This window comes from Chionomys nivalis, chromosome 14 (genome assembly GCF_950005125.1).
Source record: "Chionomys nivalis chromosome 14, mChiNiv1.1, whole genome shotgun sequence".
Taxonomy (NCBI): Eukaryota; Metazoa; Chordata; class Mammalia; order Rodentia; family Cricetidae; genus Chionomys; species Chionomys nivalis.
The window spans coordinates 38,132,260-38,698,728 of NC_080099.1; the positions used below are offsets into that span (position 1 = coordinate 38,132,260).

Genomic DNA, 566,469 nt, shown 5'->3' on the forward strand with positions numbered 1-566,469 from the left:
TCAAGTGCATGAGGACATTTTTGAACATGAAAATGGAGGACATTTTTCATTCTAACCACAACCGGGCAGGAGGAGGATTAAGCATACATGTGGACTCCCTCTTTCTTTCTTTTTTTCCTTTTTAGCTTTCTTTTTATTTATTCTTTGTATATTTCACATTCATGCGTCTCAATCCCTTTCATTTCCCCATCCCTTCATATCCTCCCTCTGCCCTTACAACTTCCCCCACAAAATAAAATAAAATTTAAGAAAAGAAGGAAAGATCTCATAATGAAAGCTGCAGTGTGACACACTGAGTCACACAGTAAGCCCTTTTGTCTGTATAGCTTTGCTTGCAAATGCTGCAAAGAGACATTGGTCTGGTTCGAGCCTCTGGTTTCTGGTACATTTTTTTTTTTAAACCCCTGTTTTTCAAGACAGAATTTCTCTGTAGCTTTGAAGCCCATCCTAGAACTAGCTCTTGAAAACCAGGCTGGCCTCGAGCTCACAGAGATCCCCTGCCTTTGTCTCCCAAGTGCTGGGATTACAGGTGTACACCACCCACCCCACCACCACCCCCCACCCCCGTTTCTGCTACATTATTGATGCTGAACCCTCACTGGGAATCCTCTTGAATATCCTGTTGTTGCCCTGTGTCATGAAGATCCTGCAGCTTTGTGTCTACAGGACCAGTCCCTTCATGTGCACCCACAGATCATAGGTGGGGTGGATGCTGGAATGGGCCAACAAACAACCCAGGTTCTGAACCTGGGTAGTTGCAGGTTGGTTAGCTCACCAGTTCTCCCCCATCCTCACCACCAGGGTGAGCTCTCCAGCATTTCCCAGGCTAGTTCAGCCCTTGCAGCAATGAACAAGGGGTGGGGCCGGTTCTCCTGCTTTCAAACCTTCTGGGTTGACTGTCCCACACTTACACCACAGAATCAGCTGTACTGTGCTGCCCAGGCAAGGTGCGGGGGCCACTCTTCCAAGTGGAGCAGCTGGTGAGGGGCAGGGGCAGCTCTCCTACTCTTATGACCTCAGGGCTAGTTCCCCCACCTGCCTCAGGCAGGGGAGGGCCGGACTTCTGTTTCTTGTCATGTGATTCTCTGCATTGCCTTCAGTCATCCACAATCCAATGTAATTTGGCCCCTTGGCCGGAGACTACAACTTTGAGCCAAAAGGAACCTCTTTTCATTATAATGGACCCGGTTTTTCAGTCTTGTATTATGAAGAGAAAAAGAGCTAAAACAGATGCTGTCCACACTCCAGGAGTGATCACCGCCACCCGCCCAGGAAAGAATAATGGTGGGATATGTGTAAGCAAGTGGGACTCACTGTGATAAGCATCAGTAGAGGGGGTCTAGCATTGGCAAAGGCAGATACCAGGGCCTGAAGAAATCTTGTAGTTGGGAATGAGCAATGAGTGACTTGGCACTGACCTGTATAGACAGCAAAGGATCAGACACGCACTGTTTCTGATATGGAATAACTCCTTTAGATGTTAGAGGCAAATCTAAATATGAACTGAAGGACCCTGAAATACTCTCAGGGAAATTAAGCCCTGCCCTATTTAAATCTGATGCAAATTTTCTTATTTCCCTAGGCTTAAGTAATTGTAAAATCACCTCTAACTCTTTCATGTGATGCATATATAATGACGGACACACCAAAATGTATATGCTGTTGGTTTGCACGAATATTTACCAACTCTTCTATCTTTGTAGCAAGCAACCTAAAAATAGGCATTTATAGGTCTACCACAAGGTGGTAGCAGAAAACTATCTTTTGCGCTTCGTGTTTCTTTTGCTGGGAAGATGGCCATGGCAACTCTTATAAAGGAAAACATTTAATTGAGGTGGCTCACTTACAGTTCAGAGGTTTAGTCCATTATCACCATGGTACAACATGGTGGCATTCAGCAGACATGGTGCTGGAGAAGTAGCCAAGTGTCCTACATCTTGACTTGCAGGCTGTATGAGCCTGCTCCTACAAAGTCAGCTAGGGTTTCTGGATAGGGGATCCTCGAGGCCAAAGAAAAGTCAGAAGATACAGAAGACAGGATAGAATCAGGAGGTCTGTCTGGTCATGCCGAAGCAGCCAAACAGCCTCGAGTTTATTTCAAGAACTTGCTTATTTACAAAAGCAGAACAAAGCATAGCACAGACAGTCAGTCAGTATTCCTACCATTCCTACCTAAGTTGCTAATAGCTTTCTATGTGCATTGCTAGAATAGGGGTGTTGGTTCATAGTACATGAAGGTGATGTTCTAAGGTTTTCAAATGCATTGTTAAAAGGAGGGTATGTGTATAGCCTAAGCCAAGGGAGTTCTGGTTGCTAAACTATTCCTACCATCCACAGACCATTCCTATCCTTGAGTGAGCAGCCTCCTCTCCAGCAGGTGCCTACTGCTTGGAAGCAGCCTTCCTTTCTATCTTGATGTTCCTGAGGTTTGTGTCAGCAGTACGCTGTCTACTGAATAGAGTGTTCTTTTCTCTCGGGCTAAATCAGAAGTCTCTCATAGCCCTCAAGGTTATAAGAAAAAAGTAAAGCAGGCAAGCTTGAATTCAAATGACTTCTTTAAGTTAGAAATTACTCCAGATAGAAACTGAGTCACACGTGGGCTCCCACAGCAGGCAATAGGAAGTAGTCTGAGTGTCACACTGAGAAAAATTTGAACAAAGATCTCAAAGTCCACTCCCCCATGGTGACACACTTCCACCAACAAGGCCACAACACCAACTCCAGCAAAGTCAAACCTCCTATAGTATCACTCCCTTTAAAGGGCATTTTCTTTTCTTTCAAACCATCACATAAGACATAATATTTGGCTAGGAATGACTTGAATTTGACTAACATAAACCATCTGCCACAAAGTTCATGGCTGGCCCACCAAACTAGAGAGAGGTGGAGAGGGTTGGAAAACCCATTATCACAGGAGTACGAAGAAAGTGTGGTGACATGTAGCCATGTGCTCTCAGTCCAGTCTACGTGTCCACTGTGCTGTTTGCTACAGAAGAAGAAACCACTTTCCTACTTCTGAGCCTAGGGATAAGACGAGAAACCATCAATGTGGAGACACAGCTCAGCAATTTTCAAAGCACTTGTTGCTCTGGCAGAGGACCTGAGTTTGGCTCCCAGCACCCGCATAATGGCTAGCAATCATTTATTTTTGTTAATTTTCTATTGCTTTGATAAAACACCATGAGCAAGGAAACTTACAGAAGAAAGGGTTTATTTGGGTTTATGGTTCCAGAGAGTTAGAGTCCGTGATAGCAGAACAAAGGCATGGTGGGAGGAGCAGGAAGCTGAGGGCTCACAGCTGGTTCTGCAAGGATGAAGCAGACAGGACACACTGGAAATAGTGCTCAGCTTGGAAACCTCAAAGCCTGCCATAATAATATACTTTACAGCAAGGCCACGTCCCTTAAACTTACCCAAATGGTACTACTAATTGGGAACCAAGTGTTTAAATGCTTGAGACTATGGGAACATCTCACTCCAACCACAAAACTCCAGGTCCAGGAAGCACTCTCTTCTGGCCTCTAAAGGCATTGAATGCACATGGTGCACAGACAGACAAGCAGGCAAAACACTACACATGTTAAATTTTAAAAGGATAGAAAATATTTTAAAAGAGAGCACTGATAACAGCTGATTTCAAACAATATATAAAAGTCATGATAATGTGACATACAAGCTGATCTACTTTCAAATAAAACTCATGATATGTAAATTCCACTGGGCTCTTTCTAGTGATGCAATGTGGTTTATATGAATAATTTACAAACCTTTTTGAAATAAGTGATATTGTAATCTCTGTTTTACAGATAGGTACACCAAACCAATCTAGGCCAGATGTATTTTGAAATATATTTGAATAGAAATTGTCCTCCAAGGGGCGTTTTTGATGATTATCAATGGGAAAAGAATCATATTCCATTGTTTGATGTTGAACATACATGCAGTTCAATTTTGTGTGTGGGGTCTAGGTTGCTAATAGCTTTCTGTGTGCATTGCTAGAATAGGGGTGTTGGTTCATAGTACATGAAGGTGATGATGTTCTACGGTTTTCAAATGCATTGTTAAAAGGAGGGTGTGTATATAGCCTAAGCCAAGGGAGTTCTGGTTGCTAAACTATTCCCTATATTTTCCTGACTTGATACTTGGTGAAGATAAATTATCTTGCAGGGCACAGACCATACCATGAACCAAAATCCTTATCTCATACTATGCTCTCAAAATGAAGCTTGCACTGGTCTGTGATCCAGAAGTTAGAAACAGGAATGGTCACTTTTATCTTAAATTCCCTCTCTTCATTTGTTAAACTTATGCCTCCTATCACTGAAACTCTGGGTTCAGGGTTTGATGCCCTGAGGTCCAAATTACTCACGTTCCAGCAAGGATACAGCAAGAGTTACAGATACTACAGCTACCCCTCGAGTGCTTCAGGTTCCTCCGCCCAGAAGTCATCAATCAAGGAGAGTCATCACCCTGGCTGGAGATGTAAGCCTGGTCATGAAGAGGAGCAGAGCTACAGGCAAGAGTAAATAGAGTCAAGGAGGACCACATCTAGAGCCCAGGTGATTGATGTGGGTAACTCTTGGTACTCTCTCGTCCAGTTCTCAGAGGAGATGCGCATGTGTGGCAATCCCAGCCTCAGCAGAGATGAACATCTGTGTTGTGCCAATTGTCAGGTAGCCCGAATCAGCTTTCTGAGTGTGAGGTTAGCCAAGACTCACCAGTGTAGAAGGAAAACAATGAGTATCAGTTGGGTCCCCAGTATCTGAAGCAATGACAAAGATATATGAATAATTTACAAACCCCTGTGAAATAAGTGATATTATATAAGAATATATATTCTCTTACTAAATGTTCTTTTTGAAGATTTTCCAAGAAGGGTGTGGAGTGTAGCATCATGTTAGGTTGAGTACATGCTTAGCATTTATGAGTCTTGGGTTCACAATTCATTATTTTTTAAAAGTCCTAGGAGCTGGGGAAATGGATCAGTGGTTAAGAGCACTTGTGATTTTTACAGAGAACCTGAATTCGGTTCTCAGAACCCATGTGTGAGCTCACAACTATCTGAGACTTCAGTTTGAGGGGATGTGATTCTCTCTTTTGGTCTCCCTGGAAACCAGGTGTGCGGATAGTGCACATACATACATATATGGAGATATGCATATACATGAAAAAAAATAAATTTTAAAAAATGTTGATAAAAACCATCTCCTCCAGAAAAAAAATAAGCTCCACAAAATCTAAGAATAGTTCTGTCTTAATCTAAAGTGGACTGACATGACTTTGGAGTTGTCATAACTAGGGTTTCTATTGCTGTGAAGAGACATCACAGCCACAGCAGCTCATATAAGGGAACATTTGGCTGGAGCTGGCTTACGGTTTCAGAGGTTTAGTCCATTATCATCATGATGGGAAGCATGGCAGTGCACAGCAGTCGTGGTGCTGGAGAAGGGACTGAGAGTTCTACATCCTGACCCTCCAGCCGCAGAAAGAGATTGTGTGCCACACCGGGCATAACTTGAGCATATAACATCTCAAAGTTCATCCCCACTGTGACACCCTTCCTCCAGAAAGGCCCTAGCTATTCTAACAAGCCATACCTCCTAGTAGTGCTACTTCCTGTGAGCCAGCATTCAAACACTTGAGTCTATGGGGTCATTCTTATTCAAACCACCACAAAAGTGGACTATGTGGAGATGTACTACTTAGCGCTCTGTGGTGCTATTTGGTTTATGATCTAACAAATAAAGCTTGCCTGAAGATCAGAGTGTGATCTTCACTGGCCATAGGGACCAGGCAGTGGTGGCACACACCTTTAATCCCAGCACTAGGTGGAGATGGAAGTGATATGGCTGGGCGGAGAGGGGACTATAAGACAGGAGGAAACAGGAGTTCAGGATTAAGTCTGAAGATTCTTAGAGACAGAATTGCCCTTTTGGTCTGAGGATTTGGTAAAGGTAAGAACTAGTGCCTGGCTGCTCTGCTTCTCTATTTCAGCCTTCACCCTCTAATATCTGACTCCAGGTTTTTATTATTAAGACCAACTAGAATTTGCGCTACAGCTCTCCCTTCAGGAAAGGACCTGTGCCACAGCTGCTAGGGATGCTGTTAGAAGATCCCTCAGCTGTTAACCCCTTGGGAACCCTGCTTCACCCTCCCCACACTGTAGATCTAGTGTCTCAGGGATCTCTGTCTCGTGATCACTTGATATATATGTCCTTCCATGTCAGTGAAGGACAGATTGGTAGGTTAGGCAGATTGGTGCAGTCTCTGCCTTCTCCATCCTTAATCCTGGAATCTATAAGAATACCTATATGGCAAAACTGCAGATAGAATTGGGGTTGCTAGTCAGCTGGCCTTAAAGTATACACAATCCTCGTTGATTTGGGTGAGAACAGAATTCACGGGGCCCTTTAAGAGGAGAAAAAGTGAATCACATTGAAAAGTCAGTTGTCTTTGAAGATGATAGGCGTCAAGGAATACAAACAGCCTTTAACAACTGAAAATGAAAATGGCTGTCTGTGTCAGCTTCTAGAAGGAACATGTTCTGTCAACACTGTGATTTTAGCTCAGTAACACACATTTCAGACTTTTGGCCTCCAGAATTGGAAAATAAGAAACACACCCATTAAAAGATGATAAAATTTTCTCTGGAAATTTGTTGTGACAGCCATAGAAAACTAATCCAAACTGTTTTAGAATTCTCTCAGAGAGATAGAGAGATGTCTCAGTGGTTAAGAGCCCTTGGTACTCGGTAAAGGCCCAGGCTTTAGTTCCTAGCACTCACATGGTTACTCATAACCATCTGTAATTATAATTTCTGGGGATCCAAAACCCTCTTCTACCCACTGTGGGAACCATACATAATGTAGAACAGTGTGTGTGTGTGTATGTGTGTGTGTATGTGTGTGTGTGTGTGTGTGTGTGAGAGAGAGAGAGAGAGAGAGAGAGAGAGAGAGAGAGACAGACAGACAGACAGACAGACAGGCAGGCAGCAGGCAGACAGAGAGACAGAGGGAGAAGAGAGAGACAGAGGACACTAATACACATAAAATAAGTTAATCTAAAAAACAAAAGACAATTCTCTGTCATATCAGATACGGGTGCTCTGAGGCTCGGATCATAGTGCGGCTCCTCCCTTACTCTCATCCCTCTTTCTGACTTCCTCCAGTAGGCCGGAGCACTCAGGACACTTATTTCTTAGCATCTTGTTGCTGAAACTCAGCCTTCGTTTTGACTGGTGATTATGAGCTCCTCTCCAGCTGTGCCTTAACTTGGGCATCTTATTTAGCCTGTTTGGATGGTATTGCTCTTCAGCCACCTCCCACACAATAAGATGGCCAAAGCCTGCATCCCCTAGATAGCATTAAGGAAGCTTAAAGGTTATCAGATAATCAGTTCTTATCTTTGATAAGAACTCCATAAAGGTAGATTTAGCTTCCTTAACTTTACTTTAGTGTTTTCTTTCAGAAATTCGCAGCCTCATTTAATAATTGACCCCAAGGGGCAAAAGAGGTGGGGGGACAATTTACAATTTCACCATAGGACCCTTCCTTCCAAGCTGTGTACTTAAGCTAAGAAAGCCCTGGAAGAATTAGGTGACTTCTCGAAGGACATGGGGATTTAGTGGGGTTTATAAGATACACTCTCGAGAGAAGGTGGGTAGATGGCTCCAGGGAGCCCTACTCCAACATTTGCATGTAGTCTTGGTTCATTTAAGTGGAGTTCAGAAGCATAAGCAGGAGATAATTAGGCTTGCGAAGTGTTTTGTTTGCTTCCTTTAGCGGGTAACTTTAGATAAATGAGTCACTGTATCTTGCAGTGTGTATAGCAAAACACATTAAAGTGTGCTACATAAATATGAAAGGAAATTATAACCTAGAAGAATCTGAGAAGAAGAACAGGACTAGTGAAGGAAAGGGAAGTTGAGCGATGCACCCATTTCAGATAATACATAAACAGCACTGTTAGATTTATGACCGTGGCTATTGCTTTCGTCCCAAGTTTCTACCTGATATTTATCATCTTTATATTCATATGACATCTCTATTTTCAGTATCTTGCAAATATCACCCTCTCTCATAACCTTTTCAGCATAAATTTCACATGCTTTGTGTCAACTCAAAATGAGCTCTCTGAAAAGTTGAGCCTATTTGTTTAACCATTTCTAAGTTACTCAAGCGTGGGAAAATGGTGTTTAGGAAATTTGTCAAAATACACTTTTAGAGTATTCAGGTTAAAATCAAAATTATTTAGATGTAAACCTCAAGAGCTATTTGTCTAACAAGAAAAGCATTGTTTTGTTAGAAATATTGTCATCTTGGAGAGCTCATATTTTAGAAATAAAGTTGAAACTTGAACCTCCACTTTCTGTAGACATGAAGTTATAGAAATGTCCACTCAGATTTTGGGAAAATCTCTGGGTTTCCAGGTTCCTTTATACATTTTATATATAGGAAGAATGTTTTTAAATCTCAAGTCACAACATCAAGGTGGACATGAGGGTAAACAACTCCTGATTTGCTAACAAAGGTTTTATCCCAAGGAAATGGAAACCTAAAGTTTAATTTTTATGTAATATAAGAAAAGACTTGCCATAAAAATATTTATGATGTTGGTAGCACCTTTTAAGCCTATTGGGTATATTTGCAAACTTTTTCAGAAGAGATAATCCATTTGTGAGGAATATTAATCAAATATGCTATCTTTTTTATCAAAGGGCTAAATGAGACATCTTTAAAGATGTCTGTAAAGATGCTATCTGGCAAAAGTCCTCTTCTAGCCAGCATTTTCTAAGATCGAAATATGTGCTCACGGCTGCCTCCTAGTCTCAAAAATTGTGCTTCAGTTATCAGCTGTGCCAATGTATGAGGCCAAGTTCTGACCACTCACAGTGATGCAGGACCCCTTTGCAATAAGAATAGAAACCCAGAGGGACCCCTGCTGAGTGTGCCTACATCTTTTTGCAGAAGTAAAACCTTTTAAAAGGCGTATTTGTTTGTTTCATGTGTTTGAGTATTTGGCTTGTGTATTATCAATGTGCCATGACTGGTGCCCACTGAGGCTAGGAGAGAATACTAGATTCCCTGGAACTGGAGTCAAGGATGGTTGTAAGCTGCCATGTGGGTGCTAAGAAACAAACCTAGGTTCTCCACAAGAACAGCATATGTTCTCAACTGCTGATCCATCTCTGCAGTCCAGAAGTAAAACTTTTTGCCTTGCTGAAGGAGTTAGAATTATGTGGTTACTCTCTGAGACCCCAGACCCATTTCTAACACACCCAGTGTCTGATTATAAATTCCAACCCAAACTACTGAAGTGCTAGGAATTTGTAGAGTTAAAGAGAACCGAAGTAGAACTAGGTAGGTGGGGTGAAAAAGAAAGGAAAGTGAGCAGAGACGCTTCCGGCTGACCCTGTAGAAAGTCCCAACATAGACAAACTTGCTCCAGCTACCTGCTGCTGAATAAACACATCACCCTAAAATTCAGTGATTTAGCATAATGGTCCATTTATGGTTATCATAGCTCTGGAGTGTTGGCTGAGCTCTGATGGGCTCTGGTTTTGCTTATGGATTAGCAATCTCTAGAGAAAGCATCATATCTCGCTCGTGTCTGGCCCCAGGCCTGAGAAGACTCAAACATCTGGAGGCCGTTTGACATCTCTTGTTTTTACATGGTCTCTTTGCATGGATTCTCCCGTACAGCAGCTTCTGCGCAGCCAAAATTCCTTCAGAGCAGATTGCAGCATCGGAAAAGAGAGCCAGGTAGAATCTACTACCATTTCAAAGCTGGCTTCAGAAGTCAAGGCAGTTACTTTGAACCAGACAGGCTCAAGGGACCACATACTCCACCTTCTGATGGGAAGTGCACCAAAGAATCTTTGGGCATGTGTTTAAACCACCACAGGACTTCACAGAACTCTGACAGAAAGCCTGGAACATAATAATGAGTCATTCCCTAAACCACAAATTATTTCATTGTGGTTCCTTTGCCTTTTGCTATGATGGGTTAGTCTGTTGTTTGAGGGCTCCAGATCTGGAGTTAAGATTGCCTAGGCTTGCCTCTGCTCTGACACAAGGCTTGGAACTTGGAGCAAGACTTACTACCTCAGCAGTCCTATCTGCAGATAGGATTAGTATCCCTTGAGTACATGGCTGAAGCTAAGTATTGCCCTATTGTGCCATATCTCCTTTACCCGTAAGATAACCCCATAACCCATGGAGTCCTTACCTACTTCTCCAGCCATAGGGTTAGTGAAAAAAGAGAAATTGTCTAGATCTGTAGAGTGGATCAAGTGCAAGCATCTATTGTGTGCAGTGTTGATGTGATTAAAGTGGTTGGGATAAAGGCAAGTGCAGCCAGCCAGCAGAGTACAACTATTAAAAACCGACCGAACGAGCAAAGGGTCCTACTGAAAAAGGCAGACTGCCCCAGTGGAAGACAAATATGGGCTGAGTCAAGCTGCTTGTCAGGTGTAAAACATAAAAATGCCAGCCCGTCTGGGTCTCATTTCGGTGATGGAGTCAGAATCCAGCACGTTCTGGAAAGTGGGATCGCCCGCAGTTTTGATCCTGCAACAAGAGTCGTGCCCCACCCCATTCCCCAAAAAGGAATTCTCTGCTCTGCTGTGCACTAGTTCCAGGAGAACACCCCGCTTCTGCCTAAACCGTCTCCAGGTATCAGGAGGCGCGTAGCCTTCTCTGACGTCCAGGTAGGCACCCTGGGCTCCCAGATTCCCAGAGCCATCCTCGTTCCGCAGGTGCCAATTGGGCGATTCTGGGGCACCCATCTTCCCAGCCCGGGAAAAACCCGGAGAGGTGGAATCGGTCGCCGGGAGCGCCAGGGCGGCCACTGGGCATGCTCTGTCGTCGGGCAGGTTCGGGGCTGCCAGCGGCAGTGCGTTGTGCCGGTCCTACTGTTCCTCCCGAGGGCGGGTGCGCGATGGCGGCTGCGAGCGCCAGCGACAGCAGCGGTGGCAGCAGCGACACGTCCAGCACTGGCGAGGAGGAGCGGATGCGGCGACTCTTCCAGACGTGCGACGGCGACCGCGATGGGTACATCAGCAGGTAGGCGACCCTTGGCCCAACTCCTGCTAGTTGTTGGTGAGCTCTCAAGGAAAGTTAGTAGGGTTCCGGGAGCTCGTCTCCCGCTGGGCCCCAGAGACCAGGAGCAGCTCTGGCTATTTTCCGGAGATACCTGTAGGAGGCGCTGCTGTCCTGGAACTGCTGAATTATTTCGCGGGCGCCCATTCGCTGTGGTAGTTAGGCAGAGGACTGAGAAGGGTGTTATCTGATAGACACCTACGGAAAACAGTTCAGGAAAAGTGCCTGAATCCCAGACTTACGAGTCCAGAGAGAGGGCAGATTTTGTCTCCCAGTATAGATCTAGACACACTGCTCTGGAGCACAGGACGCCACCAGGTGCAAACGGTTTTGAATATAAAAACAACAATAATAATAAAATAGTGGGTCTGAATCATCTATTTAAAAATGGTGTGCCTGATATTTTTATTTGTAAGTTCTTTATATTAAAGTTCTAATTAAAATCTGAGCCTGTAAATGGTAGTTTAAAAAAAGCCAATTAAAGTGATACATATGGGGGGGGGGAGAAAAGAAAATGAATCTAGAATGTAGACCGTGCTCCCGGGGCTCGGAGGTGTGTTGCTGCAGGAGCCTGGCACCTCCATTTATCCTTCTGGTGTCTGCTTCCAGATCCCGGGCTGGTGGTGTGGCTTTAGCCCATAGCACTGGGCCAAATGATGAGTACTGGCCAAATTTGTAATCCTTAGAAGCTGAAGATGAAATATGGACACAAAAGTTGCAGGGTGCTTTTATGAAAGGTTGACATCTGGGAATAAAGAAGTATGTGCCGAATTTTGAATTGCCTTCAACCGGCAGCCTAACTTTTGTATACTCTGCTTCCTTAGACTTCGTCTTGGGAATATTCAGAATCCATTCTGAAAAATTGAAGTTGCTGTTTGTCTTTGACTACTTAAAGGAAACAGGAATCAAGGAATATTTTCCCTAAGTTGTTCAAAAGCTTTCTGTAATAGATCTTTACACTTTTCTCTCCCCATCTCCCCTCATCCCCATCCCACCCCACCCCCCAAGATTCCCATTTTTTGCCCATCAATCTTGTCTATTTCCCATAGCTGGGAGGATATCTATATGTTTTTCCTTGGGTTTACCCTCTTGTTTAGCTTCTTTAGGATCACAAATTATAGACTCAGTGGCCCCTATCCATGGCTAGAAACCAATTATGAGTGAGTACATCCCATGATCTTCTTTTTGGGTCTGGGTTACCTCACTCAGGATCGTATTTTCTATTTCCATCCATTTGCATGCAAAATTCGAGAAGTCATTGTTTTTTACTGCAGAGTAGTACTCTAATGTATATATATTCCACACTTTCTTCATCCATTCTTCTATTGAAGGGCATCTAGGTTGCTTCCAGGTTCTGGCTATTACAAATAATGCTGCTATGAACATAGTTGGACAAATGCTTTTGTCATATGCTAGGGCATCTCTTGGGTATATTCCCAAGAGTGCTATTGCATTTGGCAGGTTAAAAAAAAAATCACCGTTTATTTGAGACTTATGCAATTATCAATCTTGAGTGAATTTTTTTTTTTTTTTTTGGTTTTTTGAGACAGGGTTTCTCTGTGGCTTTGGAGCCTGTCCTGGAACTAGCTCTGTAGACCAGGCTGGTCTCGAACTCACAGAGATCCGCCTGCCTCTGCCTCCCGAGTGCTGGGATTATCTTGAGTGAATTTTTATTATGTTTCCAAAGTTTCATTGAGAAATACTAGAAAGACCAAAAAATTATGGAATAATTCTATTCCAAAATGAAAACAGTTTGTAATTCTGATAGTTCCCACATAGATTTTTTTTTGACTTTGAAGTCAATGTTGTGATTTCTAAAAGTGAATTATATAGTTTGCAGTTTAGGGGTTTGCCCATGTGGAAGGCTGTCCTCTCATTGTAATAATAATAAAAGCACTCGGGAGGCAGAGGCAGGCGGATCTCTGTGAGTTCGAGACCAGCCTGGTCTACAAGAGCTAGTTCCAGGACAGGCTCCAAAACCACAGAGAAACCCTGTCTCGAAAAACCAAAAAAAAAAAAAAAAAAAAAAAAAAAAAAGAAACCCTGTCTTGAAAAACCAAAAATAAATAAATAAATAAATAAAATAAAAATAAAAGCAATCTATAATTCAAATTGGAATGCAAAAGGAGTTTAATGTCATACAAGCAAGAATGCATATTGGAAATTGACAACATTCTTATCTTTCCCTTCCTAATTTGGTCGTTTAATATGTGGCTTTATCTGAACTACACTGAACTGTATAAATGCTCATTTTCATTTCACCCTGGAGAGTAATGACTTCACTAAGCAAAACTTGAGGACTTTGGGAGACTGAAAGTTTCTCCTTTTATGAAACAAGAGAGTTGGAGTGTCTATATCGAAACTTTAACACTCTCAGGTTTTTCAAAAGACATTAATTTTATGCTCATGCTAGATAGCTGCATCTCCTAGAAAGCTACACACAGCCAAATAAAAGTTGGCCTTATCATATTGTAGACGTGTGGCAATGGGCTATCCAGGCCTGTGTGGCAGTTCCACGGGACCATCAGTGCCCAGCTTCTTTTTTCCCTTCTGCAGCAGAATTCTTCATGTTGGCACCCACAATTATCTCACAACACAAGGGTAAGCCGGGCGGTGGTGGCGCACGCCTTTAATCCCAGCACTCGGGAGGCAGAGGCAGGCGGATCTCTGTGAGTTCGAGACCAGCCTGGTCTACAAGAACTAGTTCCAGGACAGGCTCCAAAACCACAGAGAAACCTTGTCTCGAAAAACCAAAAAACAAAACAAAACAAACAAACAAAAAAAAACACAAGGGTAATTGCTCTAGCCCCCGCTTCACCCCCAGGTTCGAGGAGAAGTAAAAGAGAGTTGATGTATATAGGGCCTGTATCATTATAACAAGATGTACCAAAAGGCCTTATTGTTCAAATTACAGCCTTTGCCACATCTATTTGCAACAGAGTGTGAGGAAAATTGTAATTCAACTAGGTGCTGTGCTCCCTAAACGATATCCAAGTTCTGCTGCTAAGAGTAAACAGTAGCTTTCGGATGAAAAGGTAGCAATCAGTCTACATAAGGGAGTCCCCTCCTCCCCACTCCCTGTGATAATCTTCATTTGACTATATTGGCTCTCGTCCTCTACGTAGCGCTTATCTTAAACTGGAGTGGGCTGACAACCTAATGTCTGGAGGAAAGAAAAATAAGAGCGAAGCCATTGTGGTGAATGCCAGGGAGACACAAAATGGGACTTCATGCCTCCAGTGTTCTCTTGTCTTAGTCTTTCCCTCCAAGAAAAGGATTTGGCTAACTGAAGATCCCTGGATTTGATGATTTTTAACAAAAACCTCTAAACTGTCAAAGGGATGCGAACCATCCCCTTTCAGTAGCTGAGATGATCCACAAAATTATCGTCAAGTTTCCTATCCTTGGACACGGTAGAGTTTGGGTTGTGCAATGACACCACAGGAGGCTCTTCTTGTACATTTCATTAACCTTATAATGACTTAACCCCAGATTTCACAATAGTCAATTCTAGACCCATATATTATTTTATAGGAAGTAGTAGGGTTTTGTTTTTCACTTCAGTGATAAGCATTGTGAAGCTGCTTCTTTGTGTGTGTGTCATTTGTTGTGTGCATACATAGGTGTTTATGTCATAGTGTGCATACGTGTGTTTGCCCATACATGGAAGCCAGAGCTTGACATCAGGTATCTTCCTTGATCTCTCTCCACTTATTTTTAAAGCTTATTATTATTATTATTATTATTATTATTATTATTATTATGTATGTGTGTGATGTGCACATGAGCTCAAAGCCTGCAAAAGTCTTAGGTGTTAGAGCCCTCCTGGAGCTGGAGTTACACAATTGTGAGAGCCACCTAACATGGGTGCTGAGAATTGAACTCCACTCCTTTGGAAAAGCAATATGTGCTCTTAACTACTGACCCTTTCTTCTGGCCCCTCCTGAGTGTGTGTGTGTGTGTGTGTGTGTGTGTGTGTGTGTGTGTGTGTTTGAGGCAGGATCTTTCACTCATCCTGGAGCTCACTGGTTTACTAAATTGACAGAACAGTAAGATACAGGGATCCCAGTTTCTCCATCTCCTCCAATCTGGGAGTATATATGTACTTTTATGACGAACTATTTAAGTGGGTGCTGTAGACCCAAGCGCAGGCCCCTGTGCTTGCATCATGAACACTCTCCCAACTAAGCCATCTCCCCAGCCCATGAAGACGTGTACTTTGAGTATATCTTTGACAAATATCTAAACCCCAACACTGGCATTTTAGCCTTCACTTTAAATCTCAGCTCAAACTTTGGTGCATTAAAAGCTGGACAAACCAAAACCTGTTCTCTTTGCCTCTCATTTCCCCAGGCTCCAAAACTTCGCAGCCACTAATCAATCCTGTCTGCACTTGGGATGTTTTGTATAATGGGATTCTATGTGGTCCTTTGTGTCTGTGCTGCTCCTTTCAGTCAGTTAATGCTTTCAAGATTCCTCCTATTTTAGTATATACCAACACTTCCTTCCTTCTCGTGGCGGAATCATAATCTGCTGTAAGGATACAACATAGGCTGTCTGTTCATCAGATATGGGACATTTGTATGTTTAGATCTTTTGCTTACTGTGAGTAATACTGTCCTGAATATTTATGTGCAAATTCTTGTGCGCACGTATTCTCTTTTATTCCTAGGTCTATTCCTAGTAGAATTCCTGAGTGTCATGGAAGTTTTATGTTTAAGGCTTTAGAGATCTGTCAGACTGCTTTTCAAGTACCTGGAGCATCTCACATCACTACGAGCCGTTCTGACTACTCTGCATCTTTACAGATGAATTTCCTAGTGAGTGAATCCTTGTTCAACAACGCCATCTCCTTGTCCTGATTTAGTCTGCTTTGAACCTGTGGCAGTCTTGTGTGTGCTTCACAGACTCTGTGAGTTCATATGCATGCCAGTCTTGCTGTGTCTGGAAGACCCTGTTTCCTTGGCATCGTCCACTACATCCACCACTAAACAACCTTTCTGCCTTCACTGCTGCAGAGACCTCTGCGCCTTGAAAGGAGGGTTTCAAAAAACACATACTGCTTAAGGCCGAGTGCTCCAAAATCTCTCACTCTCTGTGCATTTTCCAGTTGTGGGTCTCTGTGTTGTTTTCCATCTGCTGCAATTAGAAACTTCTCTAATGAGGGTTGAATGATGCCCTGATCTATGGCTATAACAATGTCGCTAGAAATGAGTGACATTGTCACAATTTTATTGCTGTGCTCCTGTAGCAGAATAATAATAGTAAGTTTTCCTCTCGGTCCCATAATTCCTCTAGTGTTCAGGCTCTTGGCCACGTTAGGTGTGTCAGGTATGGATCTCATCTGAAGGTGTAGGCCCTAAATCCAATCAAAAAGTGATTGGCTAGTGTCTGTGTATCCTTGCAGCAGGAATTAATCTCTCCTTTTTGAACTGAGCTACAAAGGTAGCTTAAGCTTTTTGAGGGCCTTTTCTATCACACATACTATCCAGCGGATACAAGTGAACTTGTTTTCTTCTAAAACCCTCAAGATCTTTACTTTGTAATTACTAACCACCTATGGTAAGGTTGACTCTCCAGTCTAACTGGCTTCTTGGCATCAGCAGGAATGCCATTTACAATCTGGATGCCGGCATTTGCATTCTAAATAAAATTACATAGGGATCTCAGCTGGAGAGAGTCTCTGTTATTTAGGAAATCAAAAATCTCTTCAAATCTTAGTCCCAAAGCAGAAGCCATGCGGAGGGGGAAAGGGCATTTCCTCAGAGAACAGTTAATAGACAGCTTCTCATTGTCATTTCAAAATGTCAGTTTAAATATGTAAATGAGCCATTGCTGAACTCATACCATTGATTATTGATGACTCTCTTACTGATGGGAGAAACAGAAAGACAGGTATCTCAACGTGAATTTATTTCACAGCAGATGAAAATTGTTGTAGGAACATTTTTGGTGGGGCGTTCACTCTTATTAACAACGTGTTGGCAGATCTATAGGTATTATAGGCAAGAGGTAGAAACGATGGGCTTCATCCGCATAGTCACATCTTGGTTTCTTAAACTTTGTCTCTCTAAGCAGAACTACGTGTGCTGCTGTTCTAACTCTCTACTTGCCCCTCCCAGGCCACTCCACTGACACTGAAGTGGTTTTCCTGTAACATACAACTGAACAGGCATCTCTGAAAATCCTTTAGCCTTTGCCTGTTCTTTGCAGGTGAGTTCAGGCTCCTTGGGGCATTTCGTTTAAGGTCTTTGCCTATTGCACAGTAACTGACTTATCTCCGTGCACATTCCTCTCACACTTTAGCCTTCTGTGCAGCCAGGCTGCTCCAAGCGCCCTGCTCAGCACAGGAGGCCCCTCTGGGAGTGCCCTTCTCCCCACCTGTCTACTCAAGGAGCACTTTCTCATTTTTTCTGGACTTAGTTTCCATGGATCTCTTCTTCTCTGGCCACTTCCCGATGTTGACTCCTTTTGCAATCCTACATCAGCACAGCTCATCCTGTTTGGTTCCCTTTCTCCACGCGCTCAGAACAGAGATTTACACTCTGGAGCCACATGGAAGCTTCCTGTCAATCAAACAAAACACACTTCAAATGTTTGAGACCTTTTAGACAAAGGTTGATTTTTTTTTTAAATTCCATTTAGAAGATGTATTATCTATATTTGAAAATACATGTCTGTATTTTTATGTTTCAAAATATTCTGATAACATAATTCAGTTTTCCCACAGCAAAATTGTCATGAGTCTTTAATTAGACACAAACAATTTTCTAATCTTCTAGGACTTTTTCTATCATATTTTCAGGGTAGATACTTTGACTTGATGAATTATCAATACAAGTTCAGGATTTTAGTGGCAGCATATTTTTATAGGAAGACATACTGTTATGCCTTCCTATAAAACTATGTTTCAGTTAGTCTGCCCTGGACAGCTGTTTGGTGTATGGTCATGACCTGACCTTGATGGATCCATACATTCTCTCCACCAGTAGTTGTTTTTCAATAGCCTTAGAGTTGACAGCAAAGACTGTTTTCAAAAGCATTGAGCTACTGGCTAGAATTCCTTTCTTTCTTTCTTTCTTTCTTTCTTTCTTTCTTTCTTTCTTTCTTTCTTTCTGTTTTTGAGACAGGGTTTCTCTGTAGTTTTTGATGTCTGTCCCAGAACTAGCTCTTATAGACCAGGCTGGCCTTGAACTCACAGAGATCCACCTGCCTCTGCTTCCCGAGTGCTGGGATTAAAGGCGAGCGCCACCACCGCCCTGCTAGAATTCCTTTCAATTCGTCCCTAGAAATGGTAATGAGGTAGAAGAGGCTCTAAAAGAACTCCTAGCTTTGTTTCTAGTCATCAGAATTTGATAGATAGTTGCCTGTATTAGTAAGAGTATATGAAGTACAAAGTAAATTCTCAAATCAAGATTTTTTTACCTCACCTTTCACAGACTATCTTCTGATATATATTGAAATCACAGTATGTTTTAATTCGTTTATTTTTATTTTGTGTACATTGGTATTTTGCCTGTGGGGTATGTGTATGAGAGCATCAGATCCCCTGGAACAGGAGTTACAGACAGTTGTAAGCGGCCATGAGGATGCTAGGATTCGAACCCAGATCCTCTGGAAGAGCAGCGCTGCTCTTAAGCACTGAGCCATCTCTCCAGCCCCTCATAGTACATTTTAAAGTAGCAAGTTAATGTAATTATAGAATAAAGGAACTTTTCCAATATAAATTTGTAGGGTCTCAATCTCCACTTAGCTTTCTTCCCCTACTAGAGTGTATATTCATCTATATATAGCAATCGTGTCTTGGTAATTGTCACAGCATCTGATGCCATCCTTGTGTATATAGAGATGTTAAGTCAACATTGAATGAGAAGATGGACTCACACTTCAGTTTCTGGAATCTCGGGTCCCTACATGGTTGCCGGATGACACAGGGGAAACTGGAGTTCTAGTCTGATAATAAAATATTTCAGGATACATTCAAATACAAGCTCAAACATAGTTTTATTAGAGTTTAAAACAAAACAAAATCAAGAAACCCAGGTTGGGCTATCTGCGAATCTCAGCAGCTGTTTGCAGGAGGCAAATGGTGGGAAGAAAAAGCCTTGCCATTTGAGTTACCGGTATCAAGGCCCACCACAAAGTGTGGTGGTGGGGGTTAAAGAATAATACAGCCCAAAGTACCAGAAAAAGCACACTTAGGTTCTGGGCAGTCTCTGAAACAAAGAGATAGAAAGAAAGGAAGGGAGAAAGGAAAGGCGTACCTTTCTGAAGGGTGAACCGATCCAGTTGCTGTGTGCACCGATGAAGCCATTGGGGGATGTTCTTAGTCCGCAGACGATGATTCTGCAGCTTGGGTGTGGGAGCCAGTTCTAGCCCCAGAGCTTTCCTTGGTGTTGAAACTGTTGTCTACAAACTACATGTTTGTATAAATATATACAGATAAATAAAATAGAAGATAGTAAGCTGCACTTGTCCCAGGAGTTCTGCTGGGATTTGTGGGATCTGACAAGTTCTATAGAAGTTGGGTTTTAATATGACCCACTCCTGTGCAGCTCTGTTGATGCAGTGCGAGCCAATGGGGGTGATGAGCGTTCTGCAGACTCACACAGTCCTCCTAGAGTTGTAAGTGCAGAGGGGAGGTTCTTAGATTTTAGTTCTCTGGTCAGCCTGAGGTGCCTGTGTGTGTTGAGTGATTGGACTGCAGTGGTGAATGGGGAGAACGCTGATAAAAGAAGTTACAGAAAAAGAAATATCAATCCTAGAAATCCAAATATTAGTTAATAAAAGAATAAGTAGTCATGGCCTTTGGCCTGACCTACTTCCCTGCTTCTGTACGTTGCCAGGATTTCCAAAGGCAAGAAAATCTTTTCTTGTAAGATTTTTTCCTAAAACCACAATGATAGTAAGAAAAAAAAGCTAAGCTACAAACACCTGGGGAGTTTTGCTTCCTGAAAACACAATTTAATAGTTTGGAGATAGACACTTTGGGTATGTAGGACTCTTCTAAGCAGCTCTTTAGCCTATTGCTTCAGTTACTTCTGTCTTCACCTTTCCTTGAATATGGTGGGAACAGAGCAAAATACTCCAACTCAGTTCCTTGTGCTAGGCTATGTATTTCTTTTTCCTTCCTCCTCTTTCTCTACCACTCTGTATGTAGGTGTGTGTGTGTGTGTGTGTGTGTGTATGTGTGTGTGTGTGTGTGTGTTCCATCGTGACTGGGACTCCTTGTAATGGAATATCTGAGTTATCTAGTTTCCTCTAAAGCATTTGTCTGCTTTTTGATTCTCTGACCACCTTGGGGTAGCTAAGGGTAAAATACTTGAGCAGTGATAGATTGCTTAGGTGACATGTGATTGCCAGGTGCTTCTGTATGGGTCCCTCAGATTAGGATAGCTGTAGCCCCAGCAGCCCGAGTGAAACTGTTTTTAGGTCAAATATAGTCAATAAACACAGAATGACTTTTCAAAAGATTTATTTTTCCAAACCTTTTTTCATATCAGTCATGTTCACTCACATGAGGGGAGGGAGAAAAAGAGGGAGAGGGAGAGAGAGAGAGAGAGAGAGATCCTGCTCCCCAAAGCCTTGAGTTTCCACTGCACACTCAACCCCAGCCATCCTCCTCCTTGGATCTCTCCTCTTGCCCATCTCCTCTCAAGCAAACTGTCTGAGAGAGGCTACTCTGGTAAACTGGAGGGGGTATCTGATTTCAGGATGAGGGACCATCAATCAGTAACTCTGACACATAACCAGTTGCACTTTGTTATGGGAAAACTCTTTCATCTCCCAAGTCTTTCATCTGGGTGAGTTGAAGACCCCTTTGGTCAGTTGGAGACCCCTGGAAGTGAGGTCTTCTTAAACAGGGCAGATAGCTTTGGGTTGTGTCCTTGTAAACATGAAGTTGTCTATAACTTTCCTAACCAGAATCCTCTGTCCTTTATGTAATCCTTCAAGTTCACATCCGTAATTGTGGCTTGTAACTGGCCCAGTATATCAGCAGCCCTATGCTCCTGTTCTACCAGCTTGTACCAGAAGGTACCCCAGTCCAGTCCGCCCTTAGACACGTTACACTTTCAGTGGAGTGCCCTCACTCAGAAATCACATCATCTTTCCATCTGGGGCATATAGACTATCATACCTTATCCCATCATTCATCCCTTGATATTATTTAAGGACTTAACTTCCTCTTTTTATGGATAAGTGGTGTCATAACGGTGTGATTTCCTGAGCCTTCCACCAAGAGTCAACCTACAAGACAGGTGTGATGGCTCCCTCTGTTTACAAACCCAGCAAAGGGGAAGTTGAAGCAGGAAGATTTTGAATTCGAGGTCAGGTAGATATGTATGTATTCTTTTCTTTCTCTGATAAATATTTTCTAGCATATAACAGTAAAAAAAAAGACACAATATGTAAGTAACTCCCAAAGCATATGTTTCCATAGGTTCTCCCCCACATGTATTCTCTAATTTTCATATCATTTTGTAGGTAGTAGAATTCTTTAAATTGTCTCTCTTGTAAAGCAACTATTAAGCACCTCAGCTTCTGGATGATGCAGGAACATTTTTGGGGTTTCCATGCACTTTTAATTTTTGCTGTCAGTTTTCCTTTCAAGGTAGGTTCACATGATGAAGCCTTTAAAATTGCTACTTAAGGCTATCTTGATGAGAATTACGTTGTGATTGTCATTTAACTGAAAGAGCAGTCTTATCAAGGAAACTACCTCTCTGCCTTAATGTGAAAGCAAAATAAGCAAAGATATTTGGTTTTTAAAAAGTGTTTTTCAGCAGGCAGTGGTGGCACACACCTTTGATCCCAGCACTCCGGGGCGGGGGCAGAGGCTAGGTGGATCTCTGTGAGTTCAAGGCCAGTCTGGGCTGCAGAGAGAAACACTGTCTCAAAACATCACCAAAAAGTGGTTTCTAGATATACATATTTTATTTGATATCTACCAGTATTTTGTCTGCATGGATATATATATGTGTATCACAAGTATCAGTCCCATGGCAGCCAGGAGAGGGTATCACATGCTCTGGAACTGCAGTTATATGGATGTGGGTGCTTCAAACAGAACCTGGGTCCTCAGCAAGAGCAGCAGTGTCCTTCATCACTGAGCCATCTCTTCAGCCCCAGAAATGTGATTTTAATAAGGAGGAATATGGGTGATTTGGCAGTGCTTTAAAAATTTTTAATATATATATTAGTTTAGTAACTTTTAAGTTAGATTATTAACAATCATTCGAGTAACCGACCAAAAAAATCAGTATTCATTTCTAAATACCAAACTGGTCCTAGCCCCTGCTAAGTGCCCCTGAAGTTACTGTACCCTCCCTCCAGGGATCTTCTCAGGGACTTTCTCCTGTCATCCAATCAATCTGAACTGGGGAGACACATGGAACAGTGGAAAGGCAGCTGGAAAACCTCTTAAGGCAGGCCTGCTTTCGCTGAGAAGTTAAATGCCTTTCCTAGGGGCTTCACAGCCAGAAGGAATGCTTTCGTGATCAAGGTCAAAGAGCCCCAGCCACTGCTGGGCACTCACTGCTGTGAAGTCATAGTGATGACAGCCTGGGCCCAAAGTCCCTTTGTTACGAGAAATGTGTAAAAGAAGAAAAAGTCTCAAATAATTTTCACTTATTCAAAATAGCTCTTTTGCAACACTGTTTAATAGCAGAAGTCATGTGTGTACATGTGCATGCACATGAACATGTGGTATGTGTGTGTGTGCTTAGAAGAGTCCTACATACACAAAGTGTCTATATCAAAACTATTAAACTAAGAGTCTCAGTTGTAACAGTGTGTCTGTCTAAAGAGAAAGTTTAATTGGGTGCCCACTCAATGTGCCTGCAAGCTGGAAGACTCAATAAAGCTGAGTCAATTTCGTTAACCTTCCTGCGCTTTCTCTGCCAAGTGGCTCCTTGCCATCAGCAGTCATCTAGTAGCCACATTCAGCCAGTTGTCATTTGCAACACTCCTTGGGGTACACTTTATCACCTCACACTCTTGTCTTTACTGAGATCATTAGCATTAGGCAGATTATTATGTTAAATTAACAAGTTATACTCACACCCAGCTTTATTGTTGCCTTCCAAATAGAGGACATATAAAGGCAAAGTTGGCAATGAAGACATCACCTAAGACCTGCGACTGTGTATGCATCTGTAGTGAAGCCACAACTATGGACTTAAAGAATTAGTGGAAAAGTAACATTGTCCCCCACACAGTTTCACCTGTGTGATGTGATGGGTTATCTGCAAATATACTGTCTTGTTCATTTGGTCACTATTACAAAACGTTATAAACAAGGTGGTTCAAAACAGCAGAAATTGGGCTGGAGTGGTGGTTCAGAGCTTAAGAGCACATATTGCATCTCCAAGGAACACAAGTTCAGTTCATAGCAACCACGCTGAAACTCCAGATGTAGGGGATCCTGTGCGCTCCTCTGGTTCCCATGGACACCTCCCCACATGCATACATAAATAAGGTAAGGGACAGCAGTGCTGGTTATAGGTATACATAGCCATGTCTGGCTTTTAACATGGGTGCTAGGGATTTGAACTCAGGTCTTCATGCTTGTAGAATAGGCACTCTTACCTTAGGACCCATATTCCCGACCCTTGAATTTATTTTTCTTGGTTTTTCTCCATCCTCTTTCAACCCCCTTTCTTCCCCGTCAACCTGATATGTGGTGTGTATATAACACATATACATATATTGGTTTAGTTGCAAATATAGAAGCATTTCACTGTTTGAAAGTGTTTCCTCTAAATTACTTTAGGAAAATAATATAAATAATAACAGGATTTGAATGTAGACTGTTGTTTGTTTTTCACTGCAGATCTCGAAGCTATGAATGTAAAGCACACAGAATAGTGTGCAGGACACAGTAGTGAAAGTTCCCAGTAATATCTCAGTCGTGTCTAAACTGTCCGATTTCTCCCATGTCCCCTGAGCTCTCTGCAGAGTCTACTCAGGTACTGCCTTGAGTTCCCAGGCTTCCTAATGCAATGAGCCTCATCTTAGGGTAAAGCACCCCATCAAGCATGCTTAAAACTATGCCACTGGGCAAGAATTCTTGTTTTTGTTCATGCACTCCTCTTAAGAGGAGCAAGCTGTGATTGCACCTGCCCACCTATGAATAGGAAAGGGAAATAAACAATCATGGGGAAGGAAGGATTCATGAAAATAAAAGAAGCAGAAAGGATGTGTGGTGAAGAGGGCTTGCAAAAGGGTGAATGAAATCGGAAAAGCCCTCTGTTAATGTATTTTGGCAATGAAAGGAGCATCAAGTGTCCTCAGCTGCAGCAATTACACTACGGCATTTTCTGGGGCCCTCAGTGCATGCACACTCTGGAAGAGGCAGCTTGAGAGGAGTGTGTTTTAAAATGCACACGGGAAGGGATCCTGACTGGGCTCTAGATGGGGACTGGAAATTCTGAGCTACCTCACCAGCGTTTCCTAGCACAGCATATGCTGTGCAAACATCTGTGAAACTGCTTCAGAGCCTTCGGGTCTCAGAAGGGTCATGATGAACAAATGGTCCTTGCCAACATGTTTTATCTCCTGGGATCCTCTTACATTTGCACTGGTGATGCTGCCAGGTTTGTGCGCACCATATCAGTTGTTGATGGCTGTTTGTAAAAAGAACTGTTGGGTCTACCATGTCCAAGCCTGCGGCAAAATCCGAAACAGTTGTTGTACTCATCTTTGTCATTTCCCAGGAATCCTCTGCACCCTGAGTCTTTCTGTGGCCTCTTGGGTTGTTAAAGGCATCTCTTAGGCTCTTACCTATAAGTCAATTCTAGGTAAGTAGCTTTCAACAAGGTAGCTTTAGTGTTATTCCACCTCAACTTCACATTTAATTTTAACTGTGGATTTTGCTGACTCTGGGAAATAATCAAAAGGAATTCTGTCCTTTAAAAAAACCTAGGGGAGGATGTCCATGTGGAAAGACCCTCCACTATCCATCAAATGTCTCCAGTGTGAGGCAGGGGCTCATTATATAATCCAGGTTCACCTTGAACTTCCCATCTTCCTCCTGTTGCCTCCCAGTCTAAGAGCAAGGTATACCACTATGCCTGGCCTTATGAAAAAAATTGGCTTTAAAAATACATTATAATATTGACAGTATATTTTGTAAACTGTGCACAATACAGACATAGAAGGGAAAGTAAACTTTTTAGAATACAAAATGTCAAACTTTAAATGGAAACATATATTCTTCTACCTATATAAGACACTAACTTGTCCTCCCCACCCAAGGAAAATTGCTCTTGTTTTTTTTTCCCCTTCATCCCATATAGGGCTATAAATTTGACAGAAAAGGGGGGGGATTTTTGATCTGGTATTGTGCTGTTTTAAATTCGTCTTTTTGCTGTGGTTTGAAGACACTGCAAGGATAAAATTTAGACGCCAGTGTCCACAGAGATAAAAACCATCCCTCTGGTTCATTTCTCTTACCTTGGAAACCCCTATGTACACTATTCTGGGCTTAGCAACCATAGCACATAAGCAGCCTTACCACAGAGGCTGCTCCATCACTGCTTCCAGTTTAAATACAGCTCTCTGCTTCCACACTGTCCTATCAAAAAGAGAAGGAAGGATGGATTTCTGATAAGCTGACTTTCTGTGGGTCCTGCTATCTTTGGAGAAGATCCAACGCAAGTCACCCTGGGGAGGTACTTGGCCTCTGCTGAGTGTATACTCTTCGCCTGTGTGTTAAAGGAGTGAGAGAGTCCTTTTCAGCTCCCCAATACATGCTTGAACCCTTTGTATTACTATGTTTGTCTCATCTTACAATATTTCTTTTTTCCTTGTCCCATTCCTGTTTTTCAAAAACACAGAAATACCATTGTTAGGACATCCTTCAGATTTATTTAGTTTTCTTCTCAGGCATGGAGCTACTTTCATTGCTAACATTTTGTCAATAGTAGAACCATTGATTAAACATTTTATTACCTATCAAATGGTCTTTATTTATATTCTGGTTTAGAAGTCAAAATTACTTCTCTAGATATTTCCTACAAATTTGACTCCTCTTTAAAATTTGAACTTATGTACCTAAAATTTAATTTTGAGACATTTGGTGTATAAGGAGTTTGAATCCCCAGAATCCATATTAAAACCCAGATACAGGAACTTGTGCCTGCAATCCTAGCACTGAGAAGTAAAGACAGGAGGATCTTAGGGCTCATTGGCCAGTCAGTTCAAATGCATCCAACTGATGAACTCCAGGTTTTAGGAAAGACCCTGCCTCAAAAATAAGGCAGAAAGTGAGGAGGAAGATACCCAACCGGCCTCCACATTTGCAAACATGAAGTTCCCCAGATACACACAAAATAAGGTGTCTGAGTGTTCAGTTTATAGACTTGAATGACAGTAAACCAACCTATATATCTATCTTGTCCCCATGCTAAGAAATTTCCAGCTCTTCACTTTGCTCTAAGGAGCTTAACTTCTTTTCTGTCACTGAGACAGCATGAAAATGGCCTTTGTTATGCTATTATCATACATTTCATGAATATTCCAGTCATTCAACATCCTACTCTCACTCCCAACTAATACACGTCCATGCAGCGTGTGTGCGTGTGCCTGCGTGTGTGTGCGAGTGTGTGCATGTGTGTGTATTCCAATGAGTCCAGTGAATTTCATTAGGGTTGTTTACTGGAGCATAAACACCTTACCCATGCCTGAACACTAAAGGAAATATCCCTGCCTATCAACCACTAGCTGCATATAAACCCTCAGAGAGGGGAAGGATGCATGGCGCCCTTCAACAACTGTTCCCCAGCTTTAAAAATGAGCTGTTCTTCATTTATTTGACTCCTTGATGTTAAAGAATGTTAAATTGGCTTTCAGTTAAGATCTGCCCCGACCTAGGAGTAGTTATGCAGTTGATTAGTTTATGGGTCATGTGTGCAATTTCATTCTCAGTCAGAGGCAAGCTGGTCTTCCTTGTGCTTCTGTAGTGAGCAGCTGAAAGTTCATTATGAATCAGACCACAGAACAAACAGTGTTAGCTTATACCTGTTACATCTGCACTCTCTCCATGTCTGTATATAGTACAGCGTAGATTGATTAGACATTGGATATAGGTTACAAATTTTCACTGAGAGTAACAAATTAAATACAAGGTTGATAAGAGCAGAATCAAACATGCCCTCCTTTGTGAAATTGCTCTGGAGATATCTTGAAGGATCTCTTGATCTTTGGTACTTTCTTTCCCATTGCCATCGAAAGCTGAGTGCTTTAGAGTACCTGTCTTTTAGGAGGATAATTTTTAATGCTAGAAAAGAAATCATGGAGGAGACTATATGGGTGTACAAAACAGGCTGTCTATTCCTACCATCAACACAAGAGCTAAAGTTTAGCTCTAAGAGCAATGACTGAGGTCTATAAGCATCCCAACCAGGGCCAGAGCATCAACTCTGAAGAATGGGAAGCCTGCAGGGATCTTCAGGGCACAGCTGTCTTTCTGTGTCAGGAGGGCCTGTCCGTCTGGGGAAGCATTAACTCGTTCCCTTTCACTTGAGAACATTGCCTCTTTTCTTTGCAATGTTGCCTGAATTCCTGCTGTCTGGTTTTGCTTAAGTTTAATATTTAAACAAAATGTTTACCCTGGAAAGGTTTTTCTGATGTGAAGCCAGTTGTGTCTGCAACCATGATCTTTGTAGAATTTATGTATCCTTCCCAGACTCATAGCTCTTCCCCATATGTTCTCCCTTCAAAGGTTGTGCCCCAGAAGGAGAAGAAAGGAGAAACAACTGACCCCACTGACAGTGTGGCTCCCGCCCACCCCGTGGGCACTCGTCTCCTAAAAGGGGACTCAGAGGCTTTTCATAATTAAAAACATTTGGAATCTAGACACATGGCAGAAAAAGTCTACTGTGAGATATGTGTGCTGTGTTTCGTTTACAGTGACAGTGAACCTGCGCCTCATACTATTGTTCCCATGATAGCTTTCATTCACCTTTCTGTTCCTATTCCTCCCTTTCCAGTCATTTTCTGTCTTACTGTTGGCAGAGGTTTCTGTCCTGCTCAGTCCCACAATAATCACTCAGAAACTATACTATTTGCAATACTGTTTGACCAATAGCTTAAGCATATTGTTAGCTAGCTCTTATATCTTAAATTAACTCATTCCTATTATTTTATATTTTACCACGAGGCTTGTGGCCTACCGACAAGCTTCTGACTAGCAGTTTGCATCTTTCTCCTCTCGCAGCTAATGGTGTCTCATGATTCCACCTACTCTCTCTATATATTTTTCCAGCCTGGCTATATTCTGTTAACCCATTGGCTGAAAGCAGCTTTTTTATTCATTAAAAGCAACACATACACAGAAGAATTTCCCACACCATTTTGCCTCTAATAATGACCATATTCAAGGGTCTTGGATTCCTGTAGGTCAGCAAGCCCACAGTTATTTATTGCCTTGTTGCTGTTGTTTGGAGAAAAAGTCTTGCAGTCTTGCTTGTATTATACAGGCTTGTTTCAAACTCCAGTTTCAGCTTCCCAAGTAGATGAGAGTATTAGTCCATAGCTCTCTTCCAGTGACTGCCCAGGGATGGGGCATCTGGCCCCTAGCTCAAGATGCTCTTCTTCAGCATCATGCATTAGTAGATCATGCTTTTTCTAGAAGGCATAAGTTACTAAACAAAAGTTTTAGGGCCAGATGGGAGATACCTCCCTTTGAGCTGTTGCTTAGGGCATCCTCAGAGGGTACCAGAATAACCAGGCTTTTGCCATCATGCTTGGGTAGCCCCTGAACTAGATGGTGAGAATGTACTGCTGAAAACCATACTCATTGGTTGAAGGAGAGAGAGAGGCCAAGAACAGAGCTAGAAGGATCCTCCCTACTGGTAAGTTTTCATAGTATTGGAAGATTTTATTCACCCGAACACAGCCAGTAAGCACTGTTCCTCCTCGGTTTCTGCTCCAAGCTCTTGCCTTGAGTTCCTGCCTCAGCTTCTCTTGATGATGGACTGTGACTTGTGGGTGGAAATGAACTCTTCCCAGCCCAAGCTGTTTTTGGCGATGGTGTTTATCCCAGCAGTAGAGAGTAAAGTAGGGCATTTGTGGGTAGCGGAAGGGCTGATGCCCCTTTCTGAGGGACTATTATCCATTAATGATTGCTGGGAGAAGGCTTAGCACTTTGTGCCATGGTGAAGCCACTTGCTAATTGTTCATGCTCCAGAAAACACCCTCCGAATCTGCTCATTCAAGCAACCCTAATAAACTCAGTGGAAGCCGTCTCCAATTGGTAGCCACTTACAAGTGAAGAGTTAGTTTTCTCCAAGGGAGTCTCACTAGGGAAACAACCCACTCTTAAGGATAAGTTCTATGCCTAACAGCAGATGGCCAACAGGAAAGGAACTCAATGGCATTTTTGGAGGGTCTTTGTCTCAGAATGTTGTCGTCTTTTTTCCTTCAACCTTGCAGATCCACCACCGCCCGGCTAAGATACATTTCTTTTAAATTCCTTGTGGAATGAGCCAATTGTAAGAGAATGTCAAAATGTATCCAAACGGAACATGTGGACTTCCTCATCTGTCAAAGGAAGCCATGGTACTGGGTGATTTCTAAGCCTTCTAATTCTAAATTCAACTGTAGAGACATCATAGTGGGATCGTGATACACAGGTACCTTCAAGCCCACAAGGAGGGAGGTTTAATTGAAGCCAAGACAAAGAGGAATAGGGAAGGACTGACCCAGGTACTAGAAAGTTTATTAAGCTCCCAATCCTTCCTTGGGGCCCCAAATTCACCATAGGACTTAAACAAGGCTATCTGGGCCTTGGGCATGGAAAAGGGGAGAACATGAGTCTAGGACCACATTCAGTGCTGGAGGGATTTGAAGTGACTGACTATATTTAAGCTACTGGGTTGTGGTCATGGTGAGATTGTCTTTCAGAGGATGTATTCTGTCATACTTAAGTGAATAGCTCTGCCCTTTGCTACCTCTGTCCTTGCTAAGTCACTTAAATTCAACTGCCGTTTCCCCATTTGTAGGAGTACTTCCTTGGTAGGGTTATTGCACGAGGTAGTTACAGAAAGCAGTGCAAAAGCCACTTTAATTTGTTATTATTATTATTGTTTTTAGGTCATTGGCTCAGGAATTGGCTGAAGGGCTTCAGTGTAGAGAATTACAATACTAAATGAACAGCAATCTATCTAGTTAGCTAGCTAGCTATCATTTTGTATATGAATGTATTATGAGTTAAGGTGTACCACATGCATGCAGAAGCCGGAAGAGGGTATAAGATCCCCTAGAACTGGGGTTACAGGTAGTTGTGAACCACTATGAAGATTCTGGGAACTAAAAATCCTAGTCCTCTGCAGGAGTAGAAAGTGCTCTAATCATTGAGAAATCTCTCTAGCTTCCTTCTTCTTCTTTTGATAATCCCTCCCATTTCTAGGGATGGAATTTCATGATCTGTCAGGCAAATTTTGCCTATAAACAAACTATGCATGTTTTTTTATATATATTTTACTATAGTCTGGGCTTTTTACAAAGAATGTCTTCTACTGTCCTTCCCACACTACACTTACATCTTGTTCTTTTTCCCAAAATCTGTGCCTTTCTTGGTTTATTATGTTTATAGGCTTTCTAATATTGTGGAGAATAGCTGAGAAAAATAACTTTATAAAGAGGAAAAGTTCATTTGAAAACAATCTTGGAGGTTTTGGTCCGTGGCCAGTGGGTCGTTGCTTTCTGGTCTGTGCAGGTGGAACAACATGGGCAGAGTTCTGGGCAGGGGAGGCTGCTCAATTCATGCAGGTGGGAAGCAAAGAGGAAGAGAATTGGGTCTTCATGCCCCACTCCAAGGACATCCCACAACCTATCTTCCTCCTACCAGGTCCCACTCTCTAAAGATTTTAGCTTTCAAAACCACCATAGGCTGGTGACCAAGCCTTATGTTCAAGCCTTGGGGGCACTTGCACAAACCACAGCACCTAGGAACACAACCTGACAATACACCCTGATGATAGAGTATAGTGGAGGAAGAGAAAAGCTTTCGTGTATTAGTAGTGTTTTCTCGAGTTCGGGCAGTATAAGCAGTTTTCATTATCAACCATAGTCATTACAATTATCTGCATTGTTAAATCTCTGAACTCATTCTCAGGTTTTTCTTCTGACCTCTCTTTTCTCTTGCTCCCTTTTCTTTTTTCATTAGCCAATCAGCCAGTAGACCCCCTGTCTTTTTCTCCCTTGCTCCATCACTCCCCCTTTTTCCTTCTTCACATCTTTCCCTCTGCTTCCTTCTTCCTTGCTTTTCTTACCTACTGTAGGCCCCACTTCTCTTCTTTAAATAAATATTTACTGAGTATCTGCAAAGATTTGTATGGTGACAATCTGGGGGCAAATAATGTGGGAAGAGAGAAATAAATGAACGACAACACAGTAAAACGTTGACTGGGGCAAAAGTGAGATCAGGGTGCCGTGGGTCCAATGAGGGATGGATGAGGAGGGAAGCCGGGAGGTTGAAATGAAGACAGGAGACAGCGCCAAGCAGAAAGTGGGGGAACACAAGAACAGCAACACATTAAAGGCTCAGGGGTAAGAGTCGTGAGAAGTATAATCAAGATGTCATACTAACAGAGAAAGTACAGGAGCAATTAGCAGCAGCCAAACGCTCCGGGTTCTTAGAGCCTGCAGGAATCCACATTTCCTTAAGAAGTATGGGGATCTCTTTGGAATTTGAAGCACTGGGAAAAATATCTCGATTTAGCTTTAATGAAGAATACCAAAGCTGCAATGAGGAGGAATACCAGACTGGAAACAGATTCGCAAGGGTTGTCCTAGGAATCAGGGTAGAAAAGGTAAGGGTTTACGCTGAGGTGGCATCGATGTAAGATGTAAGAGAAGAGGCGTGAGGAAGAGTATGTAGCACTTGGCTAGGAGCTGTAGCATGCTGACTTCTTACTATGCTCTAGCCATAGTGATGCTAGGCTGCCATTGTTTCTTACTTAGAGTTGGAAAGGAAACTGCCAAGTACGTTGGAAAGCCCGAAGAGTCACACAAACTCTCTCACTCTCAGGAGGGGAACAGGAATAGGTAGCCAAATTCTAATCATAAGTTTACATGGATCCAAGAAAGGGGGAATCTTGGATTGTCCTGATGGCTCCCGCTATCTGTAGGTGTGTGAATTCTCCGGCAGACACCGAAATAAACGTGTTAACAATTGTATTCCTGAGCTGAAGATGCAAAGTGGATCGGTAGTGGGGCTTTAGTGTTACACCCCCATAAGATTATCTCACAGGATAGAGTGCCTCGTAGGTTTCTAATTCACTCTCTATTGGTCCTTGGTTCATTTATTTGAAAATATATTTGCTAATTTAGCTCCCAACCATGTTATCTCCAACTCCTGTGTGTCTCTCACCATGTGGCTCTCTCTTAGAATTTCTCTGGAAAGACTTTAGACCCAGCATACTGCAGTTCCGAACAGAATATCCTCTGTGATCCTATAAGGCATGACAAATAAGTACATATATTACTCTTCAATAAAGAGCATTCCCAAACGAAATAAGAAAAAAAAAAGGAGGAGGAGAAGGACTCAAGAGGTTGAGGGAAAGGAGAGGTGCAGAATTAAAAAGAAAAGCAAGAGATCCGTTTGTGAGTACCATTATGTTCGGGTTACCTCTGTGTTAGTGAGCTCAGGCTACCATGACAAAAGACCGCAGGCTGAGTGCTTTAAACAACAGAAGGTTGTTTTTTTTCAGAGTGCTAGAGACTAAAGTCCCACAACAAGGTGCTAGGTGATGTGGTTTCTTGTGAGAGCTCAAGATTTCTTGCTAGCAGGCAGCCAGATCCTTGCCTTGTTCTCACATTACAAAGGAATGGGGCTTGGGGAAGACAGACAGAGCAAGGAGAATGCATCAATCGCCTTTCTCACTTCTTTTTTTTTTTTTTTAATATATTTTTATTTTATGTTCACTGGTGTTTTACTTGCATGTATCTTTCTGTGAGGGTGTCAGATTTTGGAGATACAGACAGTTGTGAGCAGCCAGATGGGTGCTGGGAATTGAACCGGAATCCTCTGAATGACCAACCAGTTCTCTTATTCACTGAGCTATCTTTCCAGCCCCAGCCTTTATCACTTCTTACAAAACTGCAGTTGTATTTGATTAGGCTTGGTATCTCATTGATCTTAGAATCATCCCAAAGACCCTGTCTCCAGAAACAGGCACACTGCACACTAGGAACTAAGACTAACATATAAATGAGGAACATAATTCAGTCCGAGACATTTTACTCTCATCTAAATAAAAAAAAGGACACCAAATTTCCTTTGTTTCCAGTAAGCTTCACCACCCCCAATTGCTTCATTAAAAGGGGGGGGGGAGCAGTGGAAAAGAGATATCTAGATACAGGTATGTGATTAGAAATAGCACAAGTTCAACTCAGTAGAATTTCCCCTTAGTATGTCTGAGTTGTTATTAGCTAGACTGGGAATCAGTGTAGCCCAAAACTATTCGAGGCATCAAAGGAAGTTCTTTTTCGGAAGCCTATACTTTATTTAATAATCTATTTTGAACTGTGAAGAATTGAACCCTAAATTTAGAATGTTCAACTGTGTCTGGTTGGTATTAACTTACTTTTTAAGTAAGACATCAGACAATGCAATGGGGTTCCCCTTAGGTTCCTCCTTAAGACTGGATGCTCCAGCTGAGAGTGTCCTAAAACTGTACTCTCCACATATCTGAATCATGATTGCTTGATAAACCGAGGGGCTGACTCCTATGGTAGAGTGTCTGCCGTGCAGGCCGAAGGACCCAAATTCCTCAGAATCCACGTAAAATTCTGGGAGAGTGAGGTTCTGTGATGTCAGCAATGGGGAGGCAGAGGCAGGCAGATTCCTGAGCCTTGTTTGTTGCCAGCCTAGGCAATTGATGAACTACATATTCAGTGGGAGACCCTTTCTAAAAAAAAAAAAATGAAAGTGGGGAGCAATCGATGGCGACTCTTGGTGTAAACCTTGGGCCCTCAGGTACATGTACACCCAAGTGCAGGTGTACCCAAATGTTTTCGTGCACACACCCACACTATCGAGTACAACACATGCACACTCACAGGGGTTGGGGGTTCTGCTGAGGAGCACTCTTGGGATAGATACCTGTAAAGGAAGTTACGGTAGATATATAGCGATGTTGTACTGCAATATGTACACAAACAATATCTCAGCTCATTTTGTAGGAAGCTTTGTGAGAAAGATGGCTCTTCTGCACAGCCAGACTTTTGGCAAGAGAGTCAGGTGTTTGTAGCCTAATATCCTCCTAATATAACATTAGGCAAGATGCCTTCCTGATCCCAGCAGTGATACCTAGAAATGAACTCAGTCCTTAAACCTTTGAAGTCAATGCTCCTGGCATGCAAGCAAATAGTCCTGGAATCCGGTACTGCACAACAGTCTCCACTATCGATGATAGATGACAGCGTGGGGGCCACAGAGGATACCAGTTATGCTACAACCTATTGGCTTCTTTCCCTTAGCATTGGTTCTTTCAGCTGACCCTTGCCCTGCTCTGGTTAAAAGGACATCCTGCACTATGAGCTGAGGGGTCCTCAAAGACGTGGAGTTGCGCTAGCTAAGACTAGTTGTTTCCAGTAAGACTTAAACGCAGGATGGTTCCAGTCATGCCATTACAGGCATAAGGAGAGGAGCCGCTCACACCAGTTGCACACCTAATAGAAAATTATCGACAGACGATCTGATGAGGATGGAGGTTTAGACAAGCCTAGGCATTTCTTTTGGAGGGACCTGTTTCCACAGAGGTAAGTGTGGTTTCCATAGCCTTCCTGGATTATCCCCCCTGAGGTTTGGGTTCACTTGGTAGAGTTAGCAGACGGATGAGGAAGATGAAATGCCCACTGTCATACAAGTACTCCTCGATAGTTCGCTGTTAATTAGCGTGGTTAGGCTTAATGAACTCATTTAATAACAATATTCCTGCTGAGGGTTTTATTGAGTGTAAATTCTTAAATTTAATAATGTAAAATGTATCTGTGGAGTGTTAATAATACTTTCAGAGAGTAAAATCCTGGAAGGTTATGTGTAATGGATTAATTAAGTAAGAAAGCCCCCAAATACTTTTCAAACTGATTTTAGAGCGATCTCTGCGTCATGCAAATGAATTAAGTAGACTATTCCAAACGGCATTTGTGTATGTTCATTAAAAAGCACCATCCAAAGCTAACAAAATTAGACCCGATGAAGCACAAACACAGCAAAATATTCTGCCTGGCAGGCTAGAGTTTTGTTTTCTGTACTGATTCATTAAGTTGAATAACTTGATTTTCTTACAAGATGTCGACAATATGTTTCCTCCATGTAGAGAAGTCAGCGGGAACTGTCCCATCCACTCCAGAACTGCAGCAGCTTGGATCAGCAGTGGTCTTGCATAAGCATTTGGGAAATGTTTTTAATTGTTTTAATTGCATATTAACGAAATGACACAAACTTCTTATGGCTTTTTCAAAGTAAGCAATTCATTTAACTTAGCTAAGAATCTTTGAGCTGATTGTGAATATCCTGTATATGATATATTCAAGAATTTTTTAAAGCACATTTTCAAGGTGTGGTTTATAATTCTTCATCCTGACTAGTTGTCCCAGGGGACGGATAGCCCCCCAATTTTCATGTCTGCACAATAGGGCTAGAAAAAATGCAAATTAGGATGTGGTAAAATGATATGTTCTTAAGTATGTAGACTTGAGTCCTCTAGAGTCCTCAAAGGTAGTTTCATCTGAGGATGAGTTTTGTGATTTTGTTTCCAGAGAAGTAATTATTCCAAACAGGAGTCCTGAGGGAGAGTGTTGAGCTCATTTTGCATTCCCTTCGGACTACAGAGGAGTGAGTGTTGAACTTTCTAAATACCACAAAGATTAAAAGTTATAATTTCCAATGAAGTCTATTTTTATCACAGTGAGATATGTGCTTATTGGATTTGAAGCATCAGTAATTTCGGTTGCATTGACGCAGTACCTAAGCCTGCAGTCCCACAGACTTGGAGGCTAAAGTTGAGGTAGGAGTATCGGGGCAGTGAGCAGGGATGGGGGATAAATAAATCATTTTCCTTCATTTTGTTTTGCGGTGTGGGGAGTCGAACCCAGAGTCCCTCTCATATCAGACAAACACTCCAGGAAACACCCCAGATCTCCTCCCTTTTCCTGTCTTGAGTCGCCCTGAGAATGTCAGTCTTACCCTGTGCTTGTTTCCGTCTGCCTATATGGTACCATAGGACAGGCAGGACATAGTTTCTTAGGGGCCTTTAAGATTTGTTTCATTGTATCTATTTCTAAACAAAGCAAATGCATCACCAGTTAACCAGTCCTGAGGATAGATTTTTGGGGCTCTATGTCTGGCACCCAGGGAGGCCTAACATTTTGAAGGAAACGAATGACCTGGGGCTCTTGGATACAATCCCCACTGCTGACTTGGTGTTTGTCAAGCCTTCAGGTTTTCAGTTTGGGTTCCTCTATGGTCCTCATCTGCCAGGTTCAGCCTGGTGCTGATTCTTAGCTCAAGGGGAGTGTAAACAATGAGCGTTCTGCCTTCTGGGCCTCAGTGTCTGCTTGTGTTGGCTGCCACACAGGCTCTGACCTCATTTCTGACACCAAGTCCCCCAGGGCCTTGTTTCCTGGTCCTAAGTCCCTTCCTTAGAAACTCATTCAGCTCCTCGAGGACTGGCTTGCCTAGTTCTCATTTGCCCTCCTCCCCGAGGCTAACGCATGCTGGCTTGGTTTCAGAGTATCACCAGCTCTGTGGTAGGTGACCTCTGACCTCTAGCTACTCACCTTTCTCCCGTTCCACACCTATATAATATCAAAATTCATAATGAAAACAACACTCTTCTATCCATCTTTCCTATGTCTTCATTTCTGTATAATATTAAGCACACTTTTAAGCTGTGCTGTCTCATGTTGGCTCTGCTAGTCTGTAACATCCTTATATTACTTTCTCTTCTACTTTTCATTAATTATAGGTCAATTGTGTTGGTTTCTACTAAAAAATGAAATTGAACATCTTCCTTGAAATATGTACCCTCTTTCCGTTCGTTTCTGCATCCTAATCATAACTGTGTGTTATTAGATCAACATTCAGGCTTCTTGTTACATAAGAGAAAACCAGCTGCAGCAAATGCTGAGTAAGTGGCAAACAAGCCATTACTACTGGAGGAGACAGAGGTTCCTGTGAGCTCCTAGTCAAGACATAACTCCTGTTCTATGCATTTCTGTTTAAAGATAGCTTACTTAATATATGTTACTGATTTATTGGCATTACACTCATGTCTAATAGCACTACAATTCACTCCTGAAGGATAACTATCTAAGCACACGGCTCTGTAAGAAACCAGACAGTGCTTAAGCATGGGGCTGCTTTAAACTGTGCCATCAACAACAAGAAGTATGAAGACATAAAGACATGCACTCAGTAGACTGTGAAAAGGACGCGGGCTTCCAGGTTAGCAACTGGACTAGTTTGATTCCTATTGGTGTGATGAAATACACTTCGGGGAAAGAGGGTTTGTTTGGCTTACAGGTTATACTGTCCATTGTCATAGGAAGCCAAACTAGGAATTCAAGGCAGAAATTGAATTCAAGACTGTAAAGGAACATTGCTTCCTGCCCTGCTTCCCCTGGCTTGCTCAGCTACCTTTCTTATATAGCCCAGGCCCCTTTTCAGGAATGGTACTGCCTACGTGGGCTGAACTCTCCTATAACAAATAGCAATTGAGAAAATGCCTCATGGACATACCCACAGCCAATCTGATAGAAGCGATTCTTCAGTTGAGGGGCCCTCTATCCTGGTGTCTCTGGATTATGTAAAGTTGACAGAAACTTACTGTCATATTCAGTGTTGGTGTAGATATGAGATAAAAGAAAGGCTCATATCATCTATAATTGGTAACAGTCAAATCGACTAAGTCTTTCTATAAGGTGGCTTAGCAGGTGGAAATTCCCAATCCTGATACTTTGGATCACATTAGTTCCATCCCCAGGGAGTTACCCTAAGGGAATTAATCAGAAAAGTTCTTAATGATACCTATCAGAACATTTTCACAGAGAAAAGTGTTATAAACAATCAGATGGGTTTCAAATTGTATTGTTATATTTATATAATTCTTGCAACTACAATGATTTAAAACCCAATACAACTATACTTAGTATCTTAAAAAGATGTTTACAATTTTTGCTACATGGATGCATGGTCTATAAGACAGTCTTTCAGTATTATTTAATTTAGGGAAATGATATGTAGGAATAGTTACAGAGCTGTATCGTTAGAGAAATAAACACCTGCACATATACAGATACACACTTAAATGTAAATCTATGTATCTATAACTCTCAGTGCATAGATATCTACCCAGAACAACCACTATAAGAATGCATTCATTTTAAAGATGTATCTATTTATTGATTTAGTGTTTGTGTGTGCCTCTATGAGTTTATATGTTTCCAGTGTATGCAGGTGCCCATAGAAGCCAGAAGAAAGTGTCTATTCCCCTGGAACTAGATTTATAGGTGATTCTGAGCCACTGTGTGGGTGCTGGGAACTGAGCCCGTGTCCTCTGCTAGGAAAGCAAGCTGAGCATGACATGGAGCGCAAAACCATTAAGCAATCTTCCTGTATGTTTCTTCCATCTCTGCCTCCAGCTCCATGCCCCAGGCTCCCATCCCACTTCCCTGATTACAGGCTGTCTTGTAACCTGTAAGGTGAAATAAACCTTTTCCTTTTCATGTTGTTTTGATCATGGTATTTTGTCCCAGCAATGGAGAGCAAACTAAGGAATGATTTTGCAGACAGAGTCACAGGGACTGAGAGAGAGAGAGAGACCATTAAAAAGGCAGCATCTAGAAAGTGTCAGAAGAGGAATTTGTCCTTTCTCGGAACACAGAGAATACTTTCTGCCCGACCCACAGTCATAAGAGTTTCACCTTCCGGCTCCTTGAGCTGAGTTCCTGTTTTAACATTTCCTGTGAGTCCTTGGAGATCTGGTCTGTTCTGGACTAAATTGTAGATGCTTTGTAGCTGACAAGTTGCCCAAACTCCATAATCCTTAATTCCTTTACCAGCAGAAGGGAGGTAATAATAGATAAGTCTCCACACATTTATTATAGACATTGTATAAAAGTGGCAAACACAAAGTATGTGCTGAATAAATAATAATTATGTTGACTTATTCTGCAGTTTAAATCACGGTATATATAATTTCCAATTCTGCTTTTGCTCTTAAGCAGTTTATTGCAAACATTTATTATGTTGCTCTGGTTCTTCACATTCATGTTTTAGGGTTGTATCTGGTTTCACTGAGTGGATAGTTATTTACCATCTACTGTATGGGTAATATTTAAGCTTTATTACCTATTTTATTACTGTGTGAAAGAGCAGTGATCTTGGGTTAGTTGTTTGAGGTTTCTGTAAATAACAATACTGTTTTTGCAGAGCTGAGCTGAAGGTTAATGAAGACAAACAACAGAACAGTTATAAAACCCCTAACGCTTTGCCAGCTACATCATGCACTGCTTAAATGGGTTAGTTCTTTCCCCTCTGCACTAGGAAGGAAACGCTCAGTGAAAGGGATTTAACTTTAAGCAGACTTAAAAAGCCTTGCTTCCAAGGCTCCCAAGGCTCCCAAGGCTTCCAAGGCTCCCAAGGCTCCCAAGGCTCCCAAGACCCGGGGAATAAAGGTGTGGTGGTGCCTTTAATCCCAGCAATTGGAAGGCAGAGGCAGGAAGATCTTTATGAGTTCAAGGCCAGCCCGGTCTACAGAGTGAGTTCCAGGATATCCAAAACTATATAGAGAAACCCTGTCTCAAAAAACAAAAAAAACAAATAAACAAATAAACAAAAGGCCTTGTCCCCACTTTTGAAAGTTCTTGTTGTTCCAAGCATACTTCTCTGAGATTTTCTTGTACATCTTCTGCTTGAGCCCCCTGTAACCCCATCTCAGTGGCTCTCACTTAACTTGTGCCCGCTGGAGCACCACCTTCTCAGTGGCTCTCGGATAAGAGCCAGTTGTTCCAACAGAAAGCCTTCGACTTTAGTCTTTCCTGTTTTTAAACATTACTCTGAGTGGGCACTTAGCTATATTTACATTGATTTGAAAACACTCCATTACGCTTTCACTGGTGGGACCAATATAGAGAACAAATAGCGCTGTAATGAATTCTTCCTACTGCTAAGTATGTGAGAGGGTAGAGCCCTAAAAAGGAGTTTGAGCTGGAGCAATCTACACTGTATTTACACCACTCGATTATGCTGCAATATAATGTGTGTGATTTGAGTCATTTAAGAAAACTTCAAAGGACCTGAATAGGCAGTCTGTGGCATAAATGAGCTTGTGATTGCCCGGATTTTTTTTTTTTTTCAGTTAAAATCAAATCTTCACATACAGTTGTAAGCTCATAACTCCTAAAGCTGAAAAGAAACGAAAGGGTCTAGAGCTGGGTTCTAAGATGAGAACTGTGGGAAAGATTTGTCTGTAATTAACTGGGAGAGCACTTTTATGTTGAACATCACCATAATCCTTCAGGATGCACAAATTGCACATTAGATCGCAAAGAGAAGAAGCAGGGCTTTTAACATGTGGGATGCATCCCCCAACCATCCCCACCACACACACAGACTGTAGTAATTTTGAAGATGAACTTGTGAACTTTTAATTTATACAGTGCTTTGGAGTAATTAGTCCTTGAATTCTCTGGATGTTGAGGTGTAATTATTTACAAAAGGGAGGGAGCCTGGAGAGCATCCTGACTTCCAGGGGGAAAGGATACTGTGCATCCATCATCATGATGATGCTCAGAAAGTATGGCTGTGTGGACAGACACTAAAGACTTGAAATAACATCAATTAACAGCCTCATCTTGCAAAACCATATTATTTTTTATGAATCTTCCCCTTATCCACCAATCATTTTGCCTAGTAGATTTTGAACACTTTCTGTCTTTACTACATTTAGGAAGTGAAAAGCATTCAAATTCTCCCAATCACCAGTTAATTCATTAGATTTTATTTAAAAATTATGTAGTGGTAGCTTTATCTTCAATCCCCAGGACTCATATAACAGACGGAGAGGGTGACCTCCAGAAGCTGGCCTCTGATTGCCACACATGCATGTGTCACATTTGCCCACCCCCACACATGGACAAACACACACACACACACACACACACACACACGCACCCATACATACACAATGTAAATGTAATAATTTTTGTTGAAAAGGTAGATTGACGAGCAAATTTCTGCTCTGTCCCTATCCCATCGCCAGAGGCAAGCCTCTACTTCCTATGTACTGCCATTGCCTTATGCCCCAACTACAGTTTCCTCTTTTAAAACATAACCATTTTATTTATTTATTTATTATGTATACAATATTATTTCTGCATGTATGCCTGAAGGCCAGAAGAGGGCGCCAGACCTCATTACAGATGGTTGTGAGCCACCATGTGGTTGCTGGGAATTGAACTCAGGACCTTTGGAAGAACAGGGAATGCTCTTAACCGCTGAGCCATCTCTCCAGCCCCAAAACATAACCATTTTTGAAGGCTCTGTTACCATCCTACACTGCCGCATTCTGTTAAAGGTTGTGCCTTATTCACTGCACCATATGGCTGTGCCGTCTTTTATTTTAGTCCCTCCCCCACCGGTGGAAATTTAGCTGATGTCTAATATTTTGCTTCATTTTGTAGCTGTTCATTTCATTGTTGTGTATATATCAACATCTTAATAGGACACACATTTATAAATGAAATCGATAAATCAGGCAAAAGTAGCATGCATTTTTTATTTCAACAAATGCCACAAACTTTAATTAGTATAATGAGATGTACTGCCCACAGCATGGATTGGAGGGATGCAGAGCTGGCCTTGAACATAACAGGTGTTGGGTGGTGGTGTTTGCTCTCTCTCTCTCTCTCTCTCTCTCTCTCTCTCTCTCTCTCTCTCTCTCTCTTTCTCTCCCTCTCATCACAGTTGCAGTCCAGAATCTGTGGGCTCTTATGTAACACTAGTAACTGCTTTATCTGCAACGAGGCCTCATTTTTCAACATTGTATTTGTTTTCAACAATTTGAGGACATTGCTTATGGGAAATAAGCTTACCTCAACTGTATTGACTCATAGAAGAGGGGATTAAAGGAAAGGCTGATATTTCAGAACCATGCTTTTTAGCTAATGTCTAATAATAGCTAATATCCATAACTGGGTGGGGGTCAGGAGAGCTAAGGTAAACGATGGCCCAGACACACGATGCAGTGTTTTGACATTTTATGGGGCCTAGTTAGTTTTCCTTAGTTAAAAAATTGTAAGGAGGGTTCCTTCTGTCCTCAAATAAAGAGGCACACTGACAGTTTGGCTTTTAATGATCAAGTGTCCATGGTAGCTGCTAACACTTCACCTCTGAGCCTCGCTAAGCTGCATCGTGTTCTCACCGTGGGAGTGAGCTCCTGACAGCGATTGATTCCCTGTCTTCATTTCCTCCCCTTGCACCACATCTGCCCTTCCTCTCCTTCCTCTCCAAGTGGTCTGACTACTCCTGTTGGAACCTAACCATCTCTGCCTTGGGCCCTGGCCCAGCAGTACAGTTCAGCTATAAGAACCACGGCCCAGCGAGTCCCATTCGACTTTTCTATCTATGGCTGCCCCCTCCACCCTTGGTGTCTTATGATTTGTGATAGTGTCTTCATTTCAAATTCCAGAACGAAAAGAACCCTTTTATTCAACCATTCAGAGCATGTTCACAGTCCTCACTATGTATATGACGTTGTATTTGTTGGGGGATATGGAGCTTTGATAAAGATTTGGACTTTAAGTTTATATGTATTCTTATGTAAGGAACGTTGGTGGCATTTCTGTGGAGGTTTGTCCTCTATAAGGGTTTATACACTAGGGTGTCATTGGAGTGTATGCCTACTTTCCTTGGAGAGATAGGTCAAGGTAAACAGAGATGACATGTTACCTTCAACACTGGCATCGTGGGTCCCTTAGATTTCTGTTCCTCCCCACGTTTGATACTGGTGTCTGATCTGTGGAGGAAGGGATTGTTCTGACCTGTCTCATGTCATCTAGAATAATGTTACTCAGAGTGACTCCATACTAATGCTCTTCTTGCCTGTCTATAACAAGGTAAATACATGAACTGGGAGCCTTTGGAACCCGTTACTGCACTCTGGAAGCATTGAGTCCAATATTAAAATCTGAATCTGGGGGCTGGGGAAGTGGCTCAGCAGTTAAAGATTACTGGCTAGAGAACTTGGCTGAAGGACCTGTGTTCAATCCCAGCACCCACACAGTGGCTAACAACAGTCTGTAACTCCAGTCCCTGGGGATCCAGTGCTCTTCTCTGGTTTCTGCATATACTGACCTGCACATGGTGCACAAGCAGACATATGTAAGCAAAATTTCCATACACATAAAAATAAATTAATAAAAAGTATATATATAATTTTATATATATATATGGTTTCTCTGTGTGTAGCCCTAACTGTCTTGGAACTTGGTCTGTAGACCAGGCTGGCCTCGAACTCACAGAGATCCACCTGCTTCTGCCTCCCAAGTGCTGGGATTAAAAGTATGTACTACCACCATCTGGCCCAAAGTATTTATGTTTTCTATGCATTAGAAAATCTTTTTTTCCTAATAACTTACTTTATTCAACAAAAAAATCAATTGATCCCAGATTCAATCTCTGGAATAATTTCAATTTTTTCTTCAAATTTTTGTGATTCCCTAGCTTGTAAGGAAGCTTCGCTGCTGAGTAGAAACCATTGTCTTTGTTTGCTTTGGCCATCTGACAAGAGTTTCTCCCAGTGACTAGGAAAGGAGGAACAGTGGCTGTCTCTTGCCTAGCATTAGATCGCCTCATTTCTGTCACCAAACTATAAGATCTCCTCAGCTTTTCATGTTGGGATATTTTAATTATGTTTCTGAGAGATTGAGTGTAACGAGAGAGAAAATTAGGCCCAGTAAGATGAGCGGCATTCCCCTGCATTACTTTTGCCTAACGTCATTTTCCCCCCAACAACCATTTATATTTTATTTTTCCAAATGTTGTCGCTTTAAGTTGATTTACAGAAAATCTAGAGTAGCCTAATCTCATTTTCTAAAACTGAAGCATACCCTGAAGACATCGAGAAAAATTTAATGAACACACACACACACAAAAGCCCAAACCAAAACAAACACGCAAACCAAAAGCCCATGTCCTTTCTGTGTGCTGAATGTCTTTTAAAAGTTTTTAAGAGTTTGTGGGTGATACATAATAGGAAATATTAAGGGAGAAATAGGAAAATCTGGGGACATTGACAAGCGCCACAAAGCCAAAGCCAACCACAGTGAGAAGAGCGTTTCTGTCCAGGCTGTGGTGTGATTGCAGGCACCAACATAATCCAGGGATCACCTATCCATTTAGAGTGGAGCTAATACAGGGAAGGTCAGTTACACAGCTCCAAATAGTTTTTGAATTAAGAAACACACACACACACACAGAGAGAGAGAGACAGAGAGAGAGAGAGAGAGAGAGAGAGAGAGAGAGACAGAGAGAGAGAGAGAGAGAGAGAGAGAGAGAGAGAGAGAGAGAGAGAGAGAGAGAGAGGAAGCACAAGGGAGAAGAAATTTAAAAAGAGAGAAGCTGAGAGCCCCAAAGCTCTGTGAGTGAACCAACTTCCATCTTAAAACGTCAGGACACAGGTGATATGCTGGGGACATATTCCTGGACACCTGCGAACCCCTCAAGAGTCAAGTCTCTTGCCAACCCTAAGATGGCTCCCTTAGATAGGATATATACTTCGCTGCTCCCGTATCCTCCCTTCTTATATCCCAACCATCCCAATCCCCCGAGCTCCTCCCATCCTCCCCTTCTCATGTTTCTCATCCCATTTCCCCTTTGCCCCATGCCACCTCACCCGCAAGTTCCCAGTTTTTGCCCTGCAATCTTGTCTACTTCCCCTCTCCATGCAGATGACTGTATGATTTTCTTTGGGTTCACTTTCTTATTTAACTTCTCTAGGATCACAAATTATATGCTTAATGTCTTTTATTTATGGCTAGAAACCGATTATGAGTGAGTACATCCCATGTTCCTCTTTTTGGGTCTGGGATACCTCACTCAGGATAGTGTTTTCTATTTCCATCCATTTGCACGCAAAATTCGAGAAGTCATTGTTTTTTACTGCTGAGTAGTACTCTAATATGTATATATTCCACATTTTCTTCATCCGTTCTTCCATTGAAGGGCATCTAGGTTGTTTCCAGGTTTTGGCTATTACAAACAATGCTGCTATGAACATAGTTGAACAGATACTTTTGTCATTTGATGGGGTATCTCTTGGGTATATTCCCAATAGTGGTAATACCTTAGAACCTTCATCTGGCGATGGATCGAGGTAGAGACAGAGTCTCAATTTGGAGCAACGGTCTGAGCTCTTAAGGTCCAAATGAGGAGCAGAAGGAGGGAGAACATGAGCAAGGAAATCAGGACCACGAGGGATGCACCCACCCACTGTGACAGTGGAACTGATTTATTGGGAGCCCACCAAGGCCAGCTGGTCTGGGACTGAATAAGCATGGGTTGATTCTGGACTCTCTGAGCATGGCGGACAATGAAGGCAGATGAGAAGCCAAGGACAATGGCACTAGGTTTCGATCCTAATACATGAACTGGCTTTGTGGGAGCTTAGCCTGTTTAGACGCTCACCTTCCTGGACATAGATAGAAGACCTTCTTCTTCCCGCAGGGCAGAGAATTTGGACTGCTCTTCAGTATCGAGAGGGAGGGGGAATGGTGTGGGGGGAGGAGAAGAGGAGTGGGGATAGGGGGAGGGGAGTGGGGGGAGGGGGCAATATTTGGGAGGAGGGGAGAGAAATGGGAAACGGGGAGCAGATGGAAATTTTAATTAAAAAAGAATAAAAAAAAATTAAAAAAAAAAAGTCAGGACACAGAGAGTGAAGCTCTGTGGTAGGGTGCTTGCCTCGCATTTGCATAGAATCCTGGCCTCCATCCCCAGTGCTGAAGAAACCAAATAAGAATAGGGAGCCAGGGATCCATTGTGTATTTGGAAATAAGCATTAAAATAATGTCTTTGCCTCATCTATTAGATAAAGAGCATTTATAAAAGGCTTCTTCTATTTTGCTGTTCTTCAATATTTTACATTTTTCTTCATTGTTATTAGTATTAGAGGGAGGGGGCAGTATGTGTTCCGTGGCGAGTGGACAACTTTCAAGAGTGGGTTCTCTCCTTCTGCCATGGGTCGCAGGGACCAAACTCAGGTCATCAGGCTTTCCTGGTAAGCCTTTTTACCCACTGAGTCACCTTGCCAGCCTTTACCTTATTTAGCTTTTGCCTATCTACAAAAAAAAGTAAATATAATTTCAAGTTTATAATTCCTAGTGGGTTGTAATAATTTTGCAGTTTAATAACACATTGTAATTTAAATAAGTCCTTGAAATAAAAAAATAAAAATGACTTCCTGCCTGGATGAAAAAATGAGGGTGTAACTATCTTTTCCATAAAAGATGTGATGTCTGTCATTTTCCCAGAAAAATAGGACCTAGAATGACCTGAAGGGATAACAAGGTTGGGAGTGTTATTTTAACAGTTCTTAGAAATAAATTTCAAACGTGGGAAGTTTCCAGACACTAAGAGTGACTTACCCATTTGTCATTCTGACTCCTGTTGCTCATGAATTTAGTGAGTTATTGTGTACTGAATGCTCTCTGCAAGGTCTCCATCTGTCACCAGCGTTACCAAATTGATGCCTTTTGCCCATGCTTGCATGCATCAACCCAGTAGACTACTAGAATCTCAAACATGGTTCTAGGAACTTCCCCAGGTTCCATTTGTAAGCATTAATTGATCCAGAGAAATGCAAATACCACCAAGATTACCGGGAGAAATAGGTGAACTAATATATATAAAACACCTATGAAATGCAGGTGTCCCAAGTGAGTGCGTCCCCTACCCCACGCACCAGGAAGGTAGAGACTGCTTCTGAGATGGCTTCGCGAGTTATTCATAAAGAGAAGCTGAGTCTTGCTTAACATAGAGTTCCATTTCAATGATTTAAAGAAATAGTCCAAAGGGGAAACACATTAAAATATTTTCTTCCCTGGGAAAAAATACAACAGGAAATGCCAAATCAAGAGATGCTCAGAGAATGAAGTCAGGGTATTGGAAAACAGGCACAAGAAATAGAATAAATGTATTTTTAAAAATACGTGAGCATGATTCTTACTTACAGGCTGTCTTCTTGAATCTTGGTTTTACTCCTCCTTGACCTTTCACCTTGAAAGGGGACCCATCATGTCCATGATTGATCTCAGCAGTTCATGACTTTCATTAACTTTTAGAAAGTTCAGGCTAGACATCAGGAGGGATTTGTGTTGCAACAACTCAAATCTATGAAGATAAAGCTGGCGCTTCCTGTAGGAAGTGAGCATATTCCCTCCCCACGTGCCCCCAAGTGGGATAAATCTTTCGGCCTGAGGTTTCTCATAAACAAATGGTGATTTGGAAGTGAATGAATTTAATCCGATAAGATTTCCTTAACTGAAAAAAGTGACTACTTGATCTTGTCCTACAAATAGGAGTGAACCAAAACTTAGAAAATCAGTTGCAATAGAAAAAAAAAATGTTTTTGACATTTTCCCCCTGTATTCCAGAAGAAGAGCAGCTCCAGTTTTGTGATGTGTTGGTAGCGGGGTTGGAGGCGGGAGTTGCAGGGTGTTTTGTGTGTTTGTGTGTTTGCAGGTACATGTGGAAGCCAGGGGCAGCGGCAGGTGTCTTTCCATAGGAGACATCCACTTGTTTGAGAGAGCAAATCTTCTGTCATTGGCTCAGAGCTCTCAAGTAAGCTAGACTGACTAGCCTGTCCCAAGGATCCCTGTCCCTTCCTCCCTAATTCTGTGATTACAGCACACTCCACTCCACCTCAAACTCAGTTTCTCACGCTTGCATTGCTAGCATTTTACTGACTGAGCTCACAGCCTGTGCAATGCTTACTTTCTTTATCTAGAATAACATGCAATTTTTTTTCAGACCAGTGGTTCTCAACTATGGGCCATAACCCCTTTGACAAATCTCTGTCTCCAAAAATATTTATATTACAGTTCATAACAGTAACAAAATTAGAGTTATGAAGTCACAACAAAAGTAATTTTATGGAGGGGGTCAGCACAACATGAGGAACTATATTAAAGGGTCACAGCATTAGGAAGTTTGACAACCACTGTTTTGTAGACGGTTACCTTGCTTGACTGATCTGATTGCCTGAAGCTATCCAAGAATAATATACTCTCTTTTATTTTCCCAGTGCTAGTCAATGGAACTTTCTATGATATTAAAATGTCCCATAGTAAGAGCAAGACAAGGTAAATTTCTTTTTGAGCCCTGAGTTTTGAGGCTCTGAGTTTGATCCCCATCACTATGGTCACAGGGCAAGCTCGGTGGGGAGGGGGGGTGGAGTAGGGGGTTTGGGGTGGTCTCTATCCTGGCACATGAGAGACTCATATAAGGGGATCTGGACTTTGAGGCCAGCCTAGGCTACATATCGGAAAGCTATCTAAAAAAGAAAGTGTAATCTATATTGTCCAGTGCAGTATCATACCAGAGCTTTTAAAAGATTGAGCTAGCACATCTAAGGAACAATATTTTTAATGTGTCCAGGTTTAATTAATTTAAATGTAAACTTAAATAGTCACCTGTCGCTAGTGGCTGCCCTATGCAGCATGAGCTGTGACAGATACTAATTCACATGGGTTAAACTATCTGTCAGATTAGACCATTCTAAGGACGTTGGTAACTAGAACGTAGCTAATGTCTCAATATTCCATTAAGTTTGAAATTTCAAAAAGAAAAGACCATTAGACTATAAATCAGTTGACTTAATGTATTTTTTCTTTCAATTTTGACTTCTTGTTTTGTCTTCCTGAGTTTTCTGTATTTTTTTCAAGTCCTTAGACGTAGCAAAAATTTAGCACTTTTCAAATGTAAGAATTTGATGGGTTGTATCATCGCTTCTGTTATTTCATGGGGAACAGATGTAGACAGGGGAAAAAAATGAATGCACAGGCCACCCTGAGACAGGCTCACAGGTTGCTTAGCAGACCTGTAAGTACTTGCAGACTGTCCCAGGGAGGCCCAGGTGCTCGTTTATTTCCTTAGGGCGCCTTTCAGGCAGTGTGTGGTTTCTTTGTCTAGGCAACATTACCAATTAGCTTTGCCTGTCATTTATGGCTATTCATGTTCTCATATCGTGCATTTTCAGATTACAACTGAGCTTTTAAAATGAGGACTGGCTTTTTAAATGGGACGTGGTCTGTTTAGCCATAGCAGTATCTTTTATTTCCCCTTTTTAAAAACACTATTTTTGTTTATTCTTTGAGAATTTCATACAGGTACACAATGTATTTTGATCATCCCCCGTCCCCAGCTCCCTCCAACCACTCCCCAACATGATCCTCTCCCACCTTTATAGCCCATTGTGTCCAATTAGTGCTGTCCTATGTTCCTGGTGTATGGCCATCTATTGAAGCGTGAGAAACCTACCAATGGCCATACTCACAAGGAGAAATTATCCTCCTTCCCCAGTAGTATCAATGGCAGGGTCTCCTCACTGAGGGGTGGGGCCTCATGGATCCCTCCCTATCCATGCTGGAATGTTGACTTGCTTGATCTTGTACAAGTAACCACACCTGCTGACGTCATAAGTGCAATGGCCAGTTCCTTTATGTTGAGAAGACAGCTTTACTGTATAACACATACCAGCAAGCCTAGCCCTAGGGAGCTTGAGTCAGGAGAGTGATGTTAGAAAATTTTGTTCAGAAAATTTTGATGTTCCAGTCAAAAAGAGAAACAGAGACAGGCAGTGGTGGCTCACACCTTTAATCCCAGTACACGGGAGCCACGTGCCTTTAATTTCAGCACTAGGGAGGTGGAGACAGGAAAGGGTAAGGCTGGGCGAGGAGAGGAATAAGGCAGGAGGAGACAGAGGCTCATTGCATTCAGTCCGAGGACTTGTAGAGACAGGACCTTGGCCCCTTCAGTTTGAGGGTTGCATAGAAGTAAGAACTACTGGCTGACTCTTTTACTTCTCTGACCTCTCAGCTTTCACCCACTAACATCTGACTCTGGATTTTATTTATTTATTTATTTATTTATTTTTTGGTTTTTTGAGACAGGGTTTCTCTGTGGTTTTGGAGCCTGTCCTGGAACTAGCTCTTGTAGACCAGGCTGGTCTCGAACTCACAGAGATCCGCCTGCCTCTGCCTCCCGAGTACTGGCATTAAAAGCGTGCGCCACCACCGCCCGGCTTGGATTTTTATTTATTAAGACCAATTAGAGATCACACAACAGTTCCTACTTGTGACTAAAAATTGGTGTGTTCAAGAAGTAAAGGAGAAATGGTATTAAAGGTTCTCAACATTCAGGTTATCTCCCCATCTTATTGACCTCAAGTCTAACAATTTATTTACATAATCATTTGTTTAGTTTACTGTGTTAATTTAGAACTTAACATATACCAAGTACTAGAAATCTAAAGATGAACAAATAATGTACCATGTCATCTAGGAATCTATAGTCTAATACAGGCTTACAGGGTTGTTTTCCGAATGGTTATATAGTAAATATTTTTGGTTTTATGGGACCTGTCATCTCTGTCACAACTATTCAGATCTGCTATTATACAGAAAGCTGCCGTAGATAACACATAGATCAAGGAATGCTTAGTTACATATGCTGTTTTGCAATAATTAGGCTTACGAAAACTGACAATGGTCTGGACTTGGATAAAATCTTCATTGTTGGTCTCTGATCTATTGGAAGAAGGAGAAGAAAAATCAATAGGTGTTGTAGAGTGGGGTAAGTGAGCAAACTGGATCTAAGGGTTTTCATAAAATAACAAAAGGACATCAAGTTAGACTGGGAATTATGTGAGGCACGCGAGGAGGATTTCTGAAGGAAATGTCCATGTGAGCTGTGGAAGAAGGGCGAGAGTTTGGAGAAAGGGAGAGAAGAGGATGTTCCAAGCAGAGGGACAGATGTGCAAAGTGAACACATCTAAAACAATGGCACCTGTTATGTCATCCAGGAGGAATTCACTAAAGCTGCAGGCAATGAGGCCAGTGAGGAAGGCCAGACACACTTCGAGGGACCACAGAAATGAGGCCAGACACGCTGACAGTATGCTGAAATTCTTTGCATCACAGGGGCGCACATAAAATATTCTGAGCAGGGAAACAGTTCAGACTTTGTTGTCTGTCAACTGGGAAGAGGATGCTCCACCACCAAAGCGCCACAGTCATCTAGGTAGAAAGTGATGCCAGTGCTAATAATGGCCATTGGGAGGTTAAGAGCATTGACTACTCTTCCAGATGGACCTGGGTTCAATTCCCAGCACCCACATAGCAGGTTACAACTGTCTATAACTGGAGTTCCAAGGGATTTGATTCCATTTTCTGAACTCCACAGGCAGCAGACATACACGTAGCACACAGACATACATGCAGGCAAAACATTCATAGCATAAAATAATTAAATAATAAGAAAAACTGTTTGGCTGGGGGCTTCACCCCAACTCCTGGCACAAACTCCCTCCCCTGGGAGTTGCCTCAGTCCAAAGTCCACCCCTGAGAAAGTCCACCAAACAGTGACTCCCCCTCCCCAGGGAGGGTCAAGAAAGCCCGCCAAATGGTAACCTCTCCCCCCCCCCCCAGGGAAGGTTGGGACCACTCGCACAAGCTATTCAAACTGCTCCCCAGAGAATGAACTCGTGGTCTTCTGGTTCCCCGTAGTCTCCCCTTTTCCCTCTTCCCCTCTTCATGTTCTCCCGGGTGGACTACTGGCATCCGTTGCCATTCATTAAACCTGGGCATCTTTTAATTTGGTCTGATTGGGATTATTTGCATCAGCGGAGAGGTTTGTTGGCCTGAAAATACTTAACATTTGGAGCCCTGTTTGTTTATATATTAGGTGTTAGCCCCAATTTAAAAGGATTTTTGTAAAAGGCAATTCAAGGGCATTTGGAGATCAGGCTTTGAATCACAAGAGCCTATTTTAGAAGTCTATGCCAAATCTTGGGACTCAAGTCTGTCACAATACGTGCATCGTGAAAGGGCTCTTGAGTCAAAAACAGGGAGTTTGTGAGCAATGAGTGGCAGATGTCTCTATCCACTCAGTCCTGCCTTAGTGAGAACGGTCTCACCGCTTGCTTCGAGCACCTGGCTGGGACCGTGACTCCCACAGGAAAGCCCGAAAATCAACAGACATAAACAAACATAAATGGGTCCCGGGACCATAGCGGCATGTACTTGAAAAAGGGGGACTCACAGAGTCGAAGCCGATCTTAGCCTGGCAGAAAGCATGCGCGAGAATGGAGTTTTCATGTGGCCCTGGGCCCATGGGAAAAACAGCCCACTCCCCGGTGGGACCTCCAAATGTTAAGTATTTTCTGGCCAACAAACCTCTCCACCGATGCAAATAATCCCAGTCAGACCAAATCAAAAGATGACCATGTTTAATGGATGATAATACTCCCAGGTGGCCCTGGACAAACATGGAAAGGGAAAGAAAAAAAAGGGAAGACCATGAGGAACCCAGAGACTACATGTTCATTCTCTGGGGGCAGTTTAAATAGCCTATGGGAGTGGTCCCGACCTTCCCTGGGGAAGGGTTACCATTTGGCAGGATTTCTTACCCTCCCTGGGGAGAGGTCACCATTTGGTGGGCTTTCTCAGAGGTGGAATTTGGACTGAGGCAACTTTCAGATGAGGGAGCTTGTGCCAGGAGTTGGGGTGAAGCCCCCAGTCAACAATCCAGACTTTCTGTATAAAGGGGTACCAGGGAGTTGAGGTGACACTTCCCACCAAACAAAAATAATATTTTTAAAAAAGAATGACCAGTAGGGACAATCAGGACAGAGCAGAAATAATAATTTCAGAGATGGAATGACCAGCTTTTGCTGATTGATTGGGTATGGGAACTCAGAAGGAGGTTTCTAGATTTCGAGGCAAAGTAATGAGATGGTACAGTTCATGTATATAGGAGGGATAAACCTGGGGAAGGTATAGGATGAATGCATTAATGTAAGACCTTGAATTTAACTTAAATACATGGCTTTGACGTGCAATCACCTCATAGAAATTAGATTGCCTATAACTTTAATATAATCTTACAAATGTGGACCAGATACGGTGGTACACACTTGCAATACCAGCACTTTGAAGTGGAGGCAGGAGGATCAGGAGCTCATGGTCATTCTCATATAAACAGGGAGCTCCAGGTCAGCCTGGGATACATGAGGCACTGTCTTAAAAAATTACAAATGCATCCTAAACCCCTTTTGTATCCGTAGTTAATCCCCTTCCTTCTTCTTCTTTGCCTTTTATGGAAGATATTTATGTCTAAGACCTTATTTTATTACTTGTCTCTCTATAAATCCACATCTGATGTGTAGTTTTCTGTGTGCTGATAGAACCGTGTTATGACAGCGGTCCTGACATTCTTCAACTTCACTACTGTTTGGGAAATTTGTTATGATCCATTATAGATGTGTGTCCTTCAAATCTCTATTTTATGTCAGATGTTGTCTCGGGTTAAACACACACACACACTCACTCACACATACACACACCGAGTGATAGGCATCTATGCTTAGTACACCTCTATTTCTCAGCTTCTTTGCTTGGAAAATGAAGATAACAACAGTACCAACCTCAAAGGGTGATTTTGTGTGCATGTGTGTGTTCATATGCATGTGTGTATAATTATAAATACTTACATGTACATACCCATTTACATATATTACTAGCTCAGGCCCTGACACTACATAAACTATTTTTTCAGTGTGATTTTTCATGTTAGGATTCAGTTGCTCCCAGTTCTCTGTTATTGTGCTGGTCTCCTCTGAGGACACACATGGAACGGGACGTTGATTTCGGATTAGAGAGTATGTTCTTCCCTCTTGTTTCTGTGACGAAGGTACCTGACAAGAAGCGACTTAAAGGAGGATGGGTTTGCTTGGTTTAGAGTTTCAGAGCCAAGTTCATCATGGTAGGGAAGCCTGGTGGCAGGAGTAGGAGGCGATTGTTCAGGCTGCATCTGGACTCAGGGAGCCGGGAGAGATGGATTAATGTGCTCTCCCCATTGTTTCTCCTTCCTAAATTCGCTCCAATACTCCAGTCCATGGATCAGAATCACCCTAAACGTGGGTGGCTCTTCCTCCCTCAGTTATTATAATCTAGCTAATCACCCTAGAAGTGGCCAGAAATTTGTTTCCACGGTGATTTCAAGTTTCCCTCGATTTTACAGTCACTATTAGCCATCTGAGACAGTGTGCACGGACATCGCCAAACTCCTCTCCAAAGAGGTGATGACAGGTTTTTTTTTTTTTCCTGCCAATGCCAGGTGCCACTGTGCTCCTTTGCCAGCACTGGCACTTGTGAGGCTGCCACCTGGGAAATGCTATGCATATTGAAGCAGTGCCTGATACTTCTAAAATTGGTTTAGTTTGCATTTCCCTTACACCTGTGAGATTGATAATACGATCACATGTTTATTGACCACTCAACTTTTCTTTTAGCTGGGTACTCATATTGTTTGACCATATTTCTTTTCTCATTTTTTCTTGTTTTTCCCTTCTTATACTGTAGGTATTATTTATATACCTAAATAATATTTTTTCTTTTATATTACAAATTGTACTCTAGACATATTTGGCTTGTTTTTAAATGTGAAGCTATTACTTTCACCAAAACCATTCATATAAATGCCTTTTTTAAAAAGCAAAATATGATGCAGAAGAGTTTGTGAAAATCATAAGCCCCTTGACTCCCCTTTCTCTCCATGCACACTGGTACACCTCAGAAATATATGTTTTTTTGAGACAGGGTTTCACTATATAGTTCAGGCCGGCATAGAATTTACTATGTAGACCAAGCTGAATTCAAACTAATAGAGATCCCTCCTGAGTGCTGAGGTTAAAGGCATGCACAACCACAGCAGATTTGGAGGTAATTTTTAAACCTAAGATTCCCGTTTCCTTTTCTCCTTTTTAAAAATGCTTATATCCCCGAATTCAAGATTTTGAACAGCATCTCTTTCCTCTAGGCTGTGAATGGGAGGCTGGCATCGCTGTTTTAAGGCCCCACTTCAGCCCTCACTGTTGATCGTAGCAGTTCGATTACACACCCAGCGCGAGGCTGTTTCCGTCCCTCCTCAGAAGCTCCCAATGCCATAGTCTAAGCATGGACTTTCAGAACCTCCATGGTCTGTCAACATGCTCCCATGGCATCTAAATCTTTCTAAAACTTGTTGAAGGCCCTCCTGGCTAATCGCCTCTTCTGACTACGTGCGGTCTTCACTATGGTCCGATCATCTCCCTTCACGTGCACTTCTGCTGAGCAGTGATGAAAGACAAATGCATTTGCTGCACACAGCATTTGTCTGTGAATTCACCAATCACAGTCCAGGAACTAGTTTTATTTTTTTTACATTTTGAGAAATCTGTGGCAACAAAATTATAGTGATCTTGGTTACATTTTTCTGTCACTTGAATCAAGCAATTAGGGGCATGGTGAGCTCTTGGGGTATTTTGTATTTATTTCATGAACACCTATGTCTGGCCTCCTGACAAAGTCTAAGGATCTCAGTTACTTGAAAAATTTGAACAGGAGCACGTGACCCATTACTCCAATAAAGATTGTCTTGGCATAGCCTGCTTTGCAACTGGTTCTAGGTTTGCTGTCACTGTGGGAAAGAATTGTGGTTTTCCTTCCCCTGAGCCTGAAAGACCAAAGCTCATCTTCTCCATTATATTTTCCTGATGTTAAGCTATACATTTCCCCGAATGATAAACAGCTTCATTAAATTCCTACTTCCTCCTCCATTTCTCTGTAACTTAAATAAAGAAAAATAGCCCAGAGAAAAAGGACGCAGACACAGAAAAGTAATAGCTGTGCTTTGTGAAACCATGTGGTTTGGAGCTAGAAGCATCGATCTTCAGTCCTACTTCAGTTCTATTGGTGTTCTTCACAGAACCTCAGACACTATGGCCTGGCCAGAGCCTCTGCTCTAAACCTGAGGCCACTCCTTTCTCACTACACAAAGGCATTGTCTGACGACAGACAGACAATTCTGTACACCAGAATGTGAGTACAAGTGCCTCTTGCAGCACTGGTCACAGTGGCGGTTTAAGAGAAAACCACTTCACCTAAATTATAGGACATGCCAACATGTTCTCTGTGGTTATTGTAGAGTAGAGAGATTGTACATAACTCTAGATTCTTATTCTTGCATGTGTGTGTGTGTGTTGGATGCAGTCGTGTAGACTATAATGACAGCTCAGTTGACAGTGAACCCTATAGACTCCACGTGAAGCCGTCTTGCTGTGCATTTATACTGTCTACAGTGTTCACTCAAGGGATAAACCATTTACCTATGCACCTCTTGCCATGTGTCCCTCCTTAGACGATGCATTCACGGTGTGTAAATTTTTCGCTTTCTTTTTTTAAAGTAGGTGCCTCGTAAGGCTATAGGGCCCTTTGTTGTGTTATGGGACCCATCAGTCATTCATAGTTGCTGACCATCTAAGTCAATTGGAACAACAGAAGCAAAATATCTGGAAAAAATTAAAGGGAGACTGTCTTCAGAAGGGTGATCATTTTTAATTTCTGAGGATTTATGCTTCAGTTCATGAAATCAAACATCTTGGAGGTGCGCCCTGTGTTCCTTGGCTGAAATCCATGCATCACAAAGGATACTGATTTAGGGCCAACACTGGCTTCAACAGTTTGAAATCGGGCTGGGAACTCAAGTCTTGAATATATTAGACCAATTTCTTAAAAAAAAAAAAAAAGTTTACTATAACAATCTAACCAATGTTGTCACAAAACTGCATGTAAGCATTGACCGAAGGGTGCAGGTACTGAATCTTACCAGGAAGATGGAGTGGACTACCGTGCCGCACAGAGGTAGAAGGGAGGTAGAACCTACAATGGCTGTGGTCCTACTGTCTAGATTTCCACTCCATTTAAAATGAAGCTTTTGCAATTTTTTTCTTACTTGTAACATTTTTTTATTTATCATAGTGATAATGAAATAGAACCATATTTCCATGGACATTTATTTTGGGCACGGGGGAAGATTCCAGACATGGTTTCTCTGTGTAGCTTTGGAGCCTGTCCTGGACTACTCACTCTGTAGTACAGGCTGGCCTCGAACTCACAGAGATCCCCCTGACTCAGCCTTCCAAGTGTTGGGATTAAAGGTGTGCACCACCACCACCCAGCTTCCATGCACATTTAAATAGAAGAGTTATACTTCTATGGGTGGGAGTAGACTTTCTAGTTTAATATAAAATATTGCTAATGAGTGGTAGTTGGTGATCGAGCTGCCCATCCACCGCTCTGGGTGGTAAAATAGAAGGGCGGGAAATTGAGCCTTGGCTTGACTTAGTTTAAATTCCTAGGCTTGTCCCATATCATCCGGATGACTCTTTCAGCCCTCATACCTTTAAGTAGGTACAATTGTTCCCTTGCATATTCATAATTCTTCTCAATTCTGTAACTCCATACCGAAAGAATTTCATCTTTAAATGCAAACACTTCTATCTAAAGATTATGTTTCACCAAAGGAACATGCTTTGACTTTGAAATTTGGTACCAGCCCCTCACTGGCCAACATGACAATTCGGTGTTATATATTCTGCAGTGAGATGGCTTTTCTAGAAAACGAATCTGCCTTCTGAACTGTTTTTTATTAGAACAGACCTGCTCAAGTCTGAACAGAGCAGAGCTTCCCAGTGTGTGCCTAGCTTCATATAATAAGTGGGCCACAGGCATCGGGGGGATGAGGGCCTCTGTGGACAGATTGTTCCTCCTAGTGAGAAAGTCCATTCAGTTGAGTAGGCTTTCTTTTCCCTTGAGTTGCTCCTGCTTTGTTATATCTGCCTTAATCATGAAACAGGATCATTGAGAAGATCTGCAATCAATAATTGTGAAAGGGTCATAATAATGGTTACTACTTACTGGGAATTTAATATGGGCCATAAACCAAGCTAAGAGCTTTGCATGTATTTTCTTGTTTACCACAGAGCAGCGATGCTATTAGTATCCCCACAGTAAAAATCGGGATTAACATACTGCTCTCTGACCACCCTGGTCAACTTTAGAATCTTCCTCCAAACCTCTGAAATCTAGAGGACCTTCCCATATATCACTAGGATTAACTTTTTAAATCATTGCCTTAAAAGTCGAAGGGGAAAATCCTTATTCTAGAAAATAAAATATGTACCCTGCAACTTTCTATACTTGTTTTTATTCTATACTTGTATAGATTTGATCATCCCTAAATCTTGGGCGAATCTAGACATATATCAGGCAGGTAGTATAAACAAAAGGACAAAAGTAAAGCAGGCATATAAAATATTTTTTAAACATTATTTAAATATAGAACACACATTCTCAGAAAAATGATTACATTTCATTGTTGTGAACAATAGGAGCTTTTTTTTTAATTTATAATTCCCATTTAGGCAAAACTTTCTTTACTTCTTCAAATATTATTTCTCAAGTATGTGCATTTGAATCAGATAACAAAATGTCATCCATGTAATAATAGATTATAGACTTAGAAAATTTCTTACATATTATTTCCAATGGCTGACTGACAAAGTATTGGTACAGGGTGGGGCTATTGAGCATTCCCTATGGGAGAATGGTCCATTGATATCTCCTAGTAGACTGAGAATTATTATAAGTAGGCACTGTGAAGGCAAATTTTTCTCTATTCTTTTCTTGTAAAGGCATAGTGAACAAACAATTCTTTAAATCAATAACTATGAGAGGCCATCCTTTTGGTAACAGAGAAGGCAGAGAAATTCCAGATTGTTGAGTGCACATAGGTTGCATTACCTTGTTGATAGCTCTAAGATCTGTCAACATTCTAGGAGCTTATTCTTAAGCATATGTCTTAGAACTGTTGTAATGGCTCTTCCCAGTGTAAGTCTTGATGAAGGTCAGCTGGGGTGGCTTATTTGGGGGCCAGAATAATGGTTACTGGCTACTGTGGTGCCATCTCAATTCCATGGAAGAACCATAAGCGCAAACTCCACTGTACAAGTACAAACTCACTAACACGGCAGCAGACACACAAGCTAGGTATCAAGCCTGAGTTAAGGAAGGGGAGGAACTCACCTACCAGAAGGGTCCTTGGTCTGAGGCTTCAGCAAGGGTATATATGTATATTCTTTATACCACCGACAAATGGGAAGTTCAGAGTAATAACTTAATCTACTGTACCTACACCCATATACATATTTATTTATTAACCTATTTTACAAATACATGTCATATATGCACTGTGGCATATGTACTATATATAATAATACATGCATATACATACAAGACAAAGTAAAATGTATAGCTGTGTGTAAAAATTATAAAGATGAAAATGAGATGCCATGTGGAAACAGGACAATCAACTAAAAAGCTAGCTACATAAGCCTGGCATAAATGCAAGATTTTAAGGACCATCATAGAAAAGCACAGTAAATATTTAATATTAAATATTAAAGTATTGTAGGGAAAAGAAAAAGTGGCTATTTCTACTACTTTGAATTAAGTGTGTGTGTGTGCGTGCATTCATGCGTATGTGCTTGCGTGCTAATGTGTGTGTTTTTATGTGTGTGCATGTGTGTGCGCACACATGAGTGCAGATACCTGTGGAGACCAGAGGTGTCAGATACCTTGCAGCTGCAGTTTCAGATTGTTGTGAGCGCCTAATGTGGGCAGTGGGAATGGGACTCAGGTCCTCCATAGAGCATCTCATGCTCTTAACCATTGAACCATCTCTCTAGCCCCCACCCCATTCCTACTTGAGTTCCCGAGCTGGATTTCAAGAGGGCCAGTTTAATATAAGAGCTGCTTGACAAGAGAAAAGCAAGAAACTTTTACTTTCACATTTATTTGGGGATCTTTGCAGGAGAGTAAAGTGCAAAGAAATTACCAGAGTACGCTGTGTCTGCACCTTTTAGACAAAAATCAATAAACTTGAGACTGGATAACTCTAAAGTGTTAATAAGATGTACCAGGCAGGGGTGGGACTGAGTATAGAAGCTAGTGGGATGGAAGGGTTACTTTTAAAAACTATTTACTTATCTTTATTGCAGGCCATATTACTTGTGGTACAGGATCTTTCCCCACTGGTATAGGAAAGACATTCCCCTCAATAGAATGTGTGTGACTTACTATATGTAGGAAAATACGGGCCAGGGACCATTTCTGAAGTTGCAGTTTTTTGGAGGACTTCAGCTTGAAATAATCAATCTGCTCATGTGAGATATTTTGAAATGGCATGTCTTTAACTCCTTCAATATATCAGAGACAAGATCAACTGAAATTTGATGTTGTTTGTAGGCTAGGAACTTGGGGAAGGGGGTATGGAGAAGGGGAAACTAAGAGATAGGTAGAGTGGACTGGAAGAATGTTAAAAATGGATGGAAGTCTTTGGGTTAGGGAGTTTGGAGAAGTCATGCTGGCATTGGCCAGATGATGGAACTTGCAAGGGATGACTTGGGAGAGAGGAGGTGGCAAGTATCAATCAGCAAACATCAGACTGATTTGGTCTTCAAGACAATTGCACTTTAGAGGTATATCAAGACATGGCATTTATTAGTGTTGTTTATTGCCACGGACTGGTTTCTAGTTCTTTCAATTCTTAAATTAGATAATCCTTTGACTTTACTGTGACTTATAGTTGAGGCAGTATTAACAAAATGTTTCCCAAAAGATGCGTCTGCCAGATAAGTGTTCTTGGTAGGCATAGTATTGTTTCTGTTTTTCCTTTAAAAATTATTTTTTCTACCTTTTTTTAAAAAAATGTGAGATACTATAGACTAGTCATACTTTTCCAGTGACGCCCAAACACCTTCCTGTCTTAGGTCCACCCACTTCACTTTCTCCTTACATCTAGTTATGAAAGTTGCCTAGTCTTTTGATGCCTGCTCTCCGTCTTAGGGATGAGTAATTCGTAATGGGAAGTGGGAAATTCTCAAAATCAGAAAAAGTCAGAGGTAAGTGAAAATGACGTCAACAAGATTAAGTGACACTGGACAGAAATACCAAGATGAGCTGTGGCCCAAGAAACTGAAAAGCAAGATTGTTCAAACGTTCACTGTTCTTTTACAGCTGGACTAGGGATGGGCCAGCCCATCAATGGCAGAAACAGTGTGTTTCCTGCGTTCTGAACACTGTCTTACAGAGTCACAGTGCTACGCTCTACAGGTGCAAAGAAAGAATGTTTAAGTTCTTCCATTTCAAAAGAAATTAAAAGGGAAAGTTCAGAGAGATAGGAAGAAAACGAGAACAAAAGAATACAAGTTCGTCACCCTTGCGATGATAGAAAATTCCAATGAAACACATTTTTGTTTTGTTTTAGTGGAGACAGGGTCTTACTATGTAGCTCCAACTGACCTGGAACTTGATATGTAGACCAGGCTGACCTTGAATTCACAGAGATCCACCTGCCTCTATTTCCCAAGTGTTGTGATTAAGGTGTGTGCCCACACACTCAGCCAGATGATTTTGTACACTACCACTTTTCTTGAAGCAATGAGAAAGTTTAAAATCTGCAGTAAGCACATTTAGGAAACAACATATATATGTGTGTGTGTGTTTAATTACACATTATATATATTTAAATTATATATTTAAATTATATATTTAAATTATATATTATATATTTAAATTAAATTTATTATAATATATTATATATAATATATATTTATTTACGTCACTACTCTCTAGCCCTCCTGACATGTCTTCCTCTGTCCACCTGCCCCCACCTCCTGCAGGAATGACTTGCTCACGGTCTGCCGACAGCTGAATATGGAAGAATCCGTGGCTGAGATCATGACCCAATTGGGCACAGACGAAAACGGGAAGGTGTCCTTCCAGGACTTCACAAGGTGCCACCAGCAGCTGGTTCGAGAAATCAGGAAGGAGGAAATGGACCTTTCCCTGAAGTCAGGCAAATCCAGCCAAAAGAAGCTGAGGGATGGAATCACATCCTGGCCCACAAGCTGTGACAACAGTTTGGGTAGGCGGGACCATGCTCCTCTGTCCCTGCTATATTATGTCCGAGTGGCTTCCCCATCCCCCCACCCTACTGACTTGGCACTTCTCTCCTGGGCACAGTTTCTCTACAATGGCCTCATGCTTGCTGACTTTTTCTTTTTCAGTTCAATTCTCACATTTTCTAACTCTAATTGTGCTTTTAAATAGCTCTGGAGAGCCAATTGTGGTACTGAGGGTCTGTAATCCCAGCTCTTGTGAGGCAGAGGCAGGAGGATTGTAAGTTTGAGCCCAACTTGTTTGGGTGACATAGTAAGACCTTGTTTGGAGGCGGGTGGAGAATAGACAGTGTAAAACCTTGGGCAGAACTAACGGCATTGGTAGTCCCAGGAACTGTTGAGGACTTCATTGCTTATTTTAAAGGTTGTTTACATCTATTTATGTTTTCTATAAACAATTTTCCCTTTCATGAACGTTACAATTTCTTCTAGTATAAGACAAGCAATTAAAAAGAAAGTTCTTAATGATTTTGACAGTTACTGAATGTGGCTGATAAAAATATGATTTCTTATACATATCCCAGAGTACCCACTGTGTGTATTTTTTAAATGTTTGAAATTTTACACAAGTAAAAGGAAAGGATACATCTTAAAAAGCAGATGGAGAGCCAGGAGGTGGTGGCGCACACCTTTATTCCCAGCACTCAGAAGGCAGAGGCAGGTAGATCTCTGTGAGTTTGAGGCCAGCCTGGTCTACAAAGCAAGTTCTAGGACAGCCAAGACTGTTACACAGGGAAATCTTGTTTTGAAACAAACAAACGTAGATGGAACAAAGAGACAGAATAACACCTAAATTTTTTACTTATACTTTGTTTTAGACCAGGTTGGCCTTGAACTCACAGAGATCTGTCTGAATGCTTCAGTTAAAAGTGTGTACGACCATGCCTGACCCATCAGGAATTTGTTTTTTAGCCTAGAAACAGTTTCTTAGATCTTTTCTCGGTTTCTTGCTTTGATCTGTATATTGAGTCACAAGAAAATCCAGTTGGTGTTGCTTCCCCGTCATTTGTGGTGCACTCCCACGCAGAGGGTTGGGAGAAAGAGATCCAGATCAATGTTCCTGACAGGGCATCCTAGGAGTTTTGTTTTTGGCAGCTTGACCCAAGCTAGTTATCTGGGAATAGAAACCTCAATCGAGAAAAATGCCTCCATCAAATTGCCTATGAGCAAGTTTGTGGGGGAATTTTTTTGATTAATGTTTGATGTGGGCGAGTCCAGCTTGGTAGGGCAGTGAGGCCCTTGGGCAGCTGCTCCTAGACTGTGTGAGAAAGCAGATGAGCAAGGCATGGGGAAACAAGTCAATAAGCAGTGTTCCTCCACTTCAGTTCCTGCCTCCGGGTTCCTGTCTTGAGTCCCTGCTGTGGTTTTCTTTCATGATGGACTACATGTAAGCTCTAAGATGAAATAAGACCTTTCCTCCCCAAGTCACTCTTGGTCATGGTCTTTATCCCAGCAACGGAAACAAAGTAGGGCACAACGGGATCATTAGAGCTTATTATCAAGTCACTGAGGTAATAAAAATGTCATAGTACTGGTAGACCTTACAACTATAATGGATTCCACTGTAGTGCCAAAGGCGATTCCAGTAATGTATGTGTTCTTAGCAAACTTTGTGGAAATATTTTATTTTTAAATATTTTTCTTAATATTAAAGTAATATATATTCATTATAGAAAATTAGGTGGCGAAAGTAGAAAGAAGAAAACAAAATCCATCTTATTCTCACTATATAGGAGTAATAAACACGGATATATTTGGTGTGCTGGCTTCTGAAATCTTACTCTGTTTCTCTCTCTCCAATCTTTGACTCTGGCCTTCTGTCTCTCAGTTACCGTCTCTTGCATTGTCTTCTCTACTTTGTCTCTCTGTGTGTGATTCATTTGTTTATTTTGCTTTCCATCCTTCCTCCATTTCTTCCTTCTTCCCATTTGTTTGATACTGAGGACTGAACCCAGAGCTTTGGTTTGGTAACCTAAAGATTTTCCTTTCATTTCATCAGACTATTATGTAGTACTTGAGGGTACGATTTGCAATGACATAAAAGACACTAAATAAATATTAAATGAAGAAGCGTATTTTAGATTTCCTGCATAAATATATAAACACACACTCTGCATGTGTGTGTGGGGGGTATGGTTAAGTAAGTCATGAAAAAATGCAATAGTTAAATGCTATAGAGACATTAAAACAATGGATAAATTTGTTTTCAATATGAATATAAACTGTTGAAAGGTCTTTTGTTTTGTCCTGTTCTGTTTTCTGAGACAGGATCTCACTGTGCAGCCCTGGCTGGCCTAGAACTCACTATGCAGATGAAGCTAGCCTTAAACATTATGTGCTCCCCTGACTCTCTTTGCTTCATGCTGGCGTTATGTGTGCCAGCACAGCAGACCAACATTTATTCCAACCTGCAGGAAGTAGGAGCTTCTGCAAATCCCGAAAGGGAAGCTTGAAAGGATTCCTGGTAACATCAATTGGTTTTATCATCTCACTAGATTGGCTCGACCACAGAAAAGGCTGAAAAATACTTTTCCTTCAGCCTTTTGATATAAATTTATATCCTTGAAAGAGAAGAGGTAACCAAAAAGAGATGAATCATAACACATGGCATGCATTGAGAAAGAGCCAAAAGCTGTGAAACCCCCTACCAGTTCATTCTGGTCGTTGATGCTTGAGAATCCGAGTGTGAATCTTTCTGTCAGTTGTAGTGCCCACGTGACTCTCTGCATATCATCACCTAAACTCTCTTTGTCTCTACATTCTCAAGTGTAAAATGTCGGGGACAGGAGACAACACACATGTGCGACCACATGGAGCAGTGCGGGTCATAGGAACAAGTTAAGACAAGCATATCAGACCATCAGGCGTCACAGTTGGTGAAATACTGAGAAATGATAGCCTTAAAAAGAAAAGAAAGTTTATTCAGCTCACAGTTCTGACAGTTCGACTGCCTGCATCATGTTCTTCCCTAGAGGCTTTCATTTGGTCTCATGGTTCAAATCGTGTATATTTTAGTGCCAGTGATTTGTGTATATGTAACCATGGGGTCCAGGATAAGGTAAAAGTCATATATTTTCCTGCATCACTCGTAGACATCCCAACCTTAGTACAATAAAAACTAACTCGATTCTCTTCTACACACCCTTCTACTCTGACCTTCATGCTGTTCTTCCAGCTTAGCAAATTCAACCAGCCTCCTCTGACCTAAAACAACGCTTTCTGCAACTTTCTTAGAGAATAATTGGCATTTTGCTTTTATTTGGACGTCGGCTAACTGATGGGTCATCAGGACTGCCTGTCTCAAGCAAAAGCTGCCGCCTTTCATTCATGTGTTCAGTTTTCATGCCCACTAACTGCATATTACATGGCCTTATCTGACATTAGAGAATGCATCTGCTTGAACATGTTGCCTAATTTCCCAAATACAATAAAGCTTCTATTAGACTGCTAATAAACTCCCCTGTCTTTTCTGTTCCAACACTCCAGCACCGTGACAGTTCATACAGGTAGTCAAGTTAATAGGACCAAGAATCCTTTAGGATACAGACAGCTGGGTGTGCCTATGGGAGACTTCTAGAAGACTGAAAGTGGTTAGGATCATCCCATGGTTGGAGTTCTGGATTGAATGAGAAAAGATAAAACGAGCAGGGCCCCCACAGCATCCATCTCTCCCGGCTAACCGACTGCAAAGGCAGTGTGATCATCTGCCTTAAGCTCCTGCCACACTTTTCTGCCATGCTAGGCTGCATCCTCAAATTGGGACCCCAAAATAAACCCTGCCCTCCATAATGTTTTCAGGCACTTTGTCATGACAACAAGAAACACAGCTAATACAGGCACTTAGAACAGTTCCAGCCATGTGGGAGTTGCCTGATGCGGAGATGTTACAAGAAGGAATGAGTGTGGATTGCACTGTGAGCATGCTCCTTCAGAAGGACATGGAAGTGCAGTGTACAACTTCAGACCCTTGCAAATTCACAGTTTAACTGTAGAGAAAAAGAAAAGCATAAGAAATCAAATTATAGGGCTGGAGATTGAACCCAGGACCTTACACACCCTGGGCAAGTACCCTACCACTGAGGTACATCAATCCTAGCAATAATGCTCTGATTACAAAGTGTGGGACCCTGCACTTATACAGACTCTAACCACGGCTGAAAAATACTGTGGATATGAATCTTAAGAAAATGTAGGGATCTTACCTGTGGCTATAAAGATGGAGAAAAATGGAAAGAACGTTGAGCTGTCATGAGAAATGCCTAAGAAAAACTCTGATCTCATGATTAACTGCCAGAGAAGGTTTATTGTTGGCCCTGACATCTCACAGCACATTCACAGCAGGGAGTCGACTTGGCAGAAAAGGAACTGTCAAAACATTACATGCTCAACTTGGAAGAGGAATTTCAATAAATTCATTTATCCCAAGTGTTCTCCGTGGAATGGTGATTTCAAGGGATGATCATAAATATTATGAGAAGAAAGAATTCCATTGTCGAGGATTTTGAAAAGTTTGGGTTAAAGCAGATTAATAGTTTTCTTTACTGCAAGGTATTTCAGAGCTTTTAATGTGTTAATGCTTCTTGGGACTCTCCAGGAGAAAAATAAAATATATCACAGTTCCCTAGTTTAATTGACCATAGATTTTTTTTTTAAACTCCCAGAGCATTCTCTGCTCAAATATACTTTGGGGGAAAATTAAGATACCAGAACAACTAGAAATTAATACATTCTCGTATCCATGTAAAGTCATCTTAAAAATAATAATCTAATCTTTTTGACTAACAGATACCAGCTGTATAGTTATAGCAATGACAATAACAAATGGTTAAGACAACTGATGTTTACTGTCTGCTGCAGATGACTTTAGACAATTGACTCATTATATACCTTAAAGATTTCAGGTTACTACTGAGTTTCTTTGGGAATCAGAGTGGGTGCCTAATTGTTCTGATATATATATATATATATATACATATATATATATATATACATATATAGTGCATATATAATATATAGCATATATAATGTGTATATATGCAATGTAGATCATATTCTGATACATATATACATGTATGTTCACATATATATGTACATGTATGTGCATATACATACATATCCAAGTATATATAAGAATATATGTATACATTATATATATGTATGTATGTATATCTTCCTTCACTTTGAAGTTAGAACATCAATATGTATATTGTTGTATATTTGGGAAAATGTAGTAAATTACCACCTGTAAAGATCCTATGTACTGCTTACTCACACTAGGCTTTCAGTGAGGGCTCCTATACGAGCGTTACTTTTCTCTCAAGTCACTAACAGGCTCCTCCTTTTGTCAAGAAGGAAAAGGCTCCAAGCCACAGAGTCAAGGTGTGAAGAACACCAACAAGCTGTTTGTTGACACAGATGATTCTTTGGGTCCCTGGCAACTTTAGTTCTTCCACAAGAGTCTCACGTAGCCCAGGCTGTCCTTCAGTTCACCAAGGAGCCAAAGGTAACCTTTTGATTGTCCTGTGTCTGCCTGTGAGTGTTGGTATAAGTATGAGCCATCATGCCCAGTTCTCAGTAATTTTAACAGAAGACTTTAAATAACAAAGAGGCAAATTAGAATGAGCGCTGTTGTCTGGGTCCACTCCAAGAAATTACAGGTACGTGGCCCCCAGGTCTCCAGGTCCCCAGGAATTTGAGGAGAACTCATGCTAGTTCAAGCCCATTTATTCAACCACAAAGTGATGACTAGTTGGCTATGTGAGAAGGGCTGTGGGTTTCCTGCATACTGCCTGGCTTTTCTACTCCCCAGCATACAGTTAAAGGTTGTAGATCCCTCTGGAGAAAGATTTTTAAAAAGGCTAACAGTAAAAATCTTAGGTATTTGAGTAAGGTCCCTCAGGGGGAGCCCTTCATTCAGAGTTCTGGGTCTGCGAACTGGCTCACTCAAGTCTGGGAATTGATTCATAGGCTAAGATTCTTATTGCTACAATCCAATGTCACCTTTAAAAAACCATTTACAAACCTTTATGCTTACACAAATCAAGCAAAAAACCTTAAGAGGCTTGAGCCACGAGCTTCATCACGTTGAGCTGCCATAAACTGTGGTGACTTCTGCTGCAATCCTAGTCATAGTGGTTCATACATTCCAGGGTAAGGGTGTGAGGATTAGAAATGTTAGGAGGAACAGAGACAAGGAGAAAACACAGAGACATAGGATAAGTATCGGCAGGGCAACTGAGTTCTGAGTTCACCCGTGTTTAATTTTCCAGCCATTTTTATACCCCAATACAGAAAGAAAGGGGAAGGCAAAAGACTGCTTTAATATGACCAGAACAGTTACTTGCTCCAATCCTTTAGATATCAAGCCATTAATTCTTGAGAAAAGCATTCTGCTGTTTAGGCAGTGAACCAGCCCTAGACCAAGTATCCTGAAGGCAGCCACTTCCTAGGTCAAACCTCCTATTTCAAAAAAAGGAGCAGAAGTCTGCTTGACGTCTCTGACCTTTGGCAGGGTGGAGTGGATCTACCTCTAGGAGTCATCTTAATGTCCAAAAAGCCAAGTAACCACACCCTAGGTCAGGGTGTGTAGCCACAGTTGTTGTCAATAACTTTGAGCAAGCTCAAACTCTGACCTTCAGACAAGGTCAGACATAGGCTCACATTTTTGGGCATCCATATATTCCTCCCCTTTTATTAATTTTAATAAGGCCTGAACTTCTGCTACGGGACAGATGACTGTGCCTGTCTTGGGGTTCGTTTTTCCATTTTTCAGACTTACCCATCATCGGCACATACATTCTATCATGTACATCTTGTCTTAGATTGCCTAGGGGACAAAGATCTTGCCCATTTCTGGATATCAGTCTCTGTATACAAAAGGTTAAAGGAGAAAGCATCTCTAGGTGCCCTGCACCTTTGAGCCAACTTTTTATCAAGAGAGTTTTACCAACAATGAGTCAGTCATGTGCAAGTAAATAATGCTTTGTGCTACATATGCTTTTATGACTATAGTAGCTCCTAATTAAAGGAATGGAGGATCACCAGAGGCGGGAATGTCCTTTTGAATTGGTCTAGGATGTTTCTTCACAGTTTTTATCTGTTTCAAAATTCAAATTTGTCTTATTAAACATACCAAATCTAAGGACTGATTGGCGATGCCAAAATTCTCTCAGACAAGCTCTTTTTCTAATCAGTAGCTTCTCATAATGAATTAAAGCAGTTACAAACATTAACAGATCAATATCATAATTCTAGCATAGAAATTAACAATGAACATGCAATTTGTCAAATCACAATTCTCTTAAATCCATTCTAATCAAAAGACAAGAAGAGGTTTCCGTGACAGGTGAGAGTCCAACTGCATTGCTGCTTCTAAGTAACTGTCCCAGTCTCTAAGCAGCAGCTCAGAGTCTGGGAATTGATTCACAGGCTAAAATTCTTATTGCTACAATCCAAAGTAGCTTTTAAAAAATTATTTATGACTCTTTATGCTTACACAAATCAAACAAAACCTTAGGAGGCTTGTAGTAGTAGTAAGATGTGTTTTACTCTTTTGGCTCTTTGGGAGGGGGCGTGTCACCCAGCTCCCAAATAAATAACACAGAGGCTTATTCTTAATTATAAACATCCGGCCTTAGCTTGGCTTGATTCTTGCCAGCTTTTCTTATCTTATGTTATCCCATCTACCTTTTGCCCCTGGACTTTTCCCGTTTTCTTCTGTAAATGTTACTCTTACTCCATGGATTGCTGTGTAACTGGACGGCTGACCCCTGATGTCCTCCCTCCTCCTTCTCTGGCTAATTCTCTGAATCTTTTTTCTCCCAAATTTCTCCTCATGTTTATTCTCTTTGCCTGCCAGCCCTGCCTATCCTTTCTCCTGCCTTGCTACTGGCCATTCAGATCTTAAGTAGACTATCAGGTGTTCTAGACAGGCAAAAATCACTTCATAGAGTTAACCAAATTCAACATAAACAAAAGTAACACACCTTAACATAATATTCCCCAATAGAAGCTTCTTATCGATTTTATTCCTATAAATATCATGAGTGATTAGCCAACCAAAGGCCCACACAAGTGATACCATCACAAAAATCACTTTGCCTGTGCTGCCTGTAGTGGTAACTACTCTAGCCTTGCCATTGGCTATTCAGTGCTGCCACCTGGCCCCTGCTATTTGGGGGTCTAATTAAACCCTTTGGTTCCTGCCCCCCAGACAGGGTTTCTCTTTAGCTTTGGAGCCTTCCTGGAACTCGCTCTGTAGACCAGGCGGGCCTTGAATTCACAGAGATCCACCTGTCTCTGTCTCCCAAGTTCTGGAATTAAGAGGCATGAGCCACCACAGCCCAGCAAACCCATTGAATTGAACACACCCAATTGAACAGCAGCATCTCCATCCCTGAGATCTGGCACAAAGAAAAGAACAACAGCAAAGCACTTCAAATGTGACAGGGTCCTTCTCACCCTTTTCTGTCTACAGCATTAGCAAAGGGCATGTCTTCTGGGCCTTCCCATTATGGAGGCTTCAGTTCTGCACAGCATACCCACTTTAGCATTGCAGGGTTCCTGAATCAAAAGATTCCTTCATGCACACCAAGCTAAGTAATGCCGGGCATCTCCAGCTCCTTTTCAGTAGGCTGTTTTTATGACAAATGCTTCAGATAACCAATCAAACAAACGTTTGATACTTCTTTTATGTGTGAGATTCCATATTAAACCTAGAATCTTCATTCACTGTGCCAATACCAATAAACTCTGTCTCATTCAGTTTTATGTCCCTTCTCAGACCCTTAAAATCTATCCCCACACTTGTTACCCAGACTTCTGTCTGAATGAATTAGCAAATCCATTAAGCTCTCTAGCGGTATAGCATACCTCCTCATAGACTGCACCTTCTATCTACCCTATAGGAGCCAGGTTTGCCTGGTCTAGAGGCAGCTATTCATAGACACTGGGGACATAAATATTGTCCTACATGGCATCTGCTTCAGCAAAAGTCACTGTCAATTTGACAGATAATGAAGGACTGATTCCCTCAGCGAAGGGGGAGAAGGCACTATTACAAGGGGTGGGAGTGGGGATGTATCCTTTGCTAAGGATGGAGAGATAATTCCTCAGGTTAGATTCGTCTTCAGAAGATGAGGGTTCCAAGTCCTGAGCTGCAGTCAAGTTCCTCCACTCATCTCCACAGGAAGCTACAAGGTCCTGCTCCTTCGGAACCAGTGCTCTTACCTTACCCAGCAACACGCTTTATGACTTGGATTTTTTTTTTTTTCCTGGGGTCAACCAGTCTTATCAGCATGAGTTTCCACAACTTGAGTTCCATAGGTGCTGGGGAGAAGATATTCTTCCAGGACACACTCAAAAACCCTTAGACTTGTGTACTCTGGACCTGGCTAGTATTTTCACTGAGTTCTTACTTTTCCTTTGTCATTTTATCCAGAGCTTCTTGCAGAATCAGCTAGCTTGTCATTTTTCTTATTTTTTTTTCACAAATTGCCAAAAGTTTTGTATAAAGACTCACTAAATTCCTTGTTCCCCGCAATGAGGCCTTCAAACATTTCTGACCATTGACTGTATGTGGTCTCCATGCTACCAGAGGAATCTTCAGTGGACTGTAGATGTCATCAAATCACCTGGTTTCAGATTTAGGCTGGGGCTTCCCACCTAGGAGGATCCAATAAAGAAAATCCCTAGTAGGTGTACCCAGCTGCTTAGATTATAGTTGATTCTAGATTTTGTAGTCAAATTGACAACTGAAATTAGCCATCACCCACTCCCTACAAATACCCATCTAGTCTTGACCCAGTTTTCCAGATGAATTCTATTTTTTTGTATTTATTCTATTTTTTTTCTGGGTTCATGAATTATTTTCTAATTCTTAAAACAGTTTAAGACAAGAAGGCATTTCTCACTCTTACTGGATTGGCCTAGAATGCAAATTTCTGGCTACAGATCAGTGTCAAAAGTGATTTAAGGCCCCTCTGAGCCCTGAGCGAGCAATTAGTACTTAGCAGGGAAGTCTGGCAGCTGGACCCCACGTGGCTGCATGGAGATCCCACATGCCTTCGGTCCCTCACATTCCTCTTCCCTCAGAACAGACTTTCTTCTTGGGATCCTTCTTAAGGCCTCTAGCAAGCTCAAGCTTACACTCATTCTGGGACAACATGGAGAAAAAAAAGTGATTTTTTTTCCTAAACCATTATCGTAATAGTGCTGGAAATTCATTTCCTAGTCCTTCTTAGGCCAACCTGTATACTTGAAAATTTTACTCTAGCAAGAAGAATACAGTAAAGTGATTGGCCAGATCCCATGATCAACCTATCACATTTTCGTGGGTTGATGTCGTGTTGTCTTATGGGCTGAGAGTTGCAGAAAGGTGCAAGAAGTCAAGGTCCTGTGACTGTTGAAGGAGGACGGATGCTGAGCAGGCAGAAGTAACAGATGCCCACCATATGGTCTTGCTTTGTAAATCTCCTCCTCTCTCCTCTTTGTGTATGTTCTCCCACGAGCTTCAAAAGGTCATAATACTGATGGATGGTGCTGATGTATATGCATATGGAATTGGGAACTGGGAGATACCTGTTTTTCATGTCACACAACCTATCACATTACTAAGTGTTCTAACGACCAAGCAGACATCCTATGGTTTGTGAGCTTTAGTTCTAGCCTGCACTGTAATCTTGGACTGTGTGTGTTCAATTGTTCATTTCTATTTTTATATGAATTTATTACAAAATCTGGGCAAAGAGCAAGGAGCATTGCACACGACAAGGGATCGGTGAATAACTGACCAAAAAAAAAAAAGAGAATATCAGCAGACAAGACTGTCTGATGTTCACAACGCTCAGTCTCAGTGCTGGTTTGAATAGGAATGGGCCCCATATGAATGTGTGGTTATTAGGGAATGACACTACCAAAAGGGATCAGGAGGTAAGGCTTTATTGGAGAAAGTCTGTCTCTGGCCCTGGGCTTTGGGATTTAAAATGCGCAAGCCAGGTCTAGTAGCTTTCTCTTTTCCTGCTGCCCAAGGATCCATATAGAGAACTCTTGGCTCCTTCTCCAACACCACATCTGCCTGCATGCCAATATGCTTCCCGCCATGCTGATAATAGACTAAACATCTGAAACTGCAAGCAAGCCCAAATTGAAATGCTTTACTTTATAAGAGTTGCCATTGTCATGGTGTCTCTTCACAGCAATAGAAAACTGACTAAGACAAGCACCGTTTGTAATTTACTGTCAGTCATTAAGGCATAGATTTCTTTGTGGGTTTTGATTTCTCCTTTGATTGTTTGTTTATTGTTTTGAGACAGGATATTGTATCCCAGACTGGCCTCAAATTCATGACTCTTGACAGCGGGTATTATAGCCATGTGCTATCTATCTGGCTGGGCCTCTTTCTTTGAGGCACAGCTATTCTTTCAAAGTGAAAACCTCTATGTTTGGATCTGGGCAACTTCTATAAGAGAAGTGAGTCTGGTAACAATTTATAGTTCAGTATTAATTTCTTTTCAACTCTGTTTTTATTCTGAGGCTGTACTCTCAGGATAGAGGAAATCAAGCGTGACAAGACTGATTTCAGCTAGTATCTAGTAAGTACCTTCATAATGCTACTTTCTTCTTAAGTTGACAAAAGCATACTACAGTGTTAAGTAACTAATTGAAAAAAAAACCCACAACCAAAGCATTTACAGCTGTCCTTCAGGGTGATAATCATTTTTCTCCATCATTGAACCTGGCTTTGTCATTTACTTTTTCCAGGAGAATGTCACAAGTTGTGGGAAATTCTACAAATGCTATTCAGAACCCTGGCAGTGCTCTCTTCAATATCTTAAAACACCCCTGACACCATGAAGATTAAGTCTAAACTAGACTAACAGGTGACAAAAGACCACATAGAAAAAGGCCATGCTGATGAGTTTTATGTCAACTTGATAGAAGCTAGAGTCATCAGGGAACCTCAACTGAGAAAATGCCTCTGTAAGATCAGGCTGTTGGCAATCCTGTAGGGCATTTTCTTAATTAGAGATTGATGGGGAGGATGCAGTTCATGTGGACGGTGCCACACCAGGAATGGTGGTCCTGAGTGCTATAAGAACTTAAGCTGAACAAGCCTCAAGGAGCAAGCCAGTAAGCAAGCACCCCTGCAGGACTGCATCAGCTCCCGATTCTAGGTTGTCTCTTGGTCTAAGTTCTTGCCTTGGCTTCCTTCACTGGAATGTGACTCGGGATATGTAAGTTAAAAACAAATTGTTTTTGGTTGGTATTTCATCACAGCAATAGTAACCTTAACTAAGTTAGGGTCCCAGATAACAGGTAGAGCAGTCTCCTAAGCAGTGAGTGCAGATAATTTAATTTCTCTAGCACCAGCCAAACCATTACATGATGTGAATCATTTCATCTCAGATGGGACTATCCAAAATACCACCCACACAAGCCTAGTATATACTGTTGGCCTAGAAAGTACACCAAATGATTAATTGTCCTTTTAGGGCACCGAGTTTTATAGCGGCCTGTCATGGAGCAGTAGACATGGTATGTATGAGAATTATCCTTTGGATGTCTGTGAAACTGGCAGGAATCAAGATGAAAGGTATGCCTATAACTAATAGAGCATTAAAAACCATCAGGTGGAAGGTGGGTGATGCCAAGAAAATGTACTAAAAGAGAAAAGAAAGAACCATTGTTGGAGGCAATGAAGACAACGGGAAGGCAGAAAGCCAAAGTGAACATTCTGGAAGTAACTACAAAGAAACATAAGGATGTAGAGATGAAGGAACATGCCCTAGTTGCAATAAAGACACAGACATATTTTCTAGAAATGTTAACCAGTCATTAAATTAAGTTTCCCGTGCCTCATAAGGCCATCTAAGGACTCCGGGCAGTAGTTAAGGATGAAGGATTCTAAAAGCCCCAAGGTGAAAATGTTCACTTTCTCAGGCATTGAGCTAACTGACGGTTTGTTGGGAAATTGCATACACTGGTATTTTGCTCTCAAAACTGGATTAAGGCAAATGCTGACATATAGAGAGAATTGAGAATTCAAGCGAATTTTAAAGATGACGCATGAGACTTCAAAATAAAATACAGCTTGGAGGTGATTGCATCTGTCTCCTAGACTTCTTGACTCTCTTTCTGCTTTTGGTGGACTTTAGTGGAAAAGATTAGGATGCACTGTGTTAAAGCATCCCTGGAAATCACAAAGCTTACATCTCTTCTACTTTGGCATCACTGGCCTTTTAGGGATCTTGACATTTGTTGAAGGGAGCTGTGGGCTGTGTTCCTGCCCCCCCAGCTCCTGGTCGCCTAGCTAGTTTATGCCCCAAAATAACAATACACAAACTGTATTCTTTTAAACACTGCTTGGCCCATTAGCTCTAGCCCTTACTGGCTGATTCTCATATCCCGATCAACCCATCTCTAATAATCTGTGTAGCATCAGTCTTACTGGGAAAGATTCAGCATGCCTGACTTGGCGGCTTGCTTCATTGCGTCTGCCTCTGAGAGGAGCTGCCCTGCATCTGAGCTCACTTCCTCTTCCTCCCAGCATTCCATTCTGTTTACTCCACCTATCTAAATTCTGCCCTATCAGATGGGCCAAGGCAGTTTCTTTATTAGCCAATGACCTTCCTCCATCAGACATTAGAGCTTACCATTGCTTTGATACCAGGCAATGATATCAAAGTCCATCTGTGTCAAGGAGGAAAAATAATTTAAGGCTACCCAAATACTGTTAAGATAGCAGGAAAGGCATTCTTTGGATTAGTTGCTGCAGTGCTCTCAAGTCTCGTGTGTTATGTGAGTGTGTGTGTGTGGTGTGTATGCATGCACACGCATGTGTGCCCCAACTCAGCATATATAGGGAAGCAATTCTGAAGTGCCAATGTATTAATACAGAAGAGTCCAGATTATCCAGGGATAGTTTACATGAGTGACAAACCTTGCTTTCAAATTATGGGTATAATTAAGGATTTAACAACAATATCCTTACGAAAGTTTAAGGCTTTTCTAACCTGAAAAATCAGTAGCATCCATTAAAAGTGGATATTTTGATATTCATGGCCAATAGAAAATACGGAGCACTAGACTAGGAAAGTCATTGAGGTTAGCTTCAGTCGTGTTGTGGGGAGAGACTAAGTTATCTTGTGAGGCGAAGCAGGAGACTGAGGTCTCCCCCCTACTCCTGACCCACTGACCTATCTTCATGGATTATTTGAGGTGTTGTGGGTTCTCAGATACGTGAATCCACATACTAAAATATAAGTGCAAAACATCTTGTGCATGTAAGCTAGAAGATGACTTTGACCTCATCAAAGGACAAATAATCAAGAGTCAGATGAGTGTTGCTTATCAGAACTAATGAGAAGTTTGTTTTCAGTCTATTCAAAGTCCAGCTGTTTATTTTTGAAGAGTTTCTCCTAGTGTGAGCTTAGAGTCTGTGGTTATGATGTCCACTTCCATGAACGGTATACTGGATAGCTCTTTATTTTGTATCCACTGCAAAAAAAAAAAAAGTTATAGGACAATACAAATTAGGAAGAAAAAAAACTGTATCTCTTTTTTTAAAACTTCTGAGTAGGCACGCTAAAATTACGAAAGTCTCAAATATTCCTTGAGATGTCGATATCTTGCATATATCCTGCAGGTTACTTTCCTGTGTGATTTGATATTCTCTGCAGCAGTCTAAATTCTTTTAAGATGTCTCAAGTAGTACAAACTGCTACTACAACTCGTCCCCTTCTGCCTTTTATCTGCCTGTTTCTCACCGCTTTGTTTTGTTTGCCTTTTGATTCTGTGACTTTAGCAGCTTCCTCGTGGCGTTTGTTTTACCCAACAGAAGTGAAAAGGCTCATGAGAATCCAGGTGTGTTTATCTCAGATGTGAATCTGGCATGAAGGGGACTGGTGATTAGCAGTGTTGATGAGATCTTTTGAACCACATGGAACACAATAAAACCATTCACCTATTTTCTCTCTCCATCACGATTTAACTGAAGCAATTCATTAAGTGTCACTGTTTTTATGGGTTGTTGAAGCCATTCCAATTTCAGTGGCAGTGATACAACTTGGCATAATTTTAGATGCTTTTTCCATGGAAGAAAACTGATTACTGGCTGAGATAAAAGCTGGGTCTGCTCACAGAAACTGTTTGGTTTGGCTAGACTGTTCCATTGTCCATTGTTCATTCTGGAGAATCTGCCAATCACCATATAATCGCTAAGCCTCAGGAGGGTTTATTTTGCTTCCTTCTTATCTCCCATAAGAGGACTGCAGATTCTTTGGAGAAGACAGATGAAAGAACATTAGTAAATAACTGTTTAAGTCAGTTAAATTTACATAGCTGTTTTGGAAGAATTCTGTGTGGCTTCCAGCTGGTTCATTTTAGCTTGCTGTATACAAGAAAGATATTTTTTGCTTGTATTTGAAGTGTCACTGACTCTGGTACCTTATGTGCACGTTAAGGTCTCATCCTGGGGATGCACATCTGTAAGTTCTAGATCTTTTTTCCTGCCAAAATTAGCATGCCAGGCATCTTGCTTGATATTTATAGGGCCCCCTTTGATGTATACGACTTAGAGTACTTTGCTAAACGTTCACCCTTGATTGCAAGATTGCATTCCAGAGGCTCTGTTAAATATCTTTGAGTTTCACTCTCTGTATAGTGTAGTTTAGAAATCCAGAGGACTGAACATGATCTCTTAGGTTATAGCTGAAGGCAGGGACAGAATAGGAATAGGACTCGGGCTCCTAATGCAAATGTCTTTCTTTTAGCACACTGCTGTGCTGTTTGGCCCGATGCCTTTTGTTATATAACCAAAACCTGAAACCAAGAACTTTAAAATGACTTGATTTGGGGAAGGGAGGGTTATTGTGTGTGTGTGTGTGTGTGTGCGTGTGTGCGCACACACATGCACGCACAGGCTAGGAATTTCTATGTAAAGATTTGTTTGTAGAAATGTTACTTAAGACTCCTAAAGAGTCAATATAGTCACAAGTTTTGCCTATTTGTTTGCTTTGATAAGAAAATGAGAGGCAAAATGGCAGCCTATAGAATGGGGAAAGATCTTCACCAACCCCACATCAGACAGAGGACTGATCTTCAAAATATGCAAAGAACAAAAGAAATTGGTAATTGAAAGAACAAATAATCCAATAAAAAAATGGGGTACAGACCTAAATAGAGAACTCTCAACAGAGGAATCTAAAATGGCTGAAAGACATTTAAGGAAATGCTCAACATCCTTAGCCATCAGAGAAATGCAAATCAAAACAACTCTGAGATTTCATCTTACACCTGTAAGAATGGCTAAGATAAAAAACACTGATGACAGCTTATGCTGAGAGGATGTGGGACAAAGGAAGCACTCCTACATTGCTGGTGGGAGTGCAATTTGTGTAGCCCTTTTGGATATCTGTATGGCAATTTCTCAGAAAATTAGGAAACAACCTTCCTCAAGACCCAGCAATACTACTTTTGGGTATATACCCAAAGGACTACCACAATATTAAGTTTTGCAAACTAACTGGACAGAGTGGCACAGGGCTCTGTACTCAGGAAGCTGAGCACGAGAGTTGCAAGTTCAAGGCCAGCCTACAACTTACTGAGACTCTCTATAAATCGAAAGGTAAAAAGAAGGCTGGGGATATAGTTCAGGGGTATGGCAGTTGCTTTTTAATCTCCAGTTGCATGCGCACACACACATGCACATGCTCCCACACATACATGCTCTCTCTCATACACACACATGTGCACACCTATCATCTTAGAGCTGTTGAATTCCCCTAAGAAGAAAAATCAAATGTAGTAGAAAAGAAAGCATGGAGTTGCCCCGCAAGAATGCACAGAACATCCTGACATAGTACACACTGAGGAAAATGGCGTCCACAGAGAGGAGCAGTGACAAGCACACCACGGAGTGTGCAGGGAAAGGATGGAAATAAACGTAAGACTCTCTTCCAGAAGAGAGGCTGGAGGGAGTGGGTGAAATCATCAAAATGGCCCTCGATTTCCTTCAAACAGAAAGGCATGCTTCTTGATATGCAGGAAAGACACTTGCTGCCAAGCTTGACGGGCTAAGTTCCATGCCCAGAATCGTACACATGGCGGGAGCGGACAACAAATCCCTGCAAAGTTGTCCTCTGACATCCTGTGTTATGGCATTCCCCTGCCCAAATAATATTTTAAAATGCTTTTAAAATTTAAAGAAAGAATCCTAGAGTAAAAGACAGAAGCTGACCCCCTGACCCCTACCACAGCAAACATCGTTGTGAAATTTCATAATGCTGAAGACCGGAACAAGTGGGAGATAAATGAATGACCAATGCAGAGAGTTTAGACTCACAGTGGCCCCAGTTTTCACAGACAGGATCAACACAGAGAATTTAGACTCACGGTGGCCCCAGTTCTCGCAGACAGGACCAACTCAGAGAATTTAGACTCACGGTGGCCCCAGTTCTCACAGACAGGACCAACACAGAGGGTTTAGATTCGTAGTCACCCAGTTCTCACAGACAGCAATGACACATACCAGTGAGCATCAGCTTCCCAACTGGTGAGAAATTATTTGCAATCCAGAATTCATTGCCAATGATTAAGCAAGTATATAAGGATGCAATACACATGTCCATGTATGTGGTGTCTCAAAATAATTGCTTCTTGTGCCTTATTTTTTTTTTCTTCTTTTGGTTTCTCAAAACAGGGTTTCTCTGTGTAACAGTTCTGGCTGTCTTGGAACTAGCACTTATATACCAGGCTGGCCTCAAACTCACAGAGATCCACCTGCCTCTGCCTCTGAGTGGTGGGATTAAAAACATGCACTACCACCACCCAGCTCAAGCCTCATTTCTTGAGAAGCCCTTTGACTTCCAAAGAGAGAGTTAGCTCAGGAAAAAAAGAAAAAGAAAAGTAATACTTGAAAATCTAAGAGAAGGAGAAGGAAGGTAGAATGGTATGGGCAGGGGTTCAGGGGAAAGCGATCCAGAAGGGGGTCTGCAGGGTAAATTTGAGGAAATAATCTATATATCATAAATTATTGAGGAATTCTCTTAACTGACTGAGAACCAGCAGCTTGGCTCACAAAAGAGAAACTAAACCAATGAAATTAGCAAACAAAAAATATTAATTTGATGGAAAATGGGAAGCTACTTTGAAATAATTAAAAAGTTATGGCCCATCTGTGAATATGATGTTTCAACACCATTGTTAATGGACTGTAATTTACTCATCACTTATTAATACTCATTTCTAAATAAAGGCTTATGGTTAGATTTAAGCAGCTTAAAAAGTTGAGATAAATAGCCGGGCATGTCATACATTATCTTCAGGATATTCCAAGTGGAACTGTCCTGGAGGTGAGGAGGTAGTTATCAAAAAAAAAAAAAAAAAAAAAAATCCCCATAGAATCTTCTATGGAATATGAGCAACTTAGTATATCTAACTACTAAATATATAAGTAATTTCATACCACAAACAAAAATTAGCATTAAAAATTAGAAATCCACCAAGACTTTATCATTGATATTAATGAATGAAGAATATATGGTTATTTGTGTTTGCTATGTTCAAAAAAAAAGTCCAAGCCATAGCAGCTGGGGGAACAGATCAGACAGTAAAAGGCTTACCTTGCCAGCATGAGCTCCTCAGTATGACACCAGGATCCACATTAAAAAGCAAAAACCAAAAAACCAGTGGTAGCACACACTTGAAATCTCAGCAGGGAGGAAGTGGAGACAGGTGGATTCCCAGGGCTCACTGTTTAGCCGGCAAGACCTAATCAGTAAGCCCCAGGTTCCAGTGAGAGAAGTTCTTAGGAAACAAGGTGGGCAGTTCATAAGGAAGGATATGATGCCCATGTCCTCCAGTCCCACGTGAACATGCCCATACGAATGTACTCTCATAAATAAACACACACACACACACACACAAACATAAAAATGTAAGCTAAAAAAGAAATTAGATCAGAAAGATTTGAAAGAGAACTAAATGAATATCCGAGGGAAAGATATAATGAAATAATAATGAAGATACAATGATATAATAATAAATATGTTATAATGAAAATGAATCAAGGGACTGGAGTGATGGCTCAGCAGTTAAGAGAGCCCTATTTCTCTTTAAAGGACTTGAGTTGAGTTCCCAGCACCCGGGGGCTTTAACTGCAGGTTGTGGGAGGGTTCTGACAGCTCGGGCTTGTAGAGCACTGCAGTAACATTCATGAGCCCAAACAGACACAAACATAAACATCATTTAAAATCAGAAGATCTTTTAAAATGAAAATGAACAAACTGGAGGTGAAGAGAGAGTTAGTGACCTGGTAAAGATAGAGAGCACTGTTTAGAAAGTACAGACTGAAAAAAAAAGACACAAAATATGAAAAAGAAACTGGGGCCAGGAGAGTTTAGCACATCACTAAGACAGATTTCCAGAAAGAAACCAAAGAGAAAAGTGCAATGGAGGAGGAAACCCAAAAGACTGTACATCCTGTGCCAGGAACAGGAAACAAACCAAACGTATATCACAAAAGCACTATTAGAAATAGGCTAACTTCAAAATGCTGAAGCCATGCACTTATGATAAAGATGTAACAACCTAAAACTTGTCTGTACCTCAGAGTCCCATGATATGCCACCTGCCACCTGCAGAACCAGGGAAGAAGTCCTGAGAATTAAGGGGTTGCCAACATAAGACCTTCACCCCGGAGGCCCTAAGCAGAAGATGGATGTTCCAACCCCACAGAAGGAGTTCCATCTTTACTCTATCTGGGTCCTCAACTGAGTGGATTGTGCCCACCCGCACTGGGTGATGGGAGAGCTTCCTCACTCAAAGGCTAATTTATTCTGAGCACACACTTAGAGACCTGGTAGATGCCTGGATACGTCTTAAATCAATCAAGTTGAGAACCAGATTTAACCATCACAAATACTCCTACATAGCACATTGATCATAGATGAATGAAGAAATTTCAGAAATGCTTTGAATTGGAAGATTTTGAAAATAGCCACTGAAATGCCACCTAAGCATTACTGGGGTAAAGGTCTTCCTATCTGTGAGTGTGTGTTAGAAAGCAAAAGAAAGTGTGTGCTAAGTATCCATTCCAAAACACGTCGACAGCAGATTGAACACAAAATAGAGGAAAATATATACTAAAGGTAAGAAAAAGTAAGGCACAAAACATGTGTAGAGATGGTTATTTAAGAAATGGATAGACTTGCTAACTCCCTGGGAAAAATACTAAAAATAAAAAAGACACAAATTCCTTGCCTGCTAAGAGGAAAAAAAATCTCACTCATTGCTCAGGCTGCTCTCTGACTTCCGCATCCTGCTCTCTCCGTTTCCCAGGCAGCCAATACTGTAGTTGTATGCCATGCTGCCTAGCACAAATCACTGTTAAAGGCAGGTGGGGCTGGGGAGAACAACCATTAGAAAGCCAATATAATCTAGGAATGAGGAATGTACTCCAGTGGGAATCTGGAGGAGAAAACAGGGATCCCACAGTGGCTGTGTCCTATAATAGAACCACAAAGTTCATGGACACTGCTGTTGGGTGTCCACTGGCTGGGGTAGCCAGTGGTTATCTGCACCATAATAACACATGATGTGGGAAGGTCATATGTCAATCTGTTGATTTCATTGGCTCTTAAAGAAACTGCCTTGGCCCATTTGATAGGCTAGCCTTTAGGTGGGTGGAGTAGACAGAACAGAATGCTGGGAAGAAGGGAAGTGAGCCAGACACCATGCCTCTCCTCTCCAGGGCAGACACAATGAAGCTCCAGCCCAAGACAGACATACACTGGAATCTTCCCGGTAAAACACCACTTTGTGGTGCTACACAGATTATTAGATATGAGTTAATCAAGATGTGAGAGTTAGCCAAGAAGAGGCTAGATATAATGGGCCGGGCAGTGTTCAAAAGAATACAATTTGTGTGTTGTTATTTCGGGGCATAAGCTAGCCAAGTGGCCAGGAGCCAGGCGGCAGGAACGTAGCCCGCAGCTCCTTCTACAAGCATAGACATAGCACATGAGGGACATCAACACTCCTGCTTCACACAGGTGCAATCGAGTCAAGACTGGGCCAGATAGCCAAGTGTACAGGGATGTTAGCAGGCCACGTGGCAGAGAGGAGTTTCCCTAGCTAGTGTCAGGAGGGAAGAGGAGACACGGCTGTGTGTGCTATAATCATGAACCAGAAAGGAGATATTGGGAGCCAACTTCATGAAAATATTGTTAAAATTTTAGAAGAAATAGGCATCTTCATCAGAAAAAAAAAAGTATAGAAGTGATTCATTAAAATCTTCCCACAGGAGCTCTGGTGGTGGTGGCATAAACTTTAATCACAGCACTCAGGAGGCAGAGGCAGGCAGATCTCTGTGAGTTCAAGGTCAGCTTGATCTCCAAGAGCTAGTTCCAGGATAGGCTACAAAGCTACAGAGAAACCTTATCTTGAAAACCTAAAAAATAAAAATAAAATAAAGTAAAATAAAATTTTCCCACAGGAAACTCTAGGTCCAGACAACTTCAATTCTGAGATCTAACCAAAGCCCAAGAAACAAGTAATTCTACTTTTATGTGGACACACACACACACACACACCTTACTATCAAAACTTCAGGGCCAGGTATGGTGGTACATGTCTTTAATCCCAGCACTTGGAGGCAGACACCAACAGATTTCTGTTCAGTTTGAGGCCAGCCCGGTTTATGGAGTAGTTCCAGGAGAGTCAGAGGTACATGACAAGCAAACAAACAAACAAAAAATCAAACTGCAAAAGGATTTTATGAGGAAGGAAAATTATAAACCAACTCTACTCAAGTAAGATGTAAAAATCATAGGCAAATACTAGTGAATCATAAACAGTAGTATACAGACAAGATACCACGTATTTCTTCTGCCAGAAATGTAAACTGGATTAACATTTACTTTAAGGAATACAATCCACCCCAAATAAGAAGGCAAATTAAAAAAAAAAATCTTTCAGGAATAAAGGATAACAGCTTTTTTGCTATGAAGCTGGAATCAGAATTGCTTTTTAAATTCTATTTACACATTTTCCTTTTTGGCATTTCCCATTAGGATTAGGCTGAGTTTCAGCCAAGAAGTAGAGCAGGTCCTCTGGGCATGCCAGCCAGTGCTTGTGTGGCATATTTAACTTCCCAGCGAGCAAGTCTGGGTGAGCAATGTCCCCGTTCATACCCTCCCATCAGTGGCAGTTAAAAGCAATCACACCAAGGCTTAGCGGATACATGGGCCATCCATATTCCTTGTAAGAGAAAGAGAAATGAGTCTAAAATATATCCAATTTAGGGAAAAGTCAAAATTTTCAAAATAAATGAGACATCTCGAAGTTAGATGCATGTAATCTCCTGAGCCAGTTCAGAAAACTAAGGGACCAAGCCTTCCATCCTATTCAAGAAAAACACAATGAACATTTCTTTGTACTGAAGGCTCTTCATTTCAACACTCTTTCCCTAAAGTTTCCTCTTAATTCTTTAGCCCTGAGTCAGCCCTCTTGCTTGTTTCCTTCATCTAGTTTAGACAAGCCAAGATAATGAGCTGCCAAGTATTATCTTAATTGTTTTGTAGAAGGTTAAAGATGCTAGCCTCAGCTGTGCCTTCATAACTAAATTATTAACTGCCAAGGGGCACACGCTTTGCCTTTTATATTAAAGTCGGTGCAGAAGAAAACAATAGAAGCTGTAGCTAGAGGAGAATTACAAAGTGTTTATTCCAGCTGCCCCTTCAGTTGTCTCTGAAATCCCTGCCGTTAGCATCCCCCAGCCTGCAGAGAGGCACATCAAGGATTGTTGAGCTTGCTTGTGCACAGCAGGGCGTTTAAAAATACCCACTAATGGAGATGGTGCAATACGCACACTTTGATAAGAAAAATGCACTCCCTCGCCTGTCACCCATTAGCAGTATGAGGGAGGGAGGGGGGAGAGAGAGTTGCAGCTCCTAATGATATATCTCCCACACTATTTCCATGCTTACATTGGCGCCCAGGACATTGCCTGTAGCAAGAATGCATGAGACACATACATGTTCACCAACAAGTGACTGTATAAATCTAGCCTAGGGTAAACAAGACTAGCTTATCACCAAAGAAATGAAACTACTAACGGCCCCTTAGCAAAGCAAGTGCTTTAAATTGGTTTTTGGAGGGGATATATAAGCAATATTTATCTATCCCCTTGGCCAGGCACAGATGTTCAGACAATTGGCCTACATTTGTAATCAAATCTGAGGCCAGGGAGGCCTGTGTCCGTTGTGGGAATCCGAATCCTGAATTTAGTACTAAGCATTGATTGATGTTAATGCATGAGCCATCTCTGTTGATCCTGTAGTGAACTGAGCATCTTCCTGCTGCTTCTGTTGACCGTGGTACTATCTAGACACAGTAAGCGTGCTGGGACAGGGAAGGCCTGACACCTGGAAGTCAGTTTGTCCATGTTTTCCTGTAATTCTTTCTCTTGTGTTAGCCCTGGATTCTGAGGGGTAGCTGTTTCTGGGACTTTGGACGAGGACCTCCTTTTCTGCTCCTGAAGGTATTAAATAAAGCAATATTCTTTGAACCATTGAAAGATAAACAACCACTATTATAGTCAGATACTGTTAATGGAGGCATAGGGTTCCTCAGACACTGTGCTGTCTTCTTTCTGTGTTGGGAAGAGAGAAGTCAACCTTCACATGACAGATGGACAGGAAGGAATGGGAGGTGAAAGCAGAAGGGTCTTGGCCACCACACAAGTCCAATATGTCCACTGTATCTACCTTGCTTCTAACCTGCCACCACCATGGGGCTGGGCATGTTCCTCACTGAGCTAGCTTCCAGTTCAGGAAAATTGAGCTTCCTCCCCAGTAAGAATTACCCAACTAGAATATTGAAATGAAGTCTATCCGGCCCAGGACAAAAGACTGATTCTTATTTACATTTATTTATTTTGTGGATGAGTCTGTGGGTAAGTGTATGGGTCAAGAGGACAACTTGCAGGAATCAGTTCTTTCTTTCTACCATTTGGTCCACAGGGATTAAATTTATGTCATCAGACAGATGCCTGATAAGATTTCTTTTACTGTTTACTGAAAAACAAAACCCATGCACAATATTAAAGGAAAAAAAAGGAGGCAAATCCAAGCATCTGTGAAAACGCCCACTACCATTGCTTTTGGGCTTGAAAAGAAAGTGTTACCTTCTCACCCTGTCTTTCTCCTCCAGCCCTCTTTCTTTTCTCTCCGCCCCCTTTCATCCTGGGTCCTCCAAGGCTCATTGATCAATTCCTGCCAGCTGAATGTAAACTCAGCCTCTCAGACTGAATGCTCCTTTCAACTGGGTGACAGACCAGCAAAATAATCAGAACTTCTGTAACATTTTCCCTTTTGGTCTAGTCAAAAAGAAAAAGTTTTAACTCTATTGTAGTAAAGCTCTATACAATAAAAGTTATTTCCAAGTATTGTCCAAATAGTAAAGAAAGGTAGTAACCTTAACAAAAGTGAAACTACATACAAGAACAATTATCAAATAAGGAGTACATCTGTAATTGGCAAAATTAGAGTGATTACTCCATTAGGTGTCCTCTTTTGAAGACTCCAAAGTTTTGTACTTAATATATCTCTTATCATGATTCAGGAGAAGTGTGACTGTGACTGCCTGGTCTTCAACCCCATCGAAGACCTGAGAAGGATAGAACATTACTTGAGTAACCAGGAAGTGCACAGCAAGTGACTTCCAAAATTAAGAGAACAGAAACAGCTGGCTGACCGGACAGTCACCGAACACTCCTCTGAAATCTTGGGGCATCAATCTTTGGCAGACTTTTCTGTGAAGCAAGAAATTTTGAAGGCCTGTCCTTCCCTGTCTTGGTATTTTTCTTTGTGTCCTACTTGTTCGGTTTGGACAGCATACCATTGAGGCAAAGGCAGTTTCTTGCCAAAATAGCTAGTTTTTGCCACAAGAAAGCAAACTCCATATAAAGTTTCTTCAGTGCTCAACATCCTTTTTAGAAAGAGATAGGTGCCACCAGGAGCAGACAGGTCTCATGTCAAGAAAAGTCTATGTTATTAAAATGTTTCAAATGCTTTCTCTTTGAAGTGTTTGAAGATTACCTATCTATCTAAAATATATCTTGGTATGATCTTGAAAACATAACTAACATGACTATAAGTTTGACAGTTATGGATGACTACTGACCTGTATTTCTTAATTATGCTAAATAGTTTGTAAAAATAGTTTTCAAAAACTAGAAATTTACATTAAATTGTTATATGAGGCATAAGACCTTAAACAAGAGTAGAAATGTATGTTCAGTATGATCTAACAAAAGTAGCTTTCAACTTGTATCAATATACAAAAATATCTTAAACAAGAGTAGAAACACATATACAGTATAACAAAAATAACCTTAAATTTGTATCAATATAAAACAATCTATATCAATGTAAAATATTTGACTAGTAGTTGCTATTTTAAAGTAGATTCAATAATCTACCCTTTTATCCTTTCATTTCTATATCCCCTCCTTTTCTTTTCAGAATGAGATCTCTGAATTTAATCTCTTTTGTTCAGCTTTTTTCCTGACCATACCCAATAACAACTTGTAACCAATCCTGATAAATGATGACAAATACTGATAAGCCAGTGAAAGACCAAAAACCACCCACCCCACCCCTTGGGAATGTGTGTATCATGTTCATAAAATTACTTTTTGTTTTCTGGGAATGACACCATCTCTAGGTGACCCTGAAAAAATAGGAAAATGATCCTGGGAGAGCTAGCTGTGTCATTGCTGTCCAGTCTGTGTCTGTGTAATGGGAAACTGCAGGGCTTATCACAAGTCCTGGCTAGAGTAGTCTGTGAGGCTGGGCCATATTAGCTAGCCACCTTGAAACTGTCTTAAGCAGTTTGGAGTCCAAACGGTCTTTGGGCAATGTTTATTGGTTTAGTGGCATTTGTCATTGTATTGGAGACTTCTTTTCTTTTTTTTTCTTTTTTTTTTTTTTGTATTTTATTTTATTTTATTTTATTTATTTATTTTTTTATTAATTAATTTATTTAATTATTAAAGATTTCTGCCTCTTCCCCGCCACCACCTCCCATTCCCTCCCCCTCCCCCAATCAAGTCTTCCTTCCTCCTCAGCCCAAAGAGCAAGCAGGTTTCTCTGCCCTGTGGGAGGTCCAAGGACCACCCACCTCCATCCAGGTCTATTAAGGTGAGCATCCAAACTACCTGGGCTCCCACAAAGCCATTACGTGCAATAGGATCAAGAACCCATTGCCATTGTTCTTCAGTTCTCAGTAGTCCTCATTGTCCATTATGTTCAGCGAGACCGGTTTTGTCCCATGCTTTTTCAGACCCCGGAGACTTCTGAGGTCACCGTTAGGAATGTTTAATGTATACAGTGGAAAACTCCAATTCTGTAATCATCATGCCAAGCCAAGCCAAGCCGAAAAAAAAAAAGCAATGTACATAAAATTAAGGCTATAGAAAAATGTTTTCTAAAAGTGGAAAAATAATTGCTATTCATAGACTATAGACTATAGAAAGATGATATATGTAAGATGTTTAAAGATATGGATCTATTTTCATTCTTCTACACGTTGACAACCAGTTCTGCCAGCACCATTTGTTGAAGATGCTCTCTTTTTTCCATTGAATACTTTTAGCTCCTTTATCAAAAATTAGGTGTTCATAAGTTTGTGGGTTGAAATCAGGGTCTTCTACTCGGTTCCATTGATCAACTTCTCTGTTTTTATGCCAATACCAAGCTGTTTTCAATACTGAGGCTCTGTAATAGAGTTTGAGGTCAGGGATGGTAATGCCTCCAGATGATCCTTTATTATATAAGATTGTTTTGGCTATCCTGGGTTTTTTGTTTCTCCATATAAAGTTGATTATTGTCCTCTCAAGATCTGTGAAGAATTTTGATGGGATTTTAATGGGGATTGCATTGAATCTATAAATTGCCCTTGGTAGAATTGCCATTTTTACTATGTTGATCCTCCCTATCCAAGAGCAAGGGAGATCCTTCCATTTTCTGGTATCCTCCTCAATTTCTTTCAAAACCTGGAAACAACCTAGATGCCCTTCAATGGAGGAATGGATGAAGAAAGTGTGGAATATATACATATTAGAGTACTACTCAGCAGTAAAAAACAATGACTTCTCGAATTTTGCGTGCAAATGGATGGAAATAGAAAACACTATCCTGAGTGAGGTATCCCAGACCCAAAAAGAGGAACATGGGATGTACTCACTCATAATCGGTTTCTAGCCATAAATAAAAGACATTAAGCATATAATGTGTGATCCTATAGAAGTTAAATAAGAAAGTGAACCCAAAGAAATCCGCTTGGAGAGGGGGAAGTAGACAAGATTGCAGGGCAAAAACTGGGAACTTGCGGGTGAGGTGGCATGGGGCAAAGGGGAAATGGGATGAGAAATATGAGAAGGGGAGGATGGGAGGAGCTCGGGGGATTGGGATGGTTGGGATATGGGAAGGATGGATACGGGAGCAGCGAAGTATATATCCTATCTAAGGGAGCCATCTTAGGGTTGGCAAGAGACTTGACTCTAGAGGGGTTCGCAGGTGTCCAGGAATATGTCCCCAGCTGGTACCTTGGGCAACTAAGGAGAGGGAACCTGAAATGACCCTATCCTATACTGATGAATATCTTGCATATCACCTTAGAACCTTCATCTGGCGATGGATCGAGGTAGAGACAGATTCTCAATTTGGAGCAACGGTCTGAGCTCTTAAGGTCCAAATGAGGAGCAGAAGGAGGGAGAACAAGAGCAAAAAAACAGGACCACGAGGGATGCACCCACCCACTGTGACAGTGGAACTGATTTATTAGGAGCCCACCAAGGCCAGCTGGTCTGGGACTGAATAAGCATGGGTTGATTCCGGACTCTCTGAGCATGGCGGTCAATGAAGACTGATGAGAAGCCAAGGACAATGGCACTAGGTTTCAATCCTAATACATGAACTGGCTTTGTGGGAGCTTAGCCTGTTTAGAAGCTCACCTTCCTGGACGTAGATAGAAGACCTTCGTCTTCCCGCAGGGCAGAGAATTTGGACTGCTCTTCAGTATCGAGAGGGAGGGGGAATGGTGTGGGGGGAGGAGAAGAGGAGTGGGGATAGGGGGAGGGGAGTGGGGGGAGGGGGCAATATTTGGGAGGAGGGGAGGGAAATGGGAAACGGGGAGCAGGTGGAAATTTTTAATTAAAAAAGAATAAAAAATAAATAAAAGGAAAAAAAAAAAAAAAAAAAAAAAAAAAAAAAAAGATGTTTAAAGAGTGTGAGGTTCCCCATGCACTGGGCTTCACATATAATCAGGATTGTTATTACTGTCTTTAAGGTGAGTTTTAGATCTTTCCAAGGCTTTGTTCTCAAGGACGTGTGCTGGAAGGTGGCAGAATGCCCTTGGTGAATAAGCACAGTAATTGCAGGCCTTGGAGCCCAACCTGGGTGGCATTTTGAAGATGAGATTAAAGTACTAGCTCATAGCTGCCAAGCACCAACAGTGCACAGGTCTCAATGCTTGGCATTCTTTCTATTCCAGACTTTTCCAAGAGCAGGTATTTCCCAGAGACGCATTTTATAAACAAAACAAACGGATGCTTGCTGTATTTGCTTTTCTTTTCCTTTTTGAGGAAATGAGGTTTTGGAGATTGAACCCCAGATTCAATTGCTAAGCTCACACTCTAACACTGAGCTACATATCCACCCTCATGCTCTTCTAATTAACAAGCTGTTTACACTTTCTATTTATTTATAATTTATTTAGCTTTAACACTAAATATTCAATTTTACTGTTGTTGTAAAGAATACACATAGCTCTAACATCATAGAGCCCTGTAGAGTTGCAGAGGCAGATAAGATGGCTTCCTTTGGTTTTGCATACACAGGGATGGCACTGGATCTCAATCCAGGGATACCATTCAGTCAGATTCCTGGTTTGAGAGCAGCTGCTCAATGGTTGTTATCAACTGAACATTAGGGGTGTACCCTCCCAGCTCCATTTGTACAATGAAGCACTGTCCCCACCCTTCCAATGTGCTATTAGGGGATGAGATCTTCGGTCGGTGGGGGAGGGAGGTAAGTAGAGTTAGATGGTGTCAGGAATAAAGAGCCATTACTTCGGTTTAGTGTCCATCAGAAGAGATTCCAAAAATCTGGTTCTTGTCCTCTCCTGGCCATGTAAGGACATCATGACATGACGGCAGTCATCTGTAAAACAAGACGCTCTCATCAGTAGGCAGCCATATTGGCACCAAATCTAGAACTACCAGCCTCTAGAACAGTGAAGAAATTGATATCTGTTTAAGCTACCCAGGCTATGCTATTTTTGTCTGTGTTTTGATAATGACAACCACACACACCAATATAGTAGCTATTGCCCCTCTGGGTCTATCAACTAATTCTGATAGTTATCACTCCACTGGATAATAACTGGAAATAATAGCCTGGAAAAAAAAGAACAGCACAGCATAATGGTCCATGTGGCCTCTGCTGATCTCTCACTCCTATGTCAACCACTTTACTTCTGCAGGAGACAGCATGGGAAGTATCAAGATAGGAGGAATATTGACTTACAGTTAGAATATGTATGTATTGAAAAAAATTTCTACAAATGAACAAATGACGGTTGCCCCATTTCTGTTTTAACAAACCAAGGACAATGTCTATCAACTAATTCTGGATGTTGAATTGTAATTAATATAAGGATTTATTATTAGTCTTGATATGATAAAATGTTATTAAGACAAAAGCAGAAGGAGAACTTGGTGTGCAGTTCAGTGTGAGAGCACTTGTTTAGCAAGTGCAAGGCCCTGGAAGAAAAAAGAATCAGAATTTTAAGATGCTATCATGCTTGAGAAATTACAGAAAAGCTAACCCATATTAAATGTTGACACTTCGTACTTAAATTCACTAAATAGTTTTGGTTCTCCCCTTCTGGGCACATAGTAAAGCTGAATGATATGGATCTCATCAGGGGTGAGTGGGTCCATTTAACTCTATCTGGCTGATGGGTTGTGAATCATTTTATGCAGCTTTGCTTGCTTGTCCATGTATCATTTTCTTCCTGAATAAGACCATTGACCTGATGTGCAAATGTTAAACACAATCCACATCATATTAAATCATACTCTTTCCCTCCCTTTTAGTGCAAATAGATTCTTTTCCCATACAATATATTTTATTACTGTTTCTCTTCTCTCTGCTTCTACCAGTTCCTCCGTACCTTCCTGATGTGGGATATCCTTCTATGTATGTGTTGCTTCTATTGGTTAATGATAAATCTGCTTTGGCCTATGTCAGAGCAGAATATAGATAGGCAGGAAGGGATATATAGAGAGAGTAGGTGGAGTCAGGGAGACGCCATGTAGCTGCTGAAGGAGGCAGACACCCCAGAACCTTACCAGTAGGCCACAGCCTCATGGTGATATACAGATTAACAGAAATGGGTTAATTTAAGATGTAAGAGTTAGTTAATAAGAAGCCTGAGCTAATAGGTCAAACAGTGTTGCAATTAATATAGTTTCAGTGTAATTATTTGGGTCTGAGTGGCCAGCAAACAAACAAGCAATCTCCATTTATACCTCCCTTCCCACCCAGATCCATTCCCTCTGTCTCTCATTAGAAAAGAAAAGACTTCTTAGAAATAACAATAAAATATAAAAAGATTTAAAAATCACATCAAAGTTGGACAAGGCAAGACAACAGAAGGAAAGGATTCCAAGAAAAAGTACAAGGATCAGAAACTCACTCGTTCTTGGTAGGGAGTCCCATAAAAATACTAATTGAAAGCTATAGTACATATGCATATGACCTGGCACAGACCTGTGCAGGACCTGGACTTGCTGCTTCAGTCTCTGAAAATCCATATGAGCTTTGCTTTGTTGATTAGAGGGCCTGTATCCTGGAGTCCTTCATTTTCTCTTTCTCCCTCCCCTTCCTTGGAGTTCCAAGGGTAGGGATTTGATGGAGACATCCCATTTAGAGCTGTGTGTTCTGAACTCTCTCTATATATCTCTTTGTGTGTGTGTGTGTGTGTGTGTGAGAGAGAGAGAGACAGAGACAGAGACAGAGACAGAGGGAGATAGAGTGAGAGTAATGTTTGGCTGTGGGTCTCTGTATATGTTCCTATCCACTGCAGGAGGAAGGTTCTTTGGATGATGGCTCAGTAAGGCACTGGTCTATGAGTGACCAGAATATCAGTAGGAATCATTCTATTGCTTTTCTTTTTGGGACCCATAGTGTTTGGTTTTACCCTAGGTCCTGTTCTATCTAGTCTCTGATTCTTGGTCACCTAAGCAGTGTCAAGTATGGGTTCCATCTCATGGAGTAGGCCTTTAAGTCAAATCAGATGTTGATTGGATATTTCTACAAGCTTTGTGCCACCATTGCCCTAGTATATTTTACAGGCAGGACAGCATTGGAGATCAAAAAAGTTGTAGCTGAGTTGGTGTTTACACTTTTCTTTTGGTTGCCTGCAGAGTACCTTCCCGTCCCAAAGACACTAGAACATAGGAATGAAGGTTCTATGTAGTCATCAGCTTGACCTCTCCATGTTCAATGAGTTGTTTGAGTGTTGCCTTCAGCAATGGGGCCTTACAGTCTGTTTGGAGAGAGCAACCTATTGTCTTGGCAACAGCCTAATTTGTTTGAATATTTCCATGGAACCACTTGGGCCAACAGCTCAATTGGCTGTAACCTAGTCTAAAATCACTGTTAATTTTTCCTTAACTTAACAGTTCTGGCAAATATTAAAATAATAAGAGCTTGGAGAGTTGTGACTTGATGGTACATTTACCAAATTCCTTCTCATGAGGAGCAATGTGACTCTTGTGGGGAAAGAGCATTTGTGGCAATGCAGGAATACAAATTCTGGAGAGAAGTGATTCTGTCTTCACTTGACACCACAGGATGAATGACAAGGTGATGTGAAATGGTGAACTAACAAACCTCCTTCCTTAATGCTGCTGTGGAGAAAGAAGGAAGTATGCTCAACGCCCCGGACATGCCTTAGAACCCATCCCAGCCTTCCACCAAAGTCAAGCTCTTTAAAATGAAGGCTTTTGCTTTGAATGGCATTAGTGTTTTAGCATCTCGTATCTGTTAGGATCAGGTAAGCAGAAAGGATGGGAGGAAGGGAGAATGACCATAGGAATATGGGGAGGGTGTCTTCAGTCTTTTCTTTCTTGATGCATAGTGTCTTAGTTAGGGTTTATATTGCTGAGAAGAGACACCATGACAATGGCAACTCTTACAAAGGAAAACATTTAATTGGGTTCACTTACAGTTTAGAGGTTTAGTCGATTATGGTCATGGCAGGAAGCAAGGCAGCATCCGGACAGACTTGGTGCTAGAGAAGGACCTGAAAGTTTTTACATTTTGACTCTTAGGCAACAGGAAGTGGGCTGAGACACTGGCTGTGGCTTGAGCATATATGCGACCTCAAAGCCTTCCTCCACAATGACACCCTTCCTCTAACAAGGCTACACCCACTCCCGCAAAGCCACACCTCCTAATAGTGACACTCTCTTTGGGAGCCATTTTCGTTCAAACCACCACACACAGGAACCAGCAGAAGTTAGAAAGGAGCTGAATGGAGGCTGGCAAGGGTCTCAAGTCATCAGGAACCACCATGTATGTATATGCGAAGGTCTAAGAGAGGGTCGCCATATTTATTCTTTTGAAGTTTTTCAGTGGAATTGGCCCAACTATATGACGGGTTTTGTCTTGAAAATGGTGGTCCTTATCTTAAAAAGTCTAATATAAAAAAAAGAGGACAGCTGAAAAGAGCGTAATTGGAGTCGTCTGCTATATTTTAAGTGAACTTCCTTTTTTACGCTGTGTGGATGCATTATGATTGACTTGCTCCTAAGTAGGTCTGAGTTGCACAACATCACATCAGCAGCAGTGATTGCAGAACAATGATTAAGATCTTTTGATCTGGCAATGAATATGAAACATAGTTAGGCAATTAGACCTGCTAGCAACTGGCCTGGGACCTATCAGCATGGCATAATTGATGTTTCCTAGCTAGACTCTTGTGGCACATGCCTTTAATCCCAGCAATCAGAAGGTAGAGGCAGGTGGATCTCTGAGTTTGAGGCCAGCCTGGTCTACAGAGTAAGATTTGGAACAGACAAGACTACACAGAGAAACCCTGTCACAAAAGAAAAAAAAAACAAGAAATAAAATAGTTAAAGTTTTCTTTGACCAGCTCATTCTAGTACTACCATATTTTATTGTAAAGTGAGTCCCTTGCAGTTGTCATAAAGAAAAAAATGGCATGTAGTTTATTTTGATACTTTTAAGTAATACACATTTGCTTTTCCTGATTAAAGAATGAAACTCTGGGGCAATACAACCATGCATCATTCAGCAATCTGTTCATTAAATGTTTATTAAAAGTCTGATATATCACAGGCTTGTGTACAGTACTAGGGGTAATGTGGATGTAAGAAGGAAGTCCAGCTCTATGTGTATTGCTGCATGTGTGAAGACCACCTGAGATTCAGTTGTGTAGAAGAAATCCACTTTTCAACTCTGATTTCTTCCTGCAACTTAATGCTGGAACTGGGGCAAAAACCCTGAGGTAATCAGGCAACTAGCAGAACCCTGAGAAGAACAGGGAAGGACAAAAGGACAGACACTTTGAAGCCTGTATTGAAGCAAAGCCTCCTCTTGGAAAGTAACTAAGGGGCGGGGAGCTAGAGAGATAACTCAGTGGCTAAGAGCACTGTTACTCTGGCAGAGGAGAGGACTGGAGCTTGGTTCCCAGCACTCCTATCCTGGTACCCACAACTGCCAGTAACTCCAGCCCCAGGGGATCTGCTGTCTTCTCCTGGCCTCTGCAAGTACCCGCAGGCATGTACACAGGCAAATACACACACATGAATAACAAAATAAAATCTTTAAAAATAATAAATTATATGCTGTGTATTAAAATAGACCCCGAGGGCTAGAGATGTAGCTCAGGGCTGGATTACTTGCCAAGTACCTGTGAGGCTCTAGGTTCAGTCCCAGCATCACCACCTATAATGGTCTGCTCTGTCCCTTTAAGAGACAAGCCATGCCTATTCCCTCCTACATCTGCGAAGGCAAGCTGATCTTCAGCTTCCAGCCTTAGTCTTTCCTCTTTTCCAGCTCCCTCTCCAAGAGGCAGCTTCTGTCTCTCCCTTCTCCCCACTTCTCTCCTTCCTCCTTTCTGTTTCTCTCTCTCCCTCTCTCTTTCCCTACTTCTCTCTCTGCTCTCCCCTTTCCCCTTCATAACCAACTAAATAAATATCCAACCTCACTCTGCATGGCATGCCTATCTGTCTGTCTCTTGCCCACTGTGTGGCTCACTGCCAGGGACCAGCTGCCTTCAGAGACCTGCGGCATGGTCTTGTGGTGTGCCCACCTGTCTGTCTCTCCCAGTGAGACTGGCTGCCCCATCGAGGTCTCTCACCCACCAGGCAGCTCCCTACCTGGGACTCATGGCCCACTGCAGCCACTGGGAGAACTGTGCCTGCCTGGGACTGGCTGCTCTTGGGACCCACTGCCCGCTGTGGGACCTGCAGCATTTTACTTTTAACATAATGCTATCATCTAAATGGCAGGCAAGTTTGTTCAGGCTATGAACAAACACAGGGACAGTATTGTGAGCTTTGATTCAGAGTGGCTGGTATATCTAGTCACACAGCCCCACATGAGACTTTTGGATCAAACTGACTTAAGATAAGCAGAGCATAGTAAGTGATAAATCATAGGAAGATAGTTTTCGAAATCACACTGATTAACTTCATCGATAATCCACAAAAGGTGGATTGTCTACTCATGTCAGAACCCCCGGTACACAGTTTGTAGTTTGCTACACATTCTTATACTCAGATTGCAGAACAGTCTGTTTATACTCTCATTTCACAATACAAGTTTATCAGTGTGGATCCTTCTTTGTTATGGTTGAAAGCTGCCTATTAAAGATTGCAAAACTCCACAATCAGGAGCTACACTTTATCATGCTTCCTACTGAATCCCCAGTACCCAACACTGTGCCTATATCAACCTCTTGCTGGTCCCCTGACCCCAGCTGGCCATTGCACACTGGAGACACAGGATGGGGAGTAGCTGGGCAGCAGGATCTCCTGTTTCCTGCGGGTAGGAATGACCAGGGAGACTGTTTCAGAGGCCAGCTTGTATTGAAATGGTAGGGATAGCATATATAGCTCAAGTCAGGGGGAAGGAAGGGGAAGAAGGGGCTCAAGGGAGGAAGTGCTGCAGCAGGGTGGGGGGGGGTTCCAGTTTATCAGTCAGATTAGCAGACTGTCTGCCGGTCACATGATTTCTGAGAAGCCAGCTCCTTGGGTTGGCGGACAGAAGCTTGACTGACATTATCATGACTTTATCATAGAGCTTTTGGCTCTATGGAGTTAGTGGGTCCAAGCCTGATTGGGTAGGGAGCAACCCCACTCTTTCCATGCTCTCTGAGAGATGCTTGGGTTATGGGCTGGGAATGCACAATCTTTGTCACGTGTCTGCCATTCAACCTTTTTGAACACCCCTCATCTGACTGTTTAAAAATGACTACCTCCCTATAAAATGCCCCCAGCCTTTCTTGTAGCTAAGATAGAAGCATGTGACTCAGGCACATGTACCGGAGAGAGACATGAGTTCTGAAGTGGACAATGCAAAAAAGCAGGTTTTCTTCAAGTCTTATTTTTCTAGCAAAAGCAGCAATGGAAGCCTCAAGCTTTATCTCCTCCTCTAGGTCAACTTTTCATTACACTTTTGCATCATATTACAATCGTTAGTTCTAACAGATTTTCTGTCCCCACCCCACCCTCAGGAAAATAAGTCTCTCCACCTACCTTGTAAGTCAGATCAAGCCCAATTGAAAAGTGTAACAACATAGCAATAGGTATATTGAGCAAAACAACTCCCAGGAGGGTTCTCTGAGGTCAGAGAAGTCACACACCCAGGCCAGGTCAGGAAAGTTTTATAGACTGTAGGCAAGGGACAATGATGTGTTTGTTCATCACAAGCTGGGTTTGTGCCCAAGGATGGTCTAAAGCTGAGCGCTTAGGTGGGGACCTAGGTGGCTGGAAGCATCAGGGGAGGAAGTTGCAATAGTCACCAAGAATGCAGAACTGGGCTTCTTGGCATGTTTCCTTAGTTTGGAGACTCTCTGAGCAGGTGGGATTTGGAGAGACAGAGAGATTGGAATCGGGCTTTCTGGACTGTACAGGGGTAAGCTGGAGGCCCCAGCCAAACAAATACCATTAGATTGTAACCTGTTGTAGTAGGGTAATACTAACCTGTGTGTCACTACTTCTTTGGGTGTCGGAAAGCCCTTTCACAAGGGTCACCTAAGACCATAAAAAACACAGATGTTTGCATTATGATCAATCACAGTAGCAGAATTACCATTATGAAGTAGCAACAAAATAATTTTACGGTTTCGGGTCACCACACATGAGGAATTGTATTAAAGGGTCACAGCATTAGGAAGGTTGAGAACCACTGCAAGAGAAGCTCCATTCCTATTCATCTAAAGTAAAAACACAGGGCATTTAGGGTGAGCCGACTATTCCCCCATAAGAGGTGATTCCAGGAGCGAGGCGTCTTTCATCTTGTGGCCTTGCCATCTGCACTACATGGTTTCCCAAGTGCTGATCCACCTGAACCTTACCAGAAGGCCAAGGGCACGGGGAAGCACACACTGAGGGGCTTGTGAGAAGCCTGGGAAGTGAGGCTGTCACTTTGTCTGCAGTCGGTTGCCCTGAACCCAGCTATGCAGCTGCTGTACGGCTGCCCCAGCATCATGAACACAGCCCAGTTTCCTCCAGGTGAGATGCCATGAGCATGAGGAAGTCATGGTTAAATCGATACCATCTGTCGTCTCTCTCGCTTCCTTCTTCCCCAGGATCACCAGCAAGGTCAACATAAAAACCAAGTGCAAATCACAGACTGATGCGGTTCCCATCTGAATTGGCTCTCCTGAGCTTGCTTTCCTTCTGCTGCTGCTGCTGCTGCTTCTTCTTCTTCTTCTTCTTCTTCTTCTTCTTCTTCTTCTTCTTCTTCTTCTTCTTCTTCTTCTTCTTCTTCTTCTTCTTCTTCTTCTTCCTCTTCCTCCTCCTCCTCCTCCTCCTCCTCCTCCTCCTCCTCCTCCTCCTCTCTCTCCCTTTCCTTCCCCTTACTCCCTCCTTCTCTCTTCTCCTCACTCCCTCCCTCTTTCTCTATTTCTCTCCCCCCCAAGTTTTCATGTTGGGGAGCATGTTCATATTCATTGGACATTATTTCCATTATTCTTTACTTGAAATTTCTTTTATCTCCAAACTTCCTGCGTGTCAGTTTGAAAGGAAAAGTACTTAGCAGGCAGCCTGGCAGCCACATGTGGTCTGGGGACGCTGGCATGGGGAAGACTCAGAGACTTCGAATTCTTCCTTGCTGACCACCCACAGGCTAATGAAAGAAATGTCTTTTTATTTTCCCTGCATCTCTTGGACTAGGTGCTTTGTCAGCAGCCAGAGAGAACTGGGAGTATGATTCCGGTGCCAGGGACCTCCAGAGCCCAGACTTGCAGAGCCGGCTGCCCTTCCAGAAGCTGCTGGAGTGTGGCGGAAGCTCTTTGCCTCAGCCAACTGTCCTCCACAAGCTTCTCACACAATCCCCGCATGTTGGCACCTCTACGGGCGGAAGCTATCTTGAGCTGGCCCGCACCGTGAGTACCTTTGTTCACAGAACACGTCTTCTGTCTATATTCCATTAACAGTATTTTAATTTTGAGCTCCAAAGGGAATATTGAGCATTGCCTCTTCTTGTTGCACTAAATATTTTACCATTTCCTTGTGGCTGGTATTGCGGAGTATTCCAAAGTCACTAGCACTAAAAGGCTTTGGAACTTCATTCTCACTGCTAACAATAACGTAGAATTCTAAAGGGTGTTCTGACTAACTCTGTTGTAGCCTGTGCAGTCTGATTTACTGAAGTCCACGATAGTTCTTCTATAGCAAGAACGCTCCTGTGGCACCAGAGTTTACAAAGCTATAGAATACACTTCCTTCTATTTGGACTTCATGCCTTTGAAATGAAAAGAGAAAACGGTTTCACTGAAAGTCTGATTATTGTTCTGGTTTATACCTTTGAGATTATTTCTGTGGGAACTATGGGGAAACAGCATTAATTTATGCCGTATTTAGTTTAACTTTATTTTTTTCTTATCGGTGCTGAGGACGGAAGCACAGCCTCACGCATGGGCAAGTGCTACATCCGAGCTACCCAGTCACTTCAGCTCCCCTTTTCTGTTCACATGAGCCATGACAGTGACTGTCAGGGGTAAAGAGCTATTGGCTTCCGTCAGGCAGAGATGGGACATGAGGGTATACCGCTGATGGCTCGCTCTTTTCAGTACCTTGCAGTTTACAAACTAAGATTGCTATCTGAGCTCTGTCCGAATTCTTCCCTCCCTTTCAACTCCCTCCTTCACTCTCCCTACCTGGCTTCTTGAAATTCAGGTTAGAATGGGGAAATGGCAAGTCTACAGCCAGGACATATGATTCACGGTTTGTTTGATAAAGACTGCAGGTTTATAAACACATGTTATAACATATCTTCTATTCATATATTTTGGAGGGAGATGTTTGAAAAAGCTAACAATCAAAAATCTCTAGCAATAATTAAAATGCCAAGAAAAATCACCCAAGCTCCAATGACATTCTCTAAGATTCCTAACCAGTTCTTGTCAAAACTGCTAAGCGTATTAAAACCAAGGAAAGTCTGGGAAGAAACACCGCCTGCTTACAACCATCCTAATATGTAACACCATCCCCTTGGTGGGATCCTAGATAAGAAAAAGCCAGAGACCTGGGGAAATATGGGTTCTAGCTGATGAACAGTGTTGCTTCATGAACTGTGACAAGGATCATATAATAATATAACATGTTAATAAATGAGAAATTGGTCATGGAACTCTCTATCCTGTCTTTGTAACTTTTCTGTAAGTCTAAACTGTTATCATTTAAAATGCATTTAAATTTTAAAATATTAAGAGCACCTATATTGCAATCTCTTCCTGGGTATGATTACATCACCTAAGGCCTGTCCAATCACCCATGGTTATTGCACTGTTCCTTATTGACCACCCTTCAAGGACAACTTTGCACAGTTTGACTAGAATTATAACTATAGTACCTACTTTCTGTATGCTCAGTAGAGAAGGAGACTGCCAGTAAATATGTCTGCCATGGGTCTGGATTATATATAACCGTTATATATGCCTGTTACATACCCTCTCCAGCAGACTGGACCTTCCTTATGAGCTTTGGAGCTGAGCTTTGGAGCTCCCGAACAATCTTTATAGCTCAAGGATTATCCTGTACTTCTTAATTCTCCTTCCTCCACCCCCGAATTCTAAGACTATTGGCATGGACCACCATTTCTGGTGTATGCATTGCCGAGAAGTAAACCCAGTACAGCAGGTGGACTAAGTAAGCACTCTGGTGATGGAGCTACAGTCACCAGCCCCTGACCTTGTTTTCATGATAGCCAATGCCATAGCAACACAGATGCCAGTAAAAACCAGCATTACACATTGATCAATATTTGGTTGGCATCTGCTCTGAAGGACTCAAGGTTCATGGCCCCAGATGTCCAGCAGTTCCATTGTGGGAAGCTCTAGGAGCTGTCAGCTTCCTACCACTAAGTGAATCCGTGGTCTCAAGTGGAGTCCTGCTGCCCTATCTCTCCTTGGCAGAAGTAGGTACAATCCCCAGGTTTCATCTAGCTGGGTCCTCTGAGTTGGGGGATCAAAGGTATTAAGGCATAGCGTTCTCATATGTCTCCATACATATCCCTCCCTGCTGGTTACTCAAGCACTGAGTGGATGATGCTTGAGATGGCCTGAGCAGATACTAGTTAGATAACAACTCCCTTAAACACAAGGTTTGTGTGATGCCCTTCCTACATTCCTAGAGACATGTGAACAAATGGTTCATGCTGATAATAGATCAAAGAATGGATACCACCAAAGGCCAACCAATGGATTTAATTTGGGTTTCTTATAGGGATATAAGTGAGGGGTTACTTATAAGACCATAAATGATTCAAAAACAGTTTCATCGCCAAAATCCCACACCAGTGTGAGTAGCAAATCACAGAAACCAGAAACCTACAGTACACTATCCAGCCCACACACAGTTCAGCGGGTTGGAGACTGTCTCTTTCAGGTAGCCCCGACGGCCTGTGTCTCTTCTGGGTCACTCAACTGATTTCTGCGTCTCCCAGGCAGCCCTTCTGGTATGAGAATGTCTTTCAGCAGTCCTAATAGTTTACATATGCTTCAGGGGAGAGGAGCCTAGGGAATCTGGTCAGTTTTAGGAACTTCCTGATGCTTTTGCATTGCTTACTTCCTGCGATGAACTAGCTTCCCGGCTAGATAATCTTTCATCTCCTTTAGAAAATTCTGTTTGAATGACCTTTTCTTCAGGGTGGAGGGTTTTATCTCAGAGGAAATTGTTACTCAACCCCAGACACGCAGCTCATTTAGCAGTAGTTAGTGCACTTCAGCTTGTAGTCTTTTCTGTTTGTCCATGGCTGTGAAAATCTATGAAAAATACCTGTGGTAAGTGATGGCATCTAGTCACTGAAATGCAATGAATAATTAAAAAGGGTTCAAGTCCACAAATGATTATGTGACCACATAAATAAACAAAACTGAACATGCTCATGTACGGCCATCCTTCATGAGAAGCTGACCATAAATGCAAATACGGGCACTGAAGTCTTAGGATGGCCATGTTTTCTCACAGAGTGAGAAAACCAGAAAATTTTAGCTATGGCTTGAATTCAATTATGTGCTTAAACCCTGGGTTAGGGGATTGGGGCTCTCAATTCTCCATCCCTTCCCATGTCCACACCATTTCTGATGTCCATTGGAGTCTTCTTGTTACATGAGAAATCGTAGTCATTGTCTAAGTCCTGTGTTTAGACAGGTTCATTATAGCCACCACTGCTTCTGAGTCTCCTCACAGGGATCCATGATCCCAGCTTGAGAAACACACCTCGTGTGTGGCCAAAGAAAGCAAACAGCCTCTTGAAATGGCACACTCAGGCAGTCCCTTTATTTACAAAGTCGTATTAAAAGTAATTTATATTCCTTCTAAAACAAAATCTTGAACTAATAAAATTAAGTTCTGTTTAAAAACAAAACAGCTAGAAGCAAAAGCCATTGGTCAGCATCCAGCTAGGAGACAGGAAGCACATAGTAATTCACACGGGGGAAAGTTAATAGAAGCAATATTAATGAGTAACACAGTATTACCACCAGCGGGTAAAGAAAACTACAGCAAGTTTATACATAACACAGGGAAAGAGCAGCCTCACATCTCAGGCAGAGACAGAGTACCCAGACAAGAAACACATTTAGAAGAAGTATCTCAAATTACCCAGTGCTGATTCTACCTCTGAAGTGTGATGGTACCCTGTGGGCAATAGAGAAGTTCCTGGTGGTTCTTCATGCCAGGGATGACAAATAGATACCAGCTCTTTAGAGTATTGGCCCAACTGTCTGGATTCCATCGGCAAGACTTGATGAACATCACAAAGAAAGTGACTTCAGAATGCCAGTGAAATTCTAGAAAGCCTTCTGAAATAGCAAGACACTAAATCTTTCCAGGAGTGAGCAAGCTGGATGTCCTACCATGTCTCTGTCTGGGAGAGCGCAGCCAGATTGGGGATTTCTGGCTTCCTTCAGTGTCCTTCAGCTTCCTCTGTTAACAGAGAAACAATGTTTACAGAGTCCCCTCCACACGATGAAGCAGGAGAAAGAAGGGTAGATTGGACGCAAAAGGAAGAAACCCATAACGGACATAGGTCTCCCCACATCACCCACTGAGAAGCATTTACTTTCTAAGTTCCTGCCGCTGCCACCACCACCCTCTCAATATTGTTACAATGGCCATTGAGTTTCAGCAGGAAGTTTGAAGGAGACATTCAAACCAAAGCAGGTGCCAAGTACAGAACAAGATGATGCTGTAAATAAGCAGACACTTGTATGGAAGAGACAGGATGGCACATGTGATTTAGGGCACAAGTAATGGCTTACCTCCTCATACACATGTAGGAGCTGGTGGTGCAGTCTGTTGACTCTGCAGCTTGGTGTTCAGCTTTAAGCTATTCTGGGGCTTTCAGGTCAACACAGGAGAGCAAGGCCAGTCTGCAACCTCCTTCACACTCTTACTATGACCAGTCTGGGTACTGCTGGTGACCTGCAGGAGAAGTTGTGACCTGCAGGAGAAGTTGGCCAAGGACCCAGAAAAGCTGAAGGCAGAGATTTGGTAGGTCTGTAGTGTAAGCCTGGTACACTAAGTTGTTAAGTGAAGGACTAGCAACAATCCGTGTAAATTGCCACTGTGCTTGGTACCTGATTTAGTGTGAATGTTTTCTCCAAAACTCATGCTGAAATTTGATCACCATAACCATACTAAGAGGGAGGAGCTTTAAGAGGTAACTGGGCTCCAAGGTTTCCACCTTTGCGAATAGGATCGATGTCATTATAAAGAAAGCATAAGAATGCCAAGCATGGTGGTGTATTCCTTTAATCTCAGCATGCAGGAAACAGAGGCAGGTGGATAGCTATGATTTCCAGGCCAGTCAGGTCTACATAGCAAGCTCCGGACCAGCCAAGGCTACATTTTGAGACATTGTTTCAGCAACAACAAAAAAAGAAGAATTGATGATGATGGTGATGGTGATGGTGGTGATGATGGTGGTGATGATGGTGATAAAATGAGAGTTTGCCTACCCCTTACGAACTAAACGCCATTGTCAAATGTTGGCACTTTGGTTTTGGATTTCCCAGCCTTGAAAGCTGCGAGTTCCTAAGTGTCTATTCATCGTAAGTCACCACGCCTAGGTATTCTGTGAGAACAGTACGGAACAGACTAAGACAGCGTCCCGCCCTAGCTTTCAGAAGCTGTCAAGGATGACTTCTTCACATCTAACTTGATGATTTCACATGGGATATTCCTCATGTACGACCAGGCAGAGCCATACAGGAAAGAAAGCTCCAGGCAGCTGGTTTCAGCTTAGCTGAACTGACTTCATTCTGAGCCACCATGGAACGATGATAAAACTGCCAGCAAAGCCCAAGCTCTCTTTGTAAAGCAAAGCCACACGAAACAGGGAGAGTTTGGTACAGAGAGACTGCAACAGGAAAAATGCCTGTTCTCTGAAAACATTTCTCCGAAGATCCGGATGACTCAGAGAGTAATGTTAGAGCTTCTAAATATTGACACGCTGGAGCACTCTGATGCGTAAAACATAAACACCTTTATTAGTAGATACACCATTGATAAATTCTTGAACAAAATATAAATTTTTTGGCACATTCTTTCAACCGTACAATCATTTTAAATGACCTTAGCTTTGGCATTTTTATTAATAATAGAACTAATTGATATAAATCAAATCTGCTCTTGGAAAGAAACCGTGCACACGATATGAAGTGTTCAAATGAAACAATTCCATGGGAAGTAACAGCCATCACTCGTCTCCTCATCTTCTCTCACTTAAATGGCTTCACAAAATTGTTTATGTTCTTGAATCGTTTCTAACACAGGGGAATTTCCACTTCTCCTTCTGTTATTTTAAGATCTTCTGATCACTAAGGAGTTGCCAACTTTAGGGCTAAGATCTGGAAACCTTTGCTCTGGAGGACATACCCCAGCGTTGTGGCCACAGCACCCTCTTCTGGGCACTGTTCAGCGGCAAACAAGAAATTCTTCAGCACAGCTTCAACCAATCCTTCAGAGTTTTAGGGAATCAGGACAATACAAAATGAACAAAGAATAAGTATAGAGATTTGTTTTCTTCTGAGAACATGGCCAAGGAACAATCTAGAAGCTTCGAAAACTTTCTTCTGTTTAGAAGTTTAGAAAGCTTCTAAATGGTTGTAGGATTTGCTTCCATAATGACAAAGGCATTTGGCTTTGAGCTGTCATTTATCTGACACGGCAGCTAGCAATGAAGAAGTATTATGACTTTGTGTTTCCCCACTGTTTCAAATGATGGCTCAGAGCACAGGAAAGCACAGTTGGCCTCTTTTCTTTGCAGATTAAAAAAGCTAAGTCTTACCGAGCTGTCCAAGCCTGTCTTCCTCTGCCTTGCACAATTAGGTTTCAATGTTGTCTACTTCCTTATAATTTTTTCTGCATTTTCTACATGTTTATGCATGCATGAACATGAACATACCAAGGCACACATATAACCTCGAATAACTTTGGAGTCAATTCTCCCCTTCCACCATGTGAGTCCCAGGGCTTGAACCTTGGTCCTTAGGCTTGACAGAAAGCACCTTTAGAGCCATCTCATCAGCACAAGTTTACTATTTTAACACTTCATTTTGTACTTTTTAAACAAAAGGCATTTATATTTTCTTAACAAAGAAAACAAGGTTGTGCAAATGAAGTTATATAAATTTAAAAGTCAACAGCGGCTGAAGAGATAGCTCAGCAGTTAAGAGAACACACTGTTCTTGCAGAGGACCCAAGTTCAGTTCCCAACACTCTTACTGAACAGCTCACATTTGCCTATAATTCTAGCTTAAGGGGATCTGACATTCTGTTACTGCTTCAGAGAGGACTGCACACAAGTGTGTATGCGTGCACATGTGTATGTGTGCACACACACACATACTTAACAATAAAATAAGCAGGCTCTGGAGAGATGATTCAGCAGTTAAGAACACTCATCCAGACGACATTGGTTCAATTCCTAACATCCATAGGGTGACTCACAACTGTCTATAACTCCAGTCCAAGGGGACAGACACACTCACTCAAAAATACATGCAGGCAAAACACCCATGCACATAAAATAAATAATTAAAAAGTAAAAGCATTTTCATAGCATGCTGTACTAAACAAATGAGAGACCTAGTGAGTTTTGATGTTCTGTGACTCCAACAGTCAGAAACCCTATGGAGCCTTTTCTTTTCTGCTGATAATAAAATCAGCCATGCTCCAGGGGATGGCCTGACGTCTAGAAGCATATGGGCAAAACAAATTGAGCTTGGAGGGTTATTGAAAACAAAGAAGATACAAAGCTGAGAGGGAGTAGGAACATGGAGAGTGGATCTGGGTGGAGTTTGATCAAAATACATTATAGGCATATCTTCAATTCTCAAGTAAAAAAAAATCTTATATTTAAAAATAAACAAATGAGACCTGTATTGTAATAATCTATCACATGCTTCTAAGTACTGATAAGTCGATTTATTAGCTGAGCTTTTCTTAATATAACATCCAGGCTTCTGTCGCTTTGGAGAGCACTGTGAATCTGTATACTTCAGGGTGAGAAACTACCTTTCCTACGCTTGTGATGAGGCTCTAGTTTTGCTTCAGGCATTTGATGAACTTTATATGCTTTTTAATTTGTTTTCCCTTTTCTCCCTTTTATCCACTCCACTTGTAGGATAATGAGGGCTTTTCGGTTACCATTTGTTTTTACTGTTTTCTTTTTAATTTGAACCTGCTACCTAGATGTTCTAAAATCAAGGGCTAAAAATATTTGAAATAAAATAAATAGAACAGAGGGCAGTGCTTTCTAAGTCGTGCTTGAGCTCTGAAGAGTCATCTGATGATAGCTTGGTTTTACCTAGCTGTAGACAGAAGTTTCTGTCCCAAACAGTACCACAGCCATTCAGTCCCAAATAAACACACAGAGGCTTATGTTAATTATAAACCGTTTGGCCTACTAGCTCAGGCTTATTTTTTTTTTTTTTTTTTTTTTTGGTTTTTTGAGACAGGGTTTCTCTGTGGTTTTGGAGCCTGTCCTGGAACTAGCTCTTGTAGACCAGGCTGGTCTCGAACTCACAAAGATCCGCCTGCCTCTGCCTCCCAAGTGCTGGGATTAAAGGCGTGCGCCACCACCGCCCGGCAAGCTCAGGCTTATTATTAACTAGATCTTACAACTTAAATTAGCCCATAATTCTTATCTATGTTTAGTCATGTGGCTTGGTGCCTTTTCTCAGTGCAGCATTTTCATCTTGCTTCTTCTGCATCTGGGTGGTGACTGTACACTCAGCCTTTTCTCTTTCCAGAATTTTCCTAATCTGGTTGCCCTGTCTATACTTCCTGCCTGGCTACTGGATAATCAGCATTTTATTGAATCAATACAAGTGACAAATCTTTACAGTGTACAAAAGCATTATCCCACGGCACCTAATGTTCACTGCTTACAAGGATACAGACTGTGAATTTGCATGTTCATGTGCATTGTATTGGTATATCATGAATGACTTGGAAATGATTGGGGTGTCAAATAGTTTGTCCTGCAGGAATTTTAAGCCCTAATAATCTAGTATCTATTTGATAACCAAGTCTGCAACCCACAATTTTAACTTTTTAAATTAAGTTTAAGTATATAGTCATTGCCACCTTCCAAAAGCAGCCACATCAGAAATGAAATTACTTATTTGGATACTTTGCGCCCATTTGTGAATGTGCAGGGATGGTTTACTGAGGTACATTCAATTCTTCATTCTGATTGAATTAGTAAAATCTTAGGAGCACATTTATGCTCTAAAATGCTCTATGGATCCTCTTACCATCTCTCTGCTCAGATTCATACTCTCTTATCCTTCATACCCTCAGATCTCCAGTGCCAACCCAGCCCTCTTCCTTCATTCTGGTTCAAAGAGCCTGGCTTTCTCTCTTCCTCTTACCCAACTCCCTCTTCCTGGCCGTGGCTTAGATTTACAGCTTCCTATCCTATTGGTTTTCTCTCAAATTCCAGTAAAAATGCTCTTAGGTTTAAAAGAAATACATTGCAAGCATAAATTTGACATTTTATGCTCTAACATCCTGTGAACAGTGTAATACTTTGAGGGAAGTATATTAAAGTTAGTAAAAAAGCATTCTTTTTTCCTTTTTACTTTCTTTGCTGTTGTTTCTTTTCTTCCTTTTACTGAGGGGGATTTGCAAGGCTGTTCTTGGTGCATTTATGAACACAGAGATATTCTTGAAGGATTGGTGCTGTGTATTATTTGCATAAATCTAAAGTCCAGGCACTGACTATTTTTCCTGGACATGTTCTCTGTTCCTGCTTAGCCAGTTGAATTTGTTTTGGCCTTATCCCCTTTGCCATGACTCAACTTGTTTCTTCTTTGTAACAAATGAAGGAGTGACTAGGTGACAGGGTGGCCCGCGTCAGGCTGTAAAGAGAACATGGCTGTCCTCGGCTGGCAACAAATGCACAGAGGACAGCCATTCCACTCTTGCTGTCACAGAGTAACGGTGTGGCCACTTCCTGCTTCTGGGGAGCAATGACTCTCAGATATCCTGGGAGCTGGTTCTCTTCTTCCATGTGGACTCAGGGATCAAACTCAGGTTGTTAGGCTTGGCAATAAGAGTCTGGGCTATCTTACCAGCTCTCAAATGTATTCTTCCCTCATGTCATCTCACAAAATATCATCTTGTAGGCCAGTGATATTGTCTCAGTTAATGTTTCTATTGCTGTAAAGAGTCAACATGACTAAGGGAATTCTTATAAACGAAAACATTTAGCTGGGACTGGCTTACAGTTCAGAGATTTAGTCCATTATTATTGCCATGGCTGGGAGCAAGGCAGCGCCAGGCAGGCAGACATGGTGCTACAGAAGGAACTAGTAATTCCTACATCTTGACTTACCTGCAACAGGAAATCACCTGTCTCACTGGGGGTGACTTGAACATATATGAGACCTCAAAGCTTGCCTCCACAGTGACACACTTCCTCCAACAAGGCCACACCTACTCCAAAAAGGCCACACCTCCAAATAGTACCACTCCTTTGAAGTGACATTTCAAACTTCCACCAACATTTTGAATACTCGAAATGGCAAAGACTCAAGAGCCAATCTCCAAACCTCCCAGCGTCATCATTTCATCAAAGGAAGGTACTTGCTAACACCACAGGTAGGTAACATCTACTACTATTAACCGTGTGTGTGTGTGTGTGTGTGTGTGTGTGCGTGTGTGTGAAGGAAGGAAGGAAGGAAGGAAGGAAGGAAGGAAGGAAGGAAGGAAGGAAGGAAGGAAGGGAAAACTAAATTTAATTTCATTGGCGTCTCAGCTCTTCTTGCTTTTCACATTTCCTTATTAATTGATAGAAGAGCTGCCATGAGTAACCAGGAGGTGAGCTTCTAGGACACATATTCTACGTTTCCAGCAGACTGCAGAAAATGAATTTTACTTCTTTTGACTAAACCTCATGTTCTGAAAATGTAAGAGTGATAATATTTTCCCCATAATCATGAAGAGGATTAAACTGAACAATGCACAGAAAGCGCTTTGTGAAAGAAAGTGCACAATCAACAATTACGGTTGCTATTGCTGTTTTCCTATCTTATTAGAGAAAAAAATCTTAAAGTTTTTTTTTTTAAGATTTATTTATTTATTATGTATACAACATTCCTTCCGTGTATGCTTGCATGCCAGAAGAGGGCACCAGATCTCATTATAGATGGCTTTGGGCCACCATGTGGTTGCTGGGAATTGAACTCAGGACCTCTGGAAGAACAGTCAGTGCTCTTAACCTCTGAGCCATTTCTCCAGCCCCCAATCTTAAAGTTTTTGAGTAGATAACGATGGAGCAACATTTGAAGACAGAAATCAGGAAGTTACTGAAGTAAGCTGTAAAGATTTTCATAATGCCTACCAGCCAGTTTTTTAGAGGTTGCCATTAAAAATTACACTCTATTGTTTTGTGTGTAAAATTCACTTAGAAATACCAGTCATAAACGAAGACAATTGTCTTAGCTAATAGATAAAGAGTCTGCGATACATATTTTGTTGGTAAGTTGTTGTGTGTTGTTTGCACTCACTTAGAAGAAACTGGCTTTGAAAGTGCCATTGCCTCTCCCCCAACTTCAGATCCAAACATATTTGTCTCAAAGTGTCCTCCAAGGTCCCTTGTCTTGGGACAGGCTGCACCCTCTGACTCTATGACAGGGAAGGAAGAAAATAGCCAAACAGTCCAAAAAGTAAGGCATTGTGTCCTTGAAGATGGCTAAAAGGTAAGCCATTTCCTAAATAGGTCACTATTACTTTTTTTCAATGACACAAAAGTGTCTACTGTGGAGATGAGAATCAGGAAGTTCAGCCTTGGGAAGTTCAGTTGTGGGAAAGAAAGCTCAATTAGGAACTCCAACTGACTGCCTCGACTTCCCTAATTGCCTTCTGCTGGATGTTGTTATTTGTTCTTTTACTTGGATGCTTCACCCACGGGGAACTTGCCCAAGACTTTCTCTATCAAGACCCATCTTCAGTTGACTGCCTCAGTGGGATGTCTGCTGAGGATGCTGAGCACCCAATGTGATGCTGTTTCACTCTCTCCCTACTGCTCCTACTGCCACTCACTAGTTATGCTTTTACTCTGGCCTTCATCATATACTCAATAAACCCACTCATTTGGAACTGAAAGTACAACGGCCATAGATCGTTGCCCACCTGATTCAGAACAGGGGCATTGGGGTGAGGGTGGAGTTCTGTCTAAGCCTGCCATTTCAATATCAGGATTATGGGGGCCTAGATTGAACCCCTCACTGAAGTTCGCTCAGGCAGTAGAAGAATCTAGACTAGGGTAGGTTTCGTGATGACCACTATCCTGGCACACATTAATTATGAAATATAGTATTTGTTACCTTTCGCAAATTAGTGTGGGGGCAAAACAGAAGCGTAAAGAGTAAGGGTGCTTGTCACCAAGCCTGACAACTGAGTTTGATATCTGAACCCATCAGTTGGAGAGAACCAACTCCCACAGTTTGTCCTCCCCACACACTATGGAGCACACACTGACAATAACTAAATAAACAAATAAGTGTTGAGGGTTTTAATTTTTAAAGTCCATTTTGAAGACCTCATAGGAGTGTTAGCAGCACAGTTAGTGAGGCGGTGGGCAGTCCCCAGATGTCCTTCTTCTAATGATGCTGTGCGTTAGTTTTGAAGTCGTCCTGCTGGGCAGCTCAACAGAGCATCATCTTTCCTGTGTTTGGAATAACCATCTCTGACTGAAGGACACTGAGTGTTTGAATACACACTAGAGGGCAGTGGTCCTATGTCTAGACACCGGATAGTTCCCTGATCTCTTTGCATTTCTGTCTTTCATTTTGTGTCTGTCAGAGGAAAAGGAGTTTCCTACACATAAAACAAATGACGCTTGTGTCTAGAGTGCAGCTTGGCAGCACCCTGCCTGTCATTGCTGTGGTAGTTTCCTCTTCATTACTTCTTCCAATAACTTATCCCAGTGGATCTTTAACCGTGCGAATAGTATTAGCTCTTTATTTTTAAGCTAAAGTCTCACTATGTAATCCGGGTTAGCCTGAAACTTGATATAGAGACCAGGCTGAGCCTCCAGCTCACAGAGCTCTGTCTACCTTCGCCTCCAAAGTGCTGAGATTAAAGGCATGTATCAACAACACACTGGTCATTATGGTCATCTTAATGGCATATTTTTCTTTAAAAAATATAGAGAGGCGAGAGGGTGCATGCATTCTCAACATTGTAGTGTTTGCTATCTTTGCATTTTGGTATTTGAGAATATGTTTGTGGATTAAGAATGAGGGGGGAGAAAGCGAGGTCTTCTTGTGTTTGTGCAAGCCTCCGAGAGTTGGCAGACCTGTCCCTTCTCCGCGATCAGCCAGGAGAGTCACAATTCTGCACGCTACTTCATCACTCCTGTCCTGCTGTAAGTAGCAGGGAGTGCAGCTTACTGAGGCAGAACTAGCCTGTTCTGCTGCTACAGAAAAAGGCAGGGAAGGAAGGTGTGGCTAGGAACAGTTAAACTCCCAGCCTGCATGTTTGCAGAGAGAGTAGTCCCAGGACAAAGGGGCAGTATAACAGATTTCAAGAGCAAAGCAGGGAATGGCTAGGACAGCAATGGATTACTTATGAGTCAGCCTCTGCTGGACACAGGAAGCTAAACAAGGATTTCCTTTGTTTTTACTTACGTTTCATCATTGAACGGTTTCTTTGAAAGAAATAGCCCTCTGAACCTAGATTGTGTGGGCTCCTGGGTTTGTAAAACTTATACGTAGAATGAACTTAAAGGATTGTGACTTTTTTAATATACAGAAGTTTTGATTTCTCTGTGTGTGTTTTTATGCAAACCCATTAATGGGTTTGTTTGCTGTATTTTTATGCATAGTAATAGCTAGGAGAAAAAACCTTCTTTGATCTCATCTAACCAGAGGCCTGGGTGAAAGGAAGAACATCTGGAGCCTTGTAGCAACCTGTGTTCTGTGATGCAGGGACAGGTTTGCCTGCTGTATTTCTTTCTTTTTATTTATTGATTTTTATTGAGCTCTACATTTTTTTCTGCTCCCCTCCCTGCCTCTCCCCTTTTCTTCAACCTCTTCCAAGGTCCCCATGCTCCCAATTTACTCAGGAGATTTTGTCTTTTTCTACTGCCCATGTAGATTAGATCTATGTATGTCTCTTTTAGGGTCCTCGTTGTTGTCTAGGTTCTCTGGGATTGTGATTTGTGGAGTGTTTTTTTTTTTTTTTGCTTTATGTTTTAAAACCATTTATGAGTGAGTACATGTGATAATTGTCTTTCTGTGTCTGGGTTACCTCACTTAAAATGATGTTTTTTAGCTCCATCCGTTTGCCTGCCTGCTGTATTTCTTCCCATGTTGTTAATAGCTCATAGACACTTGTTCTATATCACATAATATGCAAGCTAATCGAGAGCAATACAAATTATCTCACTAAATTCTCACAACCTTATGCCATGAATATGTCTATATAGTTAACCATTCATGTACAGATGAGGAACTTGAGGGTTAGAGAGATTGCATGGGATGCGATCAATAAAGATGATCCCAACTTCATTAGACCCCATGGTTTGATCTTGTAGCCACTCATTTATATAACAGAGGATGCTTCAGCAATACTATGGAAGAAATCACCCTTTCTCCTGACCCACCGGACAGGACCAGTGATGTGTCTCACATACCCTGTGTACTCCTTTATAGGAATATAAATGATGCCCCAACTTTTCTAAGGATAGCCTTGGTTCACTGCCCACAAACATACATATAGACATGTGCATGTACACGAGTGCATGCACATGCTGCACACACACACACACACAAAATACTAAGAAGATTTTCATTTTTTTCTGATTTTATATAAGACAATGTTACTACAGCATAATTGAATCCCTTGGTGTCTTTATGCTGGGGCCTCCTGACACAACCGTGTAATTATTTATCCATAGATGATAGGGAGGATTAGCATTAAATGCTGGAAAAAATGTACCTGCAATTTTGATGCACTTAGAGGCATCTATCAAAGATGTATTTGGAACCCAGAGGCCTCAGTCTAATTGCCAGCAATGGTAGAGGCTTTCTTAAGTAGCTTTAAAAGCCAAGAGAAAAGGGCTCTCTCATGAGAAAGGATGGCCTCATCTTATCTTCTCAGTAGAGTTCTTTTTTTAGGAACAGAGAAATAGAGTCCTATCTTCAGACTTGTCTCCTTATCTTTTATCTTTTAGATATAGTCTTGTGCTATGGAAAGGGAAAAAGGTATTTCTTTTATTTTTGGTTGTGAACCCACCCTTTAATGGCTGAGTCATCTCTCCATCCTGAAAAAAAATATTTCTAAGAAACAGATTTTAGCAGAAAACATGTGTAACTACTATAATCCCATGAGTAACTGGTCATGTTTGTTATGTGTTCAGTACATGTAGGGTATTGATTCATTTCATTTAATTAATGCATGACCAACACCTCTTCAAACCTGTCTCTTCCTATCACTTGCTTGTTGTCATTTGCTCTTCCTGAGGGAGAGAAAATGTGTTACTCATTCACAGAGCAATCTTTACATGACTTCAAGAAGTAAACACATTGGGGCTGAGGAGATGGCTCTGTTGGTAAAGTACTTGCCACACAAGCGTGACTGCTGTGGAACAATGGCCTTGTACCCTGTAAAGATTTGTTACTTGTATTTTAATAAAATGCTGATTGGCCAATAGCCAGGCAGGAAGTATAGGTGGGGCAGCCAGAACAGGAGAATTCTGGGAAGAGGAAGGCTGAATTTACAGCTGTCACAGAGGAAGTCAGACACAGAGGGAACCAGATGAGAATGCCTCTCTGATAAAAAGTACCAAGCCACGTGGCTAACATAGATGAGAATAATGGGCTAATTTAAGGTGTAAAAATTAGTTAATAAGAAGTCTGAGCTAACAGGCCAACCAGTTTATAAATAATGTAGACCTCTGTGTGTTTCTTTGGGAAAGAATGACTGCAAGACCAGGCAGGACAGAAATCTCTGTCAACACATGAGGACCAGAGATTTATTCCCTAGGACCCACATAAAATAACCAGGCACAGTGGTGCAACCTGTCATCCTAGTGTTGGGAAGTTAGGGGCAGTGAGATTCCTGGGACTTGTTGGTCAGCCAGTCAAGCTAAGTCATCAAGTATTGGAGACCAACTTTGACAAAAATATTACTTACCAGGGTAGGGGCATGGGGATTAGAAGAGTTAGTAAAGGGTACAAAGACATGAGTGAAAATAATAAGACAGAAACATAGAATAGTACTGGAAGGGAGTTCCAGTGAATACTGACATCCCCCATGTTTAATTTTCCATACACTTTTATACCCAAATACAACAGGGGGAAGAAGGTAAAAGACAGCTTTAACATGACGCAAAGGACAATTAGAACAGTTACTTGTTTCAATACTGAGAGACATCAAGTCATAGCATTCTGTTGTTTGGACAAGGAACCTACCCTAGACCAAGTATCCTGAAGGCAGCCACTCCTAAGGTCAAACCTCCTATTTCAAAAAGAAGAAGTATGCTTGAATATCCTGACCAAGTATGCTTGGTCAGGGTGGAGTGAATCCAACTGTATGGACCATCTTAATGTCAAAAGAACCAAGTAACCACACCCTAGGTCAGGATGTGTAGTCCCGGTTGTTGTCCACAATGATGAACAACTTCATATCTCTGACCTTCAGACAGGGAGGAAATCAGCTCACATTTTTGGGCCTCCACAACCAATCCTGATTCAGGGAAAAAGCCCATCTTTAAAAGTAAGGTGTAATTCTGGCTTCCTTATCAAAAATCAGGAGTCCATAAGTATGCAGATTAACAACTGGTCTTCAACTTGATTCCATTGATCCACTGTTTCTGTGCCAATACCATACAGTTTTTGTTACTATAGCTCTGTAGTAGAGCTTGAAATCAGGGATAGTGATTCCTCCAGAAGTTCCTTTATTGAACAGGACTGTTTTGGCTATCCTGGGTTTTTTGTTTTCTATATGAAGTTGAGCATTGTTCTTTCAAGGTAAAACATTGTGCTGGGATTTTGATGTAGGTTGCTTTTGGTAAGATTGCCATTTTTACTATGTTAATCCTACCCTTTCATGAGAATGGGAGAACTTTCTGTCTTCTGATATCTTCAATTTCTTTCTTCAAAGGTTGAAGTTTTTGTCATACAGGACTCTCAGTTGCTTGGTTACAGCTTCACCAAGATATTGTATATTATTTGTCGCTATTGTGAGTGTGTTGTTTCCTGATTTCTTTCTCAGCCTGTTTGTCATTTGTTTATAGGAGGACTACTGATTTTTTGAGCTAATCTTACATCCAACCGCTTCAGTGAAAGTATCTATCAACTGTAGGAGTTTCCTGGTAGAATTTTTTTTTTTATTTTCGAGACACCGCCCGGCTCTAGAATTTTTTATACTTATTTATACTATTCTATTATCTGCAAATAGCAACAAAGTAAGAAAACTAAAGACCAATTTCCCTCATGAGCATTGATGCAAAAATACTCAATAAAATACTCATAAATTGAATCCAAGAGCACATCAAAAAGATCATCCACCATAATCAAGTAGGCTTCATCCCAAAGATGCAGGGTTGGTTCAACATATGAAAACCCAAGAAAAACCACATGGCCATCTTTGGGATGAAACCTTCTTGATGATGGTGGATGATTTGATGATTTTTTTTATGTGTTCTTGGATTCAGTTTTCAAGTGGTTTATTAAATATTTTACATCAATGTTCATGAAAGAAATTGCTCTGTAATTCTCTTTCTTGGTTGAATCTTTGTGTCAATGGGGACTCATAGACTGAACTAACAACCAGAGAACCTTCATGGGTCTGACCTAGGCCCCCTACATACATATTCTAGTTGTGTATCTTAGTCTTCTTGTGAGACCTCTAAGAGTGGGAGCAGGCGCTGTCTCTGACTCTTAGGCCTGCTTTTGAGACCCTTTTCCTTCCACTGGGTTGGCTCATCTAGTCTTAATACAAGGGAAAACACCTAATCTTAGTGCAACATGGTATGCCATGTTTGGCTGATATCCCTGGGAGGTCTGCCGTATTTTTTTTCACTTTTCTGAAGGGAAATGGAGGAGGAGTGGATAGGGGAGAGAAAGGTGTGAGGGCAGGACTGAGAGGAGAGGAGGGATGGTAACTACAGTCAGGATGTAATATAGCAGAGATAAATAAATAAATAAATAAATAAATAAATAAATAAATAGTAAAGAACAATCGAGAAGGATACCCATCCTTGACCTCTGGCCTCCACACTAGCATGCGCACATATGCATGCACCCCCCCACACATGTACATACAACAACAGAATGTAAGCCTTGTCAAGTACAAAGGCAGAAAAAAATTGACAGTCTTCAAATTCTGGCATCAATTCTTCTTATTTTGGAAAAAGCAGTCACTTGTCAGCTATTAGATTTTATTTCATATTTGTAGATGTCAGTATATGTGTCATATCATGGAAAAATTCTAAAATAAAAAGTGTCAACAGCCCCTTTGTCTTCCATTTCAGTTTCTGGTAGCTCACCTTTATTACCAGAAATGGAATTTGCTGTCCTAGAAACATGGAGAAATCAGATGTGAGCAGGTGAGCGAGGAGAGAAAAGTCTCCAATCTGGGATTTTGGAGTGCCTCCAGAAAGCAAAAGTCCCCAAAATGAGCTCGGGAGTGCCTTGCTTAGAAGGCACTGTAGGTTTGTGTCAGGGAGTGGGGGGCTCAGATCACATATAATGTGACTCTTTGTCTATGCCTTAATCTCTTATTAAAATCTAGTTTGTTCAAACAATTTTTGGTGATCACAGAGTCCAAATCTAGGCTACAATAGGGTAAAAACCAGAGAGGTCTTTCCGAATTTGGAAAACATAATTCCAAGTCTTTCTGGATTCTAAAGTTTCTGTTGAGAATCTGACGGTGCCCTGATGGGCTGGCCTTTATAAGTGTTTTCACATCTTCCCACTTTCAGTAAGAAAGTCGATGTAATAGATCAAAGGGGAATTCAATAAAGAGATAGGAAGACCAGAGGAAACCAAAGCGAATTATTGAAAATGAAAAGACAAACCAAGTCAAATCAGAACTCTTTGGAAAACTTCTCAATAGAACAGATCAAGGAAAGAATATATTCTGAAGCTAAAGACAAAGTAGAGGACAAAAGTAAATTAGTAAGATGTCTGAGCTGTGTTTCAAGATGCTCATGAGACAAAATGTAAACGCCAAACCTAAGGATCATGGGTATAGTGGAGATGAAGAAAAACCTCATTCTAAAGGCCTAGAAAACTAGACTGAAGAGGTGCCCCATACACACTTGAGGCCGGACCAAAGAAACAGATGCTTGCTCACTAGGTAGGCAGGGCTGAACAGAAATTTTGTTATAGTGACATAAACTGAAAAAGTACCCAAAAATAGCACACTAATAATACGAAGACATTTTTATGCCCTATTTTAACTTTTCTTTTGCTCTATATCCAGAAATAACCTCTAACTGTATTGTCCTGGTCCTTTCTGGGGTTTTCTATGTGCATCATATTTTTCTGTCTTGATTCATCGTGTCTGATGTGATAAATTCAACAATATCACATTCATTCACATGGTATCATATTTATGGCATCAATCTAGACAAAACAAATAATGTAAAACTAAAAGTATAAATGAAAGTTTCATGTATTTGCTTTTGCCTCTTCATCCTACTTCCCAACCCAAGTGGCATTTCAGGTTATTTTTGGTTTTGTTTTTTTTTTTTTTGAGACTGGATCTCACTATGCAGTCCTGGATGACCTGGAACTCAGTATGTAAACCAGACAGGCCCCCAAAGAGATCTGCCTGGCTCTGCCTCCTAGGTGCTAGAATTAAAGATGTAGGCCACTGTGCCAGCTCAAGTTACCTTTTACTAGCATGAATCCAGTTCCTTGCTTGCAGTTTTTCCAGAATTCAGCTGCATTAAGGTTGCGTCTTTGTTAGATTTCGCTGGCCAAAAGTAGTTTCCAAATAATCCAAAAAGGTCAGAGCAGTATCAGAAAAGTAAAATATTACCAATGTTGGCTATGGAATAATGATTCAAAATTCCTGTGAAATTCATCTGTGGGGCGATTCCTTTTATAAGAAAAAAAAATGGCTTATGTTCTTAAAGTTCGGCCTTCAAATAGATTGAACCTGTATTAGAATACTGTCATGTGCTGTAATGTTTTCCATTAAGCAAATGATTTTAATTGTTCAATTACGATGTTCAAGATTATCTGTAAGATTTGTTGGTGTTATTGTTGTTTCCTGGGCCAGCACCACTTACAGATTTTGAACTCTTAAAAAAGCCTAGGAGCCATATGTCATTAAGAACGGCTGGTGGACATGAGAAACATCATTTTTTCCAAGTCAGGTCTAGGTTGGTAGAAACAGAAACTTAGCTGGCTCAAACAAGCAGAATTATTTTTAATATCACAAATTTTTTATTTAAGAGAAACACTGCATTTTATGAACATGGTAACAAAGGTCAAACTTCAAGTACAGTCCGGAGTGATGATTTTCTTCCAGGGGCATCACAGATACAATACTTACGTATATCCACAGAACGGCAACATACTATCATGGAGGAACACACTACATACTACCTACCAGGGCTATCACAGGCACAGTACTTAAAGCAAGCAGAATTTAATTCACTTCTCCAGCCAGAGCTTGCTTTGATTTTGTAAATTTGACTTGCACATTCTTATTGCATGAATTACTAGAATTTTATCTTTTCAATTGCTACAACAATGGCAAAGGGTGGTTGTCTGTAAGGATTTTTAACAGAAAAAGCACTCAAAAGTCTCTCCCAGTGTAGTCAAAAAAACAGTTCTCTTTCCTTGCTCCTTTAATTTATTTATCTCATTGTGAGATCTGAAAACAGTACCCATGAGCCTGGGGTGTGGCTTGGTGTTACTAACTAGCATATACACAGTCCCAGCTACAGCCTATAAAAAGTCAGTAGTCCTCCACACAATGAACAGCCCTCTAGTCTGATTTTCCTGTTCTAATGAAGTGAGGATGTAGGCTGAAATTAAGGAAATGAGCATTTCTAACCTGGTGGTTTGGAGTGACAGCTGCAGGCTTGAATGGATTGCCAGCTGCCTTTCCATGCTCAGAAAGAGATGGAGGTACTGCTATGGCTGCCTTGCATTTTCTTCTTTATGTTTTCTACATACTCAAATTAACTAAAATCAGAATCTATGATTTTGATAACCAAAAAAAAAAAAAAAAAGAAAAGAAAAATTTAAAAGACTTAGTTTCAATCAGCACATACTAATTGGGCATAGGAACCCTGGGAATACAGTCAACGAAGAAATACGCCCCCATCCCGCCCCCATCCCGCCCCCATCCCGCCCCCATCCCGCCCTGCAGTGTGTGGGGGCAATTGAGGTGTTTTGTACATTTAAATTTCTTATCTTCTCTGCAGTGTATATCACATGCTCAATAAATGATCTTTTACACAATGCACAGTATCTACATAATAAAATGTTGAAGTTCATATTTTTATAGGTCACATGTACATCAAGGAGGAAATGTTTGTACTATAAATTTATTCTTGTATCAAATCAGCATTTTAGGTTATGCAAATGGATGACTCCCATCCGCATTTGGAACTGGGTCTGGTGAAGTTCAAAGTTGCCTTGGGACAGGCTCCAGAGGCCTGCATGGGTCCAGAGAAATGCTTGCAGATCTTTCCATTTGTTTCTTCCATCTCAACACTTCAGGGACCCTGTCAGGCCAGTCTCTAGAATAATAGGCCTACTGGTGCTAAAGTAGTAACGTATTTGCATGATTCTGAGGGCTTCCAGGCTTGCCTGGATGTTGCTCTGTGAGCCTCTGAGAATCTGAAGAGTATGTGGTAGGTCACACACACTTCCATGTTCCCTCTCTACACCAAAGCCAAGTGAGGTTTGTAACCAGCAAGGCTCACAATTGTTTGCTGCTAAAGTCTCAGCAAAGGTTCCCACGATTACTTGAAGTCTTTATAGGTGGCCCCACCTAATAGGACTAAGGACACCTCTGTGACTTCATCGTTCCCATTCCCTACTGTGTAAGTGAAGTCTGTCCTTTGGAGCCTTGTTTGGGAATGCTCTTCCTGTTCCTGCTGGCAGTGCCACCGCCCTGTAATCCTGAACCCCCTCTATGTCATCTAGTGTCAGCTGAAATGTCTCCCTAAAGACACCTTTCCTGACCATAGGTATGTTCTCACCTTCCCCTCCATATTAGTTGGCTAATGCTGCCTACCTCCTCTTAAGTTGTAGTGCCTTCAATTAACACACATCTTATCGACTCATACGTATTTTAGACTTATGTGTGTGAGTGTTGTGCCTTAATGTGTGGATATGAGCCACACGCATGTCTAGTGGCTATGGATACCAGAAGAGGGCATTAGATCCCATAGAACTGAAGTTATAGGTGGATATAAATCACCGTGTGGTGCTGGGAAGTGAACGCAGGTCCTCTGTAAGAATACTAAGTAATCTTAATGCTGAGCCAAATCCACCCCCCTCCAGATCTCTTACATGTTTTGAGGTAGGCACTGATGGCTATAGATTCACCTCTGAGGACTGCTTTCATTGTATCGCATTAGTTTTCACATGTTATGTTTTTCTATTTTCAACCTTTCTTTTAATTTTTAATTTCTTTCTTATTTCTTCAGTGACCCATTCATCATTCAATAGTGTCCTGTTTTATCTCCATGAACTTATATATTTCTACAGTTCCTCTTGAGTTCTAACTTTATTCTACTATTATCAGATAGAGCCTAAGAAATTATTTCAATTTTTCTATATTTCTTAAAGCCTTGTTTTGTGTCCAAATATGTGACCTGCTATAGAGAAAGGCCCATGGGTTTCTCAAAAGATGTACAGTGTTCAGTGTTTGGTTAGAATGTTCTGTAGACGTCTAATAGGTCAATTTGCTCTGTGTCAGTCAGCTCTAATTATCTCTCTGTCTTTTTGTGGTGATGACGTGTCTCTGTGAGGGCGGAGTTCTGAGGTCACTCACTGTTGTGTCAGGTGTCATCTAGGACTTTATATACAGTAGCGGTCCCCCCTCCCCCCGCTATTGAGTACAACTGTATACAGTGTGTACAACTGTCTTCTTGATGGCTTGTTCTCTTCATTGATATGAAATAACCTTATTTTTCTCTTGAGACTAGTTTCAGTTTGAAATCATTTTATCAGCTATCAGACTAGGGATACCTGTTTGTTTCCTTGTTTATTTTGTCAGAATATGATTTTTCATCCTTTCACTCTTAGGTAATATCTATCATTGATCGTGAGTTTTGTCTCTTGGAGGCAACAAATAAAGGGACATTGTACACATGCAAGGTATTGTCAAATAATTTTAAAAATTAGAATAAATTCACTTGTTTATTTGCTTGGCCTTAGCACTTGGGAGGTCAGCCTGGGCTTTGTATGCCTAGTGACCACAGAGACCAGAAAAGACATCTGATTCCCTGGAACTAGAGTTACAGATGAGTGTGAGCCACGATATGAATGCTGGGAATTGAACCCAGGTCCTCTGGGAAAACATCCACTGATCCTAACCACTAAGCCGTCTCTCCAGTTCCTATATGTTTTTTAAAAAATCCTTTGTTGTGCTTGACTGGGTGCACCTTGTCTGTAGGCCTTGGCGTTCCACTTTCCCTGTGGTCCATCCTATTTATGAGGCTTCCCAATGAGTTGATTTCTTTTCCTTACTGAAATTACAAAATTTCAGTTTGTTTTTTTTTTCTTAGCATTTTCATTTCTTTATTGAACTCCACTTTCATGTTCTGTATTGCCGTGCTTATCTCATTCAGCTGTTTGTTTGCATTCTGCTATTTATTCTAGAGTCTGGGTGCTCTTTGATTTCTTTGAACATATTTTTTATCATTCTTTGTGTTCCTTGTCTAAAATGTCATTTACATCAGTCTCATCGGGGCCATTACTGTGAGCTTGGCAATGTTTTTTGTTTTTGTTTTTGTTTTTTTTTGAGGATATAGGTTGTCCTGTTTTGTGAGTGTGTGATTTGTGTTTTCATGTTGGCGTTTTGTGCATGTGCACGTGGATTGCTGGTCTCATGCTTTGTTTGCTTCCTTTCTTTCATTGGACCTGTCTGCAATGCTCTGTGGGGTCTAAATTATAAACAGAGTGGAGGTGTCTGGTGTTTTACTGTTAAGCTGCTATTTATAGCACCAACCTCTAGGCCAGTCTTCGTTGAGAGTAGAATATTTTCTTGAATAATAATCATTACTCAGGGAAGGACCAACTATGAAAGTAGAGAGTTAGTCAATTATGAGACATATACCCCTTAGGCACTGATAATTGTAGAAAGCAGAGGGGCACTTATAATATTAGGTATACTGATATATTATTGTCGGTATTGGTAAAAAAGAAAAAAGATGAAAAGAAAAAAGTAAGACTAATTCATGTTGGATTGATAGAGTGCAGAGTAAGGGGTAAACAGATCACAATAACTGCACGGGGAAAGTATCTGGGGTGAGATGGCAGGCTTTCTGCTAAAAGTAGACTGAAAAAAAGTGACAAATCCCATAAATATTAATCCCAGGACTTAGGAGGTGGAAACAGGCAAATTTCTGTGAGTTCTAGGCCAGCCTGGTCTACACAGTGAATTCCGGGACAGCCACGGCTACATTGTGAGAACTTGTCTACCAAAAAAACCTAAAAACCAAACAAAAACAATCAAAAACTGTCAGATAATGCAGAACAAGAGGTAGGCTGTCTTCACGCACCTTCCTGTCCTCCAGCCCTGTAGCAGTCCACCTGCTGGGGCCTCCTCTTCCTCTTCTCTGGCCCCATTCCCAGGGGACTCTGCAGACTTTCTATGCAGATTCCTTCCTCCCTCACCCCATGACTTTGTATCAGCCACCAACACGAGGTGCCAGCCACTCTCTGCCTGGAACCCCACCGACCAGGCCAGAGAACCAGGTAAGCGATCTTCACCATCCCTTCCTGCCTCTAATTCCAGTTCCTCAGTCTCATCTACAGCTCTGTAGCAAACTATTCTCCTTCTCTGACTACTCCTAGGGGACTCCACTAAGCCTCAGGGAAGACCCAGCTCTCTTAGATCCTGTGAATCTTTGCATCTACCTCCTAACCCCTGCCGTGACCATCTGCATTATTCCTTTGTGTCAGTCTCCCACACGTAGACATACATTCTACCCAGAACACCCAGTGGCCACATCGGGCAGGGATTCAGAAGCACCCCTTTACTAGGCAACCCACCGCAACCATGTTTTCCTAAACTCCAGAGAGGGCAACAGAAACCAAGGAACGGAATACTTACCCAAACAAAGACTATATATCAACACCTAGAATCGCCATCATCCCAAACCCAGATGTAGATACCAGTGTGAAAGCACAGTAAAACCCAGGGCACTGTCTCCATGAGAACCCTGCATCTCTACCATAGTAGTCCCTGAACTACTATGAGAAATACAACAAAGCTGAAGCACAAGACAAGGACCTCCAAATAGCTACTAGTAACGCTCTCAGGGACCTAAAAGAAGAAATCAACACACCCACTAAGGAATCTGTGAAAACACTAAGTAATGAAATGAAAAGAAGAAAATAGTTTAAGACATGAAACTAGAGAATCACTAAAGAAAGGTCAAACTGAGGGAAAACTAGAAAGAAAACATTTACGATGTAAGAGAAAAGTCTCAGACGTAAGCCTTAACAATAGAATACAAGAGATGGAAGAGGGAATCTCAGGCACTGAAGTCAAGATAGAAGAAATAGGTACTCCAGTTCAAATAGAGAAAGGAAAAAAAAAACTCAGGACAATGGCACAGAAAAAATTTTCAACAGACTCGTAGAAGCAACTTTACCTAACCAAAAGAAGGAGGTGTCTGCTAAGGTACAAGAAGCATACAGAACACCAAATAGATTGAACCTAAAAAGAAATTCCCCATGACACACAATAATCAAAACATTAAATGTACAGAACAATGAAAAAATAGTAAAATTCTCAAGGAAAAAGAGCAAATGATATATAAAGGTAGATCTATTAGAATAATACCTTGTATTTCAATGGTGACTGAAAGCCAGAAGGGGCCAGACAGATATTCTGCCAAGTCTAAAGATCATAGATGCCAGCCCAGACTACTATTCCTAGCAAAACTTTTAATCACAATAGATGAAGAAAGAAAAGCATTCCTTGATAAAAACCAAATTTAAACCAGTATCTATTTACAAATTCAAATCTCTAAAAAGCATTAGAAGGAAAAATTCAGCCTGAAAAAGTTAACCACCCCACCCCCAAAAAAACACAAGGAATAAATTATTTCAGGCCAGCAAATCCAGCAGGGGAGTACACCACACCACAACAACAAAATAATAGAATCTATTTTGTTACACACCTATGACTCCAAGTGAAATAGAAGAAGTAACTAAAAATTTTCCAACCAAAAGAATCTTAGAGTCAGATGGATTCAGTGCAGAATTCTCCAAACCTTCATAGATGAATTGATGACAATACTCCTCAAGTTATTCTACAAAATCAAACCAGGAAGAACATTGCCTAATTCTTTCTATGAGGCTACTATTGCCCTGATACCTAAGTCACATAACGACCTAACAAAGAAAAAGAATTATAGATCAATTTCCCTTATAAACATAAGTGCAAAAATTCTCAATGAAATACTTACAAACCGAATCCAAGAACACATCGAAAACATTATCTACTATGGTCAAATAGGCTTCATGTCAGAGATTCAGGATGATTCAACATACATAAATCGGTAAATGTAAACCACCATATAAACAAATTCAAAGACAGAAATTACATACAGAAAAAGTCTTTGATAAAATCCCACAACCATTTATAATAAAAACTCTGAAGAGACTAGGGACACAAGGGATGTATTTCAATGTAATAAAGGCAATTTACAACAAACCTATAGCCAACATCCACCTAAAAGAAGAGGAACTCAAATCATTTAACTAAATTCAGGAAAAAGATAAAGTTGTCCATTTTTTCCATTCCTATTCAATATAGTATTTGAAGTTTTAGCCAGAGCAATAAAAGGACTGAAAAAGATCAAGGGTCTACAAATAAGATAGTAAGAAGTCAAAGTATCTTTATTTGCAGATGATGTGATTATATATATTTGTGACCAAAAAAAAAAATTTCACCAGGAAATTCCAACAGCTGATAAACACTTTCAACAAAGTAGCCGGATACAATATAAACTCATTGATACAAAATAAACTCATTGAGAAAGAAAGCGGGAAAACAACACCTTTCACAATAGCCTCAAATAGTATAAACTATATTTGGGTGACTCTACCCACGCAAGTGAAAGACTTGCGTGATAAAAACTTTAAGACATTGAAGAAAAGAAACTGAAGAAGATGACAGAAGATTAAAAGATTTTCTAAGGATCTGTAGGATTAATAGAGTAAAAATGGCCATCCCACAAAATGCAATCACCACCAAAATCCCCACAGACTTCTCCACAGGATAATTTTGAACTTCATGTAGAAACACAAGAAAAGGGAAATTTTCAACTTCATGTGGAAACACACACACACACACACACAAAGCAATAAAGCAAGACAAAACAAAAAGCCTGGGTAGCTAAAACAATCTGAGGAATAAAGAAACTGCTGGCGGTGTCACCATGCCTGATCTCAATCCTACTGCAGAGCTGGAGTAATACAAACAGCACAGAATTGGCACAAAGCCAGAAATGTTCATGAGCGTTCTTCTTACTTATTGGAATCAGTGGAACCAAATTGAAGTCCCAGAAATAAGTTCACATACTCATGCACATCTGATGTTTTTGATAAACAAGCCAGAAATAAACTGGAAAAAAAGCATGACACCTCAACAAATGGTGTTGGTCAAACTGGATGACTGCATGTAGAGGAATCCAAACAGATTCAAATGTATTACCCGGCACAAAACTCAACTCCAAATGGATCAAGGACCTGAGTGAATCTGATAGAAGTGAAAGTTGGAGATAGGCTTGAGTTCATTAGCATGGAAAAAGACTTTCTGAACAGAACACTGTTATTACGGGAATTAAGTCCAACAATTAATAAAAAAGAAGAAATTGGTCATCAAAAGAACAAATAATCCAATAAAAAAAATGAAGTACAGACCTAAACAGAGAACTGTCAACAGAGGAATCTAAAATGGCTGAAAGACACTTAAGAAAATGTCCAACATTCTTAGTCATCAGAGAAATGCAAATCAAAACAACTCTGAGATTCCATCTTACACCTGTAAGAATGGCCAAGATCAAAAACACTGATGACAACTTATGCTGGAGAGGTTGTGGGGTAAAGGGAACACTTCTGCATTGCTGGTGGGAATACAAGCTGATACAGCCCCTTTGGATGTCAGCGTGGCGATTTCTCAGAAAATTAGGAAACAACCTTCCTCAAGGCCCAGTCATACCACTTTTGGGTATATACTCAAAGGATGCTCAATCGTGCCACAAGGACATGTGCTCAACTATGTTCATAGCAGCATTGTTTATCATAGCCAGAACCTGGAAACAACCTAAATGCCCCTCGACCGAAGAATGGATAAGGAAAATGTGGTACATTTACACAATGGAGTACTACACAGCAGAAAAAAAAATGACATCTTGAATTTTGCAGGCAAATGGGTGGAGGTAGAAAATATTATTTTAAGTCAGGTAACCCAGACAAAGAAAGACTATTACTGTACATACTCACTCATAGGTGGTTTTTAAACATAAAGCAAAGAAAACCAGCTCACAAATCACAATCCCAGAAAACTTAGACAACAATGAGGATACTAAGAGAGACTTACATAGTAAACTACATGGGAAGTAAAAAAGACAAGATCTCCTGAGTAAATTGGGAGCATGGGGACCTTGGGGAAGGGTTGAAGGGGAGGGGGGAGGCAGGGAGGGGACCAGAGAAAAATATAAAGCTCAATAAAATAAAAAATAATAATAAACCATATGAAGCTGAAAAACCCATGTGCACAGGAAAAAACACCATCATTTGGACAAAAGTGCAGGCTGCAGATTGAGAGTTTTACCAACAATACCTTCAGTAGAGGACCAATATCTAAAATACATAATGAACTCAAAAACATGGATATCAAGAAAACAACTAACTCAGTTAAAAAGGGGTACAGATTTAAACAGAGAATTCTCAAAAGATTAAACACCAATGGCTGAGAAGCACGTGAAGAAATATTTAACCTCCTTAGCCAGCAGGGAAATGAAAATCAAAACTACTTTGAAATTTCATCTTACACCAGTAGAACTGTCAAAGATCAATAAAACAAATGACAACCCATGCTGACGAGGATGTGAAGTAACACTCGTTGGTGGTGAGAATGCAAACTTGTACAGCCTCTATGGAAATCAATGAGGTGGTTCCTGAGGAAGCTGGGAATCAATTTACCTCAAGATCCAGTTACACCACTCTTAGACATATACCCAAAGGATACTACATCTTACTACAGAGACACTTGCTCAGCCATGTTCATTGCTGCTGTATCCATAACAGCCATAATTTGGAAATGGTCTACATGTCCATCAACAGAAGAACAGATAAAGAAAATGTGATACATTTGCACAATGGGATATTACTCAGCTGCTAAAATAATAAAACCATGATGTTCACAGGTAAATGGATGGAGCTAGAAAAGAAATCATCTTGAGAGAAGTAACCCAGACCCGAGAAGCACAAATGTGGTTTTCTATGATTGCTAGTGGTTAAGTCTTCAGTAAGCATGCTACAGTCCATATAATCACAGAGGTTAGGTTTAGAATGAGGAACTAGGGGGGAGGAATGAATCTCCCTAGAAAGGGGAAATAGAATAGTTAGCTATGGATGGAAGGGTGGGCTGGAACAGCAGGATCAAATGGAAAGGGGAACGGAAGGGGGATAAGTGAGGAACACTAGGAGGGACAACTAATTTTAAGGGCCATTAGAAGGGTCATGTGGAAACCTAATATAATAGAATTTCTTAAATATGTATTATATATATATATATTTCACTTTTATATAATACATATATATATGAAATATTAATGGAATTATCAAATAACAAAGGAGACAAAGCCCCACCTAGACATCTCTCCTCAGCAAATAGAACCCCAGCACAGGGAATGGGTTATAAGCTGTTGGCAAAAGAACCTCCATGGATACCCCCAGACAACACAAGCTATTGCCAAGGCTGTTGGTTGCTAACCACAAACTTGATGGTAAGGCCTTATTACTGAAGACAACCCCTGAACAACTTGCTGAACACAGAGAAGTTGAGCTGGTGTCTACCTAGAGCTTCCACCCCTGTGAGTCAGTGTCCATTGCACCGGAAGGTACTCTGCATGCTACCAGAAGAGAAAGGGAAACAGCCACCCATTGTAAACCCTGAGCTCTACAATAGTGTCCTGCCTGTAAGATACACTAGTGCAATAGTGGCCCAAAGCTTGTGGGAGTAACCAGCCAGTATCTAACTGGATTGAAGACCTGCTCAATAAGATAGAACCCATGCCCAACACTGCTTGGGTGGCCAAGAACCTGAGATTTGATAGCCCAGGGACCTAGGGGAAAACCAAATACTACTGTTCTGCTAAAGGAATGTAGCAGTAAAATGACTCCTAATGACATTCTGCTATGCACATAGGTCAGTGTCTTGCTCAGCCCTCATCAGGTGGGTTTTCTCCTCTAGGAGATAGGAACCAAATGGGACAATGTAGAGCTGAGAAACCTTAGAACCCTCAATCCTAAATGAGATGTCTCCATCAAATTCCCCTTCAGAGTTCAGGGGACCCTGTGAAGGGGAAGCAGAAAGATTTTAGAGCCAGATGAGACGGAGGACATCAAGGAATCAAGGTCTTCCAAACTCAGCAGGGCTGATGCAAATATGAAGTCACAGAGACTGTGGCAGCATGCACAGGGCCTGCAAGGGGCCATGCCTGATGAATTCCCAGCACTGAGAGGGGAAGTGGATACACACACCCATCCCTCAGCCAAAAGCTATCTCTAATTGAAAACTGCTGGCAAATGAAAACTTAGTTTTCTCCAATGGAGTTTCACTGGGTATACAAACCACACTTAAGCATAGGTTGCATGCTAGCCATAGATGTCCAACATAAAACCAACGCAGTGGCATTTTTGGAGGTCCCTTGTCTGATAAAACTTTGGGTCATTTTTTTTCTTTTCTTTACAGACCTTTAGAAAATTATTTATTTATGTGTATGTGTGCTTGCATGTATGCCTGCATGGCAGAAGATCCTGTTATACATGGTTGTATAACATGTGGTTGCTGGGAATTGAACTTATGACCTCTGGAAAAGCAGCCAGGGCTGTTAACTACTGAGCCATGTCTCCAGCCTCTTTACAGACCTTTTATATATATGTTATGGTTTCCAATATTGCTTTTATGGAATTTATGTGTGTGCAAATGTGTGTATCTCTATGTCTATATGGGCTTTTTGTCCCTTTGACACTTTTTCTTGTTAGCTTGTTTGTTACATCCTGTTCCAGATTGTTTGATATTATCTTATCTTATTTTATTATTGTATCTTAGTTTTTAGATGCTTACTGTATTCTAAAGAGAGAGAGGAAGAGTGTGGATTTAGGCAGGTGGGAGAATCTGGGAGGAATTGGGGTAGGAGAAGCTATAATCATAATATATTGTATGAAAAAAATCTATTTTCAAGGTTTACAAAAGATAATGTAGAACAACCCCAGCAAACAAGGCCAGTCTGCTTTATTTGGGAGGAGAAAGAAAAAGGAAAGTTTAAGAAGAGGGAGGGAAAGAGAAAGGGGGGAGTGGATCTGAGCTGGTCTGTTCACTGGCACTGGGTATTAAGCAAAGGAGGAATGGATGTAGGAGAAAGAGCTGGTTAGGGATCGAGGGTTTGAAACCTGGCTGGCATGATTGCTGGATTCCATCGATTGTCTTTCAGCAACCCTTCATTCACTGAAGAGGCTTCCTCATCAATGCCTGGTCTACATCCATTTGTTTATTTATTTAATTTTATGTGTGAGGGTGTTTTGCCTGCATATATTTTCATGCATGACTTGCTTGCCTGGTGTCCACAGAGTCCAGAAGAGGGCCCCAGGTTCCCTGGAACTGGAGTTAGTGACAGCTGTGAGCTCCCTTGTGGGTGATGGGAATCAAACCCCCATCCTCAGAAGGAGCAATGGGTGTTTCACCACTGAACTGTCACTCCAGACTCCCGGGTCTTCACCCTCTATATCACTACCACACACAAGTGAAACCTATTCAGAAATGTTTGGCAAACTCTTAGCAATTGGCTTTTTACTTACCACTTGCCTCTCTAACTCATTTTCACTGTCTTTTCTACTCAACTACTATCTAATGCCCTGTTGATGCTGAATTAATATTTATGAAACAAAGAAGAAACATTATCTTCTAAGTTAGTCAACTGTTTAATATAGGAGTTAGGTAAACAGATAGAAAATGAGTGGCCCTGGTTGTCTACTTTATTTAGCAAATTTTAATTGAATAATTGAATTAGAGTAAGGGGAATAGATTCCCTCTTGTTTACTGAAATGCTTGCATCTATTTCAGCTGCAAAGCCTATAATTTTTGTTTTCTCATAATTTCTTGATTCGTTTTAAAGCAAAATTATTCATATTTGCCTTTAAAGGATTTTTCTATTGAGTAATTTTATATAATAATGTCTTTCAATAACTTCAAATAAATTTATAAAAGAAGCTTAAATGCAGAAATAATTAAAATGAACTTTATCATTTTGACAAACAATTTGAGAACACACTGTAAAGCTTCCATATTACATATATGGGTTTTTCTCTTCTGGGTGATAAAACAGAGGAAGACACAGACTTTTATTTAGTGTGGTCCAAAATGTTGGACTCACCCCAGAGCTAGCTTTCTGATGACTCACAGGCATGGTACTTAAACCCTGGTTTTACCTTTAAAAACATTTTTTAATTGAACTAAAATTTAATTACACTACTCTTCCCCTCTCCGTCCAACCTCTCTCATCCTCCCTTTCAAATTTGTACCCTCTTAGTCTTTATTATGATTACATATATGTTATTAAATATATAAAGGCAAACTGCTGAGCTCATTAGTGTTGTTTGCATATGTATTTTTACATGTATGTTTTAGTGCTGACCACTTGGGTTGGATAATTATTAAGGGACTCATCTCTGGAGAAGACTAATTCCTCTCCCATCAGGTTTTAATTGCCTATAGCTAGCTCTTCATCTAAGGGTGAGTCCCAGTGCTTTGCCTTAGAGGATGCTGTTTGGCCTCCAGAAAAAGGGAACATTGTCCTTCTAAAGCCAAATTCAGATCGAATGATGGTATCTTCTTACAGTGGGTGTGTTTCTGAGAGAGAGAGTGCTGCCATATGTTTTAAATATTGACTATATCTGAACCCCTCCTTCCTGGGAGTTTCCTTCTGGCTCCCATGCTTGCCTGGTGAGTTCTTTGGAACCCAGAAGTTCCTCCTTCCAAATAGCTCCCCCACCCATCCCCCCAAAATAACAAAGAAATACAGGCTCCAAAACGAACTTGTGAAAATTGGGGTCAAACTTTTTAAAATGCTATGATTCAGAGAAGAAAACTTTTCTTAATTTTTTAAAGCATTTTTTTTATTAAAAAAAATTTAGCTTTGCTACAGAAAATACATCTTTTAAGCCTTGTTTCTAGACTTTAAGTAGGAATTCTGTTTTTACAAACTTGAGCAGATTGCATAGAAATGGCTCGTTGCTCCAGTGTCTGCGTTCCCGGCAGTACCCATTCTGTCACTGTGGGAGTCATTCTCTCACTCAGAGCATGCGTACTTGATGAAGGTCATTCCAGGCCTCTGTGTTACCTTTCAAATAAAGTTGTAGCTTTCGGAAACTGGACTAGTTAACTCTTCTAAAGCTATGTATGTACTCTGTCAGTGAGGAAATGTAGGACAGCCTATTGGAAACACTTAGAAAAATTCAGTAGCGTTATGTTGACTGTCTCCTAGAAAGACATTCAGGCCAGCTCTGTCCAAGCTGCCAAATTCACCCAAATTATATTTGAGAGTAGCTAATTTATTTTAAATGATATCACCTATACACAGATTTTTCCACCGTGTTTTTTGCTCAACAGTGCTTTTTTTTTTTTTTTTTTTTCTTGGCCAGGGAACTTTGGTAGTAATTAAACTGGGTTCTGGTTCCTGAAAATTCTAAAGACTTAAAGACTAAGCACTATACTTTCCTTATTCTAAAATAAACACGTGCTTCCTGAGAAGCGTAAATATTTTTGCAAAAGTAGAGGGCTTATAGGTAGACAGACTCCACTGCCAGTTAAAGGTCTGCTCCACCCAGGGTGACAGTGACATGTTTTGTATATGCTTGTGTCTCTCGCAGCGACTCTGGTGTATTCTCTCTAGCAGGATTGTCTTGTCCAGAGCTTCACCACTGTTTGGAAAGTTTGTTTCTCCACATGACTAGTTGTATTTCTTTGACTTCCGCAGTGTTTCTCACTTACGGTCCATTTTTCTGTCTGCAAGTTTTTACAAGCAGCAATGTCTGTATGAGTGTCTTTCATTCATTCTGTGACGCATGCAGTTGGCTTTTCTAGGTTTTTGAGGCGATGATCCTGGTATTTTAATGACTGTGCTTTCAGAAATGAAAACATACTTTCTTTAAGTCAGAAGAAGCCCACAGTGAAACTATGCTGAAAAACAGCTCTCAGATCCTCGAGCGCAAAAAGTCTCTAATGCTTGCCCAGCCCTCAGAGCCTTTCTAAGGTAAGGCAGGAGTCAGGCATGACGGTGGACACTTGTGATCTTAGTTGAGGGGAGGGGAATCCTGATGTCATACGAGGCTCGTGAGACTTCGTTTAAAAACAAACTACAAATTTCCATTAATGATAGATAGCATCATATCAGGACTGGGGAGATGACTCAGTTGGTAAAGCGCCTGGCCTGTCTCATAAGCACACAGGCCTGAGTTTGGATTCCTAGCACCCATGTAAATATAAGCCTGGTGATGTGGTGCACATCTGGAATCCCAGTGCTGGGGGAGTAGATGACAGAGACAAGATGTTCCGGAGATCATAGGCCAGTCGGTCAGGCCAAATCGCTGAGCTGTAGATTCAGTGAGAAAGCTTAGATCAAAAAGATAGGATCCAGCATTGGTGAGAAAGCTAAGGAGGCAAAGCTGCTTTTGCCGTTCAAGCTTGGCGACTTGAGTTTGATCCTCACAACCCACCAAAGGAAGAAAGGCAGAACTTACTTTCTTGAGTAGTTCAGACCTCCACACACCAGGGCCACGACACAAGTCCCTCCCTCGCATCATACACAACATACACACAATAATACATAAACAAATACAATTTAAACATAAGATACAGTGAAGAAAAGAAGGCACGGAGGTGAGCTTCTAGTACAGATGTGCACACACATGAACGCTTAGATGCACACATCAACGATTGTGTTTAAAATGTTTTCCTCTTAAATCGGTATTTTGAAGTATCAACAGATTGCCTTAGGAAACAAGCTTCACGGTTGAGAACAGGCTTTGGGCTTAGATGTGAAATTTGCATCTTTGTTAGGCATTTTTCAACTTTTCAACTTGAGGAAATGTTTCACCTCTCTGGAATTTAGTTGTCTTCATCTGAAAATGAGACCCATGGTGATCCCCGTGTGGAAAGTCTGCAGCACGGTGCTCTAAAAATGGATGTGCCCAAACTGAGGCTCCCTGGAACTTCCAACCCCTTCAAGATTTACTCAAATGTAGCTAGCTCCTACAGTGAAATATCAATAATTGAAATCATCTGACCTTCACCTCTTTATAATTGATTTACTGCTCTTTCTCCTTAGGATTCCTACGGCTCTTCAGCCTCCCTAGACGTCTTCTGATATGCAAATTGTGTGAATTCTTCAGTTTGTAAGACTGTTAAGTATGAAGGCTGCAATTATACACTGATAGTATCTCTCCTTTTGATGTTTAGAATAATGACTGTGGAGTCTGCGCATTCTGAATGGTGTACCTTTCCTGATTCTGTATCTTCATTAGCTCCCACGCTGGCATTGCTGGACACACGTGGATCGTGTTTGCACATTTCATGGCCATACGCTCCAGTCCTATCTATAAATTCTATTTGTGGAATGAAGGCTTTGTGGGAAACGTTGTGCTCTAGAGTTGTGAATGTGCTTAGGGCAGTTCACACTGAGCATGGGAAGACCTCTGTCCCTGTCCCCACCACATGTCTGTGCCTTCTTTGCAGTGCAGTCTTCAACATCTGGCCATAAACATCCCGGGTTTTTTTGGTATTATTAGTCATGAACACAGCTGCTGGTACACCTGTGTGTGTTTGAGTCATGGCACATTTGATTAAACAGACATGGTCGTTAGAGTGTGAGGTGCTGAAATAAATCTGCCAGTATCTATTTTAATATAATGCAATAAAATGCATCTGCCCAATGAACTCAGAAATCGCAGCTAAGCCCACGTGGACCCATGAATCTATTCGTTCCACATATGGCCTGTTCCCTGAAGGGACATGTTTGAGTTGAAAATTTTTTTTAAGTGTGTTCGCTAAGAGAAAATTTAATTCATATGCTAAAGTTATGTCAGGCATCCAAGTTCCAGCACTCAGCTAATCATTATCTTGAATTGTGCGCTTCATCAAGTTCCTTCATTTAATCTGAGTTATTTCTCTCAAAACTTAGTATCCTTCTTTAAGGAAAACCATTGCCTCATATTTCTCTTGGTTAGTACCTAGTTTTGTTAGATCTGATGGAGACAGTCAGTGAAGTGAATCTAATTTGGGCAGTTGAATAGTAGGAAGAATCAGGAAGACTGCATAGACTGTTGCCTTCATTTACATAGCTTTGTCTAAGAGATATTTTCACTATCCTTTTGCATCTGTTCGGTGTTATTTTCATTTTGCTTTGCTTAAATTAAAAAGGAATGTATGATATTAAATGAAATGAAGTTGTGCACGCACATGCACACACACACACAATCAAATCAGTGCATCACACCGAATGTATTGGACAGATTTTGCATGTCTGTCTGATAGGGGAAGAAAAGTTTGCCATCCTCTCTTGATACAGAGCCAGCACATTTAATAGAGTTTATCTGTTCAGAACTGGGCATCAGGTGCAATACAATCATGCATTATGTTTGTTTGACCCTAGCTTTTATAGCCCCGTAGTTGCTCATTCATTCTCGTTGCAGATATAAATTAAAAGTGGAAATGGAAGATTAGATTTGCTGGGCTATGTGGGATATGAGAAATACAGTTTCTCTCACTTTTAGAACTTAGTGAATCATGACAGAAATAGAAATGACCTCTAGCTAAATATTCAACGCTTGTGAGATTTCAGTTCTGTAGTTGACTTTGCTAGCAGAGGAGGCTTGCAAACTGACTTCCCTCTTTTTCTCATTGTCTGTTATTTGTGGATTTAAATTAGTTAGCAATGCAAAGCTTTCAAAGCAACATTATCAAGCAATGTTTATAGTGTTTCACTTGTGAGTATGGCTAATATTAAGTAGATTTTCCTACTTAATATAATAAATATCTCTTAAGGGTTTCTTTTTCCTTTTCTGTCTTCTCCTTTTTTCTTTCATTTTCTCCTGGACATTTTACAAGAAGAGATGATACAAACATTCCATTTTTTCCCTGCCACTGAAGGAAACTGAATAAAAAGCATTTGACCGTCTGGATGCCCCAGAGATTTTTGTTATGGCATAATTCTTGGCATTCTGAATCTCTTGTGTGCAGCATAGTTTAGGTTGAAGCTGAACCATTAAAATTTATCATTATTTTTGTATTCATTCTATTCAAAGTAGAAGTCTCCTATGTCTTAGTTTAATATCCATAATTTGTTAAACACTAGATTCACAGCGGCATTCAGTGCATGAAGGGTATCCAAGCTCTTATAATGAAAGCAGCTGCTATAGAAAAGCTCACTGGCACGGATGTTGTTAGGAGCTTGGATGTTTCCAGCAAGGATGACAGGTAAAGGGAATTGAGAGCCAGCGGTAAGTTGTGGATTTGTGTTTATCTTCCCAGCGTCTTAAAGCTCTTTGATCAATAAGGATCACAAATTAATTTTATTTGCATAGAATATGAATACTGAGAACTTACAGTGTGTTTTATTAGAAGATAGTTTTTTGAGTATTGATAGCAAACAAAGCTCATTGCCTGGTTAACGCCACAAACCTAGAGAATATGAGTGGCTTTGCTTGCTTTCTGTGACTGTGATAAAACACCATGACCAAAAGCAACTTGAGGAGGAAAGGGTTTATATTATCTTATGGCTTACAATCCATTATGATGGAAAGTCGGGGCAAGAATTCGAGGCAGGAACCTGGAAGCAGAAGCTATGGAGGAACACTACTTACTGGCTTGTTCTCATGGCCCTTGCTCAGCCTTCTTTCTTATATAACCAGAACCACCTGCCCAGAGTGGCACCAGCCACAATGAACTGGGTCGTCCCTCATCAATCATTAATCAAAAAAAATGCTCCACAGACCTGCTACAGGCCAATTTCTTGACTGCAATTCCCTCTTCTATATATGTCTACATTTATGTCAAGTTGACAAAAACCAACCAGCACAATCGGAATTCAGGAAAGATGAGTGAAACTCCTAGATAACACTGTGACCAATCATAGTCCAGGCTGACTTCTCAGAGGGTCTGATCTGGTGTAGCCAAAGGTGGCGAGATACAAGCCCCACTGCAGCTCCTCTTCTCCTTTCTGTTTGTGTGTGTTGTTTGTGAGCTGGGTGGTGGTAGTGCATGCCTTTAATCTGAGGACTCAGGAGGCAGAGGCGGTTGGATGTCTGTGAGTTTGAGGTCAGCCTGGTCTTCAGAGCAAGTTTCAGGGCAGCCAGGGCTGTTACACAAAGAAACCCTATCTCAAAACAAAACAAACAAAACCTTTAGTTGAACACAATGGTGCGTGCTTTTGATCCCCACACCCAGCATTCCACTGAGGAGGCATAGGCAGGTAGATCTCTGTGACTTCAAAGCCAGCCTAGTCTACTTAGGGAGTTCCAGGACTGCCAAGGCTACATTGTGGGAGCCTGCCTTGAAAAAAAAAAAAAAAAAAAAACAACAAAATGAAAAAATGCTTTCATTAATATATTTTCATTGTGCACAGTATTGGGTTCCATAACCACATTTTCATGCAAGTATATAATGTGCTTTAAGCATAGGCTCTCCCATAATTCCCTCCTCCCCATCTTCCTTCTCCTGCTTCCTGTTCCTCTTTGTTCTTAATAAATTTTCTATAACACAATAATAGGTTTGTCCACCGACTCAGTAAGCCCCATGAAGCTGAATTGAAAAAGCCAAAGGACAGGTTTTTTTTTTTTAATATTTATTTATTTATTATGTGTACAATATTCTTTCTGTGTGTATGCCTGCAGGCCAGAAGAGGGCACCAGACCCCATTACAGATGGTTGTGACCCACCATGTGGTTGCTGGGAATTGAACTCAGGACCTTTGGTAGAGCAGGCAATGCTCTTAACCTCTGAGCCATCTCTCCAGCCTCCTAAAGAACAGGTTTATCTGAGCAAAGCAACTCCCAGGTGAGCTCTCCAGTCCCAGAGATGGGGGCCAGAGAAGTCACATGAATGAACTTATATATCCATTCAGGATGAATGTTCTATCAAGCAACTTGGACCCTCCACTCTCTGGTTTTCCAGAATGTTCCATTGAGACGCTGGGATGGTCAAGCCTATCTGCTCTTATATCTTGCTCATTCACCTTTGTCTCTTTTGTATCCTGGACTAAATTTTTTCCCTCAAAACACGTTTTAACCTAAAGCCATAGCCTTTGCTATGACACCAAGGTGTAAATCTGTTCAGTTGTTTTACATCTTCTTTATCCATCTTTCTGTTGATGACCAAAGTTTGGGTCCCCGTAACTTAGCCATGATGTATAGTGGTGCAATGAGCTTTGCTCGACAAGTGTCTCTTGGATACTTGGAGGCCTTTGCATAAAAACCTAGGAGTGATATAGCTGGATCATATGATAGATGTATTTTTTCTTTTAGAGCAATGGTTCTCAACCTTCCTAGTTCTTCAACCCATTAATACAGTTCTTTGTGTTGTGGTAACTCCCAGCCAGAAAATTATTTCTTTGCTACCTAATAATTGCAATTTTGCTACTGTTAAGAAATATGATGTAGTTGAGTGGTGGTGGCACACGCCTTTAATCCTAGCACTTGGGAGGCAGAGGCAGGCGGATTTCTGTGAGTTCGAGACCAGCCTGGTCTATAAGAGTTAGTTCCAGGACATCTAGGACTGTTACACAGAGAAACCCTGTCTCAAACAACAACATCAAGAACAACAACAACAACAAAAAGAGTTATAATGATATGCTGGACATCTTCCGTGCAATGCCCAAGGGGTCTGGATACATAGGCTAAGAACTGCTCTTGTAGAGCTTCGTCCCTCCTGTTTCTCATTCTGTCTAGACATGGTTATAGCCCTTTTTGTCCACATCCTTGCCAACACTCACTGCTATTTGGTCTCGTTTTGTTTTGAGACAGGGTCTCTCTATGTAGCCTTAGTTGTCTTAGAACTCATTATGCAGATCAGGCTGGCCTCAAACTCAGAGAGACCCATACCACTCTCGGCTGCTACTTATTTGTTAATGACTGACATTCTGATCGGGGTGGGATGGAATCTTAGTGTGGTTCTATTTACATTTTGATGATAACTAGTAAAGTTGACTATTTCCACATATGTTTTTCGGCCATATGTGCTTCAGCTTTTGAGAATTGTCTTTTCATCTCATTAGCCTACTTATTGATTGGATGAGTTGTCTTGTTTCTTTCTTAGTTATTTGCATCTGTCTGGGTTAAAAATGAGGTCTCTATTTTCTGTGTTAAGTGATAGGAGTAAACCCCTCCTAGGTTGCGAGCAGGTCAAGAATGGGAGTACTGTCTTTGCTTCTCTCCAGGGTCTACCAGATGGCTCATCCCAGTCTCATCTAATTGCTCAACCATTTACTTATTCTAATCTGGATCCTCTCAATGAATGTTTATTGAATAAATGGGTGGATAACCTTGTTTGGGAGGCTGTGAATATTATGGAAAATTGTCAAGTTATCTAATGAGAAATTCCCTGTGCACCTTACAAGAAAATAATCATGCTTTCATTGTACATGGTATAGGGTTCCATAAAGGATGTTTTCATGAAAGTATATAGTGTGCTTTGAGCATATTCTCCCCTATAATTCTCGTCCTACCTTGTCTTCCCCTTCTTGCCTTCTGTTAGCTCTCTTTGTGAGAGGAACCATGGTTATGACCCATGTGAAACCAGCATTTTGCACAGTTCTTCCGATCAAGTCTCAGATCCTTCACATGGTCTATGAGGCTTCCTGCTTATTTATTTATTGTCGATCATCCCACACCTCCCCAACCCCCACACTGTATGCATGGCCACAGAAACCAGAAGAAAGTGTCAGATCCTCTGAGACTGGAATTACAGATGGATATGAGTCCAGCATGGGCCATCTCTCCAGGCCTATAAGCCTCTTTCTTAAAGGTGTGTTCCTGTCTTTCCTTCTCTACCCAGCTAGGTTAACTCTGTGCTTCATGATCTTATTTCTCTACTGCTAATCATGGGAGGTCACACTGTCATTGTCGTCTAATGTTTATTTTTATGATTAAGTTATGTGTCAGTCATCTCTTGCTATAATAATATTACGTGATAAAACACCGATACAAGCCTGAGTGACATTCAATAGTAGGTGCTTGCTGCTGACCTATCTGGAGTCAACTATAGGCTATCAAGGCAACTATTATTCTTGGCTCTCATGGGTGGATGCACTCATACACCTGAGGATAAACTGGCTGATGGCTGAGTTGGTCTAATAGGGAGAGTGGAGCAACTGCAACACAAGCTTCATGCTTCAGAAGATCAGATCAGGCATATTCTAATGGCAGAGGTAGTGTGTAAGGAGAAACATGGGAAGCTCTTGGAGGAGGCAAACCATACTTACATTATGCACTGAAGTTAGGTATAGTCTGTGTGCTAAGCAAAAAAATCTTTACAGGGAATGGAGATCAGGGCCATCCTTGTATATTATTAGACTGCAAATTCACTTGAAGGCTATGATGGTATATCTCTTTGAAATTGCTATTATATATCTAGTACCCAGGAAGACTGTAGGGGAATGCGGTACAGTAGTGGTGCTGGGATATCCTGACTTATCAGAAAGCCACGATATACTTAGAGCCACAATAGGACAGCTCTGGAGGGTAGAGCTGCAATAGGACAGCTCTGGAGGGGCTTATATAAGGCCTCTTAGGGGTGGAGTTTTCCCAGGGAGAAGGTGTAGAAGAATGCTTAAAAGAAATCCCACACTAGCTCAGAATTGAGAAATAGACAGTTATTTATTTAGGGGTAGACTCACAAATCACAATCCTCTGCTGAAACGGAGATCAGAAACTGAATCCTGTAGCAGGAAAAGAAGCCGGATGCATGCTCTATATCGACATACATAGTATAAGAGGCCACACCCCAGTGGGCAGGTAACCACTGGCTGTAAGACTTTCAACAGCAAGAAGGGGGATTGGTAAATTTTTCCTGCTCAGGGATTGGTCAGTTTAGCCAGTCAGGGGCAGAGATGGCTCTGACTTCATGGCCAAACTGTTTCTTTCACTGGTCCTTTTTAGCTTTTTGACTCTATTCTTAGGACCAAAGCATATTTCTTTCACTGGCTCTGATTCTAGGAACAAAGTGTGTTTCTTTGACACTAGTTTCAGAGCCAAGACACATGTCTTTAGTCCTGGGTTCAGGAATAAAGATGTTTCTCTCCCTGGGCCAAGTCTCAAATACAGGGTATGTTTCTTTCACTGGCTCTGGGTTCAGAGTCAGGGTACTCAGTGATTGGTTGGCTTTCTGCCCCAGTTGTCACTTTTACCCAACAAAGACACTTGACATATAGTGAGTAATAACTATTTCCTGGACAAATAAGGATAAAATATAAAATAACATTAATTTAGCCAGGTAGTGGTGGAGCATGCCTTTAATCCCAGCACTCAGGAGGCAGAGGCAGGTGGATCTCTGTGAGTTTGAGGCCAGCCTGGTCTACAGAGTGAGTTCCAGGACAGCCAGGTGTGGATGGAAGTTTCTGTCCCACCTGGTCCCATAGCCGTTCAGTCCCATAGAAACATACAGAGGTTTATATTAATTCTAAACTGTTTGACCTATTAGCTCAGGCTTATTATTAACTAACTCTTACAACTTAAATTAACACATAATTCTTATCTATGTTTAGCCATATGGCTTGATACCTCTTCTCAGTACGGTACTCTCATCTTGCTTCCTCTGTGTCTGTCTGACAACTCTGTCTCTGCCTTTCCTCTTCCCAGAATTCTCCTAGTCTGGCTGCCCTGCCTATCCCCCCTGCCTGTCTATTGGCGAATCAGCATTTTATTAAACTGATACAAGTGACAAATCTTTACAGTGTACAAGAGTATTATCCCACAGCAACCAGGGCTGTTACACAGAGAAACCCTGCCTTGAAAAAAAAAGAGAGAAGAAGAAAAAGTTGTAAAATAACATAAATTTGATACTGTTGTCTCAATCATCTAAAAGAAATGGCCAATTTCAAAGAAGCTTCTTTATTAGGAAGGTAGTTCAGAATTGTCATTTCTTATTTGTTTGAATGTTTCCTTTTCTGACTTCTTAAATTTCCCAAATCCTCCAAGTAATACCTGTTTGTGAGTTAGGATTAGGTTTTATTCCCACATGATACAGCTCTGCTCCTGCACCAATCACTTTTGTGTCATGACAAAAATACCTTTTTAAAAAAGTGATGGAGTTATTGTGGCTAATGGGGCTGAGCCTGTGTACAGCAGCTCAGGTCACAGTAGCAGGAGCATGAGGCAGAGGCTGCATCACAGCAGAGCAGGAAGCAGAAAGGAACAAGCCCCAGGGGTTGGCTGTAATCTTCAGTGCCCTGACCAAGTGGTTTCTTCTAGCTAGCCTGTACTTCCTAAAGGTTCCACACACTCCCCAAACAGTGCCACCAGCCAGGGAAGAGGCAATCATGATGTGAGCCTGTAGGGTACACGTAAGATCCAAACCAGAATACCCTACCACCATCCATGCTGGTAATGTGAAAAATAATATCAAATGAGCTGTTTGAGTAAGGGGACAACATTTAATGTTTTGGAAGAGAGGAAAAATAAGCAAAGGGAATAAAATAAAAAATAAAATTTTCAAAAGTTTGAACTGTTGCAGGAGGGGGCCGCTTGTTCATTCTCGGCTACTCAGCCCTGAAATAATCACATAGTAACTGTCTTAATTAAGTCACTGCTTGACCCATTGACTCTACCTTCTTATTGGCTAACTCTTATATTAATTTAACCCATTTCTATTAATCTGTGTAATGCCATGTGGCAGTGGCTTACTGGCAAAGTTTTGGCATGTCTGATTCTGGCAGCTCCATGGCGTCTCTCTGACTCCACCTTCCTCCTCCCAGCATTCCCTGCCTATCTAAGTTCTGTCCTATCAACAGGCCAAGGCAGTTTCTTTATTCATTAACCAATAAAGACAACACATAGAAGGACCTCCCACACCATTAGACAAAGTCTATTATAAGGCCCTACCACCATCACTAACACTCATGTGCTGGAGATTTAGTCCCTATAGGGTATATCCAGTTATTGAAAAATGAGCCAACTATGAAGTCCTAGATTGATCCATTGACTGACAGCATGATTGTGAAGTTATAGGAGTATGCACATGAGTGTGTGTGTGTGTGTGTGTGTGTGTGTGTGTGTGTCCTGGTTGGAGGACATCAGTCACTGGGAGCATGCCTTTGAATGGAGTAACTGGCCAGGGGACTCACTCTTCCTTTCTCTCAGCCTCTTGGTTGCAATGGTATGAGCAGTCCCTGCCATGCTGTATGTTGCCATGGTTTTCTTACTGACCATGAGCCCGATATCTGGAGTCACTATACTTGTACTAAACCATGGAGACCAAGAACCAAAGCAAGTCTCCCCTCCTTTGGATTCTTCCTCTGCATCTTTCACAGCAATAGAAATCTAACCTGCACACAAATCCCTGCGAACCTTCCCCTGTGCTGAAGGTGATGTCTTTAGATGTTTGCACTGCTGCCACAGAACGCCACAGATGGGGAAACTCTTAAAGAACAGACATTTACTTTTCAGAGTTCTGAAGACTCGGAAGTACAAGACCAAGGTGCCAGTAGGACTGGTGCCTGGTGAAGACCACCATGTTACCACGTCCTCTGAAGAGGAGGAGTGCTGTATCCACATAATGGAAAAGCACACGAACAGAGAGTTCCCCTTTAATTTCAAGCCCTCACGTATAGGAAATAATCTCCGTTGTGAAAGCAGAGCTCTCCCGAAGCCATCCTGTTTAATACTGTTGCATAGGGGATTAAGTTCCCCCATGAGCTTTTGAGGGAACTCCATTATGCACACCTCCATCTAGGAGGACTGAAAGGAGACTGGTGGTGTTTCTAAAGAGTTCTTTTTCTCTTAATTGAGGAAATAAGCTAAATATTTTAGAACATTGCTAATTTCTAGATCATGAGTGTCTAAAAGTCAATAAGAATATAAAACATAACAGGCAGGAAGAAAAGAACAAATGAAGAAAAGGGATCTGTAACACGAATTCTAATTGTTCTTAATAATAAATATCCAGAGTCAAATATTAGGTAGTAAAAGCTGAGAGATCAGAGAAGCAGTCAGCCACTAGAGAGACCTTTTACCTCTACCAATGCTCAGACCACAGTTCCTTTCCTCACACTGCCTCCTCGGGCTGCAACTGTCTCCACCAAACCAGACTGTATCCAAGCTCCTGTCTCCTCCAACTTTATGTTCCTCTCTCTGCCCAGCCATATCCCTTCCTGTCTCCACCTCCATAGTTCTGGGATTAAAGACATGAGAATCCCAAATACTGGGATTAAAGGTGTGATCCACCACTGCCTGGCCTCTAGTGGCTTAGCTCTGCACTCTGATCTTCAAGCAAGCTTTGTTTGTTAAAACACAAACCAAATATCACTACATGGGGCAGAAGGGAGGGAAGAATGAAGAAAAGGAGAGAGGGAAGAAGAAAGGAGACAAAAGGCATCTCCTAGAACATGGCAGTTAATGAGTTGTATGTCCGGAGAACTATAAAGAAGCTGAAAGATGCTAATACAAATACCATTAGGAAGTTCTAGGAGAATATCATATAGCTAAATTAGAATATGTTCTCCACTATTTTTGATAAAGAAATTTATTCTTTAATTCTGCCTTAATTTAAGAAAAATAGGGGCTGGGCATTGTGGCACACTCCTTTAATCCTAGTACTCTGGGGGGCAGAGGCAAGCAGGCTTTTGAGTTTGAGGCCCACCTGGTCTACAAACGAAGTTCCAGAACAGCCAGGGCTACATAGAAAAACTCTGTCTCAAAAAGAGACAGAGAGAAAGAGAGAGAGAGACAGAGAGAGAGACAGAGAGAGACAGAGGGGAGGGAGGGAGGGAGGGGGGAAGGAAGGAAGAAAAAAGAAAAGAAAGAAAGAAAAGAAAGAAAGAAAGAAAGAAAGAAAGAAAGAAAGAAAGAAAGAAAGAAAGAAAGAAGAAATGGCCTTTTTTTGGGTCAGGACTAATATCCTCAATATTTGACAGTGGGACCAACTGTATATAGAGGAACATTCTTCAGACCTCAGTTATAGAAAATGTTAGTCCTATGGCTGTTTAACTCCAGAAAAGTCTGGAGGTTTCTAGGGATGGGATTGAGCAAAATGGGCAGGGGAGACCATTATCTTTGGTGTTTTTGTTGTTGTTGCTTTTGGTTTTTGGTTTTTCGAGACAGGGTTTCTCTGTAGCTTTGGCGCCTCTCTTGGCACTAGCTCTCATAGGGGAAAGCATTGTCAAAGTGAGACTGCAGCTATATACTAACTGGGTAACAATACTTTCCATTTTAGGGGAGAGCATTGTCAAAGTGAGACTGCAGCTATATACTAACTGGGTAACAATGCTTTCCATTTTCTAATCCTGGCACAGCCATACCAGCTCTGCTTTCTGCTTTGTTCCTTCACTTCATGGAGCCTTAATTGACACCTGTGAAGGGAGCTGATAAGGCCAGAAGTGATGATTCAGAGATGATAAGGACCAAAGTCAGGACAGGAGTTAGGAAGTAAGTCTTAAGAGAAGCAAATGGCTAAAACTCCAATCAGGAGAGGGAGCAAGGGAAAAAGTGTGGCAATGAGCTTGAGAGCTGTAAGAATAATAGGGAACTAGGGGCTGGGAAGAAGTTTTACACTGAAGTAGTGAGAAATGAAACTGATTTGAGGATAAAGAGCATAAATGAAGGTTTTCCATGAAGATTAACAACAAGGCAAGCAAGTGTCCTATGTTCACTTCATTATATTTGTGTTGCTAGTCAGAACAAGTAGATAAGAAAAGGAAATAGAAGACATATGTGTAAAGAAGTAAAATTACATCTCTTTATGCAGAAGATAAATCCTCCCGCATGTAGAAAATTCTACGTAGTCTACTCAACACAAGATATGTTAAGCCAGACAAGATTTCAGGACATAAAATTAATATGCTAGCAATCAGTTCATTTTTAAATGCTGGCAATAAATTATCTGAAAAATTAAATTAAATCAAGTCCATTTACACTAGATTAAAATTTTAAAGAAAAAACAGGCAGTTTTAATCCCAACCTTTAATCTCAATACTTGGTAGGCAGAGGCAGGTGGATCTCTGAGATTGAGGCCAGTGTGATCTACAGAATGAGTTCCAGGACAGCCACAGCTACTCAGAGAAACCTTATCTCAAAAGACAAACAAAAAAGGCAAACAAAAAACAACAAAAAGAATAAGATATTTAGTAATACATTTAATGAGAGAAGTGTAAAATTTATACACTGAAAACAGTTTCGTGAAATCAACAAGCTAAGTGAATGAGAAGACAGTCCCCATATGTGGATCGCAGGCTTATTAAGATGTCAATGTCTCTAAATTGCTATAACGATTCAGTGTACTACTTCTGGCTTCTTTAGATGCCAGTATGCTGGTTCCAAAATTCCTGTTGAAACACAAGAGGCTTAGAAGAGCCAAGACAACCTTGAAACCCAACAAAGTCGGCTAACACTTTTCTGTTTAGGGTTTTTTCTTCTTTTTTTTTATTGAAAAAAAAAAAAATTCCGCCTCCTCCCAGACTCCCATCTCCCTCCCCCTCCTCCCACTCCTCTCTCCCTCCCCCCATTCCCCTCCCCATCCCTCTCCAGTCCGAAGAGCAGTCAGGGTTCCCTGCCCTGTGGAAAGTCCAAGATCCTCCCCCCTCCATCCAGGTCTAGGAAGGTGAGCATCCAAACTGGCCAGGCTCCCACAAAGCCAGAACATGAAGTAGGATCAAAACCCAGTGCCATTGTCCTTGGCTTCTCATCAGCCCTCATTGTCTGCCATGTTCAGAGAGTCCGGTTTTATCCCATGCTTTTTCAGTCCCAGTCCAGCTGGCCTTGGTTGAAAACAGAAAGCAACAACAAAAATACTCGAGAATAATTAAGATCATGAAGTACTGGCACAAAGACAGACATACAGACATATGGAATAGATTTGAGTTTCTATAAATAAAAATTGACCACTTATGGTCAATTGGTTTTGACAGGGGTGCCAAAACAATTTAGTGTGAGAAAAGGATAATCTTTTCAAAAAATAGTGCTAGAATAACTGGATATCAAAAAAAAAAAAAAAAAAGAAGTAGTTTGGGAGCTGAGACTAAATCTCAATGATAGAGCAAGGCTACCATGCACAAGGTGCTGAGTTTGAGCCCCAGCACTGAGTGCATGCGCGCACACCCACACCCACACACCCACCCACACCCACACACACCCACACACACTAAATTGGAGCCCTTACATTATACAAAATGTAATTCAACATGGATTCTATTCTCAATGTAAGAGCTAACAGTATAAGATTATTAAGAGGAAAAATAAGACAACATGATCTTACATTAGGCAATAGTTTATTAACTGTTAAACAAAAGCATAAGTTACTATGTCAGTCACCTTTCTTTTACCTGTGACAAAGTATCTGGCAGAAAAGGCTATAGAAGAAAGGACTTACTTGGCTCCATGGTTTTAGAGATCCCAGTCCATGTCTTTGGCTCTGCTGACTCTGGGTCCATGGGAAGGCAAAAGACTACAACAGCAGAAGTCTGTGCAGGAAAAGGAGGAGGCTGATCACTACATAGTGTACAGGAAGCAGGGAGAGAAGTGAGAAGAGAAAAGAAAAAAGGAAACTGAGGCAAGATACAGTTTTCAAAGGGTTTTACCCGGTGACTTCTTTCCTCCCAACTGGTCTACCTCCTCTAGTTCTCCTCCCCAAATGCCTATTCCTCTTTCACAGCTATCAATGGATTAAACATTAGGTCAGAACCCTTATGATCTAACCCTCTCTGAAAACACCTTCACAGACAGGCATAGTGGCTGTGCTGCACTTTAGTAATCTAGGTGTCTCTCAACCCCATCAAGTTAATGTGCAAGAATAATTGTCATACTAAGAACATTTAGGTAAGCTGGGCTTCATTGCAGTCAAACTTTTTCTGTCCTGATTGCCAGCTCCCAAATAACCACATGGAGACATTTTATTAATTATGAAATCTTGGCCATTAGCTTTAGGGTTGTTCCTAAATAGCTCTTATACTTAAATTAACCCATTTCTATTAATTTACTTTCTGCCTCTTGACTTTTTTTTACCTTTCTCTGTATAGCTCATGCTACTTTCCTGCTTCCTCCATGTCTGTCAGGCGACTTTACCCTTTTTCTTCTCAGCATCTTCTCTACCTCCCCAAATCCTGCCTGCCTATTGGCTGTTCAGCTTTTTATTAAGCTAATCTGAGTGACACTTCTTCACAGTGTACAAAAAGATTGTTCCACAATACTGTAGATAAAATTTTCTTTCCTACTTGCCAGTTCCCAAATAATTGACATGGAGACTTAATATTACTTATAAATGCTCAGCCAATAGCTCAGACTTATTACTAACTAGGTCTTACAACTTAAATTAACCCATATCTGCCATAAGGCTCATGGCATTTGCCTCTCTGGCATGTTTTTCTTCCTCTCCATCTGGCTGGCGACTCCTCTGACTCTGCCCTTCTTCATCCAAGCATCCTCCTAGTCTGGCTGTCCTGCCCAATCTCTTTCTGTCCAGCTATTGGCCAGTCTGCTTCTTTATTAAACCAATCACAGAGACATATATTCACACAGTGTAAAGGAATATTCCACACAACATTTCATCAATATTTAAACATAAACTTCAAAGATCTCTGTGAAGAGAGGATAAAGACAACCTATGGAAGAGGGAAAAAATGAAACTTTGTAACTGATAAAGGTCTTGTCTTCATAACACAACAAAAACAAAAAAGCCTCTTAAAATAGAATGATAAAAAAACAACTCAATTTAAAAACATTTTGGGTTGGAGATGTAGTTCACTGATAAAGTAATTCATAATCATGCATGAGGCCCTGGATTCTATTCCCAGTATCACAAAATAAAAAGGTCTAGAGATTTTTCTAAAGAAGACATAAATGGCCAATAAGCACATGATGTTCAATATTATCAGTCTTTGAAGTAAAACAAAACCATTAGGCTATAATTTTTATTTATTTATTTATTTTTGGTTTTTTGAGACAGGGTTTCTCTGTGGTTTTGGAGCCTGTCCTGGAACTAGCTCTTGTAGACCAGGCTGGTCTCGAACTCACAGAGATCCGCCTGCCTCTGCCTCCTAAGTGCTGGGATTAAAGGTGTGCGCCACCACCGCCCGGCTTAGGCTATAATTTTTTTTAAAAAAATTGACAATTATATCAAAGAAGTTAAAATACCTACATTTGGTGGGAATTAGAGTTGTCCCATTGCCAGGTAATTCTACTTCCAGGTGCACACACCCCCAAGAGAATTGAAAACATAGATCCACGGGAAAACTTCCTAACCTGTATTCCCAGAAGCGTTGTTAGAATTGCCAGCAAGTAGATGTTCCTCAAATGTGCATAAACTGGTAAGTGGATAAAGAAAATGTGACATCCACAGAATATTATGGCAAGAAAAAGGAACGGAGTGTGGATACACACAGCATGGGTGAGCCTCTAAAACATGCTGAGAGGAGGAAGCCTGATATAAGGAGGCACATATTGTTCTCTTTACATGATATGTCCCAAATGAGCAAATTCATAAACACAAATGTATATGTTCATTCCATATCTCCCTCCTTGCTGGAACATGGTCCACAGACGGAGCCATGTGAGGAGACTCTGACTGCTTGTGAAAACACCCCAAGAACTCGTGACCCCAGTTTCTCCCAAACATGGAATCGTTCTTGGAATGTGTTCTTGTCCCACGTGTAGTGAATAGGAGTGAATTGACCTCAGATTACTCCCTATTGCTTGCTGCTGGTATTCAATTACATGTTTAAACTATCCTCTAGATGCGTTTATGGAAAAACAAGTTTTTGCCACGTATATCTTGTCCTTGTGATTGTACACAGCTTGAACTCATGAGAACTTTATTCATGAACCTCTCTTAACTCTCACATTATAAGTTGTCCAAGGCTCTGAATAAAGCTGACTATCGCCTGAGATTTTAGTCTAGCTCCTCCTTGGCTCCATTCTCCCAGGCCCCACTACCTCTAGAGCCATGTCACCACTTCTCAGTATGCCCTCCCTTCCTTTTATTTTCTTCTCCAGTGTTGGGGATAGGACTCTGGGCGGCCACTTTTAAGCAAGTGCTGTACTTTTGAGTTACATTTATGCTTTGAATTACATGTGTTAAAATGTAATCTTTTTATGGATGAGTTATATTTTGATAAAACTGATTAAAATATAACTTGCAGCATAACATGATACAAAGCTATATATGTTGGAGAAAAATTCCTAGGCTAGGATACATGAAGTGATTTAGACCTAAATCTGAATATCCTTAAATTATAGGAACAGTGCTGGGGAGAGGCTGCTTAAAGCAGAGGAAGATGGAAGGACTAAATGGCTGGACGAGAGGGGAAGAACTGGACATTTCTACAATTATTAAACCAGAAACTATTATTCCTATTATGGAAACTGGTAAACTGTAATTGAAGGTTTTTTTTTAAGATTTCATTATATTTCCTTATTTTATTGTGCGTATATGGCAAGGGGGCGCGTTCGTACCATGAAACACGCGTGGAAGTTGGCGGACAACTTGCAGGAGTCAGTTCTTTCTCCTGACTGCGGACCTGAGGAAGGAGCTTGTCTTGGTGGTAGCTACATTTCCCAGATGAGCTCTCTTGCCCTCCTTAAAGTTGGATTTTAGTAGAAATCAACAAATTTAATTTAGATATGTTTGTTTTTATTTTTTTGAGACAGGGTTTCTCTATGTAACAGTTCTGGCTATCCTGGAACTGGTTTTGTAGGCCAGGATGGCCTCGAACGCACAGAGATCCACCTGTCTCTGCCTCTGAGTGCTGAAATTAAAGGTGTGTGCCACCACCGCCCGGATAGACATGATTTTTATGGCAATGACAAGACTTAACAAAACTGTTCAGTAGCTGCATAAAAAGATATTTACTTAAAATACAATGAAACAACAAAAACATAGCACAAAGGCACAAGGAAGGGTAATGGTAGACAATTCCAAATTCAGAGCATTTGTTTAGAATGGCAAGTTTGACCTCTTGACAGCTGTGCAAACCAATTATGGATGCCTTGGAGAAGGCAGGAGCCCATTCCTCATGTCTCAGGACATCCCAATAAGAAGCCCCCACCACTTCAGTCTAGTTCTGAACATTCAAAGCCTGGAAAAGTGGCTTCCTTTGCTTCAGACCCTCCGTCTTCATTTCAGGTTGGTGCAAGTTCAGGTTAACGTCACCTTTTGTCATTAGTTTTGTAAGGTGCACAGCTTACTTCTCTGTCCTTATCTCTTTATGGTTCTAGGGATCAGAACCAGTGCACTGATCATTCCGGGTAAATTATCCATCACTCATTCACACCCCAGCTCCTGCCTGCCTATCTGTGCTCCTTTTCCGCCATTGCTATAATGGCATTCTAGCTAAAGGAGCAATGGATGATTCTGTTTTAGCCTTAGGGCTCCAGAAATAACAGTGGCAGGCATTTGGAACTCATTTAGTTTCAGCATAATCTCCAATTTTTACTAGATCTATCTTTACACATCCATTTAATACATCTTTCTGTTTTCCATTGGTACATGCAGGTACTCCTACGATGACTTAAAGCTCTCCTTTTTAAAAAAAAATCTCTCTGGGATTTCCAAATCTCCACTCTCCACGCATCCGTTTTCTTTTCTACGAAGAAGAATCTGATGCACTTTAAAGCGATTTGGAGTACAAATGAGTAAATGAAAGATTCTCTGGACGTTGATAATGAAGGGGATAAGTATTCAGTCTCCAAATGATCCCATCAGACACTGGGGTAAATTTCAAAACATCCCATAACGAGGAACCAAACCTCTAATCGGAATTCCCCACTGATAATGGCGGGGATGTTGTTGGAAAATGACTCTAAGTTATTGGAATGTGTGGGCCGGGTGTGAGGCAGCCCATGAATGCCATCAGTGAGCACAGGAGTGTGCTCTCTTCGCTTGGGTTTGTTTGCAGTTGGGAAAAGAAAGATTTTTGTTTGTTTATTCTGTGAGGGAGATTTAATCTGGAAATTGTTTTCAAATACTGGTTTTCTTAGACATTTTAAACACAGACCAAGCTAATTACGTACTGCATTCCAGCTATGTCTCAGCTTTAAGTCACGGAGCCTTGGGCAGCGTACTTCTCCAAGTTACCTCCAAATGTTCTCAGCCTTTTCGCTTTTCCGAGCTTCCATCTATCTCTGCCACTTTACAAGACTGCTCTTCTGGAGGTCACCTGTAATCCCCCAAACCAAACAACACTTCACTATCAGTCTCCTGGTCTCTTAGCAGCCTTCTCCATGGGCTGCCGCTCGTTTACAAGCCTCCTGTCCAATTCAGGGCGGTCCCATCTCAGCCGCTATGTCCCCCTCTGGATTTTCTGTCTTGATCTTCTTGTTGGATCCTTGCTCTGCTTAACCTGAAAATAAGGCAGCATCTCAGTGACAAGTCTCGGGACTATGTCTTTGCACCCATTACTTTCTCATAGCCTTTAGCATCAGCTCTAATCCTGCTGGACATAACTAAATCCTCACTCTCCCCTCAACCCGACTCAGATGTCGTAACTGTTGTGTTAACTCTTTATATGCCGAATAGGAAGCCCAGTTTTCCTTATTTATTTACTTAATTGTTGTCATTATCAGAGCTGAACCCACCCTCTCACATATGCTAGGCAAATGCTCTACCACCGAGCTGCCTCACCATCCCCAGAAACTTAAATTTAATACATCTAAGACAGAGCCCCTGGTTCCTTAAAATCTGGTCCTTGTCCCTGGCTCAACCCCCAAGCGGGCAGTCATCTATGACCCCCCCACCCCCGTCTCATGACGGGTATCTAATCATTCACCAAAGCCTGGCCAGTTTCACCTAAACACTACATATTAAATTCACCCATTTCTTACCATCTTGATTGATTTTTTTCCCCAACCCCAAAGCATCCCTGATCTACAACAGCCTTTCCTGGCTTCTTGTTCTGCCTTTTGGTCACTAGAACCCGTTCTTGGCACAGAAAGCAGAGACAGCAGACATGAATGTGTATTAGGAAGATTGTCAAAGACGTACAACAGGACAGGGACTATTTACCTGCCATTCAGCCGTAATGGTTATTAGTTAAGTTCTGCCAGCTTGTTTCATCGATAAACGCATCCATTTCTCTGTCTTCTGTATCAGACAAAAATCACAGACATTTTCAGCCTTATAGATCTCTAAAAGAACACTGAAAAATGTGACCACAAGATCATTAGAATATCTAAAATTAACCATTTTTTTATTAATATTTTATGTGTACGTATGTTTTGCCTATCTTATGCCTGTGTAACATGTTCTGTGCCTGGGGCCCATGGTGGCCAGAAGATGACACTGGATCCTCTGGAATTTAGAGATGTTTTTGAGCTGCCACATGGGTGCTGGAAATTGAACAGGGTCCTCTGGAAGAGCAGCCGGCGTTCTTCATCATTGCAGGCCCAATAATTTCTTAACACAATTAAGTATATTCCAAGTGTGTTTCTGAGTGTAAATATCATAATTTTAATTTTACTATTTTTGAGACCTCTCCGTGTGAAGCTGGCCGTAGACATTCGGTTTTCCTGTGCCAAACTCCAACATTATCGGATTACAGCAGGGTGCTACCAGAACTGACCTAAAGGTCAACCTTTTTGTCATTTATCGTTTTCATGGTTTGTTTAAGTAAAGATCCCAAGGAGGTCCACACGCTGCAGCTGACTGGTGTGCTTCTATGCATCCGGGAGGCTCTAGAGTGCGCTGCCTCTTGTGCTCTCTCACTCGTTCACCTGGTTTCTTCCACCTTGCAGCTTATCTGGTGAAGATGGTGGGGTTGGCTTGGATCCTGCAGAATTCCTGCCTAGTGCATCTCTGTACACAACGCAGTTTTGTTTTGTTTTTCACATAAAACTGCTACATAGCCTGATGGATGGCAGTGTTTTCTTCCACTCTCAGGGCTTTGTTACACAGAGAAACCCTGTCTCAAAAAAACAAAACAAACAAACAAAAACAAGCAAACAAGGGAAATGGATGAACCACACAGGAAGGGATGAGGAAAAAGACGGGCACGCAAACATGGCCCCCTGCTCCATCTTAAGGCAAAAGTAAACATCCTATCTGAGATTTTAAAAATAGACTTTGGATTGGAACAATACAATGGCTTTTTCATCGAAGGCTTCAGGAAATGTCTGCCTAGAGGTGGAGATACTTTCCTCCCATTGTCTGGAGAGACTGATGAGGTTTCTTAAGTGATAATGCAGCCCCCTGTATTAAAGGTTTTCGGAGCATCTCAGATTCACTTTATCGCACCAGCCCCCATGCTGCCTTTTAATTTATTTTTTACTAAAACAGGGTCTCACTAAGTTTCGTAGGCTGGCCTTGAACTCATCTGTGAAGCTGAGCCACGCTTTGACCACGTGATCCTCCTGCTTTAGAGCTATGATTACAAGTTTGGGTGGCTACCAACCCCAGGCAGACCTCAGCCTATTCACCATATACACTGAGAGTTTCACCCTAAAGGAACTCAGACTGATTGGCTATCACAGCCTTTTTAAACCTTTCTAATTCATCCTTCAAACTCCAGAAATAACCAGCCCAGCTCTGGCTACATAGCAAAGATCATTCATTCATTCATTCATGACTAGGTCTAACTATTAGCTCAGGCTAGCCTTGAACTACTAATTCTCTTGCCCCTGCTAGACACTGGGATTACAGACCAACACCACCAAGCTGGGTGGAGGCATGTGTTTTTAATGGAGATCGGGAGGTTGGAGAAGACACGAAGGCACGAGTATTTTAAATCTTTCAAGGGTTGGGCATGTTTTATCTTGGTTATGGACGTTCAGAGAATGCACTCTGCTCTAGTCATGTAAATTGGGAGCCTGCCTTTAGACTAATCAGGGAAATGACCGCCCCACACTCTTGTAAAATTTTAATGTACCGTGAGAAACCGCTCAGTGCTGGCCGACTTACCGTGCTCACGTTTGCCCTGACCTTACTGAATCATGGAAAGCGGTTCCTAAGAAGGAAGGTTTTTCTTTCTTTCTTTCTTTCTTTCTTTCTTTCTTTCTTTCTTTCTTTCTTTCTTTCTTTCTTTCTTTCTTTCTTTCTTTCTTTCTTTCTTTCTTTCTTTCTTTCTTTCTTTCTTTCTTTCTTTCTTTCTTTCTTTCTTTCCAATTTCCTGCACGATTACTCAGGTGGCTTTTCCTGTTTCTTCTCTCCCTTCTGGACTTGGGTCCTATAATTACTATTGCAGAGACCTGGAAGGACGCCTGCTCTCTCCTCCGCGCCCTCCCCCCACCCTTTTCTCCTTCTGGCCCCGCCTCCGCCTCACAGCCCTTACTTAGCCAGCAGCTAGACAGCTGTGTTCAATCAGAAACCACTTACAACTCCAGACGATTCCAAGGGGGAAACTTCGGCGTGAAGTGCCGCTCGGCTCCGGCTCTCTCCAGCTCTTTCCTGCCGGGAACCGGAGGCACAGATAGTCCTCGCACCGCTGCCCGGGCTTCTCCCGGAGGGTGCCCGAGCTCTGCCGGGCGCCGGTGCGAGCTGCCCGCTTGCTGGGTAATGGGGATCCGCGCGGTACCGTAGGAGAGTCGAGGAGGCGCGGAGGGTGGCATCGCCCCGGGACTCCGCGGTGGGCGCGCGGGCGGGTCCCGGCGCCGGCTCGGCCGCTGCAGCTGCTGCGAGTGTTACCCTCTTGCCCAGCCTCCAGCAGCAATGGTTCGCTGGTGAGATTCCTGCGGGACTTTCCGTGCGGAGCTTCTGCATCCTCTTCGCCGCTGTCCTGGGTGAAAATGGCTGTCTAGACTGAAATGTGCCGGCGGGGAGCAAGCCCAGGCTATCCAGCCTAAGCCAGTCTCCAAGGCTCCGAGGTCTGGGGACGAGCCCGGCTCTGAAAAGTGCAGGCATGAATTCTGGAGTTGCAGTGAAATATGGAAACGACTCCTCAGCCGAGCTGAGTGAGGTAAGGAACTGCTGAGGTCCGGAGCTCGGGTTTCCTTGCCTCGGCTTCCCGCATCACCCTAGTCTTTCCCTACCCCACCCCTCGTGATCCCAGGCTGGAAGCTACGCAACTAAAGATTGATGGATTTTTTTTTTTCTGGATCTTGTTTTAACTTGTGCTACTCAGGATCTGACCTGAACTGCCTGATATTTCGCTCTGAACCAAGTGGCTTAGAAAAGAAACAGCTCTCCTGAGCCACCTAGGCGTTTTATTCCCGAGAGTGTGGACCCCAGTCCCTTCACTCCCGCCTCCTTTATTATATGCTACATTCCTTGCGGCAGTCGGAACGTTGAGCTTAAAGCCTCAATAACTAGTTTGGTGGGGCCAGGGAGATGGTTGTGCTGGAGACCGGGAAAGGACGGATTATTAAACCTCTCACTTGGCGCCCACGTGTGCAGCGTTTGCTAGGGTTCAGGCAAGGTGGTCCCTTCCTGGCTAGAAATGAATGACCTGCACCGGGTGGGGTGGGGGTGGAGAGGCGGGGAGAGGAAGCACATCAAAGCCGCTTGGAACTTTATTTCCTGCCTGGGTCTGGACTCCTGTGTCTTTGAGACCACATTTGCAATTCCTGGGCTTGCACTGAAGTGTTTGAGACCCGCTTTGAAATTAAATCCGCATCAAACAGTATGCAAATATGTGAGCGGTAAGGTGCTCAAAGACACGTTTGGGGAAAATAGTTGTAGGGTTGTCTGATCCAATGAAATATATGAAAAGTGATAGGAAACCTATAAAAACCAGGTGTTCCAGGGAATAGGGGGGCCTTTTGGGTCCCTCTTAACACCTTGTCTAGATATTGTGGCCCAGGTCTCAAGGTCCTCTGTGACGCTTAAAAGTACAACTGACAAGAGAAAGAGGGACCAGAAGACAGAAATGAGAATGAATGGGAAGTAAGAGTTAGTGATGTCAGAAAATAGAGGGAAAATGAAAGGATGCCACTTTTGCGGAGGGGCTCTGAATGGCGGAAATCCAGCCGGCTTTGGCCCAAAGGAAAGAAATAGCCCTGGTTGGTGGCCTGTATCACGCCTCTGTGTGAAGCAGAGCGGTATCCTAACTCCCCCTGCTGACCCCTCCCTCGCCGCCGAGTAATGTGCAAGGCTGGAGAGATGCTGAGTGAGGTGGTAATTTTCAGATGGAAGTGAGAGAGGAGTCATGAGGAACTAGGTGAGCTTTGCCAATTTTGTATTCAGGGCAAGATCTGAACTCAAACTCAGAGTCATGCTTCATAACTAACTAACCCATCCGAGAAGCATTTGGTTGCTATTCTAGGACCATTTAATAATCGAAATCCACTAATGGTTATCTCCTGGAAAGTTTGTGACAGGGCTCTTTTGTTCAGCCTCTCCGCGGTAGCACCTTTAACTCTGTCACCTGAAGAAGAGCCAGGAGTAGTGCAGGTGGCTGGAATGCAGACTGAAGATGTGGTTTTATTTGAATAGCTGCAGCATCACCAAGGAGTGCATATCAAGAGGAGCGCAGAGAGTGTGCGACACAGGAGCTGGAAGAAAGCTGCGCCTTCTTGGCCTAGCTGCATCAATTAATCCTTGTTAAAGTTGGTGACCAAATGAGAGAATTAGGGTTGCTTTGTGGTCTTGCATTGGCTGGAAAAATCATATTTTAGATCACATGACATGTTCTTGTCCCTAGGGAAACCATCAAGGTTCCCTGCCAACACCCTCTCCTCCCCAGAGTTCCCGCTCTGGTCCTCAAGACATGTCCATTCAGTTTTTTCCTTTCTCTAGAACCAGTTCTGGATCCTATAGTTTAGCTCTTCTCTCCCCATCCTGTCCTCCCCTCTCTCTACCATCTGTGTTTGCCTGAAGGTTGTATAGTTAGTTGCAATAGCCAAGTGAGGAGATTATTTTCACTTTTGTATTTATTTAGTGACTTGGTAGTGCAAGAAGAGGGGCGTGGTTCATGCCTATGAACCCTGAATGGCAGTTCAATTGATCTGAATAATGGCTCTGATAGTGATCCTTTCTATAACATCCACAGATCTAAATACTTAGTTGTATTTCTCACCCTGAGTCTTTGGTATAGAGTCTCTCTCTGTCTCTCTCTGTCTCTCTCTCTCTCTCTGTCTCTCTCCTCTCTCTCTCTCACCGCTTTTCCTTTGAAGCACCGCCAGCCAGACAATCCCTTCCCCCTTGGAGGTTGATGTTACCCTCTTCACCTGGAAGCATGGCTAATAAAACAACCAGGGTCCCTTTTAGTATTCCTTATTGCCCAGGAGCCTGGAAGCTGTCTGGAGGTCACTGGAGGGGTCATGTGCTGGGTGGAATGGCTGCTGTTCACTGGGCATTTCTGAGACAGGAAGGTTCCTGAAAGGACCCACCATTCTCCCAGTGTCATCAATAAGAGGTCTTTTAACAGTGTTGATTGTGAGCTCAACCCCTCTACAGGAGTCTTCTAGCCTTAGCCACGGGAGGCACTCTTTGACAATAATGTTGACACTGAACCGGAGGGAGTGACTTCAGTTTCTACATGAAGCTTGCTAAGACCCTAGTGGAAGCGGCAAGCTTTATATTGGTGATCAGTGGACGGACTGGTCTCTGGATGCCACTAGAGACAGACAGCTGTGGGAGTATGGCTACCAGGGCCAGGAGGTAGGGAGACCTAAAGCTCAATGGTTCACCATTGGTTGTTTTGCAGGTGTAAGAGCTAAGATAAAAACAGGAAATTCCTCAACGTGTTCCTTTTGTCTATTTTGTAACTCTTTAATTTGAATGATGGCATTTCGAGACCCTGTGAGTTGATTACAGGAAGACAAATTGCCTCTTTCTCTGAACATCACAGTGTGTGTGTATATATATATATATTTTTTTTTCGAGACAGGGTTTCTCCGTAGCTTTTGGTTCCTGTCCTGGAACTAGCGCTTGTAGACCAGGCTGGCCTCGAACTCACAGAGGTCCGCCTGCCTCTGCCTCCCGAGTGCTGGGATTAAAGGCGTGCGCCACCACCGCCCGGCTCACAGTATATTTTTATTTCCACCCCAAAACGCTGGCATCAAGTTTGAACTGACGAGGCAGTAGTAAGAATAAATACAGAAAGGGCTGGAAATTTGAGAAGCATGAACTCCCGATTTGTTTTCTTAGCTGTTCCCTGTCCCTGTCAAAGACTGCAGACTGTTTTCTTAACATGAGGTTAAAGAAGGATTTCATCATCAGCCAAATTAAAAATGCCTTGAGAAATTGAACGATTCACGTTCAGCCTCACTCCCCTCCCGGTCAGGAAACTGAATAGGCCACACTTTCAATAGCATTAAGTCAAATTCTGCTAAAGCTTGTCAAGGGAAACACTGGGTGTCTTCCTCGTTGGCGTCAGTTTTGACCAGCAGTTTATCTCTCTCTGTAGAACGCTGTGGGGCCAGTCAGGGGGCGAACTGGACTTCACAGCCAGTCACTCCGCTTGACGCGTAGACCAAGTCAGATTTCGGAAAGAGCGTGTCTTGAGTTGCAGCAGTGTCGAGATGATGCGCAAGTTCACTCATTCTTAAGGAACAGGTGCTGCATGGGCTGCTCGTCTGGTAGACAGCTACCTATTTATGTGGAAACATCAGGATGTATTTGTAAAGTTTTCCATTTCCTGGTAATCCTTAAAACCTCCGGAGATGAAGAAATGTTATTTTCTTCAGGAAATTTCCGAAGCAATCAACTTTTATTCTTTGCCCTTTTCACGTTACTTGAACACTGAATGGGAAGAAATCCTCCCTCCCTGTGCTGCAGAGATTGCCCACTGTTCAAGTGATGCTGTCTTCTGCCTGTTTCTCTGAAGTCTTTTTTATTTGTTCTGTCCACTCCCAAGCAGAGGCAATGCTGCAGGCCTTCCTCCTTTACTTGCTGTGACTTTATTGACACTCCAGTTAAGAGGCACGCCTCTGTGAAAGAAAGTTGTTCTTTGCATAGATGGTCCTGTGTGCATAGCCATTTCATGAATGTGCTTATTCTTCGCCACAGATTAATTGCATCAGTATTGCAAGCAGCTTGAAAGATCACCCGTTTCCCCATGCTCTGTATTTTGTATCTCTCTCTTTAAAGAATCACATGGCACTGTAATAAACTGCTTAGTACTGACTTAGACAATAAACAACAGAACAAGACTCGATGTGGAGTTTGGCACATACGTAGCTGTCTTACAAATGTTTGAGTTTCTGGATGCCTACTGCTTTCCTTCCTGGAACTGATGTTAAATGCTTAGTTTGAGATGTTTTCCCACCCTTTTTTGTGTCAATAGTTACCTAACACACTCAAAATTTATGCAGTTAAGATGACAATCATGGGTGTGAAAAGATGGTTCAGTGGTTAAGAGTGCTTGGTGTTCTTATAAGGGCCAGAGTCTGTGGAAGTCAGGTGGCTCTTAACTGCCAGAACCTCCAGCTCTCGGGTACCAAATACTCTCTTCTGACCTCTGTGAGCGTGCACACACGTGTACAGATATGTAATTGTAGACACACATATGAATAAAATTAAAATAAACCTTTCAAAGTATAGTAGTCTTGTTCATGGTTTTGCTGTTTGGCAGCACCCAGTGTACTGACCAGAGCAAGGGGCTTAAACACGTGACTGAGAGACTGCTTTTGTCCCTGGGCCGGCAGAGCAGCTCACTTCTCTTCCATATAGCTCGCTCTGTTTGCTGCTCATAGTTGCCTGATGTCATGGCAGGATTGGGTTCAAGTTTGCAGGTTTCTTTTTTGGTGTGTGTGTGCGGGGGGGGGGGGGGGGCGGGAGATGTGTATGGCAGGAATGGTTTGAGATAAGCTCTTATGTAGCCCAGGCTGGTCTTGATCTTGCTTTGTAGCCTCTTGAGCTCACCTGTTGGAATTATGGGCTTGAGTCACCATACCTAATTTGTGTAGTGCTGAGGATCAAAACCCAGGGTATTGCGTGTGCTGGTAAAGCACCCTGCCCAATAGTCCCAGATCTGCTGCCAGATTTCTTAACATGTAGGACTGGTACTGGAATAGGGTCACTTTGTTGTTTGGAATAGCTGTGTGGCCAGCCCACAGTCCAAGGAGTAAAGAAATGGATTCCACATCTTCTAGAGAGGAGTGAGAGAAAACATATTTAATCCACCCCAGAGGCCACAAAATGACATCGCCTGTCTGGGCCCAGGTCCCATAATCCTGATGTCTCGTAGCAATTGCAATGGTTTTCCGTTTTAGCTCTTCTTTCTGAGACTTGGAATAACTAGCATTTTCTAAAACACTGCCTGGAAAACTGACATTCTTAACTGTTAAGGAAAAAAACAAATGAACAAACAAAGAAAAAACCAGCCCATGAGAGACATTGTCATAGTCATGATTGATACAAGTACAGAAAATGAGACACCAAAAGTGAGATAGCTTAGTGAACAAAAGTACTTGCCACTCTAAGCCTGATGACCTGAGTTCAAGCTCCTGAAGTCGCCATGGAGACTTAACTACTGATAGTTGAAAGGTGTGCTCTATCTTCAACACCTGGTCACATACACATGCTCTCTAGTCTGTCGAGGGTGTCAGGTCCCTTGGAACTGGAGTTACAGACAGCTGTGAGCTGCCACGTGGGTGGCAGCAATTGAACCCTGGTCCTCTGGATGAGTAAATGGTGCTCTTATCTGCTGAGTCATCTTTCTAGTCCCAATAACACAGCATCTTACCAAGGCTGAGCAGCCTGAGAAAGGTAAGCTGCTACATGCGCCCAGGCTGGCTTTCCCTGCAGTGGTCACATTCTGTTCTGCTTCCTTTCATTAGTCTCTGTTACAGCCCTCAGCTTCTGATCACGTGCGCTTAGAAGGCAGCATTTTATTTAATAAACCTGTTTAACTTGGTTTGTATTGTAATCCTTGAGCAATGCTCAGATATGTGTTTTGATAACAATGAAATGGATATGATTAGAATAAAGGGCCCTAGCTGCCGCCATCAGCCTTCCAAGGGCAGAAGAATTCCAGGCATTGAGTTTCCAGGTCCTGAAAGCAGATGAGCTGATAAGAGTGGAATGATCCTGGGTCAGCAGGGGAGACAGCACTGCAGCCCTTGGCTTGGTGGCTGTGCACTCAGGCACCTGAGGACTAATGCTTTGAAATCTGAGGTACCAGGATGGGGGGGGGGAGGGGGGAATAAAGCTTCTCCTGTCTCCAGAACTAGGGCTCGTCCAGTCCCTGCAGGCAGAACTCTGGTTCCTATTATAGCTGGCCAAATCACTGTGGGGCAGAGGTTGCTGAGGTTGGCCGTTGAGGCTCTGTGTGGCTAATGTGTACGCATTGTCACACTGGGGCCATGTGTCAGACCCAGTAGAAGAGAAGCAGGCGGAGCCAAAGACGGGTGCCTGTGGCTGTAACCAGGTGGATGCCTCAGTAACAGGAAAAGGTGAAGAAGTGTGACTTAAGAGCTCGTTGGCTAGGCAGGGATTAGGTTTGTGATAGGGGAGGGGGAGGAGTAGAGGGAGAGTGAACAAAATGAATATAAGAACTGTGGGCTCAGTGTGGGCTTGAAGCTTTTAACTCCTACCCGAGACTGTTTTCTTCTTAAGGAAGTTCATGTTGGTACAGGATTTGAGATGCCAGGGTGAGTGGGTAGACTTAACAGGAGTAGAGAATGTCATAATGGGGATGCTTAGGCAATAAAGCCTTCGGTGCCTAGTGGTGATTTCCCCAGGGCGGTTCACAAGGAAGGCTTCCTCTTAGGAGAGGAGGGAACTGGGAGGTCTAATCTGCATTCACAGCAAAATGAAGCTGCTGATGAACACATCCCAGAAAAGCAGGATATGTTAGGTATTACCTACATTCTGGGAGAGGAGTTTTTGCTGGGAAGATAGTAGAACCGGACAAGACTAAAATAGGTAAATGAATAAATAAATAAAAAAAGGCTCAAAACTTTGTAGATAGGTTATTTATGTGAGACAATATATGGTTATTAAACTGTCCCCTGTTGAATCACACTTCTAGCAATACTCTTTCATTCTCTAAAGAAAAGTTACCTGCTTTACACAAACAAGCTCCATTAGCCCAGCAAATACTGAGCAGCCCTCGGAACTTCTGATTTTCATATGAATGTCCTCTCTTGCTGACTCCAACCGCTAAAGTTATCACACTGGATACAGAGGAAGTCTTTTTAGAAGACTTGCATTATCATAATGAGTGACTAAGGTGGTTTCTGTACCAATTCTTCAAAATAGTGCTTAAGTCAGCAAAGATGTTAAGCCGGGAGAAAGAAAGCCCCTAGGGAAAAAAAATTCCAAAATTAGCCACTATAGATTCATAAAGAAAGCTGTAGTTTTGACTCATTGACTTTGCAATAAACGTAGGGTGGTTGAAGATTGTGTGGGGAAAGACACTCAGTACTTGACTTGGCAGGTATTGTGAGGCACAGCCCTGGTCATGAGATTTTACGAGGGTTTGGAACGCATGGTGAGACAAATGGGCTAGAGCCCAAGAGTTCTCGTGTCTGACTCGTGATAAATAGAAACTTGATTGAAGCCTCACTGTGTGTGTGTATGTGTGTGTGTCAGTTAACCTCAGCTGAGTTTAGGAAATGTACTAGAGTAGTTACCACGAGGGAAGAATGCCAACATGGAAGGAGAGCGCCCTGCAATTAGGAAAGCAAGAACATCTCTGGTTGGTTGACTGGGGAGAGTGGGAGTAATTGCTTGTCATTGCCTTCCTATGGGTTTTATGAACCTGTTTGCAAAACACTTGGTTTCCTTGGACTCTTTGTTCTCCTCCATATCCATAACCCCTTGTGGCCTCTCCAGGCTAGTTCTGTCTTTGCTCATTTGTGTTCTGAACGGCTATGTAACCCACATGTGTGACGGCCTCCTTAGGGACACCCTGGGATCATTACCAGCCTATCCTAAGCAATACTAATCACTTGATTGTCAGCTTCTATTTGATGGGGTAGGGGCAGGACACTGACAGACTTCAAAGCTGCCTGTCTCCGTTGACTTCCAGTAGTTTAGTATGAGAAGTGAGATGGCCTTGACTACTTTTCTATTTTGGTTAAGGTACATATTTGATGAAATTCATGAATGTGGCTTGCTATCTCTTCCCCACTCATTTAATCAATAAATATTGTGTGTCAGACCGATCTTACCTGTGTTCCATGTCTGGGGTACAGCAAACACAACTGATGGAGTCTTTGTTCTAATGGACCTTACCTTCTAATGGGAGCCACACAATGCGCATGTGTAAGTGTATGTCCAGTAATGTGTTCTATGAAGGACAGTGCAAGCGCAGAGGAAGAGGGAGGGAGGGGTGCATTCTCGTGATCAGGGAAGACCTCTCTGTGGAGTCAGTAGCTAAGATCTACCTAAGAGTCAGAGGTCGAGAGGGAGAAAATGGGAACAGCTCCTTCAGACAGAAGTCAGAGTCTGTCTGGTGGGTTTAAGGGGCATCAAGATGGTGGCACATGAAGCAAAGGAGCATGGGAGGAGCTGACATCACAGATGGCACATGGAGCAAAGGAGCATGGGAGGAGCTGACGTCACAGATGGTACATGGAGCAAAGGAACATGGGAGGAGCTGAGGTCACAGATGGCACATGGAGCAAAGGATCATGGGAGGAGCTGAGGTCACAGATGGCACATGGAGCAAAGGATCATGGGAGGAGCTGAGGACACAGATGGCACATGGTGCAAAGGAACATGGGAAGAGCTGTGGTCACAGATGGCACATGGAGCAAAGGAGCATGGGAAGGGCTGAGGTCACAAACAGCACATGGAGCAAAGGAGTATGAAAAGAGATGAAACCACAAAATTCTTATCCTTTTGCTAAAGTTTTAAATCATACCATTTTCTATAACAGAGATAATTGTGCCGTAAAAACTAATTAGTTTTGGATATGATGAGAATATTTGAATTCATTCTTCCCTTACAAGAAATGTTTTCTTTAAAAGGAAAGTTCCAAGAGACATGGACACTGGCCAAGAGAGATTTGAACGTTGCTGGACCTTGATTAATGGTTCGGTTTTTATGGAAGCGAGGTGAATTCTGATCTAGGAAAACTGGGCTCTGCATTTCCTTCAGCGCCTTAGAGTCAGCTCCCCACCCCCTCACCCATCTTATCACCGACCTCAGTACCACTTGAATGATCTATACCTGATACAGTTTCAGGGAGACCAGAATGCTGGTGCCTTTGTTTGTTTGTTTGTTGTTGTTGGGTTTTTGTTTGTTTGTTTGTTTTGAGCAGTTTGTCAATGAGTTTGCAACCAGGAATTGCCTGGCTGTTTGGTACTGAGATAGATGTAGCCAGACAAGGGAGTGTCTGTTCCGTGGATGCTTATTTTTGGTACACAGTCTTACCCAAACCTGATGAGGAAACTGAGACCTGAAGTTAGCTAGCTGGAAGAAGAGGCAGAAATGTGGAAACATTTTTTTCCTTTTTGTGGTAAATATTTGCATTTCTGTCTTTTTGTGCCTTGCCTTTCTTCCTTAACTGTTGTATTGAAGGGTCTTCTCAGTAAAGAGCACATTCTGTAATCTTCATTTTAAGAGGAGAGATTATTCAATGAATATTGCCTATTTATAACAGTTCCATAGCCCACACTATTAGAATGATTAAAATTTCTCTTTAGCTCTAACTTGGGTTTGGGGCATAGTGTAATCCGCTCTCAGTAGGTTTTACTAGCACTGATGGTTTGTTGGGTCTTATCAACTTGAGAACTCCAGAAGAGCAGTGTGTTCTTTGGCGCGGGGGGGGGGGGGGGGACGACGGGACGACTAGTGAGGTGGGCTGACTGTTCACTGGCTTACCGTCTGCCTTCAAGCTTCTTGGCTCTGTGTGTGTGTGTGCATGCGCGCTGATGATGATGATGGTGATAAGAATTCTTTATATACTCCAGATATCAACTGCTTTTGTTCATGTCTGTTTTTTTCTGCGTTGGTCCCTGTAATATGGTCCCTCTTTAGTGTTTTCCAACGGAGTGAGAGTGAATATAGACCGAGGCTTGCAAAGCAATCACTTCCATATAAAGCAAATGTTGGTTGCCTACGCCCAGGAGACCCCAAGGTTCTCAAGAGGGAGGGAGTTTTGATTCATTTTGAGGTCAAAAGTACTTTTCACAGATGGACACTCAACAGTTGTGTTTGGAACAATCTCTAGCCGAGTTAGGCAAACACAGAGTTAAGAGTTACAACCAAGCCATGTGAAGAGTTGTGTTTCCCCACCCCACCTCACGCTGTGATTTCACAGTTGCTGGAGAGGAGTTCTAGGAGAGAGCTTCAGCCAGAGGGGCCTGTGGAGAGTCGCCAGGAAGCCTGAGACTGGTCTGCTAGATTAGATAAAGGTTATTTTTAATTTATTGGTGCTCAGAATCTAATCCTGGCTAAACCAAAATCAAATTTATTTTCACGCTTGGTAGGGAGCACTCCGATTAAGTGTTTGGCTGAGGACACAGTAGACTAGGAGGGGTTTAGGATGACTGTGCCTTCGCTAAATGGGGTGAAGTGGAACCAGGAAGATTTATTCCCAACATTTGAAAACCTATTTTGGGAATCATTCATTATTTTTCACTCTTTTGTAAGTCTTAATCCCCCACTCTCTCTGCCTCCTCCTCTCTTCCCTCCCTCCCTCTCCTTCTCTGCCCATCTTTCCCCTGAATGTAGCAGAAGCTCCTATCCACTTTGGTACAACTGTTAAGAGTAACTTCAAGCATTGCTTCTCACGTGGGGCCCCTGAGCTGTTGTGAAAATGCTGTCTGAATTCATATGTAATTACTGTGGAGGAAAACGTCTGATGCTGATAAAGCTACCTTCAACCACACTAATTCTCTAAGTGTCAAAAGTTGGATGTTTTTCTTATTTAACATTAAAATGTCCCCAATAGCAATGATGACATATTGGGATCAGGATAATATGTCCCATGGCTAGGAGAGGCCTTTGGTTTTTGGCCATCTTTAGTGCCTTCTCCAGTGGGTCATTCTTTTGCAGTTTGTCTCTCTGAAATCATGTGTTTATAAAGCTGTGGCCCCTGAAATCATAGCCCTATCAATTCCCAGCTGGGTGATCTGTGAAGTTACCTTTCTGGGCTGTTCATTCCCGTTTATAAAGTAGTGATAATAAGTGCGCTAGCCCCTTCCTACCAAGAAGACTGGGGACACAACCCACTGTTTATCTTTGTGCAGTACGTGGTTAGTGGTAGCTCTTTCGGCTGTGGTGGGACTGATAACGCCATAGCTCACTACGGGGCTCGCTCCCACAGTAAGTGTCAAGCGAGCAAGTGCTTTATAAACAGAGGCATTAGAGCTATAGCTGTGAGCACTGATGGAATTGAGAAGTCCTTAAGGGTAGGCTAAGTGTCATGTACAATGTCCAGTAATCTGAGTGTCTGCCTGCTGACGCTTTTCCTCCCTTGCTATCTATGCTAGAAGTGTAGGACCTGGGGAAAACCTCGATCAAAAGTACAGCAAGTCTTAGGTTGGTTCATTCTTTTTAAAGGATGGTGATGGATTTGACTTGTCTTTAGAAAAAAAAGGATATTTGTCTTAAAGAATGTTAATGAACTAACAAGTCTCAAGACTAATTGCTTTAATTTTTTTCTTTGTGTGTGTGTGTGTGTGTGTGTGTATGTGTGTAGTTGGTTTTTTTTTTTTATATAATCTTTGGGGGCCCACTACCCACTCCCAAATAAATACACGGAGACATATTCTTACCTCTTAATGCCTCGAATTTAGCTTGGGTTGTTTCTAGCCAGCTTTTCTAACTTAAATTATCTGGTTTCTCTTTAACTACATTTTGTCTCTGGTTTTGTTTTTTTTTTTTTTAACCTTTCTTTATTCGATTTATCTTTCTTTCCTTCTTACCTCATGGCTGGCGGGGTGGCTGGCCCCTGGCCTCCTCCTCTCCTTCTCCTTTTCTTACTCCTCCCTCTTCCCTATATTTCTCCTTCTATTTATTCTCTCTGCCTGGCAGTCCTGCTGATTTCCCTAGTCCTGCCTAGCTTTTGGCTGTTCAGCTCTTTATTAGACCAATCAGGTACTTTAGACAGGTAAAGTAACACAGCAACATAATGCAATATAAAAATGCAACACATTTTGCATTATTAAACAGAAATTCCACAGCATAAACAAATGTAACACATCTTAAGGTAATATTCCAAAGTGTGTGTGTGTGTGTGTGTGCGCGCGCGCGCGCGCACGCGTGCACGTGTGTGCTTGTGCATGCACATGCATGCTCACTTGCACATTTGCATGTACAGACCAGAGGTTGACATCTGGTGTCTTCTGTCACTCTCTACTTTTGAGACAGGTCTGTCTTTGAACTTGGTGTTCCCAGATTTGGCTGGACTGGCTAGCCAGCAAGCCCAAGGGGTCCTACTTCCTATGCTTATTCAAGGCTGGGCTCACAGATGTGCCCTGTACCCAGCTCGTTCACATGGACGCTGGGGTCGACTCAGGTTCTTGTGCTGGCATGGCTAGCACTTTACTGGCTTAGTCGTCTCTCCAGTCCCTACGTTTTTAATTTGTCTAATTTTGCCCCATCTGTGGTGCTGTCAATTGCTTTTGTCTGCAGAAACTGAGCTTAGAAGGCACAACACGGGCGAGGAAGAGCACAATACGCTAGTACCTGTGACTAAATGAGGCAGCAGGGAAGAGGGCCTGACTGTTTGCATGGAATTCCCCTGCACATTGCAGGCTGTAGCAGTGTGGGTGGCATAGGAACTTTGCTTTGGAGCGACAATGGTCTCAGGAGGAAGAGCATCTGGAGGACAGAATAGAGTTAAGGAATTAGAAAGGATTTGGGATGTGCCCCACGGCAATAAAGATCTTCATTTCTCTTGGTTTTGTCTGCCCATCAAAGGGGAAGAGATGCTGGTATTTTGAAATTGGTAAGGAGTTTACTTTGTTTGCCAAGGGGAAGGAATCTAGAGCCAGCCAGGTGAGAAAGACCCTGAGAGACCTCCTTGGTTGGCTAGCAATGTCTTCAACCTGGTACATTTCAGGATGGAGGTTTTGAAACCCTTGACTCTATCTCCTGCTCATCTCTGTGGGCTCCCCCCCCCCTTCTGTCAACATTTCCATTTCTGTGGAATTATCACCTTGAAGCCATGCCCTCCACCTCGGGGTCTGCCTGAATCACTGTCAGGTAAAAGGAGAAGCCCGGGTCCTGGGTGATGACGAGCCATTGTATAGTCTGTATTCTTCCTCCACCTTCCTTCTGTTGCCATAAGTGAAGCTGCTGCCTGTGCCTCTCCCAGCAATGCTTTTCCTCTCATGACTGTAGCTCCTTTAGACCAGTAACGCAGCCATGTCCAAAAGGCTTCTCTCAACTCCCAGTTAATGCCAAATCTGTCGTGGGATCTGAAAAAGTGCTCGTGATGCTAGTTTACCTCTTAGCACTCTTTGATACGGTTTCCTTGCTTGTTTCCCCACCTTGGAATTTCTCCCCAGAGTTCCACTTGGGGATGATCAATGATTCTCCTCAGAGCAGTTTCGCGGTCCAACTGACCAGATACATAAAGGTTAAGAATGATGAGGAGTGAAAAGTGAGATTAGACTGGGAGCCAGAGAAAAAGGGCTCCTACAGGCAGCTACTTTCACATCCACCAGTGATGTGGGGCCCATGCTGTGTTCCAGGTTCCCTGTCCCCAAAAGAAGCTCTTAGCTGCCCTTCCTGTCCTTTGCTTCTGAAGGTGAGCCCCAGTCCTCTGCTCACTCTTCTGTGGACTGGGATCCTTAAGCTGTGCTTCCGGCTGAACCCCACAGGACTGGGTGTGGCTCTAGGAGTCCTCTCTAGACAAGAAGAACAGGGGCTAATCCTAGGCTGCAAAAACATCCCGGGAGCTGAAAAGGATGGGAAAGCAGACAGCCCCCACTGCTTAAGATCTTTCAACTTTACAATGGCACGGAAGTGTGTCAGTGGACACCATCCTGCACATTTTCTCCTTAGCGGCATCAAACCACAGCCACGAGACCATGAGGGTAACCAACCCACGGCCTGCAGTGTATTGTGTGCTGTGCTGTGCTGTTCCTAGATTAGGTGGACCGAATGCATTTTAGCTGATATTTCCAACAAAGTCAGTTTATCAGAATGTAACCTTGTGGAAAGTCAAGGGGTATCTGTACCAATGCTATGCTGGAATCGTGGAGCATTATGGTGAGATTTATTTCTGCTTCATCTAGGCATTCCCTCCCTTCATTTGGAAGCTAAATTTGGGGGGATGGGGAGATGGCTCGTTGGGTGGAATGCTGACTCTGCAAGTCTAATGACCTGAGTTTGAATCCCCAGCACCCATGTAAAAAGCTGGGCATGGCAGCATGCTCCTGAAATCTGAGTGCTGGGGAGGTAGAGACGGGGAGGGGGGGCTATTTGGGGCTTCTTAGCCAGCCAGTCTAGCCAAATCAGTGAGCTGCTGATGCAGTAACATTACCTGTCTCAAAAAAACAAATTGGAGAGCAATTGAGGAAAACCACACCTGACATTGACTGCTGAACTTCACATGTACCTGAACGTATGTGTACGTGTGCACACACAGCTGAATCTATACTTTTAGAAACACGTTGTCTTCCATATAACAAAACCTTGGTTGTTTTATGGACCACAACAACAGTTCCGATATCCCAAAGCATCTTATCAATGGTAATAAATGCTTATTTCACATTCCTATTCTCGTTAATGAAAAATAAAATCGTAGAATTCAAGAGAATGGTAACCTAGTACGTTTAATCTTATGAAAGCCTCTTTCTGAATTAGAAAAGACTGTGGTGCTTATGATTGGGGTATCATTTCCAGCTGAAGGTCAAGGGAATTATTCTCCATAACAATATTCTGTGTATAATAGTGTCCTGTATGAAAAAAAAAACCTTTCTCATATAGAGGAAACTCCACACTGCAGTTAAAATTCATTTGCAACTGACAGAAATATGTTAATTGCTTTTCTTGGGCAAGCAATTCTTAATCCAATAGGAATGATAGAGTTAAGATTCACTTGACTAATTTGAGTTTTTTTTAAATGTCAGAGATTCATGGTGCCTTTCTGGAGTTCATAAGGTGTTCCAGTCAAGGTTGGATGACTGGGCATTGTCCCTGTAAAATGTCACACATTCAGATTCCCCAGTAGGAAAAGTAACTCTCTATCCAAGCAACCAGATCATAATGCTTTCAGGATCAGAGTGTCTTGAATCTTGATACTTCTGGGCTGGATGGCAAAACTGCCCAGGCTTTATGTGTGCTCTAGCCACTGAGCTGGTCCTCGAGTCTCTCCCAACATTGGATTCTATATATTTGGACAGCACAGGCTAGCTAACTTCTAAGTAGTGAAAATGAAGGGAGCAGTTGTAATACTCAGGAATACACAGTGTGTGGGTTTGTTTGGTCATATCTCCTTCCCCGCCACCCCCATTCCCACCCTCTCCCACTCTCACACCCTAACCTTTGACTTTATAACCTTTGACTTCAAATTACGTAGCCTTGAGGCCATTGCTGACTTTTTTTTTTTTTCCACAACTCACCATTAAGTTGCAGCATCCGTCAAGCTCGTCGAATGTCAATACCCTCAAGGTACCTGCTTGTCTTTGGACCTCATTACATCACATTTACTGCTTTCATTGGTTATCTTATCCATAAGCACAGCCATGGCCTGTCTACCTCCTGTTCATCTTGTATAGCTTAATGTTCAGTACTAGTGTCCTTGACAAAGTTCTTTGATTGGTCCCATCTCACGAAGGCTGTAGCCTCTCTCCTTTGCATCTACTGCTTTAGACATCCCTATTTCTGGCAGTTAATACACTGACCCGGTCTGTGACATCTTGTGTCCTGTTGGAGTGGCTGTTAATCACCAGGGCGCTTATTGCACAGTGCCTTCCTGTTAATTTTTATCTTACTGCTGTCCCATGAGACAGGTCCTATCAGCAGGGACAGGTGGCAGTGGACGATGGAACATTACAGTAAGGTCTTCCTCAAGGTTCCACATGTAGTAGGTGGCAGGGCCAAGTTTAAACTGGAGCCTTCTTCTCTAAGTCCCTGCTGCTTGTACTATATATATTGCTTTCTCAGGTCATTTATAGTCATGGCTTTCAGAGTTTACATCTGTAAGACCTTGCTCATGGGTTGTGTTAATCCTAAGATTTGCAAGAGGAAGATCAGTTCCACAATTTTGAGCCAAATTTGAAGCAAGCTTTAATTAAATACTGACCAGGATGGGTTCTGGCTAGGTCCACTCTGGGCTACCAGCACAGGGCCCCGATTCATGTTTTGCAGGGGTTAAAAAGGCAAGACCCGCAGTCCATTGCATTTCCCATCAGGTCCAATAGGAGCAAGCGTACATCCTGACTTATTTCCTGCCTGTGCACCTCCCACCTACATGTATTCCAACACATCCTGTATAGTTGGTGCAAACAAACTTGTTTAGGGAAGTGAAAACAGGTGGCTTTGTTATTTCCCTAGAACTACAAGTCCCAGCATTCCAGGAAGTTATCCTGTCCTTGGACAAGTGGGGCTTACAGGTTGACTTTGGCTCTTACAGTTGGTAGATTGAAGTGGGTTGTAGGCGTTTAAGACTGGAGATCTCATAGTAAAATCCAGTCTGTGAAGCATGATTAATAAAAACTCAGAGACAGAAATTGGGGTTCAACCTGAAGGTCAGAAAATCAAAATCGCCAACCACTGGCTCTTACCTCTACCTCAGTCTGAAATGGCGATCCTGCCTCCAGGATTCTCAGAATGAGATCTGTCTGAGAGCTGTCTCCTCCTGTATTATGTTCCTCTCTAGGGCTGGGATTAAAGGTGTGTGCAACATGGATAAAGGCATGCACTGCCTGGTTTCTATGACAACTAGTGTGGCTACTGGGATTGAAGGTGTGTGTTACCACTGCCTGGTCTGTAAGGCTGACCGGTGTAGCTATTTTACTCTCTGATCTTCAGCAAGCTTTATTTATTAAAATACAAATGAAATGCCACTACAGTGGAGAACTGAGTCTGGATTTGGGCATGTTGAGTTTGAGGTGGCTGGTGGCCATCGAAGAGATGTGCAGTATACTGTTGGATATTAGGTTAGATAGGCTAGGATTGGCGAAGCTTTGGTTTCCATCTCTCTTCGTTCACAGTGCAGGTGGCTGATGGATGAGGCTGCTCTGTAGTCTCTCCACTGTGGGGGAGACTTTTGCTTTTGCTTCCTGTATCATATATGAAGCAGTGTGAAGAAAGCCAAGTAGTAGGTACCATGTGGACTCAGATGCAGGCCAAGGCATGGTAGCCTTCTCTTATATTTAACAAACATGCTTATGACTCATGCTTTTTTAAGTCATGGTTTTTAATATCATTTTGAATAATAATCTGATTAGTATCACATTGTATCACAAAGTCCTTATGGCTCAAAGAAATGGTGGAAATGAGTAAGTTAAGCAAGTGTGAATGTAGGCAAATTAATGATATAGCTAATATTAAAATTGAGCCGTATATTGTAATAAGTTATTCATCTTATATTTATTTTTTTAATTTTCCATTCAGTATTCTAAAACAGTTAAATTTTATTTTCTTGAGTTCACGTGTGTTGTGTGCACACATGAAGTCGGAGGACACCCTGCAGGAATCGGCGCTCTTCATACAGGGGTCCTGGGGATGGAACTAAAGCCCTCGGACTTGGCCACAGACACCCTACCCACTGAGCCATCTCACTGGGCCTGCCACTTAAGATTTTTGAACTGTGGTCAGATGGAGCCAATAAACTGCAGGGCATAAAGCTGTGGGAAGAGGCAAGCTGTATCTTTAAGGGAAGATAAGAGGAAAGCCGAGAGAGGGACTAGGCTGAATTGAGAAAATGTGTTTAAAAGGAGCAACTGAGGAGTATATTGTTCAGAGTAAGCCTCTGATCTTACAGAATTCAAAACAAGTTTACCTTGAGGCCCTGGGGTGGTCTTTGTACGGAAATCTAACGACTACAAGGGTCAGTGTTTTTAAAGACTAAACACAGGCTACGTAATAAATTGGAACCATCTGCTGTTCTCCCCGAGCCTGCTTGCTTTAGCTTGGAGCCTGCTGTGGGGAGCATGCCTTTCAGATGGTGAGGCGGTTGTACAGGTGAGAGGGAGTAGCTGGGGCAGGGTGCTGAGACCATTGGCCAGCCAGCTTCAGAGCCAGCCTGGGCTGCGACACCAGCTACCACCCTGGTTACCAGAAGGACCCAAGTGATTGGTGCTGCTGTGGCCCTGACATTCTGATCCATGGGGTATGGTGGGCGCGGGGGTGGTGGTGGTGGGAGTGAGTTTAAACCATCAAGAGAGCCGGGCGGTGGTGGCGCTCACCTTTAATCCCAGCACTCGGGAGGCAGAGGCAGGCGGATCTCTGCGAGTTCGAGACCAGCCTGGTCTACAAGAGCTAGTTCCAGGACAGGCTCCAAAACCACAGAGAAACCCTGTCTCGAAAAACCAAAAAATAAATAAATAAATAAATAAATAAATAAATAAATAAATAAAATAAACCATCAAGAGAAACTGATTTTAGATTGATGTTTTGAAATAGTATTTCCCTCGAGCCTAATAATGACTCTCTTCTTAAATACAACTGCCTAAACCAATCTAATTGTGTGTCTGTGACCCAATCAAACCTAGGGCCATGAGCATACTAAGTCTGTTAGAAATGAAGATATTCTAAAGACACGCTGTGTCTCTGTTAGTCTACTGAAACAATGAACCCCAAAGAAAGTAGATTCTCCCCCAGGAATCCTGCTGGGAGGAAGGAAAGGTAGCCAGCAAGATTGGGAACTTGTCTCTCAGAGAGAAACTCAGCACAGTTGAAAGAACTCACCAGACCACCTTCCAGGAAGGGCCTGAAGCCCAGGTAATGGTGGGTCAGTGGTGGGCGGGACCACGGCCTTTACCAGGGACTCCTGTTTAACCTTTGATCTCAGTTCAGGACCTCAAAGAAGACTGGGGAAGGAGGGGTATTCAATGGATCTCTTTGTTACTTTTCCCAGCGAGGCCACATTGAATGACTCTCCTATTCTTGCTTTTAAAAATGGGTTATTGAGGAAGTGTGGCTAGACCTGGCTTGGGGCATAGGTTGTGACCCCCAAGTTTTGCAGCAGTACCATTGAGCTCCAACTCCAGCCCTGTGGATCAACCTAAAATCCCTAGAGCGCAGTGGGTTCTTTCCTAATCTCAGGAGCTGCTGAGTTTTATGCCAGTGTTGTCTCTGCTTTAGTGGTGACTTCCTGTAAATAAACAAGAACATTATCACTTGGAAGTCCCCGGATGGAACTGTTTGCTGAGCACAAGTCTATAGTTACAGGCCTGACTTAGTTTTTGTTTAAAGTGGATATTACCAAAATGCTAATCTAAAACATTTAACCCACTGACTTGGCAGACCATGCCATGTAATCAATTGAACCAGAGAATCTGAGTAACTATTTTTGAGATAGAACGGAGGAGGGTCCATTGCAGCCTCCTCTGGTGTCTTTGTATCACACCACTGCCACAGTTCCTTCACACACACACACATGCGTGCGCGTGCACACACACACACTCACCCCTGTCTGGCCCTGCTCCCTGACCCCCTAATTCCCTGGCCTACTGTGGATGGTCCCCTGGCTGGCCAGTATAGTCTCAGGGATTTGCTGCTTTCCGGAAGTGAGGGAAGGGCTGCAGGCTGTGTGAGTGACGCCATCTGCAAGCTGGCCTTGTTTATCTCTGTTCCCATTTCTCTGGCATGTTGAACGCCAGGCTGGAAACCCAGGCGTGGCACTGGAGCTGAGAGAGCCTGGCTGACTAGCTAGAAATGCCATTCAGCACGAACTTTTCTCACGCAGCAGCTATAGCATTCATTCAGAAACGAGTATTTATAAAAGTGGAAAGAGTAGACTGTGGGAACGCAGATGATGACCGCGCCCTCACTTGACGATTCCAGCATAGCGTGGAATGAGGCCTGTCAAAGAGGATGGCAGTAGAAACCTGACCGTTTGAATGATGGGAAATAATTTCCAGAGCACTAGTCTGGCTTCAATTTCATTAGCTTTCGAAGTATTTTTAGTCCAAATTAAATTATCTGAGCTCAGTACAGATGCTTCCCTACCCATTTTTCCTCCTTGCTGGAAACCAAGTTGGCTTGCTAAGAATTAGACCGTCGGTTGCAACATGGAGGAAGGAACAGAGCAGTTTCTAATGCCTATAATCGGAATTTCTGCCTCACTCACCTGCTACATGTTGTGATAGCTCTGAGGCTGAGGAAGTGAGTTCTGTGTCTAGCCTGCCGGAAGAAAATTCCTGTTCTGGCACACTGCAGCTCTAGGAGGCACCGCCCTGCTTCATGTTGGTGAACATTGTTCAGCGACGGATGAGCAGAGGTAACTTCCCATAGGTATCATTCATATACAGTCATCAGTCCCAAGAGAAGCCCATGATCCGGGTAGACTTAGGCTGGCAGCCCTGGGAGACTGGAGGAGATGTTGGGAAAGTGTATTTTGTGCCAGAAGATCTTCTTAGACTATCCCGAGTGATGACAGTCACCACCGTTGAACAAGGAGATTGTTGCTCTTGGTCGTCAAGGCCTTTTGCATAGTATTATTTATAGTATCCATAGTTTAGCCATGAAAATATCCCTTTTTGTTCTCATTCCTTGAAGCTGTTTTACTTGGCACCACCAAGTGTTGACTTTCGACCATTTTTTTGAAACTCATGTTGGGTTTTCTGTGTGTGCGCTCACTATATATTTATATATGCTTTAATATGGCTGTGTCTTGTTTCTTTTGTTTACCTTTTGCATCCTTTACAAGCTTATTTTAAGCATTTGGCATGACTGGTACTTTGCATTCTGCTGTCTCGCTGTAATACCTGATATAGTACCAGAAATTGAAGAAAATCTATTTGAGAACGATGCTGCCGTGCAAGAGACATGGCAGAACAAATCAGAGAGCCCCTGACCCCCATTGTCATAGTACGCCCCCTAAGATCATGAATCTCATCTGTGAACACCTGCTCTGTATGTGGCTGCTCAGAAAGCCCTGAACAAGTGGGGCTCTGCTGGCCTGTGCTGTGCTGGAGATGATGTGGGACTTTGCCTGGTAGAAGGGGAGAGGGCAAACGTATTTGGTATTCCCATTATCCATAGGACCCACACAGTGATTTTGTAATTAATAATGAGTCATTTCCTACTTTGGAGGAATTCTCCCCGCCCCTTCCCACTTCAAAAGTTCTCTAGTTCCCCTTTCAGCACAGGATGCCACAAGTAAAGTGAATTTGGAGATTCCTTTAAATTATTCCTAGTCTCTTGGACCTGGTAGCTGTCTCTCCACACAGTGAGACAGCCATGAGCAGCAATAGCTTCTTCCCAACAACCTCTTGCCCCAGTTTTACAGCTGCTGTGGTCGTGGCCTCAAGCATTGGGCGCCGCCTGATTAGTGTCGTGTGTGTGTGTGTGTGTGTGTGTGTGTGTGTGTGTGTGATTCTGTGCTGCCTTCACACCGGAGTGGTTTTATTAGCCTGAAATTGGAAATGCAGATGAAGGAAAACAGTAAAAGCAGCCTCACCAGCTATGATGCAGCAATTCCCCAGGACTGATTCACAGAAGAGTCTCTTTGCAATCTGAGCCTTATCGAGCTCATTTTTAAAAGAATCATTACTGTATCTTGTGGACAGAATCGGCTCATAAATCTCAAAACGCTAATTATGTTTTGTTACTGACATTGCCTGAATCTGCCTGTCTCTAGGTTAACTGTTGGAAAGGGGAGTACATACCCACACGGACAAGGAGGTCCTGGTAATTGCAAATCACTGAGAAAGGCTTGATGATATTTTGCCATTAAAGGAATTTTCTAGCACTTGGTTATGCTAAACTGAACATGAGAGAGTCCAATTTCAAATCAAAGGAGGTAATTACACTGCTTCTTTATCATTTATGTAAATCTGTTAGGGAAAGAGGAAGACCTGAGAACACATTAACCTAGTAGGATGTGAAGCTGTATCTCTATCCATTTTTTCCACCCTCTCTTCATCCCTGCTTTCTTCGAGATCCGACCTCACTAAGTTACCCAATTGGCCTTAAACTCGGTTTCACTGTGTAGCCCTGGTGGTCCCCCTGCCTCTTGTCTTCGGAGTGCTTGGGTTATAGGAGTGCACCACCATGCCCCACTATTTCTCTGCTTTCAAACGGAGGCCTTGTAACCAGCCACATTCTTACCTAATCTTGTAAGCTAAACGGCTTCGAAAGGACCTTGTATACAAAAACATGAAGCATTTTCATGTGCCGTTGTGTGAAATAAAGGGAGTCAGGCAGGGAATGGGGTGAATGGGGGGGGTAATAAAAGGTATTTTGAGAGGTTTTTTTTTTTTTAAATCACAGAAGGCCTTTAGAATTTAGTCTGAGTGCTTTATTTTCTTTATCCTTGATTTTGTATGATTCTCCTTTCTTATAAACCCTTGAATGAATTTGGTGTGTGCACATGTGTCAAAAAATTCTGTCAGCAAATAGCAAAGGCTAGCCACCCAAATCAGCACACAGCCCTACCTCCCCATTGTGTTGGGAGGTTAAGTGAACACCTCTTTAGATGGGCTGGCATCGTGATCAAAAGATGAAGTCATTATCCACCGATAACAGTGCCGTGTGTGTGTGTACATGTACGTGTGTGTGTGCTTGCGTGTGCGCACGTGTGCATGTACACAGCACGCTCATGCACATGCACACGAATGTATGCACCAGAGGATAGCCTTTGGGGAGTTGATTATCTCCCTCTACCATGTGGGCTCTAAGGATGAAACTCAGCTCATCAGACTTGGTGGTAAACATCTATGTCCGCTGAGCTATCTTGTCAGCCTACTTAATTTTATTTGAAAATATTTTGTCACAACAGAATCTCACGAACCATTATATCTGAAACCACTTAATCTTGAAGGATAAGCTGAAATTGCTGAACAAATCTTTTTAAAATTTTTCTCTTGAATATATCAAAACCAGAATTCTCTAGAATCGAGGTGATCAAAGCATATAGCCTGCTCACTCTTGGGTGCCCTCGGCTTGCTTCTCTTAACATCGACAGCCTGTTCCGAAAGAAGGTGAGTTAGTTAGGTCCCGTAGCTCAGCTCTTCCATGCCTTCCTGTGGAACACTCTTAGCTCGTTTTCCTTCTTTGGAGAAGTTTACAGTTAGGTTTCCTATGTTTGTTACATGTTTTACAATTTCAGGATTGTAGCTGTCCCTTAGACAGAATGCATGGCGGCACCGTCTGCTCCCTGCCTCCTCTCAGGATGGAATCCTGAACTGTGAACCGAGAGCAGCATGCCAGTGGGGTGTTCTCTGTTCCTTTCCAGCAATCATCTTTATTGCTGTTCACTTCTCCTGATTGCTGCTCTGACATTTCCATGAAAATTACCCAGGGCAGCTGAACTAGATAAATTAGTCCCTTTCTTAACAAATAAAAAAACCATTGACATTTTGGCAGTGCTAAACTCATTAACTGTATTAGCCAGGAGTCCTGCTTTTACTGAAGCAGCATCCTGAGAGTGTGACTGCAGGTTGGGGAAGATAAAGACCGCATAGATCCTAATTAGCAAGTGTAATAAATGGCAAAACAGTTTGTGGGAGTCCCTGAGTAACATTAATCAGGTTTAGAAAGCCACCGCAATTTAATCATTTGTTTCAGTGTGACTGGAAAAAGAAAAAAAAAACAACACATTATTTTAGAGATAAAAGTGCACGTTTGATGTGTTCTATAGCAGTAACTAAATTCAAGAGAATAGCTAATCATTCCCTATCATTCAGGATCACATTGGAAATGCTTACAGTGAGGATTTGATTGGTTAGAGCCCCCCACTGGAGAGCCAGTGGGAGTGGAAAGGCTTGGTTCCCAACTGGAGAGAGATCTCTGCACTCTGGCCCAGAAAACTGAAACAAACAACTTTGCCTGTTGTTTCTAAGGAGAAAGGTCCATACTTGCTGTCTCCTAAGATGGCAAAGCTGCTCTCAGCTCCACCTACCGAGTGCCTGCTATTACCACTGTTGTCTTTCCTGTTTCTAGTAAAGACCACACCGATCTTCATTAATCTTTCTGTCCTCGGCCCTGCGCAGCCAATCAGTTGCCATTGAGTAAAAGTTCTGGGTCCTCTACTGTGGTGTCTCTTAACTGCTGATTTTGTTTGCTTCTTAAGCCCAGTGTTTCGATCTTTTAAAAACCAGTGAAAACTAGTTTCCAGATCATCAAAGATTTACTAGCAGGTGTTTGAAATGAATCTATACTTCCCAAACTAAAAAAAAAAAAAAAGTTGGGGTTTGGCATTAGCTTCTGGGTTGTATTTGTCACCTCTACTGTGACTGTAATTGGATACCCGAGGCAGCTAGCGTTGTCAAAGAAGTGCATTTAATTCATAGATTTGGAAGTTTAAAGTTGAAATGGAATGATGCTGTGGCAGGGGCTTCGGTGGCTGGTGGTAGGAGGATCCAGAGGAAGCTAGGTGAGACTAAGCCTGCCCGTTTTACATCTCCCTTCTCATGAGACCATGCTGTTGATCTGAAGTGGGATAAGTGAACTTGAGGAAGATGGGACGCCTCTAATGGCTCCCCATAGCTGAAAGAAAGCATTGTTGCTGCTGCTGCTGCTGGGTGTGAATGTGTGAGAGAAGGGGTTGGGGGAGATGTCAGAGAGAGAATGGGAGGCATCAGGCATGACCAGGTAGACTAATAAGTGAAGCCCCCCTGAGGTCCTTGCATCTGTGGGTGCTGAAGTGTGCACTGACGCAGCTCCTCTTGAAAAAAAAAAACATTGCGGTTTTAGCAGGTCAAAGAACATGCTTTATGTGGGAGTTTTAGACCTCATAGGTAGGATTGAAGAGGTAGCAAGGAGGAAAAGGAGGGAAGCCTTGGGGGCCAGAAAAGGCTGGAAAGGTAACCAGAGCAGCTTTCCCTCACTGAGGAGTGAGGGGGCAGTGCAAAGTCGAAAAGGTAAACATAGCTGACTTGGATCTTTATAATTTTTTTATTCATGAATCTACTTTATCTCATTTGGCTATTTTCTTGTAAATATATAATGTACTTTGAACTGCCCCCGCGTCTCCCTATACGCTCTTCTTCCCTCTTGCCCCTCCTGCTAGTCCCCTAGATCATTCTGTTTCCACTTTGATGTCATCTGTGCACACATGGTTGGTTTGTAGCTGTATAAAATCCAAGAACTACAAATGAGAGAAAACATGTAATATTTGTCTTTCTGGGACTGACTTAATTTGCTTAATGTCACCGTTTCCATTCGAGTTAAAGACAGAAGCCATATTGATAGCTTTATTAAGATCTGGTTCATATACCATGTAGCTTATCGGTATACAATGTCCAATTCAGTGGTTTAAGCCTATTCCCAGTGCAGTCATCATTGCAGTCTAGTTTAGAATGTTTTGTCTTCTCCAAAGAAATCCGTTAGCAATCATTCCCTGCCTCGGAGTAAGCATTTATCTGTTTCTGTGACTATGGATTTTCCTATTCTGAAAACAGTGTATTGTTGGCCTTCTGTATCCATGGATTCTGCATGTGTGGACTCAATTGACCGCAGACCAAAAATATTCAGGAAAACAATTGGGTTTGTACGGATTTTCTCTCATTATTCCTGAAACAATGTAGCACATTATTTATGTGCATTTATATGGTATTGGATATTATATATAAGCTAGGGAGCATTAAAAGTATATGGGAGAATATGTATATACTATGTGCAAATTCATTATTTTCTGTACAAATTGTATATAAGCATGCTAGGATTCTCTGCTACGGTTTATAATAATTGGCCTTTTGTTGATCTCCTTTTTCATTTAGCATCTATATTCGTTATTTTTCTTGCTCTTACAATAAGATACCTGACAAAAGCAAGTTAAGGAGGGGTTGTCTGGGCTCCCAGTATGAGGTCAGGGTCTGTCATGGCAGGGAAGGCATAGTGGCAGGAATGGAAAACAGCTGGTCACTTTGTGTTGGCAGGAAGCAGAGAGATGGGCGGGGATCAGCTGTCTTTCTCCATTTCATTCAGTCCAGAACTACAGCCCATGGAATGGCGCTCCACCACAGTAAGGGTGTGTTCTCCCGCCTCAGTCAACCTCGTCCCTTAGTCACAAATATGCTCTGAGGGTCGTGTCCACAGAGACTCTAAATCCCATCAAGTCGACAACCAAGATTAGCCATTGCGGCGTTTTCAAGATAGATCCGTATTGTAACATGTCTTGAGTGTGTAGTTTGGTTTTGATTTGCAATCAGATGGCTGGGAGATAATTCCTCCAGAGGAGTGGCTACCTCCTACAGTAAATGCAGAGGGTGCAGCTCTGTTCTCAGTAGCTATTGTGAAGCTCAGTTAAGGTGTATGACTATTGGTTGGCTTATAGGTGAATTTGGGGGGGGTAACATTTTCCTAAAGAGAAGATAAATTCTTGGGGAGAAGAGGGAGTAAAGTTTGGACTTGGCTATGTTTGGGTTGATGACGACACATGGATGAGTCAGAGGACTCTCTGTGAGTCATTTTGGTGCGCAGGTAGATAGTGTGAGAGCTGAGGGGTTTCCAAAAGTCAGATAGTGAGGGCTGAGCTCCGTAGAAGGTCTAGTTAGCAGAAACATAGTTGGAGTAGTGTGGCCCTCAACAGAGAAGGGGGGTGGGGGAGAAGAAGAAGGCGAGGGAACAAGAGATCACCCTTGGATGCTGTGGGAGCGTTAAACCTGTTTTGCTGAAATAGTTTAATGATGTGGTCATTGCTAAATTCTCCTAATTAGTGAACTGTTGGCCAAGTCGTGTCTGTACAGGATCCTCTGACCCAATTTACCGTTGGCCCAAGGCCACCGTGTGCTAACTGGTCAGTAATGTAGGCTCTTTATTAAAAAGCAAAATGAAACAGGACAAAGTGTTCTGGCTTTGAAACGTGTCCTCTATCCCAGGTTGACTCTGTGACGCGATCTTTTTCCTGTCCTAGGTTTCTCTGGCTGCACAAGGCAGTTCATTGCTAGAATAATGGGGCATACTTCTTATGCAAGAAGGTGTACCGACGAGCCCAGGTGTGAAGGTGTCTTTAGATGTAAGGAGGTGCTACTGTCCCTTTGCCACTCATCCCTCTCCCAGATAAACAGGAACAAAGCCAGGTGTGAGATACTGGGAATTTCCGGGCACTTGTCACCAGCCTGGCTGTGTTGTCACCTGTGGAGAAGGTGCACTTGACTGTGCTCAGGTGAATGGGAGAGTCGGGCTTTGGGAGGAACTGTGTAGTTACTCCGCATTTAGTTTCTGTGTAGGTTTCTTCCTCAGAATTGACAGCAATCCTTTGGTAGTGGTTGAGGGAGTATGTGTCTTTGAGTGTTTTGAGAAGAGAAAGAAAAACCAGAAACTGTAATATAAACTGGAGGAAGAATATGATCTGGGCTAAGACCGAAAGTGTAGATCCATCTTAAAGGAGCCAAGAGAAATGAACGTGGTTTTCCCCAGAGTTTGTCGTGGGCTCTCGGGTGTAAGCGAAGCCTGAAACCACTCCCGGCTGCGGTCCTGAAGCAGGGGGTGACAACCCTGCTGGCGCACAGGCTAGGGAACTTGTTCTACCTCTGGGGAGGAATGAGGCGCTGAGACGGTCCAGTCCAATGAGGTGCGGAGTTCCTGAGTGTCGCCTGAGATCCCGCTGACCCCTGAACACTGAGATGCAAGGGAGTTTTTCACTTTTTGCTTAACCGTCTCAGTTGGTTTTGGGAACTTAAAACCCATCGTGTCCACGATACCCAGGAGAGGAACCTGGGGATTTTGAGAACCGCTGAGGGGACCTATAGAACACAGTGCATAGGATGTAAATAGGGGACTGCTTGGCTGACTGTAGGCCGACAGATGCAGCTGCAGACATTAGATCAGGCAGATCCTGGGATATCTTCACTTGGTTATCCACTAGAGGAAAAACATATATTAAAGGCGCTAGGCCAGGGGAGGGTACAAAAATATTTTACCTTTGCAGGTCATGTGGTCTGTCACAGCTACTGCCCTCTGCTCTCAGAGGTAAGGACAGTCGCATACAACATGTGAATAAAAGTACATACTAACCCTGTCTTGAAAAAACAAAACAAAAAAAAAAAAGTACATACTGTGTTTCCACTTCGCCGACAGTGATATTGAATTTGATGTAATTTTTGTATGGCGTGAAGTCCTTTTGATTTATAGAAAAATGTATTAAAATGTGAATTCCCTTCTTAGCTTGCTGGCTACACAGAAGCATATGGTGGGTTTGGCCTGTAGGCTGCAATCGAGAATCCCTAGGGTATCAGATGGAAGTAAGTTTCTGTGTAATTTTTTTTTTAAATGGCAGCTGAGTGAATGAGAAGAGCTGTCACTTAGTGTACCTACTGAAAGTTCAACCTTTTTAGTGGCACCTAATTACCTCTACACAGCTGGCTAGTGTTCACCTAATCCTGGGCTGAGGCAAAGACCTTAAATTTGGTGAGCGCGTTTTCCATATGGGAGCTAATGGTCAGCAACTCTGCCCCCCCACCCATCTTAACTGGGCGTTCCAGTCACTGTGTTATGGAAACAGTCAGGTGATGTGGAAGATTTAAACAGAAAATATTGAGTTGAAAGGAAGCTACTCATTTTGTTGACCTTCAGTGAACTGCACACCCTACGTAAGGCGGACCGTCCTAGAAGTCTCTGGTGCGCACAGGGAACCATGGCCATGGTCAGGATAACAAGTTGTGTTCACCTCCTGAAACCGTCTCTCCTCATCCCCTTTTGTTTGCTCCTTCAGCTATGGATTCCACTCATTACTATTTTTTTTGGCGTTTGACAGAAATAGAATTTAAAAAGACACGCTTTTATTTCACGTCTGGTTTCTTTCATGCAGCGCAGTGCTAAGACCCATGGCTGCACGGGTCAATGATTTAGTGGGGTTTTTGTTGTTGTTTTGTTTTGCTCTTCATTGCTGGGTAGCCCTCCATTGAGTAGATACTCCACAGTTTCCTTGTCTGTCTGTCTGTCAGCAGGCATTTGAATGGTTCCCTTCTGAGTGGTTTCCAATCTGCGGATCTGACAAGTAAGTGTCTTAACAGTTGCGTGTCATCCCGCTATAGACACAGCCCTCGCTTCCCCGTAGTAAGTACCTAGGAACAAAGCTGCTATGGAGACAGCCATATGGAGCCAGAGTATGCATTCCCTTTCTTAGAAACCCCCACACTCTTCCCGCCACAACTGTGGAGGAGGGCTCCTTCCTTTCCAGGTCCTTGCCAGCTAAGGATGGCTTCAAGAAGCAGCTTCAAGGGGACCTCACCTTTCAGGTTCTGAGACCCCCTCCTCAAAGTCACATATTTAAAAACAACTTGGTTTTCAAAGAGCCCTGGTATCTAGTGCCTCTTTTGTTTCCAGAAAATTCCTGTAGGGTGAGGAATCGGCACCCCAAATGGAATGTGAGACTGATGGGAAGTGAATGTCCCCCTTTCTTTTTCCCCTGAAATGTAAGTCCTCTCATTTCCCCCCTCCCTTTCCTTATTCCCCTTATTTCTTTTCTTTTCACGGTGATTGAGTGTGAGGTTCCGTCTTGATCTGTGTGGACTCTGAACGAGGGTCCTGCAGTTTCCTTATGCAGACTGAATGTCTCTAAAAGATGACATTGCTTCTGGGGACAGCCCCTCCGTAATGGTTGTGATAGTTTTACTTGGGGGACTGACTTTCTTGCAGTGAAATTGTTGCAGCCTTTTTGCCCTGTCCTTGAGACATGAGATAGTGCTGAACACATGAACTTACCGGCTGGAAAGTTGAGCCTTGCATTGGTGACCAGTTTTGTTGTGTCCTAGGTAGACCCCGATGTCCGTCCTCTGTCCAGGTGAGTCCAGGACGGCTTATCAGCCATTGCACAGCTGTGACCCATTTCTGTGGTAGCTGATATCTGATCCAGAGCGAGTGTTCTGAGATGTCTCTCTTTATACGCTCCATTTCCTGTTCTGCTCTCAGCTCCAATCCCTCCTTCTCCTTACCGTAAGTTGAGTTAGTGGGACTCTCCCATCATGAACCAGGTTGGGGAGTTAGTTGTCCAGGCAGTGCTGCTTATTTATCAGATGATTTGGAGGGGACGGCGTCTTCTCAACTTCCGAAGAACTGTCTGAGGGGAAAGAACTGGGGACTTTTGTTTCTTTCCAGTGCTTCTCTGCCAGGATGGTAGGGACGCTGGTGGCTACCCTGAGGACTCACTGTTGGTGCCATGATAGAAAATCAAAGCACAGAATAGAGAATAGAAAACTACACAGGTAGGAAAAAGCATTTCTCACGTTGAGTTTGGGGGAAACGTGTCTGAATTCCAACCTTTTTCTCCATCTGTTCCAGTGATGGCATTGGCATTCGCCTGTGTTCTGAGCTCACAGCAAACCTTTTGCGAGGATGAGCTGGTGCATCTGGGTGGGACTGTGGTTCTAAAAGCGTACTTCCTCAGAAGTCTCAGCACCACCTGGGGAAATGTTAGAGACTCACGGGGCCTTGATCCAGACCTACTGAATTGTAAATCAGGGTGTGAAGCCGAGGAATATTCTTAACAGGGCCCCTGGGGTGATTCTGAAACATGCTGCCATTTGAAAATCATCTACTATGTCTCTGTGTTTGGATCCCAGATATGTGTTTTATAAGCTTGCTAGCACCAGCTACTTTATTGCCATGAGAATAAATTCCAGCACTCAAGAGACAGAGGCAGGTCGAGCTTTGTGAATTTGGGGCTGGCCTGGTCTACATAGTGAGTTTTGAGACTCTGCCTCAAAAACAAAAGAAAAAGAACAAATAGCAAACAACTAATTCCTGTCTTTGGAGATCACGACAGGGAATGATAATGGCATGTGTGATGTTTGCACCGAGGACACCGTGAGCAGTAACTGCTGATGCTGAGTATGGATTTTTAAGACAAGCACTCTTACATTCCCAACCCACTAATAAGGGTTTCAATATTTGTTTTATGTGTATGAATGCTATCTTCTGAGATATCTTGCTGACCCTCAAAATCTTACATGGATGGGCTTTGGGAATTGAACCCAGGTTGTTAGGCTTGGTGTTTGGTGCTGTTATCTTCTGAGCTATCTTGCTGAACCTCAAAATCTTAAATGGATAAATACGCGTTAAGTATATATGTTAGTGACTTACCCTGTGATGTTTTGACAGCATGCTTCAATGTTAATATTAATGACTAATGTCATTTGTGTTTTCTGAAGAAATTTATCAGCATTTGAGTAGCTACATAGCCCAGTAAAGCAGGATTTTTCCAAAGTTATTCATGGGTAAAAGACTTTTTCAAAGTTTGAGGTGAGTTACTGCATTTAATCTAACAGGTTTCATATTCTATATTGCAGTCTTTAAAAAGCTTCATTTCCATGTGAGTGTTTGTCTGAATGTATGTATGTATACTATGTGCATCTGGTGGTCAGAGAGGGCATCACGTCCCCTGAAAATGGAGGCACAGATATTTGTAGCTTTCTGTGAGTGGTGGGGACTGAAACTGAGCTCTCTGCATGGACAGCCAGGAATGGATTTTTGTTTGTTTGTTTGTTGGTTTTTGTTTTTTTCTGAGACAGGGTTTCTCTGTGTACAAGCCCTGGCTGTCTTGGAACTCTCTCTGTAGACCAGACTGACCTGCTACTTGCTCTGTAGACCAGGCTGACCTGGAACTCACAGAGATCCACCTACTTCTGCCTCTGGAGTACCGGAATTAAAAGTGTGCGCCACCACTACCAGGCCAGCAGTAACTGCTGAATCATCTCTTGAGCCTTGTTTTTAAATTATAAACTGGCAATTTATAATTGTATGACTTTATGGAATATTAAGTGATTTTGGGACTTAGAAATACAATATAGAATAATTAAATCAAGCTACTAATGCATCTACTGTCAAATCTTTGTGGTTAGAACATTTGAAATTGAATTTATTAACTGTATTTAACACATTGTGCATAGGGCTCAAAAGGAAGCACGAATTCTTCCTCAGACTTTATTTTCTTTGAATGCTGTGTTCCCATTCTCCTGGCATTCCAGCCTTTGGTAACCACCACTCTCATTTCTGCTGATGTGTGTTCTACTCTCCTAGAGTCCACAGCCATGTGAAAACATTTCTTATTTTTCTGTGTGTGACTTATCTCACATAGCATAATGTTCTCCAATTCCACCCATGTCACAGTGAACCAAGTCTCCTTTTTGAAGGATGCATACTACTGCTTTGTGTGTTCATTCCCTGAATTTTCTCCATCTGTTGATGTCCATCCACTTGTGGTCATTTGTGTCTTTTCTGTTCCTTGCCCATTGTGAAGAAAGCTGCAATAACAAGGGTATCAGCTTCCCATATTAATGGTAAACACTCAGAACCAGGATAGCTGGGTTGTAGTTAACTTTTAATAAACCTTCATTTGCTGAATTTGGGGGAAATTTCTAAAAAAGACAATATAAAATTACTTGAAAATACAGTATTTTTCCATTTTCTGACACCATGTATATGAGGTAAGATGTTTGTCTCGGGCCTCAGCCTAAACACTGTTCTACAACAGGAGGAAGCCAGGGGTGAGACACTCCTCACACTGAAAAGTTCTAAAAAGTGCACCATGTCCCCATTTTCACTAAACTTGAATATTCTGCAAAATATACATTTCCTTAAACTAGCATGTAATTTAAAAATTATTCTAAATGAAGTGTGTGATGCATAGCATCAGAAGTAGAGCACATTAAAATCCTGTTAGGGTCATCAGGAAATTAGGATGTAATGGTTCTAAGACCCAAAGTTTGAGAAATGCTGGGTTAGATGAATGTTTGGGTTTAAAGATTTCTTTTGTTTTTACATTTTCTTTTTAAATCTAAGACATTTTTTATTAGTTATCATAATTGGGAACTTGTGAAAATGAAAGCATATAGTTTTGGCAATGTACTACTTACCACATTAGAACAAACAGCCTCTCGCAGTACCACCAGCATGGGAGTTTACCAGCATGGGTATTAGCAACTCCAGAGTCCATGTCCAGAGGAGCCTTGTAAAGGCTAACACATGGAAGTTAGAACACGGATTAGCACATCTTAGTTTTCCTGTTACCAAACTTTTAAAATATCAGCGATTCTTAGGATCAGCCTCCTAAGCATCAATTTGAGCTGCCTTAATGTGTCATGTTCCTTCTTCCGTGTATCAGAACTCATCCCGAGCCGTAAGTGCTGGGTTATAGAAGAGGATTTGCTTTGGTATCTTCCTTTTATGACTTTGAAATTTTTAATGACTTTAGTGAATATTAGCTTTTCAGATAGTCAATCTATGAATTTATTCATTTTTTCTATTTCTAGACTCATTTTATAGTTTTCTTAAACATTTTTGTTGAGACTTGACTTTTTCTAGAAATACATATTTGCTTGAGTAACATATTGTCCTACTATGGAAGCTAAAGGCCACCCCCTCAAGCCAGGGAGAAGATACAAAGTGGTATCACATGGTCTTTGCAAGTGCCCTTGAAAGCATATTATGAGCAAAATGCCGTCCAATTAATTTTATTTTCCTTTGGTAATAATAATAGGTCTATTACCTGATTTCCTGTGTTTTCAAAAGCTATCTTTAAGCCATGATTTAACTGTGGGATTAGAAGTCAAGACTGAATAATTTTGAACAATTAGAATCGCTGTGTAATCTTCAGTTCCTGGCTAAATGAGGAACATGGCATGTTGGGCTTCATCATAACAGCAGGACAACTCAGAAATGACTGAGAACAGAAAATAAATGCATGAATGTATTTCTCTGTTAATAGAATCACTGATTTCTTTCTTTTTTTCTTTTTTGGACATTGGAGAAGCCTCTTTCTAGATAATTTTACTGCTGGTGTAAGGTACGTGGGTGTTTTGGTTTGTTTTTAATATTGTAAGTTGTAAGAGTGTGTGGGCAATTTCAGCAGCAAACCCTTTGTCTTTTTGCCTACCACCTACCTGGCAGTTAAACATATCACTCAAGATGTTTTGGTCTAAGTAATGAACGGGTAACAGAAACTGTATTTATGTGGTCAAAAAACGAGTAGGACACATCCTAATCTTCCTATATGGTCTCTTAATTTACTGTCAAATTACTTTAAAGGTTTTAATTAGCATAATTAAGCAGAGTAAGTGATAAGATACTCTGTTTTATGTGCTGGATCACAGCATTTAACAGGGGCTTTTAAACTTAATTACCGCCTCAAACCCAGACCAGGTGTAAGATGCATACCCTAACAATGTAGTTAGTGTTTCCACAGACAAAAATTGTTTCCTATCTTAGCTGGGTTCTAGAATGCTCTTGTTTCCTTGTGTTTATCTTGATCTGTTGACTTCCAAACACTTTGCTGTCTCCTAAAGTACATTTGCTATGTCATTTTATTCCATGTGTTCATTAAAACTTTGTATTGATTTTATTTCATGCACCTTTGCCTCGACTGTCTGCAAATACTTTGATTTTTTTCTTTTAACTACCACCTCATTTTTAAAATACTAGTTCCCAGCCGGGCAGTGGTGGCGCACGCCTTTAATCCTAGCACTTGGGAGGCAGAGGCAGGCGGATCTCTGTGAGTTCGAGACCAGCCTGGTCTACAAGAGCTAGTTCCAGGACAGGCTCCAAAACCACAGAGAAACCCTGTCTCGAAAAACCAAAAAAAAAAAAAAAAGAAAAAAAAAGAATAAAATACTAGTTCCCAGACCTCCTGCAATGAGCTTTTTGAAAAATAATGCCTTGAAAGGCTGTCATCCACTCAGAGTGATATTTGCTAATTTTGCTCTGGTTAAACTTCATACCTGTTAACTCTGGTACTTTTTCCTCATTGGGTCCTTAGCATCTTGTTCAGAGTGCCGATCCAAGGGACCTGGAGTTGACCCTCTTTAGTAGAAATGTGTGTTTCTGACCTCTTGCTGCTTCCAATATAGGTTCAAGATACAGAACAAAGAAATGTAATGGAGACCCTAAGCAGGAGCCAAATTCAAGTTCCCTGGTTGCCAGAAGATCAGTATCTGAAAGGAGTGAAGCTTGAATCTAAATTCGGTGCAGATGAGTTGGACAGTGTGTGACCGAGAAGTGGCTCACCTGGATGCCAGTGGGATCAAATATACCCCCAGTCAGGGCCCCTTGGACAAGTGGTAGGGATAACATTCATGAAGACATTGGCTGTGCTGTTCCATTGTCAGTCATGCCCACTAATAAATTCTGCTTCCCATCCAAAAGGAAAAAAACAAGACAAAACACAAGATAGCAACAAAAACGACTTTATCCCTAATCAGATCTCTCAGTTTCAGGATATGTTCTGGCTGACTGCTTTATGGGAGGACTTTTAAAGCTTGTCACCATACCTGAAAGTTTCTGTACGGGTATCATCCATTTATCCACCCGCCCTACCCACCCACCCACCCACCCACCCATGCACCTACCTTACCCACCCCCTGCTACCTATCAATGCACCCATCTGTCCTCTCACTTCATCCACCCATCTGTCTATCCATCCATCTGTCCCTGTACCCTTCCCACCCACCCCATCCGCCTGCTCACTCATCTACCCATCCCTCTGCCCACTTTTTCATGTATCAACTCACCTACCCATCTAGTTTCTTTCCCTCAATCCCAGAATAGAAGAGGTTTCCTTTGTACACATGCATGCGAGGTGGTTCCTGCTGCCTCTGAGGCTGTTTTGTTGGTTATTACTTCTCTCATGGTCTCTGAGCCTTTCCTTTTTAATGCTGTCTTCCTAACAGCATTTAAATGTATCTAAAATGTGTGTGTGTTCGTGTGTGTGTGTGTGTGTGTGTGTGTGTGAGAGAGAGAGAGAGAGAGAGAGAGAGAGAGAGAGAGAGTTCCAGAAGCAGTAGTTAAGTGTTCTCTTATGCTCCTCTTTATTCTTTTGAGGTTGGGTTTCTCACTGAACCTAGAACTAGAATGGAGTCTAGAAATCCTTATCAACCTTCTTGTCTCTGCCCTGCACAGTGCCAGGGTATAGGCCCATTTGGCCATGCCCAACATCCTGTTGTTTTTTGTTTGTTTGCTTATCGAGACAAGGTTTTTCTGTGCAGCTTTGGAGCCTGTCCTGGAACACACTCTAGACCCAGGCTGGCTCTGAACTCACAGAGATCCGCCTGCCTCTGCCTCCCGAGTGCTGGGATTAAAGGGGTGCACTATCACAACCCAGCCACCCAGCATTTTATATGGATGTTAGAGATTTGAATTAAGTCCTCATCCTTGTGAAGTAAGCACTCTTGCACACTGAGCTATCTCTTTCCCTAACCCTAAAACTCCCTTTGTAAGTTTAATTTTGCACTCTCTGTGCTCACCATCCTCCCTGCACTCCTCCCTCTCCCTCTTTTCTCCGGCTTGTCTCGTGTCCACCTTCTTGGAGGAGTGTCTGGATTCCACTGCTTCCACTTCTCAAATCATTTTTCTCTCCATCATCGTAAGTCCCTGTCCCCTTCCCACCAAATCTACTTTTCACACCTCTTTCATCTAACAATCACCCCCATTGGGTTCTGTTGAATGGTTGCCCCCTTCCTTCTCTGGCTTTCATTACTGTCGGTTGTTTGTCTTTTCATCTTTTCTCCCCCAGTCCCTTCTCCTTCCTCTGGCTACCCCATTAACACTGAGGTCTTTTTTTTTTTTTTTTTTTTTTTGGTTTTTCGAGACAGGGTTTCTCTGTGGCTTTGGAGCCTGTCCTGGAACTAGCTCTGTAGACCAGGCTGGTCTCGAACTCACAGAGATCCGCCTGCCTCTGCCTCCCAAGTGCTGGGATTAAAGGCGTGCGCCACCACCGCCCGGCTGACACTGAGGTCTTGAGGTTCCAGCTTTGACTTCTTTTTCTCAACTCCATCCTCTCTGAACGATGAGTTGGTCACACACTGCTTCTAAGGTCAAGATTGTCAGCAAGCTGACTCTGCTCCTATATACCAAACTAGAACAGAAAGACTGCAAGTGGTCCTGGGAATATCTGTCAAAACCCCACACACTCTGAAATTGAATGTACTTACCTGAAAATCTCCAGTTACTTTTATACCTTAGAACCAGAACCAAGACCATCTCCATATGCATATGAGGACCCTGATGATTATAGATTCTGTCATTGACACTTCAAATTAACCATGACATGTTCTGAGTTCCTTGGATGTGCCGTAATTCTTGTCTTGAAACCTTTGCATGTGTTTTTCTCTTTGTCTAGACAATTGTGGGTCATTTCCCCAGGGTTGTTTCTTTGAGGTTTAAGTGCCCACTGTCTATTTCCTCAGCAATTTCCCACTAATAACTATTGTAATAGTTTGGTGATTCCTTGTGTCCTTGTATATCTTGTGAACCATTTATCACAAATCTGACCTCGGGAATAGAAGATTTCTGTTTTAATTTCTGCTTTACTTCTGTGTGTTTTATTTTGTCTTATTTTTTTATCGAGGCAGGCTCTCACTAGGTAGATCAGGCTGGCCTTGAACTTAGATCTCTGCCTTCCTGTGTCAGTGGCACCAGACCCAGCTGATCTCTTACTCGTGTCTGACCTCAGCCCTTGGCACTGTGTTTGACATGCTCATTTAATCTGGACAAATGAAGGCACATGCATGCTGGAGTAAGGACAAGGTTTGTTCACTCAACAGTGGTATCTGTTGTGCCTGGAAATGTTGGGAAGCAAGCATCGTTTATTGTAGACACGGGGCCAGCAAGAATTCTCTTTGGATCAGGATCTCCCATTGGATTCAATTTGTTTTGGGTATGGTGAATTCTCAGAACAACAGACACATCCAACTTAAAATATAAAATTATTCACAGGAAGTTATTTAGTTCCTTTCTGCCCTGTTCAGTGAATAATTCAGCAATTACTTGTGGATAACATGTTGATATGAATAAATCAGGCTGAATAAGCACTTTTGAATTTTAAAGTCTGTTAGGTTTCAAAATATTACCAGATTGATCTCAATCCCGCCCCTTTCTGTGCTTACATAAGAGTCCGTATGCTGACAGAAGTTTCTGTTTGGAAACTCTCTGCCTGCTTTTCACCGAGACTGTGCAGTGTGTTGTCACAATGTGTGTTGTCCTATTGTCTTCGTGTTTCACATTCAGCACAGGGATGAGTATGTGGGTAGGTAAAGGGAAGGATGTTGGAGGCTCCAGGGGACCCTTACCAACCTCACAATTCCTGAGACTGTGAAGATAGGATCTCTCTGGAGCTGTGAGTTCCATGTTTCATACTTACAGGGCTCAGAGATCTGCTGCAGTGTGAGCCCCACTCAGAGTGGTAAAGAGGCTTCCTCCCCTCAGTGGGCCACACTTGGCAACAACTCCACAGTTCTAGTCAAAATGCTAGGAAAGACCAGGAAGGAAAGGGGCAAAGCCGTCCTAGGCCAGATTTGCCTTCTTATTCTTAAAGAAAAGCCTCCTTAAGAGATGCTGGCAGCTGGGGCCATACAGATATGGGTGGCCTGTGCTGCTACCTGATGCCTTAGTGAAACCTGAGCCAGAGCTGCAGCTGAGGACCACATCTGGATCCATGGTCCCACTGCAGCCAGGGTCTGTGTCAATGTCCATGGTTCCTGTTACCATTGAAAACCATGCCGATGGTCCGGGCCATGTTAGTGTCTGAGGACCGTGGGGTCATGCTGATCTAAGTGGCCTGCACTGCTACCTGGGGCAATGGTGACATCCAGGCGCAGGTGCTGATGAGGGTCATGTCTGGGGCTTTGGTCCAGCTGTAGCTGGGGTCTATGTTGATGACTGTGTCCTGTGTCGCCTCAGGGGGCCATAGGAACAGTGCATGATGAAATCGCAGGGCCATGCTGAGCTAGCCCTACCCTTTTCTGACCCTTAGAAAGCTGGCCCTGCCTCTTGAGGGCCTCTGCAGCAAGAGAGCTGGCCCCTACCCACACAGGAGAGCTGCCCTTTCTCACTTGGAAGAGATGGTCCCACCCCTCACCAGCAAGGCCAAGGAAGAACTGACCCTGATGGCATGGACGTAGGGAGCTGGCTCTACCCCTCACCTGAGTGGTACAGCCCCAGTAGCCAGGATTGAGCAGCTTAGTTCCCACTTAGGCTACAGCCAGCCCTTGGGTTAGCCTACCCTAAAATCTACCCCATCTAGGACCTGCTGGAGCTGAAGGGTCTCATCCTGTGGACCAATACCTGGAGGATCTCTATGACTCGGGGCAGCCATGGGATACAGGAGAGGGATTTTGTTGAGGGGCCAGTGTACCAGAACCAGAAACGAACCAGACCAAAGACTCATTGGAATGAACATTTGCTAGTAAAGTTGACTGGACAAAGGGTGACATATGGAGGCCCCCAATACCACCAGGGCGAATGAAGAGGTACTGGAGGGGCGGGAAAGATGGAAGAGCAAAGAGGGTTTTTTGTTTGTTTTGTTGTTGATTTTTTAAAAATTTTCTTTTGGGGGGTACTTCAGTGATGAGGGGGAGGATATGCGGGGACTGGAAGATGAGAGGAATTGGGGTACATGATGTGAAATTCCTAAAGAATCAATAAAGAAATTATGTTAAGTTAAAAAAAAAAGAAACTATCTCATATCTGGATTTTTAACTAATCAAGTAGCAGTAGAGGCAGGGGAATCAGCTTGATATATTTGTAACAAGAAATAGTTGTCTTTCTTTCAAGACCATATCTCCCGCATCTTCTTCTCTTCCCCCTCTCTCTCCCTAGCCCTCTTTCTTCCTTCTCACTCCCCCCCACTTCACCTCTCCCCTCTGTCTCTCCTTTGCCCTCTCTTCTCCCCTCCCCTTCTGAATACTGTGTTATGAGTGAACTGTTTCCAGGGCCTGCTGTGAGCTGTCATGCTGAGCTCCTGTTTCCTTTTATTCTTACATTAATCCTGCTTCATTCTGGACCGCTTTCCAGCCTCTGCATTGCTCTGTATTTTCTAGTATCTGATCACAAGAAGGTTTTTTTCCTCTTCCTACAAATCTCTTCTGTTCATCATTTACTATCTCCATTTCCTCTGAGATTAATTCTATGTTACCTATTTGTCTTTCTCTGTTCCCTGCACTGTGTGTTCTGTGTCTGGAGTTCTTTGGCTAACTATGCAGATTCCCATATGAAAGTCAGGTAGCCTGTGGCTTTTTCACTGGGCTTATGTACTTCCTGGCCCAGCATGAGAAGAGGTGTTCCCGAGTAATGCAATTGAGGAAGCAGTGTGTGTCAAAGAGCTGGTTTTGCTTTAGGATGTGCCAAGATGAAGGGAACAGGCCAAGTCGAGGTTCCCACTCAAAAGGTACCAGATCCTTCTGGCAAATCACTTGTTCCCCATGGACTGCAAGTATCTAAATTCAGAGCAGACAGGGTGAACAAGAAGGCTACGCCATGCTATTGTTTTGGAGTTAGTTCTGTCAGCCATCTTTCTGTCTTGACTCTTGCAGTATCAGATTGTCTCTAGATGGTCCGACGCTTTGTTATGGTGTATTTTTGAGCAAGCTATCATTTCATTTATGAGAAGTTTTAGTGTATTTATATGTGGTGGCAGGTTAAGATGAGATGCTGTTTTGGTTCTTAATCTAGACACCCTAGGATATTACACTTTTGAGATGATGTTGTGGTTCTTAATCTAGATACCCTAGGATATTTTACTTTAACTCATTTCTGAGAAAGCAATTTTCATAAAAATATATTAGTAAGAATTTCAAAATACGGAAAAACCCATAGACAGAAATAAACTTTCTTCGCACACACACAGGCTTTGTGTTCTCCTGTCCCCTTCAATAGACAATCCCTGTTAGCCTTTTGCATGCTTTCAGAAAGACTTATGCTGTGCACATCTGAGGAAACTCACTCTAGTCATACACTTAGCATGGCTCATGCTTGGCATGCGACAGGGTAGGGAAACCAGAGGCTGGGCACCTCGACAGCTGCGGCGGATCTACCTGAGGGGTGTGTGACGGGAAGGAAGATTCAGGATACTTGCCTGAGGTGATTTTACTGCAAAGGTGTTGGCGAGATGTCAGGGCTGAACAGGGAATGGGTTTTGGGTTTCTGAAAAGAGAATAAGCCCCTATTCATGTTCTCAGTGGACATGGGGTGGGACTCTATGCCCATAGCCCACTGACCTACCAGAGTCTGAATGCTTGGATTGTTTGTAAATCAAGGGAACCTTAGTAACTTGTCCCCTCTGCTCTGGTTCCCGTTCCTTCCCCTGAGGCCACCAGAGCGTTAGTGACACTTGTCCTCTGAAGCACTCTCAGCACTCCTGAACAGAGTTGGTCTGGCTTCCTCCAGCAGACTTCAAGCTCAGCACCCTGCAGGAGCCCATGGGCATAGTTGGTTGGCCACACAGTGTTTTTTTTTTTTTGTTGTTGTTGTTGCCAACTTCAGTTGACAGTTTTTGAGATTGAGAATTCTGGGGCTGGAGAGATGGCTTAGTGGTTAAAAGCCCTTGGTTGCTCCTCTGAAGGCCTCAAGTTTTAATCCTCAGCTTTGTTTTTAACTCCAGTTTCCCAGGGAACATAAGCCCTCTTACGGCTTTGGAAGGCACTGCACACATAGGGTAGGTACACAGACCTGCAGGTGAAACACACGCACACACACACACACACACACACACACACACACTATAGGTAATAAGTTAAAATTCCTCCAAAAAAGTTCCTAAAAATGAAACTAGATTCATGGCTTCTCTCAAGAAGTTAGAAAGTGTAGCAACATACCAGAGTGTTCCTAGCTATGTTAACAGACTCAGCCTGAGTAGCTGCTGTTCAGCTAAAAGGGACATATATTTTCCACATGGCCCAGATAATACCAGTGACCTTCAGCCTGCTCTCTTGGCTGGTTTAGTTACAACCAGACCAGTGTATTTCCTTTTGTATCCATCACTGTTGTGGTTTGAATATAAAATGTTCTCCCTGGATTCCTGCATTTCAACACTTGATCCCCAGTTCTTGACACGTTGTATTTTTTTTTTTTATTATTTATTTTATTTTTTGAGACAGGATATCACTATGTAGCCACAGCTGGTCTGGAATTCTCTGGCCTGAAACTCAGAGATCCACCTGCCTCTATCTCCCTATCACTGGGATTAAGGACCCTGACACTAGTTTGGAAGGTTGTGGAACCTTTAGGAGGTGGAGCCTCAATAGTAAGTGGGTAATGGGGAGTGGACAGGCCACCTTGATGTGTAAGAGCCTCACAGGTGCTCCTGTCTCTCTCTACTTCCTGACTCTGGAAATGATGTGACCAGCCCGCGATGTTCCCTGATGGACAGTAGCCCTTCTAAAACTGCACACCAGAATAAGCCTTCCTCCCTTGTCAGGTACCTGGTCTCAGCAGTGAATGAGAAAATTAACCAGTTCATGGACAGAAGCCACCTGTAGAAGTTTCTCTTGGTTTGTCTTATGGTGCTATTCTGTTTCTGAGCACAAATGAAAATTATAGTGAATGAAAACTTGGATTTTCACAGCCGCCACGTCCTCTAGGCAATAGTAACTTTTTATGTTTAAGAAGAAAATAGCAGCTGATGCCGACTAGGAGTCGGGAAGACAGTACCTTTGAACTTGTCCAGAGAGTGTGAATTTTTCTGACTTTTGTGGTCAGCATACCAGCCAATCACAAACTTTGGAGCTACAGTGAGGATTTTTGAGTTCACACTGTGATCTGGGCAGAGGAATTTGTTCAGTCCCGGGAAGCAGGTCTGGAGAGAAGCGGTTCTTGGTGCCTTGGATAAATGCTCTAACGTGAAGAACGGCTATAAAGAAATCCTTTGTGTAGGGAACAGCTGGCGAGAGCATTGTCAATGGAGACAGTATATTGGAACAATGTGCCGGGACACTTACCTGTTTGGGAGCTGTGTTTTTCTAAGACCATCCTCCTAAGTTCCTTTGTGACTGTAGACTGAACTTGGACTGACCCCAGAATTTCCAGTCTTTGCAGCCTAGGAAGTAGAAGGATAGTGTTACCCGAGCTGGGAGCCCAGCCCGTTAGAAAAGGCCACATGTTTTTTTTTTCAGTTTTGGCCGCCTTCATCTTCAGTTGTGAGCCACTGGCTGTTTGACCTGAATCCCCACACGGCTTACGCAAACAGTTCCGTGCACGTCTCAGGAAGTGTGTGACATAACTTTGTGACTGATGCTAAGATTCCAATAGCAAGAGCACAGGATCCTGGAGAAGGTCTAGAAACTAACGAAACTTTAAAGCATGTATGTGTGAAGGCGCCTGTCTTAGTGTATAAAGGAGCAGGCCTGGGAGGCTGTGGGATGCCACGTGGTTTTGACTTCCTCTCCCACATCTCCCTATCCTTTTCTGTGAAGCAAGGAGGTTAGGCTGCGCTGTCTCGGGGGAACTCTCCCGTTCCTGACATCTGACCTGCCACTTATTCTTCTCATTGCTGGAGAGATTCAGGCTGACGGAGAAGGTGTTTCGTGGTGACTGTCCTCAGGGATAATGTGGCCTCTTGTCCTCTGAGGTAATGACAGCGCATTTGGCATAATTTAGGGTGCTAAGGAGTCTTCAGTGACCAGCTTCAGCTCTTGTCCAAAGTCCTTTCCCAGACGAAGGCAGGCAGCACTGGCCTTGAGGGGAGCTGATTCTGTTTTTGTTTTATCTAGGTTTTAATGTGCCTGGGAAGCTCTCTCCATCCTACGTGTTTAATGGTGGTTCCTGAATTCTGCAATATGTCTTTTACATTCTTGTTTGACTTTGGAGCTCTCTGAAGACTGTGAATGACAGTTCAAAGAGGCAGGTCTTAGGGCAGACCCTAGAATCACAGGGCACGAGCAGTGGGTAAAACCAAAGGTGTCGAGGCATGTGATGACACGAGAGTCCATGCACCAGCTCTGTCTGCTTGGTCCTGGAAGGAGTAGGCTGAGCGTGGTAAGGCTAACAGGGTTGCCCTACTTTTGCCCCAACACCAAACGGTGGCAAAAGTGTTATCCATGCCCTGAACACCCAGGGATGCGCAGACAACCCGATCTCCCTGAGCACATTTTATGAGGTGACCCAGGAGGGAGAAAAGGTGCCGTAGGGAAAGAAATGACTGAAAGGACAGCTCTAGATGCACTCAGCAGAGAAAAGACTCTTGTAGGAGTGAGGCTTGGGTTTGGCCAAAGTGTGAGGTAGTCTTATCTCCTCAGAAACCTACGAAGAGCAAGAAAAAACAGCTCAGACAGTGACATTGGGCCACAAGGAATTGTTTTCCCTCCTAGCTGACTTCAGCAAAGCCACAAAGTTAACTTTTCCCGTTATCTGCCTTCCCACTGCAGGGGGTTTTCTGTGTTTTGTTTGGTCCTAAGTGAATCTGGTTTGAGATGGACATCTTTGAAGGGGAATAATTTGCATAGTGTAAACAAATGGGTTACTGGTCCACTCATCAGCTTATCAATGCCTTTCTGAGTTCACTGAGGGAGAAGGTGGCATCTAATCAGCCATTTAGATCAGAGCAAAGGTGTTTGGGTGGGTGGGTGATGGTAGGTTTAGAAACTGCAGCTCCTGGACCAAGAACCAGAGAACACAGTCCTCTTCTCAAATGAAAAGCTACTGTTAGTGTAGAGGGAAAAAGGCATTGCTGCTCAGGGCAAATGCATTGGACAAACCAGACCTAACCTATGGATCTTTTTGGGGTGTGTGTGTGTGTATGTGGAAGCCCAGTCTTTCAGCCTCTGGCGTTTAGAGTAACACTCCACGCTCTTCTTTGCAGAGCTTTAGCTTAATGTCCAGTCTCAGCCTGCGAGACGCATGTTCAAAGCTGACAACACTGTATCTCTCTAGGGCGTCCCTTGCATGTGCTCTTCCTTCCTGCTTACCAGGCTGCTTCTGGACACACCAGTCTTCACTTCCTTTCCCTGGAGCCCAGGCTTCTTCCAGCCTCTTTGGGGGCACTTTTGAGCCCTCCGTAAGGTGCTGCTTTTTATTCCCCCCACGACTTTTCTTCCCCCTTAAACTTCTGACTAAGGACTTATCCACCAGTAGACAGCTGAGTGGCTGCTTGGAATTAGCTTGGCAACGAAAGCATTGCCCTTGCTGTTCCTTCGCTGCCTCCTATTCTGAGTTCACTTTGTCCTTGGTTTGTGGAGTGTATCACGAGGCATTTCAGCAACCATTTTTGGATACACTGCACTCCCATCTCCTCCTGCAGTTTACCAAGGTGATTTTCATCTGCCAACAGCCTCCCAGATTTAAAGAACCGTTGCTGATGGCTCCCTTTTCAGGATAATGTATGAGGACTATTGTGTGGATTATGGCCCTGCCTATATAGTATTGCCCCTGCAGCTCTATATTCGCCAGGAGTCGTCAGCTGCTCTGGGGGAGGGAGTGCTTCCTCACAGTAGTTTTCCAGTGTCCAACACCTTCTTTTCACACACTGTTGAGGAGAAAAGTAGAAAGGGCTCTATATTAGACGGCACATAGGACCAGGTGAAGAAAGCCTCTAAAAGTCACAGGGAACATTACTAAGTTTCTTCCTCCTCCTCCTCTGCCTCAGCTTTCGTGTATCTCAATGACCTACAAGGTCCCTGAGGACTTGGGGACCCTGCAGTTTGGCCTCTGCCTTCCCATTCAGAGGATGAGGCAACAGGATGTCTACAGAGCACCCTGGAACTTAATGAACGCACCCCAGAACTCACAAGCTGTAGCAGGAGGGTGTTTTCCCAGCCGTACCCACAAGAGTGATGAATGAAAAGCTGGCAACTGGAGCCCACAGGCGACATCCCTCCTTAGGATTCATCTGCTTGGCTCACAGCCTCGGACTGCATCCATAGAGCCGCCTCCTCTGCACTTTTCCAGATGCCTGCTGAGCCACTTACCAGAGGGTTTCTGGGCTTTCCTGATCTCCCTCAAGTCACGTTCATCCCACCCCCAAACACACTCTCTCTTTCTCTCTCTCTCTCTCTCTCTCTCTCTCTCTCTCTCTCTCTCTCTCTCTCTCTCTCTCTCGTCTGCAAACTATTGCTGAATTCCCTTAGGGCTCACAAAATCCTGTCGCTTCCCCCACTCTACTGGGCAGGGCCAGGGCTTCGCTTTACGTCATCCCTCTCCTGCTCATCAAGAAGAGACTTCACTTCTCATGAGAGCTTGCTTTTGGAAGAATGTGCTTTTCAATTTACCCATTAAAACAATATGCCAGTGGGTGAGGGTTTGTGTGCAGCAAGTCTGTGTTCTCGGTCCCAGCATGTGACATTCCATTTTAGCTGCCGTTGGAGTCTTAAAACTCCTAGGATCTTGGTTTGCTGACAGTCTGGAAATTTTGGCCGAATGTTATTTTCTTTGCATTGTTTATCAAATGTTCTGCCAGTAAACCATCTTCTATTATTAAATTGAAATTTCTGTCTTTTCTACCAAGACTTGGTTCTCTTTTGTTCAGTATCTTTCCCCTGGGAAATGCGTGCGACCAGGATCTTATCTCAAAAAGCCTTTTAAACAAGATCTTTCCAAATCTCTGAGGTAACTCCTGTCCTCCTTGGCCTCTGTGTCACATGAAGCCCAGACATCTAGACATTTTCTGATCCCATTAGATGCTGATTACACTGTTGGCCCCTTATTCCTGGTGACCCCCCCTCTCCCATTTCCAAGTGACGGTGGCTGTGATTGAATGGGTTTAAATTGCCTCGGTAGGAATTCTTTGTGACTTAAATCCCTTTGGATTTTCCTTTATGTTGGGGGAGAGGAAGACATAAGGGAGGAAATACAAGGCTGGGGTTTTGTGAGGCATTTGTTCCTATAACCTAGAGAAGCCGCATAGTCCTGGACAGGCTGCTGAGCACGAGCGTAGCTTCTCAGCCCCTTACTAGGATTCCAAATCTCCCATCACCTGGTGGGACTTTTCTTGTTGCCTCTATACTCTTGATTATTGTAAACAGATTGCCGCCGGGGCTGAATTCTAACCCCATCACGCTTTGTGTCTGACCAGTTGGATTGCCGATGTCTTGTGGAGATTAAAGTGTTCATTTGGGTTACAACAACAATACAGTAGATGACTGGGAGAAAGCAAAGATGAGGCTTCTTTGGTTGGTTCCTCAAGGGTGGGGTTGAGTTGAGCCTCCACGGGGATGGGGGCACTACTTTATATGAGGATTGAAGAAGAACGAGCTATGCAGAGTGTTTTCTTTAGGTTTGGGTGTGTGTTTTAGACTTACATTGACTTATCAATTTTAATTTGTTTGTATTTGTGGCCAACATTTGATGGGCAAAGAACAATAACAGAGCCAGGGTTTTGTGACAGATTTGTTGTTTTAGTGATTTTCTTTCAAGTGTATTTGAGTGTGTGTCTGTGCTGATGGGAATCTAGAGATGCAGAGTTTGTGGAGGGTACCGGAGGACAACGTGGCTGTCCTAACCTTAGGGAGCTCCTTAATGTTAGCTGTTTTTACTTCCACCATCCAGGGGGAGACGTCGGCAGCCCAGCTGAGTGAAATCGCTTCTCTATGAGGAGAGGAAAAGTGAATTCACGCTAGTTGTGTTTCCTTTTAGAGTCTGACATTTTCTCTCGCAGACTACGTAAATTCTCAGTCACAAGAGATATTCCGAGTAACCAAATGTCATATTTAGAAATGTTATTTAAAGGTTTTCTTTTTAAGCTGGGACTTCTGAAGTTTCGAGATGTATAAGTTGAACTTCACAGCACGTGCTAAACACATTCTTGTTCTAATTCCAGAGATTTGTATCAAGTATTAGATAATCCAGAGTATTTCCTTCAGTTGTTCAAAGGGAAACAGCAGAAAGACCAAAACAGATTGTATTTACTCCTGCTGGCTTCAGTGTGTAGGTCTATGAGCAAATTATACTCAACTATTTAGAATATATGTACGTGTGTGTATTTCTTGAAAGTGTATATGACCGCCCCATGTTTCACGTGTATCACTAATTAAGACCAGCCCTGTATTTCCATTGTGTAGTTGTTTGAGTGTGAGAAAAGCATGTTCCCACTAAGAAATTAATTTACTAGGTAAGCCGTATCTATTAGAACCCATCATTTAGGTTTAGATAAGTTTAGTATTTCCATATGTTCTTTCCAGTGCAGTACTTAATCACGCCTTTGCAAGCTGTTTCTGCCTGGACTGGAGAAGCAACCGTGGCACTGGGTGCCGTTGCCAGGTAGGTGTTGACTTGCAATGGATTCTGATCACTGCACGGCACCATGGACACAGTCGCCAGCACACCAGCTGGGAGCTGGGTGGATGGGAGAAACAGAAAAGCTCTAGTGAAAGCCGAAGGCAGCAAGAGTGGAGCAAAGTGCCAAAGGTTGTTGTGCATGTTGGGGGATCAATCCCAGAAAAGGGTAATAAACAAGGAAAAGAAAAAGGCATTAGGTGTAGTTTATCAGGGGAAACTTTCATTTTCCAGTTACTCGATTTGTTTTCTTTCCTGTGGGAGGAATTCATGCGTATGGTATTGAGTCGTTTCCTTCCACCTAAAGCACCAGTCTACAGGTGGGCTTGGGAGCCGAGCATCTGGCCACTCCGCATCCACACAGTAACAGGGGTTGTCTTCTGCTCTAAAGTGTTCTCAAATATCCCTCTCTGAAGGTGTCTGCTTTCGTAGGCACCGAGGGCAACAACAGTTTGGAGAGGGAAAAGAGCCACAGGTCCTGTTGTGGTTGGGATATTTTGTCCCTAAGGGTAAGGTGTTAAAGATTTGGTCCTCAGTGTGTCAGGGTCAAGATGGGATGGACCTTTAAGATGTAGGAGCTGGTGGGGCTCGATGAGCATGGCCTTTGATGATATGAAGTTAGTTCTCACAGGACCTTGGGTTAGTTTCCAGGAAAAGGTCATTACACAGAGCGAGGCTGACCGTTCTGGAGCTGCCAGAGATTTCTCTCTGGCTCTGTGCTCACCCCGTCTCACGCATTTCTGCTGCTATGGTGTCATTGTGATGACATCGGCACTGACTTGGTTGCATGCTTTGAACCTGCAGAACCAGAAGTTAAATAAGCCTTTCAAAAATGATTACCTAGTTTCAGTAACAGAAAACCAGCTAATAAAAGCATTGTGATTCAGAGTTCATATTTTGTCTAATGCGTCCCATCCCACCCCAATTCAAAGCTTCCCGTGTCCATGGTTTTCAAACTCACTGTGTCCGTGCTTCTCTAGGATTTAGGAAAGGTGGTCACCTTGATAGGATGATACTCTTTTGTTGTTGTTGTTTGTTTGTTTTGTTTTTTGAGACAGGGTCTTTGTAGTTTTGGAGTCTGTCCTGGAACTTGCTCTGTAGACCAGGTTGGCCTCAAACTCAGAGATCTACATGCCTCTGCCTCCTAAGTGCTAAGATTAAAGGCGTGTGCCACCACCACCCGCGAGTGCACCACCACCACCTGTGAGTGTGCCACCACTGCCATGCAAGGATGATACTCTTAATGCATGTCAAGAATTAAAAGAGAGACCAGGAACCTCGGTGTCTTCTTCTCAGTTAATTTCAATTTCCCCTTGTCCCTCTATGTTGGGACACACAATCTCTATAATATGAACTCTTTGTGCTTCTGTGAGATCAGGTTATTTTTCTTGGTATTTCCTCTGCAGTTCTTTGTCAGAATTGAATACGTTAGACCAAGAATCATTGTGTCTACTTTATCTTTCCAAAACTTCTTGAAATAAGTACTTAACTGTCTTTCCTCCCATTCTCTTGCTCTTACCTCTTCCTGCCACCCCACCACTCCTGGAAAGGGGAAGTGGTTACTCTGTGGTCAACCTGCCATGTTTAGTCATAGCCCAGCATTTTCACACTCAGGAAAAAGACTACAAGTACTTGAGTTTTCCTACAGTATTTTCTAGAAATTCTGTTATTGCTATGCCAGAAAAGCTATTTCTAAATAATTTCTGAACAATACATAGATCAACAAAGAGCACACCCCCAAAAAGAGGCGGAGTGGTGTTCCAGAGGAGCAGTGCAGTAGGGTAGAACAAGGGTGTCCTGTTACCTAACCCCCATGCTCTGAGTCAAATTAACCCCCATCAAGACCCACTGTCTTAGTCTGTGAGTTAGAATCAGTCTGTCTTCTTTCTCCTTCCCTCCATCCTTCTCTCCCTCCCCCTCTCTCTCCCTTCCTTCCCCCCTCCCCCTCCCTCCCTCCCCCCCCTTAAACCTTAAAAAGAAGAAATGATTATTATGTTGTCAATTCTGCTCCCAAATTTAGTCACAGACCAGTAGGTTCTTCTTGGGTTTATTATTTATTTTTTTTTGAAGGCAGTTCTCCAACTTTATTTGAGATTCAGTAGGTTAGTTCTCATCCACATTGACTGTCTGTAGATTTTTGAATGTGGTAACAGGCACGTAAGTTACCAATGTGTAGAGTTTGTTTGGTGAGTCCTCATCCTCATTACGTTTTCTGGACAAACGTACCCGGATACGATATGGAACATTCCTTATTCCTTTGGCCCAGATGGCTTTATTGAGCCTGGTATCAATCTGCACATCTGGAGTCCCCATCTCCTTCATGGCAAATTTCCGGATTTCTTTGAGTGCCCTAGGAGCACGCTTCTTGAAGCCCACGCCATGGATGCGCTTGTGAATGTTGATGGTGTATTCTCGGGTCACCACCTCGTTGATGGCAGAACGGCCCTTCTTCTTCTCGTCACCCTTCTTTGCGGGAGCCATTCTGCCGGGCCCAAGCTGGAAACTCTTCTTGGGTTTATATTCTGTGATTATTGCTGCACACAACTGAAGGACGACAGCTTGTGTAAAATCCACATACATATCGCTCCAGAGTCTTGAGTCTGGATCTGGACATTTTCAGTCCTGTAGAAGAGGCGTTTTTACCACATTTGTGGAACAGAACATGGTGTGCACTCGGTTGTCAGCCCTCTGGCCATGAGGCTTTGGTTCCAGTCAATTCTCGTGTTTTATATACTTTTGTCCAGTAATTAGTGTGAGCTCAGTGAATTAGAGTGTCCAGATCTCTGTCAGACAGAGTTTGGAAGCCTAGCAATCCTTGGCACTCAACCCTGGAGGAAAGGGAATTGTGATGTCTGTGTGCTCTCCGTCAAACCATCCTCACTGCAGGTAGTCCCGCTGATCTAACAAGTAAAACTAGAGGGCGTGTGTTGCTTGGTGCTACTAAACTGTATAAATGAGAGAGCAGAAATGATGGCCATTGTGATATGTACATCCCATTGACTTGAGAAGTCTGGACTATTTCAGCCCTCACACATAGCCTTATATACAAATTCCACACCCGTCATAGGATGCTCTAATACAGGGTGAGTCCTGTTAGTTGAAAGTTTAGAAACATTTTTCAATGAAGTTTTCAAAACAAACAAGGAAGTCAGCCTGTAGAAGTCTAGGGGTGATCTTCATGAACTGGGTATAGTATTGAGGCCGCCTTGTTCTCTTTCTGTATGTGTTAGTCCCATTAAGTCCCCAATGCCAAGGCACTCAGTGTCCTGGGGAGTAGGGGGATTGTGACTGTCTTGTGAGTCAGGAAACATCAGTCATTAGAAAGATGGAGCAGACTAATTACTGGAAGGAACAAGGAACGTAGGAGCATTCTGTCACCTGCTTTGTGACCAAGTGAAGGTTCAACTTAGGGACTGAGAGACGTGGGAACTTGAAAAGTAGGCATGGAGGGGCCTTGGAGGGATAATAAGTGACCAGGTGAGATTTGTCTGGAATCTCAACCTGTGCTCCACATAGAGAACCAGTCATCCACAACCTCATTGGAGCTCAGAAACCAGGCATGATCAGAGCTGGCAGGACCCGGCTGGACATTGTCTTCCAAGATGCTTGAATTCTGCCAGAGAGAACTTGCCTGTTGGCCATGGGAAATGTGAGCATGACAAATGAATCCACCGACCGCGCTGACTGAGCACCTCAGGCTTAGCGTCCATCTCCATCAGCCGTTTTCCTGAGGTGTTTGCCACAGACGTGTTACGTTTTCATGTATCAGACCGTAAGTCCTATCAGGGCTTTATTACCCAGGTACCTTTATAGCCATGACTGAGTCCACATCCTGCGTCCAGAGCTCATGGTCCCACGAATCCAGGAGCGGTGCAGGCAGGTCTGTAAGTCGGCGATCTTGAACTGAGGACACGTACGAAGAAGAGAACGTCCATTGCACTCCCCAGACAAGAGGGGCTACAGCACAGGACTCTGAGGTTTCCCCTTTGCTATCTGGGTGTCTCACAACTCCTGCTACCCAGCCGGCCTCTGAAATGCCTCGTAGTCTTCACAGCAGTCCCGTAACAGACTTATTCCTGGGGCTACAAAACACATTTTTATAAAAATCTCTTGTTCTTTTTTTTTTTTTTTTTTTTTTTTTTACATTAGTTATAAACTGATTGGCCCATTGGCTCAGCCTTCTTATTTACTAATTCTTATAACTTACATCAGCCCATAATTCTTGTCTGAGTTAGCCACGTGGCTAGGTATCTTTTTCCGCAAGGCAGTCACATCTTGCTTCCTCTGCTGCTGGGTCATGATTGTAGACTGAGCTTTCCTATTCCCAGAATTCTCATGTTCTCATCACCCTGCCTCTACTTCCTGCCTGGTTGTCTTGCCTATGCTTCCTGTCTCTTGTTCTTAACATGGAAACAAATAAAGCTGGTGTTGCTGATTAAGCTAATAGTCTATGAGTGGAGCGTCTTGGTTAAAAAAAAAAATATTAAAGACCCAGATGTAGGAGCATGCCTGTAATCCCAGCTTTTGGGAGGTAGAAGGGGGATCATGAGCTGGAGGCTAGCCTGGGCTCCATAGCAAGACTGTTTGCAGCGATAAAGAAACTCTCACCTTGCTCTAATTTATAAATATCAATATGTTGTATCGATGTTGCTTATCCTATAAGACAGAACCAAATTAGATGTTAAAGGGCAAGATGAGAAAGGTACAGGTAGATACGTAATCATTTACACTTCCACAAATGAGTACGATTACCTCATCTTCGAAACACTTGGTTTAAATTGCTTGGATGTTACTGAGTAAATTTGAAACATTCCTCTCCCTCATGCTATTTCCTCAGAGAGTGTTTTAAGTTCTAAACAAACGTTTCACAAACATGTAGAAATAGACCGTTGTTACATGGCAGCCACTGGCCTTCGTCCTCCATGCCAGGCATTGCGCATGCCGAGATGAGGTTGCCTGCTCCCTGCTTGCAGCTCCACACTGGAACACAGCATCCAGGTTGGCTCTTTGGCTCCACTTAGAACTCAGCGTTAATAGTAGTGGCTTTGAAATTTTAAAGCAAACAGTGGCAAAATCATGAGGCAGCTTCATGAGCAATATTTTTTGTTTTTGATTGGTTTGGTTCTTTCTTTTTTTGATGGGGGGGCGGTTCAAGACAGGGACTTGTGTAACTATGGCTGTCCTAGAATTTATTATATAGACCAGGTTGGCCTCAGAGATCTGCCTGCCTCTGCCTCCAGAGTGCTGGGATTTTAAAGGTGTGTGCTTCATGCTTGGCCCCAAGACTTGCTTTAAGGTTCTGCAGGTTTTATTTATTTAGCAGCTTTCCTAGAACTTTTTGAAGGTGAAGATGGCTTCTCATGATATATGTTTAATTGCTGAATAGGAAATAGGGGCAAAGACTGGAGGGAAATATGCAAAAATGCTAATAATCTTGTACGTGGCTTTTCGCTACTTAATGGTTTTTCAATGATGGAAGCAGAAGAATTAAATTTTCCACAAACATTTCCATCATCCAAAAAGGAAAAAGAAAGAAAAAGAGAAAAAGGAAAAAAGTTTGAAAACCCTGCAGTATAATTTGGGAATGCCTGTGTCTTATACGGCAAGAGGCACTGAAACCTAAGCTGGCATTTTACTCTATAGTTTGTTCTCAATTACCAGGTGCCTGTGACCCAACTTCCTCAACCACGCAGCACCTGTTTTCTGAGTTTGTGAGGCTGAGTTTGCTATCCTGATGGCTGCTGTCACACAGGACTGAGTTCTTTAACTGGTTCTCAGTTTTATCTGTCAGTGTGTATGTGAGGTTATGTGTGTGCTAGCATGGCTTCAGCGTGTGCGTGGAGGTCAGAGCCAACTTTATTTGTCAGTGTGTCAGCTGTGATTTTGAGTGAAGGGATGGCCCCTCTGAATGGTCTGATTTCAAAAGGCAAGTGGCAAAAGTCATTTTACCATGTCGTCTCTCTGGAGGAGCAGTCAGACCCAGCTGCAGTGAAGACAAGCTTCTGCAGGCTCTGCATCTCCTCATGTATTCCCATCATGCAAAGGGTGAGCAGGGAGGGAGACACCAGTGTTCTGTGCTGTTAGAGGACACCCACCTTCGCCAGCTAGTTTACCCTTCCTCCTTTAGTACCTCTAAGTACTACTGAATATTTTAAGTTCTCAAGAGCTAAATTCCGTTCAAGTATATACTGCTCATTCACTTTTTAGATGTTCCTATTACTTCCGCTAAGTCCCTTGCATGGCCAAGTCAGATTTAATTCTCAAGTAAGACGATATACCTCCATGTGTTTGGTTATTGGAATCTAAGTAACAGGGAGGCAGGTAATTCATTTAGAGATGGATACTTCTTTGATTTATTGCCTCGTGTACTGTAATTATACCTTTTAAAGAAGCCACGAAATGGGTGGGAGGAAGAGAGCATGGCTTGTTCTCTGGGTTGGTTTCCTTTTTCAGTGGAGTCCGTTTTTGCTTCAAATGTTATATGACACCTTTTACAGTGGGAGGAGACTCATCTGCTCCTGAACATTCCAGAAGTGTGGAGCAGAGCCTAGGAGCAGGACAGGAGTTAAGGTGGGCTTTTTTTTAGGAAGCTCCCAGAAGACAGGTCACCCCCTGAGCCTCTGGCATCCCGCCCAGTACAGAGTAACTGCACCAACTTTGGCTCTGCCTCCACTCACAGGGAATTTCTGTCTTCTTCATGTATCTTCAGTCAGTCAACTTCGTTCATCATTTGCTGTAGACCTGCAGCTACATTTAGTGCCTGGTGTTTTCTTGGAGTCTGCATATCCCGGAATCCACGCACAAGTACCTTGTTATGAACAAGGCTGGGTGCGGCCTCGTGTTTCCTTGAGGAAATGGGCAGGAAGAAGGAGTCCCGTTTTAACTCCGCTTGTTTTCTATATTTAATACCTGCACTCAATATGGCTTTCTGGTGTTCTCTTCTACTGGAAGTTGAAAACTTGGAAGATCTTGGCTTTGTCAGAGTCCTCTCCAGGGGACCCTGTCTTGGCGCCTTAACATGTCCTTCAACTCTGATCTGATGCAGACTTGCTCCATCCAGGAGCATTTTGCAAAGGAAGGCACGGTAAGCTGAATCGATTGCTGCTATTGCAGTACCGCACGGACAGCCGCCTTCTCGGCTGGATGGTAACATCTGATGCCATTCAAATGTATTCTTAGGAGATTTCAGACTTAGCAGTGCAAGTCAGTGTGGAGGATTCATTCCAAAGCTGAATGTTCAAAGCGACTGTGGTCAAAGTAGAGCTTTATTTAGAGGTTGTTTCCTGTTTGTTTATTTGTCATTTTTGTTTGTTTCCATTGGGACAGTGTATTGTTTGGTACAATTTGAGTATCTTGTGTCCTTAAAGGAACAATTAGACCATTTAGGTATCTCTTAAGTGTGCATGTACATGTGCAAGCCTGTGTGTGCACGTGTGTGTATACATGTCTCTCATTTGTCTGGAGCCTGCCGATTGGGCTGGGCTATCTGGCCTCAGGGTACCATGGATCTGCCTGTCTCTGCCTCCCAAACGTGCACCACGATGCCTGGTATGGCAAGCACTTTATTCTGGTCCCCATATGTTATTTTTTCTGAACTGTCACAAAATTTCTGAAAGTGGAGAAGTACCACTACCTTCAGTGAGTCAAATATTTAGCTCCAGATTCTTTCCGGTGCCAATTAGAATGACATTTAGTCATCACCGCCCCGCCCCCCCCCACACACACACACAGTGCCGGAGAGCGGTCTGTGTCGCCCCACCTCTCTCCCCCATCTGTAGCAGGTTTCTAAACGAGGCCTCAACGCCTAGTAAGCAAACATACTGACCTCACCAAGCGCCATCCCTAGCCTGAGAACTTACTATCTTGCATGTACATTTAGGTTTCCTCTCCCCATCCTGTGAATTCTTTCTTGTTTCACAGCAGCAGGTGTTTAGATGAGGAGAATTGGTTCTGACGGTCAGAGCCCTGCTAGGCCATCTCTGAGAGGAACAGAATTTTACGATGGTTAAAATTGGATTTGTAATCTAGGGATTTGGAGCAGGCAAATATAACATAGATGATTGGGGATGGATTTGGCAATAATTTTCAAATAAATATTCATTCAAAAATACATGTCCCTTTCTGTCCAAAAGTAGCAGACCTTACTTCTGACATTTGTCTGGATGCAGGGTGTGTGTGTGTGTGTGTGTGTGTGTGTGTGTGTGAAGGAGACAGGAGACTGAAAGAGGAAAGGAAGGTGAAAGGCTAGCTGGCATCTTCTCAACTTAGATGTCACAGAGAAATGTCCATTTCATTCCTTGCATCAGTTCCTGGGTTCTCCCTTAGGGTGATTTAGAACTTAAAACAGGATTTCAGAGGATCTGGCAATGATGGAGAGAGATGGCCATTGCTTTCACACTTGTGACAGAAGCAGGTAGCATGATGGTCTCATTCTTCTCTTAGCAATGCGCAGTGCATCCTAGCCTAAGAGAGACACTTGAGGGCATTTTGGGTGTATGGCTAGTTATTTAAAGTGATTATAGGAAGATATGAACGTATCTCAGTAGTTTCCCCCAATGTGGATGTCTTCAGCATTCGCTCCTCATACAGTGTTACATGTATGTACCAACCAGTACAACTTACCAAGTCCCCAAATAATGTGTTTCAAAGAAGCCTGTTTGCTCTGCTCTACTGCTCTCCATAAAGTAGAGGGATCAGGACCACTCATTTGCCCCCTCCAAGCCAAACCCTACCCAGCAATATTACAGATACTTTTCATAAAATCAGTGTTTAGGCCAATCAATAACAGTATAGAAACTTTCTAGTCTCTCTCTTTTACGGGCTGTTAGAAGCAGAAGGCCACTATGAATCCAATCACTGTTTAGAGTGATGGCTATTTCTCATAGAGCATATACAGCATGCTGTTTGACAGCCTTTTACAAAGTGATCATGACCTTTTTTTTTTTTTAATTCTTCGAGACAGGGTTTGTTTGTTTGTTTGTTTTTATTTATTTATTTTTGTAGTTCTGGCTCTCTGGGAACTCACTATGTATATCAGGCTGGCCTCCAACTCAGAGATCCATCTACCTGTGCCTCCTGTGTGCTGGAATTAAAGGAGTGCGTGACCACCGCCTCCCAGCTGGATTCAGACTTTCGAAAACGAAATGAAATTGACAGAATTGTCAGTCTAAAGATCCATAGTCTCCCACAAGAACCACTGCTCTTTTGAGGAACATCGTCTCATGGCATTACTGCAGAGTTCAGATTGCCTCGCACGCTGACAAAATTAACGTTAGAGGGGCAGATCCTGCCAGCTCTCACATCCCAGTAGGCTTCCAGTGCCTGCAAGTCTCAGGTCCTGGCAGGTCTCTGGTTTCGAGGGAGTTAGGTCTGTATTGGTGATGGAGGAAGAGGAAGACTTAGAAATGAATGTGGGGTTTCCCACACCTCTGGCATTTGTGCCAAGGTGACCACCACTGAGAATATCAGGGAACCCCTCAGCCCTGGAGTCAAGAGGAAGTCTCAAGACCACCAGGGAAAGATGTTTTCCACAGATTAGTGGAAGTGGAGAGACACTGTGGTAGTGACACATGCTCTGCCCACAACCGCCATGGAGAGTCCCCTGTGCTAATAACAAAGCTTTGAAAAGGTGCACAAAATTCTGCCTTTTGCACAACTTGCTGAGAAACTGTTTCAAGGTGTGTAGTCACGGAACACGCGCACACAACCCTGGGCATCTCCAAGTTCTGCAGGTTTGTCTGGTCTGTGCTAGCTCCAACTCTCCCCTTTTCTCTTTAGGCTCCTCCTCTCCCTTCTCTGCAGGGGTGTTCTTAGGCTCTGCTTCTGGAATAGTGGGTTTGGCAAACAACATTGTAGATCTGTTTGTTCTGTGGCTCTTCCTGACCTTATTTTTATGACTTTTCATGTTTCTTTCAGCCCTTCTTTTGGGCAGTGATGGCCTTGGTGGCGTGTTCAGCCACAGGAATGTGGCTGTGTGAGGCTTTGATCCGTTCAGCGTGGTTCGTGGTCTCACACTCTTCCTATACTACTCGCCAACTCACCTACTGTGTGCTGGTTGCCATAGGCTTTACATTCCTCATTTTGTTTAATCTCCTTGCCAACTGTCTCTGGTGGACATGGAAATGGATTTACTGCATTGCAGCGGAAACTCTCTGCCTTGTGATTCTCCTCTTCTGTGGCCACTTCCAAGGATTTGAAAACGCCAAACTAGCTACATGCAGTCTAAGCCCGAAAATAGAGGCTCACATTGTAAGCTTCAGCTACCCCAAGTTCTGGCTCCCCTCCTTGCTGGATACTTTAATAATATCTGTTTTATAGCTGTGAAGTTAAGAAATTTACCCAGGTCACATAGGGGAATGGTAGAGCCTGGCTTTGAGCCCAGACCATCTGGCTCCAGGCCCTCTTCAAGCAAAGCATTTATCATAGGACTTGGAGTTTTGAGGGGGTTTGTTTTGTTTTGTTTTTCCCTGAAGATCTGTATGGATGTTTTCCCTTACAAAAATGTTACTTATTTAATTTATAATTCTATAGTCTTTAGCTCACAAATAAGTCCCTCCTTGCTTTAATAGCATTTCAAAGTATCTTCCATTAGAGTTAAAGGGTTTTTAAGTATTGATACCTTGAACATGTGCATATACTCGTGCATGAATCTGAATTTGAATGCTGATGTAGGGACCCTCTGGATAAGCTGACAGACCCTGCAGCCTCTCCTGTAGGGAGCTTTATGGAAATGGAATGCTCCATTTAGAGGTACCTGGAAGCTGACTAACTTGTATCTCAAGGGCATTGATATATTTATTATCTCTCTAAAAAGAGTCTGTACGTTAAATTTTTAATAGAGATATTTTTAAATGTTTTCTAATTTTAAAGTTCACCAAGAATTTAATAAAGGTTAGACAGTTCATGTATAAAGTGCCTGGGCATTGCACTCAAGTCATCAGGGTTGGCAGCAAGACCCTTCACCTGCAAAGCCATCTTCAGGCTTGGCAACCAGAATGTGCTGGGCCCATAGATTCTCAGCAGGTAGTTAACCAAATGAATGGACTTTAGGTGCCCTCTCTTCTGGAGAGGCTACAAGAATATATTATTTTGCCTGACGGTGGTGGCACACGCCTTTAATCCAAGCACTTGGGAGGCAGAGACTGGCGGATCTCTGTGAGTTTGAGGCCTGCCTGGTCTACAGAGTGAGTTCCAGGACAGGCTCCAAAGCTACAGAGAAACCATGTTTATCCCCCATCCCCCCAAAATACATTGGTGGTTCTCAGTAATTTTCTATACCTTTCTAGACAATTTTATTTATATTCTTCATCTAAAAGCCTTAGCTATTCATGTTACTTTTCCCCCTTAGTATAAAAATTTCAGTCACAGTTCAGAAAGACACAGGATAATGACCAGTGACATTCACTTCACTGATCCTAACATTCTGCTACATTGGTCTTATTTCTATCCTTACTTTTCTTCTCAATGTTTTAAAGGACCCTTGCTATTTATTTGGAAGATATATTTCAATTGGTAACCTGGGTGTTTTCAGGAGAAGTGTGTGTGTGTGTGTGTGTGTGTGTGTGTGTGTACAGTGACAGGGACAGGAATATAGATCAGTAGGTACATGGCATCCTGTATCCTGGTTCCCAGTGTTGCTCTGAATCACCAAGTTTTGGTGGTACCCACCAGATTTCCCTATTGTAAGTAGGCATAACTAACTAATTTCCAACAACCTTTGTTCAGAAATTTTAGTCTCTGCCAGTAATTCTTTGTAAAAGTTTTTTAAATTTGTTTTATTTTATGTGTATGGGTGTTTTGCCTGCATGTATGTGAGTATACCATGTATCTGACTGGGGTGTTTCTGAGCTACCATGTGGGTACTGGAAATAGAACCCTGGTCTTTTGGAAGAACAGTGAGTGCTCTTAACCACTGAACTGTCTTCCCAGCCCCACTGTCCATGATTCTTGACAGAATCAATTGCTTTGGTGTTTATTAGATTGCCAGTTTCCTTTTCTATCATTAAAATAATATTAGCATTCATCACTATAAGACTTCTGCTGCCTTCTGCTTCAAAATCTTTTTAGTATCAATAAAATTGACAATTTCAAAAATATTTACAGTGTTATAATCACTGTCATTCATTTTGAGTTTCAAGTTGTCTTTATTTGGCTAAGGGAGGGGTGTACTCTAGCTTTTTAAAAATCGGTTATTTTTGTTTTAATTTTGTGTGTGCATGTCTGTGTGTGTGTGTGTGTGCACGTGCGCGCGCGCGCGCATGCATGTGCCTGTGTAGGCCAAAGGTGTCAGATCCCTCCAAAGTTGGAGTTACAGGTATGGGAGCCTCCTGATTTGAGTGCTGGAATCCAAACTCAGGCCATCTGCAAGGACAATATGCACTCTTAACCACTGAGCCATCACTCCAGCCCTTAAATTTCTTCTAGGCCTGCCTTTAGCCTACTGCCAGAGGAAAAATAAGAAAGAAATAAAGAAAAAATAAGTGAGCAAGCTGGCTTTTGTTTAAGGATGCAGACATATAGAAGAGAAGCTGTTCGGCAAACTATATTGATTTAAAGTGTAGAGGTTAGTTTCATCAGTGGGTAAGCCCCACAGCTGTAGGACAGGAGTTGAAGTCAGATCTGTGAACTGTGGCATTAGCCTGTGTCACCATCAGGGAGGGACTACTTCTGGGTCGGAGCGGAGCGCTTGGAGAGTAGCTACATGAATTACCCCAGGTACGGCGTGCTACACAGAGTGTATGGGATTGTTTAGCCAAGTCTCAGATTTTGCTTTCTTTGGGGTTTTATAAGTGTCTGTTCTTTGTGAGGTGTCCTGGGAATTGTGGAATTTTATCTGTAGGAGAAGTGATTGAGATACTACGAGTGGTGAGTGCTCTCGGGGACAGGAGACAGTTGGAGGCTGTTAAAGAAGGCTACAGTTGTGCTCAGAGAAACTTGACGGGGTAATTTTTATCAACTCGGTGTTCGGTAAGGCTCAAATGGAAAAACAAAATCACTTAATTAGGCCCTTTTAGAAATAAGTTGTTATATCACTTTGAATAAAAAAGGAAGTGGAAAATTAAGACTGAATAGTACTGCTACTGATAATTTTTCTAACACATTTGGTTATTAACATGTTTGCATTGCTTATTTTTAGCAAATAACAAAACGTGCATTCTTTGCAAAAATATACATTTTTTTGCAATGTACATCTAGTCATACCATTTTCTGATGTAAAACCAGTCATTAAGACAATTAAAATAACCAAGTTGGAGTGACTTAGCTGGTTACTAGCAGATAGCCATCTGAGGACAAGACCTTTTTGAAAATTATTTGATTGGTGTGTGTGTGTGTGTGTGTGTGTGTGTGTGTGTGTGCACTCTGTGAAGGTCAGAAAGCAGTCCTAGCAATCTTTTTCAGTTGCTTCTCCAACCTTTTCTGTAACAAGACTTCTTTTAAATTAGACTTCTCTTTCAAATACCACAAAAGTAAAACTTTGCAAAGTTAGGATTAAAAAAAATAAAAATCTATAATCACCCATCCCAGTCACAAACATTTCTGGCATTTGAGGGAGTATTGTCCATTTCTGTTGTAGGACAGACACTGTGCACCTAGCTTTAATTGAAAGCTGGAGGAAGGGCAAATGGGAATTTAAATCGCAACATCTTTTCTCCTCAAGTGGAACTTTAATAGCCACAGACCCTTCGTCAAACCCTACTTACAAAGGCTGCAGCATTTCGGACACACAGTTTGATCTGAAAATGAAAGCCGTGACTTCACAGCCCGGTGCTGCTTCAGGTGGGTGCCAGGACACTCTGCTCAGATGGCCACTATCCCTCATCTGGGTGCAGGTTGTACTTGGATTTCCTGTCACAAGTAAGCTAAAATCTGAGGACATCTTTCCTCCATGACTTTTACCCTTCTGGTTACATTATGAGGGCCTCAGAGAAACTGGTATGTTCTATCTGTCCTTCTATTCTGTTCTGTTAGGCGGCTCACTAAGCCTTTTTTCCAGAAGGTCTCTTACATGAAAAGATTCTGGGCACTTCAGCTATGTTTCTTCAGTTCTATCCTTGAGTCATTACGTGCGTTAACTCGTATCCTTCCGAGCTCTGACATTCCCTAATTCTCACTGGTTCCTGGGATGCCAGCGAACATCTGTCTGTGACTGTGCAGCAGGCACAGGGGAGGTGCCTGGAGTGGGTTCCCCAGTTCAATGTTCCATCTTCATTGAGGCTGCACCAGCTGATCCAGCAGGCGACGTCCCCACAGGGTTGTAGCACAAAGTGCCTTTTGCAGTAGAGGTCGATGAAGATGTGTCTGTTTATAGGGAACATTCCAGAAAAACGTCCAGTTTCCATTAGTATTTGGTGAGTGCCGGGAGGTAAGTGGTGAGATCCAAAGAAAGAGCACGGAGAATGAGAAACACACACACTTCCACACTTAAAGATAATTGGGGAGATTGCATTTGAGGTCTTTAGATTGATGGCATTCAGAATACCCGAGTGGCAGAGCTTTAGAAGGAGGTTTGTTAATATCAGTTCACACTAGCCTGTCACACTGGAGTCCATTGGGCTTCGTGATCCTGCCTTGGATCTGGAAGCAGCTACTCCAGTGGTTTACTTCAAGTAAGCCATTGTATCTGAGATCGTCAGGGACTCCACCAAGTGTCACGTGGCTATATCAGGAGTGTTTCACCCTTCAGCGTCTCCTTTATTTCCATAGAGAGTATCTGAGGCAGGAGCAGGGCCGGCAGTCCTACGTCTCCTGGACCAACTTGAGTATTTTAAACAAAGGACTATTAAACCCTTTGTTCAGTTTTCAGGCAAAACCTTTTCCTCCATTCCCTGGCTGGGTTTTTCCTTTGTGAAGGGGAGTGTGAGCTTGGAGGATCTTGCTGTACTTATAAAAGATTTGAAGTTAGTAGCGACTATTTGGACTTGAGGCAAGTCCTTCTGACCTTTCGTTTGAGGTTCCTCTGGCATCGCTGCCATTTGAAGAGCTATTGTTTGGATTAATGATGCCGCATTTGGAATTTACACAGAAGAAAACATACTGTTGACAGAGTCTGGGCGTCTTAAGAGGCTTTAGTCCGCTGGCAATTCGATTTTAAAAATTCAGTGTTTTTTTTTTTTGCCTCCAATAGATGCTTAAAGATAAGGACAGGTGCTTCAAGGGTCCATCCAGTTCAGAGCTGAGTAAGGAAACAGTTTGCATTCTCTGTATAAACTGAAAGGAGAGCGCCTGTTTTAAGATTTTCTGTGAGCAACGTCTGGATCACTGTTTGAATGAGACTGGAAAAAGTGCCAAGTGGAGTGTGTTCTCAGGAGTATTCAGTGGTGGAGTGAGTGTGTGCTCAGGAGTGTTCAGTGGTGGAGTGAGTGTGTGCTCAGGAGTGTTCAGTGGTGGAGTGTGTGCTCAGGAGTGTTCAGTGGTGGAGTGAGTGTGTGCTCAGGAGTGTTCAGTGGTGGAGTGAGTGTGTCCTCAGGAGTGTTCAGTGGTGGAGTGAGTGTGTGCTCAGGAGTGGTACCTGGTGGAATGTGTGCTCAGGAGTGTTCAGTGGTGGAGTGAGTGTGTTCTCAGGAGTGGTACCTGGTGGAGTGTGTTCTCAGGAGTGGTACCTGGTGGAGTGTGTTCTCAGGAGTGTTACTTGGTGGAGTGTGTTCTCAGGAGTATTCAGTGGTGGAGTGTCTTCTCAGGAGTGTTCAGTGGTGGAGTGTCTTCTCAGGAGTGTTCAGTGGTGGAGTGTGTTCTCAGGAGTGTTCAGTGGTGGAGTGTCTTCTCAGGAGTGGTACCTGGTGGAGTATGTTCTCAGGAGTGTTCAGTGGTGGAGTGTGTTCTCAGGAGTAGTACTGGCAGGGTATTAGGATTCCCGTGGGGAACGTTCCAGCAATCGTCGATCAGGAGGCATCAAGGATGTGTCTGAATGTTTGAGGGATGTTCCCCTTATCAAAGTGATGTACTGAAAGGAAGTATGTGTTTATTGGTGATCTTAAACCAGGTGATAGAAACAAAACTGTGATAGAACAATGTATCTTCTTTGCCTTCCACCCAACTCCTTCAGCCCAGCCGGTTTACCGACTGCAGTCAAAGTTCTATGATGTAGGCAAGGAGCCTTCACTTTGCCTAGAATGTGCTTGCCTATAATAGGTACTTTATAGGAATTTCCTTCGGTGAGTTACTGTTCAAAATAAAGTCCAGAGAAGAACAAATACGCTAGGAAAATGTTAGGAATCTCCACAGGTTCTGCATACCCTGGGCTTTATTCAGAGTCAGACCTCGCTTCTAGAAGGAGAGATTGAAGCAGGAGAAGTCTGTTCTGATAGCAGCTTAGGCTGGCGCGAGTCCGTACTGGAGTCGCTAAGAGTCACCTGCGCAGTTCACACCTGCGCAGTTCACAGGCTAACAGACTGGGCCACTCGGGGTTCTAGAGCCCTGGCTGTTACTCCAGTCTTGGCCTCAACCAAAACGGTTTCATGTTTATTAGCTTCCCTGTTAGTTAATTAATTCTCTCTGGCAGATGCTTCTCTGAATCACACTGCCCCTCCGGTTTTCTTGCCTGAGTCAGAGAAGAGAATATAGTTTTAAGGAACCCTGACTAAATAGAGACCCAAGTATTTAAGCTGAGAGTCTGATTAATAATGTGTGTCTCTTTGTCTGCGGGAAGTCTATACTTGCTATTTTCAGAGTCCCCATGGGAAATGAAATGTTGAGAAGGGCTGTGTTTTCCTTTTTTCGTCTTATGTTTTGTTCAGGGACTGGCTCTTTGCGTCACCAGCCCAGGACCTGTGAAGAGCCACCTTAACTTGCACCTAATGCTTACAGAGCACACTGGGCTAGGAAAAGCATCCATAGGAATTTCCCTGCTGGAAAAAGGCTCAGTGCCCCCTTCAGAGGAGCCCCTAACTTTGGGGATTTCTGGTTGGGGACTTTAAGTTGTACCTTATCATAGTTTGTGGTCTATTGGAACCAAAAGCAAACAACTACCTCTCCCCCCCCAAAAGAAAACCCCACCTCCATTTAGTGGAATTTTTCTACCGTGTGCAGTGAGAATAAGCATAAGGAAATTCAATAAACCCCAACTGGGACTCAATATTAAACATTTAAAACCACAATTTTCAGTAAATATTTTATTACTGATAAAATGCAATGTGATCTACAAGGTGCTGTTTTTAACCTTGTATTTTATTTCTTTAAGTAATTTTTTTTTTCTGTCGAGATATGGATGAAACCTAGGGCCTGCTTATGGCTAGGCTACCGTTAGATCACTGAGATACACTCCAGACTTCCTTAAACAGTGAAAACAACCGCTTAGAACCATTTCTAGATACACTTGCAAGAGGATATAGCAGTTGGCCATTGACTGTGACTTGGGGGTGTTAATGAGTGACTATGGGAATTCAGAATAGCAGTTCGGGGGGGCCCCAAGGCAAGCGCTCTCTGCCTGCTGCCAAAGACTGCTTCCTCTAACCTTCCTGTGTACGCAGACAGCCAGGCACCTCCCCAACAATAGCTCTCAAGCTTATTTGGCAACGACTGTGTTCAATGCAGTCCTGGCACCCCAACATCTAAACAATCAAACGAGTAAAAGCAATGAACGCGTTACAAATGAGATGGACAGCAAAGAGGTTGTTGCCAACAATCTGGAAACATCTTCTCGAGCTAGGAGTCAGATGAAAAGTGCCTAGAGGTTCCGTAAGCTTTTCTTTTTAGACTTTCTTCCCTTCCTCCATAAGAAATAAAAACTTGTAGAATTATCTGTAATGACACCTTTAATCCCAGCACTTGAGAAGCAGAGGCAGGCAGATCTCTATGAGTCTGAGACCAGCCTGGTCTACAAGAGTTAGTTCCAGGACAGGCTCCACAGCCACAGAGAAACCCTGTCTCGAGCCCCCCCCCCCCCCAAATCTACAGTGTGTTGAATGTTTCTGTAGTGTAGGTCATTCACATGCTGGTTTTAACAATCCTCCCTGCTTCTGTTTTGAGGAACAGTTAGTACTTTAAATTTCGTATTTCTTAAGGAGTAAAAAAACCTAAAAGCGATAGGTTTTGCCACTCAAGTCTTGAGTGGATTTTGTGTACACAAAAGAGATTGCCAAGCATATGGTATGCAACTTAAAGGTCTGTGAACAACCGAAATGTCTGAGAGAACCTTCATCTTCTAAAAGATGGTAATCCCATTGTATAATGTGGGGGGAAATCATAGTTAATTTATTTGGGTACTCAGTTTTTTGACTAGGATTGGTGGGAGTGCACCCCCATTGGTGATGAAGGGGTTCATTTCTGCTTTGACACTGGCCTCCAGAAGGGGAAAGCTGAACCCACTTAACTAATCCCTCAGCCCCACCAGAAGATTGGCTTCGATGCAGTAATCAGGAGAAAGCAGAGGCACTCAGCAGAGCAGGCCTTGCCCTTTGCCCTTGTCTGACATTCAGCTGGGCTCCTGAAACACTGCTATGCCCCACCCTCAATTCTCCAGCCCAGTGACAGAAACACAAACCAATCTCAGGAAGATAAACTGTATTTAAGGTACTGAAGAATACAATGAATAAGTCAGGCGGGGGCTCCACCTCTCCGCAGCGTGCATTTGGAGTTACTGGTCATGGACAATGTGTTTCTGAGCCAGTATCACTTAGGCTGATTAGAAATTTGGTGGAGAGACACGCTCTCCCTCCCCTCCACAGCTGCTTCCCCTTCTGGCTTCTTCTGAGGAACCAGATGCTAAATCCTCCATTACAACTCCTTTCTAAACTAGACCACTGCAGTGTGTGGTCAGTGTGGGGCAGATTAAGTTGCAGAGAATGTGGGAAGACTGTTTGACAGGCGTCTTTTCCCCTTCTCCGGCCTCCCAGGGTATGTTGAGTTAGAGGAGATGAAGCATCCTCCACACTCATGGGCTCATCCTCTCTGACTCTCGGCCACGTTCAGTGCTCAGTAGTCTGTGCCCAAGGTCTCTTCTTTCCCTCTCAAAATGAGAAGCAGAGCTTGGTGGAGCATCCTTTAACCCCGGAACTGGGGAGGCAAAGGCAAAGGAATCTTTGTGAGTTTGAAGCTAGCTTGGTCTGCATAGCATGTTCCAGGTCAGCCAGGGCTACACAAGTGAGACTCCCCCTCCCCCCCCAAAAAAAAAGATAAATGAAAGAGCTTTGCTCTTCATCATAGAAAAACAGTCACATCATAATTTAGGGATGCAGGCAGAGGGCAGAGTTCATCCCCTAATTAAAGATTGTACTCTATGACTTCCAGACCCTTCTAACATTTTATTCCACAGATGAGGTGTGTGTGGGTGTGTGTGTGTGTATGTGTTTCTTCCATTTTTGTGTGCTGCCATGTAGAATGACTGTCTTTCTTTCTTGGTGTGATAACCTCCACCTTAAAGAAAGAAGAGATCTTGAATATACCTTAGCGTAAGAAAAAGACATTGTAACAATATAGCCTGAGGAATGGCTTTAATTAATTGTCATTTTGGTTACCAAAATGTCCTCACTAAAGTTTTTTGGCTAAAGATATGGGGTGTATGTAGCTAGTGTGTCACACACCCCACACACACCCCACACACCTCACTGTGGTCAATTTCATTGAGAAAAGTACTTACAGGGCCCCCCCTTCCCATTTTTTGGATGCTTTAGTTTAGGGCCGACTTTCATTTATTTCATGTAAAAAATGAATTTATACATGCACACAATTAAATATCATATATGACCCTCATTCCCACTCCCTCCTCCCATACACCTCCAGCTCATAACTTCATGTCTTTTTTTTTTTTTTTTTTTTAAATGATCCACTAAGTCCAGTTAGTGCTGCCTATACCTGCATGGATGCGGGGCACCTGCTGAAGCATGGGAAACATACCAGGGTCTATGTCCTCAGTAAATGCTGATTCTCCTCCCCCAGCACCTGTTCACAGCCCGTGGCTTGAGATCAGCTATGCTGGGCTTTTGGCTGACTTAATCTCACTGACAGTAATATTTTTAAACCAATGAAGTATCCCCCACCACCATGTGTGTGTGTGTGTGTGTGTGTGTGTGTGTGTATGTGTGTTGGGGAAGGTCTATTTCTTCCTCTAGATTTTGAGATTTTTAGTTTGATTCTAGAGACAAGGTCTCACTATAAAGCCTGGGTTGACTTTGAACTCATGATCCTGCCCAGCCTCCCCAGGGCTCGTATTGTAATGAGTATCCCCACAGCTGGATCTGGGGTTTTATTTTTAAAAGCTGTTTGTTACTATAATTGAAAATAAGAAACTCCCACCTGAACCTGGGCTCTGGCTGTAAAATATAAATTGTGATGCTGTGCTATTGGTAGGACTAACTCAGCCATGTGATTGCCAATATCTTTAGAGCCTTTTACAGCAAGTTCACTTGTCCATAAAAATAACAGCCCCTACTTACTGAACATTGCGTTTCTCGGCTGGGCAGGAGAAAGGTTACACGTATTCCTGGCGTCACCACTGCCTTTTAAGACACTGGTATTAGCTTATAACCTGATCTTATAGCTGGAACTCACACACCGATGCCATCCACATCGAGACAGACTTGGAGCCCTTTCCTAGATGGGCAATCAATCCCCTGTCCAGGCCTTCTGCCTTTTACCCTTGCTGCTTACCGACCGCTCGACAAAACACAAGAGAATGGAAACATAATAATCCAAATGGGATTTTCCCGAGGAACCTTGAGCTTCCACAGCCTTTAGATGTAGTCACCTTCACATTGCCCTGTGAACTCCCCAGTCCCATTGGCGTTTTCTGAATGGCTGCTCTTCACCTGATGTTGTGCTGGCTTTCTGGTGTTAGATGTGGGCCTCGTCCTCAAGAGCCTCAGTCATTGGGTGAGCCCAGGAAGGCTTATGAATAATCATGCCGCAAGTGACTATTGGAAATTAGTGCCCATGAAGCCCTCTAGGAGAGAGGGAGAATTGTGTAATCGAGGGAGATGTCTGACAGACTCCTAGAGAACTCCAGGTAGCACTTTGAGGGAACACTGTGATAACAAGAGCCTATATATGGAGAGTGACAGAGGTAGGAAGAACAAGACACCAAGTTATAGAGAGGGCAAGGGTTTGCAAACCTTCCCTGTAAAGGGGCAAGGGAGAAAATACTACACGTTTGGGTAAATTTGGGGTCCATGTTATTTCTACTGAAACTGCATACCTTGTGGCTGGTGGCCGAGTGCTGTACTCTCCTCAGCTCAGCCCTGCCATCCTTGGGGAGCTCTGAAGCAGGCCTGAGGGCGTGAGCCTGTTAAGCAGAGGGCACACCATACCCTGGCTGCAGCCCAGGCTGGTTGCCAGGGTTGAAGTTGGAACCTCTTGGGTTTTATGCATTCCCACCATTGTGCATAGTTACGCATTTCAAGTCTGGAACAGGGATTTGGAAGGGAGGAGGGTACAGGAAAGACAACACAAGGGCAGGAAACACACATCCTATACACAGTGACTCGGACTCTGATTGGGTCCCTTGTGCGTGTTGGGTCCCTTGAGTTGTGTATTTGGCCTCAGGAATGAGAGGGCTCAGGAAGCTGAGAGAAAAAATAAAACATTGCACCCTACAGGGAAATTCTTTAGCCCTCAAAGGACTTGGGGGGCAGCCAGTGTGTACTCTTCTGGACATGCTGGCTTCTGTTAAGTGAGTTGGAGAGTCCTGAGCGACAGGGGTGACAAAGGAGAGTTGATGGTCCGCTGGGAGTGCTTGGGAAGGACCGCACGTGCCAGGAATAAGAAACTCAGAACCCGGAAGAGTTGTATTTCCACCCGCTCTCTGCCTGTGCAGAGCGAACCTTGAGATCTGGAACTTGTGTTCTCTTTCCTAGGGACTCTGCTTTGGCACATAGCTAAAAAGCCATGGGCAACTCTGCAGTGTTGCTGTCTGCTGTCCAGCATCAAGAGCCCAAGGGTTCTTCAGGCTGTTATTATGCTCTCTTTGCTAGGTGTATTTGTTTAAGTTTTTTCCCTATATTTATTTTTATTTTATGTGCATTGGTGTTTTGCCTGCATGTATGGGAAGGTGCCAGATCTCCTGGAATTGGAGTTACAGACAGTTGTGAACTGCCATGTGGGTGCTGGGAATTGAACCCGGGTCCTCTAGAAGAATCAGTGCTCTTAACCACTGAGCCATTGCTCCAGCCCATATTTATTTCTTCTTACAGTGCATGCACATGAGTGTGTCCCTGTGAGCCTGTGGATGTAGAAGTCAGAGGACCCCCTTCAGGGCTTGGTTTTCTCCTTTTGGCTTTACACAGATTCCAGGGTTAAATGTGGGTCTTTGGGTGGCAAACCCTGAGCTCTCTCATCAGCCCTGGTCTCCTTTATGTATCTAGTCTTTCCATAGACGCTGCTATCAACTGCCTTGACCGTCACGGTGGCTATGAGCAGTTACTGAAAGCCATGAGTCACATGAGCTGTCATGCCTTGCATTCGAAACAGCTTCTGCTCCCTGGGTTTCGTCACCTACCCCTGCTGTTCCATGTCTCTTTCGCCCCTTAACTCTTAGGACTGCGCTCGTGTTTGGTTTAGTACTTGAACACCTTGTGGCTACACGCAGCTGATTTCCCAGGCTTACGTCTTGGAGGTTTCTAGTTGTTTTCTTGTTTATTACTCTTCCGTGGGAATAACTTCTCTGTGGCAGATCAGGGGGACATCAGGGTGGGGGTGAGGTACATGGATGCCAGGGAAGAGTGGCAATGGCAGTATATCATACAAGTGATTCCACTTTGCATAATCGTGAGAAAGGGTTAGCTCATCCTAAAATACAGGTCAATGGCCATTCTGCTGTGAAAACAAGCTTTGCAGGGTAATGGGTATTTATAACAAAAAAACCAGCACACTTCAAAAGGAAGGAAGAACACTCCAAACAAGGAAGTGTGTGTGTGAGGTGGGGTGTGTTAAAAGAATGAAACTATAAAAGTGCATGAAAGGAGCAGAAAGGTTAGATTAGTGGGGCAGAGCTGTAGGAGCAGGAGGAATGGTAGACTGAAGGGTTAAATAATGTACTATTTGTTTCTAAGTTTCTTCATTTTTCCTTCTCTTTTCTTTGCTGGTTATGGAAGGGGACTGAGATGATTGTGTACTCCACAATGTATATGTTTGCTTTCCTGCCCCAGTGTGGGGAGGAGCTAGTCTTGTCGGGCTATATACTAGCTGCGCCTAGCATCTGGCATGGCTTAGCCTCAGGGCTGGGAGTGACCCACAGTGAGAGCACTTTCTCCTCTCTTTGGAGGAAGAGTTGGGAGTTGGAAGAATGAAACTGCAGCAATGGCAGCTGCTGTGGGAAGTGGGAGGTGGGCTTGCATTTGGATATTGGCCTTGTGAAAGAAGGCAGCTGTTTTCTCTCTCTCTCTCCCCCCCCCCTCTCTCTCTCTCTGTCTCTCTCTCTCTGTGTGTGTGTGTGTGTGTAAAACAACCAAGACTGTTAGTGTTATAGCCAAGCTGTCTGCAGTGTGGTGTGCCGTGCGAGGTGGGGAAGTTTTAGGAGATCAGGCTGCATGTGGCACTTGAATACTTTCCAAGAATGTTCTGCAGCACTTTCTGTGGCTTTGTCTGGAGTGGAGCCAGGTCATAAAGCTTTGTTTGATGGTGGTTGTCAGCAACAAATGTCCACGCTCAGACATGGGGATCATGCTGCTTGGTAGAGAAAGGGAGCTGGTTTTCTGTTGTTTGTTTTGCCTTTCAGCCCACAGTGGTTCTGTGTTATGAATCCATAACCTAGTAAGACACATAATTTACCTAACAGCGTCACTGTATCTACTGTGTTATTATTGAGAATCTAGTGGGATGCTAGTTATCAAATACCCCTCTGCTGTTATTGAATGCAACATTTCAGCTGCAAATGTGTGGCATGTCTGGCATGAGCTGTACTACAGCATCTCAGAGGCATTTTCATAGGGAAGCCGTGTACTGGATGAGTTTGGGGTGCAACATTTTTGTACATGAGTGTTCAGGTTTAGTATACTTTACAATTTCAATTCTCAGGTATGTGCCACATAAAACTGTTCTCACTTTCTGTGCTTCTATAAGAGGGACTGTATGCTGTGTTCGTCTCTTTGATATACATTTATTTATTTGTGCATTCATTGTATGTGTGTGCATGTGCGCTCATGCCACCTTGTACCTCTGGAGGCCAGCGGACAAGCTGCAGGAGTTGATGCCCAGAGAATACCTCTGCACTGTGTGTGGCTTGCCTTGTTAGGGTGGATCTCTGTCCCTAGAGGTTGTATGAAAACTGAAAGATCCATATCTGGTCATCTGTACTACACTATGTTAAAGTGCTATTCAAATCTTTATTGATGATCACTCCATTAGAGCGCATCTCTGGAAACATCAATCTTGATTTCTCATTTTCCCATGATCCCTTAGGCAGATCCCATGATCCCTTCTGTTTGCCATGTTCAACTTGTGCTTCCCCAGAAGTGCTTGCTCTTTGCACCTTAGCAAATTCTTTCAGATTTCTCACCACTGTAACCAGATATTTCTCTCCCATCTGCCAGTTCCCAAATAACCACTCAGAGGCTTCATATTACTTATAAATGCTTGGCTGATGGCTCAGGCTTATTATTAGCTAGCTCTTACATTTGAATTAACCCATATTTCTTAACTATTTTTTGCCATGTGATTTGTGGCTTGTTACTTCATTTTTTGTATGTCTTGCCTCCTCGGCAGCTGGCTGGCATCTCCCAGACTCCTGTTCTTCTTTTCCTGTATCTCTTAAATTTCCCTCCTACCTCTATCCTGCCTTGCTGTAGGCCAAAGCAGCTTTATTTACCAACCAATGAGAACATATGCACAGTGTACAGAAAGACCATCCCATGGCACCACCACTTTCACATTGGATAATTTCAAGCTCCTTGCTGAATCCCAGTCACACAAAAGCTAGGATGAATACCCACTTCTTGGATGTTCTCTGAGCATACACTCACTGGTTCCTTAGAATGTACTTTTATTTTTTGTGTGTGTTGGGGCAAGTGGTTGTTAGTCTTATATTTTTATATTTTAGACTAAAGTGGAAGTTTAAAATAAAAACCTCATGTACATTTAAAAAGACTATCCCCTATTATAACAGAACACCAAGCTAATAATAAATACTGAATAAATTTTTAAGAAATAGGAGGAGGGGAAGAATTGTAAGAAAGTATAGGGAGATGCCTTCTAAGTCTTATTATTTTATTATTTCACATGGAGGGGTATTTGCCTGTATATGTCTGTGCATTATATACATGCAGTTCCCCTAGAGGCCAGTAGAGGGCAACAGATTCCCTGGGCCTAGAGTTACAGACTTGAACTGCTATGTGGGTGCTGGGAATTGAACCCAGGTCCTCTAGAAGAACAACCAGTGCCCACCATGATGACAATAGATGGAACCTTTGAAACTGTCAGCCACCACCTGAATTATATGTTTTCCTTTATACGAGTTGCCGGTCATGCTATGCTGTCTTTTCACAGCAATAGAAACCGTAACGAAAATAGCAAGTATAGACTGTCTTAGAACTCTTGCCTCTCTGACAGAGACGGTTATAAACAGGGATACCATTTTTAAAAGAACAAGCAATATAACATTCAAGACAGACCGTTTATAAATTTCCCAAATGTTATCAACCACCCCTGTAATTTTGTCTACACGGGATATTTATGTTGAATGTGATGAGACCCAGACCCAAACCCAAGTGTGAAATCACAGACAGTAGATTCGCTGTCAAAATAAACATGGAAGAATAGTGCCCGCAGGCCAGGTAACACCAGGCACGACAGTCTAAAGTTAGAAAAGAAATACTTTCCTGTTCCGTACTGATTGTTCTCCTTGAATGAAACAACCAACCGTCCACAGCCACAGCTTCCTTTTTGCTCGACAACTTAACATAAAATACTTTCTCAGAAGACAATTTTATATCATGCTGCCACAAAACAATTATGGCAGCTATAAAGATAGCCATGTGCACGAAACCTAGAGGAACTCAGGATGGGTCTGCCATGGAGTGTATATATTCTGGTCTGTTCTGTGGTTTACCTGTTTCCTTTGCATCCCTTTGCCTCTGTTTAGAGAAACCCAGTGAACTTGCATAGTCTAGCCAGTTGACCTAGACAGAGACCTGTGTTTTGCTTTTTCTTGGGCTCTGCTCAACTAATTTGGGCTGCTATAGGTATATTTATTTGGGACAATACAATTTTGGGGAATGAAAATTATATTTAGAGCCTTCTACTTTGGAGGAATTTTAATAAGTCTGTTTTTTATAACTTTAGGTAAACATGTCAAGTGTTCCTTAAAGACCAGAATGAGGTTTGCATGTGTGAATTAATGAATTACTTATAGTGCCAATCTTAGATGATAAGGAGCTGTCAGGAGAACACAGACACTTGACACAGAACATGAGCTTATGCTATTTGATGTACAACTTCTATTAAAACCGTAGTTTTGAAAGATGGTATTCCAGGAAGATTTCTTAAAGGGTCCTCTCTCCCCACCCACTTTTTGAAGTAATGTATGGTCAGTAATAGAATACTGTATGACATTACTTTGCCTGTTAACCCTTGACAGAACAATCCCAGGATGCATGGCGTCAGTGTTGGGCCCTGAGATTTATGGTGCATTGTAGTTTATCAAGGCACTAAGCAATCTAATTTGCCTTAGGGTGGCGCACTGGGGGGTCTCTGTAGTTCCTCGGGTAAGGGCTATCTTTTAGTGAACAGAGATGCCTGTCTCCTCTAGGATGCTTCCGACCTGACTTTTCACCAGAGTCTGTGAGTCTACAGCCTGGTGCCATCTTTCAGCCTCCGAGCATCTGCACGGTCTCCTGGGGTCAAAAGTCTTCTTTGATCATTTTCTATTCATTCACATTTCAGGTGAAAATTAAAGGTCCACCCCATCTCAAAAAAACCTGGTCCAGAAAGGTTTAGGCTTTTGTTTCTTTTAGTCAAAGTTGTCATTCTAAGCAGGGGAGAACCATCAGGGAGACAAACTGTAAATAACTTCTCAATTCTCTCAAAGAGGGTCACGGAGGTTCCTCAGAAAATGAGAAATAGAACAACACTATGTAATCTAGACTGACCTGCCTGAAGAAGTCTAACTGGCACTCCACAGAGAGGCTTGCGCATCAGTGCTCGCTGGGCTGTGTACAATAGCTAAGTCATGAAACCAACTGACATGGTTGAATACGTGTGTAGGTACCACATGGGTTTTTGTGTGTATGTGTACATCTGATACACATATATTCAGCCGTAAAGAATGAAATTACGACATTCATAAGAAGATAGATGTAACTAGAGATGTTAAGCAAAGAAAGTTTCAGACAAATGTCACATTTCCTGTCATGTAAAATCAAGATTTAGATTTGTCTCCTCCAATTCAATATCCCTCCGCCCCCACCATGTGTGTGTGGGGTGTAGGACATGGAAGTACGAGAGGGACAGACAAGATCTAAGAATATATCAAAGAAGCAGAAGCAGACTACATGGGGGAAGGACGAGGACCAGCAAATGAGTGGAAAAGGCGGCCAGGGAGATAAATAAAACCTAGGCATAATAATATGGATATATGCACTGTCAACCATGAAACGTGTCTTAACCAAAAAAAGGAAAACAATACATTTTTCTTTTCCCCAAGAAAGTCCTCAGTCTTGTCCAGTTTGGCTACATCTCTGCTTTGTCCTGATGACTTCACTTGGCCTACGCCTCAATGGAAAGGAAGTAGAAAGCCCAGCCTGAGTGGGGAGGCGTGATTCTCGTGTGTGCTGCCTTTCACAGGCAGTTGTTACCGCTGACAAGACATGTGACTTGGTAGATTCTCTCCGTCCAATGAGGTTACAGAGAAGCACTGTGGAAAATCCACAGCCTTCAGACTGGGAATCTGAGCTGGGGAGCTAGGGAATGTGGCCCGTGAGAAGGGGGACTGTTTGCCTTGTCAGTACAGGGCAGTTTGCTGAGGTTCGTTTCAGACGTCACTTTCCGCCACCTTAACCTTTAGCTGGACTCAGTGAACACCTATACGTCTCCTTTCGTGTTGTTGTTTTGTATCTGAAGTTCTGTGAGTGGACTTCAGGTGAATGAGCTCACATTTAAGTGCTCTGGGAAACTGCTTTATTCAAGAGAGCCTTGCCAAGAGACAGTGTATATAGTGCTATGCTCACGGTACACACTGAATGACTCCATGGATGGACAGTGCAAAGAGGAGATCACTGTATTTTTTCCTCTAAATCGGTGGTTCCCAACCTTCCCAATGTTGCGACTCTTTAATACAGTGCCTCATTCTGTGCTCAGCTTCAACCATAACGTTATTCCATTGCTACTCTGTAGCTCTAATTTTGCTATTGTTATGAATTGTAATGAAAACATCTGATATACCACCCCCATGGAAGGGTTGTTTGAGCTCCCAAAGGGGTCACAGCCCACAGGTTGAGAACCCTATTATACCTCCTCTTTTCCAAACCAGGAATAGACAATTCCTGCCTTTGCCTGCTCCACCACCATTATACTCTGTTTCTTTTAATGGGACAGCAAATACCCACTGCTCGTTGTGAACTAGGCCCTGTGTCACACACCTCTGCTGCCGCTTCTGTTACTCACAGCAGACCTGTGATTTGAATATAGAGTAGCCGGGGTTTGAAGAGGCACACACTGACTTGCTCTCCTGATCTAAGGACAGCCAAGTGGTAGCTCTGATTTTAAATGCAGATCCAATTCCAATGTTTCTAACCCTGGAATTCATGTCTTCCAAAAATAGAAGTCGGCCGTGTCTGAGGGTCTCTCTGAGGAAAATGACAGGTGAAGGAGGGGTAAAGAGAAGTAGGGAAATAGTAGACTGTGGTTGGCATTCCCTTGCCTGCCTCCTTAAGCGAAAGGGAGATGCCACCTGTGGTGATGGAATCCTCAGGAGGTTTGGTTGTGAAACATGCCCCTGTTTTACAGCCTGCTGTGTGGGAAGGGGTTACTAGATGAATCAAATCCCCTTTTCATTTTAAGATTTCAGTAGCTTCTCTGTATTGTATGCCTGGATGTATCAGTTGAATTTAAAATGAAGATTTCATAATGGTTCAGTTAATTTGCCAAATTAATTTGCCTTGAATTTGAGAGTTTGTTTCTCTCCTCCCCTTACCCCCCAAGACAGTTTCTCTGTGTAGCCCTGGCTGTCCTGGAACTTGCTCTATAAAGCAGGCTGGCCTCAAACTCAAGAAATTTGCTTGCTCTGCCCCACAATCCTGGGATTAAAGGTACGTGCCACCACTACTGAGCTGAATTTGAGGTTTTTTGTTTTGCTTTGTTTTGTTTTCACTAACCAACTTTAAGAAGTATAATGATCAGAAAATAGTTGGAAGCTGGGCGGTGGTGGCGCACGCCTTTAATCCCAGCACTCGGGAGGCAGAGGCAGGTGGATCTCTGTGAGTTCGAGGCCAGCCTGGTCTATAAGAGCTAGTTCAAGGACAGGAACCAAAAAAAGCTATGGAGAAACCCTGTCTCGAAAAATCAAAAAAAAAAAAAAAAAGAAAGAAAGAAAGAAAAGAAAATAGTTGGAATTTTCATGTCCTCTTCTACCCAAAATCGTAAGACAAACAACAACAACAAACCAGCCTTAGAATGGATTTTCTTTGCTTTCTCCCAGATTCTGGTCAGCCCTGAGCTTCCCATGTGTAAATAGTCTTCCTGGCATTTCTCCTGTTATTCTCTGTATCTCCCTCCTCTCTGACTAGTGTGAGCATTGCATTTTAATTGTAGATGTTACTTTTTGTTTGAGTGCATTTAAAAGAATCAATTCATTTGTAAGAGAAAGAGGGTGCAGTTGAATAACATCGCAACTATAGAACTAAAAAGCATCATGTTTGAGAAAGATAAATAGAGCTTTTCTAAGAATAGCTCTGGGAGCTTCATTGGTCACAGTGACTTTAAAATTTCCTGTCTTAGTTCTGGATAAGTCCTCATCCACATACATACATATATATGAAGGCTATATACACACATATGCATATGTATATATACATATATATGCACATCAATATACATGCATGTATATGTGTGTGTATCCTTGTTTTTACCCATAATGCCACTTAAAACATCCTTACACATCCTCAATATGATCTCTCCAGACATCTCTGCGAATACTCCCATTATCTCCTTGACAATGTCTCCTTACAGACATCATGCTTCTCCTTCCGGCTTGCTCAGAAAGCTTGCCTATAAAGATTGGTATTCGCTGCCAGGTGTGTTAGCACACACCTTCAACCAAGTCAGAGGCAGGAGGATCTCTAGGCCAGCCTGGTCTACAGAGCAAGTTCCAGGACAGCCAGGGCCACACAGTGAGACTCTGTCTCAGGGGGGAGAAAGACTGGTGATCTCTTACACCAGGCATCATACTTTAGAAAGACGATGAGAATTGCAGGAGCAGAGCTAGACAGGTTGTGAGAGTTAGCCTCTTAAACAGTCAGTGTAGGGATGGCCAGCAAGTTCAGCTTTAGGAACCAATCTCAGTGATTTGGAGGTTTTTGGTTTTTTGTTTTGTTTTGTTTTGTTTTTGGTCTTCTTATGGGATATATCCCATTCTATCCATATTACTTTGAGGATAATTTTCCATGTTACTGTGCCCTGTATCTATGCTAGAGAACTCTAACAGTAGACTACATACTTTAGGTATTTAAGAGCTCATCCTGGCCTGTTATTTAACATGCAGGCTGTGTTTGCATCTTGTGCTCTGGTCCTGGCCTATGCTGTGTAGTAATTCTCCACTCTGGTGCTTGTGTTCTCAATGACTTGTGTGTGAAATAGGGCCATGTCGCATCCTGGTAGCACACACTGCGCCTGGCTCAGTGGTGGTTGAATGTTAGTTAGCCAACTTGCTTTGTTAAAACCACAAACTTTGCAAGGAAAATCATCACGTGGGGGTGACTCTGTGTATGTGGAGCCTTCTGTAAATAGTACGCATTTGGGGAGTATTCTGTGGTCCCCGGGTAGGTCAGCAAAGTGGATGAGAGACAGAGCGTTCTGGTCCCAGTTGTCCTGAAAGCTCTTATTGATATGGGATTAGTCTCGGTGGAGACAACGGTGCTGTCACATGGCCATCAGGGCAATTGAGAGGAGTCACTAGAGGCCTGTGCGGGGAAAGGGCTGGCGCTGAGTCACTGAGTTCGTTAAAAGGCTACAGAACAGGAGTGGAACTGGAGTGTGACAGGAGAGACCCGCCTCTGGATGGTTCAGCCGCCTCCTCTGTGCCCACACTTCGGGTAAGCAAACATCCAGTTCATGCTGGGCAAAGGGAGACCGGAACCTAAAGGTACAAGTGGGGTAAGGGGCTCGCTCTCCACCCCACACCCCATCTTCTTACGGGTTCAGAGGCACTGCGTAGGATGGACATGAGGATCTTAGATGGTCCCAAAGACCAGCCTGTGGTCCTGAAGACTGCCTCTCAATATAGATTTCCCGATTTGGTGGCTTAAATATTCCAAAAGGTAAAGTTGCATGCATTTTATTAGCAGCCAGCAAATTATATTTTGCTAGATTGGGATATTTAAAGTTGTATTGAAACTTGGCAATGAGCTGCCTTGTTGATGTGGGTGAGAAAATCCGGGTTGAGAATACGCCGTCATGTTCTTCCATGACACTGTCGAGGTAAAAGTGTGAAGCTTCTCTGCAACTAGAAAAAAAGTCCCATAAAAGGGGGAGAACTGCTAACTTCACAGTACTGAAAGGCAGGGCATGGAAAGAAGCATTTGAGGGGTAGGCAGTATGGGGCCAAAGTCAGAAACTCATGAGCAGTGTCTTTCCTTTATAGACAAAATAGGGAATTACATGGCCTTTGTCTTTTTAGTGTAGGCGCATGCCCATACCTTTAGATGTCCAGGGCACCTGGGGTGTTCAGCCTTGGGTTAGTGCTGGATGGAGCTGGTATGTGTGAGTCTGGGTCCTTTCCATATAGACTGTAAGCACATCTGAGTGTTGGTTAATAAACACACATATCTAAAAGGTGACTACAAAGGTAAGCCTATAGACTAATGTTCTGTATAGTCTACTGTCAAAAAAAGATTAGAAGCTGATGGTAGCTGGAGAAAACCTTTCAGAGTCAGCCCTGAATGTAGGAGCTGCTGTGGCTGTCTATTGATTAGTCTTAAGATTTAAAAGGCAGCTTCCTGGCTCGGGCACACTTTTTTCTCCTCTTATAAAAGAAACCAGTGAAAAGCATTTTCCCTTTAAGCTGCATGTGTGCTCAAGCAGAGGACAGTGGCTCTTTATTTTTCAGCTTCCTCCCCTATCCTTCCTTTATTTGTTTTGCAAAGCTGCACATAGAACTCGATTCCTCACAGTCAGTTTGTAACTGTCCTGGGCAAGGAAAGCAGCTGACTGCGGGCTTCTGCTAAGGAGGAAAGGAGTGGAGTGTGGAGGGGCGGAGGTCACTTGCTTATGCCCGGCAGCCATCAAGGACTGGGAAGGAATGGAGGGGGAGGAAGAGAGCAGGATTGTGGTTCCCCCTTGATGCTGTTTGTCACCCCATTTTAACTGGAGAGCAGTAAGCATGGACCCTCTGATGGGTCTTGGATGGCCTGTCAGACCATTTTATTCCCCAGTCCCCAGATCTCACTTAGCTTAAGTGTAAAACTTACTTTTAAATTTGCTTTATCCCTCTCGCAGAACAAGATTTTCCTCCCAAAACGGGGGCTGGGGAGATATGTGTTCCAGACATAAACGAAACAAGCCTGACTTAATCAGCCTTCTTGCACAATCGAATTCTTGCTTTATATATAATAACATCTAAACATTAAGATTTGAAGGATGAACCAGAATGCATTTTTAGCATTTCTTTCACATTTTCATCAAGATGAAAATATCAAAAGCGGCAGCTATGCAATTCCAGAAATTTGTTTAAGAGAACTCATAAGTTTGGAGAAAAATAAAAGATAACTGAAGTCACCGGTAAGGATTTAGAATTTCATGCACGTTTGGGTCTTTGGCTTGTGGGGAGCTGGGAGACAGATGGAAATGGTGCACTAATGTCTGCTGCTAGAGTCACACACGCAGAGAGATGGCAGGAACTCTTCCCCTGTGTGCAAGGGGTTTTTAATTTTAGAGCCTAACTTACATGTTTCACCTCAACTGTTATGTTCCAGTTAACTTGTAGATGACCCCAACAGTATATCAACTCATTGCTCACTGGCCGGCAAAGCCAATTTCTCTGCTGGAGTCTTGCAAGCACACACACAGTTTTAACCTTCCCTTTGCTCCATGTGTGGAGGACCCTGTCAGTTCTGGCTTTACCTAGGAAGCTCTGGGAGTCCTTGCTAGCATACCCTGATACCTTAGAAAATTCTATTTGTTTATGAGAAGTGGTTGCTCCGAGTAGGTTTCTATTTGTTTGGCCTTTTATTTTTTGATGATAGTCAAACTCAGCACCTTGCACATGGAAGACAGGCATTGTACCACTGAGCTGCAGCCCTAGACGCTTTTACTTGCTTTTATAATTCTGTAATTTTTATTCTGCACATCTGTGTGCGGCTTGGGGGAAGGGACTTCCTGCATTAGCTCAGTGTGCCCTATGAACCTAAGGTCTCACCTTGCTAAGTGGAGCTGGAACATTAGATCTGGGAGAAGACGTCTCTGTATTGATCCGAATTGTCTTGGTGCTGGAAGAAAGCTTTTCATCTTGTGCACTGCTGCGGGGTGAGAGCCCTCTTCCTGGTGAGCCGGGCAGGCAGTGACGCCACAGGTGAGTCTCCTGTGCAGCTGCTGACTTCATACAGATGCTCTTCTCCTTCTGGATGGCTCTCATGGGCAAAGTACAACTTCCTATGGCTGCAGCCCACCCCCAGGTGCTGTTGGATGAGATCACTTTTCTTTTATGACCAGGGTCCCAATATTTATCACTTGTTGATGATGTGTTTAATCCCGATGTAATACAACTTCATTTACCTTCTTCCTGTCAGGATTGAAGTCCCTTTCTTTCCGTGGTGACCTGTCCTAACATAGCAAGGTCTTAGGTTTGCCCTGAGTGTTTCCCTCCACTTTCAAAACCTCACAGTAAAATAAATTTACTTTTTCAGTTTGTCTATTACAAAACTCTTTCCACCCCTGCGTGTGAGGTGCCCTTTCTCCTCAGTTGGGAGCCAACCCTAGTGCCTCACATACATGGTACCTCCTTTATGTTGGCTTACATAGCTGTTACCCTTGTGCTTTTTTTGTCTTCTTAGTAAATCAACTTCACCTGGAAGAAGCCAGGAACGTGTTCCTCTTGGGTTGCAGAGCTAGCCTCAGAAAGTCCTAGGATGTTTTGCATTGTGGTGCCCCTGTGAAAGCCAGACATGGCAGGCAGAGAAGGTGAAGTTAGCCCAGAGGTCTTCAATGTTATTCCTACCTGTGGGAGTTGCTGTCTCAGGGTAGGTGGGGTTAGCCTGTTGACTACTCTCCCCAGTCGTCAGGAGGTCACCCAACCTTGAAGTCTCATCCCCCTGGGAGCCCCAGCAGCTTCCTCAGTACTCACAGTATCCTAGCAACACCTGCAAGCTTGTCGGGACCCTAGGTGCCTGCTGCAGGGTTCTGCTTTGAGTGGAACCACTTCCCCAGCCCTCTCTCTACCTGCCTTAGATAAACAGCCTCTCCTGAATCTACCCATGGCAAATGGTGAAAAACATCCCCATGTATAATTATGTGTTTAGTTTCTTGGAACTCGACACACTTTTTCTATTTAAGGTGCCAGTGGCTTTGTGATATAGGAGTTTATCTAACTAGAATATATGTTTTATGTTGCATGGGAAAGGACCCACTTTATTAGTGTGGCTTGTAGTAGTTTGATTTGTGATTTTTGGACCTCTGGCATGCAGAGCGAGGGTAATTATGGTCTTTGTTCGTATCTCACTCAGCACTAGTTTGTACAGAGTTCTTTCTGTTTTAATTCTCTGTGACAGATGGCCATTGAAAGTCTACCTCCAACACTGAAACCCTGGAGCCACTACACTTCTGTCTGTGTGATCCTGACTTTCAGCGTAGCGCCATTGTAGCCGCTCCACCAACCCTTGTGCCATTTGTATGTCCCGTCCCCGTGAATAGCTGAGTCACCTCAGTGCCTTTCTAGAAGGCTAACTGGGAAGTTAGCTTCTCCCCGGCTTCCCTCTGTTGGTGTGCAAGTTCTCTGAAGTTTGCTTTTATCGTGTTTGAACACGTACTCCACGTTAGGTGCTGAGTTGGCCCTTGCAGTCCTGCAGTCCTGGAGGAAAGATCAAAACCCCTCATGTTCAGAAGAGGGGATATCTAGCCTTATGCAGATAACAGCGTCAGACTTCCGGAACGTGATGAGAAAGAAAACCTTCTGAGTACCCACTGTTCTTGTCTCCCTGCCCTTTCAAGGGTATCTACTGCTGCAGAGAAGACCCCCTTTATTTCTCAGGCATAGAGACACATGGCTCTGCCAGGTTAGCAGAACCCAAGATATCTCAGGCACACAGCCCATGCACATATACAGTGGCCAATCACTTTCACATGCAGCTGGGGGTGAGTGCATTAATGAGCATGATGACAGTTAGGAAGGAGTTGAAGTTGCCTATTGCAGCTTTATTGGCCATCCTAAGTAAGCAACTTGTATCTGATTGAGACCAGGAGTGAGTTGAATTCTGCAGGGGCTTCTGATTGTTACAACGTGATGTCCATCCATGAGCACTGGCAGAGGTGTTCCTGCCTGGTGTTTGTGTTGGGTAATGGTAAGAACTAGTTGAATTCCCTTCTTAGCACTGTCTGCTGAAAATGCTGCTGTAGTCAAGAACCGATGGAGATGCTCTCCTGAGGTCTGCTACCATCCTCCCACCAAGAATGCGCTAGAAGCCATCTTGGTGCTGGCCTCTTTTGCTGGTCCCTTCAACAAATATTTGGATGTCTTTAGTCCACATGACATACTGGGAAAGCCTATGGCACAACCACCATGTAGGATGGGTGTGGCTGCTGCTCAGCTTAGTCACCTGATTGCACTCAGAACTCATGGTTATGGTGTTACTTGTAAATTCAGATAAGGCCCCTCCCTGTTCTTCTAGGGGTCAGTGCTAGACATCTCGTCATTTATTCAACAGTTAACGCCTCAAAAAACGTTTTCCGTGAAGTCTTGTGCAAGCCTTGGATAAATTAGAACCACGTTGTCCCACTGGATGCCCTGGATTCTTGGATCCCTGGCAAATTCAAGACATTCTCAGTCATTTGTCAAACCTAACTAGTTTGCTGTTGCTCCCCATGAGAAAACCAGAAGGATGATGTTTATTTTTCTTTGTGGGCTTGAGATTGCAGAACAAATTCTTTGGAGGCAGGGTGACCTTACCCAGGCCCTATTTCTGTGACTGTGTCACCGCTGTTAGTGGCATTCTGTAAACAACGACCCCCAGCTAGAGATGACTGGAAAAAGCAAGACTCCTCTCAAAACACGCATTTAAAGAAAAGTAATGTGTTACCTAAGCTTCTTTACAAGGGAAACACACTAGAGGACAAACTCCTGAGTGTATAACATTCATTAAAACAGATCCATGTTGAATCCCAGACTTGGAGGTACAGCATGGCCCCATAAATAGAAACGTGCATGTGTATGTAGAGCATAAACCAAAAAGAATGTAATAGAGGCAAAACTAGAGATAGACAACGGGTTTTAAATATGCCATGATTCTATATGACTTGAATGTATGGCAGTGTATAAAATGCGTGTGCACACATGCACTCAGCACTAACCTGGTGAGACACAAAGGTTTTTCCGAGTATGAAAGGCTTCACACTAGTGGGAGACACGACAAAAGAGCAGATGAGTGGACGTGACAGCAAAGCAGTTGATTTCAGAAGAATGTGGACACGGAGAGACCATTTTCATGAAATCCCCGTTCCTGTCCCTAAAGAGCATGGTATTGTCAGAGCATCTGCTGGCCCGAGTGATGGTCCTCCCAAAGATGTCCACAGACTAATCTCCAGACACGATTAAGACCCTTAAGATGGCAACCCTTAGGTTAAGTTGTCTAGGTGGGCTTAATAAAAAGGGTCCATGTAAGAGGGAATTAGGAAAGACATTGTTAAAGGAAAGAGATGTGATGGTAGAGATCTGTAGATGCTGTGCCTCTGGCCATGAAAGTAGACGAGGTTACAAACAAAAAATGCTGGCAGCCACCCGAAGCTAGAAGACATAAGGAAACAAATTCTTCCTTGGAGCCTCCCATGGGAGCCCTGCCTGTCCGTTCCTCGATTAGGCCCAAGGGAAGGCATTTCCAGGCCCCCAACCCCCAGAGCTGTAAGGTAATCAGCACATGTTGCTTGAAGTTGTAAGGGCTTAGCCACTGATACACGGCAATTAGACACTGTCATGGACCCTGCGCAATTCCCCAACTTTCAGACTGTGTTCGGCTCCCACCAAACAATGATGTCCTTGTCTGACTGCATTGTGTGCTTTAGATATCATCTCTGGTGTTCTTAGAGACCGCGAGAAAAGATGGGAGAATTCCCATTTTTAGAGACAAAGTGCAAATTGTTAAAGTCACACACAGCACGGTGTTAGAGGTAGGGTTCCATCTGGCTAGCATAATTCTGAAGTGTCCCCCATGTGCCCGTGCGTGTATGCATGTGTGCGTGAGAGAGAGAGCGCGCGCACACGTGTTTCACCCATACAAAAGGCATATGCTGAATTTTAAATGACTTAAGATATAAGTGATATTTCTGTTACCCCCCCCCCTCAAAAAAATCCTAGATTTCCTACTGCAAATAGAGCCTTATGTTCAGGAACAGGAAAAACCAGCCTTAGTGAAACACTAGCATCTGGATTATCATTTTCTCCTCGTTGCCATTGGAGTCGTCAGAGGGTCTGTGTTCCTAAGAGGGAAGCCTTTGTGACTGCCGTTCATTCTTGCAAGTGTGGTATGACTCTGGTTTGGTATAATAGATCTTGCCTGTCATCTCAGCATTTGTGGCTCTCAAGCAGGAAGAAGGCAACTTTGAGACCTGTCTGAGCTACGGCAAGACCCCGTGTCACTGCCCAAGAGACATGTCTTGTCAGAACATCTCAAAACACTGTTTGGATTCTCATCCCATGAGAATACCTTTTTAGGACCTGCAGGGAAATGGCCAGGTTGAACGTGGAGGTATGTGGAACTGGAAGCCTTCCCACGTGGAAAGTGCTGCTTAGACCTTCTTTCTGTACGGAGACTGATGTCCATGCCTGGACTGCCTGGTAAATACGTTCTGTCACTTTGTGCCATCTCTCTGCATCCTTCTCACCCACACTCAGCCTTGTGCCCTCGTTTCTTATGTGTTCACGTCCTGATGTGCACACGGATGTGGCTCATGTCAGGGAGGGGCTCTGCCGTCATCGCTGGGCCACTGGAGAGCCCTCACAATCATCATCCTCACTACCTTTGTGTTGTCGCTCTTCTGCTCACTTGTCCCTTCCTGGGTTCAGCTTTGGACTGCCACAGAGAGGAGCTGGGAGTCATTGGGAAGGCCTTCTAGGTGCCTGTGAATTCAGTGTTGTCAGTCCAGCAACAGGCCTCCATGTTGTTGTCTATACCATGGCTAGAGAAAGAGATGCGGAACTTCTCTGTTAGCCTCTAAAGGCGCAGCAGATGAGAGCATACAGACTGAGCCCGGACATCCAGAAGAAGGGTCAGAAACATGGCACGCTGATGTGGAGGCTAGTGGGGGTGAGCCCAGCTGTCTTCTCTTGACAGGTGTCAGTCATGAATAGAAACCACGAGCAAGGCAGCTAAACAGCCCTTCCCCCCGTCTTCCCAGTGACGTTGGGGATGTAAATAAATGCCAAGGCAGGTGACTGTCATTTTTGCATTTGCTGATTTCTGCTCATTTTACAGTCTTCACACCCTCTGTAGAGGACAGGCCCTGCCTCCTCTGTAGACACCTGGCTATGCTGTGCCCACCTTATTATAATCTGTCACTCATGTCAAAAGCCCTCGGCCTGACCCTGAAGATGGTGTGTGTGTGGTGATGGTCTGTGTTCAAAGACACTTCTCTGCCCTGAAAACTGGGGGCCTCTTAACTATTATTCTTTGCCTCTGCGAGCCAGCAGGCTCCCTTCTAAAAGACCAGCTCCGAGCCCCTTATCACACACTGCTACTTGCCTCTGGTCACAGCTATTTCTCAGCTCCGGATGCTGTGATCTCAGATTGTTGGATAACTTTGCAAGACCGAGCCAACTTCAGCTGCTCACTGCACCTGGACCTTAGTGTTGTCTGGGTGGTTTTATCATCAGAAGAGAAGCAGACAGTGTACAGCTTTGCACTCTTGGCCTGTAGTTCAGAAACATTTCTCCCATGGGTTGGGATTTTTTAGTGTGTCATAATCTCTACCCATTTCTCCATGCTATTCCAAGATTCTATGAGGGACTTCCAACACTAAGTCCTGTAGCCTTATGGCCTTTCCTTTTCTATGTGATCTTTTCTTCCCTCCTGGCTGGCCAAAGATCCTGATCGAGGAAAACAATTGCTTGTCATCACTCCCCCCCCCCCCCCCCGCACACACATTTGCTTTCATCCTTCCCTTTAGGCCCATTAGCTCCTAACAGAAACAGAGTAAGAGAATAAGTGAGTTGTCAAAGCCGTCCTGACTTAGAGCAGCCTTGTGTGATCGATCAAGCAGCAGTTTCTGTCACCGAGTCTGAATACGGTGGCTAGTTCATCTTACACCCTCAATTTGACTAACGCTGTTACAACAGCTCCAGGCTTAATATGTTAGGACCTTGTAGACACCTTAGCACCTGATCGGTAAAGACTCAAGGTTGAGGGGTGATGGGCTGGCGGTGACGAGGCTGGGTCGGGTAGGCTGCTGAAGTTTCCTGAGTGGTCTTTTAGACAGTGTAGCTACTTAGATAACCTGTGTCAATCCTGAGGCCTGGTGTCCTGCGGGAGCCTAACAGTGGTGATGTGCCCGGACTGCCGCTTTGGGTGTGACAGTACAATTAAGGCCATAGCTAATAAGGAAGGAGTTACCCGTCTTCTGACAGTAGATTTGGCACCTATCCATGTCCTGAACATATAGTGTTTCCATTTTCAAGTTGTGAAAGATAACCCCACCAAACTGGAATCCCTCTGTATTAGTCAGTTTTCCATTGTTGGGACTGTACCCAAGAGAACCAGTTCAGGAGTGCTTGTCCTGGCTCACCACCTCAGAGGTTAGCCAGGCCCCATTGTTACCAAGGAGAGACCTGTACCTCATTGACAGCTAAGAAACAAAGAAACAGGAAAGGACCAGGCTGATATCCAGCCCCTCAAAGGCATGTCCTCAGTTATTTCCCCTGAACAGTGCCTACTTCCTGATGTCACGTTTATCTATGAACTCATCATTGGATCCATTGGTAAAGTTAGATCCGGTCACCTCTCAAAACACAGCTGGATTTTGACACAATGTGAGCTTTTAACACACTGGTTTGTCAGCCTTCCTAATGCTGTGGCCCTTTAATACAGTTCCTCATGTCATGGAGACCCCAACCTTAAGATTATTTTTATTGTTACTTCATAGCTGTAATTTTTCTACTGCCATGAATTATGATGTAAAATCTGTGTTTTCTGATGGTCTTGGGTCCCTGTGAAAGGGTCGTTCAACCCTCAAAGGGGTTGCAACCTACGGGTTAAGAACTATTGCTTTAACATGAGCCTTTTGGGGGTACATTTTTAGATTTAAATTACAGGACACTCCCTCAGCGTCTGGAACTAGATGCCTGTTTGCTCACTTGGTTCCCTCCCATTTATTCTCCGCATATCTGAGAAGCGACTTAGGAATTCATGAGGCAGTACAATAGTAACTTGATGTGGGGTTCAGAATTACCCGCCTGTAAGTCAGTCAGAGGGATCTCAGATGATCGGTGTAGTTAACTTCTCAGACTGGTTGTCCCGACTTCAATAGTAAAGAGAGGGCATTTACAGACCCGGATGGCCATCGCTGCCAAGCGTCGGATCCTTCAGGCCAATTCAGCTGCTTTTACTTCAAGTCAAGGAGGTGGTCTCCAGCTAGTCTTTAACGGACCACAACCAAAGGCCTCTGAGGAGTTGTAACAAGGTGTGAGGTCACATACAGTTCCTGGAAGGATGTTGCTTTGTTGCACGAACACTGGTTGAAGTCTCTTGAAACAATGGAAGAGCAAGAAGTGCCGGCACTTTGAGTCTTTCTTTTGGCCTGCTGGATGCTTTGGCAGCTCTTTATGCAACACACCCATTCCATTTCACAGCTTAGTGGACAGACTTGGAAGGGAAACTCTCTCAAGGTCTTGCATTAAAAAAAAAGTGTTGCATGGAGTTCATCTTTGTCCCGTGAACAATGTGGCTTTCGTTCCTCGCATTTATTTTTCTGTTATGTATCCATTGCTCATCTGCTTAAACACCTGTACTATTCTTCAGTCTGCTTTTACAATGAACTGAGCTCAGAATTGGTCTTTAGAGGTGGCAGTGTTGATTCCTGTCCCTTCCACTGTCCATTCCGACTGCCCTGGTCATGTGGACTCAGCCTTTGACTCGGCCACCTCGTACTTACAAGATTGGGGTAATCGATGGCACCTGCTTTAAAGGGTTGGCCTGATGATCAAGAGGAACAGGTGAACGGTATGTGTCCCATTGCAATTAAGGTCAGGTGACTTTTCATACCATAACCCTCTGTAAAACATTTGCTGCCTCCACCCTAATTTCCTCCCACCCTCTTCCCCGCTTTGGTGTTGTTTACAATGCATTTATCATGTATGAAAATGTACATCCTGTGTCTTCTTGAAAGTTACTTAATACACAGCGTCAACTCTACAGCCATGCCCCTGTCACCTGTGGCCGTCCTTAGTAACTGTGGTCTAACTGCATGCCATTGTCTGGTGAAGCACGCAGCTGTGGTTCTAGCTTCCTGCTTCCTATAGTACTATAGTCATCAGAATCATTTTTTCTTTTGTTAAACAGAAGAACTTAGTTGGCCCCTTAGTCTTTGTCCTATAAATCTTGACCATGCCTGGTTGTGGCTACCAGGAGTGTGTAATGGATATGGGAAGGCTTGCAGATAATGTGGACAAGCTGGCACCGATTCAGACTCTATTTGTTCCTTGGGTTCCCATCTGAGCCCAGACCTCTTTGGCTCTAAATAATGTATGGCTCCTTTTACATCCCATTCCCAAAGCTGGGGTGGGGGAGGCTCACTGATGGCTGGCTTTAACTCGCTCCTGCTTTCTCAATCTGTAGATGACAGTGGAGCACGGCCACACACCAGATCTGTTAACTTCCTAGTACGCATGGAAACTTTGACAGGCCTGGTGCACATGGCACAATTCACTTAACTTAGTGACTAACACGTAACAATAATCTCCTTTTCAGAAAGAGCTCTTTTTTTTCTGGTTTGGTCATATGTTTACATGTATGCTTTTGTTAGTGTGTTTTATCACTGTCTTCTCTACCAGACAATTTGGGAAGCCCCAGGCCCTGGAAGCCTCCCTTGGCTGAGCTCTGAAATATACTCGGTTTTTTTGTTTTTTGTTTTTGTTTGTTTGTTTTTTTATCTTCAAAACAGCTAGTGACTAATGCATTTTTTTTTAATCCCCAGTGGCAAAACCCTAAACAAAGAGGAGTTTCCAGGGTCCCAGAGCCAGTGAAAATTGACCCAGTGGTTAGTTCTGACTTGTGTGCATCCAGAAGCCAGCTTTGACCATCTCACAGTGTACGCATTCTAATTTGTGGTATTATCAGAGTTTGAGTTTTTAACTTTGCTTTTTAAGTTTTCAAATATGGGGACCTATGGCTGGGCAGATGACTAGGTGGTTAAAAACATGCCCTGTTCTTCTAAAGGGCCTGAGAAGATATTCCCAGCCCCCATGTTTGCAGGTCACAACTGCCTGTATCTCTATCTCCAGGGGATCCGGCACCCTCTTTTGGCTTCTGATGGTGCCTGCATTCATGTGTGCACACCCCCACACAAATACACGTGATATAAAAATAATGAAATACAGGAGTTCAAGAAGAGGTCATCTAATTTGGGTAAGGAGACTTGAGAGTCAGCTTTGAGATGGAGACAATCTGGCTGCTAACCTTGAAGGATAAGCAGGGATAGAAAGGTTTGGCTGGGATACAGGCAGGGATAGATACAGCTGGATGACTATGCTCGAAAGACAGAAGCAAGACCAGCAGTGATGAGGCAGGTGAAAGATGACTTGGTAACTGCAGGCAATAAATGTGGAGTTGAGGCCAAGACAGTTGATTGGGACAAGATGTTGAGGGACCGCTACCATCCTTTCTGGGTACCAGTGCCTCTCAGGATTCCCCTAAAGCAGGGCTTCTACCAGAATGTCACCATGAGGCTGTCCTATGTGCTCAGCATCGGGTGCCAAGCAGCAAGCATCCCAAGTACCCTTTCCCCTTCCTTCTATATTGAAACCAAGAAAGTTTCCAGACATTACCAACTGGCCCCTAGGAACAAATGGACTCTTGGTTGAGGACCACTGCCCCCCAAGGATAACATGATTAGAACCTTTATCCTTGCAACAAGTAGTGATGTCCATGGCGACCCTCCAAAAGGTTTGTAACCATGCCCCAGGGTTTTTCTCTTGAAAACTGTATCCCTTCTTCTCCAGTTTGTTGGTCTTAAATATTAAATTTTCATTTGCATCAAGTAAAGGAAGACTGAGGACCTAGCTTCTTGCCTGGAGTGCCTGATTTTACAGAGTCCATCCCCAGCACTAAAAACAATTAAAAAAAAATATCAGGTAAAGGTGTTGCTCTAGGGCAAGCTTTTTATGCCTGCAAAGGCCACATCACATACCAGGCTTTTGTTCTTGTTTAGAAGAACATGGTGCTAATTGAGGAGGGGTGAGGGCAGTGGCCAAAGAAGGGAGCCACTTTTGATTCTAATTCCAGTCACCATGCCTGATAAAGGCTTTGGGATGCCAGAGTTCAAGTTGCTTAAAGACACTGGGGAACAGTTTTATGTTAAATCCATTCATATTTAACACAGGCTCCAGGCAGTGGACAAGGGAGCTTGGGCAAACAAAACAAAATTTGTCGGCAGCCCCCTGAGCCTCATTAGTCATGGTTTTGAGTGTTCTGTTGGTATGTCCTGCAATCCACACTCTAGTCTGCCCCTGTTTAAGAACCATGACTGAAGAGTCAAGCTACAGAAACAGAACCAGATAAACTAAGATATAGTCAGGTCACTTGGGGGAAGGGTTGCTTGTTCTTCCCGGCCGCCCGGCTAGCTTAGACCCAAAATAATCATACAGAAACTGTATTAATTAAATCACTGCTTGGCCCATTAGCTCTAGCTTCTTATTGTCTAACTCTTACATATTAATTTAACCCATTTCTATTAAACCACAAGCTCGTGGCGTACCAACAAAGTTTCAGCATGTCTGTCTACGCGGCTCCATGGCGTCTCTCTTACTCTGCCTTCCTCCTCCCATGCTATAGGCTAAGCCAGTTTCTTTACTCATTTACCAATAAAAGCAACACATAGACAGAAGGACCTCCCATACCGGTCACTAGTCACACGGTTACAAGAATCTAACTTAATCTTGGGGACCCCTACAAGAGTTCCCAGGGAATCTCTACCCTCACCCCACCTGAGTAGCTGCAGCTCCCATCAGGTCTATTTCTGGGTCTACAGATTGTTGGCTGCTCTGTCCGCTCTCCTCTATAGAAAAATAAATCTATTCCTTGTTTTTTATTCTCCTCTGGGCCTTGGTTGCTTGATTTTGGGTGTGCACTTTGTTTGTCCATTTGTCCTTTTTCAAAATAGGGGACTTCCCAGCCTTCAAGCTGTCCCTGTTTGAAAGAGCCCAGACAGCAAAGCCCCGCCCCCATCACTAGTCAGGACTTAATTCACAATGAACTTAGCGTGAACTGCAATTCTTAAATCTTGTTAATATGTTTGGCTGTTGAGCCATATTTCTCTCTTGAACTCGTAGTAAATTGTTTTAGCATGTTTGGGGATGGCAGTGGCTCCTGAGCAATTGAATTTGGTAAACTGTTCCTCTATGTGCTCCTTGATGGGCGTAGAGTTGTAAAATTTTGGAATCCTATAACCAGGCCATTCAGGATGTCAAACAAAATAGATGGTCTCTTTGTGGAGACCTTTCTTTGGGGGTCAAGTCTGTGGACACAGGAAGGTCCTTGCTGCCTGCTGCGCTGACAGAGCCATTTGTTATTTCCTGCGGGTCCTCAGAGTTATTTTCTCCAGCCTTCCCTTTTACACAGCTGCCCCAGCATCCCCGACACCCCAGAGAACTAAAATCTCACCTTAGAGACAGCTTACAGTCCAGGGTTCAGAGTGGATGAACCCAGCCCCGTCTCGCTTCCTCCTCTTAAAGGTGAAGTCTCAGCTACATGGAGAGATTGAGGGTGTCAGGACTGAGATTTGATTCAGGCTGGGGTGTGGTAGGTAATGTGCCTGGTCACTGGTTCCTTCCTGGCTCTTGTCTGTTTCATTCAGTACAGAGAGTGGAGTCCGGGTTTGCATATGGGTAGAGATTCTGACAGAGGTGCCTTCTTGTTTCATTGTCAGTGTCAGGATAATATTGGTTCCTTTATATAAAATTAAAATTATCTGCTCGTCTGCTTTGACAATAGGTACTTCTATAATGGATGGTGAAGTTGAAACTGTTGTCTATTCTGTCAGTGTTATCTAAATGTTCCTTACAAAAGACATCTTCTATGCTTGTATGTACTGCACTTAGACCTGGACATCTCTTCTTCTGCTAGTTTTCATTAAAAGCCTTGTTACTGTTTATCTCTACGGGATTATAGAAACTCAATATTTACAAAAGCCACACGCCACCACACTAATTACCAAAGTAAAGTTTTATAAGTTTTCTTTCATACTCTTTTGAACCAATCCAGGAAAAAAAAAAAGCGTGCTTCCCTGTTAGGAAAGGAAACAATTGAATTTGAGAACAGAGTGGGGAGAATTTAAAAGGTTATACCACAGTTTTTTTTGAGGGGGGGCGGGCTGATCTTAAGTAGAAACATAGCCGTGCGCTAAGAACCTGGATTACCCCCATCAGACTTGAATAAATTACTGATAGTGTCCAGAGCTATCTCCACAAATGCATGGTGCGAATCAGTGGAGAAATGCTATGCTAAAAGCAAACTGGAGCATTCTGAGATTGCAGGTCTTCAGATGCCCAATCTGAAATCTAACAGCCAGCAGTCTCCTCTCAGGGGCTCTGAGGGGGTACCAATGGATTTTGACACTGTCCTGGAGATGAGGTGAAAATTGTGTAGATGGAATCAGGACAGGGAGTGAGGTTGTAGACGTGTGGAGACAGCTGAATTAGTCTTCCCATTTCCTTCTCCGGACACTTCCCAGGGACAACATAGATCCCCGACCACCTTTGCTCTTAGTTCTGGCCTCCTGATAGTTCTGTTTGCCTGGATTCATTCTGGTCCCCCCTGCCATGTGCTCTCCAGGTAGGGATTTTGAGTCTCCACTCTTGTCCAGGACTAGCTCTGGGGATGGTCAGACTCTGGCCCTTTTGTGCTGGAGGCAGCATTCCTACCCACACGGCTGAGACTGAATTCTCATTTGTCATAGCATTCATTAGCCCAGGCCCTTCCCGAGGAAGGAGGAAGGCTTTTACTGGATGATGCTGACATTTTCTGAGGGATATATAAGATAGATTCTACCCTTCTTTCTTTTGAGATGGGAAATAATTTTCTTAGGAAAGGTTTGACGCTCTCTCTGACCTGGCACCCAAAAGAAGAAAGGAAGACATGTAATAAGAAAAAAGTTAGAATGTAGAGAGTTTCTTTAGGAAAGAAAATTTTCTCTGCCCCATTCTCCAGCTTCAATGTTTCCAAGTCTGTGAATTGGCGCTCTTCTCTCAGGATGTGAGCGAGAACCTGCACTCTGGCTAACCTTTTAAATAAATAATAGTAAAAAGCAGATGGGTTCCCAAGACGCCCAGAGGACCAGCTGCAAAGACCCATCACCCGGCAGCCATATTCTCTGGGTTATTCATACAGTGTTTCCATGTACCCTGCATAACTCATACAGGGCTTCCGTGTGCCCTGGGTAACTCATACAGGGCTTCCGTGTGCCCTGGGTAACTCATACAGGGCTTCCGTGTGCCCTGGGTAACTCATACAGGGCTTCCGTGCACCCTGGGTAAGTCATACAGCGCTTCCATGCGCCCTGGGTAACTTATACAGAGCTTCCATGTGCCCCGGGTAAAACTCATACAGCACTTGCTTCCGTGTAGCCTGGGTAACTCATACAGGGCTTCTGTGTACCCCGGGTAACTCATACAGGGCTTCCATGTACCATGGGTAACTCATACAGGGCTTCCGTGCGCCCTGGGTAACTCATACAGCGCTTCCATTCAAGCTCTTCTGCCCACGTGGATCCTCTTCCCCATCTCTCATTCTTTCTACCTTTTGAAATCCCTCTTCCAAGCTCAGCTTTAAGAAAGCCTTCGTAAATCATCTCCAGTGGGCACTGTATCCACCTCTCCTGTGCCTCCCTTGGTGGCTGTTGAGCCTTTTCTGTGACTCTCATCCCAAGCAACCGTGTGATTAGCAGACATGCTTTCTGCCATCTAAGAGCTGGTGTGTATCATGTGTTGACTATGTACTGTCAACTGGAAGAAGGAAACCTAGGAGTTCCCCTTCGGGGGTGGGGATTGCCATGTGTCTTAGTTAGGGTTTCTATTGCAACGAAATACCACGAACGAAAAGCAAGTTGGGGAGGAAAGGGTTTATCCTGCTTACACTTCCTTATCACTGTGCATCACAAAAGGGAGTCAGAACAGGAGCTCAAGCAGGGCAGGAAATTGGAGGCAGGAGCTGATGCAGAGGCCAAGGAGGAGGGCTTCTTACCGGCTTTCTCCTTCTGGCTTGTTGAGCCCACATTGTTATAGAACCCAGAACCATCAGCCCAGGGATGGCACCACCCACAATGGGCTGGGCCCTCCCCATCAATCACCAATTAAGAAAATGTCTTACAGCCAGATCTTGTGGAGGCCTTTTCTTACTTGAGGTTCCCTTCTTCTCGATAACTCTAGCTCATGTCAAGTTGACACAAGACTAAGCCAGCACAGATGTGAATACAAACTCACCATTATATTAGTTGCATAGTGCAGGGAACTACTATTGCTTCAATATTTCCATATGAGTGTTTTATATAGTTTTTGAGATCTTGTTTGAGATTAGGAGACTATTTTAGGGGTCTTTTTTATTTTTTTATTTTATTTTATTTTATTTTATTTTATTTATTTATTTATTTGGTTTTTAGAGACAGGGTTTCTCTGTGGCTTTTTTGGAGCCTGTCCTGGAACTAGCTCTTGTAGACCAGGCTGGTCTCGAACTCACAGAGATTCACCTGCCTCTGCCTCCCAAGTGCTGGGATTAAAGGCGTGCGCCACCACCGCTTAACCTCTGCCACAGAATGCTCACCCCACCATAGATATCTGCTTTGTATATTTGGAATTAGTTATTTATCAAATTAGCACAAAGGATGTGTATCGTTCATCACGCTGTGATCTTAGTCCCAGCTCAAGTGTTCTCAAGCCTACAGAGGCCACCCTGTGAGTTCTTGAAGAGAAGACAGCATCGTATGTACAGTGTGTGGTTCAGGCCTTTCTCTCTCGTAAAACCGTCCTTAATACCTGTTCCCTTCCCAGAGCCTAAGCTCGCAGGGAAGGCCTAACCCACAGGGAGCACGAGTACGTTCTTGTCAGCTGAGCTGACAAGAGCTGGGAGCATTGCTGCCTGTCACTTCCACCGAGTCTTCTTCCCCTGCTGCTGAGCCAGTGGCACAGTAACAAGTGGCCTGGGACTTTCCACAGGGCCACCGTCATGGGTATGGAGTTCCAGTGTCTTTCATTCTGATGGGGGACCTTGACTTTTACATCTGAAGAAGGGGAGCTACCCAGGCCAATGGGTCGTAACTGTGATTTGTCTTTTGAGAGTAAATACTGCTAGCCCAGTGCCATGTATTTGTGCTTTGTTAACTATTTGCGTTGGTTCAGACACATTGATGGAATTCATCAAATTCCCCTGGGCTCCTCTCATGTTATATCTCAGAAAAATGAGGCTGGAGAAGTATGGTTGGTTTTGATCCCATTCTGATGGCAGCAGTAGCCGAGGCTGCTATACCTTCTCGTAATTCTTGATGCAGTTTACAGATGTCAGCCAACACCAGGAAGGATGAACCGGCCAAGTATGAGAATGTGGCTCTTTAAGGCACTGAGACATTCATGTAATCAGTTTGGCAAGTCAAAGCTTTAGTTGTACACAGTTGTACATGGCTCTTCTAACTGAATTTAACTTAAATTGTAAGCAGTATAAATGACGACTTACCAAGCAGAACTATGAATGGGGGGTGATCAAGAAGGACATCAAATGACTTTCCATACTTATAATTTAGTTTTTCTCGTAAAAATGTAATTTGTAGCTATCATGTTTTATTAGTCACGGTTCTCTGAAGGAACAGAATGGACAGAATATAGATACATAGCCCAGGAATTTACAAGGCTATCTCACATGATGGGTCCAGAGAGCTCAACAATGGTTGTCTCTCACCGGTTTTGCCGAGAATCCAGGAGTTGCTCAGTCCACAAGACTGGATGCTGAAGCAGTCCCAATCTGAAACTGATGTCCTAGAGGATTCCTGGAACCTCTGTTTGGATCCTGAAGAAGCTGGTTGCAATATCAGTGAAGGAATGCAGTAGCTCCAGGACACAGGGACTTGCCAACAAAAGCAAAAGCAAGCAAAAACCAAAAGGTTTTTTCCTAAACTGGGTCTGCTGGCTCATGGCTTTAATTCCAGCACTTGGGAGGCAGAGGCAGGAAGATCTCTGAGTTCTAGATCAGCTTGGTTTATAAAGAGTTCCAGGACAGCGAGGAAACATTGTCTCAAAAAACTGAAAGAGAGAGAGAGAGAGCGCGCGAGCCATCCATGTTTAGGGTGGGTCTCACCTCTTCTCACAGGAATACTCAGTGACTTGCATTTTGGTAGATCCAAGATCTAGTCAAGCTGGCCATCAGGATAACAATCATATATATTATGTGTGTGTGTATATACATATATAATTTGGAAAGTCATAAACTAAAAAAAAATTACCTGGAATCCCTCATTCCCATATACTTAATGCTTTAACAGTTTATTGTATAGAGATAACTGATCCTCTTACATTGCAGAATCCTAATGCGTAAGCATCTGCATATTCTTTTCTTCCACGGGTGATGGGGGAGTTTGTCGCTTAGCTCCACAGTTCATCTCTGTAGCTGAAAGTTGAAGAAGAGAGAGATTAAAGACTAGAATGTTCTTCCCACCACCTACTTCCGTCTCACCAAAGAAGCAGGGTTGAAAGTGGAGGTGCTGGGAGGAGGAGAGAGACTGAAGTGAGCTGGCAAACCAGTGTTCGGCAAGTGAGTTCTCTCGGCAACATATTCCACTCATTTAAACCATGCTGTGTTGGTTTTGCTTCGTTGGATCCTGAGCTGGAAGAACCACATTGAAAACTTGAAATATTTGACCCTGTGAACTAGGAAGCACTGGAGACAGAAGAATGTTGGACAGCAGCCCGTCCTAGAGGTGCAGTTGCAGGAGCTAGGATCTGAGCCTTGTGCGTGTTTGTCCAAGTCCTGCTCCTTATCAAGCGGCTAGGCCTCTGGGTTGATGCTTTCCAATGTCTCACCCTCCAAATGCACACAGTTTCTAATAGAGGTGTTGATGTTTGTAGACAAATCCCGAATTGGAGTGCGTGTATCTGTCACTTAGAGAACGGTGTGTGTGATTGATTGGTAAATGAGAAGACACATAAGTCAGTACAAACTGACTGAACATGTCATAATTTTATAAAACATCACTATCTATACCATTTTTTTTTTTCAAGAAAAAAAACCAGCGCATAACCACAAAGACAACGGAAGATCTTTGAAGGAGGTTGGAGCAGAATTTCCTTTGATTTTCCTCTTTGGAGAAGGAAGCCAGGCACTTGTGAGCACCAGCCCTGCCCTGAAATGGCTCCCCTGTCCCCCATAGCCGGCACACTTGCCTCTAACAGCCTCTGAGAAGACAAATGCTCCTGTGCTAGGCTGCAAATGCATTAAAGCCATGCTGATCCTCATCTGTCAGAACAATTAACACGGGGAAAACACTTGCCCTACTTACAGCAGATGGAGGAGGGGAGGGCCGGGGAGTTCTGTGCTGTCGCTCATAAGATTAATGTGGCTCTATGGGCAGCAGAGAGCATTGGATTTATTTTCTGAACATTACATGGATTTACGGGGATGACAGCGTCGGCTAAAAGCAACAGACTGTGTTCCTAAAGGGTTTCTGTAGGGTACTGAGACAAGTAAGAAGCTTGACTTGGGAGTGGGGTGGGGTGCCTTGTGAGAGATAGCTAGATTTCTAACTGCAAAGCAGGACTTATTGCCTGTTTTGTGTTCTCCTTACATTGAAGCTCTGTTGAATTCGAGGCTTAACAGGAACCTGGGTTTCCTAGAGGTTGTATAAATATTATTGTAGAACCTTCATGAACTAAGTGGGAAAGATAGAAGTGGCTTCGATCACTTGGAAACCACAGGTCTGTTTGAAGAAAGGCTTCAGACCATTAGAGACGGCTTTGTGCTGTGGGGTATAAAGAAAGAAACACACAATGCAGCAATTAAGGAGATTTCTAGAAGGGTTTTAGTGTCCCCTGATAGAAGTGGCTTGGGAAAACATGGAGGTTAACACAGCAGAATAGAAGACAGCAGACCGAAAGTCACAATTTACTCGAGTGCTGGATCAAATTTTAATTATAAAAAGCTTACAGAGCAACAACAGTTCCCAACCTTCCCAGTGCTGTGACCCTTTAATACAGTTTCTCATGGTGTGGTAACCCCAACCATAAAATGATTTTCATTGCTACTCCATAACTGCAATGTTGCTACTGTCATGAATTGTAAATATCTGTGCTTTCTGATGGTCTTAAGTGACCTCTATGAAAGGCTCATTCAACCCCAAGGGGTAAGGACCCACAGGTTGAGAACCGTTACTATAGAGGGAGGAAGCCAGTGGTTGATAGAGGTATATATAGCCTTCACTGCAAGGGACAGACCTGGGGACATTCGTGACTGCTTGTTATGGTGGGGTGGTTTGTGAAATTCTCTCTTTTCAGATGCCCTTCCCAAAGAACCTCATGGGTAAATTTTCTGCCGGGGGGGTGGGGGTGGGGGGGTGGTGTTTTTTCAAATTCTTTCACATGCTCAAGAAATCTTAGATGCGAGATTTGGAGGGGCGGGGCTTCTGTCCCTCTTTCTGTTTGAAAACAAGGAAACATTTTAATGTTACAGCATATTTTAAGTTAATGGAGATAAGAAGCAACATAAATGTGATTAAGGACACTAGTATATAAACTTGATTGCATTTGTTCAGCCATTAGGACAATAAGAGGAAGTCTGTGTGCTCACTTGGGACAATTCAGTCAAAACCCTACTAACTTAATAATACATACCTATTATGCTAATAGCTTTTTAAAGAATAAACATATAAGCTAAACACATTGAAAAGGTCCAGGAGACATCTAGTAGTTATTACAATCTTGATTTTATTTTCTTGTGTGATCTCTGTAATGAATGAATGAATGATTTTAATTGAGATGGTGGCTTACCGATAATGCTGCTTGCAATTGTCTGCAGAGCCGAACCTTTGGCTTCAATGTTGCCAGTTGTTTTTGGAGTTGGTTGCTGAGGTCAGTGCGTAAGCAGCAAGCCCTAGGTTTCCTTGGTGGGATAATTTCCTAACCATTGCACCAAGTCCATATTGTGTAATTGTGCAAACAGCACGGCGACCTCTGGCATGGGATGCTTGGTTTGGCTTTCCCATAGTTAACCACTGCAGAGGGATTGATTAATGCTAATTTTTAACATGGGTCTATCGAGTACCTGCTTCCTGCCAGGCACAGTGCTGAGTGCCCTAGAAGCAGTCAAACACAATCTCCACTCCTCAGGCACTCACAGACCAAGGTGAGAAGCAAAGCCACAGAGAACCTGTGAGTGGTGACATGAGGCGACCAGAAGGGTTCTGGGAGTGAAACTGGAGCTGTAGGGCTGGGGAAGGAATCTGCTTTCCGACCCTGATGAGGAATGTGGTAGCCTGAGGGTAGCCACTGGAAAGTGGTAGGTATTTTTCTTTTAGTGGGAGGGCATACATTCGTATCTCGGAGTGTTCAGTCTGCTTTGGAGAGCAGTTGGCAGAGAAAGAAGGCTGGAAGCAGGGAGCCTTGATCCAGGTGTGCAATGGTCCCTGACTTAGGTAGGCAAATGATCCTGTCCCGCCTGGCTCTTCGTCTTAATTGCTCACGGTGATGGTGGGCATGCAGCGTACACTGTTCCCAGAAAGATTTTTTGAGGCGAGAACAACAGAAATGGGTAAAAATGAAAGTTACAGAGGAAGAGTTGGGAGAGAACCCTGAGCCTCTGACTTAGGTAGGCAAATGATCCTGTCCAACCTGGCTCCTGATCTTATTTGTTTGTTCATTTAAACAGGATGATTGACAGGCAGTCTGTTGCATGTGTCGGGCGGGTAAGCTTGAAGGCAAGCTGAGTTTAGGGGTCTAGAGTCTGCTCTTCTGGGGAAGCAGCTAAACGCACGGGCCTGGAGCTTAGGGAGTTGTTGACTGTTGTACCTGTTGGTTTTGGAGGTGAGCGTTTCTATTCCTGTGTGTTGGGGAATATTCTAGAGCTGAAATAGTAAACATCCTTGGCTCTGAGGACTATGCTGGTAAAAGGGCCTTTGAATTTCTTGTGACTGCAGAAGGAAGTCTTCCAAGTGAGGCTTACGTGGTGGCTGCAGCCTGGTGTGATTGTCCCGATCCTTTTGTTCTTAGCAGGTGTTAACGTTTTCAGGCCAAGGGCATTTGGGGATGATTTCTCAGGGAGAAATGTAAATGCAAAATGACTTACTTACCCAATATAACATACCTTTCTGAGAGAGAGATGGGGTGGAGGGCAGGGACTATCTCTTGAATCTTCTAGTGGATCAATAAATTCACTTTTCTTTTAATGATTAGCTTGTTGAAAATTAGCACAGGAAGTGGCTATCAAAGACTTGAGTGAAAGTGAGTTTGTTCCTGATGGTTGAGATCAGGGCCAGGAAAGTGGGGCCTGTTTAAAGCAATAGTTTTCCGACTGTTTTCTTCCTTTTGAAACACTTATTTTATTTTCAATTATGTGTATATGTGTTTCAGGGGTGGCATGTAAGGACAGGAGCCCTCGGAGGCCAGAGACATTGACTGGGTCTCCCCGGAGCTGGAGTTACAGGCAGTTATGAGCCACTTGATGTGGAAGATGGGAACTAAACGCTGATCCTCTGGGAAAGCAGTACACACTCTTAATCGCTGACCCATCTATCCAGCCCCTCAGACTTTCTTCTTAAGTCTAGACCCATGCTGGCCACACACTAAGGTGATTCCGAGATCCGTCCCTGGCCTGTGACCTATGGGTTGAAAACATTCATGAAGACCACTCGAGGGGACAGAGTAGTTGGGATATCACTACCGCTTCCTTAAAGGAAAATACAGTTTTAAGTGTATTTTAAAAAGTACCATGAGCTTGATCTTTAACTAATCTCCTTCCAGCAAATTTACAGCCTCCCACAAATCTCACACAGGCTCCTGCATGCGTTCGGAACAGGTTAAACAAGGCTTTCGAAAGGAAGCCCAGTGGCTTGTCCCCTCTGTAAAGTCATCTTAACTCCTATGTCACCATTATCCCTCCAGTTTGAGTGGCTAATCGCATACTTACCACAGTGATCTAATTTGCATTATCCCTGTCAAACATGTCACTCTGTGAATAGCTAAATGAACTTAGTCTTCCTGGAATGTACCCAAATGCTGAGAACCATTTAGGACCTTTCAAACTGATCTGGTCTATTAGCTCTGTCTTGAGATAAGCAGAATAAATAAGTCCTCGCAATCAAAGGCAAGCTAATTGTAGCACCTCTCTCCAGCTCTGTGTCATCAAAGCCTGGCTGTCTCAAGCGTGCCCTAATGGGGCTCATGATTTTGTTTGTTCCGCGTCTCATAATTCTTGGTTCAGTTTACATTTGCACTGTTAATATTCATTTTCCAAAATTTGTTGGCATGGCTATTCATTTTCAGGAATATTAATTAATTAGCCTTTCCTTTCAAGGACAGATCTGTGCATGTCCACTGTAAGGCAAACAGCACAGGAGCCAGTGGCCACGGCAGTGCATTCACCTTACCCACCCAGGGTTGACAACTTAGTTGCTATGAGCTGGTGGTTTTCCGGTACCCATTTATGCTCACACAAAATGCGTACTTATTTACGTGGTGAACATTTTTATGGAAATTAAAGCTGTATATTTCAAACTTAAAAAACAAAAATCAGGGATTGGAGAGATGGCTCAGCAGTTAAGAGCATTACCTGCTCTTCCAAAGGTCCTGAGTTCAATTCCCAGCAACCGCATGGTGGCTCACAACCATCTGTAATGAGGTGTGGTGCCCTCTTTCTGTCTTGTAGGCATACATGCAGACAAAATATTGTATACATAATAAATAAATAAATAAATAAATAAATATTAAAAAAATCAAAACTAACAGGCTTTCTCTCCAAAGTTTCGGGAAGATTTTTTTTTTAGTTATGAAATGTAAATATACCAATGTATTCATTTAGTCTGTTGTAGGCGGACTTTAGTGAATTTCATTTTTAGGGTTTTGTTTTGTTTCCTTAGTCGAATGCTATGATAAACACTTTTGAAATGTGTCCTAGAGAAAGGAAAGTGGTAAATTTAAGGTAGAGCTACATGGTTGTCAAATACTGGTGATCTGTACCAACAATCTGGGCACAACTCACTACGGTTCCTCCCAGGCTTCACCAGCAGGCTGCGATTTATTAGTCAAACCCAGTCAAAAAGAGACTGGGGAACAGGCTCAGAGTATTAATCCTGGTGATCTTTTTTATATTATCCTCTCCCTATACCCCCGCCCCAACCTCAGTTAATTTATGTTAAATGCTCTCACTCTGTCTTAGTATGTGCATGTGTACACACACATACAGGCTCATATATGTGTGCTTGCTTGCCAAGCAGGCTAGACTGGGCACACAGTAGCTTCGGTGTTTCTCTTGCATCTGCTTCACTTGACCACCACTGGGAATTCAAGTACTTGCCACTCCACCTGGCTCTTTACAAGTGAGTCAGGGGAACTTTATTCTCTGAGCCAGCTCCCCTCCCCACCCCACCCCCATCTTTCTCTTACCATTTTGAAAAGCAGCCAGCTGAATTGGATTCTCCTTCGTGGCAGTGGCGAATGCTCTGGATGCATTTGCGGTTCTCATGGATTTCTGCAGTGTTGCTTTAGTTCATCCTCACGCTCTGCGTGTTAACCTACACATTCTTTCACCCTCCTTTTGCTATTGTCACCACCTAGGAAGGCTGGGGTTGGTTATGCTGCCAAAGTTGGCTACTGAGGTCCTCCTGCTCCTTTCTCCCAGCCTTGCTCAATTTACATACACCAAGGGCACTCAGGGTAGCAGTTGGGACGATTATAGCTATTTGGGGATAGACATATGAAATAAGACAAATGTTCTAGATCCTTGACTTCCATCATTCAGTGATGTTCACTCAATAATTAGTCCAACAGACCAGCTAAGAAAGGAATATGCTGAGGAGCAAAGGGGACATCATGTTGTCCTCGAGAATTTGTTTTTGGATTAAGAAGAGTCTCTACTCTGCAAAGAAGATACTAGTGATAAAGGGAGTATCTGCGTTATTGCTTGATATTTGGTTTTCCTCATGAGCACATTGCTTGAGACAGTAAGTATAGACATTTTGTGAAACTTCTGTCCAAAGCCTTACAGGATTAGAAAACCTTCATGATGATTTTATGTTTATCTGAAAGAACAGATAAATAGTTATTATTGGAAAACAAAGGTAAGATTTTTTATATGCCAGTAGACATTATAATACTGTTACCTAAAGTCATATTAAAGCTGAGTGTGGTATCTTACAGCTGTTATCTCAGCATTTGGGAGACTTAGGCAGAAAGATAGTCGTGTGTTTAAAGCCAGCCTGGGCTGTGGAGTGAGACCCTGTCTTGGACAAACCAAAATAGATGGGGATAGGGGTACATAATACAATGTGTTTAGCTCTAATTATTCAGTAGTACTAGGATAAGCATTAAATAAACTACAAAGAGTGTAATTAATATATGTAATGCAATTCTAGGTAACTAAAAGCTTTAAAAATTGACTATATTAAAAAAAAAACACACTAAAGAAAATCTAACTATTGATTTGACCTAAGCATGTAACAACTTCCTAAACAAAAAAGCAGAGGAAAATGTGCACATTTAAGGGTTTGTGAAGTACATGTAAATAGATGAAACAGTGTTGTTAAAAATGCTGCATAAATGGAGAAAGACATTTGTACGGTGGTCAGTGAACACAACGTGTATCAAGTACTGAAAATTAGCACCCTATCAAAATGGGCAGAGACCACAAACAGATAAATAACTCCACATGTTTATCAGATTCATATAACCTCTTGTAATCAAGGAAACTAAGACGAACTATCATTTTGAAATCAAAGCCCCCCCCGCCCCCCGTGAACCTCACCGCACTTGGCTTTATGTGGAGCTGGGGATTGACCTTGGTGTTGTGCACACAGGGCAAGCCCTCTACCACCTAAACTCCAGCCCCAGCCCCAAAACTTCCTGACTGTAATATTATACAGGGAGGAAATTTGTCCACGTGTTCAGTAATTGGCTAAATTGGTGATTGGCCAAGTTGTAACGCATAAGATACATTGAATTAAGAGGAGCATTTAGACATAACTGTGTGTGTGTGTGTGTGTGTGTGTTGGGGGAGTTTATAGCCTAATTCATTCTAGGCTTATGTTAGTTTCAGAAGTAGAAAAACAACATTATTTCTCCCTACCGTTATAGGGGAACAAGCCTGCTTCAAAGTGGAGGTCATGTGCAAGACAAAGAAAAAATTCCCTAGTCATATAGCTCCAGGAAATAGCAACTTGCAGCAAGCCCAAGAAAAGGGAGGTTGAAACATACCAGAGTCTAAACTTCAAGTTACATTCAGTAACTTGAAGAAGGGCACTATTGCCTGGGTGCTTACTTACATGACTTTGTGGTCACAGATGCAGAAGCTGGCCAGTCACTCTGAATGTTATCTCAAGTGGCCAAAGGGTCAGTGTCTTATTGCTGTGAGGAGGCACCATGATCACAGCAAGTCTTATGTAGGAAAACATTTAATTGAGGCTGATTTACTGTTTCAGAGGGTTGGCTACTCCATTATTATCACGTCGGGAAGCATGGCAGCATGTAGGAGGCGTGGTGCTGAAGAAGTAGCTATATCGAAATTCTTTATCGGATTTGCAGGTACAAAGCCTTGGCCTGGCTTGAGCATTTGAAACCTCCAACCTCACCCCTAGTGACATACTTCCTCCAGCAAAACCACACCTCTTAGTGCTACTCCCTTGGGTCTATGGGTCCCATTTTCATTCAAACCACCAGTCAGTGTTAAGGCAGAGGCCTGCTTGTGTGAACTGAGCAATGCTCACTTGTTATGAACTGTCTATTAATTGGCACGTTTCTATTCTCCTCTATTCTTGAACTTAGAGAAATGATATTAGATATTCTTATGATATTTTTTCTTAGATTATAATTCTTTTCCTTCCCTAGACTCCATAGTACCAAAGGCCATCACTCAGCTTTCAGATCACTTCCCATCTTACCTTTTTCTAAGTCCTGCATTGATGACTGGACAAAAACTGAAAGATGGGTCATGGCACTAGAGAAGAGGAGGCATTCCTTCCCTGTAGGTTCCTGGCATAGAGTAAGCACTTTCAAGCTTCAGGACTCATGGTGTGAAAAGTTGGTCAGTTATCTTTGACTCTCTTGGTTCCTAGAACCCACACAGTTTCCAGAGTTCCTTACTTTGTCTTGGGAGCTGCTCAATTACTACCTGTGCAGTGATACGAGACACAGAGCCTCCAATTTGGTTTTTTGGCTTAAAGAGGTTTCTACCTTCTGCTTCTACATGCATTGTTGGTCTTTGTTGGCTGATTGCTTGACCAAAGCTTAATACATGTTGTGATAAAGAGGCAAGCTAATGGGTACAGAGTGATAAAACCTCTTCTTCCTTTAGTCATTAGGTTCTAGGCTCCTTGTCTGATGGGAAATTAGCTTCAACCACGTGGTAATCATGCTTTGAAAACCTTGTCTCTGGAGTTTTCTTGCGGACATAGCAGTTGTGATTAGAACTAACTGTTCAGGACATGCTCAGGCTCCCACCACAAACCAGAAATGGCTCAGACATGGATCCAGCATATTTGACATTAAAGTCTGGGTGATGCATTTACCCAGTACTTCAGTGGAGTCCCAGGTCATGATACAGAAAACTCAGTGGAAGAGCCAAGCATCCACTCTTTAGATGACCCTCCTGAGCTTAGAGTTCTTGATAGCACTTGGTCTAAAACTCCCTGGATCTGGTTATCGGAATCCAAATGCACTTAAATGTCAGCATCGCTGAAGGCTCTTGTGGAGTGGAGCACACTAGCTATGATGGTTTACACCCTAAATAAAAACTTTCATAGAGGGACTGCAGTCTCTAACATGACTTCTTTTGTTTTCATGTAAGACAAGACCTCACTGTGTAGCCCTGGCTGACCTGAAACTCGCCAGGTAGACCAGGCTGGTCTTGAACTCACAGAGATTCCCTCTGCCTCTGAGGGTGCTAAGATTAAATGTGTGTACCACTGTGCCCAGCACTAACATGGTTTTCTGTCAGACTTTAAAAACAGAGGTGGGCCAATAAAGTGTGATCAGGGTAACTTGAAGGCGTCAAGGAGGGAATAACCTGAAACGAGTCATGTAACATTTTTAACAAGCACATAACATACAATACAATAAGCCTCCTCATGCTCCCATGTCTTTAGGTAGTGGGGTAGAGTCAATATTAGCACCCACAGAATGGATGAGGAAATAATAGGTGTGTGGAGAGAGACTGGCACTGAGGTAGTTTAGTGACTGAGAGTCAATATTAGCACCCACAGAATGGATGAGGAAATAGGTGTGTGGAGAGAGACTGGCACTGAGGTAGTTTAGTGACTGATACCAAAACAGCCGTCAAGTGTCATTTCATTTGTGCAGAGCAGTTTTTACAGAAGTGTGGCTTCTTGGCCTAAAAAAATAGAAAATGATCTACTGCCTCATTCTATAAGAGAAGTGTGGTTCTACCATGGAGCAGAAAGTCCAAAGGCAAGAAGGAAGACAAAATCTTGAATAAAAGAACCGATTCTATCTTATGATTGTTCTTTTTTAAAAGAAGTGGATGCCATAATGATAGGAAATAAGGTGCCACATTAATTCTCTTTTTAAAAATTGTCGTGTTCGTGTGTATGTATGTGAATGATGTGTTCCACACAGGTGCATATGTGCATAGTATATGTGGAAGTCAAAAGACAGTCTTTGTAAAGTTGGTCTCTCCATCCATCTGACAAGACTTTACCCACCTTTTATCGCTCAGACTCCTCATGCTGACCAGCCTGCCCGTGAAGATCCTGGCATGCCTCATAAAACAAATAACAACAAAACCCTTTGTGCATCTTGCTAAAAATCCTATGACATTTGCCGCAGAGTTTGGGGTGCGTGATTCATCTGTGTAATCCTATCGTTGTAGCTGTAGCCAAAGTACCAGAGACTTATCATCCCAGAAGAAATTACTCTGTTTAGCCACAGTGAATCTGGGCAATGCATAATAGCTGGAACAGAGTGTAAGTGACATCATTTGTGCCAATCTTGCGCACTTTGCTGGCTAGTCTCTAAATTGCCTCTTGTTGTCTGAAGAGCTACGATTAAAGAAATGAGGCGTTTTCTTTTCTAGACACCCCTTCGGTTGTTCCTGCAGACACTCGCGTAGGAGAACCTGGTTGCACAACTTTTTATTGTTCTGCTAGGGCAACTCACCTCAGAAGGCATCTGAACATAAGCAGGGAAGTCAATGCCTGTCATACTGTTATGAAGCCTGCCCTTGTGTCTCCCTGTGGGCACTGTGGCCCATAGAGATCTTTTGATCTTGTACACTGAAGCCCTTAACTCTATACCTGAGCAGTCTAAAGGGGTCAAAATGAGAATATTCTTTTCTGGAAGCAGCCTTCATCTCTCCCCATTCATCTAAGCCAGACTGTTCCTAGGATGCTTGCCATTGCCTCTTCCAGGTGGGGAAATGACAACCAAGGTTTTGGAACAATTGTGCATTGGAAAAGACCTGTAAGGAAATGTGTTTCAAAGGGGCAGGTTTATTTTTAAGACCTTATTCTGTTCATCGCTTTTTTTCCTTGTTTTCCATTCTCCTTCTGGGTTTCTTGGCTTCCTGAAGAATGGCTGTCGGTGTGGTATATATGGTGTTGCCATCTGCTCTGTTCTTCCCCTCTCCTTTGGGTTTCTTTCCTTCCTTCTTCCTCTCTTCCTCCTCTCTTCTCACCTGTGAAAGTCAGGCATAACACAAATCACTGTCTCCTCTTCCTCTGGCTCTGAGACAGAAGGCGGTGACTCTGGGATGGGAACAGTTCCAAAGTTTCTGTTACACAGGTACTAGGAGGCTCTGGAGCTGGGGATGGGGGTGAGGGGACAAAGGGGCTTGTCTTCAAGCCTTGTTTGCCCAGCTTACTGTGTCTACTGAGTCTCCTGCAGAATGTCCCAGACGCTGTTGCAGCCCGGGCAGATGCTTCCTCCTGACCCAGTCTGCATTCAGCTTTGCACACTGTAAGGCATACAATGCAGGCCAGGAAAGGAGCTTTGTGGGCAAGGTCACTGTAGCTCCAAGTTCTTCCATCCTCAAATCCACATCCGTTGGCTCCGCCTCTACCCGTTACGAGGGCTAGCACTACAGACATATTTGCAAAGTATGTATTTGCTGTTAGCTGTGCCTCCGTTCAGACTTGGATAGTTTTGCATACAGCGTGCTGTAGAATTTCAACCTGCCACAGGTCAAGGCTTGATGTGTCTTACGATTTACACCACATGTTTGTTATCGCCTTTGCTGTGAGGCAGGACCTCACTATGGAGCTCAGACTTGCTTCAAACTCAAAATCCCCCTCATCCTCTTGGGTGATGGGATTATAGACATGCGCCACCATGCCTGGTTTATACTTACATTTCAGCATATTTCAATGAAATATAGTTTATTTTTTTAAAGCAAGCTTTTTAAGTGTATGTATTTTTTTTAGGTCTTTTTTTCATTGGCTATCGTAAGGAACAAGTTCAGGTGTTTTGTTTTTGTTTCTAGTCTCCCTGCCCCCAGAAAGTGTCAAGGAACAGGTCACGTGATGCAGTGGAATGAAACTAAATGGATGTGGAAATTCGCTTAACATCTAGATTTATCTGGAAAAGGCACAATTTCAGCAATATTTTTAGGTTTCACTTGTAGGTGTGAATACCTTAGAACTCCCTAGTTGCCATGGTGATAAACATGTACAGTATAAATAAGCTAGAAATAGGCTTGACTGGGCTAGCCGTTGGCTTACTTCTGCACCAGGTGTGCGAAATGCGTCACAAGGAAACTTGGTGACTGCTTCTCCTGGAAATGATGTGATAATCTTTGTACACTTTTGGTGAACATAAAATTGCCCCCAAAGAATGTAATTCCTATAATAAGTCAGGTTCATTAACTTTAAAAATATTGGGTCCATGGGCAACTTTTGAGTGATTTGAGGTTCCTCTAAGATGACCGTTGACAGACAGGAGTTGATGGTGATAGATCCAGTTTATCTGTCCGAAGAGGGGGGAAATAGACTCCAAAGAGTCCAGATATTTGATCCAGACATTCAGATTTAAGGTGTAGGTTCTCTTTATTTCTCTACAACAGCCGGTTGGCCTAGGGGAAGGGATGTTATGGCTTCTGGGCTCCATCGCTCGGAGTCTACGCCCAGCTCTGTGGCTCTCATGCTCTGAGCTATCAGCCCCTGGCCCTGCAGGTATGTCACCGCCACTGTTCTTGGCTGCTGCACACTGGGAAATAAAGTGTGATTTCTGTGCTCTGGTTGCTGTTAGGAGTCAGTCCCAGGGCTGAATGAAAAGCAGCGGGGCGGGTGCTGGTGTTGTATGGCCTCTGGTCGTCTTTTTCACACGCAGAGAAATGCCCTCTCCTCTGGTTACCCCCCACCTTTTGCCCCAGTGCATGCTGGTGTAAAATGAGAGAACCATCACACTGGAATTGATTCTGACAGGCTACACTCTGAACTCCCAGGCAAGACCACACTCGCGTGAACTCAGGGAAAGGAGAGTCCCCCCTGTCTAGAACGGTTCCCCAGGAGAGTGATTCCAGAGCTCTGCCCACCTTCTGAGATGTAGCAAGCTTCCCTGTCGGGAAAGGCCTTTACAGTAAGCCCGAAACCTTCATGCTGAAATGTAAATCCATTATCAGCTGCGGCATAGGCTGCTAGGACTTAAGGTCCACCCTGTGCTCGTCAGCTGGGGTGACTAATTTGTCCTCCCTTCCCCCACTTGAAGTGGAATAATCTCTTTCAGCTTTGGTATGCTTTCCCGGGAGCCCAGGATGAAGCTTGGTGTCTTGTATGTGCTCCCTCTGCATTGAGGGGGATGAGCAGACTCACCGAACGGCTTCACATCCCTAATCCCATGTTTCCATCTCAACATGAGCTTTGCATGTAAGCCGTAATTTCACTAATGCTACCTCATAATCCGTGTCTCAGAACTTTGTCTCATGGTAACTCTTTGGGCCAGAAAAGACTTCTCCGGAATAGCAGACAAAAGTTCTCCAAAGTCCCCTCAAGCTGCTTTGTTGAGTCCTCTATCAAGTGATGAACAGTGAATCTCTTCAGAGGGAGGCTGGGTTTGAACAGTCTGAGCCCTTCTTTAATTGTTGTGACTGCAGTATCTCCTCTCTGCTACCCTTAGACTCTCATTTGCTGTCTTTATCTAGGATGGAAGCATCCTATTTCTAAACAGCCGAGAATCATCTAGAGCGCTTTAATATTTTCCTGCTTTCAGTAAAATCAACTAAAGCGACTTTAGGGATCCCTTGCATTTGCATTCTAGTGCTGTGTCTACGAGGAGGTCAGAGTGGGCAGAAAATCAAGGACCTCTTTCCTTGTGGCATGTTTTATCTGATTGTCAGGCTGGGGTTTGTGAGCTTCAGAAGATACACAGACTCCCCTCACCCCGTCCTCTGCTTTATTATTATTATTATTTTAAGAACTACAGGAGAATTAGATTGCAGATGATCCTATGTTACTGGAGGACAGCCATGCCATTTCCAACACTGTGAGGGACAAGTATCTTGTACGAGGCTCTGTCACCATGGTGGGCATGGATCTGGGAGAAGCTTGTCCATGTTTGCCAACTGCTGCTGTTCTTGGCTCAAATTCAGGGCTTCGCCTTACTCAGGGAAAGTCACAAAGAACCCATGCATCTGTGTGTGAAGGAATGGTCCTTTCCCCGGCTACCACGGTGGGCGATTACTAGGCTGTTTCTTCTCAGGGTATTGGGGAGTGCCATCACAGCAGAAGGGCAGAGGTTCAGGAGACCTCCCTGTGTCTTGTGTTGCCTTGCCTGTAGTCAGTGAGTTCTGCTACTATACTCTATTAACTTCAGAGTTGGCTTGGGAACTCAGAAGAAGCTGGGGGGGAGGGGGGTTGATTTTGTAAGAATGCACACTGGCAAGGCTGTAAATGATAAAATGTAAGTAAAGGGAAAGGGAGGCTCCGGGCTGCCAGTTAAAATAATGCTGAGCTGTTGCAAGCCTGTCCAAATTGCTATTATGTTGTGGTTTCTAGATACAAAGTAGGAGGACAGGCTGGCTTTGCGGGAGCCAGGAGAAGCAGTCCTTACAGGAAAGGGCCTGGAATGCTGTCTAGCCAGACGCCAACCACAGGCTTCTGTGGCTCACTTGCCCTGTGTCGCAGCTCTGACAGCTTTGTCATTTGGCAAGGGATGGAGAAACACATAGGCCCTGGGTCGACTAGTGTTGGCAGATGGTGGGGGGGGGGGTACCTGCTTCGGTGGGTGTGTGGCTCACTTGCGAGAACAAATGAATTCCAGGTAGAACAGCCCTTGTTTGGTTGTAGCATTTAGACTGTCTTTACCCACATTACATAGAGCCCCCCCCACCCTCTTCAGGCACCATTGAAGCAAGACCAGTGAAGCTTGCTAGAGGAGTTTTATCTCCCTGGGTATACTGTATAGAGATTACATATAGGCTTATTTATATTCTCTAGAATGCTTTCTAAACAGGGACAAGAAAACAAAATATGTTCATGCGGGGGGTGGGGGGGGGACATGAAAAAGCTACCTGAACGCCACACCGAGATAACCTGGGAATGTGGCTTACATTTCAGGACCTTTTATCCCAGAATTACAAGTAGATATTTTAAGCAAAATGTGTTCTTCATTAAACATATTATTTCACATAAACTGTATTAAGTATATTTGTTCATAGAAAGAACCTGCCAGCTATGAGCAGCAGATGTGATCTGTAGGTAGTGTAGGTAAGGAGAATGCATGTTCTTTCCTTTGAATTTTAATTTTTTTCTTTATTTATTGAATAAATATTATCCTCCTTGTCCACTGGATATTTTCCAGATTCCCAATATTTCTGCCACCACAGAACCCTCATGGCAAAATCACTCACCCAAAACAGAAACGAAACCAAATTCATGATGTTAGGTACTATCAAGTTATGGTAAAAAAACAAACAAACAAACAAATAAATAAATAATAGAAAATTGTGTGACAGAGAGAAAACTCATCCCTGGTGGTCAGCGGTGGATAAGTGGAGATAAAGGAATCAAAGGAATGTATTAATCCTATAGGAAATAGTAACCTCCAAGTTATGGGGTTTGTGTGTCCCTACTAGAGCAGGAGTGTGTCGGTGTGCACGCACACATGGGCGTGTGTCTGTCTGTCTGTTTGGCAGCCTGGTGCCCCATGCCTGTCACACTGTCATCTGTGCCGCTCATCCCTTTTGTCTTTACCATCACAAGCAGACGTCCGTGCCCTAGATCACAATACAGTCGCCGTTTCCTCTTTTCGTTGTTGAGACACTGTCCGTGAAGCTCATTTTGAGGTTACTGGGTATGTTTTGAGCATCCCTCCCCCTCTGAAAGACGGGGGGGGGGGCAGGAAGTGGGGTGTGGACTGGGCGTGGTGGGTGACTCCTCTTCCCAGGTTCTGAAGGATTATTGTGCTTTGCTGTGCCTTCCTGCCTACCCGCTGGCCCAGTCACGACAGGGAGCTGTTCATTGAATCCCATGTGTTGAAAGGCGAAGTATAGATTACTGGGACTGGTGTGAGCTAGGCACCTGTGTGGAGACTCACTTTGATTGCTTAATCGGGGATTGTATAAACTGAGAGACAGCAGAGTGACCAAGTTCAATTTTATCTTGACACCTCTGAGGGAATTATTTTTTTTTTAAAAAAGGAAGTCATGTGATCATGATGAACTTAGTGGTCACAGCAACGCTGCTAACTCATTGGCAGCTGGTTTTGTGGTCAAGAATCTCACATGCAAAATTTTGTTCAATCCTCAGAGCTCTGTATTCATGGACATTGTCCCCATTTTACAGGTGAGTAAAGTGAGACTTCAAAAAGTAGAAGGTTACACAAGGATGGAACTTTTGTGTGACCTCATCTGTTCTGCTTTTCCCATCATCTGTCCATACTTTACTCTTCCCAGTCTTCTTCCTGTTGCGAGGTCAAGGTGACCTCGGTGGGTTGATACTGACTAGGCGAGGGTCATTTGAAAGGAGAGAAGACTTGAACCCCGAGCCTTTCCCCTTTTCTATCTGCTTGCTGCCACTGAGGCCGTCGGCACGGCTCCTTCGAGACAGGAGTTGAAAATCTGTCTCCTCTCCCCTGGCCAACAGCTTTGGATTAGCTGTACCAGAGAGCTGGGAAGTGGCCTATCAGTCGGCATGCCTGGGGGAGGTCAAGCCAGCCAGGGCTTGCCTGTGCCCTGACTGGAATAGGAGCGTGTCCTGGCAGCAAGCCCTTGACAAGTATTTTATTCAAATGAAATAATACACGTCAAGAGATCTTTAAGGAGCTGGGAATACATTTGCAATAATTGTCCTGAATCCTCGAGGAGTCACCATTGTAGCTGTGCCTGCGCTTTGAAAGTCTGGGAGCATAAACCTGGAGCTGCAAGTGAAGCACACACAAACCTTGAGCTGCATGCGAAGCCCCGTGTGTGTGTGTGTGTGTGTGTGTGTGTGTGTGTGTGTGTAGATGTGAAAACACATGCTCTCCAGATCTTCAGCTGCTTTTCCCAAGAAAAGGCATTGTTCTCCTTCCACAACACCAGGGTCCTTCCGAGTGCTTCAGCCATCACTGTAAACCTAAACTGGCCCATTCGGATCTGTGGCGTTTATTGACTGTTGCACCATTAAAAGTACTTGGTTTTCTCTAGAATGGGGATTCAATACCTGCTAAATTGGATCGATATGAAAATTTATGAACAATGCAGTCCTTGTTGAGGAACTTGTTACTCACATCCATGTGATTCTCTGCGGGGATTTCTGCCCCAGGGATCACATCCGTATTTAGCGTGTGCTGAAATATTCATGTTCCCTGATTAGCTGGGCTTAATTGCTGGATTTTCGTCCCCTCCATGATGTGTCATTAGGGCACAGCCACCTTGAAATGTTAACAGAGACAGCCAGTCTATTGCGGTATCTTTATTTTGAATGAATATGTTTCCAAAACTCCTGTACATCACTTAATTTTGTGTTGTCATGAAAATTAAACAAGTCAAAATTTGTGTAGTGGAAAACATTGTTGCTAATATTTAATAGTTAGAGTATTACATAGTACATTTAAAGAATATATATATTTCCACTGTTCAGATTTTTTTATATTTCAATATCAAATGGTGAAAATAATCATTATTCACAGGAAGTATTTAAGAAGAACAATTGTTGGTAAGGATGTGGTTTTACAGGGATCTGGGGACACTGGTATGGATGCCTGCCTTCACAGGTGGTACCCGGACCTTGAACTGGTGACTTGGCACCACCAGCTGTGTAATACACCCTTACCTAATGGTGTCCTGGTGCTTCCATGATGAAGGGGCTTTCCGAGAACTGAATTTCAGCTGAGGTTCGGAAAGTAACTCAGAGGCCATTGGCCTGTCAAGGGAATTGGCAGGAAAATTGAAAAGAGAAAAGGCTACTGCATTCGGAGTTGACCAAGGGCAGCAGAAAGTGATTTGTGTGCAGTGTGCAATCTTGTAGATGATGCTTAATGAGTTTTAAGTTTCAAGACTGAACAGCCTTTCTCAGACTCCGACCCAGCAGGTGCCCCTAGCTGGAATCCTAGCAGCAAATAGGAAGCCACCGAATGGGCCTGATTGTATCCATCTGTCAGAGAGTGCTGCCCTTGTGCCAGGGATTTTGTTCTTTGTGTGTCTGAATCAGAGCTCCTGCCGCGTGGAGGGTCTAGGAGGGGTAGCTGAATGAGGCTGCTTTCCGATGCACTTTGTCCCTGCCCCTTGCAAGGACAGCAGGGACATATGAGATCATTCACTACCCACAGAGATAGGACATGCAAAGTGATGTGCTGCCAGGTTAAAGCCTGGAGGAGTCTTAGAGACATGGCACTATAAACCCATCCTCAAAGCCTTAGAACAAGAGTATTAGAAGGCAGGGAGAAAGAAATGCAGATCCACAACCAGCTAGTGTTCCATCAGCACCACAGAAAGTCTCACCTTTCCCTCCTTGCTTCTGCCTGAGGGTACCACAGATCTTGGCACTACACTACCAGTACAGATACTTCTTCTCTACCCAACGACATACATGTACAAGAACATTCATGTTTAGGTGTCCCAAAGGCAAGAGAGCAATGACACACCAAGTCTGGAGCTTCCATGAGGCACACAGTGGAGCAGACATGAAGCTAGGGTTCCTTAGCTATCTGCCCTTGGCTGTCTTCCTACCCAGCCTCCACACTTCAATTTCCTCAGTGTCTGAAGAAGGGATAATGTCTGCCGCTGAGCATCACCATGTGGGGATTAAATGAGATGCTGTATGCAGTGTGTTTGGTGGAATACGATGACGTGTGGAAAGAGAACATTCTGCCAACAGTGTATGTTCAGCCAATGTTGCACTTGTCTCTTATCCTTGAATGAAGAGGTCACTGTGTGAAAGAAAGAGTTGGCATTATCTATCGTCTTCCATAAAATGTAAGACCAAAGTGTGTCATTATATGGAGGACTGGGGCAGAATGAGGACAGTATAGAAATTTGTATATGGAAGTTTCCCTGTCCCAACTGTCTGCTCCCAAATAACTGACACAGAGACTTAATATAAATTATAAATGCTCAGCCAATAGCTCAGGCTTATTACTAACTAGCTCTTACATTTTAAGTTAACCCATATTCTTTTTCTATGCTCTGCCATGTGGCAGTACCTTTATTAGCATCATTTCCTGCTCTCTCTGTGTCAGCTGGGGACTCCAGATTCTGCCCTTTTTCCTCCCAGCATTCCCCTAGTCTGTCTCTCCTGCCTAACCTTTTTCTATCCAGCTATTGGCCAGTCAGCTTCTTTATTAAACCAATCACAGCAACATATATAGTCACACTGTGTAAAGGAATATTCCACAGAAGAGGTTCCCTTATCCCACAGTAGAACAGAAGCAGAGGCATCCTGGCAATGAAGGACACGTCTTACACAAACACCTCCTGAGCCAAACAGGCACAGGAGGAAGGACAGCACCCTCAAAGTGCACCCTGGATGAGGTCACCCACCCAGGGCAGGAAGACCAGCATAGCCTGTGATAGGGAGTGCCTAGTGGTACCCATACTGAAAAGAGATGCTTCACATGATGTAGTCCTCCATCCCTGCCATGTTGCTGGAGCCTTTGATCCTTCGATGACTGGGCTGTTCAAAGGCCTGCGTCCCAGGAGGATGAGCCAAGTGACAGAAGTAGAGTTTAACAGCCTAGACACAAGCACTGGATGATGGTGATGATGATGATGGTCATATTGTGTTGTATCAGAGAATACCTGCTTAGCTCAACAGAGCAGGCTTTAGTTTGCCCCTTATTGGTAGTGAAAGCAGAATGGAGGCAAGTGCTTCCAGAGGCCACTCATCGCCTTGTAGGGCTGATGGATTCCAAGGGCATTTTAGAGAGCATGATGTCCTTTGTCTTCTGCCAGTATTGTATGGGGCTGCTTATCTGCTCAGCATGGAAAAACCTCCAGGAGAGTCGGTCTGCTCAGTCCTCACTTGTGTCCTGGAGCTGGATGGACATCTTAGCTGACTCGTCCTTACGACTATTTCCACAGTTCAGTTTTACTCAAGGAACAGACTGTCCAAAAATAACAACTGCCTAGCTTGACTATTCCCCTGTAGCCAAATGTCCAGGTGGTATAGCTGCATTTGGGTGCCCACAGCACAGAGTGCTGTGGCCACCAACCTAGAGAACTGGGACTTTTCCTCCTAGAGACATGAGAATGTATGCATTTGTCACCTGTGTGTTCTAAATCCGAATGTATATAGACAGTGACAAGGTTCCATGTCAGCTTCACAGACAGGACTATTGAGATGGCCCAGAAGGTAAAAGCACTTGTCACACAAACCTGGAAACACAAGTTCAATGCCCAGAACTCACAGTGGATAGAGAAGACGAATCCTTAGTGTTTTCCTCTGTCTGACCTTTGCACCCATGTGGGCCACCACATGTGCTCACCCTAACTCATACAGGCCCAAATAATAAAATGATGATGATGATAAGATAATAATAATCAACTAAGTAAAAATGTTTAAAAATTTACAGAGATCTAAGAGATGACATTCAAAGCCTTGGGACTTGGTGGAATTCAGGACTAGGCTGCGTGTGCCAGCATCCAGCATGTAGAAGCATCTCTTTCCCTGCTAACTTTAAACTTGACAGGAAAATAGGCATGCACATGTGTTGAGAGCTCCCCATGACTGTGGGGGGCAGGCAGGGGACCGCCTGTTGGCAGTGCTGCCTTCTGTGCTTTTGTTGAGAAATGGTCAACAGTGAACCCGTTTTATTCTGTCTTCTTTCCATCAAAAGGGTCAGAGGACCGAGACAATAAAGAAACAGTCTGTTTGTTATTATTCTCTTTCCGGGCTTTTTATTGTCTTCTTAATACAAAAATAACTCCCTTTAAAAATATCCACTGAATTAAAAATACTGAAAACAATTTAGAGCCACCCAGAGCCCGCTGGGTGTCTATTAGAATGCCTCTTCCAATTTATTGTTCGAGTTGCATTTCATTTCTCTCATCATCATGCATGTAAATTTCTTTTAAGCAAAGTTTTTATCCATGAAAAACTCATACAGATTACTGTCATGAAGTCTTGTAGGGTACGGCAGTATGCTGAGCAATGCTTTGCTGTGCCAGGCGCTCTGTGGAGCCTTTAGAAAGTGATTCAGGCTTGCAGTTGCCCCAGCTGAGTACTGGTCCTTGCCTCGCTCTTAGACATCCCGTCCTCATGGCACACCAGTGTGTGACATTCCATGGGGTCATAGAGTTAATATCCATCACAGATGTTCGTTAACTTAGAACATCTTAGTTCTAAGATCTATGTGTTCGTTAACTTAGCACATAGATCTTAGCATGTTGAACACATTCTTATGTACCCGCCTTTTCATATTTGTCTGTAGAAACCAGCCTCAAATTCAGGAGACTCTTTGGGACCTGTCTGCCCTTGTCATTGGGAAGCATCTTCCATCTGGAGAAGCACAGAGCTGCTCTGTGCACATGCTATGGTCCAGCAGTCCTGCCCACAGTGTGATCCTATTATGGACCCTTCTGGTGTGGCTGTGGTGGAAGCAGCCACTCTGTCTCCCCCTGTGGCATAGTTCGTGATGTTGGGTCTGCAATATTCTATGCCAGCTTTGCCCTTCCATCCTTCCAAGTCCTTCAGACAACCCAAGATGTAAGCCCCAGTGAGCTAGGTAGAAGCTGACCAGGCTCTCAGAATTGACCCTTGTGTCTGTACCTGGGTCTTTTTAAGTGTGTGTCAGGTCCTGATGTGTTTCATGATCCCCACCAGGCATTATGTGGTGTTTTTCTCCTAGGACCAACCGATCAGGTGGCATGCTAGTGCCAATGCTGTGGAACTAAGGCAACAACCTCAGCTGTGGAAGGGACTGAACCTTTCTCTTCACCAAACTGTAAACAAAACAAATCTCAGAAAGATTGTACAGCGGGAGCACAGTGGTATTTGTACTGAGAAAGCGTCACATAAACCTTGTATCTGAACAGCAGAGTGACCTTTTCTGAGGGGCCTTAGCCCTACTCCAGACGCAAATACCACCAAATTGCTTGGCATTTCCTTTTTTAAATTTCAAGCGTTCCTGGTTTCAAATCAGCAATTGATCTGTTGGTTTGTAGCCTGTGTACAATTAAGTTAGTCACACTGCTGTTGGAGTCTAAGGAACCTAAGTGCTTTGAAGCCATTGCCCACCTCCAACACATCAAGCAGGGGGCAGGGAGAGTGGTCTCCCAACGCTAAAATGCTAGTGATCTTGTGCTTTGAATTGTGCACTGCCGTGCCAGGCCATCCTCCAGGAACACATCTGTTCCGGTCTCGGCTCACATTAAGACCTCGGGGAAGCTACAGAGCATCTATGTGAGGGAACATCTGTTATGATTCCATTTCTAGGGTGCAGCACACTGCAGGGTGCAGGGGTGAGCAGCCTGGGTTTCCTACTAGGCTGCAATAGGAAGGCAGGTATCCGCAGTTCCTGGGCAGGCAAAGGCTCCCGAGGTGGGTGTAGAGCGAGTGCAGTGAATGTGTTTTGTAGTCTTCATATCTCTGGCCTGGAGAGTCACAGAAGCCCCGACTGGGGCAGGAGCCTGTGCAGCCAAATTCTGTATTCAGAATGCAAAGTTGTTCAGATTCTGGTCATAATGCTTAGCTCTCCACTCTTAAAATGTACTGAGGAGCTTTCCTTCCAGTTTCTATTAACCTGAGCAAGATGGTTGGGAAATGATGTCTGGGTGGATGAAGTTTTGCTTGTTGGAGCACAACATAGCATCAGGATTCTGATTGTGGTTCTCAGTGAGAGTCTATTAGTTTAGGAAGACTCTACCCAGTCAATCAAGGCAGGCGATGAGGAAGGGGTTAATAGCAACAAAATTAACAACTGGAAGAAGAGCCCACTCATAAAACCAGCTCTTTCTTTGAGCTGATGGGAAGTCAAGCTGCCTACATGCTAGGCAAGTGCTCCACCACTGAGCTATATCCTCCCCCAATCGTTGTCCATCCCTCCCCACCCCCAGCTCTTCTCTGTGTCTATTCTGCCCTTCCTTCCTTCCTTCCTTCCTTCCTTCCTTCCTTCCTTCCTTCCTTCCTTCCTTCCTTCCTTCCTTCCTTTTTTTTTCCTACCCCTCTTTCTCTTATCCTTTTTTTGGGGGGGGGGGGGCGGGGGAGAAGGCGGCTTTGTTTTGTTTTGTTCCAGACAGGATTTCCTAAGGTATTCCAGGCTGACTTCCAACTTCAGGTCCTCCTGCTTCAGCCTTCTGCTCAGGATGCAGTCCTTGTGCTTTAGAGTTCAGCGGCCCCTTCGTGCTGTTGCTATCACACTTAACTCAGGAAAAGCCTTTCGAATAAAGAGCTGTGCTCTCTATCCTGAATTTACCATCGAATTGCGGGTCTACCCCACACAGGAATGACTTTCCCCGCTATGTCTAGAGTGACTTTATAACCAGCTCACCTAAGACCCTGACTTACGTGTGTTGTTCTGAGATTAATGCGCTCCCATTCGCAGATGAGTCCCCTTTAGGGTAATAGATTTTTTTTTTCCTACATAGCTATGCTAATTGCAGGAAGGGAAGGAAATGAGCTTGTCTAACCATGGGTCCTTTCCTTCTGCCACCACAGCTCCACTTGGCAGCCCTGGCATCACTCAAGGGAGACATAGTAGAGCTGAATAAACGTCTACAGCAAACAGAGCGGGAACGAGATCTTCTGGAAAAGAAGTTGGCCAAGGCGCAGGTAAGGGACCTGGATGTCTAACTTCTTTGTTTAACAGTAAGTGTGTGTGTGTGTGTGTGTGTGTGTGTGTAAATTTCAACAAAACATATGTGAATTTAGTGAGCACAGGTTCTAGGTGGGCTGCTAAAAACAAAAGAAAGAAAAACAAACCCCAGTATAGACTAGATGGCTTAAATAGCTAACATATCTCTGTGTTATGGGTGCTGGACATCATGGCACCTGGCAGTTTGGTTCGTAGTGAGGCTAGCTCCCCATTAGGTCCCCAGATGGTGGAGAGAATGAAGCTATCTCTCATTCCTCTATATATCAGGGCACTAATCCTGCCCTGGAGGGCTCCTCTTTAATCATTTCTCCTAAGCCCCACCTCCTCCTATGGTCACATTGGAAGCCTAGTAGAATTCAGCACTTGAGGGTTGGACACAAGTGTTGGTTATTTTGCTCTTACTCTTTTGCCTTTCGGGGAAGGGAGCACTACCCAGCTCCCAAATAAATCACACATGGAGGCTTATTCTTAGTTAGGAATGCCTGGCCCTAACTTGGCTTGTTTTTAGCCAGTTTTTCTTTTTTTTTTTTTTTTTTTTTTTGATTTTTCGAGACAGGGTTTCTCCGTAGCTTTTTGGTTCCTGTCCTGGAACTAGCTCTTGTAGACCAGGCTGGCTTCGAACTCACAGAGATCCGCCTGCCTCTGCCTCCCGAGTGCTGGGATTAAAGGCGTGCGCCACCACCACCCGGCCTTAGCCAGTTTTTCTTAAATTATCCTATCTACCTTTTGCCTCTGGATTTTTTTCCTTTTCTTACTTCTGTGTATCTTACTTTTACTCCATGGCTGGCTGGGTGGCTGGGTGGCTGGCCCCTGACATCCTCCTCCCCTTGTTTTCTCATTGCGCCTTCCTCCTCCGCATTTCTCCTTCTCTTTATCCTCTCCACCTGCCAGCCCCACCAATCCTTGCTCCTCCCTCGCCATTCAGTTCTTTATTAGGACCCTCGGGTGTCTTAGACAGGCAAAGAATTTCAGCTTCACAGAGTCAAGCAAAGCAATATAAACAAAAGTACCACACCTTAAAATAATATTCCCCAACACACAAACGTACTTCATAGCATCCTCACCCCCACTGCACACACAAGTCAGGAAACAGTCTGCCGGCCACTCAACACCTCCTTCTGTCCCTCTAATTGGTCTGCTCCCCTTCCTGTAAACCTCACCTCTGTAATGACTTTTCTACTAAAATTAATTTCTGCTACTTTAAAGTGTATCACTCACACTTGCATCCAGAGATGGAAGGGTTTAATCTTTAAAAGAAATAAAAATAAAAATCATTTTGTTCTAATGAATTCATATGAAATCAGGATACAGTTGGTAGAAGGCAGTCCTTCAGACTCATCCCAGACTCCAGTGAAAGTCTATCTAGCTAGGTTGGCCCTTTTAAAACCTAAGATTTTACTCCTCCAATATTAATTATGCTTTTATTCACTTATCCAGTACATGAAAAATCTACATGGGGCTGAAACTAGAAAGCAATCCCTTTATATCTTTCCTCATGATTGATGTGCCTTTTGCCTGCATTTTGTCCTTCCTTACTACATTATATTAGTCTCTGTTCTGTTTCCTTTCTGAACGTCCACACACACGCACACACGTACGCCCCTGCTTACCTATATTCCTGTGTTCTAGACTAGGCTTTGCATTTGAGGGACAACATGTGGATTTTTTTTTCTTTCTACATTTGGGTGAGCTTGATATAATTTTTCAGTTCATTCATTTTCCTACAAATTTCATTTTTCCTTACAGCCGAATACTATCATGTTTTGTCAGGTTTAATCTCACTCATTTACAAAGTAGGCATTCCCTTTAAATACTTAGGCTAGAAAGCCTTATTCTCTGTGCCTTGTTTGCTTTTTAATAATGATTTTTTTAAGCGTGGGCATTGTGCCTGGCTAACCACACCTGTTTGTGATTGCACCACTCATGGTATAGTTCAACCCACCTTGCCTCTCCTGCCATCCGGAGTTGAGGTCAGATTCCTAGCCATCACCCTTGGCAAAGCTGTGAAATCTATCCTTTCACCAGCAAACATGCAGTGTCCTGCCCCATTGCTGATCTTTCTTAGATGTTAGCATTTGTTGATATGTAATATCTAGGCCAGTGGTTTTCAACCTTTCTAATGCTATGACCTTTTAGCACAGTTCCTCATGTAGTGGTGACCTCCCAACCGTAAAATTATTTTGCTGCTACTTCAAAACTGTAATTTCGCTAGTTATGAATCCACATATAAATAATCCGATATGCAGAATACCTGACATGCAACCCCTATGAAAGGGTTATTCAATCCTGCAAAGGGGTCATGACCCACAGGTTGACAATCACCAGCCTAGGTGTATTACTTCATTAGTACTTGAAATGTGTGACATTGTAGTTCAATTATCCCAAGGTTACTGCTGGGGGTGCTTTTACTGGGAAATTTCCTTCCTGCTGTTTGTTCAAACATGATGCACCTCAAAGGGCAAACATAAAAGAAGCCCCCTGAATCCTGTCATTTGTTTAGCCTTTGTCAAGAGGACACATTGATTTCATCTTGATACTCTGAAAATGCTCTCTTGTTTTTTAATATTGTTAGGAATTTGTGCATTTGAATATATTTGAATTTCAATCTGCTGTAATTATTTTCCTTATGAAAGCTCCAGCGGCACTATTTTTAGCCAGGTGGAGCCCCAGGTTCTCTATGAGTCTTATGCATGTGCTGAATAGCCAGACCAGACAGCCAGAGTACATTTTATGTCCGAAAAACAAGAAGTGGCCGTTCTGAAAGCAGCCACAGTTTTTCCAAGCAGACAGTCTTTCCAGATCATTGCCTGGGAACTTGCGATGCTTGATGCTTTTAGGTTGCTCATTGTATTGTGCCTCTTTTGTGCATAGAATCAGGAAACTATTTTTATTAACCAATGTACATATGTATGTATTTAGAGGACCTTGTATTTGTCCCTTCGTGGCAAATTCAGACTGTGGCAGGTGCTTACTTTGAGCCCTGTTTTAATTTCCCACTTGTTTCACCTGTGGGGATGTTAGACTATTCCATAATCGTTCATCTGCTTTATTCCCCACTACATACAAACAGTCCCGGAATAGTGACCCACTATAGCTAACAATTATTGAGAAATTCTTCAAATACTTTCTCTTTAAGTCATTTAGGCATTTGCAACTAATATTCCCTAGGATTTTTTTTTTTTTAATATTAGTGTCTTCCAATTTATTGTTAGATCCCTCTGAGCAGACTCATGGAAATAGTCGCCCCCCCCCCAAAGTTCTTTTTTTTTTTTTTTTTTTTTTTTGGTTTTTTTTTTTTTTTTTTGTTTTTTTTCGAGACAGGGTTTCTCTGTAGCTTTGGAGCCTGTCCTGGAACTAGCTCTTGTAGACCAGGCTGGCCTCGAACTCACAGAGATCCGCCTGCCTCTGCCTCCCGAGTGCTGGGATTAAAGGCATGCACCACCACCGCCCGGCCGCCCCAAAGTTCTTGAGTGCCGATAACAGTGTGTCTGTCCCTTTCCTTCTGGGAGTCAGCTTGCTGGGCTCAAGGCCCATAGCTCATCTGTTCCTCCTTGAAGGTGCTGATGTCTTGCTGTCTCAGGCACAGGAAGCTGCTGTGGCATGTGACGACGACACAGCTTCCTCATGTTCTCAAAGCTTTTTATCTAGGTGAGTGAATCTCAATCTGGGGGTTGTGACTCCCCCCTCTCAAGGTCACATATCTGATATCCTGCATATCAGATATTAACATCGTCATGGTATCAAAATTACAGTTATGAAGTAGCAACAAAAATAATTCTGTGGTCGGGGGTCCCACAACATGAGGAATGGTCACAGCGCTAGGAAGTCTGGGAACCATTGCTCTAGATATTCACAGGGTTCTTTCATCCTCTTCCCTTCCTTTTACTCAATTCTTTTTCCTTCTCCCTTTGCAGAATTTTACCAGATTTAGTCTTCATCCTTTTGTTTGATAGTCATGTTTGCTCTGTATTCTTTTGATTATATTTGATTTTTTTTATTTCAAGGAAGTGATGGCTTTAGATTGTGTGTGTGGATGTTTTGCCAGCTCCCAAGGTGGTCAGCAGAGAGCGCTGGAGACCCTGGGACTAGAATTACACATGGTAGTGAGCTGCTATGTGGTGCTAGGAATAGAACCTGGTCTCTAGCGGTGGGTGATCTTAACACCTGAGCCATCTCTCCAGTTCCTATTTTGGGGAAGTTTTTAATAACTTATGCTCCATCGTTTGTATATTGTCTCCTCTTTCCTCATCTCTAGTTACTTCATTATCTCAAGTCCCTCGTTTATATTTTTAAATGTATGTTGTCTCTGTTTTCTCTTCCTCTTCTATGTTTTTTGGCAAATGGTATTTTTATTTCGAATTTTTTTTTTTTTTTGATTTTTCGAGACAGGGTTTCTCCGTAACTTTTTTTGGTTCCTGTCCTGGAACTAGCTCTTGTAGACCAGGCTGGCCTCGAACTCACAGAGATCCGCCTGCCTCTGCCTCCCGAGTGCTGGGATTAAAGGCGTGCGCCACCACAGCCCGGCTTTATTTCGAATTCTTTACTGAGCTCCATCACCTCGTTTCTGACTTTTTCTGACTGTGAATTGTATGCATTTATGCCTCACACCTGTTTCTTAGATCTTTCATTGATTTTAAAACTGGCTATTGTTTGGGTTTTCTCTCTGTGGGGACATTAATTCATTGTGTATTTTTACAATTAATGAAAAGAATATTGGGCTCCTTTTTTTTTTCTTGTACAGAATTTGACCTCAATATTTTGCTAGGTTTTGCTCTGATGTGATGTGAAAGGCCAGTCTCTTTGGTCTTTTCTTTATTTACCTACTTTTAAAGACTTTTTAAAACATTTTTTAATTGAGTGTGTGTGTGCGCGTGCGCGCGCGCGGCGCGCATGCCAGCGGAAGGTGTCAGATCCCCTGGGGCTGGAGTTACAGGCAGTTCCAAGCTTCCTGATGTAGGTGCTGGGAAGCAAACTGGGCTCTTTAGCAGGAGCCATCCACACCTGTAACTGCTGTGGAGTCATCGGCTGGAACTTTTAGGAACAGGGGTGGGGGTGGGGTGGGGTATGAAGGTGGTTTAAGATCAGAGCACGTGACAGCCCCTTCTCTACCTTCCTGGCCCTGTGCCTCAGTTTCATTTATGTCTGGAACTTTTCTTTTTCTCTGTCATCTCCATCCTGATCTATTGGGTGCTGCCCTGAAATTTTTCTTGCTCTAGAGGGGAACTCTGGGAACCAGTTTACAGTTCACAGGGACTAGACTGCCTTGGCCTTCATATCTCGTGACAGGCCTCTTCTACCTCGCACCCTGGCATCAACCAGCACAGCCCTCCTGGGTTTACCTGTTTTCTTAGGTTTTTCCTGTGAACACCTATTGGAATTTTCCACTTATTAGACTCAATCTTGAGTCTGATTTTATCAACACGGACACCATCAGATGGAGCAGTGATGTTGGTCCATTCCTATCTGCTTGGATCTTGTTTTTAAAGGGACACTAAGTTAAAGTTTTTAAACTGCTGTGTAAGTAAATACATGCTCAGTTTATTTATTTTTTTTTTAGTGTGGTAATTCAAAGCATTAAAAAAAAAAAGAAATAAAAACCCACCAAGCTTATTTTTAAAAAACCATTTTAAACGTTCAGCTTGCCAGGCTTGGGGTGGTGCAGACTTCTAATCCTAGCTACTTGGGAGGGTGAAGTAGGAGAATTACAAGTTCAGTGTCTGCTTGAGATACAGGGAGAGCTCAAGGCCAGCCTGGACAACTTAATGATCATTGGTCTCAGAAGGTTATAAAAGGTCTGTGTTGAACCTTGCAGTGGAGTGCTTGCTTAGCACCCACAAGCCCCAACTTCGTTTGGGTGGCAGACTATTTATGATGAGGGATTAGTTGTCTCTTTAAGACCAATGGCGCCCTATAGCCCAGGTGGGTCTCCGTCTTGAAGCAATCCTCCTGCCTCAGTGTCTCAAGTCCTGGGATTACAGGCCTTTACCACCAACCCAGTTTTACACAGCTATTTTTCAAGTGTGTCCTATCACTATTAAATCACTTTTGTAGTCAGAAAGAAAACAATAGAAGAGAAATTTACAGCTAGGGAAAAAGAAAACAGTTTTTGGTTTTGTCGTAGACACCATTGTGGAAGGCCTTGGAAAGTTTTAGGGAAGTCTCATGTCTCAGGATCACAAGTGGTTTGATCTGGTGGAGGGCGAAAGAGGAAGACTGGTTGGTCTTCAGGTTGGTCTTAGGCTTGGTCAGCAACCTTTGTGCTAAAGTGAAGACAGCCAGGCAGACAAACCTGCTCCATACCCAAAGTCAGATGAGCTGTTGAGCAAGGCCACTAGCGCTGCTTCCTCATTCCAGGATTCTCTGCATGACATTTTTTGGTTTTGGTTTTTGCACGTAGATAAAAATTTTACATAAAGTATTACCCCTTTGGTTGCAAAAGAATAGCAACATTAGAGTATTTCCAGTGATCTCTGGTGAGTTGAAACTTTCTAAATGCCTCATCAGAGCAAGTTCTTTGAAACCCAAAGTGCTACTTTTGTGTTAAATAACAGTAAAATGGTATTAAATAACTGTGGCTTCTAACATGTACTTATCCAAAGCCCGTCACTTTGACGGTTATTATTGGTGAGATTCCACTCCCCATTTTCCTTCCTCCCTCCCTCCCCTTTCTCCCTTCCTCCCTCCTTCCTTTTCTTTCTTCCTTCCTTCCTTTCTTCTCCCCCCCACACTTTCACTCTCTCACACTCTTGCTCTCTCCCTCTGTGTGTGTGTCTGTGTGTGTGCATGCAAGCAGGAGCTTTTAACCATTCTTCCGCCTCTCTAGCTTTTTTTTCCCCCAAAGAAAACCATACATGATTTCAACTTACAGCTCACAAGCCCTACAGTCTTGGGCCTTAAAGCATGACCATTATGATATTTATTAGAATTTATGTTTGAAAAGACAAAGCTGTTTGTTCAGGGGGTAGTAAACAGACAGTAGAAAACTTTCCAGTGCTTTATCCAGGTGGCTCAGCTCCTTTGGGGCTTATTTGTTTAAGCATTCTCACACAATAGCTCTTGGTGGCAGTTTTTACCCCATGACACCATCCACGTCCTAAGGCCAGTTTGTATTTGCATTTGTACACCAGTCTTAAAAGTCACCTCGTGCACAATTCACTAGAGAGGTACCTTCCAAAATACAACAATAAACAAACAAAACAAATAAACAAAACCCCTAAGATCTAGAAAGGAGAATGTAAGCAAATGTCAGCCTAGCTATCCTGATCTTCTTACAGAGATGGATTGATCTAGAAAAGCTGAATACAATGAGCTGGCGGTGCTGTGCTCTCGTGATGCATGCCCAGGTAAATGATGCATATTTGAAACCTTCTCAGCCTCTTGAAGAACACATACGCATGCAATTTGTTCTGGGCCTGGAGGAAGTTTTACCATTTTCAAATATTATCGTTCCATGATCAAACAAAATCATAAACAATAAGTGATGCTTACATTCATTGGGGATCACCAGAAGAGATCCAATATCTGTCCAATCATTACTGATAACACTGGAATTGGTTGAATAAAAGTAGGTTTCCTAAATTAGGACTGTGCGATTGATCCTAGATGGAATTTTAGAAATAGTCCTCAGATGAAAGAGAAATGCGGAGTCAGGAGACTACACCAAAAAGATAGGGAAGACAGAATACTTGTATTAATTTTCCGCATAGTACAAGGGCTACATCCTTGCTCTTCCAAACTGCGCAGGTGCACAGACCGGCACGTACTCAGGTACCCACATTCCCATCAGCAGGGGATGAGGCACTTCCGGTCTCCGAGTTCTTCTGTCTTTGGAAAGCCACTCTGGACTTAAGGAGAGAAAACATACAGTTCCAGCGAACTGGAGTCGAGAGAGTGTTTGCTTTCATGTGCTTTTTTAAATTTATTTATTTACTTATTTATTTATTTCCTTCCTGAGTTGAAGATGTAGTTGCAGGCATTTTCTTTGTTAGCTCCCCGTCTTTCTTCTTCGGGAATAGCGTTCTGTGGTGGTGTGATGAGTGCCGCAGCGCCGGCTCCAGCTCCACCATGACATTTGATTTGTCTCCCCTTTGCCGACTTGCCCTCCCCACCCCTTTCTCTAAGGAGAACTGTGGCAGAGCTTAGGATCGGAATTGGAATGCCCTGAGTGCTATTAGTTGTGACCAGCCTAGTGTGACCCTGAGAAGGTAACATCACATCTTGCCATATTTTAAGTGGGAGAGGTGTTGACCCCCTCTCCTGGATGGCGGAGAGGGTTAACACATTAATGACAACATCGCGTTTCTCAAGAAGCCGGTTCATAAGTCTCTCAGGTCTGACAGCAGATACGAATTTGATGATTAAACCTCAGTGGCCTCTGTGGAGTAAGCTAAAACCCAGGGAAGAACGTTAGCCAAATCATAAAGCCCCTCCGTGCCACCACACTGCGTGGGCGTTTCCCACAAGCCTCACAGTCCCAGACAGGTCTCAAGGCTTTATTTGGAGCTGTACCGCTAGCCGAGATGTGCCTAAAGGATTTTATTCTCAGCAGTTGAAACAATGCTTTTGCTCGTTTTTATTTCATTTTTACCATGTTTTTGTTTGTATATGTGTATGTGTTTGTATACATGCATGCCACCGTGTATGTGTGGAGGCCAGAGGATGCCTTGCAGGACTTGGTTCTCTCTTCTTTTGTCCATGGCTCCCAGGGATGAAGCTCTAATACTCAGGTTTAGCCACAAACACCTTTCCTCTTTGGACCACCTCGATGTCCCTGGTGTTTGTTTATATTAAGCGTTATTTTACGTAAGCAGCTTCAGCAGTTTGTATGGCTAGATGCAGGGGTTTACAGGGGTTTCCATTCTCCCCCATCACAACAGTGTTAAGGCCTTGGAAACAGGATATGTATTAAGTGCCAGGTTAAAAAAAAAAAGTCTAGGAAAAAACAAAATACTCTGATATTTACCACACACTGAAAGCCTGTAGCTACAGGGAAAATCTGGACTTCCAGGAATATTGACCTCTAGAAATGTGCGGGCCAGGCGCCACAGCCACAGGCTTTCTGGCTTTGCTACGCTGGTCACATCAGTCAGAAATTGAATTTAGAAATAGGAGGGAGAGCCTGAGATGCAATTACTGCAATAAAGGGGAAAAAAAGCAGAGGCACGCTCTTTCAAGCTTATTCCTTGCCTTTTTCATTGGGAACGTAACAGGCATTTGTGTACAGTGAAGCAAAGAAACCAATAATAACCAGAAGGTAGAGGTGCCATGAGAAACTCTGGTCACTCCTAGCTCTGCTTAAATAAGCAATCACCGAATGATTGACAGGTAGTTGGAGCTGCTGGCATTCCCCGGTTTCACACACTGTGCACACTTGGGTGCTTCTGTCCTCTTTAGGGTGAGGATGGAGATGTCTTGGTTTTCTAGCTCTTGTTTGGTACAGTCAGACATAGCATTTCCTGGTATTTGTTGGTGACCATAATAAGCTTGGAGAGGAAGAAGGACGAAGGTTTTGGATATCACCAGGTGACTCAAACAGAATTAGAAGTTTGTTTGTTTTAACGGTTTTTAATGTTACCTAGGTTACAGTAAATAAACAGTCATTTCATATTGAGTCTGTTTTCCCATGTACAAAATGATTTGATCAGTTAGGGTATGTAGTAATAGCAAGCAATTCCTGATGTCAAATACCTTACTAGGAGCTCATGGAGGTGTGTGTGTGTGTATATGTGTGTGTGTGTGTGCGTGCACGCACGTGTGCGTGTGTGCACTTCCTTACCTAGACCCAAGTTTATCTCATCTGGAATGTCGCTAGTCACCATGACCCAGAGAAGGACATGTGGTAAATCCTGCAAGAGTTCTTAATGACAAATTGGCATGTAATCACTCATCGCATTGGCTAAAACGAGTTACAGGGCATCTCTTAGCTCCAAGGGGGAGGAGAAGTGCAGCTGCATTCTGTGTAGGGGAGGCAACAATACACAGAGTGTTGGCGAAGGCCCTGCTGGCCGCCTCAGTAGGGTTGCCAATGTTTATCTTCCAGGTGGAGTCCTCATACACTAACTGTGGGAGAGACAGAGACACTGTTTGAAAGAGGATTATATGAACTGATTTATGAAGATCTGAGTGGATCTTTCAGCATTCTAAAAATAGTCAAATGAATAACTGAAACATTTAAAAAATTAGTTTGAAACTTGTTTTTCAAACAAATGAAAATGAATGTACAATATAACAAAGCCTGTTGGGGCATAGCAAAAAACAATGTTAAAAGGACCGCTTATGACAATTTATGCCTGTATTTTTAAAAAGAGAAATCTCAAACCTCTCACTGTATCTCAGGATGCTCTAAAAGCCAGAACAAACTAAACCTAAAATTAGTAAAAGGGAAGAAAGGAAGATCAAACCAGAAAGAAATGAAACCCAACCCAAGAATACACCAAGGACCCTAGAAACAGAGCTGGATCTCGAAGGCTAAAGCAGACCCTTGGCTAGACTAAGAAATAAAAAGGAAAATAAAATCAGAGATAAAACAGAGACTGCGTCTCTGCATTTTCACTGGTAATCAATTACTGTAGATTATTGTGAACAACTGAGTGATTTAACACCTAGAAGATTCCTCAATGCCAGCGCTGCACAGGGACTGAAGCACAAGGCTCCCCCCTTTTCTCCCTATCTACTTGAGTTGTGTTTCTTATTCTCCAAAAAACTCCAGGATTCCTTGGGTTCACTTGATGATACTGGCCACAGTTCTCTTCAACATGCCTGTCCCAGTTCCTTCCCCCGTGACCCTAGGTCGTCTCTTAGACATTTGGGGCAACCCAGAGATGTCTGATACCTGTGAAAGGGGGCGCTAAATTGAAGCCGCTTCCTAGTGCTTTAGAAAAAGCATACTTACGGGAAAATGGAGGGAAGCAAGCCAAGCATCTTTGCCCTCAGCTAAAAGGGTTGTTTCCCCTGCCTGTGCTCCCTTTAGCTGCAGGTGCTGTCCCTGATTGAGATCAAGCTTCCCCGTAGTTTCTCACTCCTGCGCACCCCTCCAGGCAGATTCTTCAGCTGGAACCAGGGGTAAAGGTGCCTCAGCACCACGTGTCCTGTTCTCCCTATCCATCTGGTGTCTCCTAAGCCCAGCCATCCCCGCAGGATCTTTGTGTAGGGTGGGCCAGAGCAGTCTGCAGGGACGCCTGTGCTGGCTTTGAAGCCACCTCCCTGCCCTTTCCTCATCTAAACACCCAATCTCCCTCAAGTGTGGATGGGGTGCTGCAGTCCCTGGACAGGCTGGGTGGTGGGAGTGGCCTGTTCTTCGGAAGAAAAGCAAGAATGAGGGAGGGAAGATGGGAGCGTGGAAACTCATTGTGTATGTGTGTGTGTGGGGGGGGAGCACCACACAGACCTGTGTCTAGCGGACTGAGTGTTAAAAGCCAGCACAGCCATGGCAGAGTCCAGAGCACAGACTAGCATTGTCCTGCCGTTATTTTCAGTTTGATCTTCACAGGAGTGTGTAGTCTATAGGTGCATGAAGACTACACACTCTGCTTGGGGGTGGGAATAAAGAGTAACCGCAAGAGCTCGCGATGCCCCTTGGGAACCGGGGGGAGCAGTAGTCTACATGTAGATGTCTCAGAGAAAGATAGAGGCTGCTGATTTAGTCACCAAAGCTGGTGACATACTATTTTGTGGACTCCTCTTACCTCTAAAGATTAATGAATTGTGGATGAACAAGTCCTCAAATGCACCGAAGGAGGCTGGAAAGCTTCCACTTAGGCTTGGCTCTCTTAGGTGCTAAGGATTAAGGCCAGGGCCTCATCTTTACTAAACAGTGTGCTGCCCCAGTGAACCATGTCTCCAGCCCCTTAGAAGTGGCCTTGCTCTTACCTCTGGACCTGCTGACTCCAGAGGCTTCACTGTGCTTGGAGGTTATGTGGTGTGGAGGTTAGCACCGGGCACAGTAGTTGGCATCAGTGTTCTTCTGCAGCCAGCTTTCCTAAGAAGGTTTTTTATAGAGCATTCAGAAATCTTGCTTGCCTGATACTTGTTTCCAGAGTCCAGCGGGTCCCCAGGTGCCTGCCCTGGGTGATACCATTGGAAAGGTGGCAGGTTGAGGAAAGGGGAGGACGTCTGTCCACGGGAGTGGATAAGAAGCCTCCTTACCCCTTCCCTGTCACAGGCCTGAAAGGCACACCTGCAGAGCTGGCTGGAGAGCACTTATGGCTCTTGGCATTCGGAAAACCTGGTTGAAAGTGAAATTAAAATTTCCCTGCTGGACAGGAAATTAATAACAGCCAAGTGTAGCAGACAAGGCCAGAGCTAGGCCACTTGTTCCTTCACCTCCTATGTTTCGTTGTTATGTAAATGAGATCAGCTACCCTGCCTAGAGGGGATTGAGGAGGGTAGAGAGAAATCGTGGGGGACGGGTTCCTTATGGTTTAAATTCCCTCTGCAAAAGTGTTTCCAATAGCACGCACTTTTCCACTCCAACAGTGCCTAGGCACAGGGAAGCTTCCAGGCCTCTCTTGTCATTATTTCTATAAAGTAGTCTTCGTGACTGTGAAGCATTCCACTGACTCATTTCCCAATACTTCCAGATCACCCACAGTGAGCTGGGCCATATGCCACCAGGGTGGGGGAGGGGACGAGGGCTAAATAATGGAATATCTAGTGTCTGCCTTCTGGGAGTTTTCAGTTTGGAAGAGGAGGATATTGGATATGATAGCATAAATGAGTCCCCCATCCCCACCAAAACACCCATTATACCACTGAGTGTTTGGGGTAGGAAAGTAGCTGAAGTTCACTATGGGAAATGAAGCAGATTGGTGGAAGGAACTGAGGGACAGCCCTTCAAGGTTGTAGGTTGTGGACGAATCAACCCTGCAAATGTAGGTGCGTTACTTAGGAGCATTTACTCAAGATTCAGAATCTGGTGGCCTCATGTCTGTTTTTTGGTGAGGAGCCAGCAGGGACTCTGCAGAGGGAGAGGCAGAATGAAAGAGTATTAGAAACACAAAATCCCCTGTCTCCTCTCGGGGGCATTGTAAATTTTAACTGGGGCTACAAGAGTTAATTTGGGGCTGGAGCAGGTGAGTGTCTTATTTGGGAAATACCAGTCTTGAAAGCAATGGCTCGAAGCCATGAAATCATTCTGCAAAAGGTGCATCAACACATCCACATGTCCTGTGTTCTCTGCCCTAGTGCGAGCAGTCCCACCTCATGAGAGAGCATGAAGACGTCCAGGAGCGCACAACCCTTCGCTATGAGGAGCGTATCACGGAACTGCACAGCATCATTGCAGAGCTCAACAAGAAGATAGACCGCCTGCAAGGCACCACCATCAGGTAGAGCTGCTCCGCTCCGTCTAGCCTGTGTCCTTGGCGTGCTGGAGCTGAAGCAGCCCCGTGAGTCGCCAGCCAATTATCTTCATCCCGGTTGTCCCCTGCTGATTCTGATCCCCCACAACCATCACAGTCAGTAGACAAGGTGTGAGTTGTGACCCTCGGTTTACAGCTAAGGGTATAGAATCAGCAAGCTAGTAAAATACTTTATTAATGAGTCCTAGGTGGTGCCCCCCGTCCTGAAAGATAACAGTCTGCTGTCCTACTGCCTCCCTTGTTCACCAGGTTCTCCTCCAGACTTCCTGCCTCCTTTAGTGCTGCTGAGACTCCTGGGTGTGGCTTACAGCTAAGGTCATACGGTATTCTAGATAATCTGTTAATATTCTGAGATTATCCCGAGTTGTATATCAGTGGGGACACTTATCCTCTTAGCACATTTCTAAGGCAAGTCTTGACACATCACTTCCCTGGGAAGAGAAACAATACCCATCAGTTTACTGATGAGAAAGTCAGGCCGAAAAAGAGCCGAGTAGTTACGTTCGGTAGAGAGCAGAGGCGGAGTTGGAGCCCAGAGACTCAGTTTTGGTTAGTTTTCTTTCCCTGAAGATGCCCGTCAGGGACTCTGCCTCCCTGGCTTACCAGTCCATTTGGCTCCTGAGTCTGCCGCACACAATGCTCATTTCCCTGCATCTGTGCTCTGATTCAGGGAGACTTGCAGAGGAGCTCACTGTGATGGGCAGGGAGCATCCCTGTGCAGAGAGGGAAGCCCTGGGTACCTACGTTTCTGGACAAAGGCTGCTTTGTTCACAGCATTTGCAGAAGCTGTAATTGAAAGAATCTCAGAGGCAGCTGCTCTGAATTCTCCCTGGAGAAGTTCTGGCTCACAAGAGACTTTGGATGGATTTTGTTCCAACTCTGAGAGTCGCCGTAATGATGGGGCTTCTTGGTGAGGGTGCTGGTGGGCATCTGTTTTCTGGGCAAAATCATGGAAATTTTTACACTGATTTGGAACCACACACTAAATTTCATATTCTAATTTAGAACCTTAAGGTTTTAAAATTGTGTCCTGGTCTACAGAGTGATTGTGGGTTGGAAATGCATGAGCAAAGAGAAGAGTTTTAGCCCAAAGATATGATTATAGTAGATTTCTAAGTGCCTGAGAGAGAACACTGGCAAATTAGTGATTTCCATTAAAAACAATATGATAGCGGGCCACAGTTAGCCACTTGGCCCTTTTCAGTACCCATGCTCTTAGAAGCAGAGAATAGTCTTGGTGCCGGTGTCTCACAAAGGAACATGTGAACAAAGCAAAAGCAGCTCTGGGAGGCAGCTATTTTCACAAAAAGGATGCATCATAACCCAAGCGGGGTGGGCAAGCATGCGGGGCATGAAATGCACTTGGATTTTCTCCCAGTGCACGTGCTAGCTGTCTTCCCCCCCCTTGTCTGAGATCTGACCTCACGCTCTTTCCATATTGCCCAGTTTTACAATATTCAAAGCGAAGCAGATGAAGGGAGGAAGCGGTAGGTACACAGAAGTTTTACTGAGTGATGGTGTTGAAACATTTGCATGAGCGCCTATAAGGGAAGAGATACAAAGATTTGCATCAAAATCTTACAAGGTGGGAGACATAGGAAAAGTTGAATCCCTTGCAGTAGACAGGTTTTATGCTGTTTGACAGAAAAGACTAGCTGTTCCTTAGAATGCCTTTGAACTACAAAGAAAAACTAGTTATCATCTGGCTGGGGTGACAAGGGAGACGTGGGCGGCTGCAATGCCAGATACGGTAGTAAGGAATGCATTTGAAACCTGGAATTCGCTAGACTACCGCCTAGAGATTGTAAGAGGTTACCTTTTTGAACTACTTTATTAGGTAAAACACTAATTCTGGGCTGGAGAGGGGGCTTGGTGGTTAAAGGCACTTTTGCTCTTGCAGAGCAAATGAATTTAATCCCTAGACTCTATCTGGTTGTTTGGAGCCCCGGTAACTCTAGTTTGGGGAGTCTGGTACCTGTTTTTGGTCTCCTTGGGCACTAGGCATATACCACATGGTACATGTACATACACGCAGGTGAAACACTCATGCACATAAAATAAATTCTTTAAAAAAAGAAAGAAAGAACTAAATCAAATTCAGTGAGGTGCTGCCCAAACCAGAAGAAGCATATTTCAAAGTAGAAAATAAAAGGAAGTCTTAATATTGACAACTCTAGCCTTATAACCAGTAGAGAAGGCAGCTAACGTTGATGTATTTTTCTAGTTCTGTGTAGTAACATTTTGTTTCTCCTCTTGGTTTTCTTCTGCCTGTATGCAGTGGATTGGTGGAACTTGTAGTTTGGTTACTAGGTTTCATAATGTTTAGTCATTGCCATTGGCTCGAGGACGTCTCCCGACAGTAGGTGCTATAGCTGATAATGTCGTAGGTCTCCCATATTAAGGAGCAGCTGAACTCAATCCATTGACCAGAGGGACAGTTACAGAAGGTTGAAGCTTTTGCTGTTGTGGTTGAGAAGTTTAACTGATCAGGACCCATTGGATGGTCACTGAGCAGTCATTGGGTGTAGACGGTTACTGGCTATCTTCTGGCCCAAGTACTAATCCTGTCCTTCCTTTATTTCCACAAATCAAAGGCATTCTGAGCCCTGGGGTTACTCTAGACCCCCTACCTGCTGTGTTCTGGATAATTTCAGTCTGGTGACGAAAGGGTCTGGGAGGAAGTAGAGGCCTTAGCCATTCCCTCTAGGCCGTGAGAGTGGCATCAGGCATTCAGTGCAGATGCAAGGGTCTGACTTGACTGGCCAGACACACAGTTCTGGGCCAGTATGGAGTAGCAGCAACAGGTGCACGATTTCTTGGGGCCCAGAGCTGGGGTGACAAACTCGACAGCTCCTAGTGGCCTCCACTCACCCACCTCTGTCTTCTCCATTCTTCCTCCAGCTTTGCAAGCACAGACCTGCCTGGGTGCGATGCTGTCCATTTGAACCTTTTAATACGGTGTGTTTTCTTAACCGATCCCTGCAAAATGCACCCGAAATCTCATCTCCCAGAGATGAACCCTGAACGTTTTGTGTATATGTCCTGAAATTTTTTTCTATGGACTCTCTTAAACATACTGGATCATGCCCCACACCACACAAATGGCTTTGTAATATGTGCCTTTTCACTTCACAGTATATTATGAGAGTCTTTTTAAAGATGTTTGGCTTGCGGAGATTTTATAATGGGATCGAAAATATGAAAAAAGAAAACATGACTATAGAGGACTTTGGATCCAAAAAGAAAAGGAGTGATGTCTAAGCAAACTGTGAGATCTTTTCTTTCCCATAAGCAACTCTTGTAGTACCAACCTTTTGCTGCTAACTCTCACAGTTCATCCATGTTCTCTGCTTCCCATTTGCTCTAAGCTGCCTGCTTTCTGCCTACTTGCCCCAGCAGTTTTACCCAAGCCCTGTTTTCTACAGACTGAAGTTGCCTTCTCTCATCGTCGTCACTGGAGTGATGTGTGGAGAGGGGCCTGTGGGAGCTGATTGGGGTCAGATGAACTCATGGGGGTACGGCTATCATGATGGGATCTACCTTCATGGAAAGAGAGGCCGGAGAGCTGTTATGTGTGACTGGGCCCCTCCTTTGCTGCCACATGATGATACAACTAGAAGGCCACCATGTGCAAGCAAGGCAGAGGACCCTCTGGAAAGGGATCGTGCTAACAATGCTTTTAGGCTTTCCAGCCTTCAGAACCATGGGAAAACACATTTCTATTGTTTAAGCCACCCAGTCTGTGGTATTCTGTTTTGGCAGCTTGAGTAGCATAAACTGCTAATGATTTCTCTCTTTGTCCCAAATCTCCTCCCCTCCCCTTCCTTCTCTTCCCCCTTCCCTCCAACCCTTTTCTCTTTTGCAATGCTGGAGATAGAACCCAGAGCCCTGTCCGTACATGCTATGCACATGGCTTTCCATGCCAGTCCACCAATCTTTATTTGCTGATTTCCTGACTTATTTTGGGATAGCATCTAGACAGCTGTAGAGCCAAGCTGGTAATCCTAGTTTTCTTTCTGTTGCTGTGATAAACATCAGAAGCAACTCACAGAAGAAAAGTTTCATTTCATCTTAAAATTTTGCCATCGAGGGGAACCCAAGGGAGGCACTCAAGGCAGGAGCTTGAGGCCGAAATCACAGAATGCTGCTGACTGGCTTGGTCATCCACCTGCCTTCTCCAGGCCCAGGCCCACTGACCTTGACAGTCGCAGCTTGCCTCCAGCTTACAATCCTTTTGTTTTGGCCTCTCCTGGATAGATATTACAGGTAGCTCACCACGCTCAGCCACTATTGACTTTCTAAGTGAAAAATCTAAATCTCCTGTCTTGCTTCGGGTCCCTTTCTATAGCATGGGCCCCAAAGTCTCTTCCTTCTGGATGGTTTCCTTTATCATCGAAAACCCTGCATGTCCTGAGCCTTGTCCTCTGGGAGTTCTGTCCTGAGCCTTGGATCACATGATGGATCTCTCCACCTGGCATCTTTCATCTTGAATGGCAGCACCCCAGTTCACTCACTCCCCATCTCTGTGATCTTTGCATCTGCCCTGAACTTCTCTACAGGAGGCCCCTCCCCTGGGAGCAAGGCAGTGTCTGGTAGACCTGTCTCCTGCGATGCCATCTACCCTCTAGGATTTCAGAGCCGAGTCAAGACCCTAACTAAGGGCCTAAAAAGTTAGATAAAGCCCAGAAAGATCCCATTTCTTTCCTCCTGTCTTGCTGTGTGGTGTACATACGCCCTGCTGAGGACTTGTAAGTCCTTCTCTGTTGCTCTTATATCAAATCTTAAGATAAGAATGGAGTATTTTTTTCTGGGCAGTGGTGGTGCACATCCTCAGAGACACGTGCATCTCTATGAGTTTAAGGCCAGCCTGGTCTACAGAGCTAATTACAGGAGGACAGCCAGCACTACACAGAGAAACCCTGTCCCAAAAAAACAAAACCCCCCCCCCCAAGAGAATATTGTATCTATGGAAGAGCATTTCTTGTGTTCAGTTGCTCACCTGAAAGCTCATAGACAAGCTTTGTTTTCCTCTCTGTCATATGGGAAATAGGAGACAAAAGTCCAGAAAGCCACACTGTACTCCAGCACCCACCTCCCACAATAGATTCTTTTAAGAGAATTCGGAGGAATACGTTTCTTTCCTATATCAGCCATTTCAGGAAGGTCTGCCTGTCACTGTAGAAAGATAGAGTGTGAAGTACCCAACGAACTAGAAAGCCTGTCGACTCAAGTGGAATGCGTCTAATAACTACAACTGAACGACAGCCACCAAAGCCCATGAGCAACCACCCAGGCCATCTTCCGATTTGTTTCAACCTCAAGGCAATGACTGAAGTGCATGAAGATCGTTTGTGATGTCACATTTCACAGCATTCCTGAGTGCACAGAAACTCTAGCTCCTGGTCTAGTGCACATGAGAACTAGACTTTTGTCAGTGCTTCCCTTTTAAGATGAAATAATTTTACCCCGAAGCAAGACGATGCTTTAAAAGCAAGGAAAAACAAGTCCTTGGGCCACAGTGTAAGATGTTTTCATTGGAGCTAAACTGAGAATTTAGGCTGCACTGTAAAGCAGTTGCAGAATGTGTAAGTCACAGCATGCATTCAAGCGGTGGATATCCTATTTTTAAAATACCAACTGTAGCTCTTCTGGCCTTTAGGAGTCTTCCATAGTGATTTTTCCGCCACTGCTGGTCTTCATGTGTGTCTGCACATCCTGGAGCCAACCTCCCTAGGAGACTTTGTTTTAGTTAATGTTACAGCTGGGAGTAAGTGTTAACGATTACAAGTCTAAACAAAGTCCCTCGAAGCACGTCTCAGATGCTTCTGAGTGCACAGAGCTGAGGGCATTTAGACTCCTGGGACATGATCCTTCACAGCCCAAGGACAAACACTTGAAACTTGGTAATTCCATTTTAGGAACCATTCACTCCATAGATGACCGGTTTATCTAAACTTTTATTTTTGTGGCTAAACACAGTCACTTTGAGGAGTTTGTTCATATATTTATCCATAGAATTAACAGTAGGTTTGGGAGAGGAGATATCTCTGCCTCAAAGAAATACTCTGTGACAAGATTAGGAGTTATTGTTGAGGGAACCAGAAGGTGGCTTGGTAGGTAAAAGCACTTTCTGCATAAGCCGAAGACTGGGGTTTGAATCCCAGGACCATTTGGCAAACAAAAAAACTGGATGTGATCTTTAATGGACCTGATTGCTAGGGATTGTTGGTGAGTCCGGATTCATTTGGAGACTGTGTCTAGACAGTAGGATAAAGGATGCTCGATAAGGCCAGTGATGTCCTCCTGGACTCCACATTCACATACCCATAAAGCAGACACTGCACACACATTACTATAGATAGCAAAAACAAGAGGCCAGGGAAGGTTCTTGGAGAGGCCCCTATGGGTCCTCTGTGAGACACCTTCGCTGGCAGTGACTCGAGGCTGCCCAGCAACCTCCCCTGCACAATGGATGATCCAGTCTTGGGGAAGTTGCCCTGGACCAGCAGTTCCTCAGACTCAGTCCATTCTGTTGATGGACCTGAGGGCAGAGAAACTCCATCATCAGTCTGAACATACTAAATGGTATCTGGCCAAAGGATCATGACGAAGTTTTTTCTTTCTTTTCTGATCAAGGTTAAGGCTTCCTTTCAGAACCTATGCTGGTGGGGTTGACAATGTCCTGTAAATCAGTAGTTCTTGCCGTCTTTGGGAGAGGCCTGGGGCTGCCTGTATCTTCTATTGTTCAGGCTGAGTTTAACCTATTTTCTATCTCACAGCGTCACTAAACCTATCCAGGTCTCTATCCTATCCCATCTCTAGCCATTACTGTTCATGCATGTCGTTTCACTCTAGAATTCTTCGGATTCCTATTGGAGAGATTTCACCAGGATTCAGGCATTCTTACCTTAGCCCCTTCCTGTCAGGCCGTCCCAGCTGTTAGGTTTCTACGCAAGATGGTGGTAGTATTCACTCCTACGCCACGCCTCTCCAAACTTCCTTTGTCAGAATTTTATTTCTACCACCTATGGGTTTTTTTTTTTTTTTTTTGTCTTCTCTAATTCTCTAATATCATAAATTCTCTTTGGTGACAGACAGCTCTACTAAAATCCTTGCTCTTCACCATGCTCCATGCCTCATAGCTCGGAGTTTGTGCACATGCTTGTTCTGTCTCACAACCTGGAAACAGCCCTCCCGTGTCCACTCACAGCACTTTCCAGGTTAGAATTGGTTGAGGATATGTTTGTCTCCCAAAAGATGGAATCTGCCCAGTCATTGCCTTCCTGTGTTCTTCTCGGTGCTCCAATGCCTTGAATGAGATCCTTAGTTTGTCGTTCATGACATGAAAACCCTCCAGCCCCTGGCGACATTACGAGTGTGATCTCATTCTCCTCCCCACTCACCCCAGAGGGGGTGTTTCTGGCATCATATTTTCCTCCTCACACGCTCTCCCTATTCAGTCCTTTATGAAGTTATTCCTGCTAATCCCTGGAAGTCATTTGGTGTAAAGCAGACTTGGCAGGGACTATGTGTTCGGGCTCTGCCAGGCCAGTTTTCAATGCTGACGAAAAGAAGAGCTGATGTATCAGCTCACAACCAATTAACCTCCAGACCAAAGGTGACTAATAAGACGGGTGCCCTTAATTGTTTTCTTGCCTAAACCTAATTATTGGTGACTCCTGTAGATGTCTAACTAATTAGCATTCATAGCTTATTAACCCATGCTTATTTTCACTTTCGCTCCATTCTAATCTATATTTTATAAAGCTGGGGGCTTTGTAACTAACTCTTGAAAGTCTTTCTAGTTTTCTGAGTGGTTTTCATAAACCCCTTATATAGCAGAGGTCATTTAGGAAGCAGATAAATTCCTTAAGAGAAAATTGCTTTTTTTGAGAGAGAACCAAGACCTTTAGAGAGATATTCGCATTTATCTATATATAGATGTATCTCCCCAGTTGCCTCCTCCCCAAGCTACTCACCATCTTGGTCTACACAAAACCCACAACTATAGACTTTGTTCCCTCCATTGCCTCACTGATTGCTGGCAGCTTCAAATAAGTGTTAGACTGGGGAATTTCTTCTCTGCTCAGCTTTCTTCATTGATGACCTCTCCCTCAGACTAGAATGACACTAGTGAGCTCTGTGTGCCCACAATGAAATCCCCGATGATGTAGTTTTGGGGATCACTTATAAAAATAGATGCTTCTGAGAGAGCTCCATTCTTTTCTTTTTGTCTATGTGTGGCACATGGAGCATGTGTGATGATGGTAAATGGAGGAGCCAAGGAGGCAGGCACTTTGAGGTGCATATTCTAGGTAGAAGCTTTCCTGCTTGTTAATATCCTAACTCAGAGGTTAACTAACCATAAAGGGCTGGTCGAAATAGGGGGAACACATGGGAATGAAGCAGTTGTATTTCAGTGTTGTCTTCCATCTGTAAATGCAAGTCAGAAATCTAGGAAACATGCTGTGGGGTAGTGCTCTTGTACACTGTAACGATTTGTCATTCGTATTAGTTTAATGAAACACTGATTGGCCAGTAGCCAGGCAGGAAGTATAGGCAAGGTGACCAGACTAAGAATTTTGGGAAGAGGAAAGGCAAAGAGTCAGTTGCCACCCAGACACTGAGGAAGTAAGATGAGAATGCCTTACTGAAAAAAGGTAGCAAGCCACATGGCTAAACATAGACAAGAATTAAGGGTTAATTAAAGTTGTAAGAGCTAGTTAAGAATAAGCTTGAGCTAATAGGCCAAACAGTCTATAATTAATATAAGCCTATGTGTGTTTATTTTGGACTGAATGGCTGTGGAATAGGGCAGGACAGAAACTTCCATTTACAGAAACAGGGCACTGGATAAAATTTCTTCTTCAATGCATCTCTCTCACCCTTTTCTTTTGGGGAATGTAACTGTGGTACTTCTTAAATATGCTAGTCTGTCCATCCAGAGATCTAGATAAACTAGACATAGGAAGTTTCTCAATAGCTCCAACTTATCAAGTTCTTGGAAGGGTGTTCCCATTGGGAGCTCCAGATGAAGGTGTGGAATTTGCAGTTTCTCATCTTCCTCATTGTTTTGTTCAGTATAGCCTCAATGCTAGTAAACTTTGTTCTTTCTTACCTCATAATTTGAGTGGGATAAAGAAGTCTAACCTCTTCAGGAAATCTTCCAAGGGAAATGTTTCTCATAGACTGATGCATAAATCTTGTTGAGTACATAACTGTGGATGCATAAGGAACATTGAAATTTCACACACTATATAATTTTAGATATGACCATCTGCGAGGCCTGAAAGGAATCCCAGTACCTGCAGTCTGGACAAGACAACTGTTTTCTTTCGAAATGTCTTTGTTTCTTCCTTACAATATCTTTTCCCAAGGACTCACTGGACATCCTTTATCATTGGTGCCTGACTCTCCTTTCTTGCAGGGAGGAAGATGAATACTCAGAACTGCGGTCAGAGCTCAGCCAGAGTCAACAAGAGGTCAATGAGGATTCCAGAAGTATGGACCAAGACCAGACCTCTGTGTCCATCCCTGAAAACCAGTCCACTATGGTCACTGCCGACATGGGTGAGTCTTCCCAGGCCACATGTCAAGCAGGACTTTGGCTTCTGGGTTGCAAGAAGAACATTAGAAACACAAGGCAGCCTGAGTTAATATTTCATTACTCAAGGAGTTTGGGGAGGGGATGAAAACACATTCATTTTAATCCTGTGTTCACTGCCTTATTGGCCACAATGAACTAGAGAGCTGAGTTAGCATTCTTTTTGATGGGAATATGATTCAAATGTGTGTCATTTCTGGTTGAAAATTCTAGAAGTGGGAACTGTGTTAAAAGACTGTTGCAGTATTCCTAGTCACAGCTCCTGCAGAGCTGCGAGAGTGGGAGTAGAAAGGATGGAACGGGTGGCAGAGCTTTGCAGAAGAAGAAGCCAAGAGGGTTTCAGCAACTGTGGTATAAGGAGGAGGGATCTAAAATGTCTTCAACACATTGATCCAAATGACTAAGAGAATGAGTGTATTTCTTGGTGAGAAATTTGATTGAGAAACAAATTGAGAAATAATTAATAATTACATTTGTACTCATAGAGAAATAGCCTAGTAGAGATATCTAATGCACAGTATTTTAAACTGAAGGTTATGACCTATTACTGGGTTTGGGGATTAGATTTCTAAAGTCTTCCAGAAAGCAAGTAGGAAAACAGTAGAGTTAGGTATTGTTGTTTCTTGAGCTTTGTTTACTGCATGCCAAATAGCATGAAAGTCAGAGCTGGAATGTTGTAAGCCGGTGGTTTGCTTATTGTTTTGGAATGCCTGTTGGATTCTTGAGACAGACTGAGGTTGAGTATTTGCCATTGTCTGAGCCAAAGTGAGCTCTGTGATTGAATGGGTGCAAAGTCAGAAGAGTGAAACATTCCATGTCTTTGGAGATAGATATTCATGTGTAGTAAGAGGTGGAGAAAGAGCCAGGAGAAGGATGAAAGTATACTGTGTTTTCATGGAACTGGAAATTGAGTTGGAAAGCAATCGACTGTTTTTAATTGACTCTTGCCCATATGTTTAATTATACATCCATATGAGTGCTATGACATCATGAATCATGGTACCATGAGACTATCAGAGAAATTTGATTCAGTCTAAGGTTCTAGGAAGTTCTGGATCTTGGAAGTAGCATGTGTACTAAGATCCAGAGAATCCGTGTCAATTAAACAGCTTGAGGAATAAGTGAGGCAGTTTGGTGAGGATGGGGAATATATCCAGGAAGTGAAGCATCATCGTGATGTGAAGATGAGGGCTGGAGAAGTAGGGAGGGGCCAGGTCATCCAGACTCTTGTGGAACATGTTGGAATCTTTACTCCAAAGCATAAGAAGCTGCTAAAAGATTTAACAGTGTGGGGAGGCATGAGATTATCAATTACACTGTAAATCACACCATAATGTGGAAAGCAAATCCATAGATCGAATGTGTTGGGGAAACTAGTTAAAAACCATTAGAAAAGTCTAGTCAGGCCAGATTGTTGCTAGAAATTGGATAATGACAGTTGAGATATAGAAAAGAAGATGGGGTTTCTATTGCTATGAAGATACCATGACCATGAAAATTCTTTTTTTTTTAATTTTTATTAATGTGCGTTAGTGTTTTGCCTACATGTATATCTATATGAGGGTATTGGGTACCTTAGAAATAACATTACAGACAGTTGCAAGCTGTCATGTGGGTGCTGGGAATTGAACCCTGTCCTCTTAACTACTGAGCCATCTCTTCAGCCCCTTAAAGATTTATTTATTTATTTGTTTGTTTATTTATTTATTTATTTATTTATTTATTTATTATGGATACAGTGTTCTCTCTGCATGCATGCCTGCAGGCCAGGAAAGGGTGCCAGATCTCATTACAGATAGTTGTGAGCCACCATGTGGTTACCAGAATTGAACTCACGACCTCTGGGAGAACAGCCAGTGCTCTTAACTGCTGGGCCACCTCTCCAGTCATGGCAATTCTTATAAAGAAAAACGTTTAATTGGGGTGGCTAGCTTATAGTTCAGAGGTTCAATCCATTTTCATCGTGGTGGTGTGCAGGCAGCCATGGTACTGGGAAAAGTAGCCAAGTGGCCTACATTTTGACTTGTAGTGGACTGACTGACTGGGCATGGCTTGAGCATATATGTGACCTCAAAGCCTCCCTTCACAGTGACACCCTTTCTCCAACAAGACCACACCTACTCCAATAACACCACACCTCCTAATAGTGCCGTTCCCTTTGGGGGGCATTTTCTTTCAATCCACCACCAACTGTAAGTAGGATAAACACAGATAGGAAAGTGGATGTCTCCTAAGATTCTGGTGTGCACAGTGCATGCGTTTTGAGGCCATTCATCAATGTTGGAACATGGTGAGAAGGACCAGGTGATTTACTCTCAGATTTTTTTTTAATTATTTTGTAGAGAGAAGAGAGACAGGTGGAGTACATCTGCCTTTTGTGGGGCATAAGTTGGGGTGTCTTGAGATACCTGGGCTACAGATATTTAAGAACACAGTAGATATTGAGATTAAGAAGTCAAGCAGAGTGTCTGGGATACAGAAAAGTCTTGGGGAGACATCAGGTTGTGACCGACACAGCAGAAGTTGATGTTCAGATAAGTGAAGTCAGCTGGAGACTGAGTCTGGGGCCACAGCTGCTAGCAGCATGCAGCAGGAGTCTGAGGCAGGGGTGCTCCTCTCCATTAGTTTCGGGGTAAATGATCATTCTCAGAGGCCCCCCGAGTGTGAGTGCCATGCTGACTTTGTTAATGCAGTGTTTTTTTCCTTCTGATAAAACATTGAAATTGTAGATCATGTTGCTATCTGCCTGACTCTCCCATTAAACTCTGTTAGGCAGTTGTGTGGTATTTCATCTCCTAGTCTAGGGCCTGGTTTGTGGCATATGTTCAAAGATCCTATTGGAAAGAATGAATGATGCTATTGGCCTGTTTGTATGAAGATGCTGGAAGAAATCAAGGGCAGGTGCATTATGGTGTTAAGATCTGATGGGGAATTAGTGTTCAGCAGTCTGAAATGCTGAGAGGGCCATATAAGATGGATTTAGCTGCATCCGTCATTAAGGGGTATGCTTAAATGAGACCAGCTTACACTATACAACAGTGTACACAAGAGTGAAGATACAGCTTCAGGCTTAGCAGTTGGAAGATAAAGTCTGAGGTCTGTGTTCAGGTCTTTGCTTTGTGCCTAGGCTCTCTCCCTCCCATGCATCTGAACCCAGGGTTCAGACTTGACGTTGTAACACACACAGCCATCTGCCACCAGTCAACCCTTCAGGCAAAAGTCTCACAGGGCTGAGTTCAGATGAGTACTGTAATTGTCTCAACTCAGCAGCCTTTTACTGTGCACTCCGGCTACAGCCACAGGCAGCCAAGCCAATTCAAACAGCCTACGGTATCTCCGTCGCTGCAGAGAACCAGCACTGCACTCACCCTACATTTGCTTCTCTCAGATTGTATTTGATGGATTTAGTAGGTGACCCATCATCTGACAAAGTCACATAATTAAGTTTGGGAAATGCAGGCACAAACCTACTTCAGCGGGCCTCTCTCCTGGGGCACGCCACGGAGTGCCTGACATGACATGGCATCTGTCGCACTGATTCCCCAAGGCGGCAGCTCACAGCTGTCCGTCCGCATGGGGAGGCATCTCCATTTTCCCTCATCATTCATCTCGAATTCTTCCTCCCATCTTGTGCCTCACTTGGAAATGTGTGTGAATTGTACTGACAGAGCCTTTCCTGGCAGTCCTGTGCTCTGCAGGAGTATGGCCTCTGCCAAGGACAGCGTGCATTCCCTGCTTGCGCAGAGGAATCTTAAGTCATCTTACAAACTCACTGTGTACTCTGTTAGGTACCGGGGCAGAAAGGCAGATGCTACCATCAGATGGCTGCACTCTCACATTCAAACCTCTTAAACCTGGGCCGACCTCCAGACTCCTCACCATGGGGTCCCACAAAGCCCCGAGCTCCTGCCACCACACTCTGTGTCTGCTCCTCTCTGTTTGCCCCCCAGGCCTCATCACACTCCCGATCTCCTACAGTCCCTCCAAGCGGACCAGATTCTGCCCTCCAGGCTGTGCGTGAACGGTCTCTTCTCCTGGCGTGCCCCTTGCTACAGCACACATGTAGCGTTCTCCTTTGCTCCGGTTCCCTTCTCATGTCTGCAAAATCACTCCTCATGCCATCTCTCCCTTCCTAGCAGCTGGCACTGTCTGAGGAAAGGCCATGTTTGCTTTTATGTCCTTGCGTCTTGCCAGTCGCTGTCTCACATGAGAAAGCAGGCTGTATGGAGCAGGCATTTTGACGACCTTGTATGCCAATCTGATGATGCCCAAGGACTCATCAAATATCCAAGTAGCAATGAATGCGATCCCTTGTCACAAGTCTTTGGAGGATGTGGATAGTTCTATAGAAAAGACCCACAGTCAGGGCAGGATCTGCAAGGTGGGAGCCTGGGAGGAAACTTCACAGAAGCCTCGGCTGAGTGGGTGCTTGAGGATTAGTTGGGAGTGGTGAGGTTGAGGAGGAGTCCGGTATGAGAGGTCTCTCTGTTGAACCCTTGAAAAAGGCAGGCACTTATGGGACAGACAACTTGGCAGAGCTCATTCAACTGCAGCGTAGAATATAGTCAGTGTGTTTGTTGATTGGACCTGGCTGCCTGCCTCTTATTCCTTTGCCATTTTCCAATTAAATTGCTTCAATAGGGTAAAAAGCTTCCATATATAAACACCATTATAGGAAATCATTAAAAAGCATCCATTTCATTATGGTTGCTATATTTGTGAGCCTGCATTAGGAACTCAGAGGCTTCTTCAAGATGGATTTTAGATGCACTTTGCTGCAGTGGGGTTGTTTTTTTCCCCCCTTTCTGGTTTACCAAAACAATAGCAGTAAGTCATCTGCTTGCTTCGTCAAAAATCCATTTTCTTTTCTTTGCAATTGACACCTGTCAGAGCCTTGCTGCCCCTCCTGGACAATGACTGTTGAGCACTGTCCTCGGACTGGACGACTAAACAAGCAGCTTAGACCTGGGCTCACCCCAGTCATCAAGCGAAGGAGAACGTTCCCCAGCACAGTGCACTTGAAATGAGTTCTATTCCTTCTTTCCAAATCTTGTCACACAGCTGTTTTGAAACTAACAGTGACTAAACAGAACCAAGGTGGGAATCGTCATTTAAAATTTTTCTTTTCTGGGGGCTGGAGAGATGGCTCAGTGGTTAAGAGCATTGCCTGCTCTTCCAAAGGTCCTGAGTTCAATTCCCAGCAACCACATGGTGGCTCACAACCATCTGTAAAGAGGTCTGGCGCCCTCTTCTGGCCTTCAGGCATACACACAGACAGAATATTGTATACATAATAAATAAATTTTTAAAAAAAATTTTTTCTTTTCTGTATCTAGTGACACATTGGAATTTGCAGATGAATTTAGCAGCTTACGCGCTTTGATATAGGCTCTGGGTCAGGTATTTACATCCATTCCTTGTGATTGGTACTCGCTTTGGAAGGAGGCCCAAGTATAGAAGAGTTCGAGGAAGGCAAGCCACTTTTCCAAGCTAAGAGGTGGTTTTGTTCTTGCCATGTCTCTGTAGACGGCCCTGCTCCTGAGTGCCTTGGACTGTTCAGTGCCTACAGTTGCTGTTACAGCCTCCGTCCTTTGAGGTCTCGGCACTGATGGGGGAATTACGGGAGCAGCTGCTTAATCACAGCGCCTGGCCTGTGTTACATCTGTGATTGAATGAGATTTTGCTGATCTCAGGATGGAAAGCAGCACTCACAGGCCAGATCACGCCACTGTGGCCACAGGAGGGAACGCACATGCAGGGGTGTGTGCACACACGCGCACGCTCATAGCATCACACTCGTCTGAGTGGTGTTCTCTGCAGAAGCCTCTTCTACTCGCTTCAATAATAGAACTACTGAGCCTTGCCAGGGCCATTGCTTGAAAAGAACGTCTCCGACCGGATTGACCTTGTGTGACTAGTGAGGGCGCTTCTGGGTTAGGATCTGGAGGGCTATTTTGAGTTCTAGTGAGGGATGGGTACATCGCTGGAACACATCACAGCTCACGTTGGAATCCTTGCTTGTTGCTGTGATCAATCAGTGGTAGTTTCCCTTAGGAGGAGTCATTTTGGGAGGCCAGCCAAGGAGGAATTTACACATAAAACCTGGCTTTTTGGCACGGCTGTGACCGTGAAATATGTTGAATGTGAAAGTCAGATTTTCCTGGCTGGCTGATGATGAGGTCTAATGGCTTCAGAAAGAAAAAAAAATGTTTAAACGTGTCAAGTGCAGGGGCCAGCACAAGGTCTTTTCCCAAGGCAGCCTTTACAACTACAAGGCAGCTCTGGAGAGCCTTGCTTCCTCGGGTAGCTGGTCGCCTGCCTTTCCAGTCAGACAGTCTGTAAACTGCTTGGAAGCTTTGAGAAGTCAGCTCCCAGAATGGCAGGGCTAGGCTGGACTGCAATTGCAGTCTGATCAGTTGATATGACAGGGTTGAATCTTGCCTGCCACATCTTCTTTTTTTCAATTATTATTGTGGGCAACTTAACTTCTCCCAGGAGGCTGGCGGCAAGCATCACCCTGAGGTCTGAGTTCTAAGTGTGGCTTTGAACACCGATTCAGTGGAAGCCTTACCAAGGTGACCTTTTCCCCGGAGGCTAGAACCTGGTCAGTTAAAAACTGTGTTTAAGAGTTAGCTCAGTGCTTAGGAGCACTTTTTGTTCTTATAGAGGACCCGGGCTCAATTTTCACCCATATGGTAGCTTACGACCATCTGTAAATCCATTTCTAAAGGGTCCAACACCCTCCTGACCTCTGCAGATACCAGGCATGCACTGTGGTACAGACGTACATGGAAAGCAAAACACCCATACACATACAATAAAAACAAACTAAAATAAAACTGTGCATAAATGTTAGCAGGGCTGAGTAACTGAAGTGGCCACCAGAAATCTTTCTAGACTTTTCCTTGCAGTAAATACAATTGAAAGCGGGAAAGACTGTGACTCTGCTTCAGTGTGCTGTGTTTCTCTCACACTGGTCAGTAAATTTTCAGCCTCCTGAACAGACCTGGCTGTGGAATGGAAAGGTACTGATCTTCAAGTTTAACTCGGGACTGGCTCTCACTGCTGTTGGGGTTATGAATTCCTCTTTTATTATAATAAGCATTCCTTGTTTTCTAAACACACCACATCTCCTAAGGTCGATTTATGTTTCCCTTGCTTGGAACTCATGACATATTTTGCCTTAAAACCAGACCAGGCTCTGAAAGCCTGTTTAGTCTGTACTGGAAACAAAATCCAGGCCCTCACTAGTATTCCCGCTCCTTGAGCCATGGTGGGAAGTAGGATTGCTCTAAGGAAGTATTTTATATTGCTGATGCTTGGTGGCTAGAGCATGTGTATCTCTCTCTCTCACACACACACACACACAGACTGAGCAGGGCGCTGGAGATACCATGGATGACCAGCGTTGAGAAAGCACCCTTTGGACTGTCTTGGCATGGGAGTAGATGGTTGGGATTATAGAACTGCCTGGGGACCTGTGATGGTGGCAGAGGGCCTTGCAGGCATAGTGAGGGGTGTAGTTCATTGTTTGATGAGCTTTATGCCTTCATATTTACAACCACACTTGCTGTTTCACAGAAACAAACTGTCAGAAATGTAAAGACAGCAGCAAATATGAAAAAGAATTTCAGGCTGATAAAACATTGCTGAATCGGAGTGAACATATAGCCTCCTTCTCACTGAGAAAGGAAACACAGAATTGAGATGTTGAGGGGGTGGGAGCGGCTTGCTGTCCTCAGGACCCCCAGCCTGAATGCGCCTGCATCATGCCCCTTTGTCTGTGTCAGAGACACTTGCCGGGGCCTTGCCATGCATCGAAGGGGGATCTTTGTGGCGGTATATGTATGAAATCAAGGCCTTTGAGTTGCTACACTATTTTAGCTTTCTTGTTTAGGATGTTGCCATACCCCTTCCCAACACTTTATTTTGAGTGACTTCAGATCTCATAAAAATGGTCCAGCGAACACCCATGAACTCTTGGTCCAGATTAACTACAGAGGGTTGTTAGTTCTTCTTTAGATTGCCCCAGCTGTCACATGAAGGCTTTTCGTTGTTTAATCCAGGTCCAGTCAAGGCTCATAGGCTGTGTTTGCTGATCTTGTCTCTCACCGCTCCCTCCTGGACTCTGGAACAAGTTGCTGATATTTTGGAGACTAGTGTGATGCTATCTTATTCTAGGCGGGGCGATTGCTTTCTAATTAGATAAGAAGTTAGGGTTTTGTTGTTGTTTTGTTATGTTTTTGCAAGAACATATGTGGGTGATGGTTGTGTCCCCATCATCTTTATGAAGTCCCAAGAAGTCCCTAGTGTCAGCTACGTTTGTTGGTGGTGTCAAGATGTTTTAAGACTATGTTGATGTGCTTCTTGTAAGTCCTCTTATCTTCAGTTGGCACAGGCAGTGCGGGCTAAAGTAGATAATGCAGATGCTTCCTCCTTCCCCCTCAGATACTTCTCCTGGCCATTCAGACTTGAAAGTCACTGAATAAATTTATGCTGTATGTTTTTTTCTTTTTTAAAAAAATACTTATTACTTATTATGTATACAATAGTCTATCTGTGTGTATGCCAAAGGCCAGAAGAGGGCATCAGACCTTATTGCAGATGGTTGTGAGCCACCATGTGGTTGCTGGGAATTGAACTCAGGACCTTTGGAAGAGCAGGCAATGCTCTTAACCACTGAGCCATCTCTCCAGCCCCGGTATGTTTTTTTTTCTATGGACCAATATCGAGAAAACATCAGCCTCCTGGCTTTAGCTTTGGATCTGTGGAAGGACTGTTACATCCCCAGGATGGAGCGTCACAGCTCTTCACACAAAGTTTGTATTCATGCTCAGAAAATATTCACATATATATGCTTTCTGTAGTGCTAAGGATTGAACCCATGTCCTTTCACATTTTAAGCTGTATTCCTAGTCCCATTTCATGCACTTAAATTGCTCTACACCAGGCATGATGTGTAGCCAGTCAGTACAGAGATGTGGGCAACATGCTGACTCTTAGGAGGGGGCCCCACATTCTAGCCTAGCATACCTGCACCCACTTCTATTAAGTTTGCTGTAGCTAATAATCTCTCACCTCACTGGATGCTTTCACCTCAGAGAGCCTAATTGAGGGCCCTTTTCCATTTGTAACAGGTAACTTGTTCTTAAATTTAATGATACTTGATTAACAAGTAGGCAAAAAAAAAAAAGGCTATGCTTTTGACACATGACCTTAAACAAGTCTTTCATTTATTTCACACTTGGAACCCATCTGCTGTTTATCAAAGCCTCCTCTGTACCCAGTATTGTAAGCATCTAGGAGCACATTGAGTGAAAGCTGTCTCTGCTTCAGGGGCACAAGGGATTATGGGAAATTGGTTGCCTCCATTAGGTGCTCTTAGAAAATGGGATTTCAGGGCAAAACTTAAATAAAAGACCAAAAGTAAAGAGAAACAAGGTACTTCTAAACTAAATAACTACCTGGACACTTCCTGTGAGACAAAATATAGAACCTCAGAAGTATATACGTTTCTAGTCTGGAATCGTGTTTTGCAAACAGATCCATGATAAAAAAGAAAGACTACTCAGAACCTGGAAGACTCCGGATGTGTTTTAACATTGAACCCATTTATGTGGGTTAGGATTTTCCCAGTGGTTTAAAAATCAGCAGCATTTTTTAACACCTTGTTGAAACGGAGCTGGTTCAGGTCTTTAGTTTTTGCTGTCAGTTCTGGATACAAAGTTACTTGGTTCTGAGAGAGAACTAAGCAAGCCATAGTCACACACCAAGAAATGTCTAATCGGGTGAGAAGGCTGGTGGGGTTGGATAGCGTCTTTCATCCTTGTCAGATCTCTAAGCTATATGGCCCTTCACTTAAACAGTGACAATGTAATCTAAGACTCTAAATCAGTGATTATCAATTAACCTTTCTAATACTCGGCTCTAATACAGTTCCTCATGTGGTAGTGATTCCTCCACCATAAAACTATTTTTGCTGCTACCTCATTACTGTAAGGTTGCTCCTGTTATGAATCATGATGTCAATATCTATGTTTTCTAATGGTCTTAAGCAACCCCTATAAAAGGGTCATTTAGACCCCAAGGGGTAGGGACTCTCAGGTTGAGAACTGACACCCTAGATCCTCAGGAAAATAGAACCTGACTGTTGCCTCTCCAGTTGCTACAAGAATTTGTTTAGGGAAAGTTACATTTAGAGATGATAGCAAAATATAGGAGGAGCTTCAGACCTGAACAGAGGGGGACAGCCATGCATGTTCATCCCAGCCTTGGTGCATCATGGAGGCACCAAGTCTGAGGGATCAGCTACGTACTGCTCTGAAGGCTGCCATGCCGGGTTTTGTAATTACAAACCCAGTATTCCAAGAATAAATTGTATAAATCCAAGTATAAATTGTAATGAACTTTGGATGATGACCATGAATCAAAACCCACTTTTAAATTTAAAACAAGGTAAGTTCCAGACACTGAAGCTTGCCAGGTCTGTAGACACATCGTTGGCCACTACAGACAGGTTTGCATCTTCTAGTCCAAAGAGGGATCTGTTCTGTTTATCCCTCCCTCCACGTCCTGTCTCACTGTTAGAGAAAATTAAATATCAGAGGCCAAATGCTTAGACTATCTGAACTTAGCTCTTCCAAGATGCTCCCCACTGAAAGTTTGCATAAAAAGAAACGTTGAGACCTGCATACCCGTGACACAGGTGGATAGACGCAGTCACATCACGTCATGATACAGATGAAGTCCATGTACCCATGTATAGATCTGTTCTTGCAGATCTATAGCCAAGCACACAGTCTCTCTTATGAAGCTGGAATACTTCCTCCCTACTGACAGGAGATAATTCACTCTTCTTCTGGCGGCCAGAAAGCTCGGGGCTCAACAGACAAAATCAGCCCCTGCAGCTGTGCTGTTGTGGGTTCACTTCCAAAGGTTCCCCTCGTCCTGCTGGCTGCTCTTGGCTGTTATTTGTAGCAGCTTGTCAAAAGCTACTTCTAGTTTTTTCCTTCGCTGTTATTTGCAGTGGCTTGTCAGAAACTACCTCCAGTTTTTACTTTAAGGAATGATATAAACAAGTCGCATTAAAGAATATGTCTTTGATACAGAGGGTGTCCTTTCTCACAGAGGTAGAGCAGGCCATCACTTCACCTTCTCTATAGGAAGCTTAGCGTGGCTAAGTCCCCGCCATGCCGCCCTTTGCCAGAGGTGCCGCATGTGTGGCTTATAGTGTTAACAAGTCAGTAACTCTCCTCAGTTGCTGAGCTTTCCTGGATCTTTTTTTCATCTGTTCCTTCACTTCAACCCAGACAGTTTTAATGAACAGCCCCTCAGTTTCCTTCTTGAACCAAGCATAAACTTGAAGGTGATGTTTTCTATTTCCTGCCCCCTTGTTAGCTTTTATGTTCCAAGTTTATATACTGAAATATATTTATTATTTTGTCATTTATATATATATGTGTGTGTGTTTACATTATAAACACACACATGCATCATGGTAAACATTTTTAAGTGAACAGTTCAGACGTTTTAAGTGCACCCATAGTTTTATGACCATCACCATTATCTTCTTTTATTTCCTAAACCCTGCACACAGGGAACAGTAACTGCCCAATATATTTTTCCCAGGCTCTCTCTGTTTTGCTCCCTGTCTCTATGCATTTGCTTCTTCTAAACATCTCGCAAAAGCAGAATCGTTGTCCCTGGCTTATTTCATGTGACATAATGTTTTTAAGGTTCATTCATATTCTAGTCCTGGAATTAGCATGCCAACCCTTTACTTTCTCAGAGTAATTTCACAGCTAATATTCCCCATGCGTTACCCTCTGTTGGCTCTTCTGGCTCTTAACTAAGAAACTAGTGTGCAGAATTGTGGTTGGATGCCCAAAGAGCCCTATTCTGGTTGCAGTAGTTGGTGACCTGACCCTGACCATAGGAAGTTTCTGTCACGGTTCCTGCGTGGGTAACCGAGCTAAAGTCCTCAAGCCTTGATGGCTCCTGTGAGCTGATAAGACTAGAGCTATGCCCTAGTGACCTGAGCATTGCACACCTTGCTAAGCTGTGAGGGGTGCTTTGTTCTGTGAATACCACCTCGCTGAGGGACCTTCTGCTGTGTCTGCAACCCCTTCATGTTACTTTTGATGTCTGCGTGAAGATGGAAGGTCCAGTTTCTACCTGGAGAGAGAGTGTGCCAAAGGATGAAGTTTGTAGTTATTATAGGTAACTATTTGGAAGGATATGCTACCAGCTCCCATCGGTCCTGTCTGGGGCAGCACTGATAAAATGAGTGACGGCACAGGGGTAGATGTTTGGTGATGGTGCCTCACCCCCAGCATTCCACATCTGTTCCTGCTAGCCAGACCACCTTGCCTTCCCTGCGTCTCCACATGGGGCACAGTGGCAGAGTTCAGTGGCATGTCTGTAGATAACTGGTGGGGTGCGTATGAACAACAGACTGGGGGGGGGATCATCACCTAGCAGGTACACATTTGCCTTCCGAAGACAAATATCCCCCCCTCCCAACAAAAAAACCCCCAACAACTTTGTAGTTCTCCTTTCAGAACAGAGGGATACAGACTATTTTGAATATATTTATTTATTTAAACATGAGGTCTCGTGTCCTCTAGACTGCCTCAAACACACAACATAGCTGAAGATGGCTTCCCATCTCACCCTCTCCAGGGCTGGGTTTACCAGTAGACACCAGTATATCAGGTTCTGTACATTCACTTAAATGTCCCTCTCCCATTATTCTTCTGACTGTCCTGTGTGACACTGTGCTCTCTCGGGATGGGGGGCATTTCCAGGCTGCTGGCAGGTCCCTGAGAGAAGGACTTTAGTGTGGCCATCATGCATTTGTGAGCCTATCAGAATCGAGGACAGTCTCTTGTTCCTCTAGGAACTGTGCTTCCAGACTGTGGTCAGGGCTCAGCCACTGTCCAACAGCAGAATGAGAAATGCTGCTCAAACCCGGCTCCTGCTCTTCCTTCTGTTCCTCGAGGCCTGGACACCACCCTGTAGCTCTACTCTTGAGAACTGTTTAGCAGACAGATACATCGAGCATGACTCACACACCATCCGGTGGACCTGTGTGATCACGTGTGGAGTGGCTGAATATAAGCTCCCTTTTCTCTTCGTCACGCACACACAGATCTGAGAATGCGTGTTCACCTGGCTCTGGATACCAGGGAACCTGCACCTGAGCGGGAATGGTCATTCAGAGACTGGTCTGTGTGTTGACAGCTGCTCCATGCTTGGACCCCTTTGCCTCAATTTGGGGCTAAGCCCCTGATTTTCCTGTCCAGGTGAAGTGCTGTGATGTGTATCTCCCTTCCCCACTGTCAGCATCTCCCGTGCATAACGAAGAGCTTAAGGCCTACATAAAGTATCCTGGTGCTGACTGTCTTGTTTCTCTGTGGTGCTGACTCAACTGTGTAGCGCTGATTTTTTACTCTTTTAAATTGCTTTTGATTGCCTACCCTGTTCTATTCTGAGATGCCTTGATGAGGAAGATCAAAGTCCCTTCTTTCATAGAAGCATGTGTTTTTAGAAGGGAAAGATAATGAACATACATGTTAGATCAGATAGTGATGTTTGCTGCAAACACAGCATGACAATGGCATGGGTACTGGACAGAGTAGGGAGATGGAATCCCCATGCTCCAGACAGGAGGACCTTCGTGGGGAAACTGCATGGTAAGTGGAAAGGAGGGTAGATAGAGGAACATCTGGGCGAGATCAGAACTGGACATCTGCTAGGGATAGAGAGAAGCCGTGCAGTAGGGAAGAGCAAGGGGACAGAGGAGCAGAGGGCCAACCTCGGGATTCTACTAGCCTGCACATTAGAACCATCTGAGGAACTGGAAACATTTCCGGCATCTAGGCCCCACCCCCAGAGATTGTGGTTTAATTGGTCTGGGGTGGGGCCCTGGCATTGGCATTTTATAAATGCTCCCCAAGGAATTCCATGGTGCAGCCTGGGCTGAGGACATGAGTCTCCAATATGCAGAGTTTTTAACGACCATGGTAAGGAGTCTGATCTTAGGTAAGGGGTAGGGGGAGTCATTGAACAGTTTGGCCTAGGAAGGTACCATCGCCTGCCTTTAAAAGAGACTCACTGTAGCTACAGTGTAGCGAGTGGAGTTATTAGAACGACCAGCTTGAGAAGGAATGGCGCTTTGGGGAACAGTAGTGTCAGCAGAGAGTAAGAACAGTTGCTCAGTCCGAGGATGAGTTTCAGAGGTTATAGTGACAGGAATTAGATGTGACACAAAAGGGCATCAAGGTTGCCTCAGAGTTGACCTGAGTAACTGGCTCATTGGTGGGCTCCATTTACAGAGATGGGAAAGATAGGAAGAAGCCACTTTGAGGGGATGGAACCTTTGTATGCATTGGTTAGAGTAAAAGCCTCCTGCTGGATTGTTCTCTAGGTTCTGAAAATTAAGAGATGTGGGCAGTCAAATGAGGTTGGTTAAAAGGTCCAGAGAAATCTACTTTCTATAATGTTGAGCATTTTCTCGAAGTGCTCCAAAGCTTAGCAACAAAAGCAGTTGTCTTGTTAGTGCATTGAGCCTGTAACCAGAAGGGAGATTGGGAAGATACCAGCTTCTTGCATTCAGGACACAGGCTGGATTTAGGAGAAGGATTCTCTTGGGAAGACTGTAGTATCCTTCACGCAGAACTTGCTACAATAATTGGAGGTTATGGTAGTATACGGGATTTGGAACAACAGATAGAAGAATGGTTTTTGATTTTTAGAGGGTTTTTGTTCACAAAAAAACATTTTATAACATGTATCTAATTCATAATATGATTAAAAAATAATTAATTTTTTCCCCTGACCAGACTGTAGAATCCAGAAGTTTAATAGTAACCCAGATTGTTAAAATAAATTATTAGAATTGTTTTCATTTATATGGATAACTTGTTAGAAGTTGGTTATTCCCCAGTGGAGGAAATGAATTAAATTATATAGATGGAGCATTGTCAGGTGATGTATGGGGGCAGGAGCAGGGGGGACTTGAAGCTTTTTGAAGGCAGAAATAGTTTCTTACAGTTTTTCTTTTTTAATATCTATTAGTGATGCTCACTCTGAGTTTTTGTTGTTGTTCGGTGAAGTTATGAGACCTTTATTGAACTTCTGGAATCGGTGTTGGTCTGAATGGCTGAGCAAGAGGGTTTGACTAGAGTTTGAAGTCCCTTCTGGGGCACTTTGCTCTTACTAGCAAAACTCAATGTGGTTGCCTTTGATTGAAAGGTAAGAGAATTCTGAGTGGCGCAGGTATTTAGAAAATGGCCAAAGTCTAAAGCTCCCTAATCAAAGGTTTGTATTGGCCACAAGCCTCGGGCAGCAGCCAGTGGGATGGGGCTGGAGGATGCTAACTTTGGGAATGCCATACTTCATTGTTCTTCCCTTGCTCCCAGATGGTTCCCTTCTGGTAGAGGAAACTGAGAACATTCGTTGCCAGTCTGCCTGTTTAATGGATTTTCTCCTCATCCCCTCTCAGATAACTGCAGTGACCTGAACTCGGAGCTGCAGAGGGTCCTGACGGGGCTGGAGAGTGTTGTCTGCGGCAGGAAGAAGAGCAGCTGTAATCTCTCTGTAGCCGAGGTGGACAGGCACATTGAGCAGCTCACCACAGCCAGCGAGCACTGTGACTTGGCCATTAAGGTGGGCCTCCCTCCCCCTCCGCTTGGCTTTCAGAGGTTAGGGGAGGGGAGAGGGCAGACAGCTTTCTTGGCATTAGGTTTTCTTGAACACCTATCAGTCGCTGAAAGTCATACAAGCATATTGAGCCATCAGCTAGAAGCAGGAGCCCTATAAATATTTGTTGAGCTAAATTACGTCGGGGGCGAGCATAACAATGATCAACATTGACTTTTCACTAAAAAGGGTGATTTACTTGGAAATCATCACTTAGTAGCATTAAACTACGTCACTTCAGTGTGGTCCACCATACTATTTTTCATTCCTTTTCTTTTTGAGACAGGGTCTTGTCATGTAGCCCTAGCTCACCTGGAACTGTAGACCAAGGGGACTTAAATTCATAGAAATCTACCTGCCTCTGCCTCCCAAGGGCTGGATTAGAGTTATGCACCATCACACCCAGCTGCTATATAGTATTCTTTTGTTGCAAGTTGCCCTTAGATGCTTTCTTACAGATTTAAGGTTTCTAGAACCCATCTTTGTGAGCTCGCAGTCTGTGCTGTTGGAGGAGGGAGGGATGAGGGTCTGGCTGAGTCACCCCATTCCCAGTCAGTGTATCTGGATCTTGACCACGCCTTTCACGTATTTTCCTCTTTCTTCTGAGAAAAGACTGAGTGAGAAAAAGAACTCATAGCATGTGCACTGCCTTGCCTCTTTCGGAATATTGGGAGAGGCAGGCCCTTCTTGATCCTGGGCCTCAGGTGTCTTTCTTTTACTTCGTTATGGCTTAGTGACCTTGCCACCCACAGTGCCGTGTCTTACGGGAACCTATGTGAAGGGACAGTCCAGCCCCCAGTTTCTGTCGGGAAGAATTCCGGATTGCCCAAGAGGGTGGTAGTGCCTGCGGATGAGTCACAAAGTGCATGTCTGGTTCAGCTGCCTTTCTCTCCACTTGTCTTCATCTTGGTCACAGTGCATAGGTGTTAGGATTTGCCATGAGGGGAAGCAGTCACTAACTGGTGCTTCTTTCTCTGGAGTCTCCCAAGTCCCAGATTTGATTGTATTGATGTCTAGGGGGCTAGCTTTGGCCTCAGCATCAGGGACGGACAAAGATTTCTGGTAACTATCTACGGAGAAAGCAGAGCCAAATAGACTGTCCTAGATTTGAAAGGAAGGACAAGGCACCACATGGGGACAGAGGCAACAATGTTTGGATGCCTGTCTTCCTTAGGGACCTGGCGTGGGTGACCCGCTGCTGTGTCTTTTAGTGTTGGGGATCTTCCGTTTCTCATCATTATGTGTTTCCTCTGCTCAGCCTTTCCCCTTCTGTTTAAAAGCCAGCCGGGCCATGCTCTTTGTAAAGGACAATATGAACAAGTAGTTCCTAGAGCAAGCAGAGAACGGTCTTCCTAATTGTATGTATCTTCCCGATCCTTCAGTCATGTGTCTAAAATGGAAATTTTGAAAGAACTTTCCAAATACTATTAAGATTTTCTTCTACTTGGTTCACATCCATTTCATTAGCTATGCATCTCTGCTGTCTGAGGACAAGGGCCCACGCTTTTCCTGTCACCAAAGCTTTACTTTTGTCCTTGCCACCCTGGGGCTGCACCTCATTCACACTATCCAAATGCCCGTGTGACATCCGGAGCGCGAACTGGTGATATGACCTGCCTCCTTGCTGAGCTGGCTCACGGAAGACCTGTAATTTAGGAAACTTGCAATTAGACTTTGTGCACATCCTGTAACCTTGTGTTAGTCACTGCATTATCGGGATCACTCCCTGGCCTGCTGCCTCGATGCAAATTGACCAGCTCTGGAGCTCCTACAGGAAAATCAACATTGTGTGGGTACCATGCACACAGACTCAGCACCAAGAGGGGATCCTGTTGTCCTTAACTCTGGGGACTGCTGAGTAGTACAAACTACAATGCAGGCAAGTGACGGCATCCTCTGAATCTGAGGGGAGAATGACCAAAGCAGTGTCACTGTGTACATGGGGCTCTCCACCCCACTCCCGGGTTCACAAGCTCCTTCCTGTCCCCTTTCTGCAAGAGCGCTAGCATGGCTTTGATGTTTGACTGTGTTTTTCAGACGGTGGAGGAGATTGAGGGAGTTCTTGGTCGGGACCTGTATCCCAACCTGGCTGAGGAGCGGTCCCGGTGGGAGAAAGAGCTGGCTGGGTTGCGGGAAGAGAATGAAAGCCTGACAGCAATGCTGTGCAGCAAAGAAGAGGAGCTGAACCGGACCAAGGCCACCATGAACGCCATCCGCGAGGAGCGGGACAGGCTCCGGAGAAGGGTGAGTGTTCAGACAGTCCTGGCTTCGGCCTGGGCGTGGGCAGGTGGGCAGGTGGGCAGGCAGAGCCAAGGGCATCTGAGGCAAGGATTCTAGAACCTGGAATCGTAAGGAATCTCGGTCTTGGTAATCACTAGGTCGTTCCAATTCTGAAATCATTCATCAAAGATCCTTAGGGTAGAGCTAAGATTATAAAAACACTCTTCTCAGGAATCCTACATCTGCACAGATGGCAAAATCATGTCAGGGCATCAGGTCTCACTCTCCTCTGTTGGTGTGTGCATCTTCCACCAGCTCAATTAAATCTTCTTTAAGACAGTCTGATGGAGGCGGTGGTGGCGCACACCTTTAATTCCAGTGCTTGGAAGGCAGAGGCAGGCGGATTTCTGTGAGTTCAAGGCCAGCCTGGTCTACAAGAGCTAGTTCCAGGACATGCTCCAAAGCTACAGAGAAATTCTGTCTTCTAAGGTTTCTACAAGAAACCCTGTCTTGAAAAACCAAAAAATTAAAATAATAATAATTTTTTTTAAAAAAATACAATCTGATATTTTCATAATTGGAAAACATAGACATTTCCTTTTAATTCTTTCCACATTTTTTCTTTAACTGTATAGTAGTTCCTCTCATTTATATTGAATAATATAAAAATCTCTTCTTGCTGGGTAGTGGAGGTGCACACTTTTAATCCCAGCACTTGGGAGGCAGAGGTAGGCAGATTTCTATGAATTTGAGGCCAGCCTTGTCTACAGTACTAGTTCCAGAACAGCTAGGGCTACACAGAGAAACTCTGTCTTGAGAAACAAGCAAACCAAAAAGCTATTATAACTGTATGCATTTACGGGTGACTGTGTACTTGCTTGTATGCATGGATACATGTGCATTTTTGTAGTGTGCACATGTGTGGGTTTGTACAGGTGTATGAGAGGGAGTGGCAGGGATGCCCTGGTATCCCCAAGAGGACCCACACTGGTTTGAAAACTACAGTGGCAGGACATGTGTCTGCCACTGAAGATGCTGGTGTTCCAACAGCGAAGCAGTGGACCAACTTTTCCAAAGATGCGCGTTCACCTGGCAGGGCCTGTGAGTTCTCCTTTGTCCGGCTATGGTTGTCAACTGTGATTGGACTGAGGATGGAAGAATTAATTCTTTTATCAGAAACCATCCTTTCTCAACTTCACTTTGAATTGCGAAGCTTACTTTCCTTTCAGTCTCAACTGAGGCAGAACAGGAAGTGGCTCCCCAGCTGTCCTCTGCCTGGTGATTCAGCACGTGGAGTTCGATGAGGGGCTTGTAGGAGGCTAATGGACCATTAACATTGCTGTGTCTCCTTAACCTGGGAAGTAACTTGTTCTTCATTAAGGTTGGCGTGTGTAAATCATTCTGGTTTTTAAAGATGTTTTTATTATTTTAATTATGTAAGAGTGTGTGTGTGTGCCCATGCCCATATGTGAGTATTTGCCCTTGAGAGAGTACAAATGCCTGTAGTGTAAGCCAGAAGAGTTGGGATTACAACATGGGTGCTGGGAGCTGAACTCTGGTCCTCTGGAAGAGCAGTAAGCCAGCATTAACTGCTGAGCTATCTCTACTTCCAATCATTCTGTTTATACTCTGTCTGTAAATATTCCTAATTTTCACTGGGTGGAGATATGGAATAAATTACTGGCTTTGAAGGTTGTCAGCTCTATCCCTCGTTGTGGGTGATGTCATAATTAAGGAGCCACTCTCCTGCCTCTATCTAGACAACATCTCTCTGAACTCAGAGAAGCGTGTTTCTAGAACCCAGCTGTATCTGATACTCCCTACACACGTGGGGGCTGTAAACCTCTCAGTCAGCAGAGGCTGTGTCTGAGGATCCTGACAAAGTTGACTTAGCATGGAGGCCTACACCACCTGTAATTTCCTGGGTCACACTCCCGATCTCTATGACTGATAGTCTAATAAGTGTGTGCTTGTTCTTACAATGTGCATGCTGATGGTGCATGTTTTGCAAGGGAAATGTTGGCTTCACTGTTACCATATATTGTGATTTAAAACATTTTTTTCCCCTCTAACATGGGTTAGTGAAGCATAAAGAGCCCTTGGTTGTAACTAACAAGGAAAAAAAAAAGTCAGTCTCCCCTCCATCCAGAGCTTTTTTTCTAGATCTAGAGCCCCAGAAGCAGACTGCTTGGAATCACAGTCTGACCTACAAAGGTGCTTGTGAGTCTTTGGCAAGATCCCTGGCCTGTCAGGGCCTGTTTGCTTCATCATGAAGATGATGATGATACCAGTGCAGGGTGATTAAATAACACTCCCGGAGTAAACTCCACTGTGGTCAGCATGCAGTAAATGCTTGAAAATGAGCAAAGCCAGTTGCTTTAAATGAAACTGAAATTGAGTGATATGGAAGGTTTTCCTTCACATCTTCTCTTTATCATAAGACACCGTAGGTGTTTGAATAGCTCTAACCCTGACAATGACGATTCAGGGTAAATATATGCACATGTGAGCACATACACATTTCAGTCAAAATTTGTATCAGTTTTTACCCTTTTGTTTGTGCCTTTGTTATATTTTATATAATTTATATAATGTGCACCTCATTTATCTCCAAACAGCAAAGTTTGAAGGATTATTTCTTCAAACGTCCTCTGGAATTTGAATATTTACCCTGGAGTTGGGTTAACTTCACTTCTAGACAGTTGTGAATCTTAAATAATTTTCTAAATGCTTTTGAATGTTAGGTTTTTTTTTTTTTTTTTTTTTTTTTTTTTTTTTTTTTAGACTTTACATACTGGAAGACGTCCAGCCCACATGACCCAGCGCATGTTATTTCCCCAAAGAGGGGTCTGTCTCTTGTGGTCTAATGTTTGCCTGGTCTTAGTCTTTGAGAGGGAATAAAGTTTAATTTCCTTCTGGTCTCTCTGAGTGTGCATAATCTATGACTGTTTTGCCTTTCTGTCTCTGTTGCAGCTCTGAGCTCACAATTCATCAATGTTGCCTGAAAAGCAATTCGGGCCACATATTTTCCCTTTGCTCATCTTCATTGCTTAGACTTTGACGAGATCAATGAAACTGGTGCTTGTCCCCTGCCTGCAATTAAACCAAGTGCCCTCCATAGGTCTTCTGAGCCTTGCCCAAGATTTAATTAAATTAAGGTCTGTAATGGAGTCAGTTAGCAAATTGGGCGACTTGGCAGAACAATAACTTAGGGACAGCAGGCCAATATTATTATTATTGGTCTCTGTTCATTATTAAATGAGATAATCATTTGTTTCTGAGTGCACTGTAATATAGCCCCTTATTTCCTCATACTTACAAAAGTGGATCCAAATTCCTCAAGCTAGAATTAGTGACTCAAGAAGGAAAATCTTTTGTTCTTTCATTCATTTGTACTCTACATAAATGATTAGTCTTCCCTGGCCAGGCAGGGGTCACAGTGATAAACTGGATACAATCCCTGGCTTCAGGGCTATTGGAGAGTCATTGCAGTGTTATAGGTGGTAGGCATAGAAGAACGACCATGGGCCTAGAAGTACACACAAAGAGACATGTGCTGGCAAGGTACAGATTCTCCATACTGTTTGCTCCTTTGACCTAAATTGCTTCGGTCAGCTGCCATGAAGCCAAAATGATCAATTCTTTCCCCAGTCTGGCAGAACAAGACTTCTGGAATCACAATGTCAGTGAATCCATGTTCTGTTGAATCAAATAATCTTGAAATAAACAGACCTCAGCAGTCCCTTTCGGAAGTCTTATATTCTTTAGAAAGTGTGCATATCCATGGCATAAGGTCGTGGTAACAATTCTCCCTTCCCCTGCCTTCTACCTAGGTTCCCTGTGTGTCCTGAAGTGAGTTCCACCTCCCTCTCCACGGGGTCCCCCTTCTGTGTGGCCTCTCTGGTCAGCTCCACAGGTGATGTTAGCTAATAGCCCCACAAGCAGCCTCGTTTCTTGATGCACTTTTCCCTGATTTCTTCCTCAAACTGCTTTCTCGTGTCCCCCTCCACCCTGTTCTCCATTCTGTTTCTTCCTCCCGCACAGACTGGCTGTCAATAGTGACACAGCTGTCAGCTTCCACAGGTCTCAACAAATCTCCTCTTCTGGCCCCCTAAGATGGTACTGAGAGAAAACAAAATGCTCTTAGGAGAAGACTCTGTCAGTCTGGGTGTCGTGAGCCCGGTGGGACATTGCTGATGAAGCACACTTCCTCCCTGTTGTGAGAAGCTGTATGTGGGACCTCAGGCAGAGACTGCTCAGAGCTCTGATTCGGCCACCTCTTTGGGAGTGGTCCCAAGGAAGGCTTTGCTCACGTGTGCTGAGGAGACACTGAGGTAATACCTCTGTGTTTGACCCTCCATCCCTGCCCTTGCTGTACCTGTGCAGTTGCCCAGGGCTAGCTCTTAACTATAAAGGAAAGAACTGTCAGAGAATTAGAAATCTGGGAAGAAATCAACCAGAGCACTTCCCTTTTCTCCTGGGTAGCCAGATCTGGGTGCTTTCCTGGGCTGAAGAACAAAGGAGATCACACCCGCCAGACCCCAGAGCTATGGAAGCAGCTTGTGTTTTCCTTTCCTAGTTTGTGGTCTGTTTTAACCACCTCCAGTTGCTATCGGAGATAACACAGCACTTGCTTAAATTATCGTGTAAGTTAACTTCCTAAGAATAAATCTGTATTTTCGACACTTGGATTCTCATTTCTCATTTGAAGGCTCCATGAAGAGTCTTCTAAAATCTCCACTTCAAAAGTGGTTCACTGCCAAATTGAACACCCTGGAGTCAAAGAAGGCAGCCTTGCATATGGGGATAGACTGCCCCAAGTGTTATGTAGGACTCTTCTGAGCTACTGGGTCTTGTCCTTCTGTAGCTTAGGAATTGTTTCTCCCACACCAGTTCCAATATGACAAAACCATGCATTGCAACCTAATTGCCTGAGGTTGCAGCAACCTGTGAACACGGCCATGCGTAACCTCAAAGTAAGCTCATTTGTTAATGGCTAATGATATTCCTTATCCGACTTGGGACCCTGGTGCCACTCTTAATTCTTGCATGCCGTTCACCCAGGACCCACACTCATAGTTGATGGAAGCCACCGATGCATTTGTCTTACCCACACAATTGCCTGTGTTATCCTCATTCCAGCATCACACTTTCTGGGCCTCCTGTCTGAGGAGCTGTTTCTGGGTACACCCATAGGATATTTGTGAAGTCTGTGGCAACTTCAACATTGATTCCCTAATCTCTATCATCTCGATTTCTGTCTGCTCTGGGCTCTGGTCTTTATAAGATTAACTTTCTTTCATGTTTTTGTTGTAATTTGTTCCTGGACCCTGAGTTAAATCAGCAGATTGTATTTCTTGGTTAGAGTTGTCCTGGCTGGTTTCTGCGAGCTTCTCTTTCAGTTGGTTTCTTCCTCTCGTAGTCTCATCTCCGTTTCTCCATTCAGTTTGTCTGTGCATTATTTTATTTCACACAAGTGTGTCTTTTCTTGCTGTCCCCACCATGTTCCCCTGTTTCCTCCTTGCACAGACTGAGATCTATTCATATGGCTTTGCGTACCTCTGCTCTGATGTGTCCGTGAGCTTTTAGGTTCTATGTGACCAGCTATGACCCTGACTGCATGGCCACCAAATCCCCCAGGCTTTCTGCTTCCCGAAAACACACGCTAGAGGCCCAGTGCCTTGGACAGGTCAGTGCTTTGGGGATTTCTCTGGAGTCTACATGCTGAGTCCTTGGGTAGATAAGTTCTCTCTTTGATCAGGTCTGCTGGTGGCCTTCTTGACTGCTTTGCCAGTCTGTCTGCTCTGCAGAAACACAGAGGATGTCTGTTTCACATCGCTGCTCATCCTTACCCCTCCCTGTTGCTCTCTTCCCCACTGCTTTAATTGTCTAAGCCTGTGTCTTAGAAAACTGTTAGCGAAGATCTGCAAGCAGTCAATATATCATTTTGAAAGTGCCTTTCTTTTTGCCCAAAACTTTAAAAAGTTTTTTTTTAAATCATTCAATTTCCTTTGTAACTAACACATAAAAATGTTAATAAATTATACCCATGGCTGGGATTCTGTGTAATATTTTGAAATATGTAACACTGGGTAATGTTTAAATTCATTTAAATTTTATTTGTATCCTCAAGTGATTGTGATTTCTTAATGGTAGAAGTACTCAAAAATTCTTTCTTCTAGCTCTTTGACATGCACAGTATACAACTGTCACCAGTAGTGGCCATATGCTGTAAGAGCATGCCAGAACCTCTGACTCCTCACTGTACCTTAGTATTCCCTTTATTAATCCAAACCCACCCCTACTGGGTCCCACTCCTCCCGGGTCCTGTTCCCGCCCCTGGTGAGCACCGTTCTACACTCAGCTTTATTTTTGTCTATTTTTCCTCATGTGTATGTGTGATGTGTATGTGCGCGTGCATGTGTGTGTGTGTGTGTGAATGTGTGTGAGCACGTGTGTATAGTGTGGAAGCCTGAGGTGGATGTCAGCAAATATCTTTGATCACCCTTACTCAGTCAAACCTAGAATTTGCCCAGCTTGCTTTGGGATCCTCTTTCTGCACCTTGCAAAGCTGGAATTCCAGGCAGGCCACTGTTCTACCCTGAATCTATTGGGTTATGGGCACCCAAACCCCTGCCTTCTTGTTTGTGTGATAAGTACTTTAACTGCTGAACCATCTGCAGTTAAATCTGTTTTTATTATTAGTCAAATTTTTGGTTGCATTAAAATATGCAAAATGTATTTATGGTAATGTGGTGCTTTAGTGCATATACATTGAGTAACGTGAAGTCAGGTTAGACATGTCTTCTCGGGGATTTTTTTTAAATTTTATAAAAAAAATTAAAAATCCTTTCTCAAGCTCTTTGAAATATAGGGAGCATAATCATTACCTGTGTGGTGGCTTGAATGAGAACAACCCCCATAGGCTCCTACCTTTGAATACTTGGCTCTCAGTGGATGGAACTATTTGGGAAGGATTAGGAGGTGTGGCCTTGTTGAAAGAGGCATGTCACTGGGGCTGAGCTTTGAGGTTGTGAAGAAACTCTCGCCATTTTCAGTCTCTCTTTCTCTGAGATGTGAGATCTCAGCTGCATGACTTAGATCTGCTATCATGGACTCTCTCTGTCTGAAACTATAAGCCCCAAATTAAACACTTTCTTTTTATAAGTTGTATTGGTCATGGTGTCTTATCACATAAATAGAAAAGTGACTTAGACAATCACCTTCCATGCAGTACACACAAGAACTTCTTTTCCCTAACAACAACTGATCAAATGATCTTCACTAACCTCCAGGCTCTCTAACCTCGAGTAGAATGACAACCTTCATTCTACTCTCAACTTCTAAGAGATCAATTTTTTTTAACAACCGAGTGTTATTATTACTTAGATTACTTAGATTATTCCCTATGGATGATAATAACAATTTACCATCAACACAGTAGCTTAAAAAATAAAAGATTTAGTCAGGCATGGTAGCTCATGTCATTGATCCCAGTAACTGAGTTGGAGAGGCAGACTGATCTCTGTGAGTTTGAGGCTAGCCTGGTCTCGTGAGTTCCAGGCTAGGCAGAAATAACGAGACTGGGTCTCAACAAAATACCCCACACCTCAAATTTATTAACATCCAGCTCTGGTGGTCAGAAATCTAAAATGTGTTACTTTCACTTACATTCAAATGTCAGCACGACTGTGGACTTCTGTAAGCCTGAGGGAAGAGTGAACCCCCTAACTAACTATACAGCAGAGGAAAGAGTGAACCCCCTAATTATACAATGGCCATGGGCAACTGCCCTCTGTAACCTTGCCCCTCCCTCCAGCTTCCAGATAAGCCACACAGCATCTTCAAGACTCTACCTGACAGTTCTATTTCCTTTCTCCCATGGCTCAGATGACCCAGGACCACCTCCTCTCTCAACTTCTGTTTGTTTTATACAGGGAATGAGGATGTAGATCACAGACTGCCAAGTATTGGGTTTTATGGTACATTAGATTTCTAGCTGCATTTGGATGAATTTTCTCAAGACTGTCAGTAATTGAATGCTAAGCACTGCAGTAGTGAATGAAACAGACCAATACTCTTGGCCTCAGAGTCCATCATAAAGGACAATCTTTTAGAATTTGACATCAGCCTTGATATGGTAGTCCACATGTGTCATCCCGGGGCCCATGAGGCAGAGTTTCAGACTTGAGACCAGTAGGGGCGACATACTGAGACTTGAGTGCGAGAAAAGAGAAAAAGAAGGCTCAACACTTGGTTCTTTTGGGGATATTACTTCTTACTGTACATAAAAATTCCTCCTTTTATTTTATCTTTTTTCGGACTTATCTGCTGTAATACAGTCTGGTGTTTGTCTTTTTATCCGAGGCAGATTATTCTGTGTTAGCTAGTTCCTCTCTCCTTCCCTCCTCCCTACAACTGTCACTCCACATCTGGAGCTTCCTGGTCATAAGCGCCAGTCTTCTGATGTCTAGTGACACTAGGTTGGGTGAGTTACAAGTTTGGTGTCCTAAGAGGTAGGAGGAGGCTTGGCAATACACACCAGTGTTAGATGATAATGTGTTTGAGGTTCTGCAGTATACAGGATAGATGGTACAGATTTGCAGCCCATGTATTGGAAACCCACATGTGCCCTGTCTTTGGAGGTTTTGATATACTAATTTAGAGGTAGGGCCTCACTATAGAGAGCAAGGTCAGCTTGAACACAATCTCTCCAGCCTTCTTAATGCTGGGGTTACTGACATGTGCCACCACACCTAGTCTGGTGCTTTGATTTCTTATAGATTCCCCTTCATAGCTCCAGAGGAGTCTTTGGGATTATAGAGCAGTGTGTTGTGTTCACTTTCCACAGACAGGTGTGGTAGGAAACCTTCAGGCTTTGCTGGACAGAGAACTGTTTGGCCCAAGAACCCGTTCCCTGTCTCTTGCCCTCCCGACTGTCCTCCTTCCTGTCCACTGTAATGTCAGCTCTTGTGTCCAGCACCTAGAGAGTTTGCTGTTTTCCTTTTGACCTTGGCAATGAGTCCCTCTCTCATGGTATCTTTGCCATGCAGCATTTCCATGCATTGTTAATAGGAGTGTCTGTTGGTTTTAGCCAAGGCCATCTCATGCTGTTGTCTGGTGCACTGTTACTGGAACAGCAGCCTTTGGACAGCTGGTTTCAGCCCTGCTTCTCATAGTTGTCCCTGGGGGAGTATGCCAGCGTGAATCTAATCCCTGCTGCCCGTCTTGTGGATATACTGGCCACCTCCCTTCAGATGTACCACACAGTGTTCTGTTTCTTCTTTCAGTGGCTTCGTCTTTCTTCCTATGAATGTCCCACACATATTCTTTTCTTTTCTACCCTTTCCTATTATTTTGATAAAATGTCCAGAGTTTGAAGAAAGCATCTCCCCATTCTTGACTTGATTTGAGCCCTTAGTGCTATGGTGTAAGCTTGCTCACCCCGCCTCTTTCCTTACTTCATTATCCTTGGTCACACCCCTTCCTCACATTGGACATCTGTTAATTCACTCCACTAGACCTAGCAGAGAAAATGCACCACGAGATGAGAGTTCTGCAGGTCCCACCACCGCCCCCTCTTCTTTCTGCAAAGTCTCCCTTCCTTCTACCTGCCATGCCCTCTTCTCCTGTTCCCAGTTGAGCAGGCCCTGCACTGCCTATCCTCTACTGAACCTTTGACCATGTCCTCTAGAGATGACCCTTGTCTCCATGTCCACTCCTCTTTAGACCTTAGCCAACCATGAATCCCTTATTGTATGCCTGTATCTCTGATCGGCTTCCTTCAGTGTGATTTATTTATTTATCTCCTTATTTATTTACATAGCCCTGGCTGATCTCCCTGGGAGTGGGGGGTGGGAAGGAACCGTGTGTGTATGTAGTTTATGTGTCCACTGCACTGAAAAATTCCATGATCTATGATACCACCCAGCTTCAAGAGTGGACAGCTGTTTAATTTCCTTGAATATTTAGACAGCTGTTTTGACCAATACAGTACCAACTAGCCAATACAACTATTCAAGTTTGAATTTAAATAAATTCCAATCAAGCACAATATAAAATTCATCTCCTTGAGTAAGCTAGGCACACTGCAAGTGACTGCACATCCTATGCTTCTGGTACTACCATGGTAGACATGGCTGCTGCGGAACACTGCAGTCACTCCAGGAAATTCTGTCAGAAGATAATCTTCCTTTCATACTCCACCAGGGTATCCACATGTGAAGGGGCGAAATCCCCATGCATCTGGGTGGGCGCTGGAGCACATCTTACTGTCTTAGTCCTTCTTCACTGTTGGGAACCTCATTGCTTCTCATCCACCTCAGCCTGCTGATGAACACTGTTATTAAGCTAAAAGGCATAGTCCCAAAGGAAGGTGTTTGTCATCCTTTAGTTTCCACAGGGTCTCTAGCTTTCAAGATAAAAAGGTATAGATTTAGAAATTATTTAAAGGCATGAATATATATGGGAAATGACTAGAAGCAATTGTTTGAGAGCAATCTGGAGGGGCATACGAACCTTTTCTGTTTTAACTTGCAGTGCTACGTAGCTTTTCCACTTTCAACACTCAGTACCTTTATGATTAGAAAAGCAAAGATTTCTAAAACCCAGGTCATTTTTTATTTGTTTTAACATATTTGCTAGGACTGTGTTTTTCAAAAGCAAACCATGGTGGCTCATGCATGAATCCTTGCACTGGAGAAACAGAGGCAGGGCCATTGCTGTAAGATCCAAAGCCGGTTTGGGTGAAAAGAATAAGATATAGACTCAAAAAAACTGAAGCAAGCAAACAAACAAGGCAAGATGAGTGGGCTGATGGGTGCTCTAGGAGCAGGCCATTGATGATTTTCTGCTCAGTGTAGACTGGATGTAGGTTTTAGAGTGATGTTAACTCTGTTAATTATTCAGGACCTTATAGACTCCACTAGAGAAGCTGCCTGGGCACATGGTGCAAGCATGGGCCCTCCTGCTCTGCCAAGTGGCCTGAAGAGCCTCCACACAGACACTGCCTTTGGTTTGTTAAGGACTGTTGTAAAGAATCTCCCATCAGGAATTGTGTTTGACTCTGGCAGGCATGTGTCTTTCCGGTCTGTACCCTGTTTTGATGTGGCCCAGTCTGCAACATTTTGAGGTGGCCCAGTCTGTACCCTGTTTTCGCCCCTCTGACTGCTGTATTGTGGGGACACTGCACATTTCCAGCAAGTCTGAGCTCCTGGAAGCCACAACAAAGCATTAGGCTCTTTTTGATCGGCTTCACTATTGAATACAATTTGCTCCAAGGGAATTTCCTTATTTTGGCTTATAATATGTTGATGAATTATTGAAATTTCAATTACTTTTGGCTCCCAAGATAGCAGAGTAGATATAGCCTAGACATTCAATAATAAGAGAAGCTCTTAGAGAGGGGGGCTGGGTTTCTACTCTGTGTCCTTGCCTGGAAGGGCTGTGGCTGACAACAAGCACTGGGGTTTGGCTCTGCTCTGTCTGTCTGTGAGACTATAATGCTTTGTAGCCTTGGGTCAGCCACTCGAGGTATGCTTCCCTGACATTCAGCATTCACATCTGTGGGGAGCTCATTGGATGTACAGATTCCTGGCTTCATGCAGCACTGATAAATCTGAACCACTGGGATGGGGCTCTACCACCTAGGTTTCTGACTAGCCCTGTAAGGGGGATCTGGTGTACCATAAAGGTTGGAAAACCCTACTCTAAATGTCCAAGTGTGTGACTTCTTGGTGACTGAGTTTGATGCTTCATTTGTAATAACTTTTGGGTGCTGCAGTCAACCCGAAGTGTAATAAACCAGGCTTGGTAGTGCTCCCCTGTAATTCTAGTGCTCGAGGGGAAAAGACAGGTGAATCAGAAGTTCAAGATCTTCTTGGATAAAAATCTTTTAAAAAAAAAAGGGGGGGGGCTGGAGAGATGGCTCAGTGGTTAAGAGCATTGCCTGCCCTTCCAAAGGTCCTGAGTTCAATTCCCGGCAACCACATGGTGGCTCACAACCATCTGTAATGAGACCTGGTGCCTTCCTTGCCAACAGTACATTGTATGCTTAATAAATAAAAATCTTTTAAAAAAAAAAGATCTTCTTGGCTGCATAAGCAAGTTGGATAATAGTCCTTGTACTCTGATGATAAAGGTGTGCCCATGGTTATCAGAAAGGTAGCAACTGCCCCGTTTACTGGGGAATTTCTCACCTTATTGGTCACAGAGCAGTAATCACAGATGAGTGAGATTTAGATATCCATTGTGGTGTTAGTGTGCCATATTTTATGTATTTTTTTATTTTATGTGTATGGCTGCTTTGCATGTGTGCCTGTGTATCACATGTGTGAGTGGTGCCTTATGTAGGCTAGAACAGGGTATCTGGTCCCCAGGGTCTGTATAGTTACAAGCCTCCATGTGGGTGCTTCAAATTGAACCCTGGTCTTCAGGAAGAGCAGTCAGTGCTCTTATCCACCGAGATTTTATGCTTCAGCTACTTAGATGTCCCTTCCTACTGTACTAGGGATGCTCCTAGCCTTGGCTATCTGGTAGAAAGCTGCTGGTAGCTTCACTGCCACTCCATCCTAGCCTCACCACTCTCCCCAAGCCCCTGTCTCAAGTAACAGTTTGTCCAGTACTGCATATCTTGCAGACACGGTGCATGTAATTCTATTCCCTGACCCCACACTACCCCAGCCATGCCTCTGCTAAGCCCACCCCTGACATGCTCTCCTGTGGGGCCCAGTGGAGCCCAGCTCTCCTATCACCTACATACCCCTCCATACTCTCTGGAGTAACTTCAGGTGGAAGCACAGTCTTTCTAAGTTCCGCTGCCTCGGAGCACTTGAGGATAATGTTCCCAGCGTTTGTGTGTATGTATTAAGACTCTTATTCTCTATTGATATGTGAGCTCTGAGTTTCCTGAGACTGGAAATCACGTCCTCATTTGCACCACCCACCGCAGCATCAGAAACGTCTCTGCTATCTGAACAAGCGCTCCTTAACGGTGCGCCTCCTCCTGGACTGGAGCATCCTTCGCTTAGTTCCCATATTCTCCTTCCTGCCTGTGAGTAACAGATGACTGGCCAGCTCCACTTAGTGATACAGTGGTTTCAGTGGACGTGACCAGCTGAGCATCACCGCTGGAAACTTTGCCCTTGACTGTCCGGCTCTTTTGCCCTTTAACCTGGGAAACCACCAACTTGGTCTAAAGGGGTTCTGGTTTCAGGTCCGAGAGCTCCAAACTCGACTGCAGAGTGTCCAGGCCACTGGACCTTCTAGCCCTGGTCGCCTCACTTCTGCCAATCGCCCGATCAACCCCAGCACCGGAGAGCTCAGCACCAGCAGTAGCAGCAATGATATCCCCATTGCCAAGGTGAGCTCCTGGGGATGAGTCTGGTGGGTTGGAAGACTTCTCATCTGGAAATCCCCGCTGTGGCTGAGCCCATCATTTTGCAGGCAGATCAGTGTACATACCCTAGGGGCTTCCCCTGGGACTGAGTGTCAGGGCGAGATAACCCACTAATAGGTTTAAGTCTCTCTGAGCAGCAACCTGTATAGCAACTCTCATTAATCAGCCTACTGGAAAATGTCAGAGCTGACAAGCCTTTGTGGAGAGTTTTGTCCAGTGCGACCCCGCAGTGGATGGGTACTTGCTTTCAAGGAGCTAAGGTTCAGCCCTTAGGGGACCCTGGGTGATGAAGCATTAATTTCCCCCCTCAGAAGACTGATAGCCATGCCAGAAAAAGAAATACATTACAGAGCTAAGCGGGGAATTGCATGCCTATAATTCCAGCCAGGAGGCAGAGGCAGGAGGATCACTGAGTTCTAGGCTGTTCAAGGATACATAGTGAGACACTGTCACAAAAAATAAAAAGAAAGAAAGAAAAAAGAAAAGAAATACATTTTTTTAAACACTTGTTCTCTGTCACAGCACACAATGCTTTTGTACAGTCTGCTAAAAAGAACCTGTCACATGGTATAAATGGCAGATGTCTTCCTGCCTGGCAGCCCTGATGGTCTCCACAGTGAAGCGGTTTCTCATCCTATGAGTTTAGTAAGTTAGGTGAAACCAGTGTTTCTCAACCACAAGTGATTTTTGCCCCCTAAGGAACACTTTGAATGGTTACAACTTGAGAGCTCCTGGCATCTTGTGGCTGGAGTCTAGAGATGCTGCACAGTAGCCTACAGCAGGCAGAATGGTCTCCTGTCCCCAGGTTGTCCAGCCCCAAATGTGCTGAGGTTGAGAAGAAACCCCATTTTAAGTTTATGGTTGAACCAATGAATTGTTTTGAAGTGTTTGGCTGAATTACTGTAGTTGACATGTTAACAATTGTGTAAGCATGGACTGAACTTATGTGGGGGAGTGATGTGGACTTTCCGATATTTTTATTTTATTTTAAAGATTGCCGAGAGAGTGAAGCTATCAAAGACAAGATCCGAATCATCGTCATCTGATCGACCAGTCCTGGGGTCAGAAATCAGTAGCATTGGGGTGAGTGTTGGCAAGGCGTAAGGAAAGAAAGAACCCAATACAGTCGCATAGACCATGGCTCCTAGAAGATAGAAATAATGTTTTTCACTTCCAATTTATCAGTTAATTATATAATAAATTGGGGCACAGTGAAATGTGGTAAGCCTCTAAATGGTGAATTGCTACTTCAGTTTTAAGGGAGATAATCTCTTCCTATTTCCCACACACCAACTCCCACACATGTGAAATCTTCCAAAAAAGAGATAACATACATTTAGTTGCTGATGATGCCAGTGAATGTCTTGAAGTATCTGCTTCTTATCAGCTTGCCCCACAGAGACCCCAGGAGTTGCAAGACTCCCAAAGAACTGTGTCTCTGCGCATACATCTGGAATGGAACACACTGTCCAGAGAGGGTGGAAGCTGTCTTTGAAGTGTGGTCCAAAGCTAGCAGAGAACGGGCAGGACCTGCCTGCCCAGTATGCAAGTCTTCACGGGTAGAGCAGAGAACGGACAGGACCTGCCTGCCCAGTATGCGAGTCTTGATGGGTAGAGCCTGTAACCTCCAGGGAGTAAGATGGATGGCTGGGGCGCTGACAAGGGAAGAGTTCCAGCTCTTTAAGGAGTATGGTTTCTGATATGGTGAAGCTGGGAGAGCTAGCTGTTTGATCCTAGGCCAAGAGGAGATAACAGAAAACAAAACAAAACGAAAAACCCAAACACTCATTTTTATTTCCTAATTTGAAGTTTTACATGGATCAAAAATCACGTGCATTCAGATTCTGTGTCAAAACCAAACTGTGAGGATAAAGGGAAGAGCCTCTCTTTCGGCCCATAGCCACCAGAGACTATGTAAGAGAAGGAAGCCCAGACTGTATCTAACTTCCAGGATGTTCAGGACTCTAAGAAAACTGATCTTCCCTTGCTTGTTGTTCCCAGCGTCACTTACTGAGGAGGTGCAGGTCTGAGCCCATTGTTTCCTATAATATGTTCACATCCATTTTTTTATGCTCAAATTATACCAACCGAGACCCACCAGACTCAGAAGAGTACTAGTGCCAAATTCTTCAAGACTCTTGCCTTTACGTTGTTGTCTGTGTAAGTTGTGCCTGGGGACCAATGTTTCTGACCTGGCATCTCTGTAGGCAACTATGTTCATTTGCGCAGGTTTCCAGCAGCGTGGCAGAACACCTGGCCCACTCTCTTCAGGACTGCTCCAACATCCAGGAAATTTTCCAAACACTCTACTCACACGGATCTGCCATCTCCGAAAGCAAGATTCGAGAGTTTGAGGTGGAAACAGAACGGCTGAATAGGTGAGAGCAATCTGATATATTTCACTGGGGGTGGGGTGGGAGCTGTCGTCGTCCCCCCAACCCCACCACCACATTGTTTATAAAAGTTCATCCAAATTGTCTTGTGAACTGTGACCTGCAGTGAGATGGCAAGGCTGGTGGGACTGAGATGGAGGAGTGCTCGTGGCAGTCAGGGTCAACTTCACAATGCTGGGGCCTCATGCTTAGGAAGGCTCCACAGATACATCCTGCCTGACTCTCCTATTACTATTCTTAATCTTTAATAATTTAGAAACAAGAGGCGCCACCTTCTCATTTCACTCTGGACCTTGTGTACTTAGTGAGTCCTGGGAGCAATCCATAGAGAATGTCCAGTAGGTCATAGATGACTATGTAAGAGCCTGTGCTGCAGAGTCTCAGTGGGAAGTCCTGGAATGTTGAGTAAGGGTCTGGGGCTGCTTGTGTTTGCCAGAAGGAGCAAAGGCAGTATGCTGGAACCAGTTTTGACATTGGCCCCACATGTTGGTCTAATTCTTTGCTTTCTCTGAGCAATTCTCTCCTGATTTTCTTTATGCTCAAGCATACATAGGATGTCCCTACATCCTATCCTAACTGGATTTGGAGTTTGCCATATAATAGCTTCATAGATTCTTCTCGAGTCTCTTGCTATAGACAGTTGTAGTGTGCATTCCTGCCTCTTGGCAAAGACAAACTTGAGTGTCATCTCAGAAATGAGGCAGCTACTTCAAAGGCTAAGAAGTACCATAGCCAAACCCGCGAACCTCCCTGACTCAGACTATGCCATGATAGAGGAATGGTCTGTTGAACAGTCTCCAAGAGTGATGTGACTGCCTTGACTTAGCAGTCTTTAGTGAGCACAGGAAGAGCTTGGAAGGTGCATGAGCTAATCAAGAAGGAATGTGAACATTAATTCCCATCTACCATTGCTGAATTCCATTCCTCTTGTGTCTGGCAAAATGGAATAACTCAAACTAGCTTGTTACTCTTCCCTGATATGAAGCTGTTTTAGTTCTGGAGAACAAAGGAAATGTGGTGATGTAGGTCATTTTAAAGATTATTTTCTTGAATTAATGTACACATGTCTATGTCTGTGTGCATATGAGCACGTGAAGACAAGGGACCCGTGGAGGTCAGAGGCATCAGATCTTCCTGTGGAGCAAGAGTTACAGGTGCTGGGAGTCAAACTTGGATCCTCTGTTAGATCAGTATGTGCTCTTAACTGCTGAACATCTCTTTAGCCCCATCAATTTTATATCTTGAAATTAAAAGATTTCCATATTAAATCCAAAGTCCTTTACAATGGCAGTCCTGATGGTCATCTAGAAACAAGGCGGAAACACTTTTCTCCACTGGCCTGGAAATGCTTAGACCTGAAGGAGATTTGCCCTTTGTGATTGAACGAAGCCATATGCCCTCTGGGGCCCTGTGCCCACAAGCCTTCGGGGGCCCTGTGCCCACAAGCCTTCAGCCTTCACAAGTCTTCAGCCTTGGCTGAAGATCTCTTCTCTGGGATTTCAAAGGTCTGCTTTGTTGCTGAACTTGGGGGAGGCACCTTTCTTCTCAGTGATACACTCCCAGGAGAGAACAAAGAATTGGTACTGTTTAGTCCTTGAAGCTCAGGTTAGGCGTTCAGCAGCACAGTGGGTGCTCACAGAAAACCTCTTAATGTTCAACTTGTGAGGATAAGGCTAGTCTCTTGCAAATGAAGAAAATGAAGGCTTTGAAGTTGAAAGTGAAGCGATGAAATCCAGAGCAGTTACTTAACAAAGGCAGCATTCCAGACCCTGCCCTTTGCCCTCGCCCTGTTGTCCTGGAGCCTGGAGCTTCCTAGAAATACTCTCCTAATAAGTGTTATTTGATTGTCTCAACATTAAAGGCCTAATACTATTTTTTTTTTTTAAAAAAAAAATGCTAGCCTTTGATTCAGATTTCCTTGAAGTAGGGGAACATACTTACTCAAACCTGTGCTTACACATGTTACACATCCGTGTTAAGCACCTCCTTAGTACTAGAGTGTGTGACATGAAAAACAAATCAAAACAGAGAAGGCCCCTAACCTCATGAGGCTTATATTCTGTTAGGAAGTACAGATACAGCAGAAGAACCCCCACCGAAAAGACGTCTTCGGGACCCCGAAAGAATCAAGAGTTATTTCTTTGTTACTCTTGTCACTTTGGGTGCTGGAGGTTAAAGCCAGGATCTTGTACAAGTTTTCCAAACATTTTACCACTGAGCTATGTTCCTTATACCTGAGGTTGGTCCTTGACATGTGGTCTGGTAAGGTGTCTTTAAAGGTGTCTTGAGGTTTTAAGGACAAAAGAGCAACGATGCCAGGCTGGAAGAGTCATAACCTCTGGGCTGGACAAAGGGGATGTAAAGGAGGAACCTACTAAGAGTGGGATTGATGTAGACTAGGGGTATGCAGGAAACAAGGGGGCACCAGACAGCACCTGGCATATATGCAGATTCAGATTCCATAGCAGATTTTACTCTTTAGCCTAAATATAGTTGGAAAGCGTTCTTTTTAACAGGAAGATCACAATGTGTTCTGCCTTCTGGAGCTTAGAGGTAAAGGATGGCAAGAGTAGGAATAGAGAGATGGCTAGGATGGGCCAGGAGGCACAGAACACAGTGGGTTCCGAATATGAGAAGCCTCAGCCACATCAGGTCTGGTTGGAAGGAAGAGGCTCAGGGATGCTCTCGAGATGAATAGCTGTGGTGACTTCCAATATGGGGAAGGTGAAGGAGAGAAGGTCGAAGAAAAATAAGCAGCCCCTTCAGTGTTAAATTGGAGGCAGTGTGTGACCCCCACACACAAATGAAAATGCCAGGAGGCAACTGATGTGTAGGACTGGCACTCAGAGGGAGGTGTGCGCTAGAAAAGATGGGACGCCATGGAAACAGAAATGCCTCTAGGAGTCAGATTGGCTAGAACCACCCCTAAGCGGAATGTTGGCAGAAGATGGGATCCCCAAGCCTCAGCCCCAAGGAAACACCGACCTCACAGCCGGTTACATTAAGAATACCAGCAGGGTGTTCTGACCTGAGCAAGGGAGGCATTCAGGCAGGGACAGTTTCCTGTCAGTCACACGGAGGTCAGCATTGGAGTAAACGATTTCTAATTAGCAGGGACCACGACAGTTTCTAAGTTGTAAACGAGAGAGTGGGGACCACTGAAAGAGGCCAAACGAAGAAAAGTGGAAAGGCGTGTGTTTCTGATACCTCCCCACTATGACGCATAGAGTCTTCATCGCTCTCCCAGCAGTGATGTCTATAGGCAACTCCATGCTGCCCTAAAATTTATGCTCAAGGCCAGTGGCTTCCACACCTCACACTCAGGAGTCTCTTGCTACTATGGGAGAGTGGGCTCTGTGGAAAATGAATGACTGTACCCAGATGTCTTAGGACAGGAAATGGAGCCGCTGCAGGATTTACATTTGTTTTTCTGACTTTTCCTCAAACTCATTGCTTGTAGTACACAGTTCTGATAGAAACCTTAACGTTCTTCCTGCTGATTGTACCAGTCACTGGTGGTGTTGGACATCACTCTTGAAGGCCCTTTGGTCTTGGTCATGGTCTCGGACCCCAGTAGACACTCTTTTCTTTCCCACCAGGCAGTTCCCAAATAACGAGTACAGACACAGGGCGAGGTGAAAATGAGACTGTGTACCAGTCTAATTTGTTATCGTTGTTCTCGTCTTTTGATTTTTGAGTCTGAGTCTCTACATAGCCATGGCTGTCATGAAACTCATTGCATAGAGCAGTTAGCCTTGAACCCATAGAGATCCACCTACTTCTTGGGTGCAGGGATTAAAGATTAAAGATGGGCACCACTACCCTCAACCCTTAGTTTTTATTTTTGATCCATACTGAATTTAATGATGGTTTTGTTTTGTGTCAGTTAATACTTGCAAAAATGCCCAGCAATGCCATGTCACCTTTGCGTGTGTGTACTGTGTGTGTTGTGTATATGAGTTCATGCACATGTGTGTCTGTGGGGAGGGAAGGATAAACACCCAAGCGTCTTTCTCAATCACTCTTCCACCTTCTCTTCATGAGGCAGCGTCTCTTAGGTGAATCTGGAACGAGCTTGCCAATTTGGTTAGGCTGTCTGGTGAGCAAACTCCATAGGGCCCCCTGTCTTCATCTCCCCAGGGCTGGGGTTACAGACCACGCCACTTTGCCTGGCTTTTAAGTGGGTGCTGGGGCGTGAACTCAGCTCTTCATGCTTTTGCCACAAGCGTTTCACTTGACTGAGCTGTGTCTCCAGCCTCCCACATCACCCGTGTGTTTTATATCCATATATATGCCTCTGTGTGTGTTTGTCTGTGTCATGTGTATGCATTCGTGTGTGTACTCACCTGTGCATGTGTGTAGAAGCCAGACGATGATGTTCGGTGTCTTCTTTTATTCTTCACCTGAGTTTTTGAGATGGGGGCCTCTCAGCAAACCCCGAGTTTACCAATTGGCTAGGCTGGCCGGCCAGCATTCTCTGGGAAGCTGCTTGACTCTGCTCCCCTCATCCCACCATCACTAGACTTACTGACGCACACCGCCATGCCTGTGCGAGGTCTACACAGGCCCTCATGCTCGCATGGCAAGCACTGTATCTGCTGACCCTCCCCTGCCATGTCTTCCTCACATGACTGTCTGGCCTCCTTGCCAGTGGAACAAGGAACATGTCCCATCACAGGCCTGCTGTGTGAAACCAATGTCTTTTTCTTTGTAGCCGTATTGAGCACCTCAAATCCCAAAATGATCTCCTCACCATAACCCTGGAGGAATGCAAAAGCAACGCCGAGAGGATGAGCATGTTGGTGGGAAAATATGAATCCAATGCCACAGCCCTGAGGCTGGCCTTGCAGTACAGGTAGGAGAGCCAGAGCGCGGAAGACATCCTGGGTGGTCTTTGGTTTATTCTTTAAACATGTATTTGTTTATTAATTTATTTCTTGATTTACTGTGTGCATGCATGCGTGAGTAACATACATGCCACAGTGCATGTATAAAAGTCAGAAGAGAGCATGTGAATCTGTCCTCTCTTTCCACCATGTGGGTTCCAGGTTTCGAACCCGGGTCACCAGGCTTGGCCAAAGTGCTTTCATATGCCAAGCCATCTTACTGTTCTTGCAGCTACTTGGTCATATACACATTTGTAGCAATCTTGAGCATAAAAGTACAAGACAACTTTTTAAAGCTATAAGTAGAGGCTTGGACCTGCAAATATTAACAAATTAAACAGATGGTGCCCCAGCTGAATGGAGATAAAGCAATATTTCCCTTGTTCAGCTTGGAGAAACTCATCAAGAAGCCTTGTTATGACCAGCCTTTGTCTTGACCACATGAATGTCAGGTCTGTCTGCCTCCTGTCTAGATATAGGTCTGTGTGTATTGCAGCACAATGGAAAGGGACCGCTGTGTGTGTGTGTGTGACAGTATCTCTGCCTCAGACTGATAATTGTGCCCTGTCATGCCTAGCAAAGAGGCTGTTCACGTATACTCAGTGGATGATTGGCATGGAGAAGAATGACTTTTTCCTTCTCTTGAACATCTAAGCTCAGACTCTATATGCAACCTAACAGCATTTCATGACGCTTTCGTAGAAGTCTGTATCTGTACTTTCTGGGGTGATAGATGGCCATTTTCTGATTGTGCTCAGTACCGTGGTAACTGGCAACCACATGATGACCGCACATGTAAAATATAGCCACTCAAAGGTTGTTAGGATCTTTCCCTTTGATTTAACTTAAAATAGCTACATATAGTTGTTGGCGGAGGCTGCTCATTTATTTCCCAACCAACTAGACCTGAAATAACCACATATAAACTGTATTAATTAAAACACGGTTTGGCCAATCACTTAAGCAGATTTCTAGCAAGCACTTACATCTTAAATTAACCCATTTCTATTGTTTTATATTTACCACGAGACTTGTGGCCTACTAACAAGGTCCCAACTGGCGGCTAGCATCTTTCTCCTCTGGCAGCTACATGGCATCTCCCTGATTCTGCCTACTCTCTCTATACATCTCTGTTTGAATTTTCTGCTGGCTTTACTCTGTTAAGCCATTGGCGGAAAACAGCTTCTTTATTATCCAATGGCAATAAAACATTTATAGCATACAAAGGGGATTCCCACGTCATATAGCCATTATCTACTGTTCAGTACACATATAGGTAAAAAAATGTAAGGGGAGTTTTAATAACTACTGAGGGTTGCATGACAGTTATGAAGGTCAGGCATCTGCGAGTGACTTGGCTAGCTGTGCCAAGCCTTTGGTCTCCTGGCCAGTACTGAAGGTCACATGACCATGAGGGCTACAATTTCTGAAACTTTGGCTGGGGTGCTAGGGCCTCCTTTCAAGCCGACTCGGTCTGTTCAGAGGCCTCAGTTACCCTGGCTGCAGGCTACAAGTCTTGGTTCCACGTCACCTGACACTCTCCATTGGGAGACCCAATATAGGGCGCCCACTGGCCATCAGAAAAAAATACCCGAGAGAGAAAGGGAAGTGGGACAATTTGATCAAGATGGAAGTCATAGTGTTTTGAGAGTCTAGGGCTGGGTACGGCATACCATCATTTCCATAAGTTACAGAGACCAACCCTGCTAGAGTCCAGGGGCCAGAAGGAGAATATACATTCTGGGATGCAGGCTCAAGAGAGGCTACAGTGGAGACGAAGTACCATAGGTGTGTCATCTGTTTCTTTTGACTAGTCATCTAAAGGACAATCAGTTTGACCCTGCCTTTTATTGCATTTTTTCTAGAACTTCGGGTTTTTTTTTTCTGTTTTTATTTTTATTTTTTTCTTAAAGGGATTGACATAACAGCAAGCGACTAGTATAGCCAGGGAGCACTTCTATGTGGAATAGTCCTCACTTTGTGGGTGGGGAGGCTGAGGCAGGCACCCGGCTGCAATGGCGCAGTGATGAAGATGGTCACCATTCCTTGCCAGGCGCTGACGCCATGCTGTGCTTCTGTTGCAGTGAACAGTGCATAGAAGCCTATGAACTCCTACTGGCACTGGCTGAGAGCGAGCAGAGCCTCATCCTGGGGCAATTCCGGGCAGCTGGCGTGGGCTCCTCCCCCGGTAAGTGTCCTCCGAGTTCCCTCTGTGCTGCTTCCCATCTTGTCTGCATGGCTGCTGGCATGGTCTCCCAGGAACACGAAATCTGCTTGTCAAGTGTGTTTTCCGTTTTCCCTCATGGCTGAGTGGGTAAATTGTTTACGTTGAATGAAGCAAGAACTGGAGTGGAAACAGGATCACAGACAAGTTAAAACAAACAAGCTCTCTTAGGAAATGGATTCTCCTGGGCTGACGGCAGGAGCGGAGGGAGTGTGGATCACAGTGCTGTTAAAAGGACCGGCACATGCAGTAAGGAGAATGGGCATGTTGGCTTCTTCACAATGTCACTAAAGCTCAGCCAGTGACAGCGCAGGGCCTGCCCTGGTGTGAGGGGAGCACACAGTACAATGCTGGAGAGGAAGGAAGCTTGCTCTCCCTTAGTGTGCCCTGGGCACAAGCTCACCTATGCTTTGTAGGAGTGGCCTTTTGGGAGATGTAATGACAAGACAATAAACTCAAATGAGCCAGTGTTCCCCAAATCTTCCAAGGCAGGCTATAAGGGCAGGCCAGGTGTCTCCATGTATGGCCCCCAGGCTGTCAGGAAGTTGCTCTGAGCTGTAATCTAGAAGAGGGAGAGGGAAACAGATGGATAGCTATTAATGGCCGTGCGCTTCCTATTGGCCTTCTCTCTCCAGGACCCACTACCACAGAGGCTACTCCCCAGACTCCTTCTGAGTGAACCCCCATCCCTGCCACCTCTCTATTGCCACATTTATAAGGACAGTTGGGATTTTCCTCCCTTGGTTTTGATGCCCTCGGGGATCACCATCAGACTTGAAGATGAGAAGACGCTGAACAGTACTGTCCTTTCCAATACCAGGGCTTTCTAACAGGAGAGCATTCATCCTTGGAATTGGTGGCCACCCTTCATTCCTCCGCTCCACCCTCTGGTCCCATCCCCACTGCCTGGCCTAGCCCAGAAGCAGAAACTCTGCCAACATTTCCATTAGAAACCTCATTTTTTTCAGGGTCTTTTAACTGAACCATAAAATTTTACTCCTCATATGAAACAGATCCTAAAATGATCTTGGGTTGCTGTCAAGTTTTTTTTTTTAATATGTATTAAGAAAACCATCAATTAAGGGAGAGGAAAAAAATCAACCATGTTCTAGTTTGTATCACAAGATGTCTTAACTTACTCCATGAGCAAAAAGCATCTTTATTAGGCCTACACAGTTCAGTTGCTTGGTAGGAGTTGAAAGGGCTTAAACAAATCAACATTTAAACCACTTGCAATAATAATGAAGTGTTCATGCCTCCCTTATCCCAGGTAACTCCTGTATGCATTTAAACGATGACACCATGCCTACTTTAGAACAGAGTACAGAGAACAGTTCAACTGCTGAGGTGTATGTAAAATTCCTAGTGGAAAAAAAGAAACGTGGCGAAAATGGCTGAAAATCAGTGTGTGGGATCTATTCTCAGTACGGGAACCACGCCATACTGAAGAGTGTTCTCCCTGTTATTATCTGCATTATTCTCCATAGTGCTAAGCAGTGCCTAATTTTCATAGCTGCTGACAGTGGCAGTTGGTCCATCCCTCTGCCCATCGTGCTGCATAAGCAATAGCTAGTTGGTGACATTTTACTCACAGTGTCAATTACTGTGGTTGCATTTGTTTGTTATTGATTGCACAGGCACTCATTATGTTCATTCCAGAAGGTTTAGCCCAGTGGTTCTCAAACTGAGCCTCGGGAAACCGAAGGAGTGTCTCCGGGGCTCAGCAGTGGGCATGAAGGGTGAAGGAGCTGAGTGGAGCCCAGCCTCTACCACTTCACCCAACCACATTTATGTTTCTAAAGTTCACGATCCAGAGTTTCTTGAGAAAGGCGCAGATCTGTGTTAGATGGATAGCAAGCCAGCGGTTTGTTTGGCAACCACAGTTTTTGTATTGTTTTGAAGCCTTTAGAGTAATGTCTTAGTCACTGTTCTGTTGCTGTGAAGAGATACTATAACCAAGGCAACTCTGAGGAAAGATAGCGTTTGATTTGGGACTGTCTTTACAGTTTCAGAGTTTTAGTCATTGTCATCATGGTGGGGAGCGTGGTGGCACACGTGGCACTGGGGCAGTAGCTGAGAGATAACATCCTGATCCAAAAGAGATGGGGGAGTGTATGGGGAGGGAAGGAAGGAGAGAAGGAGAGAAAGACTGGGGACACTGGGCCTGGCTTGGATCTTTGAAGCCTCGAAGCCGCCCCTCCCCCCCCAGCAACAAGGTCAAGCTTCCTAATCTTTTTAATCCTTTCAAGTAACACCACTCCCACTTAGGTGCATATGCACCTATGGGTGCCATTCTTATTCAGAAGACCCCCAAGTAGATTTCAGTTCCCAGGAAAGTTGAGAGGAAGTGCATAGATGTTCCATGCATGCATGCATGCGTATGCCTAGCCTTCTCCTTTATAAATGACATGTACCAGACATCATTGTTGTCGAAGTTCCTGGTCTCTATTAGAGCTTACTCTCTGTTGGAAACTCCTTGGGTGTTTCAAGTGAACAATGAGGAAGACCCACCACCATAGCATCATACGTAGTAGTTTGTGCTTGGAGTTGCCATCTTGTGAAGACTCTTTCAGCTGTGCCTTCTCATTCCTTTCTCTCTCTTCTCTCCCAATCCTTAAGAGCCACTATTTTTGTTTCCTTTTCCTTTCCATTCATCCACCTCTCTCTCTCTCTCTCTCTCTCTCTCTCTCTCTCTCTCTCTCTCTCTCTCTCTCCCTCCCTCCCTCCCTCCCTCCCTTCCTCCCTTCCAAGTTCTAAGAGTCAAACTCCAGTGCCTTTTACCAAAAAGGCAAGTGATCTGCCTTTGAACTTTTTTGTGTGTTGTGGACAGTGTATGTACATGTTCCTATGAGTAGGTTCATACATTTGCATGGACGGGCATGCATGCATTTGTGTGTGTGCATGTGGAAACCAGAGGTCGAGGTCAGAGTTGATTGTCACCACCTAACACGTTCTCCCGATGAATTAATTTTTCAGCCAGGATCTCACTATATAGCCCTTGGGTGGCATAGAACTTGCTATGTAGACCAGGCTAGCCTTGAACTCACAAAGAGATTGGCCTTTCTCTGCCTCTGCCTCCCTAGTTGTAGACTTAAAGGCACATATCACCACCTCATATTTGGGGGTGGCATAGTCTGACTGTCCATCAACCACCAGGAATCTGCCTTTCTCCTCCCCAGCTCCCCTCTGGTGCTGGAATTACAGATGTGTGCCACTACACCCAGCTTTTACATGGTCACTGATTATTTAAAGTCATGTCCTCATGCTTGCATGGCAGGTTCTTGACTGATAAGGTCATCTTCGAAACCCCACTGAGCTTTTTAATATCCCCATAGTTCAATCTTTTCTGTCACAGTTTTAAAAGCCACACCGAGAACATAACTATCTTGAGCAGGGACCAACTTCATTATCTTGGCTTTATGCTTCCTGTACTCCTATGTCCTGGCCTAGCCCTGTCACTCAGCTCCTGGAACCATCTGAGTCAGCCCCTTGACCAGGCCAAGAGGATAGTATCGATACAGAAAATGCTCCAATTTCAGCTTGAACTACTTGCATGTCCCTGTTGCCCTGCATGTGACTCTGACAGTGTTGTTGGTGGGTGGCAATGTGGCATTTTGTCCCAGTTCCTCCCTGCCCTCACTCCTAAAGCTCCCCTGCACAGGAGACATGTGCCTGATCAGGAAGAGACGCAGCAGCTTAGAAATGTGGGACGTTAGCTCAATGCTGATGGTGGAGATCATACTGTGTAGCCTAATTGAGGAGGTCCACAAAGGCCCAGAATAAAAGATAAAAAGTATTTATTTATTTATTTATTTATTTATTTATTTAGGGGAAAAAACTCACAATAAGAGTAGAGAGCTGTGGGCCTTTGTGGGCATTGGTAGCTGTGAACCGAATTCCAACCACCACCCAAGAGGGAGCAAGGTGCCAGCAGTCTTCCTGTCTGTGCTTATAGTACCTCAGACCACGCCCTTGAGGACCTGTATCCAAGAGGCTATTGGCTGAATGAATTCCCACAACACCACTGTCCATGAGGACTATGGCACCCACTCAGAGGAACACCTTCCCACCCCTCTCAGTTCCCCCACTAGCCCAGCCTGCAGGCCTCCTCAGTCCTCCCTATACATCCCATCCGCAGTAACTGAGAGCCTTCCTGACTCCTTCCTGCATCCATTAACCCATTGGCTTCTCTGTGCTGTAGGAGACCAGTCAGGGGACGAGAATATCACGCAGATGCTCAAGCGGGCTCATGACTGCCGGAAGACGGCAGAGAATGCCGCCAAAGCCCTGCTGATGAAACTGGACGGCAGCTGCGGAGGAGCCTTCGCTGTGGCCGGCTGCAGTGTCCAGCCCTGGGAGAGCCTGTCCTCCAACAGCCATACCAGGTACTATTAGCTGCTCTGTCCCGGGTCTCCTCTGCCTGGGGTGGGCTTCTCATGGGTCCACGCTAGGGGAACTGTGCTGTGCGGCTTGGATAAGGCAGGGTTGCTTCATGCTCACAGCCTGTTCTATCCTAGGAGGCAGAGCTGTGAGGAGGGCTGGAAGGTTATTATGCCCATGTGGAAAGAACGGTCCAGGGAGACAGGACTGTAGACTGTAGAAAGTCGAATGTGCACGGGTACATTGCAAATGATAGAGATGGCAAATGAGCCGACTCTCACCTGGTGCTCGTCTCTCTGTCCTGTTCTATGCTATTTCTTTAGTATTCTCTGTTTCCAGAAATTACCTGGAGGGGCTACAGCCCACTGCTTTGACCCGGTCTACCTGGGTCTCGTTTCAGATCCCACTCTCTCTCCTTGCACCCCTGTCCTTGAAAAGCTCTTCTATGGCAAGAGGCTGGCCTCTCATGTCATGTCGTTCCTCAAGTGCAGATGTATTTACCGCACCTCCTAGGCAGGCACTTGATCATGAACCTGAGGTCAGATCTACCATCTCTGAATAAGTGGGCTCTTAGCAGCAATGAAAGGAAGCAAAGAGAGCAGTAGGGACTCTAAGCAATGTCACTGGTGCAGCTGATCTTCCTGGGTGGGGTAGGACACCAGAATGAAGCCCCTGGTAGCTTGTTTATCATTTCTTGTCAACAAACTCTAGTGGCTGTAATATACTCCTTCCCCTTATGTGCCAGTTCTCAGACTGGAATGCGGTTGTTAGATTCTTATTGGACTTTCAGATATAAAAAGCCAAGGGTGATTTACCCCATTTTCACGGGTGAGAACACTTTGACTTAGAGATGTGTAAGTGACTTGCCTGCTAAGAGGGAAATCTAGAACTTCAGCAGAAGCACGGTATTCCCCCACTCTGCAACATTAGATCTCATTTACTATAAGACAGTCTGCTTACATGCAAGTGGCGAGAGCTTCATACAGATCAGTGTGATGTCCAATGCCAAAGCAAAAGGACTGATGTTCTCTTGATGTCTGAAAGCAACTTCATATTTCACTCTCCCCCTGTAGGGAACCAACCATTTGCTTCAGTTTATCTGTATCTATAGACTTAAACCCCATGTCCCTGGAGAAAATAGTCTCAATCCCACACTTGGTCAGCTGCCTACAAACACAAGGGGCTTATTTCTTCTGAGCTTAAGCAGCAATTGTCTTATTTGGCAGCACATAGATTATAATTTTTCCTTTCAAACCATATTCTTCTGTTTAAATAAGAAGCCTGTGCCCCTCTCCAGATGTTCGCAGGTACTTATAATCTATAATTTCCATGTTTGAGTAGATATTCAGTGTTCAGCTTGTCAGTGAAAGTCTTCTGTTGAATTAATGAATGTTAAGAGTTGGGTTAACAGGAAATGTCTTGTTTAATTGTCTGTATACATCTGTCCTGCATATAGCTCTGGAGTAGGTCGAAAGTGAGGACAATTCTCTAGCCTTCTATTGGGGGAGAACTGATCTTGAATACTTGTTACAGGAGATATTTGAAGTATAGGTAACCTTGATTGTTAGACCATTTTTGAGAAATTGAATTGTTGATCTTGTAATTCTCTAGGTTGAGAGAAATTCAGACACAGACTCGGCTTTCAAGAATGAGCTCACTAAAGACTGGTCATGTAGGGCCATGAACAGGCTCAGTGGCTAAAGCCCTGCACAAGCATGAGGATCCAGGTTCACGCCAGAGTTCATTAAGATGCTGACCCAGTGTGATGCCTGCCTAGGATCCTGGTGCTCAGGGGATAGGGACAGGTCAAGGAAGATGCCCACATACGTGCAAACATGCTCATCACCACACGCGCATGTGAGAGAGGACAGAGGGGTTCTTTAACAAATTTTAGTTTCAAATGAATCTTCCATCGAACACAGGTTTTTAACTCTGATTCCACTAAAATGTCACTTCCCCTCCTGCCCTTGGGACAGCAGTTCACAACCTGTACAGAAGAACACACAGGGCATTCGTGTGGCTCTCCGTAACCATAAAACAGAAACAGTTGGATTATCTTATGATAAACAGAGGTTTGGAGCCGGGCGGTGGTGGCGCACGCCTTTAATCCCAGCACTCGGGAGGCAGAGGTAGGTGGATCTCTGTGAGTTTGAGACCAGCCTGGTCTACAAGAGCTAGCTCCAGGACAGGCTCCAAAACCACAGAGAAACCCTGTCTCGAAAAACCCAAAAAAAAAAAAAAAAAAAAAAAAAAAAAAAGGTTTGGAACAAAGCTCCTAGCCATCAGCTTACAATAGTCTCAATAGTTTTATTTATAGGTGTTGGAATTCTGCCTCAAGCACTGTCCTAGGAAAATGGAGCTTTCTGAGCCAGGGCTTTGTGTGGCCCAGGACACCCCCTTCTCTCCCACTGTGACCACCTGGCAAGATGTGCAGTCAGCGTGTCCATCAGTGCTACCCAAGGTCTCAGGAAAGGAATGCTTAGGTCAGGTCCCCGAGGTGTCTGACAGCTCCTGAGGACAAGAGGGTTAATGGCTTTAGGAAGGAGCAGCAGAGGGTTAGTTACCCAGCAAAAAGGATCTGTATGATATCACCTCTCGGCTGATGCCCTTGGCGGGACCCCAGCATGAAAGAAAAAAGAAAACATCTCACGTTTGAAAATTGCAGCTACAGATCCATTGGAAAGCCCGGTTGTCTTAATGGATGGAGTAGCTGGGCAATGCTGATTGCGTCTATAGCAGCGCATAACACGCAGAGAGGCAAACAGACTAGATTGCCAGTGAGTAGAGCTAGGCATTAGCAAGCAGCCCAGCCTTTGTGCCGACCACTGTGTTTTCTGCTCATTCTGTGGACGTGTACTCACGGGTACAAATCCATGAAAGCACAGAAAAGCCGTAGCAAGTGTGCCCTCCTAGAAATTGGAATGGAGGCTCTTCCATTTCAATGTAAAATGGGCACAGTCATGTGCAATCGGTGAAGGGTGATTCAGCCTTGCTGTGAAGCCGCTTCTTGCCTTGGGTACCTAGGATGTTGGCTGGCCAGCATGCTATCTGGGGCATGATGCCCAAATTGCAGTGGAGGGCAGTAGAGGACCAGGAGGGTCCCAGTAAAGATAAAGTTTCATGGGGAAGAATGGATTAGACCAGTGGCAAACTGTCTGATGTAAAGGCCTGGAATCCAGTTAGGCCAGGTCTCTGTGACCCTCAGCAGCAAGCTTCAAGGAATGAGAGTCACACAGGACTGGTTGTTACAGTGTCATCTTTCAGAAAAAGAGAGGCACTTCTCCCCAGGAATCGGGAGAGAGTGTTCTAAGTGCGGGAGATTGATGCTTGCTAGTGTGAGTGAGTGCCAGCACCCAGCTGAGACACAGTGATCCAGTCCTAGTCTCTTTCCTTCTTCCGGTCATGTGACTACAGTAGCAACTTGAAGTGCTTCCCGTACTTTTTTCCTTCTTCTTAAGCTCTAACTTTAAGAAACAGTCGGAGCCATTCACTCATTTTAAAAGACAACAGTTAACATCCTAACATTACAAAATGCACAGTACACAATCTCGTAGTTTCCCATGCTAGAATCCCCACTTGGACACTGGGTAATACTTTGGGATAGAATTCCATAATATCACTGGTGCTTGATAAATGACGATTTGGGGCTGCAAAGGATAGAAATATGTAAAGCGGCTTAAGTGGGGTCCTGATTGAAGGGCTAGCATGAGATAAATGCCAGCTGAAGGCACAGGGCTGCCATACTTCCTGGTGACAGGTCCTGCAGGTGAGCAGCCACACCCGAGGCTGTGCGTCCCACCTTTGTGACTCTGTGCTGGCCAGCTGACATTTTCCTCTTGTTGCAGCAGCCTTTTCTAGATGGCAGAAAATCGGCCGACAGCCTGCATTTATATCCGTGGCTAACTGGTTTGTTAGTGCCATAAGAAAAGCCCATCTGGGGGCGGGACCATCTGGTTCTTTTGGTGACCAGGATGGGTCATTTTGGAGTCAGAGGTGGCACCTGGTGCAGAGGAATAGAAAAAAATGGTATTTGGTGTCTAGAGCTGATTTGAATGGTTGTGATGGACAGCAGACCAGGTAGAGGCAAGGGTTTGTGGGTAGGCAGATCAAATATGGTTTTTTTTTGTTTTTTTTTTTTTGTTTTTTTTTTTTTTGGTGGCTTTTTTGAGACAGGGTTTCTCTGTAGCTTTGGAGCCTGTCCTGGAACTAGCTCCTGTAGACCAGTTTGGCCCCGAACTCAGAGATCCTCCTGCCTCTGCTTCCCAAGTGCTGGGATTAAAGGCGTGCGCCACCACCACCCAGCTTTGTTTTTGTTTTTGAGCCTGGCAGTCACATACCTCTCTCCTGGACTGCGGCCAGCAGCTTGAGCAGTGAATTTGTGGTAGAATGTTCTGGCAGTTAGCTGTTGCAGACTAAGGTATCTTGATTGGTGCTGTATCAGAGCAGAGGATCACCGAAAGAAACCCGTGGCTCTTGTCTGGCTCCTCAGAAAACTAGAGCTAAACACAGGCAAGTGTGCTGAGCATGCTTGGGCTCTTCATCTGCAGATTTGCCTTCCATCCTGCTCTCAGAGCACCTCCAGCTTCTAGAAAGTGATTTATTCCCCTTGACAGCTGAGCTCATCCTGCATTCCAGGCGGGGAGAGGTAATGGATGACTTAGCCCTCGCCCAGCGGCCCACAGCAGCCCCCGGGAGGCCAGAGGAAGGGCCAGTGGCTTCTCCTTCTTTACCATTATCATAATCAAATTGGGCTGTGGAACATTAAGGGCATGAAGCAGAGTTGTAATTACCTTCGCCTGATCTGCTCCCTGCTGGTGTCCTAGAAGGGAGGAAAGAGAGCTAGGCTGTCCTGGCGTGGGCTGTGGTGCTTGCCTTGAAATTCAGCTTTCTCTGAGGAAGAGCAGTGTAAACTCCTAGCTCCCAATAGGGTAGGATGTGTGGACTGGGATATTCTGTATATTTTTATTCTTCATGTATAGCAAAGACAGTAGGAACCAAAACTGTCCTTTTTGGCCAGTGCCCAATCGTAGCCTCAGGTGACGATGAAACCGGATACTCTCTGCCCACTAATGTTCTTCCAGATCTCTGAGGCCACGGAGAACTGACTTTTTGTCTTTTCCTCCTCCACTGCAGCTTTTCTGCATGGTGGCAGGTGTCTGACTCTAGGGGACACTGAGGCTGGTGGTGGGTATCTTCACGCAGCTGCCAGCCAGCAGAGTGTCTCTTGTCCTTGTTTCTCACCCAGAATGCACACTGGGTAGGTACCACCAGCTGGTCCTTCCCTCACTCTGGGAGGTAGGAGCCACCAGTGTTCCTGTTGAGTGCAGCCAGACAAGTTGGGCAATTCCCTCTGGGCCGCGAGGCTGGGGCGTGCTGTGCATGTGTGACTGGCTTCAGAGACCTGCCAGCAATCGTGAACACCTGAGCGGCTCAGTACACAGCAGCTCCACCCCTAGGAAAATGTGAGGCCAGCCAGTTAGTTGTCTGCTGAGTTTCCATTTGTTGCCGTTCTGGTGGCAGAACAACATGGAGTCTGTTTTAAGGAACAGAGTGTTGTCATCCCTTAGCCACTCCCAGCAGTCTTGGCACTGTGGGTGTTTGTTGGAAGAAGGGACTGCCACCCTAAAACAAGCCTAGTGAGACTGAAGCCACTACCTCAGAGACTGAGAGCTGACAGACTAGCCCCCCAGGATAGAAATTCTTCCATATTTCCCTTTAAACAGAAAAGCTAGAGAGCCCTAACTTTGAACTCCTTGAATTTTGCAATTTCTATTTGGAAATAAAAGTTAGCAAGGTGGCTTTAGCTATCAGTGTCATAGTTCCAAAACTAGCAGTCTGGAGATAAGATGCCCAAGGGGGTGATTGGCACATGGATGTTGGTGATTCTCCATATTTGATTGGTAACTTTTTAATGAAAGGACTGACTCATTGCCCCCCCCCCCCCCAGTTAAGGTGGTATTGGAGGCTGCTTCCCAGCTGTCTGGCAGAGAGCAGCCCTGTTGTTTCTCTTGCCTCATTGTGTATAAACCCGGGCCCCAGGGAGCAGTCTCCACACTCCACCCTGTGGAATGCCTGGTGAACAATGCTGCCTCCCCAGCTGACTTGAATTCTGTTGCCCTTCACCTGGGGAACACTCATCTTCTGTCCCTTTGCCACTGCTGAGTGCCAGGAGGTGTGCCCTACCTGCAGGGGTCAACATGTGTGACATGTCTACCACTGAACTGTTTGCAGACAGGCAAGTGGCGTATTCTGCAGGACTTGCTCTACCATACCCTGTGTTGCAGGTCTGCCTGGCCCTGCCCTGATTCCTTCAGCAGCATGCATGGTTGTTAGGGGTTCTTGGAGATTGCCAGGAGTTGTTAGGGGTAGCGCTGGGAGGTGGTGTTACTTCCTTCTCATCCTTTCTAAAGCACAGCACATGGTAAGCCCTTATTCTTATCTTTCCCCCACTCTTTCTGCTCTCATTTACTCCAAGTTTCTGCCATTTCCCCCATGATTGTTGGAGTGGCCCCTTTAGGGACCTCGGCTGCCTTTCCCTTGCCCACCCCATCTTTTCTCAGACCAGAGAGACCTGAACATGCATATCTGACCAGGGTCTCCTCTCACAAGCATCTAAAGTAACATCCATTCTAACCCTAGAGAAGATAGGGACTGTCCTTATAAACCTTTGTATTGTGACACCTGGCTGCAGACACCCTGGTCCCTCCTCCTGTTGCTAGCAGCTGGTTGACTCTGCACTGGCCATAACTGATGGAGGTGGGTCTTGTATTAATCTGTTGCTTTCATTGGTTAATTAATAAAGAAACTGCCTAGGCCCATTTGATAGGCCAACCCTTAGGTGGGTGGAGTAAACAGAACAGAATGCTGGGAGAAAGAAGCTGAGTCAGGGAGTCGCCATGATTCACCCACCAGACACAGAGGCAGGTTAAGATCTCCCTGGTAAGCCACCAGATTGTGGTGCTACACAGATTATTAGAAATGGGTTAATCTAGATATGAGAGCTAGCCAGTAAGAGGCTAGAGCTAATGGGCCAAGCAGTGTTTAAAAGAATACAGTTTCCATGTAATTATTTTGGGGCATAAGCTAGCCATGCGGGCGGCTGGGTGCTGGGGACGCAGTCCTGCTGCTTTTATTACAACACATAACTCCTCCTTGCTGGCCAAGCTTGCTGTTTGGGAGTTCTGTGTTTTCTGCATGCTCAGTCCTGATCAGCCTCCCTCCAATTATCCATGTGGCTCTTCTTCTTGCCTCCTTTAGGTCTAGCGGGTTGTAACATTATCACACAGGCCTTCCCCGTTTGCTATTTCAGATAATAAACCCAGCTTTGGATTTCCCAAGTCTCATATTTCACTTTTTGTCACAGTGCACATCATGTCAGCTGTCCTATATAATGCCATTTGCTTATCTCTGCTACTAGAATATACGTCCCATAAAGATTTTCAGGACCTAGAAAGGTGTCCTATGGTAAGGCATAAATTTCTGAGATAAATAATAGCTATGTTTATTGGGTGCTTACGATACGCTGATTTAAGTACCTTACATTTCACTTTGTTTAATTGTTATTATAACTTTACAAAGAAAGCATTAATGCTATGTCCCAGTAAGGAAACATGAAGTCTACAGTGTGTAAGATGTTCGGGTCCCGGACTGGAGAGATGGCTTAGTGGTTAAGAGCACTGGCGGCTCTTCCAGAGGTCCTGAGTTCAACTCCCAGCAACCACATGGTGGCTGACAACCATCTGTAGTGAGATCTGGCGCCCTCTTCTGGCATGTGGGCATACATGGAGGCAGAATGTTGTATACATAATAAATAAATCTTTAAAAAAAAAAAAAAAAAAGATGCTCGGGTCCCGAGTGAGTGTGGTGCCCCAGTGTGTAAAATGCTTGGGTTCCCTGTGAGTGTGGCCCTCCAGTGTGTAAGATGCTCAGGTCACGAGTGAGTGTGATCCTCCAGTGTGTAAATGCTTGGATCCCAAGTAGGTAGGGCACTCCACTGTGTAGGATGCTCAGGTCACGAGTGAGTGTGGCTCTCCAGTGTGTAAGATGCTCGGGTCCCCTGTGAGGGTGGCCCTCCAGTGTGTAAGATGCTAGGTTCCCGAGTGAGCATGGCACTCCAGCATGAAATTTGCGCAAAGGAAAAGAGTCAGTTGGAGATGTCCATAGATATGACCTACAGATGTGGCTACATGTGTCCTTTTAAATACAGCAGTTCATATGTCCAGACAGACACACATGCAGTGAGCTTTAGGAATTTGAATAGAGAGGCTGGAGTGTCAGGATATTCAGAGCTCAAAAGGAAGAACTTCTGTTGAATCCTTTGTCTGGGGCTCTCTAGAGACAGAATTTTTTCCTTTCTAGGCCTTCAATGGACATATATGTTGACTACACTCCTCTACCAACGTAACTGTCTAGCATCTAAAATAGACCCTCGCAGTATCAGCTCGACAGGTGTCTTGAAAGTGCCTGAGTACCGCAGCCCAGCTAGATGGCGTAGTAAACTCCCTACACAGTACCTGTGAGTGTTCAGTCTGATGGCCAAGCTCGTCTTGTTCATGAAGCAACTGTGCCTTATCCAAGGCGCACAGTCCCTTAGAATGGGCCGGTGAGAAGCCCGCCAGGGACAAACCAAGTAGAGACACCAACAGGAGCTTCCCATGCTAGAAGTTGTTCTCAGACTTAAGACCACCCAACCCCCCCAGGTGGCCTCCACCTCGTGTGGACAGTGGGATGAGTAACGTAACTCCAGCCTCTCCCCTACTCACTCTGGAAGGCTTGTTTTCTCTTATATCATCTTTTCTTGAGACAGTCTTACTATCTTGTGTAAACTGGCTTTCAGCTCCTATATTCTAGAAATCTTCCTGTCTCCAGAGTAGCTGAGACTATAAACCTGAGCTACCGCAGTTGGCTTTGGCTTTTTCAACTTGGGTGTTCGAGTGCTGTGCCTGCATGTATGTATGTATGTGCGCCACATGCACGCTTGCGGCCCACAGATGTTAGTTCTGATCCCCTGCCACTGAAGTTACAGGTGGTTGTGAAGCACCGTGTGGGTGCTAGGAATCAAACTCAGGTCCTTTACGAGAGCAACAAATGTTCCTCATGCCAGAGCCAACTTTCCAGCTGGCTTTGCCTTTTCAGTGATGTGCCATATGCTGAGAACTGCCCTGGCTGCTTTGTAACTAACTTCATCTTCTGAAAGTAAGGGAAGAGTTGAAGGGTACCCATCAAGGCTTGCTCTCCTTAGGGGCAGACATTAGTCACTGTGCTCAGTGACCTCTCAGAACAGGCTGAACCCACTTGACTATGATGATCAGACATAGCCAGAATGGAAGGGGTTTTCGCATGGGAAGCCTTCTCATCTGAAGGCTATGGCAACTGTGTATGCTGAGCTCATGTGACGGTCACTCTCAGAACACACACACACACACACAGAGCAAGCTAACAGGAAGGAAAGGACGGAGTTGTGGAATGAGATGGTGCTGTAGAAGGCTCTTAGCACTACTTTACAGCTACACGAGCCAACCAGGCCCTCACTGTCTCTTCACTTGAGCATCTGGTTTATAGCAGCAGGCGATGCAGTTGATTCAGATTGTCTTGTTGAGGGCTGCATGGGCCCTGCTTGCCCTCTCCCATCAGTCCCAAGCCAGTTGCAGGAGTGATGTCTCACTAGGAAGGAATAGCGAAAGCAGAGAAACCTGTGGGCCTTCTCCCGCGTCAGCAGGGACAGCAGGCTACAGCTGTCTCAGTCTCCCTTTCATGGTGATTTGGTTTCTCAGAAACGGCCTGGGCCACCACAGGTCCATGTTCAGCTGGGCATGCCTTATGCCTGGCATCATCCGCCAAGTTACCATGTGGCATGGGCTGCCAATGGCCCTCAGAATCAGCCTGAGTCCTCGAGATGGAGCCGTGGCAGTCTGGAGACATGTTGTCAACATGCTACCATTCTTTACACACTTACTTTTACTTTTTTTTTAAAAAAAAAAAAGATTTATTACTTATTATGTATACAGTGTTCTGCCTATATGTCTGCCTGCAGGCCAGAAGAGGGCACCAGATCTCCTTACAGATGGCTGTGAGCTGTAGTTGCTGGGAATTGAACTTAGGTCCTCTGGAAGAGCAGCCAGTGATATTAACCTATGAGCCATCTCTCCACCCCCACACTTGTTTTTCATTGCATCCTAAGCACCAGGCATTGCCAGTCTACCACATTCCTTCCAGGTCATTCCTTCCCACTTTCCCCCCTGCAGGGACTCTGTCACTCCCTGGGGTTTCTGTATGCCAGTGGGGGTTTCTGTATGCCAGGAGTACACCCAATTTATAGGTCATGGACATAGGTTCTATAGCTCCCGTTTTTAAGCCCCATCATGTCACTTGTTATATATACATATATACATACATATATATATATAAATAATTTATATATATAATTATCTCTTTCCTCACTTAAGCTCTCTCTCCTATCACACAATTATCTATGGTATTCACATTGTTTGCTCTTTTTGATGTATTCCATCATATAATAACTTTACCTTATATCACATTATTATAGGAAAGAGCTTTGTATACATGTCTTTACTTCTGAGGAATTAGTATTTCAGGATTCAGTTTTAGAGTCTACATCATGATCTAAAATGCACTTTCAGCATCTATCTATCTATCTTTTTTTTTTATGGACTGCCCCCTAAATAATGCTGCGGAGAGGAGATGAGGTCAGTGATGATGACTCTGAAATGTGGGCTTTCTCTCTGTCCCTCAGCACCACCAGCTCCACAGCCAGCAGCTGTGACACGGAGTTCACTAAAGAAGACGAGCAGAGGCTGAAGGATTATATCCAGCAGCTCAAGAACGACAGAGCTGCTGTCAAGCTGACCATGCTGGAGCTGGAGAGCATCCACATTGACCCGCTCAGCTATGACGTCAAGCCCAGGGGCGACAGCCAGAGGCTGGACCTGGAGAATGCTGTGCTGATGCAGGAGCTGATGGCCATGAAGGTCTGCCACAGGTGTTATTTGTGGGCCCACCTAGAGGGATACCTCACAGGGCCCTGAGAACATGGCAGCAGAGTTCAGTTAGTAATTGCCTCTCTCCGGATGATAGATAGCCAGCCTCTGCGGAGAATGTGGCTTTCGTTTGTGTAGAAGTTCTGTGGGCTGGACTTTATTGGAAAGGCAGTTGAACCCTAGAGAAGTTAGAGGTCTAGGTTAACCTTCCTGAGTTAACCTAGACCTACAGCCTTTATCAGTACATGATGATCCCTGATCTCAGAGTGGTAAAAGTCCTTACTGGGTCACCCATGCTGGTGGAAGCTGGAACAGAAGGTGACCATGGCAAAGCCAGCTTAGACTCTGGCAAAAAGCTCTGGTTTCCTGTCACCCTGGGGCATCAGGAACTCTAAGTCTTTCTAGAACTGGTGCCCTCCAATGAGAGTTGGCAGAACAGTTCTGGCCAGTGTCCTACCAAGATCTTGGGCTCTTCACCTATGGGCTGAGCTTGCCAGCATTTCTAGAGGAAGAATCCATTGCCCTTCATTGGAAGTTAGTTACGCTGCCATCCTTCCAGCCCAGGACACCCTGCCTCTCAACTGAGCCACAGCAGTGGGGAAGGGGTCCTCGGCTCTGGATTGGGCTGCCAGGCCGTGGTCATCACCTCTCTAAGATGCTGGTGTTTAAATCAGGGAAGATGCGGAGCAGCAGGAAGAGATGTGGGAATCCAGGCATCCCTCCTTGGTACTAACCTCTGTCCTGCTCTTCTCCATCCAGCCACTCAGCTCAGAGTGCTCACAATTCTCCAGCTGAGTTCTTAGGACTGCCTGTGAGCCTGGCCCTGAGTACATTAGCATAGTGACTGTGCCCCAGTCAGGAGCTTCTTTTGCAGACTCTTGTACCATGTGACATGAGTCACTAACTTGTTCTTTCATTTTTCACTCCAAACATCATGTTTTCTTTTATCCATAGACTAAGCATTTCATTTTTATAGTCCAGCCAATACGTGGTGTGACAGATTTACTGTTAATCTGGTCAAGGAAAGGTGTGTGTGTGTGTGTGTGTGTGTGTGTGTGAGTGAGTGAATATGCTCTAATATTGCCTTTGCCACTTGAATTAAACCGCACTCACCTTAGACGTTTTTTGAAGGTGTAGAAGTGGTGAGCAGCTGGGAGAACCTGTACCGTGGACCTCAGGACCCAGAGCAGCGGTTGTTCTGGCTTGGTTTGGAAAACTGACAACCAGCCCCATCTCCTTTTCTCTAATGTGTCCAGCGGTGTGCGCTGACCCACACATTCCCTAGCCAGTGGACTATGTTGGAATTCACCATTTTGTTTTAGCATAGAAATGCTTTTGAGTAAACCCCACTCCTCTCTGGATGATCTACCTGGTTCTTTTATAATTCCCTCTTCTTTAATCCCAGCACTCAGGAGAGACAGAAGGATCTCTGTGAGTTCAAGGCCAACCTGGTCTACAACAAGAGTTCTAGAACTGCTAGGACTGTTACGCAAATAAATCTTGTCCTAGAAAACAAACATATACAAAAAGCATATGCTAATCATGAGTCCCTTAGAGTGGCTCATTTCCATCTCCTCTGGGGGTGGAATGTATGTGTCTTCCTTGGAGAACATGTCTCTGTGGTCTCTGTGGTCTCTCACAGCCCAGGACTCTGGCTGTCCTGATCCCTTGTGACCTGTGGATTTCAGAGGTCAGGTATTCATTTTAATATGTTTTGGCATGAGGATTCTTGCATCATCCATGTACAAGCTTGAATTTTTTTTTGTTTTGTTTTATTTTTTTTTCAAGCTTGAATTTTGATTTTTTTAAAAGAGCTTATTTCTTTCCTCACCCATAGCCCAAGAGATTACAAGTTGCCTTCCCACAGCCCCAGAAAAGCCATTTTCTAGTCTTTTATTCAGGCAGTACTTCAAGAGTCTTTGTGGACATAGGTGGTATCAACATGGCTGTCTGCCTCACAGAGGCCAAGGCCAGCTCTTTCACGGATCTAATACCACAGATACCAGGAAATCAGAGCAAACTGTTGCCTCAAGCCACCTTGTGAGTCTCAACTGCAGACTGATGCCCGTATTTCTGGAACTCCACATTCTCCTTTCCTTCCTGTAAGCTTGCTGTGTATGTGTATATGTGTATGTGTGTGTGTTCTGAGAGTGACCGTCACATGAGCTCAGCATACACAGTTGCCATGGCCTTTGGATGAGAAGGCTTCCTGTGCCTTCCTGTGTCTGATCATCATAGTAAAGCGGGTTTGGCCTGTTCTGAGAGGTCACTGAGCACAGTGACTAATGTCTGCCCCTAAGGAGGACAAGCCTTGATGGGTACCCTTCAACTCTACCTTACTTTCAGAAGATGAAATGTCTTACTTTCTGTGGACTCTTTAAACAATGCTATGTGCCCAGGGAAGACTGGTGGGCGCCAGTTTTCTGGATCCTGGTCCAGGCTAGCACTTTCCTATTTTGAATTCACGTCTTACTTCAAAGAAAACGACCAATTAAACATTTTAGATTTTCAGGAGTTACCTCTCTGTGGGTCGGCTCAGCATGCACATGCCCTTAGGTTCAATTCCCAGCACTGAGAAAACAAAAGGACCTTATCTGATGGGTAATTTCCAGTGGGGGACGCTCCTGCTAATTTCATTTGGCCCCTCTGAAGCAGATGCTATTCTAATTAGCATTCCTTGACCCTCCTGGCTCAGCTGCAGAGTGACAAGAGTGACATGAAATATGGTGTCATGGGAGTGAAAGGGGAGTGGGAAGGAGCCCAGGCAGATCTCTTTGCATGGATATTTCCTCCATAGCCCTAGCCTTCCATGCCAGGGAACTGACTCTCTCCAAGGCAACTGTGTCCATTTGGGGTCCTCTAGCATCTTAAAAGGTTTTCCCTTACACCAAAGCAAAGTCTGCTTGCTTGTGATTTCTACCCATATGAAAATTCTAGCCCACAGGATGACAAAGCAGCTGGCTTGTCTACCTATCAGCCCTTCAGACAGACATGGGGAGATGGTTTGTCCCTAGCTTTGGGAGTGATATCTGGACTGTGCAACCATGGCTTATAGCCAGGCCTTCCTATGCACCCATTTGGCATGGCAGCCCTGCGGGTGTACCGGGAAAGCTTCTCATTGGCTTTATGTGCTTTGTCCCACAGGAAGAGATGGCTGAGCTGAAGGCACAGCTCTACCTGCTGGAGAAAGAGAAGAAGGCCCTGGAGCTGAAGCTGAGCACGAGGGAAGCCCAGGAGCAGGCCTACCTGGTGCACATCGAGCACCTCAAGTCGGAGGTGGAGGAGCAGAAGGAGCAGAGGATGCGGTCTCTGAGCTCCACGAGCAGCAGCGGCAAAGAGAAGCCTGGCAAGGTAGGGCCAGGATGGCGTGCGGGTACCCGAGTGTAGGCATTACCGTCTGCCTTTACCAAGATGGCGTATGAGTACCCTCAGTGCAGGCATTACCTTCTGTTAATGCTGTTGCCTCAGCTTCCTTGTTTACACAGGCACCAGAGGTTATGAGATATCTGTAAAGAAACCAAATCCCCATTAAAAAGCAACATCTCACATTTTATCAAAGTTTGGGGCATTTTTGCACGTCACTGTCTTACCAGAGAAGTGACCTGTGCAATGGTCTCAACCGGCTTCTAACTGTGCCCCACGAAGCCATCGCTGGGTTGAGGTGCTGGCACTTCCATGTTGTCATCTGTGCTTATCGCCCTTAAATGTCTGAGCAAGGAATGCCAGTCTGCATTCATATGAGGAAAATAAGATTCCAGAGGTGAGAGGCCCTGCTACTATACACAACGGCACAGCTTAAATTACACCTGGCTGCCTTCCCCACCACCTAGCTCTCAGCGCCTTAGCAAGCAGGAAGGGTAGGTGTGAGGGAAGCCTTGGATTAACTTATATATGAACAGAGACCGGGCTTCAAGTAAAAACATTCACAGACTCCCGTATTCACTTCAGCCCCTCTCCTGCGCCCCAGGGGTCTTTGCGAGAATCCGAGATCATCCTGTCATTTTGTATTTCCCTTCGACAGCTGCACTGGAAAGAAAGAAACCAAAATGGTTCAGACCCTAATGGATTCTATCCGTCCCTCACTCAAGGAATGCCTGTTCAGCACATCCATTCAATATTCCTAATATCAAACTTCCTGACACCAGTGTGCTCAGATGCAGGACTTGCAGGCATATGCTGACTGGCTGGCCATGGAAACAGTTTCTCACAGTGTAGTTGTAGGTACTGCAGGGTGTCTCCAGTGAAGTGGTGTACTTAGGAGGGAGGGAGGGAGGGAGGGAGGGAGGGAGGGAGGAAGGAAGCGAGGGCAGAAGGGCAGGCATTGGTATTGTGCCAGTGCTGCTTCCTAAGTAGCTATGAAATCTGAAGCACACCGCACAAACAGCTGGCAGTGTCAGCGTCCCTACCTCGCTCTGCAGATGAGCCCATGACACTCACATGAGGCCCTCATGCACCCCACACACCTATTCTCTTGCATGCTATGACTAGATGCCACAGCAGCCAGACCAAGGTGAACTGCTGTTGTCCAGGAGTGTCTGCTGGGGCCCATGGACAATCGTGCTCACAGTACAGTCAGAGGGTGTCCCAAATGCAGGTTTCAACTGCCAGTACTCTGTGAGGTCGTAGTCAGGTCCCCCAGATTAGAGGTTTAAGAGGAGAGGGCCCCAGTAGGGGCGGGAGCTAGTCTTTTGAAGTGGATTGAGTGGAGATCAATAAGGCCTCCAGCAAGGCGAGGCTTGGAGACCCGAGGCCTGAGATGGAAGGGAATCAATGTATTGGCTGGAAGGCTCAGTTTGCAGTGTTATCCCAAGGACAGTGGGCAACCAGGGAAGGGCTGGGATGGGATTGGCATGGCTCAGGATCTGGAAGTTGCTATGCCAAGTGCAGTAACACTCAGGCGGGGGCCGTATGTTGACACTTCATGTAATCGTATCCAGGTTTAAGGAGACATTTTCTGTTACATTCACCTTCAGAAGCTTTGCATGGCCTTTTAAGTTTGCTGGTCAGTTCGGGACAGAACCTTCAACAGAGCGCCTGTCTGTCTATGTATGTTCTTCGGGTGTGGTAAAATTGACTTAGTGGGTTCTTGCCAAAGGCTCATGAATGAACATTTCCTCACAGTTCTTGGTATTTATTTTGACTAAGAGTACCATGCTCTGCAGTGGCTTCAACACACAGACATTTCTCTGCCAGGCCAGGCGGCTTTGAAAAGCATCTCTGTAAGAAGTGACATAACAGAGGTACTCAGTGCCCCCAGTGTGTGTAACGCAGTAGAGTCAGATGATTATTCTGACTCTCAGATATTGGCTCTGTATACTATTTCAGTAAAAAGTCTTCCACCTAGGACCTAGAGTCTAGGCTATTCATTGGTGTTATTTGCTAGGGATGAAGGAACCAGTACAGAGAAAAGAGCCAAGCTTTTGGTGAGCAGGGTAGAAAGAAGATTCTTGGGAGTTTGTCCATCAAACCAACTTCAGCCGCCCAAGGGAAATCAGTGTTTCCTGCATACCCAAACTGCAAAAGCCTCAGGCAACTTGGATGAGACAGGGAGCCCTCTCTGTTGATGAGTCTTTGTAGGCATTGCAAATTTGACTGTCCTATCAGTTGCTTGTGGCAAAATAGTCTTCTGTGAACTTTTTTCTTTCAAAGTGGACAAACCATTTCTAGTCCATGGACTGTATGTATCCAGGTGGCGGGTCAGAGATGAGCCTACAGCATCTGTTCTGTCCTGGAGTAGGTGATCCCGCCTATCTTAGAAGCTTCTCTCCAGCTCATGTAGCTGGTTCCTAGTTCCTATCCACATTGCGTTAGGCTTTCTGCTGTTCTTCTCTGTATGAAACAGACATTGTCATATATCAAAAGGCCCTGTGGGTAAGGCAGGGAGTCTTATGAAATGCTAACATCAACCATAGATGCATTCAAAGTAAAGGAGCTTCTAGAATCTGCACTGATTTCCCAGACAGTCTTGGACCTCTGAGGGAGTTATTTGGAGAGGTGCAACCCAGGTGAATGGCACAGGAGAGGGAATGCGTTGGCCAGGCTACGCTCAGGCAACCCCTGGAAGAGGGCCACAGTTTTTTAGAGTAGGCTAAGGAGCAGGTGTGTCTCATGCTCCTTTAGAGACGTTAGTGCCATCGTGATATATCTCTCTTCACAGTCTGTCTCCTGTTATACAGAATAAGCTTCCTATTCTCAGGCCTGGAACACAATATCATCAGTGTCTATCCCTGGTCCCTAGCCCCTAGCGCCAGCCACCTTTTTGCAGGATACCCACTGCTTAGCATATCTGCAGAGAAAATTGCTTTCTTGTTTAGACGTGGCCGATGCTTGCTTGTCACTTCAAAAGTTCTGATCTTACAACCCTTGTCTGTTAAAGCATGACACGAAGTCTCTGTGTGATGCTGCTGCATGGGGCTCCTAGGAGAGGGAAGGGGAACTTGTTTTTCTCTTGCTCACCTGAGTTTTATGATTCCATGGAACATAACAGAGCTCCCCCATCTAGAGAAAGCGAGCTGGTATGTGTCAGCAAAGACATTTATGTGCATTTGCCTTCTGAAGAGACTCACATGGGGCCAGAGGGCCTGGCTTTGAGGTCTGGATCTGCCAGCTTCTAGTTAACTGGGCAGGGTAACCCCAGTGCCTGGGTTTCTCCCGTAGTGGATGAAGACAATGGTAGATAGTATAGCTGCCTTGGAGGGTCTCTAGTGGCAAGGGAGTAGTGGCGTGTGGCAAACTTAGACCCGTAACAGTGTAGTAAGTGTCCCTCAGGGGTTTTCCTCTTTCAGGGCAGCACATGAAGGTAACAGGAAATCAGGAAACAGAGGAGACAATCAGATTTGCTGCCTGGCTTTCCACCAGTTGACCCATGGGTCCCACAGGCATGGCACTGCTGTCTTGTACCCCACAGTGGCAATGGCCAGTGAAGTGCCCCTGGGCTTTGCTTCACATCTGACAGTGACTGTTTGCTCTCCTCAGGAGTGTGCTGATGCTGCCTCCCCAGCTTTGTCTTTGGCTGAAGTAAGGACAAACAGTGACAGTGACCTGGCCACAGAGTTTGCCAGTGCCATCCGACGGTAAGCAACCCTCAAGCCCCCATGTTGCTCCTTTCAGCTGTGAGAGCTTGGCACATTGATGGTGGCTGCTCATCCCAGCCCTTCCAGGGTAGTACTGGTCTTCTGGGATAGAAGGCACTAATATGCTTTACTTGTGCCCCAACACTGCAGGCTGGAAATGGAAAGACCTGCTGTTTTGAAAAGTGATTGCTGGATGTTGGCAAATAGACATTTGCACGTAAAAAAATTTTATTGGTTTGCACGTTGCCACGTTGACTAGACTCTTCCAGATTTGGTAATTGGTGATAACCAAAGCCAGCATCCTCTCCTTTCTAGACATCTTTAGTGGGACTGCATTATCAGCATCAGGAGCCCTTGCCACTGGGAGGGAGGCCGCGTGTCTTTCCTCAGTTCTTAGACATTTTCCTCCGATATTTCAGTGTTTCTTTTCCCACATTTGACTTCTTTTCCAAAGAGAAAGAGATGCCAATTTGATGCACTTAGACCTGTCTTTCACAACCTAACTTCCCCCATTGCTTTGGAGCCCAGAGTACGTCTGTCCAACAGAATAGTATCTTCACATTTTCTAGTACTTACATGAAAAAGTCAATTAAATATCTTATTTAACCCACTATACCCCCAAATACCACTTCAATCTGATATGTATTTTATACCTACATTACTTCCCCAGACCAAACCAATCAAAACTCAAGTTCTCAGTAGTTGTATCTGTTGCACCCCATGTCTGTATGTCGCATGTGAAACACGGTAGCATGTCATAGAGGGACCTGGCAGCTGGGTTTTGCAGCTCACTTCAGCTTTGGTTGTAGTTGCTGTGGTGGGTCAGTTTATTCAGTTTGCGTTTATTATTTTGGTGCTGAAATCATCTTTATAAATTAAGTGATGTCCTCTTGTATCTTTATGAGGATACTTATTGTATTTATTCTTCAATTTCATTTTGTCCCTAGCCGCCTATTCCCTTGGAATTGAGCTGTGCTCAAACGCTTACTTACTGTTTCTGGTTTGTGGACTTGTATTTCTTTTTTTCGTATGCTTTGTTTATCCAAAACAGGGTTTCTCTGTATAGCCTTGGCTGTCCTGGAACTCACTCTGTAGGCCAGGCTGGCCTCTAACTCCGAGATCCGTCTTCCTCTGCCTCCCAAGTGCTGGGATCAAAGGCGTGCACCAGTGCTGCCCAGCTTGTATTTCTAAGCATCGCCATCAGATTGAGCTCCACCTCCTCTCTCTCTGCATATTTCCATGAGGTTCTGTCTACCACGTGTGTCAGATTATCAACCGCGCTGTTTGTCCCTGCTGGCTGACAGTCTGTGAATCAGTCTAGCTGACCCAGTCTGGCCCTGTCTTGTTGAAACAGCTGGCACTCTGATTCCATTCAGATCCCCCTGACTCTCCTTTCCACTGCAGGGGCTTTTTCTCAGTGGAGGTTTCCTCTTTTAGGAAGACACTTGTCTGCCTTTCCCTTTTCCTGGTCACTCCTGGTTTCTGATACACAAGAACATTAGCTGCTTTCTGAAAAGCTTAAGCAGTTTTACAGAATTCTTCCCTATTACTTCTTAGGGATTTGCTGTGGGGAATCCTGACAGTGGACTCTCAGCTAACTTGATCCCACTATGATCCTCTGTGTGTCTAATACCATGGACTCCCAGTTGACTGAAGGTGACCTTGTGGGGCCTTTCCTACCTTCCTGGCTCTCTCAGTCTCTCAGCCTTTCTTTCCAAGTTGGAATGGCCCTGCATTTACTTCCAAGTGCCTCCTGGGCTGTTGCTCCATTGAGATTGCTCTGCCCGGGGCAGAAGATGGGCACAGCATGGGCACATGCCTGAACAAATTCACTAACTTCCTTGTGTCAAAGACTGGGATGAAAATCCACTCTCGGGGTCCAGTGGGGGAGCCGTGTAGATGTTGTATTTGTAAACTGGGCTCGTACATTTTTCAAATTCCCAAAGCCCCAGAGGGTTTTGCTGGCACCAGACGGATGCAGGTTGTGCTGACTAAGCATAAAGAGATTTCATTTATCCCCTGTCAAGATAGATTCCCAATAGTCAGCCGTAAGTCGGTTAGCATGGATTTCTAATCAAGAGCCAGATCTATGGAGCCAAGAAAAAAACAGAGAAGCCCGAGGAAAAAGGAAAATAACATTAGACCGTAAATATAGCTTTGAAATGGGAATCATCATTTCATGAAGGAGCACAGTTCAGACACCGGAAGAGGTTAGGGGATGTTTCTAACTTTAAAACTGGAATGGAAACAAACACCTTTTCAGAAGGTGTCCATCTGGTCCCTAGCAGGCTGAGTGGGGGTGTATTGCTGGTGTTTTCAGGAGTTCTCTTTCCTGGGAGAAGAGCTCCACGGGCCATGCTTCCTGCAAAGTAGAACAGTGGGGCTCAGGGCGGAGGGAGGAGCGCTGATCCCTTTGCAGGGAGAGGCAGGCATCTGAAACACCAGGTACTCCACCTGTCTTACTGCCCATTCCCACCTGGTTTTGATTTCTGGTAGGCTTTCACCCTTGAGCCTCTTGGCATGTCCTTTTTCTTCTTTTGGATACAAAACATTTCTTTTATTTGCTTATTTTTTTTAAAGATTTACTTATTATGTATAGTGTTCTGCCTGCATGTATGTCTGCACGCCAGAAGAGGGCACCAGATCTCATTATAGGTGGCTGAGAGCCACCATGTGGTTGCTGACCTCTGAAGAGCAGCCAGTGCTCTTAACCTCTGAGTCATCTCTCTAACCCCAGTGTCCCATGCTTCTTATATGACTTCCTTCTGGCCTGGCTTTGTGCCCTTTGTTTACACAAACATCTAGTATGCTGTATGGCTGCTGGTGTGGCCCTGAAATCCCCCCTGGCTGGGGCAGGAAAGATGCTTTCTAATCAGGGTGATGTGACTTTTACTGGGAACTATGAATGTTTCTCCGCCTGAAATCTCTCAATAGGATCCAGCAGACCCTCATAAAATTTGGCAGAGTGATCTTTCTACCAAAGTGAATTGGAAAATGGCAACTGCAGGAAGGGGCTTTTCAGAGATGGCTCTTCCCTATGCAGATGTGCCTAGGCTGCCCTCAAGGACCTAGCACAGCTGACCAGAGTAGCCGGCTGCTTCTCCATCTGAGTCATGGAAGCTGAAGCAGGTGCTCTGTGTGATTGGGGGCAGGACTGGTACAGCAAAGCTGAGTGACCCAGTCACCCAGTAAGACTAGGGAAATGCTAGGTGCCTTTTGAGAGAGAGAGAGAGAGAGAGAGAGAGAGAGAGAGAGAGAGAGAGAGAGAGAGAGAGAGAGAGAGAGAACCTCAAGGCACACAAAAAGGCAGATGCTACCTCCACAGTATGTACTGGTCTGGGAAGATGGGAACCCTTGAGCTCCTATGACCACCATACCTGGGGGCAAGCTAAGTGCTTTGGGAGCCAAACCTCCTCAGGTCAGACCTGTGAGATGGCAGCCTGTGCTGATGAGGTCTTGCTGATTCACACAAACGAAGCTTTTCTTCCTCCACACTGGGAAGCAGTGCCCACCACCGTCACCAAAGTACCTTCAAGTTCACTTCTGACGAGGGTGGGCCCACAGTGCTGGATCACCAGGGCAGGAGCCACAGCAGTCAAGGCCATCACTACACCTCAAGTCACATGTTTCAAATGCTTCTCAACCCAGTTTATAATCCAGTCATTCCAGATAACTAGTCTTTCTGAGGCCGGGCCCCAGTCCCCTCCTATTCAACCTCTGGAAACCCACATCACTCAGTCATCACCCTGGGTGTCTTCTCTGAGTCCACAACGGTGCTAAGGGCCCATCAGTGTCCTTGGAGCACTTGGCTGTTAGTAAGATGCTCAAAATTCAGAGTCTCAGTTGTAACATCATGAACATACTTGTGTAATCTTTGCCAAGAGGGAGAAAAAGATGTTATTTGTTTCAGTAGCTATGCATGAATACTCTTCTAACCCATATACCTAAGGGTGAGGAGAAACGAGGGCAATCCGGGCGTAAGGCTTCTCAGCAGCAGTACCCCTGAGCCAAGAGCAGCAGGATTTCCACTTGTTAGTGGGAGCATGACTTCGAAAGATGCCTTTTAAAAAATTTACACTAGCTGATCCCTCACATTCAGCTGATTTATAGTAGCAATCAAGCGCTAGGAGTGGCACCAAAATATTCCATAAATGCAACATGGGTCTGCAGGATGCTAATGAAATAAAGTGGGCCTGTGGATTCATTATCACGGAAACAAATTGCTGAGGCCCAGAGCCAGAGGAGGTAAAGACTGACATCCACCCAGGGGTTTGAAGTGGGTCTTCCTTGAGTCATTGAGATGTCCTTTGTCATTGTCTAGTGTTTCAAAAGCCCAGAGTTGGCAGCCTCGCCGGGAACAGCATAAAGGCAGAGTGGTGAGGAGCGCCCTGGTACATGGCAGTCATGGACAAGGCAGCATTGTACCCGTGATCTTGCCAAGTTCATCTCTTGAAACACTAAAACCATGTTCCTCAGAGAATCTGGGCAAAGGGACTGCTGCTTTTCTCCTGCTGTATCTCCTGCTAACTCCAGCCCAGCTCAGACAGAACTGGAGAACCTCGTTATCTGGGGACACATAATCCTGACCCCACACGCCCGTGCTCTTAAGCAGAGTCCTGTTTACTGTACATTCTACTTATCTCCTATATGAGTCACAAGCTTCTTTAGCAAGGTGCTTAAGCACCCAGACCGGGCCTCGGGTCACTCATTTGTCTAGTAAGCACAAGAGTCATGCTGATGTCAAAGGCTTCTGTGAGAAGTGATTTTATCGTGGAAAAGGACTTAAGGATAGCTGTTATCTGCTGCCTGGATAGTCTAAATGCAAGCAGTTAAGAGAATAAGGTCGTAGACATGAAGGAGAAAGAGATCAAAGGGATCTTAGCAAGCCATGGTACATCTAGCTGGCAGTGACTAGCATGAAGGAAGAGGCAAAGTGCTGTCACATGCTGTCTCTGGGCCTCTTGTCCACTGTTGACGGTGGCCTGAGAGTGTTATTTAAACTGAAGAACGAGCAGAGGATTGGGAGACCATCCCAGGGCAGAGCCTTGAAGGTAGAGATGAGTCCACATACACCCTTCCGGGTACAGTAGAAGGCACCGGAGGGAAGTGTTCTGACCTGGTTTTCCACACTGAAGAGACCTGGCTGCTGTGTGAAAGCCAGATCAGTGGAGGGGGGTCCGTGCAGAAGCAGAGAAGGTGACTGATTAGCGGCTGCTATGCTTGTCTAGGTAGACAGGATGGCAGTTTGGACCTGGTGGTGGTGGTGGGAGAAGGGGGCATGAAGTTTAAGACTTGTGATGCATTGGATGATGAATGTAGGTAGGTGGTGATGGAAGAGAGGGTCTGGCTGTGACTGTACACATGGTAAATAATGGTGTTGCCATTTGTCAACACGAGAAGTGTGACTTAGTGTAGAATGTCAAAAGTTCTCCCCTGGAAATTAAGCTAATGATGCCGAAGCCTAGAGATCCGAGGAAAGGCCCGGAGATCAAGATTTGGCCATATAGTTTTAAGGAAAATAAATGGCAGTGGACAAAAAGAAAAGGTAAGAGACAAAATCTAGTCTGACCAAAGTTCTGAGTGATTCCCAATGTTCACAAGTGGAGTTGAGAGGGAAACAGTGAAACGAAGATGCAGATGGACCCTGGACCCTGCACTGACCAACAGCCCAGAGGGTCACGATACAGGAAGATGGGCACTGACTGTTGTACCTGGCTTGGCGAGTCATTCCTGTGGAGTGGCCAGCTCCCCCTGCCTCCTTCCCTCCATCACCGCCGCCTACTGATGGCTGCTGCTGTCTCTCTGTTACAGGGAGAAAAAACTGAAGGCCAGAGTTCAAGAGCTGGTCAGCGCCTTGGAGAGACTCACCAAAAGCAGTGAGATCAGACACCAGCAGTCAGCAGAGTTTGTTAATGACCTGAAGCGGGCCAACAGGTAAAAGCAAAACAAAAAACAACCAACCTCCTGTGGGGCCTGGAGATCTTTCCCTGTGTCTCCTGGGAAGTAAGTATAGGGTCTACAATACAGCTGACCAGAAACCAGGGAAGTAAAGGTGCACACCATTTCCAATGAGATGGGCTTAGGAAAATGAAGTCTGTTATGGTTTCTTCTTGGATGTTTTTCTATAATAAAGATTCTGAGAATTCAGGCAAAAAAAACAACAACAACAACAAAAAACTGCGTTTGAGCCAGTGTTTAAGGTTCTCTAGATTCTAAGTTAAGAGTCTCAAACCTTTGGGGTACATGATCTTTATATATTTTAAAAAATGGGGACTCCAGAACCTTGGTGCCTATGAGATATTTATTAATACTTATTATATCAGGAACTAAAACTGAGACAGACTTTTAAAAGTATTCATTTGCAAAGTTCAAGCTTAGTAGACACTGCACTATTATGAAAACTGCTTTCCAAATTGTAATTAGAATGGCACATTTGAATTTTGTAAAAATGCCTCCCTTAATAGTTCACCTGGATTTCAGTCTGCTTTGCCATCAAGAGTTTCAGGATCCTGAAAGGGTGTGTGTGTGTCCTCAAGTCACACTTTAGGGACTCCAGCTAGGGTAACACAGTGTACCTGAAGGGAGCTTCTGTTCCATTTTGGAGCAGAGAGACTATGTAAAGACACCTGGGCTTGTTTTCAGTCTTGTTACAGTGGGCAGCGGTCCAGGGCCAGTCCACAGGTCTATGTTCCTTAGCGGACATCATTTCCGTACAGTCCAAAGCACTGCAAAGTTGCTGCCCTTCTCCTGGGTGAGAGAACACTTTCTGTCACTATACTTGACCATCTGCAGCTAGCAACCATGAAACAAGTACCTAGTATCTTTGATTTTCTAGAACTCAGCAACCTCATTCTTACCTGTTTTGGACGTGGCCAGTTTGGTTTGCTGGTTGGCCCCTCTAGGCCTCGATTAGTATGCCTACGCCAGAATCCCAGTACTGTGCAGTTTCTAATCTCTGGGCTTTGGATCCCTATGGAAGAGGCCGCTGTGCTCCCCAGCGCCACACGGGAGAGGGTGACATTCATTCCTTAGTATGAATCTACTCACTTCCCTCTGTTCCCACACAGTAACCTGGTGGCTGCCTATGAGAAAGCAAAGAAGAAGCATCAAAACAAGCTGAAGAAGTTGGAATCTCAGATGATGGCTATGGTGGAGCGACACGAGACCCAAGTGAGAATGCTCAAGCAAAGAATAGCTCTGCTGGAGGAAGAGAATTCCAGGCCACACACCAACGAAACCTCGCTTTAACAGGCACTCAGGCCCCAAAGTCTGCCCCGTGGGGCAAACCTCCAGGAGCTCCGAAGTCCTCTGCAGAGAAAGGGCCCAAGGAAGGGGAAGACTGCATAGAGGTCACAGGCTCCACTCCTGGCCTGAGTGGTCATGATGGCACTGTGGATTATGGACGCACAGGCTCCAGATGCTCCAGGACTGGCCACAAAGGGCATCAGCAATGGCTCTAGCTAAGTGCGTAGCCATGTTGTTTCTGTTCTTACCGCTCACGCTCTCACTTGCTCCGTAGCATTTCGTTTTATGTGGTATTTCCGAGCCTTTTTGTATTTTTATTTTTTTGCTTTTCATAGACTGGACTTTTTTTTTTTCCTTCCTCCTCGAAGGGGAAGGTGACAAACGTTTTGTGTGTGTCCAGCATCTAGGGCTGGCAGCCCATTGCAGCAAGGCTCTGGCTTCCAGGTCCTAGGGTACCAGATTCCTGAGATACAGTCAAATAGAGAGATTAGTTGGGAGTTACAGATCACAGGATGGCACACAGTGTCACTGGTCATCCAAGACACACCGGTTTCAAGTAGAACATCATCAAGGCTGTGTGTAGACAGTTCTGCACTGGACAAAAACCAGCTCTTTTTTATTTTATAGTGAGGGCTAGGGCTGAAGCTGTTTTAATTTTTGTCTAATATTCTTGATGTACATAGTGAAGACAAGATTTTGCCAGGGGTTTCTTCCAGGGCAGAGAAAAAAAAAAGCCCTATTGGCGCTTTCCCAGCCCCAGGACACTGCAGTTCCTATTCTGAATCAAAAACTAGTGTACCTGACTCTCTTAAAGGCAAGAGGCTTTGCATTGTTGGACACCGAGGAGACCCTTAATGTTGTACAAGATGGTTCCTACCTATTTAATAGAGTGCCACTGAACCGTCAGTCCCCAACATCATGAAGGGGATTGGGCGAAGGAAGGGCTGAGAGGCTTCCTATTCTGTCCCTCTAGATGCGGTGATTTCAAGCAAAATGGTGACTGGGAGGCATCCTTGAGTCATGTTTCCTCCCCGTTTTACCTGCTGCTGTTCAGACATTTACAGATACAATTCCAGAACCTTCTACAGTGGCTAGCCCCCACAGCTCGACAGCCCTTCTTTCTCAGACTAGTGCCAAGCTCTACTCATCCTGCAAACAGAAACGTTTGAGTCAAGGCCTGCCTGGCTCGAGTGTCAATGGCTTTCTAGTCTTTTGTCAATACTCATGATCCATTTTCTCAGTGCTCACTTCTCGGGTAAAGTTGTATTCTGTTAGGAGGAAATCGTGTGACACAAACATCTATTGTTTCCCCAATACCGCAATCAGTTTTCCAGCTATCTTCAGGAACCGCCTACCCCCAAGCAGCAAATTGGGATGGGCACAGCTGTCCTGATTGAGACACCACATTCCAGGTAAGGGATGATTGCCAGGCTTCCTGTTCTGTCCATCCAGATGCAGGGAACAGCATGTGCTACTCGGATGAATCACAATCAGGATGCTTAACTGGAAGGGGAAGCTGAAGCAGGGATGACAGTCGCCCTGCTGAGAACCTATGCTTCTAGATCCATAGTTCACACCCACACCCACAAGACCACAAAGCAACAATCTTACCAGGTCTTAGTCTGAGTTTCTAAGTAAATAAATATATGGTGATTTATAAAAACCATGTGCCAGGCTAAAATGCCACATTTTTAAATAAGTGGTAGGGGTTATACAATCTTTTTCTTGTAATTTTCAATCTTTGAGGGTTGACGCAGCAGGCATTTGATTGTGTGAATTGTTGCACTGATTAAATACATGATAGCAGGTGCCTGAGTAATTTTTCTTTTTGTTTAACCTGGCTCTTCCAAACCTACTTTTAAATAGGAAATGGTTTCCATTAACATGTCTATTATGGTGAACAAAATTATCTTTAATTTCTATGAGGCTTAAAGCCTTCAGAATTTTCTATTTTTGAAATGCTACCACCAAAGTCTTTAGTGTATCTCTCTTTAGGTAGTCACTTTTGCTAAAGCCACTTTCGGCTCATAAGAAAATAAGCAGAGCAAACAGGTCCACGAGGAACCATCTGAAAGTTCCCAAGTAGGGCAGCAGTCCCAGGAGACATCCATCCGTGGCTGACTCTGGTCTGCAGCCACAACCATATGTGCACCAGCCACACTTGCCCTGCAACAGGAAGAGAGTCCACAGTGGACTTGCAGCTAAGACTGCCATGGGATCAGACAGTTGAGGTCTATTTTATCCTTGTCTCTGTAGCATACACACTCCAGGGCTAAGTGAGCGTCATGTGACCCATGCTCATCTGCTGACGTGGCACATTTCTTAATGTGTGTGTGTGTAGCCTGACACTTAAGGCTTTTCTAGCCAAGGTGCTTGGTCCTCCTTTCAAATGTGTGTACTTACAAGGCCTTCCTGAGGCTGCAGCAAACTTTGCAAGGGCTTTGGAAAACTGAAATGGGAGCTTTGGCGTGGCTCTATAAAGAACAGTCTAAGGCATAGCCATAGGCTTTTATTTATCCCAAAAACTGTTTAAGAAGGGGCTGAGTAACCTTATCACCATAAGGGAAACAGACCAGTAGATGTCTTCTAATTCCTACAGACATTACCTGAACAGGGGAAAATATCTTAGTTTGCTGCAGGTTTGGAATGCCTATAGCACTGGCACGAACTGAGAACCACCAGGCTTCTGTATATCTGTATCCCCCCATGCACTGTGCCCCCAGTCCCCAAATTCTGCGCAATGATTTAAGTTCTGTGAACTACTTCAGAGCTGCCAGGAGTCCGGGTTATCACTTCAGGCTTTAAATGAAAGGCAGAGAAAAGCATCAAGATAGTAATAAAAACACCACTATTTGTCAAAAGACTTCCTCCCATAAATGCTCTCAATTATGAATGTTTAACTCAGAGTATGTCCCGGTCATTATACGAGCACAGTGCCCAAGTAAAACAAACAACACCAGTGTTCCCTCAGCGTACAGTGTCACCTACTGAATTACAATTATTTTTTTTAGAGGCCAACAGAGAATAAACTCACTGATAGCTAGAATTTCTGCCCTCATCTTCATTAGGGTTTGGTCCTAGGGAGGGAGTGGGGTACAAAAGCTTAAGTAACGTTAGTATTTTCTATTTTACACTGCAGCTTCTAGAATAAGATCTGTGGTAAAACAAAAACAAACAAAAAAAAACCAACAACAACCCAGCAATTAATTTTGTGTTCAGCAATAGAACAGCTTGCAAACTCTGTAGAGCAGGCATGGCTTGCTATAAAAACATTTCCACCTTTGACATGTGCGCACAAATGAACCCGTGGCCTCCTACTTCACTTAGCTTTATTTTCTGACACCTCTGCACTGCTGCTAACAGCCCATCTGACCTGAGATGCTCTGACCCTGCCGTACCTGAGCACTCTCCTACAGAGGAAGACATTTTCATATACGGGCAAGTGCTACAATTTTGGTCATCCAGTATACATAACACATCATCTGATATTTCACACATGTGTACAAAGGAAAAAAAAAGCCGGGTCCCAGAATCAAGAACCATGTTTGGATAATGACACCCAGGAGTTAGCATTTGACCTTCCCAATCTCTCATCTGAAAATTACTGACTAGGCCTGCTCACCAACAGCACATAAGTCCTGCAGAGAACTCCACACCCATACAGACGCTCTGGTTAGATGTTTCTGCTCTATCATTCACCTTTTGAAAAATGGTTTGTCGAGTCTGTAGCGTTCCTTTGCGGTGCTCCAGCCAGGACACCCCCCTTAACACCCGAGAGCCTAACTTTGTCAGGACCTGATGCAAAAGACTACAAAACGTGTTCACTTCTATTTCTATCTGCTTTTAGACATATTATAAACTTACTTTGCATGAAATTTAACTTTTTTATTAGTTGAAATGTGTTTTTTATACCACTTGAACGTACTGCTGTTAAAGCACATGTGACTGCATCTGTCAGGCCTATTCTGCTTGTACCGGAAGTGGCTACTAAACACACTGTACTATACCTTGTAATTTTTTAGGTTCACTTGTAGCTTTAAATGTTTCCAGATGCCTTTAGTTTTAGCTGCTGTAAAATAGCTACTTTGTGTTATTTGATATAGAATTGTTTAAAAAAAACTCCATTTATTTATACAGAGACATTTATAATATTTTACAAACGTTCTTATATTCTGAATAAATATTTCTAATTCCATGCGGTACTTTGTTTAAATTAAAGAGCGAAGACGTTCTGTAGAGTATTTACCAGTCATACATGTAAATACAAACCAGAGATTGCTTACACTGAATCAGGGGCCCTGATGGAAACAGGGGCTCGATGGAAAACTATTTCAGATCAAAAGAACAACAAAACAAGAACAAAAAAATTCTCATTTATCAATTTTTATTTGGCTGTCTTCACAAACAGCATGAACAAGAGTTCTCTATTGAATGATCTTTTAAAAACTAATCAGAACATCAAATGTAATTTGAGACAGCAGCTTCCTAGCATGGTGGAAGTGCTAAAACCCCGGCTTTGCTACATGGAGAGAACTTTTGATAACAACAGTTACATAGCTGAGAACTCTAAAAGAATAATCAATGTATTTTTCCTGCCTAAGACCTAAGGACATCAGGACATTCTGGTGGAAAGCCTGGTTCTTACCTAAGTTTAAGAATTACTGCCATTTTCCATGCTTGATTTATACTGTTAAGAGTCAGACTGTGAATGAAGATAAGACATCCCACTGTCCACTCTCATTTCTGAGTGGACTCTACATTTTGAATTTCTATTAATGCAAACAAAACTTCATAACTTTTTTGGTCCAAAGAGATGAGAGCCAAGAGTAACACAGTCATGCCTTAAAATTACAGTAAGGAGTAACAGCAACAGAACCAATGGTAAATAGCAACCAAATCGGAGCCAATTTTATTGGTAATGTATTATAAATAGTCAAAATTAGACAAAATTTAACACAATATCTTACAGAAAGCCAATGTGAGCAACCTTTTATCATTGTAAAAATATGGTTTTAGTTTTTGAACTAGTGTGGATTGCATACAACCTACTTACCGTTAAAGACAGCACTGCATTTCTCGGTGGAGAACACAGGCGGCAATCTCCATGTCCTAGGCACAGATCCCAGTCACTGGATGACAGGCACAGCAATGTAAGTGAAAGTCAGTGCAGCCACTTCATGGATGCTGCACTTGAGGGAGGTGGTGGGGTGGAGGTCACTGAATAAATCCAGCTCTAGAGGCTGTTGTCACACCACAACAAACCCAACAGGCTACTTTAGGGGTTCCTTTTTGGTTTCCCTAAATGTGTGGCTATTAACCACAAAATAACTTTCATACTGCCACAGACATAATCATGTAGGAGTTTACACCGTCTTTCCCGTATGAAAGAACCCTACTGCCAAGCAATAAAATACAGCTGTAAGTTAGGCAAAGATTAAATGTTAAATCATTTAACATAAGACAAAACCAATTCATGGAGAAAACAAATTTACAAATTATTTATTCTAAAGCCCAGGTATTTTCAGTGAACATTACACCCTTAATGAGGTAAAGCTTGTGCCAGCTTCTGCAGCTTCCATGAACAGCATGCCATTTACTTTTTCCAGACAGACTCACACACAATCAGACTGTTCCAAGCCCGCACTGTCCAGGACACCAGGTCTTCACAGCATAGTATAAACAGTGCTAAAGCTACACAGCTAGGATTCCCCTTTGGGCCCAAACTAAACTGTATACTTCATTTTTGTTAAATTTAAGATTATCTTGTATTTATTGATTTATTTATTTTTGAGACAGGGTTTCTTTGTATAACTCTGGCTTCTCTGGAACTTGATTTGTAGACCAGGGTGGTCTCTGCCTCACAAGTGCTGGGATTACAAGTATGCACCACCATGCCTGGCCTGATTTAGGACCATCTTAAGAGAAAATCACTTAAAATAGGTAAATACATTAAGATTCATTATGGTTTCATTGAAGCCAACAGACATAGGTCTAGTAAGTCAACATTCATTTTAAAACTATTGTAAGATTTAAAACTAACTGGCAAATATAAAAATATAGCTTTTAAAGGTTAAAGCAAAGTTAAGGGTTTTACTATTCTTCCCTATTTGTTAAACTGAAAAAAATTTATACAATGGAACTTAGCTGTCTACTGTCCTCATTTGAAACAAAATGCAGAAACGAAAGGCTCATTCCCTTGGATACTAGCATTTACAGTTACTTGTCCAATGTTCAAACAAAGCAGAAGGGGCTACATGAACAGCAGTGAACTGCATATTCCTGCAGGACCACCTCGTGCACACCACGTGTCCAGGTACACCACTGCTCATGCTCCAGAAGCATGACTGCAACTCTGCCAGCTCTCTAGATCTCCCAGCTGGCAACCTCTGTGCTAATGTCTTAAAGCTTGAGAAATGGCTTTAAAATGTACAGTTGTATCCCAATCCAGTCTAGAGTTGTTTTAGACATTTGGATCAAATAATTACAAGCAGAAAGTATATGACCTTCTGTAAAAGCTCACTAAGGACTAGGAAACGTTGCCCATTTCATCCTAGAACTATACTGAAGTGTTTTCTTTGCTCCCACACAACTTCACAGTTATATACATTGACATGAGAGAGCAGAGCCCTTCTAGCTGCTTGAGGCTCAAGAGTTACGGCAAAATCTCATGGTGTCAGAGGCATTAAGAGATACAGCCCAAACAAAAGACTAATTACCAAACAGATGCTCAAAAAATGGCACTCAACAAACGAGCTAGTAACAAATCAAGGAAAACTACCCTGCAGCAAACACTGGGGGGTCTTAGCTCCCACTGAGCAACCCATGTCCACTAAGACCAAGTCACACCCTGAAGCTGACTTCTGTCATTTCTTTCCCCAGAACCCTTGACCCAAAACCGCCCAAATCACTATGTCGAGGTGAATTCCTTTTAGACTGTGCTTTCATGCAGCCATCAGAGACAGAACCCATGCTTCTGCCACACCAGGACAAGATAAATGTAATCTCTCTATTGCTGACTTCAAATTAGATATTCTGTTGTGAACACTTCCAAAAATAAAGCCTTAAAGCTTTAACCAAATATGAAGTACACAGGAAACCCACACAAACAAAAGCCCTCTCAGCCGGGCGGTGGTGGCGCACGCCTTTAATCCCAGCACTTGGGAGGCAGAGGCAGGCGGATCTCTGTGAGTTCGAGACTAGCCTGGTCTACAAGAGCTAGTTCCAGGACAGGCTCCAAAACCACAGAGAAACCCTGTCTCGAAAAACCAAAAAAAAAACCAAAAAAAAAAAAAAGCCCTCTCAGCACCAAGTTAATAGAAATGCCTTTACAGCCAGTTCTATGCATGAGTAGACCGAGGCTTCCACTTCCCTCAGCTATGAAGTACCTCAGTAACGACCGCTGTTCGTAACAGGAAACTGCTGGCAGCACATCCATGTACTGTGACTGTGCCACACTCTGGGCTATCTTGTTATCAAAAAGACCTGGTTCCATTTCCAACAACACGGCAACTCCAGTTCCAGGAGGATCCGACACTCTTTTTCTGGCCTCCTTGGGCACCAGGCACACGTGAAACACAGGCACAGGTGAAACACATTAAGACATTAAAAAATTAAAGTAATAAAAAATTAAAAATAAAATCCAGAATGCCTGCAGCTCTGCAGAATCAACAGAAAGGACCCAAACACTAGTCCTTAAAGTGAGAAAAATTGCTTGGCAATCATACTTACAACACTTGACTGCGGAGTAGAAAATGTCTGGGAAGGTCAGTACTTTTGACTGTTCGGGCTGGACACCGGCCACACTTCTCACCTGGAGCATCATGAGAACAGTCAACTGCTAGCGATGCTCAGTAGTTTTCTCTTTGGGCTCTGCAGAGCAACTGTTGGAAATGGCAACCTACTTCTGACAAATCTCAGATTACTGATCTCAATCAGCTACCTTTTGACACAGGCTTCAGGAATAACCCAGTTCTATATATACAGAGAGAGAAAAAGATGTGGAGGACATTTCTAGATTTTTAGGAAACCATACAAATGTATTTTATAGTGTTAAGACACCACTCTGACCCAGCTTCAGCAAGCTGTAAGGATAACACCAGATACACAGAGGTGATAATACCTTTAGACACAATAGTAGTCTGTGGTCTCCTTTGCTGAGGGTCACTTCAAGTCACAACACATCGGCACTTCTCTCAGGCTACACAATCATCCAACTTAAAGCCAGGAGGAAGAAATGTTAATGAATACAACACAAAGAAAATACTGCCTCAGAGAACACAGACACAACTGTTGTCAATAAAGTCCCCAAGAAAGGAAGTTCACAGCTAGGGAAGGTCACGGTGACCACAGAAGAAAACCTGCCCAGCAAATGATCATGTCTAGGTCCCTCCCTCTCCTTTTTATTTAACTAATGTTAGAAAAGATCAGACTGCTAGGTGAGGGACTTGATGATAAAACATTTTTAAATGTACACAGGTACCAGTTCTTGACACTTTTAGAAAACACGGTGCTTGATAAAGGAACTGGATTCCTACAGCCATTTTCTAAGATGTGCAGTTTTTTTATTGACAGTACATGTAAATTACTAGAACCGCCAAAAGAAATAGCACAGCCAAGTCTTACAGCATAATATTAATCTGCTATATAGCTCCATAATATGTAATTACCAATTAATATTTAATATAAAAATAATGATATTCAAAGGTCAAAACAGCAAGTAGTGACCACAATTCCTGACAGTGCCGGGAGACCAGTTTTTTGTGTACTGGTACAAAAAACTAATTAGATCTTTCAACATGTTTAATCAATTTCATCCATGTTACCAGGTCTACTGGGTTTTTCAGGTCCCTCATGTCTCAGGACGGAATCACTGTTTGAAATACTAGAGTCGTTCATTCACTGTTTCTAAACAAAACTTACAGAAAGCATGTAAACTGTATTCTTTGTCTCTTGGAGTAAAATGGTTAAGGACAAAGTTATTTAACATTCTTCAAACCACTGAAGTTAGACATAAAAGCACCTACAAACTTAGACTTAAAAAGATTCACAGTGCACTGCACCTTGGAACACATGTGGTTGGGTCCTAAGGATGTTTACAAAGCGATTTCAAAGTCTCACCCATGAAATAAATACACAAAACATAATAAGGCTGACTATCTACTGTTCCATCTAGCATCGTACATTATTGCATATTTGGCATCTTCATCACCAGATTCTATGAAGAAATGTTAACACAGCTCAGAGAAGAAATCCAGTCCTGTGCTAAACATGGTCTCTCAAATAACCTGAACAGTGAAGAAGTAAGCATAAGCAGATGTACACTAACCAGGTAAAACAACTTAACATTTTCTGCATAGCTGAGTCACACTAGACATACAAACCTTAATTCTTCTTCCAGCATGTTTTTAACAGACTGCTGTGAGAGCCAGTTATCTGAATTGTGTCCCGGCCAGCCCCTTGCTTTGTCCCACAGGGCAAGAAATGAAGCAGTACAGCGTTTCTTGGTTCTTACAGCCGGCCACTTTAGAGGCCATACTTCTGGTAACTAATCACTTCTGCTTTAGTACAGAGAGCTGAAAAATCCAGCCTCTACAGGCACTGGAGGGACTGACCAAAATACTCATTTAAGAAAAGAAGACTCTCTCTGAAACACACACACAGACACACACATGGTTTCCAGGTGACAGTACATGAGTGGAAAGGACTCACCTGCTGAGCAAACTAAGTTTCCACCCCTTAACCACTTAACAGAAATCTGGAATGCTGGGACCAACTATAAATATGGCTCAAGAAGACCCAACCAAAGCAGCCGTATTTCTGACAAGAATAGTAAGGGCTTCCAAACACAATCATATAATGCATTAAACAGCAAAGGTCACAGAAGGATTCACAAAGTAGTAGCATAAAAGATTCTAGACACACTGTATCATTGTGAAGTCTCCTGCTTAGCACCAAGAGAGTGACACTTTCATTAATAAACAGAATTTCTTCTTTAAAACCAGCCATTTAAAAGCTAAAGCAATGTAGTAATACCAAGTGAATTTCTTACATTAATAGCCCTTCCTTTCAAAGTTCTGAGGGGCTAAGGAGAACCCCTATTAAATAGGCTACATATACAGAATAAAGATTTCTATAGTAATATTTATAAGCAGAGATATACTTTGTGAACACCACTTGTAAAAAAAAAAAAACTTTAAAAATCCCACAAGACAGATGCACGGGCACACATGCACTCAAACACCCCCACCCCCAGGAAATATTCTCAGCGAGGTCAGATGCAGCCAAAATGCTATTGCCTCCTTAAAGCTCTGGTGATTGTCCTCAGTTACAGGCGACCCTTTGTAAAATGGGCATTGTCATCCTTGTTTGGATTTAAGAATCCTGAAGGAGCAAAATACAAAATACATTCCTAGGTGTGAGCTAAGTACATTACTTAAAGGGTCCCCCAGCAACATGCTTTATTTATTTATACTGAGTAAATTGCATAACCCCTTCTTTTCTCACTTTATAACCCAGGGGCTTCAAGATATTAATAAAAAAGCATGTCACTCTGCTATTACAGCAAACTGGAACCTAATATAACATCAGTTTTCACAGCTCAACACTGAGATGCAAGATAAAACTAAGATGTAGTTTTCCACACATAATCACTCTAGAGTATGTATAGATACTTCACATGAGCAGAATCATTGCACAATACTGAACAGCTAGAGGCATGATGGTCAAGGCATGACCCAAAGTAACTGCCAGGTACTGGCTTCGATGCTCTCTGCTCCAGCAGGCACAGGTTTTCTGACAGCATACATCAGAGCTCAGAATTACAGCATCAACTCTCATCGACTCAATCTCTCTTCAGGCTGCGGACTTTGTCCTGATGAAGTGCTCAAGAGTTCACTGTGCAAAATAGTATTGTTTTGAGATGCTGGTTCTAAATAAACTGACAAATTCCAAATAGAAGGATTAGATTCTCAGAAGCAGAGAAATGAGAAAATGCCTGCAATCCTGATGTCATGATTCAGCTCTTACTGCTCATTAATAACTGGGGATTTACGTTTCTTTTAAAATTTTCAAGAAGAAAACTCAATGCAATCACTACGATGGGGAAATGAAATACTCCTACTAACGTACTAGTTGATGAGTTAATCAACAACTCTTTTCTTGATCAGAAGACAAAATAAATGCCCTCAAAAGGAAAAGACAAAAAGCAAAGGCCACTAAAACTCGGTTGCAAACACTGAAACGGTAAATCCATGTAAAAAAGTCCTAACTTCATTTACAGTGCAAACTGGTGTTTCTTTATAGTTTCTCTTCTGTGCAGAAAATCTCTTTAGAAACTGCCTCCCTGCATTTCTTTCAGATACCTGAGAAAGGTAAGGCTTGAGGAGACACGCAAACGTAACAGGTCTCTGACCACGGCTTCTGCAATACACTTGCTGCTATCAAAGGTCCAAGGTTTTCATTATAGCATTTTGGTCAAACTTGAAACTCAGAAAGGTTCTGGATGAAAATGGGAACTTGCAATGTCCGTTACACGCCACAGAGTGTCCCTCAACAGGCTCTACCGAGGGGTCTTCACCAGAACAAGGCAACTCAAATGCTCCATCTGATCAGGAAACAAAATTAGTAGTCAGTAACTCTGAAAGTTTACCAAACACTGCCCTCCACCTACTCACAGAGGGCAATTCAGGCACACCTATGTTTACCTTTCTAACAGCTGATTCAATCCAAAGTACCCCAGTCAGTATTCAATGGAGTCTCTTATCCATCATGCTTATTTCTACTAATTCAGATTCTTAACCTCTGCGCTCTAAGACCCTTGATATCCCCTTGCTTTCAAATCGGGCAGATTGTTAGCAGTATTTGTACTAGTGCCGGAGTAATCAGAGTTTCTCGACAAAGGCCAATATGAAAATACCATGAAAATTACAATTACAGTGGGAGAGGGCTGTAAAGATTAGAAAATACGGTTGAAGTTTACCAAGTCCTCAACAGACCAAAAGAAAACCTCAAAAGCTCTTTGGCAATCAGTCTCAGCAATGCCTTTCTTTTGGATACAGTACCAAAAGCCAAAGGCGAAAGCCCGACGTTTAAAAGATAACAGTAACTTCTCATAGCAATGCGAAGGCACCTTCATTCATTTGGGAGCACGAGCACAGACAGGCCATGGCGCACACGTGGAAGTCAGATGACAACTCCGGTATCAGTCCATGCCTTCCACTTTGAGATGGGGCCTCTTGTTTTTTGCCACAGCCATGGCCAGGCTAACTGACCACAGACTTCCGGGAATCCAGTCCCTGCTCCCCATCTTGCTACAGGGACACTGGGATTATATCTGCACTACCAACGTCTGGATACACATGGGTTTTATGGATCAGAACCTGGGTCTTTCTACCCACTGAGCTATCTTCCCAGACACAGAACATCTCTTTTAAGTATTTTTTTTAATGATTAGTTAAGTCAAGTTACTAAAAAGTCAACTCTGGCAGCTGCAGAGGTGATTTTGAACTCCATTCCTGGCTCGGCACAGATGGAGGTAACCTGCTTAACCATCTCAGGACTGCCGTCAATGAGTCACTGGTGGATTTGCATCTGAAAACTGTCCTATATTATTTAAATAAATATATAATATTTAAAATAAAGAAAACAATGCTCTTCATTTCTTTTTCTCTTTTTGGTTTAAGGAAAGGTTTCTCTCTGTAGCCCCGGCTGTTCCGGCTCAAAGTCCGACAGATGCACCTGCCTCTGCCTCCCAAGTGCTGGAATTAAAAGCGTGCACCACCATCCAGTGTTCATTTCTTCCGAGTTTTCAGTATAAAAGCTACCAATTTAGATGAATATGTAACAGTGACACAAAGAAATTTCTTACTATTCAAATTAAGACTGATAGTGTACTATACTTTAAAATGACATCTATTAATCAAATGTCATTAGCATTAAAATTACTTTCTGTATCTGTTGTAAGTTTCTGTGGTGGTCTGAATGAGAATGACATCCACAGCTCACATATTTGCATGCTTGGTCCCCACATGGAGAAGTGTTTGCAAGGGTTAGGAGATGTGTGGCCTGTGAGGGTGGGCTCTGAGGTTTCAAAAGTTCACTTCAGTCCAAAGTCTTTCTCGGGCTGCTGTTTGTAGATCAGGATGTAAAGCTCTCAGCCACTTCTCCAGCATCCTGTTCGCCTGCCAGCTGCCATGCAAGCAAGTCCCCCAATTAAATGCTTTCTTTTTAAGAGAGTTGCTTTGGTCATGGTGTCTCATCATAGCAACAGAAGAGTGACTAACACAGTTTCCAAACCAGACACACTGCATCCCTTACTGAAGGAGAAACGGCATCATTTAGGTAAGAGGTGTGCACTTAGGAGCACTTTACAAAGTTGAGCCCACTACAAAAGCAGGGTGAGAATGAGGCAGCCTCCTCATCACACCGTTTCCCATAGCCCACAGGCCTGCGTTCACAGCACACACTCAAGTGGACTTGAGTATTTACAAAAGAAACAGAATGTTCAACAGTGAGTAACAGCCTTCCATCCAGTGTCTACTGAGACTACCACACTTGCAATCTCCGTAGCACACAGGCAGCTCTTCCTGTGTAACTACCATTACCATAAAGCACACTGATGTCACAGCTCCAAAAATCAAACCTAGCCCCCCACACGACAATTAACAAAAAAAAAAAAAAAAAAAAAAAAAAGAAAGAAAGAAAGAAAGAAAAAGAAAGAAAAGGAAAAAGGCTTGCCTGTTTCAAAGTTGTCCTGAAGTTTTCGTGGATGTAGCCTCTTTTCACATTTCTATTAAAAGCAGACACACAGCACAGACTTTTGTTATTTTTACATATTAAAACTCAAGAGATACACGATCAAACATCTCAAGAAGAAAATTAAACCAGGAATCTAATCATCTCCCTAGTGGGTTTCCTTAAAACTCAACTTCTGAAGAGTTTGGAATATATACCAACCTCCTTACCTATCATGACCCAGAAATAACGGCTACAAACAGCACTCAGCGTACAGCCTTTTCACCTCAAAGGCAGAGCACTGCTCCACAGCTTCTCCCGTCACCCCAGGGCTAGCAACCAAACCCAGGGCCTGCCGTATGCAAGGCACAAAGAGCTCTGCTAGCAAACTACATTCCCCAGAGTTCTAACCTTTTAAATGTAACTGGATGCAAGCAATATTCCTTTCCAACAAGCACAGGCCTTAATACTCTGCTGAGTTAATCTGGAGCCATGAGTGAAATGAACAAACCCTCTCCTTCCCATGTTGCTTTGGTCACGGTGTTTTATCACAGCAACAGTAACCTAACTAGTCTCCCACCCCCTTAAGTTACTAATTTAACTCATCTTGTTGTTTTGTTTCTTGATTTTTCAAGATAGGGTTTCTCTGTATATCCCTGGCTGTCCTGGAACTCACAGACATCCACTTGCCTCTGCCTCCCCAGTGCTGGGATTAAAGGCGTGCACCATAACTCACTTTTTTAAAAATACAGCAAACAAATGAAATGAAATAGAAAAATCCAATATACACTAACAGAAAAGATCAGTAAAGACACTCAACTCTCTTGTAGAGAAAACTTCTAAATCTGTAACTGCATTGTAACAATGAATGACAGCACCAGACGATCTCATGGAAAGAAACTGAGTAGAATGGTGATTACAAAGCTGAGGGTAGGGAAGACTGAAGGACAGGAAGAGGCTGCTCAATGACCAAGTTACAGCTAGATGGGTTAAGAAAGCTTGATGTGCTACACAGTACACAACTATGAACAATACCACTGCAGACTATACTTCAAAAAGCTAGGAGTGTCAACCACTGTTTCCTTCTGCCCCAGGTTGGCCTCAAAGTTATTATGTATCCCAGACTTGTCTTAAGCTTGAGTTCCTCAGGCCTAAGCCTCCTAAGCACTCTGCCTGCACATCAGGCTAAATTTCTTCACCATAAACATTATACAATGTACTCATATATTGAAACATATGGCACCCCATAAATATCTATATTCTTATGAATCCAGTAAAATACACACAATTATTTAATATCCCTTAAAAGACGTACGTGTGTGTGTGTGTGTGTGTGTGTTTGGTGTGTGGTGTGTATGTTTGTGTGTGGTGTGTGAAGTCCCAGGGAAGCCAGGACACTGTATGAGATCTTTGGGAGCTAGAGATCAAATCTAGGTCAGGGAACTGACTTGCAGCCTCTGAAGAATAGGAGATGCCCTTAACCACAGACCCATTCCTTCAGGCCCCTGAACAATGGGTTTTCAGAAAAAAAGAATTGCTTGTTTTTTACTATATAGTGTTTTTAAGGCTTTAAAGTAAATGTAAAAAAAAACACACAAGGCAAAATGTAGAAGTGTACCCAATTATTCTAGGCCTGTAGTTAAGAATGGCCAAAGGGAGATTTAGGTTTTAGTTCATGAAGGCAATAGAGAAGAACTCAATTTTATTAAAATTCTATCATTAAAATTTATCAAATAAAAACAAGAACTAAGCCAACATTATCGTGTCTGGAGACACCCGGTCCATTCTCAAGGAGAGCAGTCCCCTAGGCACCTCACCCGGAACTTACCATCACGGGATTCTGTTGCTTTGCTGGTTGACTGTGAACTCCATTTGTTCTTTTCTTCTGATTAGGTGAATCTTGATACTGTTTTCTGCCATTCCCTCTCATATTTTGATTCTATTTTTCAAAAAAAAATAGAACATGTAAATTCACGGTACAACAACACAAATATACCTCTATGAATGATTATCTCAACTGAATAGAGTTCATAAAACATCATCTAAATGTTTACACATTTGCTTTATTAACGTACTTTCTTAGACGACTGCTTTGCAAAGGGACATCTGAAACGGGGAGCAGCAAAGCACCATTTCCTAGGTCCTTTCCACACCTCTTGCTGTATCCATGCTTATAAACTGTTTACAATGCACAAACATGGCAGGGTAGAAGCTCAGGTAAAGCTCACACAGAGCACAAGGCCCCAGAGTCAAGCTCGAGCACAAAGATAAAGGGATGGGAGCAGCAGCAGAAACTGCGCTGGGAAGGCAGCCAGAGCACCCAAGCAGCCTGCTTTTCTCCTTTAAGCTTATTTGACATTGTGCATGTGTACGGGGCTGTGAGTCAGCGTGGGTGCCGGTCAGAGACACTGTGCAGACCGGGTTCACTCCTTTCACCTTTACACAGGTTCCAGGATCACACTTGGGCCGTGAAGCCACTGCAGGGAGTGTCATCTTGCTGGCCCCTACAGCTCTTAATAGTATAAATTATGCAGTAGGGACCATCAGTTATCAGAAAATTAAAATAAACAGATTTTCACAAAATAATGCAGATCAGTGTTTTAGAAACTTGGGCCTTTTAGTAGGCACAACCTTTTCAAATACCAATTTCTCCTTCAGATCTTGGAAAACAGAACTGTGACTAATGAATGTAACTATTACTTAAAAAAAATGTTGGTCTTCATTCCACCTACTCAGCCACAGAGAACACGAGGTCGCTGCTGAAATAACTGGCCAACAGTAACCTAGCTGAAAAGGACAGACGGTGGAGCTCATGCACCACGCTCTCAACTATCTCTTGGCAGTATTTCCCTTCCTGTGCCATTCTGATGTGCACCTCAGTGGCAGACGGGATGTTTGTCAACACCGGCAATACTCACTTTAGCCGCACCAGTAGCTTTGCTGCTGCTGTTTTTCTCCCACTCTCCAAACATTTTAAACCCTCAAAAGAGAAACTGTTGCCAACAAAAAGGAACAATTCTTTTGTTGTTGTTGTTTGTTTTTCCGAGACAAGGTTTCTTTGTGTAATAGCTCTGACTCTCTTGGAACTCCCTTTATAGACCAGGCTGGTGTTGAACTCACTGAGATGCACCTGCCTGCCTCTGCCTCCCAAGTGCTGGGATTAAGGGTGTGTGGCGTCACTGCCCTGTAGGGTGACTACTCTGAAGTCTGCGCTAGTTCCAGCTGTAATCACTACTTAGCACACACGTGTGCAAATGGATTTGCCTATGCTTAGGGACACGTCACAGAACTACACAGTTTCTGCCCCTGATATATTTCACTTAGCCATTGTCTTCAAGGATCACATATACTGTAGATGTCTCAGAATTTACTTATTAATGACTGAAAACAGTCCAGGGCACGAAATGACACCTTTATTCATCCATCTATGTGCTGTGACTCTGCGGCTGTGATTAGTCCTAGGATGACATTATCCTTTAAGGCCGTTCTTGGTTCATTTGCTTATATATGTAGGAGTGGGGGTGCGGACTTGTGATAAACTCCCGTCTAACTGGTGGGAGATCACCGATCCTTCTCCCAGCAGCCACCTCTCCTTACACTTCCAAGAGCACAGTGCAGAGGTCCTAGTTCTCTGCACCCTCACCAACACTGATGGTTTTCTGTTCTGTTGGGTTTATTACCACAGCCATCCTGAGGTATAACTGATCTCTATTTCCCAATGACAAACACTGCTGAGTCTTTCCATACTTAACGGCCATCTGAACTTCTTGAGAGAAGGGTTTGGTCAAGTGTTTTAGAACGAGGCTGGGATTTATAGAACTTATGAGTGGCTATTATTCTTGAAGCAACAATCTGGAAACCAATAAAATGTTCATTAAGTGAACAATAAGAAACTGAGGTATAATCACATGATATGACAGTAAAACTATGTTAATACACGTTGCTTTTTTCTCTAACAATAGATCCTATCAATCTTAACTCAGAAATCGTCTTCTTTCAAGTCTCTCACTGGCAGCATGCATAAAGAGGCTCAAGAGGAACATCCCATTATTTACCATATTGGATTTATTCCAAGACTATGAAGGATAATGAGTCTCAGGTCTGTTCAAGTCACAAGCTGGGACCATGGGCAACTGCTCAACAATTTAGAATTCTTCTAAACAGTACACATAATTCCCCTGCTGAAAATGATTTCGAAGTGGAATAATCAAAGCATCTGGAAGGATTCAGTGTGACGCCCTCACCTTTGTTTTGAAAGGGTCCGATGCCCCTTCTGCGTGGTTACCATGTGGCTTCTGTGGCAGCGGCTGCCTGTGCTTTACCCACTGGTCACTAGGAGAACCTTCAGGAAACAGCTGCTGGCTGTGGCGGAATTTTGTTCGACTACACCAAAGTTTAAAAAATAAGAAGAGATTTTTCACTTGCAGCTCTTTAAAAGTTGTCAGTTTAACCTACCAACTATATATTTTACTTTTTTAAAAAATCATTTACCTTTTCCCACAATTCGTTAAGTTATAAAAGCAGGAAAAAAACTTTTTTTTTTTTTTTTTAAGACAGTATCTCTATGTAGTCCTGACTGTCTTGGAACTTGCTCTGTAGGCCAGGCCACTGTTAAACTCAGAAATCCTACCTCTGCCTTCTGAGTGCTGGTATTAAAGTCATGTACCTAAATGTCCAGGTAAAGCAGAGATTCTGATCAGCTTTGCCAGCTATATTTTATATTGGTGCTAATGAATTTTTCTTACATTAACAACCTATCCTTTCTGAATTATTCAAACCATACCACCTCTATAAGTAATTATATTCTTTAAATCAAAAGACGGTTCTTTGTAAATTTAGTTGAAGCAGTGAAATGATGTATGTGAATTTTCTTTTTAATGGGATGGACAGCATATTCTTTCCAGATGGCTCAGTAAGGGATCTGATAAATAGGTTGGTTACAGCCCCTACCAATGTTATATGTGATCTGATAAATTAGGTTACTTTCCAGAGCACAGCTGCTTAAACCACAAGAGATACAAAATACTGCAATAGTAAAGACTTCTGAATGTGTAGAACCAGGAGCTACCTCAAAGCCCAATGTGCACGGAGTCTGAGGTATCTGTGGCCTATTCATTACCCAACTGCTACACAGCCTTGGTTCTGAACACACAACACACACAACATGCCATCAAACCAGGAACACCATGGAAGATCTCTGCTTAGAAGTGAGATTAATATGTTGTAGGCTTATAACATACACAATATAGCTTTGACTCTTACAGAAAGAAAACAGCTTAGTTATTGAATGAAAGGACTGTCAGTGTTTTCCACCACCCCAGCACGTATGCATCAAATCAGCCCATCTTTGGACTGTCTGTCCTCTGTTAGAATACTTGATCTGGGGACTGACTAGGAGCTGGTTCAGCAGGTAGAGTCACGCCCTATCAGGCCTAATGGTCTGAGTTCAAGCTTTGAAACCCATGGCCGAAGGAGAGAACTGACTCCAAAAGGTTGTCTTTGACTGCTGCAGGCCTACACGCACACACACACACAGACTTCTAACGAAGAATGTTTCATTTTGAAAACTGTTGCTGCACATACACACTACTCTAGAGAATTTCACCCTGGAGCATCCCACACCTGCACATAAGCAGTACCCTAAAGAACACTATAAAATTATCAGACTCCTTTCAGAATTCCTTTTTCTATGTAAAACTTACAGAGCTGGATCTGATGGCTGCAGACTATAATTAAAACACTCGAGAGGCTGAAGTAGGAGGACTCCTGGTTTGAGGCTAGTAGGGTCTATATGCTGAGTTCTGGACCAGTCTGGACTACAAGTGAGACCCTGTCTCGAAGTATTTTTAAAAATCAAACTAGGATATGTTTCCGTAATTCTACCTTTTCAAAAGGCAAAACAGTGACATAACAGACTGTATGACTGAAAAGAATATTGCCTCTAAAGGAAGTACAAAAAGTAGCTAAAGCCTGCACAATTACCTCTCCTCCTAACAAGAGCAGACACTCGAGCACAGGCTGCTGGAGACTTTCCCAGCCATGCACTGCCACCACTTGTGACTTCTTGGGAATAGCTGCTTTTATACTCTTGGCTATAGTCTCGTCTTCCTGACTTCTGTCATACTGTTCACTTATTTCTATTAGTGTGTCTTTATAATTATAATAACTATTGTAAATTTTGAAAGACAGAATGATTCCTGAGATATTTAATCCAATGTCTTTTCCTTGTAAAACCAACACAAATAGAATAGCACCTATTTAAAATTTATAACCATAAATGTGAGTCTTATTGCTTTTTTTTAAAGATTAAAATCCTAGATTAAAAAGATCACCAAATTAGAAAAAAAAAAGTAAAACAAGAAGCAAAGTAAAACCACAACTCTGGCAAAAAAAAAAAAAAAAAAAAAAAAAAAAAAAAAACACAAAAAACTTATAGCAAGCTGCTTATGAGATCATATACCAAATCTAATGAGAAAACATACGTTAAGGTCCTTGCTGCCAAGGCTTATTATGACTAAGTTCGATCCCAGGGACCCAACACAGTAGAAGAGAACTATTTGCAAATTGTCCTCTACACACACACACGCACACACCGTGTTATGTACAGACTTACACAAAATAAACTTAATAAAATTATATTATGCACACTTAACGAAGTTACTTTCCAAGTCTGTACTGAGTTCCAAAGCAGTAAATGCCAATGACAGTTCACACCATGTAATTAATAGACCCTCTTCATAACACAGCTGAGAGCAATCTGGGGAGATGTCTTATTCGATAAAGTACTTGCTGTACAAACACGAGAACCTCAGATCCCAGAACTCACAGACAAAAGCCAAGTTTGGTGATGTGTGCTTGTAATCCCACAGCTGGGGAGGCAAGACAGGCATAATCCTGAGAACTCCAGGCCAGAGAGAGGCCATGAATCAACACACAAAACTGAATGACACCGGAGGCCAATCTTAGACCTCCTTATGTGGACATGCAGCCACACACCTACATCAACATACACATTCATTTGAATGCAAAATTCTGTAAAAAGTCCAAACAGCTGTCACCGACTCTAACAAATTACTCAGCAGCATCTCCCGCCTCCTGTGCAGCAGAGACCTCAACGCACCCCATTCAATCACCTCCAGAAACTAAATCTTCAACACACACTCTTCTCCTTTTCCTGCTGTTCTGAAGTTGATGTCCTCTCGAGTGGACTATTTAAAACGTGCCTGAAGTATCTTTCCACGAATTATTCCCTTTCATCTTAGCAGAAACCTTTAAAGACTATCTTACGACAGAAATTGAGACACAATAGAGCTTCTAGGGCTCTCAAGCTGCTCTGACTCAAGAAGCAAACGGTGTTAGACTGAAAACCCCAGAAAGCCACCATCTCACAAGGACATCTCTGTACCTCAACTTTTCCACAGTGGGTTTAGATGGTGTGCTGCCAACTGAAGAAAAACCATTGTCACTGTCCGAGGAATCTCCAAATCTTCGAGACAGCCAGTCCCTTAGTGGTCTATGGAAACATGAACAATTCATTAAACACAAACAAACAAACCTGAAATAAACAGCAGCACCAAGGAAAGTTTTACAGTTTAAGAAATAAACATACCTGATAAAGGGAATGGCCATAAAAAACTTATTAGGTGCCAAGCCGAGCTTGGACTTGGGAGTCATATCATTTCTGTGACAAGGCAATTTCTCAATGGAGAACCACTCAATGTTCTGAAACAAAACAATTGCATCTAGCTGATTACTATCAAGAAGTAGCTAAAACCACCCCCCGCATCTTTCGATTGGGATTCTGTTTAGCAACCCACAAATATTCTTAACTCTTACATACCCTAATTTCTCTCCTGGTTTTGGGATTAAATTTTGTGTCCTTCGGAACTCCTGGAATGATGTACAAGCGAGCAAGCTGGTCATTGATTCGAAGTTCGATGTAATCATCCTTACAAATATAGTCTTTTATATCAAAACCAGTTTCTTCGAAGACCTGGAAATAAATGTGGATAAAATATTTGATTTTAAACATTTGAGGGTAAGGTAGGAAGATGAGTTTAAGGGTAGCTAGTTACATAATTGAGATGGTGTCAAAACAAAACAGACGAAGACATCCTAAATCTAACCCGTAGCTAGGAAATTAGGATAAAGCCCCCAGCACCCCCAAATGTAATGCTAAGACAAGTAAAAACTGAACAGATCAAACAGGGATAAACTATAGGCAAAGGACTGCTAACAATCTGGTTACCTATCAGCCAGGAGTTAACTGCTCGGCTGCTTTCAGACAGTGCTGCCTGCATTACATTGTAGCGCCACCAAGTGGCAGAAGGACTGACTGCAACTCTAGTACTCCTAGGTGAAACACTCAAAAAAAAAAAAAAAAAGGCAACTGCATGAATACAACCTTAAAAATTCCTAGGCTGATGGCCAGGTAGTGCGGGCAAAAGCCCTTATTCCAGTACTTGGAAGGAGAGGCAGGCTAATCTCTGAGTCTGAGGCCAGCCTGGTCTGTAGAGTGAACAGCTAGAGAAACCCTGTCTCAAAACAAACTCTAGGTTGTAACCGTTTTGACTATATGGAGGAGGGGATATTGGAGGTAATAAGCGTTAAATGAGGTTCTTAACCATATGACCCTGATTTTGGTTAAGAAAAGACCACAACAGTTCTCTGGACAATACCCAAACATACCCAGGAAAGCCCACGTGGACACACCACTGGAAATTAGATTCCTACAAGCAAGCAAGAAAGCCTGCAATGAAATCCAATTAGCTGGAGCTCTAATCTTGGATCTCTAGTCTCCAGATCTGCAAGGAAATAAATTCTGCAGTTTAAACTACCCTGTCAGTTGTAAGTCAACTCAAGCAAAGTAAACAGTACCTTTACTTTTTTTAAACCTTCCAGTCAACTCCCTAAGCTTTCAGGCAAAGGCAATCATTTAAAATTCAGGATTAAAAAACAAGGCTTGCCTTTAAAAAAATCTACCAAAGGGAAGGCCACCTGCTCCATGGGCCTGTGATCCCATCTCTCCCATCTTTCATGGGTGCTGAAGATGTAAACTTGGACCGTAGGCTTGAGCATAAGTGCTCTTACCTACAGAGCCCTCTCTTCCCAGCATGCTTCCTTCCCATGGTGGCTCTCTGAAAGGCGTTCTATCCAAGTGTTCTCTGACCACACTCATAACCTCAATCTTCCTTCTTCTCCCTGAGCCCCTTGAGCATTTCCAATCATTCCCCATCTCACTTTGTTCATGCCCTGCATATGTACACATGATTCAATGTACCAATATAATGTCTAGGGTTCCGAAAGGAGAAAGGATGTATTTATCTTTCTGGGTCTGACTTAATATGGTTAAGTTCTGGCTACGTCTTTTTTCTGCAGATGACAAGAATTTGTTGCTTGAACTGACATTGCTGGCACACATATAAAAACTGGTGTGTACTGGCAATCCAAACTAAGCTCTCCTGCTTGGGCAGCAAGCACTCTGCACACTGAGCTATACCTCAGACCCTACACCAGTGCCTTTTAAGAGCTGTAACTTTTTTCCCTTCGCTAATAAGCTACATCCAAACTATAACAAGGTAGTAAACACCACTGCATCAAACAGACCAGCTCAAAAACATATCAGAATCAAATTTCTGCTGCTTTCCCAAACTCTAAGATGTTGCTTCTGGCTATGAAGTTTTCAAAGTGACTGTCTTTAATACATTTGAGTGGCTAAATGGCTTTTCTGAAGTAGCTAGGCTTTTACATAAATACAGCCTAAACTGGAACAAATCTCAAAGGTCTGGTAAAATGTGGGGCAGGATAAAAAGCTAAAGGCAGACTTTCCATACATTAAAGGCAAAATGGTAAACAATAGTTGCTGTTTAGGTTCAGGGACCATTAAAGAGCTAACCAGAAAAAGAGAATTTTAAATAAGGATGAATGGTGATTCACTCATTTGGAATTTCCCTTTTACAGAGACACTCCCTCCTTCGAGGCTGCGTGGCAACAGAACCGCAGAGGGAAAGGAACCCGAACCAGGTTCAGATGCTGCTGCGGTTTACATCTGGGATGTCCTCAACAGGCTGATGCTGGCACTCGGCCTCCATCTCATGGTGCTATGTGAGAGGCTGTGGAGCCTGCAGGAGGTAGAGCTGGATGGTGAAAACAGGTGAGAAGCCTAAACCAGCGTGGTACCAACCATGCTCTGAGCCTCTAGGTTCAGCACATAGACAGGCACCAGCTGAGATGCTCAGAACCACAATGATGCCTTCTCCACGATTAACCAAGGCTCTGACAGTGAACACCAAAGTCAATTCTTCCTCCACCAAGTGGTCTTGACACATACTTTGTCTCATCAAACAAAACTAACCGAGAGATGCACCGAGCTGGGGTCTCAATTGGCAGGGAGAGAAGAAGCTGTTTGGGTAGGCAGAATTTCACTCAAACTTTAGAAACAAATTCAGAGGACAAGGAATGACTCTTTTAAATGGCTAAGCTGGGGGTGGAGCAGGACTGGAACTTTATCTTATAGCTCAGGTAAAAGGCTAGATTGAGTTTTGAGAAGAAACATGTAAATGTTTAGAAAAATCCAGACCCTACATTTTTCTGGATAATGAAAAAGAAATAAAAGAACAAAGAATACAGTTAAAGGTCGAAATGTTCTGTCAAAGAAAACATTCAATTTTCAAGCAAAAAGTAGAAAAGACACCATTATAAAGAACAGAGCCAGAGATATGCTTTAAAAGTAGACAGAACAAAGGAAGGTAGATATGACCCCAAAAAGCAAGGTGGGAAGGGGGGAGAAAGACAGTATCTTATTTTTTTAATGTATTATTTTTGTTTTTTGTTTTTTTTTTTTGGTCTAACAGCCCTAGCTGTCCTGGAACTAGCTCTATAGACCAGTCTGGCCTCGAACTCACAGAGATCCACCTGCCTCTGCCTCCCAAGTGCTGGGATTAAAGGTGTGTACCATCATTATCTGGCCCTTATTATTTTTTAGTTATAAACTGATTAGCCTATTAGCTCAGGCTTCTTATTAACTCCTATAACTTATATTAACCCACATGGCTCAGTACCTTATTCAGCGAGGCAGTTACATCTTGCTTGCTCTGTTTCCAGATCAGGACAGCAGACCAAGCTTTTCTCTTCCCAAAATTCTCCTGTTCTTGTTGCCCCGCCTCTACTTCCTGCCTGGCTACTGGCCAATCAGCATTTTATTAAAATACAATTGACAGGGTACAAGCCATTGTCCCACAGCACTTACCCCCTTTAAAAAAAAAACAAAACAAAAACAAAGTAAAAACTCTGAATCTAATATCCTTTGTTTGTGGCACACACATTTAATCCTAATGCTTAGGAGGCAGACAGATCTCTGTGAATTTAAGGTGTGGTGGCACACACCTTTAATATGAGCAATTGGGAGGCAGAGGCAGGCAGATCTCTGTGAGTTCAAGGACAGCCTGGTCTACAGAGGGAGTTCCAGGACAAAGATACACAGAAAAACCCTGTTTCAAAAAGCCAAAAATTACACAATAAAAATAAGAAATAGAGGTTAATATAAAACCATGTAAAGATGAAAAATACACAGAGTCGGGATACTGTATGTTATGTTCTCTTTGAACTGTCTGAATGCTGAGGAAGGAGCAACAGCTGCCAAAAGATATTTGTTTATAAATGCTGCTGAATTAATCCAAGATAGATACTTTGAAAATACCTTGACTTCAAAATTGAAGTCAAAGGGTATGTTACTTTGGAGAAGAGGTTTTGCTTTTGTTTCCACAGAAAATGAGAGGATATGGATTCATTCTGAGTTAAGAAAAATCCAGGTTTGATAAAGAAGACCACTTGAGAAATCTCCAGTAGGTACAGGTGACCCAGATGTTAGAGTTCTACATCCAGAACATATTCAAGACTGCTGCCTGAGATGACCAAGCCTTACAGGATACTTACTCCAGTCATGACTTGATTATAATTTTAAATTTTCTTTAGGTCTCCCAACCAGCAGGAAGTAGCCTGCCTGGTACTCAAGAAGACCAGCAGAGGGCATCAGATCTGTTGCGACTGGAGTTAAGAGATAGCTGTGAGGTAGCATGTCGGTGGTAGTAATCAAACACGGGTCCTTGCTCTTAACCATCTCTCCTGTAGTCCAAACGGTTGTCTCTAGTTAAACCATGCATTCACATTTCAGAAAAAGACTAAGCCTTCTCCAGAGCTTAAAAGAGACTTAAGGCTCCGCAAACTAGCAGCCACACTCACCGCCAACTGAAGACACTCACCTCTCTGGCAGCGCAGTCGTGGGGTGCTTCCTCTTTATTCACTTTTCCTTTTGGAAACCCCCAGCCTGATTTTGCCAGGTATCCCTGAACCAGCAGTACCTATAAACAAGCAGGAAGTCAAAAACCCCAAAGAAATCCAGTTTCCTTTCCCATTTTCCATCCCCAAATATACTTTTCTCCATACTTCAGGTAATTATTTACCAACAAACTATGCACAGCATTTGGCCCAAGCATCTTCTGAGTCTGTAAATATGCTAGCATGAAGAGACACGTTTTCTATTTAAACTGTCTCAATAACAAACTCACAGCTTTTTACACTAAGCCATAGCAAGCACAACAGAATGCAGGTAAGACATCCAAAGTTTAGTTCTTTAACATAAAGAATCTAAGGATGTTTGAACACCTCAGTCAATGGCTGACAAGCAGTTGATCAGCATTTCACTGACGTCTTCAGATCAGTGCACTCACATTCTCGAGCGTCTCATCAAGGATGATCGCACCATAGGTTGGCACTCCCATTTTATATTCCTTCCATTCATCCAAAATCTTTTCCACATCTTCACCTTGCGGCAGCAGAAAGGGACAATGACTAAAGAGTATAGAGACTGTTAAGGAAACTGCCTTTCCCTTAGTCCAGCCTAAGAAGCTACAACAAGGGAACGGCTGGAGCGATGCTCAGTGCTCACGAGCTCTACCCGGCCTCCGGAGTCTAGCTCCCAGTGCCCACATCTGGGGCTCATAGCCACACAGCTCAACTCCAAGGGGTCTTCTGGTCTCCACAGACACCCGTACACACAAATACTCACACGGAGTCAGAAGTTAAAATAAAACTTCACAAAATTACATACAGAAACAAACTTATTTAAATCGACTATATTTTGCATAAAATTATTCAAGTTTACATGTTAGACTGAGCCCAGCACACTCATTTTCCTTGAACAATTCATTAGCTTTTGTATTTAATCTAGACACGATCCAAATTATGCTTCTAATAGCCTGCCTAGACTCCCAAGTTAACGAATACAAAGGCAGAAATCGTGACTGTCTCAGATGCTCATTGTTGAGTCAAATCCATGCCAGAGTCAGCACACCAAAAATGACAGCACAAAAGGAAGGCGTCCATTCGACCAAAGGAAGGACCTGCCAGGAACATAGAGTTAGGTCCTGGAACTCTGGGGAGTAGGCTAAGGCACAGGGTACACACTACATTGATGAAGTTCTTTACCACATATACACATGTACCTATTTCATAATAGTTCATGCTAAGTTAACAGTTTACTATAGTTTATAAAGGAAAATGAGGGTCTCAGTTTCAGAAGAAATTTAAGTATACATCTAAGAAGTAGAACAGTGTAAAATACTAGAGAAATTAACAACAAAACAATCTCTAAAATTGTACATTGATGCCCTAAGCATCAAAGGCACCATCACTAAAACAGGATGAAGGTTGTGCAGAAAATCACAATTCAGGACAGTTTCTTAATCTGAGGATCTATTTGTAATAGTTTTCAAGCCCCTAAAAGCTTATATATCCCATTTTTATTTAGATGTTAACTCTAAAACATGAGACATGAATATATTTTCAATTACGTATGATGACCACGAATATGAATACTACCACTTATTTCTGAGGCCAGACACTTAAGCTATTTTGATTCCTGTGGGCTAGTAGTAACAATTGAAATTTTAGAGTCAAATGATAAGAGAAAAAGGAATATTCTATAGCAAATGGAGCAGAAACTCAAGAGAACCTTTAAATGAGCACTATTAATTACAGTGACAAGTTTGGGCAAAATGAAAGCATATTTAGTTTCTATCATAAATATAATTTCATGAGCTATAATATATTTTGAAGTTTTAGTTTTATGGTTGTAGTAAGAACTAAAATGGCTCTCTACAAATCCAAAGAGGTCAACCACGTATGACATCATAACTAAAAGACAAACACAGTCAATCTCCATGTAACTGTTTTGTGTTTTCAAGACTTACTCCAGATACATTATCCTATGAAACTGATCCCTCAGAGACCAAAATACTGAAATCACTTCCCAATAAAAGTCTGGATTAGGGGCTGGAGAGATGGCTCAGTGGTTAAGAGCACATACTGCTCTTCCGGAGGACCTGAGTTCGATTCCCAGCACCTATGTACGGGACTCACAACCACCTGTAATTCCAGCTTCAGGGAATCTGATGCTTCTGGTCTCCCTAAACACCTGCACCCAATGCATATCCCAACACACATATACACATAATTAAAAAGTAAATAAATATATTTGTAAAAGTCTGGTTCTATATTCACTAAAAATTTTTGGCTGGGTGATGGTGGTGCATGCCTTTAGCCCCAGCACTAAAAAGGCAGAGGCAGAGGCAGGCGGATCTCAATCTCTGTGGGTTCAAGTCCAGCCTGGTCTACAGACCAAGTTTCAGGACAGAAAGGGCTACACAAAGAAAGAAAACCAGAAAGAAAAAAAAAATCTGAGTTGTGGGGCTGGAGAGATGGCTCAGCGGTTAAGAGCACTGGCTGCTCTTCCAGAGGCCATGAGTTCAATTCCCAGCAACCACATGATGGCTCATAACCATCTGTAATGAGACATGGCACCCTCTTCCGGCAGGTGGGCATACATGAAGGCAGAATGTTGTATACATAATAAATAAATAAATCTTTAAAAAAAAAATCTGAGTTGTAAAGTCACTGATTTACCACAAAAACAAAACACACACAAACATTCTTTCACTTTCTCTGTAAGTTGACTCTGCCTCTTCCAAAATAGTTTAACAAAAACAAAACCAACACAAATGAAACAAAACCTCCCAGGCAAACCTATAGTTGTTTTCAGACACACCCAGGCCCGCACACCGAGCTGGAGTCTTTCCAGCGTCCTACACACCCAGGCCCGCACACCGCGCTGCAGTCTTTCCAGCGTCCTACACACCCAGGCCCGCACACCGCGCTGCAGTCTTTCCAGCGTCCTGCACACCCAGGCCCGCACACCGCGCTGCAGTCTTTCCAGCGTCCTACACACCCAGGCCCGCACACCGCGCTGCAGTCTTTCCAGCGTCCTACACACCCAGGCCAGCACACCGCGCTGCAGTCTTTCCAGCGTCCTACACACCCAGGCCCGCACACCGCGCTGCAGTCTTTCCAGCGTCCTGCACACCCAGGCCTGCACACCGCGCTGCAGTCTTTCCAGCGTCCTCTCTCTGCCATTTACTCCAAGACATCTCGCTTTTCACTTCCTGATGCTTTTCTTCCAAAATGACTCCCCCAGTCTATCTAACCTCGAGATATTTTCTTCGCAATCCTTAACACATATTGGTTCTTTCTTAGATGGCAGGCCTATCCTCAACAATTACATGCACAATTAGCCTGATTTCCAAATTTACTCTTTGATTAGGCAACATTCACATATTATTTATTAGATTAAGAAGGGAACTGGGAACCAAAGAAATCAAGTGACTTCATGACCTAGGGGTCACTCTCAGGATCTGGTATGGTTCCTCTCTGTCCTCTGAACGCTCTTCTACTTCTCACACGTTTTGCGAGCATCTTCCTTTATCTCTCGTGACCCTAATGGTAAGCCTGCCTGGTTCACTGCAAAACGCCCGGCACATAGATACCGTTCAGTTATTTAACAAAGCTGAGTTCCTTCTCAAAAGCTTCCTTCCCCATAAAACTAAGTGAAAAGTCTGTATCATGTTTTTGATGTCTGTAACACTAGGATTAAGTATAAAACTTACAAGTACACTCATGAGCGAATTCTTATTCAGAAACCCAAGACAACAGCTGTTTTGGAAAAACCTAAAGTCTATACAAGAGGACCAAAACAAAGGGTTTTGTTATTAATAATTTTCCCACAGCTCAACTATAACTCTTACAAGCAAGGTCTTCTGTCTGTAGAGACTAGTCGCCAAGTCTTCACCTAAAGTGGTACTCAACATAATCCCATTTCTCTTTGACTCATCATCAACCTCTACACAACGACTCGATCAAGTGTTTAAGCACTTGTTCTGACAGTGTTCTTCTGGAGCCCTAGAACCACGGCTTGGATCCCTATCCTCTCTTAAGTACCAGGGCTTGCTTATGGCTTAGGTCACCAACCAACCACATCTTGGATTTCATTTTCACACGATGAGCTTGCTCAAATACTTGCCATGTTAACATCTCTAAAACACTGCTATCTATTTTCTATAGAGCCCCAGGAAGCCCTAATTTTATGGATCTGGGAAGTGACAGGAAGCTTAGTTTGGTATTTTGGGTCATTTGTACCTGCTCTAAGGCTAGCTCAAACACACCGATCTCGCGGGGACATATTCACTGCAACACACACTGAATGGCTAAGAACTGTATACACTAAATAACTCAAATCACTCTGCTTAAGATTTAAGAGGCTCTCTAGAATTTTCCAACTCTGCAATTCTGTTCACTCCTTGTGTCTACAGAGGAAACTCTGTATCTCCTTTAAAAATGTGTTGTCTAAAATCTTTCTACCCCATTTCTAAAGTCTGAGAACATTTAATACAGCAACCCATCATTTTTTTTTTGACCACGTAGAAAAGTTTATTTTATAATCTTTTTTTTTGTTGTTGTTTTGGTTTTTCTAGACAGGGTTTCACTGTAGCTTTGGAGCTTGTCCTGTAACTAGCTTTTGTAGACAAGGTTGGCCTTGAATTCACAGAAATCCAAATCCACCTGCCTCTGCCTCCTGAGTGCTGGGATTAAAGGCGTGCACCACCATGGTCTAGCTAATTTATAATCTTTAACATTCAGGTAAACCTTTTATAACTACTACATTAAAACAAACTTTTTTTTTGATCTGTTTTTCAAGACAGGGTTTCTTTGTAAACTCAAGAGATTCGCCTGCCTCCGTCTACCTACCAAGTGCTGGGATTAATGCCATGCACCACTACATCTGACTAAGCTGTGTCTTATAAAGGAAGAACAGTTTCTTTGATCTGATCACCTGGTTAAACGGCACACCAAGAGTAAGAACCAGAACTGTCTCATAAATAGGCTAGTTATTTCTAAAATAAAATTCACTCCTAATCAGTGCATATTTCGGTATTGTAAGAAATAAGAACAAACAAAAGTGCATCACACACCTATTTTTGTTATGCTTTCTCTAGAGGTTAAAAAACTATAAGAAAGGCAAATGGAAATTTGTGCTAAAATATTTTATTAGAAAGAATGAGAGATGATCATTATAGCAACAGAAAGGATATCAGCTTTGGCAAAGTCTCTTATCCCACACTGAGGTAATCCTGGTGTGTTCTGCATGTAGAAATCCAAGTAAAACCAATGGGCGAGTTCAATCTGGAAGCAAACTCGGATTGCATTATCTCGTTCCTCACTAGGAATATGCAAAATAAATCGGCTGTAAAAACAAAACACACCCAGAAGTTATGCTCACAAACTACTACAGTTGATTTTAATATATCTACTCCCTTACCCTGCCCACCAACTTAGAAAGGAGAGCAGTATCTGATAGGAAGAGTATTAAGAGTTGGGTGTGGTGGTGCAATGCCTGCAATCCACCACTAGAGGGACTGAGTGCGGAGGGTTGTGAGGATAAAAGTGGTTTGAAAGAGATTTGTAATAGAATTTTTTGAAGAGTTGTATAGCTACTGTTCACAAATACAGAAATTAACATTACGGCTTCCTAGCCAATCAGAGCACATGAGGAAACCACAGGGATTTCCTCCTTCATAATACAAGATTACACACCAATGCCTTTGTAATTCAACAAAAGTGCCTGACATCCACTGAGTCCCCACACATAAACAAACAAGAGACAACTGCAGACAGAAGAAATAGGCACTTCTGTTTCTCTTTAACATACTGGGCTTCCCAAGAACACACCCGCAGAGTCTAGATCCAAATGGATTTACTTTTTAAAATCCCAAAGTGCTTTTTAAACACGCCAAGAAAGAAGGAAAGCATATGCATGAGTGCTTTTTCCGGAAACACACAGCAGACATACAGATGTGATGAGGATAGCATTGTCTTATTTTACAGGTTAGAATCGCAGTAGCTGTGCTTCTTTCATGGTTGAGCATTTGGGGACTCTTTTTTTTCTTCAAGCATTAAAAGCAAATTCAACTAAATGAAATAAACGCTAGCCTTTTGGATCACTTTAATTAAAAGAGCTACCACTCAACTAATTAGTCGCAGAGTTATTTACTTGCTATGATATGATGCCAAGTGTTTATTTTTGTTCTCAAATTTCAAATCAAATAAAAAAGATTTAAAATTACAACACCAGTATCACATTCAAATAATCAACCAACAGTACACGCAAGCATGCGCACACACATACACACAGCCACCTGTATATTCTTTCTCCCCTCCCCTCATTGGTCTACCTCACGAGCTCCTAACTCACAGTCAGGGCCTCACAAACACTACCTCCACTATGCAAGTGCACCAGACTACTCTGAATACACTTACACTTGAACAGACCCCAGACCTTAGCACAACTGACTCCATGATGGAGGCACCATTCAGGCTGTAAAACTCAGCATGTAGACAACATCACCAGCCAAAATGAAAACAAAGACCCAATCCATCGAAGTTCACACAGTTCTGGGAAAGTCTCTAAATTACCAATCTCACTTTATAGCTTCTGTAGTTTTGTTTCTGGCTAACTGTTCTTCTTAACTGAAGTACATCAACCCAGAACATGTGTTTTGTGCTTAAAAACTCCCCTGAGAAAGGCTCAGTGCTGCACCGGGATCCTGAGCACCTAGCCAGCTGGCTAATACAGATTCCTATTGACTTAAACCCATGTCCGAGCAGTCTTCTCTGGTGAGTACCCCACAACAATGCTCTCCCAGACTCATGAAATGTCCAAATTTGTTCAATGGCGGCAAATGATATCTGTAGATTTTCATTAGCAGTCTAGAAAAATGTTTTACATGTACTGATAGTTGTGATGTGCCTTTTAAATGTTTCTACCGACTCCTATTCCTGCCAAGAAATAAGTATTCCTCTGGCCCTGCCACAGGACGTGGCTTATTTTCTGAAAATTAAATACATTGGGAAGAGAAAGCTTGGGAAATGTCAATATCAAAATGAAATAACATTTCCCCCACTCTTCAGTATACCCTACTGCAACTAGGGGCTCACACACGCAGACAACATCAGCAGGGGCAGAGAATTCCAAAGGTCCACCAGGACCAAGTCCTTCCAATGTTCAACAGGCAGGACGACCGCCCAGGGATTCAGAGGTACTAGAAAGAGAACTCCAGGGAAACGGCCCCCAAAACTGTGTATGAGCACTGAGGTTTATTCTGCACATGCTCAGATCAGACTCTAAATTGACTGTTACAATCTTTAAATGAACTGACAAAAATCACTGGCCAAATCCCACATCCCCAGTAGGTGACACACAGAGCAAAGAATCCCACTGAAACTAGTCCTCTTGCTGGTTAATTCACCTCCACGTCTCAATAAACACAACCTTCACTTCTTGTCTAGGTTTGGGGTCTTTTCAATACAGCTTCTGAAATGGAAAATGAATAACTCACAACTCGTGCTCCCAGTCCTTGCTGTTTCCTTCTTTGCATTCTCTCAACAAAACACTGTCTGGTTTTGTAGCTTTGCCTTTTTGTTTGTTTTCATACAGGGTCTCACCATGTAGCCCAGGTTGGCCTGGGGCTTGCTTTTTGTAGACCAATCTGACCTCAAACTCAGAGATCCACCTGCTTGTCTCTGCTAACAAAGTGCTGGGATTAGGGGCATGCAACACCACGGCTGGATCATGGCACTGCTGACATTTCAAAGCAGGTAATGTTAGCAAAAGGGGCCGCTCTGCACACTGAAGGATGTTCAGCACCATCCTAGGCATCCATCTGGATAAACTACCTGTCAAGCTGCCACAACCAAACCATCTCCAGATAGTTGCAAATGTCCCCTAAACGGGGGAACATTATTCCCAGTAGAGACTTTCTGGGTTAGATGTGACAGCTTATAGGAGACTACTGTTTGGCACTAAACTTTTTTACTAGGTCCCAACTAACAAGCCAGAACGTATCAAATGGAAGCACCAAATCTATACAGCATTGTTTTCTGACCTTCCTAGAAGTCAGGAAACAGGTAGTAGCCAAACTGCCAAAGGCTACTTCCAGTGATAAAGAACAGAGAAGATACCCAAGACTCTCCTTATATGTAAACCAATATCAGTTAAATAGTTTGTGTTCTGGAACTTTCTCCATGGTCATGCCTGATAAGAGAACCTCAAAACAGAATGGCCACTCTTCATTCTTTCTGCAGCCATTTTTTGACTATAAATCCAGTTCCCTACTTGATGCTACTTGAATTTGTTCAGCAAATTCTACCACACCAACTAAAGGCAATAGGATCTTTAGAAGACTGTCATGGTCTGACAGATCACTAGGCCATCTTCACACTGCAGCCAGCAAATGCAATTCAGAGCCACACCAAGGTGGCCTGCATTATTTCCTGTGCTGTCTTTTGACCCACAATTAACAATTACACTCACCACTCTTGTCTCATTCTTTCTACATCATTCCCATCACTTCAAGTGTTGAAGGGCTAAAGGCAGACACTACCTGGAGCCTGAACCCTGAGGACTTCCCCCTTTGAGCCCCGCCCCCATTCAGAGAGTTGGGATGGGGGGTGAGATGCATGACTACCAGAGTAAGGCAGTTAGTGAATTTATTAGTCAGAAGTAATGGATACTATATTCTTAGATGTGAGTACAGGGGTGTAGGGTAGAGATTGCAACTGAGCAGGACGACAGTAGACGTGCAAGGTAGGGCACAGGGTTCTCAGGAGGGTGCCACTGTAAGTGCCAAGAAACATCTGGTGTGGGAAGTCCTTCTGTATGTGTTGCTTTTATTGGTGAATAAATAAGCTGCTTTCAGCCAATGGCTTATCAGAATATAGTCAAGCTGGAAGAGATATAGAGAGAGTAGGCGGAATAGAGAGATGTCATGGAGCCACCAGAGGGGAAAGACTCAAGCTGCCAGCTGGAACCTTGCCAGTAGGCCACGAACCTCGTGGTAAAATATAAAATAATGGAAATGGGTTAATTCTAGATATAAGAGCTAGCTAGAAATACGCTTAAGTGATTGGCCAAGCAGTGATTTAATTAATACAGTTTCTGTGTGGTTATTTTGAGTCTGAGCTGCCGGGAACAAACAAGCAGTCTCCAGCCAACAGATATCTGTATGACTGGGGCTGGAAGCTGGGTGAAGCATTTGCCCTTCACGCCAGAACAGAAACACTCAAGTTTACTGCACTCACGAGACAAAGGGACTCAAGCGCTGTTTTAGAACTATCTTCTTTTAGTTAGGGTGGTGGTGGTGAGAGTTATTACTGAGAATTAACTTGATTCTAGGTTAAGTGAGGTAGGCTGTCCCAGAATGAATAAAAGAGAAAGCAAGATGGGCACCAGCATTCAGCACTCTGCTTTCTGACTGCAGGTGCAACACAACCAGCCTCGTGCTGCCCTACTATGTTGGAACATGACCAGCCTCATGCTACCATACTATGATGCAACACAACCGGCCTCATTCTTCCCTACTATGTTGGAACATGACCGGCTTCATGCTGCCCTACTATGTTGGAACATGACCAGCCTCATGCTGCCACCCCACTAAGCTAGAACATGACACAAACCAGAAACACCTGGGAAGAGCCTCAGCTGATGAAATATCTAGATTAAGTTGGTCTATAAACATACCTGTGGGAGACTGACTTGATTATTAGCTGACCCAGCTCACCAGAAGTGACAATATTCCCTAGCCTGGCCTGGACTAGGTAAAAATGAAGAAAGCAAACTGAGAAAAAGCAAGCAAGAATGTGAACTGAGAAAAAGCAAGCAAGAATGTGTTTATTCTCTTTGCTCTTGTCTGTTGATATGACTAGCTGCTTGAGTTCTTGCCTCAACTTCCCCAAAATGATAGACTGTAACTCTGCATTCTATGTCAAATAACCCTTTCCTCCCATTTGATATTTTTCAACAAGATATTTTATCACAGCAACAAAATTCAAATTAGAGCTCCCTTAATAACCTGTCCTTTGCACCAAGCCCTGCTCAGCCCCCAGCTTCTGCGCTCACAGCCATCTCTCCACCGATTCCCTCCACTCCCCCTTCCTCTCCACCAGCTGAGCGGTTCCCAACAGCGCCTCCTTGCCCAGATCTACCCTCACGTTTGTTCAGGAACTTCAGGTAGTAACTAACAAATATTTAAAAATCATTCCCTCATCCTCAGAGAACATCCTTTCCCTTTACAAGGTAGCTAATAAGAACTCTGCCATTATTTGGGTACATGCCCCTTTCCAATGTCTGCCCTGTTCCCAATACAATCGAAACTAGGTCAGTCTAGTCAGGGTACCTCTTCTCTCCCAGCTTCATCAGAGACACTGAAGGGTTCACAGCTTCTGACCTTCTACATTATCATAACCATATGCTACACACACCAGAAGTCCTATACCTGGACTTATCTGAGCTAAAGAGGCTCACACCTCCATTACTGTGTCTGATACAGTGTTCCATTAGTTACACCGAGTTACAAGATGAAGCAGTGAGTCACTAAGATGATATGATGAGAAAGGAGATGGCGGTTATCACGTGTTAACTCCAGCTGACTGCGGAGGACAACAATGAAGCTCCTGAGACTAGCACTCTTCAGTATTCTAGGTTGGCTAACCATGCAGATATCTGGACCTCTGAATAGGAGGACAAGTCATGTGGGCTGTACATTTTATACACCACGCCTCTTTAGATATTAGACAAAAGCTTCATAAACTAGACCATGGCGTGAGTCTTCTTTTTCACTTTAGACATGGCCATCGAGGGCTGAAGCAACTGGGATACCCACAGAGCCAGCAAGGCCACAGTGGGAGGCACAGCGAGACAAGAATCAAGGGACAACAGAAGCAACTGCACCTTTCCTGCCATTCTCACGAAATCCTAGAGCCCCTCCTAGCAGCTGGGTAAGGGAAATAAGAGCTTCAGATCAAAGTTCTTTCTTTCCTGCTACTGCAGAGGTCAGGCAGGGCAGTTCAGGCAGGAGTGCTCAATGCTGCTGAGGTCTAAGTTTTCCCTGGGGCGATACCCAATGGGCATAGTGGAACCATTAGAATTGAGACTAGCTAGCCCTTTTTCCTCAGGGAAGAAGGCCAGCGCCATCCAAGGACCTCATGCTACACTACAGTCAAACCAGAAAATGGACAAAAAGCTTCCAACTTTATCATTGGACTGTGAGGAAGCCAATTCAAAATGAGGTCTATGTCTTTTGAGGACTGGAGGGATCCTGAGGCTACACAGGCTCTTGTGTCCATCTCTGCAGAGGAGCCAGAGTAACCCTAAAGGTGGGACTGATGGGTACCTAAGTGACTTCTTAGTCCTGACCACCTTCCCTGGTTCAATCTTCTGGTCCCCAGTCATCCTCACTGGCACTGATGGCAAGTCCCAACCAGTCTGCTCACTTACCTGTAGGAAAACCCCACGTTTTCACTTCATCCTGCCGGTCCTGGCCCACTTCCTCCTAGGTAGACATCACGTCTAAAGCTCAGGTCCTCTTAAGGGGTGAGCTCCTAGAGGCTCTTGTGGCACTTCCAACACATAGTCAGTCCTACAACTCCAGAGCCGTATAACTGAAGACCCTGACTATAGTTTCTAATATAGTCTCTGCCTCATCCAACAAGTTCCCTCCCTGGACTGGGATTCTTCTGCCCCTGCAGAGTCAGTAACAGTTACCCCCACGACAACTGCCCTTAAGGAAAGAACCCTAAATCTCCTTGAAGGCCCCAATATCCTTAGTGTCTGAGATGCAGAGATGCCCCCAGCATCTCATGGATAGATTCCTGTCCCTGACCACCACACCCATATTAATGTTCCACATAACACTTCTATTTCTGTAGCATAGCCAGACGGCCCTCAGAGAATGGTCTAGGACCCAAGGCCCACCAATGTGACTGTGCTCCTATCCTAATCCATGGTAGCTTTCACTCCTCACTCCCTATGAGACTGCCCTCCTACACCTCCTGGCTCAAGCCAGACTTTAAGGAGGTTCCCCTTTGTTCTCAGACCTAGTTCATGGCTCCCTCCAAATCTCAGGACCACTCCACTCAGGTTTCTTGGCAGCACATTAAGGCTTTAGCTTTGGGGACAGCCCCCACCTTCCAGACAGTCACTAGGCAAAGATCTGTCTGTCCCTCCAATAATTCTCCTCACTGGCACATTCTGCAGACTTTGAGGTCCATCTCTAAACCTTGTCTTACCTTCGTCAGGTCAGTCTCTCTTCTGCTCTTCCCCCTCCTACTGCTTATCTAGCGCAGATGTTGGGAGGACTAGCAAAGGAATCTCACTCACTTGCCTGCATGCAAGGGACTTAGTACCTCCTGGTTCTGTGATGTGCCATCACTAGAGGGGCAGAGATGTGTGCAATAAACAACAGCTACCACTGTCCTAAGGGAGCACGTCATTCCTTGCTCTGGGCTTCCCAGATCTCTACAGTCTAGCAGGAGTTCATTTTTCATGTTCATTTGACTCAGGAATGAATGAAGCTCAGAGCACTATCATCTCCAGGCCCAGCATCCTTGATCTGCTGGCAACATTGGGGGGCTGCCCTGAATCCTAGGTGGCCTATCGCTAAATCTCCTCCCTCCCCCCAGAGACTCAACAGCCTTAGTCCACTCTTCTCAGATAGCACATTACTGCCATGTCCACAACCCACTCTGACCCTTCAAAATCCTTCTAAGTGGGCTTTCCTTGGGACAGAACCACCAGCTCATACTTCAGTATGCTTTGTCACAGGCAGTCAAGGCCATCACTGACTACGAGGATATGTACTGACTCAAAACTGACTTCACCTTTGGGAGTCTGCGGTCTCATATTAACATGGAGAATTCGTTTAAGATGATAAAACCTTTCCGTAAGGAAAAAACCCACTAGAACCTGTACAGACTGGACTTCATCAAGTCCTGCTCACACGTCCAACTGTAGGCAAGCACAGAAACCACCAGCAACTGCCACCCCCAGATGTTCATCAACTGCCAGCTTGTAGGAGCCCTTAGAGATCTCTGACTTCTCTTCCGGTCAGCCCCAGATAAACCTGCAGCTTCAATCAACTCTAGACCACAATGGGTGACTAGGACCCATGCTCCCGTCTTTCTGAATTCTGTGGTCTGATTTTAGATCCTCTCACCTCCCATTCCCCAGACATCCTGGGAATCCATCTGCAGCACGTTCCTCCAGGTGTTAGACTGTTCTGAAGTAGGTCCTCACTTCTCTCACATGTCACTGGGCTCCTACTGCGCATACTCCCTACCTGCTGTCCTGAAACCATCTTATATGTGACTCTGTGGATGTGTAATGGTGCCGTGTGGGACAGAGGCTGACATTCTCTACCTTCTTTCTGTTTTGTATTTTGAGACAGGGTCTCACTATGTAGCCCTGGCTGTCCTAGAATTCACCACGCAGACCAGGCTGACTTCTGCCTCCTGAATGCTGGAATTAGAGGTGTCCACCACCATGCCCCACTTTCTGCCTCATTTCTAGGTACAGAGTCTCTTATTGAGGTTAGGCAATGACCTCTAGGGGCTTTAACTTTATGTGTACAAGTGCTTTGCCTATGCTACATTCACACAATGCTCCCAGATGCCAGAAGATGGCATCAGAGTCTCTGGAGATGAAGTTACGGACAGTTGTTAGTGGTCACTTGTGTGCTGAGAACTGAAACAAGCCGTCTTAACCACGGAGCCCTCACTCTAGGTCCTCCCTAGCCCACTTTTGTCATTGTGCCTATCTTTATGGACTGTTCTCATAAAGAACTCCTGCTCCCAATCCATGCAGCTACCTCCCTCACGTCATCTCCAAACATTCCATGATCTCCTCAAATAATGGCTCGACTCTTGTAGACGACTGCTAGCTCTGCCCGGCTTGAACTGCCACTCCACTCAAATCTAAGTAACAATCTCTCTCACACAGTTCCTGTAAGCCTGGACCTATCAGCCCTCAGACGCTATTGTGCTTCCTCACACACCAGTGGAGTGCAGTCTTGTCAGATGGTGGCCTGCGAGCACTCTTTGCACTCTTTGATCACACAACTTCACCCTCCTGTTAGACAAAACAAAGCATCCTCAATTCTAAAAAATGCACATAGACTTCACAGACATGTGCTTTTAACAAGGGTGACAATAAGAACTAAATAAAAATTCTCAATTCCATCCAGTCAGACCACCTATCTGTCCTGACATGTCTCCTTGGCAAGAAAAATGTAAAAGTTAAAAAACTAAAAATAAAATCCCACCATTTACCAATCAGTTCTTGACTACCTGGGGCCTGACTTGTGATGGTCTAAACCACCTGAAGCCTAACTCCTCATGATCCTTGGTGCCTCATCCCAGAGAGCCAGTCACAAGAATTTTCCACTTAATAAATGAGGCAGGGTGGCGCACACGCCTATGAGGTGTAGAGGCAGCAGGATGAGGAGTGCAAGCCCATCCCTCCCTAGCTACATAAAGTCTGAGGCCAGCCTAACGCACATGACAGCCTATCTCAATATCCTGTGCTAACTCTCAATGGGATAGTAAAATATCCACTTATCCATCTGGATATGGACACCACACAAATACAACACCCAAAGTTAATTGCTTTAGAAGAATTCTAATTCCCTATCAGGAGGGATTCCTCTAAGAACCTGTCTACTCGATTTCTGTTTTTGCAGATTTTCTTAAATAAGCCTGTGTCTGTTCTGGGCTGAACTTTATCCTCACACCTCTGGCCTACTATCCTTCCTCAGCAGAGCAAGAAAGTCTACAGGAAAAGCTGATCTACAGAGCACACAGTACAACAGAGGTTTACACAAGGATATACTAAAGAAACAAATGGGGAGTGGGTTGGGTGGGGATACAAGAAGCTCCAACTGCGCACTTATTAGAAGAGTCAATGTGCTAGCCACTAGTTCTCAACCTGTAGGTCGTGACCTCTTTGGGGTCGATTATCAGGTAGCCACATTAGGACACACAAAGAGTAGCAAATTTACAGTTACTAGGTAGCAATGAAATAATTTTATGGTTGGGGGTCACCATGAGGAACTGTATGAAAGGGTCGAGGCGTTAGGAAGGTTGAGAACCACTGCGCTAGAGAATCGCAAGCCACCTAGAAGTCTAGAGAGACAGCTAGGCTTGCATGGTACACGCCTGGAGACCTGAGTTAGATCCCTGGAACTCCGCAAAAGTGGGAGGGTGGCAGCAACTTCACAACGCTGTCCTCCACACATGCACAATGACAAGCAGCCAACGCTCCCAACAATAATTTTTCTAAAGCTCAAGCTTTACACGTGAATTTTTAATATAAAACTACAAACAAACCAATCAAAAGAGACAGATGCTAACTTGAAAACTGTTCATTTCAAAACCTGTAGTTTAAAGAAATGGTCAGCTCGCTTACTCAGTAGTTCACCCAGCATCTAGCCCTAACAGCTGAACACATAACATTCTGTTAGAAAGCTCAGTGTGTAACACGATTTACGGAAGAAAGAAGCCTAAACACCCCCTGGAACCCACCACCTTTAACACTAACAGTTGCCTATCACACAGAATGCAATTACTCTGCGAGCAGAGCCACGCTACAACCACGACAGCTGATATCACTTCTTCAAATGATGCAATCCCAGGTAACAGTCCACATATTCCTAGCAAGGTAAAAGTGTAGTAACTACATCAACTTTGACCCTTATTAGCCCACACAGCATCACTATCCCAAACTCTTTTAAATTGTTTCAACTATAAAATGTGCATCTGTGAAAACAACAAGCCTTGGAAACATAGAGAAAATGAAGATTACACCCTGTAATCCCACTTTAGACTCAAATCTTTGGTGACTTTTCCACACAATATACACATTATATTTTCTTACCAAGTTTGGGAATACAGAAAATAAACTCCTTGTAACTACTTTTATGGATTCTACCATAAGTCAAAAATTGTAATTATCCCAACATCAAAGAATTACAAAGACATTCTCTAAAAAGAAAAAAAAATCAGATTATCAATGCATGCAAATGTTTTGCTTGCGCATATGTATTGTGTGTACCCTGTGCATGCCTGGTGCCGAGTTCAGAAGAGGGAGTCAGATACCTTCCCCAAACTGGAGTTTTGGACGTTTGTGAACCATCATGTGGGTGCTGGGATTGCAGTAAATGCTAAGAGCTAATCAACTATACAATCAATCTATGTATTCTCTTATATACTCCTGCAACGTTTAAAAACATTGACTTTGCATTACATTCACGTGGTGTAGAAGAAAAGATTTCAAATCTTGACTTTAAAAATGAGGATAAATGTGTCTCTGTAAAAATTAATCCTCAAATCTGTCTGTTCAGATGAAAATGGAAATGACTGCATCAATTAAAGAGGTGTTTCAATAAACCAGGACACACCAGCGAACACGTCACAAGCATATTTCTTTCCTTAAAATTAAATGTGTGTGGAGGGCTAGAGAGATGGCTTAGAGAGCCTACTGCTCTAGCAGAGGATGCTGGTTTAGCTTCCAGCACCCACTTCCAGTTGCTCACAATGGCCTTTAACCCCAACTTCAGGTATCAGGCACCCTCTTCTGGCCTGCGCAGACACCTACACACATGTGCCCCTTCCCCCTTCAGACACGTAAATATAAATAAAACAAATCTTTAAATTTTTTTTAAAGCAAACCGCTAGAATGTGGCACAAAACACCGAATTTCACTTTAAAGCACAGATACAGCGACTAGAAGTGAATACAGAGCCAGGATTCACATCTAAACTATTCCACAGTTCAAACCCACAGCGACGACTTAGTAACAGTGTACCAGGAACTTTACTTCGACAAAGAAGAAGGAAGTACTGTGAACACGGTTTAAGCTGGGTGCAAGAACTGCTGACAAGAACACAGACACGCAGGGGGTGAGAATTTCCTTATATTTAGAAGAAGCAAGAGATCAAAGAGGAGGGACTCTTGGTTTTCTCCCTTTCCTTCTCAACGATAAATCCGGGGCAATTTTTGAAAAGAATAATTATCTACAGAAAATGTCACGAGCGAGCATGCAGAGGAGAAAGTTTAAGTTCGGAAATTGCTCCCTGTGTAGATTCAGGTACCTGAGATCATAAAACTGGAATTTAAACAGTGGGCTCTACCTCCAGAATCAGAGAAAAGAGGGGAGGAGGGGAAAAAAACCCCACAGGTCAAAGTCAGTGGAAGAAAAAACAAAACAAAACAACAAAATCCCCACACAGTTCCAAGAAGGAATTGGGCCGAAAACCGCTAGGCATTCAGATTTGGGCTAAGGAGATTCACCTGCAGGAAAAAGCAGACTAGTATATGTAGAAATGAGGGATTCCAGTGCCCCAGGGTGGAGGAACTGAGAGAAAGAGAAAAAGAAAGTTAGGGGACAGAAGGGGCGTCAGACACCAGCAAGCTGGGCGGGAGTGTAAAGAGGGACCCGGGAACGGAGGGGGAGAGCCGAGGCCGGGACCGCAAAGGACTCAGGGGCAGAAGAGAGCGAGGCCCGGGTCACAAAGCGGGACCCAGTGTGGGGGAGAGAATCGAGGAGGGGGTGCAAAGGACCCGGGGACTGGGGAAGAGCTGAGACCGGGGGAGCAAAGTGGGACCCGGTAACAGGGGAGAACCAAGGCCGGGGTCAAATAGGGGCCCGGGGACAAGGAGGGAGAGCCGAGGCCCGGGCTCAGTGCTGAGACCTGGTACTGGTGAAGTGCCGAGGCTGGGGCGCAAAGTGGGACTCGGGAATGCGGAGGGGGAACCGAGCTGGGTCGAGGAGGGGAAGGGAGGACCCAGGTCGGGGCCGCTGGTAGGCTGAGGGCAAGCGGAGGCGGAGGTGAGCCGCCGGTACCTGCAGAGATCGTCCAGGACGCTGCCGGGAATCTCCAGGCGTTTGGTCTCCATGATGAGGAACCGCAGCAGGCGCAGCGCATCCCGGCTCCGCGCAGCCTGCACGGTAGAGCTGCACGCAGACCCGGGCCCGCGGACACTGGAACCCTCAGCCCGGACCCCGAGGCTGGGCCGAGGCGAGGGGCGGAACCCTGAGGCCACGCCCCCTCCGCGGGAACGGCCCAGTGGGAAGCTAAGGAACGCGCGCTTGCGCGCGCCTCACCAATGAGATGTTTGTTTATTGGTCCGTGGGCTCCAATCAGGCTTCAGGCTGCTCAGTTCCTGCTCAGAAGACCAACTTCCCGCCGCCTTTGACTGAGCACACGCTGGTGTGTTTGCGCCTGCGTGTCCTGGGCGCCTTCTACTGTGCTCGGGAAGTTTCGAGTTCCTGTTTTTAGACACCTCCGCTCCACAAACGCCCCAGCACCTTGGGCTTGGTCACAGTGGCTCCAACCTTACCAGAACCGACTGAACAGGCACTCGTTTCTATGGCGACGAAGCCTAGAGCACCCATTCATTAAACAAGCGATTTCCCGCGATTGCGGTCACCAAGTACTCTCCACACATGCTCTCCACCGGTTTCATTACTTCTAGGCCAAATGCCATGCCCCTCATTTGTTCTCCAAGTACCCCTTTCTTGTGATGCTTTATTTTTGCGTCATCGATGGGACATTTTCCCATCCTTCAGAGGCAAGAAAATTTATTTTTAAAGTTTTCCTTTTCCTACTCTATTATCCCTTTCAGCTGCCTTTGGTATTAAATTGGTTTCTGGTTACCATATTAGTTACCTTGATTATATACTCACACATTTAAGAGTAAAGTCAGAGCCTAGTGCTATAAAAGCTCTTAGCACACGAGGAATTGTTTTCTAACAGATTGATCTAGATAGTACTTGACTTTGTTTTGTGTTTACTTGCGTGCATTTTCAGATAAATTTTATTGAGAATTTTACTAATGTATATACTATATTCCAGCCAAATCCACCTCTCATTCTGTCTCTTCCAAATTTCCCCTTGAAAGACCCTACAGACCCCCTCCTCAGAACCCGCAGCTAGCAGGCTCCTCGGAGAACGTCCTGTTTGCTTGAAAGATTCTCAGGATCAGCAGCTAGCCTGCTCTCGTGAGAGGAAAACAGGATATCTATAAGATAGGACATCTACAAAGCAGGATGACTGCAAAGTAGGATATCTATAAGATAAGAACAGGATGTCTGCTGCCAAACATCCATGCTGGGAGAGGAAAAACCATTCATGCCACCCCCCTCCCCCCCCCCTGCCCCGCCCCGCCTCATTCCGATAACCACGCTTCTGGCTTCTGCTTCTGTAAAACTTGCTTTTGCTGCCCTCTTTCCTATAAAAAGACCTCCTCCCAGTCTGCAGGTGTGCAAGTCCTCCGAAAGACTTTGCCGCCCGCAGGTACCTGTGTCTATCTAATAAACCTCTTGTAGTTTGCATCCGACCCGTGGTCTCGGCCTGGTCTTTGGGTCCGGGGGTCTCTACCTGAGGGAAGGCCCCTACTGGGGTCTTTCACCCTCTACATTTCCTTTCCAACTTCTTTGGTCCTCTTTCGCCCCCACACATCCACTGAGTCAATTTAATGCTACCTGTATGGGCACAAACTGGGGCATGTGTATTCTTTTCCGGGCGGCATCCCTGAAGGAAACTTACTCTCCCTCCCTTCTACAGCCCTCCATTGTCAATGGCTTCTTAGCTAGGGATGGGATTTTCTTTTCTTTTCTTTTCTTTTTTTGATTTTTCGAGACAGGGTGTCTCCGTAGCTTTTGGTTCCTGTCCTGGAACTAGCTCTTGTAGACCAGGCTGGCCTCGAACTCACAGAGATCCGCCTGTCTCTGCCTCCTGAGTGCTGGGATTAAAGGCGTGCGCCACCACCGCCGGCTGCGATGGGATTTTCTAACCCCCTACCCAAGCTGTGATTTCAGCCAACTCCATCTTGCACAAGTCTTATGAACCAAGTCATAGTCACAGCGAGTCCACGAGTCCACGAGTCCATGTGTCCAATTTCCCTGATCTATCCAGAAAATAACTGCAAACAGTCATTACTTCCAGCTCTTCCTGACCCTTGATTTTTGGTTTTTAGGCCTAATTGGTAAGCATGAGCGAATAGTTAAGGATCATAGAAATCTAGTACAACAGACGGGAACCTATTTAACAGAAAAATGGAGCCTAGAGCAATCATGGAGCAACAAACATATTTTCAAAGCATATTATTCATTCCTTCTGACTGAACAAATTCCCCAAGGGGAAAAATGCTCCCAGGCTCAAAATAATTCTGAGAATAAAGGAGGGAAAGATGGACTGGAATAGTCCGTTCTCTTTATTCAGTCCTCTCGTAGGACCTCACAAGTCTTAGATGTCATAAGAAGCAGGCCTTGGGAAAGGAGTTGAGTTCAGGCAGTGCAATGGCAGCAAGCCTAGGAAACAGGTAATGGAACAAGGAGGCAAGTGAAGGATGCTAACACAGGCATGAAAGGTTGATCATCCAGAAAAGGATGCGGATGACTGGAACTTGATCTTTTTACTGAGAAACTCTAGAAACCAGTATAAACTCAGAGTTTTTCTACTGAAGAGGGATATAGTGGTCTGAATGAGAATGGCCTCCATAGGCTCATATACTTTAATGCTTGGTCCTCTTTGGGAAGGATTAGGAAGTATAGCCTTGGTGGAAGAGGTGTGTCAATGGAGATGGAGTTTGAACTTTCAAAAGTCCTCACTATTCTCAATTCGATTTCTTTCTTTCTCTCTCTCTCTCTCTCTCTCTGCATTGTGGTTGTTGTCTCCACATGTAAGCTCTGCTTTACCACCCCAGTGCCATGACTTCCCACTTGCTGCCATGCACCAGGATGATCATGGATTTGCCCTCTGAAACTGTAAGTCCAATACACATTCTTCCATAAGTAGTCTTGGTCGCAGTGTCTCTTCACAGTAATAGAAAAGTAATTAAGGCATGGAATTTTATATACAAAAGTTCATCGTCAGTCATCAGTAGAAGGTTGCTCCTAGACCTGTGACCTGCCTGCCACATAGCAAGGTGTGCTCTGGTGGCCAAAAAGAGCCCCCAGGCAAAGGAATGCAGGCACTACCATTAGGAAATCCGACCAATAGAACATATAGATGATAAAGACTGAGATGACACCCTTCAGTTATGCTATTTTCCTGTATGCACATTCTGTTTGTCCTGACTGTCATTGCAAGGACTAAGGGAAAACCTTAGCGGGTTTTTTTCCTTAAGTTATCCCATTTCAGACTTCAAATCTAGTTTTAGAGCATCCTAAATCATGGCAGTGAACAGGATTATAAAGCCAAATGATGTTGATCCTTGTGGACCAGTGATATAGGAACAAAGAATTTAGCACTCCCTGTTGGAACACTGAAGGAAGTCTTCCTATAGTATTTTTAGTGTATCATTTTAGGTGCAGATGTACAACATCTTTGAGGCTCCTAGGGCCTAGGAAGACACTAACTCTCACACAGTGCGAATCTTATCTTTATCAATGAAGTCCTGAGGATGTTTGTTCTCACGCATCTTGGTAGGCATTTTTCTGTCTATTTACATCTGTGCTCTGCCTTCTCACCCATAGGTCTCTCAGAGCTAGACTGGTGCATAGTAGACATTTCTCTGAGCTGTAAATCCCCAGAACTCAAAGCCTCACTCTGTTCTTCATGGCACCTGGATTGACGAATACAAATGAACTGAAACATGGTGCTGAGGGAAAAGGGGATGTTGTGATTCTTAAATTGTAATACTAATTTGTTTTTATTTAATTTGGCTGGTGAAAACCTTTACAGTTTTAAAATTCACTATTTAATTTAATCTTTATAACTACAAGAATAGATGGATCAGAAGTAAGCTTGTAAAAATTAAAAGACGTATAAACATGAAGTGGATAAGGAAGGGCACTTGTTACTCTTGCAGTAGGACCAGAGTTTGTTCCCAGACAGATGTTGGACAGTTCACAACTTCCTGTAACTATAGCTCTAGGCAATCTGAGTGCTTCTTTTGGCCTCTGCAGGCACCTGCATGTTGGGACCATTTGGAGTCCTGGCCTCCAGCTGCTCTTCCCTGCTAGTGATCTTTATTTTCCTTCTGATTTGAGTTACTAAAGGCTGTGTCAAAGTTGTTTACCAGCTCTGCTTCACGAGCACGTGTTGCCTTGCCCTTGAGGATCAGAGGATAAGGTTTTCACCTGTTGGTCCACCTGACTGTGTTGGATATATAAGCCTCCGTGGTGCTATTCAATAAAGGGCTTCTTACCAGTGACTAGAGGTCCGTGTCTCTGTCTCTGTTTGTGTGTGTCTGTATTTGTTTCAACCTCCAGCCCCTTGCCTGAAGCTTGTGAACTGTATGGTAGCACATAGAGTGCAGACAGGTGTTGTGCGCTGCACCTGCACACACATGTACATGCATGCAAACACACACAAATAAAAAGCAACTAAATGCTAAGTGACATATATTGGAGTTTGACAAGATCTTTTTTTGTTGTGAGTTATATTTTAAAAGAAGGTTTTACTATAAGTTACTGTACAGGCATTAAAAATTATTGTATGTCATTCTCCCTATAACCGAATTTCTGCTGCGAATTTAGGAAAACTGAATTCTAGTCCTATTTAGCTACCAGGCTCTCACAGTTTCCCAGAGGGCATTTCCCTAACAACCATTAATACTTCCTAATAGGCCACCTTCTTAAAGGTTCCCCTATTTCCTAGGAGTGCCATTCTGGAGACCAAGTCTTTAGCAGATAACTTTTGAAGAGACACTCCATATTTGAACTATAATATAAAAGTAACATATAAATTGTAAAAATACCAGGCTGAGGGTGTTTATGGCTCTGTTGTAGAATTCTTGCCTAGTACTGGAAGTTCTTGGTGTTGATTCTTAGAATGCAATACAGTGAAATGTAAAATAAATACCCGTGTTAAATAAAGGCACATGTATAAGCATGTTTGCATAAACAAATGCAAGACTGTGGACTCTCTCATGTTTGTTCATCGGCCCCTTCTTCCTCCTATCCTTTTTACCCCCAGGCACTGGTGTGTGCTCAGAATGAAAGCAGTCAATGGGACAAATGCAAAAGCAGGAAAGTGCTTAGCTACTCATAGAACAAAAACAAAACAAAAAATTCTTTTATGTGAAGGAAAAACATCAGGAAAAATTATATTTAAGGACTTTTTAAAGTGACAATGCCATTTGTTTCAGTTTTTTAAAAAAGAATACCAACTAGCTTTTTTCATTTTACAAACCAATTCCAGTTCCCACTCCCTTCCCTTTTATCCCCCTTCCCCATCCACTCCTCAGAGAGGGTAAGGCACATTGCTTTGGGGAAGGTCCAAGGCCCTCCCTACTATATCATGGCTGAGCAAGGTATCCATCCAAGGAGAATGGGTTCCCCAAAAGCCAGCACAAGCAGTAGGAATAATTCTACTGTCACCTACATTCAGAGGGTCTAGTTTGGACCAGTGCTGGTTCATTCCCTGTCCAGCTGGAGTTGGTGAGCTCCCATTGGCTCAGGCACACTGTTTTAGTGGGTGTCTCTATCATGGTCTTGACCTCTTTGCTCATTTTCTCACTCCTCTCATTCTGGACTTTGGAAACTCAGCCCAGTGATCCGCTGCAGGTCTTTGCCTCTGTTTCCATCAGTTGGTGGAGGAAGGTTCTATGGTGACATTGAAATATTCATCAGTCTGGCTACAGGGCAAGGCCAGTTTGGGCACCCTCTCCTCTGTTGCTTAGGGTCTTAGCTGGGGTCATCCTTGTGGATTCCTGGGAAATTCTCTAGTGCCAGGTTTCTTGCTAGCCCCATAATGGCTCCCTCAATCAAGATATCTCTTTCCTTGCTCTCCATCTCTCTCCTTCCTCCATTTGGACTATCCCGTTCCCTCACGTTCTCCTCCCCTGTCCCCTTCTCCTCTCCTCTTTCTCTTCATCTCCCACCCTCCCTTCTCCCCCACTCCCATGGCCCCAATTTTGTCAGGTGATCTTGTCTATTTCTCTTTCCCTGGGGGAATCTATATATGTTTCTCTTAGGGTTCACCTTGTTACTTACCACACTTGGTCATATACCCAAAGGATGCTCAGTCCATACTACAAGGACATTTGTTCAACTATGTTCATAGCAGCATTATTTGTAATAGCCAGAACCTGGAAACTACCTATATGACCCTCACCCAAAGAACGGATACAGAAAATGTGGTACATTTACACAATGGAGTACTACTCAGCAGTAAAAAACAATGACAGCTTGAAATTTGCTTGCAAATAGGTGGAACTAGACAAAACCATCCTGAGAAAGATAACTCAGACCCAGAAAGATGAACATGGTATGTACTCACTCATAAGTGGATATTAGCTGTAAAGAAAAGAATAACAAGCCTAGAGTCCACGGCCCTAGAGAAGCTAAGTGATGGAGGAGTTACTTTCATTTAATAAAGAAACTGCCTTGGCCCATTTAAATATTTCGGGGCATAAGCTAGCCATGTGGGCGGCCGGGTGCCGGGGACGCAGCCCCGCCGCCCTTATTACAACAGCTAAGTAACAAGGTGAACCCTAAGATGCCCTTTTAAAACCAGAAATCCAATCTCTATGACAGTTCTTATTCTCTTCTCAATGTCTTCTTGTTGACTGTGTAAAGTCTCAGAAACTAAGTTACTTACACTATTATATTAAATCTCTGAGTGAATTTTGTTGTTGATTTAGGATCCTAGATATATTCTGCTTTGTACTTAACCATTAGCTTTTTAACTGGGAAAAGGGGTTGTTATATTGTACCTCATAATGAAGTCTTTAGAAGAATTCCCACTTAATAACAAAGAGAAAAACCAAGAAATACTCTTCAGACCACTGAGTACTGAGATAATCAGCCGGGTTTGCCGTAACTGAGCATGGCTGATACTTCTCCATGCAGAGGCCTCTCCTGCATAGATAGATTCAACCAGCTACCAAAGGAAACTGAGTTTTTTTCAGCTGGTACCAGCAGAGGGCGCTTGGTCTGCTTTACATTTCCAAACTAGACACATTTCTCTCTGATTCTAATACTACAAACATTTGATCAGGGTATAAGACTGAACAAGTCAATATGTTTATTCAAATTTTTACTAAATATACCGTTAATATATTTTATATAAAAAGAAAAATGTCTTTGATTCTGGCTCAGGAGCCAATCCAAGATGTACACTGCACACATTGTCTTATCTTGTTTAATTAAACATTTTAATGTGTTTGGGTGTTTTGCCTTCATGTGTGTCTAGTACATGCGTGGTGCCCACTTAGGCCAGGAGAGGGCATCAGATCCCCTGGAACTGGAGATATGGAGGATTGTGCACCACCATGTGGGTTCTGGGAATCGAACCTGGGTCCTCTACAAGAGCAGCCAGTGCTCTTAACAGCTGAGTTGCCTCTCTAGCTTTTATTTGTTATGTTTTATTTGTCTTATCTAATCTGCAAGAACTGAAAGAGTTTCTCTGCATTTTCTACTCTATAGTGTTTTTTAAAATCACAATAATTTTATAAATGGTTATTAATGTCCCCTTTTCGACTAATATATTCTGGATATTGTAATTTGAACTCACATCTATCTACTTATCTCATTTTTTATTGGATGGGTAGCATATTGTTATTATATGGTCTTGGTTTTATGCAGTTATAGCAAGCACCATCAAAATGGTGACCTAATACAAAATAAGATCACTTTTAGCCGGGCGGTGGTGGTGCACGCCTTTAATCCCAGAACTTGGGAGGCAGAGGCAGGCAGATCTCTGTGAGTTCGAGACCAGCCTGGTCTACAAGAGCTAGTTCTAGGACAGGCTCCAAAACCACAGAGAAACCCTGTCTCGAAAAACCAAAAAAAAATAATAAAAAATAAAATAAAAATAAAAAAAAATAAAAAATAAAAAAAAGATCACTTTTTGTGCCAGTGAACTACATTGGTGTCTGAGTGGCTAGGCTGCCTTGCATCTCATTATCCTTCTGTTCTGATATGTTCCTACAAATGCTGAAGTAGAAGAGAGACTCTCTATGGGCTCCTAAAATGCTTCCTAAATTTCCAGAGCAAATTGTAATTGTATTGACATGACATGCCACACACACACACGTGTGTGTGTGTGTGTATGATGTATATGTATGTATATATGTGTGTGTATAATTATGCTCAGAAGAAAAGGAAAAGCCAGTGGTTGGCTGAGGCAAGAGGATCTTTTAACTATGGAAGCCTGGACCGCACAGTAAAGCCTTGTTCCAGAAAGTCAGCAGTTTGCAAGGATGGAACTCAGAGTCACACACATGCCAGGCAAGTGCTTTGTCCTTGAGCTACACCCCTAGCCGTTTACAAGTGTGTACTTACTGATCGGATCTCATCGTGCTGCCCAGGCTTGTTTCTGAATCCTTGGCTGAAACTACCCTCCTGTCAAGTAGTTGATGTAAGGGGATGGAAGGAGTGAGCCGGTGGCTGTCCAGGGCATTACCAGGTGCCCTCCTTGGCAGGAACAACAAAACAAAATGGACATCCGGAAAATAAGCAGAGCAACCCCAGGGAAAGGAAAAGTCGTAAGTTTATACATTCAGCAGGGAGAAACCCTAAGGCCAGATGTCCTGGGTATTTTACAGGGCTACTGGGTCCTCCCCCTTTTCCTATTTTTTCCTGTCTAGACACCTGGCCCTGTGTCTTCTTGCCAGTTTCATCTCACAGAATCTTTTATGAGAAGCGACCATCTCAGAAAGCCTGCTTTTACCTCCTGCTTTACCTGTTTCTCTAGCTCTGCCTCACTTGAGACTACAGGAGCAGGCTAGTGATCATTTGAACTGTTTTTAGGTGTGTGCGTGCGCGTGCGTGCATGTTTGTGTGTGTGCACGAGTGTGTCTGTACACTTAATTTTTCTCACGTGTCTGTGTGTGTCCTTACAGTGTAAATTTCAAGAAACGGATTGTAAACTCGAAAGGCAATTATACCCAGAGTTTTGATGGATATTAACATTAGTGTGAGGACCTTCGTTCGGTTCATTGGCCAAAAGATTCATAAATTAAGTTGCTGTAAAACCCAGTGCTGAGGCTTCATAGAAGCTTATCTTTCTCAGACTGGAACAATGATGCAGCATGAGTAAAACCTTACTTTTAAATATTTTAAATTTTTATTTTACTTTATGAGTGTGACTGTTTTGCCTGCATGTGTGGACATGTGTCAAGTGCATGCAGTGCCCGGAGAGAACAGAAGAGGGCGTCAGATCCCCTGAAACTGGAGTTACAGACAGTTTGGGGCTGCCATGTGGGTGCTGGGAACTGTACCCAGGTCAGCTGCAATGGCTGCAAGCACTCGAAACAGTTGAGCTATCTCTTCAGCTTCAAGCATGAAGAAAGTCTTGCTTTCAAATTTCGCTGGCACAGCATAGTGCATTCTCCTCATTTTACAACCCTAGCACCTCAAGATGCTTTGCCAAGCGCTGCTACGGCCTGCCCCAATCTGCAGGTTTCCAAGCCCTTGTGATTTAAACACACAAGTTCTTTCCAACTGTTCTTCCCTAGTGGCCCATTTATAGAATTAGACTTTAAGTCCTTTGAAAGTACAGAAGATGCTTTCAATTTATTTCGCACATTTTACAGGAACTTGCAAATATGACATTTGGCAATGTACAACATTTGATTGATTAATTCTAGCCATGCAAACTTGACCTGGGTCTTCTTAGATACAAGGACAAAGAATACCCAGAGAAACCAGCATGTGATTCCCAGCTGCCAGTTTTCTTAGATAATAAAGATCATTGCTTTGTTGACAGACCTGTCCCATCCTATCAATAAAACTAATAGCATTCATCTATGAATGCAGCTCTGGGGACTTCAGATTATTTTCATAAAACTGCATGCATTTAGCTTTACATTTGTAAAATATGCTTCCCACTTTATAAGAATGCTGTAATGTGCATTTAAAAATATTAGAGTTCATTCCTCCATTTCTTGGTCAATCATTCTATATATGTAATCCTCAAGTGCTTTTTTCAGACTTTTACCACATTAGTATATAGCTTAATTGTCAGAAATATGTATAAAATTCATTGTTTGCTTATGTATGTGTGTGCTACCTATATGTGTACATGTGTTCAGATGTGTGGGTACAAGTTCACCTCTGTGTATAAGGAGGCCAGAGGCTGTTGTTAGGTGTCTTGCTTGATCACTCTCCACCTTGTATCGAGGCAGGGTCTCCAAATGCTACTCCGGTTAACCAGCTTGCTCCAGGGGTCCTTTGTTTCAGGCTCCCAAGTGCTGGCATTTCAGGTGGGTTTCCAAGCTGGTGTATAGCTTGTTCCTCTGAATGGCAACACTTTTTACCATATTGAAACATTTCCTCCAAGAGGGAAAAAGAGGCTACAAAAGGTTACATGTGCAGAGAACAAAAACTTACAAAAGTTCTGGTTTTCTCAGTTGTTGCTGGGGCAGTAAGGTAGGGCTAAGCAGGTTAAGGCACTTGCCACTGAGTCTGACAACCTGAGTTCCATCCCTGGGTCCTACATAGGAGAAGGAGAGAACCAGCTCCTGTAAGTTGTCCTCTGACATCCACATGTGTGCGCCTGTCCAGAAACACACTTAGAATCATCCGTGATTATATGACAGGAATTGACAATAGTCTTGGGAGCCCAGACCCATGTCTTACCCAGGAGCTGTGTAAAGATGAGAAGAATCATAAACAAATTATAGAAAAGGAAAAAATGGTCTGTGAATTAAGGAAGCTCAAACCCACCAGGGTGGAGGACAGGAGGTATTTTTATGGCTGTAAAAGAAGAAACTAAAGAAGAATTCTGCCCAGCGCGCTCCACAGAAGCCTACAGAGAACACCACTGCGCTGTTTTGAAGGCAAAAGATAAAGCCCTTTTTGTTACTGCCCTGAAAGAAGTGGAGAGGGATGTTGATAAATGATGTTTAAGTGCAAACATAAAGCAAAACTAGGCCACATAGCAGTAGGTTCAAAACCCCTACCTTTCATTGAAGGAACAGAAGAGATCATGCCAAGGTCACAGCCAGAGGCTTGAGGCAAAGAAAGAAGCCATTGTTCTAGCTTAAGACACTTTCACAAAAGGAGTTATAGCTTTCTGTGATTGCACTTTCAGGGGCTCACAAATTAGGCTGTCTAATATAGCAAGTTATTCAATTCGGAAAACATGGGAGGCAAAACACCCAGACTTGAAATTTGCATTCACTATACAAAACACTTAGATGACCTTTAGTGATGGCTCTAAGTAACTGTCGGTTACTCTGGTGAGCATAGAGTCACAAACTGAGGACTGTGGTTGGCATTGCTGTGGCCGCCTTTGACGTGTAAGTCATGGGAAGCATTTTCAGAAGGAATTGCCTGCGCCATGAGCTTCACATTCTTCTCAGGAATGACACATGTATTTTGGAATTTTGTTATTCACAGGTTTTGCTGTGTGTTCTTTCACTTATAAAATCTAGACGTTTGGCCTGGAGGTAGTGGCGCACGCCTTTAATCCCAGCACTCTGGAAGGCAGAAGCAGGCAAATCTCTGTGAGTTCAAGGCCAGCCTGGTCTACAGAGTGAGTTCCAGGACAGCCAGAGCTGTTACACAGAGAAACCCAGTCTTGATAAAAAACAAAACAAAAACAAAAACAGAAAGAAGAAACAACCCCCTCCCAAAACAAAAACCTCAGAAGTCCAGAAGTTTGATTGTGAATATCATTCCAGACTTCCGTAAAGTTGAGACAAGTCTGTTTTAACCACTTGAATTTTATTCTTTTGACATGAAATTGTGGAACACTCAGATAATCTATATCATGTTAGTATTCCTACAAGAGAAAACAGTGTGTGTTAAGCAATACCCATACACTTTACTGCAGGTATTAGCAGTTTTAAAAAGGTTTTGATTCATACTCATAGTTGTTAAAAGTGCAAGACTCAAGCTCTAAGAAACTGTAACTCAAGACAGTCTCTTACAATATAAACCCATAAACTCAGTTTACTGTTGGCTTCACAGGTCAGAGGTGTAGACAGGCTGCGCCACAGTCAGAGGATAAATAATATTTTAGGATAAATAATATTTTAAACGCGTGTTAGTTATACGACCTAAGTAAAGCCATAAGCTGTTAATACAGCCATTGATTTTTTTTTCCTACAAAGTCATCAGCTATATTGCTAATAGTGAGGTTGTGTTTTCCACTGTGGGCAAAGTTATTAAAGTTCTTCACTTTCGTAGAGTCCCGATTGAGCCGCTAGGCGCTGAAACTCTCCTTCTGGGTTAAAAGCTTGTTTCACATCCAAACCTCTCCCATTAAGTGCTAAATATTTGCTAAAAGTTGGTCGAACACGCAGCTGCTTGGGAGCTGGGGGCGTTTGGTTTGGGCGGGCTGAAACAAAGAGAAATTTAGAAGAGCAGTTTAAAATACGTGGTTGAACTTCGTAGTCAGCGGCAGATACGATGGGAAAATGATTATGAGAAAAACCCCCCATGTCGAGCCGTGTGTTTCTCAGCTCCCTGGCTAAGCTGAGCTGCTCTGTGACATACCTGTGACATCAAGTCTTGTGTTACACGTGGTCACGCCAGCCTCATTGACTGCGGACACTGTGTACCAGCCAGCATCCTTCTTGGTTACATCCTTTATCAGTAAAGTCACTCTTCCGGTATTATCGTGATATAGGCTGGAAAGGAACAAACAAAAACTAAGGTGCGGGAATTAAAATTCTTTTCTTTCAGGTAAAGTTTAAGTGATATGGCTGCCTTATAGAACTTAATTAGTAATAAAAGGCTGTTGAAAACTCCAAGACTAACTCTAATCAATGCCAAAAGTTAGATACCACACCTATGAGCAGAGGTATCTCTTTGTAGTAGAGTATTTGTCTAACATGCATAAGACCCTAGGCTGGATCTCTAGAAACTCATATACATACTCTCTCTTCCCCCAAAGAATTTCCTTTTAATCTTTTCATATAATTTATTTCCTGTAGCCATGCTTCTTTATTGTCAAAAAAGATGAACTCTAGGCTCTGTGATGCCTTATTTTTAGGATTACTTGAATCTGACTTAAATATTTATTTTTAAGAATAGACAACCCAAGGCCATAATTTCATAATTTATAATATGTATAAAAAGTATAACCAGATTCGCCCAACCAATGTATATGCCGATGAGGAGAGTCTGGTCTCACCTTATGCGATCAGTGTTGAAGTGGACCATTTCATTGTTTCTTTTCCAGAAGAGCTTCGGTGGAGGGATAGCTGAGATCTGGCATTCTAGTTTTACTGACTCTCCCTCAAAAACTTTTTTACTCTGCGGTTTGTAGATAAACATTGGTGCTCTTTTATGCTCTTTTGCTGGATATTGGTAGGAAATCAATACAGATGACATTAACCAAATTAAAATGTTATGAAGTTTGTATGCTGACATTAAAACTTTAAAAAGCAACATTAAGATTGGGAACCTTTTTACTTTTAGGTAAAAGACCATAACATACATTATCATTTTATTATATTCAGAGTTCTTAAAATGGAATGCAATGATCTATTGAAGTTTTAACCATGTTTTATTAAAAGAAGTAAGTCACTTGGTCTACAGGGAGGCAGCGTGCATGATGGGAAAAGTAGCAGACATCTGCAGTTCAGATCCTGGTTGGGGATGCAACTTAGCGGTCGAGTGTTTGTCCTGCCTGTGCAGGGCTGTAGCCTTGATCCTCAGCCCCACAAAATGAAGGCTCTGTTGGCTCCTCAAGCCTTGTAAAATTGGAAAATATTTGTTAGTTTCTCTGAGCCTCAGTTTCATCTACCACTAACTACACCTTCAAAACAAACAAACGAACAAACAAAAAACCAAAATCAAACAAATTCATAAGATGTGTCTGTGTGAATATGAAAGGAAAGATGCTTTGTAAATTGATAACAAGCAGATGTCAGCCATCACAACCGCCTACAAGGAGAAGGAATGGGAAGTGATGAGCTGACAATGAAGGTGGATTTCCTAAAGGAGAAAGGAAGAGACTGGATGGGTTCCAGCCAAGCTCTCTTTCAGCTGGAATAGGACATTATTTATGAAGCTACTGGCACAAATATGGTTTACCCAAAGCTGAATAGCGGGACGTGTATTCCTGGGCGAGCATGCACATATGTGTCTTATTCCCTGCTCACTCCTTTTTTTTCTCCCCTTTGGCTGAGTCCCTCAGTCCTAAAGGTCTTTCATTGATCTAGTAGAGTATAAGCTCAAGGACATTGCTTATCTTTTAATCTTATCAGACTTTTATATAACTGACAATGATTCTTTAAATATTTCTTGTGAGGCAATACCATAGCTTAAAGCATTATGTAGGATATATTTAAAGTCCTTAGATGGTAAAATTTCAAAACTGGACATGGGTTTTTGTAGAGCTATGATGGCACAGTGTGAGGTGAGAGTTTTTATCAGAACCTGCTTTTCTAAGAAATATGTTTTTTTTTTTGGTTATGGTTAGACACTATTTTCATAGTAAATATAACATAGGGCAGAGCTAAAATTAACAGCCAGTGTTCATTTTTCAAGTAGGGGATTTACATTATGACAGCCTATGGAAATTTTGTATCAGCCTGAGTCAGATGGCTACATTTCCGACTATAGGGCAAATAATTATCAGGCTAAAGTTTCTACTAGAAATCCTCTTCTAGCTATATCAACAAAAGCTTATACCATTTCGTTTGCTCCCCCTAAAATTATATAATATTCTCTCTGCCAATTGTTGATAAGCCATGCAAACTGTCGCTCTGTTCATCATAACTAGGGAAATGCAAACAACCTAATTATCCTTCAGTTGACCAGTGACTGATGAAAATGTGTAACTATATACTATGAAATCGTATCCAGCTGGAAGGGAAATAAAATAGTGACATCTGCAGGTAAATGGATGAAATTAAAAAATATATTGTGTGGGATAACCCAGACACAGAAAAAAAATATTATGTTCTCTTTCATATGTGATTCCTAGATCCAAATTCTAAGACATGAGCATATGATTTGTAGTAACTGTAGAAACCATAGGAAAGGAAAAAAGGGCCATGTGTAGGGTGGGGGGTTAGAGAGGGGAAGCAGCAGGATTAAAGTGATGGAAAGTCTCCTTCTAAGGACTAGCTTTCATAATACCAAAGGGAAGTAGCAAAAGGATGAAACAATCAACAGTCCTACCTAGCTCTGATGAACAATGACCAGCATTACCAGATATACCTAAGGGTGCAGTGCTGACACCCATATGTCGGCAGTAACCAGCTTACAAGTAACTGGAATTACAGCTGCCTCAACAGGAGGGAAAACATGCCTGTCAATGGAAGCCTGGCCAGCTACCTAGGAGTAGTGAGGTCATGGATATTAAAAGAGAACTTATTACTATTGCTCTCCTAGACCAGTAGAGCTAAAGCCTCCCTGCATTCTAAATACGTATCTATACTCACAGCTAAGGGATGTAATTCTCACCCCTCTTTAAAGAAGCTTCTCGTTACAGTAGGTGGAGACCACAACAGAAACCCCAAGTTTGTTCAAAGTATAGAGAACAACTGACTGGGAGGTACCCAGCCTTAATGGATACATCTACAACACCACTCTTGAACCAAAAGCTCGGGGAACATTTGAGAAAAGGGGGACAGAAAGGTTGTATGAGCCATAGGAATAAGTCTGACCACAGACCATAAATGACAGAAAGCCTTCACCCATGACACGGTAACACATAGTTGCCTCAACAAGACCTGAACAAGGAGGGCACCAATAGATGTGCTAATATGCAAGGGAGAAATCTCACAAGGCTCCACTCTTAGATGAAAAGCTACAGGCAACTAATGCTTGCTGAGAGAGGGAGGGAGAACTGGTCTTCCCCAGGGATGCGATTCCTAATTAGTTATAAAATACCAAGGGGTATCTATTCTCTGTCTGTCTGTCTGTTGGTCTATTTATCTATCCATCAGTATCATCTATTTATATAAAATCCTCATAGAAAAAGAGGCCATAAATTTGGGAGTATAAAGGGAGGGGCACAGGAGGGGCTGGAAAGGGAGATTTAGAAGGAGTTGGAAGGAAGAAAGGGAAGAGGAAATGATGTAATTATATTTTAACTAAAGTTTTTACAAAGAAAAAGCAGGTTGAACAAGCCCTGGGAAGCAGGAGCTTTGTCCATGGCTTTGGCTTCAGTTCCTGCCTCCAGGTTCCTGACTTCAGTTCCTGCCTCCAGGTTCCTGACTTCAGTTCCTGCTTCCAGGTTCCCTTCAATGGACTGTGACTTGGGATTTGTAAAACAAACCACTTCTTCACCCTCCTCCAGTAATTAAAATAAAATTACGAATCTCCTTATTACCTTTCTAGAAAAGAACTGGGGGTAGATCTGGCACTGTAATTTTACTGTTTCCTCCTAAAATGTCTTTTTGCTGTTTTAAGTATAAATTGGCATTGCTCTAGATTCTGTAAGTTTGAAGTTCACTGGACTTATCTTTGAAATATTTTCTTTTACAACACTCTTTCATTCTCAGTCAGGCTGTCTATGAAGGATCTCTTTGGAGGCTTACCTAGGACGTCCAGCTGCACGGTGAAAGTGGCTTCTCCGGCTCTGTTCCTGGCCACACAGGCATATGACCCTGCATCTGATGCTCTGACCACTTCAAAGATGAGCGAGTGAAAACCTTTCTCAGACACTATCATTTTGTGTAACTCATCTGATTGAACTGGACTCCCATTTAGATACCATGACACGTCAGGGGCTGGCAGTCCACTCACCTGCAAAAAAAATACAGCAGTTTTCCATTTATGATTTTAACAATTTTGTTATCTGGGTTTGGGATCAAAAGTGGAAAGTAGGAGTTCAAAATACATTTACTGTAAATTTTTACTGTGAAATTAAAAACTTGAAATTCTGTATTGTTTTTAGACTATTTCAAACCACACCTAATTCCTTCGAATACAGCCTCAAACTCTTTAAGACGCCTTTCGGTTACTTTATCTAGAGCATTAATTTATGTTTTATGTCCCATAAGGTATATGGACACCACAATTTTGTCCATAAACATTAGTTATTTAAATGTTTTTGTATAAAGACATTCAACATAAACAGTAACTCTCATTGATAGGGAATCTGGAAAAATATTTTGCAAGAAAAGCTTCTTAGAATGAGGATAATCAAAATGTGATGAAGTTTCCGCTAGAGTGCTGTTATAGTCTGAAAATCCAGGGAAGAAGAAAGCAAAATAGCTTGAAGGGATGAATAGACAACTACAGGTGCTTAAGTCGGTCCGGCGTGCATGCATGCGTGCGTGCGTGCGTGCATGCATGTACCCAGGACATCTGTTTACTAAGCTTATCTTCCTACTTTATGAGGTAAGTAGTATTCGTTATTCCCATTTCACAGAAGAAACAACAAAATGTAGAGAGGATAAACTTGTCCAGGTTTATTTAACTTGTCTAAGTTTACGCAGCTGGAAGGTGGCACAACCAGGATCTAACTTGTGTCGGCCCAGCTTCAGAATTTGTGCAAAAGTTTGGGAAGAGGGACAATTCCCCAAACTTGGTGACCCATCGCTAATGCATCCTTAGCATGTTTGAAAACACTTACTTTAAAATCCATTCTGCAGAATCGTCCTTCTTCAATCGACATGTTTTCTGGCACTTGGATGAAGCGTGGTGGGTAAAACTTCTCCTGGATGGCGTCCTGGTCATTTGCCTCTGCTCTTGAGGATGATCTACTTCTACAACAATATTTTAATAATGAATGTGCAGAAATGTCCTTGCTTTTCCATTCGCACAGTACCATTAGCCATCACGCTAGAGAGTCCAGAGTCTCTGCTTTGGTTTGATTGGGCATGGTGACAATGGAGGCACACGAAGGGCTTATTTAATGACTGTCAGAAATATAACAATTTAGAAACATCAGGTAAAAATTGAATATTGAATATCCCTCTCCTTTTAAAAAAGTTCCTTAAGTTGATCAATGCGTGCCTCATAGTACTGCGCTTCCCTTGTTCTAACAAGTTACTTAATATGGAAGCATGGTCCTGACTATTTGACCAAAATGTTTAAAAAACACCCTTTGAGGTAGCTCTGATAATGGACATACAAGTTTCCAGCATCATCCTTGACATTTGAAAATTCACACTGTGTTTTGGAAGAATATAGTAAACTCGAGGGCTGTGTATACTACATATTATATTTGTAGTGGAAAACATTTTAGGTATCAAAATACATCTCTCTTTACAAACTAAACGAATTACCTTACTTGTGATGTGGGAACCTGCAGCCGTGCATGCTCCGGGTTGTGCTGCTTGAGATGAAAACAGAAGGAGAAAGTTAACACGCAGTTGGTCCTTTCAAACGAAGCGGAAGTATGCAAGTGTAGTTAAGAGGAATGTCTGCGCTACTTCAGTTGTGATTGGCTTTTGTATAGCTCTGTTTTAGACACAGCAAATGACCCGACCATTTCCTTAGTAAGAACTCCAAAGAATTAACAGGATAGTCTCACGAGTGCGATTTATAAAAGTCAGCTGAATCCAACACTGATGGTCGCTTACTTCTCAGAGAGTAGTTTTGTGATAAAGGGTGATGTGTTCCCCTGGCGTGTTTGACTTGGGGACACAGTGCAGGTTGTACTTTAGCAAAGCAGGAATAGATATGAGGTCACTTATGCTGGCACTGGGCAGCAGGTGTCAGGCTACTGCTGATCAGTGCCACAAACAACAGTAAACACTTAGTAGACTGGAAAATACTTCTCCTTTTAGCTCATGGAAAAAAATCCTGTTGGACACCATTAGAAATATGGATAAAACTATAAAAAAAGACTTGAAACATGAATTAGCTCCAGCCAAATAAATATTTATTTACCTTTTATGATTTATATTGAGTGTCAGAAAATTGTTCCTACTCGAGAATAAAGTGAGGAATTGATGAACATTATAACTGAATTAACTGATTATATACTTCCTGCCTGTTTTGTAGAAATGTTGCTGTTCTTGGCACAGTGGAAGAATGAAAAGAAGTAGAAAATATACTCTCAGCCCAAATATCTCTGAAGTATTTGAATAGGAACACAGAAAATCTGAGTACAAACATTTATTTTGGAATGAATCTCTTTAGCCAATGCATTTTAGCATTTCAAAAGAATTTAAAAAAAATTTGTCTAGTCTAAGATTTCTTTAGAACAGTCAAAACAGTTTACCAATTCAGCAATTATCCTATTTCTTTAGGAAAAATAAACAAAAATCAAACCTAATAATCTAATAAAACTCAAAATGTTCAAAATAAGTTTTTTGTTTTGTTAATTTTTATTTTTACATTTATCTATCTATCTATCTATCTATCTATCTGTCTATCTGTCTATTTATTTATTTATTTATTTTACGAGATAGGGCTTCTCAGTGTAGTTCTGGCTGTCCTGGAACTCACTCACTAGAGCAGAATGGCCTTGAACCAAGAGATTTCCCTGCCTCTCTCCCAAGTGCTGAGATTAAAGGTGATGCATCATCATTGCCCAACTAAAAATAAGACTTAAAAAAAAAATTTTGTCTTTACCATGTTATTTTCAGAAGTAGAGTATCACAGCAGAGATATATTTTTGTTTATAGTTACTGTAATTGGACATTTCTTATTACTTAGGATCAATGTTTGGGTGTATAAAATAATAAGGTTTGTGTTTTCTCCCTTTGTTATGTTTCTGCTGCTATCTTTTTGTGCTGGTAACTGCCACCTTCCTTTCAAGCACTGTCATAAATATTAAGGAAATTTCTGAGTAATTCTACTAGAAGACATGGAGTTGTCCTATTCCGGCTATCTGCCTATGCTGTGGCTCGAGTTCAGTGCAGTAGATGCTCCATGTAAAGTGGCTGAATGAATGAATGAATGAACTGCTCAGTGTCCGAGATCTACTTCTTACCCATTAGACTGTAATCCATCCTTTCTAGTTGGTCTAGTTGCCTTTAATATAAACAAAAGTCTTCGTTCTTATTTCATATCTATTTTCTCAATGAGTTCCCAGCTCCATCTCTGTTGCTCACAGCCTTGCAGACTATTTAAAAGGCTATAGCAGGCAGTTTGAAGGGTAATCACCCTTCAGTTTGTCTTTCCCACCGTGCATGTGTTTTTGAGTTACCTGTTATAATTAATTTGGTCAGGTGCAAGTCTGTGCGTATTCACTCTATTCTGAAGTTAATCCTTTTCTGGGAAATGAGCTTTTATTAATCTTAATTTTAATTGCCCTCAATAGAGTCATCTTATTAGTTTGTTCAATAAAAGCCGTGTTTAAACTCGGGAGCATGGCAGATGCAAGTAGATGTGTCACAAACATGGCTGAAAACATCAAACAACTTAAAAATTGCGACAAAGAAAAAGTTGCCTGAAGCTGACCAGAGTTGTGTGCCTCTGTGGTCCCAGATACGTAGCAAGCTGTGGAAGAAGGACTGATTTGGCCAGATTTGGGGCCAAAGATCCTATGTCAAAAAGAAAAACAAAGGTCACAGTTACATGTCAGTCATTTTAATTTACCTGTGAAGAATCCTGGACATCATTGTTTGGAGCTTGAAAAACAGCAGCAGCATTCTGGGGACCTAGCAACCTGCGAGCCATCTTCTCCTCATAGGTCAGCCTCTAGAGGGCGGTGATGAGATTTAGTAAGAGGTGTGTGAATAGCTATACCCGGACAACCATTACTCTTAAGTCAGAACTTCAAACTGTGCTCCCATGTTTTGAATTATGGTTTCTATGTTTCCTAAGGAGCCTTGTCTTCAAAGATGACCAACTAATTCAATTGTATATTAAGATCTATATAAGAATTACAGCTGTTAAGGTACAAAAAGTTGAGTTGATAACATTTTCCATTAGTTACTTGGCAAACAGACATTTTGTGAGAAGGTAATGGTTACTTTATTTTATTTTTTGAGAGAAGATTTTATGGGTCACAGACTTGCTTTGAACTCATCTAGTCAAAGCTGACTTTCAACTACTGATCCTCCCGTCTCTACTTTTCCAAAACCCTAGGGCAGGGAGAGTAAAAATGTGCCAATATATTGAGTTTTTGAGAAAATAATGTGTAAGACAAAAGTTTCATTGTATTATCTATTTATCATCCATTTATTACTGAAACTCAAATGGTGGACGTTATGCTAGAGTTATAATGAGTTCAAACAAGCAAATGTTCATTTTTAAAAAGCTGAATCCTATTTCTTGCTGCCTCTATGGCCATAGATCTGTGAGAGACAGAAGTAGTGTGTGTGTGTGTGTGTGTGTGTGTGTGTGTGCACGTGTATGCGTGTGTAGTGGTACTGGGTATCAACCTGATGTCAGGTAAGTGTCCTACCAGTGAGCTATATTCTCAGCCTCAGAACTTTCTCATTGGAATTAGATCTTTAATAGTGTAATTGGCCTTCTGTATGAAACAACAGATAGCTTGCCCACTTGATTTCCGTTATGAAGAAGGGTGTCCTTGCATTTCAGCTTTCTCTCCAAATCTTGAATCAACGCTTCTTTTGATCCTTGGATTTCATGGTCAGGAGTTCTTGGAGTGGGCTTAGCATTTGCAGTTTGGGATGGCATGGCATTTACTGGTTGGTTAACCGAGGATTGTTGATAGCTTTAAAAAAGAAAAAAGAAAACCATGAAAATGATAGAATTGAATTCATTCTGTAAGCCATGTTTAGAAACATTGAGATTACCACTTAGAATTTCTAGTGTTGTCAAGAACACCAATGACCCTGATAACAGTCAAGAAGGATGCTATAAGAATAGCTACTGACTTTATCTTCTGTCTTGGCAGGAGGGGGGATTTAGTCATAAAGAGGACATCTAGAAGATCCTCCCTAAAGAATGTGATAGTTACAGGGAGCTTTCAGGTTCTTTCAGCCTGATTGTTGAATTTCTTGTCTGATGGAGAGAGATGGACATCAGGCAGTAGCTTCAGCTGCCTCTCCTGGGCTCAAGAGGGCTGATTTTTTTAAAGCATCTCTTTCTAGTAACATGTGATCCCAGTAGGGTTTGAAATTGATGTTGTCAAAGTCTTTATACCAGGGATTTTGGTAAATACTGCCAATCATGGCTCTTACTTTTACATCTGAATTGACCAGCGCAACCTGCTCCTCAATGGGATCTCTGGCTTTCCTATTAATTTCCAATTCCAGTTAATTTTATACCCCAAATGATCCAAACCACTGCACAGAAATAGGGGAGGAAGGAAGGGGAGTGGGGAAAATGTATAGCTCAATTAAAAACAATGAAGAATATAAACATAACTTTTAAAGTAGTGATGATTTCTTTTGCATTGCTAAGCTGATTAGTTTTTGGTAGAGAAAGAAAAGGATAATTAGAGGAAGATAGAACATGAAACATAACTTTAAAATAGGATTTGGAAAAAAATTACTAATCTGAAAATAATTTGAAGAGTTTAAGTTCTTATATCATATTCGGTGCCTAAATGTTTATCTAAGCTATCCCGAGCCCTTTCAAATTTCCATACTGACATTGGTAGAGAGCAGGGACAGCAATGCTCTCATTGCTGTATGGTTAACTGTTTGGTGGGTCAAACTTTTCCTAGTGTTTTACATTGTTTGAATTTAGTTTGCTGAATTAGAACCCTACGCGGGCAAACTTGTATCATTCTAGTTGATGGGGAAAACTGACCACTGCTCTAAGGAAGACTTTACGATGCTCATGATAAATGTTCCCTAGTCATCCAGATCCAAAGGAGATCAAGATTCATAAAAGGACTTGTGATTCAGAGGAAATAAAGAGCCTTCACTTTGTGGACTGGGGCAACTCTGTGACCTGGTGACTATCCCAAGGGTCAAATGTAAACAGACGAATGAGTAACAGGTGCCATCACTTGTCACCCTGCTACTCTATGCCCACCCCTGTAAAGCACAGCTGTGGGAGATACTGCCAGTTGAACCAAGATATACTATCTTAGAAACTCATGGTGCCCATTCTCCCTTTACAATCTAGATATTTGAGTTTCCCAGTTGTCTATATCAATCCCTAACTAAAGTCTGATTTGTCCAATAAAGTAAATAGTCAAATCAATCAAATAGAAGTAAATAGTGAAGCCCCCTCCCTTGATTAAATTCCTAGGCCAAAGCAGTGGCCTTTTTTTTCCCTTGAAGCTCACAGTTATTAATATATTCACAATGATGAATTTCTTGTTCACAGTTAAGGAATATTATAGCCCCTTAATAGTCCTGTAGAGGTTGCACTGATAAATACTTACAATGTCTTTCAGTTCTAGAGTCCCATCTGTTTGAGAGCCACAAGTGCTTAGTAAAGTGAATTAGACTCAGACAATTCTGTTCTCATCATTATATTTTATAGAAAGCCCAAAGGACTGTTAATGACAGCTAAGCCTGAGAACCACAAGATGTCTTTAGTTAGTTGATTGACTATACAACCTCACTGTCTGCACATTTGGTGGCATATGTACTAGACGTATATGTTCTTACTTATAAACTTTTATTATATTTTTATAATATTTTGTATAAACTTATATTACTTTTACACTGCTTTATAGGTCTTTATTTCTCACCACTAACCCTGATCATTAAATATGATACAGCTCAGAAAACTGGATCACCAAGCAGGCTATTTGCTGACTGCCTCATGGCAATCTCTTTGGAAGGAGTAATTAGAATTAAAGAATGCCACTCACTTTTCCCTGTGCTGTTTGAACAACTGCTAAGACCATGCCTAAGAACTTCCCATCATTGAGAAGCGAAGTAAGGTTTTCAAGAGTCTTTAGGTCAGAAAGCAAGGGATTGCTTTAGAAGATGGAGCAATCCTGAGCCCTTCATAACAATGAGAGATCTGTGCACAAATGTTCAAGGGCCAGGGCTTTCCACCCCATAGAGCTAGACTCAGAATGGGTATCAAGTAGCGATGGCAAGATTAGAAGAGTTATCTACAGTTGCTGAAAATGGAACAGCTAAAGCTGGACCTTTGATCTCTGGTCTGGTGACCTCCTAGGCTTGCTTTCTTAGTCTCTATTTTTGCCTCTTTTTAGTTTTGCGCAAAGCTAGGTATGTGGCTGAGGCTCTGTGAATGTTTGTTTGATAACTATTTTTTCTTAGCAGAATTGGAATAGGATTGAAAGACTTTACTAGGGAAATACTACAGTCAGAGTAGGTTATATATTTAAAATTCCGGTATAAGAAACTTAGAAATACCAAGAAGCCATGTGGAGAATCATCATATTAATAATTGTGAACAAGAAAGAAGTAGGAAGTGAATTCAGTGGGATTTTGTGGGGAGCTGGGGAGGAAGGCGACCTTTTAAAATACTAAATCAAAACTATGAGAATATTATATTCCAAAGCAGGAACTATTGGTCATCAGCCATTATATATAATTCAATTTAATAACTATAGAATTCTAACCTGTTTTTTAGTGTCCTAATTTTTATTTTTAAAAGTATGAAATAGGTTTCACTACAAGTTGAACTGCTATGGTCAATTTAGCTGCTTTTCTGGAATTTCAATGAATAATATAATTTTTAGAAAAACTAGCTCAGTCATCTTATTGGTGAACACTTTAATAATTCATACAAGTAAACTGCATGAGTTTATTTTTGGATAGGGAAACCTTCCACTTCTATGCTGATTTATAGGTTCTTTCTCTGTTCAACATTAAACAAATCTAGAGACACCAGCAAGTATTCCACTAAGACTCCAACAAGACATGGTCCACTAGACAATGTTTGAGATGCCTCTCGTTTAATCGCTGATATTCTCGCCAGCCAAGAAATATGAAAACTGATAGCCCTAACTTTAAATAAGTACAAAGTATTCTGTTCATGTTTTAAAAAAAGCTCAACTCCACATGGTGTCCCTTCCTCGGGCTGAGTTCCTCCAGGACAGTTTCTGACTATGGAAATACAGCGTATGCTTGCATAAGGCTGTAGGTATTTGCTCCTGGATTTAGACCGTCTGACAAAGTTCAACAAGTTACAGCTTCCCCTACCAACACAAACCTTAAAACCACGATCCTTCTTCTGTTCCAGCCTCCCTGCTGATGCCAGTAAGGATCCTTTATGCAAGTGGCCAGCTGACTGAGTTCCAGACTTTTAAAAAGTGTTAATTTTAAATTATATTAGCCAAGTGGATAGTCAGGATTAGAGGGAGAAGAGGGCAGGAAGAGAAGACTACGAGAAGAAACTTAATAGCCTTTGCTCATAACAGAGGAAATCCTAGACACAGAGGAACAGACAGGTGTTCTGCAACCCAGCCAAGCCAGACCTCAGAGGAATTAAATTTGCAGTGAGAGGAACTTAGCTTAGAGCTAAGCAGAAAGCTCACCATTCCCTGGTGTATTAGAAATCTGCTCTTTTTTCTTTCTGAAGATGCTAAATAATAAGGATATACTTGTGTGCGATAGCGCGATAGTAGGTAATTTGAGTCCCGCTCCGTCTGGACACTGGAGAAGGCTTAGATGACCTCTTACTGCCAGTTTCCTGGCTCAGTGAGAATGAAGCTCACACTACCGATTTGCACTCTAAAGAATAACAGCAGCTCACCCTGAGATCTCCCCGGATAAAGCTCATGGCGCACGCAGTGTACACAGGTTCACTTACTTGGAGTCCACAGCAGATGGGATCTTACTGTAATCAGGTTGAGATGGTAAAATAGAGCTGAGGAAGCTGGCTGGAGATTGGTTATAGGTGGCAGTAACCTTTTGGGCTGGGCTGGGGCCAGCAAGCTGCTGGGAAGCAGGATAAGCCGAGGAAGACACGGTGATGTGAGAGCTCACTGTGGACGAGGCAGAAAACCTCTGCTCCGTGCACTGGCGGGGCTGGATGACGATGGAGGACTGTTTGGTCTGGCTAGGGAAGCTGGGGGCTTCCTGTCCTGGAGGCTGCAGTCTGGAGCCACATGGATTTTGGGACTGGATGAAGTGTTTTGGACGTTCGTAGTTAAACATGCTGAGCTGGTATGTGCAAGATGGGTTTGTTCCCCGACGGGTAGAGTCCTGACCGTGAGGCTGAGAGAGGGGAATACAGAAGGTTGCAGCAAGTCAGAAGCAACTTTAGTGTGGCCCTGCTTGCTGAGATCTGGAGAACACTGTACTCCTGGCTTCGGCAGGTTTTTCTTGAAGAATATTGTTTCTGAAAAGGGGGTGGGGGGAGTTACAAGATTAGTCTAAACCATATTGTTTACTTGACACTATCAGCAAAAGCTTTTAGGGGCTGCCTCAGGGTGGAGTTTTCCAACCTTCTATCCTTTCTCTCTACCTCCGTCGTTGCCCAGGTAACATTCCTACTTAGAATAAGTAAAAATGACTCAGTGGCTTGCTCGTCTCTAGGTGAAAGCTTATGTAGAGGTTTCAAGATTATATACCACAATTTTTTTCACAGAGCATTTTCTGTTAAGAAATTCTTTTGTTGTCATGCCGGGTGATAGATAGTTCTGGAGCCTCGTGATTGACTCTCATCGAGACACTATAGATTCCTAGCCCTCAAAGATGTAAAGATTGAAAAATCAACAGCAGTCAATGTATGCCAGCCTTCATCAGGACAAATTCTTCCCCTTTCTCATCAGAGTACATCAGTGCCCCTTTGATCCAGCAATTAACACTACTTTAGTGCCCATTTGCCTTTTCCCAATTTCAAAAAGTAGAATAAACATTTAATTTGTTATGGCCAATTTGGAATTAATTTTTCCTATTATACCTCACTGCTTCTTTTTCTGCCCTTGATTCAGTATTAAGCACACTACCAAAGGACAAAGAGACTAAGGACTAACTGTGTGCTCGTTTGTCTCTATATGGCTAACCGTTACTACAGACCGTAAGTGCAAAGTCGAATGTCATTTTTCTTGTTATGTTTAAATTATACTTTCTCATTATTGACCTCAATGGTTTCATAATAATCTAGTTTATTTGTTTAATATGTAATTTAGGCTAGCATTGGAATAATTCTAGTTCCTCTTGTTATTTTCAATGGCAATCAGTAAGTATAGACAGAACTAAAACATGAAACTATGTCATGAAACTAGCCTATCAATAAAGGAATGATAGATGCTATGTTCTCTCTCACTGCTGGAGTGAGTGGCCTTTCTGTCTTCCCATACCAGATCTCTATTTTTCCTCATTTTGCTGTTAAAGTCAATCCTGAGGGTTATCATTGCCTCTGATTTTTCCAGCTGCTCTGTTAAAGAAGGGCCAGAGCAAATGTTCCTGAAAGTTACTGTGATACCCACTGTTTTTTATTCAAAATATCAGGTGATATAATTTAAAATATATTACTTTGCTTCACGTAATATAGAAAAACTCTGAAATTTTGATGAACCAAACGTTTAGCTGTAAAGTTTCCCGAATTGTTTACCCGTCAAACCTGGGTGCTGTGTAGTCATTTGCATTCCAGTCTGGAGGGAAATACTGTTCAGGATTCATCCAGACCAAGTCACCTCATCCTAGAAATTTGCTAGGCAGGCTAGAGTTAAGTTATCACTAGCAGGGGCAAAGCTGCAAGGGACTGCATAGGAAAAGGCTCTGTGGAAGAGAGAAAGCTTCAAAATTATGTATTCCCTAATTTCAAATTTCTGAACCCAAACACTAGCAACCAGAGTACATTGTAGAAATGACCTACATGAAGCCTTTTAATCATCAGGGAGAAAGATGCAGAGAGTGGGGCAGTTTAATAGAAACCTTTGTTTCCTGAAATAAAATGGTTTTATTTCAAGACAACTGGTTTTATAGCAGCGGGTCTCTTTGATGACTCTAGAGTTTGGTTCTTAATTTTCTTCCTGGGCAGGACAGTTATTCAGGCTTGTGACTAACTGCCTAAGACATAGATTGGAGATATTTTCCAGCAAGAGTTTTCAATTTTTTTAAAACGTATTTTCTGAATGTTGACTGTCCTAAGCATGTTGGTATCAGTTTCCTTAGATAATAATATTGTATTTTTAAAGCTCAGGTAAATATATACTGTTTCAAAATTTTACTCATGTCACTACAATATTTTATCAGACCTTCACAAAATGTTGATGAAACAATATATTTCCCAGACAACTTCACTTCTTGTTTGTCTTGATTGTTCCACAGTTCAGTTTTCTATTCTGACAGTGCTTTTTTTCTTTTCCTATTAATGATATTTCAGTTTTAAGAACTGTAAACAAAGTATTCTGCTATTCCATATTATAAAAATTCTTTAGAAATTCTTAATTTATTAGGTAATATTTGCTAATCTTAACCATTAAAAATTCCCTTTAGCATAACATAGACTTTCACAAAAGACTGGACTGAGGACACAGTACAGGAGCATAATTCCAGCCAGATCAAACAAATCTTTCCTAGGAAAAGTAAGCTTTAGAATAAGGATGCAAATTCTCTTTGCTTGTGTTTTCTGCACAAGCCTCCCTGTTTCAGTGGACTGAACAGGCTCCTTTATCTTTAAGATTCTGTATAGTACCATTTAATATTGTAACGGTCAGCTAGCTTTCTTTCTTTTTCTCTCTCTTTATAAATCCGAAGATCCGCTTTGCACCTATGCCTCTGATCCAAATGAAGAAAAACAAACAAAAACTCAAACCATAGCACAAATAAGGCAGACACTTACCCTGAGCTCAGAGGATGCCAGCTCGGCTCAGCCCACTACTGAAGAGAAGGGAGATGCATCTCCTTCCCTCAGGCTAATGTGACTCTGGGCTTAGTATTGCAGCACCCTGACTTTTATCAGCTGCCAGACAGTGACATCTGATGTGCTTCCTGTCCATCTACCTATGCTGGCATGCCAAAGTAAGAGTCCACAATCTAAACAATATCTCAGATGACTTGGTGATATTTCAGGAGTGGGATTACATGAGCTTCTCTCACAGGCTTCTTTATTTTAGACACGAATTTTGACTATAAGCTGGCCAGCTTATATGGGAAGATAGTGAAAAGAGGGAAAGTGGAAGAAAACCCGATTTGCTCATGTGCCGACGTGGGGTCTTTGAATCTTCCCCATTGGTGAGACAAGGAAGAAATGGGAGAGAAGATCGTGGATGAGTTTTTCTTCTCAAGTGAGAGGGCCAGCAGGGGGAAGACTACAAATTGATCTTTGCGTCACTCTGCAGCTGAAACCTTCTCTTTTTTCACTTGCTTAATAAGAATGGGGGTGGAGTCTGATTCAGACAGTGCATTTCCAAAGGAGGAGTGGTCAGGGCAGGTGCCAGATAGCAGAGTCATGGGCACATCTGACCCGAAGGCTGGCAAGTGGAAAGTGTCATTTAGTTTAGCAAGTTTTCTGACTCTGCCTGGCATATGTCTCTAAAAACTAACATTTTTATTTTGAGAGTTTTAATACCCCCAAGCAATCAACAAATAAGATTAAGTCTGTCAATCCTTTATTGCCCCATCTCATTTTACACTGAACATAGAGTTTTCTTTCCTTCTTTCTTTCTTTCTTTCTTTCTTTCTTTCTTTCTTTCTTTCTTCCTTCCTTCCTTCCTTCCTTTCTTTCTTTCTTTCTTTCTTTCTTTCTTCCTCTCTTTCTTCCTTCCTTGCTTTCCTCTTTCTCTTTTTTCCTCCCTTTATTCATCTCTTTCTTCATATCTTTCGTTCTCTCTTCCTTTCTTTTTTCCAACCTTTTTTCTTACTCCCTTCCTTTCTTTCTTCCTCTCTTTTTTCTTTCTCTCTCTCTTGCTTTCTTCCTCTCTTCTTTCTTTCTTTTTTAAATGCTTTCTTTCTTTCTTTCTTTCTTTCTTTCTTTCTTTCTTGCTTGCTTGCTTGCTTGCTTTCTTTCTTGTCATGGAGACCATTGTGTTATTTTGGTTTCCATTTTTGTGTATGCATGTAAATATCCACAGAAGAAACAGATTTCAAATCAATAGAGCTGGTAAATGAGGTAGGTGGCCTGAGGATCAGGTCAATCAGCTAGGATTATTGCCTTTCAATGACTTCAATTCTCCTGCCTCACAGGTGGGCACTCAAATCTTGTTTTAAGTAACATGTGTATTAGGGTTAAAAATACATGTTTGAACACATGTGAGTAATATAAAATTGTTCCTCATAGCCAGGCTTGATGTTCTGTACCTGTAGTCCCAGCTAGCTACTCCAGAGGATGAGAAGATTGCTGAGGTCACTTCTGAAGCAAAGTGAGAAATGGCCTAAAAAATTTCTCCACAACTGACCATGTCCATGTGCCTTGTATTGCTATTCAGGGAAAACTGGGTAGCTACTGTCTTAGTACATGGTTATTGCTTAGTAGAAAAGTATGCCAGTCTTGATGAGTAGGCGGTTGCCGACAAAGTCTTATTTTAGGACTCTCCCAAAATATTTTAGCACACCTGCTCTCTGATATCTCAGATTCTTTCAAGAGGGACAAACCCTTCCAATCCACAGTATCAAGACATAAAAACAAGGAGCCAGAATAAACAGTATGATCTGCAAGGGAGCATTTATCAGTGGTTGACATTTGACTTTGCCTGAGGAAAAATTGATTTGGACAAGGAAGAGGAGCCAATAGATCTGAGGTGTCGCAGAGTTAAAATCTGAGATATATCTTACCATCTAAGTACAGAAGATGGCAAGGAAAGACCCTCTATATACCTAGTTTCGACAGAGTAGCTTATAGTTGAGTATTATAGTTGAGAAAGAATTTTAGTCCCATGTATCCTCTGTTCATTGAGCTTTACCTGTTCTTGTGGCTAGGTAGTTGTAAGATGAGATACATATAATAACATTTATGACTTAAGGCAAAAAAATTTATCCTACACTAGAGGATCAAGGAACAATTTAGAAAGGACAAATACGTAGACCAGTTTTATGCCAACTCGACACAAGTTAGAGTCATCTGAGAGAAGGGAACCTTAATTGAGAAAATGCCTCTGTAAGATCTGTCTGTAGGCAAGCATGTGGGGGTATTTTATAAATTAGTGATTGATGGAACAGTGCTCAGACCACTGTGGTAGTGCCGTTTCTAGGCGGTGGTCCTGGATGCAAAAATAAATCAGACTGAGCAAAACATAGGAGCAAGTCAATAAGTGATACTGCTCCAAGACCCTTGCATCAGCATCTACTTCTGAGTTCCTCCCTGTGTGAGTTCCTGCTCTAACTGCCTTCAATGCTGAGCTGTGATATGGAAGAGTAAGCAAAACAAACCCTTTATTTCCCAATTTGCTTTTGGTCATGGTGTTTCGTGACAGCAACAGAAACCCTGACTAAGACAGTAAGTCAGTCTTCCTTTCTGATACCATCTGCAGGAGTTAAGGATCTTTATTTATTAATAATAACCAATTATGAACTTGTTTTCCTGCCTCTAACCAAAGGCTTACTCTTTTGAGTGTTTTCAGCCTCCTCACATTCGTATCTACTTGAATGGTGGCTTGTTTGACACAAATATCGGAATTTTTATACCACAAAATCATTAAGATGCCGGGGGTGGGGGTGAACCTTATTTCAGCTGATCTACAAAAAAAAAAGGGTTTTCATATGTCTTTCCCCATACAATCATCCTTGTGCCTCATAAAATGTACTTACATCTCAGTATCTCACTTAAATTTGCCTGCCACAGGTTAGGGAAATTCCTTGTCCTACCATTCCTAGAGAAAGAATAGCTATGTAACTATCCCTTGCCTCCCCCCTTGTCATATATAGGCATAGTTGATTTTGAAGTGGAAAGAAGCTAAAAATGGTTCTGAGAGTTCCTTCTAATGACTGAACTGAGTGTCTGATGAAGCTCATTCCTGTTCTATCAACTAAGAAAAAAATGTCGCATTGAGGATAAAAGGAGAAAGGAGAGTAAGAGGTAAAGAAAATAGTACCAGGTCACATGTCACGATGGTTATTGAAGTTCTGGTGGATATATAGTGAGAAGGAATATATAACACTTGTGACTTGAGCTCAACTCTGGCATTCAGCTCCATCTTGTGTTCTCAAGTAGGAAGTAATTATGGGTCCCGAGTGTGTACTTAAGGAGTAAGGATGACAACATTAATTTGATTAATGCGCAACAACTTTGTAGACACATTAACCTTTTTTTTAACCACATATTTTGGAGACCTGAATGAGAATCCACTCTACCACGCACTTGTAGCACAGCCTTAGACAGGATGCTTACGCTCTAAGCTTCAATAACTACAGCATGTAAACAATACCTGGGTTACCAGCTTAAATCAAATAGCTGCTCATAGACTCAATATGGGGAAAAACATAACAGGCTATACTGTGGGTGTCACGTTACTCTTCAACTAGATTTGAATGTTTTTGAGGAAAGGACAGGAAAACTCATCGAAAAATGTATTAGCTTTTCAAGACTACCCAGTAGTTTTTTCTTGGTTTTTTTTTTTTTTTTTTTGGTTTTTCGAGACAGGGTTTCTCTGTGGCTTTGGAGCCTGTCCTGGAACTAGGTCTTGTAGACCAGGCTGGCCTCGAACTCACAGAGATTCACCTGCCTCTGCCTTCCAAGTGCTAGGATTAAAGGCATGTGCCACCACCGCCCGGCCCCAGTAGTTTTTTTCAATAAACGATTTTATCATTAAGGATGACACTTTCTCAAGAAAGATAGTATCATTTTGAGATTCTTAAAACACTAAAATGTATACCCATGAAGAAAAGCTTTGGAAACCAGTATTGGTAATCATCCCAGAAAGTCTAGCAGAGAAACAAGGATATAGAATATAAGTAAATTTTTGTTTATTAAAATCAGCATCAGTTATGTCCTACACATCCATTAATCCAGGACTTCATGAAGCATGCTTATTCATAGAGGAAGGTACTCTTTGCCTACTTGGAGATCTCAGAAACTAGCTGAGCCCAAGAGACCAACCCAGAAACATAGATGAAGGTTCTTTCTGGAGATTTACATATCCTCATTATAACGGAAGTTAGAACTGATTTACAGAATATACAGGGACATTTTTAGGCACATACAGTGCCAGGTCCATTAATCTCTGGCTCTTAAAATCCTTAGGCCATGTCTTCAGTGATGTCCTCTGAGCCCTAGGTATAGGACTTATGCTATACATGTACATGTGTGTAAGTCTCCGTGTAAGTATGTACATGTAAGTTTAGGTGCTTGTAGAAGTCAGAGTCACCAGATTCCCCTGGAGCTGAAGTTACAGGTGGTTGTGAATTGCCTATTATGGGTGCTTGGAAGCAAACTTGATTCTTCTACAAGACTGTATGTTCTCTTAACCACTGGCCCATTTCTCAAGATTCCCAAATACATTTTAAAAAATAAATAGCGTATTCTTTGTGTAAGAGACGTTACTGAGTAAATGTGATGTGGATATACTCATTCAGCATTTACTAATTCTGTTACTTTGAACAAGGCTTTTGCATTTTTGAGTTAGAAAATGAGAATAGTAGGGGCTAGGGCTCAGCAGACTATAGTAAAGTGTTTTAGCAGTATGTGGAAGCCCTGGGTTAAATTCTGTAAACTGAGTGTGGTGTTACACGTCTGTAATTATAGCTCTTGGGAAGTGGGCAGAAGGATCAGCAGTTCAACTATGTATGAATTGGAGGCCAGCCTCGGCTTCATGAGATTTTGTCTCAAGGTAGAATAGAGTGAAACAATAGACTAGAACAGAATAGAAGAGAGATTATAGCACCATCAGAAAAATCAAGATTAAGTGAAGAACTGTTTAAAACGTGTAAAGTTTCACATAAGGTAGATCTTAGATCATATGTGTTACCCTCTCATAGTTATTATCTTTCAGGAAAATTATTCAAGAAAATATTTAAAAAGTTATGCTTCCAATTTATTTTTTTATTTACTCCTAAGAAGTAAGTTTGTTTCATATTTCTTTTTGTTGATATGTGAAACATCCATTAAAAGTATTTTAGATAATTAAATTAATAAACTTTTCTTTTCACAGTTACTAAATTTCCACTTAGCTCAGTGCCATGGAATGTTCCTGCAATTTAAGTCACTTGAGTGATTGAGGCATGAAGATTATTTGAGTGAGGCAAGACCTGTTTAAACACACACACACACACACACACACACACACACACACACACACACACGAGAGTCACGTGTTTGTTCCTGGCTGCTCAGGCCCGAAATAACTACACAGAAACTGTATTAGTTAAATCACTCCTTGACCTATTAGCTCTAGCTTCTTATGGGCTAGCACTTACATCTTAATTTAACCCATTTCCATTATTTTTATTTTACTATGAGGCTTGTGGCCTACCAGCAAGATTCCAACTGACAGCTTGTGTCTTTCTCCTCTGGAAGCTCCATGGTGTCTTGTTAACTCTCCCTTATTTCTCCCAGTTTTCAGTTTAGTTTTCCCTGCCTAGCTCTACTCTATTTTATCACAGGCCAAGGCAGATTCTTTATTCATTAACCAATTGTATTCACAGCATACAGAGGGGAATCCCACATCACCTCCCCTTTTCTGTTTAAATAAAAAGGAAGGTTTCAATTTTAACATAGTAAAATTACATACAATAAGATAATTATCAAGCAAGAATTACAGTTACAATATTTATTTCTACTTTATCTTTTATCATAACTAATGAAAACTATAATTATAACTATCTATTCTTCAGCTTCATCAAAGACTCCAGAAAGATACAATATTACCTAAGTAAACAGGAAGTGCATTGTAAGCAACTTCCAAAACTCTAGAATTCACAGAGGCATCTCACTGCCTGGACAGTCACACAAAGTTCTTCTGTATCATTGAAGCATCCAGGGCCATAGTATCCAGCAGACTTTTCCGCAAAGCAGGAAATTTCAAAGACGGTTCAGCCTATATTGGTAGTTTGTCAGTCACATTTTTCCATGTCCTGCAGAATATCTAGCACACCCTTTCATGAAACAGGAACCCCGAAAGATTGTCTCACCTTTAGGCAAGTTCAGCAGACATTTCTCTGTGGGTTCTGCATGTCCAGTTCATCCAGCAGTTCAAGCAAGAGCAGTTTCTTGACCAAATGGCTAACCAACACTATTAGGAGCCTCTTTGGTGCCCATCATCCTCTTGAAATAGATTGGTGCTGCCAGGAGCAGATGTGTCTCATTGTTATGAAAAGTCCTATATTTTAAGTGCCATATTCTGTAGTCTTTGAAAGGTTTGAAGAATAACTATTCATCTAAAATATATCTCTGTACATATAGAAAACCTATCTAACATGACTACAAGTTTGACTATTATAGATACTTATCAATCTATATTTCTTAATTATACATTACATTTTTAAATGAGCTGTGTAAAGATCAATCAAGAGCAGATATATATATATATATATATATATAACTCACAAAATTGATCTTAAATTTGTATCAATAAACCAAGATCCATGCCAATGCAAATTTCTATAGCATATCCCCCTTTAAATGTAAACAAACATTTGTAAAGAATCATTTAGGGAACTTGAGTGTAGTTCTCTCCAAACTTCTTCCTGCTTTTTGTTGGGCAAAGTAATGTTTTGGGGGTGTTCATGGTGACTTTTCAGGGGTTCTAGGTCCATCAAACCACATTAGTCTGCAAGCAATCCACAGGTTCTCATCCTCTGTGGAAACAAAAGAGAAACCTCTTTTCCAAAGCAACAGATCATTAGACCCAAATTTTGAAGTCAAGATACCTTTATGTTGATTTATCTTAGTAGTCCATACAACAAAATGTTTCTCTGTACTTAGGTCCTTCACAGTAAAAAAAATTCAAAGAAAACACAATAATATACATAATCCAGACTCTCTGTGTATTTCCCATCTTTGTATGGCTTATTTTTCTTTACTCCCTTTAATCTATAACTGTCTGTACTCTGTCTCTTTAAAGACTTTGTTCTATTTTTTTAAACAACCATTTACTTCTTTTTATAACTCTCCATACTATTTTTCTTCTCTCTCCCAAGCCTACGTACATTTTTAAAACACACTGTGTCTCATTTAGAGGTCTTTTATGTCTGAATCTGTCTTTACTGCATATCTGTAATCCTTTTCTGACCAGGATTGATGTAGGAGGGACTTCTATCTATTTGTTGCTTTCATTGGTTAATTAATAAAGAAAACTTCTTGGCCTGATAGGTCAGAACATAGGTAGGCAGGGAAGACAAAACAGAATGCTGGGAGGAAGAAAGCAGAGTCAGACAAATGCCATGAAGCTCTGGCCTGAGATGGATGTAGGTTAGAATCTTCCTGGTAAGCCACAACCCCATGGTGATACACAGATTACTAGATATGGGTTAAAGCAAGATATGAGAGTTAGCCAAGAAGAGGCTAGATATAATGGGCCAGGCAGTATTTAAATGAATACAATTTATGTGTTGTTATTTCGGGTGTAAAGCTAGCCGTGCGGGAGCCGGGTGGGATGAAAAGCAGGCCTGCTCACCCCATCACTACACAGGATGGCTTCTTAAACTGCTAAGTGCTTCTTAAAAACTTAAGTGGTGACACTGCTAGGGCAAACAGGGTCTTGCTTGCTCTACCCAGTCCAACATGGTGGAAGTCTATTTATTGCCTTTGAGACTGCTGGGTGGGAGCCACGGTCATCACCTCAACTGTGTAACCAGTTGGCCCCTGCTGCCACCAAGTAACTTGCAGTACACCCCCTACAAACCCCATTCAAGTTCTCAGTTTCCTGAAAGAGCCAGGGTTAGTGCTGGCAGCATGGCCCAGGAAGCTGCCATTTTGAAACCATCCAGGAAGGTGGGAGGGGGGGGTTTGCTACTGCTGAGTCAGGAAGACCTCTCTTAAAGGAGTTTCCAGCAAACAGAACAAGAAGCTGTATTTAACTCTGTATTTTTTTTTTTTTTGACTAGGATTCCTTTTGAAGCTTTCTCAGGTTTCATGTGGATTTAGTCAGCCATGTTGGTGTGCCAATCTGTTGTAAGGAGGCTGCTTATTCTTTTTCCGACTGTTCAGACTCCTGAAATAATCACTCAGAAACTATATTAATCAAATCACTATTTGGCCCTTAAGCTCTAGTTTCTTATTGACTAACGCTTGCATCTTAATTTAACCCATTTCAATTAATCTGTGTATCACCATGTAGCTGTTGTAAGAGGCTGCTTGTTTGTTCCCAGCTGCTCAGCCCCAAAATACTTACACAGAAACCATATTATTGCAATACTGTTTGGCCAATAGCTTAAGCATATTTCTGTCTAACTATATCTTAAATTAACCCATCTCCATTAATTTGTGTATTGCCACAAGGCTGTGGCTTACTGGGAAATGTTCCAGCATCTGTCTCCAGTAAGGCTACATGGCTTCTCCTTGACTCTGCCATCTTTCTCCCAGCATTCAGTTTAGTTTTCCCCACCTACCTCTATTCTGCCCTGTGCAGGCTCAAAACAATTGTTTATTAACCAATGGTATTCACAGCATACAGAGGGAAATCCCATATCACCCACTAACATACACACACACACACACACACACACACACACACACACACACATACACACACACTGAAAACCCACTGTCAGGCATGGGTTACCTCTTTTTGAGTTGCTGATCAGTAGGATTCCATAGGCCCCCAAACACTACAGATTATTTATATTGCTTTTGCTCTTGGTGATATTCCAGAACTCGATGGTAAAACTCTATTGCTGAAGACATGACATACTTGAATCATCAGACATGGAGCATGTCAACTCAACTGACCAGGGAGCTTCATCCTTTGTAGCTAGCACTACTGGTGCTGGATGGTGTTATATAGGAGAAGAAAGGTAATCAATACTACCCAGCTACAAGCCCTGTGAAGCACAGTAATAACAAGGTGGTTAAGGCATGTGCATTGGCCCAATGGTGTCATGAATGTCAAGATATTAACCAATCAGAAAATGCACCATAAAATGGAATCTATGCCTGGGTACTTTTACCTGAGCCCAAACCCCATGATTGGTTAGATTACTGGCTTAGTGGAGAGACTAATACTATTATCCTGAGAAATGGGCATAGTAATGAACTGATACCTAAGTTCTTGTCCTTTTACCATAGATTGTCATATGAAATAGCAGACTTCAACCTCTATAGAAGAAACATCTTCTTGCAATAGATGACAATGATCACAGACCCACAACCAGTCAACATGCAGAGAATAAAAGATTATAGAGTAGTAATTTCTGAGGAGCCCTCTTCTCAAGGCTCAGGGATCTTCACAGAAGAGAAAACAGGAAGATTACAAAAACCAGAAGTAGTGAACATTTGCAGTGAAATATTATTTGCAGGACATTACAGGGCTATGGCACATGTGTCCTCAGAGCAGCTGTGACTGCTTATACAAGACCTAAACAAGATAAAGCCAGCTGAAATTCCAGCATTTATGAAAGAGGAGCTCACAAAATCCTACCCCTAGCTTTTAATAGCTGTTGAATGAAAGAGAGTATGTTTTCTTTCAGGATGAGGCCCCTGAAGGGCTACTCATGCTCCAGCAGATGGTCCTACCTGCATATCCATACAGGGAGTACTGAGTGGATGCAGTGGGCTTTTAAAAATAGATAGTATATGAATTTGGAAAGGGAATAGGATAGGAATTGAGAGAGAAGGAGTAGTGAATTTGATAAAGGAACAATAGGACCCTGTGATTTCTTGAGATCTGCTGCTCATATGTGCATTTTACAGGAATGAAATGCAGTAGAAGGAACTTATGGGAGACTAGACAAGGGTGCCAGATAGCATCTGCTGAAATCAAACTTCCAGAAGCAGTAACAATGTCCCTTATGCTAATGACATGGCTTCTTTTGGCTGTGGTTCTACTTCTATTGAGTCTGACAACCAGGAGGTAAAATCCAGAGGAGGCTCAGCTTGAGCGGTGTGTGACCAAGATGATTGTATCCAACTCTTTGCAGTAGATTGCTAGGGAGGTGTCCATCTCTGGTTGTTATGTAAGCCTATACATATGCAATTGCCTATAGACAGAAGAAGCCAATGGAATTTTGAGTGCAAGTTAAATACTGTTTCCCAGAGGTGGAGGATGGCCACAGAAATCCATGTGAAGAGAACAATAACCAAGAGTTGCTTTGCAAGACTGAGCAAACCCTTCACCTTTTCTTAGCTTGGTTTTCACCTGGATCAATTGGTAGCACTCTTCGGAGGACTTTCTTGCTTCCCAGTTCCTTCTACACACCCTTTTATAAAGTCTATGGTTCAGTCTATAAAACCAACCTCTATGGTGCAGTGTGAATAGGCTACCTTGGTGAATCCAGGGGCTGCTATGCATGTGGATCGCAACAAGCCACAGCAGGGATTCTGCATTTGATTAAAGAAGAAAAGAGTACGAGGTACTACTATCAACGTTATTAATACCCACACTCAGGTACCTAGTTACATACAGCCTGTTAGTCTAGAACACCTGGTACCTGGGTTTGGGTGTTGTTAGTCTAGAACCCAGGCACTTAGTCACATACAGTTTGTTAGTCTAGAACACCTACTTTCTCTTCTTAGGGTGAAACATCCTTAGTATTTAAAATCCAGGTGCTTGTTTTTACACAGCTGAAGCACTCATATGTAGAAAACACATGGGATCATTTCCCCACACATCCCATGTACAACAGCTTAAACCAATCTAAATGGATCATGAATGATCATAAATGTATCATTTTACTCATGAAAAGAATGAAACATCTGATTAAAATTTCAGCTTGAATGTCTGTTGGTTTGCCTTGTCCCTCCTTTCTTCTCTACCGTGCCTTCAGTTGAGATGCTAAGATATGCAAGGAAAACACATTTAAGAAATGGTACTGATAAGTATTTAAGGATTACATAGTTAGCCAGACAGTCTTTAATTAGTTAGTATAGGCCTTTAATCCCAAAACTCAGGAGATCTATGTGAGCTCAAGACCAGCCTGGTCTACAGAGCAAGTTCCAGGACAGACTACAAAGCTACACATAGAAACCCTGTCTTGAAAAATCAAAAACCAAAAAAAAAAAAAAAACAAAAAACAAAAAACTACATAGTCAAGGTTTAAAAGCTTCTGAATTTTACTGAGTAAAACATTGTCTTTCCCTATACAGTTGTTCTCATTGGATTATTAAGTTTCCAAAAATAGAAGACTTCCTGCCTTTTGGAATTAAAAGTGAGTTCATTCTTTGGATAGTTGGAATACTCTGTCGGTCCTGGTATGGCACACATTCTAGCCACAGAGCTACCATGCAGTTATTTATTCCAGAGACCAATGGAATTTCTTTCAAATGATATGCAGTGGGAGGCTTTTCTCATGCACATTTTCCAGTGGTGTTTATTTTTTCTTATCAGTGCCTAAGTCTTCATTACTGGGACCCTCCCAGAGGACTTAACAATGAAACCTTTCCATTGGAGTCAAAGCACAGTGGTTGAACAAATGTAGAGCAACTTGATCAGCTGATGGCGGTCTTTTCACTAGCTGGGGAGTTGACAGAAAGAGAGACTTTAGTAATTTTCTTCTTTATCCTGTGCAGGAAACAGAATCAAACTGTGCTTGGTTTTATTTGGAGGCAGGTTGAAGGTGACTTGAAAAACCCTTGCTGTGTCCATGTGAATGCAGAATGCTTTCTGATCTTTAAACTCTTTTACTCTAGATTTGGGCAACAATTCTTTTGCCCTCCTCTCTCTTTTAAAGCAATTATTGGTATATCATGTCTTCTAATAGCTTCACTTAAATTTTCATTTTTCTCCAGTTGCTTAAATTGTCCAGAGGAAATAATTTACAAGCTAAACAATTGCTTCAAAAGTTCCTCTAAGAACTCTTGGGTTTTTTTCCCTTCTGTTAGTTTGTTTCTTAAATGGAGTTTCTCCTGTATCTTGTTGTGATAAGTAGACACCCACATGTGATCCTGTGCATACCGTGACATTGCTGGAGCACATCCCAACTCTAAAAGTTGCTCTACTTGCCTTCCCTGGGAACCCACAAGAAAGAAAACCAAAATATTTTTGTGTCAGTATGATCGAGATTTACTGAAATGTAGTTCAAGTATATTTATTGTGCGACCAACCAGTTAGTTACATACAGCTTGTTAGTCTAGAACAGCTGGTTTCTTCACTTAGAGTGAAACACTTTCAGTATTTAAAATCCAGATGCTTGCCTTTACACAGTCATAGCACTCGTACCTAGAAGATGTTGGGATTCATTTCTCCAAAACAACGCTTTAGAAAAATTTGAATAGAACACAAAGCCCAAGTTGGCATTTGTTCACCAGTGTGGTGGGGATAAAAGGTGGGTCTCTAAGAGGGATGAATGCCTTTCTCACAGGGCTGGATCAGTTTCTACAGGATTAGATTAATTACCACAAACTTCCACAAAGGAAGACTGCCTTTGGATTTTTGTCTCTCTTGCACGTCCTTAATTTCCCCTCTAACTTATGCCAAGCTGTGTAGCAGCATGAGGTCTTTGCCGTAAGTAGCCACTCCAGTCTTGAACTTCTAGCTTCCCAAACTCTGGGCCTAAATAAACCTCCTTTCTTTATAAATTACCCATGCTCGTGTATTATTTCATAGCAACAGATTTAGACAGATGGCATAGATTAGTGTCTGTGAATTTATGTTTTGGTCTCCAGCCTTTATTATAATTATAATAGGAAACTTACTTAAGCATGTTGCTCTGCCTGCTTTGAGGAAGGGTGCTGTTTTTGCCAGTTGGATTTGCTATGATAACATACTGTAGGCTTCTTACTTCATGAATGATAGGATTTAATTGCTCACAATTCTGGCAGCTAAGAGGTTAAAGATCAAGAGACTGTGAGACTTGGAGCATGGTAAATATTCCTGGGTAGATAAATGATGCCTTTTGGATGCTGCGTCTTCACTTGGCAGATGGATGAGGACACTCTCTTGAGTCTCTTCTATAAGGACACGGTCTTAGACAGCGATGCTCTGATGAAACACCATTACCAAAGAAACTCAGGGAGGGAAGGGTTTATTTGGCTTACACCTTCACATCACTGTTCATCACTGAAGGAAGTCAGGACAGGAAGTAAAACAGGGCAGGAACACGGAGGCAGGAGCTGATGCAGAGGCCGTGGATGGATACTGCTTACTTCCTGCTGCTCATGGCTTGATCAGCCTGCTTTCTTATAGAGCCCAGGACCACCATCCCATAGATGACCATACCCACAATGGGTTGGGTCCTCCCCTATCAATCACTAATTAAGAAAATGTCCTCCAGGCTTACCTACAGCCTGATCTCATGGAGGGCGGACTTTTTCAGTTGACTTCCCCCACCCCCACCCCCGCCCCACCGATAATTCTATCTTGTGTCAGGTTGACGCAAGACTAGCCAGTACTGCCAGTAATCCCATTCATGAGGAAGTCTCATGACTTAATCACTCCTCAAAGGCCATACCTCTTTATATCATTATGCTGAGTATGAAGTTCCAACATATAAATTTTAGAGAGATCACAACCTTCAGAGCATAGACGACAACAGTGTTCATATTATCTCAATGATGATTCCAGAGAAATGTATCTCAGTCATAAAGGCAAGGAATCATTGGGCTTCTTTGATCAAACTATAGATCAAACTTTTGCATAGATACTGGGGATTTTAACGGTGGCCACATTTCCCTCTGTGTTGAATGCTTGATAGTTTAGAACTCATTTTAAAGCCAGCAGTTTCACAGAGATTAGAGTTAGGCTCTCCCCAAACTGGAACCCGATCCTTAAAAATAACTAAACCAAAACAACAATAACAAAACCACAATTGTATCTGTGGTGGTTTATGTCCCTAAACCAACACTTGGGTCCCATGGTCTCATGCAGATCTTATGTTATTCAGGTAGAATAGTTACACAGAAAGATGTAAATTAGCCCAAGTAATAATAAATTGTCATTTCTAAGAAGTCATTGGTTTATAAAACAGAGCTTTTGAAAATTTAACTATTCTAGAAAAATCTAAGCCTGAAAAATTACTTAATACTACAATGCCTAATGAAAAAAACTAGTTCCCACTCGAAAACCTTTTATGTTAATGTTTCATCATTAGTACTAAATGTATCTAATACTCTCCCAATCTCACCATCCAATGCCTTTATGTAATTTGTGGATTTTTTTTTTGTTTTTCTTTAAAAGCCTTTAAGATGCACATTGGAAGAGTTGAGGTTAGAATTCAGATCTGTCTTTAAGTGCCATTCCTACAGGTCTGCATCAAATGGTATGCATAAACCATTCAAACTTGATATGTGGGTACCTTCCCTCTTTCACCAGGATAAAGACTATTGGTGTTTCTGAATTCACTGGTTCATAGAATGACCCATTTGCAGTGTCATAAAGAGCAGGAGATCAGAGTGCTCGTTTGCATTATTCTGTGCTGCATCCCTTGTTCCTAGGTCCGTGGCAGGCACACAGGGGCTAATAATAAATACCACCGGGGACACGACTTTGCCTCATTAACTAATCAGCTGAGAACCTTTGGAGCTGCCAGAGAGTCTCGCCTCTAAGGGGTGAACTCTGGAGAGAAACCCTGTAAACAGTAGAGAAACTGGTGATGGCAGGAAGAAAAGCTGTGCTTCCCCTCATGGGAAGAGGAGGATTAAGGGGAAGGGTGTGTAGGAAAATTCTGAAACTTCTTGGAAGAAACACACCTTATAAATAAATAGAAGGTCAGATAGTGTAAGAGGCTAAAATTTCCTCCAAGCTCCCTGGTGCACCTCATAGCAGAAGTTGGAAAATTCCAGCAAAACAAGTGTTAGTGCTGAGTGGGACTCAGGTTTTGTCTGTGACCATTTTCCGTGAGAAAAAGGAAAAGAATAGAAAACAAATATAATCTTCATAAGGGGTGATCGAACTGGGGTTCCCTAATATTCCAGATGCTTCCTGTTCTGAGAAAGAACAATCAGAATTAAAGCACAAGGCACCAAGTGGCAGATGCTATCATCTAATCCATGGTGTGAAGACCAAGCAGTACTTCCTATCCTGTGCCCAGTCACCAAATCATTGACAAGAGATGGTGATAGCTAATACCATCAATATCTGAGACTTACTTTGTGTCTGCTGCTCAGTTAAACTGTATCTGAAGAGCATGTGGAAATAGATAAGATACTGTCCAAGTTAGGGTTTCTATTGCTGTGGTAAAACACCATGACCAAAAGCAACTTTATATTAGGTTAAAACTGAGGGCAGTTATTGAGGGAACTTAAGGCAGGAACTTGGAAACAGGAACTGAAGCAGAAGCCACAGAGGAATGCTGCTTACTGGCTTGGTCCTCATGGATGACTCGGCCTGTTTTTTTTTTTTTTTTTTTTTTTTTTTATAGCACCCAGGACCACCCAGTCGAGGGCAGCTCACCTGTGGTGAGCTTGTCCCACATCAACCATCAATCAGGGAAGTGCACAACAGGCTTGCCGGCAGACCAAGCTGGTGAAGGCATTTCTCAGTTGAGGTTCCATCTTTCCAAATGAACTTGGATTGAGTTGATGTATACAAAATCACCCAGCACAGGTAGGGGGAGACAAGTAGTATAGGAAGTGTATCAATTATTTTTCTATTGCTGTGATAAAGCACCTTGACCTTATAGAAGAATGCGTTTATTTCAGTTTATCATTCTGGAAGGCAAGAGTCCGCAATGGCAGGGAATTGCAGCAACCAAGTCATGGTACCAGGAGTAACTAAGGTCTCACATCTTGAACCACAAGGAGGATGCAAAGAAAGCAAACTCAAAATGGTGCCTCCCTTTAAAATCTCAAAGTCTACTTCTAGTGACATACTTCATTCTAACATGACCACTCTTCCTAAACCTCCAAAAGTGGTGCCACCAACTGGGGACCAAGAATTTGGGACTACTAGGGACATCTTATTCAGGCCACCACAGGTAGAGACCACTTACTCAACTCAAAAGCTATCTAAATTATTGTATTAGGTCTGCCATGTAATAGGACTTTGGGGGCTCAATTTTCTCATGTCCCATAACAAGTAGGAAATGAAATTCTTTCTAAGGTTTCTTCTAGGCCCCACATTTTTTCTTTTAAAACTTTTTTTTCTTTAGAGTCAGGTCTGGTGGTGCAAATCTGTAATACCAATTTCTTGGAAGGCTGAGGATCGCAAGTTCAAGACCAGCCTGGGCTAAACAGTGATTTCCAGGTCACCCCGTGTAGCTTAGAGAGACCCTGGATGAAGACAAAAAGCAGTGGGAGGAGATCTGAAGCCAAATTTCAGCAGTAAAATGTTTATCCAGTATGGCAGAGGCTCTGAGTTTAGTTCCCAGGGCTGCCAATACCAAACAAGAACAACAAATAACACAGAGACAGTCTGAGGGTCTGAGCATATTTTCTCTCATCCTTAGAATTATTACATCTGTTGAAACTTGACAGAGGATTAATAAAAAAAGATGTTTGGTGCCCAAAGCGAAAAGAGTCAGCCTTGAGTACCACCCATAATTCAGAAGTCTGGGAGATAAAGAGCTTACGTAAGCATTTAAAATGTTATTTGTTTACAGTAATGGCTCTTTCAGTGCTCACTTGAGTGAGTGACAGAACAAAATTGAGCATGCAAATGAGTCATTTCTAAAGGAATGCTCCCCTTATTAGAGCATTAGTCTTTCCCTGTTGGCTATTTTATTGGATTCCCATGGATTTTCCTTTGGGAATAGAAAAGGAGGGTTTTGAAAAGAAAGAAAATAATTTTCTACAATATCAAAACAAAAATGTGGATTGAGAGATTAAGTGGGCAATACATGTAACCCGTCTTGAAATGTGGCTCTGATTCTAGGTAGCACTAGGGATGTCCTTGAAAGAATAAATAGCCAGGAACTTTACCTCAGCGATGAGTTATGACAGCAGGCTTCATGTCTCACGTAAATGGTAACCTTTGCTTAGTGTAATCCTAGCTCTTTATAAAGAGAACAGAATTAGACTCCACCAAATGAAGAGCCAACATCTTGGCAGTCTTACCCTGGAGCGATGAAAAGATACATGGATATAATACAAATGAACAATGCTGATGCCCTTAGCTATTGTCTGAGTGGCCAGGATGCCTGCTGACACTAGCTTCATGGATAATGTATAGGTTCAGGGTTTTGAAAAAAAACAATCATGATATCTACTTAGAAAAAGTAAGTAGTGGAAGAAGCTGACAAAAGCTCCACCAGGGAAAAATAAGAGAAAAAGAAGTAAAGTTAGTGAGGCACAATATTTTCTGTTTTAAATTGTCAGATGACTAGGAACACTTTGAATTTATACAATAAACAAAGGTTTGTATATTATTTTTAAGTCTTGTTCATTTAATTTGATGGAGAAATTTAGCATGCTATTCTAATTTGTTTTCTATGACTTTTTCAGATAATTAATTTGAAGTGTCCATAAAGAAATAATACTTTTTTTCTTATTTATTTATTTATTTATTTAAGATTTCTGCCTCTTCCCCGCCACCGCCTCCCATTTCCCTCCCCTCCCCCAATCAAGTCCCCCTCCCTCCTCAGCCCTAAGAGCAATCAGGGTTCCCTGCTCTGTGAGAAGTCCAAGGACCACCAACCTCCATCCAGGTCTAGTAAGGTGAGCATCCAAACTGCCTAGGCTCCCACAAAGCCAGTACGTGCAATAGGATCAAAAACCCATTGCCATTGTTGTTGAGTTCTCAGTAGTCCTCATTGTCAGCTATGTTCAGCGAGTCTGGTTTTATACCATGCTTTTTCAGACCCAGGCCAGCTGGCCTTGGTGAGTTCCTGAGTTCCCGATAGATCATCCCCACTGTCTCAGTGTGTGGGTGCACCCCTCGCGGTCCTGAGTTCCTTGCTCGTGCTCTCTCTCCTTCTGCTCCTGATTTGGACTTTGAGATTTCAGTCTGGTGCTCCAATGTGGATCTCTGTCTCTGTCTCCTTTCATCGCCTGATAAAGGTTAATATTCAGGAGTATACCTATATGTTTTTCTTTGGGTTCACCTTCTTATTTAGCTTCTCTAGGATCACGAATTATAGGCTCAATGTCCTTTATTTATGGCTAGAAACCAAATATGAGTGAGTACATCCCATGTTCCTCTTTTTGGGTCTGGCTTACCTCATTCAGGATAGTGTTTTCTATTTCTGTCTATTTGCATGCAAAATTCAGGAAGTAATTGTTTTTTACTGCTGAGTAGTACTCTAATATGCATATATTCCATACTTTCTTCATCCATTCTTCCATTGAAGGGCATCTAGGTTGTTTCCAGGTTCTGGCTATTACAAATAATCCTGCTATGAACATAGTTGAGCATATACTTTTGTTGTATGATAGGGCATTTCTTCGGTATATTCCCAAGAATGGTATTGCTGGGTCCAGGGGTAGGTTGATTCCGACTTTCCTGAGAAACCGCCACACTGCTTTCCAAAGTGGTTGCACAAGTTTGCAGTCCCACCAGCAAAGGATGAGTGTACCCCTTTCTCCACAACCTCTCCAGCAAAGGCTATCATTGGTGTTTTTTATTTTAGCCATTCTGACAGGTGTAAGATGGTATCTTAAAGTTGTCTTGATTTGCATTTCCCTGATTGCTAAGGAAGTTGAGGATGACCTTAAATGTCTTTTGGCCATTTGAACTTCTTCTGTTGAGAATTCTCTGTTCAGCTCAGTGCCCCATTTTTTAATTGGGTTGATTAGCCTTTTACGGTCTAGTTTCTTGAGTTCTTTATATATTTTGGAGATCAGACCTTTGTCAGTTGTAGGGCTGGTGAAGATCTTCTCCCAGTCAGTGGGTTGCCTTTTTGTCTTAGTGACAGTGTCCTTTGCTTTACAGAAGCTTCTCAGTCTCAGGAGGTTCCATTTATTCAATGATGCCCTTAATGTCTGTGCTGCTGGGGTTACACGTAGGAAGTGGTCTCCTGTGCCCATGTGTTTTAGAGTACTTCCCACTTTCTCTTCTATCAGGTTCAGTGTGTTCGGACTGATATTGAGGTCTTTAATCCATTTGGACTTGAGTTTTGTGCATGGTGATAGATATGGATCTATTTTCATTCTTCTACAGATTGACATCCAGTTTTGCCAGCACAATTTGTTGAAGATGCTCTCTTTTTTTCATTGTATACTTTTAGCTCCTTTATCACAAATCAGGTGTTCATAGGTTTGTGGGTTAAAGTCAGGGTCTTCTATTCGATTCCATTGGTCGACTTCTCTGTTTTTATGCCAATACTAAGCTGTTTTCAATACTGTAGCTCTGTAATAGAGTTTGAAGTCAGGGATGGTAATGCCGCCAGACAATCCTTTATTGTATAAGATTGTTTTGGCTATCCTGGGTTTTTTGTTTTTCCATATAAAGTTGATTATTGGCTTTTCCAGATCTGTGAAGAATTTTGATGGGATTTTGATGGGGATTGCGTTAAATCTATAGATTGTTTTTGGTAGAATTGCCATTTTTACTATGTTGATCCTCCCAATCCAAGAGCAAGGGAGATCCTTCCATTTTCTAGTGTCCTCTTCAATTTCTTTCTTCAAAGACTTAAAGTTCTTGTTAAATAGATCTTTCCCTTCCTTGGTCAGAGTTACCCCAAGATATTTTATGCTATTTGTGGCTATCGTGAAAGGTGATGCTTTTCTGATTTCCCTCTCTGCTTCCTTATCCTTAGTGTATAGGAAGGCAACTGATTTTTTGGAGTTGATCTTGTATTCTGCCACATTACTAAAGGTGTTTATCAGCTGTAGGAGTTCTTTGGTAGAGTTTTTGGGGTCGCTTATGTACACTATCATATCATCTGCAAATAACAAAAGCTTAACTTCGTCCTTTCCAATACAAATCCCCTTGATCCCCTTATGTTGTCTTATTGCTATTGCTAGAACTTCAAGCACTATATTGAAGAGGTATGGAGAGAGTGGACATCCTTGTTGTGTTCCTTATTTTAGTGGGATGGCTTTGAGTTTTTTCTGTTTAATTTAATGTTAGCTGTCGGCTTGCTGTAAATAGCTTTTATTATATTTAGGTATGATCCTTGTATCCCTAATCTCTCCAAGACCTTCATCATAAAGGGGTGTTGAATTTTGTCGAATGCTTTTTCAGCATCTAATGAAATGATCATATGTTTTTTTTCTTTCAGTTTATTTATATGGTGGATTACATTGATAGATTTGAATATGTTGAACCAGCCCTGCATCTCTGGGATGAAGCCTACTTGATCATAATGAATAATTTTTCTAATGTGTTCTTGGATTCGGTTTGCCAGTATTTTATTGAGAATTTTTGCATCGATGTTCATGAGTGAGATAGGCCTGTAATTCTCAAGAAATAATACTTTGATAAATATGTTTTTTAAATGATGTCATATATGCTTTTGCTTTTCAATTTATTTATGTGCTTATTTTCTTTTTTCCCGTTTTCTTTTCTGTCTTCCCCCACCTGTGTGCACACGTGCACATGTATATGTGCACGTGTGATGTGGGATTTCATTGGTCAATAAAGAAACTTCCTTGGCCCATCTTATAGGGCAGAATTTAGATAGGTGGAGTAAACAGAACAGAATGCTGGGAGGAAGAGGAAGTGAGCTCAGATGCCATGCCGCTCATCTCCAGGGCAGATGCAATGAAGCAAGCTGCCAGGTCAGACATGCTGAATCTTTCCCGGTAAGACTGGTGCTACACAGATTATTAAAGATGGGCTAGGCAAGATGTGAGAATTAGCCATTAATAGGCTAGAACTAATGGGCCAAGCAATGTTTAAATGAATACAGTTTGTGTGTTGTTATTTTGGGGCATAAGCTAGCCAGGCGGCCGGGAGCTGGGTGGCAGGAATGCATCCCGCAGCTGCCTCAACACATGTGTGTGTGTGTGTGTGCATGTGTGTGTGTTACTTTGGGTTGAATCCAGTACTTTAAGGATGAAGTGCTCTACCATTGAACCACACACTCTTAGCTCAAGTTGAATATTTTAATGACAATGCTTAAAAAAAAAGACTGATATTTTGATACACAAGAATCCTCAAGGTACATCCTTCTCTTTTTCCTATTTAGTAAGATTATTTTCTAGGAACAATAGATTTAATTTTTATTCTTCAGATCTCTTTTTTCTTTACCTCGTGGCCTTTATGTCTACCTCTGCCTCTTTCCTCCATCATTCTCTTTTCAGAAAGAGAAATAATTTAAAACAATTTAACATAGCAATCTAAATTCAAGACTGAAACACTGTTTGGTAGATTATTCAAAAGTTTATTTCCACCAGTACAGTGGATTTTGGATTCAATTCGAAGACAACTTTTTTTTGAATAGAATGGTAAGCAGTTTCTCACTTTGTTTTGCTAGGGAACTTTCAAATACATCTAAGACTAGGACTGAGGATGTATATCACCACTGCTGCTGCCCTCCTCCTCCTCTGTTTTGACTATCTTTCTATGTTGCTGTGATCAAACAAGATCCAAAGAAACTTATGGAAGGAACTATTTATGTTTGTTTATGGTTCCAGAGGGATACTCTCCCACAGTGGTGGGGGACGCCTGGCTGCAGGTGGCTATAGTTGAAAGTTGAGTGATCACAGTATCAACTACAAAGATAAAGCAGAAACAGCAAAATGGAAATAGGGAAAGGGTATGAACTCTCAAAACCCGCTCCCAGACATGTACTTCCTTCAAGAAGGTTGCAATGTCTCTGTGAACAATCTCTCCACCTGGGAACCAGATGTTCAAAGACAGGAGACAATTTTCATTCAAACCACCACATCCTCTCACCTCCTCCTTTTGTTTAAAAGTTTTATTGTATAGGTCAAGTTGGCTTCAAACTTGTAGCTACCCTCTTCTCTCAGCTTCCTCAAACATCAGATCACGAACATGAGCCATTTCACCTAATGGAATACTTTTTTTGAGAATAAAGGGGGTGTGGCTGTGGTGGTGATGACAGCAGAGGCCCAGGCTTCAGGAAAGTGTTGAGCAGTACTTTCAAAGTTTCAGTGTCCAGTGCCTGAAATGACCGAGCCCATGAGAAGTGTCAGGAGCAAGGCTGCTGAGAGGCAAAAGCCTAAAGACAATTTTTTTTAAAAAAATTAAGAAAAATTTTTATTACTTTCATTTATTTACTTTACTCCCCCTACTCTGTGTGTATTAATACAGATGTGTGGGGGATTTGAGCACTTGTACCTGTGGGTACCTGTGCATGTTGTGCCTGGGCAGGATATTGCCTGTCTCCTTCTATCTCTATCACTTTATGTTTTTTGAGTCATGGTTTCTCACTGAACCCAGAGATTATGATTTTGGCTAGATTGGATAGCTAGCCAGCACCTGGGATTCATCTGTCACTGTCTCCTGATGCTGGGGTTATGGATATCTGCTCTCTTGTTCATCTTTTAAGTGGGTATTCAGAGTTTCAAATCAGGCTCACTGAGCCATTCTCTTAGCCTCCAAAACCATCTAACTTTGTATCTTGTATGCTTACCTGTACCTTGGTCTGCTTTCTTCATGGAATTCCCTACTCCCCACAGGACTCTAATTCTTTAAATATATTACTCTAAACCAACACTTGCCCATGGTCACCTTAAAACTTATTTGCTTGTTCTAATATGCTGATTGAATTTTATCTTCAAATAAAAATGTGAGTTCCTTCATGATTGTGGCTGGTCCCTCCACTTCTATTTAAAGGGAAATGGCTATATAACTCAGATGACATAACTCTGTGGTAGTATCCAGAAGTGGAAAAGCTGCCTCTGATTATGGGGAAGGATAAATAATACTAGACCCTCTAGAAAACCGTATGGAACCTACTAACTATAGAAGCTTCCAAAAATATACATATATGAAAAGAAATTAAATGGAGTAACCATATAATGAGAGAGAAAATCCCAACTACACATCTCACGCCCCCAACTACAACCTCATACTTAGCTCTGATACTCATGATGGTAACATGACACCCTAATAAGATTTGTCTAGTCTTAGCTGTCCCTGAGGACACAGTATTCATCCTGACAATACCTGCAAACACTGGTATGTAAGTGTCTGTGTCCAGGAGTAGGTGACTGGAAGGGGTTACATTTTGTTGAATTGTTAGCCAAAGAGGTCCCCTAGATAACCTCTTCACAAACATCACAGGATATTAATTGCTCTCTACAACCAATATGAGGATAAAGACATATTGCTTAATTTATGCCACTAAGCATGGAGAAACCATGCCCATGACCAGCTAGAAGTTTTATCTTTACTAACTAGCATTCACTGTTCTAGAATGTACTTCATATGCTATGAGAGAAAATTCATTATCATTCAAATGAGCTACAAATTCTGCTACCTACAAGTGCAATAGTGGTACAATTATTATGGGGATAACAACCATTTTTTTTTTAAATTCCCTTTAGGTCAGCTCATGAGATGGAACCCATACTTGACACCAGTGAAGTGACCAAGAACCTGTGAGGGGATAGGTCATGGGCTAATGGAGCACTCACTATTATTATTCTACTAAAGAACATAGCAATGAAATGACCATCACTCAGTCCTCAGCAAAGACTCTTCCTCCTGCAGTAGATGGTGATTAGCACAGAGACCCACAACTGGACAATGTGCAGAGAGCGAGAAATTTTGGAGCACTCAGTCTTAAATGATGTCTTCATCAAACCCCTCCCATCAAAGCTCATAGATCTATGCAGAAGAGGAGGCAGAGAGATTCTAAGAGTCAGAGACGGTGGGTGAACCTGAAAAAAACAGCCTCTTTCAGATACAACAGGACAGATGTACATATGAACTCCCAGAAACCATTATAGTACACAAGACCTGCATAAGTTCAAGCCAGGAAAGATGCCCACGTGGAGAAGCGAAAAGAGACACAAAGTCCCACCCCTAACCAAAAAGCTATTCATGAGTGATACCTGCTGGGAAAGGGAGGATCAGTTTTCTTCAGTGTATACCAATGACATTTCAGGACAAAGTGCACGTCTAAGAGCAGTGGGCCAACACAAAAGGAATTTTGTGTTACTTAGTGTTCTTTTTAAAAATACCCGTTTTAGTATTTTTTGTCTTTTGCTGTTTTTTCTTTTTTCTGTAGTGAGGGAGGAAGGGAAAGAGAAAGAGCATGAACTTGGTGGGGTAGGGAGGTGAGAAAGAGCTAGGAGTAACTGGGGAGGGGTGATGTGAGCTTCCCCTATGTATGCTGTGAATATGTTTTATTGCCATTCGTTAATACAGAAGCTGCTTTCAGCTAATGGTTTAACAGAGTAAAGCCAGGCAGGACATCTGGACAGAGATGTAGAGAGAGAGTAGGCAGAATCAGGGAGACGCCACAGACACACCCTGGAACTTTACTGGTAAAATGGAAAATAATAAGAACGGGTTAATTCAAGATGTAAGAGTTAGTTAAAAGAAGCCTGAGCTAAGAGGACAAGCAGTGTTGTAATTAATATAGTTTCTGTGTGATTATTTTGGATCTTGGCAGCTTGGAACGAGCAAGCAATTGTCATCTACAGAGGGGAAAGATTATACTCAAAACATAACATATGAAAAAATTAAATCATAGTAAAAGGATTTTAAAAATCTCTCTCAAAAATGGGGAAGTAAGATCCCTTTTAATGTCTTTACATCTTATAGAAGACACTTTGATATTTAAAATTTCTATGTCCTTTGATTTTATCTATAACTAAAAGAGAATGACTTTTTTAACTCAGAAAATAATATTTTTAGTTTCTCAATCTTTGTAAAAAGTCTATAAGGTGGGTACTATTATCAGTTTCATTCTATGGACTAGAATTCTGAAGGCAAGAGAAGTAAGAAAACTCACCTATGCTCACATGTCCTTCTAGAGAGAATGACTTTCTAAAAGAAATGCTATTGATTTCAGTATGCAAGTTTTCATATTATAAAGTCATGTTCAGTTTTTAACAGGCTGTTCCATTTCTGTTTACCCTAAGGATAGACAGGTAGACAGACAGACAGACAGGACACACACACATACAATATACCCATTCACACACTACACACACACACACCACATACACACACCACACACACATACACACACCTCACACACAGATACATACACACACCACACACACACACACACAATGAATATTCTGTGCACAGGGACAGCTAAGACCACGTAGTCTCGTTAGGGTGTCATGTTACTGTCATGAGTGCCAGAGCGGTGTAACTGGAGGGTTACTAGAGAGGTGAAGCCATGGCATTAAATAGGCTTTGCAAATTAAAGAAAAAGATCATGCCCAATGCTCCTTTTCAAGTTTGATGTTTAATAGCTGTAGAAGGATGTGAATCATCAAGACATTGCTCTACCTTGTATACACAATGTCCTTCACCACAGAGGTATGACTATTATTCTTATTTAACAAATAAACAAACAAGCTTAGAGAGGTTAAAATAATTTCCTAAAGCCACACTGTGTATGGCAAAGACATCAATAAAGTCATCACCATCTACTTTTAGAGCAGCGAGCTCTTACCGTTTGGTCTCTGTGAGACCCTCTTTGTCCCTGCAGCAAATCTTTCCTAGTTACTCCCTGCAGGTGGGAAAATAGGCCTAGGCATCGAAAGAAGCCCAAAGTTCTTAATTACCTTTGAATTTAGAAGCTACCTCATAGGGTTCCACATGAATATGGCTACCAATAGCCTTTATATATATATATGGGAAGATGAGAAACTTACCTCTGACTGGGTTATCTGCATAGATATGTTACAGAATCGATGTGGTGTTGAGATGAACTGAAGCGGCAGTGTGTAAAAAGCTGTTTGTCAAATATGGTGGAGACACATGAGGAGATTTTTTGACTCTAGGTTTTGGATATGAAATAGCTGTGTTCTTTGTATATTTTGGATATCAGACCTTTGTCAGTTGCGGGGTTGGTGAAGATCTTCTCCCAGTCAGTGGGTTGCCTTTCTGTCTTAGTGACAGTGTCCTTTGCTTTACAGAAGCTTCTCAGTCTCAGGAGGTCCCATTTATTCAATGATGTCCTTAGTGTTTGTGCTCCTGGGGTTATGGACGGAAATTGAAAACACTATCCTGAGTGAGGTAAGCCAGACCCAAAAAGAGGAACATGGGATGTACTCACTCATATTTGGTTTCTAGCCATAAATAAAGGACATTGAGACTATAATTCGTGATTCTAGAGAAGCTAAATAAGAAGGTGAACCCAAAGAAAAACATATAAGCATCCCCCTGAATATTAACCTTCATCAGGCGATGAAAGAAGACAGAGACAGAGACCAACATTGGAGCACTGGACTGAAGTCTCACGATCCAAAGGAGGAGCAGAAGGAGAGTGAGCACGAGCAAGGAACTCAGGACCACGAGGGGTGCACCCACACACTGAGGCAATGGGGATGTTCTATCGGGAACTCACCAAGGCCAGCTGGCCGGGGTCTGAAAAAGCATGGGACAAAACCGGTCTCGCTGAACATAATGGACAATGAGGACTACTGAGAACTGAAGAACAATGGCAATGGGTTCTTGATCCTATTGCACGTAATGGCTTTGTGGGAGCCCAGGTAGTTTGGATGCTCACCTTAATAGACCTGGATGGAGGTGGGTGGTCCTTGGACCTCCCACAGGGCAGAGAAACCTGCTTGATCTTTGGGCTGAGGAGGAAGGAAGACTTGATTGGGGGAGGGGGAGGGAATGGGAGGTGGTGGTGGGGAAGAGGCAGAAATCTTTAATAATTAAATAAATTAATTAATAAAAAAAACCACAAAAAAAAAAAAAAGAAATAGCTGTGGGTCAGAGTCTTGAAGAACCACAGACAAGGGCTGGAAGAGGCAGCACTGGGAGTGTAACAAGGAAATCAAGAGGTTTATGCAAACCAGAGAGTCAATTATGCCTGGATCCAGCCCTCACACTACAGAATGTGAGGATAGCTGACCATACTCTCAGGAAAGCCCTGAGGCCTAGTGTGGAGAGAGGAGGAACTGGCTGAGAGGATACGAGGCATTGTAGCCTTCCCTAACTTTCTCCTATTAGCACAGTCCAGTTTAGCTCAGTGCCACCTCTGCAGTGTTGAACGACCGAGAGGCTGAGGGACTGAGGTACAGGATAGGGTAGTGTAATGGGACAATGACATGATTGTAGGTCACTTGTGAGTTCAAGAACATCTCAGAATGCCAGGAAATTAGGGCAGAAGACTTACGCAAAGACCTATGTGGAACAGGAGTGTCTGGGAAGGCACCTATAAATTTGATGGAGAAGTAAATAGTAAAGTCAAAATCACTGCTTTATAGTGTTACACTAAACCTCAAAATTTAACATCTACGTGAACATGAAAGTCTTGTTAAAATACAAGCAGACTCAAAATACATCTGGGGTGGGTACTGAGGTCGTCACCATTTCTCAAGACTGGAGTAGAAGCTGTTCTGCTGGTCTATAGACCACACTTTGAAAAATAGCATGAACAAGTCTTAAATTTGGAAAAAATTGTGAGGTAGGAAGCTAGGTGTGGTGTGGTGGCACAGCTTTATTAACCCAGACCTTGTAAGCTCAAGGACAGCTTGAGCCACAAGCCTGAGATACCTGGGTGTGTGTGTGTGTGTGTGTGTGTGTGTGTGTATCTGATAATATGTATTGACTCTCCAGAGCTCAAGAAACCACATGGTGGTAATTGTTTTAACAGGAAGGGTTGGCTAGGATAAACTCTCAAAGAGCTTTGAATGCCAAGGTAAGGATTTAAATGGCATCACTAGTTAAAGAATCATTGCAGATTTCTGTATTGGGTAGAGTGTATGAAAGCACCTGTACTTAGGTGATATTTATCTCATCATGCATAGGGCAGATGGATTAAAAGTTTCAGATTAGGTACCAAGTGAGTGTCTGCCTAGGCTACAGAGTGAGTTCAATGCTAGCCCAAGAAAGTGAGTGGGTAGTAAGATTGCTCAGTGAGTGAGGACCCTTGCTGCCAAGCCTGACACCTGAGCTGAATTTATAGAGACCACAAGTTGTCCTCTGAACTCTCCATGCACACACACACACACAATCAGTAAATAAATGTGAAAATTGAATATATTTAAATAGTGACTTATATTACATTGCTAATTATTAATATAGTGTATAAAGATACTGTATTATTAATTAGTATATACTTTACATACTGCATTAGTAACTACTGTATCATGACTATACCATGTTGAAGAAGGAGTCTGACTCTTGGAGTCATCTAAACCATCAGCAAACTGATCTGATCTGCCCACTTCTTGTTTGTTTATGTGGACAGAAAGCCACCCTCATGATCGAACAGGATTAGAAGCTGTTTGGACAAGGAATGCAGAAGTTCTTGTCTTCAAGAATCTTTGACCGGGGGCTTAAGAGATGACTGTGGGTTAAGAGCACTGACTGTTCTTCCAGGGGACCCAGGTGAAATTCCGAGCACCTACATGACAGCTAACGACTGTCTGTAACTTTAAGATCCGACACCCTGACACAGACATATGTGCAAGCAAAACACCAGTGTAAGCAAAATAAAAAAAAAATCAACATCATAAAAACTTTTATCAGAGTTTTACAAGTGAGGCAGTTACTTTTTTGACCCTATACTGACCCAGAGTAGCACTTAAAGCCATAAACAGATGTTATCAACCTTTATCCACGTGTTGCTTCTACCATTTATTATGAGTATTTCTTCGTTTCAAGACTGTGTTCAACCTGCCGCTTTCAAAGAATAATATCAGACCTTCCCCCCTCCCCCCTTCTTCTCCTTCTCTCTCTCTCTGTCCTCTCTGGCCCAGGGAATAAAAGGATCATGAAAGAGAAAGTGGTCATAGTTTAAGATTAAAGCTCTAAATTCAACCCAACTTCTAAAAGCTGATTACTTGGGAAGTTCATAGCATAGTAAGATTGGTCACATGGCTTTCTTAAAGGCATGATAAACTTAAACAAGCGGGGTACAGAGCAGAAAAACAGAGTGAGTACATAGTTGCAAATAGTCTCAAAGCATATTATTCACTTAGTTGCAAAGATGAACAGACCTTTAGCTTCTGAAGGCAATTTTGCAAGAGACAGAAAAGTCATCCCCACACTGAATTCTACTGTATCATAACTTTAAAAATAAAATACTGGAGACATTTCAGAAAATTGAATTCTAACAAAATTCAATCAATGCTAAAAGCACTTTGAAATGAATAAAGACGTTTTTATGGACTTGGGTATTACACATACAATGACAAATTTTCCAGAGAACTGGAATCAATTTATTAGTGTTGAAACAACCTTTAAAAAATAAGAGTTGTCAGAACCTTAGTGCAAAACCTCCACAAATTCAGAATCTAAAGGTATAAAAAGAAAGGAAATTTGATTCATTCTAACCTCCAATTTCCTGCATATATTTCTAGAAAATATATCTGCACAAGTAGTTATTTATATAAAATTATTTTTCTATAAGTGGGATATATGTATATATCTCTACATATTTGTACTTTGGATTTTTAATTTTATATGACAGTTCATATGTGATCATTTGAAAACAGTACATGAAGGTCTGAGCAAATCTCAACTGCATAGGATGTTCACATGACTTATAATAGTTGACTTAGTCTGTTACCCATTGAAACAAAGGTGGGATTTTAGAAACAAACCTAAGCAGGAAAGCTTTGATACACCTTTGTATGATTTATTATTAAGTGTTATCTATAATAGTGGATATAACAGGAAAATAAACACATTTTCCATTTCAATAGTTATGGCCAACTGCCCTTTCCTCAATTGATACATTCTCAGCATCTACCTGACTATATATTCTTTATATTCTACATTCTCAGCATCTACTTGACTATCCATTTTCTTACTTTGGTTAAGGCGCATGCTTTTTCCTCGTGGAGGAGGCTGCTCATCTCTTCCGTATTTACTGTCACTTATGCCTCCCTGTCTTGAACCATTTTCAGGCAATTTGAGAAAATTCCTGAAGTGGAAAACACCTTCCCAAAATGGTAACATTTATTGTATAGTTGACTTTACTTCTCTCCCAATTCTGTTAAAACCTTACTCTTCCCCCGACCTTGGTGAGAATAACTTTGGAAATAAGTTTGTATGCATAGCTTTACATCTGTGAGTATGTGCTGAAGGCCATGCATCTTTTGGTGATATGATCAGTTTCTAAACTATATCTATTTAGGAAGTCCTAGAAAAAACAACAGTAATGCTGGTAATTTGGTTTGGCAGTTGTGGCTCAGGGCAGCAGCAGGACATAGAGCAGAATTCTTGCTGGGGAATATGATCCTCCCTTGATTCTAATTTTATCAGTGTGCTACAGCTTTTAAATGTGCGGACAGTTGGTGTGGGATAAATCTGTCCTTACAAGCTGGATGCAGTTGACATAAAATTAAATATCTGACGTTAAATCCAAAATGTAAAGATATGAAAATGGTTGATTCCTCTTTTGCTATTTCACCTTCTATACACCATGAGCTTCTAGCAAACAACAACAGGAGGCTTACCATTAGCAGCATGTGGGCCTGATCTTGTTAAAGCCCAATACTTCAGAAAAAGCAGAATAAGTTCTGGCTTTTTACCCATCCTCCACCCTGATGGTAAAATGATAAATTGTACATACCTGATTTGATTGCACCCTTTTCTTTATCTGTCTCCCTTGAATATAAGATTGCTACCAACAGTGAAGCCCATACTTTCACCTTGGCTGGCATAACAAGCCCCTGTGACCTCTGAGAGTTTGAAAATGGGGGAACCCCAGCCCCCTTCTAGATTCTTCCCAGGTGACTAAATAACTTGCTAGTTGTTAAGGAATAAATCTGAGTAGTGAGGTCACAGCACAGTCAGGCTGTTGGCTCTTCTTCAGATGACTGGATTAACAAAGTAGAAAAGCACTAAAAATACATCAGAGCACAGGTTCTCCTGCCAGGGGTAGAGTGCTGAGATAACCAGTCTGCTGGGAAGTGTGTTGACATCATTTGGTTCCCTAATGCACTATTCAAATGGGAGCCTAGATGAGAGACAGATTTGGTTATCATCTAATTGCCAGTAAAACCCTCAGTTCTTGTCCTGGTGACCTGTTTTTACTCCTTGCCTGATTTGCTTAATTAGCTTTCTCTCTCTCTCTCTTTTTTTTATAGTTTCCTTCACCCAGTGGAACTTCATAGAAGAGGTGATTTTTATGTTTGATTTGTGTATGTGTGTGTGTGCAAGTTTGTGGATTTGTGTGGTGGCCAGAAATTAGTCCTCACTGTTTTTCCTCAGGATCCATCCACTCTGTCTTTGGAGACAGGGCTTCTCATCACTAGAATCTAGGACTCGATGGTTACGCTAGGCTGAGCCAGTAATCCCAGAAATCCACCTGAATCTGCCTCCCAAACTCTGGAATTATAAGTACATGGCTTTTGACATGAGTCTGGGCTTGAACTCATGTCATCATGCTAATGTGGCAAGCACTGTGCCAATTTAACTATTCCCCAGTATCAGATTAGCAACTTCTCAGCTGCTAATAGGGATAAGGTCTTCTACACATGAGCTTTTAGGGAAGCAACCCACTGCTCGATGTGCATTTGAAATCAAAAGCATGAAGGTTTAATACATTCACAAAGTTCCTATTATCCTATTACCATCTTATTTTAATTTTGAAGTAGGGTCATATTCTGAAGCCATGTCTGTCCTGGAACTCACTAGTAGACCAGGCTGGCCACATACTTCCAGAAATCGTCATGTTTCTGCTTCATGAGCTTGTGTAGCATGCCGGCCGTGGCAGATTTTATTTTTAGTTGATAAATACTTACATATGACAGCAGGACTGGTGGTACATTCTTATACTCTTAGTGCTTAGGAAATGGAGGCATGGTCATTGTGGATTCAAGGCCAGACTCAACCATGCAGGTGAAAGAAAACATAGAGCCTCGCTTTATGAATACATAAGAACGTTGGAGACTCAGTGTAGTGAACACAAGGTAGTTTATTTGACAACCTTGCAAAACTGGATGTCAGCCTAGAATGGCAGGTACACTGACTGAGCACAGAGAACAGTTTTCAGAGCCCTAATACAAGCCTCTTCCTTTCTCTTTCTCTGAGTAATCAGAAGGGTGCCATATTACCGGTCACCTAGGTCTTCTTTTCCTCTCTGCTGCTTAGGCTGCATGTGTTCATCTCTGTTTTACATCCTGCTTCTTTTAAAGCTTCCCAGGTTCATGGCATTGCCACATCTGCAGGTTGTCAGGCAAGTTCAGCTGTTAGTAATTTTCTACTCTAAGTTCTATTTGGATGGGTAGTTAAATGAACAGAGCCAGTGTTCTCTCCTCCTCTTTAGCTGAACGTAAGATGACTCAAAAGACTTTGAATTTGAACATAAACCATCAGATTATATTTGATACAGTTATCAGCTGAGGCCAGCCTGGGCTACATGCGCTGCTATCTCGATCGTGGGGTTGGCTAGATGGCTCAGCAGGTGAAGGGGCTTGATGCCAAGACTGATGATCCGAGGGCGATCTCTAGAACTCACATGGCAGAAAGAAGCCACACCCACAAGGTGGCCTTTGGTCATCACGGGCACTCTGTGGCACACGTGTGTGTTCCCCAATAAATGACTAAATAAAAGCAAAGTTTAAAACAAATAAAATCAAAGAATAAGTTAAGAAGGCACAGTGTGATGTTTTAATACACTATACATTGTAGAAGAGCCAAGTTGAAACATTTAGCATATTAGCGTAGAAAATATTTATAGTTTCTTTGTGTTAAGAATAGGTAAGAACCTACCTCTTAGCCATTTTTTTTATTTTGTTTTGGTTTTCTTATTTTGTTATTGTTGTTTTTAGACAGGGTCCCTCTACATAATCCTGGCTGTCCTGAAATTCACTATGGAGACCAGGCTCCCTTTGAACTCACAGCCAATCATGTGTTTTTGCTTCCCAAGTGCTGAGATGGGAGGGATTTGCCACCATGCCTGGCTGGTTTGTTTTCTTTCAGACAGGGTCTTGTGAAGTCCAGGCTGGCCATGAACTCACTATGTATCTGAGGATGATTTTGAACTCCTGGTCCCTCTACCTCCTCCCAAGTGCTGGGATTTTGGGCATACACTACTACACCTGGCTTTTTAAAAATATACACTACATCTATAGTCACTTCCTTGTATACTAGAACAGGGGAATTTAAACCCTTTGTATCTATTACAGAATAATCTTTTGTACACTGTGAAGATGTATGTTTGCCAAGGTGCCTTCTGATTGGTTTAATAAAGAGTTGAATGGCCAATAGTTAGGCAGAAAGAGGTTAGGTGGGACTTCTGGGAAGAGAGAGAGAAGAAGAGATGAATCTAGGCTTGGGAGAGTTGCCAGAGGACACAGAGAGGAAACAAGAGGTGTAAGATGGAAGAGAGGTAAAATCTATGAGACAAAAATATATATTGATATAAATGGGTTAATTTAAGTTATAATAGCTGGTGGGACAAACCAAAGCTATAGCTTAGCTTTCACAACTGATAATAAATCTCTGTGTCATTTTTTGTGAGCTAGTGGCCCAAAGAAAAATCCATCTACATAAATCTATCTACAGATCAATGTTTTGACTTTCCCTATGCACTCTCTTCTTCCAGCTCAGCCTGAGATGAAAAGACGAACTTTGACACCCAGTTTCAGACTTTCAATCCACAGTCCTTTCCGCCTTTATTGCTATGGACCCAAGATGTTGAGGTGGAATACCATGACAGGAGGGCATTATGGAGAAGAGCTGCTCACCATGAGGGGGTTGGGGATAGGACACACCCTTCAGAGACACTGCTTCAAATAGGCTCTACTTCCCCCTAGTCCATTCAGCTAAGAATTGATCCGTGGACTTGTCCATCATGAAGTTAGCATCATCAAGACCCATCATCACCACTCAGTTGCTACCAAGGGATTAGGTCTTTAACACAAATGAGCTTTTGGGGATACAGCCCACTGCTAGATGTGCATTTGAAATAAGAAGAGTGCCAGGCTTAATATATTCACAAAGTTCCTAATAGCCCACACAAGCTGGATTCTTTTCTGTGAAAGTTGAAGCTTCTACTCCCTGGAGTTTACAGGATTAAATGCGAGCTCTGGAGAAGGACGCACCATGTAGCCAGCATTCAGCAGATGGAGAGTGTGATGACAGATCAGATCAAAGGAAACATTCTAACTTCTCTTTCTGTAAACTCAGTAGAGTAGAACGTGGTGTAAATATTTCAACAGCCATCTGTCTCAGCTGGTGGTTTTGGACATCTCATATAGACCACTTTTGCTTCATAACTTCAAATTATATTTCTTTCTGGTTTCAAAGTCAATTGTTTATGCCCCTTTCTCCTGTAACAAGTGCTGGCAAGTATACAGAGAAAAAAGAACCCAAGCTTGTATCCTATTGGTGGGAATAAAGAACGGATGGAGATCTCCAAACACGAACACTAGAACTATCATATAGTCTGTCCTACTACTGGGAATATATCTGGAGGAAACAAATTCACCAGATAGAATGGATATTTGTATGCCCATGTTTGCTTTACCTCTATTCACGTTAGCTCAGGTATGAAATCAGCCTGTGTACATGTGGAAATACGAATGAATAACACACATATACACACACAGATTTTATTTAGCTACAAAGAACAATGAAATAATGCCATTTGTGTTGGCTATTCCTGGTTGTCAACTTGACTCCATCTGGCAGGAACTACAAGCTGGAAATGGAGGGTACACTTGTGATCTTGATCTTGAATCAGTGACCAGGATTTTGATTTGGATCTTGAGGTGGAGTGACACACCTTTAATCTGGGCCACACCTTCTGCTGGAACCCTATATGAGGACAATGGAAGATGGGAGGGTTAGTTCTTTGCCTGCTTGTCTTGGCTTTGTGAGCACATCCATTTCTTCACTGGCACTGGAGCCTACTTCAGGACTCCAGCATAGACAGAAGACCAGCTGAGATACCCAACCTCATGGGACTGAGCAACTACTAGATTCTTGGACTTTCCATTCACAGATAACTATTGTTGACTGCAGCCTGTAAGTCATTCCAATAAATTCATATATATATATATTCATTCCATAAGTTCTGTGATTCCAGAGAACCCTGACTAATAAACCATTTGAAGGGAAATAGATGGAATTAGGGGACAACATGTTTAACAAAATAAAGCAAGCACAAAAAGACAAGTATTGCATGTTTTTGCACATATGTAGAAACTTAAAATGTCTATAAGAAGAGGAACTGGAGAGATAGCTCAGAGGCTAAACAGAAGACCTGACTTCAGTTCTCAGAACTGACGTAGTGGCTCACAACTATCTGAAACTCCAGTTTGAGGGAATCTGTTGTCCTGCTCTGACTTCTTTGGGCAGCAGGCACGCATGTAGTGCACACATTCATGAGGCAAGATACTTTTATACATAAAATAAATAAGTCTTGAATCTTTTGCATGTTTGTGGGACTCTTTCCCTCCTACTGGGTCACCTCATCCAGCCTTCATTTGATGATATGTGCCTGGTTTTATTGTAGTGTGTTATGCCCTGTTTGGTTGATGTCCCTGGGAGGCCTGCTCTTTTCTGAGGGAGATGGAGGTGAGTGGATTTGGGGAGAGACGGGGGAGAGAAGGGGGAAAATATAAGAGAGAATGTAATATATGAGAGAATTAAAAAACAAAACAAACTTCAAGTGGTGCTGGGCCTTTAATCCCACCCCTTAGGAGGCAGAGGCAGGCAGGTCTCTGAGTTGGAGGCCAGCCTGGTCTACATTAGTGGTTCTCAACCTTCCTAATGCTGCAACCCTTTAATACAGTTCCTCACCCTTAAAATTATTTCATTGCTACTTCATAGCTGTAATTTTGCTTCTCTTATGAATCCTAATATAAATATCTGATCTGCAGGATATCTGATATGTGACCACTGTGAAGCGTTGTTTGATCCCCAAAGGGGTAGCGACATAGTACAGGGTTGAGAACTGCTAGTCCACATAGTGGATTCCAGGGCAGCCAGAACTACACTGAGAGGCACAGCCTCAAATAAGATAAAATAAAATAAAATAAAATAAAATAAAATAAGACTAACTATTAGGGAAGAGAGAGAATGGGAGGAGAACAAGGAAGGGTGTGGGAAGGGTGTTATGATTGTGTGTGGATGGAACTGTTACCGTGAAACTTTTTAAGACAATTCTTAATTAAAAGTGAAATCTTTTAACTAAGATAATTGTTATGCACTAGTTATAATTTTTTTTTTTTTGTCATGACAGAAGCTGGGACGACTCAGTGTTACACCATTTTCCATGGTAACAGAGAAACCAAACCTTCCTGGAATGACTTGAGACCCTGCGGCTCCCTCATGGAACATGGCATGTCCTAACGCAAGGGCAGTGGTTTATGCAATGGATCCCGAGTGCCAACAGCGTACGAGATCTGCTACCTGCAGGAATGTGTGACTCAGCATCTGGAAGCAGGCTCTCCACAGGCTGTCCGAGCTCAAGGAGACCTTCAGGTCACCGAGCCTGTCGCCTCCTTCAAGCTCTTGCTCCCTCTGGAGCACAGTCCAGGTCTCCTCCAACTGGCACTGCGTCTCCTGTCACAGTCGCCTAAGTGGTAGCCTTACAGGCTTGAGTCATTGCACCTTGCTTCCATAAACTTTAAAAACAAACCAATAAGCCCTTGAAGTTAGAGAATAGAAGCTTTTTGCCATGGTGTGAGACGTTGCTGAGTGCCTTGAACTGGGCATCGAGGAGCAAAAAAATCTTGTGGACCACCTGACTGTACATGTCTCGTGTCTACCCTTAAAGTGGTGGTGAGGTTGTTTCCTATCAGCAGAAATAACAGAGATGCTGTCCTGAGTAGAACTGAGTTCCATCTGTACACACAAGAAGCTTGTTTCATGTCTGTTAAATTGATTTCAGCATTTTTAGTTGCCTCCTAACCAATTTTTAACATCACATGTTTTCGTTGTGACCATCTATGGACCAGTGCTGAGGAACTAAAGTAGAATTTGAGATTTGAAAGAACCAGGGAACTCTAGGCCATACTGCTCAAGAGCCCTTTACTGGGCTCCTCTGAGTAGGAAAGTCTATTGTGTATGGGTTACAGTCCTTTTGTTAATTAAATGAGTTAAATACAACTTTTGATATGACTTTCTTTACACTTGTCTGTATGGTAGTCATAATTTAACTTCAAAGATTATCCTGTAGCAGAAAGAAGCCAAGATTTGAATGAGTAGTCTTTCTATTGAAAAACAAAATTTCTGGCAGGCGAGATGGCTCAGGTTTTAAAGGTCATTGCCAGGAAATCTCAGTTTGCTCTCAGGAACTCACACGGTAGGAGGAGAGAACTGATTTTGTCAGGTTGGTCTTTGTCCTCCACACGTGTGCAGTGGCAGGTGTGTGCCCATGCACACATATGCACACTAAATATAAAAAGAATTGAAACAAAATTTCAACAAATTTAAGGATCTGATTGGTGATCACCAGGGAGTCATGATGAGAGAGTGTGTCATTCTATAAAATGATGACTCCTTGGACAGGATAGAACAGTGTGTGTGTGTCTGTGTGTCCATGTGCACGCACATATGCTTATGTTAGTCACTGTCTCTTGCTTTGAACAGACACCATGACAAAGGCATGTCTTATGAAAGAAAGTATTTGATGGGGGCTTGCTTACAGCTGCAGAGGCTTAGTCCATTGTCATCATGCCGGGAGCGCAGTGGAATGTAGCCAGGTGCTGCATAGTAGCTGAGAGAGAGTTACATCCTGATCCATAGGGGGAAGGAGAGAGAAAGAGAGACAAGGAGGGGGGTGGTGTGGGGAGTCTGAGAGGTCTGTGAGAGTCTGGGATTGGAACCGGTTATTGAAACCTCAAAGCCTACCGCCAGGGACACACGTTCTCCAACAAGGTCACACCTCATGATCTTTCTCTAATAGTGCTTCTCCTTGATGACTAGGCATTCAAATATGAGAGCCTATAGGGCCCTTTCCTACTTAAACCACCAGAATGTGTCTGTGTCTGCGTACGTACATGTGTGTAGAGTATACATGTATGTTGGGTACACATACAGCGGGCAGAAGTAGATTTCAGTTGTCTTCTCCTTACCCTCTACTTTCTTTCTTGGAGACATCTTTCCCTTCCGGGAGTTCTGTTCTTTGGTCCTGGCTAGTCTGGCAGTCAAGCTCCAGCAACTTCACCCGCCCCTCCCCATCTCCTCTCCCAAAGCCTTGCCTTACCCTTCATCTCTCTGATTACAGGGTGCTGGGGATCCAAAGCCAGGACCTTACATCTGTGTAGAAAGTGTTCTTAACCTTGTTTATCTTATTTGGTTTGGTGGGAACAGGAAACTGGGGGGGGGGGTCAAATGAGGAACTAATATGATCACTTTTCATTGAATACATGTTGGAAATTCTCAAAAATTGAAAGATAAAAATAATGAAAACTGCACACTGGTCATCAGTAGTCTGATGGCTACTTTCTCACTTTCATTTGAGACAGGCCCAGGACGACGTCAGACTGTGAGTGAGCTTCCGGCCTCAGCCTCCCAAGTGCTAGGATTACAAGTGTGTGCCACCATCTCTTGCAGGCAACTTTTCTTATCATAGTTAAGCCTGAGATTTCCCACCCAGCTGGCTCCCGCTCCTCACTCTTGGTCAATCGTTTATAGTTAGCTTGTATCTTGTTTTCAGGACAAAATAATTTGTGGTTTTATTTTAAAAAAATCTTAGTCGGATCACACAAAGCATAAGCTGCTCCATCTTGATTTTGTCTTTTTATCCAACACAAAAGCTTCCTATATGTCCTATTGGGCATCCATACCTGAGAATAGGTTTGTGTACCATTTACATAGATTTCTGTAATGCCTAAGCCTTGTAATTCACACACCCTTACATTTCCCCATTTATTGGCCATATGGAGAAGAAATAGCTTTGAAGATATAACTTATTCTGATGCATTTCGTGTAACATAGAACAGAATTAAGTGTAACACCTGCATCTGTGTTACCCTCTTGGTACAGTTTGCATGCCACTGTACCGAAGGTGAGCCGGGCAAGGGCCTGGAGATCGAAAGAACACACAAGAGACCTGGGTCATTAGAAAGGAGGTCAGGAGATCAGCCGAATGCCGTTTATTCAAACTTAGGGAAAGCCTTATATACCTAGCTGCTGCACAAGGAATTCCCCCCAGGAAGGTGGGAAATTGCCACACTCAAGTTGGAGGAAACAATGTTCTACAGCTAATCACCAGGCAGGGCAGAGGGAGCAAAGGAACAAACAGGCTGTTTTAGCTGGTTGACCAGAAACTGTCCTCAAGATGAACCCCAGGAGCAGGGGTAGACCCATGGGCCCTACAATTAACCATCCAAAAAAAAGAAAAGTTTAGTAGCATTTAATAATCCATCATGTCGTAAAAAGACACCAGCTAGTTCCAAAAAAATTTGTTCCTCCAAAGTAAATCCCCTTGGCCCATTAAGAAGTTTCTCCTCAGCAAGTCCAGTTTTATCCCATGCTTTTTCAGACTCAGGCCAGCTGGCCTTGGTGAGTTCCTGATAGAACATCCCCATTGTCTCAGAGTGTGGGTGCACCCCTCGCGGTCCTAAGTTCCTTGCTCGTGCTCTGTCTCCTGCTCATGATTTGGACCTTGAGATTTCAGTCCGGTGCTCCAATGTGGGTCTTTGTCTCTGTCTCCTTTCATCGCCTAAATGTTTGCTGAACATAATGGACAATGAGGACTACTGAGAACTCAAGAACAACGGCAATGGGTTTTTGATCCTACTGCATGTACTGGCTTTGTGGGAGCCTAGGCAGTTTGGATGCTCACCTTACTAGACCTGGATGGAGGTGCGTGGTCCTTGGACTTCCCACAGGGCAGGGAACCCGGATTACTCTTAGGGATGATGAGGGAGGGGGACTTGATGGGGGAGGGGAGGGAAATGGGAGGTGGTGGCAGGGAGAAGGCAGAAATCTTTAATAAATAAATAAACAATAAAAAAAAGAAGTTTCTCCTCATCCTTCTTCCTCTTGTTTCTTAGCAACTACCAGTCTGTTCGCCTCTGTGGGATTTTTCCATCCTGCACATTACATATAACGTAATCTGAAATTGTGCAATATGTCTGACTTTTCAGGTCTGGATGCTTTTGCTTAGGGGATCTATTCACACTGAGACACATATCAGTACTTCTTTCCTTTTTAGGGCTATCTGACACTTCACTGGGTATATATACTACAATTAGTTTATACATTCAACCACCCACTGGCATCTGGGTTGCTTCTAGCCTTTGGCTATTGTGGGTGATATTGTTCTCAGGTGTGTGTGTGTGTTTCTGTGTGTGTGTGCATGCATGTTTACACATTCATTTTTATTCTTCTGAGTATATCACTAGTGATGTTTTTGTTTTGACACCTTATGTTAATTCTATTTTAACTTTAGAGGAACTGCCAAACTGCTTTTTCAGAAGCTGGCCTGCTTTATGTCCCCACTAATCATGAATGAAGGCTGAAGTTTTTCTATATCTTTGCCAATCCCTATTTTCTGCTTTTCCAATTATAGCTATCTAGTGTGAAGAAGCACCTATTTGTGGTTCTGATTTGCATTTCTTCAATGACTAACAATGCTGCTCTTCATGTTCTTGGTAAGCACGAGAAATTGAATGGTGAATTTTATTTTGAATATTTAAGCTAGTTTTTTGAAAAGAAATCTTGGATGGCATTATAAATGTTATGCAAGTCACATATTTTTAACAATACGTTTTAAGGCAGCAGGAAGGCATGGGGTTGGAACAGTAGGTGGGAGTTTAAATCTTATCTGAAAGTTGGAGAAAGAAACTGTGCCTGGGTTGAGCTTTTTAAATCTCAAAGCTCACCCCCAGAAGAATGCCTCCTTCAACAAGGCCACAACTCTTAATTCTTCTCCCAACAGTTCTACCAACTGGAGAACAAGTATTCAGATATATATGAGCCTGTGGGGCCATTCCCATTCAAACTACCATAAGCAGTTTGAGTTCTTAACGTGGAACCATCTCTCTAATCCTGTAATTTATTTATTTACTCATTTTTTTAATAAAGTGTAGTAGAGAGATCACCTTAGAAAGAGTTATGATTATTATTATCATCATTGTTACTTCTGAAGATAGAATGGAAGGGCTTTTCCCACTCCTTTCTTGTCATTCTTTATATGATATTTTCACAGACAATACTTGGGTCTTCCACCATCACCAGCAAGTATTGTGAAAGAGGTGAGCGAAATGTTGCCATGGCAACAATAACATGGGATGAATTACTTTATGCTTTGCAGTCTTGTTTGGAACACTTTTTTTTTTTGTAAGATTCACTTGCTGGTTTAAAAAATTACTCTATATTTGTGTTTTGTTTGGGCCTTGAGCGTGCTGGGCAACCACTCTACCTAGATCCCACTCCTGACTTCAAGAAATGAAATTTACTTCTGTCTTGGTCCTTTCCTATGAGAGACAAGAAATGTGAAGTACTTATTTTTTTTGTGTGTGTGTGGCTTTTCGGCTTCTCATGGAGTCCATGATTCTGCTGAGAAATCATTTGGAAAGGATAGCATTGGGAGAGTAAGGATTGGTGGTGAATGCTGTCCAGCTGTCTAGTGATTCTCCATCTTGCTTATTTAGAGCCCCTGCTTGTCCAGAATTTGAGGAAAATATTAAACTATTATCACTAATGTTGAGAGTTATTTTTTAAATTCATTTGGTTAAAGAGTGATGGGGATCTGTTGCTGTATACTGGTGGTCTATTCTCTCTCTCTTGGTGTTTTCAAGACAGGGTTTCTTGGTGTAGCCCCGGCTATCCTGGAACTAGCTCTGTAGACCAGGCTTGCCTCAATATCATAGATCTGCCTCTCTTGCCTCTGAGTGCTGGGATTAAAGACGAGTGTCACTATTCTTGGCCCGATGGCACATCATAATCTTAATCCTAGCACTCTAGAGGCCGAGGCAGGGGAATTATGAGTTTAAGCCACCCTAGTTTCAGAGCCAGTATTAGATCAATAAATGATACATTGGAAGATATTACCTAAAAACTTAAAATAACCCCCCATCCAAGATAAACAAAATAAATGCATACCTCAGGCAGTTTTCATTTATTTATTTGTTGGCAGAAAATGTTGCACACTGAAAGAAAGAAGCAAGAAGGACTTAAAAATAAAACACCAGTCACCAGTCTTAAGAGAGGGCAGGGTACCCTGCCAAGTGGGAAGTCCAAGGCCCTCCCACCTCCATCAAGGCCTAGGAAGGTGTGCATCCAAATAGACTAGAATCCCAAAAAGCCAGTACATGCAGTAGAAACAAATCCCAGTGCCATTATCATTGGCTTCTCAGTCAGCCCCCATTGTCAGCCACATTCATAAGACTGGAGGGGGAGGGAGGAGGGGGAGTGGGAGAGCGGGAGGGGAATGAGAGGAGGGGAGGAAGTGAAAATTTTTTAATAGAAAAATAAAAATAAAAAATAAAAAAAGAAAACACCAGTTTTTCAGGCTCACCCATTTTAGACTTTAGAGTAGCTTCAGTGTTCCATATTTCTACCTTTTTTAGATTTACCCTAGTACTGCACCCCGTACTTATAGATATCTGGTGGGAATCAAGCACTGTGTCGGATACTCTCAATCTGTTCAAAATTGGGAAACCCAAGCAAACTAACCAAGCACATGGCAGACTATTGTAAGTACCTGAAGCCAGATTCACAGTTATGGAGCTGAGACTTGTGTGTGTGTGTGTGTGTGTGTGTATGTAGACATATAGACCTGGGCCATCTGGAAAGATTCTGTTTCTCATCTGGGAGCCAGGTTAGACTCTTCAGCTGAGGTTGTTCTTCAGAGCCAAAAAGTCTGCACTTCCTCCTCATCAAGGTCTCTATATAGCACTGGGAGAAACGTTTTGCTTCTATGCCAAACAGCAAAGAGTAATTGCAGAAAATTTTACCACGGCCAGAAATAACCTTCAGGAAAGAGAAAGGAGCCACCAAGAATCTAACAACTGGTGTCAGTCCTTGTTATCCTGGTCCCCCTGGTTAACTACTCTATTTACAGCCGTGGACTGACGATTAATTCTTTTGCCTCTAGCCCTTGCTGTAGAAGTCTGCTTGCTCAGCTGTCTACTCAACTATGTAAAACAGAAAGTAAACTCTGTTAACTTATTAGTGCTAAGTGGGTGATAGAACCCCATGACCACAATGAGTCCATTTGACTCATGCCCATAGAACCAGAGATTGATGTAACAGACTCCCAGACCTTAACACAACTGGTGCCATATTGGATATATCATTCTAAGGTACCATACTTTGAAGCCCAGCACATAGGCCCCAACACCTGCTAAAACAGAAATGCAGACCCAATCCATCAAAGTCCTGGTCCATACTTCCAGGATTCAGAAAAGTCTCTAAATGTGCTAACCTTGCTTTTTGGCTTCTGTATTTCTGCCTTTTGCTAACTGTTCTTATTAACTGAAGTGTGTTAATCAGAATGTTGTTTTTGTGCATGAAAGACAAAGAACTGTGAGGATCAAGACTACATGATTGGGGTTAGTTCCCTGTGCAGCCTCCAGCTGGCAATAAACACTTTCTTTCCTGTCAATAAAGACAATAAAAAGATAATTAAAAACAAGTGGGGTGCTAATGTGAAGATCTACAATCCTAGTGCTCAGTAGATTGAGACAGAGAGGTCAAGTTCAAGGCCTGCTTAGGCTACATAGTGAATCTAAGCCAACCTAACATATTGAGATCCTGTCTCAAAAAGTAGGAGTGAATGGGGGATCTAGAAGTGTAGCTGCCTTGCTCGGTATCTGTAAAACCCTGGCATTGATGCCAAGCATGGCCAAAACCAAAGTCCCCTCTTATTCTTGGTCAAAACAAGCATCCTGAGTACTTTGATAGGAGCATAAGCTATGAAGACAATTATGCTTTGCCCTGAAAGAGCCCGGAGCCTGATGGGAAGACTAACTCTTGGTCTAAAAAGAGCTGCATACAGAGTGCCCATTTTATTTGCAGTGAGGCCACCTTGGAAAAGAGCAAACTTGGCTGAGCTGTTTTTAGCCCTTGGGAGCAACTTCAGGATGTGTGGCATTCCAGGAGAGCAGCTGCATACTATACTCTGAAAATGACGCAAGCGGCGCCTCTGTTTTTCCAGCCCACAGCGGTGACTCTCTCCGGGAAGGGGAGCCAAGCCTTTTCTCCTTGCCTTGTGCTTCAGGCATGTTGGCCCATAGAGTTTTGGAGGGGAAGTTTCAGATTTTATTGACTTTGTTAAAAAAAAAAAAAAAAAAAAGGACGAATGTGATAGGAAAGGATGACAGACAGCATCTCACACTATAGAGGCCTCTCAATTGCAGCGCGAACACAGAATCCATATACTGGCATTTCTTTGATGCAGCCAGACATAAGAATAATGGTGATAGAAATGTTTATTGAGCACTTTGTGCAACACACCATGTTGAAGGTTTCAACATACAACTAACTTGACCCACACTGCAATCTTAAAGATTAACTGCCATTTCCAGCTCCTTTTATAGATAAAAAGAAACTTCAAGGGTTTGGTTATGCCGAGCCTGGTGGTATGGACCTGTAATCCCATCACTCAGGAGATGAAGGAAGGAAGATTGTGTATTTGAGACCGGCCTGGATGACACAGTAAAACTCTGAAAATAAATAGATGAGATTAGTTAATTATCCTGTGCTATGTGACTCCTAAGCAGACACAGTGAAACTGGAAAGGTATTAGAATCTGTGGCCATGTTAGAGGAGCAGTGGATGGCAATTGAAGCTCAAGATGTCAGCCCACCAAGAGGTGAATCCCAGATGGGTGAGTCTTGGATAGGAAAGACCATGAGACCCCAGACCCCAGAATGTCTTTTGCTTCTGCTGTGCATTTACATGCTGCTGCCATCCTTCTCTGATGTCTGACATGGCATGAATGGGTGTGGGGAGATAGATCCCCATCGCCTGTAATGTAGTGTGTTTATATAATGAATACATCCTGTTCTACTGGGCATTTTTACCTGTGGATCATTATGAAGATAATTTCTTCCTAAGCTATACTGTCTAATTGATAATGATAATAATAATGTTAGTTTAAATAGAGTTTTGATGATTAAAATATAAACAAAAAAGTATCACACAACTAGAACACATGTGTTTCTATTGAGGAACAGTATAGACCACTTGTTTGGTTAGAATTACCCAAGATATTTTATGCTATTTGTGGCTATTGTGAAGGATGATGTTTCTCTGGTTTCTTTTTCAGCCCATTTATCATCCGTGTAAATGAGGGCTACTTATTTTTTTCAAGTTAAGCTTGTATCCTGCTACATTACTGAAGGTGTATATGAGTTGTAGAAGTTACTTGGTAGAATTTTTAGGGTCACTCATGTAAACTATTATATTATTAGCAAATAGTGAGAGTTTGACCTCTTTTCCTATTTATATCCCCTTATCTCCTTTTGTCATCTTATTGCTCTAGCTAGAACTCAAGAACTATATTGAACAGATATGGAGGGAGTGGACAATCTTGTCTAGTTCCTGATTTCAGTGGGATTGCTTTGAGTTTCTCTCCATTTAGTTTGATGTTGGCTCTTGGCTTTCTGTATGTTGCCTTTATTATGTTTAGGTATGTTCCTTGTATCCCTGATCTTTCGAAGACCTTTATCATAAAAGGGTGTTGTATTTTGTCAAAGACTTTTTCAGCATCTAGTGAGATGATCATGTGTTTTTTTTTTTCAGTTTGTTTATATGCTGAAGTACATTGACAGATTTTCATATGTTGAACCATCCCTGCATTTCTGGGATGAAGCCTACTTGGTCATGGTGGATGATTTTTTCTGATGTGTTCTTGGATTTGGTTTGTCAGTATTTTATTGAGTATTTTTGCATCATGTTCATGAGTGAGATTGGTTTGTAATTCTTTTTCTTAGCAATGTCGTTGTGTGGTTTAGGTATCAAGGTAATTATAACCTCATAAAAAGAGTTTGGCAATGTTTCTTCTGTTTCTATTGTGTGGAACAATTTGAGGAGCATTGGTATTAGTTCTTTGAAAATCTTGTAGAATTCTGAGCTGAAACTATCTGTTCCTGGACTTTTTTTGGTTGGGAGATTTTTGATAACTGTTTCTGTTTCTTAGGAGTTATAGAGCTATTTGATTTGCTTAGCTGGCCTTGATTTAATTTTGGTAAGTGATATTTATGCAGAAAATTGTCCATTTTCTTTAAGTTTTCCAATTTTGTGGAATACAGGTTTTTGAAATATGACCTGATGATTTTGTATGTTGTTATATCCCCTTTTTGTTTCTGATTTTATTAATTTAGATATTCTCTCTCTGCCTTTTGGTTAATTTGGATAAAGATTTGTACATTGCGTTGATCTTCTTGAAGAACCAACTCTTTGTCTCATTTATTCTTTGTATTTTTTTTTGTTTCTATTTTGTTGATTTCAGCTCTCAATTTGATTATTTCCTCCTTTCTAGTCCTCCTGGGTGAGTTTGCTTCTTTTTGTTCTAGAGTTTTCAAATGTTCTGTTAACTCACTAGTGTGGGATTTTTCCAGCTTCTTTATGTAGGCATTTAGTGCTATGAACTTTCTGCTTAACACTGCTTTCATTGTGCCCCATAAATTTGGCTATTTTTTTTTTTTTTTTTTTTTGGTTTTTCAAGACAGGGTTTCTCTGTGGTTTTGGAGCCTGTCCTGGAACTAATTCTTGTAGACCAGGCTGGTCTCGAACTCACAGAGATCCGCCTGCCTCTGCCTCCCGAGTGCTGGGATTAAAGGCGTGCGCCACCACCGCCCGGCTAAATTTGGCTGTTGTGTGGTCATTTTCATTGAATTTTAGAAAGTCCTTAATTTTTTCCTTCATTTCTTCTTTGACCCACTGGTGATGAGGTGAGCATTGTTTGGTCTTTTCATGGTGTCCCATATTTCCTGGATATTGTGTATTAAGATTTTGTTAGATTTAATGTTTTCTTTGATTAATGAGTCTATTTCCTCTATTGTATATTCAGCGCTTGAGATTTTTCTCTTCTATCTCTTGTATTCTGCTGTTTATGCTTGCATTTGTTTCCAGAATTCACTTGGTTTGTGTTTTTCTTTTTAATTGTCTCTATTTCAGTTTTCAAGTCTTAAATCATTTCTTTCACCTGTTTGATTATTTTTTCTTGGTTTTCTTTAAGGGATTTGCTGATTTCTTCCATTTTTTTTGTCTTTTCCGCCATTTCTTTGAGGAATTTTTTTGTTTTCTATTTAAGGGCCTCGATCAGTCTCCTAAAGTTATTTTTTTAGGTAATTTTCTCATGTTTTATCTGTATCGAGGTGTTCAAGTTTTGCAGTTGGAGAGCCACTGGTTTTTGGTGGTGGTGTGTTGTGTTGTTCTTTGTGGTGTTGAGTGTGCTCTTACCTTGTTGTCTACCCATCTTTTCCTCTGATTGGTGTAGTTGGGACCATGTCTCCGATGATCATTCTTCCAGGTGATAGTGGATCCAAGGCTCAAATGGTTGCTCCTTGTGGTGAAGTGGGGGCCATGGTCACCCTTGCTCGGCTTTCCTGGAGGTTGCTTGGAACTCCCAGAGGTCACTCTTCAGTCACAGAAGTTGTTCAGGTCTGCTCCCACGGAGGTCAATTGCTTGGGCCTGCTCCCAAGGTCGCTGACTCAGACCTGCTTGCTCAGAGGTCGCTCATTAGCCTCTGCTCCCATGAGGGCCACTGGCTTGGACTGCTCTTGCTGAGGTTGTTGGTTCAGGCCTGGTTCTGTAGAGGTCACTGGCTCATGCCTAGTCCTATGGTGGAGGTTACTGTCTTGGGCCTGCTCCCCTAACTTAAATTATCTATCTATCTATGTATCTATGTATCTATCTATCTATCTATCTATCTATCTATCTATCTATCTATCTATCATCTATCTGTCTATCTTTCTCTCTCTTTTTCATTCCTTTCTTTTGGGGGGGTGGTCTTTGGTTTTTTCGAGACAGGGTTTCTCTGTAGCTTTGGAGCCTGTCCTATAACAAGCTCTTGTAGACCAGGCTGGCCTTGAACTCACAGAGATCCATCTGCCTCTGCCTCCCGAGTACTGGGATTAAAGGCATGCACCACCACCATCTGGCTAGCTTTAATTATTTTAACCTTAATGTTAGGACATGTGTTAATAGGTTTTGGAATGCATTATAGCTGAAACAAAGCTTTGAAAGTAAGTTAAAGTTAGTGGGGATAGGGGGAGGGGAGTGGGGAGAGGGGGAGGGGGCAATATGTGGGAGGAGAGGGAGGGAAATGGGAAACGGGGAGCAGGTGGAAATTTTAATTAAAAAAGAATAAAAATAAATTAAAAAAAGAAAAAAAAGAAATTAGTACGACCACAAAAAAAGTTAGTTTTTTGTCAAATAGCTTTGTTTTATCTTGTTTTTGTCAAGTAGCAAAAACCCAAGAAGACAATCTAAAGTTTTAGAAAGGCACATAATTGAGTTAGGAACTCTTTAAGGTCAGGGACAAAGCAGCCCAATTATTATTAGCTAATGTGTGTTTCTTGCTAGGATGGGAGTACTACACCTTGCAGGCAACCAGAAGTAGACCCAAAGTCACACCGAGGGAAGCTTGAGCAAAAGAGACCTCTAAGCCTCCACAATGACACACTTCCTCCAACAAGGCCACACTTCCTAATAGTGCCACTCTCTTTGGGGTGCATTTTCTTTCAAGCCATCACAGACTCCCCCATTTTTTCTCCCAATATACTATTCTGAAGCAAACAATAAACATTATTTTTCTAACCTATGCCAGTATGTTTCTCTAGGAAAATTATAACAATAACAGAAGAATGTACTAATAATGATAATACTGATATCTTATCTAAACCAGATAACTCCTTAACACCATCATAAAATCTGAGTTGATATCTCTAGCTATCTCATTCATATCATAATTTTGTCTTACATTTTGTTTGAATCAGGGATCCAAAAAGGTCCATATGTTTCAATAGATTTGCATGTCTTGCCATAGATTTGCATATCATTTAATTCTTTTAATCTGTAGCCTTCTTTCTGTCATCTTGCTGCTTACAATTTAATTGTGAAGAAACTAGTTTATTACATAGAATTTGATGCATTATTGATTATGTTGATTGCATCTTGTGGTGTAATCTGAGATATTCCCTTATGTTGGTCACTGAGTTTAGTGCATATATCAGATTAAAATTTGACTTTCTGTTTCTCTTTTGCAAGACTGCCTCCACAGGTGATATGATGATTTCCCACTAGGTGGCACATGGTGTCTGACTGTTTTGTTTGTGATGGCAATAATTGCTATATACCAACCAGGTGGATGCTCTGATAGAGTTGCAGGGCCTTCCATTACTAGCTATGGAATACTAGGAACAGAATTACCTACTACCTCACCCTAAACAACTAAAAACCCATCAAACTTTATGAAACAGTAATCTTTATACATTGGGCAACAGGCATCACTAGCCTGTGGTCCTTATAGAAAGATGATGCAAAATCTGGCATCTACTGAAGACTCTACAAAATGCAGAGAAGTGGGATAATATAACCCAGAACATGGAAACTGCTTAGTTAATAGAGACAGAATTTAGAACTGACCCAGATCATAGCTAGGAGGGAAAAGCATTACCACAACAGATAGAAGAAACATGGTATATAAGAGATAAAACTAGACGAGAGAATAAAAGGAGAGAGATGGAAGGTAGGCAAGAACTAAAGTCATATTTTTCAAGATGAAGACATATTAAAAAAACCACACATTGTGTGGGATTAACAGCAGATTAGAAACAGTGAAAGAAAAGATTAGTATAAGATGTGATGACTGAGACTATGCAGTATGAAACCTAGAGAATGAAGTCTGGGGAGAGAAAAGAATGACACATTGGTGGATTGCGGGGAACCTTTAGGCCATCTGTCCCATATGTAGCTGTGGTTGGAGAAGGGCATCGATACTGGGAAACAGTGGACAGAAAGGTTTTAATTGTCTTAATAGGACCTGGAGGTGCCTTTTGTATTTCAGTGAACAAGTCTCCAAATAAAGAGAGCAATCTTATGAACGGAGATGAAGCCTTAGTCCATGTGCCATCGTTTTAAATGTCTTGTGCCCTTTAAGGCAACGAATTGTGTTGCTTCCCACTTAGAACCACCCCTGAACAGTTTTGACTTGCTTCTTTCTGTTTTCCTCTTCTGTTTGTCCTTAAATTGTTGTCTGGTCTTCTTTAAGGAAAAGATTTATTTATTTTTATGCTATATTTTGTTTTGTCTGCATGCATGTCTACACCATGTGTGGACAGGACCTGTGGAAACAAGAAGAGGGATCCCCTGGAACTGTATGTAGTCAGAGGCAGTTGTGAGCTGCCATGGGATTATTGAGAATAGAACCCGGGACCTCTGGAAGAGCATTCACTGCTCTTAACATCTGAGCCAACTTTCTAGCTCCCTCTTGACCATTCTTAAAGTAAATACATTCCTTCACACTAAATATGTTCAACATGCTCCTGGTTGCTGGAGGAAGTCCTATAGCAATTTTTGACCTGTCTCTGGGTTCCAGGCTCCTTCTATTCATATGTACATTGACCCCCAGCTTCTATATGAGCTTTTGACTCACTGTGGTTTTGTCAGCCAATTCATCTTAAAGGATAATCCTTTATAATCAATTCTACAGGAGTTGATGGATTAATGGACAATAGTATCAGATTAACGTTTATGTTTAAAGGTGTTCAGAAATATGTTGTGATTCCTATTTATTTCCCCAAAGTACAAATACAATATTATTCTTTCAACAACCACTTCTCTATTGGTACCTTGAGTCATCCTGTGCTGAGTACTAGGGCAGAATGAGAAATCTCTTGCCTCTTGCGGCACAGCAGACCAGAAAGAGACTGACAGAGAAATACAAGTTGCTATCATACAGGGTAGCATAGGAGATGTGATCAGAAGAGATGATGCTCAGTGAGGGGCTTTGCAGGAGGTTGGATAGAAATTTAGGAGTGGAACAGTGAGAAGGTGAAGGAGGTGGCAAGCAAGCAGAGAATGATCAAAGATACATAGCTAACAAGATAAGGTGTTGTTTGATCATTTTTGGTATCTTTAGACAGGCATACAACTCTGTGCATCCTATTTTACTTGATTCACAGATAAGCATGAACTTTTTGACATGAGTGCTTCAAAGTTTTTTGCTATACTTTATTCATGTGGCTACAGAACAACTCATGGGAGTTGGGTCCTGGGGATTGAACTCAGGTCTTTAGGTTTGGCAACAATCACCTGTAACCACTTAGAAGTCTCATGGGTCCTAAATGAGTAGTTTTATGCTGCCTACTTTATAGATCTAGGAGCTGAGGCTGGGGGAATTGTGTCCATAACTTTTCCATATTCTCTAAAATGGTGGAACTTGGATTAGGAGCAAGGTCTACATATTCAAGGCCTATACTCTCATTCCCGAAATAACCAAAAAATATATATAACTCATGTTCTCAGTGTTATAGGGTGAGATCAAGATGGAAGTGGAGGCAGGTCTGAAAAGGCTTGACTTGGGAAGGGATTTATGTGCAGAATGTTCAGGGGATCGTCCTTATCCACTTCCAAGACCTGAGCCCTAACCACTGAACCAGAAGGACTCTTACTACTCTTCTAAACCACCAAGCACCTAAATTACATTTCACATGTGTTTATAATTTGTGTTTCGCTTATCAAAGAACTTTTTTTTTTAAAAAAAGTATCTATTGTTTTTAAGGTCTACAACCTGATGGTTTGGTATGCATGGACATTGTGAAATAGTCACCAAAATCAAGATAATAATGTATTTGGCCTCTTTTGATGATAATAGACCATCATGTGGAAGTTTAAGCTGAAATTAACCCTTCCTCCCCAAATTAATTTGGTCATGGTATTTTATTGCAGCAATATAAACCAAAACTCACACAGAAGATTAAAGAAAAGCATAAAGTCTTTGCTATTGGCCTCAGATGCTCCCTGACGACACTCTTAGTCATGTGACTTGTGGAGGCTAGGTTTCTGTTTGCACATTTCAAAGGCTTTACCTAATAGTCACAAAGATGTTAGTTTATACACAAAGGAGGGCGATAACTGGTATTAAGAGGGCTTGAGATGATCCAAGCTAATATGACTCTGGACTTAAACCATTCCCCACTCTCCACAGTCACAGAGGTTTTGATTAACTAATCAGCTTTTCAGAAGGTTTAGTAGAAAGTACAGTTATTTTTAGAGAACTTCGGTTCATCGTTGTCTCTCTGAGCTTTGATTTCTTCTATTGCAGATGGGAACTGTACCACTGGCCCTGCCACCACACAGAACTGGTCAGGGAGTAAAATGAAAGAATGTAGTAAAAGTGTGCTATGAATTATGGAGCCTTGTGCAAGCGTGGAAGGAAAAGTTTGATATCCTATGGGGACATATAGACTGTCAGTCCAGGCAATTCTTTCAGTGCCTCTCAATTCTGACACAAGGTGGCAGCAGAGTTCCATCTTTGCTCTTGCCTTTGGCAGGTGTTAGAGTAGGGAAGACATTGGAAAAGAGTTGTAGATGCCTTAACCATCCTTGATCTAGACTCAAAGGCTTTTCTCTCCTATTAATATATACAAAGAAAGGAAATAATTTGTCCAAAATGAAGTAATCATTTCATGCCTTCGTTAAAGAATGCCAGTCCATTCCGCACCGAAGGCTGACGCTGCACCTCCATGTCTCAGTGCTCACTGGTCACTATTTATTTGTAAGCAAACAAACTAGTGAACTAACTAATCTAAGATTTTTAATCAGATTTATTCCTTGAGGAACTCCCCATTTGAATTACGTTTTCAAGGTGGTTTGAGAGAGGGTGTGTTCAATCACTTCTGATTCTTCCAGGGGAGAGGATTTTGAAGATGTTGTGAGCTACAGGAAAACAGGTCTGTAGTAACCACTGGAAAGACCTGAAGGGTTGTGGCTGGAACCTAGGTGAGGAGCCACTACGTGTCTGAAAGGCAATTTTGGAATGGTTAGGCTAGTTCAGTGAGAGATGACAGTAGCTGCCCCAGAAAAGGGTGCGCTGCTTTAGAACCCCAGGCGTCTGCATTGGCTCTCCCTCCCCATGGCGTTCCTCTAGGAAGCACCTGTTCAGATACAGCCATTATCAGAATACAAAAGGGGGCAAACATAAAGGAAGCAACTGTGAACATATGCTACTGGCAATTCTCGCCAAGACGGAATTGGAGTCAAATAAGAGAACGTGGGCTTGAAAAACCAACAGACGCTGGCTTAGAGTCAGCCCCATTTACTTCCTGCTATCTAGTTTTCATGATCACAAAATCTATCTTTTATTTAGAAATCTCTGACAAGGTAGCTAACTTTTCTGGACCTCAGTTATGCTGTCTGTATAATGAGAGTAATAATAAATAAAAGGTATGATGTCATAGAGTTTTATGAACATGAATATGAAATTGCTAACTAGAGCCTGCATGACATGAAAACCCACTCTGTATTAGCTTTTGGCATTTTTGTCCACTATAGAATGTTTTGGGTATTAAGTGATATTTGTCTGTAAGCTGTGAATCATCTCAGGCAAAACACACCACCTTACAAGGAACACTTACCTTCTCTTCTTTGTTGCATCTGTGACTTCGGAAAGGAATTCCTGAACACAGCCTGAAATACTTATTCTTGAATTCCTTGCCCAGCATCCTCACTTGTGGCTGAAAAGTAAATAAACTCCACCATTGATATGAACACTGTATTTCTTTGGTTTTAATTTTAATTTTTTATTTACTTATTATCTATTTTATTCATCATTTTAAACATTTATTTTACATACCAACCACAGTTTCCCTCCCTTCTCTCTTCAGATTCCCTCCCTCAGCCAGTTTTATTTTTCTTACAGGCAGCTTTCAGTCTGGATAAACAGAGGGAAACTTTCAGAATCCCTGAGCTAATACAGCCATTGTGGAAAACACTGTAGGCCAGTCCTTAAAAAATTAACAATAAAAGTAATCTATGATCTCAAGGCTACTCTGTATATTTATTTTTAAAAGAATTAAATCAGTATGTTAGAGCCAGGTCTCATGGCATAGGCTTTATTCCCAGGCCACTACCTACTTTTCAGTGACCACAGCGACAAGGAAGGAAAATAACCCGTGATCAAAGATTCTCATGGCTGCTAGTACAGCCTCCAGCTACGTACAAAGCTTGAACAGTTTCTCAGCCATAAGCTTAACTTTCAGGTGTCACACACTGCCTCCTTAGGTACTAATTCAACCTAGGAACTAATAGGAAAATGCCATGTTTCTTTTACACCCCATTCCATGCTCGCACCAAGAGATAGCACCAAACAGGAGTCCTGATCCAGAATTCTCACAGGTTTGGGCAGGTTTTTTGCTTCCATTCCCAAATTTGACAGTTCTCCTGATTGATTCCTATTGCACACCTCCTCTGTCTACACCCGACCAGTCAGGGCTTGCCAGAGTTTGGGTGAACAGAGGTTTCCCGGGTCCAACTTTCAGCCCTCTGAAAAACAGAAGAGCTTGGTGTGGTAGCTCAGGACAAAATTGAGGCAGGTCTGTGGCTGTTAGAGGACGGCTTGGTTGCAGGGCAAGATCTTGTCTCTCAAACTTTCTTTTCCTTCACTACCTTTCAAAGTTAAAAACAAACACAGGACAATCATCCTGTTACAGCGTTAGTCATTTCTGTTTTATGAGCTTAAGAAACGTTTAAAAAACAAGTAAAAGAAGCAGAATAGAGAAAAGCCACTCTTAGTGTGGAACCAGGATGAGTTCGGCAGAGGAGACGGTGTAAGTGTGTAGAAAGGGAACCATATTAGTGTTTGTTTAGTGCTTTCCTGACTTTTAGCAATTTAAGCAGTGTTGTTTTAGCAATGAAACTAGGGTCGGTATTTCTTTACTAAGTAAGGGAGTGATTGCATTGAATATTGGTTCATTTATCCTCAAATGGCAGAGAAAAGAAATTCTGATAATAACAGATAATGATAGAAGGAAGGAGAAAGGGGCAAGGCAGGGATAGTTTCCAAAAAACTGGAAAAAAAAATCACAGGTATTAAGAGAATATTTACTCAAGCCAGGTGGTGGTGGCCTTTAATCCCAGCACTTAGGAGGCAGAGGCAGGAGGATCTTTGTGAATTCAAGACCATCCTGGTCTAGAAGAACTAGTTCCAGGACAGGCTCCAAAGCCACAGAGAAACTGTCTCGAAAAACAAACAAGAAAACAACAACAAGAGCTACAGAAAAACAACCAAAAACAAAAGTAAAAAACCCAAAACAAAGCAAAACCCCCAAAAGTGAATATTTATTTAAATTAAAACAATTTACATTTATTTAGAGTACAAATGGGCTGCAGTATCAGGAAGGTCTAACTAAGGAAACAGCAAAGCTTCTGTGATTTAGGAAAAGTCTCCGAGCTAACAGCTGTTGAAACAATAGGTCAATTATCTTGTTAAAATCTTGCTGATGCTCCTATGCAACGTGGATCCTTTCATAATGTTTAAGTAATGAGATGATAATTTTTTGAAATGCTGTAGTTAATTATATCGTTGCTGTTGTTAAAATCTCTCTTTATAAAGTTATGATGACTCGTACTTAATATACACAAAGACATTAGGATAAAAGGCCATTTTTGTAATGAAATCTCTATTGATACAGGTCATTCATTAGTTAAAATGATACCTGGGAAAATTGGAGTGCTAATTAATCTGTGACTAGTTTTCCTAGTCTTAATAGCATTGGTGGTAAAGAGAAATGCAGTGTTATCATAAATTAAGGATCTGGTTCAGACAGGAAGATTAATTATAACCACAATGTTCAGTCTAAATATTAAGACACATTTTCAATTTTAATCCAGATACAATTAGCTAATAAGTTATAATACTTATTTTCACACTTATCCAACTAATTGAATAGCTATGCAATTGAAAGGTCCAGTTTCATCCGGAAGTGGAACTGCTCTGATGTGAAGGAGGCACAGCAAGGGTTTTTCCTGACCATAAAACAGTAGACACCTTTCTGGCTAGTCCAGTGAATAGCAGGAACATTGATAGCCATCTCTGCTGTCCTTATCATCTGCTTCCTCATCTTTACTCCTTCCACAGCGATGGTGGCTAGGCTAAAAAAAAAAAGAAAGAAAGAAAGAAAGAAAGAAAGAAAGAAAGGGTGGAGCTACATCTTTGTGTGTTCTGTGGATGGATGGGATAGACATGCTTAACTTGAATCAAAACTGGGCCTAAAGATGTTATGTGTTTAACTCTGACTTCCTCTGCATCACACCCTATTCCATGCTGTTCCTTTTCCTTCATCCATTTCAGAAAGGCTTTGGTTTTAGTTCCTGATTTCTACACCCCTGCTGTTGTGCGAGCCAGTCTTAATGATCCCTTGGATTCATCCGTGTGCACAGTGGACAAGGCGATATTTTTGTATCTTTCTTGGGGTGCAAGGCACCAACAGTGGTGAAGGAGCAGCATTAGGTCCTTCTGGAAATTCTTGTTGAGAAAGCCGTAAAAGAGAGGGTTTATGCACGTAGAAACCATAGCAATCAAGTGGCAAACTACAAATACCAGGTCGTGGTGGCAGCTCATCAGCATCACATGATACCAGTCAAAGATGACATTGAAGATGTTCAAGGGCAGCCAGCAGGCACCGAAAGTCACTACAATGGAAATCAACATCACATTGACCCTCTTGTTCTCATTGAGGCGGGTCTCGTTTCCCCTCCTCCTGCCCACCTTCTTAGTTCTTCTTTGGAGGCAGATAACAATCCTCAGGTAGCAGATCAGAATGAAACCCAGAGGGACAAAATACTGGAGCATAAACAGCGATGTGGAAAAGAGGAGTTGATTCAGTTTGGAAGGCCAGATCTCCACACAGGCTACCCGGTGGGTGTAGATATCATCAGGGAGAGAGAGATTGTGGAAGGGCTCGCTGGTGAGGTGGTAGGACAGGAATAAGGGAGTAGACAATAAAAGGGAAATGAGCCAAATCAAGACGATGCCCCAATAGGCATGAAATACCCTGGGCTGCCAGCCATGGGGGTTCACAATCAGCTGATATCGTTCAATAGCAATCAATACAAGGGAGAATATGGACACAGAGATGGACACACTTTGCACGTAAGAAGTGAGTTTACACATGGTGCTCCCAAACACCCAGTGGTCCATCAGAGTGTAGATGACTGTAAAGGGGATGCACATGACACACACTAAGATGTCAGACAGGGACAGATTGGCGATCAGTACGTTGGTGACATTTTGAACTTCTCTCTGCTTCTTAAAGATGATGATGATAAGAGACAGGTTTCCAAAAATGCCCATGATTAGGACCACAGTATATGCTATGAGCAGCAAGAGTATGGCTAGGAAAGGGGGTTGACAAGACTCGAAGTAGAAAAATGCAGAGTTGTTGCTCTTGGCACTAGTTTTATTAGGTGCTGATTGGTTTGGGGGCACTTCCATTACGTCAGGGTTGCAATAAGAGATTTTGTAAGCTTGCTTGTATCATCAATGGATGTTTGGCCATCAGTTCTTGAGGGAACACAGGATCTGAAACTCTCAAAAGAGGGTCAATGGGTTTAATCTTCCTGATCTCTGTCTGTGTTTGGTGGAAACAAAATGACATCAGCATGCTCTTGAGATTCTAAAATCAAACAGAACCCAGAATGTTAATGTAAGTTCCTATTTTTCAAAAGTCCTCTGTAGCCTAGGCTTTCCTCAAACTCGCTATGCACGAAAGGATGACTTTGAACTTCTGATCCCCTGCCTTTACCTCCTGCGCGCAGATCACAGGCATTCATTCCCACACATGTAGTGTGGGACTAGAATTTAGTACCTCAGGCATGTTAGGCAAGCACATTATCAAGGGAGCTACATCTCCAGCTCACAAAATCTTAGCAATATAGATACTATCGTTAACAGTATAGATAATTCTATTAATAGGACAGTGTTACTGAGGCTATGGATATGAGTTAAGTAGGTCTTTGTTTAGCCGTGTTCTCTTCTCTCTTCATGCTATTTTATTAGTCTTATCAGTAAGTAGTAAGATGATGTGGGAGGTTCCTTTGTGTGTTGTCGTTACCATCAATGAATAAAGAAACTGCCTTGGCCTGTTGATAGGGCAGAACTTAGGTAGGCAGGGAAAACGAAATGGAATGATGGGAGAAGAGGGTGGAGTCAGAGAGAGACGCCACGGACCTGCTGCTGCAAGAGATAGACGTGCTGAAACTTTGCTGGTAGGCCACGACCTCATAGTGATGCACAGAAGTTCATCTTCTGTTCCAGGCAGAAGTGTCCAAACTTTTGACACTGGCACACAATGTGGTCATCTATAAAGTTCATGCTTGAGAACTGTTGGGAGCTGTGAACCTCCAGATCCTGAATTTCTTGTAAACAACTTGTTTCCCCCTGATTCTGCCTACAGCTGCTCTGAGCACGAGATCCTCAGGAGTTCCTGATTGCAGGGGAGTGGTTTCTGGTGCGTTTGGCTGGGGCCTGGCTATCCCTATATAAGCTGCCCCTGGACACAATAAAGGGGGCATTTTGACATCAAGGATGACCTGTGCCTCTTTCTGTGAGTCTTTGTTTCAATCTCCAGCCCCTTGCCTGGTTCCTGAACTGCATGGCAGAGCATAGAGCCCAGACGGGCATTGTGTGCCCTAGAGTACAAAGTGATTAAGTTACCAAAAAGTTGGAAAAAAGTCTTACAATTTTAAAAGCATGTTTATAAGTTTGTTATGCCACTCTTTTAGCTTCCATCAGTCACTTGTAGCTTGCAGGTCACAGATTGGACATATCTGAGAGCATTACTGGAAATGATTTACATCAGATTTTTATCTGAAAAAAATGGGAGTAAATAACGCCTATCTGAGTTGTATGAAGATTAAATAACATTGTGCAGCTCAACTAGGTTTGGTACCCTGCTCAGATTTTGAAAATTAAAAAAGGAATTCAATGCATAGACATCTACTACTTATAGTTAATTTTGTTTAGAACACATTCCATCCATTCTTTCTTTCTCCAGATTTCATCTAATGTCCAGTGGATAAGGAGCCATGGCTCAACGGCTCAGTGGTCATATTCAGTGGAATTATTCACATTGTGAGACATCACAAGTTTAAAAAAACTAAAACTAAGAACTGAGATTTCTGTTCCAAAGAGGAAACAAGGAAGGAGGGTAGAGGGGAGGGATGGTTTATTCTTTAGGAATCTGGGGAAAAGAAACATAAATAAAATTGATAAGGGAAACTGAACACTAAGAATGAGAGGAAATGAACTTTTCTTTGCTGTGTGAAATTACTTTGGCCTGCTCTTCCCTGAGTTCAAAGGCTTAGAAGATTGTTACTGGAAAGAAAGCACCTCAAGAATACTTTTGTCTGTACAATAAACACCGTAAAAATACCAGAGACGAATAGGAGCCACTGATAAACACAGCGTACTTTGTAAAGAAAGCCTCAAGGGACTTGTCGATGATGTGGTGACAGGAGAAATGGCAATGTTTAAAAACATTAAGAAAGGTTTAGGGCTTGGACGATTCAGGGTTTCTGCAGACCTGAAGTTAACAGACATTGACTGAAGGGCAATTTCAAATCATGTTTAAACTCCTCACATCTGTTGATAGACTTGAACTATAGGTGAGAAATGGAAGGCTTTGATTTCTAATTAGAGGCTTCCCACCAAGCAAAATTCACTTGGAGGGGAAAAGGAATGAAAGGGAGATGGGCAGTAACTATACACATGCAGTCTGGTGTGCTGGCATGTAGTTCCTCAAAGAGGACATATCTGCTTCTAGCTAACTGCCACTCCCCTAGGGCCTCAGTTTCGTCATCAGTCAAATTAAAATAAAAAATGGCCTCTTAATTTCACATTTTTGCATGAGAGCCAATGAAGTGATACCTTGAAGACATTCCATAAACTGTGAAACACACTCATTATTGTGTTGTTGCCTGTGTCAGTTACCTGGGCAGAACCCATCTGGCCTCTATCCTCCAGACACTGGAGTACTCTGACGTCTACTATATGTTTATATCTACAGCATCACCTTTTGTGGGAAGGGATGGGAATGTTCTAGTTCTATCCAATGAATGTATGGAAAAACCATGTCTCAAAAGGTCCAAGAAATTAGCTGGAGCAAAACATGCTCATCAAAGTCGTGTGTGTGTGTGTGTGTGTGTGTGATTTTTCTCTACAGTTATTATTGTCTGTAAGAAAAATACACTTCCTATGATTCCTGTGAAGACAGCTCTGATAACAGCTTCTCTCTTTACAGATGTGAAAATCCACAGACTTTACAGAGGCCCTTGTACGTGGTCAACAGAGAAAGGAGTAAACAACAGCAGCCTTTATTTTTGTTCTTTCTTACAGTAGACTGGAGAACTCATTATCCTGCAATAGCAGGTGCAAGGTTGTGTAAAACCTATCCACTCCCTTGTATGTTGATTATTATTCAAGGGAAAAAAGCTGCTTTCAAGACTTTAAATTCCCAGAGAAGCTTAGAACTCAAAAAAGTTAGAAAAACACTGGATGGGCTTCATCTGGGAGGGACTCAGAGATGACTGCAGGAGCTGTATTGCCCAACGCCCTCTGCACAGCTCAAAGATTAGTCGTGAAATCCCTAAATATGGACTTCAAATTGCACTGTGGGCTTTGCCCTGTACATAATTGGTAACTCTAAAGTTTAAATGTGTAAATCCTGCTTATCTGGGAGTAAAGTAATGCCAAACTCAAGTTCATAAAAAAATTCTTAGGATGCAATTCTATTTTAGGAATGTTCATCTTGGACTGCTTAGTTGGAAAGGGACTAGAGATGTGAGATCTCAGAGGAACAAGTGACATTTTGCTCAGATCTATGGGTAATCCAGAACAGAGGTAATCTTTAACCTTCGGCTTGATTATATCTTGCTTATGAAGTGCCTACCTTGACTTCTTTAGTTTATTTCTTGTGGTGCAATAATTTCACATTAAATTAATTTAAAAATATTATTTGGGTTTATATTTTCAAGATGAACAAAGTGAGAGCATTACTCTGTGAAAATCTCCATGAACATTTAAATTTCCATATCTGGATGTCTTTTTTGTTAGAGTGTATTTCTCTCTCTCTTTTTATTAACACAATTCTTCTGAGAGGAAAGGGAGGAGAAATTGGGCACAGAATTTATGCGTTTGCTTTGTTCACTCTGTTCTTTTCTTGTCATTAACTCCCTCTTTTCTTAACTATGAAACACAGTTAAGCAAAAAAGCATATTTAAATTATTTAGAACCATATTTTGGCTTGGAAAAAATTCTAAACTCTTTACTTGAAAGTGATTCTTCTGCAGTCCTCTCATTTGGCAGATGCTACTGTGACCATAGCTCAAATCTCCTGGCTGCCAGAGTTCCATGTTCTTGCCAGTATTTTCTGTTGCTTCATGCTATACATTTCTTTTAAAGTTCTACATTTTTACTCTTAGTTGTTCGAAACAGGTCAAGAGCATTCTGTAACACACACACACTCACTTACTCCTGAACTCACTTTACCCCCTTAAGTTCTAAGAACACAAATTCTATGGTTGTGTTACTGCAAATAGGATCCTCAGTGGTTAGAGAATCAATGATTTTAAAAGTACTGCACACTCTTTTGTTCATTAACCAAGCATACATGTGCCGAAAAATAGGCTGTCTTAACCTGAATTAGTCAAATTTTTTCCATGCTAAGAGAACTGGAACTAGAACCTATACATCCCTAAGAATGCAGATCCACAGTGAGTACCCACAATTAGCATCAAGAAACAAGTCGGACTCTCTCATGGTCTTATTAAAAAGTGCAGTTGTCCTGATCATTCAGAAGTTTATGCAACCCTTTTTATTCTGTTCAATTATCTGCCCATTAAAAGCTCAATTTTATATTTACCTTCTGTAGAAGTGGGTTACATTTTATAATTTGAAAACTGCATTCATTTATTACACATACTTCATTATTTCATTCTGCTGGAAATAGTTTATATCATTTTTTCTTTTGAACTTGACAAGTGTCTCAGCTCATGTCAGGTGTTAGAAGAAAACACACATTTGATCACACAGAGCTGCTCTTCAAATCAAGCCAGCACACACTGTTTGGCTTTACTTTCTGTTTTAGGAATATTATGATCTTCAGTTCTTAAAACAGCACCACATCATATGTGTCACAGAATTTAGGCTTAGGTTTGCCAAGGAAAATAAGTTTCCTGGCATTTAAAGTTTACTTACTAGCAGATAAACAAAAGTAATTAAGTCTTCATTGTGTAATTAGCAGCTCTGGGAACTTGATACTTTCCCTATAATAGAGCATCCTAAAGCTGTGGATTTGCTTTTTCAGATCACAAAACGAGAAGACAAATGATACAGTTAACATTGAAATCAGGAAAATTCCAATTTTTAATGATCTTGTACTCTAAAATTAAAATATCTTAGCACAAAATGTATATCTGAAAACCATATTTACATGAGTAAAAATATTTCCTACACGTACGCTTCCCAATTTCTTACCTGTTAGAAATTTCCAGCTCTATTCCTGTCTTTTCATCTTCCTCACGCGTTCTTTCTTTAGGCTCGGTATTTTTAAAGTTTATTTCTCTACAGAAGGATGCCACGTTAGCCATCTCTCGAAGTGCCAACACTTCCTTCTCCCCTCCTGATGCATCTCTGTAAGATCTGCAGCTTCCCCTCAGGAGCTACTCCCTGTAGCTGGAGTCAGTGCACTGGCAGGGAAGATGGAGTTCTGCCATCCAGTGGGTGCTGCAGGCCCCTGAGGAAGAGGCAGGGAGGAGTCAGGAACCTTGGCAGCAGTCAAGGCTAGCTGCAGCTGCTCAAGGGATGCTGTGAAAATGTCACAAATGTCCCTCTCTAGCATCTGCAGATGTGATTATAAGAGTACATCTTGAAAACCTGTGCCACTTTCTGGCATGTATACTTTTCAAAAAAGACTGACTTTGTAAAAATCTGAAAATTAATTTAAATGTCCCTGGAAAATGATTAGCAAATATTAGTAGTTGTAGAAAATTTACTTCTTCCTAATAGATGGAATTCATTCTACATTAGTGTGATAATTTGTTAATTGGGCTGAAATACGTCTACACTTGTGTTATCCAAATTTGATAATACAAATTATCATACAATGTAGAATGAAATCATCTACATTTGTTTTATCAAGTTATTAGCATTAATAAAAATCCTTTTAATATTGAAATTAATGCTGAATTTCTTAGAAAGAGATTAAATAAAAAAAATTTCAGACAGAGAATCAAGTAGTCTGGACTGGCTTTGAACTTATTATATAGTTGAGGTTGACTCTGGGATTCTGATTTTCCTGACTGCCCCTGCCAAGGGCTGAGATCACAGTAGTCAAGCAGTACTGTATTTCTGAACTGCCTGAATTAGGAAGTAATTTTAAGCTAAAAGACAAAGTATCCATGGCCTGGATTGTGAGCCTAGTGGATATGGAAGAAAAGTAGAATCAGCCTGAGCTCTGTGGAAGCTGAGAAACTAAATAACGCAGCTACTCACCTTTTCTTAAGACAAAGACTCAAAAATCTGACCGGATAGGCAAGAAGCTATTTTCCTTCACAGCTGACTATTTCGCTGTGCAAAGGCATCTCATTCCATTACCCATTTTTCAGGTGACAGGCGTCTAGGTTGTTTCCATTTCTTGCCTATTATGCATAGAGAAGCACTGAGCATGGACGAGCAAATCTCTCTGTAGTAGGATGTAGAGTCTTTTGTCTGAAAGCTGTATAATTGAACCCTGTCATAGATTGATTTTTCACCTCTTTTTTTTTTTTTGAGGAATCCCCACCCTCATTTCCCTAGTGGCTGTACAAGTTTGTCTTCCCACCAGCCACAGATAAGTATTCCTCTTTCCCCATATCTTCACCAGCACTAGTTACTGTCTGTTTTAGTGTTCTGGGCCATTATGATTGAGATAAGATGGAATCTCAGAGCAATTTTAATTTGCATTTATCTGATGGCTAAGAATAGTGAACATTTTCAAAAGTATTTTTCAGTTAGTGGTATTCAGTCTTTTGAGAATTCTCTGTTTAGTCTTGTGCCACATTTTAAAATTGAGTTATTTCTATTCATGATGTTCATTTTTGAGATTTTTTTGTGCATTTAAGATACTAACTTACTGTTACATGTATAATTGGTAAATATTTCCCCATTCTGTTGGCTACTGCTTTGCAGTTAGTTTCATGAGGTCTCATTTATTAATTATTGGTCTTAGTGACTGTGATGTTAAGGTTCTGTTCAGAAAATCCTTTCCTGTGTCAATGAGTTCAAGCCTATTCCCTACTCTTTCTTCCACTACAGTCAGTGTGCCAGGCCTTACGTCAAGGTCCTTAATTCATGTGGAGCTGAGTTTTCTTTAGTCTGAGAGATTTATTTGAATTTTTTACTTTTCCCATCTAGCTTGACCAGAACCATTTGTTGACAATGTTGCCTTTTCTCCAGTGTGTATTTTTGGCTTCTTTGTAGAAAACAAGGCTTCTGTAGGTGTGTTTAATTGTGTTATGGACCTCCAATTCTATTTCATTGATCAGTGTGCCTATTTTATGGCAATGCCATTCTGTTTTTATTACTATAGCTCTGCAATGCAATCTAAAATCTAGGATGGTGATCCTTCCAACAGTTCCTTCATTATTCATGATTGTTTTAGATGCCCTGATTTTGTATTGAGCTGGAAACAATCACGCTGAGTGGTGTAGCCCAGATCACAAAGGACAGTATGGTCCCTACAGGCTCCTAGTGAGTGGCACTCTTAGGCCTTGTTGGACTAGATGTGGCTTGGTTGGAATAAGTGTGTCACTAGGGGGTGTGCTCAGTGCGTCTTGATTCTCTTCCTGCTGCCCTTGGATCCGGTTATAGAACTCTCAGCTACCTCTCCAGCACCATGTCTGCCTGCACGTTGCTATACTTCCTGCCATGAAGGAAACAGACTAAATTTCTAAACTGTAAACCAGTCCCAAATAAATGTTTTCCTTTGTAAGAATTGCCATAGTCACAGTGTTTCTTCAAAGCTCTAGAAACCCTAAGTAAAACAATTGAAAAAAAGGTAGAAGAATTTTAATGGTATTTTAAATATGGCATTCTAGTAATAAAATATAATTTAAGTAGAAAACCTGATACTTTATTGTCTTTAAAAAATCTCTTACTGGGGGAAATTTTAATAATCAAAGTTCAAGTTTTGTTACAGTATAAATGAATTTTGAGAAAAAAACTACAGCCGGGCGGTGGTGGCGCACGCCTTTAATCACAGCACTTGGGAGGTAGAGGCAGGTGGATCTCTGTGAGTTCGAGACCAGCCTGGTCTACAGAGCTAGTTCCAGGACAGGCTCCAAAACCACAGAGAAACCCTGTCTCGAAAAACCAAAAAAAAAAAAAAAAAAAAAAAAAAAAAAAAAAAATACATAAAAAAAAAAGAGAAAAAAACTACAGAAAAAAATCAATCACTACAACTTAACATTAGGATCTTTGCATGACTGAAAAAAGATCTGATGGTCTAGGAGGAAAATTAATGGTTTACATAGTAGTAGCACGTTGCCCTTTTGGAAGAAGTAGCAAACAGATTTCTAATGCAACTGTGTTAACCAGGGTTCCATTTTTCTAGGAAATGAGGCTCAAATTGTCCCAAATTGTCATAGATGAGTGGGTGTTCCCTTATCTGTGATCAGCTGTTGATCTTCTAACCAAGTTTCTGACCCAAAGGCCAACACATTGTTCAGAACTAGACCCGGTGACTGAGAAGATAAGACACGCATACTCGAGAGCACTTTAAGATCTTTTGGTGTGTTTCCATACCCTGATCAGTTTTCAAGTATACACAGAAGAGACATTCTCCTGTATCTTGATTCTGTAAGGACTTGTACAGTTTTTTTTTTAAATAACTATTTTAATTTACTTTTAAAAAGAAAAACAGAGATCTAGGTGTGGACATTTCCTCCATATTAGCCATGTTTGGTCAGGATAAAAAAAGCTTGGAAGGGAAGATTTTCTTGAATGTGTATAGAGGGACATTTCAAGTATCCAGAAAGCTGTCTGTGCCCATGTTGTGCCTTACCTATCCCAAGGCTAAAGGGAGAAGAAAGTTCATAATTTGGAATGTGGAGAAGGGATGTGGGGTAGTTCCTTCCTTGGTCTTAGTATAAAAAGCTTGCATTTGGAAATATGTGATCAACTCTATTAAATAATATTTCCTCCACAGACTTGGTAAGAAGTCTTTCTCTTCTTTGTGCTACGTCCTCTGATGGCTAATACCTGTACTGTTCCATTCCAGGGCCATGAATCTACTAAATAGTGTACAGTGTTGATCTAAAAGAAGCTCTTTATGTATTCCTATGTGCCCTGATCTTGGCCCTGTTGAATGTTGAATAGGAAGACCCAATTCCTGGACTTTACCAGCAGAACACTTGGACATTCCTTCTTCAAAGCCTCAGGGACAGCATTTACCCTTGGTCTAGCATGTTAGTAAAAGGTCTTAGGGAATTCGTTTTCAGGACAAGCCATTCTATAATATTTAGAAGATATTTTAACATGTAATCCTATCATGGAAAACACAGACCAAGATATTGTCAAAGTTTTGAACTTTCAAGCCTCTTGAAGCTTCTGAGTCTCCCAGAAAAAGCCCACATGATTCAGAATTGTAGGATATAGCAGGACTAGTAGGTTATTGATAAATTCAAGGTCCACCACCTTGTGGTTTTTCTCCAATTGATGAGGCTATTGGAACAACTTTAGTGTTACAAGGATACTGATAATGGACCAATAGGCCATACTTCAGAGGAATGTCAATGTCATGTGGCTATCCTAATTAAGAGTCCTTTTTCTAAACAAATTCATTGCCTTTGATTGTGGGATTGTGTATGTAAGTGGGTGGGCATATTGCATGGTGCCTTTGTGGAAATGAGAAGATAAGCTTTGTGTCAGGTTCCCTTTCCCCCAGTTTGGGTTCCAGGGATTAAACTCTGGTTCTCAGTAGGTGCCTCTACTGGCTAAAATGTTGAAAAAGTAATAAACTTATTTTTTCAAATTTCTGTTATTGATTCTTGGTGAAATTCATACAATGTGTTTTGATTACATCGACCCCAACCCTAACTATTCCCAGTTTTCTCTCCTCCCTACTCACCTGACTTTTTCCCTCTCTTTCTCTCTCTCTGACAAACTCATTGTGACTGATAACTCCCAGGCTCATGGTCTGCTCTGCAATATGGTTGATACACTAGCTGCCACACTCTTTTTATTTTTTTTAAGGTATAGGTTATTTTGCTTTATTGTGCTTTTTTATCTTGATATAAAACTTTTAAAGCTTTTTTCAATAAAAGTCATTCTTCTGCAATATGTAAGTTATTGATCCACTGAATTTCTGAGCCAGCTTTTTTTTCTGTGCGTTTCTGCTGGACGTCATTATACAAATGGCCTGGTGCTGCACTCATCGGAACTGAGGATGAGGGTGAGCGTATGCAATGGATTATCAGCAGTCTAATCCTTTGACTCATCTTTCTGAAGAAACCACTGGATGAAACTTACAAATCACTGATAAATTCATCTTTTTCGTTAACGAACCAATCCATCTGGTACATTACTGTTTAAAATGCAATGCTGCTTGAAAATGACCACGCTCATATTCCCATCCTGCTGTTCAAGGATGCCACAGTTCACAACAGGTGTGGTGGGACAGCATATGGTAAGACAAGAAGAGGATGATACAGATAAAAATGAATACTTAAGACCTAATTTTTCACAAATATGACAATATGTACTGTTTTCAAGATAAGATAACAAAGAAATTCATAATTTTTGTTATGAAGTACCTATACAAATTTTAAAACTTATACCATCTAAAATTCCGAAAAAATGTTAAAAAAGTATCTTTCTCCCCCATACACAAAGCTTCCTTTCATCAGTAGATCCGTAAGAACTTAGGTTCAAAGTGTCAAGCACTCAATAGAGGGAAGAGAGCCTTAATTCCCCTTCCTGCTCTCTTAAACCCCGACAAAGGACAAAATGAAGGTCAGATGCAGATAGTAGTGTCATCTACTTATTATGGACAACCAAAATTGGGAAACAATCGGGGCCGAAGGTTACTGGCACGATGAGTGACTGAGGGATGCATAGGGCATTTTGAGGGAGAGCAGTATCCTGGCACAGGGATGGTGGGCTAAAGGACTGCAGGAGGCTCCTGGGAGCCACAGAAGCATCTTTACAGCAGGGAAGACATAGCAGATAGAACTCAGAGGTGAATGTTCCACTGATGTGATCACTTGGTCAGTGGTGTCATTGACCTCATTTTTGTGTGAATCCAGTCCTTTAGCGGCGTTCATGTCATTCGATAAATTCTCTACCATCTTTTTAATGTTCTTGAATTTACCTAGGTGAAGTTTCCCCTCCCACTACTCCTCCCAGGCCCCCTGCGACCTCCCCCAGGTCTACTTACCCTCCATTTCCCTTCATCAAAGAGCAGGTTTCCAAGGAATACCAACCAAATATGGCTCAATAAGATACAATAAGACCAGGTTCAAGTCCTCATATCAGTGTTGAGGGAGGCAACCCAGGCAGTAGGAGGAAAAGGATTCCAAGAGCAGGCAAAAGAGCCAAAGACACATCCAATCCCATTGTTCTCATCTCCCTTCCAGTCCCCTGTACAGGTCCTTCCCCCCTTGTCTCCAGTTTACCCAGGAGATTTCATATAATTCCCCTTCCTAGGGTGATCCATGTGTCACCCTCAGGGTCCTCATTGTTACCTAGCTTCTCTGGAGCTGTGGACTGTAGTCTGGTTATCATTTGTTTTATAGCTAATATCCACTAATGAGTAACTACATACCATATTTGTCTTTCTGAATCTTGGTTACGTCACTCAGGATGTTTTTTTTTGCTAGTTCCATTCATTTGCCTGCAAGTTTCAAGATGTAGTACTCAATTGTGTAAATGTACCACATTTTCTTAATCCATTCTTCATTTGAGGGGTATCTAGGTTGCTTCCAGGTTCTGGCTATTACAAATAATGCTGCTATGAACACGGTTGAGCAAATATCCTTGCGGTATGAGTGTACATTGAATAGCACATGACTATACAGCAGGCACTCATTCAGTACTGATTAGCCTAGGGAGTAAGGTAAAGGGACCCTGGTGGTACTGTGTACAGTGATAAATTACTTATTTCATCATGAATGGACAGGAAAATAAAGAAAAAGAAACAGTCTCAGTGAGACTATTAATTAGTATTAACTGCTGGGTGAGAAGAAAAGGACTGAGAATTACCGAGGCAAAGGAAAGAACAGGTGGGTAGAGCTTGTGGGAGTGGAATTTTGGTTAGTGGGATACTAAGAAGATAGGGCACAGATGTGTAAACCAGGCCAGCCTTGGCCTCTGAGAGGTGTAACAGTAAGAGGGATGCATACAGAAAAAGAGGCAAAAAGGAAAACAAGAAAAAATGAGAGAAACATGTAAAAGATATGAGCAGTAGGGGGCAATATTAGTCTGCTACATTGACCCAATGATACTATGACTATAAATAATAAGTATCTGTTTTGGTGAGGAAGAGAGCAGGGTGAAGGTGTAAGGTAATGAAGTCACTGGCAGATAACTAATAGTTGCAGTGGGGAAAGAGAAGTGGGGACATAAGGAAATGTGATCATTTGAATGTGACTTTGTCTCTTCGGTCTGATGCTTCTTTTCTCCTGTCCTGGTTTAACTATACTCTGTATTGACTTTCCCAGGTCCTGTTTCTCTCCTATGAATGCCCAGTTTCCCCTGCATGTAGTCTTAACTTGACTCTGTTCTGTAAGCTGTAGACAACCAATACAAACTCTGTTTTACTGCAGTCTCTGCATTTCCATGGGGTTGGCAGGTGTGGGTGGTTGTGTGGTGCCCAAACCACAGTTTATTGGTTTTTTTGTTGTTAAATTTCCTTCTTTCTTTTTTTTTAAAAAGAAAACAAACTCTCTTTTTTTTTTCATTTTGCATACCAATCCCTGTTCTCACTCCCCTCCTCCCATCCCTCCACCTATCCCCCCACCCCAGCTCCATCCACTCTTCAGAGAGGGTGAGGCACATTGCTTTGGGGAAGGTCCAAGGCCCTCCCTACCATAGATAGGCTGAGCAAAGTATCCATCCAAAGAAAATAGGATCCCCCAAAGCCAGTACAAACAATAGAGATAAATCCTGGTACCACTGCCAATGGCCCCTCAGTCTGCCCCAGTCATGCAACTGTCAATCACATTCAGAAGAACTAGTTTGGACAGATGCTGGTTCTTTCCCTGTCCAGCTGGAGTTGGTGAGCTCCCTTTAGCTCCGGTAAACTATTTTAGTGGGTGTCCTCATCATGATCTTGACCTCTTTGCTCGTATTTTCACTCCTCCCACTCTTCAACTGGAGTTTGGGAGCTCAGCCCAGTGCTTCACTGCAGGTCTCTGCCTCTGTTTCCATCAGTTACTGAATGTAGGTTCTATGGTGACATTTAAGTTATTCATCAGTCTGACTAGAGGGCAAGGAGAGTTCAGGCATCCTCTCCTCTATTGCTCAGGGTTTTAGCTGGGGTCATCCTTGTGGATTCCTAGGAATTTCTCTAATGTCAGGTTTCTTGCTAGTCCCAGAATGTCTCCCTCAATCAAAATATCTCTTTCCTTGCTCTCATCTCTGTCCTTTCTCCATCTCGGCTATCCCGTTCCCTCAAGTTCTTCTCCCCTCATTCTCCCCTACTCTTCATCTTCCACTCTCCCTCTTCCCTCTGCCCCCATGCGTCCAATTTTGTCAGGAAATCTTGCCTGTTTTTCCTTTTCAGATGGATCTATATATGTTTTTCTTAGGGTTCACCTTGTTACTTAGCTTCTGTAGGATCATGAACTATAGGCTCAATATCCTTTGCTTTAAAACTAGTATCCACTTATGAGTGACTACATATCATGTTCATCTTTCTGGGTCTGGGTTATCTCAATCAGGATGTTTTTTTCTAGCACCACCCATTTGCCTACAAATTTCAATATATCATTGTTTTTTACTGCTGAGTGTAAATAAGTATAAATATGCCACATTTTCTATATTCATTATTAAGGTCAGGGCGATCTAGGTTGTTTCCAGGTTCTGGATGTTGCAAATAATGCTGTTATAAACATAGTTGAACAAATTTCCTTGTAGTATGATTGAGCATCTTTTGGGTATATATATGCCCAAGAGTGGTATTGCTGGGTCCTGAGGTAGGTTGATTCCCAATTTTCTGAGAAAGCGCCACACTGATTTCCAGAGAAGTTGTACATGTTGCACTCCCAACCAGCAATGGAGGACTGTTCCCCTTACTCCACATCCAAACTACAGTTTAGAGCTCCTGCTTAGCTTATGCAGTGTTGCCTTTCTTCACTGGGGTGCTGAGAGTGGCCCTGGCTGCTGTCTCTGGGAAGTCCTTCTGTCAAATTCCTTCTGGACCAGCTATTACAGATATTCCTGGTAAGAGTTGCCTAGAGGCTACAGCTGTGGTAGTGGTTGCTTTGGTTGTATTTGCAGTGGAAAGTCCAGTCTCATGATAGAGGAAGTTCATTGTGTCTAATGACAGAGGAGGTTTGTTGGGTTCTTGATCAAGTCAATTTGGAGACTGAAGAAGTGGCTGTGATAGCGATTGAATATTCTTTATAAAATTAATGTCTTTAATTCTTTGAGAATTTCATGCAATATGTTTTAAATATATTTACCCCCAGTTTCTCCTAGATCCCCCACCTCTCTACTCAGCTTCATTTTTCTTCCTTCCTCTCTCATTCACTCCCTCCCTCCCTCCCACCCTACTTTCATTTCTTTCCTCTCCCTTACCTCCTTCCTTCTTCCCTCTCTTTTCCTCCCTCTTCTTTTTTCTTTACCTCATCAAGTCTGAAAGTCTGGGTTGTGTTGGATAAAACACTTAGGTGTGGGTCCTGCCCCGGTGTGTGCTCTGTATAACAGAAGACAAGTAATTCCTTTTTGCAGATAACATGGCAGCAGTCATAAGATATCTCAAAACTTCCACCAGAAAATTTCTAGAAACAAGCATTTCATCAAAGTGTCAGGATATAAAATCAATTGTAAAAATCAGCAGCTTTTCTATACACCACCAACAAATATGCTGAGAAATAGATCATGAATACAAATGCTTCTTCTATATTTTAAGTAAACTTTACTTTGAAAATTAATTCTATATCATAATGCTCTTTCAGGGCTTTATTTTTTACTTTAACCTTACAGCTCCTTTTTCTATCTATTGTAGTTTCCAGTTTTGTGTTTTTACGGTATTTCTGTGCATGCAAATGTTATGTTTTTGTCTATATGTTTTTGAAGCTTTTTCGTTTCTTTTTTAAAAATATTTTTCATTTGTTTAGTCCTATTCTGTTTTTTGTTTCATTTTATCTAATTTTATTTTATGAAGATTATTTTTTAAATGGCTACTTGGTGCCTAATGAGAGAAAAATAGGGTGTGTGGATTCTGGTGAGTGGGTAAGTTGGGGAGGATCTAGTAGTAAGGAAAACCATAATTAGGATATATTGTATAAAAATTTTATTTTCAGTTTAAAAACCTTCAGTTTGAGATTTCCCTTAACCTAAGAAATAGAAATAAAAGTCTCTATATTATACTTTCGTATACATTAAAGCAAAGGTCTATTTTCAGTGTTCTAAATTTAATGACGCTTAGACTATCAATAAATGTTTCTTTGTTATTTTTATATATATCCCTATGCACTCTAGGATAAAGAAGCACAGCAGTAGGAAAGGGTGCCTCAGGCCAGGCACAGAGATAATCCATTCCTAGCGTGCATAGCTGCAGAAAAGTTGGAGAGAAACAATTATCAAACCCTGACAGGGCAGCTTTCCTTTCAGCCTGTGCTCTCTTCTGCTCTGTTCTTTTGAGTTCTATTTTTTGGGGAGTGTCCTTAAACCAGGTTATAGATGAGACTCCCAGGGGAGCATTTGGCCCTGTGATGTTCAGGCCTTTTCTCCTAACTAACATCAGTTCACTGCTTTGACAGACAGTAGAGCAATGTTGTCACCATTGTTAGAAAGTTGCCATGATGCTTGCATACGTTTATTTTAAAAATTTTAATAGCTTAGGTCCCTGTCTTAATGTTATTGTTCAACTTATTTTTCTCATTGATTTTTTTTATCTTACAACTCATTCATTTGGAAAAGATTTATACATCTTGCCTTCCCTAGAGTAATTGAGCACTCCATTCTTTTAGCACTTATGAGTTCATGAGGCCAAACTGTCCCCGAGTCTCCAACCAAGGAAAGATCTACAGAGAAGTATTTGACAGGCTTCACTCATGACCTGCTTTATGACCTCCGGAGAGAGTACACCATGTCTCCGTGTCTTATCTTCCCTGTGCAATCCTCTCAGCACAGAAAGATCATCGCTGGTAGATAAACTGGAGACATTTCTGGGAGACTAGGCTTGAGGACATAAAAGTGAACATTGGAACGAACAAAATCGCCAGTGTCTGAACTGTTGTCCTTAAACCCAGTATCTTTCTATGTGAGGTAGGTCACATGACTCTCCCAGAGACATAGCCTTGTTGAGGGCTTCTCTAGGTTAGTGCTTTTTCTAAAATAATGACAATGGATTCTTTTTCAAAAAAAGAAAATATAGATTTAAATGTATCTTTTTTTTCTCTTCTGCTTTCTCTTACACACACACACACACACACACACACACACACACACACACACACAAATAGATTTCCTCTGTTAGTATTTTCCCATTCTGACTTATTCTTTCTTTCTTTCTTTCTTTCTTTCTTTCTTTCTTTCTTTCTTTCTTTCTTTCTTTCTTCCTTCCTTCCTTCCTTCCTTCCTTCCTTCCTTCCTTCCTTCCTTCTTTCTTTCTTTCTTTCTTTCTTTCTTTCTTTCTTTCTTTCTTTCTTTCTTTCTTTCTTTCTTTCTTTATTATCTAGCTATAAATTTAATCTCTGGTTGTTCTCTGATTATATTTTTAGACTTTTAGAGTTATATTTTAGAAAAAGATAAAAGGGAATATTATCTTAATTAGGAATCTGGGTGGATGTAATGTTTCCTCAGAATCAGGCATCTCTGTCAATGGATCTCTGGTTGCTTTATTTATTTGTTGTCAAAGGTGCCGTGTTTACTGACATTCCAAAGATTTGCTGTGTATCTTCATAAAATGTTGGTCTTCTCAGGAGTTCAAGTTATGTACATCACCTTGTCCTTTCTTCTTTGTTCTGGTGAGTACATTTTGCTGTACTAGATGAGAACCTTAAATATAATCTAAAAAAAACTCAGGGGGCAAGACCTCTAAAACACCAGAAATGACTGAATGAGCTTGTCTCACTGGGGTTATAGTCCTTAAACTGGTGATGTTAGGAATGTCTCTAAAGTGACAGCAGTGGATTGTTCTTCTAACTAGTCAGTCCACTTGGAGAAGTTTGAAGAGAGCAGTGGGTTAGGACAGACTGGGCAGGCTTTCAGTCTCTGCTCATTTGTCTTCCAGATTTCTCACTAAATCCTGCTGTCAAATGCAAAGTTGAGGACAGACTAAAGTCTTTAAATACGCCATTCTTTGAAGATGCAATTTATTTCACAGCTTTAGTCTGTCTTAGTTAAGGCCAATTTAGAGGGTGTTTAATCAACTATCAGTTCAAGATTGGTTGTGAATTTCAAAATGAGGCATTTGTGAAACATTGTCTAGAATGCTGAAATTACGCCTGATGTAATTTTTTCAAGTTAAATGAATAGGTGAAAGATATTTTGAATTCTGAGGTCAGGGCATTTCAATTAATAATTGTATAAAGTTAATATATCGAGGTCTATTAACAAACGGAAGATGACACTTTTATACAAGAGAGCAGTATAAAATGGTATTTTTCCAGGTATGTCTATATATCTGGGAATTGGAATTGTCTATTTGTGTGTATTTTCAGTTAACTTTTTGCCACTGACACAAAATTCACATTTATTACTTATAGCATTGGCAAGTACATCAATGTGTGCTAAATATAAATATAGGCACTGCACACCAAAAAACAATATGAACAAGATTGTTTTTACATATTTTATCTGCCTTCTCTGTTTTGTTTTCAGAAAGTTCCTATATAAAAAGAGCATTTTACAGGCCAGTAAGTAACTATCATTTCATCTAGAAATTTAAAAATTAAAACTTTCTTTTTTATAACTGAGTAATTTAATGTAAAATTTACCAAAGAAAATAAACTCTTCAAAAGTTAAAAATGATATATTTTGTTACAATAAGTTCAAAACATCAATCCTGAACTTAAAGACAGTTTATTATTGATACAAGATGTGAGAATGAGTTATCTTTTTTAAAATTTAGTTTTCATACCAACCACAGTTTCCCCTTCCTTTTCTCCTCTAATTCCCTTCCCCTACCTCCTTTTCACACCTCCCCTTCAACCACTCCTCCTCACTCTCCTTTCAAAAGGGGTAAAGCCTCCCATGGGAGTCAGTAAAGCATGGCTTATCAGGTCAAGGCAGGACCAACCTTCTTCTTCTCCCATCAAGGCTGGGCAATGCATTCCACTATAGGGACCAGGTTTCAAAAGAGCCAACATCAGGGACAGTTACACAACTGTCACCCATATGCAGAGGGCCTAGGTTGGTCCCATGCTGACTCCCCAGCTGTTTATCTAGAGTCCATGAACTATGACAAGTTCAGGTCAGATGTCTCTGTGGGTTTCCCTGTCATGATCTTGACCCAGCTTGCTCATATAATCCTTCCTCACTCTCTTCAACTGGAGTCCCAGAGATTTGAGCAACGTATTATTGACACAAGATTCAACAATGAGTATCTTAACCCCAAAATCCAACCTTTGGTAATCAGATATACAAGTTGTACAACCCAGTGGGAGACATTTCAGTGGTTAACTTAATGTAAAATATAATGACTTCCATATACTCACATAGCAGAATGTACATTTGAAAATAAATACTCACTCTAAATATTAATACATTTGTGACATATATGTCACAAGGATGTATAAAAAGTCACATGTATATAACATATATAGCATTACTTTCTTTGCATAAATTATCAAAGTAATATTGAAGATGTGTATTTATGAACATGCACAAAAATGAGATATATCAACATGTAAATATGTGCATTGAATTGCAGAAAAACTACAGAGGATTAAGAGAATACTCAATAAAAAGTTTAATTCGGTGATAGGGATACAAAGGAAATGTCTGGTGGGGAAGCACAGTTGTTACAATGTACACTGGCTGCCTTACAAGATCATGTTACCCCCAGCTGTGTTGTGTTCTAATTAGTAGAGGTGTAAAACTATAAATGTAGTAATTATTTTCTCATGTTTTGTTGTACTATATGTCATTTACATCTTGTGTAGATGATATGTAAACCTTTTTGTATGACATTACATGCAAACAATTTATTCAACAGCCTATGGTCTAATTTGCTTATGTTATCTTTGTGTGTTATAGGGACATTGTGGTATGTATAGTCGTCATAGAATGTGTACCAGAGAGTATTTTCCAGTCTGTGGAACCGATAACCATACTTACGGCAACAAATGCACTTACTGTATTGCACACAAGTAAGAATACCATTCTCAATATAAGTTCTTCCTAGGTAATGAAAATTTAGTAGCAATATCTTAGATTTGTGTTATTGATCTTGTTCATAATACACGGGAAAAAAATGACTCTAACAAACCAATGTGCTATGAAAGGCAGAATAACACGTGTTCCTCCCTTTAATATTATAATTTCTGAAAGTAGCTTTTGCATTTGAGACTTAAGGGTAGAGTCATCCAAACAAACAAATCAATTAACTTAATTATTAGGAATTCCTAATATCAGATGTACAAACATGAAATAATTCCAAAGCTGATGCTCAATAGATCTCTGTTACAGTCTACAATCTATCAGGCTAGCAAGAAACTCCCTGGGAGCAGCCTCTTATCCCCGGAACTCCATAGAAGATTCTACACCACAGGATACCCTAGGATCCCTTTGTCTAATATCCCTGTCCTTTTTACTCTGGGATTAGATTGCTGTGTCTCACGTGTATGTAGTTCCTCTGCTGTTTTATCTCACATGAGCTAAGTGTCTTTTCCACTTCACAATCCTCTAATTACCATGTCTTTCTCAAGGCCTACTCACAATCCCTCATCTGGGCAAGTTCCCGACTAAGGCAGAGCTGAGGCAGTAGAAATGGTCCAGTATATCCACAGCAGGACGTGTGCAGATGCTGGGAGCAGTCAGGTTTTAGCTGTTCGCAAAAGAAGAAATTAATTTTTTCAATTGAGTTTTTCCCCTTTGAAAATTTCATGGCACACTTCTTAAGGAGTTTGAAGTAATCTTTTAATATTTTCTTTAAACATTTATTGACTTCTTTTACTTTTTTTTTTTGCAGAGAAAGTCATGGTACCATTACTATAGCACATTTTGGTGAATGCTGAGTTTTAATGGAGCTACATATTCCTGGGGATCTTATTATGATCACAGTTTTGCCCTGAAGTCTACACTGGATTGGTGATTGTGTCATCAGGTTTCCATAGCCCTAGAAGATTGGGTGAATCTCTGTGTAGGATACACATAGAAGACTAGACTGTCATTGTTCTTTTCATTTCTCAGATCCTCTGATCTCAAGGTTTTACTTTATAGGATGAACTACTTATTGACACTTAAATTCTAAATCTTAATTTTACATTCTGTAAAGTGATAGCTTAAAACCATTAATGTCCTAGTTATGGTTCTTAAAAAATCTTAAAGTCCACTCTTTATTAAGAAAATCTTTAGGCAGTTAGAAAGATTGTGCAGGGCTTAGGGAAGCTTGATGATCTTGGTGAGAACCCAAGTTTGTTCTCCAGTGCCAATGTCAGGTATTTTATAACCTCCATCGTCAGGCGGATCTCATACCATCTTCTGTCTGCCGTGGACACCTGCATAGACATGTTATACATGCAAACACATAAACTTAAAAATGAATAAATATTAATCTTTTAAAAATCATGCTTTTTGTTTACTTGAATAATAAGGAACCCAAACACATGCTTTTGACAAATACATATGGCAAACTTTGAAGCAAAGTGCTGGTTTTTGATTAGTTTCTGTGGGAATGACATTTTCTGGAAATAACTCTTGGCTCAGGAGTTGAACTTTTGTGTCTTGACCTTGCAAGAAAACTGACCATATACATCAAGAATATTTAATCTTAAACTGTATTATTCTCTCTCTCTATTTTGTGATGCTTCTATGTCCGAGTGAGAACTATGATTGAGTGTATGGTGGGAACTGATCACCTCAAGCAGCAGGCTCCAAAATTCTGTAGTATCCATCAAAGAAGACTACTGGCACATGCATTGAAGCCAACAGAAAGTCTTCATTAGTTGGCAGACGATTACACTGGGTATTCCTGCTCCCAGTGTAGCCCTGAGAATTTTTCAGGGTGAGCTTTTAAGAATGAAACTCTTGTTCTGAGTTGGCATACTTCAGTTAAGAAGAGCAGTTAGCCTAAAGCAGAGAACTACAGAAGCCAAAAAGCAACATGGCTACATTAGTGGCTTTCGCAGATCCATGGACTAGGATGGATTAGGTCTTCATTTTAGTCCTGCTAGGTGGTGCTGTGTATGTGCTGAGCATAACAGTCTGAAGAGTCCTGCCACATTAAATCAGTTGTGCTAAGGTCTGGGTCCTTGTTACACCATCCCATCTAAGAGCAAGGGATCTGCAGCATCATTTGTACAAGGCTTCCTGTGTCCAATCACAACTAGAGTGCCCCTCTCTGATGTCTGTCATAAGGACAAAGTTTCTGTTTGACAGATTAATTTGTTTAATTATGTAAACATGTGTTGTTTGTTTCACCTTGCCTGCCTAAGGCACCCGAATGGTCTAACAAAGAGCTGAAGGTCAAGAGCTAGGCAGAGGAGGTATAGGTGGGGGTGGTGGGCAGAGAGAATTAATCGGAGGAGAAATCTAAGCTCCAGATGAAGGAGAAGAAAACACTGAAGGAGAAAGAGAGGGACAATTCTGGGGTAGAAGCCAGGCAGCTGCCAGCCAGATATGGAGATAGCAGGAAATTAAGACATACAGAAAGAAAGGTAAACAGCTCCGAGATAAAACATAGATGAAGAAGCCGGGTGGTGGTGGCACACATCTTTAATCCCAGCACTCGGGAGGCAGAGGCAGGGGAATCTCTGGGAGTTCGAGACCAGCCTGGTCTACAAGAGCTAGTTCCGGGACAGGCACCGAGCTACAGAGAAACCCTGTCTCAAAAAACAAACAACAACAACAAAAACAAACAAACAAACAAACAAAAAACCAAAAAACATAGATGAAGAGAAACAGGGTAAAATAAGTTGTAAGAGCTAGCCAGAAATGAGTAAGCTAAGGTCAAGCATTCCTAACTAATAATTCTCCATGTCATGATTTGAGAGTTTCTTGGTGGCCCTAAAGAAAGTCTGCTAAATACTTCATATTAGTAATATAATCAGAAACTTAGAAATTCTCTCTGGCCTACTTAGAAGGTTTAGGAGGTAGACACAATACTATACTGACTTGTTGATCTCTGGGGCAGTACAGATAATACTGTCTGTCACATAAGAAGTCTACAGGGTCCTGTGGGTTTACAGCAGTATTTCATCCTCTGGATATTTACACGCAGAAGAAATTTCTCTGAAACAGTTCTGAGGTGACACGGAGAAGTCTCATGTTTTAGAGTGTCCCTAAGAAAATGTGCAGATACAAAACAGTTTATGATCAATGCATACTGGATAAGGAGTGTTTTTGTGGAGGAACTGGAGCTACTTTATAGGTGATTTAAGTAAGATTTAATTGTGTGAAACTGGCTTGAGTAGCTTTTGCTGTGATTTTATGACAGAAACAGCAATTATCCTGAAAGAGATGGGCAAAAACTTTTCTTTCTGGTACTACTGGATAATGATGGTTACTAAGGGAACAGTTAGGTAAACAATACATCCTTATGGATGGTTAGTCTCATAGCAATGAGATAAACTTCCACTCTCTTTTTCTCCTAACTAAATTTATATTGCCCTTGTGATCAAATTGATGACCTGAAGGAAAATGTGGCAGTTGGGTAATTACATCTTGGGTTTTTCTTCACCTGTCTTTTAATATTTTTCTTGTGAAAAGTTTACCTGATGCGTGGGTGTAAGTTCACAGCTAGGGCCAATTCCTCCATATAGGTTAAGGGTCCTCTAAGGGATGAGTGTTCACGGTGAAGGTTTGCTCTCAGAGCAAGACTGTAACTCGGAGGGATTACTGGAACCATCTACTGTGTTTTACCTAGGAAACAGTGGCTGCCTCATTTCAAAAGAAATAGGAGAAGAGAATCTGGAGAACTGATTATTTTTCCAGTGAATGTTGGCGTGCATATGCTGTCATGGTTCCCAGACAGGAGGCCACCCTCAAGATGCAGCCTGTGATGTCTATGAAAAATATGCCAAAATTTCATTCTGTTCCTACTCATGAATTCATACACAAAAGTCAAACCCTTGCTTTTCTAAAACAGATGAATCAAAGGGCTTTGGAGGATTGTTCCTTTCTTGAGACTTTGATGTATTTTCCTAAAGATTGTTTTAATTGACCATCATCCCATTAGGATTTCAGGGCCTGGGACATGAGATAGTCTCATAGGATGATTGAGCCTACTCTGAGCTGAGTCTCTGTTGTGCCATGATTAAGCCATCCATACAATTGATCAAAGCTGTCCCCACTTTTTAGGTCTGCTACAGGAGTCAAGATGTTTTACTAACACTTCTAGATTACATGGTCTTTGTCTGGGAGACTCCACATCTTCAAGAGGCTAGAGAGTTCAGGATTGTGACAATATTGTGATCTGTACTTTCCATGAAAGGATTACATGTCAACGTATTTTCTATATATTGTAGAATGTCTTTCCCTGAAGTTAATTCCCAAAGATCTTTTACTAGTGTGCTAAACCAAAGGTGAGTGCTGTTCCTGAGGCTTTGAATAAGGAACACCCAAGTGTGCTACTGGTGAAGTCCAGGAATTGAGCCTTCCTATTCTACATTCAACAAGTGTGAAGATCAGGGCACAAATGAATTAGAAAAGAACATATTGAGATCAACACTGTACACCATTTAGTAGACTCAAGGTCCTGGGAAGGAAGAGTCCAGGTATTAGCCATTAGAGGATGTAGAAGGATCACTAGGCTATTGACAAATTCAAAGTCCAGCATCTTGTGGCTCTCTTTCATTTGCTGAGTTTATTGGCATGACTTTTTAGTGTTGCAAGGACACTCATTATTGACCAGTAGGCCATACTTAAGAAAGAATTCAATAACAAGTGATTTCCTAATTAAGAGTTTTTTTTCTAAAAATATTCATTGCCTTTGACTGTGGGATTATGTAAGTAAGTGGGTGCACATATCTTGTGTTGCATGTGTGAAGTTGCCTTTGATCGTATGATTGTGCATGTACGTGGGTGTGCATATGGTGTGGTGCACGTGTGGAAGTGAGAGGATAAGTTTTGAGTCAGTTCTCTTTTCCCACCGTTTGGGTTCCAGGGATTAAACTCAGGTTCTCAGGCTTAGCGGCAGGTGCCTCTACCTGCTAAAAAGTTGGAAAAGTAATAGACTTATTTTTTCAATTTTGTTTTGTTATCAACTCTTGGTGATACTCATACACTATGTTTTGATCACATCAACCCCTTCCCTAACACTGCAAGTCTTCTCCTCTCCCTACTCACCTGACTTCATTCCATTTCTCTCTTTTTGCCAAATTCATTGTGTTGTGGATTACTCTCGGGCTCATGCAGTGTAGTAGTTTTTTTTTTTCCTTTTGGCTTGACTTGTTTAGGTCTTATGTATTTTCACAGTTGCTTTGAAATCATATGAGCATCTTACCTATTGTCTTCAGAAAATATTGTTTCTTCAAGTTACCAAATACTTCTGACTTTTGCAATCTTTCCTCTTTCTCTTTCACATCTACCCCTGGGTGTTTAGGAGTGTTGTATGGTACAAACCTACCATTTAGGGTGAGGGCTCTCTGAAGTCTTCCATATTCTTCATGGTGTTCAGTTATTTGTTTTTCTACTGCACGAGATATCGCTCTGAGAGGAGTTATGTGATATGATTTTTCTCTCATCTTTCCACCAGTAGGTAGCATCTGTGGTTTTTTGTGAGATTTGTTTTTTTAGGTGTTACCAAAGGCTGGAGCCTGTTTTCTAATCCTGTCTATTACTTAGACTCACTTTAAAAGAGACATTTTATACAGCTGTTAAGTGGGATTCTATTGGGCAAGCAGGTTTAGCTTTCCTGGGATTGCAAACACTCCGCACTGTTGAGTCTGCTCTTAAATTTGCTGGGATACTTTAGATATCAGTCTCTCATAACTCAAGACACATTACCTCCAGATATCTCAATCATTCTCTTTTCAACAGAATTGAGAAAGGTTCCTACAGACAACCTCTGAATGTATGGTTCCAAACCTGATCTTCAAATATAAAGGAAACTTTGAGAACAATTATTGTTTTTGGGTGTTTTCTCTAGCCCTACTGACTCAAGAAGAAAACATTCCAGGAAAGATTATAATAACAAGCATATTATTATTGTTACTATCTTACTTTTCTTTTTATGGTAACCTGGGATATTTTACCATAGATCAAGATATGAGCATGTGGAACCAGCCTGTTTCCCAGGAACCCTCAGTTCTGAAAGTTGACTTTGATGAAGAATCTAGCCCTTCCTATTCTGAGAAATAGTTTAATTCATTTCCTTTTGCCAGGCTTGTGAGTCCTGACATATTGGAAATGACGATGAGGGATCTATGGTCATTCATATGGCAATAACCTGTGCACATGCACCTAAAAGAGTCTAAGTTTGTCATTGTTATTTCTGTGTCTTATTAGGAGGGAAGTGAGTCTATGTGTCTGGCCAGTAGCACATGCAGGGTCAAGGAGAGTTATTTGGGCCTGTTCTCTCCTCTCTATTCCTTCCAATCTTCTTCCTGATTTTCATTATGGAACACTGGAAAGGCAATTCTCAACAGCTGGCTCCGTGTGGTAGGATACTCTACCCACAGTTTCTGAGGAATCCTTTGAAGGTAGAGGCATGCGTGCCCCTTCGGGAATTTGAAGCCTCTGTTGTTAAATTTGCTGATGGCCTCTGTTAGTTTGTTGAGAAAGAAGTCAGAGTTTTCTTCCCTACCTTCAGCGACATCTTTGATTTTGTTATAGTGAAGAGGTCTCTTATTTCAACTGTTCATTCTTTTGTAATAAAGTTTACTAATAATATCCATGCATGGGTCCCTACTAGGGTATAATTCCATTTGGTATCTTCTTTATTTGGGGAGACGTGCCCTTGTCTGATACACATTAGCACACAGATGGAATCTCCTTTGCTTGAGATTTAGCTTCCTCCCATGTACTGTATTTTTAAGAGGTGCCATAAAGGAAGAAGACTAAAGCCATAGGATTCTCAAGTAAGTTGATGGGTAGAAGTAAAGGTCCTGGAGTGACTGCTGGTCCTTGAGATGTGGGAAGTCTCTCACTGAAGAAAGTGTCATGGGCTTGGATTGTTTCCACAGAGCCGGTAACTAATTTCCTTTTCTTTTCTTTTCTTTTTTTCTTTACTTTTTCTTTCTTTCTTTCTTTCTTTCTTTCTTTCTTTCTTTCTTTCTTTCTTTCTTTCTTTCTTTCTTTCTTTCTTTGCTTTACCTTCTCTTTCTTAACCAAGATTTAATGTATATTTATTGCTAACATGTAGAACATATACTATAGAGACTTCACACTAAATAAATAATATTCAGTAATCCAAAAAGAGAAAAGGAGGTATTTACATCAAGTTTTTAGCTACATTGATGAAATTCAAAGAAGCAGATTTTATCACTGAAAAAATCTCAATGTATTTCTTCATCAGGAACATCAACTGGACCTAGAATATTTTTTTTTCAGTTTGTGATTTGCCTCAAATAAGAGGTAGAAATACAAGTGCATGTCTTATACTTTTAATGTCCTAGATTTAATGACATATAGACTATAAGCAAGTGTTTCTTCATAATTTTGACATGTTTCCCTATGCACTCTAGGATAAAGAAGCACAGCAGTAGGAAAGGGTGCCTCAGGCCAGGCACAGAGAGAATCCATTCCCAGTGTGCATAGCTCCAGAAAAGATGGAGAGAAGCAATTAACAAAGATGACAGGGAAGCTTTCCCTCAGCCTGTGCTCTCTTCTGCTCTGTTCTTTTGAATTTTGTTTATGGGGAGTGTCCCTGAACTAAGCTATAGCTGAGACTCCCAGGGGAGCATTTGGCCCTGGGATGTTCAGGCCTTTTCTCCTAACCATTAGTTCACTGCTTTGACAGACAGCAGAGCAATGTCGTCACCATTGTTAGACGGTTGCTGTGATTGCAGCACATATTAATTTAAAAGGTTAATAACCAATGTTCATGTCTAAATGTCATTGTCAATCTCATTTTTTCTTATTGATTCTCTTTTCTTCTTAGAACTAATTTATTTGAAAAATATTGATATTTCTTCTCTTTCCTAGATTAAATGAGCACTTCATTCATTTAGTACTTACGAGTTCATGAGGCCAAACTGTCCCTGAATATCTGGCCAAGAAAAGATCTACAGAGGAGTATTTGACAGGTTTCACTCATGACCTGCTTTACGACCTCCGGAGAGAGTACACCACGTCTCCGTGTCTTATCTTCCCTGTGCAATCTTCTCAGTACATAGAGCCCATCACTCATAGACGAACTGGAGACTTCTCTGGATGACTCTGAGTGAGGAAATAAAAGTGAACATTGGAATGAACAAAATAGCCACAGTTTCTGAACTGTTGTCCTTAAAACAAATATATCTGTGTGAGGTAGGTCAAGTGGGTCTCCCAGAGACATAGCCTTGTTGAGGACTGCTCCAGGTTAGTACTCTTCCTAAAATAATGACAATGGAGCCTTTTTTAAAAAAGAAAATATTGATTTAAATGTCTCCTTTTCTTCCCCTGCTCTGTCTTTCACACACACACACACACACACACACACACACACACACACACACACAAAAATTAGCAGATATTCTCTTATAGTATTTGTCCACTTTGATAATTATTTATTTACCTATTTATTTATTATCTCTCTATAACTTTTAATTTCTGGTTGTTCTCTGATTATATTTTTAGACCTCGTTAAATTATATTTTAGAAACAGAGAAAGGGAACTTTCCCTTAATTAGGAATCTGGGTGGATGGAAATGCTTCCTCAGAATCAAGCATCTCTGTCAACGGATCTCTGGTTGTTGTTGTCTTTTTTTTTTTTTTTATATGCTGTCAAAGGTACGGTGTTTACTGACATTCCAACGTTTGTTGTGTATCTTCATAAAATGTTGGTCTTCTCAGGAGTTCAAGTTATGTACGTCACCTTGTCCTTTCTTCTTTGTTCTGGTGAGTACATTTTGCTGTACTAGATGAGAACCTTAAACATAATCTAAAAAAACTCAGGGGGGAAAACCTCTAAAACACCAGAGATGACTGAATGAGCTTGTCTCACTGCGGTTGTAGTCCTTAAACTGGTCATGTTAGGAATGTCTCTAAAGTGACAGCAGTGGATTGTTCTAACTAGTCCACTTGGAGAAGTGAGAAGAGAGCAGTGGGTTAGGACAGACTGGGCAGGCTTTCAGTCTCTGCTCATTTGTCCTCCAGATTTCTAACAAAATGCTGTTGTCCAATGCAAAGTTGAGGACAGACTAAAGTCTTTAAATACGCCAATCTCTGAAGATGCAGTTTATTTGACAGCTTTTGGCTGTCTTAGTTAAGGCCAACTTTAGGGGGTGTTTTATCAACTATCAAGGTCAAGATTGACTGTGAATTTCAAAATGAAGCATTTGTTAAACATTGCTTAGAACATTGAAATTACAGCTGATCAAAGTTTTTTCAAGACAAGTGACTACTCAAAAGATTTGAACTCTGAGCTCAGGGTATTTCACTTAATAATTGTATATAATTAGTATATCCAGGTCTATTAACAAATGGAACATGATACTTTTGTATATGAGAGCAGTATAAAAGACCGCTTTTCAGGATATACATATATATCTGTGAATTAGAATTTTCTGGGCTTGCATGTATTTTTAGTTTTTTTTTTATAACTGACACAAAATTCTCATCTATTCCTTATAACGTTGACAATTGACATAGACATGTGCCACATGTAAATGTAGGCACTGCTCATGAAAAACAATAGGAACAAGGTTGTGTTTATACATTTTATCTGTCTTCTCTGTTTTGTTTTCAGAAAGTTCCCTTATAAAATCAGCTGCTTATAGACCAGTAAGTTACTAACATTTCATCCGGAAATTTAAAATGTAAAATGTTCTTTTTTATACACTGAGTAATTTAAAGTAAAATTTACCAAAGAAAGTAAACTCTTCAAAAATGATATATTTTATCACAATAAATTCAAAACATCAATCCTGAACTGTGAGACAGGTTATTACTGATATAAGATGTGAGAATGAATCTCTTTTTAAAAATTTAGTTTGCATACCAACCACAGTTTCCCCTTCCTTTTCTCCTCTACTTCCCTTCCCCACCTCCTCTCCACCCCTCCCCACAACCACTCCTTCTCATTCTCCTTTCAAAAGGGGTAAACCCTCCCATGGGAGTCAGCAAAGCATGGCTTATCAGGTCAAGGCAGGACCAACCTCCTCCCTCTCCCATCAAGGCTGGGCAGTGCATTCCACTATAGGGACCAGGTTTCAAAAGAGCCAACACCAGGGACAGGTCCTGGTCTCACTGTAGGGCCCCCAGGAAAGAACAAGCTACACAACTGTCACCCACATGCAGAGGGCCTGGGTTGGTCCCATGCTGACTCCCTAGCTGTTGATCCAGAGTCCATGAACTACCACAAGTTCATGTCAGCTGTCTCTGTGGGTTTCCCTGTCTTGATCTTGACCCAGCTTGCTCATATAATCCGTCCTCCTTCTTTTCAACTGGACTCCCGGTGCTCAGGATAACTTACTATTGAGTCAATATTCAACAATGAGTATCTTAACTCTAAAATCCAGCCATTGATAATCAGTTATATAATTCAATATCCAAACATCCCAGCAGGGAACAGTTCAGTGCTTAACATTAAGAACAATGACTTCCATATACTTACAAAATAGAATGTTATTTTGAAAGTAAATGTTAAATTTGAAAATTAATACATTGTTCTTCTAAATATCAATATATTTGTGACATATATGTCACAAGAATGTATAAAAAGCAAGTCCCATGTATGTAACATATATAGCATTTCTTTCTTTGAATAAATTACCAAAGGATCTCAAAATGTACATGTGTTTGTTTTTTTTTTGTTTATTTGTTTTTTGTGTTTTTTGTTCCTTGTTTTTCGAGACAGAGTTTCCCTGTAGCTTTGGTGCCCGTCCTGGAACTAGCTCCTGTAGACCAGACTGGCCTTGAACTCCCAGAGATCTGCCTGTCTCTGCCTCCTGAGTGCTGGGATTAAAGGCATGCGCCACCACCACCTGGCTGAACATGTGTTTTTATGACATGAGAATAACTGAGATGGATTTGCCATGTAAATACGTAGTAAAGACATGCATTGGATTGCAGAGAAATTACAGAGGAATGAGAAAATAATCAATAAAAGTTAAATTTGGTGATGGACTATGAAGGAAATGTCTGGTGGGGAAGCACAGATGTTACAATGTGCGTTGGCTGCCTTACAACATCATGTTACACCAGTTGTGTTGTGTTCTAATTAGTACAGGCATAAAACTATAAATGTATACATGTAATAATTATTTTCCTATGTTTTATATATGTTATATGTCCTTTATATGTATGTGTAGATGAAATTAAAACTTTTTGTGTAACACTACATACTAAGACTAAGAACAGTTTATTCAACAGCCTATGCTCTAATACATTTATGATATCTTTGTGTGTTGTAGGCAGCGTGTCATATGTATAGTCCTCTAGGAATTTGTACCAGAGAGTATTTTCCAGTCTGTGGAACCAATGGCCGTACTTATGCCAACAAATGCATTTTCTGTATTGCATACAAGTAAGAATACCATTCTTAATATAAGTTCTTCCTTAGTAGTGGAGACTTAGTAGCAAACACTTAGATTTGTGTTATTGATATTCCATGCTCATAATACACAGAAAACAAGACCCTACTAAACCAATGTGCTATGAAAGGCATAGAAACATATTTTCCTTGTTTTAATATTGTGATTTCTGAAATTGGCTTTTCATTTAGGACTTAAGGGTAGAGTCATGCAAACAAACAAATCAATTAACTTAATTATTAGGAATTCCTAATTTAAGATGTACAAACATTATGAAATAATTCCAAAGTTGATGCTCAATAGATCTCTGTTACAGTCTGCAATCTATCAGGCTAGTAAGAATCTCCCTGGGAGCATCCTCTTATCCCCTGAACTCCATGGAAGATTCTACACCACAGGATACCCTAGGATCTCTCTGTTCAATATCCCTGTCCTTTTTACTCTGTGGTTAGATTCCTGTGTCTCATGTGTATGTAGTTTCTCTGCTGTTTTATCTCACATGAGCTAAGTGTCTTTTCCACTTCACAATCTTCTAATTACCATGTCTTTCTCAAGGCCTACTCACAATCCCTCATCTGGGCAAGTTCCATGACTAAGGCAGAGCTGAGGCAGTAGAAACGGTCCAGTACACCCACAGCAGGATGTGTGCAGATGCCGGGAGCAGTCAGAGTTTAGTTGCTCATAAAGGAGAAATTTTCCCCTTTGAAAATTTCATGGCACACTTCTTAAGGAGTTTGAAGTAATGTTTCTGTAATTTCTTCAGACATTTTTTGATCTCTTTTTTTGTTTGTTTTGCAGAAAAACCAGTGGTTCCATTAATTTGGCGCATTATGGTAAATGCTGAGTTTTAATGGAGCTGTCTTCCTAGGGATCTTATTATTCTCACAGTTTTGCCCTGAAGTCTACACTGGATTGGTGATTTGGTATCACGTTCCCATAGCCCTAGAAGATTGGGTGAATCTCTGTGTAGAATCCATTGTTCTTTTCATTTCTCAGGTCCTCTGGTCTCAAAGTTTTACTGCATATGATGAACTACTTAATGGCACTTAAATTCCTAAATCTTAATTTTACATTCTGTACACTGACAACTTAAAGCCGTCAATACCCAATTTATAGTTCTTAATAAAATCTTAAAGTCTACTCTTTTTCACGAAAATCTTTTCGGGGTTGGAAGAATTTGCTCAGTTGTTAGAGAAGTTTGATGAGATTGGAGAGAACCCGAGTTTAGTTTCCAGCACCCATGTCAGCTATCTTTTAACATCTGTCTTCAAGGGGATCTCATACCATCTTCTGTCTGCTGTGGATACCTGCATAGACATGTTAAACATACACAACATAATCTAATAAATAAATAAAATAAATGTTTTACAAATCATGTTCATTTCTTCTTTGGATGATAAGGAACCCAATCACATGCTTTTGACAAATACATATGGCAAACTGAAGCAGAGTGCTGATTTTTGAATAGTTTCTGTGGGAATGACATTTTCTGGAAATAACTCTTGCCTGAGGAGTTGAACTTTTGTGTCTTGATCTTGCAAGAAAACTGACCATATACATCAAGAATATTTAATCTTAAACCGTATTATTCTCTCTCGCTCTATTTTGTGATGCATCTATGTCCCTGAGTGAGAACTATGATTGAGTGTATGGTGGGAACTGGTCACCTGAAGCAGCAGGCTCCAAAATTCTGTAGTATCCATCAAAGAAGACTACTGGCACATGCATTGAAGCCAACAGAAAGTCTTCATTAGTGGGCAGACGATTACACTGGGTATTCCTGCTCCCAATGTAGCCCTTAGACTTTTTCAGGGTGAGCTTTTAAGAATGAAACTCTTGTTCTGAGTTGGCATACTTCAGTTAAGAAGAGCAGTTAGCCTATAGCAGAACTTCAGAAGCTAAAAAGCAACATGGCTACATTAGTGGCTTTCGCAGATCCATGGACTAGGATGGATTAGGTCTTCATTTTAGTCCTGCTAGGTGGTGCTGTGTATGTTCTGAGCGTTACAGTCTGAAGAGTTCTGCCACATTAAGTCAGTTGTGCTAAGGTCTGGGTCCTTGTTACACCATCCCATCTAAGAGCAAGGGACTCTGCAGCATCATTTGTACAAGGCTTCCTGTGTCCAATCACAACTAGAGTGCCCCTCTGATGTCTGTCGTAAGGACAAAGTTTCTGTTTGACACTTTTAAATTTGAAATTCCCATATGTAGATTAAAGCTTGAAGTTCATTCATGATTATTCCAATACTGGAAGGTTGGTGTGTAGTCCATGACTTAAGAATGTTTGGACTTACTGGGGCCATCTCCTTCTCTTTTTGACAGGAAAAGTGTAACTTTTGTGGAATATTACTTTTACTAGGCAAAGATGTGTTACATTTGTTTATGCTGCAGAATATTACTCTAAATATGTAAAGGTATCTCACATTTGTTTATGCTCCCATTTTTAACATATAGAATGTTTTCCTTCGGTTCATGTTGCATTTGTTTAATTATGTAAGGAGTGTTAAGTTTGTTTCACCTTGCCTGCCTAAGGCACCCGAATGGTCTAATGAAGAGCTGAAGGTCAAGAGCTAGGCAGAGGAGGGGTAGGTGGGGGTGGTGGGCAGAAAAAATACATTGAAGGAGAAATCTAGGCTTGAGATGAAGGAGAAGAAAACACTGAAGGAGAAAGAGAGAGACAGGTGCAGGGCTAGAAGCCAGGCTGCTGCCAGTCAGATATGGAGATAGCAGGAAATAAGACATACAGAAAGAAAGGTAAACAACTCCAATACAAAACATAGATGAAGAGAAACAGGGTAAAATAACTTATAAGAGCTAGACAGAAACGAGTAAAAGGTAAGCCCAAGCATTCCTAACTAATAATTCTCCATGTCATGATTTAAGAGTTTCTTGGTGGCCCTAAAGAAAGTCTGCTACAATACTTTAATGTTCTAGATTTAATGACATACAGACTATAAGTAACCATTTCTTCATAATTTTGACATGTTTCCCTATGTACTCTAGGATAAAGAAGCGCAGCAATAGGAAAGGGTGCCTCAGGCGAGAGAGAATCCATTCCTAGTGTGCATAGCTGCAGAAAAGATGGAGAGAAGCAATTAACAAAGATGACAGGAAAAGTGAGAAGGAGAGGATGGAGGTATCTTGGGGATACGGGAATATTGGGGATAAAGGAAGGTTGGATAGGGGAGCAGGGAAGCACATATCTTAGTTAAGGGAGCCACCTAAGGGTTGGCAAGAGACTTGAACCTGGAGTGGCTACCAGGTGCCCAGGGCAATGTCCCCAGTTAGTTCCTTGGGCAGCTGAGGATAGGGAACCTGAAATGACCCTATCCTATAGCCATACTGATGAATATCTTGCATATCACCATAGAACCTTCATCTAGCGATGGATGGAGATAGAGACAGAGACCCACACTGGAGCACCGGACTGAGCTCCCAAGGTCCCATTGAGGAGCAGAAGGAGGGAGAACATGAGCAAGGAAGTCAGGACCACGAGGGGTGCACCCACCCACTGAGACAGTGGGTCTGATCTATTGGGAGCTCACCAAGGCCAGCTGGACTGGGACTGAAAATGCATGGGATAAAACCGGACTCTCTGAACATGGCGGACAATGAGAGCTGATGAGAGGCCAAGGACAATGACACGGGGTTTTGATCCTACTTCATGTTCTGGCTTTGTGGGAGCCTAGACAGTTTGGATGTTCACCTTCCTAGACCTGGATGGAGTGGGGAGGGCAGGGAACCCTGACTGCTCTTTGGACTGGAGAGGGAGGAGAAGAGGAGTGGGGGGAGGGGGAGAGGGGCGGGAGGAGGGGGAGGGAAATGGGAGGCGGAAATTTTTTTTTCAAATAAAGTAAATAAATAAAATAAAAACAAAACAAAACAAAAAACAAACAAACAAACAAACAAAAAAAACAAAGATGACAGGGTCGCTTTCCCTCAGCCTGTGCTCTTTCCTGCTCTGTTCTTTTGAATTCTGTTTTGGGCCAGTGTCCTTGAAGTAAGCTATAGCTGAGACTCCCATGGGAGCATTTGGCCCTGGGATTTTCAGGCCTTTTCTCCTAACCATCAGTTCACTGCTTTGACAGACAGCAGAGCAATGTTGTCACCAGAGCCAGAAGGTTGCTGTGATTGTAGCACATATTAATTTAAAAGGTTAATAACCAATGCTCATGTCTAAATGTCATTGTCAATCTCATTTTTTCTTATTGATTCTCTTTTCTTCTTAGAACTAATTTATTTGAAAAATATTGATATTTCTTCTCTTTCCTAGATTAAATGAGCACTTCATTCATTTAGTACTTACGAGTTCATGAGGCCAAACTGTCCCTGAATATCTGGCCAAGAAAAGATCTGTTGAACACAGGCTTCACTCATGACCTACTTTACGACCTCCGGAGAGAGTACACCATGTCTCCGTGTCTTATCTTCCCTGTGCAATCCTCTCAGCACATAGAGCCCATCACTCATAGACGAACTGGAGACTTCTCTGGAAGACCCTGATAAGAAAATAAAAGTGAACATTGGAACAGACAAAATAGCCACAGCCTCTGAACTGTTGTCCTTAAACCAAATATCTCTGTGTGAGCTAGATCACGTGGGTCTCCCAGAGACATAGCCTTGTTGAGGACTTCTCCAGGTTAGTGCCCTTCCTAAAATAATGACAATGGAGCCTTTTTTAAAAAAGAAAATATTGATTTTAATGACTCCTTTTCTTCCCCTGCTCTGTCTTTCACACACACACACACATACACACACACACACACACAAATTAGCAGATATTCTCTGTTATTATTTTTCCAATTTGATAATTATTTATTTACCTATTTATTTATTATCTCTCTATAACTTTTAATTTCTGGTTGTTCTCTGATTATATTTTTAGACCTCGTTAAATTATATTTTAGAAAAAGAGAAAGGGAACTTTCCCTTAATTAGGAATCTGGGTGGATGGAAATGTTTCCTCAGAAGCAAGCATCTCTGTCAACGGATCTCTGGTTGTTGTTGTCTTTTTTTTTTTCATTTGCTGTCAAAGGTACGGTGTTTACTGACATTCCAACGTTTGTTGTGTATCTTCATAAAATGTTGGTCTTCTCAGGAGTTCAAGTTATGTACATCACCTTGTCCTTTCTTCTTTGTTCTGGTGAGTACATTTTGCTGTACTAGATGAGAACCTTAAACATAATCTAAAAAAACTTAGGGGGGAAAACCTTGGAAACACCAGAGATGACTGAATGAGCTTGTCTCACTGCGGTTGTAGTCCTTAAACTGGTCATGTTAGGAATGTCTCTAAAGTGACAGCAGTGGATTGTTCTAACTAGTCCACTTGGAGAAGTGAGAAGAGAGCAGTGCGTTAGAACAGGCTGGGCAGGCTTTCAGTCTCTGCTCATTTGTCTTCCAGATTTCTAACAAAATGCTGTTGTCCAATGCAAAGTTGAGTGAGGACAGACTAAAGTCTTTAAATATGCCATTCTTTGAAGACGCTGTTTATTTGTCAGCTTTTGGCTGTCTTAGTTAAGGCCAACTTTAGGGGATGTTTTACCAAATATCAGTTCAAGATTGGCCGTGAATTTCAAAATGAGGCATTTGTGAAATATTGCTTAGAACATTGAAATTACAGCTGATCAAAGTTTTTTTCAAGACAAGTGAATACTCAAAAGATATTTTGGACTCTGAGGTCAGGATATTTCAATTAATAATTGTATAAAATTGATATTTCCAGATCTATTAACAAATGGAAGATGATACTTTTGTATATGAGAGCAGTATAAAAGACCGCTTTTCAGGATATACATATATATCTGTGAATTAGAATTTTCTGGGTTTCATGTGTTTTTAGTTATTTTTTACAACTAACACAAAATTCTCATCTATTCCTTATAGCATTGACAATTCCCATAGATGTTTGCTACATGTAAATGTAGGTACTGCTTACAAAACACAATATGAACAAGGTTTTTTTTTTTATACATTTTATCTGTCTTCTCTGTTTTGTTTTCAGAAAGTGCCATTATAAAAAGAGCATTTTATATACATGTAAGTTACTATCATTTCTTCCGGAAATTTAAAATGTAAAATGTTCTTTTTTTATAAACTGAGTAATTTAATGTAAAATTTACCAAAAGAAAATAAACTGTTCAAAACTTAAAAAATGATATATTTTGTTACAATAAGTTCAAAACAGCAATCCTGAACTACATGACAGTTAATTATTGATGCAAGATGTGAGAGTATCTTTTTCTAAAATTTAGTTTGCATACCAACCACAGTTTCCCCTCCCTTTTCTCCTCTACTTCCCTCCCCCACCTCCTTTCCACCCCTCCCCACAACCACTCCTCCTCATTCTCCTTTCAAAAGGAGTAAACCCTCCCATGGGAGTCAGCAAAGCATGGCTTATCAGGTCAAGGCAGGACCAAACTCCTCCTTCTCTCATCAAGGCTGGGCAATGCATTCCACTATAGGGACCAGGTTTCAAAAGAGCCAACACCAGGGACAGGTCCTGGTCTCACTGTAGGGCCCCCAGGAAAGAACAAGCTACACAACTGTCACCCACATGCAGAGGGCCTGGGTTGGTCCCATGCTGACTCCCTAGCTGTTGATCCAGAGTCCATGAACTACCACAAGTTCATGTCAGCTGTCTCTGTGGGTTTCCCTGTCTTGATCTTGACCCAGCTTGCTCATATAATCCGTCCTCCTTCTTTTCAACTGGACTCCCAGAGCTCTGGGCAACTTATTATTGATACAAAGTTTAACAGTTAGTATTCTAATTCCAAAATTCAGCCATTGATAATCAGATATATAATTCAATATCTATACAGCCCAGTGTGGTACAATTCAGTACTTAACATTAAAAACAGTGCCTTCCATATACTCACATTGTAGAATGTTATTTCGAAAATAAATGTTAAATTTGAAAATAAATTGTCCTTCTAAATATCAATATATCTGTGACATATATGTCACAAAAATGTATGAAAAATCACATGTATATAACATGTATAGCATGGATTTCTTTGTATAAATTACCAAAGTATCTAAAATTAATCATGTGTTTTTATTAAAATGAGCATAAATGAGATGTATTGCCATGTAAATATACAGTAAATATGTGCATTGAATTGCAGAGAAATTACAAAAGAATGAGAGAATAATCAATAAAAAGTTAAATTTGGTGATGGGCTATGAAGGAAATGTCTGGTGGGGAAGTACAGATGTTACAATGTGTGTTGGCTGCCTTACAACATCAGGTTGCACCAGCTGTGTTGTGTTCTATTTAGCAGAGGCATAAAACTATAAATGTAATAATTACATGTTTTATATATGTTATATGTCCTTTATATCTATGTGTAAATGATATTTAAACCTTTTTGTGCGACATTACATACTAAGAGTAAAAACAGTTTATTCAACAGCCTATGCTCTAATACGTTTATGATATCCTTGTGTGTTGTAGCGCCAGTGTGATACATATCGTCCTCTAGGATTTTGTTCCAAAGAGTATCTTCCAGTCTGTGCAACCAATGGCCGTACTTATGGCAACATATGCATTTTCTGTATTGCATACAAGTAAGAATACCATTCTCAAAATAAGTTATTCCTAAGTAATGAAGACTTAGTAGCAAAATCTTAGATTTGTATTATTGATATTCCATGCCCATAATACTAAGAAAAAAATGACCCTACCAAACCAATGTGCTATGAAAGGCATAGAAACATGTGTTCCTCGCTTTAATATTGTTATTTCTGAAAGTGGCTTTTCTATTTGGGACTTAAGAATAGAATTGTGTTGAACATTGTGCAAACAAACAAATCAATTAACTTAATTATTAGGAATTTCTAAGTTTAGATATACAAACATTATGAAATAATTCCAAAGCTGATGCTCAATAGATCTCTGTTACAGTCTGCAATCTGTCAGGCTAGCAAGAAACTCCCTGGGAGCAGCCTCTTATCCCCGGAAATCCATGGAAGATTCTACACCACATGATGCTCTAGGATCCCTCTGTCTAATATCCCTGTCCTTTTTGCTCTGTGGTTAAATTGCTGTGTCTCATGTGTATGTAGTTCCTCTGCTGTTTTATTTCACATGAGCTAAGTGTCTTTTCCACTTCACAATCCTCTAATTACCACGTCTTTCTCAAGGCCTACTAACAATCCCTCATCTGGGCAAGCTCCACGACTAAGGCAGAGCTGAGGCAGTAGAAATGGTCCAGTCCACCCACAGCAGGACATGTGCAGATGCCGGGAGCAGTCAGAGTTTAGTTGCTCATAAAAGGAGAAATTAATGTGTCCAATTCAGTTTTTCCCCTTTGAAAATTTCATGGCACACTTCTCAAGGAGTTTGAAGTAATCTTTCTGTAATTTCTTCAGATATTTTTTTGACCTCCTTTATTTTTTTTCTTTGTAGAAGACACCGTGGTGCAATTATGGTGACACGTTTTGAAGAATGCTGAGTTTTAATGGAGCTACGTATTCCTGGGGATCTTATTATATCACAGTTTTGCCCTGAAGTCTACAGTGGATCAGAGATTTTGTCATCAGGTTCCCATAGTCCCAGAAGATTGGGTGAATCTCTGTGTAGGATCCACAAGAGAAGACTAGACTGTCATTGTTCTTTTCATTTCTCAGGTCCTCTGGTCTTAAGGTTTTACTTCATATAATGAGCTACTTAATGACACTTAAATTCCTAAATTTTAATTTTACATTCTGTAAACTGACAACTTAAAACCATTAATGCCCTAGTTATGGTTCTTAATAAAATCGTAAACTCCACTGTTTATCGAGAAAATCTTTAGGGGGTTAGAAAGATTTCCCAGTGGTTAGGGAAGCTTGATAATCTCTGTGCGAACCCAAGTTTGGTTTCCAGTGTTCATATCAGGTTTCTTATAACCTCCATCTTCAGGGAGTCTCATATTATCTTCTGTCTCCCACAGACACCTGCATAGACATGTTGCACATACACACGAATGTAAACATAGACATTAATAAAAATAAATCTTTAAAAAACGGTGCTCTTTCCTTCATTGGAATATGAGGTAACCCAAACACATACTTTTGACAAATACCTATGACAAGCTTTGAAATGCTCATTTTTGAATAGTTTCTGTGGCAATGTCTTTTTCTGGAAATAAATCTTGTCTCAGGAAGTGAACTTTTGTAACTTGACCTTGCAAGGGAGTTGACCATAAGCATCAAGTCTATTTACTCTGAAACATATTCTTTCTTTCTTCGTGGGGACCTTTCCTTGCTCCTATGCCAGAACAATGCGTGTGTTGTGGAAACTGTTCACCTGCAGCACCAGGTTGAAAACAACCTTGAAAACAAACATGCCCTAGTAATATTGAAAGTAACATGCGGTTCTAGGTTTTAACAAAGGTTTTCAGTTGTGTGCTCTTCTGGGTCAGTATAGAATACACTTCACTTTTGAAACCTTTTGAAATACCTTTCCACTTTAATCATTTATATTCACCCTGTATTTGATCTACACACACACACATACATATGACTAAATATGTGTTATATGACTATATATATGCATATTTATGTGTGTGTGTTTACTGTGTGATGTGTGCTTACTATGTGATGTGCGATATGAGAGTTAATATCAGTAGCAGAGACTGAAATAAAGGGACCCATGTTTGCCTCAGCTGAAATCACCAGGAACAGCTAGAATTCAGCAAATGGCTCCCAGTGAAATCAACACACCTTGTGAATGCTTGATTCATACATTAGGCACTGTGAAAATGCTAAATCAAACAGACAAGCAAGCAAAAATGGAAGACAAAGGAATCCCAATTCTTTTTGTATACCATGTTATATGCACTGTTCAGCAAATACAGAACCTTGACCATTGCTGAAGACGGATGGAAGATGTAGAAGTAGGAAAATCAGATTGGGCTTGCTCTTGATAGAAATGGTACAAAAAAGATGAGTCCGTTGTTTAATTTCCACGTGTTTGTGGGCTTTCTGGAATTAGTATTTCTGTTAAATTCTAGTTTAAATCATGGTGATGTGATATCACCATGGGGATAATGGGGTTATTCCATTTTTTTTGTATTTGTTGAGGTTTGTTTTGTTACAGAGTATGTGATTAATTTTTGAGAAGGTTCCATGAGGTGCTGAGAAGAAGGTATATTCTTTTAAGTTTGGATGGAATATTCTATAGATGTCTGTTAAGTTCATTTGATTCATAATATCTGTTAGTTCCCTTATTTCTCTGTTAATTTTTTGTCTGATTGAACTGTTCAGTGGTGAGAGTGGAGTGTTGAAGTCTCCCACTATTAGTGTATGTGGTTTAATATATGATTTAAGCTTTAGAAGTGTTTCTTTTACATATGAGGGTATCCTTGTATTTGGGGCATAGATGTTCTGTATTGAGATTTCCTCTTGATGGATTTTTCCTGTGACTAATATGAAATCTCCTTCTTTGTCTCTTTTGATTGATTTTAGTTTGAAGTCTATTTTGTTAGCTCTTAGGATAGCCACACCAACTTGTTTCTTAGGTCCATTTAATTGAAAAAAAATTTCCCAACCCTTTACTTTGAGGCGATGTATGTCTTTGAGGTTGAAGTGTGTTTTTTTTATGCAGTAGAAGGATGGGTTCTGTTTTCATATTCAATCTGTTAGCCTTTGTCTTTTTATAGGTGAGTTGAGCTCATTTATACTAAGGGATATTAATGATCAGTGATTGTTATCTCCTGTTAATTTAGTTTTTGTTGTTGGAATATTAATTTTGTGTGTTTTCCCCTTCTTTGGGATTTGCTACTGTGAAATCATCAATTGTCTGTGTTTTTGTTGATGTAGTCAAATTCCTTGGGTTGGAGTTTTCCTTCTTGTATTTTGTGTAGGGCTGGGTTTGTGGCTATGTATTGGTTAAATCTAGTTTTGTCATGGAATATCTTGTTTTGTCCTTCTATGGTGATTGAAAGTTTTGTTGGGTATAGTAGTCTGAGCTGGCATCCTTGGTCTCTTAATGTTTGCATAACGCTTGACCATGACCTTCTGGCTTTCATTGTCTCCTATGAGAAGTCAGGTGTAATTCTGATAGGTCTGCCTTTTTATGTTACTTGGCCTTTTTCCTTTTCAGCTCTTAACAGTCTTTCTTTATTCTCTATGCTTAGTATTTTGATTATTATGTGGTGAGGGTACTTTATTTTTAAAAATCCAGTCTGTTTGGTGTTCTGTATGCTTCTTGTATCTTCATATGCATATCTTTCTTTAGGTTGGGAAAGTTTTCTTCTATGATTTTGTTAAATATATTTTCTGTGCTTTTGAGTTGGACCTCTTCTTTTTCTTCTATACCTATTATTCTTAGGTTTGATCTTTTCATCGTGTCCCATATTTCTTGGATATTTTTGGTTAAGCTTTTGTTAGATTTAATGTTTTCTTTGACTGATGAGTCTATTTCCTCTATTGTATCTTCAGCGCTTGAGATTCTCTCTTCCATCTCTTGTATTCTGCTATTTATGCTTGTGTTTGTGGTTCCTGAATTTTTGTTATGATTTGTGTTTCCATAATTCCCTTGGCTCATGCTTTCTTTATTGTCTCTATATTGTCAGTTTTCAAGTCTTAAATATTTTCTTTCATGTGTTTGATTGCTTTTTCTTAGTTTTCTTTAAGGGATTTCCTAGTGTCTTCCAATTTTTTGTCTTTTCCTTTATTCTTTGAGGGAATTTCTCATTTCCTCTTTAAGAGTTTCAAACATTCTCCTGAAGTTATTTTTTAGTTCATTTTCTTCTGCTTCATCTATATTTGTTTATTCAAGTTTTATACTGGTGTTGTGTTACTCTTTGTGGTGTTGCATGTGTTCTTACTTTGTCTACTCATCTTTTCCTCTAATAGGTGTAGTTGGGGCTATCTGTGATTCTGGTGATTAATCTTCCATTTGCCACTGAATCCAAGGCTCCAATCGATGATTGTTCCTCATGGTACAGTCAGTGCCACGGTTCTAGTTACCCCATTGGTCACTCCATGTTTATGAAGGTCTCTCAGTGCTCCTAGGCTTTCCTCAGCTCCCATAGAGTTTTCTCTGGCCTAGGTTGTTGGCTCAGATCTGTTTCTGTAAACATCCCTAGTCTGGATCTGTTTCTGCAGAGGTCCCTGGTTTGGGGTTGGTCCTGCAAAGGTCTCTGGCTCTGATCTAGTCCCTTGGAGGTCCCAGACTTGGATGCACACAGACCCCCAGAGGATGTAGCTCAGGTCTACTCCCTCAGAGGCCCCACACCCACACCTGGACTCATGGGGGTTTCTGGTTCCTGCCTATTCCCTTTGACATCCCAGACTGATGCCCAGACCCACAGAGGTTCTGGCTTAGGCCTACTCCCTCAGAGGTCCCAGACTCACACCTAGACCTGCAGTGGTCCTGGCTCAAGCCTAGTTCCTTGGAGGTCCTAGACTCACTCCCAAGCCCACATGGATCCTGGCTCAGGTCTACTCCCTCGAAGGTCCTAGTTTCATGCCCAACCCACAGCAGTCTCTGACTCTGGCCCACTGACACAGCAGTTGCTCCCTTGTACTGATCCTGTGGAGGTCTCTGTCTCAGGTCTGTGCTGGCCCAGGTCACTGGGTCAGTCCTACCTCTACAAATGTACCTGGTCTGAATCAGCTCCCACACTGTGGCTTCAAAAAGAGGCAAACTCACCCAAGAGAACTAGATGGCAAGAAATAATCAAATTGAGAGCTGAAATCAACAATATACAAAGAAAACAGTATAAAGAATCAATGAGACAAAGAGTTGGTTCTTTGAGAAAATCAACAAAATAGACAAATCTTTATCCAAACTAACCAAAAGATGTTGTAAAAGGAGTGGCAGGTTGCAGCCTGGCTCCTGGCTAGTTTTACCTGAAATAATTACATGGAAACTGTATTCATTTAAACACTGCCTGGTCCATTAGTTATAGCCTCTTCTTGGCTAACTCTTACATATTGATTTAGCCTATTTCTAATAATCTGTGTTTACCATGAGGTCGTGACTTACTGGGAAAGATTCAGCATGTCTGACCTGGCAGCTTCATGGTGGGGTTCTCTTGCCTGCTTTCTTTCTCCCAGTATTCTGTTCTGTCTACTCCGCCTATCTAAGGTGTTGCCCTATCAAAGGCCAAGACAGTCTCTTTATTTAACCAATGAAAGCAACACATAGACAGAAGACCCTCCTACATCAAAAAGGCAAAGAGAGAATATACAAATTAACAAAATCAGAAATGAAAAAGATAACATAACAGCAGATGTAGAGGAAATACAGAGAATAACCAGGTAATATTTCAAAAACTTATGCTCCACAAAAAAGGGAAATGGACAACATTCTAGATAAATATCACTTACCAAAATTAATCAAGACCACATAACCAAATTAAACAAACTTATAACTATTGAAGAAATAGAAACAGTCATCAAAAGTCTCCCAACCAAAAAAAGCCCAGGTTGGTTTCAGCTCAGAATTCTACAAGATTTCCAAAGAAGAATTAATACCAATATTTCTCAAATTGTTCCACACAAAAGAAACAGAAGTAACATTGTCAAATTCTTTTTATGAAACTACAATTACCCAGATACACAAACCACATAAAGACATTACTAAGAAAGAGAATTACAGACCAATATCACTTATGAATATTGATGCAAAATTACTAAATAAAATCGAATCCAAGAACACATCAGAACCATTACCACCATGATGAAGTCAGCTTTATCCCAGAGATGTAGGGATGGTTCAACATACGAAAATCTTGTCAACGTAATCCACCATATAAACAAACTGAAAAGTAGAAACCACATGATCATCTCATTAGATGCTGAAAAAGCTTTTGACAAAATACAACATCCCTTCATGATAAAAGTCTTGGAGAGAGCAGGGATGCAAAGAACATACCTAAAGATAATAAAGGCAATATACAGCAAGCCAACAGCCAACATCAAACTAAATGGAAAGAAACTCTCAGTAATTTGACTGAAATCAGGAACAATACAAGGTTGTCCACTTTCTCCATATCTATTCAACATAGTTCTTGAGGTCCTAGCTATAGCAACAAGACAACAAAAGGAGATCAAGGGAATACACACCAGAAAAGAAGAAGTTAAACCCTCTCTCTTTGCTGAGGATATGATCGTTTACATAAGTGATCTCAAAAATTCTATCAAGGAACTTCTACAACTCATAAACACTTTCAGTAATGTAGCAGGATATAAGATTTACTAAAATAAAATCAGTAGCCCTCCTGTACGCGGATGATAAATGGGCTGAGAAAGAAATCAGAGAAACATCACCCTTCACAATATCCACAATAACATAAAGTATATCTGAGTAACTCTAACCAAACAAGTGGAGACCTGTATGACAACAAGAACCTTAAATCTTTGAAGAAAAAAAAAATGAAGAGACACCCGAAAGTGGAATGATCTCCCATGCTCTTGGGTAAGTACAATTAACATAGTAAAAATGGCAATATTACCAAAAGCTATCTACAAATTCAGTGCAACACCCATCAAAATCCCAGCTAAATTCTTCACAGACCTCAAAAGAGTGGTACTCAACTTCATATATATATATATATATATATATATATAAAGCCAGGATAGCCAAAACAATTCTGTACAAAAAAAGAACTTCTGGAGGCATCACAATCCCTGACTTCAAACTCTACTACAGAGCTATAGTACTGAAAACAGCCTGGTATTGGAAAAAAAAAAACCAAAAAAACAAAAAACAAAACAAAACAAAAAAAAAACAAAACAAAAAACAAACAAACAAAAAAACCAGACAGGAGTATTAATGGAACTGAATCAAAGACCCAGATATTAATCCACACCCCTTTGAACACCTGATTTTTGATAAAGAAGCAAAAAATATTAACTGGAAAATAGCATATTTAACAAATGGTACTGGCATAACTGAATATCAACCTGTAGAAAAATGAAAATAGATCCATATTTATCACTATGCACAAAACTCAAATCCAAATGGATCAAAGACCTCTACATAAAGCCAATCACACTGAACCTCATAGAAGAGAAAGTGGGAAGTACACTTGATTGTTTTTTTTAAGATTTATTTATTTATTATGTATACAGCATTCTGCATGCCTGTATGCCAGAAGAGAGCATCAGATCTCATTATAGGTACCTGGGAGGCACCATGTGGTTGCTGGGAATTGAACTCATGACTTCTGGAAGAAGAGCTAGTGCTCTTAACCTTTGAGCCATCTCTCCAGCCAGGGAAGTACACTTGAATGCGTTGGCCCAGGAGACCACTCTCTAAATATTACCCCAGTAGCACTACACTGAGAGAAACAATTAATAAATGGGATCTCCTGAAACTGAAAAGCTTCTCTAAAGCATAGGACACAGTCAACAAGACAAAATGACAGCCTACAGAATGGGAAAAGATCTTCACTAATCCCACTTCAGACAGAGGTCTGATCTACAAAATATACAAAGAACTCAAGAAATTTGTTTATCAAAAGAACCAACAATCCAATAAAAAATGGAATACAGACCTAAACAGAGAACTCTCAATAGAGGAATCTAAAATGGCTGAAAGACATTTAAGGAAATGTTCAACATCCTTAGTCATCAGAGAAATGCAAATCAAAACAACTCTGAGATTCCATCTTACACCTGTAAGAATGGCCAAGATCAAAAACACTGATGACACTGATGCTGGAGAGGATGTGGGGAAAAGGGAACACTCCTGCATTGCTGGTGGGAATTCAAGCTGGTACAGTCCCTTTGGATGTCAGTGTGGCAATTTCTCAGAAAATTAGGAAACAACCTTCCTGAAGACCCAGTAATACCACTCCCTGGTGGGCATACATGCCAAGCTGCCCCACTCTCCAGATACCACACTTCATTCCCAAGGCCTTTCATTCTTCTTATATGCTAACTAATCCAATATAGATCATAAGGTTGAACCTCAACCATTGAGAAAAACCCAGGTACCCCCTTAAGTCAGGTATAAAAGACAAAAGCTTTTTCAGCTGGGTGGGCTTACTTTCCTGTCTTCGAAATATTAAGTACCCTTCTTTGCAGGAATCAAATTGCAATGATCATATTATATTTTTCCCCAATGTAACTAAAAACAATGTGTTAGTAAACAATGTGTGCTGTGAAATTCTTTACTCTTATAGATAGGTTTCAGGGTAACTTTATATGTATGCTCGTTTTCTAGGATAAAATATAAGCACAAACATTAGCAATATATATATATATATATAAATATATATATATTATATTATATATGCCATATATATATTATATATATATATGCCATCATATGTGATCCATGGATAGAAACAGGAGTCCACAGAAGTTGCTGTACTGCGCATTTTCTCTGCATAGCATTTGAAAGGGATCCTGTCCTCAGAGTCCTACAAATGGATCAGCTATTTCATAGCTTCAGTTAAATCTACAATTATCTGATCAAAAGTGGTAAAATATAAAGATAGAAGACTCTAGTTAAGTCTAAAGTACCTCTAGTACAGAGAAATTCTGAGAATTTCCAAGGCCCTTGCTTGGAAGCTTTTATCTCCTTTTTGATCTACCATGAATTATGCTATTTTTGTTATCTTCATGGTTCTGCGTTTATGAGAGCAAATTTTCTATAACCCCCTATGCAGGAATGTCTTTGAAAATTATCTGATGCTTTTGCTTGAATGACTTTAAGGCCTCCAGGAGGAACACATGTATCTCTTTATCTTGGGCCACCAGGGTTATGCAAATCAAGCCCACGGGTGAATTAAAAAAAATTCTCTGGTTGGATTTCTCTGGAAAGAGCACAACAAAATTGCCCTTCTCCATGCCAGCTAACTTCTGTCTTCACTACCTTCTCTGAGGTATGTCTTATTGAATCTACTTGTATTCATAGAATATAGTATTCATCCTAGAAAGGACAATTCTCATTTTCCCAAAGAAGGCACTGAGATTCTAAAGTCAGTAGAGTCCTCAGGCCTTAGGGACAATGTGGGAAAGGGGTCCTCCCTGTGTGTCCTGCATCTCATCTCACATATCCAGGAGGCCTCTGCTCTTACATTCTTTCTTGTTGCATAAGAGCATCAGGGCAGGTGAGAGCAAATGATCCATCTTCATTAGTATTCTAGGTGGTTAGATCAGTTGTCCTGCCAGCACTAAACTTTGGGAAGGGAGTGCAAAGAACACCTTACAAGTCATGGAAACAGTAGCATTAATAAGTAGCCCTTTCTTTGCTCTGTCATCCAAGAGGACCTATAAATGATAACCAGCAATAAACAACTAGACTTGGTTTAAAATACCTTTTCAATCAAAGGGAATAAAAGGCCTTTGAAAACTGGCTATTTCAAGGCTTGGGTAAGAAAGAATAAAAAGGATTTTGGTGGGGGTATCTTGTAAGGTCATAGAAGAAAGAGCTCAAATACAATAGTGGAGCATTAGAGGGGCAAAGATGTTAACTGAGAAGGATCTCTGACTGAAGCAGGGGAGGACATGATTATAAAGAAGTATATTGCAGGGCGGTGGTGGCACATGCCTTTAATCCCAGCACTTGGGAGGCAGAGGCAAGTCGATCTCTGTAAGTTTAAGGCCAGCCTGGTCTACAGAGCAAGTTCCAGGACAGGCTCCAAAGCTACAGAAATATACACAGTAGGGAGGCAGTGCTCAGAGAATAATGTGCATTCAGACTGACTGTGTGAAGCAATGTTGACAAATGGTATTGGTGATACTTGAGGCAGATGGCCTTACTGTGTTTTCTCGGGATCATTCTACACTTTTCCCTTAAATGTCTATCAAATGGCACAGTTGTCAGGACCCACTCACACGGTGTTGTATTTTTATTAAACTTTGCTCCATTTTATAGATGGGCATTGATTTATTGCTCTGTGTACTAACTTCACTTAGTTGGGAAGACACTGCATTACAAAGTGGTGGTTTGAACCAAAACTGAACTCATCTGAAAGTCTGGCATTAGTACTTCTAGAATGAGGGACTTCAGTTTGAGTTTCTATAGTCCTGGAAAGCATAAGCAGCTGTGATGGGATTACTGACATATGACTACCGTAGATAGCCTGTGGGGTGCTGCATGCTGCATACTCAGATGTAGCAGAAACTATAGGCTTAGAAAGAAATGTGCAAGTATCCAGGAGTATATTCGTTTTTTTGATAATTGCTTGATAAAGAAATGACAGTGATTCTATATAAAACTCCATAGGATGTTGGTTGAAGGAGAGAATGCTTTTCAATGCTTTTTATGATTCAACTATGAACCTGTTACATAATCAGTTGTAATTACACTAATTTTGAACTGGTGTTTTTTAGATACTGTTTCATTACTGTCCTATTGCTGTGAAGAGACACCATGAGCAAGTCAGCTCTTACAAAGAAGGCATTTAGTTGGTGCTTGCTCACAGTTTTAAAGGATTATTCCATCATCATCATGAAGGAAGCATGGTTTGGTAGGCAGGCAGTTATGGGGCTGAGAGTTTACATCCTGATCCATAAGCAGTGAGAGAGAGAGAGAGAGAGACAGAGACAGACAGAGACAGACAAAGAGAAAGAGATTCAGATAGGGCTCATTCTCATTTAAACCACCACAGACATAGATGCAGAAATTAACAACTTAGAAAATAATCTATTGGGAGCTCACCAAGGCCAGCTGGACTGGGACTGAAAATGCATGGGATAAAACCGGACTCTCTGAATATGGTGGACAATGAGGGCTGCTGAGAAGCCAAGGACAATGGCACCGAGTTTTGATCCTACTGCATGTACTGGCTTTGTGGGAGCCTAGCCTGTTTGGATGCTCACCTTCCTAGACCTGGATGGAGGGGAGGGAGGGACCTTGGACTTCCCAGAGAGCAGGGAACCCTGACTGCTTTTTGGACTGGAGAGGGAGGGGGAGTGGAGTGGAGCGTAGGGAGGGGGAGGGGAGTTGGGGGAGGGGGAGGGAAAAGGGAGGTGGGGAGGAGGCAGAAATTTTTAATAAAAAAATTTTAATAATAAAAAAGGAAAAAAAGAAAATTAAAAATGAAAAAATAAAATGGACTTATGACATTTATCAGCTAAACTTAAATTTACTTGGAATATTTTCTGTATGCATATTTTAATGAACAATTGTATTTTGCAACTTTTAAAAAACCTTGGGTATTTTGACTTTAAATAATTACACTAGTAATTCAAGAACTAAAAATATTTCTCATTGCTAATGAAAAGCTACCCAATATTATATCAGTAGCAGTGTAACAATGTTCAACTTAGATAACTTAAAATATTAAAAATTGAAACACTCAAAATCCTACAGAAAATTACTCTGTTTACATTTTTGTAAAGATAACATGAAAAGAATTTAAATAAAAAATCAGAAAAAAATAAGTTTAAGTATATAATACAAGTAAAATTCATTTCACATTGCAATGTGTATTTAACATTTGAAGATCAAACCATGTAATTTATAGTAGCAAAATTCAGTTAGCAGTTGTAGTCATTTCCATGCACTAAGGAAATAAAAGACCACTTGACACACATCTAAAAATATGGACCAAGTGTGTGTGTATATATATATTATTGTTGAGGATTGCACTACTGTTGGTATAGAGCCAAATATCCTCAGAAACTGAGAGAATCAAACAACCCAATCATGACAAATAAACTCTGAAAGAATTCTTATGCTTTTAAGCAAAAGAAAAATGCAAGAAAATTGTTTTTAATTTTTTCCTTTCTTGGCTATAATTCTTGTGGATTATATACCCAATAACATGGGGAAGAAAGAAAAGTATAATTTCTCCTAATGCAAGAAAAAAGTATTTTCACCCTTACTAAAAGTTGCCATGATTGTAGAAAATGTAATGGGACACACAATTTATTTTAGAAAGTCCAAGATGAGTGTTTCAAAGAACTGAAAGAGAGATCAGTGCCTTGATATTACTGGTCTGCTCTGTATGTATGTATATTGGAGAGTTACAGCAAAACTAAAACTTTAAAGTCATTTGTAGTAGAATTTTGCATTATGCATCGCACTATTCAACCAAGAATGAAATAAATCTCACAAAGTTCCGGGAGACTAACTTCTAATTCCCAGTGGGTCAGATGACTTGGGACGGATGTGGGAAGTCAGAGTAAGTAGGAAACTCTGACCACCTGTTTCAAAAAAGCAGCCTCGCAGAGCCTGATCCATTTTTATTTGTACAGTTTTTATGAATGGTTTTACAATCATATCTGCTTCCTTAAGTTTCTAATAATAATTAAATAGTTGCTGGTTTGTTCCCTTACCTCCTTTCCTTTCCACCCCCCCTTCGCATCATTAATCATCACCGACTTGATTCATAGCTTCAATAATAGAAGCATTAGCAATATAGCAAGTAACAAAGAAAATTTCCTAGCTAGGCACACCTACAGGCAAAACAGTGTGTCTAGCTAGCAGCACTTGCAGTTACAGCATCATACAAAATGAAAGAGAATTTTAGCTCTAGTGGTCAATGTTCACCTCTAGTCAAATCTAAGCTCTCACAATGAACTCATCAGCCAAGGCTGAATCAATTCATTCTTCATTCTATACCACCCTACCTCCTACGGGGAATATACCAGGTTTTTTTCCCCTATCACCCTGTGGACTACATAACAAGAACTTTTTTGTGCTATTCTCAGGTCATGTCTCCTGAAGAAGTCACGTGGTCCCCAGCAACAAAGGATTTTAAACTTTCAGTGATCACTAGAACTTGAGTTAAGATGTAATTTTCCTTCACAGGAACAAAATAATCCCTATTAGAATACTAACAGAAACTTCTATAGCAGAAATTAACAAACATATTCTAAAATTCATATGATGGCAAAACACCCCAATTATCCACATGGATTTTAAAAAATGATAAAGGCAACATATTGATTTAAAGTTTTAAGACCATCTATTTTTAATATTTATTATATACTACAATAATCAAGACATTAATGTGTTCCTCAATGCAATATTTAGATCAATGGCTATCAGTAAAGAACAAGATTATCATCATTTGAATGAATATGTACAAGAGATTTTGACACAATTAAAATAGCAATTTATTAGGGAAATAGTGCTTGAATGGGCTGGAGAGATGGCTCAGAGGTTAAGAGCACTGACTGCTCTTCCAGAGGTCCTGAGTTCAATTCCCAGAAACCACATGGTGGCTCACAGCCATCTGTAATGAGATCTGGTGCCCTCTTCTGGTGTACAAGCATACATGGAAGGAATGTTGTATACATAATAAATAAATAAGTCAAAAAAAAAAAAAAAGAAATAGTGCTTGAACCTTTAAGTACCTTTGTGTTTAAAATGGATTTTTTATTTGTACAATATGCAGAAATTAATTAAAAAACATCTTAGAGCTAAGTATAAAACCTCATGAAATTTTAACAAAAACCTTTATGATGTTTAATTAAGTAAAAATGTTTTAGATACAGTTCAAATGTTTAACAGGAATGAAAAAGTTGTTGTATTGGACTTTAGTTTAAAAGTTGTAATTTGGTAGAAATTCAAAAGTGAAATCTTTAACTGCAATGAGCTAGCCATACCATACCTCTAAGCTGCTGAAGAGGGAGCACAAATACCACAGTCAAGTATGAGATGTATAATCATTTGGCTTGTAAAGCTACAATCAGTGAACAACCTGATAATACATCATTAGGTGTATGGCTGCATACAATATGGTACTTGTGCGAACATGAGATACCAATTCATAACAAAGGGGAATGGGCCTGCCCACATGAGCTTCACAATAACTACTGCTAATTAACACAAAGGTGCAAAATGTCGTCTATTTTAACATATTGGAACAGACAGCTAATCTGTTGTTGGCTGAGGATGTCTTGTTATCATTTTTGCTGATCATTATATTTTGTGCAGTTTCCTAAGTTCTTTGCGTATTGTCATTTTGACAAATAGTGATACACAATGTTTGACTCTCTTTATCTTCAATAAGACTGAGAAGTAGCCTTGTACTGCCGTTTCATCATCTACTTAGTGTTAACTGTAAGATTTGTTAAATTATTTGATGTTTCAATCCATCTATTTTCTCCTAGTTTCATTGAAAGTTGATATCAGACCAAATGGCTTTCATTCTAGTGATCAAGTTTATCTTACTAATCATGTCGATGTTTAGCCCTTTCTCAGGTAAGTATTTATTTCTTTGTCCTTGAAAAACCTTTGATCACTCAGTAGCTGCAATAATTGGGCCATGCTAAAATAGAGGAGCCAACTGGGAAAAACTGAGAGGATCCTGAGGATTTTTTTTTAATCTAAAGTATTTCATAGAAAAAAAAGATACTTTTTAAAAAGCACTAAATTAGATTGGTTGTAAGGAATTTACTTGAGGTTCTAGTCTAAGGCTTTATAAAAAACCTCATGCTAGTCACTGTTCTCTTTCAACTTCAGCTTCCTTATCTGTGAAATAAGGGAAAGATCTATTTTGACAGCTATCCTAGAATTACACACATTAGTATCTTAGAGTTTATGACATCAGTAAGGTTATAGCAGTCATACACATGCTTGCATGTTGCAATTTAATCACTTCTCTCTTGTGTGTTTATGTAGTCTAGGACTATAGAGAATCTTGGTTGCAATTAAATACCACATTTTAATTTTAAATGTCCAATAGTCATTATTGTTGTTGTTATTGTTTCCCCCTCTGTTCTGATTGCAGATGCACGCTCCAAAGTTAAGTATGATGAGAGATGTAAGGTGGGCTTCCATTTGGATGATTATAACCTACACACATCATAATATATTTTATAGTACCAAAAAGATTAACACAAGATGTATTGATTTAAAACAAACAAAACAAAACTTTTAACCTTTCAATTTGTGATGACATCAGAGTGCATGATTGTAAATGCTGCCTTCTCTATCAGTGCAGTGTTAGGTATGAGGGAGTATGGAGAATACTAATTTGTGGTAGCTCAGAGTGTTTGAAGAAATATCTGATAAGTGAGGAGATCAGAAAACGGGGAGTAAATAAACTATATATAACACGGTAAAAGTGGTATAGAAAAGGCTTTTAACCTGAAGCCACAAAAGAGTTAAAATGTTCTAGGTGAAGATGGGGGGGGGGGTAACAGATGGAAGCCAGAAACATTTTGTCTCCCAGGCCGAAAAGATTAGAATGTTAATCTTCAAGAAAAGAGACTAATGTTTTTGTATGGATTCAAGACAGCACTTGAGAACCATTAGAAGTGCCTAAAACCAGATACTTACGTGGGAAATTGTGCAATTGTCCTGTCAAAGATAATGATTGCTCAATGTAGGGTAAAAGAAATGAAAGTAAAAACATGTGAATTGAACTTGTGGTGTGGCTGCTTTTATGAATTAATCAAAAAAGAAATTATTGGAGAGTGCAGTCCATGTTTCAGGAGTTATTCTCATATTGTAGAGTCCAGTCTATGTTTCAGGAGTTATTCTCATATTCAAATTCTGATGTTCAGATCAGAATATCCAGATATACAAATCTAAAAGCAACTTAGATAAATTTTGTACATCAGGATATTCATAGCATGTGCGAGATAAAAATCTTCTATTTCTGTCACCATTGTTTTTACTTTTTTAAAAAAAATCTCTGATTTTTATAGACTGACTGTTCTGATGGAGATACAAGAATAGATTGTACCAAAGATTACTTACCTGTTTGTGGATCAGATGGCAACACCTATGATAATTATTTAGCTTTTTGCACTGAATCAAGGTAAAAACCAAACAAACAAGCAAACAAAAATCCTTTATATTTATTCTTCTTAAATAATTTTGCCTTAGTCAATAATTCCATGAAAAACAATATTGACAATAACTTAATGCGTTGAAACAATGTGGGATCTGAATGTTATTTATATATGACAAAATCACCATTCAAAGGGGTTTCTTGGTGGAATATCTTTAGTATCATTCTTGATGATCACAAAGACATATAGATATCAAATAAGCCCAGGAAAACCACAGTCACTGTTTAGTTTTGTTTAAAGACAATTTTGCTCTTGATTTTAATTTCTACAAGATAGTATCTTTATTACAAATAATATATATGTGCATGTGTATGTGTATATATGTACACACAAACACACACACACTCCAGTTTTTCGAGAATGGGTTTCTCTCTGTAGCCCTGGGTGTGCTGGAACTCAGTCTGTATACCAGGTTGGCCTTGAACTCAGAGATTCATCTACTTCTGCCTCCTAAGTGCTGGAGTTAAAGGCATGTACCATCACCACTTAGATTATAAATTTATTTCTATCTGTGTGGGACATTTACATGTTCTTTCTAGATTTTGTTATTATGACCACAAATCATCCAGGAAAAATAAAATAAATGAATATGGAATGAATCAGTAGAAAGTATAAATGAATATATTTCCATTCTTTTACCTTTAACTTAAGCTGAACATCCATGCATTTGTTTGATCAAAAAATAAACAATGGACTCTATATTAATGAAAACAATACTAAACCATTTCAATTAAAGTTCAACAACAGAATAAAACAGTTTCCTTCTTGTAGAAATGATCCAAAACTATCATTTGAATGAGAACATGGTGAAAGGAAGGCAAGATGATACAAGAGGGACAAACCAAGGGGATTAAATTCAGCAGAAGTTATTAGTAGACAGATCACAGGGCCAACGAGCAGTATCAGAGGATGTCTCTGGTTCTACAGGTATCGTCAAAAGTCATACTTCTCTAGGGAGCTGAGTGTTGGAAAATATACAGAACCTGCTTTGGTGGCTACTCAGCCTTTGAAGCCTATTTCATGAATACTTGGCTGAACACACAGTTCTAAAATGAGAGCTGGTACCATTAGTGAGGCATAAATAAGAAAATCAGGATTAAGCCAGTAGAGTGAGTCAAAAGCTTTTCTCTAGATGACAGGTTGTCAGTGATGTCAGTTCACTCTAAGATAGATAAGGCTGCTTCTGTTTTTCACAAACCATTGTCATGTCATGTGTGTTTTTATAGAAGCACATTGAACAAGTGTGATCATCAGTCTACAGAAAAGAATGGAAAGCTAGAAAGTCTGGGACTAAGACAGTTCTTGCCTTCAGGAAACAGAACCTGCCATGCTTAGTCCACCACACAAAAACTCTTTTTTTTTTTTTTTGTTTTTTGTTTTTCGAGACAGGGTTTCTCTGTGGTTTTGGAGCCTGTCCTGGAACTAGCTCTTGTAGACCAGGCTGGTCTCGAACTCACAGAGATCCACCTGCCTCTGCCTCCTGAGTGCTGGGATTAAAGGCGTGCGCCACCACCGCCCGGCCCCCACACAAAAACTCTTACTTTGAGGAACCCTGGCGGGTTTCATATAAGACTTGTAGTATAATGATCTAACTGTTTCTTTTTCTTTTTAGGTTCCAAAATGGCCAACTTAAATTCAAACATTATTTTCAGTGTTGATTCTGTGAAATGGATTTAAAAATGCAATGAATTCTCCTGTTGTCTCTGTTTCGTTAATGTAATTTGGAAAGTTTCTATCATTTTTTTTTATGTCAGAGAATGTAGAAACTCAGTCCACACAAGACATGATTTGTTTCTGAATTCACAAAATAATTATTTCTTAGTTGTCTTGTTTTTAATAAATTTCTTGTTTTGAGAAGACTAATAATTTTCTATGACAAAAACAATTTGATGAATAAAAGAATCAAGATGTAAGAATGTTGCCTGTTTTGTGAATTCCCTCTCCCAGTTGCTTTGAAATCTGTACATTGTTGAATCACTTTGTGGATGCTCACACCATTAGTTTGCCACCAGGAGAAGCAGCCCTCATACAAAGTGTTTGAGAGAATACTGAATCTAGTAAGTCACTTATACTGCAGAATAACTATAGTTGATCAAGACATTATGTGAAGAAGTGGTGTAAGAACAGACTGAAGCTGCAGAGTACTAAAATTCCATCTCAAGTTGAATCACTCAAGACAACCAGAGAACCACATAATCTTGTTATTAAAATGTCATATCTTGACTTCTATTGAATTCTTTGATTTTCTGGGAGATGCTATGAAGAGAATGGTTTGACCTCTTCTGGAAAGGCCTTTTTGCTTGTTTATTTGCTTTCCTTTTTCTTTCTTTTTAGAGCAGCCTAGATTCTTATTTTTTAAATTCTACTTTCAAAACCAGAGCCTTTATGTTTTTGTTTTGCTTTATAACAGAAGTGCAAGTTAGATATAATTAAGAACATTTTTAATGAGACGCAGTAATTTAAGTATTAAATTACTAAAATATACTAAAACAGCAAAATTATTAATGAGATAACCTATTTTATGAGATTAAAAGACAGAGAGGTACTATGGAATAATCCTTTTGTCCACTGTAAAAATTTGTCACTCTAATTGGTTTAGTAAAAATCTGACTGCCTTGTAACTAGGCAGAAAGTATAGGCAGGACAACCAAACTAAGGATGCTGGAATGAAGAAGGGTGGCATCAGGGAAGATGCCATCAGATGCAGAGAAAGCAGGACATATAGAAAATGAGGGAATAAGTCATGAGCCATGTGGCAGAGGGTAGATAAAAGATATGGGTTTATTCAAATTGTAAGAATTAGTTAGGAATAAGCCTGAGCTATTCATCAAGCATTTGTAATTAGTATAAGCATCAGTGTGTTTATTTGGGAACTGCTACAGAACAGAAATTTCTGCCTACAGAGAGGTTGCCTAATAGGCAGCTCATAACTTTAACTCAAATGCATTGACTTCAATGAGGAAATGTGCAAGAATATACATCTAATTTCATTGTCTAATTGTATAGAACAATTAGAAATAAACCATACATAGATTTAACCATAGATTCTTTAATGGAGGGCACTTTTGGATTTTATTCACTTACATAAACTGTAGACAGAAGTTTTTGTCCCGCCTGGTCCCACGGCCAATCAGTTGCAAATAAACATACAGAGGCTTATATTAATTATAAACTGTTTTGCCTTATTGCTCAGGCTTATTATTAACTAGTACTTAGAACTTAAATTAACCCATAATTCTTATCTATGTTTAGCCGCGTGGCTTGGTACCTTTTTTTCAGTGAGGCATTCTCATCTTGCTTCCTCTGCATCTGGCTGATGACTATGTCTCTGTCTTTCATCTTCCCAGAATTCTCCTAGTCTGTATATACTCCTATACTTCCTGAATGGCTACTGGCCAATCAGTGGTTTAGTAAACCAAAATGAGTGACAAATCTTTACAGTGTACGAGACAGAGCATTATTCCACAGCAATAAGCATATTAGTGATCTCTTCTATTTTATATACATAGATGTTGTATAGCACAGGCTTATTCTAGACCATAATCCAGACATGACTTCACTCCAAACTTCTGAGAGATTCTATACATACAAGTATTACAGTCATTGACTATTACTTTCTATAATTTGGATTCCACCTTAGATGGACCTAGAGTAGGTTTTATTTAATGGCTAAATTTTAATCTTGAGTTTAAACTTTAATCTGATTTCCTTGACTATGAGGGCATTCGTAGGCCTGAAGACACCAGAAAATCTGTAGTGTTAAAGAGCTTGAGAGAGGTGGTGACTGCTACCGCTGCAGGGGTTTCTCTGTTCCACATGAACCTGCACCTACCAAGCCCGCCCTTTTGTCTGCGAGGTTGTGGCCTACTAGCAAAGTTTCAGCATGTCTGACTCTGGTGGCAGTGGCTCCATGGCGTCCCCTATTTACATCTTTAATTATGATATCAATGATGCCCACAGAGAATTGAACTCTGGTTTATTCTAGTATCACCTTCTGTAGTAGATGAAACTTACAGAGGAGAATTTACATGGTGACATTGTGACATTATATAATATAGAGCAATAACATTAATTGTTGTGATCATCATTTTTCAGTTTACTTCTTACATCTTAAGATATGTTGTATATACCTCTATTTACAAGACTTAAGATAATGATATAATAATACTTATTTTCTTGATATCTTTGTACCTTATAGGGCTTGAAATCCTGTTCAGTTCCTATGTCCATCCAATGAAATGACTCCCTGGCAGATCATCTTCCAAGTTAAAAGCAAGATCTGTCCCTTTTATAGTCCTCAGACACGAATCTCTTCCATGCTTGTTCTGAAATTGCTAAAAAAAAAATCTCATCCACATGACTCTTCATTTAATATGGGCCTTAGTGGAATCACGTGATAGAGTACACTAAAAAAAATCTCCTTTTTGCACAAAGCTCTGGTGAAATACAAACACTGGCTTCCTCTTTTGCCCTTCGAAAAAATTAGAACGTTTGTAGTAAACTTAAAGGTAAAAAATGTGAATTAAAAGTTTCCTTTTTTTTGCCCCCAAGATGTTTTACTACACATGGTCTGGAGATTAAAATTATGGGTGTGTTTTCTATTTCTGTAAAATTTCATTTGGATTTTTCAATTAGTTCATATGTCACTTAGAATAATATGTACACTTTAATAATCAATATTATACATCTTTCATCCCATATGCACTGGATACCTTTTAATTTATTAGGTTATTTGGTATTTCTCAGTGATGATGTGTACTTTTGAATGGATAAGTCTTTTGGCTCAGGGGTAAACACATTTGAGACAAGGCCTCCTTTTGCAGCTCTGACTGTAATGGAACTCACTATGTAGACAAGTCCAGCCTCAAACTCACAGATAATCTGCCTGCCTCTGCCTCCCCAGTGCTGGGATTACTATGCTTATCCATCATTTTTTCTTAATTTTATTTTTATATTTTATAAGGTGCATAAAAATATAACCAAGTTTGCATTTCCACCAATAATGCATGAGTGTTCCTCTTACTCCACATCCTCTCCAGCATAAGCTATCATTGGTGTTTTTGATCTTAGCCATTCTGACAGGTTTAAGATGATAACACAGAGTTGTTTTGATTTGCATTTCCCTGATGGATAAAGATGTTGAATATTTCCTTAAGTGCCTTTCGGCCATTTGAGATTCTTCTGCTGAGAATTCTCTGTTTAGTTCTGTACCCCATTTTTAAATTGGGTTCTTTGGAATTTTGATGTCTAATTTTTGAGTTCCTTATATATTTTGGAGATCAGATATTTATCTGATGTAGGATTGGTGAAGCTCTTTTCCCAGGCAGTAGGCTGCCTTTTTGTCTAATTGACTGTGTCCTTTGCTTTACAGGAACATCTCAGGAGGTGCCATTTATTAATTGTTTCTCTCAGTTTCTGTGCTACTGAGGTTATGTTTAGGAAGTGGTCTCCTGTGGCCATGAATCAAAGGTTACTTCCTACTTTCTCTTCTATCAGGTTCAGTGTGGTCAGATTTATATTGAATTATTTAATTCACTTGGACTTGAGTTTTGTACATGGGGATAGATAGGGATCTATTTTCATTCTTCTACATGTTGACATCCAGTTATGCCAGTACCATTTGTTGAAGTTGCTTTCCTTTTTTTTTTCTTTTGAAATCAGTATGGAGGTTTCTCAAAAAATTGGGAATGGACGTAGCCCAGGTTTGAACAATAATATTCTTTGGCATATACCGAAAAGATGCTCATTCATACTACAAGAATTTCGTTCAACTATGTTGATAGCAGTGTTATTTGTACTAGCCAGAACCTGGAAACAACCTACATGCCTCTCAACTGAAGAATGGATAAAGAAAATGTGGCACATTTACACATTAGAGTACTTCTCAGTGGTAAAAAGCAATGGATTGGTATATATAATGAAAAAAAGATAGTTTGTTTTTGTTTCTAAAAAAATAAAAATCGAAAAATTATAACCAAATTTTATGTGCAGAATTTGTATCCTGAAGCTTGCAGAGTAGAGCAATGTGCTTTATCACTTTGTATGCGTAGAATTCTTAGTATTTTCTAGACATATTATTGTGTCATTTGTGAGCACAGGCTAATTTCATTTTTTTGTGCAACTTGGATGGCTCCATTTCTTATCTTACCTAAGGAATCTACCTGGAGCTTCTGTTACTATGTCCAATAGAACTCGTGAAAGGAGGCATCCTGGCTTATTTTTGATCAGATAGGACAGTCTTAGCTTTCTATACTTAGTAATATTAAGCTAACTATTGCTTTTCTTATAATGGGAGAAACCTTTTAATCTATTGTGTTGAGTGATTTTACCACATGACATACTTTAAAAATGTCAGCTATGATAATCATGCTTTTCTTAAAAAGTATATCACTTTGGTCTCCATGTTGGAAATTCTTGCATTACAACAGCACTCTTCTTGGTAATGGTGCATGAGTTTTATATTTTAAGCTGCATTTGTTTGTTTATTTGTGTATGTGCATGCACACACACGTGTGTGTATGTATGTGTGGTGTGAGTATGCCACAGTTCATTTGTGGGGGTCAGAACAAACCCTGCAAAGTTCATTTTCACCTTTCATCATATGGGACCTGGGGATCAAATGAGGATTTCCAGGCTTGCTGGCAAGAACCTTTACTTTCTGAGCCATCTTAAGAGCCCCTAATCCCCTCTATGTGCTGGTGAATATGGGTTCTATAATGTCATTAAGGACTGTGCGAGTCAACACTCACTAAAGATGTTGGTCTGTGGTTTTTGTAGATGGGTCTTTAACTGCCATTGCCATCAGGGTAATACTGGCTTCATAAAGTGAGTTCTCAAGTGTTTTCCTGTTAGTATTCTTTGGATGAATTTGAGAAAGATTAACATTAATACTCCTTTAAATGCTTGGTATAATTGCCCAGGAAAGTCATCTGATCAAGAAGTTTTTGATTAGTGTTCTGATTTTACCATATCCAGTTTTGTTCATGTTCCTTCTTAGACAATAGTGCATTTTTATGTATTTGTCTTCTTCAGTTAGGTCACTCAATTTCTTAACATACACTTGCTCATAATATTCTCATATAAAATCCGTTACAAATCACAGTTTCACTATAGTATCACTGAGGTTACTTTAACTCCCCCAGAGATTTCTGGAACCAAGACTCCTAAAGTGAAGAATCGTTACATTTTGGAGGCAGTCTTGAAATTCTAACATGTTGGTTCATGTATTGAAAGAACAAGAAAGACCCATATTCACAAGGTTTTGAAGTTTGGGAAGGGGAGGGATAAAAGACACTGATAATCTTTGGGAATGTTTATACAAAACTCCAGCAATCAGGAGCATATTTTGGAATTATTTTATTTGCACTGAATGGAACAAGCTCAGAAATAATGCAGACTCCATTAACCTTAGAACACCACGCTAGCGGCACACTTGAACTTGCCAGGAAATCCATTGTGAAATCAGAATTGCAGTTGGCTTTTGATGCTATCGATAACTTGGTTCATATGAGCATCTAGCATTTCCCATCATGGTTGAGAGTCAGCTTCCCTCTACTCAGCCTGAAAACAAACAAACAAACAAACAAATAAACAAAAAAAACCCAAGAGAAATCAGTCCTTGTGGCAGCACCGCAAAGGGAAATGGGATTGTTCGAGATCAGCTAGGAAAAGCAGGCATAGCTACTGGGTTCTGTGGCCCCCATTCACTGTCCCATGAAGCTATGCACATTGCTTCAGCCACTGCTCCTCTCTAGACAAGGTACTTTATCAATAATATGAGAGAACTGGTGTCTAAGGTCCTTTGTAGTTACAAATGCTTGCAGGTAGTGCAATGGTAACAGTTATGTAATTCCCAGATTGCACAACTGTTGAAAACAATACACGCATTCTTTTTTTTTTTTAATACACGCATTCTTAACTCGCTGAGCATTCAAAAATTTTGAAAAGTTACTTTGTAACTCTTTCTTAATTAGCTGTTACAATTTTAAAATCTTCTTTGTTGAGCCCTATTTACTTTTATAGTATGTGTGTGTACTGGGGTCAGATGTGTGCTGTCACACATATACAAAGGTCAGATGACATACATGCAGTATTAACTCCTCTCCTCTTACCTTGTGTGTCCGTGGGATGGAACTCATGCTGTCTGTCTTGGGGGTAAGAACTTTACCTAATGAGTCATCACCCTGGCCCATATCTTACAATTTCTAAATGGCATAGTTTTCTTTCTTGTAGAAGGACATAACACCAGATGGTTCATATGCTTCACCAAACCCACTTCTAGTGACATTACAATTAAAACAACATTTTAAAATAACAATAGCAAATGCAAGGGTTTCCTAGTGTTTTTTTAAAATATTTTTTTTAACTTCTCTCATATTTTGAACACTAAAGCTCATATACTTAGGAACTTCTGAGTTTTTGCTTATTGTTTTACTTCCAAATCTTAACGCACTGTTTGGTAATTGGAGCTATTAAGAAATGTTTGGTAAATCCTCAACAGAAGGTAATTTTATCCTAATATAATCAGATTAACAATCACTGTTCTCCAAGACTTAGCTGAATATGTAGTTCAGTGATTAGGTATTGTGGACTAAAGATGTGTCTCAGTCATTAAGAGAACTTGCTGCTCTTACAGAGGACCAGGATTTGTTTCTCAGTACTGACATTGAGTGATTCACAACCACCTGTTAACTTCAGTTTTAGGGATCTGACAACCTCTTTTGGCCGCCTTAGATACCCACACCTACAAGTTTTAAAAGAGAATTAGGTATGTTTTAAACATGTCCTTAGACAAATAATAGCCAGGACCATTGTTGAGAGAAGATTATCTAGACATAGAAAATATTATTTTAAAAATATTTTCTTAGACAAATAATCATCAGGACCATTGCTGAGAGAAGGTTATCTAGACATAGAAAATATTATTCTATTTTCTGTGACTGAAAAGGAAAACAAAAGATTATTACCTCTTTGCTTCCTTAAATACACAGGAGTTCCCATATGTCTTCCCATCAGAACCACAGACTGGTTTATAAACTGAGTCGCACCTTTCTTTACCATCTGGGTTCTTGCTGACCATGCTTCCAGTCTGCAAAGATGGGAGAGAGCATCAGGTAAGAACAGCGTGATGAGTTTGATTAAAAAATCATCAAAGAAAACATTAATTGTTCATTTATTATTGAGAAGCATTATTCTGCATTATTATGTGTTAATCATATTATTCCCTTATTACATATACTACATTGAATCTATAGGTCTCTAGGGTTATGTGAATGTCTGGAATGAACAATATATTTTGATCTATTTTACAATTGTAGGCATAGAAGCATAGTGCTTTCAGGTTCAAGCCTCACAGATGAATGTGTTAAATATCTAATCAGTGACTTAAATATGTAGTTATTTACTGCAAAGTTTCTAAAACATAACCTGCTCTTAAATGATTTAGAGACAAATCTTAACTCTAAAAGGAGCAGAAAGTCTGGGAAAAGCCATACTTACAAATGTAAATAGCATAAAGTTTATAGATTTTTTTCCTGTGTGAAGGAAAGATGAGGCAGGCATAAAATTATGCACAATTTCTTTATGTAGTACCTAGCGATATTTCTTTGAGTATAAATTACTAAACATCAGAAGATTAGTTCCACAGTTTTGGCTAGCCCAGGAAGACAATTAATAAGAATGATGAGATACTTTTAGTCGAAAGTTTATAACCTTATGATGGTGACTTATTCATATATAGCCTATAAAACAGATAAAGTTATTTCTCCCATTTTATAAGCACTATACAATTGCCAATGTTGTGTGATGCCCTGAAGACCTCAACGACCTGCTGAGAATGTTGAGAAGGATGACAGCCTACTTTCTGAGAAAGTAGTACTTTAAATCAACCAAGAGACACTAAGAAGAACAAATAGCTTTCTCCTTAAAGGAAGATGAAAATAGGTAATTTATGATAAAAGTAA

At 42.3% G+C, this 566,469-nt stretch overlaps 6 protein-coding genes across 9 annotated transcripts; 2 read left to right on the forward strand and 4 right to left on the reverse strand.

The window, feature by feature from the left end:
- Nucleotides 1-10,829: 10,829 nt before the first annotated feature.
- On the forward strand, nucleotides 10,830-376,573 carry Mcc (MCC regulator of WNT signaling pathway). Of its 4 annotated transcripts, XM_057788580.1 has the most exons (19): nucleotides 10,830-11,063; nucleotides 61,949-62,193; nucleotides 99,723-99,934; nucleotides 278,751-278,864; nucleotides 292,090-292,232; nucleotides 301,693-301,835; nucleotides 317,375-317,538; nucleotides 319,609-319,815; nucleotides 333,005-333,151; nucleotides 334,181-334,270; nucleotides 335,417-335,565; nucleotides 340,295-340,435; nucleotides 342,551-342,654; nucleotides 346,892-347,075; nucleotides 357,824-358,058; nucleotides 361,212-361,418; nucleotides 365,043-365,140; nucleotides 370,952-371,074; nucleotides 372,208-376,573. In XM_057788580.1, exons 1-19 carry the CDS (start codon nucleotides 10,855-10,857, stop codon nucleotides 372,386-372,388), a joined length of 3,096 nt encoding a protein of 1,031 aa, XP_057644563.1. In that variant the 5' UTR covers nucleotides 10,830-10,854; the 3' UTR covers nucleotides 372,389-376,573. The 4 variants fall into 4 exon arrangements, with proteins under 4 accessions (XP_057644563.1, XP_057644565.1, XP_057644564.1 ...); XM_057788582.1 differs by lacking the exons at nucleotides 10,830-11,063; nucleotides 61,949-62,193; nucleotides 99,723-99,934 and adding an exon at nucleotides 156,902-157,092; XM_057788581.1 differs by lacking the exons at nucleotides 10,830-11,063; nucleotides 61,949-62,193; nucleotides 99,723-99,934 and adding an exon at nucleotides 211,967-212,091.
- Nucleotides 207,080-207,497, reverse strand: LOC130886613 (60S ribosomal protein L31-like). The gene has a single exon (XM_057788584.1). It carries the CDS (start codon nucleotides 207,486-207,488, stop codon nucleotides 207,111-207,113), a length of 378 nt encoding a protein of 125 aa, XP_057644567.1. The 5' UTR covers nucleotides 207,489-207,497; the 3' UTR covers nucleotides 207,080-207,110.
- A 150-nt stretch (nucleotides 376,574-376,723) lies between the features above and the next one.
- Dcp2 (decapping mRNA 2) lies at nucleotides 376,724-416,408 on the reverse strand. The gene is made up of 11 exons (XM_057788704.1): nucleotides 416,235-416,408; nucleotides 403,597-403,748; nucleotides 398,845-398,972; nucleotides 398,377-398,475; nucleotides 393,957-394,109; nucleotides 393,726-393,838; nucleotides 393,522-393,629; nucleotides 390,361-390,499; nucleotides 387,945-388,055; nucleotides 386,120-386,171; nucleotides 376,724-383,987 (listed from the first exon to the last, which is right to left on the reverse strand). The coding sequence occupies exons 1-11, from the start codon at nucleotides 416,285-416,287 to the stop codon at nucleotides 383,824-383,826; spliced, it is 1,272 nt and encodes a 423-aa protein (XP_057644687.1). The 5' UTR covers nucleotides 416,288-416,408; the 3' UTR covers nucleotides 376,724-383,823.
- A 9,438-nt stretch (nucleotides 416,409-425,846) lies between these two features.
- Myot (myotilin) lies at nucleotides 425,847-444,861 on the reverse strand. Its single transcript, XM_057788781.1, has 10 exons — nucleotides 444,789-444,861; nucleotides 441,807-442,337; nucleotides 437,655-437,829; nucleotides 436,746-436,847; nucleotides 434,483-434,532; nucleotides 433,828-433,960; nucleotides 432,788-432,995; nucleotides 429,427-429,592; nucleotides 428,787-428,920; nucleotides 425,847-428,628 (listed from the first exon to the last, which is right to left on the reverse strand). Exons 2-10 carry the CDS (start codon nucleotides 442,151-442,153, stop codon nucleotides 428,456-428,458), a joined length of 1,488 nt encoding a protein of 495 aa, XP_057644764.1. The 5' UTR covers nucleotides 442,154-442,337; nucleotides 444,789-444,861; the 3' UTR covers nucleotides 425,847-428,455.
- Nucleotides 444,862-501,143: 56,282 nt separating this feature from the next.
- On the reverse strand, nucleotides 501,144-502,259 carry LOC130887018 (neuropeptide Y receptor type 6). Its single transcript, XM_057789277.1, has one exon. It carries the CDS (start codon nucleotides 502,257-502,259, stop codon nucleotides 501,144-501,146), a length of 1,116 nt encoding a protein of 371 aa, XP_057645260.1.
- Nucleotides 502,260-530,110: 27,851 nt separating this feature from the next.
- On the forward strand, nucleotides 530,111-532,804 carry LOC130887020 (trypsin inhibitor ClTI-1-like). The gene is made up of 3 exons (XM_057789278.1): nucleotides 530,111-530,171; nucleotides 531,022-531,056; nucleotides 532,688-532,804. The coding sequence occupies exons 1-3, from the start codon at nucleotides 530,111-530,113 to the stop codon at nucleotides 532,802-532,804; spliced, it is 213 nt and encodes a 70-aa protein (XP_057645261.1).
- The last annotated feature ends 33,665 nt before the right edge of the window (nucleotides 532,805-566,469 follow it).

What these genes read in the sequence shown, in the direction of transcription:
- LOC130887020 (XM_057789278.1), top strand. Translation starts at nt 530,111, where the DNA reads ATGTTGGTCTTCTCAGGAGTTCAAGTTATGTACGTCACCTTGTCCTTT. An exon ending in GTCCTTTCTTCTTTGTTCTG is followed by an intron (nt 530,172 to 531,021) that starts GTGAGTACATTT and finishes TTTTGTTTTCAG; the next exon opens with AAAGTTCCCTTATAAAATCA. An exon ending in AATCAGCTGCTTATAGACCA is followed by an intron (nt 531,057 to 532,687) that starts GTAAGTTACTAA and finishes TGTGTGTTGTAG; the next exon opens with GCAGCGTGTCATATGTATAG.
- LOC130886613 (XM_057788584.1), bottom strand. Translation starts at nt 207,488, where the DNA reads ATGGCTCCCGCAAAGAAGGGTGACGAGAAGAAGAAGGGCCGTTCTGCC.
- Dcp2 (XM_057788704.1), bottom strand. Translation starts at nt 416,287, where the DNA reads ATGGAGACCAAACGCCTGGAGATTCCCGGCAGCGTCCTGGACGATCTC. An exon ending in ACGACTGCGCTGCCAGAGAG is followed by an intron (nt 394,110 to 398,376) that starts GTGAGTGTCTTC and finishes ATTTATTTCCAG; the next exon opens with GTCTTCGAAGAAACTGGTTT. An exon ending in ATGGCCATTCCCTTTATCAG is followed by an intron (nt 393,630 to 393,725) that starts GTATGTTTATTT and finishes ATGTTTCCATAG; the next exon opens with ACCACTAAGGGACTGGCTGT.
- Mcc (XM_057788580.1), top strand. Translation starts at nt 10,855, where the DNA reads ATGCTCTGTCGTCGGGCAGGTTCGGGGCTGCCAGCGGCAGTGCGTTGT. An exon ending in TATGGTCACTGCCGACATGG is followed by an intron (nt 301,836 to 317,374) that starts GTGAGTCTTCCC and finishes ATCCCCTCTCAG; the next exon opens with ATAACTGCAGTGACCTGAAC. An exon ending in GGGACAGGCTCCGGAGAAGG is followed by an intron (nt 319,816 to 333,004) that starts GTGAGTGTTCAG and finishes TTCTGGTTTCAG; the next exon opens with GTCCGAGAGCTCCAAACTCG.
- Myot (XM_057788781.1), bottom strand. Translation starts at nt 442,153, where the DNA reads ATGTTTAACTACGAACGTCCAAAACACTTCATCCAGTCCCAAAATCCA. An exon ending in TTCAACACTGATCGCATAAG is followed by an intron (nt 428,921 to 429,426) that starts GTGAGACCAGAC and finishes GTTCCTTTCCAG; the next exon opens with CCTATATCACGATAATACCG. An exon ending in CACAAGACTTGATGTCACAG is followed by an intron (nt 428,629 to 428,786) that starts GTATGTCACAGA and finishes TCTTTGTTTCAG; the next exon opens with CCCGCCCAAACCAAACGCCC.
- LOC130887018 (XM_057789277.1), bottom strand. Translation starts at nt 502,259, where the DNA reads ATGGAAGTGCCCCCAAACCAATCAGCACCTAATAAAACTAGTGCCAAG.